This window comes from Schistocerca nitens, chromosome 10 (genome assembly GCF_023898315.1).
Source record: "Schistocerca nitens isolate TAMUIC-IGC-003100 chromosome 10, iqSchNite1.1, whole genome shotgun sequence".
Lineage (NCBI taxonomy): Eukaryota > Metazoa > Arthropoda > Insecta > Orthoptera > Acrididae > Schistocerca > Schistocerca nitens.
In genome coordinates, this window is record NC_064623.1 from 113,910,655 (window position 1) to 114,381,537 (window position 470,883).

At 44.4% G+C, this 470,883-nt stretch overlaps 1 protein-coding gene across 2 annotated transcripts; it reads left to right on the forward strand.

Moving 5' to 3' along the window:
- Positions 1–158,075: 158,075 nt before the first annotated feature.
- On the forward strand, positions 158,076–466,829 carry LOC126209774 (protein sprint). Of its 2 annotated transcripts, XM_049938899.1 has the most exons (22): positions 158,076–158,575; positions 209,925–210,255; positions 318,052–318,250; positions 360,573–360,776; positions 379,604–379,788; positions 385,679–385,770; positions 389,396–389,629; positions 391,225–391,404; positions 394,306–394,410; positions 398,784–398,983; positions 404,777–404,980; positions 407,130–407,489; positions 414,642–415,008; positions 420,233–420,425; positions 428,805–428,990; positions 439,240–439,502; positions 442,529–442,818; positions 444,289–444,612; positions 447,709–447,798; positions 457,950–458,105; positions 460,317–460,515; positions 464,156–466,829. In XM_049938899.1, exons 2-22 carry the CDS (start codon positions 210,059–210,061, stop codon positions 464,278–464,280), a joined length of 4,353 nt encoding a protein of 1,450 aa, XP_049794856.1. In that variant the 5' UTR covers positions 158,076–158,575; positions 209,925–210,058; the 3' UTR covers positions 464,281–466,829. The 2 variants fall into 2 exon arrangements, with proteins under 2 accessions (XP_049794856.1, XP_049794857.1); XM_049938900.1 differs by lacking the exon at positions 209,925–210,255.
- The last annotated feature ends 4,054 nt before the right edge of the window (positions 466,830–470,883 follow it).

A 470,883-nucleotide genomic window follows, 5' to 3' on the forward strand; every position in this document is an offset into this window, starting at 1 on the left:
ACGTTTCTTCCACGAGAATGCAGAAGACTTGGCAGGACTGTAGCCGCAGTACACGACCGCTGACAGCGGTGAGCACGGGAATGTACGGTCGCGAGAAGACCGGGGGTCCGGACGGCCACGTGGCACTACAGAGAGGGAAGACCATCGTGTTCGGCGTATGGCTCTGGCGCGTCAATCTGAGCAGGTGTTGGCGCGACTGTGACAACGAACTGTTACACATCGCTTACTTAAAGGACAGCTCCGAACCGGAGATGTAGCGTGCATTCTACTGATCTCAAACGGCCGCCATTTTCGTCTTCTATGTTGTCAAGTGAGAGCTCATTCGAGAGCAGAATGGCGGACTTTTGTCTTTTCTGATGAAAGCTGGTTCTGCCTTGGTGCCAGTGATGGTCGTGTGTTGGTTAAGAGGAGGCCAAGTGAAGACCTGCAACCAACCTCTCTTCGTGCTGGACACACTGGACCTGCACCTGGAGTTGTGGTCTGGGGTGCAATTTCGCAGGACAGCAGGAGCACTCTCGTGGTTATCCCACGCACCCTGACTGCCAAATCGTACGTCAGTCTGGTTATTTGATCTGCTGTGCTTCATGAACAGCATTTCAGTGGTTGTTTTCCAACAGGATAACGCTTGTCCACATACTACTGTTGTAATCCAAAATGCTCTACAGATTTTCGGCATGTTACCTCGCCCTGCTCGATCAGCAGACCTGTCTCCAGTCGAGTACATATGGGACATCATCGGGCGACAGCGCCAGCATCATCCAGAAACAACATCAACCGTCCCTGTATTGACGGACTAACCGCAACAGGCTTGGAACTCCAACAAGTTGTCTGGGCCCAGACAACTGGCATCCGGTTCTCACCTGACAAGACTATGTGCGTCAATTTTAATCGTCGGAGTTTTAGCCAACCAGAGCTTACAATGGGGGACCGTATTTTACGTTTTCAAGACACTGTGCGCTTTTTGGGTTTATTATTTGACTCGAAATTAACATGGCTCCCACACCTGAAAGGCCTACGAACAAAGAGCTTCCGGTTGTTGAACATTTTGAAATGCCTTGGCGGAAAAACATGGGGAGCTGACAGGACCCGGCTCCTGCAGTTTTATAGGGCATTTGTTCGATCGCGCCTAGACCATGGCAGCGAGGTCTGCGGATCGGCCCGTCCTTCCTACCTCCGGATGTTAGATGCTGTCCACCATGAGGGCATTCGGATATCGACTGGAGCCTTTCCGACCAGCCCAGTTCAGAGTGTGTGTGCAGAGGCTGGTGAGCCACCACTCCGGATTCGGCTACGTATCCTTTTGGCTCGACAGGCGCTGAAAATCCCAGCGTCACCTCAGTCATTGGCACCTTCGAACGACTGTTCAGGAATCGGCCCCAAGCGACCCAGCCATTTGGTATACGTGCTACGGCCTGTCTCAATGATCTGAATCTCTCGGGCATGAAAATACACACCCAGGGATGGAACGCACTGCCGCCTTGGTGTCTTCAGAGACCCCAAGTGATTTTATGCTGGACAAAGTCTAACATTCTGCATGGTGTCTCCCTACCACTTTCGCGCAGCGACGCTCTGAGCGTGTTTTTTACGCAATTGACTAGTTTGAACCTGGGACCTGTTGCTGGTAAGGAGCCGCCAGGCCACACATGACATGTAGAGTTCAGAAGAGTTCAGTGAGACTAGCGATGATATAATCAAATACTTAATGATTTCAGCGCCAGCTCCACTGCACTCCCTGTAAAAGAATCTTAATACTACTAAATTTAGTGGAAGGGGTTCAAGGCTTTCCTATTTTTAGTTAGCTGGTAAAATAACGTCGAAAAAGCAGTTAAGTTAACCATTGGAATTTTTATTCTACTCACAAAACATTGTATATAAATTGCACTATTGAGAAAAGGAAATATTTTAATACAGGATCATAAAAACCAACTGCGTTCAACAAAAATGTGAACGAATATTCCCTGAATGGGTTTCCAAGTTCTATAATGGATCGAAGGATGACCTATGCCATATCACATCTATAATCTAGGTTTAAGTTAAGTTTCACAACAGAGAAAACTATCAAAATGGTCTATAGTGACCCTCAATTATCTTTAATTACTTATTTAACTTGTCATAAATTACAGTGGCTGATGTGGCTTCTCAATAATTATATAACAGAAAAATCATCGCGTTTCAGATTTTAACTTCTAGTAGAAAATGTGAATACCAATTGTCGACACTAGTATTACGCAAAAAGGGGGCGTAACAGATGAGACTTCTGCACTTCTGAGTGAAGCCTTATGCGGCATCGCTTGCGTTCATTACCTTGTGGGTGGTTAGTCAGCGTCAGGGGGCGGCGCAGCTCCACACACATCGCCATCTCGGAAGCAACTCTCACGTATTTCTCTTTACTAGAATTTACCGAAGTTGGTTTAAGATAAAGGTATCTGGCTGTGTTTTCAACTGTGTTTTCTCAATGTTAACCTTAAGCTCCGCCTACAAAAATTCTGTCTATCCAATGAGAAACGTTATACTTTTCGTGGTGGGGCAATGTTTTTAATGTTTGCTACGTAACAGAGACGCGTATAGTCTCACGCTAAAACTTGCAGCTGGTGTGGCCTTTTTAGTGTTATCTAAGATCTATACTGTTCTTCTGGAGGGCTCTATCTTTTAACATGGGCTGGGGGGTGGTCTTGGCGGTCTACTCTCGGCTTCTGTTCTCGTTTCTCCCCTCGGAACTGTGTCTGTTTCACGATGGGAAGGTATGACATGCATTTAGGCGTTCTTGTGGTATTCCATTTGCTCACTCGTTGATCGTATTACTTTGGTTAATTTAATGACAGGATTTATTCGGAGCTATGTCACATACTGCCGGATTTGCTATCATGCCAGGGTTTTCATGGAAGTTGTAGTCCAAATCTGGTTTTTACAACTCTGTTGTCGTCTATTGTAAGTATGTTCCATAGTTTTATCGTTATTTATACAGACGGATCCCAGCAGGAGAATGCTCTCGGTTGTTTTGTGGTTTCTAAAGTACGTCTTCCAGAACAATGTACAAATTATGATGCGGAGTTATATGCCATTATGATGGCACTGGAAGGGTTCACAGACATCACCACCGTACGAGTTTTCTTGTCTGTTCCGACTCTCTTAGTGCACTGAAAGCACTTCACCAAATGTATCCTATGGACTCGCTGATTCAGCTCCATGACTCCTTACAGCGGCTCCAACGCCGTGGCAAGGAGGTGATGTTTTGCTGGGTGCCTGGCAACATTGAGATACAGGGTAACGACATGGCTGACAAAGCTGCCAAGGAAGCATGTCGGGATGGTGCTGTCCATCAATGTCGCATCCCGCTGCACGCCATTTTCTGACAGATGCGTCGGTGGGAGAGTGAATGGTTGCGGGTGTCGGACAACAAACTGCGGTCGCTCAAACCGACCACAAAGACTTGGCGGACTTCGTGTCAGGCTCACCGCTGGAAGTAGGTTTCGCTTACCAGACTGCACATCGGGCATAGCCCTTTCACACATGGCTTCCTCCATTCTGTGACGATTGTGGCGTGCTGCTTTCAGCATATTATGGCTACGTGTGTCCTGTATACTGCTATTAGGGCAGTCCTCGGTCGCGATGGAGGTCTGCCCACCGTCCTCGCAGATACCGATAACAGTGTTAACAGAGAGGTGAAATTTTGTGAACTGTCAGGCCTCATCCCTAAACTGGCGGCAGACTTTAGTACGTTATAAACTGCTCCGCATGTGGAGACAGCCTTCGTCCCCACCCATAAGGTTTCATGTTGACTTTTCGTCAGGGCGCTGATGACCGTGATTTTGAGCGCCCCCTCAACCCAAATCATCATCATCGTCATCATCCATCCCACAAACTGGCTTCTGGCACCTGTATAACACACTGCGTGCACGTTTGCATGCTTGCATTCAACATTTTGGCGGTTGCAACGGTAATTAATGTACCAGCACTTTCACTTTTGCAAGGGTTACTCTCGCGCTTTAATTAATGCCTTGCATTGTTAATCACTCAAATATTTTACCTAGATAAATGTATTCGCGAAATTTAATTACTCTACATTAATCATTTGTTGGTGTTACAATTTTTTCTGTCAGTGTATGACCAGTATTACGATATACTTTTGTAAATAGATTCTGTGGTATTCCAGTATGTTGATGTGTTGTCACCGCCAGACACCACACTTGCTAGGTGGTAGCCTATAAATCGGCCGCGGTCCGTTAGTATACGTCGGACCCGCGTGTCGTCACTATCAGTGATTGCAGACCGAGCGCCGCCACACGGCAGGTCTAGTCTAGAGAGACTCCCTAGCACTCGCCCCAGTTGTACAGCCGACTTCGCTAGCGATGGTTCACTGTCTACAGACGCTCTCATTTGCCGAGACGACAGTTTAACATATCCTTCAGCTACGTCATTTGCTACGACCTAGCAAGGCGCCATATTCAGTTACTTCAAGAATGTATTCTAAAGCCGGCCGAAGTGGCCGTGCGGTTAAAGGCGCTGCAGTCTGGAACCGCAAGGCCGCTACGGTCGCAGGTTCGAATCCTGCCTCGGGCATGGATGTTTGTGATGTCCTTAGGTTAGTTAGGTTTAACTAGTTCTAAGTTCTAGGGGACTAATGACCTCAGAAGTTGAGTCCCATAGTGCTCAGAGCCATTTGAACCATTTGTATTCTAAACAGATAATATTGTGTTTTCTGAATTCTAATTCCTTGTCATGTTCCAGACCTCACGTCAGTATACTTCTTCCCTCCTCACGCCAGCACGCGTGAGCTAAAACGCGTGCATTTCGGCCTCCTCTATTAACACGGTGTTGGCTCTTCTGCCAACACAACAGTTGATACCATCTGTAACATATGTTTCGAACAGAGTTAATAGCCAAATAGTAATAAATTAAAACTTTATACCTGATGCTGAGGTTTTACTCCACGAGCAGCAATAAACTTTTCTTCGTTTCGTTATTTTGTGGGAGGTGTCAGCGTGCAAAAGTTTCGAAACCGTTTGAAATTGTGGGTTATAGTATGTTGGGATTCGCTAAGCGCTCTCGTTCCCAAACACTGCCTCAGTGCAGTGTGGACACTTTGCGTTCTGTTTTCACGCATCTCAATATATATCCTGAACGATGTGTTTTACAATGGTTTAATGTAGCAGGTAATTAGATACTGTCTGCAAAATTCGTTCTCAATAGAGGAAGTAGAAACAATATAAAAAATTATAATTTCATGTTTCATGTTGAAGTTTTACTACCTGAACAGTGAAAATGTAGAAAACGAAGTCCTTTTTCCTGTCGTCATTTTGTACGGAGTGTCACGGGGAAAAATTTCATTACCTTTTGAAATTATGTGTAAAGTTTGTGGGAAGTCGCTAACCCCTCTGAGTTTCAGATACTAAATGAATAAAGCCAGGGTAATTTCCGCGCCGTAAGTTGCCCTGCTTCGTGACACACACACAGATTGTAACTGCAGTGCTTGTTTTATTGTGTGAAAGCATTAACATATGATTATACCTCAGAATGACTAGATTACGACAACATTTCAATTTTTTTTAAGTCCGTGAAAAATTATACGAAATATTGAAACCTAAATTATTTTTCCCCTGGAAGCAGTTTGATACGCAAACTGCAACTGGACCCGGGTGTATTTAACTGTTTAGTAAATATAATTGGTGTTTCCGTAAAGGTGTGCAAAAATGTAACAGGACATAGGCGAGAATGCTACACTGAAGAATTTGAGGTAGGCAACCTGGAGTCGAGAAGCCAGCTTAAAAAGACATGAAAGTAAACTTGTCTACCACTTCGTCTAGCATTACTATTTCCTAGCTTATTTACGACTAGTCCGCAGCTTGTGGTAGCGTTCTCGCTTCCCGCGCACTGGGTCCCGGGTTCGATTTCCGGCGGGGTCAGGGATTTTTCCTGCCTCAAGATGACTGGGTGTTGTCTCGTCTTCATCAAATGGCTCTGAGCACTATCGGACTTAACTTCTGAGGTCATCAGTCCCCTAGAACTTAGAACTACTTAAACCTAAGAACATCACACACATCCATGCCTGAGGCAGAATTCGAACCTGCGACCGTAGCGGTCTCACGGTTCCAGACTGTAGTGCCTAGAACCGCTCGCCCATCCCGGCCGGCTCGTCTTCATCATCATCGCCGGCCGCGGTGGCCGTGCGGTTCTAGGCGCTACAGTCTGGGACCGTGAGACCGCTACGGTCGCAGGTTCGAAACCTGCCTCGGGCATGGACGTGTGTGATGTCCTTAGGTTAGTTAGGTTTAAGTAGTTCTAAGTTCTAGGGGACTGATGACCTAAGATGTTAAGTCTCATAGTGCTCAGAACCATTTGTACCTTTTTTTTTTATCATCATCCCCATTACGGTCGGAGGAAGGCAATGGCAAACCACCTCCCCTAGGACCTTGCCTAGTACGGCGGTGCGGGTCTCCCGCATCGTCCCATACGCTCCTCGGAGTATCGAACCTCATCATCATTTATTCCTATTATCTCCTTAAGCTGGCTTCTCCGACCCTAGGTTCCCCACTTCAAATTGTGCAGTGGAGCAGCCTCTATCTCCTGCTATATATTTCCACGTTCTTGCGGAATATTCCCTAGAATTCCTTGGTGGCAGTTGCAGAAAAACCTACCCATGGAAATCATAGAATGAAGCATTTACAGTGCCGTTTTAGTACGAGGAGATAATTCTTGTTTTGAGTGCTTAGGAGTACCACAGCCGAGCCGCGGAGCGAACTGCGGTCGACTTCTGGAAAGCCGCTCTGCTGCCAGAGCAGACAGCGCGGATTTATAAGCGCGGCGAGTTGGCCAGCGCGGCGGAGAATTGGGAAGGCGCCGTCGCATACAGATGGCCCACAACGGCCCCAAACCCACCAGTCTGGGGCGGAGCGGCCGCGCCGTTTGAATCCAGGGCGCAGTTACTCTCAGCTGTAATAAAAGTCAGCGCCCACTATCGGCAATTTCGGGAAGCTGCTCGTGGCTGCAGCCAACCAACACTCTGACAAGGGAACCTCCCCATCGCACCCCCCTCACATTTAGTTATAAGTTGGCACAGTGGATAGGCCTTGACAAACTGAACACAGATCAATCGAGAAAACAGGAAGAAGTTGTGTGGAACTATGGAAAAAATAAGCAAAATATACAAACTGAGTAGTCCATGCGCAAGATAGGCAACATCAAGGATAATGTGAGCTCAGGAGCGCCGTGGTCCCGTGGTTAGCGTGAGCAGCTGTGGAACGAGAGGTCCTTGGTTCAAGTCTTCCCTCGAGTAAAAAGTTTAATTTTTTATTTTCAGACAATTATTATCTGTCCGTCCGTCCGATGCGAGGTAACTGCACACGGAAAAATTTGAAAACGTTGAAAACATATGTTTTGACAGAGCACAGGGAAAACTGTGCGACTGTGAAACTGTTGCATTCATTTGTTGCAGTTTATGTGACAAACTCATCACTTTTTTGGGAGTGATTATCACATCCACAAGAAAACCTAAATCGAGCAAGGTAGAAGAATCTTTTTACCCATTCGCCAAGTGTACAAGTTAGGCGGTTCGACAACATATTCCTGTCATGTGACGCACATGCCGTCACCAGTGTCGTATAGAATGTATCAGACGTATTTTTCTGTGGAGGAATCGGTTGACCTATGACCTTGCGATCAAATGTTTTCGGTTCTCATTGGAGAGGCACGCCCTTTCGTCTACTAATCGCACGTTTTTGCCGTGCGGTCGCAAAACACAGACACTAAACATATTACAGTGAACAGAGACGTCAATGAACGAACTGACAGATCATAGCTTTGTGAAAATAAAGAAAGTAAACTTTTCACTCGAGGGACGACTTGAACCAAGAACCTCACGTTTCGCAGCTGCTCACGCTAACGACGGGACCACGGCGCTCCTGAGCTCACGCTATCCTTGATGTGGCCTATCTTGCGCATGGACTACTCAGTTTGTATATTTTGCTTATTTTTTTCATAGTTCCAGACAACTTCTTCCTGTTTTCTCGATTGATCTGTGTTCAGTTTTTCCAGGCCTATCCACTGTGCCAACTGAATCTGAGGGGGGTGCGATGGGGAGGTTCCCTTGCGAGTGCAGACCATTGCTTACCTCAGGGAACAAAACAGAGTCCACTCCGACAAAACGGCTACCTCTGCACGCCTCTACAGTTACATACATATTCCGCGAGCCACCGTGCGTTGCGTGGCGGAGGATACCAGCTCCTTTCCTGTTTTACTCGCAAATGGAGTGAGGGAAGAAAGCTGCGTACACTGAGGTAACAGTCATGGCATACCTCCTAATATCGTGTCGGACTTCCTTTTGCCCGGTACAGTGCAGCAACTCGACGTGGCGTGGACTCAACAAGTTGTTGGAAGTTCCCTGCAGAGATATTGAGCCATGCTGCCTTTATAGCCGTCCACAATTGCTGAAGTGTTGATGGTGCAGGATTTTGTGCACGAACTGACTCCTCGATTATGTCCCATAAACGTCCGATGGGATTAAAAATGGTTCAAATGGCTGTAAGCACTATGGGACAACATCTGCGGTGATCCGTCCCTTAGACTTAGAACTACTTAAAGCTAACCAACCTAAGGACGTCACACACATCCATGCCCTAGGCAGGATTCGAACCTGCGACCGTAGCAGCAGCGCGGTTTCCGCACTGAAGCGTCTAGAACCGCTCGGTTACAGCAGCCGGCGATGGGATTTAAGTTGGATGATTTGGGAGGCCAAATCATTTGCTCGAATTGTCCAGAATGTTCTTCAAACCAATCGCGACCAGTTGTCGCCCAGCTGACTGACAAGTAGCCGAACATAGCCATTTCTAGTCAGCGGTTCAGTTCGACCGGAAGACCCAATCCAATTCATACAAATTCGGCCCGAACCATTATGAAGTCGCCAGCAGCTTGCACAGCGCCTTGTTGACAACTTCGGTCCATGGTTTCCTGGTCTTCGAGCCACGCTCGAACATTGCCATCAGTTATGAAATCGACATTCGTCAAACCAGGCCACAGTTTTCCAACCGTCTAGAGTACAACCGATGTGGTCAGCAGCCCAAAAGAGGCGCTACAGGGGATTTCGTGCCGTTGGCAAAAGATCGTATGCTGCCATAGTTCATTAACGCTGATTTTCGTCGCACTGTCGTAACGGATACGTTCGTTGTACGTCCCACATTGAGTTCTTTCACGCACTGTTGCTTGTCTGTTAGCACTGACAGCTCTAGACAATCGCCGCTGCTCTCGATCGTTAAGCTTAGGCCGTCGGCCATAGCGTTGACCGTGGTGAGCTGCATTGCCTGGAAGTTGGTATTCCCGGCAGACTCTCGACACTTTGGATCTCGGAATATCGACTTCCTTATCGATTTCCGAAATGGAACGTCCCATGCGTCTAGCTCCAACCACCATTCCGCGTTCAAAGTCTTTTAATTCCTGTCGTGTGGCCGTAATCACGTAGGAAACCTTTTCACAGTAATCACCTGACTGCAAATGACAGCTGCGATAATGCACTGCCCTTTATACACTACAGGCCACTAAAATTGCTACACCAAGAAGAAATACAGATGATAAACGGGTATTCATTGGACAAATATGTTATACTAGAACTGACATGTGATTACATTTCCATGCAATTTGGGAGCGTAGATCCTGAGAAATCAGTACCCAGAACAACCACCTCCGGCCGTAATAACGGCCTTGATACGCCTGGGCATTGAGTCAAACAGAGCTTGGACGGCGTGTTCAGGTACAGCTGCCCATGCAGCTTCAACACGATACCACAGTTCGTCAAGTGACTGGCGTATTGTGACGAGCCAGTTGCTCGGCCACCATTGACCAATTGCAATTGGTGAGAGAACTGGAGAATGTGCTTGCCAGGGAAGCAGTCGAATATTTTCTGTATCCAGAAAGGCCCGTACAGGACCTGCAACATGCGGTCAGGCATTATCCCGCAGAGATCGAATGAAGGGTAGAGCTACGGGTCGTAACACATTTGAAATGTAACGTCCACTGTTGAAAGTGCCGTCAAAGCGAACAAGAGGTGACCGAGACGTGTAACCAATGTCACCCCGTACCATCACGCCAGGTGATACGCCAGTATGGCGATGACGAATACATGCTTCCAATGTGCGTTCTCCGAGATGTCGCCAAACACGGATGCGACCATCACGATGCTGTAAAGAAAACCTGGATTCATCCGAAAAAATGACGTTTTGCCATTCGTGCACCCAGGTTCGTCTACACCATCGCAGACGCTCCTGTCTGTGATGCAGCGTCAGGGGTAACCGCAGCCATGGTCTCGAAGCTGATAGTCCATGCTGCTACAAACGTCGTCGAACTGTTCGTGCAGATGGTTGTTGTCTTGCAAACGTCCCCACCTGTTAACTCATGGATCGAGACGTGGCTGCGCGATCCGTTACAGCCTTGCCTGTCATCTCGACTGCTAGTCATACGAGGCCGTTGGGATCCAGCACGGCGTTCCGTATTACCCTCCTGAACCCACCGATTCCATAGTCTGCTAACAGTCATTGGATCTTGACCAACGCGAGCAGCAATGTCGCGATACGATAAACCGCAATCGCGATAGGCTACAATCCGACCTTTATCAAAGTCGGAAACGTGATGGTACGCATTTCTCCTCCTTACACAAGGCATCACAACAACGTTTCACCAGGCAACGCCGGTCAACTGCTATTTGTGTATGAGAAATCGGTTGGAAACTTTCCTCATGTCAGCACGTTGTAGGTGTCGCCTGCTCTGAAAAGCTAATCATTTGCATATTACAGCATCTTGTTCCTGTCGGTTAAATTTCGCGTCTGTAGCGCGTCATCTTCGCGGTGTAGCAGTTTTAATGGCCAGTAGTGTACCTTGTCTACCCGATAGTACCGCCATCTGTATATGTGCATATTGCTATCTAATGACGTATGTCACCTCAGTGCGCAAACCTTCGGACGAGCCGTAATTTTGCTCATCTTACCTTCGTGGTCCTTATGAGAAATGTACGTTGGCAGTAGCAGAATCGTTCTGCAGTCACCGGAAATTTGTCAATTGTTTTACGCGAAAACGATTTACATTGTTGTTCACGAAGCCTGTCCGTAATACTCAGGTGTTGCTCGAACCTACTAGAAACTCTGAACTGCTTCGAATTCTTCATTTAATCCGACTTGGTGTGGGTCACATACACTCGAATAGTACTCAAGAATGGGTCGCTCTGGTGATTTATACGCGGTCTCCTTTGCCGATGATTCACACGACTAAAATTCCGCCAGTAAACCGAAGTCGACCATTCCCCTTCCCCACTATCGACCTTACATTCTCGTTCCACTTTATATCGTTTCGCACCGTTACGCTTAGATGTTTACCCGACGCGACTCTATAGCACATTATTAATGTTCTGTTCTAACATTACAACATTGCTTTTGCTCTTCAGCTGCGTAAAATTACATATTTCAACATTTAGATCAAGCTGCCCTTCATTAAACCAAGTAGAGTGTAAGTAATCGTGTATGCTCCTACAGTCATATAACGTCGCTATCTTTCCGACCACCGCAGCGTCATCAGCAAACAGCCGCAAATTGCTTCTCACCCCACCCGTCGCCGGCTTGTGTGGCCGAGCGGTTCTAGGCGCTTCAGTCTGGAACCGCGAGACCGCTACGGTCGCAGGTTGGAATCCTGCCTCGGGCATGGATGTGTATGATGTCCTTAGGTTAGGTATAAGTAGTTCTAGGGAACTGATGAGCTCAGATGTCCCATAGTGCTCAGAGCCATTTGAACCATTTTTGAACCCACCCGTCTCATCGTTAATATGTACAGAGATTAACAGCCGTCCTGTCACACTTTCCTGGGGAACTCCTGACTCTGATGGACATTCACCGTCGAGGACAACATATGTTACCTAAGGTTCCGTTATCCTCTCTCAGCCCATAAAATAAGCTTAATAATTCCGTTTTAGACTACAATGTATTGTTTATTTAAACGAGCGATTAGGTAATTCGACTATGCGCCATTGTCTAGCACATTTATCACATCTGTAATTTCATGTCATTTTCAAATCACTCTTAATTACAAGAAAAAAGTAGCCGTAGGCCTACTTCGTTATTTTACGACAGGATCCACACTATAGTGACTTCTGACAGGGATGCTGCAGTTACCATGTTGTTGTACGTAGAGCAAAGTTCAGAATACGATCTTAAAAGGTGTCAGTGTAGTGTGCAGCCTTTCGTAAAATGATGGAATGTGGCTACTTTTTTGTTGTAATTAAGACTGATTTGAAAATGACATGAAATACAGATGTTGCAAATGTGCTTTGCAATGACGCTTAGTCGCAATTAGATAATCGCACGATTAAATAAACATCGCATTACAGCCAGCTGTCGAACCATGTTTATGTTTGTTGTGGGTTGGCAGGAGAGCCAACACCGGGTTACTAGAGGAAGCCGAAAGGCACGCGTTTTATCTCACGTAGGCTGGCGTGACATCTGGAACAGGACAAGGAAAGCAGAATTTAGAAAAAGCGGACGTAGCTGGTGGAATACTTAACTTTAATCCATAAATGGTGAACGTCGCTCTTGACTGTACATGATTCATAATATCAATAGTAATTGGTAATGGCGCCTTGCTAGGTCGTAGCAAATGACGTAGCTGAAGGCTATGCTATCGTCTCGGCAAATGAGAGCGTATTTTGTCAGTGAACCATCGCTAGCAAAGTCGGTTTTACAACTGGGGCGAGTGCTAGGAAGTCTCTCTAGACCTGCCGTGTGGCGGCGCTCGGTCTGCAATCACTGATAGTGGCGACACGCGGGTCCGACGTATACTAACGGACCGCGGCCGATTTAAAGGCTACCACCTAGCAAGTGTGGTGTCTGGCGGTGACACCGCAATGTTTATAAAGCATTTGGAGGCTGTCGATCCCCACAAATAAAAACTTTTATAAAATAAGGGATATTTAAGACTTTTGTCGATAAACTATTGAAACAATGAACGTAAATTTATTTGCACATTATTTGTTGATTCTTGAAAAACATTTTCTGATTTTTATAGGAATTCAATCGTTATTAATCCCCTCATCCGAGGAGTTGAAGTTGCTCTGTTCAAAATGTGGTGTGTGTCCATGATGGGAGTCCTCCAGTCTGCTGCAATTAGAAAACAAACAATTTTATTAATCTGTAATATACTGGATAGTTGACTGAAATTTGAAAAAAATAATAAAATTGGGCACATTTGAAACAAACATGTATTTTTGTTGAGTGTTTTTAGTCACGATTTCTGCAATGACTAATGTATAAATTAAAATAAAAACATTTGGTCTATTACTCCTTGCAGACTTGCCCGAGGAATAGTTCAGCCAAATTTCAGAAAGATATCTTTCTTAGTGCGCTCGCTATCCATTCCGTCAGCATGAGATACAGTGGATAAAGCTGATGGAGTGTTAATAATGTCGCCATGGTTCACGTTTCCGCGTTCACTGCACGCACGCCGGAAAGACGTGAATGCTACCGATAATCTCTTGCGTAAATGTCGGTGCTTATACGCCGTATCGGAGCTGAAGCAACGCCCCCAAACGGACAATTTTTGATCGCCGCCTTACAGTTCGTCATAAAGAAGTGCATCATCTGGAAAAAAGTCTGATGTTACGAGTCAGATCGTTTTTAAGAGAGCATTTAAACCTGAGTAGTCATGATTTCTTCTTCTTTCTTCTTTCTTCCCAAAATCTCTTCATAATCTCGCTGTGCTCTCTCGTGCGTTCTTCCAACCATTTACGCTCAAGAATCTAAGAAACTGGTACACCTGCCTAATGTCATGTTGGGCAGCCGCCAGCACGCAGAAGTACCGCGACAAGACGTGCCATGGGCCCGACTGAAGTAGTGCTGGAGGGAACTGACACCATGAATCTGTGCAGGGCTGTCCATAAATCCGTGAGTACGAGGGGATGGAGACCTCTTCTGGACGGCACGTTCCAAGGCACACTAGATATGTTCAATACTGTTCATGTGTTTAAACCCAGAAGAGTGTTCCTGGAGCCACCCTGTAGCAATTCTGGACGTTTGGGGATTTGACAAGTCTGTCTACAATGGACATGAATGGATGCAGGTGATCAGACAGGATGCTTACGTACGAGTCAGCTGTCAGAGTCATATCTAGACGTATCAGGGGTCCCATACAACTGCACACGCCCCACACAATTACAGAGCCTCCGCCAGCTTGAACAGTCCCCTGCTGACATGCAGGGTCCATGGATTCATGAGGTTGTCTCCATACACATTTACGTCCATCCGCTCGATACAGTCTAAAACGAGACTCGTCCGACCTGGCAACATGTTTACAGTCATCAACAGTCCCATGTCGGTGTTGGCGCGGGCAGGCGAGGAGTCGTCAAGGGTACACGAGTGGGCCTTCGGCTGCGAAAGCCCATATCGATGATGTTTCGTTGAATGGTTCGCACACTGAAGCTTTTTGATCGTTCAGTATTGAAATCTGCAACAGTTTGAGGAAGGGCTGCATTTCTGTCACGTTGTACGATTCTCTTCAGTCATCGTTGGTCCCGTTGTTGCAGGATCTTTTCCGGCAACGGCCATGTGGAGATCTGATGTTTTATCCGACGGAAATGGTCGTACGGCAGAAAAATGGTTCAAATGGGTCTGAGCACTATAGGACAACTTCTGAGGTCATCAGTCCCCTAGAACTCGGAACTACTTAAACTTAACTAACCTAAGGACATCACACACATCCATGCCCGAGGCAGGATTCGAACCTGCGACCGTAGCGTTCGCGCGGTTCCAGACTGTAGCGCCTAGAACCGCTCGGACACTCCGGCCGGCCGTACGGCAGAATCCCCTCCTCTGAGATGCTGTGTCCCATCGCTCATGCGCTAACTATAACACCACTTTCAAACTCACTCACATCTTGCCATTGTAACAGTAGCAACCGATCAAACAACTGCGCCAGACACTTGGTGTTAGGCGTTGCGACCACAGCGCCGTATTCTGCCTGTTTACATATCTCTCTATTTGAGTACGCATGCCTATACCGTTTTCTATGGCGCTTCACTGTATATCCTTTCCTTTTCTCGGTTTGTTTTTGTTTAAGTGTATGTTTCTTTAAGATGTTCCTGAACTGTTTTAGATTGTTTGTGTTGTTTTGTGTGATTCCTAGTTTCTTAATGTCTTCTTCTGTCGCAGTGATCCACTTTGTCTACATCTTGCTAGTGTTTGCTATGTCGTAGATTTGCCTTGTGAGCCAGTTCTTGTTCATCCTGCTGACATGTGCGTAAAATTTCATCCTTCTCTTTCTAAAGGTGTCTGTTATTGCTTCCGTCTCTTTGTACATCCCTCTTGTTGGCCTCTTTATCCAAATACCTTGACGAAACACTCAGAAATTTTTCTCTCTTGGTTTTCAGTCTATCTGATTTTGGCATGACCAAGAATCGCTGTATTTGCTGCAGCGTAGAGTGCGTCTGGTGGTGGTGGTGGTTAGTGTTTAACGTCCCGTCGACAACGAGGTCATTAGAGACGGAGCGCAAGCTCGGGTTAGGGAAGGATTGGGAAGGAAATCGGCCGTGCCCTTTCAAAGGAACCATCCCGGCATTTGCCTGAAACGATTTAGGGAAATCACGGAAAACCTAAATCAGGATGGCTGGAGACGGGATTGAACCGTCGTCCTCCCGAATGCGAGCGTCTGGTAGAATCACTGTGTTGTAAAGCCTTTGTTTTGCTTTGACAGAAATAGATTTTTCATTTTAGTGAGTCCAAGTGAGCTGATAAGTTTTTTGTAATTTGGAGATTCTTTCTTGATTGGCTATGGAGTTCAGTCCTGATGGTTCCATTATCTCTCCTAGATACAACACGAACAGCAAGGATCCAAATATCCGTCGCTGGGGAAAACCTGAAGTTATTTTAAATCTGTCGATGACGCTGCATCTCAGATAACATGGTGTGTCCTCCCTACCAAATAATCAACGATAATAAGCGTAGATGTGGTACAGAGTCAAATGCTTCTCGGAAGTCAAGAAATACCGCATCTACGGATTACTTTGCGCCATGGATTTGAGGGTGTCATATAACAAAAATGGAACGTGTGTTTCCCATGACAGATGTTATCGGAATCAGTGTTGGTTGGTCATTCTGTTCGTGGTACAGTATGAACGTGTCGTTGCAGTGTGTAAAGACTATGCTGAGGAACCTGTGCTGAGAGGTTGATGATAAAACAAGAAACACACACGCATGCAAATTTCAGACAGATATCTGTATCAGTGGCATGATTTACAGCTGAGGTGTACTTAATATTTATTTCTGTCAATCTAAAGAGTTCCCTTGAATTTACATCACTGGATACCAAAGTCCACAAATACCTAGGTATTATAATTACAAACAACGAAATTTGAAAGGAACACATAAAAAATGTTGTGGGAAAGGCTAACCAAGACTGAAATTTATTGGCAGGACACTCAGAAAATGTAACAGACCTACTAAGGAGACTGCCTACACTACCCTTATCTGTCCTCTTTTTAGAATACTGCTGCGCGGTATGGGATCCTTACCAGACAAGACTGACGGAGTACATCGAAAAAGTTCAAAGAAATGCAGCACGTTTTGTATTGTCGCGAAATATGGGAAAGAGTGTCACAGAAATGATACAGAATTTGGGCTGGAGATCATTAAAATAAAGGCGTTTTTCGTTGCGACGGAATCTTCTCACGAAAATCCAATCACCAACTTTCTCCTTCGAATGCGAAAATATTTTGTTGACACCGACCTACGTAGGGAGGAACGATCACCACGATAAAATAAGGTAAATCAGAGCTCGTACGGAAAGACATAGGTGTTCATTCTTTCCGCGTGCTATACGAGATTGGAATAATAGAGAATTGTGAAGGTGGTTCGATGAACCCTCTGCCAGGCACATAAATGTGATTTGCAGAGTATCCATGTAGATGTAAATGTACGGATATAATTACCTTCGTTCGCTTTTTTTTCCCTAAATGTGCAGGATCACGCCTTGTCTTCAGGCCAGTTATTTCGCCAAATCTGTTAATGACCTAGTAATTTCCTGTAATGGAGGAACTTTTGGAATGTTTTATTACAAGAACTGTTTCAGTAGGGAGCTGTTACCTTTCATATGTTTAGCTGTTTCCAGCATACCAATAATGGTGTGTGCTGGTAAGTCTGAAAGTACATTCCTACATGATCGCGGCATTTAAGTCGAAGCGTTACGCAGCTGCTGTACGTTTAAATGAAACCTAACAGAGGCACAAAGGGCACCACCGAACTGTGTGGCCTTTAATGCCCTTTAAACCACAAAACATACTGCCCGTTGTTAACAGTGGAACTCCTGGAAAATAGCCCCCTCAAGCGATTTTTTTTTTCTGAACCGCACGAATGGAGCTTTTGTTGGAGGGAGCTGCGTGTTATTCTATATTCCGCAAAAAATCAGCCTCTCTCGTTTTCCAGCAACACACAAAGACGCGGCGTACAGAACAGTGTTAAACAGAGAATCCACTGAAAATAGTCTGCAGTCCAAACACAATTAAAGAAATATCATTTGCTTATGATTATGCAGAGAATAAAAACCACACACAACAACAGGAGCGCGAGTACGCACGCACAAGACGGCGGTGGGGTGGGTGGACTGCTGTGGCCTGTTGTGGGGTTATGAACCACTGAGGGCTACAGCGGGACGAAGCCTCTCCGTCATTTCTTGGTCCCCGGTTCAATACAAAATACACACACAATCTAAAGGCTGCCCCGTGTAATATGCGGGTCAAGATATCGGTACCAGGGTTTCAGCAAATGACAGGAGGCAAAGGGGATATAAATTTGTTACATGGTTAATACTCTCAACCGAGATCCTGAAGGTAGAATAATGGTTCAAATGGCTCTGAGCATTTGAGTTCATCAGTCCCCTAGACTTAGAACTACCTAACCTAACTATCCTAACAAGGGAACCTCCCCATCGCACCCCGCTCAGATTTAGTTATAGGTTGGCATCGAGCGAACTGGGAGGACCATGGCGTCGTGGCTGTGTGGACACGCTGTGAAAATGTAAAGGGGGGAGGTCCGTGTGTAAATCTCCCTTGTGCCAAACTTTTTTATCCCTCCACAGAATTATGAACTCTCCATCTGGTCATCGACGTGTCTGTTCTTCTTCTGTTGTCTTGGCAGTTGTCATATTATACAATGGCTATGCAACGTGAGTCATGTGGTAAGAATATATTACCGTCGCAATGCCATAAAAAGTGATAGCAGGCGAGACGCCAGTTAGACGTCTCAAAACATCCCACAAGTGTTCTATAGGATTCAGGTCAGGACTCTGTGCAGGCGAGTCCATTACAGGGATGTAATTGTCGTGTAACCACTCCGCCACGTGCCGTGCATTATGAACAGGTGATCGATAGTGTTGAAAGGTACAGTCGCCATCCCCGAATTGCTCTTCAACAGTGAGAAGCAATAAAGTGTTTAAAACGTCAATGTAGGGCTGTGCTGTGATAGTGCCACGCAAAACAACAAGGGGTACAAGCCCCCTTCATGAAAAACACGACGGCGCCGTAACACCACCGTCTCCGAAATTTACTGTTGGCACGACACACACTACAGTCTGGAACCGCGCGACAGCTACGGTCGCAATTTCAAATCCTGCCTTGGGCATGGATGTGTGTGAAGCCCTTAGGTTAGTTAGGTTTAAGTAGTTCTAAGTTCTAGGGGACTGATGACCTCAGAAGTTAAGTCCCATAGTGCTCAGAGCCATTTCAACCATTTTTTCTTAACTACAGTCGCTGGCAGATGACGTTCACCGGGCATTCGCCATACTCACACTCAGCCATCGGATCGCCACATTGTGCACTCCACACATCGTTTTCCACTCTTCAGTCGTCCAACGTTTACGCTATTTACACCAAGCGAGTCGTCGTTTGGCATTCATCGGCGTGATGTGTGGCTTATGAGCAGCCGCTAGACCATAAAATCCAAGATTTCTCACCTCCAGCCAGTCACAGTACTTGCAGTGGATCCTGACGCTGTTTGGAATTCCTGTGTGATGGTCTGGATAGACGTCTGCCTATTACACATTACGACCCTCTTCAACTGTCGGCGGTCTCTGTCAGTCCACAGACGAGGTCGGCCTGTACGCTTTTGTGCTATACGTGCCCCTTCTCGTTTCCACTTCACTCTCACATAAGCAACAGTGGACCTAAGGATGTTTTGTTAGTGTGGAAATCGCGCGAACAGAAGTATGACACAAGTGACACCCAATCACCTGGCCACGTTCGATGTCCGGAGTACCGCGGAGCGCCCCATTCTGCTGTCTTACGATGTCTAATGGCTACTGAGGTCGCTGATATGGACTACCTGGCCGTAGGTGGCAGCACAATGCACCTAATATGAAAAACGTATGTTTTGGGGGTTGTGCGGATACTTTTGATCACATAGTGTACGTCTGGAGGTTCCTTCCTTACACCTCGCTGTTGGAAATGACGACAAGACACAAATTTGAACACAGCGAACACAAATGTGAATGACTGGACGGACAGTCCATACATAACTGTGGGAAAAAAAATACGGGGCATAAGGGAGACTTGAACACGGATCCCCCTTCCCCTTTCGGAGTGCAACACCGTGACGACATAACCACGTCGAGGTGACTGTTCTAGTACTCTCATTGTTGCACATCTTGAGCTGTGAGCCTTCAGTGTTACGTTTCTGCTTCCTTTCTCACAGCGTAGTAAACATTTTTCGTGATTTCATGCTTGATTTAAGTTCAGTTTTTGACGGGCTATCCACTAGCCCATCTAGGCGCTACAGTCTGAAACTGCGCGACTGCTACGGTTGCAGGTTCGAATCCTGCCTCGGGCACGAACGTGTGTGATGTCCTTAGGTTAGTTTAGGTAGTACTAAGTTCTAGGGGATTGATGACCTCAGAAGTTAAGTCCCATAGTGCTGAGAGTAATTTGAACCACTGGCCCTTCTTACCACGAAACATAAGGGGGGGGGGGGGGGGGGGGTTGCGACGGTGAGTTTCCCTTGCAAGATAAGAACGTAAGAGGCCTTGTCTGTGCTAACAAGTGGTTATGCCGGAGCCCGGGACCCTGGTTTAGTTGCGGGTTGCCTGTCTAACTACTTCCACGGCATCCAAAATCTGATTTTCAGTATTTTATATAAATAAAGGCGGAATTCAAAAATTCAAAATGCTGCCGTAATCTGCTCTTTAAGAGGTACAGTCTACGTTATAGGTTTGATACAATGAATCAAATATTAATATTACAAACTCTGCAAATGTCTCAATGTAGCGTAGCTCCTGGCGACTTCCAAAAAACTTGACAGATAATTTCAAACTTTTTCGAAGCTTTTTCTCACTGACCTTCCCCCCACCCTCCTAAAAAAGTAATGAAAGGAAAACAATTTTATCGGCCATTACATTTTCGCTGTTCAACTTCCGTAGCAGGCGTGATGGTTTAATTTATTACTTCTTTACTACTAACTCTTTTCGCAACACATTTGCAAACAGTATCCATGTGTACCACTGAAGATACCAACACAATTATATAACTTTACACATGTAAAGGGGTTATCACTTTTTTGTTGTACCAGTTTTGGTCCTGGTTTTTTCATTAATCTGTGGGTGAATAATCCGAAAATAACAAAACAAACCGTTTTAGGTTTTGCGTCTCTAACCATAAATGTTTCACATTCTTAATGCCAAATATTTAACAGTTTAACTCATTTTTAATCAGACATTTGAAGCCATTTTATGCTTTGAGTCGCAATCTTTAAAGAATTGGGAGTGCGGGCTGGGGAGGACGGATGTTAATGGAACGACAAAATTACGTGCCCCTCTCCGTAATATAATTCGGTGAAAATCTCATTTTTTTGGTATCTTGAACAGTTTACGAAATGAAAGGTGCGTTACGTCTTACGTGACTCACCATCTACAGTATATAATTGCTGCAACGATCTGAGCGCTTTTGTTTTAGTCTGCTTGAATCGTGAGAGCTTCTCTAGGAAATTACAACCATATTCCGGCGATACGGCATCAGCACAGCATTCTCAGCACCAAGCGCTGCAGAACGCAAGGTCGAGCGCACGGTAAACGCAAACACAGATAAGTACGTACTCTGCAGTATACACGAGTGTCCATAATATTTGCGAAAGACTTCCGAAGAGAAACTTTTCCACGATCTATACACGCAACTCATTAAAGCCTGCCGCCTAAACAACGATTAAGAATCAACGCTTGCGGCAAACATCAAAGAAGTCCTTTCAGTAGCCTGGAACGTGATCTAATCACAACACACAAGACTAAAGTAAACATTATTTTGGACGGAACTAGGAAGCCGAGAGTTTCATAAACTTAAAAACTACAGTAAGGTGTTAAAAATATTTAAATTGTTATGAGATAAGAGTACAAAATTTGAAAACAGAAAATTTGTCGTGAGGAAACTATGTTGCATTTATGTGCGCTGACATAATTTCCGAGACACTACAGTTCACACATTTGCATAAGAAGTCAAACAAAAAAATCTCACTGCCGACAAGTTCCAGAGATGACTCAGAGAAAACTTGTATGACTGACGTTTAATAGCTACCTATACATTTGCTGCTAACAAATATGTGAAACGTTAACACATTTATTTGACAACCAGTTTGGCTCTAGGATAGGTGAAGGCACCACATAGGCAGTTCTGACGCCATGGAAGCAAGACTTAAGAACGATCAGGAAACTTTCATAGGATTTGTCGACGTAGAAAAAGTATTCGACAATGTGGAATGGTATACTACCTTCCGAACTTCTTTAAAAAAATGATGTAAACTTGAGGGAAAGACAGCTGTTATACAATGTGTACAGAGTGGGGCAAATAAAATTGGCCCGGAGGACAGGGCACAAAAAAAAAAAAAAAAACACCAGAAGAAAGGAAATACAGTACTAAACTGACTATAGTAGATGTTGAAATTGAGCACCAATCATCTCTAGGCACTTTCGGGCTCTGGTCAGCAAGCTTCTGAAGGGAGATCGCAGTTGGACTGCTTGAATTGCTGCAGCATCATCCGAAATGTCCTGCTGCGGTTCTTGAAGACTAGGAGGGTTGTTGCGATACACCTTAGACATAGGGTTCTCCCCACACAAAGTAATCTGACACTGACTGATCGGGGGATAAGGGTGACCAGCTAGGACCACGACCAGAGTGACCTCTGCTGACAACTGTGTCAGGCGTGAGGATTGTGCAAATGTGCTCCAAGGTTCGGCCGGCTGTATGGGTAGTTGCACCATCTTGTTGGAAGTAACTGTAGGTCTTTTCCATCTCCGTTAATGCTGCCGCAAATGGTTTCAAAATGTTGGCGATGTAACGCGCCGAAGTCGGCGTCTGATGGAAGGAGATAGGACCAATAATGCGGCGTGCAGACACTGTACACCAAACCCCAACCTTCTGACCATGCAATGGTGTTTAGTGAAAGTAATGCGAATTCTCCACTGCCCAGAATCCGTAATTTTGAGAGTTGGCGTAACCAATCAAGTGAAACCAGGCTTCATCAAACATAAAGAACAGATCTGTAGCCGGTCGCTGTAGCGGAGCAGTTCTAGGCGCTTCAGGCCGGAACCGTGCTGCTGCTACGGTCGCAGGTTCGAATCCTGCCTCGGGCATGGATGTGTGTGATGTCCTCCTTATGTTAGTTAGGTTTAAGTAGTTCTAAGTCTAGGTGACTGATGACCTCAGATGTTAAGTCCCATAGTGCTCAGAGCCATTTGAACCATTTTGAATTTGAACAGATCCGTGTCCAAGCCATTCATTATCTCAGTGCACAGCCACTCACAAAACTGGAGACACTGAGGAGCGTCCTCTTGTTTTAATGCATGAACAACAGACACTCAGTAGTGATTATTTGTTTATTTATAGACGCAATCACATTCTTATGACACTGTCATAACCGGTTTCGTCCATACAACGACCATCTTCAGATTATAAAACAATATAAAAGAAAATATATATTAAAACCTTATTTTTAGGTTTTAATATAAGTTTCCTTTTGTGTTGTTTTAGAATCTGAAGATGGTCATTGTACTTATTTTTGGGTTTTAATATAAATTTTCTTTTGTATTGTTTTAGAATCTGGTCATTGTATGGCACAGTTATGACTGTGTCATAAGAACGTGATTGCGTCTATAAATAAAAAAAAAATTTACAAAATAATCTATCACTCACTCCTTGGACAAACTGTGGTTTCTTTTTTTAAAACAAAAATTCAGTAGCGATGCATGTGCAGGTCGAGGTGGAGCATTCGTCCGCATGATAGACGTGATATGCCGGTCTCTTGCAACAGGCGTATTGATTTGGTAGGACTTTGAAGCATTTTCTGGTGAACTGCATTCACATTTTCTGATGTGCGGACACGTTTCGCAATGTTTTTTGGCTTGTTTCAAAACAGATCCTGTCGGACTAAGCGTTACATGGCACTTTGATACTATTAAACTTCTCAGCAGACAACTGACCATACTGTTTCCACGACTTTGTTGTCACGTAACTTCCCACAAAGAACACCCGCTGCTAAACTGAGAGTACCATCGTCCTCTTCGCACTGCTCCACTCACACTGACACAGGCCGCACTACGCCTTGAACCGGTGTGAATCACGTGGCAGCGTACACGTGGTGGGCTCGTCACGGGGTGTGGTTACATGCCTACATTCACGTCCAATCGTACCCATTCGTCCGGGCCAGTTTCATTTGCCCCACTCTGTTTAACAACCAAGAGGGAACATTAGCAACGGAAGACAAGGAGCTCGGATTACAGGGGGTATAAGACGGGGTTGCTGTTTTTCCACGCTGTTGTTGTAACCTTACATCCAAGAAGCAATGAAGGAAATAAAGGTTCAGGAGTGAGATTAAAATTCAGTGTGAAACAATATCACGGGTAAGATTCGCTGATGTTGTTGCTCCCCTCAGTTAAATTGAGGAAGATTTACAGAGGTTAGTGAATAGAATGGACAGGCTGCTGAGCAGAGAATATGAACCGAGAGTGAACCAAAGAAAGAGGGAAGTCATGACGAGCATCAGAAATGAAAATAGCAACAAATTAATATCAAAATTGTGGACTACAGGTATTCTGCCACCTCGGAAGGAAAATAACGTATGACGGGCGAAGCGAAGGGGACATTCAAAGCAGACCGGCACACGCATGGAGGACATTTCTGACCAAAAAAGTCTACTCGTGTCAAAGAGTAAGACGTTTCTGAGAATTTAAGTTTGGAGTCAGCATTGTAGTTAGTCAATAATGGGTTGTGGTAAAAGCGCATAACAAGAGATGTGATGTCACAGAAGGATCTTAAAAATTAGGTGGACTGATAAGGTTCGGAATGAGAAGATCCTCTGCAGAATCGACGAAGAAAGGAACATATGGAAAACACTGACAAGATAGGACGTGATGATAGGACATTTGTTAAGACATCAGCGAATGACTTTCATGGTACTAAGGAGCGACAGATGGTATAAACTGTAGAGGAAGACAGAAACTGGAATACAGCCAACAGATAATTGAGGACGTAGGGTGTAGATGCTACTCTTGCCGACTCGCCATACACGAAGCTGCATAGATGCACAGTAATAAATAATAATGGATTACAGTTTAAACTGTAGAGAAAGTTTTGCGAGATGAAGCTTTTCTTCGTTTTTATATTTTGCATTTGCGCCCTCCTCCTCCTGCTTTCTCTTTCCATCCTCCCATTCCCTTCTCCGACACCTTCCTCCTCCCCTTCCTCCACCTCTCATCTCCTCCTTTTCCTGCTCGCACATGCTCCATGTTTTCCTGTTCATGCCCCTGCTTCTTGTCCCGCCTTTAGCCTGCCATTCCTTCTTCCTGCTTCCTCGTTCATTTTCCTGTTTCCTCACCCCCCTGTCCATCCGTCTTGTCTTCATCCTTCACTTCACTTCTTCTGCTCCTTTTACTTCACATTGTCATCTTTTCCCAACACCTTTCCTACTACATCAGCTTCTCCTCCACCTCATCTACATTAACTTTTTCCACCGAAATCACGAATCAGGCTGGCGGAATCTGTATAGGAATGGTTTTCTTGATACTATAGTCCGTAACTGACCTGCTTCGCAACTCGGTGCGCGTGACATGAGAATGCCGGAAGCACAGTGGTACATAAATACGCAACCAACACCAAAAGAATGAGCAAATATTGGCATGTTGTCCTTGAAGAAATTTCGCAGTCACTAGTGAAACATGTTCTGTTTTCCGTCTAGATAGTTTTTTTTTCTAAAAATGACCTGTTTTGGTTTATTTGAACCATCCCAAGACCTGAAAATTCCTGGCAAATGGAAACTCGACGCCGAGACCCCTGCCTTTCGGAGACAAGTACTCTAGCGGTTGAGCTGCCCCACCACCAGTGACCACCCGCCTTCGCAGCTCTTACTACTGACAGCAGCTCATATCGCACTTGCAAAACTTCACAGAAGTCCTGCTGCATACCTTGCGGGACTAGCATTCCTGGCGGTAAAGAATTTGCGTACACGTGACTTAACCACAGCCAGGGGGTTGTTTCCAGGCTGAAGTTTCATTGCAGCGGAGTGTGCGCTGGTTTGAAACTTACCGGTAAAATTGAAGCTGTTTGTAGGACCGCGACTCGAACGTAGTACCTTCGCCTATCGCCAGACTGAGCTATCCATGCACGACTGGCGATCTGCCCTCACAACTTTAGAGTGAAATTTAGTTCAGGTTGGTTTGTTGGTTGATTTGGGGGAGGGATCAAACAGCTCGGTCATCTGTCGCACAGGATTGGACAAGGATGGGGAAAGAATTCGGACGTGCCCTTTCAAAGGAACCATCCCGGCATTTGTCTGAAGCGTTTTAAGGAAATTACGGAAAACCTAAATCAGGGTAGCCTGACGCGGGTTTAAACCGTTGTCCTCCCGAATGCGGCTCCAGTGTACTAACCACTGCTCCACCTCGCTCAGGCTGTGGCTAAGCCATGTGTACGCAGTAACGTACTAGTAATACAAGTCAGGGAGGAGAACTTCTGTTAAGTCTGAAGGTAGGAGGTGGAGTACTGGAGGAAGTAAAACTGTGAGGACGGACTGTTGTTGGGTAGCCCAATCGCTATATAAAAAATGAAGAAAGAAAATTGTCGATGGAGCACTTGCCGGCGAAAGGCAGACTTCCCAGGTTCGAGACCCGGTCCGGTACACAGTTTAACCTACCAGGAAGTTTCGAACCAGCGCTCATTTCGGTACGGAGTGAAAATTCATTCTGGAAGTCCTCAGACCCGAGTGTGTCCGTTGCAAGGATAAGCTGTGGAATATAGCAGCAAAATTCTACATGTTACGTCACAGGATACCCCTTTACTCTTGTAACCGATACAGCCAGACACGAGGATATACATGAAATATCGACTGCCATCAGCTGTATAATGGAACGACGGCAGAAACAATTTGTGCCAAACCGGGACTCCAAACTGGATTTGCCGGTTATCGCGAGCGGTCGACTTATCATGAGGTTATCCGAGCACGACTCAAGACCACACCCGACCTTCCATGTATCTGCTGTAAACCTTTCGGGATGTGAGGTCGTGGTCCAAGAAACTCTTCTGTTCCTAACGTTTCATCCAGGACTGCGCTGGACATCCTCAGAAGCGATCCTCCACTGAGTCTTGCCGTTGGCGGAGGAGCGCTTCTGAGGATGTCCAGCACAGTCCTGGACTAAACGTTGGGAGCAGAAGAGAACTGAGGGTGTCTAACGCAGTCCTGGACGAAACGTTAGGAACAGAAGAGTTTCTTGGACCACGACCTCACATCCCGAAAGGTTTACCAGCAGCTTTGTCATCCGGTAGTGAAAGCCTTCCTTCCATATACCGTCAACCACGTGTCTACAGCCTGTACTCGTACATCCATTCTGTATATTCCCGTACAAGGGATACATTTTAATGGAAAGTGGCTTGCCCGGTGTCGGTGGATAAATATGATATTGCAGTGCCTGTGTTATATTCTGAATTAGGATGAAAGTAGTTCGGAATAATACAGGCACTGTAATGTTGTACAATCTGAGGATGGTTCATGTGAGCGGAAACCGGTCTTTTAAAAGAAATTAAAGCGATCTATACGAACAACAGAATTTGTTTAGAAAATGAAACAGCTCGGGAAGGTGATGTGACAAGAACGAGGAACGTACAGAGCAGGGAATGGTGCGATGGCGCCGCTGTGAGACGGTCTGTGGAGGCAGAACGCCAGCTGGATGGATGCTGGTGCGGCTCCTCGACTTCTCCAAGGCCCGGCCACTCAGCCACCAATTGAATTCATTCGTGTGGAGGCAGTAAATCGAACGGCAAGCAACGCACTGAATGAGCGCAATTGTCGGGCTGCCGCCGCCAGTAAACACGCACCAATTAGTGGCCAGCGCCCATGCGGGTCTGGCTGTACTGCTGCTACAGCGGCGGTCAACCTTTCTGTGGCGAAGACGTGGTGGGACGGGACTAAAGCGGCAGCATTTCTGAAGTGAGTTGATCCATTCGCGTGTGGTAATAAACTCGCAACAACTGCGCCACCCAGTAGTGACTGAGTACGGCTTAATAACAGACAGTGATCAGCCAGAACATTATAACAATCAGCCTACAATCGATATAAAGCCGTCCAGGTCATAGTAGCTTCACCTGGCGAGGAATAACTGCTAGTCAGACACAAGCACCGGCGTGTAATATCAGTGAGAATGGGGAATACGCCTGATCTACATCTACATCTACATCATACGCCGCAAGAAACCTAATGGTGTGTGGCGAAGGGTACTTTCGGTACCACTATCTGATCCCACCAATCCTATTCCACTCGCGAATAATGCGTAGGAAGAATGATTGTCGGTAAGCCTCTGTATTGGTTCCAATTTCTCGAATTTTCTCCTTGTGGTCAATACGCGAGATGTATGTGGGGGGAAGTGATATGCTGTCCGACTCCTCCTGAAAAGTGCTGCCCCGAAATTTCAATTGTAACTCTCTTCGTAATGCACAATGCCTCTCTTGTAACGTCTGGCAGTGGAGTTTGTTTATCATCTCCGTAACGCTCTCTCGCCAGCTAAACGATCCCGCGACGAAACGCACCACTCTTCGTTGGATCTTTTCTATCTCCTCTATCAGTCCTACCTGGTAGGGATCCCAGATAGATGAAGAATACTCAAGAACCGGGCGAACAAGCGACTTATAAGACACTTCTTTCGTGCATGAGTTACATTTCCTTAAGATTCTTCCGATGAATCTGTGTCTACTTTTCCCACTGTATGCTTTGTATGGTCATTCCACTTAAGGTCGCTCTGGATAGTTACGCCTAGATATTTTACGGCAGACGCTGTCTCCAGCTGTTTGTCATCAATAGTGTAGCTGTACAGAGTGGATTTCTTTTTCTATATATTACATTTACGTTCAGGGTTAAGTCTCAGAGTCTGCACCATTCATCAATTCTCTGCGGGTCGTTCTGCAAATTCTTACTATCTTTTGGCGTTGCTACTTTGATATAGATAACTGCATCACCTACGAATAGCCTTAACGCGCATCCGACGCTTTCTACATCATTTATACACACGGTGGTCCATTGATAGTGACCGGGCCAAATATCTCACGAAATAAGCATCAAACGAAAAAACTACAAAGAACGAAACTCGTCTAGTTTGAAGGGGGAAACCAGATGGCGCTATGGTTGGCCAGCTAGATGGCGCTGCCATAGCTCAAACGGATACCAACTGCGTTTTTTTTTAAATAAGAACCCCTATTTTTTATTAAATATTCGTGTAGTACGTAAAGAAATATGAATGTTTTAGTTGGACCACTTTTTTCGCTTTGTGACAGATGGCGCTGTCATAGTCACAAACGTATAAGTACGTGGTATCACGTAACATTCCGCTAGTGCGGACCATATTTACTTCGTGATACATTACCCGTGTTAAAATGGACCGTTTACCAGTTGCGGAAAAGGTTGATATCATGTTGATGTATGGCTACTGTGATCAAAATGCCCCACGGGCGTGTGCTATGTATGCTGTTCGGTCTCCTTCACTTCATCCAAGTGTCCGGACTGTTCGCCGGATAGTTACGTTTCTTAAGGAAACAGGAAGTGTTCAGCCACATGTGAAACGTCAACCACGACCTGCAACAAATGATGATGCCCAAGTAGGTGTTTTAGCTGCTGTCGCGGGTAATCCGCACATCAGTAGCAGACAAATTGCACGAGAATCGGGAATCTCAAAAACGTAGGTGTTGAGAATGCTACATCAACAACGATTGCACCCGTACCATATTTCTATGCACCAGGGATTGCATGGCGGCGACTTTGAACGTCGTGTACAGTTCTGCCACTGCGCACAAGAGAAATTACGGAACGATGACAGATTTTTTGCACGCATTCTATTTAGCGACGAAGCGTCGTTCACCAGCAGCGGTAACGTAAACCGACATAATATGCACTATTGGGCAACGGAAAATCCACGATGGCTGCGACAAGCGGAACATCAGCGACCTTGGCGGGTTAATGTATGGTGCGGCATTATGAGAGGAAGGATAACTGGCCCCCATTTTATCGATGGCAATCTAAATGGTCCAATGTACGCTGATTTCCTACGTAATGTTCTACAGATGTTACTACAAGATGTTTCACTGCATGACAGAATGGCGATGTACTTCCAACATGATGGATGTCCGGCACATAGCTCGCGTGCGGTTGAAGCGGTATTGAATAGCGTATTTCATGACAAGTGGATTGGTCGTCGAAGCACCATACCGTGGCCCGCACGTTCACCGGATATGACGTCCTCGCATTTCTTTCTGTGGGGAAAGTTGAAAGATATTTGCTATCGTGATCCACCGACAGCGCTTGACAACATGCATCAGCGCATTGTCAATGCATTTGCGAACATTACGTAAAGCGAACTACTCGCTATTGAGAGGAATGTCGTTACACGTATTGCCAAACGCATTGAGGTTGGCGGACATCATTTTGAGCATTTATTGCATTAATGTGGTATTTACAGGTAATCACACTGTAATAGCATGCGTTCTCAGAAATGATAAGTTGACAAAGGTACATGTATCACATTGGAACAACCGAAATAAAATGTTCAAACGTACCTACGTTCTGTATTTTGATTTAAAAAACCTACCTGTTATCAACTCTTCGTCTAAAATTGTGAGCCATATGTTTGTGACTATTACAGCGCCATGTATCACAAAGCGAAAAAAGTGCTCCACCTTAAACATTCATATTTCTTTACGTACTACACGAATATGTAATAAAAAATGGGGGTTCCTATTTAAAAAAACGCAGTTGATATCCGTTTGACTTATGGCAGCGCCATGTAGCGGGCCAACCATAGCGCCATTTGGTTTCCCCCTTCAAGCTAGACGAGTTTCGATCTTCATAGTTTTTTCGTTTGACGCTTATTTCGTGAGATATTTGGCCCGGTCACGATCAATGGACCACCCTATATATTGTGAACAGCAACGGCCCTATCACACTTCCCTGTCGTACTCCGGATATTACCTTTACATCTGTCGATTTTACTCCATTAAGAGCGACGTGTTGATTCTATCTGCAAGAAAGTCTTGAATCCAATCGCAAGTCTGCTCTGATACTCCGTAAGTTCGTATTTTTTTCATTAAACAGTAATGCAGGACGGTGTCAAATGTCTTCCTGAAATCAAGAAACACGGTATCAACCTGAGCGCCGTTGTCCACTGCGCTGTGGATCTCATGGAGGAACAGAGCGAGCTGAGTTTCGCAGAATCTCTGTTTGCGGAATCCATGTTGATTTTTACAGAGGAGATGTTCATTTTCCAAAAACTTCATAATTCTTGAGCATAAAAGACGTTCCATAATTCTACAACAGATTGAATTCAACTGGGCGGCCGTGGTGGCCGAGCGGTTATAGGCGCTTCAGTCTTGAACCGCGCGACCGCTACGCTCGTAGCTTCGAATCCTGCCTCGGGCATGGATGTGTGTGATGTCCTTAGGTTAGTTAGGTTTAAGTAGTTCTATGGGACTGATGATCTCAGATGTTAAGTCCCATAGTGCTCAGAGCCATTTTAGATTGACGTCAACAATACAGGTCTATAATTGTGTGGATCTGTCTTACGCCCTTCTATGTGAGTTTGACAGATTTGATGGCCCGGAGGCTCGGCAGGAGCAATTCTGAAACTGCACTACTTGTCGGGTGTTCGAGCAGTCCTTTAGTAAGTGTTTCAACACGTGGCGAAACGAAGGTGAAACCACGCCCAGACGTCGTGGGGTTGATCGACCACCGCTCATTACAGATGTCGGACGTCGTAGGCTGGGCAGACTGGTAAAACAGAACAGGCGGCGAACTTTTGCGGAAGTATGTCTGAACACACAGTGCATCGAACTAGGGGCCTCCGCAGCCGACGTCCCATGCATGTGCTTCGGCAACTTCGACTGAAATGGGGACTGGACGTTGGCACAGTGGCAGAGCATCATCCGATGGGAGGGCGCGAATCCGTCGTCTTCAAGATCTGGTCGACACCTGTACTGCGGGGATGAGACAAGTTGGCGGCAGCTCCACTACGCTCTGAGGAACATTCAGGTGCTCATCCGTGGGCTCAGTGGAGCTCGTGCAAGGCGCCGTGCCGGGCAAGGAGTAACGTACACTGGTTGAAGACCACTCACGACCCTTCATGACGATCATATGTCCCGACAGCAGTGGCATTTTTCAACAAGATAATGCTCCATTTCACCTTCGCTAGGAGTACGATGGAGTGGTTCCAGAAACACAGCAACGAGTTCCAGTTGATGTGCTGTTCCGCCCCCTCTCCCCCCCCCCCCCCCCCAGCTTGCCAGACCTGAACCCAATCGAACACATCTGGGATGTGACTGAACGTGGCGTCAGAACTCATCACCCTCCTCCTCGGAATTTACGGGAATTAGGTGGTTTGTGTGTGCAGATGTACCAACTTCCTCCAGCGACCTACCAAGGTCTCTTCGCCAATACCTGGAGAGTGTTGCACACCACAATGTATAGTGACGAAATAAATCTCGGGTGAACAGCCTGGTATGAGTGTGCATAGGACACACTATTTCGGCAGTCGACCACGTTGCCATCACCAGGTGCGCTGATGTACTGACCGGCGGTGCACCGGCACCATGTATATACAGGGTGTTACAAAAAGGTACGGCCAAACTTTCAGGAAACATTCTTCACACACAAAGAAAGAGAATATGTCGACATGTGTCCGGAAACGCTTACTTTCCATGTTAGAGCTCATTTTATTACTTCTCTTCAAATCACATTAATCATGGAATGGAAACACACAGCAACAGAACGTACCAGCGTGACTTCAAACACTTTGTTACAGGAAATGTTCAAAATGTCCTCCGTTAGCGAGGATACATGCATCCATCCTCCGTCGCATGGAATCCCTGATGCGCCGATGCAGCCCTGGAGAATGGCGTATTGTATCGCAGCCGTCCACAATACGAGCACGAAGAGTCTCTACATTTGGTACCGGGGTTGCGTAGACAAGAGCTTTCAAATGCCCCCATAAATGAAAGTCAAGAGGGCTAAGGTTAGGAGAGCGTGGAGGCCATGGAACTGGTCCGTCTCTACCGATCCATCGGTCACCGAATCTGTTGTTGAGAAGCGTACGAACACTTCGACTAAAATGTGCAGGAGCTCCATCGCGCATCAACCACATGTTGTGTCGTACTTGAAAAGGCACATGTTCTAGCAGCACAGGTAGAGTATCCCGTATGAAGTCATCATAACGTGCTCCATTGAGCGTAGGTGGACGAAACTAAAATGAGCTCTAACATGGAAATTAAGCGTTTCCGGACACATGTCCACATAACATCTTTTCTTTATTTGTGTGTGAGAAGTGTTTCCTGAAAGTTTGGCCGTACCTTTTTGTAACACCCTGTATAGGACAATCCCCCTCCCGCTCCTCCCTCATACGCTTCCTATGAGTCGGTGCGGTCCAGGTACTGCGTCCGTCTTCCCGCCTGCGTCCTAGGTCTCCTCGTTCAGGAGGGTCTGCAGGGGCCGCTCTCGTTATTCTTCCCTCCTCCCCCGAAGTCGGTACACTCTGGGAAATTTTCTTCTTAATCCGGGCGATCGCGGGTTCCCACGCCTTGCTAAGGATGTAACTGCTATTTAGTTGTGGCTCCCTTACCCTGATCTCTATGGCTGCTTTCATAACACAGTCCCAGTATTTGGAAGTCTGTGTCAGGACTTTGGTTTGGTCATAATCCATGCTGTGGAGTTCCGACAGGCAATGCTCTTATCCGGAAAAATTGGACGCACTTTACGTAAACACCAAGTGAAAACCATCTCCAAGCAAAACCAAGAGCCTTCTTGATAGTGTCAAGGACAACCTTGGTCTACGTAAATCAGGGGTTTATCACATACCGGCAGTGTATACATAGAGCAGACCATTCGTACCATTGAGGAACGATGTCGGGAACATCAACGGCACACTAGACTGCAACAGGCCATAAGTCGGCAATCGCAGAGCATTGCCTGTCGGAACTCCACAGCATGGATTATGACCAAACCAAAGTCCTGACACAGGCTTCCAAATACTGAGACTGTGTCATGAAAGAAGCCATAGAGATCAGAGTAAGGGAGCCACAACTAAATCGTGACAGCGGTTACAACCCTAGCAAGGCGTGGGGACCCGCGATCGCCCGGATTAAGAAGAAAAAGGATATTTCCCAGAGTGTACCGACTTCGGGGGAGGAGGGAAGAATAACGAGAGCGGCGCCGGCAGACCCTCCTGAACGAGGAGACCTGGGACGCAGCGCCCAGACGGCGGGAGGACGGACGCTGTACCTGGACCGCACCGACTCATGGGAAGCGTATGAGGGAGGAGCGGGAGTGGGATTGTCCTATATACAGGGTGTTACAAAAAGGTACGGCCAAACTTTCAGGAAACATTCCTCACACACAAATAAAGAAAATATGTTATGTGGACATGTGTCTGGAAACTTAATTTCCATGTTAGAGCTCATTTTAGTTGCGTCAGTATGTACTGTACCTCCTCTATTCACCGCCAGTTGGTCCAGTTGAAAGAAGGTAATGTCGACTTCTGTGCTTGTGTTGACATGCGACTCATTGCTCTACAGTACTAGCATCAAGCACATCAGTACGTAGCATCAACAGGTTAGTGTCCATCACGAACGTGGTTTTGCAGCCAGTGCAATGTTTACAAATGCGGAGTTGGCAGATGCCCATTTGATGTATGGATTAGCACGGGGCAATAGCCGTGGCACGGTACGTTTGTATCGAGACAGATTTCCAGAACGAAGGTGTCCCGACAGGAAGACGTTCGAAGCAATTGATCGGCGTCTTAGGGAGCACGGAACATTCCAGCCTATGACTCGCGACTGGGGAAGACCTAGAACGACGAGGACACCTGCAATGGACGAGGCAATTCTTCGTGCAGTTGACGATAACCCTAATGTCAGCGTCAGAGAAGTTGCTGCTGTAGAAGGTAACGTTGACCACGTCACTGTATGGAGAGTGCCACGGGAGAACCAGTTGTTTCCGTACCATGTACAGCGTGTGCAGGCACAATCAGCAGCTGATTGGCCTCCACGGGTACACTTCTGCGAATGGTTCATCCAACAATGTGTCAATCCTCATTTCAGTGCAAATGTTCTCCTTTCGGATGAGGCTTCATTCCAATATGATCAAATTGTAAATTTTCACAATCAACATGTGTGGGCTGACGAGAATCCGCATGCAGTTGTGCAATCACGTCATCAACACAGATTTTCTGTGAACCTTTGGGCAGGCATTGTTGGTGATGTCTTGATTGGGCCCCATGTTCTTCCACCTACGCTCAATGGAGCACGTTATCATGATGTCATACGGGATACTCTACCTGTGCTGCTAGAACATGTACCTTTACAAGTACGACACAACATGTGGTTCATGCACGATGGAGCTCCTGCACATCTCAGTCGAAGTGTTTGTACGCTTCTCAACAACAGATTCGGTGACCGATGGATTGGTAGAGGCGGACCAATTCCATGGCCTCCACGCTCTCCTGACCCCAACCCTCTTGACTTTCATTTATGGGGGCATTTGAAAGCTCTTGTCTACGCAACCCCGGTACCAAATGTGGAGACTCTTCGTGCTCGTATTGTGGACGGCTGTGATACAATACGCGATTCTCCAGGGCTGCATCAGCGCATCAGGGATTCCATGCGACGGAGGATGGATGCATGTATCCTCGCTAACGGAGGACATTTTGAACATTTCCTGTAACAAAGTGTTTGAAGTCACGCTGGTACGTTCTGTTGCTGTGTGTTTCCATTCCATGATTAAAGAGAAGTAATAAAATGAGATCTAACATGGAAAGTAAGCGTTTCCGGACACACGTCCACATAACATATTTTCTTTCTTTGTGTTTGAGGAATGTTTCCTGAAAGTTTGGCCGTACCTTTTTGTAACACCCTGTATATACCTGGCGCCGGCCCACCGCCGGTCAGTACATCAGCGCACCTGATTATGGAAACGTGGTCGATTGCCGAAATATTGTGTCCTATGCACATTCATACCAGGCTGTTCACCCGAGATTTATTTCGTCATAAAATATGCCTGGAGAAATTGAAGAATCACATCACAATGTATAGTGTCAACAGTTAAGTACAGAGGCAGTGGTGTCACAGTATGGGGGTCTTTTCCTTGTTTAGGTTCCTATTCTCTTATTGCGCTTTAGAAAATGTTAAATGCAGAAAAATATGTAGACATTTTCCAGCGTTGTGTGCTGTGTACAGTGGAAGGACAGCTGGGAGACGACGACTGTATCAGCATTAGGATGCACCGTGTCAGAGAGCAGCGTCTGTGAGACAAGTGCTTTGTGGACAATAACATTCCTGAAATGGCCTGCACTGTCCTGGGTCCTGGTCTGAACTCAATGGAACACCTTTGGGATGAGCTACAAAGCTGACTTCTCTCCAGACCCCTGTGTCGAACTTCACTGCCTTCTCTGAATTGGGATCTTGAGCAAGTATGGGCTGCCGTTCCTCCACAGACAATCACACACCTCATTGAATACGTCCTCGGCAGAGTTCAAGCCATGATGAAGGCGAAGCATGTACGCAGTGCATATGAATGCCCACCAACGGGTGTCCGGATACTTTCGATCAAATAACAGTAATACCATCGACATCAGTATATAATGAAAGATTAGACAGCTGGTTTCTCATCGAGAAATCGCCTTGGGATGTTGTTTTGTTTGTGAGAATATCGTCTCATGCCTCATTTAAGGAGTAGGAACATGGAAATGTAGAAATTTGATAGGACACACACATTGATCGCCCGGCTGTGCAGGGTCGTGCAGCTACGCCACGCGCATTCAGTGAGGAAATGCGGTTGTTTGCAGCAAGACGAACAGCACAGCGGCGTCTGGAGCAGCATGTTCTGTCAAACTGTCAACATGCAGATAAATTTTGCGGCTTCCCTTCATACCGTGTTTTCAGACGAGTTCCACAGCACTGCGATGGACGTAGTAACTGCGTGTGGAGTCTCCTAGGTGGATCGTTTCCCCAAGCGCGTCGTGGAGGATGTAAACCAAAGAAAATCGTGATGTAACAGAGTAATAAATAAGCCTTTTTATCGCTTTTATAGAATTCTTGAAGAGCAGTGATTCACAAGCTGGGGATAATTACAACGTGATGGGTAAAATGAAATTTTCTGAGGGGTAAATACTAATCGATTCGATTCTGTTTGTCACGAAACTACATTATTTTCAAAATACCACTCCCGGGTTCGATTCCCGGCGGGGTCAGGGATTTTCTCTGCCTGGTGATGGCTGGGTGTTGTGTGTGATGTCCTTAGGTTAGTTAGGTTTAAGTAGTTCTAAGTTCTAGGGGACTTATGACCATAGATGTTAAGTCCCATAGTGCTCAGAGCCATTTGAACCAAAATACCACTACTATTGTCACAATTTTATAAGACTCTAACATTATATAAGCCATCAGTAATTAAATTTTCTCAATTAGCAGCATTAATGCGGTGGAGGTTGCAGGTTCATCACAAGTCCACCCATTACAGACAAATGTTGTGATTTGTCCCGTACATTGCTGATGATAAAAAGGTGGGAAATATACGTAACAGTTGCGAAATATCTCAAGAAAATGCCTTCTCCAGGTTCTACATAGTGCCTACAGTAGTCCAGCAATTGCTTCGTTACTCGTTTTGGAACTGTTGAATGAATTGTCAGCACAACGCAGCAGTAACTACGTAACGCCTCCTATATTGCTGTACAGAGTACTATTATTATTATTATTATTATTATTATTATTAGAATGGTCAGACGCAAAGCATTGACGGCCTGAAGTCATCCAACTTCTGCCAGTTCAGAAGTAACGAGTTCAGCAATCAAGTGTGATTTACATACAATTAAGTACAGTGCACACGTCTGAACTTGTTTGATTTTAAATGAGGTTGCAGTGCGCACGTCAAACAAGTGCCGCAATGGAGAGCAGTAACGCAGGGGAAGCATGTTTTGTAGCAATTGTCTGCCCTCACTGCGGATAATTAGCTGTCTTCTCTGAGAAGGAGTTGTGCGTAGCACTTCCGATGCACCACGAACTGCTTCATCATTCATTCTAACAAACACACACACACACACACACACACACACACACACACAATACACACGCATCATTCATATTTCATCATTTAAAAAATAAAAGTGTCCCAAGATAAGTCTTTCATTCTACAGTTTACCTAGGAGCTAAATTCGGTGATAGTGGAGGGGACGGAGCAGAAATGCCGGCCGGGGTGGCCGAGCGGTCCTAGGCGCTACAGTGTGGAACCGCGCGACCGCTACGGTCGCAGGTTCGTATCCTGCCTCGGGCATGGATGTGTGTGATGTCCTTAGGTTAGTTAGGTTTAAGTAGTTCTAAGTTCTAGGGGACTGATGACCTAAGAAGTTAAGTCCCATAGTGCTCAGAGCCATTTTTGAACGGGGCAGAAATTGCAGAATGTGGGGGGAGGGGGGGGGGGGGGGGGGAGCGGAAGGGGTACTAGGTAATGTCTGATTGCACTCGGAGGTAATGGTCTAAGAAAGGTTGGGAACCACTGTTGTAGAGCAATTCTGATGACTGTAGCTTGCTCCTTCCAGACACGCCCATCTAGTGCTTTTGTAAATTTGCAAATTTGTGGTAAGGTCTTAATGGGACCAAGCTGCTGAGGTCATCGGTCCCCAAGCTTACACACTACTTAATCTAACTTAAACTACAACTGAAAGAAAAACAGCCCTCGGTCACTATTTTTAACAAATTAACCTGGTTTCAACACTGCTAGGAGTGTCTTCTTCAGAATTTAAAACAAAGAATGGTCTATATTCTATAACATGGTCACAGAATAATGACTAAAAACGTATGATAGGGTAGAAGTACGGAGTCATCGTAAAAGACTGACAGTACTTATATGTCATTTATAAAATAATAAATATGCCAAAAGGGCATTAGTCACAAAGATATTTAAGGTAAAGAAAACTGTGATGGTGAACCACTAAGGGCTGCTCGTTACTTGCGTGGTGCAGGTTGCAAAACGGACTGTTTTAGTTATAATTTTGTGACCATATTATAGAATATAGACCATTCTTTGGTTTAAATTCTGAGGAAGGCACTCCTAGCAGTGTTGAAACCAGGTTAATTTGTTAAAAATAGTGACCGAGGGCTGTTTCTCCTTCAATTGTGACTATTCACGGACTCTGAACGTGCAGCCATGTACAAAATTTTGCATAACTTAAACTAACTTATGCTAAGGACAACACACACAGCCATGCCTGAGGGAGGACTCGAACCTCCGACGGGGGCAGCCGCACTAACCGTGACAAGGCGCCCATAGACCGCTCGGCTACCCCGCGCGGCTAGTGCTTTTGCACTGCGGATGGTGGTGCAGTACGCATTGCCTTTAACAACCACGACTTCGTATCCATCGCGGATAAAATCGAACATCCTAACATACACTCCTGGAAATTGAAATAAGAACACCGTGAATTCATTGTCCCAGGAAGGGGAAACTTTATTGACACATTCCTGGGGTCAGATACATCACATGATCACACTGACAGAACCACTGGCACATAGACACAGGCAACAGAGCATGCACAATGTCGGCACTAGTACAGTGTATATCCACCTTTCGCAGCAATGCAGGCTGCTATTCTCCCATGGAGACGATCGTAGAGATGCTGGATGTAGTCCTGTGGAGCGGCTTGCCATGCCATTTCCACCTGGCGCCTCAGTTGGACCAGCGTTCGTGCTGGACGTGCAGACCGCGTGAGACGACGCTTCATCCAGGCCCAAACATGCTCAATGGGGGACAGATCCGGAGATCTTGCTGGCCAGGGTAGTTGACTTACACCTTCTAGAGCACGTTGGGTGGCACGGGATACATGCGGACGTGCATTGTCCTGTTGGAACAGCAAGTTCCCTTGCCGGTCTAGGAATGGTAGAACGATGGGTTCGATGACGGTTTGGATGTACCGTGCACTATTCAGTGTCCCCTCGACGATCACCAGTGGTGTACGGCCAGTGTAGGAGATCGCTCCCCACACCATGATGCCGGGTGTTGGCCCTGTGTGCCTCGGTCGTATGCAGTCCTGATTGTGGCGCTCACCTGCACGGCGCCAAACACGCATACGACCATCATTGGCACCAAGGCAGAAGCGACTCTCATCGCTGAAGACGACACGTCTCCATTCGTCCCTCCATTCACGCCTGTCGCGACACCACTGGAGGCGGGCTGCACGATGTTGGGGCGTGAGCGGAAGACGGCCTAACGGTGTGCGGGACCGTAGCCCAGCTTCATGAAGACGGTTGCGAATGGTCCTCGCCGATACCCCAGGACCAACAGTGTCCCTAATTTGCTGGGAAGTGGCGGTGCGGTCCCCTACGGCACTGCGTAGGATCCTACGGTCTTGGCGTGCATCCGTGCGTCGCTGCGGTCCGGTCCCAGGTCGACGGGCACGTGCACCTTCCGCCGACCACTGGCGACAACATCGATGTACTGTGGAGACCTCACGCCCCACGTGTTGAGCAATTCGGCGGTACGTCCACCCGGCCTCCCGCATGCCCACTATACGCCCTCGCTCAAAGTCCGTCAACTGCACATACGGTTCACGTTCACGCTGTTGCGGCATGCTACCAGTGTTAAAGGCTGCGATGGAGCTCCGTATGCCACGGCAAACTGGCTGACACTGACGGCGGCGGTGCACAAATGCTGCGCAGCTAGCGCCATTCGACGGCCAACACCGCGGTTCCTGGTGTGTCCGCTGTGCCGTGCGTGTGATCATTGCTTGTACAGCCCTCTCGCAGTGTCCGGAGCAAGTATGGTGGGTCTGATACACCGGTGTCAATGTGTTCTTTTTTCCATTTCCAGGAGTGTAATTTGCAAGTTCTGAAGGGCAGGTAGCACACAATTTCGTAATTTAGTGCCCACACCGTTCTATTCAGTTGGGTTTCCGTCCACTATTGGTTGTGGGGCATCACTTTGCGTATGGCAGGTGTAGTGTAGGGAGGGTGAGCAGACTGCTACGCAGGTGTGGAGCAGCAGCTGGCGCTCAAGGTCGCTTCCAGCGATCTGCTGGCCTCGCACGTTCTGGAACTCCGCAGTTCGACCTCCACACTCCGTGCTTTCCTTATCCGCACACACCAGCCACAGAGCTGATATCCACAGGTACGTCTGTACTCCACAGTCCACATCACAGTGTGTGGCGGAAGGTGCTAGTCGTACGGGTATCGGATTCCGCCTTCCCTGTTCCATTCGCGAGTGGCGCGTGGGAAGACTGATTATCGGTCAACCTCCATATTAGCTTTAATTTCTGTAATTTTCTTGTTGGGTCATTTCGCGAGACATATGTAGGAGGGCATGATATGTTGTTTGACTCTTCCCGGAACGTACTCTTTCGGAATTTCGACAATAAACCTATCCGTGATGCGCAATGCCTCTCTTGTAGCGTCTGCCACTAGAGCTTTTTGAGCAACGCTCTCGCTGCGAGTAAATGATCATGTGACGAAACGCGCCGCTCTTCTTTGAATCTTGTCTGTCTGTTCTATTCTGGAAGGAGCGACTTACTTTTACTTTTATTATTAGTGACTAGCACTATGGAAATCAGGCAGGTGTCCTAGCACTGTATGAGGTGCGACAATAAAGTAATGAGACTGATTTTCTTTGCAAGATGTGGCAAACCTGCAGGCTTGTATAGGCACAATATCTTTGACCTTGGTCTATAAGCTGCTTCTAGTCCAAGCGGCACATCGATGCAACTGCTCTCTCGTCAGTTTTTGCGTTAAACTGGGTGAAAACGCGACGACAACTTACGGTAAGCTTCAGAAGGCTTTTGGAGAGGGGGTTATGTCCTCAAGTTTTTCGTTGGCATAAAATGTTTAGTGAAGGCAGAACGAATGTTGAAGACCGCAGTGGACGACATTCAACCTCACGGACGGATGTTAACTTGGCCAGGGTGCGTGAACTGGTACGATCTGATCGAAGATTATCCGTGAAAATGATTGCAGAAGAACTGAACATCAATCGAGAAACGGTTCATCTAATAATAACTGAAGGTCTTGGTATGAGTAAGATGCGCCATCCCATACTTCTCTGTCAGTACAGCAAGTTTTAACCTCAAAACAAATTTAAGTACTACCACAACCACCTTATTCACCAGATATCGCTCTGTGCGACTTGTTTCTATTTCCAAGAGTCAAAACGTCGGTCAAGGGACACCGTTTGCAAACAACACAAGATGTCCAAAAAGTTTTAACGAGGGTCTTGGAGGATATTACAGAAGATGAGTTCCAGAAATGTTACCATCAGTGGCAGGAGCGCTGGAAAAAGTGTGTGCAGTTAGAAGGGAACTACTTTGAAGGAGACAACACTAAACTTGACTAAAACGGTAAGCAACATTTTTTTCTCATCAGTCTCATTACTTCATTGTCGCACCTCGTAAGCACGCTTCTAAGCGTACGCAAGTACAAGTAAATAAAAAGTAACATAGGCCTAATAATAAAATACAGTGAAAGGAACACATAAGCTGGTTCGCATGATCTCACGGGCATAGAAATGGAAGTTATGGTTGCTTTTCACGAAGATAATCTGAACTTTATGCCAGATATCTAGCTTCTACAACAAAACAGGATGTTTAGGAGGAAAATGAATTGAATTTACGGAACTAAATAGTCTTCGCTCGGCCCGGTGTGTTTCAGAAACAAAATTAACATTAGCAAAAAATTGCAATATTTGACGAGACAACGTTTCACATTTGGGAAATCATACTAGGGCAGCATAATTTCATAGATGCTGAATGAAACCGTCACAAAATATATTGTTGGGGCAACGTTCATATGTTTTCGTTCCAAAAATAAATACTGAGAAGTATTAAATTAAAAGCACTGTACAGAATACCTGTTAATTATGGCAGGTCTGACCGTAAGTGGGTAACGTTCGTACCTCACGCCTAACAGCAAGGTAAGAAATGCGGACAGTAATAATGGGAGATACGGTATTTAAGCTACGAAGTGAAACGGACTCAAGCCGGCCAGGGTGGCCGAGCGGTTCTAGGCGCTACAGTCTGGAACCGCGAGACCGCTACGGTCGCAGGTTCGAATCCTGCCTCGGGCATGGATGTGTATGATGTCCTTAGGTTAGGTTTAAGTAGTTCTAAGTTCTAGGAAACTGATGACCTCAGAAGTCAAGTCCCATAGTGCTCACAGCCATTTGAACCATTTGAAACGGACTCACCTGGCGAGGAAGGAAAGCGGCACAGCCGGAAAGGAATTTGTTTCTTGGAACCCTTGGGGGTAAAGGGGTGCCAAAACAGCTGGGCATGAAACGGGTAGAACAGTCACCTGGTATTCGTAGTACTGGCTAGTAACTATACTGAACTGTCAGCGCTGCACTCACTTATTAATGAAGTCCTGATACAGGGAGGACGAACCGGGCGTCCGGCATCAGACTTTACTGCAGATGTGTGAAGTCTTCTGAGAAAGTGCAGCTCAGGACCAGGGCGTGGAAGACGAGGTACAATACCTTTCGCCTGCGGGATAGCGAGGATTGACCGGCCGGAAGATGACTTGATGAAGTAAGAGCGAAGACTTGAGTCTCGTGATCGTTATGAGAGCGTGGCTTTCTGAAGGCGTTGGTGTCAAAGGTCTGTCGTAGCGAAGCAAGCCCAAGATAGTTCGGCTCAGTCGGTCAGGGTCAGTGAGACGCCCGCTAAACCCGCTGGGCGGAACAGGTAATTATGATTGTGGAAAGGACCAGATAAGGTTGGGGTCAGTTTCACCTTCTAATCGTAATTTATTGTAATTTAATAACACTTTTACAACCAAAGCGGCACATAGCGGCCTGTAGTTCAAATGGCTCTGAGCACTATAGGACTTAACATCTGAGGTTATCAGTCCCCTAGAAGTTAGAACTACTTAAACCTAACCTAAGGACATCACACACATCCATGCCCGAGGCAGGATTCGAACCTGCGACCGTAGCGGTCGCGCGGTTCCAGACTGAAGCGCCTTGAACCGCTCTGCCACTACGCCCGGCCCAAATACAGCCGATAATAAAATCTTACTCGCCGCCCCACAGCGGAAGTCACCAGCGACGGTACGGTGGCTGACCGCAACTTTCCCGGCCACCTATGTTTGGCAAGCTGAGCGCGTCGTCGGCTGCGTGAAGGCGAGCGAAGGGTGTCGCCACCATCTAATGTAGGATCCCAGACTGGTGATGAATACTCAAGAATCCGTCGAATGTTGTGTGGGCACTGAGCTTCCAAATGTACAAGTATTAAGGAAACAGCAGTGGGCCACACCGTATTATCCCCGTGTTAAACTACTTGTTCCGTGTGAGATGCTGGCTATCAGAAGAGGAAATAAATATCAAGCGCCAAGCTCTGTTTGAAAATTTTGTTTGGATGTTTTGAAAAGGAACTCAAAAGTGATAAAATATGAGAGGGCAGACGGGTGGGGGTAGACGTCATTATTCATTCCACAAGGTGGCTTCCCTCGGCTGCACTCGAAGGCGACGTTTGCAAGAATTACCGCCGTTGCCACCAGAAAGTCACGCCGGCGCCGTTATAAATTAAGAGTCATAAGGCGCGCCCCGCGGGAAGAATGCAATTAATCGTTGCCGGAGCGGGACGGTAGGAGGACAAGACGCGACGACACGAGAACGAGGAAGCGGGGACGGCTCGCGGTGAATGCGAGCGCAGCCGTGCAGGCAGAGGCAGCCCGGCACGGCAGGAATAGCAGTGCGGGCACACCAACCCTGGCCTCGGCCGTGAATATTTCGTCCGCGGGCGCTCTTCCCAGGGGACACGGCAGGGGCTGCTCGTATTGCTTTTAATACCCTCCGCCTGTCGCCCCAGGATTTAGGGGCAGGCTGCGAGGGCGCCTCAGGCGCGGCGTCTCACAGCGCACCCCGGGCTGCTCCACTCTGCAGCGCCTCGCGACCGCGAGACACCGCACCCCACCTCAGGCCTGCCGGCAGTAACTGTTCAAATCATTCTGCTACAAGAGCAGACGGGCTCTACGAAAGCTAGGTCGCGCACGGACAATCGCTATTACACAAACCATTGAGAAACAGAGAGGTCAGCAGAGACACACATCTGCTATTCATGAATGAGATTTTCACTCTGCAGCGGAGTGTGCGCTGATATGAAAGTTCCAGGCAGATTAAAACTGTGTGCCGGACCGAGACTCGAACTCGGGACCTTTGTCGCGGGCAAGTGCTCTATCGACTGAGCTACCCAAGCACGACTCAAGCCCAGTCCTCACAGCTTTACTCCTGCCAGTACCTTGTCTCCTACCTTCCAGTTGTGGCATGTCCTATACTGATCAGACTACTAGGGTCGTAGAAGACAGGTGTACTGAGCATACGCGTCACACACGCTTACAATAGCCGAGAAAATCGGCTATTGCACAACAATGTCTTGGCACCGGTCATCAAATGGAATATAGCATAGACATTGAAACGTCCGCTTAGAAAAATTAATTAATTACTGTGCTGATAAACATCTTATGCCGGCCGGTGTGGCCATGCGGTTCTAGGCGCTACAGTCTGGAGCCGAGCGACCGCTACGGTCGCAGGTTCGAATCCTGCCTCGGGCATGGATGTGTGTGATGTCCTTAGGTTAATTAGGTTTAAGTAGTTCTAACTTCTAGGCGACTGATGACCTCAGAAGTTAAGTCGCATAGTGCTCAGAGCCATTTGAACCATTTGAAACATCTTATGTTATTTTCAAACAGCTGAGCAAAACTGAACGTACTCAGACATTCACTAAAGTGACACACAATATTTTTAGCGCAACGCAATCTGACTTTCAGTAATCCCTACAAAAGAATGGCCCTAACTAACAATAACCTATACCTTTCATGAATGACTTACCTCACAAAAATCTTCGTTACTCTAACTACTGCAATACAGCGAGCGCCACTACTGCCAGCTAAATAAAAGATTCAAACTACTGAAGGCACTAACTACTAATAGGCATAGCATATGAAAGATTTTGATAGAGAACAAACAATGTATTTACCTTAATAGTGTTCAAAAGTCATAATATATATAGCAGTGGCATCCAGTCTTACAAATTTACTGTCTCTGATGGACACACGTCCAGATCATCCGCTCTCAAAACTCCGCCATTTCTCTCCCCACATCGACACTGCTGGCGGCTCACCTCCAACTGCGCAACTCTACGCGCTGTTAACAGCCAACTGTCCAACACTACAATAGCGAATATTACAACAATGCTAACCAGCCACAGACTGCATACAGCACAGCCAGTGATTTTCATACAGAGCGCTACGTGGTGTTATCAATATAAAAACCTGAACAGCCTACTTACAACATTATAAAATATGACATTATTTGAACATGTTTCACATAGCTTATCCCCGATATTATTCGGTCTGTAAATTGAGCACGCAGCGAAGGAAACCAAAGAACAATAAGGCGTAGGAACTAAAGCTCAGGCAGAAGTAATAAAAACTCTGAGGTTTGCTGATGACATTGTAATTCTGTGAAAGACAGCAAAATACTTGGCGGATGCAAGATGAACGTCAATAAATGCAGGACAAGGATAATGGAATGTAGTCCATTTAAATCAGGTGATGCTGAGGGAATTAGATTAGGAAATGAGACGTTTAAAGTAGAAGATGAGTCTTGCCATTTGGGAAGCAAAGTAACTGACGACGGTCGAAGTACAGAGGATACAAAATGTAGACTAGCAATGGCAAGGGAAGTGTTTCTGAAGAAGAGAAATTTGTTAACATCGAATATGGATTTAAGTTTAAGAAGTCTCCTCTGAAAGTATGGTTGGAGTGTAGCCATGTGTGGAAGTGAAACATCGACGATAAACAGTTTAGATGAAAAGATGAACCTTTGATCAGTCCAAACTCGCCACTTACATGAATGATGATGAAATGATGAGAGCTCTCCTGCGAAACTTGCAGAACTAGCACTCTTGGAAGAAAGGAAATTCTAGGAGTGCTAGTTCTGCTGAACCTTTGATCAGTCCAAACTCGCCACTTACATGAATGATGATGAAATGATGAGAGCTCTCCTGCGAAACTTGCAGAACTAGCACTCTTGGAAGAAAGGAAATTCTAGGAGTGCTAGTTCTGCAAGGTTCGCAGGAGAGCTTCTGTGAAGTTTGGAAGGTAGACGAGGTACTGGCAGGAGTAAAGCTGCGAGGACGGGACGTGAGTCGTGCTTGGGTAGCTCAGATGGTAGAGCACTTGCCCGCAAAAGGCAAAGGTCCCGAGTTCGAGTCTCGATTCGGCAGGAAGTTTCATCTGCTATTCATATTGTTGTTGTGGTGGTCCTCAGTCCAAAGACTGCTTTGATACAGTTCTCCACGCTACTCCATCCTATGCAAGTCTCATCATGTCCGTATAACTACTGCAGCCTACGTCCTTCTGAACCTGTTTACTGTATTCATCTCTCGGTCTCCCTCTGTGATTTTACCCCGCCCCCCGCCCGACTCCCCACATTTCCGCACTTCCGTCTAATACTAAACTGGTAATCCCCTGATGTCTCAGAATGTGTTCTATCAATTGATCCCTTCTTTTATTCACAAATTTCTTGTCGTCCAATTTCTGTTCAGTACCTATCTAATCTTCAGCATTCTTCTGTAGCACCACCTTTCAAAAGCTTCTAGTCTCTTTTCATCCAGTCCGCAGCTCGTGGTCGCGCGGTCGCGTTCCCGCTTCCCGAGCACGGAGTCCCGGGTTCGATTTCCAGCGGGGTCAAGGATTTTCACCTGCCTCGAGATGACTGGGTGTTTGTATTGCCCTCTCATCATTTCATCATCATTCGTGTAAGTGGCGAGACTGGACTGAGCAAAGGTTGGGAATTTGTACGGGCGCTGATAACCGCGCAGTTGAGAGGCCCACAACCAAACATCATCATCATCTTTACATCTAAACTCTTTATCGTCCATGTTTCACTCCCACACATGCCTACACTCCAACCAATACTTTCAGAGAAGACTTCTTAAACTTAAATCCATATTTGATGTTAACAAATGTTTCTTCTTAAGGAACACATTCCTTGCCATTGGCAGTTAACATTTTGTGTCCTCCCTACTTCGACCATAATCAGTTATTTTGCTTCCCAAATAGCAAGACTCATCTACTACTTTAAACGTCTCATTTCCTAATCTAATCCCTTCAGCATCACCTGATTTAAATGGACTACATACCATTATCCTCGTTCTGCATGTATTGACGTTCATCTTACATCCACCTTTCAAGACACTGCCCAATCCGCTCAACTGCTCCGCCAAGTATTTTGCTGTCTCTCACAGAATTACAATGTCATCCGCAAACCTCAAAGTTTTTATTACTTCTACCTGAGCTTTAGTTCCTACGCCGAATTCTTCTTTGGTTGCCTTTGCTGCATGCTCAGTTTACAGAGCGAATAATATCGGGGATAAGCTATGTGAAACCTGTTGAAATAATGTCATGCGTTATAATGTCTGTGTTATATTCCATATGATGACATTGTTCTGCAATAGCCGATTTTCTCGGCTGTTGTAAGCGTGTGCGACGCGTATGCTCAATACACCTGTCTTCTACGATCCTGGTAGTCTGATCAGTATACGACATGCTGCAACTGCAAGGAATTCAGTAGACACTCGCCTTAAGCAGCCCAGGATCATCCTTGACGGAATCTAAATGGACCCTCATCTTAGATGGAGATCGGAAAACACATTTCCCATCATACGAGGGTCACTCCAAAACAAATGCACACTATTTTTGTAAAAATACATTTTTCATTCTGCGTTTGTGAAAGTTTTACAGTGTGTAGATATATCCTTGCCGCTTGTTGTCAAACTTAGTTCAACCTGTTCCCGTGAGTGGCGCCGTCACAGCACGTCTTCGAGATGGCTGCTACACGTGACGTTTGTCAGAAGCAACATGCTGTCATAGAATTCTGTGCTGTGAAAACGAGACAGTGGGAAACATCCACAAGATGTTGAATAAGATGTATGGAGACGCTGCTGGCGATCGCAGTACAGTTAGTTTGTGGGCAAGCCGGTTACGTGACGAAAGCGGGCACGGCAATATTGAGGATTGTCCTCGCAGCGGCAGGCCTCGTACTGCGCACACTCCAGAATGTGCAGAGTGTTAACGAACTGGTGACTGCTGACAAACGCATGATGGAGCCATGTTTCATCACCTGCCACAATTCTTCCAAGAAATTCATCTCCGCCATTCTCGTACTGTTCCAAAAGTTCGTTGCATACCGTTTTTCTTGTTTCTTTGTGAGCCACTGTCAACATCCAGGGAACCCACCTGGCACAAATCTTTTTTTAACGCCAACACTTTCAGTATTCTGCAAACATTTCCTTCCCCTATCCCAACGTAGCGTGACAATTTGTTCACTGTGATGCGTCTGTCAGCAGTCAGCAGTTCGTTAACTCTCTGCATATTGTCTGGAGTGTGTACAGTACGGGGCCTGCCGCTGCGAGGACAATCCTCAATACTGCCGTGCCCGCTTTCATCACGTAACCTGCTTGCCCACCGACTAACTTTACTGCGATCGACAGCAGCATCTCCATACACCTTTTTCAACTTCTTGTGGATGTTTACCACTGTCTCGTTTTCACAGCACAGAATTCTATGACAGCATGTTGCTTCTGACGAACGTCAAGTGTAGCAGCGATCTTGAAGACATGCTGTGACGGCGCCACTCATGGGAACAGGTTGAACTAAGTTTGAACTTAAGCGGGACGGATGTATCTACACACTGTAAAACTTTCACACATGCAGAATGAAAACTGTATTTTTACAAAAATAGGAGTGACCCTCGTACATTTCATACGAGGCATCACAAGACCTAACATGCACGAAACGCAAATTGATAGCGACCCTTATTTTTCACTGCAAACTTTAAGAATCTCTTGCTGTAGTTTACCGAATATCGAAATATCACAATACCTGCGAGTTTTGAACCATTTTTTGAGAACCTGTGGGACCACCTAGGTCCGTCTTCCTCGCCATGGATCCTCAACTGAGAAACCTAGCTCACGTATGTCTGCAGACTTTCGCAGCTGTTGCCACCAAAGTTAAAATCTTCTGGGGTGTTAGAAACGGTTCATCTAATAATAACTGAAGATCTTGATATGGTCTCCAAAAATCTACCACAACAGCGACAAACACGGGAAAATGTGGCAGCCGATCTGTTAGAGCGAACGGAAATCAATCCAGAATTGCTGAGCCGTGTTATCACTCGTGATGAAACTTGTTTGTTTCAGTACGATACAGAAACAAAACGCCAAAGCTCGCAATGTTGCTCAGAGGGATCACCCAGACCAAAAAAAGCTCGTATATCAAAGTCAAAAGTGAAAAGCATGCTTGTGTGCTTCTTTGATTCCAAGGGAATTGTTCATAAAGAGTGGGTGCCTCCTGGACAAACAGTTAACCAATATTACTACAGAGAAAATTTAGAAAGACTTCGTAAAAGAGGTCTTCCTGTGCGTGCCAACATTGCTGATAATTGTATTCTGCATCACGATAATGCGCCATCCCATACTGCTCTGCCAGTACAGCAATTTTTAACCTCAAAACAAATTTCAGTACTACCACTGCCACCTTATTCACCAGATATCGCTCCGTGCGACTTTTTTCTATTTCCAAGAGACAAAACGGCGGTCAAGGGACACCATTTGCAAACAACACAAGATGTCCAAAAAGCTGTGACGAGGGTCTTGGAGGATATTACAAAAGACGGGTTCCAGAAATGTTACCATTAATGGCAGAAGCGCTGGAAAAAGTGTGTGCAATCAGAAAGGAACTATTTTGAAGGAGACTACTTGACTAAAACGGTAAGCAACATTTTTTTCACATCAGTATCATTACTTTATTGTCGCACCTCGTATATGGAACAGGTAATAGTACATTTATTACAGTACATTTATTACAGTACATTTATTACACAGTCATCATTACTTATTGTTATGAATTGTACTCGTATACAAATCCCTTACCTTGAATAGGGCTGTCTATTAATGAAGACCGTATCAAAGTCTCTTCAATAGTTCCTGACGTTTAGTCTTTACACTTAGACAGAAAAACGCGGTGAGGGAATTTTAATTCATAAAATGTGTATATGTGCAACCCGTAGAAATTACGCCGTCATCTTCAGTTGTACAACTTCTGTGAAGGGCACTAGAGTTTGTTGGTGAATGTTGCTGGGATAAACGGTTCAAATGGCTCTGAGCACTATGGGACTTAACATCTGTGGTCATCAGTCCCCTAGAACTTAGAACTACTTAAACCTAACTAACCTAAGGACATCACACACATCCATGCCCGAGGCAGGATTCGAACCTGCGACCGTAGCAGCCGCGCGGACTGGGATAAATGAACAGACTATCATGTACATCAACACACACACACACACACACACACACACACACACACACACACACACACAAAGAGAGGAGGGAGGGAGGGTACACATAATCTGGTTGATTTGTTACCCACAGCTTTCCGTCTCATTGTACTATTTTGTGTGTTTTCTCGGACACACGCGGCACTGTTTTGTGCAATTTATTACGACAGACGTTAACAAGCGACGGATTTTACTGTATGCGGATAATTCTCGTTCACTCGTGTTTGGTAAAACCTACGTATTTGCCTACGGCTATAAATTAACTCGTCCTATTCCGCATGGAGCAACACTTGCAATCCGATTAATTGGCAGTCACGTCATAACGAAAATTATGCAGTTTAATTTGTATTTAATGTTTGACGGGGTTCGGTGAAAATGGGCGAAACACATCGCTAGCCACATTTGCGTCTACATGATTACCCGCTTGTTTCCCGAACAGATAATCGGGGCCTTTTTAAAGATTTTTTTCTCTTTCCGATTTTCTGATAGCTGTCCAATAAAATACTTGTGCTCCTCCCATCTTCCGGACTACAACTTCATTGCCTGACATCAGATGACTAGAAATAAATTTGTTCTCAAAACTTGTTTACGCTGATTTGAAAACTGTTGTCAGTTTTCTTCTTCATTTTCTAAATACCTGCTGAGTTTCTACGTATAAACTGATCTCGAATCTCAATGCTGCAAACTTCTCACGCGTCTCATTCCGCGTTTCAGGCTCTAGAGCACATCGCGTCGTTGTGACGTCACAAACATAGACTGGCTCGACGACCACGCTGGCTGCACTGCTAAAGCCGCCCTCACACGGGGCGCGTTTGTCATCGCGAAGCACACCAGACATCGTGCCCGCTCTGAAACGACCTTCTACATCTCACGGAACGTGCTCCTCACCGTGATGGGCGATCACAGCGCTTTTCATCAAAATAGTTGTCGGCTGCATCTAGATGCGAATCGTACATTTGTTTACGAAAATGAACACTCTTGAAGCAGCTAACACTGTTAATGACGATCGGACAAACAAAAAGTACTACAACACACTTCGTCAAAAATTATATTTCAAAAGACCCTATTAATTGTAAAATATGTACGAGGGCAGTTCAATAAGTAATGCAACACATTTTTTTCTGTAACAGGGGTTGTTTTATTCAGCATTGAAATACACCAGGTTATTCCCCAATCTTTTAGCTACACAACACTATTTTTCAACGTAATCTCCATTCAATGCTACGGCCTTACGCCACCTTGAAATGAGGGCCTGTATGCCTGCACGGTACCATTCCACTGGTCGATGTCGGAGCCAACGTCGTACTGCATCAATAACTTCTTCATCATCCGCGTAGTGCGTCCCACGGATTGCGTCCTTCATTGGGCCAAACATATGGAAATCCGACGGTGCGAGATCGGGGCTGTAGGGTGCATGAGGAAGAACAGTCCACTGAAGTTTTGTGAGCTCCTCTCGGGTGCGAAGACTTGTATGAGGTCTTGCGTTGTCATGAAGAAGTAGAATTTCGTTCAGATTTTTGTGCCAACGAACACGCTGAAGTCGTTTCTTCAATTTCTGAAGAGTAGCACAATACACTTCAGAGTTGATCGTTTGACCATGGGGAAGGACATCGAACAGAATAACCCCTTCAGCGTCCCAGAAGACTGTAACCATGACTTTACCGGCTGAGGGTATGGCTTTAAACTTTTTCTTGGTAGGGGAGTGGGTGTGGCGCCACTCCATTGATTGCCGTTTTGTTTCAGGTTCGAAGTGATGAACCCATGTTTCATCGCCTGTAACAATCTTTGACAAGAAATTGTCACCCTCAGCCACATGACGAGCAAGCAATTCCGCACAGATGGTTCTCCTTTGCTCTTTATGGTGTTCGGTTAGACAACGAGGGACCCAGCGGGAACAAACCTTTGAATATCCCAAGTGGTGAACAATTGTGACAGCACTACCAACAGAGATGTCAAGTTGAGCGCTGAGTTGTTTGATGATGATCCGTCGATCATCTCGAACGAGTGTGTTCGCACGCTCCGCCATTGCAGGAGTCACAGCTGTGCACGGCCGGCCCGCACGCGGGAGATCAGACAGTCTTGCTTGACCTTGCGGCGATGATGACACACGCTTTGCCCAACGACTCACCGTGCTTTTGTCCACTGCCAGATCACCGTAGACATTCTGCAAGCGCCTATGAATATCTGAGATGCCCTGGTTTTCCGCCAAAAGAAACTCGATCACTGCCCGTTGTTTGCAACGCACATCCGTAACAGACGCCAATTTAACAGTTCCGTACAGCGCTGCCACCTGTCGGAAGTCAATGAAACTATACGAGACGAAGCGGGAATGTTTGAAAATATTCCACAAGAAATTTCAGGTTTTTTCAACCAAAATTGGCCGAGAAAAAAAATGTGTTGCATTACTTATTGAACTGCCCTCGTATATTACCTGGCCCAGCTCCACTTCTCTTGTTCTGTGTTATTTTTCTAATGTCAAAGTTTTAAATGTTCTGCATATTTAAAAGTTTTGTTTGGGATTCCTTTGAAGTCAGTACTTCGGCCTGATGCATTCCGCTTTGTCAGACACGTGGGATAGTGCCTCGGCTCGACAACGTCGTAATTCTCTCTTTTAACGTAATGTTAGCGCCACTCCTCCTTGATTGAGTCTATTAAGACGCACATTTATTCCCATCACCATAAGCTAGCTCCCTTTGTAGTATACAATAAGGTAGTTAAAGTTATGGGATTCATATCGCGTCAAACCTTTTGTCTGGCGTAGTATAGCAACTCGACGTGACATGGTCCCGACAACTCACTGTAAATTCTCTGTAGAAATAATGAGCCATGCTGCCTCTATAGCGACCTATAATTACGAAACTGTTGCCAGTGCAGGATTTTGTTCACGAACCGACCTCTCGATTATGTCCCATAAATGCTCGATGGGATCGAGTGTCGGCTGATCTGCATAGCCAAATCATTCGCTCGAACTGTCCAGAATGCTCTTCAAACCAGTCGTGAACAGTTGTGGCCCAGTGGCATTACGCATTCTCATCCGTAAGAATTACATCGTCGTTTAAGAACATGAAGTTAATGAGTGGCTACAAATTTGTCTCTAAGTAGCCGAAAAACCGTCTCCAGTCAACGATCCACGTAAGCGTTACACGCTCCGTTCTGCACTTGACGCCAGTTCAGAGATGAGTCCCCAAAAATTTCTGTCTTGTCTCACTCATAACCGAACTGTCTCCCCACCTGGGCTCTTTCATTCTTCACATCACGGCTTTTTTCGACTAATAGGAGAGTTCCTCTTATTTTGTGGAAGCTCTCTCTAGCAATCGCAAGGTTCCTACCATTAAATTGCGTCGAAACTTTGGCTCTTTTCTCCTTCCTAGCGCGTTTCCGCCAATCGGAAGTTTTGTGCCCGTTTCAGGCGCCTAAATGAGTACATTGACTCTCTCACGTGTGTACCACTCACTGGACACGTGGTCGAAAATGCGTCACTGGTCCTGTTTCGTATCCATTTTGAATTCTGAAATGAAGTTTTCTAAAAGCCTTCTTTCCTGTCCTCCCTCAGATGGGCTGTTGTACTCGCTCTCCCCGTCTGAGTCACCTGGTTGGTTGTTGACTTTCCGCCTGGGACGCCCCTTTAAGTGGTTTTCTTGGTACCCCCTGTAGTGCGGCCTTGCCTCTGCCGTCGTCCCTCTGAAATCCATACTGAAACGCCTCTCGCTGCTTGTTTCACCTTCCGCTCAAACATGCATTATAGGAACGGTGTGTTAATTACCGTTGATTAAGTGTCATCCCTTTTTGCATTACATACTGCTAGGCAAATTTGCTGATTACCGCCGAATTAAGTTAGGTGTCATATTCACCTTCCCGTTGCGATGTATAAAGCTCTCATGTAAGGTGCAAATCTGACCTTCATTCTATTCTGCCACCTTACAAGCTCTCCACCCCCTCGTACTGTTAAGAATTTATTGGCAGCGCTGCAGGCTTTATGGTGTCAATTCCCTCCTGCACTACTTCAGACGTTAGTCGAGTCCATGCCACGCTGTATCGCAGCAGTTCTGCATGCTCGCGAGGCCCTACAAGATATTACCCAGTGTACCAGTTTCTTTGGCTCTTCAGTGTAAATTTTACTGCTGGTAGCAATATAATGTAAATCCAGAACAACAGTTATCAAACTTAACATAATAATCTGCCAAAAGGTACCGAATCTATTTTTATTCATGCAAAAACAATTAAATAAATAAACATTTAACAGAGATACTTGGCGTAATGTGTTTCAACATGTCTCAATATAACAACAAAGCTACAAAACGTTTTGTGATGCTACTGTGATTGTAAAACGTTTTTTGTTTCTACCGTTAAATTAGAAGTTAGGGATATTTACTATCAAAAGCAGTCTTGATCACAATTTAATTATCACGGTGACCGGTTTCGACCACTACTGTGATCATCTTCAGACCTACAAGTCGTATACAAAGCTTTAATTAGAGGGCTACATACATTAAAGAAAATACATAAAGTTTTAAAGCTATAAAACGATGAATTACCAATGAGTAAAAACCCCCTTCTGCTAGAGAATCACTACTGGAGTAAACCAGTGCACGTCTTACTATATATAGTGGAGGCTCCGCCCACTTCTGACGGAATGATGTCATTACTAACCAATGGGTTACGGGTCGATAACAATGTAAGATTTGTAAAACTTCTTAGTTAAAAGAACATTGTCAAGAAAGAAAATAAACACACACTAACCTTAGCTTATTTAACAGCTATTGTCAATTAAGAAGCGTTAAAAATATTTAAACATGTAGGATAAATGAACTTCGTTTTGACAGAACATGGGTTGCCCTCTCAAGGCATGTTAGTGAACCATTTCGAACCACTGGTTGCCATGGTGAACTTGATCGCCGTTCCAAAGATGTGACAGCAGGCTTCTTTCCACTGAAGTTGTTGTAAAGTCGATAGGCAAACTAGTGGTTGCCATGGTGAGGTTCAAAAATGGTTCAAATGGCTCTGAGCACTATGGGACATAACATCTGTGGTCATCAGTCCCCTAGAACTTAGAACTACTTAAACCTAACCTAACCTACGGACATCACACACATCCGTGCCCGAGGCAGGATTCGAACCTGCGACCGTAGCGATCACGCGGTTCCAGACTGAAGCGCACGGCCACACCGGCCGGCGCCATGGTGAGGATAAACGCCAGTGCGAAGATGTGGCAGCAGGCTTATTTCTAACGAAGCTGTTGCGAAAGTGGAATGGCAAAGACTGTCACGTCAGACGATGTACTATTGAGCAGCAACATGTCTTTATTGAAACGATTTTCAATGAGTTGTTGTTGTTGTGGTCTTCAGTCCTGAGACTGGTTTGATGCAGCTCTCCATGCTACTCTATCCTGTGCAAGCTCCTTCATCTCCCAGTACCTACTGCAGCCTACATCCTTCTGAATCTGCTTGGTGTATTCATCTCTTGGTCTCCCTCTAAGATTTTTATCCTCCACGCTGCCCTCCAGTACTGGTGATCCCTTGATGCCTCAGAACATGTCCTACCAACCGATCCCTTCTTCTGGTCAAGTTGTGCCACAAACTCCTCTTCTCCCCAATTCTATTCAATACCTCCTCATTAGTTATGTGATCTACCCATCTAATCTTCAGCATTCTTCTGTAGCACCACATTTCGAAAGCTTCTATTCTCTTCTTGTCTAAACTATTTATCGTCCATGTTTCACTTCCATACATGCCTGCACTCCATATAAATACTTTCAGAAACGACTTCCTGACCCTTAAATCAATACTCGATTTTAACAAATTTTTCTTCTTCAGAAACGCTTTCCTTGCCATTGTCAGTCTACATTTTATATCCTCTCTACTTCGTCCATCATCAGTTATTTTGCTCCCCAAATAGCAAAACCCCTTACTGCTTTAAGTGTCTCATTTCCTAATCTAATTCCCTCAGCATCACCCGACTTAATTCGACTACATTCCATTATCCTCGTTTTGCTTTTTTTGATGTTCATCTTATACCTGTAGGCTGCAATAATCTTTCGCTGACATGTATAGTACATGCTGCGCAGATACGATTTACTGGTGTAATAAGATACTTTCATTTACATAGATTACATAATAATTCTTACAGATCAATACACAAAAAAAAAAAAAATCGAGAGGGCACAGTAGTTGTGCATATTTATGAAATATTGTCTATGAAGTACATATGTAGATTCCATCGTTTTATAGCTTTATAACTTTATGTATTTTCTTTAATGTATGTAGGACTCTAATTAAAGTTTTGTATACGACTTGTAGGTCTGAAGATGATCACAGTAGAGGTCGAAACCGGTCACCGTAATAAATAAATTGTGATCAAGACTGTTTTTGATAGTAAATATTTATACCACATTTATCACTGTTCACTACCATAATTTATTCAAAAGTAATAGAAGTAGGGATTTGGTACCTTTTGGAAATGAACTTCTCATATGGCATCCGCCAGGTCAAGCATGTGCCGTAGAACGCTATCTTGCGCCTGACTGCCCACGTTCCTGTCCATTAGAAATATGTGACCTGTCCTCTTCAGTCGTGAGTTCCGCGCTGCGGCGCCACAATACCGCTCTAGCCCCTCGTCCACCCACGCTCCCGCGTCTCTCACGTACGCGGCTTCGCCCGACCCCTCGCCGCTGCCTGCTCTGGGGCAGGGTTTCCGGCCGAGCAGAGCCGCCGCGTCCCTGCAGCGGCAGCCCACGGCCTTGCAGTGGCCAGTATTTTTAACGCGGGCCAGGCAGGCTCTCCCCTCTTCCGCTACCCTGCCTCCGTAACGAACCACCCGCTGTCTCGTCCCGGTGCCCCAGGTCAGTCCACAAACCGTCACACGCGGCACGCGCTATTTTTTACCTCTTTTTGAGCACGCGCCAGTCTTTCGACAGCTGTGGGGTTCCCGTCTTTTCCTGTCTGGCACTAACCTTTCCATATCTGCATATACATGGTGTTACAAAAAGGTACGCCCGAACTTTCACGAAACATTCCTCACACACAAAGAAAGAAAATATGTTATGTCGACATGTGTCCGGAAACGCTTACTTTCCATGTTAGAGCTCATTTTATTACTTCTCTTCAAATCACATTAATCATGGAATGGAAACACACAGCAACAGAACGTACCAGCGTGACTTCAAACACTTTGTTACAGGAAATGTTCAAAATGTCTTCCGTTAGCGAGGATACATGCATCCACCCTCCGTCGCGTGGAATCCCTGAGGCGCTGATGCAGCCCTGGAGAATGGCGTATTGTAACACAGCCGTCCACAATACGAGCACGAAGAGTCTCTACGTTTGGCACCGGGGTTGTGTAGACAAGAGCTTTCAAATGCCCCCATAAATGAAAGTCAAGAGGGTTGAGGTCAGGAGAGCGTGGAGGCCATGGAATTGGTCCGCCTCTACCAATCCATCGGTCACCGAATCTGTTGTTGAGAAGCGTACGAACACTTCGACTGAAATGTGCAGGAGCTCCATCGTGCATGAACCACATGTTGTGTCGTACTTGTAAAGGCACATGTTCTAGCAGCAGAGGTAGAGTATCTCCTATGAAATCATGATAACGTGCTCCATTGAGCGTAGGTGGAAGAAATTGGGGCCCAGTCGAGACATCACCAACAATGCCTGCCCAATCGTTCACAGAAAATCTGTGTTGATGACGTGATTGCACAATTGCGTGCGGATTCTCGTCAGCCCACACATGTTGATTGTGAAAATTTACAATTTGATCACGTTGGAATGAAGCCTCATCCGTAAAGAGAACATTTGCACTGAAATGAGGATTGACACATTGTTGGATGAACCATTCGCAGAAGTGTACCCGTGGAGGCCAATCAGCTGCTGATAGTGCCTGCACACGCTGTACACGGTACGGAAACAACTGGTTCTGCCGTAGCACTCTCCATTCAGTGCAGCAGCAACTTCTCTGACGCTGACATGAGGGTTGTCGTCAACTGCACGAAGAATTGCCTCGTCCATTGCAGGTGTCCTCGTCGTTCTAGGTCTTCCCCAGTCGCGAGTCATAGGCTGCAATGTTCCGTGCTCCCTAAGACGCCGATCAATTGCTTCGAACGTCTTCCTGTCGGGACACCTTCGTTCTGGAAATCTGTCTCGATACAAACGTACCGCTCCACGGCTATTGCCCCGTGCTAATCCATACATCAAATGGGCATCTGCCAACTCCGCATTTGTAAACATTGCACTGACTGCAAAACCACGTTCGTGATGAACACTAACCTGTTGATGCTACGTACTGATGTGCTTGATGCTAGTACTGTAGAGCAATGAGTCGCATGTCAACACAAGCACCGAAGTCAACATTACCTTCTTTCAACTGGACCAACTGGCGGTGAATCGAGGAGGTACAGTACATAATGACGAAACTAAAATGAGCTCTAACGTGGAAATTAAGCGTTTCCGGACACATGTCCACATATTTTCTTTCTTTGTGTGTGAGGAATGTTTCTTGAACGTTTGGCCGTACCTTTTTGTAACAGCCTGTATATGAAGATGGTGTCTGTTCTTTCGCACGTGTCCGAAAGGAGAGATACGATCTTCATATATAGGATACTCTTTGTCCCTCCGTCCCGCATTTCAAGTTTTCTCACGCGGCAGGAGATTAGAGGAGTTCGGTAGGCCTGGCTCACCGCTGTGGCGTCCTTGCTCTGCGGTTCGGCCGTGGCGCGGGACCTGCTACGCGGGCACGTGTCGCCTTGCTGGCCCGGGACGCCGTTTCCTTCCGTCGGAAGTGCGCTGTTTGCCGACGGCAGGTCTCCGGCCGACTTCCATTTCCTCGATTAATTTCCAGAGCGCGGCCAGAAGCTTCGGCTGTGGAACACGGCCGACAACCTCACCGAGCGCAAATCACAGCTCCTGCCTTTTTCATAAAGGATGTTGTTGTCTGCGTAGAAAGACGCCGTCCGTCTAAAAAGTTCCGAAACTGGGTTCATTCCTAGCGTAATAAGCGATGTCGGCCCAGTAATGCTATGGCAGCTTGAACAACTGTGAGCAACGAGAGAGCATCCGACAATTCATTTCTGAGGAGTCTTTGTTATCCAGCGAGCGTGCGACCGTAGTGTGTCAGTTACGGCAACAAAAAGGAATAAAAGTGTGATAGTGTTAATACTTTCATCCTTCTTTACCTCCTCTGCATTACTGCAGATGACGTGTCACTGAGCACATGTGTACTGTGCATGCAGTACGCGTGAGGTGCCTAGTTGTTTCCACTGCCCTGTGTGGAATACGTAAGTTCTTGTACACTTCACTAACGTGCTGTCTTCATGATGATGATGTCCCCAGCGCAGAAAACAGCACGCAGGTCGTGGATTCTTTTTCTTGAGGCTGAAATTAACTTCGCAAGGAACTGCTGCTACGAATAAACTATAACTCATTTGGGATGCCACTAGCGTTTTTATTGATGTAGACACGAGAAACTATTCTTGATCACAACGTATTGATCTTTCCACAGTCATTATATCTGGCTAAAATAACATGAAATACATCCTGCCACAGACAACATGTCTGTGTACTGGAACCGTCAGAACTGGAGAATAAAATTACATGAATCAAATACTACTATTACAGACAACATGTCTGTACCTAGCGACGGTCGGAACTGTAGTAAATAAAATTGCATGATACAAATACTGCTATAACAGACAACATGTCTGTCTATTGGAACGGTCAGAACTGGAGACCCAGACTGCCCGAGACATTTCGCGCGTAAAGCCAGCAAGGCGTGGCCCGAACGCCACCGAAGTGCATCGGCAGTAATATCCTCAGTCTTTTGTTTTACTAATACTTTGATTTCAATAATTTTGAAATGACTGATTGATAGCTGGCTGTTGAGATATGTTTATTTAAAAAATGAAGTAAAGTGGATGACAGGTTTAATTAATAATAGCAACTAAAGTTTGACGTTTTGGCGCCCTACCGCCGAACACAGCAGCCAATCACAGAGCAGCAGCATCATGCAGGCGGTCTTTCTCACGGGAATGGTACCGAATCTAACATCTGTCACCGGTACCTCATCCCACGTTGCGTCATCTCTATGCTTCTTGCATCTCCACTGCCCTGGGAATAGCTTCCTGGAGCATAATACAGGGTTATTACAAATGATTGAAGCGATTTCACAGCTCTACAACAACTTTATTATTTAAGATATTTTCACAATGCTTTGCACACACATACAAAAACTCAAAGTTTTTTTAGGCATTCACAAATGTTCGATATGTGCCCCATTAGTGATTCGGCAGACATCAAGCCGATAATGAAGTTCTTCCCACACTCGGCGCAGCATGTCCCCATCAATGAGTTCGAAAGCATCGTCGATGCGAGCTCGCAGTTCTGGCACGTTTCTTGGTAGAGGAGGTTTAAACACTTCACCATTAAGAAAAAATGTTGCTTCATCACTGAAAACAAGTTTCGCACTGAACGCATCCTCTTCCATGAGCTGTTGCAACCGCGCCGAAAATTCCAAGCGTTTGACTTTGTCATCGGGTGTCAGGGCTTGTAGCAATTGTAAACTGTAAGGCTTCTGCTTTAGCCTTTTCCGTAAGATTTTCCAAACCGTCGGCTGTGGTACGTTTAGCCCCCTGCTTGCTTTATTCGTCGACTTCCGTGGGCTACGCGTGAAACTTGCCCGCACGCGTTCAACCGTTTCTTCGCTCACTGCAGGCCGAACCGTTGATTTACCCTTACAGAGGCATCCAGAAGCTTTAAACTGCGCATACCATCGCCGAATGGAGTTAGCAGTTGGTGGATCTTTGTTGAACTTCGTCCTGAAGTGTCGTTGCACTGTTATGACTGACTGATGTGAGTGCATTTCAAGCACGACATACGCTTTCTCGGCTCCTGTCGCCATTTTGTCTCACTGCACTCTCAAGCGCTCTGGCAGCAGAAACCTGAAGTGTGGCTTCAGCCGAACAAAACTTTATGAGTTTTTCTACGTATCTGTAGTGTGTCGTGACCATATGTCAATGAATGGAGCTACAGTGAATTTATGAAATCGCTTCAATCATTTGTAATAGCCCTGTATGATGGCTGAATAAGCCAGAAATATTACACAGTGTCGTGTCACAAAGTGCGGTGGGGCAACAAATTTAGCATTTCTAAATCAAACGTTCAAGACCTTCTCCAGAAAAGTGCGCCGAGACCTTTTTTTAAACTGACTTTTATGATTTTCACGTACACTGAAGCGCCAAAGAAACTCGTATAGGCACGCGTATTCAAATACAGGGATATGTAAACATGCAGAATACGGCGTTGCCCTCGGCAACGCCAATATAAGACTACAAGTGTATGGCACAGTTGTTAGATCAGTTACTGTTGCTACAAGGCAGGCTATCAAGATTTAAGTGAGTTTCAACGTGATGTTACAGTCGGCGCACGAGCGATGGGACACAGCATCTCCGATGTCGCGATGAACTGGGGATTTTCCGTACGATCATTTCACGAGTGTACTGTGAATATCAGGAATCTGGTAAAACATCAAATCTGCAACATCGCTGCGGCCTGAGAAAGATCCGACAAGAACGGGACCAACGACGACTGAAGAGAATCGTTCAACGTGACGGAAGTGTAACCCTTCCCCAAGTTGCTGCAGATTTCAATGGTGTGTCATCAACAAGTGTCAGCGTGCGGATCATTCAATGAAACATCATCGATGTGGGCCTTCGGAGCCAAACGCCCACTCGTGTCGCCATTATGACTGCACTACACAAAGCTTTACGCCTCGCCTGGGCCTGTCAGCACAAATATCCGACTGTTGATGAAACTGGAAACATGTTGCCTCGTCGGACGAGTCTCGATTCAAATTGTATCGAGCAGATGGACGTTTACGGGTATGGAGACAACCTCATGAATTCATGGACCCTGCATCTCAGCAGGGGACTGTTCAAGCTGGTGGAGGCTCTGTAATGGTGTGGGGTAAGTGCAGTTGGAGTGATATGGGACGCCTGATATGTCCAGATACGACTCTTGACAGGTGACACGTACGTAAGCATCCTGTCTGATCATTGTGCATTCCAAAGGATTTGGGCAATTCCAGCGGGACGATGCGACACCCCACTCGAATTGCTACAGAGTGATTCCAGGAACCCTCTTCTGAGTTCAAACAACTCCGCTGTCCACAAAACTCCCCAGACATGAACATTATTGAGCATATCTGGGATGCCTTGCAACGTGCTGTTCAGAAGAGATCTCCACACCCTCGTACTCCTATGAATTTATGGACAGCCCTGCAGAATTCAAGTGTCAGTTCCCTCCAGCACTACTTCAGACTTTAGTTCAGTCCATGCCACGTCGTGTTGCGGCACTTCTGCGTGCTCGCTGGGGCCCTACACGGTATAAGGCAGGTATGACAGTTCTTTTGGCTCTTCAATGCATATATTTATTAGTGACCACAGACAACAGCCGTAACAGTAATTTGTAGTTATGAGTTCGAAAAACAGATTTCTTCCAGTTGGGCGACAATAACCTCAAGCGCACATAAGGTCGTAACACTACTGCGAATCAGCAATAATGAAAATAAAACATATTTTTCGCTAATCATAGTTTATATTAGGGATTTGTTAATCGGCCTTCATTATTACAAGTTAGGAACAGCAGAGTGATATTATTAGGTAGGTAAGGAACATAAAACATAATGAAATTTTCTGGCAGATTAAAACTATGTGCCGGACCGAGACTCGAACTCGGGACCTTACCATCTGAGCTACCCAAGCACGACTCACGAGCCGTCCTCACAGCTTTAATTCTGCGAGTACCTCGTCTCATACTTTCCAAACTTCCCGAGTTCGAGTGTCGGTCCGGCAAACAGTTTTAATCTGCCAGAAAGTTTCGTATCAGCGCACACTCCGCTCCAGAGTGAAAATCTCATTCTGGATAAAACATAATATCATTATGCATCACATTCTGCAAAGTATTTGTCATGCAAATTTAGGTAACATTTGCGGTTCATTTTGACAATTCTGTTTTTACGTAGCGCACACCGTTTCCTGATCTGACCAGGGGCAATAATATGATGACAGTGTTCGGTCGCAACAGGGTCGTTATCGACCCTATGGACGTGTATGGCTTATCCCGCACATTTTGGCGGTTCATGTGGCTGTCGACAGGGGTTGCCTGGTGCTGTTTGTTCCATCCCACGCTCGCTCATTACCCAGTGGCCGGCAAGTTGAGATGGCTACAAAATCAACAACAACAACAGTTTGCCTTCTCCATTTCAACAACAGATACAATCCAGTCACAACTGTGTGGCGTGATTTTCATTTAGAGACGGCCCTGCAGCTCCTACAGATATCAGTTATTTATGATGGTATGTTTACGTCTCCCGTGCATTCTACATCTGGTCGTCTGCATACGTCAAACGTTTTCTGCTTTTCGTCCGCTTTAGGCCGAAAATCGGTATATTATATCGCATTATTTAACGTATTACGGTTTGTGATCCTGTAGTTTTGCTTTCGTTCTGTGCGAGTCCGAAATAATAATGTTATCTTCAAGGTCTTATCATGAAATGTAGCTAGGAGGAACCGATATATTGCTTACATCTTCTATTATCATACGGCCGGCCGCTGTGGCCAAGCGATTCTAGGCGCTTCAATCCGGAATCGCGCTGCAGCTACGGTTGCAGGTTCGAATCGTGCCTCGGACATGGATGTGTGTGATGTCCTTAGGTTAGTTAGGTTTAAGTAGTTATAAGTCTAGGGGACTGATGACCTCAGATGTTAAGTCCCATAGTGCTCAGAGCCAATTCCTGGCTGCAAGAGACACGAACAGTTGAATATATCGAATGATGATTGGTTGATTTCTAGAGAGGGGACCAAACAGCGAGGTGGTTCAAATGTCTCTGAGCACTATGGGACGTAGCTTCTGAGGTCATCAGTTCCCTAGAACTTAGAACTACTTAAAACTAACTAACCTAAGGACAACACACACATCCATGCCCGAGGCAGCATTCGAACCTGCGACCGTAGCGGTCACGCGGTTCCAGACTATGGCGCCTAGAACAGCTCGGCCACCTCGGACGACGCAAACAGCGAGGTCGTCGGTTGCACCGGTAGGGAAGAATGGGGAAGGAAGTCGGCCGTGCCATTTCAAAAGAACCATCTCGGCATTTGCTAGGAGTGATTTAGGGAAATTGCGGAAAACCTAAATCAGGACGGCCGAACGCGGGTTTGACCCGTCGTCCTCCCAAATGCGAGTCCAGTGTGCTAACCATTGCGCCACATCGTTCGGTTTTAACGATGGAAAGTACTGTCCGCCATGCATTTCAGAATAACGTTCCAGATAAAACGGAAACAAAAAGCTCCACCTTTGTTCTAAAACTGCTGAAATCGAATGCTGGGTGCTCGGATGTTTATTCGTCTCTGTTCCGATGTTTCAGTCATATGACTTCATAAAAAGAAATCCTTAGAACAGTTTACCTCGAAGCAAGAAAAAGGACTATCGTTCCTTGTAGTTGAATTATAAGTACTATGAATACAACGTGGTCTGCGGTATTTTGATGGTGTTTAATTCATAAATTCATATTGTGAACATATATGCGTTCGCAGAAGAATTCGAGAGAGCAGAGAAAAATCGTTATTCTGTGTCCATCGGAGTCCCTTTAAGTTTTCTGCGGCACACAATTCCTAATTGTAGGATAAGAGTGGAGTGTAATGTCTGTACATATTTGACTACGAAGCGCTCTGTTTCGCAACAGAAGCAACAATCGGCACAGAAACTCCAGCCGTGCCGTATGTTGTGCAGTGACTTTCTGTCCGAACGGTTGTATGTGAGTGGAAATATATAGTGAAATGTCCGTTGCCTACGGTTTACTGTTTGTCTGCTATCGTTGAAGTGCCTTGCCCTCATTGATCTTTCCCTTCAGGTAATATCGATAAGCATTTTTTTGATCGAGTAATTTGTGTGCGAGTGTCGTCAGCGAATATAGCATCTTGTACCACAGTTATCTTAAAAACCGTTATGTTTTTTCACTCACTTCACAACTTCGCACAACATTTACTTGTGTGTGTGTGTGTGTGTGTGAGAGAGAGAGAGAGAGAGAGAGAGAGAGAGAGAGAGAGTGAGAGTCTGATTTAGGTGACAATAAAAGAAAGGAAATAATTTCCATATGGACTTCTCTACCATGTAAAGGCCCCCGTACACTATCCAACAATTTCTAGAATTTTACAGTGTTTGTCAAATATGTGACCATGTTTGACGTGTCTGTCAAACATAAAGCGCGTTTGACAGGAATTTTAATTTGACGAAAGATTTGACAACATACCGGAAGTTCTTTATATTAATGTTTCTCAGCAATATTTAGTGCGAAATAGTTTTATAATTATTTATTAATTATTTATCTCATAGTATTGTGAGTTTTTATAACAATGGAAGCGACGACGAATTATAAAAACAAAATAGCTAGGGCTATTGTAAAATTGGTAGAGATGTCGTATCTTTTCCCAGACATATGTTACGCAATATTCTGCGCACAAAATACAAGCGAGAGTACAATGAATAAAAAAAATGACGTTACCTGGTTCTTCCACGGACGATGTTGGGTACATGTTTCGACGTTGTCGTATTTTAATGAACTACCATTAGACGACCAGGTAGAAGAGAATAAAATTTCGCACACTAATGTCTTCTTTTTCAATGTGAGGGCGAAGCAACTCTAAACAAGATATACATTTCACTGTCCATTCGCAGAAAGTTGATATAATCATCAGGTTCCAAGAGGCACATTGCCTTTAACTGGTTTTTGCGTGTGTATTTCTCTCTGATTTTAAACAATACACTGGACCAGCGCCCAATTTTTTGTGCTGCTTCTTCTTCTTCGTTAACTTCAGTTGCAGTCATTCCCACCAGTGTCAAAATACACCATATACGAACAGCGTCCTTTCAAATGTGAGGTTACACTGATAAACTCTGCTTGTTTGACAAATCCGTCGCTATAGATAAGAGCGTATTTCACAAACAAGACAGATCGTTTAGATGCTCTTAAATGTGTGTACCAGTGGAAAAAATATTCAACTAACGGCTTACCGCTGAAGCTGAAAAACAAGGCGGGTGGAGAATCCTTTGTAATACTGGGTAGTTATAATTACTTGTTTTCAATAGTGTATTTTGTAGTACGAGCCGTTTCTAGTTATGCTTAACTTTCGCTTTATCACTTCCACGGCCGGCCGCGGTGGTCTCGCGGTTCTAGGCGCGCAGTCCGGAACCGCGGGACTGCTACGGTCGCAGGTTCGAATCCTGCCTCGGGCATGGATGTGTGTGATGTCCTTAGGTTAGTTAGGTTTAACTAGTTCTAAGTTCTAGGGGACTGATGACCTAAGATGTTAAGTCCCATAGTGCTCAGAGCCATCACTTCCACTGAAGCTTGCTGGTTTATCTGTATCGCCCGTGACCAGTATTCGATACTACCAAGCCTATACTACCAGTATTACTAAGTATCGGTACTTTTGTTTCGATACGTATGCTATTGCTATCGATACCATGTAGTCGACAACTGCTTAGTTTGATAAAGGGCGCCGCTCACGAGCGTCTGATCAAGCGATGAAGCTGCAATCAGCCGTAGCGTCAACCCCCCCCCCCCCCCGACCTCCCCCCCCCCTTTTCAGGACATGAGCGATTTGCTAAGCAATTTCAACCAATATCACGAACGCCAGAGGGAGTAAAAACTATGTTATGGAAAAAGGTTTGCTATGTTTAACAGCGGTCGCAGTTGATCCCCACGAATACTTGCAAAAAATAGATTTAAAAAACTGGAGTTTTAATTTACTAAATGTGTTTTGAAACGCTTTTCTGGGGAACTGTAGATTACTTTACAGAATATATTGCATTTTTCACTGCGGTTTTTCAGTGGGTTGTGTACGTATGCTAATACAATTAGTTTTTCATTTATTACTCCTCAATTCCTCTTTTTCATAGTTTGACTGCACTTGCGAACAGTAGGCATGTGGACAGTAGTAACACTGCTGATTACCAAAGCTCTTGTTATAAATTGAATGAGAGATTATATGAAATGAGAAGAGACTTGAGTATAGCTGTATAATGGACTTCCCCTGAATATTTAAACTAAGATCCCACTTAATATTAGGGAACGTCATTCTGTTTGGAACTTAATAGCCAGTTTATTGCGACTATTAACTTTTTATGTTGGTATTCCTCCTCAATTTCACTTTTCAGAGTGGTTGGTGGTCCTTGAATAACTTGTTTCGCTCATATGAATTCCTTCCCTTTCGATGTTCAGTCTGTTGCCGTAGAAATATGAATTATAGCGATATCGGTATAAATTTCCGTATAATCAAATAGGACTGAAATAGTTATTCCTTGAGTAAATTAAATGCCCGTTTCCCACTGAAGTCGTAATATTTCATTTTCTGAAGAGTTACGCCTTGTGTACTAATGGCATCTTCAGTGGATTTGTAGTTTTTTGTCGATCCTGAGAATGTTTCAATAAAAAGAAATATATTTTTAATTGGCAATCACCAGAAAATGCGAGTGTTCATAGTAAATGAAAATTTCGTACTAAATTTTCGAAATATCAAATAGAAATTAAATACATTTTTATTCCTAGAGATTATGAATGGGTACAAAAATAATATTAAAAAGAGTAATGTGTGTATATTTTTTCCATTTAAGTACGTAGGTTGGAACTTAGCGGCAACACTGCTGTGGAGACACTATGCAATGGAATCTACTATTTTTGCTGATCACACGTTGTTGACATACCTATCTTACCTCCGAGCATATAGACTCGCCCGTCCCACGGCGTGCGCACAATCGAGGGAAACACAGTCATTTGAGAACGAGCGGTCTAACGTAACGGTGTCGCTATGTTTTCGAAACAGGAACAGCGGAGTTGGATCAAGATTGAATGTTCCAGAGATCGTACAGCACGGCAGTGTCATCAAGGTTTTCAGGAGGCGTGCGGGGAATCGGCATTGTCGTACAGAACATTGGCACGTCGCGTAAAAGCCTTCAACGAACGCCGGCAAACTGTTGAAGACATGCCTCAGGCAGGTCGTCCCAGCGTCTCTGAATAAGAAGTGCATGCTAGTGCCGCGTTAGTGGACAGTGACCGACGCCATACGATTCGTGAGCGCGCCCACGAAACCGGATTAGCGCATACGACTGTGCTTCACATCCTGAAGGAACGCCTGGGCATGAACGCCTGGGCATGCGAAAAATTGCATCACGATGGGTTCCGCATGACTTGACGGAAATGCAGAAATGGATGCGCTACGACGCTGCTCAGACGCACTTGGAGCGCTATGAGCGCGAAGGAGAGGCTTTCTTACGCCGTATCGTAACACTGGATGAGACATGGGCCGCATCGTACGAACCAAAACTGAAACGCCAATCCAGCTCTGTCGCCGCGAAAGTCGAAAGTGCGTCACAGCCCCAGTATGGTGGAAGTTATAGTGATGTGTACGACTGTGTTATCCTACCGCGTTACGTTCGTCCACGGCAGACCGCCAATGCACAGTATTACTGTTCGTTTTTGGTGCATCACCTGCGACCAGCTTTGCGAAAGAAGCGGCGACACTTTTCTGCGCAACCCACCCATCATTTTGCACGACAATGCGCGGGCGCATACAGTGCAAGCTATGACTGCTCTGTTCAGTCGATGGGTCTAGGAAGTACTGTACCATCCACGATACTCCCCGGACTTAAGTCCTTGTGACTTTGATTTGATTCCGAAGATGAAGGAAGCACTTCGTGGCATTCGCTTCAGAACTGTTCCAGAGATTCGATAGGCAGTAGACCGCTCCATTCGCACCATCAACAGAACAGGCTCTGCTAACGGTATACTACGCCTTCCACATTGCTGGCAACGGGTTCGACACAGCAGTGGTGACTACTTTGAAGGACAGTAACAGGTGCAAACATGTAACTCTTTTGTATCGGTTGTGAATAAAGAGTTGCCTCTCTTTAAGTTCCAACCCTCGTATAAAACACTAGCTGATAATCCCGGAGTTGCCCGGGCCTTCATTTTGCCAATTTTCTAGTTGAAGCAAAAACAAAAAATGAACTGTGTTTGTTGTGAAATATGGAAAAAATTTCGTTTCCAGTTACTCGTAAAAACGCCTTTGAAATTATGAAACAGCTATACAAAGAAATATGCATGTGTACTACTGTGTAAGTACAGTATCCCGAACAGTTACTGTGTGCTGGGTGCAGCTGCTTCCCGGGTCTGCAACGCGATTCTGTAAACGTCCCTATGGCAGCGCATCTTCATAGATATTGACGGCCACTCTTTCTCCTACAGCCGTTTGCGCTTCCTAGTTGAAAGCTGTCAACAGCGCTGCCAGGTGTCAGTTTTCCTGAGGTGACTCGACTGTAGGAGTATCTTAGTAGTAAAGAATAAATGTATTAAAACTTCATGTATGATGCGGCAGTCATTTCACGAATCTCAGTGTTTATTACGTCATATCTGTTGAACTATGTGTCGTACAGTGATATATTTGTGTCGGTACTTTCAGCGGCATATCTGGCTACTATATCCAAAATGTGTTGCGAATTGCGTTAGTAGCGAAGAAGTATTAAACGTCATGCATGATGCGTCAGTTTCTCACGCATCTCGTTGTTTGTGACGTCATACCTCCTGAACTATAATATGTAGGTAGTTATTACTCCCACATCGATTGTTGCCTGACAGTAAGGGGTATGCGTACCAAGTTTGGTTGAAAGCGGTCCAGTGTTTTAGGAGATGTTGAACAGACAGATAGATACATATACACCCTTTTTCGAAGTGAACACACAGTGCGTAGTGGGGCGATCGCTCGTGTAGAAATAATTCAAAAGCCAAGATCGCTTAAATACTGTTTACTGGATAACCGGTTTCAACACACTAAAGGTGCCATCATTACATTCAGATCTGATGATGGCACCCTTAGTGTGTTGAAACCGGTTATCGAGTAAACAGTATTTAAGCGATATTGGCTTTTGAATTATTCCTACACATACATCCATTTTTATAGTATGTACAGATATCTGATTTCGTGTGATTAGTAGTCTACTTACAAATAAAAGATGTTTTTTATTAGAAATTTATGATTCGTTATTAATTATCATATCTATTGCATAATAGATATAGAATTCGATAAAAAGTAAAAGAAAGTTGTGTCGAGCGAGGATAGAATGCCGGCCGAGAATAGAAGGCCGGCCGCTGTGGCCGAGCGGTTCTGGGCGCTTCAGTCTGGAACCGCGCGAGCGCTGCGTTCGCAGCTTCCAATCCTGCCTCGGGCATGGATGTGTGTGATGTCCTTAGGTTAGTCAGGTTTAAGTCAGGGCTTCCCAACCTGTTGTCTGCGGACCCCTTAGGGGTCCGCCTGCTCTTTCTAGGGGGTCGGCGGCCACCCTTCACCAAATCGTGTAAAATAATGAGTAAAATTATTGAATAAAAATGTGAAAACCAAATTCATCACTATTTTTTTCGTGTGAAAAAATGTGTACTTTTAATTCGGGTCATATTCCCAAGCAGCCTTTGCGGTTCCTAGGTGAGAACGCGTACACAGTTTAGTGCCGGAGAATGCGGCTTCTCTGATCGACTCTTTAGCAACAATACGGGGGTCGTTTGTGGGCCGGCTCACGGCGGTAGATGCGCCGAAACCTTTTACGCATGCGCGGAGCGGGCTTTGTCGACCAATCACAGCGCTCGCTGGCACGTATGCGGCCCCAGGCATCATTAAATGTTAAACTTGCATTGTCAGTGCACTACCTATTTCATGAGTCGATTTTTGACCTTCAGGTTGTTTTCATTCATCTCTAAACCAAAGACTATTAATACTTTGGGGGGGGGGGTCATTGGGAACATGGAACTTGCATTAAGAAGCTTTCAGTCCCCATGGGTTTAAATTTACTGTGCTCTTGACTGACTAGGGATCCGCCATGGATTTTCGACTGAAGAAGGGGTCCACCAGCTGAAAAGGAAGCCCTGGTTGAAGTAGTTCTGTTCTAGGGGACTGATGACATCAGATGTTAAGTCCCATAGTGCTCAGAGCCATTTGAACCATTTTTTAGAATAGATTGGGCAACCTCGCGATTACAAAATTAGTGTACACTAGACAGACAGCCACGGACAGCTCTGTCAGAATCCACGGAATTTTTCATACGATACCTGACTGCGCTCGGAAAACGTTAAAGTTGATATTTTTGAAGAACGCTTCAGGAAATTGATGTCTGGGCACTGACTATCAAATGGTGTTAAGTATGAAAGAAATCAAAAAGAGCCTGTCCGTAGCTTTCCTTTGTTAAACGATTCACGGTTTTAATTAACAGCTCTGGGGCTTAACCTTCACGATTCACGAACTGTTTTGTCCGCAGCTCGTGGTCTCGCGGTCGCGTTCTCGCTTCCCGAGCACGGGGTCCTGGGTTCGATTCCCCGCAGGTTTAGGGATTTTCACGTGCCTCGAGATGACCGGGTGTTTGTGTTGTCCTCATCATCATCATGAAAGTGGCGAGATTGGGCTGAGCAAAGGTTCGGAATTTGTACGGGCACTGATAAGTGAGCAGTTTACGCCCCACAAACCAAACATCATCATTATCATCATCACGAACTGTGGGGCCTTACGTTCGCGGCTGGTTTCGCGTGTTGTCTCACCTGAGCGCCACACGGGACTCGCAAGAGCGCTTGTAAACAGTGCGCTTTGTGCAGCCCTGGCGCTGCTGGGGACGCGTCTCGCACGGCGGCCTCTCCCTCCCACTCCCCCCCCCCCCCCAACTCCTACGCTAGACGCCCACGCGCCAGGAGTGCTCGGCAATTTCGCGCACTCGCGGCGCCGCATTAAAAATACCCGCCTTCCCAGGGGACTTACCTACACTGCAACTGCGTCTTATGCGGGACGCCTCTGCCGTAACCGGCTAATGTCTCTTTCTACAGAATGAGCCGTGGGGGCGTGCTGACGCCTGCACTGCGTAGAATAGAGGCACGTCGTAACAGCACTCTGCACACAGTTGCTGCGTATTGAGGGCAAGTATTTCACTAAACACAGCCACCAACACTAGGTACCAGTTGCGTGTTGCCTATCCAACGCCTTCCAGAAGCAACAATAATTTGTTCGAAAGAACAGATACCATCGGTGACCTTGCAGCCCATTGTTTTAGAATGAAATTACCATTAAATCACTACACTTAGCTGCACACAGGCGTTGATATACGTCAACGGGGACAGGTGAAAATGTTGTGCCGACCGGGTGTCGAACCCGGGATCTCCTGCTTACGTGGCTGCAAGGTCACCGTGGTATCTGCTCTTTCGGATTCTGTGCTGATGCACGAACAGTGCCCGAACTCTCACGGGAATCGGCAAAAAGCCGCGAGTAATGAGTATAATGGGCAGGGCCACTATGAATATAATGCGGGACAATAAGTTGAGATGTAGGTCTCACGGGAGGCGTGCCAGAGTTAAGTCCCGGTAGTCGCGCTATCCCCTTTGTCCTCAGTGGCTCAGATGGATGCCGGCACGGTAGCTTATAAAATGACTTTTTTTAAAATAATAATATGAATATTTATATATGTGTTTGGAGAGAGAGAGAGAGAGACTGATTTTTGATTGAGATTTTTACTTTAAGTCGTAACTGGTACCTGAATTTTGGTTGCTGCATCCTTGAATGATCAGCTTCTGCACCAGTTGTTGACGTATTACAATTTGGAGGAAGTCATTGTTCTTTAAGGTTTAAAATACAACTCTGTTAGTTACTTGGCCGTATTGGGGATAGCTTTGAGCCCAAGTTTTCGTAGCTTTTCATACATAAGGGGCCACTGTTGTAAGTAAATAAGATCAAACAGCAGTCTGCTTTTTGTGAGAAAAGGAGATTGCTTAGCACACAAACTTCCTTCAAACTACACGTCCTGCTACATCAAAATTGGTCAGTGGAGTTCCCCGTTGACGTATATCAACGCCTGTATAGAGCTAAGCGTAGTGATTTAATTGTAATTTCAGTAATTTGATTATCAATATTTTTCGTATAATTATTTACCGAATTTGAACATAATCCAATTACTGTAATTAAGAAATTATGAGAGGTTGTTACGTATTGAATGAAAACTATAGAGAATGCATTTCTTTTCCAGTATTTTAGTGAACTTTGTACACTTACAATTCTGTCAACTGATATACGGCAACGACAATGAAGTTTACCTCCTTTTCCAAAAACAAGATATTTCTGTTCTTCACTTTCAGAAAAGTTGTATACACGAATGTTTGGCAACTCGTACACATACTTTACTCGGTTTTATCACTAAAATATCAATTTTCGTTAAATGTAACAATACGTTCTGAGCGACGGCCTAGCAACACGTCCTCTTTCCACAAGATACAGATTAACAGTCCTCTTTTTTTTTAGTCCATACTCAAAGGTTCTCTAATACTATCGTTGCGGTGATTGCGCGCTAAGGAGTTTCTTGCTGTCCATCTGCCTTTCACTTCAAGTACTTTTTGAATCACATTATCACATTTACATTTACGGTATTTACATACATTACTGAGCTTCTCAGAATAAAATCAGGCACACATTCGTTAAAGAGAAAAAGCAGTGAGGCACACATAACATTACAAGCTCAGCGTGTTCGGTCAGATGCTTAGCCACTCACTGTAATAAGAAACTCAGTGAACGCATCAACGAAGAACCTAAACGGGTGTCATCGGGCGTTCACCCAGAGCAAATTCAACGAACAATATAGAACAAAATGAGATCAACAACAACAAAAAATGATGGATAGAGCGTCCGCCATGCAAGCAGGAGATCCCGGGTTCGGGTCCCGTTCGGGGCACACATTTTCACCTGTCCCCGTTGACGTATATCAACGTCTGTATAGAGCTAAGCGTAGTGATTTAATTGTAATTTCAGTAATTTGATTATCAATATTTTTCGTATAATTATTTACCGAATTTGAAAATTTAAGCTCTGCTTATTAAGGTATGCTAAAAGTTTGTCAGTAGATTTCAAGTATCCCAGTTAGAAACTTTGCATATGCCGTGTGGCAGCGTAGGTCACGGCAGCAAATTGCCCAGACTATTTTCATCCAGAATTTGTGAGTGAGAGCACCTAGCGACTTCCAACAAACTTTACACGTAATTTCAGACCTTTTCGAAATTTTTTCTCGCTAACTCCCCTCACACAGTAATTAGACGAAAAAATTGTGACGGCACGGAGTGGCCGCGCGGTTAGAGGCGCCATGTCACGGATTGCGTAGCCCCTCCCGCCGGAGGTTCGAGTCCTCCCTCGGACATGGGTGTATGTGTTGTTCTTAGCATAAGTTATTTTAAGTCGTGTGTAAGACTAGGCACCGATGACCTCAGGAGTTTGGTCCATTAGGAATTCACACACATTCTGAAAAAATTGTGGATGAGAACAGACGATACTGGTGTAATATTCACAATATTTATTATTTATTTTACAAACCGTTTTCTGCTGTTACGCCTTCATCAGGTACAAATATAAATGTGCGTGACTGTGAAATTTTTGTAGTCTCAAATATTTTAAACCAGCGCATCTACGCAGCATCTCAGTTTGTATCCAGCGATGACAGTTGTTAATATTTGATTTAGGGCTAAAACAAGACGAAGCGATGTAAAATTATTGAACTTACGTAAAATATATGACGCATTGCATATGGAACTATATAACAGATTACAACAATTGCTTTTGAGAAGACAATAAACTGAACAGTAAACTTTGGTGATATAATACAAGGGAGTGGCTCAACAAAATAAACCTGTCTTTAACAGGTCCAATATTACAGACAGGGAAAACATACAAATGCGATCAAGCAGGTAAGTGAAGCAGTTGTGATTACACAAAGTGTACCGGTTTGTAAAATAAATAAATAAAATACTGTACAATATCACACCAGCGTCGTGTTTGTTTTTATTCGTAATGTATAAAATATTCCAGCAAGAACCAACGGCGAAGTCAGTCAGTGACAGGAAAGAAGTTAATACCTTACTACATTTTTTGCAGTTGATATAGTAGAATTTAAAAAATTGGCATGACGTTTTAATTAATTACTTATTTACTACTAACTCTATCCGCAACACATTTTGCAGACTATGTCCATATACTGTATGTGATAAAAAGTATCCGGACACCCGCGAAAACATATGTTTTTATATTAGGTGCGTTGTGCTGCCACCTGCTGCCAGGTACTCCATATTAGCGACCTCAGTAGCCATTAGACATCGTAAGAGAGCAGAATGGAGCGCCCCGCGGAACTCACGGACTTCTAACGTGGTCAGGTGATTGGGTGTCACTTGTGTCATACGTCTGTACGCGAGATTTAGACACTCCTAAACATCCCTAGGTCCACTGTTTCCGATGTGATAGTGAAGTGGAAATGTGATGGGACACGTACAGGAAAAAAGCTTACAGGCCGACCTCGTCTGTTGACTGACAGAGACCGCCGACAGTTGAAGAGGGTCGTAATGTGTAATAGGTAGACATCTTTCCAGACCATCACACAGGAATTCCAGACTGCAGCAGGATCCACTGCAAGTACTATGACAGTTAGGCGGGAGGAGAGAAAACTTGAATTCCATGGTCGAGCGGCTGCTCATAAGCCACCCATCACGCCGGTAAATGCCAAACGACGGCACGCTTAGTGTAAGGAGCATTGTTGCTGTTGTGGTCTTCAGTCCTGAGACTGGTTTGATGCAGCTCTCCATGCTACTCTATCCTGTGCAAGCTTCTTCATCTCCCAGTACCTACTGCAACCTACATCCTTCTGAATCTGCTTAGTGTATTCATCTCTTGGTCTCCCTCTACGATTTTTACCCTCCACGCTGCCCTCCAATACTAAATTTGTGATCCCTTGATGCCTTAGAACATGTCCTACCAACCGATCCCTTCTTCTAGTCAAGTTGTGCCACAAACTTCTCTTCTCCCCAATCCTATTCAATACCTCCTCATTAGTTACGTGATCTACCCATCTAATCTTCAGCATTCTTCTGTAGCACCACATTTCGAAACATTGGAAAAACGTTGTGTGGAATGACGAATCACGGGACAGAGTATGGCGATTCAATGGCAGGATGTGGGTATGGCGAATGCCCGGTGAGCCGGCCGCGGTGGTCTCGCGATTCTAGGCGCGCAGTCAGGAATCGTGCGACTGCTACGGTCGCAGGTTCGAATCCTGCCTCGGGCATGGATGTGTGTGATGTCCTTAGGTTAGTTAGGTTTAAGTAGTTCTAAGTTCTAGGGGACTGATGACCACAGCAGTTGAGTCCCATAGTGCTCAGAGCCATTTGAACCATTTTGAATGCCCGGTGAACGTCATCTGCCAGCGTGTGTAGTGGCAACACTAAAATTCGGAGGCGGTGGAGTTATGGTGGGGTCCTATTTTTGATGGAGGGGGCTTGCAGCCCTTGTTGTTTTGCGTGGCACTATTACAGTACAGGCCTACATTGATGTTTTAAGCACCTTCTTGCTTCCCACTATTGAGCAATTCGGGGATGCTGATTGCATCTGTCAACACGATCGAGCACATGTTCATAATGCACGGCCTGTGGCGGAGTGGTTACACGACAATAACATAGACTGGCCTGCACAGAGTCCTGATCTGAATCCTACTGAACACCTGTGGGATGTTTTGGAACGCCGACTTCGTGCCAGGCCTCACCGACCGACATCGATACCTCTCGTCAGTGCAGCACTCCGTGAAGAATGGGCTGCCATTCCCTAAGAAAGCTTCCAGCACCTGGTTGAATGTATACCTGCGAGAGTGGTTCAAAATGGTTCAAATGGCTCTGAGCACTATAGGACTTAACTTCTGAGGTCATCAGTCCCCTGGAACTTAGAACTACTTAAACCTAACTAAACTAAGGACATCACACACATCCATGCCCGAGGCAGGATTCGAACCTGCGACCGGAGCGGTCGCGCTGTTCCAGACTGTGCGAGAGTGGAAGCTCTCATCAAGGCTAATGGGGGGCCAATACCATATTGAATTCCAGCTTTATCGATGGATGAGCGCCAAGAACTTGTAAGTCATTTTCAGCCAGGTGTTCGGATGCTTTTGATCACATAGTGTATAGGCCATTGAATTGACGGGGTGCAACGTCGTACTGATAAGTGTGTTCTTTTGTAATGAGTGCAATATCGCATACGCTCTCAAGCCGCGAAGTTTCATTTCGCTGCCTCCTCCCCGTGTGGACCATTCTCCTTGTTTGTGAGGCAGTGTATGTAAATCACGTCCGATGTGTGTGTGCAGCCATCACACAATGTGTCGTCGAGCGGACGGCGCGTGGTGCCGGACGCAAGGTGCGTGGGCTGGCTTACGCAGCAGAGCTTTAATTGCCGTCTTTGTCGGCGACTTCGCGCCGCGCAACGCAAGCGCCGATTGTACGGCCGGTCGGCCATTGTATGCAAATGCGATGGGGATATTCACCTCGGCGCCCAGCACGTGGAACCTCGCCGCTCAGATCGCTCTCTTTCTTCTGTTGCAGGTAAGCCACGTTTGAGCTGCAGGCCTACTTCATATGACCAGTCCGTGCTGCGCGGCACGGGTCCAACGTGCAGCCAACTGGTAAGTGACGTTTCAGCTGCGTTGGTCAGCCCATACGGACGTTTCCAGAACGCCGCCCGGAGCATCGACGCCACACAAAATATCGCGATTCTGACAAGTATGCTTTTCCCGAACGTAGCCTTACAAATATACGGCGGCGCGGAAATCGTGCATGTGTTTCAATAGTCTACAATTTTTTTGTTTGGAAATGAATGTACACTACTGGCCATTAAAATTGCTACACTAAGAAGAAATGCAGATGATAAACAGGTATTCATTGGACAAATATATTATACTAGAACTGACATGTCATTATATTTTCACGCAATTTGGGTGCATAGATCCTAAGAAATCAGTACCCAGAACAACCACCTCTGGCCGTAATAACGGCCTTGATACGCCTGAGCATTGAGTCAAACAGAGCTTGGATTGCGTGTACAGGTACAGCTGCCCATGCATCTTCAACGCGATACCACAGTTCATCAAGAGTAGTGACTGGCGTATTGTGACGAGCTAGTTGCTCGCCCACCGTTGACCAGACGTTTTTAATTGGTGAGAGATCTGAGAATGTGCTGGCCAGGGCAGCAGTCGAACATTTGCTGTATCCAGAAAGGCCTGTACAGGACCTTCAACATGCGGTCGTGCATTATCCTGCAGAAATGTAGGGTTTCTCAGTGATCGAATGAAGGGTAGAGCCTCGAGTCGTAACACATCTGAAACGTAACGTCCACTGTTCAAAGTGCCGTCAATGCGAACAAGAGGTGACCGAGACGTGTAACCAGTGTCACCCCATACCATCACGCCAGGTGATACGCCAGTATGGCGATGACGAATACACGCTTCCAATGTGCGTTCACCGTGATGTCGCCAGTTGTAGGTGTCGCCACCGTTGCCAACCTTGTGTGAATGCTCTGAAAAGCTAATCATTTGCATATGACAGCATCTTCTTCCTGTCGGTTAAATTTCGCGTCTGTAGCACGTCATTTTCGTGGTGTAGCAATTTCATTGGCCAATAGTGTAGTTGTGTCTACGATATGAGGTAAATGGTTCGGAAATGTGGAAAACACAATGCGTGAAAAATTGTGACTTTCAAATGACCATCATTAGCAACCCTACTTATACGCCCTGCTGAACCCGCAGGACAGGACAGGTGATTTAAATTGTGGAAAACGGCCCAGCCAAAGTAAGGGGCTGTCAGTTAAACATACAACTTTATTATTCGATCAAACATTACAAGAGCCCAAAAAAATTTTTTTTAATGCATAGCTTTAATCTTTGGGACTTCATTACCGGCTGAAAGCCACTTTAGTTTAAAAACGGCTGAAGGCCAATAACTTAAAACGCAAGCATAATCAGAAATTTAAAAGGCAAGCCTTATCTTACAACAGTTCTTTATTTAGGCTGAAGGCCCAAAGAATCTGAGATTTTCAGAGCAAACAATTTGAATACAAAATCGGTTAAAACCCCAACACTTAAAGCTAAACAACATTAATTTTTTTAAAAGAAAAAAAGAACATGGCCTTACTTAAAACAGGTTTTAATTAGGCAAAACTAAACCAAAACAGAAATTTAAAAGGCAAAGGCTTATCTTAAAACAGTTCTTTAGTCAGGCTAAAGGCCCAAAGAATCAGACACTTGAAGAACAAACAAGTTAAAACTCCACAACATTATTTTTTTTTAATACCAAAGGCCTTACGTGAAACAGTTCCTTAATTTAGGCTGAAGGCCTTAAGGGCAAAACGAACTCAAATCGGATGAAGGCCCAACACTTAAAATTCAACAACATTAAAACGTTTAAAATGTCAAACAGTTCTTTAAATTAGGCCGAAGGCCTAATGAATCTTACGCCTTAAGGGAAAAACAACCTTAATTTAAATTTAAAAAAAAATCGGCTAGAAGCCTTACAAGTACAAACAACAAGAAGCAATAAAAAAAAAAGGCAGTACACCCAATGGCGCTCAGATGTTCGAGGATCGGCCTGGAATTCAAACGCTCACGCTCGCTTAGGTGAGACAGGTAGTCGGGCCAACCATTCACGATCTGACGACAACCCAATCGAGAGACAGTCAACGGACTAAGCGACAGGATAACTAATTCAAACGACACAATCTGGCCAGTTGGGGCTGCCTGGTAGATTAAGCAAAGACTCAACCTTCGTGTCCGGGACCGGTGAGCCACGGACCTCGTAGCAGTGGGAGCAGCCCCTCACACTCCGACCGCGCGTGGACGCCGCCAGACCCCGGCTAGACACGCGCCACGGATACTCCCTCGCTGCTCCACGCCAACCGACCAACTCCCCAGGCCTGGAAATGGCGAAAGGACCAAATATACGTCGGCCGCTGAGACGACCAACCAACGGTCGTCCCGCTCCAATCTCCCACCGTCGGACAGTTCATGTGTGTCCTCAGTGGTGGGATAGCACTGGCTGTCGGCGCCTCACCGGCGCCCCGTCCCCGACTTCACTGCTGCCGCGTCCCCACTCCACTCCTGGCCCGTCGCGAACTGACTGCCAGACACACGACGACTCGGAAATACTATCGGTCGCTCCAGAGATAGTACGACAGTGCACTTATCGATACGCGCTGCTGCTGTCGATCATGGGCAAGTAAGGCAGGAAGTTAGTGACGCCAGTAAATGGAATAAGAAAACGAGGCGGGAGTACCGTAATAGAAGATGACAAACAATAAAAGGGATAAACGCGAGCCGTGTACGGCTCACTGACAAAGGGCGTTGTTCATAACTTTGCGGACAACTGCTGGCTGTAATTCGTGAATCTCGTCTCTTATATTGTTTTTGAGCTGCTGTATGGTTGCTGCTTTGTTGACGTACACACACCCTTTGAGATGTCCCCAAAGGGAAAAAAATCATTTCCGAAGCGTTTAGGTTTGTAAACTGTCCACGTGCCGCCGTGAGTTAAAGTACAGAGTGCACGGCAAAGTGGCGGTATCCAAAACACGTGCGAACGACGGCTGCGGAGATGTGTACAGGCGAATAGACGTGCGACTGTCGAGCAGTTGACCGCTCAGATGAACCAAGAGGCTACCAACAGTCTCTCCTCAACGACCACTGTCCGCAGCTCGTGGTCTAGTGGCTAGCGTTGCTGCCTCTGGATCACGGGGTCCCGGGTTCGATTCCCGGCCAGGTTACGGATATTCTCTGCCCGTAACAGTGGATAGATTGGACTGTGTAAACATTGGGACTGTGTAAACATTGGGACTTTGTACGGGCACTGATGACCGCGCAGTTGAGCGCCCCACAAACCAAGCATCATCATCAACGACCATTCAGCGAACGTTGCTGCGTACGGTCCTCAGCAACAGACGCTAGGTTGATGCACCCATGCTGATCATCGACGAAGAAGGTTGGGGCTCGCATGCCAATATCCCAAATATTTCTCCAGTGAGTGGCAACAGATGGCATCTTCAGACGAATCATGCTTTATGCTCCATCGGGCAGATGGCCATTGGTGTGTACGGTGTGAAACTTCTGAAAGAAAAGGGTGCAGGCTGCGGGACGAGCATTACGGTCTGGGGAATGTTTTCGTGGCATTCCCTGGTTGATCTCGAAATCGTGGAAGGCACAGTGGATGAACACAAGTATGCATCTATTCCTTCGGACGATGTCCACTCATACATGCATTTTGTTTTTCCGCAGCTCGAGGGCATCTACCACCAGGACAATACAACATGTCACACAGTTCGCAGTGTACATTCGTGGTTCGAAGAGCATCAGGATGAGTTAACCGTATTGTATTGAATGGAACCGGGGACCTAGAAACGACGGAGAGGCTTCGTCCCCGTCGGAGCTCTCAGTGGTTCAAAACCCCACAACAGGCTGCAGCAGTCCACTCACCCCACCGCCGCCCCCCACCGAAACCACGGTTATTGTGCGGTTCGGCCCCCAGTGGACACCCTGTAAATATGAACGTCCTATTTCTAGTCGTTCAAGATATTCTGTTTTTTCTGAACACGAGTCTAGATAAATTAGATGTCGTGGCGTACATTTGTTCTAGTGCCCGGACGCAAAATGCTAACTAGAAGCAGGAATTTATTTCTGAGCTGACGAAAACAAATAAGCAGGTGGAGGAGACCTGTGACGCAGAGGTTGGGTTCTTTGGGGAAGGAGACCAGACAGCGAGGTCATCGGTCTCATCGGATTAGGGAAGGACGGGAAGGAAGTCGGCCGTGCCCTTTCAAAGGAACCATCCCGGCATTTGCCTGGAGCGATTTAGGGAAATCACGGAAAACCTAAATCAGGATGGCCGGACGCGGGATTGAACCGTCGTCCTCCCGAATGCGAGTCCAATGTCTAACCACTGCGCCACCTCGCTCGGTCTGTGACGCAGAGCAGCCTCGTTTAATAGCAGGAAATGCCTTCGCGTGACTGGAGCGCCCGCTACGGAGAAGTCGCCCGCTCGGACGAGTTGAGTTTCCTTGTACGGCCGTAACCTTGAGGTGGCGCGGTGCCGCCTGAAAGGTCCACTCACACTTGACGGCACGGAACGGAGCGTCAAGACATTCCACAGTGCGTTTCAAGTGGAGGCATTCACTCAGCACGTCCCCAGAACGTTCACGTCAGCGTTTCCCGGGAAGAAACTTGTAACGTCGGCCGGGAGACGGAGGCGCCGTTTGCTAGCATCGGACGTTAACCTATTATCGTTGCCTTCACTTGTATTGTACTGAAGCCATTTACCAGGAATAGTCATAAGGATCTGACTGTCATCTAATTTTTCTGTTTGTATTGTATTGTATTGTATGTTTAGCGGGTGCCTAGAAACAACGGAGAGGCTCCATCCCCGCCGCAGCCGCAGCGGTCCACAACCCCACGACGGTTACTGCAGTCCACTTCACCCCTCCGCCGCCCCACACCGAACCCAGAGTATTATGCGATTCGGCCCCCGATGGACCCTCCAGGGAACGTCTCACACCAGACGAGTGTAACCCCTATGTTTGCGTGGTAGAATAATGGTGATGCACGCGTATGTGGAGAAGTTTGCGCAGCAATCGCCGACATAGTGTAACTGAGGCGGAATAAGGGGAACCAGCCCGCATTCGCCGAGGCAGATGGAAAACCGCCTAAAAACCATCCACAGACTGGCAGGTTCACCGGACCTCGCCACAAATCCGCCGGGCGGATTCGTGCCGGGGACCAGGCACTCCTTCCCGCCCGGAAAGCCGTGCGTTAGACCGCATCGCCAACCAATTTTTTTGTTTACTTGCAGGAACGTTTCTGCATTCCTGGTACACATTTAAATCTTGCTGGTCAGAGTACCATAGCACGTCGCTAGAAAAGACAGAACAAAATTGCGCAGCCGACTCGTAGAGCGTAATATCATGCGGTAAACGGGTTCTAGCAGTAGCTGAAATAATGGTTCAAATGGCTCTGAGCACTATCAGTCACCTAGAACTTAGAACTACTTAAACCTAACTAACCGAAGGACATCACACACACCCATGCCCGAGGCAGGATTCGAACCTGCGACCGTAGCGGTCGCGCAGTTCCCGACTGTAGTGCGTAGAACCGCTCGGCCACCCCGGCTGGCTAGCTGAAATTTGCACCTATTTCGGGCCATTCCCGATCACTTCTTTTTCCATGCGTATTGGTGTTGCTTTCCGTACTCTGACTCAGCTGATCATGGGTGTGCGCCATTTTATTTTGGCTCCCATAGCGGCGTGCTGGGGTACTGTGGCGCAAGGAGTTCGTCGCGTTTTCTCAGTATTGCTGCACTGTTTTTTTCTTCTTTTACGACACGTTGCAAGTGTTCCACGACTGGAGTATGTGGTGTACATAGTTCCGCGTAGTCAGCGCGTACACAACTTTCCCACTAGAGCGCGCCCTGCTAAGCACAACAGCGCAGGCGCAGCGCTCGTCCGTCTCCGCACTACGAGATGGGGCTGTCTTAGAGACGGACCAAATTCTGCTTGCGCCGATCCGCGTATTAATATGTAACGCAGCCAATGAGATTGCTGCTAACGTAGAACCTTCTCTCCTCGCGGATCACACTCGCGCAGTGATACATGAACGCACGAGGTATTATAACGAGTGTACAGACCTCCGATTAGTCAGTCTGCATTAGTCTGTAGTCAAGTTTCAGTCTGCGCCTAATAAAATTATCATATTCCTGTACATATCCATGAAGAGAAATGTATAGACACTTTGTCAAGTATCAGAGATATGTGAGAATAAGATTAACATACCAAGACCAAAGGAACTTCAGATTGTCAATTGTAAACAGCATCCACAACGAAGGTAAGTAATTTTTATGCTTGTTATTATTTTAATAAAACTGTGTGAAAATTAATCAAGTTCTGTTTAAAGTTGGTCACCGTCAATCTGCTACTCTAAGTGTGCAAGTGGCATCTCTATCGTCTGACCTAACGGCAGAAGATAAACACGCCACGATAAGACCACGAGACATATTGCTGACACTCGCCTACTTCGTTAGAGCGACAAGTCAAATAATGTGATGGTGTGTGTACCGAAGGTCTTCTACGAGTAGTACGCACACCACAGAGTATTTGAATTCCATGAGTGTTCTTCCACAGAAGAGGCCAAATATCCAAAAATGATTTACGCTGATTTGTCTAAAACTGACATTTTGACACCAGGACTGCGTACAAAACACAAATTGATTCTCGCAATGAAGAAACCAGCCTATTTTAATAATGCTATTTATTTACACAAATATCGTTGTTCTGTTGACTGCTTGTGTTCACAAAAATCAAAAAATGTGTATAAAATTTTTTGATAAATGAATATTTAGATACAGTGGAGCACTACATAGAAGGGATTTTCGCCAGGAGGAGGGAAAACATCCGATAAGTAATGTAAACAACAACAGATGTTTTCAAAAATGGCTCTAAGTACTATGGGACTTAAGGGGCTCCGGAAAGGCTCAAAATCATGAAAAGTTCAATTTTTACTTTTTTGCGTTTTCTGAATCTGCAGACTATTACCTTTTAATAGATATATAATTTATTCAATTCGGAAGACTACAACTATTTTTAAATTTTTTTTGAAATGTGTTCTACATGGGCGTGACCCACTGTGGCGCTGTTAAACTGCTGTCAAATGGTGTTATTATTAACGTCCGTGTTCATCAGGTACATTTTAGTGATGTGAGATAAAGTATGTGTTGTGGCTAACCTGTGATGGTTCAATATATATCGCTGGTGTGATTGTCGATTGTTTCATGTTTATTTACTCTGTCGTTATCTCGCAAATATTCGTAATTAATTCTGTTTCTTGAGTCTCTGTTTTGTTGAAGTATAATAATGAGTAAAAGTAAAGTTATTAGAAATCCTCTGAAGGCTTTTAAGAAAAGGAGAAATGTTGGAAAGCCAAAGGTATGTGTTATTACTGTAAACAATAAAGACGATGAAAATCCCCAACATAGCTTGTGTCCCAAAGAAGAAGACAGTTGGTGTAAATATAACAAAGGATTGCTAACTGGTGAAGTGTACACCCATAAGCATAGTCTGCCTCATGCAATAATGGAGGTGATAAAACCTATTTTCAGAGACTTAGCAGCACCTGAACTGTTGAAAAAGTGTATTCACGGAAAAACTCAAAAACCCCAATGAAAGTGTAAATAGTGTTATATGGTCGAGAATCCCCAAGACTGTATTTGTTGGAATAGAAACACTTCACTTTGGTGTGTATGATGCTGTTGCGACTTTCAATTATGGCAACATTGTAAGGTGCAAGGTATTTAGAAATATGGGAATGAAGATAGGTTCTAACATGGTACGAGCGATGCTTGCTTTAGACAAGGAACGCCTTCGGGCTGCAGACAGGGCTGTAAAGAGTCTAGAAATACAAGCAAGAGTAAACAGGAGGAGGAACAAGAGGAAGCTGGAGGAGGAGTTTGCAGAGCATGAAGATAATCCATCCTATGGACCTGGAATGCACTAAAAAGTTAATCCAATCTTTGTCGCTGGATTCCCAAAACTTTTATTTTCTCATACTAATTACATGTTTTCTAAGGATCTTCCAAACATATTTGTTTCAAACTTTCAGTAAATGTTACACAGTACCTTCTGCATAATTTAACACAGCCTTTTTCCAAAAAACTGTATATTTTTGAATATATAAATAAAAAATTGCAAAAAAATGTTGTGAATTTTCATTACAATTGAAAAAAAATCATCTTTAATAACTGAACTAAAATTTTGGAAAATCCCTGTGTTGAGTTGTAGCCCATATTCCAATAAATAATCTGTAAAAAGTTCAACTTCCTACCTCAAATACTTTGTGAGGAAAGATGTAATTTATAAGCGTTATTTTAACATTGCAAGTATAGGGCGTTCCGGAGCCCCTTAATATCTGAGGTCATCAGTCCCCTAGGTTTAGAACTACTTAAACCTAACTAACCTAAGGACATCACAGACATCCATGCCCGCGGTAGGATTCGAACCTGCGACCGTAGCAGCATCGCGGTTCCGGACTGATGCGCCCGCTCGCCACAGGGGCCGGCAACAGATGTCTTCTGAACGTGAATTGCCGTCTGGAGATAAACCTGTTTGTGTAAATAAACAATGCTGCTAACTGTGTTTGGTTGCCATTTTCTTCTTTGGAAGAACCAGCTTGGTGAATGATTTAAGATTTACGATAAGTGGACAAGAAAAACTCTACAGCTGCCCTATATTTAGCTTCATTACAAATACAATAATAACAAAGTCAGTGTCCTGATTCGACAGCTATAAAAGATGGACATTGCTGGCGTTCGTCAGAAAATTCGCAACATTATCTGCTATCGCCTAGCGACAACCAAAAAATGGTTCAAATGGCTCAGAGCACTATGGGACTTAACATCTATGGTCATCAGTCCCCTAGAACTTAGAACTACTTAAACCTAACTAACCTAAGGACAGCACACAACACCCAGCCATCACGAGGCAGAGAAAATCCCTGACCCCGCCGGGAATCGAACCCGGGAACCCGGGCGTGGGAAGCGAGAACGCTACCGCACGACCACGAGATGCGGGCTAGCGACAACCGCTCGTCGCTGTACGATAGTCACTCCAAATTAAATGTATGATTTTTTTCTCAAGCATCCAATTTATTTGCCATACCTTTGATATTTTTAAAGTACGTCGATACTGTCTTGAAAGCAATCATTTTCCCAGATAACCTGCGTTCCTTTCAATTGACTTACGCCATAGTGTAACTGAGATCTGTCTACCGACACGGCAGAACCAGCACGCCTGAGCTATTGTTTATAAGCCTTCAAAACTCGGCCCGTTAAGCGCTTTCTTCAGCCTATCGAATGGTAGTAATCACACAGTGTCAGAGCAGGACCGTAGAGTGGGTGTTTTCGAGCCATGCTCTGTTATGTCGGTGGTGTTTCTCTCATGGACATGTGGTCTGGCGTTATCATACAACAGCGAAACATCGTGGCTTTGCCGATGTTGTCGAAAGTGACACGTTCCAGCATCAAATTTCTTAATGGCTCCCACACACTCGTCAGAACTGACAGTGTTTACCTGTGGCATGATGTCCACAAGCAACAGTCATTCTGAATCGAGAAACAAGAGTAGCCATCACTTTTCCTGCTGAAGACACAGTTTTAAATTTCTTCTTCTTCGGCGAATTTGCGTGGTGCCATCCCATCGATTGTATTTTAGTCTCTGGTTTAAAGACGCGCAACCATGTTTCATCTCCCATCATGCAACCATGTTTCATCTCCCATCATAGTTCTTGCAAGGAAATCATCTCCAAAATTCTCATACTATTCTAAAAGTTCGCTGCTCACTGTCTTCCGCGTTTCAACTATCTCGATAATCTCCTATTCCAAATGGTTCAAATGGCTCTGAGCACTATGGGACTTAACATCTGAGGTCATCAGTCCCCTAGAACTCAGAACTACTTAAACCTAACTAACCTAAGGACATCACACACATCCATGCCCGAGGCAGGATTCGAACCCGCGACCGTAGCGGTCGCGCGGTTCCAGACTGAAGCGCCTACAACCGCTCGGCCACACCGACCGGCTCTCCTATTCCCAGTGACAGTTCGTTCACTGTTGTGAGTTTGTCAAAGCGAGATCGTGAATACGGCGCACACGGCCAGGAGTCTGAGCAGTGCTCGGTCACGCGCTGTGAGGGATGTTGCGAGTATCGACGTGCCCTCTTCCACAACACAACACTTCTATAACTGCTCATTGCTGCAGATGAACGTAGTGCTGAACCCAAGTTGACAGGGTGCTACGACAGCGCGGCTTGCGAGAACAGGTTGAAGTAAATTTGAATACAAGCGGGGAGAGAGTTTCTATGACCTCCGTAAATAACAAATGCCTACACCTACATGACTTCTCTGCATTCACACTGAAGTGGATGGCAGACGGTTCATCGAACCACCGGACTGATTATCTACCGTTTTGCCCTGGAACATTGTGCGAGAAAAACGAACACTTAAGTCTTATCGTGCAAGCTACAATTTCTGTTATTTTATTACGATGGTCGTTTCCCGAGATTTACGTTGTCGCCAAGAAAATATTTTCGCATTCGCAGAAGGCAGTTCCTGATTGAAATTTAGTGAAAAAATCTGGACGTAGCGAATAACACTTCAGTTTTAATTATTATCTGCCGAACTTGTGTAACGTATTCGTCACACTCTCTCGCCTATTTCGTGATAATACAAAACGAGCAGCCCTGATTTGAACCTTTTCGATGTCCTCCGTCAATCCTATCTAGTAGGGATCCCATATCTCGTAACAATATTGTAGAAGAGGACGGACAAACCTACGATAGGCACTAGGCAGTCTCGTTACATAGTCTTTGGTTCGCCTTCCCGACAGTATTTCCTATTGATGGTTCAACTTAACGTTGTTCGTTACTGTAATCCCTAGGCATGTAGTTGAATTGAGAGCCTTTAAATTTGTGGGATTTATCACGTAACAGACTTCTTTTAGTACTCACGTGAACGCAGTACTGTGTAGCGTCAACTGTCACTTTGTCCGCCCCCGTAGCTGAGTGGTCAGCGCGACAGAATGTCAATCGTAAGGGCCCGGCTTCGATTCCCGGCTGGGTCGGAGATTTTCTCCGCTCAGGCAGTGGGTGTTGTGTTGTCCTAATCACCATCATCATTTCATTCTCATCGACGCGCAAGTCGCCGAAGTGGCGTCAAATCGAAAGACTTGCACCGGGTGAACGGGAGGCCCTAATCACACGACATTTACATTTAACTGCCACTTTTCGCACCATACACATATCTTGTGTAAATAATTTTTGTGGTTCAAAGATGGAGAACAAAAGTTTGATTATTTTAAGAATTTCTTTTGGACTGACACTCACTGGTTGTGGATATATTTGGGGGCGACATGGAGGTTAAGTAAAGTCCTACTGCGTGACTGGCTGGGAGACCACGAAGGGCAGCAGGTTCAGCTGGCTGAACTAGAGAGGTGCTTTCTATCCTTGTCTCCCTAGCCCCTATTCCTTCGCGAAGTGTGTGCGTTGTATGTGTTTTAAGAATCACTGTTAAGAGTACGTGTCTGTAATGGACGTGTGTGTAGCGCGGCATCATGTGTTCTGTTGTGTTGCTGGTGATGATGGTGATGATGATGATGAGGGAAGGGAGAGGCCGTCACACGACCTACTCCTCTCAAATAACAACAACGGGGATGCCGGGCTTAAAACATCGCCGGCCGACAGTTTTTTTTTTTAATTTAAACGTATGGCTAGACCCCCCCCCCCTCACCTCCCCGCCGGGCATGCCGTTCACCGGGTGCCGGTCTTTCAATTTGACGCCACTTCAGCGACCTGCAGTCGATGAGGATGATAGGATGATGATGACGACAGCACAGCACTGAGTCCCTGGGCGGAGAAAATTCCCTGACCCAGCCGGTCACGCTGACCATTCAGCTACTGCATGATGATGATGATGATGATGATGATGATGATGAGGGCCGAATGGAGAGGATGAAAACCGGTGCCGTGACACAAGACTCCTCCTACCGAATGCTGAACTTAAAACATCCCCATCCGATGGACGAATCATGATGATGATGATGCGGAGGAGGAAAGGAAGGGGGCCGCCGGGCTTAAAACATTTCCATCCGACGGATGAATCTTCGTCAACAATGTAACGTACCCTCACTTCACGAGACACTACGGAGGGGTTCGAAATTTAATTCAGGACTTTGTGGTGCAAAGACAGCTGATCCGGGACTTAAAGGCCACCACCCCTGCAGTCACCTCCGCCATAAACAGCACACAGCATACCCAGACACCCATCCAACACTGGCCGCGTCCGGCAGTGCTCAACTTCAGCACCTTACAGGAAACGGTGTATCCTCAGCAGCACGGCCGTAGACAGACGGTAAAGTAAAGGTAGAGGGATTCGAGCTCCCACGAGGGCTTAGGAACAGTTTTTGTCCCCGCGCAGCATTCCCGACTGGTACAGGGAATGCGCGTAGTGGCGGTGGTACCGTTCCACCACACACCTTCACGTGCTTTGCAGAGTATAGACGTAGTTGTAGATGTATGTACGTCTGCAGGCTTTCGTGGCCGTTGTCACTGAAGTTAAAATCTTCTGGGTTATTAGGCCGCGTCATGTCTCTTCTAAAATGTTCGACGTTTCGACGCCTTTGCTGGGATCTTCCTCAGGATCTTTTGGTATCTAGCAGTAGTGGACACCAAAAGATCCTGAGGAAGATCCCAGCAGAGGGGTCGAAACGTCGAACATTTTAGAAGAGACATGACGCGGCATAATAACCCAGAAGATTTTAACTTCAGTAGTTGTAGATGTTTACTTGGGCGGAAGAGTACAGTGTTTTCGTTAAGGGCGTGTGAACAGAGGCTGGAAGGTGGTCTGTATAGTTTCTCGGCCCGGTCGGCAGCAAACCCACGCGGCACTAGTGGGGCCTCGCGCAGCAGGAAGGCTGTAAACAGCCGCTTGTGGCGAGCGTTAACCTCGGCGTGGCAGGTGGACGAGCCGCAGAGGCCGGCGTGACGTCACCGCCGCTGGCCCGCCTCCAGCGAGCAAACGTTTACCTCTCCGGACACGGAGCAGGGAGGCGGTAGCCGTCCGCCGGGATTCCCATTCGCTCCCGTGCGAAGTACATCATCCTCATCTCAGGAATTAGGCTACTGCCTGTTCCGAACTCGCAAACCAATCATCCCAATTTCTGAAGTCTTCCAATCTTTTTTCCATTCGGCTTGCAGTTCAGGATCCTGTGGGCAGTTCCATGACTTCGCATTCTCATGTGATGTCTCCAATCTTCGCGACGTTTTTAAAATTTTTTTTCATTCGTCATGAAAATATTTATTTCTGTTCTAATATCTTCATTTCTCCTCGCGGATCACACTCGCGCAGTGATACCTGAACGCGCGGGGTATTATAACGAGTGTACAGACCTCCGATTAGTCAGTCTGCATTAGTCTGCATTTATCTGCACCTGTCTGTACCCGTCTACATTAGTCTGTACCAGTCTATAGTCAAGTTTCAGTCTGCGCCTAATAAGATTAGCATATTCCTGCACATAGCCATGAAGATAAATGAATAGACACTTTGTCAAGTATCAGAGATATGTGAGAATAAGATTAACGTACCAAGACCAAAGGAACTTCAGATTGTCAATTGTAAATAGCATCCACAACCAAGTTAAGTTATTTTTTATGCTTGTTATTATTTTAATAAATGTGTGTGAAAATTAATCAAGTTCTGTTTAAAGTTGGTCACCGTCAATCTGCTACTCTAAGCGTGCAAGTGGCATTTCTATCGTCTGACCTAACGGCAGAAGATAAACACGCCACGATAAGATCACAAGACATATTGCTGACACTCGCCTACTTCGTTAGAGCGACAAGTCAAATAATCTGATGGTGTGTGTACCGAAGGTCTTACGGTACGCACACCACAGTCTGTTTTTTGTCATGTGTATGTGTGCGTGCGTGCGTGCGTGCGTGTGTGTGTGTGTGTGTGTGTGTGTGTGTGTGTGTGTGTGTGTGTGTGTTAACCCAGCGTTCGATTCTTTAGGATAACACACGAGCCGCCATCACTTTATAGAATTTCGAGGTTGTTTCTTTTTGTGCTTCATGGTCCAGTGTCACGCTAATGGGACCACAGAAAACTTCTTGGCAATTACTTTCGAATAATTATTTTCAATATTGGAGTCAAACTCTAAACTTACACCACAGAATATGTAACAGAATCGACAGGTTTGTTGTAAAACCTAATTATGTAAAACAATTCTTTATTTCACTATGTATTTCACTATGTATGGAACTCTAGAAAGCTTCTTGGCAATTATTTTCGAATAATTATGTTCAATATCGGAGTCAAACTCAAATCAAAATGGTTCAAATGGCTCTGAGCACTATGGGACTTAACATCTGAGGTCATCAGTCCCCTAGAACTTAGAACTACTTAAACCTAACTAACCTAAGGACATCACACACATCCATGCAGAGCTGCTTAAACCTAACTAACCTAAGGACATCAAACACATCCATGCCCGAGGCAGGATTCGAACCTGCGACCGTAGCGGTCCCGCGGTTCCAGACTGAAGCGCCTAGAACCGCTTGGCCACACCGGCCGGCAGTCAGACTCAAAACTTACATCACAGCCTATGTAACAGATTCGACAGGTTTGTTCTACAACTGAATGATCTAAAGCAATTTTTGATTTCACTATGTATTTTCCTTGGAGGCCCATTGTTTTCGTTGTATTACTATAAACTGTCTGCCCCTGGTCTGAGTGGTAGGCGCGACAGAATGTCAATCCTAAGGGCCCAGGTTCGATTCCCGGGTGGGTCGGAGTTTTCTCCGCTCAGGGACTGAGTGTTGTGTTGTCCTAATCATCATCATTTCATCCCCATCGACGCGCAAGTCGCCGAAGTGGCGTCAAATCGAAAGACTTGCACCCGGCGAACGGTCTACCCGACGGGAGGCCCTAGTCGCACTACATTTACATTTTGATAGAAACTTTTAAATTACATTCCTTACACATTTCGCTGAGCAGGGTAGCGCAGTGGTTAGCACACTGGACTCCAATTTGGGAGCACTACGGGTGATTAGGGGGGGGGGGAGGGGGAGGGGTGCAAAGACAGTGACACATCAGCACATCTATGTAACGCCTCATGCAGTTTCTAACAAACAAACCCGCGTCCGGCCATCTGATTTAGGTTTTCCTTGATTTCCCCAAATCGCTTTAGGCAAATGCCGGGATGGTTCCTTAGAAAGGGCACGGCCGATTTCCTTTTCCATTCTTCTCTAATCCCAGCTTGTGCTCCGTCTCTAATGACCTCGATGTCGACTGGACGTTAAACACAAATCTCTTCCTCCTCCTTCCCCTTGCATTTTTCGTTCAGCTTGTATATAGAATTTTGGAAGTCATCTTTATAGCAACAATATCATATGCAAATAGAAGCACATTCGTATACCCGATTTCTTTGTTTTCTGTACACTTCCTTTTACGAAGAGTATAAATGTTAAAAACAGCTGGCGATCGCCCACGCAATTTTCTTACACTTTGGTTAAAAGCTATGAGGCGCATCCAGACAACAAGTTCCCTTTTTTTGAAACAAATAGTTACACGAAAAACTTTATTGGCAACAGATATAGCAATGTCTGAGCTATTTTTCGACACAATCACCAAAAGGATTGAGACAATTGAGTCTACCGCCAGATTTTTCGGCACCCATCTGGCACACAATTTCTTGAACAGCAGATGCTTACAAGGGAACCTCCCCGTCACACCCCCCTCAGATTTAGTTATAAGTTGGCACAGTGGATAGGCCTTCAAAAACTGAACACTGATCAATCGAGAAAACAGGAAGAAGTTGTGTGGAACTATGAAAAAAATAAGTAAAATATACAAACTGAGTAGCCCATGCGCAAGATAGGCAACATCAAGGGTAGTGTGAGCTCAGGAGCGCCGTGGTCCCGTGGTTAGCGTGAGTAGCTGCGGAACGAGAGGTCCTTGGTTCAAGTCTTCCCTCGAGTGAAAAGTTTACTTTCTTTATTTTCGCAAAGTTATGATCTGTCCGTTCGTTCATTGACGTCTCTGTTCACTGTAATAAGTTTAGTGCCTGTGTTTTGCGACCGCACCGCAAAACCGTGCGATTAATAGACGGGAGGACGTGCCTCTCCAATGGCAACCGAAAACATTTGATCGCAAGGTCATAGGTCAACCGATTCCTCCACAGGAAAACACGTCTGATATATTCTATACGACACTGGTGACGGCATGTGCGTCACATGACAGGAATATGTTGTCGACCCACCTAACTTGTACTCTTGGCGAATGGGTAAAAAGATTCTTCTACCTTGCCCGATTTAGATTTTCTTGTTGATGTGATAATCACTCACAAAAAAGTGATGAAAACGAGTTTGTCACATAAACTGCACCAATGAATGCAACAGTTTCACAGTTTTCCCTGTGCTCTGTCAAAACATATGTTTTTAACGTTTTCAAATTTTTCCGTGTGTAGACCGTCAAATCCTGCATATGTCCAAGCAAATCTGAACATGTCCTGGAATTTTGGAGAGCGAAGTTGATTAGGTGTGAGTGCCTGAACTTTGATAATCGTCTGAAAATAAAAAATTAATCCTTTGACTCCAGGGAAGACTTGAACCAAGGAGTTCTCGTTCCGCAGCTGCTTACGCTAACCACGGGACCACGGTGCTCCTGAGCTTACACTCTCGCTGATGTTGCCTATGTTGCGCATGGACTACTCAGTTTGTATATTTTGCTTATTTTTTCCATAGTTCCACACTACTACTTCCTGTTTTCTCGATTGCTTTGTGTTCAGTTTTTCAAGGCCTGTCCTCTGTGCCAACTTATAACTAAATCTGATGGGGGTGCGATGGGGAGGTTCCCTTGTTAGTAACAATTTCATGCAACAAGGATCGCGATATCTGGGGAAAATGGCTGCTGAGCTCCGTAATCGTGAAGCGACGATTCTCCAGGATGCGCTGCCGCACCAGCTCAACCAGGTATCATGACGAGGGACGGTCGCCCACTGCGCTCTCCATCGTGGACTCTTTGACTACCTTCGGAATAAAGCCTACAGCAGCGACGCACCGTCTGTGTTTTTGCCTGTAGACCTGACAGAGCTGACGATGAATTTCGGTGCTTTGTGAATCAAGGAACCTTGTCACTGACCGAACCTCGCGGTGGGAGAACGAATAAGAGACGCTATTTCGGCGCACAGCTGCCGCGGTATTGGTACGAGGCAGGACCAGTCTGGCTGGCATTTGTCACGTCATAGATCTGTTGCGCATGCGCAATTTTCGCTGCTAAATACGCCAATTTTAAGTGAAACAACATCGGACAGACAGTAAGTCTGGATGCGCCTCGCATTTCTTCTACAAGGTGTACAACTTTGCTTCCGCGGTTTGCCGATAGGTGGCGACAACGGTAAGTAGCGGTCGTAAGAAACAGATCGCAGACGTCAGGCAGTTAGCCTGGACCTCGGTCAACATATTCTCATTCAAACGTTGGTCGATTAGTGTCTGCATCATAAAGTTGTTCTTGATTGAAAATGTCAGTTTACGAGCCTTATTCTCGTCATTTGCGAAAAGTGTTACTGTTTTGTTTCAGTCTGAAGAAAACAGGGACTGAGTCTCATCGAATGCTCTCAAGTACGTATGGTTCAAAATGGTTCAAATGGCTCTGAGCACTATGGGACTTAACATCTGAGGTCATCAGTCCCCTAGAACTTAGAATTACTTAAAGCTAACTAACCTAAGGACATCACACACATCCATGCCCAAGGCAGGATTCGAACCTGCGACCGTAGCAGTCGCGCGGTTCCGGACTGAAGCACCTAGAACCGCTCGGCCACCGCGGCCGGACAAGTACGTATGATAATGACGTTATTAGTGAGAGAACGTGTCGTGAGTGGTTTGAAGGCTTCAAGAACGCTGGTTTTAACGTCGTAGACTGGCATAGTGGTGGAAGAGAGAATGTTTTCTAAGATGCAGAATTGGAGACATTGCTGACTGAAGAGTCGCGTCAAACTCAAAAAGAATTGGCACGATTAGTGTGAGTGACACAGCAAGCCATTTCAAAGCGTCTCAAAGCTATGGGCGTGATTCAGAAAGAAGGAGCCTGGGTCCCGTGTGAGCTGAAACCAAGAGACGTTGAACGGCGTTTGTGAACAGTTGCTTCAGAGGCAAAAACGGAAGGGATTTCTGCATCGCTTTGTGACCGGGGACGAAAAATGGATTCATTACCATAACCCTCAAGGCAAAAAATCATGGGGATATCCCGGCCATCCTTCCACGTCGACGGCCTAACCGAATATTCACGGCTCCAAGATCATGCTCTGCGTCGGCGTCGTGTACTATGAGGTGTTAAAACCAAGTGAAACAATCACAGGTGCTCATTATCGAACGAAATTAATGCGTTTGAGCAGAGCATTAAAAGACAAACGGCCGCAATACAGCGAGAGGCACGATAAAGTGATTTAGCAGCACGACAACGCTCGACCCCACGTTGCAAAAGAGGTCAAAACGTACTTGGAAACGTTAAAATGGGAAGTCCTACCCCACCCGCCGTATTCTCCAGACGTTGCACCCTCTGACTATCACCTGTTTACATCAACGGCGCATGGCCTGGCTGACCAACACTTCCGATCTCATGAAGAAGTCAGAAGTTGCATCGATTCGTGGATCGCTTCAAAAGATGAACAATTTTTTCGACGTAGGATTCGTACACTGCCTGAAAGATGGGAGAAAGTAGTGGCCAGCGATGGAAAATACTTTGAATGATACATGTGTAACAAATCTGTTTTATTAAAGTCTCAAATGGTGTAAAAACGGCGTAAGCAAAGTTGTACACCTTGTAATGAATTCCTACCTGTGTTTATTACAGTCCATATATTTTTATGAACACTTTTCACTACCTCTATTCAGTGATAATGATATGGCGAATACACTGCCACGAAATTAAAAACGAGCACCCTGAAGCAACGGCCTGACACGACTGAACCTCCATTCAGTGTTAAGCAAACTGTGAGTTGTACACGATGGTAACCACAAGTTGGTGCGCTTATAAATAGACGGTTTTCAGCGAGAATTCGATGTCTTAATACAGCCCGCGTTAACTGCAGCATGGTCGTACATGTAGAAGATTGCTGAGTTGTCGGACGTACTCTGGTAATTAAAATGCCGAGTCCAGGAAGAATAGCAAATAACGAAATTACACGTATTGTGCACACTGAATTAAACAGGTGAAGGTGAAGGAATTAGACCAGGAAATTATTAAAAGTACGAAGGGACTTCGAAAAGTTAAATATGTTGTTCCAAGCTAAGACCAGGAGTGGCTTATTGTCATAACAGGGTACATGGTCTGGATTTGCTGCCAACATAGTTCTGCTGCAGTCCTGATAGCAGGTCCATCACAATGTGGAAATGAATTGCCACGGCAATGGGAAACATACTGCATAGTCGAAGTACACTGTTCAGTACTATTCTTGGGTGCAAAGTCTAAATTGCTATACCACAAGATTAGTACGGCAAACTTCGTTGTTACACATTTTGTTAGTGTGGGTTGCCTACATCAGGGGCAGGTTTGCACTCAGGGTCAAACCTATTGCTTTCCTTTGATTGACAGGTACTTAACCTATTGATCTCCTTTGATCGACAGGTACTTAACGTATTGTTCTGCTAAAAGGATCCTTTTATCAAAACAATAGGTGAAGTGCCTGTCAGTCAAAAGGAAGGATCCTTTTAGCAAAACAATAGGTTAAGTGCGAGTCCATCAAAATGAAGGATCCTTTTAGCAGAAGCAGAACAACAGGTTAAATACCTGTCAATCAAAAGAGAACAATAGGTTAAGTACCTGAGTGCATACCTGCCCCTGATCTAGGCAACCCACACTAACAAAATGTGCCACAACGGAGTTTGCCCTACTACTCACAAGGTCCGACATGTGGGTGATGCTGATCGGCAAGCAATGCCGTCGACTTCAACCACAGACGACACTATCCAGGCAGTCGCAGATGTGTATATGCAAAGTGGTGTGACTGATGCAGGTATGCACTGAGGTGACAAAAGCCGTGGGATAGCGATATGCGCTTATACAGATGGCAGTAGTATCGCGTGAACAAGATATAAAAGAGCAGAGCATTGGCGGTGTAGTCATTTGTACCCAGGTGATTCGTGTGAAATGGTTTCCCACGTGATTATGGCCGCATGACTGGAATTAACAGATTTTGAGCGCGGAATGGTAGTTACAGCTACACACATGCGACATTCTGTTTGCGAAATCGTTAGGGAATCCAATATTCCGAGATCCACAGTGTCAAGAGTGGCCCGAGAATACCGAATATCAGGTATTACCTCACGTCACTGGCAACGCAGTGACTGTTGTTTTCACTTAACGACCGAGAGCAGCGGCGTTTGTATAGAGTACTCAGGGCTAACAGACAAGCAACACTGCGCGAAATAACCACAGAAATCAATGTGGTAAGCACGATCAAACTGTTAGGACTATGCAGCTGATATGTCTGCGCAAGCAGAAGAAACTAACGATCAAAGTCCGAAAACAATTTATTGGACTGTTCAATTAACAAAAACAAATTCTCCAAGTATAGCACCAACACGAAATAGAGATCCGTCTTCGAATCACAACTACATACAAGAATAAGATGGAAAACAACTGAAATAATTTCCTACTAGTCTCCGCCAGAGACTTCTCCGATATACCAAGCCTAATCCAGAGATCAGCGAGAAGATCCAAGCCGGGCTGCTGGGACGGCAGCTATCCAAGTCTGCTGGCGGTCGATGAACTGCCGATGTGCCCTTCGGCGGATGAGTACCTCGGAACTATTTTCCATCACGTGGGTTGACGTGTGAAAATAGTTCCGGGATCTGCAGCGACCTCTTCCTTATGTTTATGTGGGCCGGTAGTGGCCCCTGGTGTCTTTGCTGTGGTGTTGTTGTTGTGATTGTTGCTGTGGCCGTTCATCAATATTGCCTGTCGGTTGTGTAGTGCTTCGGTGTGCCCGCGACACGGGGAACCCGCGGCTGCAGGCTGTCAGTTTGGTTGCTGATACTCTAGGTGCCGTGATGTCTGGTGGGGAACGCCACAGCAGCAGCGAAATCTGGCGTAATAGGGTACGGCTGCACACGACCGACGCGAGTGCCTTTGCTGACAGCACGACTTCGCCTGGGGTGCCTCTCCAGGACTAGTGACCATATCGATTGGACCCTAGATGACTGGAAAACCGTGGCCTGATCAGATGAGTCCCGATTTCAGTTGGTAAGAGGTTCGAGTGTGGCCCAGACCCCACGAACTTATGAACCCAAGCCGTCAATGAGGCACTGCGTAATCTGGTGTTTGCTGCATGAAGGTGTTCACACAGCACAGTATGAGTGCTTGTCCAACTGAACCGGTAATCGATTGGAAGTGGTTAAGTTTCGCTACGTGGAGACCATTTGCACCCATTCGTGGATTTCATGTTCCCAAATGACGATGGAATTTTTATGGATGACTGTGCGCCGTGTCACCTGGCCGCAATTGTTTGCGGTCGGTTTGAAGAACATCGTGGACAGTTTGAGCGAATGATTTGGCCAGCCACATCGCCCGACATGAATCCCATCGAACATTTATGGGATATAATCGAGAGGTGAGTGTTACTTAGGAAGTGGGGATGAGGCGTACACTTAGGATGGAAGGTCAAGGCCTCTGTAATGCTACTCCTCAAACAACTGCCAAATACATTGCCGGCCGGAGTAGCCGAGAGGTTCTAGGCGCTACAGTCTGGAACCGCGCGACCACTACGGTCGCAGGTTCGAATCCTGCCTAGGGCATGGATGTATGTGATGTCCTTAGATAGGTTTAATTAGTTCTAAGTTCTAGGCGACTGATGGCCTCAGAAGTTAAGTCGCATAGTGCTCAGAGCCAGCCAGCCAGCCTTTGTTACTTTAATGTAGTGGCGTAGGCGATCCACGTATGTGTCGTCTCAGGGCAATAACGTGCAGCACCTCGAATGCTTGCACAGTTCACCCCAGCCCTCCCAGGGTCACGCAGTGCCCCAGCGGCAGCCCGCTGCGTTGGCTTGTGGGCCGTTAAGAGAGCGGCTGTCGTGTAATTAAGGACCATCTGTCTCCCGGATACAATCTGCGCCGCTGCAGAAGCTCCCTACTGTGCTATCTCTCTCTCCGCCATCGCTTCATCTGCCTATACATCCTCCCCTTCTGCTCTTTATGTATCGCTTCTGATCAGAGCCAACCGCCTTGATAATTCTGCCCTGCCGGTAGAAATATAGTGACAGAGAAACAACTCAATTCACCTGGCGTGCAGTAGCGGCGTAATAGGAACTTCATCACAACACACCTGCCTGCATTTTCCCCAGAAGAAAGCCCTCCCCACCCCCTGACACCGCTCCCCCTTTCTCTCTCTCTCTCTCTCTCTCTCTCTCTCTCTCTCTCTCTCTCTCTAGGACTCCACAGAGCGTTCCTTGAATACAAACAATACAAAAATGTCTCTCAGCAAAGTGTTATACCGCGCACGTTTTCTGTAGGAAACGGACGACAAGAAAAGGGAATTTCACAACACTGTACTCACAAGTCCGACGAGTATCTTTATTCGCTGTTGCACAGCTGTTCTGATGAGTCAGTGCAGAGAGCACAGTTTCCCATTACAATACTCCTTTTCGACAATTTGATTCTGTATTTATATGTAAGAATTTTTTTAAATTTTGATCTGCCCGGTGTTTTGTAGTGTACAATGTTTCTCGATAGTATCTTAAACTGTAATATTTTAACGGTGAACATAATGATTATTGGTCAGCTTATCAGAGATATTAGTGAAAAGTAATAATCAGTTGAAAATAAATTACCCATCATGGAACAGAAATAACTACAAAACTTATGTATGTGTAGATGTCAAATGTTAAAGACGCAGTCAACAAGTAACGAACCAGAGACTGTAAATTTAAAACCACTACAGGGGTCGCAATGCCATTGCCAACAGTGTAATGTCTGGCCACTATAAGAGGGCTGAGGCTCCAAACTCCCCTCTGTTCCTTATGCTTTGATGGGCCACGTTGTTTATGTTAAAGGTTAATAAATTTTTAAAAAAATAGCAAATTGGTTTTATTCAGTGATTATTTCGATTTTTTAAAAACTAATAACACAGAAATCATAATAAAATGAAAGCAAAAAATAGTATCATCAGAATATTAGTCCGCCCCGGGTAGCTGTGTGGTCAGCGCGACGGCATGTCAACATAACAGCCCGGGTTTGATTCCCGGCTGGGTCGGAGATTTTCTCCGCTCAGGGACTGGGTGTTGTGTTGTCCTTATCATCATCATTTCATCCCCATCGACACGCAAGTCGCCGAAGTGGCGTCAACTCGAAAGACTTGAACCAGGCGAACGGTCTGCCCGACGGGAGGCCCTAGCCACACAGTACAAAAACTGACACTCAAATCAAAATCCTGTAACAGAGAACGAAACTGACCTCCTGTTACTCCTGCATATAACAAACCTAATGTGCATCCACTCTATCGAATTTAAAAATGTATTATCGAAAGAAAAGAAACGCGATGTCATTAACAATCTTTCGCGGAGTACTGATTCACACCAGTGTTCCGCGAAACACAGTTTGGGAAACCCTGCTCTAGAGGGACACAGGCGCACACCTATGTCACGACAGAGCGAACACGGTCCACCATCCACTGTACTCAGCCCTGCTGAAAACAGGCTTAAGAATTAGAGCAAAGCTGTGTAGGTCGCTTCTTAACAGCGGAAGGACTACCGGGAACGGAAATTCATCAAAGAAAGGCACACCTGTGTGAAGGGCACTGCATGTCCATTGCAACAGTCAAGGCGTGACAGTTCAAGAAATGACTTTATCGTTGACCGATGATACACGGTCTGGAGCACCGCACAGCATGGCCGATATCATTGCCCAATGACGTTTGATGCCCTCATTAGTCAAGACCAGCGAGTTACGGCGACAGCCATTGCCCAAGATATCGGACTGAGCGTCAGAATGGCAGCAGTCGTGCAATGCTCAAAATGGACAAAACATGCATACATGCATGCATTTGCGTAGAAATTCGGGCTCTATCCATGACAGTATGGGGCAGATGGCTTCGTGAGCACCACACTCAACGTCATGCAGCATTTCAGCGGCCCCACTCGACTAGCACCTGAGTGGACAGAACATTGTTCGACTGTGGAGGATCGTGCAGCCACGTTACGTACCGTGTGTCAGGAAATGAGCTTGTTCGCAGCAAGATGAGTATCAACTCGGACAGGCGGCGACTTCCGGAGCGCCACATGCTGTCAGCTCGGCGACCATTGCTGCGACTGCTCTGACGGGGCAGCAGAGGGACATAGCAGCGCTGGACATAGCAGTGCCACCACTTCACCCTTTTAGACCAGTCTCAGTTCTCCGTACAGCATCATAATGGACTTGTCTGAGTGTGGAGGCTCCGAGTTAAACGAACGTTTCGAGATCGCATTCGTCATCGTCATACCAGGCCAGCACATGGCCTGAAGGTATGGAATGCCACCAGGAACACAACATGATCACCTCCGGCTCACATAGCCGCTAAATTAGACCGCAGGTTTTATATTTCTGACGTTTTACAGCAGGTTACAGTGGCCTACCCTAAAGGTCTCCGTGACATTTATCTTTCAGCAAGATAACACAACACCGCAAATTACCCTTGATGTCTGATCAACCTCGATACAGAGGGCGTTAGAGTTTGGCCGGGCGGTTCTAGGCGCTACAGTCTGGAACCGTGCGACCGATACGGTCGCAGGTTCGAATCCTGCCTCGGGCATGGATGTGTGTGATGTCCTTAGGTTAGTTAGGTTTAAGTAGTTCTAAGATCTAGGGGACTGATGACCGCAGCAGTTAAGTCCCATAGTGCTCAGAGCCATTTGAACCATTTGGCGTTAGAGTTTGTCCTGGCCAGTACGTTCGGCAGATCTCTCGCCAACTGGAATAAACATCTGGTGACGGGTTGTCGAGATTCTGGTACGCCACCAGTCACCACAGTTCTGACAGACAGTTGAAGCAGCATGGAATGATGTACCCGTATCTCTCACCCAAGCTCAGTCCGACTCGACGCTTAGCGGAGCTAGAGCTGTTGTTACTGCCAGACTTGGCAACAGCTCTGTGTACTGAAGAATTTAACGTCCTGTATACCCACAAATGACTTAACAAATTTAAACATATACTCTTCCTATTATATTGCATAAACAATCTAGGAATAATCCGAATGGGACTGAAGTCGGTAGATGTGATGCACACATACAGACAAACAAATGATGTGTCTCCAGACGTTTTCGCTGGTCACATGCACTGGTCGTTGGGGCTCAGTTCGAAGATAATCACTGAAGATAATTTTATTCCAGTCAATGAGACTTCAGGCTGAAGATGTGTCTGGACACGCCTCGGATAGGAGTGGGATATCAACCTTACTGTCACCCAGCAACCAGGAATTACCAACTGGGGTGCCAACTTCATTACGTAGCAGGACCCCTCTGGTTGTCATCCGCCGCACCCTTACAGAACAGCGGAACGTCGACGATATTCCACGCCAAGTTTTGTTGTCTTTCACGGCAAGCCATCATGGGCTTACATTTCATCAAGACTATGCCCGCTCGCAATCGGCAAGAGTTTCTACTGCTTGTCTTTGTGCTTGCAAAACCCTACCTTGGCCGAATCTCTCCACAACAGAGAAAGTTTGCAATATTATGGGCATGGCCCTCCAACGAGCTCGGGACAGTCGACGTAATACGCCACCTGGACAGAATTCGGCACCATATCCGTCAGGAGGAAATCCAACAGCGCTTATCAATCAACGCCACGCCGAATACATGCTAGCATAAGGGCCAGAGGTGGACCAATACGTTATTGAAGTGCTCGATTTGTGAAGTTCTTTCTCTTGAAAAAAATCGTCCAATTTTCGCGACATCGTGATAATTTATCTGTACGTACACCATAAGTAAAATTTCGCAATATCCCGTCCTTCCTTGTGTTGCAGTTTTGGTGGCTTGCACAGTAATTGCGAAATGAACAATTATTTTTCATGGTACCGTATTAACAAGCTAGTTTGTCGTGTTTTTGAATCATAATTCCCAACTTATATTTTTGACGTATGTTGGAAAGAAATACACATACACAATATATGTGGACAAATGTGGACAATGACAAGCTCGTTCAGCCTTACGGTTTCAGATCTAGTTGCGTGATGCATTCGGTCACTTCTTCAGATCTGTGGTTCCTACACTGGAAGTGGCGGTATGGCGTATTGACTGTAAGGAAGCATCTTAGCCACAAAATGGTTCAAATGGGTCTAAGCACTGTGGTACTTGACATCTGAGGTCATCAGTCCCCTAGACCTAGAACTACTTAAACCTGCCTAACCTAGACAGCACACACGTCCATGCCAGAGGCAGGATTCGAACCGGCGACCGTAGCACCAGCACGGTTCCGGACTGAAGTGCCTAGAACCGCTCGGCCACAGCTGTCGGCTCGCAGCCACAGTTTTCAGAACCAGCCCATTCCCTGTTGTGCATTTGGTGACCACACCTATCTCGCCCGGTTAGAGTATGGTTAAAGATACTCCATTGACGTCTGGGGAGATGGAATCCTTGCATCCACATGGAAGAGTCCTAAACTAGATGTTTGTTGAGCGCAGATGAATGCCTCCACTGGATTTTGAGTGAAAGAGGATCCAACTAGGCTGTTCGCTGTGCACCGTGACGGTTTCCTCTATTTCAAGCGTAGGCGTTATGCTTTTGCAATACCTCGATGAACGGGTAGCCGAGGATTGCTCAGAATGTTGTTGTGTACCTTCTGGAGAGTTTCTGCTCTTCTTAGAGCTGGAGGTGGGATAGTGCTGATCAGGAAGCCATAGGGTGTTCGTGCTCCGAATACATACTGTAATTATTCGCATTGCCTGATAGTTGTACGTCTGTTTTCCTGGTGCGAGAATTGTTGGTCCAGGTCGAACGGCCTCTCCATGAGGTACCAGCAAGCTTTTTAAGAATGCTGTTTCTCCTTTTTGACATTAGCAGCTCAATTTGAGAGATGCAGCTTACGAGTTAGTGTTTTATTAAGTGTTTTTCCTAGCTATTTTGATGCACTACAGTATCCCAAGATCTTCGATTATACGTTGTATTGTATTGTATGTTAACCGGAGACCTAGAAACGTCGGAGAGGCTCCGTCCCCGCCGCAGCCGCAGTGGTCCACAACCCCACGACGAATACCGCAGTCCACTTCACCCCTCCGCCTCCCTACACCGAACCCAGGGTTACTGTGCGGTTCGGCCACCGGTGGACCCCCCAGGGAACCCCTCACACCAGACGAGTGTAACCCCAATGTTTGCGTGGTAGAGTAATGGTGGTGTACGCGTACGTGGAGAACTAGTTTGCGCAGAAATCACCGACATAGTGCAACTGAGGCGGAATAAGGGGAACCAGCCCGCATTCGCCGAGGCAGATGGAAAACCGCCTAAAAACCATCAAAAGACTCGCCGGTTCACCGGACCTCGACACAAATCCGCCGGGCGGATTCGTGCCGGGGACCAGGCGCTCCTTCCCGCCCGGAAAGCCGTGCGTTAGACCGCACGGCCAACGGGGCGGGCTGAGTATACGTTACTTCACTTCCGTAAGTATAACCTTTAGCTACACGTGAGCCCCGCGTGGTGCTAAGAATCCAACAGTAATGACACCAAACAGGCTGAAAAGATCTCTCGGCCATACAAGAAGTTGGAAGATTTTTCACCACAAGTTAGTAGAGTTGGATCACCCTTGCGCATAATTCAGAAAAATCGTGTCGCCCTCCAGAGAGATTTGATAAGCGATTTTTTGGGTGAAACGGAACGCTTACCGGATCACTTCGTTGTCCTATCTGTCTGTCTGTCTGTCCAACTGTTAAAAACACTCTTACTCAGGATCGAGTATACGTATCAAGTTGAAGTTTATATCACGCACTAAGGTCTTTGGCCCCTTGGTAGTGTAAAAAGTGTAAGCTTCTAAGTCTTTGCTGTCGAAGGATACGACCATTCTTGTCACATACTTCGATACTCGCAAATCCACTCACCATAACCTGTAGAGTACATCCTGTTGACCTAGTGTCATAAAATTTGGCAGGAACTAAGGATTAACAAAGAAGTAAAGGAAAAAAACCAGAATGCTGCTAATTTGTAATTACATCACACGAAAAACATTTCTGTCGTAGTTTATTTTCCGACTTCAAAAAAATGGTTGAAATGACTCTGAGCACTATGTGACTTAACATCTTAGGTCATCAGTCCCCTAGAACGTAGAACTACTTAAACCTAACTAACCTAAGGACATCACACACAACCATGCCCGAGGCAGGATTCGAACCTGCGACCGTAGCAATCCCGCGGTTCCGGACGGCAGCGCCTAGAACCGCACGGCCACCGCGGCCGGCTTCCGACTTCAGACTTAAAATTAAAACGTTCTCGAAGGACTTGGAATTTCCGGGACCGATGTCTTGTCAGTGTCCTACTCGAACTTGGCCATTTTTCCAGTCTCTGATAAGCGGTTGACATTATTTTGTGACAAAAAATGGTTCAAATGGCTCTGAGCACTATCGAACTTAACTTCTGAGGTCATCAGTCCCCTATAACTTAGAACTACTTAAACCTAACTAACCTACGGACATCACACACATCCATGCCCGAGGCAGGATGCGAACCTGCGGCCGTAGTGGTCGCGCGGTTCCAGACTGAAGCGCCTAGAACCGCTCCGCCACTCCGGCCGTCTATTTTGTGACACCCCGACTTAGTGCAGACGAATGTTCTAATGCGCTGCTGCATTTTTGTCGTAAGTTAGAGACGCGATGCCAGCGGGGATTTAGTCAGAGAGCCTGCGACGGCCTCAATGGCGCCACTGTTCTCCTAGCATTAAGTCAACTTCGCAGAGGATACGGTACGCAGCCGCACCAAACCGAGATTTCCTTGCGGCTTTGCGCGGGTTGCGGGGTTGGTAGCCCTGGCGCAATAACGGCAGCCAACCCGCGGCGTCTGGATTTATTAGTTTCATAGGGGCGCATGCCGCGCCGCCAAGATTGGACTCGTAAATTCGGCGCGTGTTGCCGCCGGAGCAGCCGACCCCTGCGCCTCTCGGAGGTTGGCTACCCTGCACAACCTCGCGGCATCGCTGGTTGTCTATACGGAGCGGATAAGGCGGTATCGGAAATTACTGTCTTAACGAGATGCTCAGGCGCCTCTCTCGCGGATTTAAATTTGCATCGCACCACAAAAAAGAAACAGAATACTGAAAAATACAAGGTTTAATTTCGCAGTATTTCCTTTAGCTAATGTAGGTTTTACTTTCGGGATCCGACCGAAGCGATATGTAGACCCCATGGAAAAAAACGGGGCAAGTCCATTTAATTAAAAAATGAGTTTATGGAAAATTCTGATGGCCAGCCATTGGTACCACAAGGCAATTGATTGGTGAAAACACCGAGATACAAAGTACATTAAGTATGTGGTAACACGATCGTGCAAGTTAAGAGTATGCTGTATGACCTGAGCCTTACGCTGCATGACGTTAGCCTTTAATGAATACGGTTTTATGCTTGCGCTGTCAATGCTTTTTATACATTTTTAAATTCGATAGAGTGGATGCACATTAGGTTTGTTATATGCAGGAGTAACAGGAGGTCAGTTTCGTTCTCTGTTACAGGATTTTGATTTGAGTGTCAGTTTTTGTACTTTTTAGATCTTTCACATGTCAACTGATCGTTTCTCCCCACGTAGGTCGGCGTCAACAAAATATTTTCGCATTCGTGATTGAAAAATCGTCTTGCCATTTGTTTTAATTTTACGATGACTTTACTAGCCGATAAACGACACCACCCTCTGCAAATAACGTAAGACGGCTGCTCAGATTGTCTCGTAAATCGTACATACGAACGACAGAGGGCTTATAACACTTCTGTTCTATTCGATGACTTTCCGTCAATTACTACGAACTGTGACCTCTCTGACAGGAAGTCACGAATGTCGTCACATAACAGAGACGATATTCCATAAGCACACAATTTCACTACAAGCCGTTTGTATGGTACAGTGTCAGAAGTCTTTCTTCTTTTGCTTGTGCCCCTGTCCGGCATCTATGCACGGTCGGCATGGTTACTATTGGATTTGGTAATGTTAATTTAACGGGTACTTCTGTACCCCCTGGGACAGAAGTAGTGTACCCCAGCTGTCTGTGTCTAGTGTAAGCAATGAAACAGTGCGACATTTTTCAAGTGTCTGCGAGTCGAGTAATTGAGGCGGGCCCAGCCCGATATTCACCTAGCGGGATGTGGAAAACCGCCTAAAAACCACATCCAGGCTGGCCGGCACACCGACCCGCACCGTTAATCTGCCGGGCGCGCCTACCATAGTCCAGGAAGCAGCGCATTAGCGCTCTCGGCTAACCTGGCAGGCGGTACAGTGTCAGAAGGACGGAATCAATTTGAAATCAATAGCAATCAACACTTCGTGTGGCGTGTAGAGAGGTAGTTGTGTTCCACAAGAACAATGTTTTCTAAATCCGTGTTGACTGTGTGTCAATAGACCGTTGTCTTCGAGCTAATTCATAATGTTCGAGCACTATATACAAGGGTCACTCCAAAAGAAATGTACATTATTTTTTTAAAAATCCGGCTTTTATTCCACATATTTGAAAGTTTTACAGTGTGTAGATACACCCTTTAGGAACAATATTTTCATTTCTCCACAATTTCCATCCCTCTTGGAACCAGCGCCTGTATACCCGCACGGTAAAATTCTGGACCAACCTGTTGGAGCCACTGTTTGACAGCGTGCACAAGGGAGTTATCATCTTCAAACTTTGTTCCACGAAGAGAGTCTTTCAGTTTCCCAAAGAGATGATATTCACGTGGAGCCATGTTGTCCATCCGAATTTTGTGATCGCTTCCTCGGTTTTTGGACTGACATGTGGCCGTGCATTGTCGTGCAACAGCAAAGCATCCTGCTTTTGCCGATGTGGTCGAACACGACTCAGTCGAGCTTGAAGTTTCTTCAGTGTCGTCACATATGCATCAGAATTTATGGTGGTTCCACTTGGCGTGATGCCCACAAGCAAGAGTCCTTCGGAATCGAAAAACACCGTAGCCATAACTTTTCCAGCAGAAGGTGTGGTTTTGAATTTTTTTTTTTTTTTTCGTGGGTGAATTTGCATGATGCCACTCCCTTGATTGCCTCTTCACCTCTGGTGAAAAATGATGGAGCCATGTTTCATCACCTGTCACAATTCTTCCAAGAAATTCATCTCCACCATTCTCGTACTGTTCCAAAAATTCGCTGCATATCGTTTTTCTTGTTTCTTTATGAGCCACTGTCAACATCCTGGGAACCCATCTGGTAGAAACATTTTTTAACGCCAACACTTTCAGTATTTTGCGAATATTTCCTTCCCCTATCCCAACGTAGCGTGACAATTCGTTCACTGTGATGCGTTTCTCAGCAGTCACCAGTTCGTTAACTCTGCACATTGTTTGGAGTGTGTGCAGTACGAGGCCCGCCGCTGCGAGGAAAATCCTCAACTTTGCCGTGCCCACTTTCGTAACGTAACCAGCTTGCCTACCGACTAACTGTACTGCGATCGACAGCAGCATTTCCATACACCTTTTTCAACCGCTTGTGGATGTTACCCGCTGTCTCGTTTTCACAGCACAAGAATTCTATGACAGCACGTTGCTTCTAACGAACGTAAAGTGTAGCAGCCATCTTGAAGACATGCGATGACGGCGCCACTCACGGGAACAGGTTAAACTAAGTTTGAAAACAAGCGGGAAGGATGTATCTATACACTGTAAAACATTCACACATGCAGAATGAAAACTGTATTTTTACAAAAATAGTGTATATTTCTTTTGGAGTGACCCTCGTGTGTTCCAGAATCCTGCTGCATGTTGTTGTTGTTGTTGTTGTGGTCTTCAGTCCTGACACTGGTTTGATGCAGCTCTCTATGCTACTCTATCCTGTGCAAGCTTCTTCATCTCCCAGTACCTACTGCAACCTACATCCTTCTGAATCTGCTTGGTCTCCCTCTACGATTTTTACCCTCCACGCTGCCCTCCAATACTAAATCAGTGATCCCTTGATGCCTCCGAACATGTCGTACCAACCGATCCCTTCTTCTAGTCAAGTTGTGTCACAAACTTCTCTTCTCCCCAATCCAATTCAATACCTCCCCATTAGTTATATCATCTACCCATCTAATCTTCAGCAATCTTCTGTAGCACCACATTTCCAAAGCTTCTATTCTCTTCTTGTCCAAACTAATTATCGTCCGTGGTTCACTTCCATACATGGCTATACTCCATATAAATACTTTCAGAAATGACTTCCTGACACTTAAATACACTCCTGGAAATGGAAAAAAGAACACATTGACACCGGTGTGTCAGACCCACCATACTTGCTCCGGACACTGCGAGAGGGCTGTACAAGCAATGATCACACGCACGGCACAGCGGACACACCAGGAACCGCGGTGTTGGCCGTCGAATGGCGCTAGCTGCGCAGCATTTGTGCACCGCCGCCGTCAGTGTCAGCCAGTTTGCCGTGGCATACGGAGCTCCATCGCAGTCTTTAACACTGGTAGCATGCCGCGACAGCGTGGACGTGAACCGTATGTGCAGTTGACGGACTTTGAGCGAGGGCGTATAGTGGGCATGCGGGAGGCCGGGTGGACGTACCGCCGAATTGCTCAACACGTGGGGCGTGAGGTCTCCACAGTACATCGATGTTGTCGCCAGTGGTCGGCGGAAGGTGCACGTGCCCGTCGACCTGGGACCGGACCGCAGCGACGCACGGATGCACGCCAAGACCGTAGGATCCTACGCAGTGCCGTAGGGGACCGCACCGCCACTTCCCAGCAAATTAGGGACACTGTTGCTCCTGGGGTATCGGCGAGGACCATTCGCAACCGTCTCCATGAAGCTGGGCTACGGTCCCGCACACCGTTAGGCCGCCTTCCGCTCACGCCCCAACATCGTGCAGCCCGCCTCCAGTGGTGTCGCGACAGGCGTGAATGGAGGGACGAATGGAGACGTGTCGTCTTCAGCGATGAGAGTCGCTTCTGCCTTGGTGCCAATGATGGTCGTATGCGTGTTTGGCGCCGTGCAGGTGAGCGCCACAATCAGGACTGCATGCGACCGAGGCACACAGGGCCAACACCCGGCATCATGGTGTGGGGAGCGATCTCCTACACTGGCCGTACACCACTGGTGATCGTCGAGGGGACACTGAATAGTGCACGGTACATCCAAACCGTTATCGAACCCATCGTTCTACCATTCCTAGACCGGCAAGGGAACTTGCTGTTCCAACAGGACAATGCACGTCCGCATGTATCCCGTGCCACCCAACGTGCTCTAGAAGGTGTAAGTCAACTACCCTGGCCAGCAAGATCTCCGGATCTGTCCCCCATTGAGCATGTTTGGGACTGGATGAAGCGTCGTCTCACGCGGTCTGCACGTCCAGCACGAACTCTGGTACAACTGAGGCGCCAGGTGGAAATGGCATGGCAAGCCGTTCCGCAGGACTACATCCAGCATCTCTACGATCGTCTCCATGGGAGAATAGCAGCCTGCATTGCTGCGAAAGGTGGATATACACTGTACTAGTGCCGACATTGTGCATGCTCTGTTGCCTGTGTCTATGTGCCTGTGGTTCTGTCAGTGTGATCATGTGATGTATCTGGCCCCAGGAACGTGTCAATAAAGTTTCCCCTTCCTGGGACAATGAATTCACGGTGTTCTTATTTCAATTTCCAGGAGTGAATATACTCGATGTTAACAAATTTCTCTTCTTCAGAAACGCTTTCCTTGCCATTGCCAGTCTACATTTTATATCCTCTCTACTTCGACCATCATCAGTTACTTTCCTCCCCAAATAGCAAAACTCCTTTACTACTTCAAGTGTCTCATTTCCTAATCTAATTCCCTCAGCATCACCCGACTTAATTCGACTACATTCCATTATCCTCGTTTTGCTTCTGTTGATGTTTATCTTATATCCTCCTTTCAAAACACTATACATTCCGTTCAACTGCTCTTCCAAGTCCTTTGCTGTGTCTGACAGAATTACAATGTCATCGGCGAACCTCAAAGTTTTTATTTCTTCCCCATGGATTTTAATTCCTACTCCGAATTTTTCTTTTGTTTCCTTCACTGCTTGCTCAATATACAGATTGAATAACGTCGGGCAGAGGCAACAACCCTGTCTCACCCTTCCCAACCACTGCTTCCCTTTCATGTCCCTCGACTTTTATAACTGCCATCTGGTTTCTGTAGAAATTGTAAATAACCTTTTGGTCCCTGTATTTAACCACTGCCACCTTCAGAATTTGAAAGAGAGCATTCCAGTCAACATTATCAAAAGCTTTCTCTAAGTTCAAATGGCTCTGAGCACTATGGGACTCAACTGCTGAGGTCATTAGTCCCCTAGAACTTAGAACTAGTTAAACCTAACTAACCTAAGGACATCACAAACATCCATGCCCGAGGCAGGATTCGAACCTGCGACCGTAGCGGCCTTGCGGTTCCAGACTGCAGCGCCTTTAACCGCACGGCCACTTCGGCCGGCCTTTCTCTAAGTCTACAAATGCTGAAACGTATGTTTGCCTTTCCTTAATCTATCTTATATGACAAGCCGTAGGGTCAGTATTGCCTCATGTGTTCCAATATTCTACGGAATCGAAACTGATCTTCCCCGAGGTCGGCTTCAACCAGTTTTTCCATTCGTCTGTAAAGAATTCGCGTTAGTATTTTGCATTAAACTGATAGTTCGGTAATTTTCACATCTGTCAGCACCTGCTTTCTTTGGGATTGGAATTATTATATTCTTCTTGAAGTCTGAGGGTATTTCGCCTGAGTCATACATCTTGTATATGGACGCTAATTATATGAGCCTGTGGATTACTCCTACTACCCAATTCAGAGAAATAAATTCACCATGTTCTTGAGAGAAGTGTTGAGGATGGAGAGGGCTGTGCCGGCCACAGAGTCCATGTCAATACCGCTTTCTGGCGGGGACGCCAGGTAGTGAGCCGTGTTCTCGAGAATCCAGATGCCGGGTAGTTGCGCCAGCGCCCTGCTCGCGGCTGTCGAAGTGGTCCCGTTCTCCCCGTGGCGCGCTGCCTTGCTACGGGGCTTCCCCTCGCCTCTTATAACGAGCACGTGACCTCGGACGGGCCCTGTCCCGTCACGCCTGCTCGCCGCAGGACGTGCTGCAGTCACCGCGACCGGGACACGTGGACGCGTCTCGCAGACGGCCCGGCCTCCGTCTTCACGGTGAGCGGCGGTTGCTGCCTGTCTGCGGCCGCTGGCACCGGAAAACCGCGGCGCCTCCGCAGCCAGAGGTTTTCCAGGCACGCCCGAGGTGCTGGAGAAATTCGTCGGACAAGGGGAACGAGTGGTTGCGTACAGTCTGCCATCACCAGCGTCACTAGCTCTTTACTAGCACGAAGTTTTTTTTTTTTTGTTCTAATTAACGCGAATTTTTTTACAGACGAATGGAAAAACTAGTAGAAGCCGACCTCGGGGAAGATCAGTTTGGATTCCGTACAAATATTGGAACACGTGAGGCAATACTGACCCTACGACTTATCTTGGAAGATAGATGAAGGAAAGGCATATACCTACGTTTCTAGCATTTGTAGACTTAGAGAAAGCTTTTGACAATGTTGACTGGAATACTCTCTGATGATGGTCGAAGTAGAGCGGATATAAAATGTAGACTGGCAATGGCAAGGAAAGCGTTTCTGATGAAGAGAAATTTGTTAACATCGAGTATAGATTTAAGTGTCAGGAAGTCGTTTCTGAAAGTATTTGTATGGAGTGTAGCCATGTATGGAAGTGAAACATGGACGATAACTAGTTTGGACAAGAAGAGAATAGAAGCTTTTGAAATGTGGTGCTACAGAAGAATGCTGAAGATTAGATGGGTAGATCACATAACTAATGAGGAGGTATTGAATAGGATTAGGGAGAAGAGAAGTTTGTGGCACAACTTGACTAGAAGAAGGGATCGGTTGGTAGGACATGTTCTGAGGCATCAAGGGATCACCAATTTAGTATAGGAGGGCAGCGTGGAAGGTAAAAATCGTAGAGGGAGACCAAGAGATGAATACACTAAGCAGATTCGGAAGGATGTAGGTTGCAGTAGGTACTGCGAGATGAGGAAGCTTGCACAGGATAGAGTAGCGTGGAGAGTTGCATCAAACCAGTGTGAGGACTGAAGACCACAACAACATGGTTTTAGGGCGCAAAACTGCTACGGTCATTAGCGCCCGGTCTGTGACTTAGGAAAGGGTAAAAAAACGAAACTGGAGACCAGCAGTAATGGGAGCGAAACTCAAGAAAGTGGGGAAACCAAAAACAGAAGGAAAGTTTAAAAACCACTATAGAAGGGGATTTGTTTGTCCCCAAGGGAGCTTCAGATGACTGACGTCATCTCGCACTAATGAACTCAAGAACGCGATCGGCTGAGCGCGTGTCATCTGCTAAAATGGACGATATTTCAGGCGATAGCTGTAGACGGGCGCGTAACGGAATAAAATAGGGGCACTCTAGTAAAAGGTATCTCACCGCCCACAGTTGAGAGCAGTGGGGACAGAGTGGGGGAGGATCGCCGCTTAAAAGATGTCGATGGCTAAAAAGACGGTGCCCTATCCGGAGTCTAGTTAAAATTACCTCCTCCCGACGACGAGTTCGGGAGGAAGAGGTCCAAGCACAGGGAAGAGCTTTCACGTCCCGCAATTTATTATTGGGAAGTGTCGACCAACGTGCGTGCCATAAAAGAGCAACACGACATAAAACACTCCGTAGATCGGCGAAGGGAGTCATCTGAATAGGTGGCTGAAGAAGAGAGACTGCAGCCTTGGCCGCTATATCGGCCGCCTCATTCCCACAGATACCAACATCTCCTGGGATCCAGAGGAACGCCACAGAGATGCCCCCCAAGTGGAGCAAGCGTAGGCAGTTCTGAATCCGGTGGACCAGAGGGTGGACAGGGTACAGAGCTTGGAGACTGAGGAGAGAGCTGAGAGAATCTGAACAGATAACATACTGTATCCGCTGATGGCGACGGATGTATTGGACAGCCTGGAGAACAGCGTAAAGCTCCGCAGTATAAACTGAACACTGGTCGGGAAGCCGAAATCGATTTGGGGTGTCGCCAACAATATAGGCACTCCCTACACCAAACGATGTTTTTGAGCCATGAGTGTAAATAAATGTGGCTTCCTTCATTTATGCACATAGGGCAGAAAATGCCCGACGATAAACAAGTGAAGGGGTACCATCCTTGGGAAATTGACAAAGGTCACGGAGCAGGCAGGTCCGGGGCGGAAGCCAAGGCGAGTCGCACGAAGTGTTGAGCGCTATTGACGAGGGATTTCAAATGGACTCCGTATTTCTAGATTTCTAGAAGGCTTTTGACACCGTACCACACAAGCGGCCTGTAGTTCAAATGGCTCTGAGCACTATGCGACTTAACTTCTGAGGTCATCAGTCCCCTAGAACTCAGAACTAATTAAACCTAACTAACCTAAGGACATCATACACATCCATGCCCGAGGCAGGATTCGAACCTGCGACCGTAGCGGTCGCTCGGCTCCAGACTGTAGCGCCTAGAACCGCACTGCCACTCTGGCCGGCTCATCGCCAGTCCTGACACATTATCACGGCTTATTTCGTCGCGTCCCCTGCGTAACACGTTATTGATATGGACTCTGCGGCCAGCGTAGAAGGTGTGCACATATAGACTCGGATGGGTACTGGGGCCACCCATTCTGCGAGGAACCGACGCACCAAGACACGCCAACGAAAGTGGATACTGAAAAAAATCGTTTTCTTTTACTCTTTGTCCTGTCTGAGGAATCATTTAATGGTGCGGTCTAAATTAAATGTACCGTATTGCACATATAGAAGGAAATACACTGAGACGACAGCTCATGGTATAGCGATAAACACATGCAGAGTGGCGCTAGTATAAAAGTGTAGTGCCTTGACGGAGCTACCATTTGTACTCAGGTGATTCATGTGAAAGGGTTTCCAATGTGCTTATGGCCACACAACAGGAATCAACATACCGGGTGATAAAAAGTCAGTATAAATTTGAAAACTGAATAAATCACGGAATAATGTAGATAGAGAGGTACAAATTGACACACATGCTTGGAATGACAAGGAGGTTTTATTAGAACAAAAAAATACAAAGTTCAAAAAATGTTCGACAGATGGCGCTTCATCTGATCAGAGTAGCAATAATTAGCATAACAAAGTAAGACAAAGCAAAGATGATGTTCTTTACAGGAAATGCTCAATATGTCCATCATCATTCCTCATCAATAGCTGTAGTCGAGGAATAATGTTGTGAACAGCACTGTAAAGCATGTCGGGAGTTATGGTGAGGCATTGGCATCGGATGTTGTCTTTCAGCATCCCTAGAGATGTCGGTCGATCACGATACACTTGCGACTTCAGGTAACCCCAAAGCCAATAATCGCACGGACTGAGGTCTGGGGACCTGGGAGGCCAAGCATGACGAAAGTGGCGGCTGAGCACACGATCATCACCAAACGACGCGCGCATGAGATCTTTCACGCGTCTAACAATACTTTTTTTGTTTTTTTTTCTTTGTAATAAAACCCCATGTCATTCCAAGCGTGTGTGTCAATTTTTACCTCTCTATCTACATTATTCCGTGGTTTCTTAAGTTTTCAAATTTATACTGACTTTTTGATCAGCCAGTACTATTGAGAAGCAACATGTCTTTATTGAAACGATTTTCAATGAGTAGGCTGCAATAATCTTTCGCTGACATGTATAGTACATGCTGCGCAGATACGATTTACTGGTGTAATAAGAGACTTTCATTTACATAGATTACATAATAATTCTTTCAGATCAATACTAAAAAGAAAAAAAAAATGGAGAGCACACATTAGTTGTGCACATTTATGAAATATTGTCTATGAAGTTCATATGTAGATTCCATCGTTTTATAGCTTTATAACTTTATGGATTTTCTTTGATGTATGTAGCCCTCTAATTAAAGCCTTTGTATACGAGTTGTAGGTCTGAAGATGATCACAGTAGTGGTCGAAAACGGTCACCGTAATAAATTAATTGTGATCAAGACTGTTTTTTATAGTAAATACCGGGTAATCAAAAAGTCAGTATAAATTTGAAAACTTAATAAACCACGGAATAATGTAGATAGAGAGGTAAAAATTGACACACATGCTTGGAATGACAAGGGGGTTTTATTAGAACAAAAAAAAAGTTCACAAAATGTCCGACGGATGCGCGTCGTTTGGTGATGATCGTGTGCTCATCAGCCGCCACTTTCGTCATGCTTGGCCTCCCAGGTCCCCAGGCCTCAGTCCGTGCGATTATTGGCTTTGGGGTTACCTGAAGTCGCAAGTGTATCGTGATCGACCGACATCTCTAGGGATGCTGAAAGACAACATCCGACGCCATTGCCTCACCACAACTCCGGACATGCTTTACAGTGCTGTTCAGAACATTATTCCCCGACTACAGCTGTTGATGAGGAATGATGGTGGACATATTGAGCATTTCCTGTAAAGAACATCATCCTTGCTTTGTCTTACTTTGTTACGCTAATTATTGCTATTCTGATCAGATGAAGCGCCATCTGTCGGACATTTTTTGAACTTTTGTATTTTTTTGGTTCTAATAAAACCCCATGTCATTCCAAGCATGTGTGTCAATTTGCACCTCTCTATCTACATTATTCCGTGATTTATTCAGTTTTCAAATTTATACTGACTTCTTGATCACCCGGTACTTTGAACGCATTCCGGTAGTTGGAGCTAGACACATGGGACATTCCATTTCGGAAATCGTTCAATATTCCGAGACCCACAGTGTCTAGACTGTGCCGAGGGTACCAATTTACCTCACAGCACTGGCATCGCAGTGGCCGACGGTCATCGCTTACCGAGCGAGAGCACTGGCGTTTGCGTAGAGCTGTGAGTGCTAACGAACAAGCAAAAACTGCGTGAAACAGCCGCAGAAATCTATCTCGGATGTCGGCGAACGTAGCCGGTAGGACAGTGCCGCGAAATTTGGCATCGCCTGCAGCACCCCTCCTGGGCTCGTGATCATATCGGTTGGACCATAGAAGATTCAGATGAGTCTCGATTTCAGTTGGTAAGAGCTGACAGTAGGGTTCGAATGTGGCGCTGGCCCCTCGAAGCCATTGACCTAATGTGTCGGAAAGGCACTGTGCTAGCTGGTGGTGGCTGAACAATGGTGTGGGACGTGCTTACATGCAACGGTCTTGGTCCACAGGTCCAACTATACCGATCATTGACTGGTAGTGGTTATGATCGGCTATTCCCAATGGACGATGGAATTTTTGTGGATGATAGTCTTCCATGTCATCGGACGAAGATTGTTCGTGACCAGTTAGAAGAACAATGTGGACAAATCAAGCGAATGATGTGACTGGCGAGGTCGCCCGACATCAGTCCCATCCAACATTGATGGGACATAATCGGGAAGTCAATTCGTGCACAAAATATTGCACCGGCAACGCTTTCGTAATTGTGGACGCGTGTAGATGCAGTGTGGCCGAATATTTCTGCAAAGATGTTCAGTTCATGCCGTGTCGAGTTGCTGTACTACGCAAAAGCAGGTTCGATACAGTATTAGGAGGTATCCCATGACCTTTGTAACGCCAGTATAGATCCACTACTGTATAACTACACTCTCTCTTTCCAAGCATTAATCCCGACTTGCGGGGTCTGTTGTTATGGTTTACCGGATTTGGCGAGTTAATTTGAAGGGGTGGCCGGATGCTCTTCATGTCGTCACGCCTTATTCCCCCCCCCCCCCCCCCCAGGACGGAATGTGTGTACCCCAACTGTCTGTGTCTAGTGTAATCCATGGAATGGTACGAACGTGTTTCAAATGTCTGTGAGTCGTGTAACTGAGGCAGAACTTGGATTGGATTGGATTGTTTGGGGGAGGAGAGCAGACAGCGAGGTCATCGGTCTCATCGGATTAGGGAAGGAAGTCGGCCATGCCCTTTCAAAGGAACCATCCCGGCGTTTGCCTGGAGCGATTTAGGGAAATCACGGAAAACCTAAATCAGGATGGCCGGCCGCGGGATTGAACCATCGTCCTCCCGAATGCGAGTCCAGTGGCGGAACGTGGGGACCAGCCCGGTATTCACCTAGCGAGATGTGGAAAACCGCCTAAAAGCCACATCCAGGCTGACCGGCACACCGGCCCTCTTCGTTAGTCTGCATTGCGGATTCGATCCGGGGCCGGCGCGCCTACCCGAGTACAGGAAGCAGCGTGTTAGCGCTCCCGGCTTACCCCGGCGAGTTACTGTATAACTACACTATTGATGATAAACTGCTGGAAACAATATCCTTTGTAAAATACCAAGGAGTGTAATGACCACATAAATAGCAGGCAAAGCGGATGCCAGGCTGAGATTCATTAGAAGTATCGCGAGGTAATGTAATTCATCAAGGAACGAAGTAGCTAACAAAACAATTCTCGAATACTGCTGTTCAGTTTGGAGTCCTTGCCAGTTTCGGTTAAAAGTATAGGTAGAGAAGATCCATGTAACAGCGGCACGTTTCGTCACGGGATCGTGTAATTGCCTCGAGAGTGCTACGGAAATGTTCAACAAATTGCAGGGGCAGACCTTGCAAGAGAGGCGCTTTTCATCACGGAGTGGTTTACTGTTGAAATTCCAAGAGAGTACGGTACGGGAAAAGTAGGATTCCAACCTTGTCTTTCGAAATGAGCAGAACGAGAAACTTTGAGAAATTAGAACTCGTACGGAGAGTTGCTGACGTTCTTCCGAAGCACCATTCGCGAATTGAACAAGCAAGGAAAAGAGGGGGGGGGGGAGGAAGGAGAAGAATTGTACACAAGAAGTACCGTTCGCCACACACTTCAAGGTGGATAGCGGAGTGTAGGTATAGACAGATGTGGGAAATGCACAGATCTCTGTATAGCGAACGATGGTGCACATGCATATGTCGTGGATAAGTATTCGGAAAGATCAGTTTGTATTCCGTAGAAATATTGGAACACGTGAGGCAATACTGACCCTACGACTTATCTTAGAAGCTAGATTAAGAAAAGGCAAACCTACGTTTCTAGCATTTGTAGACTTAGAGAAAGCTTTTGACAATGTTGACTGGAATACTCTCTTTCAAATTCTAAAGGTGGCAGGGGTAAATTACAGGGACCAAAAGGTTATTTACAATTTGTACAGAAACCAGATGGCAGTTATAAGAGTCGAGGGGCATGAAAGGGAAGCAGTGGTTGGGAAGGGAGTAAGACAGGGTTGTAGCCTATCCCCCATGTTATTCAAACTGTATATTGAGCAAGCAGTAAAGGAAACAAAAGAAAAATTCGGAGTAGGTATTAAAATTCATGGAGAAGAAGTAAAAACTTTGAGGTTCGCCGATGACATTGTAATTCTGTCAGAGACAGCAAAGGTCTTGGAAGAGCAGTTGAACGGAATGGACAGTGTCTTGAAGGGCAGATATAAGATGAACATCAACAAAAGCAAAACTAGGTAATGGAATGTAGTAGAATTAAGCCGGGTGATGCTGCCGGAATTAGATTAGGAAATGAGTCACTTAAAGTAGTAAAGGAGTTATACTATTTGGGGAGCAAAATAACTGATGTTGGTCGAGGTAGAGAGGATACAAAATGTAGACTGACAATGGCAAGGAAAGCGTTTCTGAAGAAGAGAAATTTGCTAACATCGATTTAAGTGTCAGGAAGTCGTTTCTGAAAGTATTTGTATGGAGTGCAGCCATGTATGGAAGTGAAACATGGACGATAAATAGTTTGGACAGGAAGAGAATAGAAGCTTTCGAAATGTGGTGCTACAGAAGAATGCTGAAGATTAGATGGGTAGATCACATAACTAATGACGAGGTATTGAATAGGATTTGGGAGGAGTTTGTGACACAACTTGACTAGAAGAAGGGATCGGTTGGCAGGACATGTTCTGAGGCATAAAGGGATCACCAATTCTTTATTGGAGGGCAGCATGGAGGGTAAAAATCGTAGAGGGAGACCAAGAGATCAATACACTAAGCAGATTCAGAATGATGTAGGCTGCAGTAAGTACTGGGAGATGAAGAAGCTTGCACAGGATAGAGTAGCATGGAGAGCTGCATCAAACCAGTCTCAGGACTGAAGACCACAACAACAACAACAACGTCTTTTGTATATCTTTGTAAGTATGTCGTTGGCTGAGGGGTACGGGGACTTGTCGGACGCAGTATACAGTCGGGGCGTGCATGTTCAGCGAAGACAGTTCGTGTGTTACCGGAACGACTCCGCACCCGAGCACATCTGGCACGCTACTGGTCGTCGACGCCGGCAAACAGCGCATGCGTAGGAATGCAGCGATCCTAGCGGCGGATGCTGCAGTTCGCAGACGACAACCAACAAGACGCGCAGCACGGGTCAGTCGTGCGTGGGTAGTGTCGTCGTGCGGTTGACGTCAGCGTTAAGCCGTCACAGTTTTAGCCAGCTGCGTGTGTCGCTGATCATACGCGCGGCTGCTAGTGTTTCACGTTTGCGAGCAGTTCGTCACTTGTTCACCTGCAACAATTTGCAGCGGAGTCTTTTAAAGGCAGCCTCCGCACGCTCTTTACAAAGTAAACCCAAGGCGTTCACCCGTGCAGTTAACGGCAAGATACGGTCGTTTTCTACAAACAGCATCTGACGCTAAAGAAAGTGCGAGACAGGCGTTTGAAACGTCTTCTTCAATGCCTGTTCCTCTACTCTATTGGTAAATATTGGCATTTGTTTATCTTCCTCCTTATTATCCTCTTGTATTCCACAATTATTTAGAATCCATCCCTCTCGTTTCATTTTCATAAACAATTTCGCACTTCTGTAAATCCCCTTCACCATTCTTCTGTAGATCATGCTCTGTTAAGGGTTTTATAATTCCATAACATTATAAAGATTATTCCGTTGTAGGTTTCGTCCCTTTCGATATCGCAAGAAAATCTAAACTGCCCATGCACATTTTTATAGAAATGTCGTGCAGTTGTGGATTGTTTATGATAAAACTAGGCACCCAACTGGAGCCGAATATGTGATGATCAAAAAACACGGGAAGTAATAATATGCATCTGCTGATTAGAGCACTTTCAGTAAACGCTGAGTGCAGCACCTTTTTCTTCTGTCATTTGCTCTCACGAAAAAGCTGGAATTACAGCTTTTTCTTCGACACCTAACGCTATGTCGATGATACTGCCGTTAGCGGGAGCCGTAGGTAGCTCTTCTTGACGAAATAATTAAAGAGAATGGACGACAATATTTTTAGAGGAAATAGCCCAGATGTCATTGCAGGTGTTGTTGGAAAACACTGAAAATCCAATCAGGATATTGTATGAAAGGCGTTTTTGTATGTGTATTCTCAGCTGCCTTTTTTTTCTTATTTTATTTGACACTTGTTTCGAGTATGGTTCATTTTCAAGCTATCATAAACGTATCTGCAATCTCATGTATATAAACAAAGTAGTACGTGTCAAGAAAGTTTATTTGTGCGCAGTACTAAAACGTAGCAGTATTAAAAAACCGCTAGGGTGAAATCCCGATTGAACTATTCTTCTTGTATATGATACAATAAGTTGCATGAAATGCATTTTTTAAAATATGTCTTCCACCAGTGCCGGAATGTATTCCTTTGTTGTGTTATGTTTTTCCACAGGTTTTGAGTGTGCTTCATTTTCACCCTGCATAAAATGAAACTATTCCTAAACAGAGTAGATAGCAACTCTGGTCAAATAGACGTATAAACTTGCATTACATACAATTTGTTGTAGCTGCGAGACAGCATATACAAAAGATATTAAACCAGGATAGTTCAGCTGGGATCTGAACCTAGCATTTTTTTAATATTCTACCTTTTAGTACTGTGCACAGTCCTAGTAAGAAATACTTCTTGACATGTACGAACTGCTGCAGGTGAAAGCTCGGATCAGCGAGAGATGTGGCACGGAGCGTTACACCACTTTGAGTAGACCGGTTCGGAACCTCGTTTCGGCACCGTGATTTAAATTTTTCCATGGTTTCGCTGAATCACTCGACGCTAATGCTGGAATGTTTGCTGAAACAGGGGACTGGCCGGTTTGCTTTCCTACCCTGCTCCAGTTCTAGCTTGTTCTCCGCCCCCTACTGAACGCGTCGTCGACGGAATGTTAAAACCTCATTTTGCTTCCCTTTTTTCCGAGAGTGACGTGATGAACAATCAGCTTTCACAGTCTTGTGACGAAATAATATTTATGTTCTCTTTGTGAAACATGCGATGAAGAGAGAAATGAAACACCTGTAACGTGAGCAAGTCAAGAGATCCCTGCGCCTAGACCCGACTCCCCTGTGCTTCTACTGTCATAGAACAAGATGGCCTAGTGGTTAAAAGATATTTAAAATGTCTCTGTACAAATACAAAAAAGTATTTTTATCATCATACGCGATTCCGTCTTTTTTTACATAAAACATCAGATTCTGAAGCCATTTTGACTATTTTTCGACCGTGACTGTCTCAAGAAATATGTAAAGGTTTCTTTTTAAATTACCGCTACCAGTCACAAACTTTGTCAACTATTGTATTACTTATTTATTTAGCGACATGGTTCGAGGGTTAAAACGTCATCTTCAGGCTAAATGGCATTACAAAACAACTTTACAATAAGGTCATACTGATGTTACGTAGTCTTTTCGTAAATGCTGTGGTCATCTTTGTTCTGGCGTGGCAGTCTCGCTGTGATGTGTTGCGGTGTATCCATTTCCGTGGCTCTCTTGGTCACTGTTCACAAATTGTCATTAATATAGCAGTGACTTGGAAACGCAATCACAAACAGTTCTGTAGTGCATAGCATTTACGAAAAGACTATGTAATATCAGTATGACCTTATTATGAAGTTGTTTTTGTAATGCCATTTAGCCTGAAGATGAGGTTTAACCCTCAAAACACGTCGCTAAATAAATAAGTAATAGTTGACAAAGTTTGTGACTGGTAGCAGTAATTTAAAACAACCTTTACATCATCAGATTCCTTTAATGAAACATTTACAATATAGTTTGATTTCCAGATCTAAAAATGACTCTGAGCACTATGGGACTTAACATCTGAGGTCATCAGTCCCCTAGACTTAGAACTACTTAAACCTAACTAACCTAAGAACATCACACACATCCATGCCTGGGGCAGGATTCGAACCTGCGACCGTAGCGGTCGCGCGGTTCCAGACTGAAGGGCCTAGAACCGTTCGGCCACACTCGCCGGCTGTTTCCAGATCTAAAACAGTTCGTTGCAGAAGGTGGTGTGTGATTTGACTTACTGTAGCAATCATATGAAATCAGCGGAAAGAATCACTAGTGAGTTTCAAAATGCTACCAGTTGCCCTGGTAGCACAGCGACTGCATGGAATTAAAAAAACGGGGTACGATGGTGTAGTAGCTTCTGATAAGCCACAAATTTCCGTAGTGAAACCTAAGCGACGCCACTGGAAACGAGTGATTTGGAGAGCTGAGTCACGCTATACGACATTGTTTATATGCTACAAAATGAAAATAGTGCCTGTTAAAAGATTAAACTTGTGCTGAACAGACATTGAAACGATTCGGACCCATAAATAATATCGTCTAGTGAGAACTGAGAAGCTTAGACATTGTAAGGCCCTGAGACATACTTATAATTTGTCAGACATTAACAGCAAGGAACAGTTTTAAGGGAAAGCGTATCTTTGGTGATAGGTACACGAAGGAATGTAGTACTGACACTGTTATCATACCGAAGCAATACACACTAGGATCAGTTCGGCTTTAATTGATCCCCCGGTGCCATCTCTCATTAAGAACTTATCTGTGTCAATAAAACAGAAATATACGAGACATTCCCAGTGTTTACTAAATTCCATAATCAACTAGTACATAGGCAATAATATCTGTGAACATTCAAGGGTTATTGAAGGAAGCTGATACATCTTTTTACAAACAGATTTAATAGGATTCAACGAATGCATACAGACTGCTAAAGTAACTAAATCAAATTACTCAGGAAAACAAATAAGTAAAAATGGACTGGAACTCAATTGCTATCTTACTTCAGAGTAATAAAAAAGAACAAAAATGTCTTTGGATCCGTCGTGGTTAAAGGTGTGTGAAATATCTCTGGAAAAACGCGATCAATTTTCAAGTGATAGTTCACACGACTAGATGGACAACGTGATTCAGCGATGTTTTATGCCCGATCCACACGGCAGGGAATGGTTCTTAACTAGCCGGGACAATATATACACAAACGTTTGAGGTCAACTCCGCTGCCGGGGGTGGGGGGTGGGGGGGGCGGTACGGCGAAGCGATATCCGATACATCTAATTGCAGTCTGCTAATATGGTTCAAATGACTCTGAGCACTATGCGACTTAACTTCTGAGGTCATCAATCGCCTAGAACTCTAGAACTTAGAACTAATTAAACCTAACTAACCTACGGACATCACACACATCCATGCCCGAAGCAGGATTCGAACCTGCGACCGTAGCGGTCACGCGGTTCCAGACTGAAGCGCCTAGAACCGCACGGCCACTCCGGCCGGCAGTCTACAAATAAAAATAAAATCATTTCATCTAGATATTGTTTTACGACACCTTCTGTGACGAGCATTTTGTTTCCATCTCTCATGACATTTCTGTAAAACTTTTTGTTTTACTACATGACGCTTCTTTAGTATGTTCTAAGCATTCGATTATGTGACTGAAGATGCGCCGTAGTATGGCGCCGTATATTTAATCTAGGAATTGTTTTATGACTTTTGGTGTTGTGAGTGTTATATGTGTTATTAGTCGGTCGCAATTTGATGTAGGTTTTATGAATTTAATTAATTATTTGATTATCGCTAGTTAGTGATACCGTTGGCAGATCGTGTCTTAGAACGCGGGCAGGTTCTCTTGCTACTACGGTACTTGCAGCCTCTAGCGTATTTACTTTTAAACTGTTTTTATCCTGGTGCTGTTTGGCAAGAAGCGCTGTGGATGAGCTCGTAGATCTTACTCATAAATGCCGATTGTGACTGTTTGTAAATGTACCGGTTATATTGCGTGTCGATACGTACCGTGAAGGCAAGTAACTGTTTCTGTATAAAAGCGAGAAATGTGAAATTGTTTGAACAAGTGCTGTGATTTGTTTATAGGCGATGGTTTGATAATGTACGTCGTGTCCGAAACTAGTCACCGCAAATAAAGGATTTTTTCGTCGTCGGGAAGTTAAACACTAATCCCATCCTCATCGATACTGATGAAGCATGCTTTCGAATACGAAGGATAAGCTAGAGAGGGAAACCCTAAGGGAAGAGAGAAAACGGAAACAGATCCTTCTAGATCAGACCAAAAATTACGTTCTGCAAACAGGAAATTGTTCTTTGTTCGCCAGAAAACTGATTCCACAAAAGCCGCGATGTGAACCCTAATGTCTGTACCCATGTCTAAGCTCTCATTACGCGAAATCTACGTCGGCAACAGTAGAGTCGTACTACTAAAAGCCTGTTGTCTAAATTTTCTCATTAGTGTTTCTAGACAGGAGAAGGAAAGCAAAAGAAGAAATATTCGCGAAAAGAATGTCACTTTACCTCCAAGGATTCCCATTACAGTTCACGAAGCATCTCCATAATAACCGCGTTTGATCGGACCTACCGGTAACAGATCTAGCAGTTCGCCTCTGATGAATTTCTTCGACGTCTTCCGACATATTAGGGCACCAAACACTCGACAGTACTCAAGAATGGGTTTCACTTCGTGTTTTGTACGCTGTCTGCTTTATAGATGAGCTAGGCTTTCCTAGCATTCTCTCAGTAAACAAAAGTTGACCATTCAACTTCCCTTCGTGTATCCATTCCATAGACCTCTCACCTTATAGCGTTATCCCTTGATATGTAATCGGAGTATAAATATTTAGATTACAATAAAAAATTAGATATCCGCATATATTTCCTTAACTGTTTACTCTTACCTGAAAATCCCTTAGGTATTTTTAGCAACTTGCCATCCGACGTATGGTTCAAATGGCTCTGAAAAGGGAACCTCCCCATCGTACCCCCCTCAGATTTAGTTATAATTTGGCACAGTGGATAGGCCTTGAAAAACTGGACACAGATGAATCAAGAAAACAGGAATAAATTGTGTGGAACTATGAAAAAAATTAGCTAAATATACAAACTGAGTAGTCCATGCGCAAGATATGCAACATCAAGGATAATGTGAGCTCAGGAGCGCCGTGATCTCGTGGTTAGCGTGAGCAGCTTCGGAACGAGAGGTCCTTGGTTCAAGTCTTCCCTCGAGTGAAAAGTTTACTTTCGTTATTGTCGTAAAGTTATGATCTGTCCGTTCGTTCATTGACGTCTCTGTTCACTGTAATAAGTTTACTGTCTGTGTTTTGCGACCGCACCGCAAAACCGTGTGATTAGTAGACGAAAGGACGTGCCTCTCCAATGGCAACCGAAAACATTTGATCGCAAGGTCATAGGTCAACCGATTCCCGCACGGGAAAACACGTCTGATATATTCTATACGACACTGGTGACGGCATGTGCGTCACATGACAGGAATATGTTGTCGACCCACCTAACTTGTACACTTGGCGAATGGGTAAAAAGATTCTTCTACCTTGCCCGATTTAGGTTTCCTTGTGGATGAGATAATCACTCCCAAAAAAGTGATGAAAACATAAGTTTGTCACATAAACTGCAACAAATGAATGCAACAGTTTCACAGTCGCACAGTTTTCCCTGTGCTCAGTCAAAACATATGTTTTTAACGTTTTCAAATTTTTCCGTGTGTAGACCGTCAAATCCTGTATATGTCCAAGCAAATCTGAACATGTCCTGGAATTTTGGAGAGCGAAGTTGATTGTGTGAGTGCGTGAACTTTGATAATTGTCTGAAAATAAAAAATTAAACTTTTCACTCGAAGGAAGACTTGAACCAAGGACCTCTCATTCCGCAGCTGCTCACGCTTACGGCGGGATCACCGCGCTCCTGAGCTCACATTACCCTTGATGTTGCATATCTTGCTCATGTACTACTCAGTTTGTACATTTAGCTTATTTTTTTTTTTCATAGTTCCACACAACTTCTTCCTGTTTTCTCGATTGATCTGTGTTCAGTTTTTCAAGGCCTATCCTCTGTGCGAACTTATAACTAAATCTGAAGGGGGTGCGATGGGGAGGTTCCCTTGTGAGCACTATGGGACTTAACATCGGAGGTCATCAGTCCTCTAGAACTTAGAACAACTTAAACTTAACTAACCTAAGGACATCACACTCATCCATGCCCGAGGCAGGATTCGAACCTGCGACCGTAGCAGTCGCGCGGTTCCGGATTGGAACGCCTAGAACCGCTCGGCCACCACGGCCGGCATCCGACGTATCCTGTTCAACGTAGCGAGTAGCATTTCCTATGATGTCCAGTATATAGACTGCGCATACAACAACTGCAAATATGAACTCGTTTGTTTAAGCGTAGTTTTGGTAGTGACTGATATTATGCGCGCGTACTTTGTGTGTGTGTGTGTGTGTGTGTGTGTGTGTGTGTGTGTGTGTGTGTGTGTGAGAGAGAGAGAGAGAGAGAGACACACTGTTTATTTGTTCTGTTGAATTTTATTTTGTGGTCGAAGGGATACGTATTTGCTTGCTCCATTTGTACCAGTGCGTGCCTGAGTCTCGTTTGATTGTCACCGATCGTCGGTGGCCGCACCTCCTGTATTTGCGAGCCCTGATTTAATTGGTCGCTGTTCGGTGTCCGCTGGCGCGTTGTCCAATCAGTGCGTCGGGTTTGCAGGACGCCCGTAGCTGGTGCGTGTAGTCCATGTTCGTAACTACTCTAACACTGGTTTTCACATATTTATTTGGTTACAGTATTAGTCTCTGCCTGGTGAGTTTCATCTACAGCGCTGTTATCAGCACGTAACTGGTACCTCAATATGTTAGTGGCAGTAGAGATCATCGCTGAACACGTACTAGCGTGCAAAATGCTATTCTTTGCAGCCAAGCGGTGTATAACGTGTTTCTCTCCTCGTGAATGGTGGTTTGTGATAAGTATGTGTGTTGATAATTAGGACAGATGGAACTATTATTTGTATTTCTGTCGAGATTGTGGTGAAAAAATCACTTCTTTGCGGTGACTAATTTCGAACACGATGTCCATTATCATTCCATCACCTATAAACAAATTACAGCACTTGCTAAAACTTTATTTGCAGCAAACAAGTTCACATTTCTCGCTTTTATACAGAAACATTTACACGCCTTCATCGTACGTATTGACACGAAATATAACCGGTACATTGGCAAATAGCCACAATCGTCAATCATGAGCAACATGTGCAAGCTCATCCACAGTGTGTTATCAGTGCTTCTTGGCAAACAGCAGCAGCACAACTGATACGCGCCATTATGACGGCTTAAAAGAAAATACGCAAGAGGCCGCAAGTACCGTAGCAGCATTACAACCTATGTGCGCTCGAAGGCACTATCTGCCAAATACCTTATAATGATATTACTACCTAGCGTTAACCAAATAATAAATTACGTTCATAAAAGCTATATCTAATTAAGTCCCCTAATAAAACATAAAATCATTTAATCTAGGTATTGTTTTATGACACTCTGTGTGGAGAGCATTTTATTTCCATTTATCACGATATTTTTGTAAAATTTTTTGTTTTACTACATGACGCTTCTTTAGTATGTTCTAAGCATTCAATTATGTGATTAAAGACTCGCTGTAGTATTGCGCTGTATATTTAAGCTAGGTATTGTTTTATGACTTTTGTTTTATGAGTATTTTATGTGTTACTAGCCGGCCGTCATTTGAGGTTGGTTTTATGAATTTGATTTATTTTCTTAACGCTAGTTAGTTATAGCATTTTACGACAGCTGGCAGATCGTGCTTTAGAACGCGGATTGGTTCTTCTGCTACTACGGTACTTACGGCCTCCTTCAGCAGAACAAGCTGAAGTGAGCAACCGCTTCCAGCCATCCTGACACAGGAGGTGTAACAGTTTTGTGACGTCACTTTCTTCTATTTCGTGTTAAGCAGGAAACGCGAAACAGGCTCTGCGATATTTCTGCAACGTGCTGCGAAAAGTTGAACAAATAAGAGGCAATAACTTGAAGATCTCGTATCATATTTCGTCGTTTTCAGTTGAAGCCCATATTTGATGCATTTTGTGTTATAGCTTATGTCTACTGAATATATGCTATTTCAGAGCACCAGCACACTGAGGAGTGTCTCTCGAAAACGCATCGTTAGTGGTATAATTCGCTGTAATAAAATGACGGGGAACTTGATATTGGCGGTTAAAGAATTTTCGTATTTGCCTATTTGCGTGTTACGAAAAGTATGCTGTTTTACGGCAACAGCACAGTGCGAATTCATCAAAAAAAGTTGTTCTTGGTAGGATTTGTTATAACTAAATGTCATTTAGTAACATATCGGCGATGAAAGCCTTGAGAACATCGTGAGCTAAAATAAAATTTCGCCTCTTACGCAAGTTTAGTGTAGCGTAGAGGGCAGAGACGTCGAGTGAAATTAATATGTAGCTCGCAAGGGGTTTGCGTCTTGCTTCTTTCATTCGTCTCCGCCATTTTTAAACGGTTGTAAAACTTTATTGATAATATAATACAAATATTTTCTGTAATATTCCATGTTATGTAAATGTAAGTATGCTCGCTCTCAGGAATGCGTTTCTACGACTTCGTCAACTTTTATAAGCTGATATCCTTACTGACAGGACATGGATCTTACATTTCTGTCTCATAACATGTTTATGAGTATTTAAATTTTTCTTTATGTATAGTACAGGTACAACAGCTTGACAAGTATATGGAAAGAGGAGCAATTACGTCTTTTAATTGAGTTAACTACGGTTCGGTAGTTTTCGTACCCTATAAAAATGTCGTAGTTGATAGTAGCATTACCGGAAGTTTTGGTAGCACTCGTAGGGGGAAAAAAGAAGTGAATGTGTAAGAGAGAAACTGGGAGCCGCTGATTTCTCTTTGGGTTTTGTAGTTTGATTGATTGTTTTTTACGTAATTAGAACAGCACGTCCTTCATCGTTAGTCCATTGTGTATTATATGTTTTTACAAATATAAATTGCATTCTGTAAGCAATAAAAATTACTGGACTGCTTAACTACTGCACTTTTATGTATCCAAAGCAGTTACTTTTGATGCAAGTACAGTTTGCATCCACAAACAAAAAAATATATAAATTATTGTTGCTATTTTGTATTCAGTAGAACGTTCTTCATCATGACCGAAGGCAAGAGTTTCCTGTTATCACAGATAAATGGGAAAGTTGTTCATGGTCAACAAAAACATGAAAAACATGTACTATGGAAGTTCGACGAAGTATAGAAGCGGTATTTGATATATTTTTCTTTTGCGTTTTTCATTTTACCCTTTTGTTGAGGAAATGGCGTTTTGTAGCTCTATATGATAAATCTGTTTTTTTTTTTATTTTTACTACAACATTCCTTTTTTTCACGTCAATCAACAATTTTCGAATAAAACCTGAATTAAACATGGACAAGTTCAGTATTGCAGTAAATACTAGTTATTTTTAATTAACAGGCAAGAGGATAACTATGTATAACAAAAAAGTTACACACACAAAATGTTGCACCACCCTTTACATATACGGGGTGTTACAAAAAGGTACGGCCAAACTTTCAGGAAACTTTCCTCACACACAAATAAAGAAAAGATGTTATGTGGACATGTGTCCGGAAACGATTAATTTCCATGTTAGAGCTCATTTTAGTTTCGTCCACCTACGCTCAATGGAGCACGTTATCGTGATTTCATACGGGATACTCTACCTGTGCTGCTAGAACATGTGCATTTCCAAGTACGACACAACATGTGGTTCATGCGCGATGGAGATCCTGCACATTTCAGTCGAAGTGTTCGTATGCTTCTCAGCAACAGACTCGGTGACCGATGGATTGGTAGAGGCGGACCAATTCCATGGCCTCCACGCTCTCAACCCTCTTGACTTTCATTTATGGGGGCATTTAAAAACTCTTGTCTACGCAACCCCGGTACCAAATGCAGAGACTCTTCGTGCTCGTATTGTGGACGGCTGTGATACAATACGCCATTCTCCAGGGCTGCATCAGCGCATCAGGGATTCCATGCGACGGAGGGTGGATGCATGTATCCTCGCTAACGGAGGACATTTTGAACATTTCCTGTAACAAAGTGTTTGAAGTCACGCTGGTACGTTCTGTTGCTGTGTGTTTCCATTCCATGATTAATGTGATTTGAAGAGAAGTAATAAAATGAGCTCTAACATAGAAAGTAAGCGTTTCCGGACACATGTCCACATAACATATTTTCTTTCTTTGTGAGTGAGGAATGTTTCCTGAAAGTTTGGCCGTACCTTTTTGTAACACCCTGTATTCACTTAGTTTCTACACGGATTACCGCTTCAGGTTTTTATGGGAATCTAGTAAGACACTGATCGCATACGTAAAGAAAGCGATCGTTGTGAGGTAATGCGGTATAGGTATGCAACCCACCTCACGTACAGGTCACGCGGCTACGACCTGAACTGACCAAAGCTACTAGGAAAACTGCCGAAGTCTGCGCATGCTTATGAGAGTTCAGGACAGCCTACGGTAGTTTTACAGCTCTAAACGGTGCGGTTTGCGAGCGACATACAGCTGGCATCTGCCGCCAGAGAGCGCTGCAGTAGTAAATCACGCCAACCAGCACGTTCCGTGTGATGAAGGCACCGTGTCTCGCGAGGCTGGATTTCCTGTCCGCGCCCACGGTCACGTCCGCGTCAGCTGTGAGGACGGCTTCAGTGTTTTGCGGTACGTGACGTGCGCTCCCGCGACCCTGCCGGCCCACGCCCGTGGTGGCTTATCGCTAAACGGTACACTGGAAACACCGGGAACTTCGCAGATAACCTCGACCGCAGCTCTCCCTGGTGAAAGCCACGTCGCCGACAATGTCCTTTCGCATCTACCGTTAGCTTCCTCCAGCGTGTACATTCCGTGTATCTTGTCAATTCAATTGCCGAAATCGTGGCTTCAACAGTGTCAAGGATTGTGACAGATACTGAAAACAAAAGTGACTTAAGGATGTCTTTTGACGGAGACTGGATGTCCGCATAAATATACGAGTACATTCGAGCATCTATCGGTAGGTTTCATGATGCCATTCTTTATATGCACTGAATCTCTGCTCACACTGCCTGACGAAACATCTCAAGCGCCAGAAGACATGGTCGGATGTCAATAAGTACCTTCACCTACACACCATGGAGGGGGGGGGGGGGGGAGGAGGCATGCACCTAGCTGATTAGAGCTGCAATTCTCAACGGCCAGCAGAGTGCATTACTGTTATTTGTCTTCAGTATTGTTACCAAACCTGGTAGGTTATATAAAGGATATAAATAGCGCCAAATGTTGAGTGACGACTAAGAACACACAGATGCTGCTTACTCGTCTGTTACCTCTCATTACCTTCCATGTCCTCCTTACGGCGAGGAAGAAGAAATGGTTCAAATGACTCTAAGTACTATGGGACTTAACATCTGAAGTCATCAGTCCCCTAGAACTTAGAACTACTTAAACTTAACTAAGCTAAGGACATCACACACATCCATGCCCGAGGCAGGATTCGATCATGCGACCGTAGCAGCGCGGTTCCGCACTGAAGCGCCTAGTACCGCTCGGCCACAGCGGCCGGCTCACACACACACACACACACACACACACACACACACACACACACACACACACACACACACACACACACACACAGAGAGAGAGAGAAGCGCGTGCACACACACACACACACACACACACACACACACACACAGAGAGAGAGAGAGAGAGAGAGAGAGAGAGAGAGAGAGAGAGAGAGAGAGAGAGACAGAGAGGCGCTGTCCCTTTCTGCATGTTAAAGAAGTGGTGTACGTAGCGAGGCAGATGATCGATGTCGCATTTCCTGTCTTTCGTCTTATTACTCTCGGGCGAGGAGGACGCGGAAGGTGAAGGCGCTCTTTGGAATAAATCGGAAAAGTCCTACTCGTGACCGAGCGAGGTGGCGCAGTGGTTAGCACACTGGACTCGCATTCGGGAGGACGACGGTTCAATCCCGTTTCCGGCTATCCTGATTTAGCTTTTCCGTGATTTCCCTAAATCGTTTCAGGCAAATGCCGGGATGGTTCCTTTGAAAGGGCACGGCCGATTTCCTTCCCAATCCTTCCCTAACCCGAGCTTGCGCTCCGTCTCTAATGACCTCGTTGTCGACGGGACGTTAAACACTAACTACCACCGCCTCCTACTCGTGTACTTACTGTGCGTCGTGTGGCGTGACCCGTAATACGAACCAGATATGTAGTAGCGTTTGTCATTGCTGGTGTAGAGAGCTTTTGTCCATTTGATAAATTGCCTTTTTTGTTCTTATTCCATTATGCGTTTGACTGAGGGACACACAAGTATACTACGAACCTGTCGAAATATTTTAAAGGGACTAAAATGGGGAAATCAATGTAGTCTTACGATATTGCAGGGACCGTGCCATTCCGGATTACGATAAAAAAAATGTCGTGTGACTAAGGCCTCCCGTCGGGTAGACCGTTCGCCGGATGCAAGTCTTTCGATTTGACGCCACTTCGACTTCCGCCTCGTGTGTATGAAATGATGATGATTAGGACAACACAACACCCAGTCCCTGAGCGGAGAAAATCTCCGACCCAGCCGGGGATCGAACCCGGACCCTTAGGATTGACATTCTGTCGCGCTGACCACTCAGCTACCGTGGGGCCGGACTCCGAATTACGATGCAATGTTCGTTTGGACACAGCGGCGATTACAGCCGTTATGAAATACATAAAACGTATTCGCAGTTGCGAATATGGACAACCATCGGCCGTATAATGGATTGACGACAATGAAAATTTGTGCCGAACCGGGACTGGAACCCAGATCTCGCGCTTATCGCAAGCGGTCGCCTTACCATTTGGCTGTGATTGGCGACGGGATAGAAGTCTGGGTCTGGCCGTGAGTGGTGCTCGCATAGGCAAAATGTTAAGGAGGCCGTTCGCGATAAGCGGGAGATCTGGGTTCGAGTCCGGTTCGGCACAAATTTTCATTGTCGTCACTCTATTGTACGGCTGATGGTTCTCCATATATTCTCAACTGCGAATACATTTTATGCGTGCACGAATGTAGGCTTGTTTTCGTAACAGGCAAAAATGGGCGACATTGGACATACAATTGTTCTTTAATTGCTGTCAGCCTGTGTGGTGTCTGCACGAGATTCGAAACGTATTGCGCGGTGACTAAAAATGTTTGTGTTCAATCACTGAATTTTAGATAGGGAGATAAACAGTTCTGAAAATCTTTTATTGCATTTCTGAACCTGTGGTCACACGACTGGTATCTTGACCGGTTTCTGCTTATTACCTAGTTACCTTTTTGAAAAGAAACAAAAGTGGGTGTAGGAGAAAATTAGGGAACTGAATTTGAAGTCAGATTGCCTTGTGTACACAATCAGAGAAACTTGAGTCCTCACTAGGACAGGAGTGCCCTTTAGTGTGTAGAAACAGTACCACTGCGCAAAAACGATACACAAGTTGTATAAAAAGTGATTTTTGAGGATTTACAAATTATAGTGCGTAGCAATCAGTCGTCCTTTTTAGATTTTATTATGCAAATCCAGATTTCGGCTAGTAGGCTGTGAGCACTATGGGACTTAACATCTGAGGTCATCAGTCCCCCCAGAACGTAGAACTACTTAAACCTAATTAACCTAAGGACATCAAAGACATTCATGCCCGAGGCAGGATTCGAACCTGCGACTGCAGCGGTCACGCGGTTCCGGACTGAAGCGCTAGAACCGCTCGTCGGCTTGTAGCTAGCCATTCTCAATGCGCTATTTTTTCAAAGAACTGTAACTGACGCGTCTGACACCTATTGAGTTTTCTCGTATACGTTGGTGGCACAGTGAGTTTGTTTCGCGAAAATCAAATCGAATCACCATCTCCTCCTTTCCAAGACTGTCTGAAGTAACTAATTGTGTTTTCCTTTACACCAAAGACATTATTTTGAAATATTACTATACACATAAGTAGTTATGTTGGAGCCGGCCGAAGTGGCCGCGCGGTTCTGGCGCTGCAGTCTGGAACCGCGAGACCGCTTCGGTCGCAGGTTCGAATCCTGCCTCGGGCATGGATGTGTGTGATGTCCTTAGGTTAGTTAGGTTTAAGTAGTTCTAAGTTCTACGGGACTAATGACCTCAGCAGTTGAGTCCCATAGTGCTCAGAGCCAATTATGCTGGTTTGTACATAATTTGTGGGACTATATCCTCCAGAATGTAGCGAACATAGCTGTGTGGTCAAAGCCATCTTCCGTCATTCATTGTCATGACAATAAATGTGTTTTGTTATTGATTTGTTATACTTCTCTCTACAATTCCCATCCTGATAAAATCATTTTAAAATAAAAAAATTCACTCTCAGAATCCTGGGTTCACATGAAAGAATTTCAAAATCGGTCAGCGCTGGTGGTGAAAGTGCGTTATTTACCACAAAGGAAGACAGTTTCTGACCTTTTCAAATAGGAGCAAAATAAATTTTAATCATGAAAGTGTTAAACACTGATGTTTTTCATTTTTGTATTTATTTCGTTTATGAAACAATAAGACTGTTCACATCGTGTTACTGTACAGGTGCTTCATTTTAAGTACAGGGTAGGCAAAATAAAAGCACACCAGAAAATATGTAATGCGCCTTATGATAGACGAGCCAACTTATCATCCACCCTGGGTGGAGGTAATGTAAGCTGTACGTTATACGGGATGTTAGGGGTATAAATGCAGATATTTTCATTGGTGACTGAGGACATCGTACTGAGCAACATGACATCAGTAATTACTTAATCTGCAGACTAATAATTAAAGTGATTACCAGTATATTGACAATGTTGACTGGAATACTCTCTTTCAAATTCTAAAGGTGGCAGGGGTAAAATACAGGGAGCGAAAGGCTACTTACAATTTGTACAGAAACCAGATGGCAGTTATAAGAGTCGAGGGGCATGAAAGGGAAGCAGTGGTTGGGAAGGGAGTGAGACAGGGTTGTGGCCTCTCCCCGATGTTATTCAATCTGTATATTGAGCTAGCAGTTACCGAAACAAGAAAAATTCGGAGTAGCTATTAAAATCCATGGAGAAGTAGTAAAATCTTTAAGGTTCGCCGATGACATTGTAATTCTGTCAGAGACAGCAAAGGACTTGGAAGAGCAGCTGTATGGAATGGACAGTGTCTTGAAAGGAGGGTATAAGATGAACATCAACAAAAGCAAAACGAGGATAATGGAATGTCAAGATTTTAAACATGGCTGCAACAGCAACTGTTGAAATTCTTCACGATAAAGGATGACAGCCAAAAACAGTTGCAGGATAAAAATTTATTAAAATTCTTGACCAAGGTTTCGGTACATATAAATATATCTTCATCAGAAGTAAAAACTCTAAAATTACATCATGCAATGGAGATTAATTAAACAATTGTGCCAAAGGCGTCGTCAATAATTAAGACACCTCCATTTGTACAACATGACTATGGGCACAGGCGCTAAACTGTTCGCTTTGACCCTGTGCCCATAGTCATGTTGTACAAATGGAGAAGATGTCTTAATTATTGACGGCGCTTTTGGCACAATTGTTTTATTAATCTCCATTGCATGATGTAATTTTAGACTTTTTTCCTTCTGATGAAGGTATTTTATATGTACCGAAACCTTGGTCAAGAATTTTAATAAATTTTTATCCTGCAACTGTTTTTGGCTGTCATCCTTAATCGTGATGATAATGGAATGTAGTCGAATTAAGTCGGGTGATGCTGAGGGAATTAGATTAGAAAATGAGACGTTTAAAGTAAAAGATGAGTATTGCTATTTGGGAATCAAAGTAACTGATGATGGTCAAAGTAGAGAAGATATAAAATATAGACTGGCAATGGCAAGGAAAGCGTTTCTGAAGAAGAGAAATTTGTGAACATCGAGTATCGATTTAAGTGTCAGGAAGTCGTTTCTGAAAGTTTTTGTATGGAGTGCAACCATGTATGGAAGTGAAACATGGACGATAAATAGTTCGGACAAGAAGAGAATAGAAGCATTCGAAATGTGGAGCTACAGAAGGATGCTGAAGATTAGATGGGTAGATCACATAACTAATGAGGAGGTATTGAGTAGAACTGGCGAGGAGTTTGGGGCACAACGACTAGAAGAAATGATCGGTTGGTAGCACATGTTCTGAGGCATAAAGGCATCACCAATTTAGTACTGGAGGGCAGCGTGGAGGGTAAAAATCGTAGAGGGAGACCAAGAGATGAATACACTAAGCAGATTCAGAAGTAGGTTGCAGTAGGTACTGGGAGATGAAGTTTGCACAGGATATAGTAGCATGGAGAGCTGCATCAAACCAGTCTCAGGACTGAAGACCACAACAACAACCACCAGTATATTTTTAGGTTGATTATTATCCCCACGTATGTGTGGCGAGAGCAAGCCATTAATTCCCGGGGAAGCAGGTCAGTTACTGAAGTGTAGACGCATGGACGCAAAGCGGATAGTCTATACTGACAGGCGTAGTTCACTTGGTAGCGCAGATAACACCCAGTAGTAAATTATGTGACATGCTGTGCGGGAAGATTGTTAGACGCAGAGAAAAATGGGTACACATTGAGGTGCCAATGATCACGATATCTCTACCTATACCGGTAACACCCTAAATTTTCCATGCCAGTATTATTTTTCGTAGTTCTTTACTTTAAAATGTTAACTTAGTATCAAGATGGTTTTATTGTATCCAGGTAGTGAGGCATGTTGCAGCTTCTTGACGATACGTGTGGAACTTTCTTTGCAGTTCAGTTTCCTTAACGATGTAGTTTTAACTGAATCCTTGCCAACTGGCGACCTGCACTTCACGATAAGTCGGCGTGATTTGCTTTGTGTATTTTTATTTCTGTTCCGCATATGGCTCTGTATGTAACAGACATGTTGCCCACAAAGTGCTACTATAATTTGAAAAAATAAGTTGCAGACTATTACACCTACATCTACGTGATTACTCTGCTATTCACAATAAAGTGCCTGGCAGAGGGTTCAATGAACCACCTTCAAGCTGTCTCTCTACCGTTCCACTCTCGAATGGCACGCGGGAAAAACGAGCATTTAAATTTTTCTGTGCGAACCCTGGTTTGTCTTATTTTATCGTGACGATCGTTTCTCCCTATGTAGGTGGGTGCCAACAGAATGTTTTCGCAATCGAGGAGAAAACTGGTGATGGAAATTTCTTGAGAAGTTCCAGTCGCAACGAAAAACGCCTTTCTTTTAGTGATTGCCACTACAATTCACGTATCATGTTTGTGACACTATCTCCCCTATTTCGCGATTAAACAAAACGAGCTGCCCTTCTTTGTATTTTTTCAATGTCATCCATCAGTCCCACCTGATGCGGATTCCACACTGCACAGCAATGCTCCAGAATAGGGCGGACAAGAGTAGTGTAATCAGTCTCTTTAGTAAACCTGTTGCACCTTCTAAGTGTTCTGCCAATGAATCGCAGTCTTTGGTTCGCTCTCCCCACAATATCATGTATGTGATCGTTCCAATTTAAGTTATTCGTAATCGTAATCCCCAAGTATTTAGTTGAATTTACAGCCTTCGGATTTGTGTGAGTTATCGCGTAATCGAAATTTAGCTGATTTCTTGTAGTACTCATGTGAATAACTTCACACTTTTCCTTATTGAGGGTCAATTGCCACTTTTCGCATCATACAGATATCTTATCTAAATCATTTTGCAAAAGACGGTAAATGACAGCGTCATCTGCAAACAATCTAAGACGGCTACTCAGATTGTCTCCTATGTCGCTAATATAGATCAGAAACAATAGAGGGCTTATAACACTTCCTTGGGGAACGCCGGATATTACTTCTGTTTTACTCGATGACTTTCCGTCTATTACCACGAACTGTGACCTTTCTGACAAAAAATCACAAATACAGTCGCACAACTGAGGCGATATTCTGTAGGCACGCAGTTTGATTAGAAGACGCTTCTGAGGAACGGTGTCGAAAGCCTTCTGGAAATCTAAAAATATGGAAAAATCTAAAAATATGGAATCAATTTGACATCCCCTGTCGATAGCACTTAATACTTCATGAGTATAAAGAGCTAGTTGTGTTTCACAAGAACGATGTTTTCTGAAACCGTGCTGACTATGTGTCAATAAATCGTTTTCTTCGAGGTACTTCATAATGTTCGAATACAGTATATGTTCCAAAACCCTACTGCAAATCGACGTAAGTGATATAGGCCTGTAATTCAGCGGATTACTCCTACTTCCCTTTTTGGGTATTGGTGTGACTTGAGCAGTTTTCCAGTTTTTTTGGTACGGATCTTTCTGTAAGCGATTAGTTGTAAAATAATTGCTAAATATGGAGCTATTTTATGAGCATACTCTGAGAGGAACCTGACTGGTATACAATCTGGACCGGAGGCCTTGCCTTTATTAAGTGATTTAAGCTGCTTCGTTAAAAGAGAGAGAATCTTGGTTTGTTGTAAAAAAAATTTGCAGATCTAATAGATTTTGTCCTGTTGCGACTGAATTTCAGTGTGTGCCCTACCCGTTGTTTGTAGAATGTAGAACATGAAGCGGATACTACAGTTCTGCCCATGTACGGGTAACCGTTATGGACGGTTGACGTTGCATCCTGAAATTTGCGTGACACACCATGAACTGACTTTTGGGGGCTGCGTTGGATGCAGCTTGCACCTTTGACAACACGTGCTGTAGAAGTTCTACAAAGTCTTTGGCAGCGGCTTTCTCTTTAAAGTCTTTCTACCATCTCATTATGCGTTTTGGTCCGTAGTACTGCCCCCCCCCCCCCCCCTTCGGCTTCGATAATTCATGATTTCCCTTAAATAGTAGCGGGACATTGTGGAAACCCTGTGTTTTTATGTCACATTACGATTTTGTTTCTCTCGTCCTCCGTTTCTTTCCCCTGTAATACACTACACCACGAAGATGACGTGCTACAGACGTGAAATTTAACCGACAGGAAGATGATGTTGTGATATGCAAATGATTAGCTTTTCAGAGCTGGCGCCAGTGGCGACACCTTCAACGTGCAGACACGAGGAAAGTTTCCAACCGATTTCTCATACATAAACAGCAGTTGACCAGCGTTGCCTGGTGAAACGTTGTTGTGATACCTCGTGTAAGGAGGGGAAATGCATACCATCACGTTTCCGACTTTGATAAAGGTCGGATTGTAGCCTGTCGAGATTGCGGTTTATCGTATCGCGACATTGCTGCTCGCGTTGGTCGAGATCCAATGACTGTTAGCAGAATATGGAAGCGGTGGGTTCAGGAGGGTAATACGGAACGACGTGCTGGACCCAAATGGCCTCGTATCACCAGCAGTCGAGATGACATGCATCTTATCCGCGTGGCTGTAACGGATCGTGCAGCCACGTCTCGATCCCTGAGTCAACAGATGGGGACGTTTGCAAGACAACAAGCATGTGCACGAACAGTTCGACGACGTTTGCAGCAGCATGGACTATCAGCTCGGAGACTATGGCTTCGGTTACCCTTGACGCTGCATAACAGACAGGAGCGCCTGCGGTGGTGTACTCAACGACGAACCTGGGAGCACAAATGGCAAAACGTCATTACTTCAGATGAATCCAGGTTCTGTTTACAGCATCATGATGGTCGCATCCGTGTTTGGCGACATCGCGGTGAACGCACACTGGAACCGTGTATTCGTCATCGCCATACTGGCGTATCACCTGGAGTGATGGTATGGGGTGCCATTGGCTACACATCTCGGTCACCTCTTGTTCGCATTGACGGCACTTTGAACAGTGGACGTTACATTTCAGATGTGTTACGACCCGTGGCTCTACCCTTCATTCGATCCTTGCGAAACTCGACATTTCAGCAGGATAATGCACGACCGCATGTTGCGGGTCCTGTACGGGCCTTTCTGGGTACAGAAAATGTTCGACTGCTGCCCTGGCCAGCACATTCTCCGGATCTCTCACCAACTGAAAACGTCTGGTCAATGGTGGCCGAGCAACTGGCTGTACACAATACACCAGTCACTACTCTTGATGAACTGTGGTATCGTGTTGAAGCTTTGAAGCTACATGGGCAGCTGTACCTGTACACGCCATCCAAGCTCTGTTTGACTCAATGCCCAGGCGTATCAAGGCCGTTATTACGGCCAGAGGTGGTTGCTCTGGGTATTGATTTCTCATGATCTATGCACCCAAACTGCGTGAAAATGTTATCACATGTCAGTTCTAGTATAATATATTTGTCCAATAAGTACCCGTTTATCATCTGCATTTCTTCTTGGTGTAGCAATTTTAATGGCCAGTAGTGTAATTAATAGACGCGAGGTATACGCGTAAAGGACCGAAACCGCTTACCTAATAAAATTTTAAGAAAAGCGTCTTGGAGGTTGTTTGTCTTTATGTACGTTGGAAGCCTTCGCCGTGCACTGTGCGCATTATATCTTCAATTCTGTTACACTGCCTGTCCGCAAGTCCGCCAGTTCATTCTGTAATGAGTTGCGGCGTTCCGCTTTCGCTCCGTCCGCCCACCAGCGGTCACAGCCGTGATTGGCTGTCACGGCCAGATGACCGCACGACCCGTGGCCCCTCGGTCGGTTTCCGGTTCGTCACACACGCCCCCCCCCCCCCCCCCTCTCTCTCGTCCTGCTTGCCGAATCAGTTTGAACAGTTTGCCAAGTCCGCCACAGAGGTAGGCAGCCCGCGTAGCCGCTCTGTCCGTTGTGTTGCATACTAGAGTAGGCTGCGATTTCCTACAGCTGGTGCTGCAACCAGTCTCTGCAACACACAAAAACACGTGTCGTATGGACTAATAATAATAATAATGGCGTGTGACGAGGGCCTCCCGCCGGGTAGACCGCTCGCCTGGTGTAAGTATTTCGATTTGACGCCACTTCGGCGACTTGCGCGTCGATGGGGATGAAATGATGATGATTAGGACAACACAATACCCAGTCCCTGAGCGGAGAAATTCTCCGACCCAGCCGGGAATCGAACCCGGGCCCTTAGGATCGACACGACAGTTCGCGCTGACTGCTCAGCTACCGGGGGCGGACAGTCGTATGGACTAAATCTCAGAACAAAACCTCACTGACTAACCGGCTTGTATTACAAGCATGCTTATATAATTTGAATATCACTGCCTGGACATTTTATAAAAACAGAACGACGTAGTTTCCATTAACTTTATAACTCACTTTCTTCAGTTTCTTGGCCGTAGACTAACTGATCGAAACATTTGTATCTAAAACTGAAAAAAAAAAAAACTGAACTCCTCCCGAAAAGGCCATGAAGGCCCAACGGTACCGACCGGCCGCCGTGTCATCCTCAGCCCACAAGAGTCACTAGATGCGGATGTAGAGGGGCATGTGGTCAGCACATCGCTCTCCCAGCCGTATGTCAGTTTCCGTGACCGAAGCCGCTACTTCTCAATCAAGTAGCTCCTCAGTTTGCCTCACAAGAGCTGAGTGCACTTCGCTTGCCAACAGCGCTCGGCAGACCTAATGTTCACCCATTCAAGTGCTAGCCCAGCCCGACAGCGCTTAAATTCGGTGATCTGACGGGAACCGGTATTACCACTGCGGTAAGGTCGTTAGCGAAACATTTGTATCACAGAAGAGTATTTCCACAAACATTACCAAGCAACAGCGACCGACAGTGTTAGCAAACATGTAGCTGCAACTCTCGTAGCCGACAAAGTTTGCGTGCTGTATTGTTAGCAGAATGCACTATCTGATCAAAAATCTCCGGACACTCCTATGTAACGGGAAATTGACGCTAGGTATCACAAAAAGTTCACTGAAGAGCCGAAGGAACTGGTATACCTGCCTAAAATCGCGTAGGGCCCCCCGGGAGCACACAGAAGTGCCTCAACACGACGTGGCTCTCGAGTAATGTTGTTGTGTTGGCAGAAGAGCCAACACCGTGTTACTAGAGGAGGCCGAAATGCACGCGTTTCAGCTCACGCAGGCTGGCGTGAGGAGGAAAGAACTATACTGACGTGAGGTCTGGAACGTGACAAGGAATTAGAATTCAGAAAGCGGACGTAATTAGTTTGATACTTAACTTTAATCCATTAATGATGAATGTCGCTCTTGACGGTAAATGAGTCACAATATTATCTGTTCAGAAGACATAGTAACTGAATATGGCGCCCTGCTAGGTCGTAGGAAATGACGTAGCTGAAGGCTACGCTAAACTGTCGTCTCTGCAAATGAGAGCGTATGTAGGCAGTGAACCATCGCTAGCGAAGTCGGCTGTACAACTGGGGCGAGTGCTAGGGAGTCTCTCTAGACTAGCTAGACCTGCCGTGTGGCGGCGCTCGGTCTGCAATCACTGATAGTGGCGACACGCGGGTCCGACGTCTACTAACGGACCGCGGCCGATTTAAAGGCTACCACCTAGCAAGGTGGCGGTGACACCACAAATGTCTCAAGTAGTGCTGGAGAAAACTGACACAATGAATGCTTCAGGGCTGTCCATAAATTTCTGCTGAACAGCATGTTGCAAGGCATCCCAGATACACTCAATAATGTTCATGTCTGGGACGTTTGGTGGCCAGCAGAAGTGTTCAAACTCAGAGGAGTGTTCCAGGAGCCAATCTTTAGCGATTCTGGAAGAGTGGGGTGTCGCATTGTACTGCTGGAATAGATCAAGTTCGTAGGAATGCACAATGGAAATAAATGGATGCAGGTGATCATACAGGATGGTTACGTACGTGTCACCTGTCAAAGAGTTTTATCTAGACGTATCAGCAGTTCCATATCGCTCCAACTGCGCTGCCCCACACCATTACAGAGCCTCCACCAGATTGAACAGTTCCATGTTGATATGCAGCGTCCACGGGTTCATGAGACTGTCTCCATACCCGTATACGTCCATCCGCTCGATACGATTTGAATCGAGACTCGTCCGATCAGGCAATGTGTTTCCAGTCATCAACAATCCGGTGTCGGTGTTGGCGGACCCAGGCGAGGCGTTCAGTCCCGAAAGCCCAAATCGATGATGTTTCGTTCAGTGGTTCCCACGCAGATACTCGTTGATGGCCCAGCACTGGAATCTGCAGCAATTTGCGGAAGAGTTGCACATCTGTCACGTTAAACGATTGTAGTCAGTCGTCGTTGGTCCCGTTCTTGCGGGATCTTTACCGGCCGCAGCGATGTCATAAATCTGATGTTTTACAAGATTCGTGAAATTCACGGTACACTCGTTAAGTGGTCGTACGGGAAAATCCCCACTTCATTGCTACCTCGGAGATGCTGTGACCCTTCGCTCTCGTGCGCCGAATATAGCATCATGTTCAAACTCACTTAAATCTTGATAACCTGCCACTGTACCAGCAACAACCGATCTAACAGCTGCCCCAGACACTTGTCTTCTATATGCGTTGCCGACCGCAGCGCCGTAGTCCGCCTGTTTACATATCTCTGTATTTTAATACGCATGCCTATACCAGTTTATTTGGCGCTTCAGTATATACAGGGTGTTTCAAAAATGACCGGTATATTTGAAACGGCAATAAAAACTAAACGAGCAGCGATAGAAATGCACCGTTTGTTGCAATATGCTTGGGACAACAGTACATTTTCAGGCAGACAAACTTTCGAAATTACAGTAGTTACAATTTTCAACAACAGATGGCGCTGCGGTCTGGGAAACTCTATAGTACGATATTTTCCACATATCCACTATGCGTAGCAATAATATGGCGTAGTCTCTGAATGAAATTACCCGAAACCTTTGACAACGTGTCTGGCGGAATGGCTTCACATGCAGATGAGATGTACTGCTTCAGCTGTTCAATTGTTTCTGGATTCTGGCGGTACACCTGGTCTTTCAAGTGTCCCCACAGAAAGAAGTCACAGGGGTTCATGTCTGGCGAATAGGGAGGCCAATCCACGCCGCCTCCTGTATGTTTCGGATAGCCCAAAGCAATCACACGATCATCGAAATATTCATTCAGGAAATTAAAGACGTCGGCCGTGCGATGTGGCCGGGCACCATCTTGCATAAACCACGAGGTGTTCGCAGTGTCGTCTAAGGCAGTTTGTACCGCCACAAATTCACGAAGAATGTCCAGATAGCGTGATGCAGTAATCGTTTCGGATCTGAAAAATGGGCCAATGATTCCTTTGGAAGAAATGGCGGCCCAGACCAGTACTTTTTGAGGATGCAGGGACGATGGGACTGCAACATGGGGCTTTTCGGTTCCCCATATGCGCCAGTTCTGTTTATTGACGAAGCCGTCCAGGTAAAAATAAGCTTCGTCAGTAAACCAAATGCTGCCCACATGCATATCGCCGTCATCAATCCTGTGCACTATATCGTTAGCGAATGTCTCTCGTGCAGCAATGGTAGCGGCGCTGAGGGGTTGCCGCGTTTGAATTTTGTATGGATAGAGGTGTAAACTCTGGCGCATGAGACGATACGTGGACGTCGGCGTCATTTGGACCGCAGCTGCAACACGGCGAACGGAAACCCGAGGCCGCTGTTGGATCACCTGCTGCAGTAGCTGCGCGTTGCCCTCTGTGGTTGCCGTACGCGGTCGCCCTACCTTTCCAGCACGTTCATCCGTCACGTTCCCAGTCCGTTGAAATTTTTCAAACAGATCCTTTATTGTATCGCTTTTCGGTCCTTTGGTTACATTAAACCTCCGTTGAAAACTTCGTCTTGTTGCAACAACACTGTGTTCTAGGCGGTGGAATTCCAACACCAGAAAAATCCTCTGTTCTAAGGAATAATCCATGTTGTCTACAGCACACTTGCACGCTGTGAACAGCACACGCTTACAGCAGAAAGACGACGTACAGAATGGCGCACCCACAGACTGCGTTGTCTTCTATATCTTTCACATCACTTGCAGCGCCATCTGTTGTTGAAAATTGTAACTACTGTAATTTCGAAAGTTTGTCCGCCTGAAAATGTACTGTTGTCCCAAGCATATTGCAACTAACGGTGTATTTGTATCGCTGATCGTTTAGTTTTTATTGCCGTTTCAAATATACCGGTCATTTTTGAAACACCCTGTATAAACATCACTACCTTCTCCGGTTTCGGCTCTTGAGGAAGAATGGCGCGCCATTCCTCCACAAACTTTCAGACATCCCACCGGAACTAAAGTGTCTGCAGCAGAGTTGAAGCCGTCATAAAGGCAAAGGATGGACACACCCTATATAGAATAGATGTCGGTATAGTTTTGGTCAGATAGTGTAAATTGTGTATGGCCCATGTAAACGCCCGTTACGGACCACTTACAACGTCAACCGTGGGGACATCTCCATCCATGCCTGCTCCCGTGTTTTGCTTCATCTGTGATGTTCTCCACATGGACGGCACGTTGATCTCTAACCTTCCTGCGATGTCATTTAAGCGCGCCCTGTTATCAGAATGATTACCATCTCGTCCGTTCCTACTTGGAAAGAGGCAGCCAACTCGAGTTTACGGGAGTCCCTGATACAAAATTTACTGCGCCCCCTATCAGCTATACCAGATATCTCGGTTCACACTTTCCATTACGATTTTTATGGCTGCTGGTAAGATAAGGTTTGTGAAACGGTAATAAACTAGGGGGGGGGGGGGGGGAGATGTTTGTTGAAGAGGAGGCGAGATTCTTATGGTGTCTCTGTACTTGGAGAGAATTGCGGGGAAGAGATAAGAGGATGGAAAGGCGTGGGGGAGAAACCGGTGGAGGTTGTGGTGAGTTTTACTTTTGTTGACCTTGGGCAGCATCTCTCATCCGCCATTTATTTTACAGTGGTTTTCTTTCGTAATACATCGCGCAGCCGTGTCACAGGTTTGTCAGCACACAGAAAAACCTAGGAATTTAGACGTCCCACGGTTCTACCACCGTACCGAATTGACGGGTGAAGCATTGAATATGTCTCCATTAGTTTGAATTTCTAGCCGTGCTTTCAGTGCCTCATATTTCTCTTGGTAATGATACCACCCCTTCAATTTTCCTAATCTCTCCCGATCTTTACACAGCTACATAACTGCCACACACAGTCGTTCATAATATAGGCTGGAGAAATACAACCTGACGGTGAATTAAGAGCAGGCAGTTTGTTACGTGTTCCACAGATCATTTGAATTATCCTTTTATGGAACTGATCTGGAACCATTCATTTACAGGATATTTATACAAGATAATGTTAATGAACAAATAATTTTTCTAAGTAGAAATTCGTTACTAGAATAGGAGGAATTGTCCAGGAGAAATGATTTTAATTTAGAATGAAAACTTATTTTGCTACCAGCCAGACATTTTATATAACTGGGCAACTGATCAAAAATTTCTGTTGTTGCATTTTGAGCTCCTTTCTGAGCCACTGACAGCTATAATAATGGGTAATAGAGGTCGCTTTCCCTTTAGTTTTGTAGGTAAGGGCTTCATTGTTCTTTTCAAATTGTGATGGATTATTTATGACGAATTTCATATATATATAATCAGTTAAAATGCCTAACTCCTTGAAGAGTTCTACATGACATGTCCGTGGGTGAACATCACGTATTATTCTTGGTGCCCGCTTTTGTGAAATCAGTACTTTCTTTCTAAGTGATGAGCTACCACAGAAAATTATTCCAAGAGACGTTATTGTGTGGAAATACGCGAAATATGTCAGAAGGTTAATTCGCTATATATACGAAGAGCAAAAGTAGCTGAACTTAATTGTTTTGAGAAGCTCACTAATATGCATCTTCAAGTTTTCATCAATATGTACACCCAAAAATTTAGAGCATTCTACCCTATTACTGACCGCTGCTCATGTGCCACATCAGTTGTTGGTATGACTTTATTTATTGTACAGAAATGAACATAGTGTGATTTCAGAATGAGATTTTCACTCTGCAGCGGAGTGTGCGCTGATATGAAACTTCCTGGCAGATTAAAACTGTGTGCCGGGCCGAGACTCGAACCCCGCTGCAGAGTGAAAATCTCATTCTGGAAACATCCCCTAGGCTGTGGCTAAGCCATGTCTCCGCAATATCCTTTCTTTGAGAAGTGCTAGTTCTGCAAGGTTCGCAGGAGAACTTCTGTAAAGTTTGGAAGGCAGGAGACGAGGTACTGGCAGAAGTAAAGCTGTGAGGACAGGGCGTGAGTCGTGCTTGGGTAGCTCAGTTGGTAGAGCACTTGCCCGCGAAAGGCAAAGGTCTCGAGTTCGAGTCTCGGCCCGGCACACAGTTTTAATCTGCCAGGAAGTTTCATTGTGTGTTTTGTCAAAATTTAGCCAGAGTCCATTTTCTGAGAGCCACTTTATAATCCTTTGTAAAAAAAAAATGGTTCAAATGGCTCCGAGCACTATGGGACTTAACATCTTAGGTCATCAGTCCCCTAGAACTTAGAACTACTTAAACCTAACAAACTAAGGACATCACACACATCCATGCCCGAGGCAGGATTCGAACCTGCGACCGTAGCAGTCCCGCGGGTCCGGACTGTAGCGCCCAGAACCGCGCGGCCACCGCGGCCGGCCCTTTGTAAAAACATCATTCACAATTTCTTCTGCTGCTTTTCTCTAAGGGAGTTTATTATAACCTTAGTATAGTCTGAAAGAACTACCAATTCTGCTCGTTAAATGTTAAGCGGAAGGTCATTCACCTATTTCAGGAATAGGAGTGGACCCAAAGTTGAACCCTGTGGGACTCGCTTTGTGATACTCTTGCAACATTGTTTGAATTACTCAGCGCAACCTTTTGCAATCTACTTGTTATGTATGATTCAGACCAGCTGTGCGTAAAGCCATCAGCTCCGTAAAATTCGAGTTTTTTCTAAGAGAGTATCACGATCTACACAGTGGGACGCCTTGGAAAGATCACAAAAAAGTACCATTTGCCGATATATATTTTTTAAGGCTTGTACTATTTGATGAGTAAATGTATAAATAGCATTCTGAGTCGAGCAACTCGTCTGGAATACAAATTGTGTTATGCCAAGTAAACTGTTTCGATGTGTGTGTGTGTGTGTGTGTGTGTGTGTGTGTGTGTGTGTGTGTGTGTGTGTGTGTGAGGCTACCCTGGAATGCATTACATTTTCGAATATTCTGGAAAAAGATGTCATTAGGGAAATTTGACGAAAATTATTTATGTCTGTCTTGTCACCTTTCTGATGATGTTTAACAATTGCATATTTTAACTTGTGTAAAAAAAATTCCGTGCCAGTGATGCATTGCATATAGCACTAAGTACACTTGCTTATGAAGTCGGAACAACTTTTCAGAACTCTTATATTTCATTAACGCCAAATGGAGAAGATTTCTCCAGACAACCAGCGACGTGCGCCCGGAAGCGTGCGCGTTTAAACTAATGTGGCACACTTATCCCTGAAGATGATGTGCACCAGCCTTTCACCGTGTAGTGTTGACAACAGCGGATTGCGCCCGCGTTTTCAAAACGTACACTAACTTCTCTTTCTTTTTGAGTCATCAGTCCCCCGACTGGTTTGACGACGCCCACTGCAAATTTCTCTCCTGTCGCCAGCGCATTCGTCTGATAGTAGCACTTCACACTACGTCCTCGATTATTTGTTGAATGTATTCCCATCCCTGTCCTCCCCCTACAGTTTTTATCCTCTGTGTCTCTATCGTGCAGGTGTAGTCGTAACACACATTTGCTTTTCCTTACCGCTTCTGCGGAGAACCTCTTCACTCCTTATCAGTCCACGTAATTTTCAACATTTTTCTGTAGCACATCGCAAATCCTTCGATTCTCCCGGTTTTCCCACTGTCCACGATTCACAATGTTGTATTCCAAACGAACGTTCCCGCAAATTCCTTCCTAAAATTAAGGCCTATGTTCGGTACTATAAAGCGTTCATCATAAGAATAAACCTGATGTAAACAAACACAAACGCGATGATTTGTCAGAAGTCGTAGCACACATACACTGGTGTTGTTACGCTCTTGGAAGTAGGTCCAACTTATGTATTAGATATCTTATTACTAAGTTAAGAAACTTTAAGATAGTGAAATGTATTAACAGCCATCAACGTTTTTGTTAATCACGCTTTAGCTACGTAGTTTTTGTTTCAAATATCGTGAACAGTCACAGCCTCTGCGGTGTTGTGCTCTGATTGTCGCGCTGTTAATGCGCAGTATGAAACTGGCTGAGGTTGCTTTCTGTTCTGTAGTGAAACATCCGCGCGTGGAAGACGTTTAAAAAGTGCCGAGAAGTAGGCTGTTCTTAATGTTTTTCATAAATCTACGGAGAAAATCGGCTCTGAAGTTTTCCCAGAGTTATATACAATGCAGTTGGTAGGTCGTTGTCATTGATCCTGTAGCGCTGTCGGTAGCGTATTGGCATATTAATCAACAGAGGGTGTTTGTGCGTTGGTTCAACTCTTACCGCTGTTATTTTTTTTCTCGTTCAACTTGAGATAACTACATTTCATAATTATAAAACTCATAATTTTTTTGTGAATAATGCACGTCTTCTTGTTTCTAATCACATATTGGACGCGAAATTCCTGTTTCCATTTCAAATACAAATTCTTAAGTATCGAAGTTTTATGAAAGACTGTTAATAAAAGTTGCTTAAATTAAGAAAACATAACATTTTAATTTTTAAGGCGAAAATGAAAAACTAAATCCTCTTTATTTGGGCTATGTTCATCGTTTTGTACTACAGATGTAAATAAGTATCATAGAAACATGAAAAACAATCATTTTCACAGCATCGAGCACATCATACGAATGCTGCATTTTTACATTTGCTTCTGCACCATTACAACATGAACGCAGCAGAACTGATCTGGAGCCAAGCTGTGGGGTTTGGCCCCAGAAGTAACTTGTTAAGCTGCCAGACTTACTGGAACTAACACACGCAGCTTTTTCACACGTCACTGCCGAAAGCTGGCGGGGTATAGAACGGCACGCCATAAAAGAAGAGGAGAAAATGCTGCGCCTGGTTGGCTTCGTAGATTATGTTGTTGATATTATCAACGTAGCAGGTGACACTTCCAGAACTGAAATGTAGTTCTCGGATTCGGATGAGGAAGGAGCTAAGAGATTACCAGCCTTCAATGGCGTCAATATTTTGCTGTGAAATCCTTCAATACTCTTTTACGTTACATAAAGCTTATGCAGGAAAATTACCCTGTGGTTAAGTCAGGAATTTTCATCATTCTTGTTTTTAATCACAATAGTACGTTAGCTGAAAACTATAACATGTTGAGATTTTCGTCTAGTCGTCTAAGGAGCGTATTGTGGATGATTGGCAGTGTATTATTTCATTCTGCTTAAAAATTAAATGACATTCGAAGCTGTATTGCTCCTCTGCTCGTCTCTTTTTACGTGTGAACTGCAGCTGGCCACGTCACAGCAGGCTAGCTGTGCTGTCCAAGTTCAATGCGCCGGTAAAGCTGCTGTCCCGTATTATCGCTGTGTCGATGTGCGCGGAACGTACAGCACAAAACGTACCCTTATTATCGTACTCGACAGTACTCGAGACAGCTTGGCTGCAGTCCCACGTGAAACGGAAATCCAATGAGGTTCCAGCAAACGCGGAAGAATACACAGTGCAATGTTTACATCTGGTTTATTCTAATGATGAACGGATTATAGCAGAATTCTCTTGGCCAAGGATGCCCTCTTGGCCTCTGCTAATCTGGCTTGCTTCGCCCGTCATGGGTTATTTTACTACCTACGTAACAGAACTGATTAACTTAGCGTACTTGGTGGTCCCCAATGCCACTTAGATTTATAGCTAATGTCACTTCTCATATTTCTCATTACTTTCATCTTTCTGCCGTCCACTTAATCCGTAGCGTGCGCACATCTAGATGGCTCTGTTACATTCAGCATATCTTGCTTCCGTTATCAAGCGCAACTTCAGAACCGTGTCTCTGATGGGTTTACTTTTCCTGAACCCAAATTAAGTTAATTGAATACAATTGTTTCCGTTCAACATTGAAAGCTAGGCAAACTTGTTCTATGAGGTCTCTGATGGGTTTACCTTTCCTAAACCCAAATTAAGTTAATCGCATATAATTGTCTACGTTGAACATTCAAAGCTAGGCAAACTTCTGTGAGGTTTACGGGGTAAAGACTATTAAATCAACCACATTAAAAGTACCGTAACGCCATTAATTCAAGATAACACGCTGTAATGCAGAAACGGCACTGCAGCAAGGTAGTTGACAAGTGCCATTCTAAGATGCAGACTGTTGACGGAGGTCCGAGCATATGGAATAGGTTAGCAAATTTCTGAGTGGCTCGAAGACTTTTTAAGTAATGCAGGTAGAACTCCGTATGCTGTTCTCAACGGCGAGTGTTCATCAGAGACAAGGATATCATCGACGCCCTAGGGGGGTGTAATAGGACCGCCGCTATTTTGTATATACACTCCTGGAAATTGAAATAAGAACACCGTGAATTCATTGTCCCAGGAAGGGGAAACTTTATTGACACATTCCTGGGGTCAGATACATCACATGATCACACTGACAGAACCACAGGCACATAGACACAGGCAACAGAGCATGCACAATGTCGGCACTAGTACAGTGTATATCCACCTTTCGCAGCAATGCAGGCTGCTATTCTCCCATGGAGACGATCGTAGAGATGCTGGATGTAGTCCTGTGGAACGGCTTGCCATGCCATTTCCACCTGGCGCCTCAGTTGGACCAGCGTTCGTGCTGGATGTGCAGACCGCGTGAGACGACGCTTCATCCAGTCCCAAACATGCTCAATGGGGGACAGATCCGGAGATCTTGCTGGCCAGGGTAGTTGACTTACACCTTCTAGAGCACGTTGGCTGGCACGGGATACATGCGGACGTGCATTGTCCTGTTGGAACAGCAAGTTCCCTTGCCGGTCTAGGAATGGTAGAACGATGGGTTCGATGACGGTTTGGGTGTACCGTGCACTATTCAGTGTCCCCTCGACGATCACCAGTGGTGTACGGCCAGTGTAGGAGATCGCTCCCCACACCATGACGCCGGGTGTTGGCCCTGTGTGCCTCGGTCGTATGCAGTCCTGATTGTGGCGCTCACCTGCACGGCGCCAAACACGCATAAGACCATCATTGGCACCAAGGCAGAAGCGACTCTCATCGCTGAAGACGACACGTCTCCATTCGTCCCTCCATTCACGCCTGTCGCGACACCACTGGAGGCGGGCTGCACGATGTTGGGGCGTGAGCGGAAGACGGCCTAACGGTGTGCGGGACCGTAGCCCAGCTTCATGGAGACGGTTGCGAATGGTCCTCGCCGATACCCCAGGAGCAACAGTGTCCCTAATTTGCTGGGAAGTGGCGGTGCGGTCCCCTACGGCACTGCGTAGGATCCTACGGTCTTGGCGTGCTTCCGTTCGTCGCTGCGGTCCAGTCCCAGGTCGACGGGCACGTGCACCTTCCGCCGACCACTGGCGACAACATCGATGTACTGTGGAGACCTCCCGCCCCACGTGTTGAGCAATTCGGCGGTACGTCCACCCGGCCTCCCGCATGCCCACTATACGCCCTCGCTCAAAGTCCGTCAACTGCACATACGGTTCACGTCCACGCTGTCGCGGCATGCTACCAGTGTTAAAGACTGCGATGGAGCTCCGTATGCCACGGCAAACTGGCTGACACTGACGGCGGCGGTGCACAAATGCTGCGCAGCTAGCGCCATTCGACGGCCAACACCGCGGTTCCTGGTGTGTCCGCTGTGCCGTGCGTGTGATCATTGCTTGTACAGCCCTCTCGCAGTGTCCGGAGCAAGTATGGTGGGTCTGACACCGGTGTCAATGTGTTCTTTTTTCCATTTCCAGGAGTGTAGATAGAAGACCTGGCGGACAGCTTGAGCAGCAATCTGGGGCTGTTTTCCTAATGACGCTGTGGTGTGTGATAAGGTGCCAAAGTTGAGTGACTGTAAGAAGATAAGACTTAGACAAAAGTTCTAGTTAGCAGTACATCCAAATGAGGAAAAATGTAAGTTAATGCGGAGACTAGGAAAAAGAATCCTGTAATGAATACAGCATTGGTATGGTGCTGCTTCGACTCATTAATATCGATTAAATATGTAGGCATAATGTTGGAAAGCGATATGAAATGGAACGAGCTCCTCGCGTTCAAATGAGTCTGAGCACTATGGGACTTAACATCTGAGGTCATCAGTCCCCTAGAACTTAGAGCTACTTAAACCTAACTAACATAAGGACACCACACACATCCATGCCCGAGGCAGGATTTGAAACTGCGACCGTAGCGGTCGCGCGGTTCCAGACTGTAGCGCATAGAACCGCTCGGCCGGCCATGCATCGTACCGTGGCTTGCAGTGTGTGTGTGTGTGTGTGTGTGTGTGTGTGTGTGTGTGTGTGTGTGTGTGTGTGTGTGTGTGTGTGTACATAGATTAATAATGAAATCTAAAGACCACACGTTTCTAATATTTAGTATCTGATCAAAAGGATCCGAATATCCATACAGAATACGGAATTTACCAATAGATGTCACGAGAGGTCTACCGTCTAGAAATGATGGTGGTGGTGGTGGTGGTGGTGGTGGTGGTGGTGGTGGTGGGGCGCTCAACTGCGCGGTCATCAGCGCCCGTACAAACTTCCAATTTTTACACTGTCCAATTTTTTTACACATTCCGATGTAGCCACTGTCACGAATGATGATGATAATGAAATTATGAGGACGATACAAACATGTAGTCCCCGGTAGAAATTCCCCCACCCGCTAGAGAGACGCAGTAAGAGCAAAATGGATCGGTCAAGAGACTTCTCATTGGATGTCGCCTGAGTAAGAAATGTCCACCAACGGGCATTTCAATACTTCTAAAGCTGCCCATGTCGACTGTTAGTGATGTGAAACGCGAAGAAACAACCATAGCTGAACCGAGACCAGGCGGACGAAGGTAAATCGAACATTGTGGAAGGTAGTTGTAAAAAAAAAAATTCCACGAAATCAGTGGAAGGAATAACTCTTGAGTCCCAAAGTGCTGCCAGCAGCCCACCTACTATGGCGAGAATTGGAAACAGTGGGGTACAGATGGTCGAGTTCTTCCTCATAAGCCAAATATTACAGTCAGTGCTAAACGACGCTCGAGGTGTGTGAGGAGATTATTTGGAGAAATGGCGCACGCTATGGACATGGGTGATCTGAAGTGCACGCAGTACCCTGTGGCAATGCAATGGAAGGGTTTTGATTTGGGGAGTGCCGGCAGAACGTTACCTGCCGTCATGGGTAGTGTCAGCATTGGTAAACGGAAGAGATTGTGTTACGATATGGGATTGTTTTTCTTGGTTAGGGACGACTTAGGATGTGATCCCCTTTTTGTTAGGAACAGGAAAATTTCACGAAAACAAAACAGCTAAAAATAACGCTGTACTGGCGGTTTTTTGCGAGCTAACTCGAAGTCGTCGATTTTAACGAAATATCTCGAAATTTGCCTTTTTCTTGTACAAAAAAATTTATAAATCTGAAGACAACAGTTTACCAGTATCCGTAACTGATAGTTATTGAATGCCGAAATTGTGCTCTTCCTTCTTTTTCCCCCTATGGTGAATAATCTAAAAATGACATTTCATGTCCCGCGATGCCATATGGCGTCAAAAATACCACCTAAATTGGCGAAAGAATAAAAGCGAATCTGGAAAAAAAGTGCCACTGAATCTTGCAAAAATTGGCACCGTAACTGGCAAAAAATAATGCGGAATTTGGCAAAAAATGACAACGAATGTGGCAAAAAAAGAACATCCGAATACGGCAAGAAATAACACGTGAATGCGTCAAAAAATAACACCCGAATACGGCAAAAAATAGCAATGAAATAGGAATAACAACAGGGGAAGGCAAAAATTAGCAACGAAATTGGTAAAAAATATTTTCGAATTTGGCAAAGAAATACCGAATATGGCAAAAATAGCTGCGAAATTGCTAAAAAAATAGCACCGGAGATGACAAAAAACAGAGAAATTAGGCAAAAATACGAAATTGGCAACACAATTGCACTAAATTTGGCAAAAAGTATCACAGAATGCCTTCAATAAAAAATAACACCGATTTTACCCATAAAATAAAAAGATGTTTCCTGTCTCTACTTATTGCGCTTAAAGAAACGCAAAATGCAGAAGGATATGAACACATTTTGCAGCATTGTGTATTGCGTACACAAAGTTTCAAGAACCAACTTTAAACAAGAAACTTTGAGATTATCTTCAGCCCCAACGTAGAGCTCCCGTAGCGGTCACGAAGACAAGGATGACCGTACCGGTAATTACACCGCACGTATGGGTGTTTGAGCAGTCATTCTTCCCAGGCTGCTAATAGCTGCTGCAATGAGAAGTAACCTCCGCTATGCACTTCACAGTGGTTTACAGATTATAGAATGATTTAGATGTCCACGTACATCAGTAAGAAGTTGCGGAGTGTTTGTTTTCTTCGCTTGTTTGTATCGTCTCGGGACGAGTTTTCTTTCACAAGTGTCCAGCAGGTAGCAGGAGTGAGCTGCGGTGGCAGCGCCGCAGTCGGCAAGCGCGGAAACTACTTGCTCCCGAACGTCGTTTTGAGGTTATTGTCGCGTGGATCGCCGAGTGGTGAAGATGTGCTCGCGCGTGTTTAGTGTCGAGCGTTCGGTGCCACTGCTTGCCCGTGTTCACAGCTGTGCCACCGCCCGTCTGGCGACGCTGCCGCGTTGAGGCAGTCTACATCAGTGTTACTCGTGTGCTGCACCTACATAGTTACTTTTCCGGGCGCCACGGACGCCTGTTAACAGCAGTGTGTGCTAGTGCCAACGGAACCGCCTCGCGCTTGACACGTTTACAAATACGGTCGCACGGGAATACGAGTCGGTTGTGCAGTTGTTATGTTCAGTCTCTGTACAGGAACTACGTGTCCTCTCAACGAATCCGCGTAGTGAAGTGTGTTAGGACTGTGTGATTTGCTCACTGCGTGGGATCTGCCATTTTTTTTGTTTGTAAGCCCCCGCACATACCTGTTGTTGACTTTGCGCCTGACAACAAACCGTCTTGGCGCTGCTGTTATTTGGGAAAGCTCGCAGTACTCAAATGCCTCATGAAAAATAAGCTGCTTTGGTATGTTGTTTTTTATGTTTATTATGTACAACGGTAATGTTATTAATTTGACTAATGACCACCCATAGGGAACTAGACGGCGCATAATTGATATCACAGTTCTGTGAGAGTTAAAAGACAATTATGCCCTATCCAGTTTGAGAGAGAATTTTGTCGAATTATCTCGTGGCTATTTTCATCCACGGGCGTTAGCTAAGAAATGTCAAGAACTTTCATAAAGACGCTGTCCTATGATTTAGTTACGTAATACTTGCTCACAGAAATTTATTTCACATTGAAAAAATGAAAAAAAGTTTTTTCTGTTTATCGAGAAGTGGAATATTTTTATTAATATATAAGCCTGCAGTAAGAATACTGATAAATCCATATTTCTTTCATTTAATCACATAAAAAACTCGAATTTCGAGAGCCAACAATGCGCGCAAGTTCCTAGTTTGTTTGCGTACTGAACGAAGGCATTCATATACTGGTAGCTGACTATATCATTTATCAATCGTTTGAGGCAGAGTTTGAAACATTTGTCCTATATTTTCGCAGTTAAATTGATCAAACCTAATGTATTACACGTGATTGCAATGCATACGACTCTTATTACTTGCAGCACCAATTAATGTTTGGCTTTGTTTTAACTGCTTACTGGTTAGGAGTGAATACTTTGTGATATTGTGGAGTGTTACGATCATTCTGCCATAATACGTTATAGAAACTACTTTGGAAGGGGCATATCAGGGAGGGAGTGGTTGTGGTTAGGACACTGTACCCGTATCCTGCTGGGACAGGATCGAATCTTGGTCTGTCTTCTTCAATTTTCTAGTGGTTTTCTTATGTCACTGTAGGTGAATGCTGGGATTTTTCCTTTCCAGTTACTGTTAATTCGTTTCCTGTCGTCTTCCTGTGTAGGCTTACACACGATATCGACGAAACTTTATTTAAATTGGACTTCCCATACTGTTTTCACTCATCCCCGTGAACCTTGCTCCTCCGCCTTTCCGTCGACTTAAACTGTGTGGCCTTCTTTAGTGTATTCATATTCGCGTTCGTTAACGGTATTCATCTTTCGCGATCTACACATTAACTCATACGCCTTGGCCGGTGTTATCTTGAACTCCTTTGTCCACATTATTTGCGTCTGCCTGAATGGAAGAGTTCGAGAATTTTTGTTGCAGTTTTATTTTCATTCAGTCTGTGAATGTATGTGTAAAATTATGTTCTTATTTTCCTGCGTGTCATTTATTGTGTGTGTGTGTGTGTGTGTGTGTGTGTGTGTGTGTGTGTGTGATGGCTGCTTGGTGCAAATTTCTTCTATTTATTGTTCCAAAACTTGCCTAACGATTTTTGTTTTTAGTATGTGAAAATAGTGCCATAATTTTGCGTTGATGGATAGGAATCTTTTGTTCCAGTGATTCCTCGTGAGCATATAATTGTGTCTCCTGCAGTTTTCTGATTCATTCTGGCTTGAAATTTAAGTGCAACCATGATGATTGAATAGTCAATATTATCAATTGCAGTGATCGAAGAGAGAGAAAAGGGGGCGTTTTGGATAGTTGGAGAAATGGACCAGCTAAGTGAAAACAATGTATTAGGTTGGTGCATACGACATTCATTTCGTGCTGTTTACAAGTCTGCCAACGCTGGGATGTCGATTCCGCGACTGTAGAAATCGCGTGGTTTTTGAGGCGAAGAATTCGTCCAGCCATGTTCGGAGCACATTTTCATCCAGAAAGGAAGTTACTTGAAGACTGTTCGTTGTTGTTGTCGTCGTCGTTGTCGTTGTCTTCAGTCCAAAGACTGGTTTGACGCAACTCTCCATGCTACTCTATCCGTACAAGCCTCTTCATCTCAAGAGTAACTACTGGAACTCAGATCCTTCTAAATCTGCCACAGCGGCAGAGGTGAAAATCTGACGGTTGAAGACCGTGTGAGATGGGGTGGGTGCGGAATGACTTCCCAACCCAACTTCTGTGTAGTGGTACACCACAACATCGCTATTCCGCTAGATGCTCAACATTATCTGTTATGGATTCGTGCACGCCTTTGTGCTTTGCTGCTGTGTTTGGGCTCAACCATTACTTTCTCTTCCCTATGTTAGCATAAAGACACCATTTCTCGTCACCAGAAACTATACAGGATAGCAATGGTCGGTGCTGCTCGCGAGCCAATTGATGATGAGAAAGCAGAGACGCACATATTGCCCCCCCCCCCCTATTTTTGTTATTTTGGCTGCGGTATCCATACAACCGATTTTTTTTTTAACCTTGTCCATTGCATGAAAATGTCGCACGATGGTGGAATGATCAGTTCCTCAAAAATGGTTCAAATGGCTCTGAGCACTATCCGACTTAACTTCTGAGGTCATCAGTCGCCTAGAACTTAGAACTAATTAAACCTAACTAACCTAAAGACATCACACATATCCATGCCCGATGCAGGATTCGAACCTGCGACCGTAGCGGTCGCTCGGCTCCAGACTGTAGCGCCTAGAACAGCACGGCCACTCCGGCCGGCGATCAGTTCCTCACATTTGCAATTTCTCGAGTACAGTGACGTGGATTAATGCGTTTAAACCATATTCATCAAACCCCCGAAGGTCATCCTCAATGTGGAGAGTCACTAATGGCAAAACGATTCTCCTTAAGAGAGAAATCCATTTTATCGCCGCGCCCTGTCCAATGGCATTATCCCGACACGGCACAAATGTTCCTGGCTGCCTCTGCGGGTGTCACCCCTCTGTTGGACAGAAGAATATGTCGATAATGTTCCGATTTCTCCACTTGGCACTCCATTTTCCAGCGTCCATTCACTATCTTCAAATGACAGTATGTAAACTCAAATAGGAACTGGACTACGAATAAGAAATAGCAATCGATAAATAAACCTAGGGCAACTGCAATACTAACATGCAATGCAAAAATGCTACGAACTTGTGCACCAAACTAAAATCCAGGGCGGGTGTAGCGTGCCTGTCTCAACTGCCATCCTAGTCAACAGTAGCATCACTGACTTTTTAGCAACATTCGGATCAGTAAATCTTCAGGACTGTATTGAACATTACGATACTGCCGTTTTTCTTTGACCAGTGACATCACTTTACTATTGAAATTATGGTGCCAGACTGATATGTGGCGTAGTCAGAGGACTAGATACTAGTTTGTTCGCGGTTTGTTGAAGCCGTCGGATGATTCAAAAAATAAATTATTTATTTAAGTGAAGACTGTGACAAAAAGCTGATCTATAGCGCAACCCGAGGACAAGGCAAGATTAGAAGCTCATATCTTGGTTGTGAGTTGGCGAAGCCAACGAAGATGTCCTGGCATCGCACGCTTCGCATTCCGTCGCTATATTTACGACAACGCTGAAAACCCGTATTTTTGAATTGTGGTAAAATTATTTTTCAGATTATTACTGTTTTTGAACCAGCTAATAACACCCCAGCTCAAAAATTCCATATTCCATCAGGAATCACGATGCTTTATCAGTTAAATTAAGCGTGCTTGTATGATGTCAGTCGTCATACTAGTTGCAAGCGTCAGTGTCAAAGCTGGCGGATTGTATTGTAATCTTCAATACTTTCCAGTTATAGGTATTTCTCTTTTGAAGTATATGGTAAATATTGTGAGTTTGGAAGAAGCTTGTTGTTATTTGAGTGGTCACTGTAAGTAGTGTTCTGTTTGTATGAGAACAGGGCGTAAGATCTGAGGGATCTCTCTCTCTCTCTCTCTCTCTCTCTCTCTTTCTCTTTCTCTCTCTCTCTCTCCCCTTTTCAATATTATGCCCGTAAATTAATTTTTTTTTTTGCAAATTTTATTTTCTGTCTCTGTGACGACTCTGCAATCCACAATTAATTAATTGCTTGGCTGAGGGTTCAGACTACTCTACCGGTCCACTCTCGAACAACGCGTGGGCAGAAACGAGCGTTTAAGTTATTCCGCACGAGTTGTGTGCTCTCTTTTTGTTTTAGTACAGTGACCCTACATTCACACATAATTGTCGTAAAGGAATGTGGCTATGATATAAGTTAAATTTTTATTTTACACTTACAGTAGTGAAGCCATAGTCACATTACAGAAAATTTTTCTTTAAAAAAGGAGTTACATTATTGGTTTCAACAAACTACGTCGTCATTTCCAAATTGTAAAGCATCAGTTGGGGAATGTATTATATATTTTCCTACTGATGTTTTACACTTGAGAATGAGGACGTAGTTCGTTGAAACCGGTGATGTAACCCCTTTTTTACAGAAAAATTTTATGTGCTGTGACTATTGGTTCACAATTGTAGTGTCAAATAAACATTTAATACAGTGATCATTTCTCCCTACGTAGGTGGGCGCCAACTAAATATTTTCGTATTCGGAGGAGAAAGTTGGTGATAGAAATTTCGTAAGAAGATCCTGCCGCAACGAAAAATGCCTGTTTTAGCGATTGCCGCCCAATTGGCGTATTACATCCGTCGTTCTCTTTCCCCTGCTCTGCGATAGTACAGAACTAGCTGCCCTTCTTCGATATTTTCCGATGTCCTATCTTTTAAGTCACACCGAGCAGCTAAACTGTAGAAGAGGACGGGCGAGTCTCTTGAGTGGGCGTGTTGCTTCTTCTAAGTGTTCTACCAATAAAATGCAACCTTGATTCGCCTTACTCGCAACATATTTGTGATTGTTGCATTTCCAGTTACTGTGCTAAATAAAATGGCTTATGCGATGTTTGAGACTCGTAGGAATAACCTGTAGGAGCTGTAATTTGTCTGCGAAATTATTTGCTTGCAGAACACTTTTTCAACCGATTTTTGTGTACTGCTCACAGTGTGGGAGCCTCACCTGGCTGGATCGATACAGGGGACAAATAAGTCAACGAATATCGGCATATGTCGTCACGGGCTCATATAATACGCGCGAAAGCGTTACGTAGATGCTCAACAAACCCCTGTGGCAGGCGCTACAGAACAGGCGTTGCGCATCACTGAGAGGTATATCTTTGAAATTGCAAGAGCGTCTGTTTCTAGAAGTCTGGCAACATATTACTTCCTCCCACATATGTCTCAGGAAACGACCACAACTAGGAAACCGCAGAAATTAGAGCTCGTTGGAGGTTTGCACACACTTGTTCTTCCTACACACCAATCGCGAATGGAACAGGAGTGGAGGAGGGGGGGGGGGGGGAGAATAGTGGCACAAGAAGTAAACTCCTCCGCATACCGTCAGGTGGCTTCCGTGATTTAGATGTAGAATACCGACACACACTTTTTTTTCAGTGTAATAGACGACCAGGGGTGGCTCGCGCCGTATCATTAGTGACGTGTACCGGATGTATACCGCTGGAGAAAATTGTTCTGTCTGAAGTGGACTACCCAGGAAAAAATAAACTGGTTTCCGGCCACGCTGGCAATCGGGGGCTCTTAAAGCATTCACTTTACGAGCCAGCAGCTATATCCAGAGGGACTTTGTGGACTGTGAGCTCGATTATCACTGACGTGGCCTCTCTCTCTGTCGCATTAATGATTCAAACCAACATGTCAGTCACATGACTGAAGAAAAAAAAGTTCTGTCACTACGCACTATGCAGAATTGAACTGACATTTACAGTTTTCCATATTTATAGCTAAAATCAAGCAACGATTATAACAGTTGAACTACTTGTTGTATTAGTGTTGCACATGAAGGACTACAGTTAACCTAATTACTCCGAAATTTCCAGTATTAAGGCAATGTTTTTTTACATTTGGTCAGATGAAAGTTTTAAACATTGTATTAAGTTTTTGTTGAGATATATATATATATATATATATATATATATATATATATTAAACGACAACGAATTCATCAATATGTAAGGTAGGTAAGCTATAGCGTTATACCACTTAGCAAACATCCTTTGTATGTCTTCATTTTTGTCACGATCTATCAAAGTTTTCAGTATGTGTAGGGCTACAAGAACGATTCAGCTCAATAGGTTATGACGATGTGTAATGCCTGATGGCTGACACATTGAATTAAGTAATAATATTTACTGACATATATCATAGAATGGAAGATAAAATGTATGATATTGTTCTTCACCTCTTTTATGCAATTTTCTGTATGTTAGATCTGAAGATTGCTCGTCAGTGAGCTGAAACTAGCAATCAATAAAGGAATTTTAGCGATATTGAGCAGGAAATTTACCCACACTTTTTAACATAACAGATCGCTTGTCTTCAGATTTGACTGTGTCAAAACACAATGCTCATTTCATTCAACACAATAGGTAATTCTTCTTCACGTTCACTGAGGATAGCAGTGCCACCAGCAAATCTTGTCACTGATACCCTGTGACCGTGATTTTTGATCCCACTTTTGAACCTTTCTTTCATTTCCGTAATTGCTTCTTCGATGTGTAGATTAACAGTAGAGACGAAAGGCTGCATGCCTGTCTTACCGATTTTAACCCGAGCACATCGCTCTTGTTTCACAAGCTGCGACATGGTGGCGAATAAAACAGTGATTCGAATATATAATAAATTTCCTTTACTTTAGTCTATGATCACAAACTTTTTGTCATCAGACTACCCGGTAGCTGAGTGGTCAGCGTGACAGAATGTCAATCCTAAGGTCCCGGGTTCTATTCCCGTCTGGGACGGAGATTTTCTCCGCTCAGGGACTGGGTGTTGTGTTGTCCTAATCATCATCACTTCATCCCCATCGACGCGCAGGTCGCCGAAGTGGCGTCAAATCGAAAGACTTGCACCAGGCGAACGGTCTACCCGACGGCAGGCCCTAGCCACACGACATTTCATTTTTTCATCAGACTACCGGTTTCAGTCTATAATGACCATGTTCAGGACTACAGCAAAATATGGGAAGACATAAATACGCTAGCAGATTGTCTACAGCTTAAAACAATAAAACAGATCACGATGAAAAGTTCTACTGACATACATATACATTTGTGCGGTTTAAGTATGAAGAGGCATACCTGTTTTATAAAAACATGTCCTAATGTACTGCAGCCCTAGTGGCATGGTCAAATATTAAACACAAAATCAGCACCAACATCGTCAAATATATACACTCCTGGAAATTGAAATAAGAACACCGTGAATTCATTGTCCCAGGAAGGGGAAACTTTATTGACACATTCCTGGGGTCAGATACATCACATGATCACACTGACAGAACCACAGGCACATAGACACAGGCAACAGAGCATGCACAATGTCGGCACTAGTACAGTGTATATCCACCTTTCGCAGCAATGCAGGCTGCTATTCTCCCATGGAGACGATCGTAGAGATGCTGGATGTAGTCCTGTGGAACGGCTTGCCATGCCATTTCCACCTGGCGCCTCAGTTGGACCAGCGTTCGTGCTGGACGTGCAGACCGCGTGAGACGACGCTTCATCCAGTCCCAAACATGCTCAATGGGGGACAGATCCGGAGATCTTGCTGGCCAGGGTAGTTGACTTACACCTTCTAGAGCACGCTGGGTGGCACGGGATACATGCGGACGTGCATTGTCCTGTTGGAACAGCAAGTTCCCTTGCCGGTCTAGGAATGGTAGAACGATGGGTTCGATGACGGTTTGGATGTACCGTGCACTATTCAGTGTCCCCTCGACGATCACCAGTGGTGTACGGCCAGTGTAGGAGATCGCTCCCCACACCATGATGCCGGGTGTTGGCCCTGTGTGCCTCGGTCGTATGCAGTCCTGATTGTGGCGCTCACCTGCACGGCGCCAAACACGCATACGACCATCTTTGGCACCAAGGCAGAAGCGACTCTCATCGCTGAAGACGACACGTCTCCATTCGTCCCTCCATTCACGCCTGTCGCGACACCACTGGAGGCGGGCTGCACGATGTTGGGGCGTGAGCGGAAGACGGCCTAACGGTGTGCGGGACCGTAGCCCAGCTTCATGGAGACGGTTGCGAATGGTCCTCGCCGATACCCCAGGAGCAACAGTGTCCCTAATTTGCTGGGAAGTGGCGGTGCGGTCCCCTACGGCACTGCGTAGGATCCTACGGTCTTGGCGTGCATCCGTGCGTCGCTGCGGTCCGGTCCCAGGTCGACGGGCACGTGCACCTTCCGCCGACCACTGGCGACAACATCGATGTACTGTGGAGACCTCACGCCCCACGTGTTGAGCAATTCGGCGGTACGTCCACCCGGCCTCCCGCATGCCCACTATACGCCCTCGCTCAAAGTCCGTCAACTGCACATACGGTTCACGTCCACGCTGTCGCGGCATGCTACCAGTGTTAAAGCCTGCGATGGAGCTCCGTATGCCACGGCAAACTGGCTGACACTGACGGCGGCGGTGCACAAATGCTGAGCTCCGTATTCCACGGCAAACTGGCTGACACTGACGGCGGCGGTGCACAAATGCTGCGCAGCTAGCGCCATTCGACGGCCAACACCGCGGTTCCTGGTGTGTCCGCTGTGCCGTGCGTGTGATCATTGCTTGTACAGCCCTCTCGCAGTGTCCGGAGCAAGTATGGTGGGTCTGACACACCGGTGTCAATGTGTTCTTTTTTCCATTTCCAGGAGTGTATAAATAACAGCATATGCTGTTTTTATAAAACAGGTATGGCCCTTCATACTTAAACCGTATATGTACGTCAGTAGTACTTTTCATTATGATCTGTTTTATTGTTTTAAGCTGTAGACAATCTGTTAGCGTATTTGTCTTCCCATATTTTGCTGTAGACCTGTTGATGGACGTTATAGACCGAAGCCGGTGGTCTGTGACCATAGCCGTAAAGTAAAAGAAATTTACATCCCTCTTGGTCTTCCATTCAAATGACTGAGCACTATGGGACTCAACATCTGAGATCATCAGTCCCCTAGAACTTAGAACTACTTAAACGTAACTAACCTAAGGACATCACATATATCCATGCCCGAGGTAGGATTCGAACCTGCGACCGTAGCAGTCACGCGGTTCCAGACTTAAGTGCCTAGAACCGCACGGCAACCGCGGCCGTCTGGTCTTCCATTCTTGGTTCCTGTACATACTGCGTGTTTTCAGCCTCTCCCTATAGCGTACCCTACTTTTCTCAATGTCTAGCACGATTTTACGTTGGCGAATTTGTTTCTGCGTCTACAAATCTTGCGAACTGGTATTGATTCCATTATCAAGCATAATGTCCGAAATGCCTCTCTGGTGCCTTTGTAAAGCCAAAATATCGCGTTCCAGCAGATCCTCAGTTACCTTTATTCTTGTCAGAAACTTGGAGAAATGAGCCGTTTAGCTGAGTTTGCGACAATTCTCCTCCCTTATCCTCTGCGCGCGCTCTACTAATTATTCCAGTCATGTCTTCGCCATCCCTGTAGAAGTGGTACATAGGGGTTTGCGGTATATTCCTATTTTCTTCGATTAGAGCCGTTTCTTAAACTGTCTTAGACTATCCCCGTGATATTTTGCGTCTGTCTTCGCGTGCAGTTGTTTCAGTATCTTCCTGATGTTCTACAACGTATCAAACGGACCTGTGATCATTTCATTGCTCTTCTCTTTATATGTTCAGTAACTCCTGTTAGCTCTATCTGGCACGGGTCCCACGCAATTGAACCATATTCTAGGATTGGTCGCGGGAGTGTTTTTTTAAGCAACCTGCTGTGTAGACATATTACATTTTCCTAGTACGTATCCCAGCAGTGAAGCAGACTCTGCCACATGCTTTATCTAAGATTGAGCCTATGCACTCATTTCCATTACATATTCTCCATTGTATTACACCCAGGCATTAGTCACAGTTCGCCGATTTCAGTTGTGGCTCATTGATATTCTAGTCATAGAATAGTACTTCTCTGCATTTTTCGAAATGCACAGTTTTACATTTCCGAATATTTAAAACAAGTTGCCAATCATGCACCACTTTGAAATCTTACCTTGATCCGGCTGAATATTTGTGCAGCTTTTCTCACACATTACTTCATTATAGACAACTGCGTCTGTCAAAACTCTGACATAGCTATTAATATTGTCTGTAAGGTCATTAATATACACCAAGGACCCTAACACGTTGTTGGGCACACCCAGATCTACTCTTAAATCTCTCATTGACTGTCCACCCGAAAGAACATATTGCGTCTTATGTGCCAAGAAATCCTGAATCCAGTCGCAAATTTCGCTTGATACCCTATACGATGGATAATGGAATGTAGTCGAATTAAGTCGGGTGATGCTGAGGGTATTGGATTAGGAAATGAGACACTTAAAGTAGTAAAGGAGTTTTGCTATTCTACAGAAGAACGCTGAAGATTAGATGGGTAGATCACATAACTAATGAGGAGGTATTGAATAGGATTGGGGAGAAGAGAAGTTTGTGGCACCACTTGACTAGAAGAAGGGATCGGTTGGTAGGACATGTCCTGAGGCATCAAGGGATCACAAATTTAATATTGGAGGGCAGCGTGGAGGGTAAAAATCGTAGAGGGAGACCAAGAGATGAATACACTAAGCAGATTCAGATGGATGTAGGCTGCAGTAGGTACTGGGAGATGAAGCTTGCACAGGATAGAGTAGCATGGAGAGCTGCATCAAACCAGTCTCAGGACTGAAGACAACAACAACAACAACAACAACAACCCTATACGTTCGTAATATTGATAGTGTGTGTTCAGTATGGAGTCAAACGTATTTCGGGAATTAAGAAACACTGTATCAGGCTGACTGGCTTGATCCATGGTTTTCTGGATGTGTTGCGAGAAGAGATCGAGTTGGATTTCTCGTGACGGATGTTTCAGAGTCCACACTGGTTGGCATGGAAAAGGTCTTCTGCTCCAGATACCTCATTACGTTTGAGCTGAGAATATGCTCCAAGGTCCTACGGGTGGAACCCCTAGGCGTCTTATATCCGAATTATTGTCAAACGGTCGGTAGATGCGCTACTCCTTCGGTTAGCAGAAGGCCACAGATTCAGTCATAAAAGAAAGCGAAAATAACGTGGCGAATGCGTTGTGTGTTTGAAACAGAAAATAAGTGGCCAAGTGGGGTTAAGACTCGAACAGTAAGAGTTCCGTACAAACTTAATTGTGTGTATACATAGTTCATCCATCCCGGTAATCGAGATTTTCGACGAGTTTTGGCTGTTACCGATATCGATACCATCAAGAAAATCGGTGCCGGGAATTCCAAAAACCGTTTCGAAATCTGTACGCTAGTCCCTGAGACTAACCCGGACATACAAAACGAAGCAAGCAGGGAACTTCCGTTTATATCTATGCAGAGAGGAGATTGATAAAATATTTTTATTTAATGTATGGTTGCAATAATATTGTTCTATTATTCTTTTATGCAGTTTTCTTCGTGGCGCGTTTAACAAGGACTGAGGGATGAAGTATTTCACTTGTAAATAAATCTGAAATCGCAGTTGTGGAAGTAATAGTCAAATGCTGAAAACATTCTCATTTAGATCGGATTTAGTTTAATGAGTACAGATACGCATTTTGTTGTTGTCGTCGTTAGTCCGAAGACTTGCTTCATGCAGCTCTCTGTGCTACTCTGTCATGTGCATAGCGACTGAAACCTACGTCCTTCTGAATATGCTTCTTGTACTGATCTCTTGGTTTCTCTGTCAGAGTTTTACCTCCCTCCCCCCCACACATACCTTCCTCCAATAACTAAACTGCTGATCCCGTGATGTCTCAAAATGTGTCCTGTCAACCAATCCCTTCTATTACTCAGGTTATGCCCACAATTTTTTTGACCCCAATCCCATTCAGTACCTCCTCATAACTTTCAGCATTCTTCTGTAGCACCACATTTCAAAAGCCTCTTTTCTCTTCTTGTCTGACCTGTATACCATCCACGTATCACTTCCATACTTGGCTACACTCCATACAATACTTAAATCTATATTCGACGTTAGCAGATTTCTCTTCTTCAGAAACGCTTTTCTTGCCAGGGCCGATCTACATGTTATATCCTCTCTACTTCGGCCATCGTCAGTTATTTTGCTGCTCAAATTGCAAAACTCATCTGATACTTTACGTGTCTCAATTCCTAATCTAATTCCCTCAGCGTCACCTGATTTAATTCGACTACATTCCGTCATCCTTGTTTTGCTTTTGTTTACATTCATCTTACATCCTCCTTTCAAGACATTGTCCATTCCCTTCATCTGCTCCTCTGTCTGACAGAACTATAGTGTCATCGTTTAATCTCAAGGCTTCTATTTCTTATCACTGATCTTTAATCCCCATTCCAAATATTTCTTTTGGTTTACCTTACTGCTTGCCCAGTGTACAGATTAACATCGGAGAGTCTCCATACAGAATAGATTTAAGTAGCTAACGAGATTTAAGTAGCTAAGTGACGTTTTTATAGTCCTGAGAACGTGGCGACGCGTTGACAGCTTTCTGAATACATCTTAGGGAAGTAGACATCCGATAAAGGATACGCGAGCCCCTCCGTCACGCCAGTAAAGTAGCTCCGGTCGGCCGTATCTGCTTTACTAAGGACAGAGATCGATCGCTGTTCTCCCTTCCCTCGGCGGCGCCGGGCTCATGAGGATGGCAGAAGAAGGGAGTGCAGGAGAAAGTTCCGCACCCCCGGGGATTGGCCAGACTGCGATGAGAAATATTTGCCGAGAGTCCCGCGCCGTAGTGGCGTAGTCGGGGCGGGCCACGGTCGGATACTTTCTGCGGGGAAGGCAACAGCCCAGAAAAAAAAGTTCCGCCCAGCCGGTGTTCCGACAGCGGGAGGAAACGCGAGCAGGCCGAGTTGTTTCACACTGACGCGTCGCGTTTATTCTGATAATGGCAACGACGATTATTGTCAGAATAATTATTACAAAGTTGTTCTGGACCGGCTGCTCGTCGCTTTTAAACACATCTTCATGTACACAAAATTTGAAAGCGCAAATAACATTAGCATGATGTGTCAGTGCGAAATCACATAGCTCAGTGAAACTTGAACTCGAAGAACTTATACAGTATAGGACAAAAGGTAATTGAAAGAAATACGCAGTGTCACAAATAGAAATGACACTTTTATTGAAAGATAATAAGGGAAGGGAGTGAGACAGGTTTGTAGCCTATCCCCGATGTTATTCAATCTGTATATTGAGCAAGCAGTAAAGGAAACAAAGAAGAATTCGGAGTAGGTATTAAAATCCATGGAGAAGAAATAAAAACTTTGAGATTCGCCTATGGCATTGTAATTCTGTCAGAGACAGCAAAGGACTTGGAAGAGCAGTTGAACGGAATGGACAGTGTCTTGAAAGGAGGATATAAGATGAACATCAACAAACGCAAAATGAGGATAATGGAATGTAGTCGAATTAAGTCGGGTGATGCTGAGGGAATTAGATTAGGAAATGAGACACTTAAGGTAGTAAAGGAGTTTTGCTATTTAGGGAGCAAAATAACTGATGATGGTCGAAGTAGAGAGGATATAAAATGTAGACTGGCAATGGCAAGGAAAGCGTTTCTGAAGAAGAGAAATTTGTTAACATCGAGTATTGATTTAAGGGTCAGGAAGTCGTTTCTGAAAGTATTTGTATGGAGTGTAGCCATGTATGGAAGTGAAACATGGACGATAAATAGTTTGCACAACAAGAGAATATAAGCTTTCGAAATGTGGTGCTACAGTAAAATGCTGAAGATTAGATGGGTAGATCACATAACTAATGAGGAGGTATTGAATAGAATTGGGGAGAAGAGGAGTTTGAGGCGCAACTTGACAAGAAGAGGGGACCGGTTGGTAGGACATGTTCTGAGGCATCAAGCGATCACCAATTTAGCCTTGGAGGGTAGCATGGAGGGTAAAAATCGTAGAGGGAGACCAAGAGATGAATACACTAAGCAGATTCAGAAGGATGTAGGATGCAGTAAGTACTGGGAGATGAAGGAGCTTGTACAGGATAGAGTAGCATGGAGAGCGGCATCAAACCAGTCTCAGGACTGAAGACCGCAACAAGAACAACAACAATTACAATGGCGTCACCATTATTTATGATGATCCACTGGACATCACAAAAGGCGGTGCATGGTTCTTAATAGTGATCACCACACAACGGTGGTAAGGAGTTTTTGTGTTAGGGCGTTCCATCTACATACATACTCCGGAGGGTACCCTGTACCACTACTATTCATTTCCTTTCCTGTTCCACTCGCAAACAGAGCGAGGGAAAAGCCACTGTCTATATGCCTCCGTATGAGCCCTATTTTCTTGTATCTTATCTTCGTGTTCCTTACGCGCAATGTATGTTGGCGGCAGTAGGCGATCGCCACTAAACTTCAAATGGCTGGTTCTCTAAATTTTCTCGATAGTGTTCCTCGAAAAGAACGTCGCCATTCCTCCAGGGATTCCCATTTGCGTTCCCCCCTCTGAACTGCCATGATGTCCTCCCTCAATCCGACCTTATACGGATTCCAAACAGTCAAGTAGTACTCAATAAAAGGTCGCACCAGCGTCCTACATGCGTTCTACTGTCTATGTGAACCAATTTCCCTAAAATTAATAAACCGGTGTTTACCATTTGTCAAGCAGGGCACTAGTGATACTGTATCCGAACATTACGGGTTTGACCTTTCTACTCATTCGGATTAACTTAAAGTTTTCCACATTTCATACCATCTGCCATTTATCACACTAACTGGAAATTTTGTCTAAGTTGTCTTATAACTCCCTATAGTCAGTCAACTTCGACATCTTACCGTAAACCAAGGACATGTCCGAAACAACAGACTCCATATCCATATCAGTATACAGTTCTGGCAATACCGGCCCTGACCTCCTCCTGTGCGGATGGACACATATTACCCGAACTCTTACGGGACTTGGTAAGAATGTCTTCCACGAGTAATGAGTGTGTTGGGTAGAGACACTACGAATGTAGTGTATGGACGTATAAGGTGAGAATGAGGGTCGTGCGCGAGATAGTCCCTGCAGTCGCACTATCCTCTGTGCCCTCGGTGGCTCAGTTGGATAGAGCGTCTGCCATGTAAGCAGGAGATCCGGGGTTCGAGTCCCGATCGGGGCACACAATTTCACATGTCCCCGTTGATATATATCAACGCCCGTCAGCAGCTGAAGGTATTAATATATAATTCTAATTCCGTTCTAGACAGCGGCAGATCATCATATCAGTATATAAAACTTCTAGTTATAAAAGCCTAGATCTTACTTCACCTCATGGTGCCGTTGGTTTGTCGAACGGCTTCATTTAGCGGTAAAATAGGGCACAGGTTGATCTTCGTGCCATAACAAGAGCCCACAGTATTGATGTTATGTGAGTTACTCCTGCTGCATTTGTACTGTGCTCAATAAATGCCATATACATGTTGTTGTTGTTGTTGTTTTGTTGTTGTCTTCAGTCCTGAGACTGGTTTGATGCAGCTCTCCATGCTACCCTATCCTGTGCAAGCTTCTTCATCTCCCGGTACCTACAGCAACCTACATCCTTCTGAATCTGTTTAGTGTATTCATCTCTTGGTCTCCCTCTACGATTTATACCCTCCACGCTTCCCTCCAATGCTAAATTTGTGATCCCTTGATGCCTCAGAGCATGTCCTACCAACCGGTCACTTCTTCTACTCAAGTTGTGCCACAAACTCTTCTCCCCAATTCTATTCAATACCTCCTCATTAGTTATGTGATCTATCCATCTAATCTTCAGCATTCTTCTATAGCACCACATTTCGAAAGCTTCTATTCTCTTCTTGTCCAAACTATTTATTGTCCATGTTTCACTTCCATACATGGCTACACTCCATACAAATACTTTCAGAAATGACTTCCTCACACTTAAATCTATACTCGATGTTAACAAATTTCTCTTCTTCGGAAAGGCTTTCTTTGCCATTGCCAGTCTACATTTTATATCCTCTATACTTCGACCATCATCAGTTATTTTGCTCCCCAAATAGCAAAACTCCTTTACTACTTTGTCTTATTTCCTAATCTAATTCCCTCAGCATCACCCGACTTAATTCGACTACATTCCATTATCCATACACATAGCTTGCCCATATTAAACATCCGCCAAAACAACCATTTCAGTTTTCACTGTTTCGCATTTCGGAAACAGACTTTTTATTTCCACACCGGCGAAAACGCACAACCAACGACGCTAACCGTCTCCTCGCGACTCCAAACTGCTACTTCTTTTTTGCACGCTCGCCACGCCCAGCGATAATGCATTTACAATTTATTACAAAAATGGCTCTGAGCACTATGGGACTCAACTGCCGTGGTCATCAATCCCCTAGACTTGGAACTACTTAAACCTAACTAACCTAAGGACATCACACACATCCATGCCCGAGGCAGGATTCGAACCTGCGACCGTAGCAGTCGCACGGTTCCGGACTGCGCGCCTAGAACCGCGAGACCACCGCGGCCGGCCTACAATTTATTACACTCTTTGACACTTGGCCAGCGTGTTCACTTACAAGATGTTAACATTCCATGCGCATTCTCTTTCTTAAATAACAAATAGCATTTGCAACTTGACAATATGTTTGCAAGAATAATATTCAGCACAACTAGTAAAACAAACTTCGTAAAACACGTAGCAAATGTATGATCATCCACAGAGTTTTGGTGTTATAATACAAACGGTGAGCGTAAGGTGTTACTGATATAGAGGTCGGTATGCTCTTGCAGCGTTATGTCTCCCCACACCATAACACCTACACAAGGAAGACGGTCATGATCGCCAACGTTCCTAAGTGCATTACGTACTCTCATACGGCACCCAGGATCATCATCCTTTTGGAAAATGCTTTGCTTGCTATTTCAATTTTATATCCTCTCTACTTTGGCCATTGTGGTTTATTTTGATAACCAAATAAGCTCATGTAGTACTTTTAGCGTCTCATTTTCTAATTCGGTCAGCGCCACCTGATGTAATTTGACTACATTCCGTTAGCTCTGTTCTACTTTTGTTCATGTTCATTTTATAACGTCCTTCAAGACACTATGCAATCCGCTCAACTGCTCTCCCAACCTCCTTGCCGTCTCTAACAGGATTACAATGCCATCAGCAAACCAGAAAGTTTTTATTTCTTCACCCTGAACTATAACGCCTTTTCCAAATTTCGCCTTGGTTTCCTTCGCAGCTTATTCATTGTACAGATTGAATGACGTCACGGATAGGCTAGAATCTTGTCTCATGCCCTAGTCCGCCTTTTCGTGTTCTTCCATTATAACTGCTGTCTGGTTTCTCTAAAAGTTGCAGGTGACCTTTCGTTCCATGTATTTTATCTCCGCTATCTTCAGAAGTTGAATTTTCGCCAGGCTTTTGACAATCAATCTTTCTCGAAATATTCTAATGCTATAATTGTGGGTTGTGAAACGTACGTCACATTCTCCAGCCACAGTTTAATAAATACCCATCATTCTCTCGTTTTCCTCATGTAGCTGGATCTGGCGATTTTATCTTTTTAATAGCAACGTGTTTGTATGTGACAGGGCTCCTTTTCTTTGTCTTATCGTGATAGGCTTTTCGTTTAACTCTCCCGAAACTAGACTGTTGTCTGTATACTCGAATAAGCGTTTTCGGGACCTTGTTTTGGCCAAATGTCTTAATCGAACGAAAACAAGATTCCCCGTAAACTGCAGAATGGATTTTTGCCCGAATTTTCACAGGCAAACGAAGAATGAGAAATGGGCAAATGGGGTAATAAACTAACCTGAGGTCTGGTTAAAAATATTGATTGCTTGGAAGTAATCGTGGTAATTAAGAAATATATAATTAGTGATTTGAGGGAAAATTGAATTAAAAAGAAGGCTCTACGTATCTAAATTGTCTCAAAAAGTTTCTCTCTTCTAAGCCTAGTAATAATGGGCACAAAAAGTTAAATTGGTGCCATATTCAGCTGTCACAAGGGCTTCCTTCGATTCAAGTAGTAAATTTATGGCAGTTAGAGAACAGAACAGGCTAGGAAGCTAATTGAGCTGCCAAAAAAGTTCATCTCGTCAAGGTGTAGTTGCACTGGTCAGGTATTTGGTTTTTTAAATGGCATCTTTCGATTCAAGTATTGAAATTCATGACATTTCGAGAACAAAACACGCTAGAATATAAATAGTGAGTCAAAGAGGTCACGCTTTCTGAACAAAACATGAAAATAAAAACTGAAAAAAAGTTTGTCAAATGTTTTTTTGAACTGATTCGTCGTAAGAAATAAATTAGAGAAACATTTGATGCACTTTTGAATGATCGTAAACGAGGTGTGTTAAATGTTTCTCTAGTGTTCTGGTTCTTACTTTTAGACAAATCAGTTTACAAAATATTTAAACACTTTTGACGCTGGACGAGCCATTCTGTGAATTTCGGGAGAAACTTGTACTCGCCGGAAATTTGCCAAACATAGCTGGCACAGCAGCTAAGAGAGGTCCCATAGGACAGGACCCCAACCTCAGCCGTGACTCTGTCTTCACATACAGGGCGATTTGGCAGCACCTACCTACGGATTTTGGGCAAACCGCAACACATTCAAAAGCCACGCTCGGTAATTACGTATTCTCTCGCTCGCTACAAGCAAACAATTAGTCCTACAGAAAAAAATGAAATCGACTTTTTAGCAGAAAATTTAATGTCGTTCGATTTTGTTCTGGGATAAGTTTTCGCTGCCACAATTTTCGAATTGGTCGAGAAAAACGTGTATGGTCATTTTTATACATTTTTCTTGAATAATTCGAAAACTACGGTCTCTAGCGAAATCATGTCGCCCTACAAGATTGAACAGGTCCTGTTCAGTTTCTTTCTGTAGGACTAATAGTTCGCGCATAGCGAGCGAGAGAGTAGGAAAATCTTGCGCGTGTATTTTAGGGCGTTACGGGCTGCATAAAACCGATAGTTAGGGGCAGGTGAAGCACCGTGAGCATCCGAGCTGGCGCCCGTACGAGTTGAGCTGATTCAGCATCTTAAGTGTAGGCTGCGCGGCCCGTCTTTAATTGCCCGCTCCCAATTACTGACCGCGAGCTGGCGCCGGACGTTGTAGTTTCCGCTCTGGTAACACTCCAGTCCCGGTCAAAATAATACGGGGATGAAGCTGTCCCAGTTACAAGCCCATGTAGAGCGTGTAACTCGCACTCCGATCACGTACTCGTCGCTCTTCACTTCTGCGGCGGTGCTGCTGTTTATGCTGAACGATTGGATTTAATTGCGATAATCTAAACCACCAGTTCCCAGCGCTACAGTCCACCAATAATATCAGTTCTGCTAATTTGGCTGGGGTGAAGTGACCACAGTAGAGGCCTAACGTGAATATCCCGACTGTTGTGGTATAGCCAGTACAACAGACATAATGGGGCCCCAAAATACGCGATCTGTTAGAGATTTTGGTCCAAATTCGTATTGCCGGCCAGAGTGGCCGAGCGGTTCTAGGCGCTACAGTCTGGAACCGCGCGACCGCTACGGTCGCAGGTTCGAATCCTGGTTGGGGCATGGATGTGTGTGATGATGTCCTTAGGTTAGTTAGGTTTAAGTAGTTCTAAGTTCTAGGGGACTGATGACCTCAGAAGTTAAGTCCCATAGTGCTCAGAGCCAAATTCGTACTATGAGTTCCGCAGCTCCGGACATGAAATAATTCCAAGTAATCCACATTATTTCAAAGATGAAGTTCTCACCATCTGTATCAAGCATCAAATAAAAACTGCACTAAAATGTAGACTTTCACGGCCGGAAATGTCATGTCCATTATAATTATCCGGGCTGTTATGCCGTGGTCGGTTGATGAATTCTGTGTAAATTCCCAACGTTTCGTCCCCGTCCGTGGAGGACATCTTCAAGGGGGTTTGTAGCTCGATGGAAGGTCCGACACACCCACTGGCTCGCTACAGACCCCCTTGAAGATGTCCTGCGCAGACGGGGACGAAACGTTGGGAATTGACACAGAATTCATCAACCGACCATGGCATAACAGCCCGGATAATTATAATAGACAAAAACAGCACTGCACTGCACAACACTGTAATGGAGAATGGTGCTACCTAGAGCTTCGGAAAGTATTCTGATCACTTTATCTATGAGATGGTTCCAATTTAGGTTATTTGTAATTCTAATTCCTAAGTATGTAGTTGAATTTACACTCTTCAGTGACTTATCGCGTAATCGAAATTTAATGGATTTCTTTTAGTACTCATGTGAATAACTTAACATTTGTTTATTCAGGGTCAATTGCAACTTTTCGCACCATACAGATATCTAAATCATTTTGCAATTCGTTTTGATCATGTGATGACTTTACAAGACGGTAAATGACAACATCATATGCAAACAACCTAAGAGGGCTAAAAAGATTGTCTCCTATATCGTTAATATAGATCTGTAACAATAGAGGGCCTATAACACTTCTTTGGGGAACGCCGGATAAATGACATCATATGCAAACAACCTAAGACGGCTACTCAGATTGTCTCCTATATCGTTAATATAGAACTGGAACAATAGAGGGCCTATAACACTTCCTTGGGGAACGCCGGATATTATTTCTGTTTTACTCGATGACGTTCCGTCTATTGCTACGAACTGTGGCCTTTCTGACAAGGATGTTGTCGTGTAACAACTCCCGACACAGGCCGTGCCTTATGAACAGGTGCCTGATCGTGTTGAAAGATGCAATCGCCATCCCCGAATTGCTTTTCAAGAGTGGGAAGCAAGAAGGTGCTTAAAACATCGGTGTAGGCCTGTGCTATGAGTGCCACGCAAAACAAGGGGTGCAAGGCCCCTCCGTGAAAAACACGACCACACCATAACACCGCCGCCTCCTAATTTTAATGTTGGCACTACACACGCTGGCAGACGACGTTCACCGGGCGTTCGCCATACCCACACCCTGCCATCGGATCGCCACATTTTGTGCCGTGATTCGTCACTCCACACGTTTTTCCGTTGTTCAGTCGTCTAATTTTTGCGCTCCTAACACCAACCGAGGCGACATTTGGCATTTACCGGCGTGATGTGTGGCTTATGACCATGTAATTCAAATTTTCTCACCTCCCGCGTAACTGTCATAGTACTTGCAGTGAATCCTGATGCAGTGTGGAATTCCTGTGTGATGGTCTGGATAAATGTGTGCCTATTACACATTACGACCCTCTTCCACTGTCGGTGGTGTCTGTCAGTCAACAGACGAGGTCGGCCTGTACGCTTTTGTGCTGTACGTGTCCCTTCGCGTTTCCCCTTCACTATCACACCGGAAACAGTGTACCTAGGGATGTTTAGGAGTGTCGAAATCTCGCGTACAGACGTATGACACAAGTGACACCCAATCACCTGACCACGTTAGAAGTCCGTGAGTTCCACGGAGCGGCCCATTCAGCTCTCACGGTGTCCAATGAGCACTGAGTTCGCTGATATGGAGTACCTGGCATTAGTTGGAGCACAATGCACCTAATATGAAAAACTTATGTTTTTAGGGGTGTCCGGATAATGTACAAAACTAAGTATGTGGTGCAGTGAAATTTTGTTGAATGAGTATTTTTGTTCCTAGCGTTATGTTAACGAAATGTAATGCAGCTGACAGCGACATTTGCGAACGGAGGTGGCTGAACTGTGCCTCTTGCACAGCGAGAGGCAGAGGGATGGTTGCGACACGTTCAGTTGTCTGTGTCCTGCTGCTAGCTGCATGTCACACGCATGAGCTGCTCTCGCCAGAGGCTTGGCAACGTTGGGGAGTTCCTCTCGTAACGAGTCAGCTGCTGCTGCTTCCGACGATTCTTTTCAGAAATGTACGGTACTGCCTGTCTGCTCACCAGACACTTGCTCGTGTGACACTCAGTGTCTCTGAGTTGGTCGCGAATCATTACGCTATCAAGTGATGAAAAAAGACAATAGACACCAGAACACGTTGAGAGGGGGGGGGGGGGGGGCGCTTACTGTTGTCTTGTGCGGCACACGGAAAACAAAACTCTTAATTTTTTGAAGGACATCATCTTTACGCTAGTGACTATTGCACTATTACAATTTCGGCCTTAGGCCATTATCAAGTGCTGATATTACGGCTTTCAGCCATGTCAACGTAATGTAAGTTGACCCATTTGTATGTCGTTGTCAGTACTGTTAAATACACTGGTGACGCTGTTGCACAGTGCGAGCACACGTATTCAAACATCGTAAAACAACATAATCTGTAAGTTAAGTTGTTTTACGATGTTTGAATACGTGTGCTCGCACTGTGTAAGAAAGTCACGAGTGTATTGAACAGTACTGGCAACGACATGTAAATGTGTCAGCTTACATTACGTTGAGATGGCTTAAAGCCGTAATATCAGCACTTGATAATGGCCTTAGGTCGAAATTGCAGTAGTCTCATAAAAACTTATGATAGTCACTGACGTCAAGATGATGTTCTTCAAAAAATGTTTTATGGCTGTGAAGCCCAGCTACAACAAGTTTAAAACTCTTAATGCTGTGCTGCTTCTCATTACGAATTTTTATGTTCTAAAAAAAGGTTTAAAATATTTTCTTTGTATGAAAATATAAAAAATATGCATAAAATGCAAAAACATTTTGGCACCGATAACCAACTATATCACGTCCCCAAGTCTTACTACACTCGGAGCAGGAAAAACTGGTAGTGAGATCAGAGCAGGGTAGGGTACATCGAACCGGGCGAAATGTTTTCCAAGTAAATACAGGTCTGAAATGCACCGATGTGCAGCTGCGGCAGTAAAACTACAACCAATCAGTGACAAGCTTCGGAAATCTGTTCGGTAAGAGAACTTGTTTGGGTGTGTCGACCAGTGCGACCTTGTCCGACTAAGCTGCTATTCTGTTTGTTGCGCTTCGTCATACTTGTGAAATTTGTAGCTATATCGGTGGCAGGAAATGTCAAGCGTTCGCAGTAAAAAGAAAAGAAAGATCTGAGAAAAACCTCTTTAAAATTTGCCTGTCTACGTCTACACACATACTCGGCAGTCCACCGTACGGCGCATTGTGGAGGGGGAGAAAACGACTTTCTATATGCCTCGGTATAAGCACTCATTTCTCGTATCTTAATTCGCTGTCCTTGCGCACAGCGTAGAAAGATGGAAAGAATACTTCTCAGAACTGTTGAATCGCCCAGACCAAGATGAGATATTACCTGCAAACACTACGGAGGAAAGGAAAGATGAATAAGAATGGGAAGTTAGTGAAGAAGACGTGAAGATCTCAATCAAAGGACTGGGGAACATCAAAGCCCCAGGGGAGGAGAGAATAACATCAGAATTAATCAAGGAGGGAGACGAGAGCTTACACTTAGAGATATATAAACTGATCCAGTTGATATGGGAGAACGAGACACTGCCAGAAGAATGGAAAACGCCCAATATACAAGAAGGGAAGCAATATGGAATGCGGTAACTGCAGAGGAATCAGCTTGTTGAATGTAACGTATAAGGAGCTGTCCATCATTATCCTCAGAAAATTGCAACCATTCATAGAGAACAACATACAAGAGTACCAAGCTGGCTTTCGACCAAACCGATCGACAATAGATCACATTTTCACAATTGTTTGAAAAACATTGGGAATATGACTAAGATATCTACAGCCTGTTCATCGATTTTCAACGTGCATATGAGAGCACCCACAGGAATAGACTATACAATGCAATGCGTGACTTCAGAATCCCTGAGAATCCAGTGAGAATGGTGCAAGCTTGTAAGGAAGGGCCAAAGACAGCAGTACGTTTCAGAGGAGCCACATCAGAAACATTCGAGATTGAGACAGGCCTCACACAAGGGGATGCTCTCTCATGTGTTCTGTTCAATGCCATCGTAGATAAAGTAATAAAAGAGTGTAGGCAACAGGAATGGGCTGGAGTAGCGATGGACGGTAACTTCAATTGTATCGCATATGCAGATGACATAGTACTACTAAGTGAATCAAAGCACGAGTGGAAAAAAATGTACCAGAAAATGGACAATTATGCACAGAACGTAGGGCTCAAAGTGAAGACAAAACAGAGTTCATGGAATTAGGTAGAAGACAAGAGTAGAAAGAATTTCTTGAGATAGACGGCAAGAGGTTCAAGAGAGTACACCAGTTTAAATACTTGGCATCTTGGCTTACCAAGGACAACAACATAACAATGGACATCAAGGAAAGAATAGCAGTGGGAACGAAATGCATACATTCCTTCAGAGAGACGCTCGGCTCTAAATCGATGTCAGTGAACACTAAGATGATAATCTACAATACAGTGATATGCCCAGCAGTAATGTACGGTTCAGAAACATGGAGCATGACTAAGCGAGAGAGGGAAAAACTATTAATATTTGAAAGAAGAGTAATGGGGACCAGTTTTAGATAAGTTGGAGGTGGAAAAACGAGGAAATCTACCTTCTGATGCGACAACCAATTATGCTACAGAAGTTAAAGAGCAAAAGAATACAATGGGTGGGCCATATAGTTCGTATGACAGATGGAAGACAGGAGAAGATCGCACTAGCGGGGAAACCAAACACCAAACGCCCCATTGGACGACCAAGGCAGCGCTGGATGGACGACCTGTCGAAGGACCTAGCAGCCCTGGGAACTGAAGACACATGCACCAGGAACCGGGCACAAAACAGGAAGGAATGGAGCCAGCTTGTGGAAGCAGGGCGTCGTCTGCAGGGCCTGTGATCGCTGAATATCTATCTGTCTTACGCACAGTGTATGTTGGAGGAGTGGAATTGTTTTGCAGTCAGCTTCAAATGCCGCCGGTTCTCTAAATTTTCTCAGTAGTGCACCTCGAAAAGAACTTCTTCCCTCCAGGGATTCCCATTTGAATTTCCAATCACGGCCGCAACATGTGTGTGTTGATCGAACCTGCCGGTAACAAATCTATCAGACCGCTTCTGAACTGCTTCGATCTCTTCCTTTAACCCGACCAGCTACGAATCCGTAACACTGGAGGAGTACTCAAGAATAGGACGCACTAGCATCCGATCTCTTTTCCAGATGTACCACACTTAACTAGAATTCTCCCAATAAACCGAACTAGCATTGGAGGGTAGTGTGGAGGGTAAAAACCGTAGAGGGAGACAGAGAGATGAATACACTAAGCAGATTCAGAAGGATGTAGGTTGCAGTAGTTACTGGGAGATGAAGAAGCTTGCACCAGATAGAATAGCATGGGGAGCTGCAGCAAACCAGTCTCAGGACTGAAGACCACACCAACAAACAGCAACAAACCGAAGTCGACCACTCACTTTCCCTACCACAATCCTCACATGCTCCTTCCATTTCATATCACCTTGCATCTTTACACACAGGTATATAAACGACGTGACTGGGAGTCAGTACACTTCTAATGCTGTATCCGAACATTACGGATTTGTTTTCCCTACTCATTCGCATTAACTTAATTTTTTTCTAAATTTAGACTTAGGTGACATTCATCACACCAACTAGAAATTTTGTCTAAGTCATCTTGTATCCTCCAGCAGTCACTAAACTTCGATACCTTACCGTCAGCAATGGAGATAATGCTGTTGGTTACCTATTATCAGATCTGTAATACACATTAAAGGAACTTATAAATAAGAGTTTCTTGTTATAAAGAGTGGGCCAAATAAAAGTTATCCTTAAAAAAATGCACCTGGAAATAGGAAAGCCAACTTACACCATGCACACCTGGGACAAATGATGTAAGCTGGGTTGCCTCTCTTAAGGGACATGAAATACTGCTAGGGCCACTTTTATTTTGTCCACGCTGTGCTTTAAGTCGAAAAAGGACGAAAACTTAAAGGGTTACAAACGATTTAAATAGTTAAATTTTAAGAAAGTTCACCCACTAGAAGTTATAAAAACAGCATACGGTGTCATTAAGTAAAACCTGTGTCTGCATAGGCTGTCAACTGTCAGAGTTAAGGAAAACTTGTCGACATATTTAAGTAAACTCCACATTAACTTATTGCTGACAGCTGAAAAGGTAATTTTATGAATGTGCCATTGTACTCATTAAACCAAGTTTGTTATTTGACGTCGAATGACCGTGGTTTTAAAGAATGGCTGTCGATATATAGATCAGCACTGAAAGAAACCGAAAAACGACCCCACACTATCGCCACTTTGCGCCTAGAACTTTTATCTTTGGAAAAGAAACATTTGAACCAAGTTGGCAGTTGATGTCCCGCTTAGGCGTAAGTTGTACTGGCTGGCACTGAACATTGTCTTTACAAGTTACAAGTTTTGGGGAGAGAAATTTTCAATTTTTTTTAACCTGTGAAGTTTTCGTCCTTTGTAGCATGATGTATAACGAACACTTCTCATTCTTATGTTCCTTTAATTTTATTTACAGATCTTATGATGACAGTAGCTGGAATGAAGTTATAAGTAAAATACCGTACCATAGCGACCTACACGGTATTATTCACGAAAAGTGCGAGGGTAGTCCACAAAGTAAATTCCGTCTTTATTTCTATCCGCGGCAGCGGTACGATCGCAGTTCCGAGCATGCGCGGCAGTTACTCTGACTCAAGGAGAAGACATGTACGCCATTTTCTGATCGCTGCTGCCGACGTGTGCTTTATAATGTCAGCCGTAATTGAAAATACCACCGCGTGTGAAATCAGATCTGCGATTAGTTTTCTAAATGCAAAGAAAGTTAAACCAAAGGAAATTCATCGGCATATCTGCGAGGTTTACGGACAAAATGCTACGAGTGATTCAATGGTTAGAAGATGGCTCAGACTGTTCAATGGAGGACGTGATCAAGTACACGATGAAGAACGAAATGGACACCCGTCTGTAGTTACTACTGAAATGGTTCACACAACTGAAGAAATGATTGAGCACAACCGTAAGTTTACACTTAGTGCCCTTGCTATGGAAGTTCAACAAATCTCATGATCACTAGTTAATGAAATTGCTACTGAAAAACTGAAATTTGGAAAACTTGGCTCACGTTGGGTACCCAAAATTCTTACTGATAACACAAAAAACGGCAGTGCACTTCAGTTTTTTACACCCTACAACGGAGGAGGCCATGGTTTTCTTTCTCGGATAGTCATGAGGTATGAAACTTCGGTATCGTACGACACCCCTGAAACAAAACGGCACTCAATGGAATGGAGGCACACTTCATCCCCAACGAAGGTTAAGCCTAAGCAAACATTGACACCTCGAAAAGTCATGTGCACCGGTTTTTGGGACAGAAAAGGTATTTTTCTGATTGATTTCTTACCAGGAGGCCAAACAATGAATGCACATGGTTGCTGCGAGACCATTAAGAAATTGCGCCGCGCTATATTGAACAAGTGCCGAGGATTACTGCCAAAATGCCCGACCCCACACGGCGAATGTGACCAAACAACTGTACGGGAATTTCACTGGGACACGTTTGATTATTCTCCGTATAGCCCGGACCTCGGCTCCTAGCGACATTCATCTCTTCTTACACCTAAAATCTGTCCTTGGTGTGCCGGCCGCTGTGGCAAAGCGGTTCTAGGCGCTTCAGTTCGGAATCGCGCTGCTGCTACGGTCGCAGGTTCGAATCCTGCCTCAGGCATGGATGTGTGTGATGTCCTTAGGTTAGTTAGGTTTAAGTAGTTCTAAGTCTAGGGGACTGATGACCTCAGATGTTAAGTCCCATAGTGCTTAGAGCCATTTGATTTGTCCTTGGTGGTCAACACTTCAACGATGACGAGCTGAAAGAACATGTTACCACATATATGGAGATGCAGCGGTGTAGAAAGAAATGATAATTATACTACCGGCCATTCAAATAGCTACGCCACGAAGATCACGTGCTACAGACGCGAAATTTAACAGACCGGAAGAAGATGCTGTGATATGCAAATGATTAGCTTCTCAGAGCATTCACACAAGGTTGGCGCCGGTGGCGACACCTACAACGTGCTGACATGAGGAAAGTTTCCAACCGATTTCTTATACACAAACAGCAGTTGACCGGCGTTGCCTGATGAAACGTTGTTGCGATGCCTCGTGTAAGGAGGAGAAATGCGTACCATCACGTTTCCGACTTTGATAAAGATCGGATTGTAGCCTATCGCGATTGTGGTTTATCGTATCGCGACATTGCTGCTATCGTTGGTGGAGATCCGATGACTGTTAGCAGAATATGGAGTAGGTGGGTTCAGGAGGGTAATACGGAACGCCGTGCTGGATCCCAACGACCTCGTATCACTAGCAGTCGAGATGACAGGCATCTTATCCGCATGGCTGTAACGGATCGTGCAGACACGTCTCGATCCCTGAGTCAACAGATGGGGACGTTTGCAAGACGACAACCATCTGCACGAACAGTTCGAAGACGTTTGCAGCAGCATGGACTATCAGCTCGGAGACCACGGCTGCGGTTACCCTTGGCGCTGCATCACAGACAGGAGCGCCTGCGATGGTGTACTCAACGACGAACCTGGGTGCACGAATGGCAGAACGTCATTTTTTCGGATGAATCCAGGTTCTGTTTACAGCATCATAATGGCCGCATCCGTGTTTGGCGATATTGCGGTGAACGCACACTGGAAGCGTGTAATCGTCATCACCATACTGGCGTATCACCGGCGTGATGGCGTGGGGTGCCATTGGTTACACATCTCGGTCACCTCTTGTTCGCACTGACGGTACTCTGAACAGTGGACGTTACATTTCAGATGTGTTACGTTTCGTGGCTCTACCCTTCATTCGATCCCTTCAAAACACTACATTTCAGCAGGATAATGCACGACCGCATGTTGCAGGTCTTGTACGGGCCATTCTGGATACAGAAAATGTTCGACTGCTGCCCTGGCCAGCACATTCTCGAGATCTCTCACCAATTGCAAACGTCTGGTCAATGGTGGCCGAGCAACTGGCTCGTCACAATATGCCAGTCACTACTCTTGATGAACTGTGGTATCGTGTTGAAGCTGCATGGGCAGCTGTACCTGTACACGCCGTCCAAGCTCTGTTTGACTCAATGGCCAGGCGTATCAAGGACGCTATTACGGCCAGAGGTGGTTGTTCTGGGTACTGACTTGTCAGGATCTATGCATCCAAATTGCGTGAAAATGTAATCACATGTCAGTTCTAGTATAATATATTTGTCCAATGAATACCCGTTTATCATCAGCATTTCTTATTGGTGTAGCAATTTTAATGGTCAGTAGTGTATATGATGACCCTACGCTGTCGACAGGCGTTGATATACATCAATGAGAACAGTTGAAAATGTGTGCCCCGACCGGGACTCGTACCCGGGATCTCCTGCTTAGATGGCAGACGCTCTATCTGTGCCACCGAGGGCACAGAGGAAAGTGAGACTGCTGGGACTTATCCCTTGCACGCTCCCCGTGAGACCCACATTCCCAATTTAATGTCCTCACACTACATTCGCGGTGCCCCTGCCCACTGCACTCATTACTCGCGGTCCGGTCGGGGCACACATTTTCAATTCCCCGTTGATGTATATCAAAGCCTGTCGACAGCGTAAGGTCTTGATTAAATTATCATGTTACCACATGGCTGAGTACGCAGGCGGCAACCTTCTATGAAGAAGGCATACAAAAACTTGTGCCACACTGTGACAAGTGCCTACAAAATTTCAGTTGCAGATTTTTGTACAATAAATATTTTTTCTGTAGCTGTACATGTTTGTTTTGCATAAACAAACGGAACTTTGTGGACATACCTCGTACATTTTTTATTAATTTACACTAATACACCCGGTTATGAACGAGGTTTAAACTTCCGAAACGTGTAATGGATGGGCTTAGTTGGGGCAGTCTCGTTTGTGTGATTGGAAGCTGAAGTCGTCCAGCATTGCTAGACAGGCGCCCTGCCTGTCGAGACTCGACGTTATCGCTCCTGAAGCGCGTGGTCGTGAGCGGTGGAGGTCGTTGCGCCGACGGACAACCTGCGGGCCAACGTCTGCCTGCTGGCGCAGGTATTTTCGGAGCCGGCGCGCAGACGCGAGGGAATATTTCAACCCGGAAGGTCCCGCTCACCACTTTCAGAGGACGTCTCTCGCCCTGACGTGCTTCCAAACGCCCCCTTTCCATCTATCAACGTAGATGCTCCGTTTCTCGCTACACAAAGTGCCTGCAGTCCGATTAAAATTACTTGACACTTACACGTAGCTGTTTTCCTCCAACCAGAGCGCTCAACGTCAGCCAAACTGTTACAACAGTTAGTTCACTTCCAGTTCCTTGTGGAGCATTTTTTCTTGATGTGTTTGGATCCCGAATCATGGGTCCGACACTTTTATTTCGTATTTCATCACACATGATAACCACACCAAACCAACACATTGATACAACGATACTAGTGAAATACACATGTTTCACACACTGCAGTAGGCAAACACGGCCGGACACTTCCGCACAAGGTGCGACTCAGCGTCATATGTACAGTTACCACGATCGCAGAAATCGTTCTTACAATAGATATGCTTCGCAGGGCATTGCATGAAACCGGAGTTTTGAAGGCTAAAGTCCATCTTGGCGACTGGGTCACCACATTCGTACATACAACCAGCTAACCAAGTGTCGTGTCATAGCGCTATGGTTAGCAAATACACACTAAAACCTTAACGTTTCGAACTTTGTAAGTTCGAATCTCGTCGAATGTAGTGAAATAATACACTACTGGCCATTAAAATTGCTACACCAAGAAGAAATGCAGGTGATAAACAGGTATTCATTGGACAAATATATTGTACTAGAACTGACATGTGATTACATTTTCACGCAGTTTGGATGGCGTGTACAGGTACAGCTGCCCATGCAGCTTCAACAATATACCACAGTTCATCAAGAGTAGTGACTGTCGTATTGTGACGAGTCAGTTGCTCAGCCACCATTGACCAGACGTTTTCAGTTGGTGAGAGATCTCGAGAATGTGCTAGCCAGGGCAGCAGTCGAACATTTTCTGTATCCAGAAAGGCCCGTACAGGACCTGCAACATGCGGTCGTGCATTATCCTGCTGAAATGTAGGTTTTCGCAGGGATCGAATGAAAGGTAGAGCCACGGGTATTAACACATCTGAAACGTAACAACGTAACGTCCATTGTTCAAAGTGCCGTCAATGCGAACAAGAGGTGACAGAGACGTGTAACCAATGGCACCCCATACCATCACGCCAGGTGATTCGCCAATATGGCGATGACGGATACACGCTTCCAATGTGCGTTCACCGCGATGTCGCCAAACACGGATGCGACCATCATGATGCTGTAAACAGAACCTGGATTCATCCGAAAAAATGACGCCTTGCCATTCGTGCACCCAGGTTCGTCGTTGAGTACACCATCGCAGGCGCTCCTGTCTGTGATGCAGCGTCAAGGGTAACTGCAGCCATAGTCTCCAAGCTGATAGTCAATGCTGCTGCAAACGTCGTCGAACTGTTCATGCAGATGGTTGTCTTGCAAACGTCCCCATCTGTTGACTCAGGGATCGAGACGTGGCTGCACGATCCGTTATAGCCATATGGATAAAATGCCTGTCGTCACAACTGTTAGTGATAAGAGGCCGTTGGGATCCTGCACGGCGTTCCGTATTACCCTCCTGAACCCACCTACTTCATATTCTACTAACAGTCATTGGATCTCGACCAACGCTAGCAGCAATGTTGCGATACGATAAACGGCAATCGCGATAGGCTACAACCCGTCCTTTATCAAAGTCGGAAACGTGATGGTACGCATTTCTCCTCCTTACACGAGGCAACACAACAACGTTTCACCAGGCAACGCCGGTCAACTGCTGTTTGTGTACGAGAAATCGGTTGGAAACTTTCCTCATGTCAGCACGTTGTAGGTGTCGCCACTGTCGCCAACCTTGTATGGCCAGTAGTGTATTTACAAATGTAATCAAGAGTGCAAATATTATTTTTATTCAATTAATTGTTTTAAATGTAACTTTTTTATTTCAAATTTTAGCCGCGTTATTATCATCGTACTTTTGGTCTTATATTTATATATTTGTTTGCTGTTATTGTTTCTACGACTCTCTTCTCGTTTGGACTCTGCCTGTGACGCCTATAATCTGCAACCAAGTGCCACGAGGATTGGTCAGCTCGTGTAGTGAGGGTAGTTCTAGGTAGGCAATGATAAGGAGACACTATAGTTTGCTTTTACCGCTGAAACTTAATTTTTTTTCTCTTTTCGGTTTGCTCGTAGAGGTTAGCTTTAGTCACTGTGAACAAAGCTATCGTGATAGCCGTTCTACCGCAGATTGTTGACCTCCGTTTTCTCGGAAACACTGCACATCACGAGGTAATGTTTAGCTTGGGACATGGATTATTTAGCGCTACGAAACTCGTCGTCAGCCGCAGTTCGGTCATCGGTCACGCAAATAAAATCAGCTGTTGACAAAGCATCTCGCATTTCCATCACACCTCTCGACGGCCCCTTCCAGCATTGCTCCCCGCTACACATTAACAGCGTTTGCGAAGTGACCCGTCCTGTTTGTGTGTGTCTCCTATAACCGAGAGGTGGCCGACAGCTGATGTGGCAACACTGTAGCGCAAGTGACATGCGTCAACTGTCAACTGGCTATAGAATTACTTCCTGAGTGTCTCGTGTATCCTTTTCAAATCACTGTTCAATTCAGTTTCTTCCTTAAAAATAGACTCAATTACAGGAAAAAATGATTCAAAGTATCTCGCATCGAGTTAAGCGAAGCTTTCGATACCGCCTGTTCCCATTCACACCAACATTGTCGTTTAAGTAGTGGGTATAAACGACTCTTCGATAGCAGATGTGCGTCATGTAGGCTCATATAGCATTTGAAGATGTGGAGAAAGCCTTTGTAACTATGACTGTAATAAAATGATAATTAAATCAAGACCCTACGCTGCTGATAGGCGGTGATATACATCAACGGGGACAGTTGAAAATGTGTGCCCCGACCAGGACTCGAACCTGCTTACGTTGCAGACGCTCTAGCCATCTGAGCCACCGAGGGCACAGAGGATAGTGAGACTGCAGGGACTTATTCCTTGCACGCTCCCCGTGTGACCCACATTCCCAACTTAATGTCCACACTCTTACATTCGTAGTGCCCCTGCTCATTACCTTCAGTACTCGCGGCAGACAATCTTACCGAGTCCCGTAAGAGTTCGGGCAATGCGTGTGCATCAGCACAGAAGAAGAAGAAGAAGAAGAAGAAGAAGAAGAAGGTGAATGGCTGGTTAGCCTTAAATATATGAAGGTGGCATCTGTTCTTTGGGACATGTCCGAAAGAATAGGTACCACCTTCATATTGATTGGAATACTCTCTTGTAGGTTCTGAAAGTAGCAGGAATAAAATTATGGGGGTGAAATTATTTACAACTTGTTCAAAAACCATGGCAATTCTTAGAATCGAAGGGCATATAAGGAAAGAAGTGGTTGAGAAAGGAGTGTGATAGGGTTGTAGCCTATAGTATATGTTATTCAACCTGTACCTTAACGAACATGTAAAGGAAACTAAAGAAAATTTTGTTCAGGAGGAACCAATAAAAATTCTGAGGTTTGCCGATGACATTATAGTGGTCAGAGATAACAAAGGACTTGGAAGATGAGTTCAGCGGATAGGACCATCGAAGGAGCTGGCGCAATTGTTAGCACACTGACCTCGCTTTCGACAGGACGACGGGTTAAACCAGCGTCCGACCATCCTGATTTAGGTTTTCCGTCATTTCCCTAAATCGCTTCTGGCAAATGCCGGGATGGTTCCTTTGAAAGGGCACGACCGATTTCCTTCCACATCCTGCCCTAATCCGAGCTTGCGCTCAGTCTCTAATGAGCTCCTTGTACGCGGGACGTTAAACACTAATCTGCTCTTCCTCCTCCACGAAATGGACGGTGTCGCGAAAGGAGGACGCGAGATGAACATCAGCAAAATTAGTTGGGTAAGTCGAATTAAATCCGGTGATGGTGAGGGAATTAGATCAGGAAACGAAGCACTTAGAGTAATAGATGCGTTTTACTTTCTCGTCACTAAAAGAACCTATGATGTTCGAAGTGGAAAGTATATAACGTGCAGGGTTGGAGTAAAAGCGACATTTAACATGTAATATAAATTTAAGTGTTAGGAAGTCTTTTTGAGCGTAGCCTTGTACAGAAGTGAAACATGGATGATGATGAGACAAGAAGAGAAGTTTTGTAATGTGGTGCTACAAAATAATGCCGAAGATGGCCGTCCTAGTAGCGATGAGGAACACCGAAACTTAAAAAAAAAACGATACCGATATTTTAATTGCCGGCCAGTGTGGCCGAGCGGTTCTAGGCGCTTCAGTCTGGAACCGCGCGACTGCTACGGTCGCAGGTTCGAATCCTGCCTCGGGCTTGGATGTGTGTGATGTCCTTAGGTTAGTCAGGTTTAAGTAGTTCTAAGTTCTGGGGACTGATGACCACATATGTTAAGTCCCATAGTGCTCAGAGCCATTTTTGATATTTTAATTCTGAATAACCGGTATTTTTCTGTGTTTCAAATGGTTCAAATGGCTCTGAGCACCATGGGACTTAACATCTGTGGTCTTCAGTCCCCTAGAACTTAGAACTAGTTAAACCTAACCTAAGGACATCACACACATCCATGCCTGAGGCAGGATTCGAACCTGCGACCGTAGCGGTCCCGCGGTTCCGGACTGAGCGCCTAGAACCGCTATACCACCGCGGCCGGCTTTCTGTGTTTGTTTGGCCTCGGTTATAAAAGGTATTTTCTTATTTTTAGTAATAACGGAGTAAAAGCCCAAAATATCAATTAGCCACAGTAGATGTGGTGAAATATTTTACCCGCCAGGATAGCCGAGAACGCTAAAGCGCTGCTTCCTGGAGTCGGGTAGGCGCGCCGGCCCTGGATAGAATCCGCCCGGCGGATTAACGAAGAGGTCCGCTATGCCGGCCAGCCTGGATGTGGTTTTTAGGCGGTTTTCCACATCCCACTTGGTGAATACCAGGCCGGCCCCAAGTTCCGCCTCAGCTGCACGACTCACAGACATCTGAAAAATGTTCGCGCTAATTCATGCCTTACACTAGACGCAGACAGCTGGGGTACACTATTTACATCCTGGGTTATTCGAGGTGGTGTCAGGAAGGGCATCCAGCCACCCTCTGCAACTAACACTGCCAAATCCGTAATAACACAGTCGCCGCCGCGTTGAAGTGGGAGAAAGGCCCGAAGAAAGAAAGATGTTCTAAAATATTTCATTTTGAAATAAACCTTTTTTTAAAAATGAAGTATTTTTTATTTGTAAATTTTGCATTGCCTTGTGATAACGGGAAAATTGCAATTTTATTAACAGTGCCAACAGAAACAAGCAATAAGCACGTGGCGTATAATTGGTACAGTGTTGATGAGACAACGGTGTCGTGGCTGTGTTTGCCTCCCCCACCCCTCCAATCCCCACCGGTCTATACGGTAGTTTCCCGCTATCGTCGCCGGAAGTCTCTAGAACGGCACCAACTCCAGTCTGGAAATATTTTGACGATGTGGCATAGAAGTGAAATGCTATGCTTCATTTGTTTCAAAAGATTGCAGATTTGTCTTGTCGTTTCCGTGTAATAATGAAAGAGGAAGGAAATTATGGTAACAGTAATAAATTAAAAACTCAACAATAATTCATTCATAGTATAACATAAAAATATAAAATTGCTGATATGCTGCCTGTGTGTACATAGTATGCCTTTATCTGGTCACAGCCTTTGAAAACGGACAAATTAACACGACACACAGTCCTTCAACCGCAGTTTTCACCTTTACCGCTATCTATTTGTAATGCCCAAATAATGGCGTTTCAAAAAATCAGTGCCAGAATACTGTCGATTTTCTGTAGTATTCAATCACTTACCACTTTTCGAGAAAAGCAGCGACGACGGATGGACTAAATTTTATTTGCCCATTTAATTTAATATTTCGATTCTATGTATCTCGAACGTGATGGAGTCAAAATGCTTCAGTCTCCGTTAGATTTCTACTATTATTACAGCAAATAATAAGAATAAAAAACCGAAATCGGTTATTTCGAAAACCGATTATTTTGAGCGATTAAACCAGCGTACAAAAAAAAAAGCGATACAACCGAAAATTAGTTGGTTCAGCGTTAGTCGCCATCCGTACCGACAGACGGTATTGAATCTCAGTACGAGCAGTAGGCATAATGTTTTAGGTCATCAGTGTATAATTTTCCGCAAACGATAACTTTACATGTTAATGGGAAGAAAAGGCTGAAACTGATGTAGAGTGCAATAGTTACGCAGACATGAAGGCAGAATCTATTCCCGACAAAACCTATAACTTAAATCAGTTTCATTTTCTAGCCTAAAGTGGCTGTTGTGTTAAATCAGAACCAGTTGTTATTACGTGAAGATTTAGATTATGGCGGACAAAGACTCTACCGTCCCAAGACGTTGATTACGTGTACTTAAGAGTGCTTGCAATGCTTCTTTGGTTTACGAAAAGAGCGGAGAATGAATATGTCGTGAGAAGCTGCCTTATGCGAAGGGAAAAAAAGCGGTAGAGATGTCGGCGGTTTTGCCGGGACGCCGGAAATTGCATCAACGTGCGATGACGGGCTGGCGCGTGCTGCGCCTCGCAATACACCGCTGATAACCCAAACGCTCACCTCCCAAAGCCGACGCTACGGCTCGAGCCCGCACCACGGGATGTCATGGTTTGCCCTACCCTTTGTCCGCAATCGTGGGTTACCTCATAAGCACGCTAGACGAGAGTAGTCGCCCCCTTAAATGAACACGCTGCAGACGGTGTGGGAGGAGGTGATCTGTACGCTCCGGTCGGCTGTTTGGAATCAGTCCTGCAACAAGGGCCGGCCTGACAGAACGGCAGAAAGGAACTGTTGTGTTTGGACGTGACTGTGACCACACCGTAAAAGAAGTTGCTCGATTGTTGGCTGGCAGCGCAAAGTGTCCGTCGTGTCTACAGGAGACGCTGTTTCAGTAAGCAAGGCAACACCTTTTTTTCCTCAGCCAATTTCGGTTGGAAAAATGCGGAATTTGCTGTGGGACATCGTGGAATATGCTCGCTTGAGCCCGTATAGTTTCATGAAGTCCCGATGGGTGGTGGCACCATACGTAGCCTTGAAAATTGTCTGGAAGGGAGATGCGTTCCAACTAGAGCTGTCGTTGAGTTTATTTCGGCGGGAAAACGGAGCATCGGAGAAGGGGCTTGCAGAGTGCTTACGGGAGCCTGGCAGTAAACAAAAGCACGTGGAGTCGTAGGGCGAGGCGTCTATCATCATCCCAAAAAGGTCACGCAAACTTGACGGATTTCCCACGTGCAGGCCCCCCGCACACGGCTGTGTCTCTTGCAGTGTTGGAACGTGCGGACACTCTCATTCGAGGTGATCGACGGATCACAAACAAACACGTCGCTGCTCAACTGGACGTCTCTGTTCTGACACACTCGTCGTACTCTGTAGGAATCAACATGGATTCCGGAAACATGAGACCTAGCAAATATTAGATACAGGCTCCCAGGTAGATGCCATTTTCCTTGACTTCCGGAAGGCGTTCGATACAGTTCCGCACTGTCGCCTGACAAACAAAGTAAGAGCCTACGGAATATCAGACTAGCTGTGCGGCTGGATTGAAGAGTTTTTAGCAAACAGAACACAGCATGTTGTTCTCAATGGAGAGACGTCTACGGACGTTAAAGTAACCTCTGACGTACCACAGGGGAGTGTTATGGGACCATTGCTTTCCACAATATATGCTCGGATGATGCTGTAGTAAACAGAGAAGCTGCAGCATTAGAAAATTGTAGCGAAATGCAGGAAGATCTGCAGCGGATAGGCACTTGGTGCAGGGAGTGGCAACTGACCCTTAACATAGACAAATGTAATGTATTGCGAATACCTAGAAAGAAGGATCCTTTATTGTATGATTATATGATAGCGGAACAAACACTGGTAGCAGTTACTTCTGTAAAATATCTGGGAGTATGCGTGCGGAACGATTTGAAGTGGAATGATCATATAAAATTGTTGGTAAGGCGGGTACCAGGTTGAGATTCATTGGGAGAGTCCTTAGAAAATGTAGCCCATCAACAAAGGTGGCGGCTTACGAAACACTCGTTCAACCTATACTTGAGTATTGCTCATCAGTGTGGGATCCGTACCAGATCGGGCTGACGGAGGAGATAGAGAAGATCCAAAGAAGAGCGGCGCGTTTCGTCACAGGGTTATTTAGTAAGCGTGATAGCGTTACGGAGATGTTTAGCAAATTCAAGTGGCAGACTCTGCAAGAGAGGCGCTGTGCATCGCGCTGTAGCTTTCGAGAGGGTGCGTTTCTGGATGAGGTATCGAATATATTTCTTCCCCCTACTTATACCTCCCGAGGAGATCACGAATGTAAAATTAGAGAGATTCGAGCGCGCACGGAGGCTTTCCGGCAGTCGTTCTTCCCGCGAACCATACGCGACTGGAACAGAAAAGGGAGGTGATGACAGGGGCACGTAAAGTACCCTCCGCCACACACCGTTGGGTGGCTTGCGGATTATAAATGTAGATGTAAATGGAGTACTCAAAGGTGTATGAGCAATAAAGAGCAATGAAGGACCACCTGTGCGGAATTGCTTGCACGTTACGAGGCTGATGGTGACAATTTTTTGTAGAACATCGTCACAGGTGATGAAATATGGGTTCATCTTTTTCGAACTGGAAACAAAACGGCAATCCATGGAGTGGCGCCAGACCCTCTCCTCCGAAGAGAAAGTTCAAACCCGCACGCTCAACCAATAAATTCATGGCGACTCTTTTACGGGACTCTGAAGGGGTTATTCTGCTTGATGATCTCCCTCATGGTAGAATGATCAACTGCGTGTATTGTGCTACTCTCAGGAAATTTCAGAAACGGCTTCAGCATGTTCGTCGTCACAAAAATTCAAACGAACTTCTCCTTCTCCATGACGGCGCAAGGCCTCATACAAGTATTCGACCCGAAAACAGCTCACAAAACTTCTTCCTCAACCACCCTACAGTCGGGATCTTGAACCTTCTGACTTACATCTGTTTGGCCCAATGAAGGATTCCTTCTGCGGGATGCCGTACGTTGATGATGGGGAGGTTATTGATGCAGCAAGACGTTGGCTACGACATTAATCAGTAGAGTGGAACCATGCGGACATACGGGCTCTCCATGTAATGTGGCGTAATGCCGTCGCGTTGTACGGAGATTGTTGAAAAAGAGAGGTTTTATAGGCAAAAGAGGGGGGAATAATATGGTGTATTGGATTCCTGAAGAAAACCAACCTGCTCTCAGAAAAAAAGTGTTGCATTTCATGTGGAATGCTCCTTGTAATATCAAATGGCGGACTGTAGGCGATAACAAACCAGCGCCCAATCCGTGAGCAAATAAAGGAAAGGAAATTCAGGTGGATTTGTCACGCAATACGCAAACAACAATGACGTATTGAAAAGGCAACAATGGATTGCAGCTCACAAGCAACACCTAGACGTGGCCTCCCGAAAAACACCCGGAAAAGATTGGTGGAAGAAGCAGCTCTGGAAGCTTGGAGTGAAGTGAAATGTTTCGCTTCCAACAGAAGGAGATGGAAGGTCTTTCTTGCTGCTCTATAGTCCAACAGGAAATAATTTATCGTGACAAAAAATACCAGTGTCAACGCTGCTTCAGGCTTTGAAACTGGTAGCGACAAAATAAAATTATATCATAAGGACGGCTGTAGGTGTTTTTATTTTTTGTCACGATAGTAAACGGCCGTCGTCCCAAAGACGTCCCGCTAAAAGGATGGACATACAAAAGCTGGAAATAAGTTAGTCGGAATCCTGCAATACTGTGGAAGAACAATGGGTGTAAAAACATGTTAACCAGCAGTGGCCGCATGCTTGTCACGCTTCATCAGTGACAGCCGGCGGTTTGTAACCCGGGAAGGAACTGCTGGTGGCAGTGAATAAGAGGTCCATCTCAACCAGCGAGCGAACATTGCCATTGGAACTGCGTGCAATGGACGTTAGGACTAGGGTACCCCGCAAAAGACATTGCCCGCCGCGTCACGTATTGCTGTATGTGCGCAGTCGGTCAAACAACACAGAAAGTGGACAGTAATTGAGTCGTATAGTGTGGTCCGAAGACTCACCATTTCGCCTCTTTTGAAACTCTGCGAGGTGTCGAGAGTGCAGCGTCGGCCCGGTGAGGCGTTCAAGCCGAAGTATGTGGAGGGTACAGTTCACGCCAGAGGTGCTTGTCACGAGGGAGTTTCTCGCACCGTACCAGGGCCTTGTTTTCCGTCACCATGAATTACCGAACTATCAGTCTAATAATTCACGGCTGCAAAATACTAACACGAATTCTTTACAGACGAATGGAAAAATTGGTAGAAGCCGACCTCGGGAAAGATCAGTTTGGATTCCGTAGAAATGTTGGAACACGTGAGGCAATACCGACCTTACGACTTATCTTAGAAGCTAGATCAAGGAAAGGCAAACCTACGTTTCTAGAATTTGTAGACTTAGAGAAAGCTTTTGACAATGTTGACTGGAATACTCTTTCAGATTCTGAAGGTGGCAGGGGTAAAATACAGAGAGCGAAAGTCTATTTACAATTTGTACAGAAACTAAATGGCAGTTATAAGAGTCGAGGGGCATGAAAGGAAAGCAGTAGTTGGGAAGGGAGTGAGACAGGGTTGTAGCCTCTCCCCGATGTTATTCAATCTGTATATTGAGCAAGCAGTAAAGTAAACAAAAGAAAACTTCGGAGCAGGTATTAAAATCCATGGAGAAGAAATAAAATCTTTGAGGTTCGCCGATGACATTGTAATTCTGTCAGAGACAGCAAAGGACTTGGAAGAGCAGTTGAACGGAATGGACAGTGTCTTGAAGGGAGGATACAAGATGAACAGAAACAAGTGCAAAACGAGGATAATGGAATGTAGTCGAATTAAGTCGGATGATTCTGAGAGAATTAGATTAGGAAATGAGACGCTTAAAGTAGTAAAGGAGTTTTGCTATTTGGGGAGCAAAATAACTGACGATGGTCGAAGTAGAGAGGATATAAAATGTAGATTGGCAATGGAATGGAAAGAGTTTCTGAAGAATAGATTTAAGTGTCAGGAAGTCGTTTCTGAAAGTATTTGTGTGGAGTGTAGCCATGTATGGAAGTGAAACATGGACGATAAATAGTTTGCACAAGAAGAGAATAGAAGCTTTCGAAATGTGGTGCTACAGAAGAATGCTGAAGTGTAGATGGGTAGACCACATAACTAATGTGGAGGTATTGAATAGGATTGTGGAGAAGAGGAGTTTGTGGTACAACTTGAGTAGAAGAAAGGATCGGTTGGTAGCACATGTTCTGAGGCATCAAGGGATCACCAATTATTGGAGGGCAGCGTGGAGGGTAAAAATCGTAGAGGGAGACCGAGAGATGAATACACTAAGCAGATTCAGAAGGATGTAGGTTGCAGTACGTACTGGGAGATGAAGAAGCTTGCACAGGATAGAGTAGCATGGAGAGCTACATCAAAGCAGTCTCAGGACTGAAGACCACAACAACAACAACAACAACAACAACAACGAAGCATGATATTCTTGGTGGGCAAGTGTTGCCCTTTCTTCTACAAGGGGAGTTCGACGAGTAATGCAACACATTTTTTTCTAAAAGCAAGTTCGCTTTATTCAGGATTCGAATACACTATATTATTCCCCATCCTTTTGCCTACATAACTCTGTTCTCCAACACAGTCTTCGCTCAACGCGAGTCGGATCGAAGGTCTTGCTGCATCAGCTACCTTCCCATCATCCAGGTACTGCTTTCCGCGGCGTGCGCCCTTCACTGGGGCCAGATGTAAATCGGAAGGTGCGAGACTCGTGCTGTACGGTGGCTGAGGAAGAACAGTCAGTTCAAATTTTGTAAGCTCCTCCCGGGTGCGCAGACTTGTTTGGCGCCTTGCTTTGTCGTGGAGAAGTAGTAGTTCGTTCGAATTTTTGTGGTAACGAACATGCTGAAATTATAGCTGTGTGCGGCCAGCCGGCGCACAGGAGATTGGAGTGGTTTGCGGACCTTTTTGCGGTGATGATGACGGACGCTTCGCCCAACGAATCACCGTGCTTTTGTTCACTGCCAGGTCTCCGTAGACGGTCTGCGAGCGCCTGCGATTCCCTGGTATTCCAGCAAAAGGAACTCCAATGACTGCTCTCTGGTTCGAAAGCACCGACGCCATTTTGAAACATACGTATAGCGCCGCAACTACTGGAACTTCATGAAACAGTAGAGGCTGAAGAGGGAATATTTCATTATGATCCGGAACAAATTCTGCATTTTTCCAACCGAAATTGGCCGAGAAGAAACAGTGTTCCGTTACCCCTCGCGCACCTTCATGATTATGTTGTGTACGTCTGCACCGGCCGGAGTGGCCGGGTGGTTCTAGGCGCTACAGTCTGGAACCGCGCGACTGCTACGGTCGCAGGTTCGAATCCTGCCTCGGGCATGGATGTGTGTGATGTCCTTAGGTTAGTTAGATTTAAGTAGTTCTAAGTCTAGGGGACTGATGACCTCAGATGTTAAGTCTCATAGTGCTCAGAGCCATTTGAACCATTTTTGTACGTCTGCGTTTTCCAAGACGAGAACATTCGCTTTCACATGGATGCACGCATACGTTTCTAGTTTTGGCGAACATTCAGGCACTCCACTGTCCCTCAAATCAATCGATCATAATCCCATAGATAATGATTGCGATTTTGTGGAAGAACGAGTGGAATATAACTGCCCACATCCCTGCAGTTCGGTATATCTATGGGATCTAATCAGCAGTGTCTACAGCCGGACATCGTTTCCCCCTACGTAGATCGGTGTCAACAAAATATTTTCACCATCGGAGTAGAAACTTGGCGACTGAAATTTCGTGAGAAGATTCCGTCGCAACGAAAAACGCCTTTGTAAAAAGATGTCCGCCCCACACTCTGTATCATTTCAGTGACACGATGGAGGGCGTGTACGTCCGCTGTCTGTCTCGAGTACGTGGTTAGAGGCCGTATGACAGTGTATGTTCGTGAGGACTTCTGGGGTAACGTGCGTAGTCATGGATTACCCGGCTCTCTCGTGTGTGTGTGTGTGTGTGTGTGTGTGTGTGTGTGTGTGTGTGTGTGTGTGTGTGTGTGTTCCGGTTTCCAGGCAGCGTGGCTCCTGGCTGGACCGCGTTGTAATTAGCGAGGAGAAAGTGAGTGACGTGGCGTGGCAGTCTTGTCGTGTGCAGCAGTTGCGTAATTGGGGAGGGGGGGGGGGGGCGGAACTGCCCCACACGCCTGTACTCCTGAGCTGGACGTTTCTGCACTGCCCACAGGGTCTGTACAACGCGGATAGTATACGTGTCAAACAACTGCTTACAAGCGTCTGCTGAAACAACGAATGTGCGGAATACCCTATTGTAAAAGCTTTTTTCTCCATTTTTTTCTATATTTTTTTTTAGCGGTGAAAGAGGTGTCGGTATCAGCTACGATGCTTTTCATTACTGAAAACTGATGCCATTCAATCCTGCATTTATAATTTTTGTGCCCAGACTTACGTGCTTATTGGTTTCCAGTAACTACAATAGACTTCGAAGCCACTTGGCGTAATGGTCATCACTTCTGTCTCTATATGCTGTTCATTTTTGGAACACAAGCTATGACCAGCTTAGAGACAGAAGTGACGACACTTTCTGCAGGACCTGACCATCATTTTGCAGGACAATGGTCGAGCACGTACAGTTCAAGGTGTTACTGATTTGTTTTACTGATGGGGCTGCTAAGTGCTATACCACCTACTGCACTCCCCTGACTTAAGCCCTCGTAACTTCAACTCGATTTCTAAACTGAAGGGAACACTTCACGGCATTCGCTTCAGAACTGCTACAAATCCGTCGGGCAATAGACCGCGCCGCTCGAACTGTCAACACAGCTGGCACTGCTAACGAGGGAACCTCCCCACCGCACCCCCCTCAGATTTAGTTATAAGTTGTCACAGTGGATAGGCCTTGAAAAACTGAACACAGATCAATCGAGAAAACAGGAAGAAGTTGTGTGGAACTATGAAAAAAATAAGCAAAATATACAAAGTGAGTAGTCCATGCGCAAGATATGCAACATCAAGGATAGTGTGAGCTCAAGATTGCCGTGGTTCCGTGGTTAGCGTGAGCAGCTGCGGAACGGGAGGGCCTGGGTTCAAGTCTTCTCTCGAGTGAAAAATTTACTTTATTTTTGCAAAGTTATGATCTGTCCGTTCGTTCATTGACGTCTCTGTTCACTGTAATAAGTTTGGTGTCTGTGTTTTGCGACCGCACGGCAAAACCGTGCGATTAGTAGACGAAAGGACGTGCCTCTCCAATGGGAATCGAAAGCATTTGATCGCAAGGTCATAGGTCAACCGATACCTCCACAAGAAAACACGTCTGATGTATTCTATACGACACTGGTGACGGCATGTGCTTCACATCACAGGAATATGTTGTCGACCCACCTAACTTGTACACTTGGCGAATGGGTAAAAAGATTCTTCTACCTTGCCCGATTTAGGTTTTCTTGTGGATGTGATAATCACTCCCAAAAAAGTGATGAAAACATAAGAACTTTTCACATAAACTGCAACAAATGAATGCAACAGTTTCACAGTCGCACAGTTTTCCCTATGCTCTGTCAAAACATAAGTTTTTAACGTTTTCAAATTTTTCCGTGTGCAGACCGTCAAATCCTGCATATGTCCAAGCAAATCTGAACATGTCCTGGAATTTTGGAGAGCGAAGTTGATTATGTGTGAGTGCCTGCACTTTGATAATTGTCTGAAAATAAAAAATTAAACTTTACACTCGAGGGAAGACTTGAACCAAGGACATCTCGTTCTGCTGCTGCTCACGCTAACCACGGGACCACGGCGATCCTGAGCTCACACTATCCTTGGTGTTGCCTATCTTGCGCATGGACTACACACTTTGTATATTTTGCTACTTTTTTTCATAGTTCCACACAACTTCTTCCTGTTTTCTCGATCGATCTGTGTGCAGCTTTCAAGGCCTATCCACTGTGCCAACTTATAACTAAATGTGAGGGGGGTGCGATGGGGAGGTTCCCTTATATGCCACATCGCTGGCAACGGGTTATACACTATGCTGGTGAACAGTTTGAAGGACAGTAAAACTTTGAAACACAAATCTATTTTGTACGAGCTGTAAATAAATAGTTGCTAGTATTATAGTTCCAACTCTCGTATATAAAGCGTGTCGTAGGATGCGGGAAACAATTCAGTCGATGTCGTAATGAAAATGTTGCGGGGAAGGCGGACCAAAGACTACGTTTTATTGGCAGAACACTTAAAAAATGTAATAGATTTGCTCAAGAGACTGCCTCTTTTGGAGTAATGTTGCACGGTGTGGGGTCTTTACCGGATAGGATTAACGGAGTACATCGAGAAAGTTCAAGGAAGAGCTGCGCGTTTTGTATTATCGCGGAATAAGGGAGAGAGTGTCACTGAAATGGTCAGGATTTGGGGCGGACATCATTAAAACGAAAGCGTTGTTTCGTTGCGACGGAATCTTCTCACGAAATTTCAGTCAGCGAGTTTCTCTTCCGATGGCGAAAATATTTTGATGACACCGACCTACGTAGGGGGAAACGATCGTCACAATAAAATAAGGGAAATCAGAGGGCACGGAAAGATATAGTTGTTCATTTTTTTCCGCGCGTTGTTAGAGATGGAATAATAGAGAATTATTGTGAAGGTGGTTCAATGAACTCTCTGCCAGGCACTTAAGTATTATTTGCTGAGAGAGAGAGAGGGGGGGGGGGGGAGGAGAGAGGAATTATATACCCTGATATTTGATGTATTGCGTGCCTTGTTGTCTATTTCCAATGCGCCGTTATAGCACATGACATGTGTTTTTGTCGCTGAGCCGGATCATTCGCCATGATGTTGTCGCTCCCAGGCATGAGTTTTCATCAGCTGCCGCTGCCTTTGACAGACCTTTTCCGTCTGCTCAGCGCGGTGAGAGGAGAAACTCGCTACTTACTCACTCAGCCTCCGGCATCGGCGACATTCATCCGTTGCGCTTACTCAAATCACTCACCTTTTGTGATGAACGCTCGCTATTTTCATCATCAATAAAAGGAGAAGAATGCCATCTTGTGTGTCTCTCGGTTCTTGAAATCGCAGTCGGGTCACCACTAATGATCCCCTCGGCCGCTGTACCGTTTAAAGTGAGACGTGTTTGTAACTGAAAAGGCAGGCATAATCACGCCTCCAGTAGAAGATGCGTGTTCAGGCACTTGCCGGAGCCTCTGTTGGCGGTTTTGTCGTCTTTCCCGCTGTTGTCTCTCGTACCTCCCGCCGTTTGCGCAACAGGTGCTTTCGGAAGGAATACGTAGCTGTGAGGAAGGAAGGAAGCCGTGCCTCACTTCTGCGTTTCCGACAATCGCGCGCCACGAGATACTCTGCTGGTGAAGTGAGAGAGGCGTTGAGAGAGGGTGCGCCGACTTGTCAGGCATTGCGGAAATCCGCGTCGCTTTCCTTGGCGAGAGTTTACCGTGGCCCCCTGCCAGGGTTTTTTCCAACCTGCTAAACACGACTCACCGTGGGTTTGGCTGACCTCTTTTTTTTTCTCTCATACAGTTACTGGCCTACATTCCCACAAGTCTACAGATCTTCAAAGCAACTAGGAAATATTTGCACCATGACGCACTTTGGTTCTGAAATTTCCGTCTCTTTTTCGGTAATATATACAGGGTTGTCCATTGATCGTGACCAGGCCAAATATCGTACGAAACAAGCGTCAAACGAAAAACTACAAAGAACGAAACTTGTCTAGCTTGAAGGGGAATACCAGATGGCGCTATGGTTGGGCCGCTAGATGGCGCTGCCATAGGTCAAACTTATATCAACTGCGTTTTTTAAATAGGAACCCCTATTTTTATTACATATTCGTGTAGTACGTAAAGAAATATGAATGTTTTAGTTGGACCACTTTTTTCGCCTTGTGATAGATGGCGCTGTAATAGTCACAAACTTATGGCTCATAATTTTAGATGAACAGTTGGTAACCGGTAGGTTTTTTAAATTAAAATACAGAACGTCGGTACGTTTGAACGTTTTACTTCGGTTGTTCAAATGTGATACATGCACCTTTGTGAACTTATCGTTTCTGAGAACGCCTGCTGTTATAGCGTCATTACCTGTAAATACTACATTAATGCAATAAATGCTCAAAATGATGTCCGTCAACCTCAGTGTATTTGGCAATACGTGTAACGACATTCCTCTCAACAGCGAGTAGTTCGCCTTCCGTAATGTTCGCACATGGATTGACAATGCGCTGACGCATGTTGTCAGGCGTTGTCGGTGGATCACGATAGCAAATATCCTTCAACGTTCCCCACAGAAAGAAATCCGGGGACGTCAGATCCGGTGAACGTGCGGGCCATGGTATGGTGCTTCGACGACCAATCCACCGGTCATGAAATATGCTATTCAATACCGCTTCAACCGCACGCGAGCTATGTGCCGGACATCCATCATGTTGGAAGTACATCGCCATTCTGTCTTGCAATGAAGCATCTTGTAGTAACATCGGTAGAACATTACGTAGGAAATCAGCATATATTGCACCATTTAGATTGCCATCGATTAAATGGGGGCCAACTATCCTTCCACCATACATTAACCCGACAAGGTCGCTGATGTTCCACTTGTCGCAGCCATCGTGGATTTTCCGTTGCCCAATAGTGCATATTATGCCGGTTTACGTTACCGCTGTTGGTGAATGACGCTTCGTCGCTAAATAGAACGCGTGCAAAAAATGTCACCGTCCCGTAATTTCTCTTGTGCCCAGTGGCAGAACTGTACACGACGTTCAAAGTCGTCGCCATACAATTACTGGTGCATAGAAATATGGTACGGGTGCAATCTATGTTGATGTAGCATTCTCAACACCGACGTTATTGAGATGATTCTCGCGCAATTTGCCTGCTACTGATGTGCGGATTAGCCGCGACAGCAGCTAAAACACCTACTTGGGCATCATCATTTGTTGCAAGTCGTGGTTGACGTTTCACATGTGGCTGAACACTTCCTGTTTCCTTAAATAACGCAACTGTTCGGCGAACGGTATGGACATTTGGATGATGTCGTCCAGGATACCGAGCAACATACATAGCACACGCCTGTGATCACAATAGCCATACATCAACACGATATCGACCTTTTCTGCAATTGGTAAACGGTCCATTTTAACACGAGTAATGTATCACGAAGCAAGTACCGTCCGCACTGGCGGAATGTTTCGTGATGCCACGTACTTATACGTTTGCGCATATTACACCGCCATCTATCACAAAGCGAAAAAAGTGGTCGAACTAAAACATTCATATTTCTTTACGCACTACACGAATATGTCGTAAAAATGTGGGTTCCTATTTAAAAAAAAAAAAAAGAAACGCAGTTGATATCCGTTTAACCTATGGCAGAGCCATCTAGCGGGCCAACCATAGCGCCATCTGGTTTCTCCTTTCAAGCAAGACGAGTTTCGTTCTTTGTAGTTTTTTCGTTTGATGCTTATTCCGTGAGATATTTAACCCGGTCACTATCAGTGGACCACCCTGTATACATATACAGTGTACAATGTAGAGGTAGCCGGCTCATAACAAGCCACTACACAAAAATGGTAAATGTCCACATATTATGGCCACGTGCGGCGGTATGTCTGGTGAAAACTTCCAGTGTAGGGAGACTACTCACAGTGGCAAAGAATTCACGTGGTGCGTGCTATCTGCCATAAAATATTCAGGCTGCACGGCAAGACCGCTCACAACGGCGGAGAGACCATATGGTGCGTACTACCGCCATAAAACATTACGGCTTCAGGCAAGACCATTCACAATGGCCAAGACACCCTGTGCTGCGTCCTCTCTACCAAGAAGGCCTCTTCCTGTCACATTTAGTCTGATAACGTATTATTATTATTATTATTATTTTGTTAAATAGACGTTGATGGGATGTTAAGCACAATGCTTCACGAAACACTGACGTACCTGTGGTTAGCCTTCAGGACCATTTTACACTAGAGCTTTTTGTTTTTAATTACTATTGATAGAGCTTGTCTGTTTTGAAGGATGATCGTAATTCAGTGTCGCGAACAGAGTCCAGTTTCTTAACCACTATAGTGTGTGGCACAATGTTCTCTTGCAATGCACCACTTAAGATTAATAATTGCACAATATCGTCACTTGCACAATGTCGGTTTTGGATTTTGTTGGCTGTTGAAGTCCCGTCTGTCTTCAAACCGACTATTCTCACGCGGCTGTCTTCTATCGCGAGTAGAGCCATGTGTCTGCCTAGATTCGCATTTGGCAGATCCATTTATGAATTATTTGCGTAACGTTACGCGGATGCATATGTAGTCGTTTGTCTTTTGCACTTAGCGTGTTGCGCCTGAGTCATAGGCCGCCCGGTGCTCTACTATGTATGCTGTGGACACAGCAGTAACCCAGCAATCCCCAATGTGATAAACAAACTGTGCCACAACACAACAAAATATCCATACGCCTATGGCTGAAAAGCGATGGGTTACCCTGCAATGGCTATCACGTCTGCTTTAAGGTCCCCGTACAAGATGCAACAATTCTTTAAATTTTACTTTGTTTGCGAAATATTTGACCGCGTAGACAACTGTTCCACGTGTTTGTCAAATATGGTGCGTGTATCATGAGTTGACGAGGAATAAGACAAATTTGGCAAGATCGCGGATGTTGTTTGTGCTGATGTTTCGCTGCATTTGTTCAGTGATAAATAGCTCTAATAAAATTTATCTCACTGTATCGTGAGTTTCCACAGCTGTGGCAATTGCGATCAAAGGTGAAAACAAAATAGCACGAGCAATTACTAATGTTGTAGCAGTATCCAATTGTTCCCAGCCATATATTACACAGGAAGAGGTCGGGAAGAAAATCAGTATTGTACACATATCATATAAGCGAAAGTGCAATAAAACAAAACAACGACGTTCGGTTGTTCCACGGAAAATATGGGCTGTATATTTCCACATTGTGGTATTTTACTGAGCTGTCATTAGAGAAGCAAGCAGAAGAGGATAAGTAAGTTTTCGCATACTTATGTGGTCTTAAAAAAGGCTCTAAGAAGTATGGGACTTAACATCTGAGGTCATCAGTTCCCTAGAACTTAGAACTACTTAAACCTAACTAACCTAAGGACATCACACACATCCGTGCCCGAGGCAGGATTCGATCCAGCGACCGTAGCAGCAGCGCGGTTCCGGACTGAAGCGCCTAGAACCACTCGGCCACAGCGGCCGGCCGGTCTTTTACAGTATGATGGCGAAGTAACTAGTTAGATAAGAGCGAATTTGACTTCACGACGTTCTGAACAAGTTATTAAAAATTTCGCTGTACCTTTGCAGAAAATTGATGTAATTATCAGGGTTTGAGTGTACCAGTTCCTTTAAGTTATTTTCATGTGTGTAATTCTCTCTCATTTTAAACATTTTCCTGGACCAGCATCTTCTTTTCTTCTTCTTCTTATCCAAACAGAGCACTGGAGTCAATGTTGCAACCATTCCTACTGCAGTCAGAATATAGCACACAAGAAAAGCGCCTACTTCAAAAGTAAGGTTAAATAGACAGACTTTTCGGTAAGCGCACATTCTCGTTTGACACAACCGTGGTTAGGTAATAGCGAATTTGACTTCACGGCGTTCTTCACAAAATATTGAAAGTTTCATGTCGATTCGAAGAAAGTTGATGAATTTTAGTGTCCTGATAGTAAGATTTACTTTAGCTGGTTTTCCTGGGTAAATCTCTCAAGCCATTCCCAGGACCAGCTTCTTCTTCTTCTTCTTCTTCTTCTTCTGCAGTGCCAGAACAGCTTTGTCTGCATTTGTGGCCACTGTCACTACTGTCAAAATACCAACACGTCTGCTTGAAAGTGTGGTTAAACTGACAAATCCGCAGCTAGATAAGGGTGAATTTGACAAGCCGTTTTGCTCGTTCACGGGAACCTTTAGGGACATGGCACGATAAAAAAGTAGTCTGGTTGGAGCTCAAGCAGCGAATACACGTTACAATACAGCTCTTCTCCTGAAGAATATAGCTGGGTCGGTGGTGGTTACGTTACGCATGAAAATGAAATCAACCGCTCGGCTGGACGTTTTAAGAGTACCTACTGTTCCGTCTCTCCCCGTCCGTAGCGCGTGGTCTCGCGGTCGCGTTCTCGCCTCCCGAGCACGGGGCCCCTGGTTCGATTCCTAGCGGGGTCAGGGATTTTAACCTGCCTCGAGATGACTGGGTATTTGTGTTGTCCTCATCGTTTCATCATCATTCAGGTGGCGAGATTGGGCTGAGCAACGGTTGGGAATTTGTACAGGCGCTTATACCCGCGCAGTTGAGTGCCCCACAAACCAATAATAATAATAATAATAATAATAATAATAATAATAATCGTCTTTTCCCCTGCTCCTCTTCCTGTGTCCCCTCACCCTGGAGCTTCCTGAAGTTGCTGTTGTAGTAAGTTGGCATTTGATTTTAGGAACATTAGTATGCTGTTGGCGTTCGTGGGAGGAAGAGGCTAGAAGGAATGTCCGTTGGCCGGCTTAGGGATTCCACTGAGCGTGGCGTCGTCTCTCGGTGAATCGTGTACGTTAGTGCGCGTGTGCGGCCGCCATGCTGCCTCCGTTAGTGGAGCTGGACAATGACGCGAACTGCGACGAGAGCAACAACAACAATAACAACAACAACAACAACCACCACCACGCGGGCAGCGACGACGCGGACGTCGCCGCCGTGAAAGCGCGCGCCCGCCCGGCCAGCGGGAACAACAACGGCTGCTCGTGGTGGTGGTACGCCGAGCCGGGACACAGGTGAGTCCGGCCCGTGCGGTAGAAGTGAAGTAGCAGGCATGTGCGCTGGCGCCCACTCCACTGCCTCAGCCGGCGACACGGGCCAACACCGACTCAAAGGGAGGCCTCGGCGCTTGTTGGTGACGTCACGCCAGCTAGGCACGGCGAACGCCAGGTCTGTTGCTGGCAGAAACGCGTGGGCGTGCTTATCACTATAAATCTCTTATTTTTGGACAAAATGTTTGGTATTGTTTGGGATTCTGCGGTTTTATTTAGATGAAAGATTTTCTTACTATCGTAAAGCTACAAATGAAGATCATAGTTCTGTGTTACTGAATCCTGTCGAAACACACGTAGATCAATATGACAAGATGCTTTGCCCCATTGCAAGCTTCGGAAATTTTACATTCAAGTAACTATATTTACTTGATCCATTTTGTTATCGAAACTTACCCCGACCCCCTTACAATGAACTCGTTTCTTTTATTTATTTCTTTATTTTCGTTTGACATCGTAGCTGGAAATGTGAACTAATTTACATGTGTAAATGTCCAACTGTTGCCAGTCATTCGATTACAGTCGTTTTCAACGAAAGGAATTCTAAACAGGAAACAAAATAGCTTCATACATCGAAAATACTGCTGAGCTTAAACTTTTTTAAAACATGCACATTAGAAAAGATAAATATTCCCCTCTTGTAACTGAAAGGAGAAACATTATAAGATAACAAATTTTGTTTGATAAAACAAGTATCTCTCTTTTGCCTCTTCTTCTGTCCGCCACCCCCTCCCCCAACGTGTACAATCGCAAGATATTTCATTAACATTCAGTGCTCCTCACCCGATAGTCAACCAAGATACCTAAAGAAGAGCACCAATATGTTCAGTTTCTTGTAAACGCAACCCAGTACAAACGTAACTTCCTCAGATTTACAAATAAGTTAAAGAAGCACGAATTCTGTTGCTGCTGGACCATGAAGTTGTTTTTGTATGTCAATCCTTAAAATAGGTTGAAATTTAAGTTCAGGAGTACACTATTTGTTAAGAAGTGTAATGAATTGCACAATTAATTCATTGCAGAAATCTCTCAGAACAATGTGTGTTGGTCAACTACCGCCAATAGTTTCACATTTTGCTGTGTCGGAGACACCACCATTATGAGTATGCCTGAACAGACCTGGCGTTCGCCGCGCCTAGCTGACGTGACGTCACGAACAAGCGCCGAGGACTTCCTTTGCATCGGTGTTACACGGGCCCACCCAGTTACGACTCCGTGGGACGGAAGATATTTACCGCTAGGACTTGAGTACCCCCTACGCATCCGCACTCGCCATTTTCGTCTTACGTGCTCCTCGCTTCTTTCACAGAGGACTTCCCGTAGCACCAACGTAGTAGTTTCGTCCGCGCCTTCTTGGTCCAACTTCACAGGGGCGTTTGCCATGCTGAGCTGCGCAGTATGCTGGGTTCCATACTACGCTGTGGCTATTACGCGAGATTTAATTCTTACTGTAGTTGTTTCGTCTTGAATGACGTTAAGGGGGGCAGGACGTCAAACCGGCCGTCTTGGAGCAGGAGAGGCACCACAGGACATTTTAATTTCCACTGTCTATACTTTTACAAGTAAATTCATAAAACTTTGTCAGCATGACCAGGAAGGATTCAGGATTCACTCTCGTAGCAGCCGAAGTTCAAAAACATAACAAAATAATTTTTTCTACATGTGAAATTTCATCATTTTTTCACTTACTATTAACCGCATTTGTTGCTATAGCTACACTTTTCTTCATAAGTAAGAGAGACTGTTCGACGAATTTTGCACAGCATACAAACCATACTTACAGGTGTCTGAAACTCTAGAATCTATTTAATTTATGAAAAAATGAATGAGCAGTTACGTTTTAAACTTTATGTTTAAAAAAATCAAATTTTGTAGTTAATTATCTGACTTTTTACCACAGTTTTAATAGATTTGGAAAATTCTAGAGTTTCATACACCTGTAAGTATGTTTTGTATGCTGTGCAAAATTCATCAAAGAATCTCTTACTTGTGAAGAAAAATGTACCTATAGCAACAAATGGAGCCAACAGTAAGTGAAAAAATGATGAAATTTCATATCTAAAAAATATTTTATTATATTTTTGCACTTCCACTGCTATGAGTGTGAATCCTGAATCCATCCTGGTCATGCTGACAAAGTTTTATGAATTTATTTGTAAAAGTATAGACAGTAGAAAATAAAATGTCCTGTGGTGCCTCTCCTGCTCCAAGTCGGCCCGTTTGACGTCCTACCCCCCTTAAAAGATTAAAGGAAGAAGGAATAAAAACATTGTGTTAGCAGAGGTTGCCTGGTACACGCGGCGCTCGGGGACCACAGTACAGCTACGACACCTGAGGATGGACTTACGACAGTCCGAAATCGGTCGAGTGAAAATAAAGTAACATACAACTGAAGCGATATTTTCAACCTCTGCTATAATGTTCAGTTGCGGATGTTGTGCCAACAGGATTGTTTGTAACTTTGTGTTAGTTTAGTAAAAAAAACAGCCTCTTTCTCGTTTCAGGCGCGTTTTGCTTTTTACTATAAGCAGGGGTGGCCAGACTTTTAGCCCGCCTGGGCCACACTGGAAGAAGACGAGTATTTTTGGGCCTCACATAACGTACTTAGACTTAACTAACACTAATGACAGTAAATAAGGAGCAAAAGAAACCGAGAGAATAGTGTCGTTTCTGATTGAAAAAATTCAGTTTATCTTAACTTTTGCTACGGTCGCAGGTTCGAATCCTGCCTTGGCCATGGATGTGTGTGATGTCCTTCGGTTAGTTAGCTTTTAAGTCGTTCTAAGTCTAGGGGACTGATGACCTCAGATGTTAAGTCCCATAGTGCTTAGAGCCTTTTGAACCATTTGAATCTTAACTTTACATAAACAGAATTTAATGGATTTTTTTTAATCGATCCTGTGACACATGCTCACTTCTTGAGCCGCATTGATACTTGCTGTGGGCCGAATACGGCCCGCGGACCGCGGTTTGGGCACCCCTGCTTTAAGACACCTTCAGTCAAATCTAGAATGGTACAGTTTTGTTTTGTTGTGCCATATCTATAGAGTATAAAACAGTTTACTTCTTTTTTTTACGTAAATTAGTTACAAACTACGGCGTGCACAGACTGTATTCAACATGTAAACATCACTACAGATACTCGGATGTAGGTTACGACATGTTCGATAAGCCTGCCATCATTGGCGGTGATGCGGCGCAGCGCGGGATTAGCCGAGCGGTCTAGGGCGCTGCAGTCATGGACTGTGTGGCTGGTCCCGGCGAACGTTCGAGTCCTCCCTCGGGCATGGGTGTGTGTGTTTGTCCTTAGGATAATTTAGGTTACGTAGTGTGTAAGCTTAGGGACTGATGACCTTAGCAGTTAAGTCCCATAAGATTTCACACGCATTTGAACTCTCCCTCTATTTTTTTCTCTTTTTTATGCGGCGCAGACGAATAGCGAAACCCTGCATGACTCGCTGAAGTGTCGGGACATCGATGGCTGCTTTTAGCTCACCAATAGTTTTGTGGTTATTGCTGTACACCTTGTCTTTAATATAGCCCCACAAAAAGGAGTAGCATGTGTTCAGATCGGGAGAATATGGCGGCCAATCGAGGCTCATGGCAGTGGCCTCTGGGTACCCCAGAGCCAGTATGAGGTCCCAAAAGTGCTCCTCCTGGACATCAAACACTCTCCTGCTCCGACGAGGTCGAGCTCCGCCTTGCACGAAGCACATCTTGTCGAAATGAGGGCCGCCTTGGATAATGACGATGAAATCATCTTCGGAAACCTTCACGTAGCGTTCCGTAGTCACCGTGCCATCGAGGAATATCGGACCGATTATTCCGTGACTGGACACTGCACACCACACGGTCACCCGCTGAGGATTTAGAGGCTTCTCGACCCTGAAATGCGGATTCTCAGTCCCGCAAATGCGCCAATCTTTCTTATTGACGAACCCATCTAAATGAAAATAGGCTTCGTCGCTAAACCACATAATAGTCAACTGTGCAGTTTGAACGTCCCAAAAAAATGGCTCTGAGCACTATGGGACTTAACTTCTAAGGTCATCAGTCCCCTAGATCTTAGAACTACTTAAACCTAACTAACCTAAGAACATCACATACATCCATGCCCGAGGCAGGATTCGAACCTGCGACCGTAGCGGCCGCGCAGTTCCAGACTGTAGCGCCTAGAACGAACGTCCCGAGGCAAACCGTTCAGAAGTTACGACGATTCTATTTCATATACTGTAGTTTAATAATTGTGGTCATGTATTTTCTCCACAATCTAGCTGCCGCTTCCATGCTTAGTATCTGGTAAAGTCAGTCCAAAGCAGATAAATAAGACTGGCGCATTCCTTGTAAGATGTAACTGCTAAAGTGACGTCAGAGACGTAGTACGACGACGTGGAACGTAGTGAGGTAGGAGGAAAATGTAATGAAGAAGGAAGAACTTGTGGGACTGGCTCGGTACAGCGCGCCGTCGACGCGCGGAGTGTGCGGCTTGAATCGCAGCGCTCCAAGGCCACACAGCAGCAGCTAGGCAGCTCGGCTCGTAATTAGAGGCGGGACGCGTAGCGGAATGCGCCGGCCGACGGAGTTACTGCGGGCTGCTGGCAGCGATCCAGTGCGGCGGCGCTAGCTTCGCCTCCGCCTCCGCCTCGGCCGCTCGCTTCCTCTATTTTTACTCTTTCTCCCGTTCTCCCCCGTGCGAGGCGATCAAGGTCAGGCGCTGGCGCTCGGGGACGCGGATGTTGTTCGCGGAAAAGCGAGACCGCGTCCGCCGCCCGCTGGTCCCGCAGCCACACACCTGCACCGAATAGTCCGTCCCACCGAGGCGGCCAGATTCTACCACGTTTCCACGAGGATAATTGAAAATAGAACCCAGTACGTTGTCCTCGGTGGCGAGTGTTCCTCGGAGGTGAGGGTATCATCTGGAGTGCCCCAGGGAAGTGTGGTAGGTCCGCTGTTGTTTTCTATATACATAAATGATCTTCTGGATAGGGTGGATAGCAATCTGCGGCTGTTTGCTGATGCTGTGGTGTACGGGAAGGTGTCGTCGTTGAGTGACTGTAAGAGGAGAGGATACAAGATGACTTGGACAGGATTTGTGATTGGTGTACAGAAGGCAGCTAACTCTAAATATACAGGGTGTTACAAGAAGGTACGGCCAAACTTTCAGGAAACATTCGTCACACACAAATAAAGAATAGATGTTATGTCGACGTGTGTACGGAAACGCTTAATTTCCATGTTAGAGCTCATTTTAGTTTCGTCAGTATGTACTGTACTTCCTCGATTCACCGCCAGTTGGCCCAATTGAAGGAAGGTAATGTTGACTTCGGTGCTTGTGTTGACATGCAACTCATTGCTCTACAGTAATAGCAGCAAGCACATCAGTACGTAGCATCAACAGGTTAGTGTTCATCACGAACGTGGTTTTGCAGTCAGTGCAATGTTTACAGATATGGACTTGGCAGATGCCCATTTGATGTATGGATTAGCACGGGGCAATAGCCGTGGCGCGGTATGTTTCTATCGAGACAGATTTCCAGAACGAAGGTGTCCCGACAGGAAGACGTTCGAAGCAATTGATCGGCGTCTTAGGGAGCACGGAACATTCCAGCCTATGACTCGCGACTGGGGAAGACCTAGAACGACGAGGACACCTGCAATGGACGAGGCAATTCTTCGTGCAGTTGACGATAACCCTAATGTCAGCGTCAGAGAAGTTGCTGCTGTACAAGGTAACGCTGACCACGTCACTGTATGGAGAGTGCTACGGGAGAACCAGTTGTTTCCGTACCATGTACAGCGTGTGCAGGCACTATCAGCAGCTCATTGGCCTCCACGGGTACACTTCTGCGAATGGTTCATCCAACAATGTGTCAATCCTCATTTTAGTGCAATGTAGAGACTCTTCGTGTTCGTATTGTGGACGGCTGTGATACAATATGCCATTCTCCATGGCTGCATCAGCGCATCAGGGATTCCATGCGACGGAGGGCGGATGCATGTATCCTCGCTAACGGAGGACATTTTGAACATTTCCTGTAACAAAGTGTTTGAAGTCACGCTGGTACGTTCTGTTGCTGTGTGTTTCGATTCCAGGATTAATGTGATATGAAGAGAAGTAATAAAATGAGCTCTAACATGGAAAGTAAGCGTTTCCGGACACATGTCCACATAACATATTTTCTTTCTTTGTGTGTGAGGAATGTTTTATGAAAGTTTGGCCGTACCTTTTTGTAACACCATGTAGATAAATGTAAATTAATGCAGATGAGTAGGAAAAAGAATCCCGTAATGTTTGAATACTCCATTAGTAGTGTAGCGCTTGACACAGTCACGTCGATTAAATATTTGGGAGTAACACTGCAGAGCATGAAGTGGGACAAGCATGTAATGGCAGTTGTGGGGAAGGCGGATAGTCGTGTTCGGTTCATTCGTAGAATTTTGGCAAGGTGTTTTATAGGCGGTCTCCTTTACAGATGAATCTGTAAAGGAGACCGCCTATAAAACACCAATACGACCTATTCTTGAGTACTGCTCGAGCGTTAGGGATCCCTAACAGGTCGGATTGAGGGAGGACATAGAAGCAATTCAGAGGTGGGCTGCTAGATTTGTTACTGGTAGGTTTGATCATCACGCGAGTTTTACGGAAATGCTTCAGGAACTCGGGTGGGAGTCTCTGGAGGAAAGGAGGCGTTCTTTTCGTGAATCGCTACTGAGGAAATTTAGAGAACCAGCATTTGAGGCTGACTGCAGTACAATTTTACTGCCGCCAACTAATATTTCGCGGAAAGACTACAAAGATAAGAGAGATTAGAGCTCGTACAAAGGCATATAGGCAGTCATTTTTCCCTCGTTCTGTTTGGAACAGGGAGACAAGATGCTAGATGTAGTTTGAGGTACCCTCCGCCACGCGCCGTATGGTGGATTGCGAAGTATGTATGTAGAGTAGATGTAGAAAATTATGCGTCGCAAAAAATGAGACTACGACTAACGGGGGATACTGAATGTATGCCAGAGGTATGTTTTAATTATCTCGGTAAAATGAGACAGTGACCGTGAAACATGGTGTCCTTGTTTGTAAAAAAATGTCGAAACAAAACACCGTCAAACGTCCGTCCAAATTTACAGTTGTTATTTTGTTGAGCGACCAGTTTCAACGCTACAATACATCTTCAGGCGCCCTGACCGACGTGTAGGCATCTGTATGGTGCGAAATATCTCGTAATATATCAATACCGAACTGGCAGTGTCGAGTGCCGATATTTTTATTTTATATTTTTTCGCAGTTTTCGCTAAATATTTGAAATTGTTCTTTTGAAATTGCAGTAAACATAATTTTACCTTCACTTTATTAAGAAGTCTTGCTACTTTATCAGCTTCCATCACGTTCAGTCTGTCTCTTAGACTGTGTGAAGCCGGCCGCGGTGGCCGTGCGGTTCTAGGCGCTCCAGTCCGGAGCCGCGCTGCTGCTACGGTCGCAGGTTCTAATCCTGCCTCGGGCATGGATGTGTGTGATGTCCTTAGGTTGGTTAGGTTTAAGTAGTTCTAAGTTCTAGGGGGACTAATGACCACAGCAGTTGAGTCCCATAGTGCTCAGAGCCATTTGAACGATTTGACTGTGTGAAGCAAGTATACGTGGCACAAAACAATGTCTGATTGCAGTGCGGGGTGGCTGTGTGAATGGAATAACCAGATTTCCCATACAGTTTTGAACAAAATTACAATTTTTCACGCAACTACTGTTCTATTTCTTCACATCAGCATTCCCGCGCACGGGGTGCCGGGTTCGATTCCCTGCGAGGTCAGGGATATTCTCTGCCCCGAGATGACTGGGTGTTGTGTGTCCATCGTCATTGACTCGCAAGTCGGCGAAGTGGCGTCAACTAAAAAGGACTTGCAATACGGCGGCCGAAGTCCCCCGCACGGGACCTCCTGGCCAACAATATGATCATTTTTCAAAAACATTTGCTGAAAATCATAAAAATCAAAATGACAAGATTGGTCTTTGCTCTAGGCCAGGGGCGGGCAGACGTTGCACGCGGCTCATGAGCGCACAGCGCTGCACATGTGCTGCTCGCGTGCAATCGTCGACCGGGGCAGTGGCGACAGCAGCAGGTTGCGGCAGTGTACTGTCAGGCTAAACTGCTGACGTTGATGCGAAGCGACCACTACGTAGTGGACGTTGTATTTCAAGAACCGGAAAATGCAGAGTGATACAAGGAAACGGAGAAGTGGAGATTTGCTATCTTTTAAACAGTAATGGGCGAATCATTTTTTCTTTGTGCAAAAACGTGAAAATTAGAAATGTTTAGTATGTGGCAGTATTCTCGCTGGTCAGCGGAAGTTTAGTATTGAAGGCCATTATAACAAATTTCACAAGGACGAGTACAATTTGTCGGATTCTGAGCGGATGGGGAAATTGACTGAGCTTAAGAAGAGCGATCTGACGATAGTAAATGAATCTGTCGTAGTTGCTGTGGTCACGAGAGATCTGCAACTTTCTTTCGTCATGCCTCTCATCTGATTTAACATTTTATGGAGCACTGTTTTCAATTTTTCAGGACGACAACAATAATAGCCCAGCGGTACGTGCAAGTTATAAGATTGCGCTTAATATAGCGAGAGCCCGCATCTCGTGGTCGTGCGGTAGCGTTCTCGCTTCCCACGCCCGGGTTCCCGGGTTCGATTCCCTGCGGGGTCAGGGATTTTCTCTGCCTCGTGATGGCTGGGTGTTGTGTGCTGTCCTTAGGTTAGTTAGGTTTAAGTAGTTCTAAGTTCTAGGGGACTGATGACCATAGATGTTAAGTCCCATAGTGCTCAGAGCCATTTGAACCATTTTTTTATAGCGAGAGCTGGAAAACCATTTGCTGAATTAGTAAGTCTCGGTTAAGAGCAAACATCAGTGATGAAAATTTAAGTAACTGTTTGTGTCTGTCTGTATGTAGAAATTTTGTTCCACTCCACCTATGATAATTAAATAAAACGTATAGTAGGTAATAGGTACTCTTTCAAACCACGATATCTTTCAAGCACTGCTACTAACCTGATTCCTTCTTTCAATAAAGCAAGCTAGGAAACAAGACGCATTGCAGAGGAAGGAGCGGACAGAAGGTATGGAGGGGAGGGGAGATAAGCGGGTGCCCTGTGTGCACGCAGAACACCTGTTAACTGCACGCGTGCAAGTGCACCGCACACGTGCAGGATTCCTGCCCGCCCCTGCTCTAGGCGGAGACGTGAGAGGGTAAATGCTGACGTAATCAGCGCTCGGCGCTGTCTACAGAAACTGTAATGTTTAACTTCACCACGCAGTTTTGACACTAAAACTGCCGAGTCGCTAGCGTTTGCGGAAATGAAAGAACCGGGAAATCGACATGAGCTGTTCCGAACACATCCGATATGTGACAAAACCGAACGACGGACTCATCGGACACGTTGAAACTTCCCCTTCGAATGTCAAGAACGACTATGCTAGTAAAACTTCTACGTTACTTGATTTTCAAACTCCGGAGTGAAACTGAACGTACTGAGACTGTTTTCTCTTTACTTATTGTGATCATCACTAAACTGACACACAGTATTTTAGCGCAACGCAATCTCACTTTCAATAATCTCTACAAAAGAATAGCCCTGAGTATTAATAACCTATGCCCTTCATGAATCACTTACCTCACAAAAAACTTCGTTACTCGAAATACTGCAATACAGCAAGCGCCAATACTGCCAGCTAGATAAAAGATTCTAACTACTGAAGCACAAACTACTGATAGGCATATAGTTAGCAAATGAAAGATTTTGGCACAGAACAAACACTATTTAACACATTTCCTTTCTTTTAACGGACACACGTCCAGATCGTCCGCTCATATTAACATCTCAGAACTCTGGCTTCTCTCTCCCCACGTCCACACATTGCTCCCCACGTCCACACATTGTTGGCGGCTCACCTCCAACTGCCCCACACTGCACTGGCGAATAACATCCAACAACGAGTCCAACCAGCTACAGACTGCACACAGCGCAGTCAGCGATTTTAATACAGAGCGCTACGTGGCGTTACCAACATAAAAACCCAAACAGCCTACTTACAACCTTTTACTGTGCCACTTACGTGAATTTACCATTGTTAGCAAAGTTGTTATGGCCAAACGTGAACGTGCATCGTTTTCCTTTAAGTTTTTGCTCCAAGGGGAATATGCAGGCTGCTAGCTTGTTGATGTACAGAATATCTAATAATAAATCCATACTTAAAAATACAGCTCTAAAATCGTTAGTATATTTACAATGTACAGTCTACTTTTTTAGGCCTGTACGTCGATATTTTTCCCACAATATATCGATATTTTTCGGTAGACCGAGTGCCAATAACACGAGGGTTGGAACTTAAATAGTGGCAACTATTTATTCACAACCGATACAAAAGAGTTACATGTTTGCACCTGTTACTGTCCTTCAAAGTAGTCACCAGCGCTGTGTAGCACCCGTTGCCAGCGATGTGGAAGGCGTACTATACCGTTATCGGAGCCTGTTCTGTTGATGGTGCGAATGGAGCGGTCTACTGCCTGTCGAATCTCGGGAACAGTTCTGAAGCGAATGCCACGAAGTGCTTCCTTCATATTCGGAATCAAATCAAATTCACAAGGACTTAAGTCCGGGGAGTATGGTGGATGGTACAGTACTTCCCAGTCCCATCCACCGAACAGAGCAGCCACAGCTTGCGCTGTATGCGCTCGCGCATTGTCGTTCAAAATGATGTGTGGGTTGCACAGAAAGTGTCGCCGCTTCTTCCGCAAAGCTGGTCACAGGTGATAATTCAAAAACGAACAGTAATACTCTGCATTGACGGTCTGCCGTGAGGGAACGTAATGCGTTAGGATAACACCAATTACAGTCGTATACGAAAATCACCGTACTGGGGCTCTGACGCACTTTCGACTTTCGCGGCGACCCATAATGAAGCCATTCGTTGGATTTGCGTTTCAGTTTTGGCTCGTACGATGTGGCATATGTCTCACCCAGTGTTACGATACGGCGTAACAAAGCCTCTCCTTCGCGATCATAGCGCTCCAAGTGCGTCTGAGCAACGTCGTAATGCATCCATTTCTGCATTTCCGTCAAGTCACGCGGAACCCATCGTGATGCAATTTTTCGCATGCCCAGGCATTCCTCCAGGATGTGAAGCACAGTCGTACGCGCTAATCCGGTTTCGTGGGCGAGCTCACGAATCGTATGTCGTCGATCATTGTCACTAACGTGGCAACGGCATGCACTACTTCTTCAGAGACGCTAGGACGACCTGCCCGATGCATGTCTGCCACAGTTTTCCGACCTTCGTTGAAGGCTTTTACCCAACGTGCCACTGTTCTGTACGGCAATGCCGATTCCCCGCACGCCTCTTGAAGACCTTGATGACACTGTCCTGCTGTACGACCTCTGGCACATTCAATCTTGATCCAACTCCGTTGTTCCTGTTTCGAAAACACAGTGACACCGTTACGTTAGACCGCTCACTCACAAGTGACTCTGTTTCCCTCGCCGGCCGTTGGTGGCCGAGCGGTTCTAGGCGCTTCAGTCTGGAACCACGCGACCGCTACGGTCGCAGGTTCGAATCCTGCCTCGGGCATGGATGTGTGTGATGTCATTAGGTTAGTTAGGTTTAAGTAGTTCTAAGTTCCACCCAACATGTTGTTGTTGTTGTTGTTGTTGTTGTTGTTGTTGTTGTCTTCAGTCCTGAGACTGGTTTGATGCAGCTCTACATGCTACTCTATCCTGTGCAAGCTTCTTCTTCTCTCAGTACTTACTCCATCCTACAGCCTTCTGAAACTGCTTAGTGTATTCATCTCTTGGTCTCTATGATTTTTATGCTCCACGCTGCCCTCCAATGCTAAATTTGTGATCCCTTGATGCCTCAATACATGTCCTACCAACCGGTCCCGTCTTCTTGTCAAGTTGTGCCACAAACTCCTCTTCCCCCCAATTCTGTTCAGTACCTTCTCATTAATTATGTGATCTACCCATATAATCTTCAGCATTCTTCTGTAGCACCACATTTCGAAAGCTTCTATTCTCTTCTTGTCCAAACTGTTTATTCCCTCAGCATCACCCGACTTAGACTACATTCCATGATCCTCATTTTGCTTTTGTTGATGTTCATCTTTCAAGACGCTATCCATTCCGTTCAACTGCTCTTCCAAGTCCTTTGCTGTATCTGACAGAATTACAATGTCATCGGCGAACCTCAGATTTTATTTCTTCTCCATGGATTTTAATACCTATCCGAACTTTTCTTTTGTTTCCTTTACTGCTTGCTCAATATACAGATTGAATAACATCAGGGAGAGGCTACAACCCTGTCTCACTCCCTTCCCAACCACTGCTTTCCTTTCATGCCCCTCGATTCTTATAACTGCCATCTGGTTTGTGTACAAACTGTAAATAGCCTTTCGCTCCCTGTATTTTACCCCTGCCACCCTCAGAATTTAAAAGATAGTATTCCAGTCAACATTGTCAAAAGCTTTCTCTAAGTCTACAAATGCTAGAAACGTAGGTTTGCCTTTCCTTAATCTTTCTTCTAAGATAAGTCGTAAGATCAGTATTGCCTCACGTGTCCCAACATTTCTACGGAATCCAAACTGATCTTCCCCGAGGTCTTCTACCAGTTTTTCCATTCGTCTGTAAAGAATTCGCGTTAGTATTTAGCAGCTGTGACTTATTAAACTGAAGTCTGAGGGTATTTCACCTGTCTCATACATCTTGCTCAGCAGATGGTAGAAGTTTGTCAGGACTGGCTCTCCCAAGGCTGTCAGTAGTTCTAATGGAATGTTGTCTACTCCCGGGGCCTTGTTGCGACTCAGGTCTTCCAGAGCTCTGTCAAACTCTTCACGCAGAATCGTATCTCCCATTTCATCTTCATCTACATCCTCTTTCATTTCCATAATATTGTCCTCAAGTACATAGCCCTTGTATAGACCCTCTATATGCTCCTTCCACCTTTCTGCTTTCCCTTCTTTGTTTAGAACTGGGTTTCCATCTGAGCTCTTGATATTCATACAAGTGGCTCTCTTTTCTCCAATGGTCTCTTTAATTTTCCTGTAGGCAGTATGGATCTTACCCCTACTGAGAAAAGTCTCTACATCCTTACACTTGTCCTCTAGCCATCCCTGCTTAGCCATTTTGCACTTCCTGTCGATCTCTTTTTTGAGACGTTTGTATTGCTTTTTGCCTGATTCACTTAAGTCATTTTTATATTTTCTCCTTTCATTAATTAAATTTTTATGTCTCTTATGTTACCCAAGGAATTCTATTAGCCCTCGTCTTTTTACCTACTTGATCCTCTGCTACCTTTACTATTTCATCTCTCAAAGCTACCCATTCTTATTCCACAGTATTTCTTTCCCCCATTCCTGTCAGCTGTTCCTTAATGCTCTCCCTGAACCTCTGGTTCTTTCAGTTTATCCAGGCCCCATCTCCTCAAATTCCCACCTTTTTGCAGTTTCTTCAGTTTTAATCTACAGTTGATAACCAATAGATTGTGGTCAGAGTCCACATCTGCCCCTGGAAATGTCTTACAATTTAAAACCTGTTTCCTAAATCTCTGTCTTACCATTATATAATCTGATACCATCCAGTATCTCCAGGATTCTTCCATGTATACAACCCACCCTACATACATATAACACATAACTATATCCTTATCTAAAGATGTATCCACCCTACATACATCTTTAAATAACGAAATATCGGATTTCCCGATATTTTTAAAAATAGCAACAGACCTAATGCAGACAGACGCTGTTTTTATGTGGATACTAGCACATGTCCGAGCCGCCCATGTCGCCCGGCAATGTGGCCGGTTCCTGGTGAGAGCAGGGACGTTTCTGCAGGCTGCCCGCCACATAATTTTCGACCGCGTGGCTAAATCAGACCCTGGCCTGTCCTGGCTCGGCGCCCAGCGTCCTCTCGCCAACCGGTCCTCCAGCGCCTTTAGCGCTCCCGCTGCCGCCCGTCAGGTGGAACCGCCAGTCCAGACAGTCGCTGTACGTAATTCACGTTCGACGCTTTTATCCTCTGCAGCATGGGCGGAGCGCGCGGCTCCCAAGTTACGGGGACCCGTGGGCGTGTCACAAACCTGCCACCACTCGTAAAACGATTTTTTGTGTTATCGTGTCAACGGGCTTTTAAACAATTTCACGCAAAAAATTTTCCATGTTGTATTAAGTACGGTTATGTTTCGGTTATTAGGATTCCTCTTTATGCAAAACACATTTTTTCCCTTTTTCCCTCTTTTTTATTCTTTACTGAAACATATTTCGATGCCTAAACTATGTAATCCGAAGTATCGGGACACGTATTACTGGACGTTAATAAGCGGTGTGTCCACTTTCCGCCTTTGTGACGCCTTAAAATCTCCTGGCGACATTTTGAGCCATTTTGCACTTTCAGCCATTTTGCACTTTCATCAGCCATTTTGCACTTTCATCAGCCATTTTGCACTTTCATCAGCCATTTTGCACTTTCATCAGCCATTTTGCACTTTCATCAGCCATTTTGCACTTTCATCAGCCATTTTGCACTTTCATCAGCCATTTTGCACTTTCATCAGCCATTTTGCACTTTCATCAGCCATTTTGCACTTTCATCAGCCATTTTGCACTTTCATCAGCCATTTTGCACTTTCATCAGCCATTTTGCACTTTCATCAGCCATTTTGCACTTTCATCAGCCATTTTGCACTTTCATCAGCCATTTTGCACTTTCATCAGCCATTTTGCACTTTCATCAGCCATTTTGCACTTTCATCAGCCATTTTGCACTTTTGAGATGTTTGTATTCCTTTTCACCTTTTACTGCAGTTTTATGTTTTCTCCTTCAATCTCTCTTCTGATACCCATGGATTTCTACTAGCCCTCAAATTTTTACCTACTTGATTCTCTGCTGCCTTACTATTTCATCTCTCAGAGCTACCCATTCTTCTTCTACAGTATTTCTTTCACCTGTTCTTGTCAAGCTTTCCCTAATGCTCTCTCTGAAACCCTGTACCACCTCTGGTGCTTTCTGTTTATCCACATCCCATCTCCTTAAATTGCTACCTTTTTGCAGTTTCTTCATATTTAATCCACAGTTGATAACCAGTAAGTTGTGGTCAGAGTCCACATTTGCCGCAGGAAATGTCTCACAATTTAAAACCTGGAACCTAAATTTGTTTTACTATTATATAATCTATCTGGAACCTTCCAGCGTCTCCAGGCCTCTTCCACGTATACGACCTTCTTTGGAGTAAATCGGTCAAAAACTTTTCGTCATTCTTGCTAACAACGTCAAACGACGACTTGCCTTTATTTATAAAGTAGTGTAGATTTTAGTAATTCGTCTTTCACAGAAATTCGTTTCTTGCTATTGCCTGTCCACCTTTTAAATACATTTTACTTCCCGTCATCAGTTACGAAGGTCACTCCAAAAGAAATGCACACTATTTTTGTAAAAATACAGTTTTCATTCAGCGGGTGTGAAAGTTTCAGTGTGTAGATACATCCTTCCTGCTTGTTTTCAAACTTAGTTCAACCTGCTCCCCTGAGTGGCGCCGTCACAGCATGTCTTCAAGGTGGCTGCTACACTTGACGTTCGTCAGAAGCAACGTACTGTCATAGAATTCCTGTGGTGTGAAAACGAGACAGTGCGAAACATCCACAAGAAGTTGAAAAAGGTGTATGGAGATGCTGCTGTCGATCGCAGTACAGTTAGTCGGTGCGCAAGCAGGTTACGCGATGAAAGCGGGCACGGCAATACTGAAGATTGTCCTCGCAGCGGCAGGCCTCGTACTGCACACACTCCAGACAATGTGCAGAGAGTTAACGACTGCTGACAGACGCATCACAGTGAACGAATTGTCACGCTACGTTGGGATATGGGAAGGAAGTGTTTGCAGAATACTGAAAGTGTTGCTTGTGGAGATCGTGCCAAGTGGAACCACCATAAATTCTGATGCATATGTGACGACACTGAAGAAACTTCAAGCTCGACTGAGTCGTGCTCGACCATATCGGCAAAAGCAGGATGTTTTGCTGTTGTACGACAATGCACGGCCACATTGCAGTCAACAAATCATGGAAGCGATCACAAGACTCGGATGAACAACACTGAAACACCCGCCTTACAGTCCTGACCTGGCTCCATGTGACTATCATCTCTTTGGAAAACTGAAAGGTTCTCTTCGTGGAACAAGGTTTGAAGATGATGACTCCCTTGTGCACGCTGCCAAACAGTGGCTCCAACAGGTTGGTCCAGAATTTTATCGTGCGGGTATACAGGCGCTGGTTTCAAGATGACGTAAGGCAGTTCCGAGGAATGGAAATTAAGTGGAGAAATGAAAATATTGTTCCTAAAGGGTGTATCTATACACTGTAAAACTTCAAACATACAGAATTGTTGTGTACATAGTTCCGCGTAGTCAGCGCGTACACAACTTTCCCACTAGAGCGCGCCCTGCTAAGCACAACAGCGCAGGCGCAGCGCTCGTTCGTTTCCGCACTACGAGATAGCGCTGTCTTAGAGACGGACCAAATTCTGCTTCCGCCGATCCGCGTATTAATATGTAACGCAGCCAATGAGATTGCTGCTAACGTAGAACCTTTTCTCCTCGCGGATCACACTCGCGCAGTGATACATGAACGCGCGAGGTATTATAACGAGTGTACAGACCTCCGATTACTCAGTCTGCATTTGTCTCCACCAGTCTGTAACAGTCTGCATTAGTCTGCAGTCAAGTTTCAGTCTGCGCCTAATAAGATTACCATATTCTTGTACATAGCCATGAAGAGAAATGTATAGACACTTTGTCAAGTATCAGAGATATGTGAGAATAAGATTAACGTACCAAGACCAAAGGAACTTCAGATTGTCAGTTGTAAATAGCATCCAGAACCAAGTTAAGTTATTTTTTATGCTTGTTATTATTTTAATAAATGTGTGTGAAAATTAATCAAGTTCTGTTTAAAGTTGGTCACCGTCAATCTGCTACTCTAAGCGTGCAAGTGGCATTTCTATCGTCTGACCTAACGGCAGAAGATAAACACGCCTACTTCGTTAGAGCGACAAGTCCAATAATCTGATGGTGTGTGTACCGAAGGTCATACAGTACGCACACCACAAGAATAAAAGATGGATTTAAAAAAAAATAGTGGACGTTTTTGTAGTGACCCTCGTACTTTAATGTCGGAACAGCAAAACTCATCTTCTACATTTAGTGTCCCGTTGCGTAATCTAAAACATTCTATCGGCTCGCCTGATTTATTTCGGACTGCATTCCAATATCTTTGTTTTACTTTTGCTTCGGGAATGCAACAAGAGCAGATATGCGTACGAAGGAAACTAAACGTCATTTGTGCTCCCACTGATTAAAATTTCTCCAGCTTCTGGGATTGGAACTGGCTACTAGCACGCGTCTATAAGATACGCTTGATCAGGAGAGCACTGGCGTCAGCTTAAATGCCAGCATACCTCGTCTGAATACGGTAGCAGTATCCGCGGTAATTGCACGGGACCTGTTGGCTGGCGTGTTGGCGAGTGTAGGAATGTGAAAGCTGCTCATTGCTGAGGTTATACAGGAAAACAGCGGACTCAGTGCCTACCGTAAACATTATCGCCCCCTTCCTTCAGCAGGTGCCTTAGTGGACGTTAAAAGCGCAGCCGTGCCGTCCGCTTTACGAGCTGCAGCCATCTTGTAGAGGAAGCGATAAACGAAACGCTACCTCAGTTGCAACTCTCCTCTACCACACTTTCGTTGACTGCCAATACACACTCTCTCTCTCTCTCTCTCTCTCTCTCTCTCTGCCGGCCGAAGTGGCCGTGCGGTTAAAGGCGCTGCAGTCTGGAACCGCAAGACCGCTACGGTCGCAGGTTCGAATCCTGCCTCGGGCATGGATGTTTGTGATGTCCTTAGGTTAGTTAGGTTTAACTAGTTCTAAGTTCTAGGGGACTAATGACCTCAGCAGTTGAGTCCCATAGTGCTCAGAGCCATTTGAACCATTTTTTTTCTCTCTCTCTCTCTCTCTCTCTCTCTCTCTCTCTCTCTCTCTCTCTCTGCCCCTCCCTCCCTCCCTCCCTCCCTCCCTCCCTCCCTCCCAGCATACTACTGCACACTTACTTTTAATTCTCCAGCATGAGTTTGCATTTTCTCTCGCACCTTCTCCTTGTATGTTTGCTGGCTACTTGTTCCTGTTCTTATCTCTGTTGGCAGTCATGTTTAGGTTCATGGAAGTCCAATGATGAACAGACAAGGACATAATCAGAACAGCATCGGGCTATTTGACAGAATCACTCTTGTTCTCTATAAAAGCCAGTGGTCAGGCGATTTTTCTGCGGTGTTTCGGCAGATATTTTCAGTTTAGTTTCTAGTGTGTAGCTGGGGTACACCAGACGTTGCCCGTCGCGTCTTGTTTGAGACGCCCCGTGTCAGCGGAAAGCGTCGGTTTGTTTATCGTTATAAACAAAATAATTTTTAAAAGCAGAGTTTTACATTTGCTTTGTTTCAGGGCGCAAAAGCAACTAGGGTCGTACGCGCCCATGTCAGAATCAAGAACAAGAAGAAGAGGAAAAAGGGGCTAAAAGCGACTACACTTTATGCCCAGTCGACGGAAGGAAAGACAGCTTAAAACAGGGACTTTGAGAAAGGTCCATAAAATACGCCATAGAGACCACGGAGGCACTGAACTAAAGATTAAATGTTTTTCGCCATATTGCTACGGCGGATAAAAAGTATAACGCGCTCCACAGCCCGAGCGTCGTTCACAAAAACGGCCGATAACTCAGATGGCACATAAATGAGAACGTAAGTGGCTATAAAAAGGGCGTTCCGTCGGAAAATGGCGAACCTTCAAAGGTTGAGGACAGTGAGCACAAAGTGGTGGGTGATCACCACATAACATGTGGCGATGGCTAAAGAGACGGTTCCCAATACACAACCTAGCACGCTTGAGAACATTCAGCTGACGAGTCTCAGTGGGGACACGCGTATAAACCTTCTGATGAATGACGCGAGTAGCTGTCTACACCTTTGTGTCGAGATCATAATTACACCCTCAGCATTCGTCCATGGTGATCAGGCGCCTTAGGAAGAAATCTTGATTGGGTTGACACGCTGCCAACATTTTCGCTGCTGCTTCGCTTCGGCGAGTTTCTTGAATGGGTGTCAGCAGTAACGGAACCCAGCGCGTTTTTCTTGCGTTCAGAATGTCGTGCATCCAGTTGTCAACTGGTCCATCACTGATTTTCCCTTTCTCCACTGTCTCCTCCATTGTTATACTTCTGTCTTTGAGCACCTGGGCCTGCACTTTCCCCACGATTCACGGTTCTTCACACACAAGTGGTCTGACACTCGGGTTCTCCGTCATTCAGACGATGGAAGCGACCGCTGTCTCACACGATGGTGCAAGCTTGCCGTACATTCCAATGACGTGAGCGTGGATTCTTGCAGCTTTGTTCCCCTACATTCCTGCAAATCACAGCACGATGGACCGACTCTCATCCGTGGGCTCTGCGATTTCGTTTTACCTGCTGTAGCGGGGTTTTGCAGTCTGTGGCACTGTGTACCGGGACTGCAGGCACGTAGCTGCAGACAAGCAAGCAAAATTAATTTTATAATTTCATTTTTTCGAGGAGATAACTAAAAATGTATGACTGCCCCTCCAGTACGGTGTGGTAAAAAATATTGCGCACACGCTGGACGAGTTGGTGGAGGAGTCGAAATAGAACAACTTTCGAACAGGAAATTATGATCTTGGAAATAGTCTAGAGCGATTGAAAGCTTAGGAACACAACGAACAACAAGGACAATCTATGCACATGTGGCGTTAGTCGAGCGGGGATAACGTACTGTTTGTGTGTGCGTACAAATTAACGTACCAGTTAACATGCATCGTCAGACGTGGATGAAACTATATGTCGTATTCAGTGTAACATACCGGTATCCCAGGGGTCCAGTTGCTTGACTACTTCCTTTTTCTCAACCCCCTCCCCCCTCCCTCCTCCTCACTCCTGTTGTATATATGTGTGGGGGGGGGAGGGGAGGCGGCGGCAAGGGGAGCGGATATCAAAATTCTCGACTGCATGACACCAGTAATCGATGGAGAAAAACTTTACGCCAGCGACTGATAATTTTCATGTGATGCCTGCTGTACTTGGTAGAGCCCGCCAGAATTTTCTGTGTAGATTTTATGCCTATATTAAATACGGCGGTCGCCATTCTGAGCCCCTTCTGCCCTAAAGCGCCAGAGAAACTGGTATACGCATGCCTATTCAAATACAGATACACTCCTGGAAATTGAAATAAGAACACCGTGAATTCATTGTCCCAGGAAGGGGAAACTTTATTGACACATTCCTGGGGTCAGATACATCACATGATCACACTGACAGAACCACAGGCACATAGACACAGGCAACAGAGCATGCACAATGTCGGCACTAGTACAGTGTATATCCACCTTTCGCAGCAATGCAGGCTGCTATTCTCCCATGGAGACGATCGTAGAGATGCTGGATGTAGTCCTGTGGAACGGCTTGCCATGCCATTTCCACCTGGCGCCTCAGTTGGACCAGCGTTCGTGCTGGACGTGCAGACCGCGTGAGACGACGCTTCATCCAGTCCCAAACATGCTCAATGGGGGACAGATCCGGAGATCTTGCTGGCCAGGGTAGTTGACTTACACCTTCTAGAGCACGTTGGGTGGCACGGGATACATGCGGACGTGCGTTGTCCTGTTAGAACAGCAAGTTCCCTTGCCGGTCTAGGAATGGTAGAACGATGGGTTCGATGACGGTTTGGATGTACCGTGCACTATTCAGTGTCCCCTCGACGATCACCAGTGGTGTACGGCCAGTGTAGGAGATTGCTCCCCACACCATGATGCCGAGTGTTGGCCCTGTGTGCCTCGGTCGTATGCAGTCCTGATTGTGGCGCTCACCTGCACGGCGCCAAACACGCATACGACCATCATTGGCACCAAGGCAGAAGCGACTCTCATCGCTGAAGACGACACGTCTCCATTCGTCCCTCCATTCACGCCTGTCGCGACACCACTGGAGGCGGGCTGCACGATGTTGGGGCGTGAGCGGAAGACGGCCTAACGGTGTGCGGGACCGTAGCCCAGCTTCATGGAGACGGTTGCGAATGGTCCTCGCCGATACCCCAGGAGCAACAGTGTCCCTAATTTGCTGGGAAGTGGCGGTGCGGTCCCCTACGGCACTGCGTAGGATCCTACGGTCTTGGCGTGCATCCGTGCGTCGCTGCGGTCCGGTCCCAGGTCGACGGGCACGTGCACCTTCCGCCGACCACTGGCGACAACATCGATGTACTGTGGAGACCTCACGCCCCACGTGTTGAGCAATTCGGCGGTACGTCCACCCGGCCTCCCGCATGCCCACTATACGCCCTCGCTCAAAGTCCGTCAACTGCACATACGGTTCACGTCCTCGCTGTCGCGGCATGCTACCAGTGTTAAAGACTGCGATGGAGCTCCGTATGCCACGGCAAACTGGCTGACACTGACGGCGGCGGTGCACAAATGCTGCGCAGCTAGCGCCATTCGACGGCCAACACCGCGGTTCCTGGTGTGTCCGCTGTGCCGTGCGTGTGATCATTGCTTGTACAGCCCTCTCGCAGTGTCCGGAGCAAGTATGATGGGTCTGACACACCGGTGTCAATGTGTTCTTTTTTCCATTTCCAGGAGTGTATATGTAAACAGGCAGAATACGGCGCTGCGGTCGACAACACCTATATAAGACAACAAGCGTCTGGCGCAGTTGTTAGATCGGTTACTGCTGATACAATGGTAGGTTATCAGGATTTGAGTGAGTTTGACCGTGGTGTTATAGTCGGCGCACGAGCGATGGGACACAGCATCTCCGAGGCAGCGATGAAGTGGACACTATGTCACGAATTTCAGGAATCCGGTAAAACACCAAATCCCCGACATCGTTGCGGCCGTAATAAGATCCTGCAACAACGGGACCAACGACGACTGAAGAGAATCGTTCAGCGTGACAGAAGTGCAACCCTTCCGCAACTTGCTGCAGATTTCAATGTTGGGCCAGCAAGAAGTGTCAGCGAAACATCATCGATATGGGCTTTCAGAGGCGACTGCCCACTTGTGTACCCTTGACGACTGCACGACGTGAAGCTTTATGCCTCGAATGGTTCAAATGGCTCTGAGCAGTATGGGAGGTTATCACTCCCCTAGAACTTAGAACTACTTAAACCTAACTAACCTAGGGACATCACACATATCCATGTCCGAGGCAGCATTCCAACCTGCGACCGTAGCAGTCGCGCGGTTCCAGACTGAAGCGCCTACAACCGCTCGGCCACAGCGGCCGGCTTTATGCTTCGCTTGGGCTCGTCAACATTGGAGTGTTGATGACTGGAAACATGTTGCCTGGTCGACGAGTCTCGTTTCAAATTGTATCCATCGGATGGACGTGTACGGGTATGGAAACAGCCTCACGAATCCATGGACCCTGCATGTCACCAGGGGCCTGTTCAAGCTGGTGGAGACTCTGTAGACCCTGATACGTCTATATACGTCTCTGACAGGTGACACGTACGTAAACATCCTGTCTGATCACCTGCGTCTATTCATGTCCATTGTACATTCCGACAGGCAATTCCAGTAGTACAACGCGACACCCGACACGTCCCGAATTGCTACAGAGTGGCTCCAGGAACGCTTTTCGGAGTTTAAACTCTTCCGCTGGCCACCAAACTCCCCAGACATGAACATTGTTCAGCGTATCTGGGATGCCTTGCAACGTGCTGTACAGAAGAGAAGCCCACCCCACTCGTACGCATTTCTGGACAGCTCTGCAGGATTCATGGTGTCAGTTCCCTCCAGCACTTCATGAGACATTATTCGAGTCCATGCCAGGTTGCCGGCCGATGTGGCCGAGCGGTTCTAGGCGCTACAGTTTTGAACCGCGTGATCGCTACGGTCGTAGGTTGGAATCCTGCCTCGGGCATGGATGTGTATGATGTCCTTAGGTTAGTTAGGTTTACGTAGTTCTAAGTTCTAGGGGACTGATGACCTCAGATGTTAAGTCGCATAGCCATTTGAACCATGCCAGGTCTTGTTTCAGCACTTTTGCATGTTCGCTGGGGCTCTTCACGATATTATGCAGGTGTACCAGTTTCTGTGGCTGTTCAGTGTATACTGGAGGACATTGTTGAGTAATCAGTATATTATCTTTGCTACGGCGCGTGTACATTGATTGTCCTTGTTCTGACTGCCCGAATCTTTCACTGGCTCACGGTTACTTCTAAGACAATAAATTGCTATGCCGAAGTGGTATTTCGAGTTTTCGACCCTTTTATCGGTTACTTCAATTTGTGCGCAATGTTTTGAAATACCGTTTGTATCGAAATCGTTAGAAAGTAGGGCAAACAACCAGTGCAGGGCTCTCGAAAACGGAGAGTTGACGAGATGTTCCAGCTGTGAAGAATGGGTGAACCGGTTCGAGAGGGAGAACACAGATGGAGCTAGCAGGACGTGACAGGCGCGCGTGCAGACGGCAGACGTGACCGGGACAATGTGCGGAAGCCGACACCGCCGACCTACAATACGAGGCTGGACCGCAGCTCGCCGGCGTGTCTCCAGCGGCCGACAGACGGACAGCTACGCGGCTCGGGGATTGTCTTACATAGACGCGCCGTGGGCCCGCTGAGTTTCGCGCTGCCTCTCTTCACCCGCAGGAAGCCAGGCGTTGCGCTTCAGAGCGTTCACATTTCTTGCCGCCCATCTCGCAACCTCTTTCCAAGACGCTGCCCGTACCGCTCACCAGCTCTCCAGAGTCATTTGCCACGTCTGACAGAACTGCAGTGTCATTGGCAAATCTTGGAAGTTTTTTTATTTTTTGAAGCCTCTTGCGAGATTAAATCTGTGTGCCAGACCAGCAATCGAACCTGGTACCATTGCATTTTCCATTCTCTACCGACAGAGCAGTACTGACGACCTGTCCTTACAAATTCCGCTAGCTCCTTATCTCCTCCTTTCCCTGAGCTTTAATTCCCTTCCAACTTTCTCCTTTGTTTCCTTCACTACTCGCACAATATGCAGATTCAGAAACATCGAGAATTGGCTGCAATCCTATCTCACTCCCTTCTCAGCTACTGCTTCCATTTGATGTCCTCTGACTTGGGTACTTGATTCTGGTTTCTGTTCTAAGATAACTTTCCGCTTTCTGCTAGTAGAAATCCTTGGGTAACACAAGAAATATTGAATTTAACTGATGAAAGGAGAAAATATAAAAGTGCAGTAAATGAAGCAGGCAAAAAGGAATACAAACTTCTCAAAAATGAGATCGACAGGAAGTGCAAAATGGCGAAGCAGGCATGGCTAGAGGACAAATGTAAGGATGTAGAGGCTTGTCTCACCAGGGGTAAGATAGATACTGCCTACAGGAAAATTAGAGAGACCTTTGGAGAAAAGAGAACCACTTGTATGAATATCAAGAGCTCAGATGGAAACCCAGTTCTAGGCAAAGAAGGGAAAGCAGAAAGGTGGAAGGAGTATATAGCGGGTCTATACAAGGGCGATGTACTTGAGAACAGTATTATGGAAATGGAAGAGGATGAAGATGAAATGGGAGATATGATACTGCGTGAAGAGTTTGACAGAGCACTGAAAGACCTGAGTCGAAACAAGGCCCCGAGAGTTGACAACATTCCATTAGAACTACCGATAGCCTCGGGAGAGCCAATTCTGACAAAACTCTACCATCTGGTGAGCAAGATCTATTAGACAGGCGAAATACCCTCAGACTTCAAGAAGAATATAATAATTCGAATCCCAAAGAAAGCAGGTGTTGACAGATGTGAAAATTACCGAACTATCAGTTTAATAAGTCATGGCTGCGAAATACTAACCCGAATTCTTTACAGACGAATGGAAAAACTAGTAGAAGCCGACCTCAGGGAAGATCAGTTTGGATTCCGTAGAAATATTGGAACACGTGAGGCAGTACTGACCCTACGACTTATCTTAGAAGCTAGATTAAGGAAAGGGAAACCTACGTTTCTAGCATTTGTAGACTTAGAGAAAGCTTTTGACAATGTTGACTGGAATACTCTCTTTCAAATTCTGAAGGTGGCAGGGGTAAAATACAGGGAGCGAAAGCCTATTTACAATTTGTACAAAAACAAGATGGCAGTTATAAGAGTGGAGGGGCATGAAAGGGAAGGAGTGGTTGGGAAGCGAGTGAGACAGGGTTGTGGCCTCTCCCTGATGTTATTCAATCTGTATATTGAGCAAGCAGTAAAGGAAACAAAAGAAAAATTCGGAGTAGGTATTAAAATCCATGGAGAAGAAATAAAATCTTCGAGGTTCGCCGATGACATTGTAATTCTGTCAGATACAGCAAAGGACTTGAAAGAGCAGTTGAACGGAATGGATAGTGTCTTGAAAGGAGGATATCAGATGAACATCAACAAAAGCAAAACGAGGATCATGGAATGTAGTCAAATTAAATCGGGTGATGCTGAGGGAATTAGATTAGGAAATGACACTTAAAGTAGTAAAGGAGTTTTGCTATTTGGGGAGCAAAATAACTGATGATGGTCGAAGTAGAGAGGATATAAAATGTAGACTGGCAATGGCAAGGAAAGCGTTTCTGAAGAAGAGAAATTTGTTAACATCGAGTATAGATTTAAGTGTCAGGAAGTCGTTTCTGAAGGTATTTGTATGGAGTGTAGCCATGCATGGAAGTGAAACATGGACGATAAATAGTTTAGACAAGAAGAGAATAGAAGCTTTCGAAATGTGATGCTACAGAAGAATGCTGAAGATTAGATGGGTAGATCACGTAACTAATGAGGAGGTGATAAATAGGATTGGGGAGAAGTTTGTGGCACAACTTGACTAGAAGAAGGGATCGATTGGTAGGACATGTTCTGAGGCAACAAGGGCAGCGTGGAGGGTAAAAATCGTAGAGGGAGACCAAGCAGATTCAGAAGGAGGTAGGTTGCAGTAGGTACTGGGAGATGAAGCAGCTTTCACAGGATATAGTAGCATGGAGAGCTGCATCAAACCAGTCTCAGGACTGAAGACCACAACAACAACAATTAGAAGATAATTACAGGTCATTCTCTTAAAGCCATCTGCGATAGCAACATTTTGCACACTGAAAAGAAAGGACATAGACCATATATTCTATAAGAATTAGAGATTCTCAAGCATTTTGCTCGAAAACATAGCCTCATCCTTAACGAACAGCTACAGCTACGTACCAAAAAAGTTTTCAACGGTATAAAGCCGTTACTCGATATCTGACTTCGAGTCTCCTTGTGCAGATTGCCGAAATGTTTTTTTCCTTCTAAGCTAGTCCTATGTTTTTCAGTTATCAAACGTTTCTTGCCTGCTTTTGACGTCAATAATGCTTTCTACAAGTTGTCATTCAGTCCTATCTACATTTTCGTAAAGATGTTTTCATGTTTTATCTTGCTGTTATAAACTTTGATGTAGACAAAATGTTATGTTGTATGCTACTATCAGACAAACATTGCTCTCCATTATGTACCAAATACTGTTTATTTATAATCATTTCTGCCTATATTTCGATGTGAAGTGGCCTAATTGTATCTACGGCTACTAGATGGTGCGCTCGTTGCAGTGCCATGTTCACCTGGCCGCGTTTGTTAACGCGGGCACCTCAGTCCGTTTACAACCTGCACCAACGCAAGCAACGAGCAGCCCTTAGTGGCTCGCCATCACAGTTTTCTTTATCTTTAATATTTTTGCGACTAATGCCCTTTTGGCATATTTATTATTTTATAAATGACATATAAGTACTGCCAGTCTTTCACGACGATTCCGTACTTGTATTCTATCATACGTTTTTAGTTATAATTCTGTGACCATGTTATAGAATACAGACCATTCGTTGATTTAAATTCTGAGGAAGACACTCCTAGCAGTGTCGAGACCAGGTTAATTTGTTAATAATAGTGACCGATGGCTGATTTCCTTCAATTGTAGTGTTGTCGGTATCGATCTGTGTAGAAGGGAAGACGGAGGAGGTCGGTTCTCTCGAAATAGGGTCTCATGTTTTGTTATGGGTACAGGAAAGTATGTTGTGCGTGTAATCCATGCTGGCATGACAGTAACATTTTGTGTAAGTTCACAAACTGCACAGATTCGTGTTTGCCAAAGTCAACCTTAGATGGTCCACCATTCTTGCACTCCGATTTGCGCGCTCTGAACTTTTCCGGGTTGAATTTTTTTCCCAATGCATTTCTCTCGCACAGCCGAAACTGATGTAAGTCTTCTGCGTATTACACCGTGCTTTTAAGTATAATCAGTAGTTGTCGTCGTCATAGGTATACTTGAATTTGCAGTAGGCTAGTGAACTCGTCATATTTGGCGCATGTGACGCCACATATTGGCGGCGGGAAGGGCTCAGCAGAGCAAGGAAGGAGTGGGGTTATTTTGCTTCTGACGACCATGAAGGCAACGTGTCCGTATAGTATTGCCTGCAATGCGATTTAATAAATGTCTCCAATTCGAATGGAACTTTAGATAATCCATCGCGAACGATATTCAACAGTTTGTAAAAGTATTTATCACTTATTTTTGAGCTGTCGTAGAACGTCATAGCTGTTTGCTCGCAGTTGAAACGTCGGCACTTCACTGTGAGCAGGTGAAGTTGCAGTGCGCCGACCAAGGCCAGCAACATTCATTACCTCTCAGAAGTGGGCACCGGGAGTTCCTACTAAAACCGCACACGCTATCCGTTGCCCCCGTTTGCCTCAGAGGAGAATCAAATAAAAGGGGGGCGACATTCTAATCAGCGTATTGTGTTTGCGGCGGGGTTTTCTTTGAAAGTTTGTCGCTTTCTTCGTACGGAGAAAAAAGAGATCAGAGAGCTTGGCGATCAGGTGTCAGTCGCTTGCAGATCGAGGTAAGCCGATGGACTTTGCGCTTTGGCTAGCGCCCTGCGATAGCGGGACGCTGATATTCTGCCGTAAACTGCCCAAGGGGATTACGGAATTCGCTAAAACGAAATAACTTGAAAAGCGAATGAAAAGGAATTGATTAAACAATGAACACTATGCAGTGAATGACTGCTTGGATTAGGCGGAGTAGAGGTTTGGAGGAGGAGAAAAAAAAAAGAAAAAAGCGATAAGTGTGAATAGAACTCGCGCCCCGAGGGATCCGCAGAAATCTACACTGCTGGCCATTAAAATTGCTACACCAAGAAGAAATGCAGATGATAGGCGGGTATTCATTGGACAAATATATTATACTAGAATTAACATGTGATTACATTTTCACGCAATTTGGGTACATAGATCCCGAGAAATCAGTACCCAGAACAACCACCTCTGGCCGCAATAACGGCCTTGATGCGCCTGGGCATTGAGTCAAACAGAGCTTGGATGGCGTGTACAGGTACAGCTGCCCATGCAGCTTCAACACGATGCCACAGTTCGTCAAGAGTAGTGACTGGCATATTGTGACGAGCCAGTTGCTCGGCTACTATTGACCAGACGTTTTCAATTGGTGAGAGATGTGGAGAATGTGCTGCCCAGAGCAGCAGTCGAACATTTTCTGTATCCAGGAAGGCCCGTACAGGACCTGCAACATGCGGTCGTGCGTTATGCTGCTGAAATGTAGGGTTTCGCAGGGATCGAATGAAGGGTAGAGCCACGGGTCGTAAGACATCTGAAATGTAACGTCCACTGTTCAAAGTACCGTCAGTGCGAACAAGAGGTGACCGAGACGTGTAACCAATGGCACCCCATACCATCACGCCGGGTGATACGCCAGTATGGCGATGGCGAATACACGCTTCCAATGTGCGTTCACCGCGATGTCGCCAAACACGGATTAGACCATAATGATGCTGTAAACAGAACCTGTATTCATCCGAAAAAATTACGTTTTGCCGTTCGTGCACCCAGGTTCGTCGTTTAGTACACCATCGCAGGCGCTCTTGTCTGTGATGCAGCGTCAAGGGTAACGACAACCACGGTCTCCGAGCTGATAGTCCATGCTGCTGCATACGTCGTCGAACTGTTCGTGCAGATGGTTGTTGTCTTGCAAACGTCCCCATCTGTTGACTGAGGGATCGAGACGTGGCTGCACGATCCGTTACAGCCGTGCGGATAAGATGCCTGTCATCTCGACTGCTAGTGACACGAGGCCGTTAGGATCCAGCACGGCGTTCCGTATTACCCTCCTGAACCCATCGATTCCATATTGGATCTCGACCAACGCGAGCAGCAATGTCGCGATACGATAAACCGCAGTCGAGATAGGCTTCAATCCGACCTTTATCAAAGTCGGAAACTTGATTGACTGTACGCATTTCTCCTCCGTACAAGAGGCATCACAACAACGTTTCACCAGGCAACGCCGATCAACTGCCGTTGTGTATGCTAAATCGGTTGGAAACTCTCCTCATGTCAGCACGTTGTGTGAATGCTCTGAAAAGCAAATCATTTGCGTATGACAGCATCTTCCTGTCGGTTAAATTTCGCGTCTTTAGCACGTCATCTTTGTGGTGTAGCAATTTTAATGGGCAGTAGTGTAAGTTTAGGAGAGCTAATATGGGAATCTGACGCCAGTTCATTCCGTCAACAGTGTGATATACGAGCCAGATACAGCCGACAACTGCCGCTGGAGAGTGTTGCTATCGCGCGTACCACGATGGGGCCCACGTTGCTGACAAGGGAACCTCCCCATCGCACCCCCCTCAGATTTAGTTATAAGTTGGCACAGGGATAGGCCTTGAAAAACTGAACACAGATCAGTCGAGAAGACAGGAAGAAGTTGTGTGGAACTATGAAAAAAATAAGCAAAATATACAAACTGAGTAGTCCATGCGCAAGGTAGGCAACATCGAGGAGGGTGTTAGCTTACGAGCGCCGTGGTCCCGTGGTTAGCGTGAGCAGCTGTGGAACGACAGGTCGTTGGTTCAAATCTTCTCTCGGGTGAAAATTTTAATTTTTTATTTTCAGATAATGATCAAAGTTCAGGCTCTCACACATAATCAACTTCGCTCTCCAAAATTCCAGGACATGTTCAGATTTGCTTGGACATATACAGAATTTGACGGTCTACGGACGGAAACATTTGAAAACGTAAAAAACATATGTTTTGACAGAGCACAGGGAAAACTGTGCGACTCTGAAACTGTTGCATTCATTTGATGCAGTTTATGTGACAAACTCTTATGATTTCATCACTTTTTTGGGAGTGATATCACATCCACAAGAAAACCTAAATCGGGCAAGGTAGAAGAATCTTTTTACCCATTCGCCAAGTGTGCAAGTTAGGTGGGTCGAGAACTTATTCCTGTCATGTGACGCACATGCCGTCACCAGTGTCGTAAAGAATATATCAGACGTGTTTTCCTGTGGAGGAATCGGTTGACCTATGACCTTGCGATCAAATGTTTTCTGTTCCTATTGGAGAGGCACGTCCTTTCGTCTACTAATCGCACGGTTTTGCGGTGCGGTCGCAAAACACAGACATTAAACTTATTACAGTGAACAGAGACGTCAATGAATGAACAGACAGATCGGAGCTTTGCGAAAAAAAAAAGAAAGTAAAATTTTCACTCGAGGGAGGACTCGAACCAAGGACCTTTCGTTCCGCAGTTGCTCACTCTATCACGAGACCACGGCGCTCATCAGCTATCATTGTCCTTTATGTTGCCTATCTTGCACATGGACTACTCAGTTTGTATATTTTGCTTATTTTTTCATAGTTCCACACAACTTCTTCCTGTTTTCTCGATTGATCTGTGTTCAGTTTTTCAAGGCCTATCCATTGTGTCAATTTATAACTAAATCTGAGGGGGGTGCGATGGGGAGGTTCCCTTGTGAGCATTCAGCAGCACATCGAACTCTGCACGCTGGGAGGTTGTCGTTCGACGGCTTTGGGTTGGTGGACGCCGCGGATGAGTCGGTGGTGCGGCATCAGCCACCGAGGAGCAGGGCGGCCAGCTGGCTGGGTGGTTCTCCCGCCCCGTGCTGAGCGTCGCGCCTCGCCCGGTTGCCTGGTGCGCCTATCGCAGACACACGTGCCGTATCTGCCCCACACGTCCTGCCGCAGCCGCCCAAAACAGGAGGGCTCTCGGCTCAGATTGCCCCCACACACTTTCAGCCACGTACGTTGCTGCACAGATAGCAGCATCGTACTGTCCTTACCTTTGATGCTGCTGCTGCTTAGAACGTCCTTTTCCAAATGCACACTTCCGATTCTCGGGAAATAACTACAGAATCGACAATTTTCGTATGGCTAAAGTTGTTGTTGATGATTTTTCCTTCAGTCAGCCCTTAAGGGGGGTACGACGTCAAACGGGCCGACTTGAAGCTGGAGGGGCACCACGATTGGTCGATAAGTGATAAAGTGACACTGAACATAAAGAAAACCAATGCCATGAATTTCAGTTTGAAGCGGCAAAATAACAATGTTAAATTAAATGTAGATGGCACCTCTATAGACTGTGTAACAAATGCAAAATTTCTATGAATGAATGTTGATTCTCAGTTGAAGTGGTGTGAACACACAAAGCTACACTAGTGCCCATTAAAATTGCTTCACCACGAAGATGACGTGCTACAGACGCGAAATTTAACCGACACGAAGAAGCTGCTGTGATATGCAAATGATTAGCTTCTCAGAGCATTCACACAAGGTTGGCGCCGGTGGCGACACCTACAACGTGCTGACATGAGGAAAGTTTCCAACCGATTTCTCATACACAAACAGCAGTTGACCGGCGTTGCCTGGTGAAACGTTGTAGTGATGCCTCGTATAAGGAGGAGAAATCCGTACCATCACGTTTCCGACTTAGATAAAGGTCGGATTGTAGCCTATAGCGATTGCGGTTTATCGTATCGCGACATTGCTGCTCGCGTTGGTCGAGATCCAATGACTGTTACCAGAATATGGACTCGGTGGGTTCAGGAGGGTAATACGAAACTCCGTGTTGGAACCCAACGGCCCCGTATCACTAGCAGTCGAGATGACTGACACCTTATCCGCATGGCTGTAACGGATCGTGCAGCCATGTCTCGATCCCTGAGTCAACAGATGGGGCCGTTTGCAAGACAACAACCATCTGCACGAATAGTTCGACGACATTTGCAGCGGCTCCGAGACCATGGCTGCGGTTAGCCTTGACGTTGCATCACAGACAGGAGCGCCTGTGATGGTGTACTCAACGACGAACCTGGGTGCATGGATGGCAAAACGCCATTTTTTCGGATGAATCCAGGTTCTGCTTACAGCATCATGATAGTCTCATCCGTGTTTGGCGACATCGCGGTGAACGCACATTGGAAGCGTGTATTCGCCATCGCCATACTGGCGTATCAGCCGGTGTGATGGTATGGGGTGCCATTGGTTACACGTCTCGGTCACCTCTTGTTCGCATCGACGGCACTTTGAACAGTTGACGTTACATTTCAGATGTGTTACGACCCGTAGCTCTACCCTCCATTCGATACCTGCGAAACCCTATATTTCAGCAGGATAATGCACGACCGCTCGTTGCAGGTTCTGTACGGACCTTTCTGGATACAGAAAATGTTCGACTGCTGCCCTGGACTGCACATTCCTCAGATCTCTCACCAATTCAAAACGTCTGGTCAATGGTGGCCGAGGAACTGGCTCGTCGCAATACGCCAGTCACTACTCTTGATGAACTGTGGTGTCGTGTTGAAGTTGCATGGGCAGCTGTACCTCCTGTACAGGCCATCCAAGCTCTGTTTGACTCAATGCCCAGGCGTATCAAGGCCGTTATTACGCCAGAGGAGATAGTTCTGAATTCTGATTTCTCAGGATCTATGCACCCAAATTGCGTGAAAATGTAATCACATGTCAGTTCTAGTATAATACACTACTGGAAATGGAAAAAAGAACACATTGACACCGGTGTGTCAGACCCACCATACTTGCTCCGGACACTGCGAGAGGACTGTACAAGCAATGATCACACGCACGGCACAGCGGACACACCAGGAACCGCGGTGTTGGCCGTCGAATGGCGCTAGCTGCGCAGCATTTGTGCACAGCCGCCGTCAGTGTCAGCCAGTTTGCCGTGGCATATGGAGCTCCATCGCAGTCTTTAACACTGGTAGCATGCCGCGACAGCGTGGACGTGAACCGTATGTGCAGTTGACGGACTTTGAGCGAGGGCGTATAGTGGGCATGCGGGAGGCCGGGTGGACGTACCGCCGAATTGCTCAACACGTGGGGCGTGAGGTCTCCACAGTACATCGATGTTGTCGCCAGTGGTCGGCGGAAGGTGCACGTGCCCGTCGACCTGGGACCGGACCGCAGCGACGCACGGATGCACGCCAAGACCGTAGGATCCTACGCAGTGCCGTAGGGGACCGCACCGCCACTTCCCAGCAAATTAGGGACACTGTTGCTCCTGGGGTATCGGCGAGGACCATTCGCAATCGTCTCCATGAAGCTGGGCTACGGTCCCGCACACCGTTAGGCCGTCTTCCGCTCACGCCCCAACATCGTGCAGCCCGCCTCCAGTGGTGTCGCGACAGGCGTGAATGGAGGGACGAATGGAGACGTGTCGTCTTCAGCGATGAGAGTCGCTTCTGCCTTGGTGCCAATGATGGTCGTATGCGTGTTTGGCGCCGTGCAGGTGAGCGCCACAATCAGGACTGCATACGACCGAGGCACACAGGGCCAACACCCGGCATCATGGTGTGGGGAGCGATCTCCTACACTGGCCGTACACCACTGGTGATCGTCGAGGGGACACTGAATAGTGCACGGTACATCCAAACCGTCATCGAACCCATCGTTCTACCATTCCTAGAGCGGCAAGGGAACTTGCTGTTCCAACAGGACAATGCACGTCCGCATGTATCCCGTGCCACCCAACGTGCTCTAGAAGGTGTGTCAACTACCCTGGCCAGCAAGATCTCCGGATCTGTCCCCCATTGAGCATGTTTGGGACTGGATGAAGCGTCGTCTCACGCGGTCTGCACGTCCGGCACGAACGCTGGTCCAACTGAGGCGCCAGGTGGAAATGGCATGGCAAGCCGTTCCACAGGACTACATCCAGCATCTCTACGATCGTCTCCATGGGAGAATAGCAGCCTGCATTGCTGCGAAAGGTGGATATACACTGTACTAGTGCCGACATTGTGCATGCTCTGTTGCCTGTGTCTATGTGCCTGTGGTTCTGTCAGTGTGATCATGTGATGTATCTGACCCCAGGAATGTGTCAATAAAGTTTCCCCTTCCTGGGACAATGAATTCACGGTGTTCTTATTTCAATTTCCAGGAGTGTATATTTGTCCAATGAATACCCGTTTATCATCTGCATTTCTTCTTGGTGTAGCTATTTTAATGGCCAGTAGTGTACTTGCAAACTGAATGTCATCAGCATGTTATGCCCTTAGAATCCTATCACCAGTGTGTAACATGCAGTGTCTTTTAGTTACACATTATTCAAATGTACACTCAATTCTTAGCTATGGAATTCTTTTTTGGGGAACAAATGCACTAAATATGAACACAATTCTCAAACTCCAGAAAAGAACAATAAGAATAACAACCAAAAATACTAGTCGAGCTCATTGTAAAGATCTGTTCAGAACACCGGGGATTTTAACTGCTCGATGTAAATACATTTACCAGTCACTTCTACACATCAAAAATAACATTGGTAATTACTGCAGAAACAGTTATGTCCATGAGCATGGAACAAGAGCTAGACTCAACTTACATTTGCCAAGGAAAAACAAATGTAAAACTCAAAAGAGCATTTTCTACCAAGAAATAAAACTGCACAACAAATTACCAAAAGAGAAAGAAATTCCCAAAATACACTTATTTAAAAAAGACAGCTAAAAAGTACCTGTTACGCAATACATTTTATACATTGAAGGATTACTTAGCTAAAACAGAGTAGGGGTTTGATAAAAAAATGTTTTACAAATAAATAAGAATAATAATGATTATAAAATATGCAACATTCCACATAACAACTTCACTCTTTTTTTTGTCCTTTCTAGAAATACTTACCCCCTTGCTATGCATAACACAATAGTAACACCTCTTCCTCTTTATGAGCTCACTCATTATGGAGGGATGCTGACTCAGTTTTTCAGGATTGCAGATGGGAAGTTGCGGTACAGAAAATGGCCCTGTGTGTGTGTGTGTGTGTGTGTGTGTGTGTGTGTGTGTGTGTGTGTGTGTGTGTGTGCAGTGAGATATGAGTGAACAATGTGGCATTACATTATTTAATAAGTTATTTGTTAAAAAAAAGTATTGTATACCAGGAGTAAATCTAATGATTGTCTCTAACTAGAAGTCTGTAAGTATATATGTGTATGAATTAGCTTATTTTAAATTGATATAAATTTGTACTCGTAAATACTTTGACATGTCCTATATCCTTGTAAAAAGAGATCTGCGGATGAATAAAGCCACTACTACTACCGGTACTACTGCTGCTACTACTACTAGGACATTTTAATTTCCAGTCTGTACTTTCACAAATAAATTGATAAAACTTTGTGAGCATGGCCAGGAAGGATTCAGGATTCACACTCATAACATTGGAAGTTCAAGAACACAACAAAATAATTTTTTGTGAAATTTCACTTACTTTTATCTACATTTGTTGCCATAGGTACGCTTTTCTTCGTAAGTAAGAGCGATTCTTCGATGCATTTTGCACAACATACAAACCATACTTACAGGTGTATGAAACCCTTAAATATATTAAAAACCGTGGTAAATATTGATATAATTAACTATAAAATTTCAGTTTTTTCTAAACATGAAGTTTAAATTGTAACAGCTCATTCACTTTATCATAAATTAAATAAATTCTAGCCTTTCATACACCTGTAAGTACGGTTTGTATGCTGTGCAAAATTCATCGAAGAATCTCTTACTTATGAAGAAAAGTGTACCTACAGCAACAAATGCAGCCAATAGTAAGTGATAAAATGATGAAATTTCACAAGTAAAAAAAAAATATTTTGTTATGTCCTTGAACTTCCAGTACTGTGAGTGTGAATCCTGAATCCTCCCTCGGCATGCTAACAAAGTTTTATGAATGTATTTGTAAAAGTGCAGACAGTGGAAATTAAAATGTCCTGTGGTGCCATCCTGCTCCAAGTTGGCCCGATTGATTTCCTTTCCCCCTCAATACTGGTTTTATCGCAGATCTCTACGCTATTCTATAGTGTGCAAGCCCCTTCATCTCCGAAAAAGGTGTTGCAGTCTCCACACGTTGCAACCTGCTAACTGTTATCATCTCTTAGTTGTACCGGCGTAAAGTCGAGCGCCGGCACGCCAGTCGGGAACGATAGAGCACAGAGGGCTGTGAGAAGACGTCAGCCAATCACACGCTGACCGACCCCTCTCCAGGACGACAACGCGACGGCAACGGCCTCTATGCGAAGAGGACACTCGACTGGCCGCGGCCCACTTCTACAGAAGCTTCACGACTAGCCACCTGAATAGAAGAGTCTACTGTATCACTTCACTTGTATTATGAATTGTATATATTGAAGAGATTTCTTATTTTCATGTCTCCCTTTGCTTGCGACACTTCTGTTTTATTGTCAAAGTTAAGGACTGCCATTGTTCATTTCGTAATAAAACTCGTTAATACGATTTGTTTCAGTGTTGTATAGTGATCCGAGAAGGCAGGTTTGACGTCAAGGCAGGATTCAAAATTAGTCTCCCTGTGCAATTTGTACCCCACTACCCACCAATGTATCATTCCTTGATGTTTAGAATTTATTCTTTCAAAATATCCGTCCAATTAGTGAAGTAAGATATTGCAGTGCCTGTGGCGTTCAGAGGTACAATACAGTATTCAAGTGGTATAGGTTAATTGCCGCCTTTAGCAACTGTAAAAAAGAAAAAAAAGAAAGGCGTGTCGTTTTATTTTAAAGCATCTACATCTTCAGTGGTCAGGTTTCTTGTTTCCAGAATGAGATTTTTCACTCTGCAGCAGAATGTGCGCTGATATGAAACTTCCTGGCAGATTAAAACTGTGTGCCGGACCGAGACTCGAACTCGGAACCTTTGCCTTTCGCGGGCAAGCGCTCTACCATTTTTTTTATCTCATTTTGTTCGCTTTTGTTCGTTTCATCTGCTCGGGGCGGACGTCGTCGTAAGACAACCGTTTAAGTTCGTTGTTGATCGATGAACTCAGTTTTTTTTTATTACAGAGGGCAGCTAACCCTCTGACCGAACACGCTGAGCTACAGTGCCGGCGACCATCTGAGCTACCCAAGCACGACTCACGCCCCGTCCTCACAGCTTTACTTCTGCCAGTACCTTGTCTCCAACCTTCCAAACTTTACAGAAGCTCTCCTGTGAACCTCATTCTGGAAACATCCCCGAGGCTGTGGCTAAGCCATGTCTCTGCAATGTCCTTTCTTTCAGGAGTGCTACTTCTGCAAGGTTCGCAGGAGAGCTTCTGCAAAGCTTGGAAGGTAGGAGACGAGGTACTGGCAGAAGTAAATCTGAGGACGGGGCGTGAGTCGTGCTTGGGTAGCTCAGTTGGTAGAGCACTTGCCCGCGAAAGGCAAAGGTCCGAGTTCGAGTCCGGCACACAGTTTTAATCTGCCAGGAAGTTTCAATCCTATTCGATGTTGACAATGTTCTCTCCGTCACAAACACTTTTCTTGCAAGTATAAATTTTATATGTTCTCTACTTCGGCTATCATCACTTATTTTACTGTGAAAATAACAAAACATATCTACTGCTTTCAGTGTCTCATATGTTAGTCTAACTTCTTCAGCATTGCCTGATTTAGTTCGTCCACATTCAGTTGCTGTTGTTTTACTTTTATTGATGTTCATCTTATAACCTCTGTTCAAGACACTATCCATTCCGTTCAACTGCCCTTCCAAGTTCTTTGCTGTCTCTGACAGAATTACAATGTCATCAGGTAATCTAAAAAAAAATTCATTTCGTTACATTCCATAGGGCCTTCAGCGTAGTATAAATCACTTACTGACGTATTTGTAAGGAGTTTTCAGTCACTGCCATCTGGTATTAAATTTATCTCTTCCCTTTCACTGTAGGTCTGTTCAGGCTAAATAGTCGTTATGGAGTGACGCGTATATTGTCTACATGCTCTGACATACGTATTAGATCGTTGGCAACTATATTTTTAATTCTCGTTCTGTATATGAATTAAGGTGGCAATTAATCTGTTATGAGAGGAATTTGACAATTCTGTAGCTACGATTTGCACAAGTTACCCTGTATCCTGCTAAACTGACTGAATGACGACCTTCTCCTGTACACAACTGTAAATAGCGGCAGACAGTCTGTGTATGCAGAGAACAAGAGCAGTCCTATCACACTTGCCTGGGCAGTCTCGACAATATCCTTGTCTCCGATGATAGGATAGGCAGGCCACAGAATGATGTCTTGAAGGCGGAGTCATCGACAAGGATAGAAGTAACTTCAGGAGTGCCCGAGCGTAGTATATTTTGATCCCTGCTGTTCTTGTTAACGACCTACGTAATAAATGCTAACAGAATTTTCTACTTGTGTTCCGGCGCTTTAGCCGGTTGCACTAAGCCACTCCCCTCCTTCCTCCCCAAAAATAGAGTGAGAACCTGGGGGAGGTGGCAGTATTTTGTAGGTGTAAATATGTACTACAATCATGAGAAAGATGAGGCAAGTCAGTGAGCCATTGGATGTATGCATCCCTCAAGTCACATTATCTGCCGTTTTCATCCATTAAAAGTGGTTAGTGGAAGCCTGCAGCTGTAAAAACAATGGGTTTCAGCTACCAGTGACGATTTTATTTTTTTAATTTTTTGTTGTTGTTTTTTCCGGAAGTTATTCCAATTTTCGAGTACGCGTTTTCGTGTGTTTCAATATTTATCAACAAAAAAACTCGCAGTAGGCCATAATATACGGAAAAACGCACTTGAAAATGGGAACCATTTCCGGAAACACGTCAGAAATGTTCAAATGTGTGTGAATTCCTAAGGGACCAAACAGCTTAGGTCATCGGTCCCTAGATTTAAACACTACTCATAACAAGACACACACCCATGCCCGATGGAGGACTCGAACCTCCAGCGGGAGGGGCCGCGCTGACCGTGACGTGACGCCTCAAACCGCGCGGCGGAAACACGTCGAGCAAGCAATAAATAAGAGAAAAATTTGAGTGTCAGCAGCAGACGTTACTTTTGTAAACAAACCCGTGTCCGCTTTCGTAACCGGAGAAACCCCAGACAGACGAATCCCCACCCCTGCGATTGACACCTGCTGCTCGCGGCGCAGCGCCACCGCAGCAGACTGGGCTGTGATGGCTGCTGGCGGGAACCGCTGCTGCCAAACTCCAAGTCTGTGAGTGGCCGGGAGCCAGCCAGCCAGCCAGCCGCTGGTCGGCCTCCAGCTCTGCCGCAGTGAGTCACCGCCTGCCTCTCTCGCCGCTGCGCCAGCTACCCACTCTCTTCCTGCTCCGCCTCACTCCTCTGTTCGTGGTAAGCGTCGGTTCGTATCCGTGACGGTGTAGGTCATTACACAGCTCGACTTGCTTATTATTTGTTACGGATATGGCTTCTCTATCGCTCTCCGTATAAACGTTACTAAACGAACGCCGGTTTGAGGAGGCATCGGAAAACGGTGAGAGGACCGACGTATCAGGTCGGTGTTATGCTACATCTACATCGCGTGCTTGTTAAGGGAGGTCGCGACTGCAGGATAATTCTAGCAAACTCCACTTTGAGTCGGCATACACAAATCATCTTATTATTAATTCTGAATGAGTTTTTCAGCTCGTCCCGGGTTCAGTTCCCGGCTGCGTCGGGGATTTTCTCTGCCCAGGGACTGGGTGTATGTGTTGTCCTCATCGTTTCATCATCATCAGCAAATGTGACAGTGGCTAGATTGGGCTGTGAAAAACACTGGACTGTGTAAAAAGTCGGACTTTGTACGGACACTGATGACCGCGCAATTGAGCGCCCCAATAACCAGTCGTCGTCATCATCATCATCATTGTCGTCGTCGTCGTCATCATCATTGTCGTCGTCGTCATCATCATTGTCGTCGTCGTCATCATCATTGTCGTCGTCGTCATCATCATTGTCGTCGTCGTCATCATCATTGTCGTCGTCGTCATCATCATTGTCGTCGTCGTCATCATCATTGTCGTCGTCGTCATCATCATTGTCGTCGTCGTCATCATCATTGTCGTCGTCGTCATCATCATTGTCGTCGTCGTCATCATCATTGTCGTCGTCGTCATCATCATTGTCGTCGTCGTCATCATCATTGTCGTCGTCGTCATCATCATTGTCGTCGTCATCATCATTGTCGTCGTCGTCATCATCATTGTCGTCGTCGTCATCATCATTGTCGTCGTCGTCATCATCATTGTCGTCGTCGTCATCATCATTGTCGTCGTCGTCATCATCATTGTCGTCGTCGTCATCATCATTGTCGTCGTCGTCATCATCATTGTCGTCGTCGTCATCATCATTGTCGTCGTCGTCATCATCATTGTCGTCGTCGTCATCATCATTGTCGTCGTCGTCATCATCATTGTCGTCGTCGTCGTCATCATCATTGTCGTCGTCGTCGTCATCATCATTGTCGTCGTCGTCGTCATCATCGTTGTCGTCGTCGTCGTCGTCGTCATCATCGTTGTCGTCGTCGTCGTCGTCGTCATCATCGTTGTCGTCGTCGTCTTCATCATCATCGTTGTCGTCGTCGTCGTCTTCATCATCATCGTTGTCGTCGTCGTCTTCATCATCATCATCGTTGTCGTCGTCGTCTTCATCATCATCATCGTTGTCGTCGTCGTCTTCATCATCATCATCGTTGTCGTCGTCGTCTTCATCATCATCATCGTTGTCGTCGTCGTCTTCATCATCATCATCGTTGTCGTCGTCGTCTTCATCATCATCGTTGTCGTCGTCGTCTTCATCATCATCGTTGTCGTCGTCGTCTTCATCATCATCGTTGTCGTCGTCGTCTTCATCATCATCGTTGTCGTCGTCGTCTTCATCATCATTGTCGTCGTCGTCATTGTCGTCGTCGTCGTCGTCATTGTCGTCGTCGTCATTGTCGTCGTCGTCGTCGTCGTCATTGTCGTCGTCGTCGTCGTCGTCATTGTCGTCGTCGTCATTGTCGTCGTCGTCGTCGTCGTCATTGTCGTCGTCGTTGTCGTCGTCGTCGTCGTCGTCGTCGTTGTCGTCGTCGTCGTCGTCATTGTCGTCGTCGTCGTCGTCGTCCTATTACACCGAATAGTTAAACGGCTAAAACGTTTACATGTCTCAGTTTCAGGATGCCTATCAACGTCTTTTGGAGGCAACAAAATTTTATTTTCAGTGTTTGGCGCAGTTATTGACCACATTCAAAAAAATGCTGTTGTAATTACTCATTAAGAGGTATAACCTCACGTTAAAGGTTTAATCTTGCACAGGGTTAATCAAAAAGGACGTCACAGCTTTGGAATGATATGGAAATTTATTGCATAATCGGTAGATGTATCGTTTTGTTGCTAACAGCCTCAAGTTTGACATAAAAATTTGAAGTGTCATTTTGGTTCGATGTGACTACCATATGTGAAGCGGCAAACATACCATATACCTGTAATCTATTTTTTCCCACACTCGTTGCAGCAAATCGGGCGTGAATTGTCCAACGGCAGCGTAGACCCGATTATTCAGGTTGGCTAAATTGTTTGGTAGCGGAGGAATACTCTCACACGATCTTTACTGAAACTGCAGAGAAAGAAATCCAATGGTATCAAGTCTGGGCAGCGACTTCGCCGCGCGACTGGCCCTTCGCCGCCCGGTTTGAGGCACCATGTCATGAATTGCGCGGCCCCTCCCGCCGGAGGTTCGGGTCCTCCCTCGGGAATGGCTGTGTGTGTTGTTCTTAGTAAGTTAGTTTAAGTAGCGGTCTCTGGAACCCATGGCCTCAGCACTTTGGTCCCTTAAGAATTCACACGCATTTGAACATTTTTGACTGGCCCTTCACGGCCAGTATGTACTTCGACCTGGGAAGCGATTGTCGAGGAAACCTCGAACTTCCGCGAGGAAATGAGGAGGTGCACGATCCCATCCCGGTTAGTCTTCATCGATCTGTTTAAGTAAAGAGGTTTATTGAAACAAAACCCACAGCGAGCACGCTGCGCACCCATCAAAGTAGCCATTTTAACTGCGCACTACGCTGGCTCTCCTGGTGACAGAATGGGGTACTGACGCACTACGCTAATCAAACTTGCTATTTGCTACAAAATGACACACCTACCTATTCTCAAGTTCTCAATAAAATTCTGTATTGTTCCGAAGTTGTAGTCTATTTTGAGTTACCCTGTATTAAAGTTAGAAACTGAGTGTGTCTTGATGCTATGCAACTTACGCCACGGCAATTCACCCAATGCATCCAGTATTTTGAGAATGAGTGCACTTCGCCACTTGCGACAAACTTTTAACATACTAACAAACCTCTTCTAAACTTTTTCATTAGTATACGGGTGAATAATCCTCAAATAATAAAACCAACATAATTTCGGTTTTTGCGTCTACAGCTACAGAGATTTTACATGCTTAACGTCAAATATTTAACACGTTAATTCATTTGCAAAGTAAATAGACCTTTGAAGCTGTTTTATACACAGGGGTTTGATTCTTTACAGAATCGAGGTTGCAGGGGAGGCGGGGGCGTTAATCGTACAATTTATTGCAGACTAATATTTTTGACATATTTCAACAATGTTTGCTTCCTATACTACGTGCTGCTAAAGATGCGTTCGTGCGCCATATCGTTTCATCGTTAATGAACGACGTAACTTACAGCCTTCCTACACTCATGCTCATAAATTAAGGGCAATTGCAGAATGTGGTGCCACACAACGTGGCACAACACAAAACGCGCTAATAGCATAGGCACATAGGGAACACAGACGACACAGATCTGTAAGTCCACAGTATTGGTGATAAGTTGAGAAAACCGTCCCGAAACACATGTGCTACAAAACGCCACTGTTTCCTGCGCATGTACCCAGATATCGATATGGGATATGATCGCCATGCACACGTACACAGGCCGCACAACGAGTTGGCATACTCTGGATCAGGTGGTCGAGCAGCTGCTGCGGTATAGCCTCCCATTCTTGCACCAGTGCCTGTCGGAGCTCCTGAAGTATCCTAGCGGTTTGAAGACGTGCAGCGATACGAGACCGAGAGCATCCCAGACGTGCTCGATGGGGTTTAGGTCTGGAGAACAGGCAGGCCACTCCGTTCGCCTGATTTCTGTTTCAAGGTACTCCTCCACGATGGGTGCTCGGTGGGGCCGTGCGTTATCATCCATCACGAGGAAGGTGGGACCCACTGCACCCCTGAAAAGGCGGACATACTGGTGCAAAATGACGTCCCGATACACCTGACCTGTTACAGTTCCTCTGTCAACTACATGCAGGGGTGTACGTGCACCAATCATAATACCACCCCACACCATCAAACCACGACCTCCATACAGGTCCCTTTCAAGGACATTAAGGGGTTGGTATCTGGTTCCTGGTCACGCCAGATGAAAACCCGGCGAGACTCACTGTTCAGACTCACTGTTCAGACTCACTGTTCAGACTCACTGTTCAGACTCACTGTTCAGACTCACTGTTCAGACTCACTGTTCAGACTCACTGTTCAGACTCACTGTTCAGACTCACCGTTCAGACTCACTGTTCAGACTCACTGTTCAGACTCACTGTTCAGACTCACTGTTCAGACTCACTGTTCAGACTCACTGTTCAGACTCACTGTTCAGACTCACTGTTCAGACTCACTGTTCAGACTCACTGTTCAGACTCACTGTTCAGACTCACTGTTCAGACTCACTGTTCAGACTCACTGTTCAGACTCACTGTTCAGACTCACTGTTCAGACTCACTGTTCAGACTCACTGTTCAGACTCACTGTTCAGACTCACTGTTCAGACTCACTGTTCAGACTCACTGTTCAGACTCACTGTTCAGAATCACTGTTCAGACTATACCTGGACTCGTCCGTGAACATGACCTGGGACCACTGTTCCAATGACCATCTACTGTGTTCTTGATACCAGGCCCTATGGGCTCTCCTGTGACCAGGGGTCAGTGGAATGCACCTTGCAGGTCTCCGGGCGAATAAACCATGTCTGTTCAGTCGTCTGTAGACTGTGTGTCTGTAGACTGTGTGTCTGTAGACTGTGTGTCTGTAGACTGTGTGTCTGTAGACTGTGTGTCTGTAGACTGTGTGTCTGGAGACTGTGTGTCTGGAGACTGTGTGTCTGGAGACTGTGTGTCTGGAGACTGTGTGTCTGGAGACAACTGTTCCAGTGGCTGCGGTAAGGTCCCGAGGAAGGCTACCTGCAGTACTCCGTGGCCCTCTGCGGGCACTGCTGGTGAGATATCGGTCTTCTTGTGGTGTAGTACACTGTGGACGTCCCGTAACGTAGCGCCTGGACACGTTTCCTGTCTGCTGGAATCGTTGCCATAATCTTGGTCATACTTTGTGGCACACGGAGGGCCCGTGCTACGACCTGCTGTGTTTGACCAGTTTCCAGTCGCCCTAGTATTCTATCCCTCATAACGTCATCAATATGTGTTCTTTAAGCCTTTTTCAACACACTTTCACCATTACCTCGTCTGAAAACGTCTGCACACTTACTCGCTGCACCGTACTCTGACATGCACCAACACACCTCTGCGTGTGTGGGCTGCTGCCAGCGCGACCGTGCGACGACGACAGGTGAAATTCACCGCATGGTCATACCCCGAGGCGATTTAAACCCGCAAGCCGCCCACCAGAGCGTTGTTTCACCGTCTATCAGCATTATATTTAATTTAAGAGAATGAGTGTAGATTATTTCAAAACTCCATATCTTAAGTGCTTAGATTACGTAAGGTCGATTCGTCGATTCCTCAGGATCCCTTCTATTAGCTAAGTTGCCCGATTGAAACTATTTCCTGCTTGTTCAGGGTCGTAAGTACATCAATAGCTACTCGATGTACTCATCTAATCTTCGGCATTCTATGCTGCCCCACACTTCGAAAGCTGCCATTCTCTCCTGTCTGTACGTTCTTTTCTTGACATCGTTATCTAAGCTGTGTTCATGGTCCTCTCTTCTTGAAGTAACTCTGACGATGTCATGGTATGCAGCCTAATTCCTGAAAAAAAATAAAAAAATGTTTCGCGAAAGCTGAAATAGAACTGTGTTGTTGAGAGATGGATTGCAGGAGATCTTGAAAGATCATTCGAAAGTTTCTAAGCATTTGTACTTTCATGTAGGAATTACTGGTCAACAGTGCGTACGTCCCAACATTTAAATAGATTATCGTCACCTTACTAATTTACTACATAGTGCGTTCGAGAAGTCTATCGCTATGTCTCCATGCCCTCCTTGACGTCTTCCGGAGCATCTCAGGAGTTAAGCTGCGAAACGCTCCCTCAACAGATTTGCGAAATTGTTGAGCAGTCTCTACCGGACGTTGAGGTGCGTGGGACTTGATTACTCACTGCGATGAGTTTCCTGGCGTGGTGAGGTCCGGACTTGGTGGTGGTGATTTCTCTGGGATTACAGTTGTGGCCGAACACCGCAAACCATTCACCGTCCAAGTCACGCACCTGAATAGCAAACTCTGCCGAACCTCCGTCTTGCTGTAACCACATATTATCCACGATTATCTCGTCTTGGAGCTGACGTATTAACCACGTTTCCAACGTGTCTAAATGAGAATTTCGATACTCTTAAAAATATATATTGTCCAGGCAGCTATTATTAGGACCTCCTAGCCCATATCATGACACGGTGCAGATTCCTTTGCAAGTCTTGCACAAAGTGGGGAATTTATTTCCGCAACTGTACTAAGTCAAGAGGGTTATGGGAACTCGTGGGACAGTATGTACGAGTCAAATGTGAGTCAAATGAAAACCTTAAATTTGTAATAACAAATCGAAATTTCGCGCCATTATCCTGTAAGTTGGTAAGCGTGCTACAAACAGCGTGCAGAATGGCCTGTAGGTGGCAGCATAGTGCAAATGCACACATACCGTCGCAGTATCAGTATAAAGATGGCCGCCCCACTTGCGACTTGCACCAGGGAAGAACAGCGTTCTGTTATTCGCTTTTTGCGTAGTGGACGTGTGAAACCTATTGAAATTCATCGACGAATGAAGGTTCAGTACTGTGATGCATGTTTGTCACAGCAGCAAGTCTACTAATGGAGTAGGAAGTTCACAAATGGTGTGCCTTCAGTGGAAGATGCTCCTCCCCCACGTCAGGCACAACGAGTTGTGACTCCGCAGAACATTGGAGCAGCTGAAGCCATAGTGAAGGAAAACCACCGAGTGACAGTGAATGACACTGCAGCATGTTTACAGATTAGTCATGGGTCAGCCCACCACATTGTGGAAGATGTGCTCCAGTTTCACAAAGTGTCTGCAAGATGGATGTCACGGCAGCTGACTCCTGATATGAGAGAACAGTTGTTGATGCTTGTGAAGAACTACTTCGGCGCTTTGAACGAGAAGGTGATGGCTTCCTTGCAAGAATCGCTACTAAGGACGAAACCTGGGTTCATTTCCACCAACCGGAAACGAAGAGAGCCATTCCTCATCACCAAAACCAAAGAAGTTTCGAACAGAACCATCAGCAGGGAAGGTGATGGTGACTCTCTTTTGGGACGAAAAAGGCGTCATTTTGGAACATTACATGCCTAGAGGGACCACTGTCATCAGTGCATCATAGACAGATCTCGTAAAAAATCATCTGCGGCCTGCAATCAAATCAAAGCGACGTGGATTGCTGTCAGCAGGTGTCCTTTTGCAACATGACAATGGAAAGCCCGTACAACAGTTGCAACAATCACAGACCTGCATTGTGAGTGTCTTCCTCATCCACCATACTCACCAGACCTTTCCCCAAGTGATTTCCATATGTTCGGACCACTCAAAGACGCAATGGGAAGAAAGAAGTTCCGTTCTGATGAAGAGGTACGCCACGCGGTGCGTGAATTGTTTTGCGCGGACTACCAAAAGAATTTTTTTCTAAAGGAATTTATGCACTTTGAAAGCGCTGGAGGACTTGCATTGAAGGTGGGGGAGATTGTTGAAAAGTGATACAGCTTTGTACCACTTCTGCACAATAAATAATATTTAAAAAATATTTAAAGTTTTCATTTGACTCACCCTCGTAGATATGAGGGGCAGGGGACTCTCTACTACTTGAATGGGACCGGCTGTCGCCGCAATGTCTGTTCGCCGTTCGCGGAAGACGGGAGTGCTAAGCGCCCGGGAGAGGGGGGAGCCACCTAGAGCGGCTGAATGGGACGTAGGGACCCAGAGCGGGCCCGTAATGAGATAATCTTGGCCATAATTCGCCGCACAATGGCATCGCCGCAATTGAGGCGAGCCCCCTGGCCTGCAGTCTGCATTATTGAAATGGCCGCTCATCCCGCCAGCTCGGCCAGGCGTTAGGCTCCTGATGCGACGGCGCAGTGCAGGCCCCGGTATATACTGCACAGTGTAGCCATGATGTGTAACTGCTTACTTCTATGGCCGGTATTACACTATCAAATTTCTTTGTCAAATTTCTTTGTCAAATATCTTTGTCCAGTATCTTTGTCAAAGATATTTGATGGTGTAATAGGGAACTTTGTCAAATGTCGTCCAATATTTGATCAAATTTAGGGCCTCGCTGTAGATTTGATCAAAGAAGTCGCTTGTCTTCTGTTCACTGCAATGTGATACGTTACCATATGGAGCGCTAGCATCGCTGCAGCATTGTCGTCTGTAGTGTTTTTATAAACTTTGCCGGCAAATACAATTGGTGTTTGCCGACAACTACAAAATTAATAGAGATGTATGAAGCTATGAGACGCTTTACAACGTGAGGCACGCTGAATACAAAAATAGATTAAGAACATTGGAGACCTGACCCAACCTAACCCAACCCTCTCCTGTAGCAAGGAATCGGAGTGTTACGGTGAGCCTGTGTTCTGCAGATGTAGCAGTTCTTAAGTGAATATTGTGCTTTGTGATATGAGTATACACTTTATTGAGCACATACAGAAATGTGTGCTCATCCATTCTTAAGTAATAGATGTACGACTTGACGTCCTCCACTATAAGCTCACGTAACAAGTTTTGTTGAATGCTTTTATCGTGTCGTCTTAAAACCCACGGCTTCACCCAGGTATGTTTCCTTTTTCTTTCCCTCGCTTCTCCTCCGCATGTGCACACAGTGCAATTGTGGTACATGCAACTACTGCGGTTAATAACAAGTTTTTGTTGTCAGCCATCTTGAACTATGACGAAAAATATGATGACAGTGTAATACCCCTTCTAGCGCTACGTCAAAGATCTTTGTCAAACAAATTTGACGGGATATTTGATCACATATTTGATCAAATCTTTGTCAAAGAAATTTGATAGTGTAATACCGGCCTATTCCACACTTGGTCCATGCGTTGTCCCGGCGCGGGTTCTCTAAGAATCTTTGTTGCACTGCCTTTTTGTTATACACTGAAGAGCCAAATAAACTGGTACACCTGGGTAATATCGTGTAGGGCCCCCGGAAGCACGCAGAAGTGCCGCAATACGACGTGGTATGGACTCGACTAACGTCTAAAGTACTGCTGGAGGGAACTGACACAATGAATACTGCAGAGCTCTCCATAAATCCCTAAGAGTACGGGGGGTACAGATCTCTTCTGAACAGCACGATGCAAGGTATCTCAGATATGACAGGGGAGTTTGGTGGCTGTGGAAGTGTTGAAACTCAGAGGAGTGCTTCTGGAGCCACTCTGTAGCAATTCTGGACGTGTGGAGTGTCGCATTGTCCTGCTGGAATTGTCCCAAGTCCGTAGGAATGCACAATGGACATGAATGGATGCACGAGGCTTAGGTACGTGTCACCTGTCAGAGTTGTATCTAGATGTATCAGGGGTCCCATATCACTCCCACTGCACACGCCCCACACCATTACAGAGCCTCTACCAGAATGAACACACTGGACTCGCATTCGGGAGGACGACGGTTCAATCCCGCGTCAGACCATCCTGATTTAGGTTTTCCGTGATTTCCCCAAATCGCTCCAGGAAAATGCCGGGATGGTTGCTCTGAAAGGGCACGGCCGACTTCCTTCCCCGTCCTTCCCTGATCCGATGAGACCGATGACCTCGCAGTTTGGTCTCTTCCCCCAAACAACCCAACAACACAGAATGAACAATCCCCTGACGTCCAGGGTCCAAGGATTCACGAGGTTTTCTCCATACCCGTACACGTCCATCCTCTCGATACAATTTGAAACGATACTCGTCCGACGAGGCAACGTGTTTCCAGTTATCAACAGTCCAATGTCGGTGTTGGCGAGCCCAGACGCGGCGTAAAGCGTTGTGTCGTGCCGTCATCAAGGGTACTCGAGTGGGCCTACGGCTCCGAAAGCTCATATCGATGATGTTTCGGTGAATGATTCACACGCTGACGCTTGTTCCGGCCCAGCATTGAAATCTGCAGAAATTTGAACGATTCTCTTCAGTCGTCGTTGGTCCCGTTCTTGCAGGCTCTTTTTCTGGCCGCAGCGATGTCGGAGATTTGATGTGTTACCGGATATTCTCGGTACACTTGTGAATGGTCGTATGGGAAAATCCCCACTTGTAACCTCCCAACAGATAAATTCCGAAACCTACCAATAGTAAAAATATGTATAGCATTCACATTCAGCGTAACCTCGCAATAAAAATGTGACTCATATATAACCTTTCAATAACTGACTGACTGTGAATCTAAACTGGTAAATTTGGACGTCAGCAGTGCTGCGTCATGGCCCTGAAAGATCATACTGAATAAATTGAAAATTCTTACCTCAATGAAGTCGCCGGATAACGCGTATATATCTGCTCCTATAAGAAATTTTTCTGGCACATCCCAGTGCAATGCTGGCCGATAGATTTGTCATGTATAAAAAGAACAACTGATTTTTCTTTACAATAATCGGGATGCCCATGGATTGGAGAAATTAGTAAATTCTTAAAATTAAGATGAATAATTGTCAAAAGTTAATTTTTATTTAGAAAGATTATTATTAAGAGATTTTTAAAAACATTTACATGGGACTTGATATAACAATACTACATATGCGCGAGGCTGCTTTACCTTATACTACATCGCTCAGGAACCGCCATCGCTCCCACGACCGGTCCAGCCAACTCGATACACCAGACTGCTAGCTACTACTTACTCCTACTGCCACGCAGTTCCTACTGCAGCCAACACTGCTCTTTGGTCTGAGATTCTCTTATAGCTTACATATCGCAGGCAGCGCGTGAGCAATCCATCGAAATTACATCTGCTTGAGTGCGCTAGCAATAAATTCCTTAGTCATGGACCTCTTACACACTTCATCGCTACCTCGGAGATGCTGTGTCCCATCGCTCGTGCGCCGACTGTAACACCAAACTCACTTAAATGTTGATAACCTCCCATTCCAGAAGCAGTAACCGATCTAACAACTGCGCAAGATACTTGTTGTCTGACGCGTTCTCGATCGCATCGCCGTATTCTGCCTATTTACGCATCTCTGTGTTTGAATACGCATGCCCATATCAGTTTCTGCGGCGCTTCAGCGTAGTATACAACAGTGTCGTGTCACTGGAAATTTTGTGTAGCTCAACGTGTTTCACATATCCATATCCGATGTCTTGGAGGTGTTTTGTAGGAGCAGATGCAGAAAAAGCAGGCTGGAATCTTATAAACTGTACCCTTTCGGCGTTTTTCGCAGTTTAATATAGTGAGTAAAAATTACTTTGGAATGATACGGAAGTTTATTGAGATAAGTTCCAGATTCGGTCGCAATGTCATTTTGTAGCGCATTGTTCTAGGCGCTCAGTCCGGAACCGCGAGACTGCTATGGTCGCAGGTTCGAATCCTGCCTCGGGCATGGATGCGTGTGATGTCCTTAGGTTAGTAAGGTTTAAGTAGTACTAAGTTCTAGGGGACTGATGACCACAGATGTTGAGTCCCATAGTGCTCAGAGCCATTTGTAGCGCATTAGTACCCCTTCTGCCACCAGGAGCGCGAGCGTAGCGCACAGTTAAAATGGCTACTTTCACTGGTGCGATGCCCGCTCGCTGTGTGACGTGGCTTCATGAAACAAACTCTGCAGCATCTGTTCGGCGGAAAGGCCGTGTTTGTTTTCCTCCCCAACCAAACAACGTAGCCGACCTGAAAAAGCGAGTCCGGACTGCCATTGCACAAGTAACGCACGATTTGCTGCAACGAGTGTGGGAAAAAATGATTACTGCCGAGAAGTTTGCCACATCGTAAATGGTAATCACATCGAACCAAAATGGCTTGAAACTTGAAGTTTTGAAGTTGTTTGCTACAAAATGACACATCCACCGATTCTGTAAGTTATTGAGATAAATTTCTGTGAAGAAAATGCAGAAAAAGTTTCGAAAATAAATTCTCTGCAATTAAAACATATAACGCAATAGTCGGTGAGGTGCAACCTGCTACAATTTACAAGCAGGTCTTCTAAATCATACCACTGGTACTATAAATTGTACCTCTGAAGATTTTCTCAACTATAGCAAGATGTACAGACATTTACTGAGCATAGGCGAGATTTATTTTAATTTTTCAGAAATTAGGAAACAAATGTAAGCCCTTAATACGAATTCATGACGTAAAACTCCCTTTGAGGTTGGTTACATGTCAATCACAGCGCGTTCAGGGGCAAATCCAAACACGACACCTCCATCAAGCCGTTCTGTTGTGTTTTTTTACTTTGAGCCATGTTACTAGTTGGTTGTATACGAGCAACTGACTCTCTCTTCACTGGCAAGACTTGGCGTCAGCGCTGGAGAGCCACCCACCACACGACCATCTGGTACCGCCTGTGAGCGGGACTCGACGCATGTCTTGCAAGTTATCGCCCAGCGCTTTAACCCACGAAACCGGTGTACTGCTGTGATAAGAGCGAAATTGATACGGCACGTTAATCCGAGTATGAACTCGGCGGTGGGAGTGAATAGCGAATTGAAACTTTGTAACTGATCCGAAGTACGTGTAAACTGTAAAGCATGTGCGGCGCCCACGAGCACGACACAATTAATTGCTACAGTGTAATAATTAGGTGTCGGCGCCTAATCCGGCGCGTGTGCCCGCGAGATAATGGCGGCCGTGAATGAGCGATGGCCGGCGCGCAGACAACGGCCGCCATTTTGCTGACGCAGCGGCGCGCTCGCCGCGGCGCCATTGTTGCGATGTCTCTGCCGTTGCTCGGGGCTTCCCCGGTGACAGGTGGGGCCGCCATTCAGCCGGGATTAGCGCGTTATTAGCCGCGCAGATAATAATGCCCCGCGCCCCATCGCTGGCCGTTCTCTCGCACCGACGCCTCTGTGCCCGAATGCGGATGTCTCCGGAACAGTTCTGACGTACAATTTCACTGACTACAATTGAGGCATTGATACGGGGCAGGTTGTAACTGTGAGAAAGAAAACTCCTCGGGCGAACGAAAGAAACAATGAATTTGTTTTCGCCAACACTACAGAATCTGCTTGGAACGGGAGGGGGAGGTAGATACTCATTCTTTGTGTTCCGCATGACATTTCAAAAATTTGGCTTGTTTTTTGCCTATGAAATCTCATTTTCTATGTATAAAACATACGAAGTCACACGTTATCCAAAACGAGAATTGCTGTTATTTGTATTTTATGCACAGATTTTGTAGTAAAATTTGTGGTACTTCTTATCAAGGAAGTTCAAATTAGATAATAAACTTTGCTTCCATCTGGACTTATGGTCGTCTTTCAGGGCGTTGCAAACACTACATACTAGTGACTAACGTGAATCACTGTGCTTTCATAAACTCTGTGAGTCCTCCACATTTCAGTGTCATTCAATGACTGTCTTGCTTTTATGGCAGGAAAATTATTTCTTGGCAGTCTAATCCAGCTGATGGAGCTGATCTTTAAAGGAGTTGTGTTCAGAAACTTGTCACAATCTGCATAAAATTCAAACAAGTCCTCATCCTTCGTCATTATTGTATTACTAACTCTTACCCACTGCTTCGCTCACATATCAGTAGTGTTATGACGAGTGATGGTAAGTTATTTTATGAGGTCTGTATACTGGTGTAGAGACGTGTGTATAAAATTGCATGCAGTGTCACATGTAGTCATACAATGAATGTATTTCTATTATTTTGCTGTACTTCTAATCTGAAAGCATGCGTTATATTTTCTAATTATGTTTAAAAAAAGCCTCGATTCCTTACATTCGTGCAAAAAATGGTTCAAATGGCTCTGAGCACCATGGGACTTAACATCTGTGGTCATCAGTCCCCTAGAACTTAGAACTACTTAAACCTAATTAACCTAAGGACATCACACACATCCATGCCCGAGGCAGGATTCGAACCTGCGACCGTAGCAGTCGCGCGGTTCCGGACTGAGCGCCTAGTTACATTCGTGCAGAAGTAAAGTTTTTAGGGGTTTCTCTGGCTCACCTAGAGCTTGAACGTAAGATTTTGCCATCAGAGCAAGATGTACCAAACGTTTCTCCCTTCCATTTAAATGCATTATGGTGCCTACATTTATGATTTATCACCGAATGGTGACTACTTTATGATTAACAAAGTCAGTTAATACATCGTAGTAAAATGCAGCCTCCCACGTCCACATGTAAAGGTACGACCCTCTGTCGTACAGCCTTATATGACGACGTCGTTGTGAGTGAAGGACATCGCCTTTACGCCAGTGCTGATAACGGCCTAAGGCCGAAATTGCAATAGTATAATAAAAACTTATAACAGTCACTGGCGTAAAGATGATGTACTTCAAAAAATTTTTTATGACTGTGAATCCCAGCTACAAGAAGTCGTTGTGAATCTTCCAGCGTCTCGGAAGCTGTAAGAGACGCCTGACGGTCCTGTGTCACTGTTCTAATGACTCTGTAGCCCTGAAGGTCGCGCTGAAGTTGTATATCCAAGTTCCGGCGCATATGAGACTGCTCTGATTTTTGTTGGATTCCTGTAAACTTTCGCAGCTTGAGCTCTTACAACTACGCGCTAAATCAAAATTTATAGTTTATAGTAACAGTTTTAAACATGATTCTCGGGCTTACTTTACGATTTTGTTGTTGTATGTCCACCAAAACTCTTCCAGCTTTGCCAGGTGCTGCAGGATCTCATCACGAACAACATGCACAGAAACACTGGATTTGCGCTGTGACGGAATAATCTGTAGACAGAAAGAGTGGCCGATTATTTCGCCGGCGTTGTCTGCATGTCATTCCTGCATACCATATTTAAAAATTTTAACAATACTCAAATAGATAACAGCTTTCTCAAGCAGCATATGGCCTTCCCCAGCGTTCGAGCCATCTCCATACCAAATACCGTTGGAATCGGTTAAACGCTACAGTAGTGAAAACGAACAGGGTGAATTACTGTCGAAATTAATAATACTGGTATTAGTACGGACGTATTGATTAAACACGTTCAGAACTGAGTAAGCATTATATTGATTACGTTGAATCGTATTACGTAGAAAATATCAACCAATAAAAGAATTTTCAGAAATATGATAAAGTTCAGAAGTCGAAGAGTAAATAGCTTCCTGTAAGACTAAGAATTTTCCTTATTGTTGTTTTTGTGGTCTTCAGTTCAGAGACTGGTTTGATGCAGCTCTCCATGCTACCCTATCCTGTGCAAGCTTGTTCATCTCCCAGTACCTACTGCAACCTACATCCTTCTGAATCTGTTTACTGTGTTCATCTCTTGGTCTCCTTCTATTATTTTACCCTCCACGCTGCCCTCCAGTACTAAACTTTTGATACCTTGATGCCTCAGAATATGTCCTACCAAGCGATCCCTTCTCCTAGTCAAGTTGTGCCACAGATTTCTCTTCTACCCATCTAATCTTCAGCATTCTTCTGTAGCACCATATTTCGAGGGCTTCTATTGTCTTCTTGTCCAAACTATTTTCACTTCCATACATGGCTACACTCCATACAAATACTTTCAAAAATGACTTCCTGACACTTAAATCAATACTCGATGTTAACAAATTTCTCTTCTTCAGAAACGCTTTCCTTCCCATTGCCAGTCTACATTTTATATCCTCTCTACTTCGACCATCGTCAGTTATTTTGCACCCCAAATAACAAAGCTCCTTTACTACTTTAAGCGTCTCATTTCCTAATCTAATTCCCTCAGCATCACCCGACTTAATTGGACTACATTCCATTATCCTCCTTTTGCTTTTGTTGATATTCATTTTATATCCTCGTTCGAAGACACTGTCCATTCCGTTCAGCTGCTCTTCCGCGTCCTTTCCTGTCTGACAGAATTACAATGTCATCGGCGAACCTCAAAGTTTTTATTTCTTCTCCATGGATTTTAATTCCTACTCCGAATTTTTCTTTTGTCTCCTTTACTACTTGCTTTTCCTTAATTTGCTTAATATTCTTCAAGTCTGTAAATATTTTGTACTACACACATCTTAAAGTGGCCTATGTTCTTCCTCAGCGTTCAAGCTACGCCCCTACGAAATTTTATTCCAATCGGTCCAGCGGTTTAGTATGAAAGCGTAACAGTCAGCCCTAGAGCAACGAGTTGTTCACGCGGTATTCATTGGACTGTTCCCTTTCGCGTGCCACGTCAGTGCTCTTGGAAGAGAGCTGTGGCGGTGACGTGGCTCTGTTGTTCCCGCGTAGTCATTTGCAAAGATGGCAGAAACGAGATTCGAGCAGTGATTAAGTACTTCGTAAAGAAAGGTATGAGAGCAAAGGACGTTCATGCAGATTTCCAGAATACACTGGAGGACTCTGCTCCTTCATATTCAACTGTTGCCAAGTGGACAAATGGGTTTAAATTTGGTCGGGATAGCTTAGATGATGATCCCATTGTCTATGTATGGGATATGTCGCCCAAGATGTGTCACTACTCCAGAAATCATTGCAAAAGTGCACAAAATGATCATGGAGGATCACAGATTGAAAGTGCGTGAAATTGCCCACGCTTGACAGATGCCATCTGAAAGGGTATATCAGATTTTAACTGAAGAATTGGAAATGAAAAAATTATCTGCAAGATGGATGCCGCGACTGTTGACACTGGATCAAAAACGAATGAAAATGGACATATCTGAACAATGTTTGGCCCATTTTAGGAGAAACGAACAAGATTTTTTTGCGTCGGTTTTGACCACAGATGAAACTTGGGTGCACTACCATACCCCAGAGTCAAAACAACAGTCAAAGCAGTGGAAACGCGCTGATTCTCCGCCACCATATAAAGCAATGACAGTTCCTTCGGCGGGAAAGGTCATGGCATCGGTCTTCTGGGATGCGAAGTGGATTCTGTTAGTAGATTATCTCTGCACTGGGCAAACAATTACTGGAGAGTACTGTGCGAACCTTCTGGACAAATTGCGACAAAAGATAGGCGAAAAAAAAAGCCAGAGTTAGCAAGGAAGTAAGTCATCTTCCATCAAGAAAATGCGCGCTCACACACATGTGCCGTCGCCATGGCAAAATTACACGAACTAAGGTACGAAATGAAACTTCCTGGCAGATTAAAACTGTGTGCCGGACCGATACTCGAACTCGGGACCTTTGCCTTTCGCTGGCAAGTACTCTACCAGGCAAAGGCAAAGGTCTCGAGATCGAGTCTCGGTCCGGCACACAGTTTTAAATCTTCCAGGAAGTTTCATATCAGCGCACACTCCGCTGCAGAGTGAAAATCTCATTCTAAGGTATGAAATGTTGCCACACCCGCCTTATTCGCCGGCCGCTGTGGCCGAGTGGTTCTACGCGCTTCAGTCCGGAACCGCGCTGCTGCTTTGGTCGCAGGTTCTAATCCTGCCTCGGGCATGGTTGTGTGTGATGTACCTACACTCCTGGAAATGGAAAAAAGAACACATTGACACCGGTGTGTCAGACCCACCATACTTGCTCCGGACACTGCGAGAGGGCTGTACAAGCAATGATCACACGCACGGCACAGCGGATACACCAGGAACCGCGGTGTTGGCCGTCGAATGGCGCTAGCTGCGCAGCATTTGTGCACCGCCGCCGTCAGTATCAGCCAGTTTGCCGTGGCATACGGAGCTCCATCGCAGTCTTTAACACTGGTAGCATGCCGCGACAGCGTGGACGTGAACCGTATGTGCAGTTGACGGACTTTGGGCGAGGGCGTATAGTGGGCATGCGGGAGGCCGGGTGGACGTACCGCCGAATAGCTCAACACGTGGGGCGTGAGGTCTCCACAGTACATCGATGTTGTCGCCAGTGGTCGGCGGAAGGTGCACGTGCCCGTCGACCTGGGACCGGACCGCAGCGACGCACGGATGCACGCCAAGACCGTAGGATCCTACGCAGTGCCGTAGGGGACCGCACCGCCACTTCCCAGCAAATTAGGGACACTGTTGCTCCTGGGGTATCGGCGAGGACCATTCGCAACCGTCTCCATGAAGCTGGGCTACGGTCCCGCACACCGTTAGGCCGTCTTCCGCTCACGCCCCAACATCGTGCAGCCCGCCTCCAGTGGTGTCGCGACAGGCGTGAATGGAGGGACGAATGGAGACGTGTCGTCTTCAGCGATGAGAGTCGCTTCTGCCTTGGTGCCAATGATGGTCGTATGCGTGTTTGGCGCCGTGCAGGTGAGCGCCACAATCAGGACTGCATACGACCGAGGCACACAGGGCCAACACCCGGCATCATGGTGTGGGGAACGATCTCCTACACTGGCCGTACACCACTGGTGATCGTCGAGGGGACACTGAATAGTGCACGGTACATCCAAACAGTCATCGAACCCATCGTTCTACCATTCCTAGACCGGCAAGGGAACTTGCTGTTCCAACAGGACAATGCACGTCCGCATGTATCCCGTACCACCCAACGTGCTCTAGAAGGTGTAAGTCAACTACCCTGGCCAGCAAGATCTCCGGATCTGTCCCCCATTGAGCATGTTTGGGACGGGATGAAGCGTCGTCTCACGCGGTCTGCACGTCCAGCACGAACGCTGGTCCAACTGAGGCGCCAGGTGGAAATGGCATGGCAAGCCGTTCCACAGGACTACATCCAGCATCTCTACGATCGTCTCCATGGGAGAATAGCGGCCTGAATTGCTGCGAAAGGTGGATATACACTGTACTAGTGCCGACATTGTGCATGCTCTGTTGCCTGTGTCTATGTGCCTGTGGTTCTGTCAGTGTGATCATGTGATGTATCTGACCCCAGGAATGTGTCAATAAAGTTTCCCCTTCCTGGGACAATGAATTCACGGTGTTCTTATTTCAATTTCCAGGAGTGTATGTTAGTAAAGTTTAAGTAGTTCTAAGTCTAGGGGGACTGGTGACCTCAAATGTTTAAGTCCCATTGTGCTTAGAGCCATTTTGAACCGCCTTATTCACCTGATATGGCTCCGTCTCTTCCCAAAACTGAAAATTTTTCTTGGTGGACGAAGATTCACTTCGAACGAAGAATTGATAGCCGGAGTTTACAACTATTTTGCGGGCCTGGAGGAAACTCATTTTCGAGATGGGATCAAGGCACTGAAACATCGCTGGGGCAAGTGCATTAACCTACAAGGTGACTACATTGATAAATAAAAAAAAGTTTCAGTGACGAAAGTACTTCTTTTCTATTCCGTTCCGAGAACTTTTCAAACCACCCTCGTAGAATAATGGAACTCATCTGTATTAGAATAAACACTAGTACGAGAGGCGTTCGGCAAGTAATGGAACATATTTTCCCGACCAATTTCGGTTGAATGCAAAATTTGTTGCGGGAATTTTCCCCTCTTGAGCGCCCATCGTTTCATGAAGTTCAGATAGATGGCGCCACTATACGTAGCCTTGAGAATGGCGTCCGTAACAGAGGTGCGTTCCAAGCAGAGAGCTGTCATTGAGTTTCTTTTGGCGGAAGACCATTGCATCGCAAATATTCATAACCGCTTGCAGAATGTCTTCGGAGACCTGTACAATTGCCCACGTCGTGTTGTGCCGACTCCATTGTAGCTTAAATGGATGTTTAAGTTTGTTTTATATGCCCGGCTTCTAATTTCACCACACAAGTCTCGAGGGTTGAGCAGTTATTGCCCGATGACGACACGCAATACAGTTTGTTAAAGCGGAGTTCGCCGTTATTAATTATGTTTTTAGATTTAATTTTAATACTCGTACAGAGACTCGACGTTCCTTTGTTTAACAGCGCGTCGTCAAAATAAGTATGAAATGCTAATGTCTTTGCAATACATAATGTCGACCATTGAGTTGAAGTTCGTACCTATTTTGCCATTTTAGAGAAGAGAGACCTTAAGCGCTTCTGCTTCTTTAGTCTCAGTATCAAATGTTCACTAATTTCAGTTTACTTCCTATCTCAGTTCAGTATTTAACACAAATAACATATCAGTGTCATTTCAGAGATATTACGTCGGTTCCACACTAACGGAATAACACGTAATTGTCATTTAACATGACGTTTATTAATAAATCCTTTTTCTTATGACGTAAATGTTAATGAATGATCACTATCTAGGAGGAAAGAGGGATTGATCCTAATCATGAGATAATAGCTTTTAATGAGCCCGTAATCGTTAGTTAAATAAAAAGTCACCTTCAAGTATAATATGCGAACAACTATCATTATGTCCGTTTTCACGTATCTATCAAAACTAATCCTGTCGCGCACAATTCAAATTAACACTGACGTTAACCCCTTTTGTCGGAACATCGAATCGTAACTATTATGTGAAAGTTTATTCTAGTCCCCGAATTAATTCCTTTCAGATACGCGCACGACCGAACAGCAGAACGGAACACAAACGAATTGTTTTAACAACCGAACAACGCAATGACGTTACATTACTACAATGAGCATCTCTTTGACTTTATCTTTTCTACTCTGCTTAAATTATTCCTAATTACGATTTATTCAGCTATTTAACGAAAACATCTAACAAAAAATAAAATAAATTTATCCCAACGTAAAAGATCCGTTATACCTGCCAGCGAACAAAAGCACAGTGAATCGTTGGGTGAGGCGTCTATCATCATCATCATCATAATCACAGCAAGGTCGCGCATAGCTGTCCTATCTCCCATGTGCCATCCCGCCGCACGCAGTCACTACTGCAATGCTGGAACGTGCGGACACTCTCACCTGAGGTGATCGACGGATCAGAAACACTTCCGTGCACAAATGGACGTCTGAGACACGGCAGATTCTGCAGTTGTTTATCGTCAGTATAACGGTGTAGACAGGTGTGAGCGGTTGGGTGAGAAGTACTGTACGAGAGTCTTGGACTGAGCACATGACGCAAGACCTGGCGGCGGATTGGAAGGGCCGGGTGGCAAGGTGAAGGCCGGCAGTACCTGGCTGGGCCCCTGGAGCCGCGCCAGGGCCTTGGAGCGTAGCAGCCACTCACAGGCGGCTCCGTCTGCCAACAGCGCCCCGACTGCAGTGCAGTGAAGCTACTGTACCTCTGGGTGGCGCAACTGTCTAGGTGTCTCGGGTACCGTGCAGAGGTGTGCGGACATTTGCCACGATTTTACCTGCTCCGAAGGGTTGGGTCCCTTGTCTCCTCCTCCTCCTCCTCCTCCTCCTCCTCCTCCTCCTCCTCCTCGCTTACTGAGCCTTTCCGCTAGTTTATCTAACATAGAACCAGAATCTCTTTGGATTTTCCGCCACATTTCTAGCGAGTATTAATTTATTTGGTATGAATCTCTCGAGTGCTGTTTATACTATTTCTTTGAACTTAAGCCACATATGGTCTTCACTTACATAGTTTGGAAGGATTGGAGACTGTCTCTTAGAAAGACGTCAATCGAATTTGTTGTTGCTTTAATTAATAAATATATTTCGCGTTTAGTTTTGTTGAAATTCTTTGTTACGGAATTGAGCCTCGCTACGACTGTGTTTTCACTAATCCCTGAATCCGTCGTGATGCTCAGGATTATTTGTGGCTAAGAGTCAAGTGTGTTTTCGTAACCATTTACAATTTGAATGGCCTCGTGAACTAATTGTTCAAAATAATTAAAAAAAGCATTTAGAACAATTACGGAAGTTGTTTTCTATCTACAATAGGGTCTGAAAATGTATTTTTGTCAACATACAGAAGGTAGATTGAAGTCACTGCCAACTATAATTGTATGAGTAGGGCACCCATTTGTGATGAGACTCAAGTTTTCTTTGAACTGTTGAGCAACTGTTTCATCTGAGACCGGGGTTCGGTAACAGGAGTCAGTTATTTATTTATTCCGGTTGTCGAATATAACCTCTGCCCATATTAAGTCACAGGAACTATTTGCTTCAATGTCGCTTGTGAGCTGGAACACACATTACATTATTTTTCCTTAAGTTGTGCTTCTTTTTTCTGTTGTAGTGCAGATCATTACAATTACGGCTTTTCCCTCCAAAACCTACTACTCTTTCTCTGTGACGCGGTAAATACCAGACTAAACAATGCAGAACAACAACGTACGTTACAAGCATAGCATTCTGTATTACTTCATTTCCTTATTTCTGACATTTTAAAATTGTACGTCGACTTTAGATGACATGTCAATCATAGATGTTCTTATCTCTATTTAGTGAACGTATTTTCAGTCATTATTAACTAATGTTTCGCCGCAAGGGATATCGCATTTTAGAGAGTAAATTAATATGGAGTATGTCGTTCTTCTTTTCAAACATTCACATACCCATTTCTTCGTTCCTTATTGTCTTTTGGGCATGCAGTTGTAATAATTAAAGTAGGCACAAATGCAGTGATAAAAAATAAATGATTAGCGTACATTTGCGTTCTCTTTACATCGTTCCTTTCTTTTTGCTCCCATGTTGTTTCTGTCTCAATCAGTAAGCGTGAAAGGAAGCTACCATACAGACAGAGGGATTTATGTTTATACTTGACAGAACTAATTACATATTGACATAATCATCGATATTGCTTTCGTTTCCCAATAGTTATAAATATTTCCATTTCCGAACATAAGCTCTGTATTTGACCAAGATGTTAAAGAAGAAGGTCCCTTACGTATTGGTTGTATCGAGTAAGATGTGGAGACGGCGGTTTGAAAGCGGACAGAAGTACGAGGAAGGGCGTCCCTTACCTGAGGGATCGCTACCTGACGAAGGGGCAAGTGAGGCAAATGTCCGGCGTGGCAAATGTCCGGCATTCCGTACAGATCCCCAACAATTGAACCTGCCATTACTCGCGCCCCACTTGGATTGAGGAAATCTACCTGGGCGATGCGCGCTCATCGCTTTGGGAAGCCGCGTGCGGCGTCTCCTTCAACACTGCTGCTACTTGTCTCACAACATCCTGGTACGGCATACGGAGGAGGTGGAGCATTGGCCAGGAAGCAGTGGTGGGGTAACACCTGCAGAGATCTACATCTACGTACGACAGTGGTTTAATAAGTCTGGTAAAAAAAAGTTGTTTCGTAAACAACTCACCTTACTTCTCGACATAGTCTCCTTTGAGGGATATGCATTTGTTTCAGCGATCCTCTAGCATTTTAATACCATCTGAAAAATAGGTTTGTCCAACTCTGCAACTAACACTTCCTCATTCGAAGAAAATTGCTTCGCAGCAGGCCAAAGATTCAAATTAGGCAGCAGGAAGAAGTCACTTGTGGCTAACAAGGGTAGGCCCCGACGTTTGGAACGCGGATTTACTGCAAACTTCGTACACTCGTAGTACTCCGTGAGGACAACAAAATGTGTAAGCATTAGCGCGTACTTCTCAAGCGTTATTGAGAAAATCGCAAGATAACTTCGGTCGTCAAATATACACTCCTGGAAATGGAAAAAAGAACACATTGACACCGGTGTGTCAGACCCACCATACTTGCTCCGGACACTGCGAGAGGGCTGTACAAGCAATGATCACACGCACGGCACAGCGGACACACCAGGAACCGCGGTGTTGGCCGTCGAATGGCGCTAGCTGCGCAGCATTTGTGCACCGCCGCCGTCAGTGTCAGCCAGTTTGCCGTGGCATACGGAACTCCATCGCAGTCTTTAACACTGGTAGCATGCCGCGACAGCGTGGACGTGAACCGTATGTGCAGTTGACGGACTTTGAGCGAGGGAGTATAGTGGGCATGCGGGAGGCTGGGTGGACGTACCGCCGAATTGCTCAACACGTGGGGCGTGAGGTCTCCACAGTACATCGATGTTGTCGCCAGTGGTCGGCGGAAGGTGCACGTGCCCGTCGACCTGGGACCGGACCGCAGCGACGCACGGATGCACGCCAAGACCGTAGGATCCTACGCAGTGCCGTAGGGGACCGCACCGCCACTTCCCAGCAAATTAGGGACACTGTTACTCCTGGGGTATCGGCGAGGACCATTCGCAACCGTCTCCATGAAGCTGGGCTACGGTCCCGCACACCGTTAGGCCGTCTTCCGCTCACGCCCCAACATCGTGCAGCCCGCCTCCAGTGGTGTCGCGACAGGCGTGAATGGAGGGACGAATGGAGACGTGTCGTCTTCAGCGATGAGAGTCGCTTCTGCCTTGGTGCCAATGATGGTCGTATGCGTGTTTGGCGCCGTGCAGGTGAGCGCCACAATCAGGACTGCATACGACCGAGGCACACAGGGCCAACACCCGGCATCATGGTGTGGGGAGCGATCTCCTACACTGGCCGTACACCACTGGTGATCGTCGAGGGGACACTGAATAGTGCACGGTACATCCAAACCGTCATCGAACCCATCGTTCTACCATTCCTAGACCAGCAAGGGAACTTGCTGTTCCAACAGGACAATGCACGTCCGCATGTATCCCGTGCCACCCAACGTGCTCTAGAAGGTGTAAGTCAACTACCCTGGCCAGCAAGATCTCCGGATCTGTCCCCCATTGAGCATGTTTGGGACTGGATGAAGCGTCGTCTCACGCGGTCTGCACGTCCAGCACGAACTCTGGTTCAACTGAGGCGCCAGGTGGAAATGGCATGGCAAGCCGTTCCACAGGACTACATCCAGCATCTCTACGATCGTCTCCATGTGAGAATAGCAGCCTGCATTGCTGCGAAAGGTGGGTATACACTGTACTAGTGCCGACATTGTGCATGCTCTGTTGCCTGTGTCTATGTGCCTGTGGTTCTGTCAGTGTGATCATGTGATGTATCTGACCCCAGGAATGTGTCAATAAAGTTTCCCCTTCCTGGGACAATGAATTCACGGTGTTCTTATTTCAATTTCCAGGAGTGTATATCTGTGCGTGGCCCATTTTACGGTGAAGCGGCGAAGGCCGAGTGGTCGGCGTTGAAGCCCAGTAAACGCTGGATCGAATCCAGTTCGTCAGTTTTTTTAAATTTTTTACAGTCATTTTCTTTACTATTTTTATTACAATTGATATAATGGGAAAAATACGTGTAATCGTCTGAACTTTTACTAAATTTACAATGTTATTTGGCAGTCTACAGATTTTTATTATTACAAATAATATAATATTCATAACTATCGGCCGGCCGGGGTGGCCGAGCTGTTCTAGGCGCTACAGTCTGGAACCGCGCGACCGCTACGGCCGCTGGTTCGAATCCTGCCTTGGGCATGGATGTGTGTGATGTCCTTAGGTTAGTTAGGTTTAAGTAGTTCTAAGTTCTAGGGGACTGATGACCTCAGAAGTTAAGTCCCATAGTGTTCAGAGCCATTTGAGCCATAAATATCGACTAGTAAACGACCAAGCGCATAAAGTGATACTGAAAATGTATGCTTGTCCGTGTGTTCAAAATTGTTCGTATTTAATCGAAAGATAACGAGAAATGTCTTCTCGTGAAGACGCTATTAAAATACACTCGATACTGCATGACCAATTATCAGCGCCGATATTTAAGGAAATGCTGCGTTATGCATGGTTTGCTTCCAAATTATCGGCCGAAAGAGAGGTTTCTGAAAAGTGTTAACGAGGTTTGTTTTTTCCACGGAAAACCTCAAAAAGACCTTGCGTATGCGGAAACATAGCTTTATTCAATGCAGCTGGTGCCGTTTAGCTTTATGTTTTCCATTTTTTTATGAAAAATACCATCCTGCAACTTGTACTCGTTATGTCGAAAGCGACCATTAATTGTACGTCTTTCGAAAGCCGTCTGTACCGGTCAAAACTTGGAGGTAATATCGTTTCTGGCTCCTTCCAGGTATAAGGGACTTCTCAAATCACGGACAAGCATAATTTTCCGCGTTCCAAATGTCGTAGCCTCCCCTTGTAAGTCTGATGAATATGGTGGATAAGGAACCAATTCAAAACCCAATTCATGCACTTTCGCCAGTGTTTTCGCTGATGTGAGGGATTGTGCATTATTCTCGTGAAAGAGCACTTTGAGTGACAACCTTGGTCTTCTTTCAGCCAACGCAAGTTTCAGACGATCCAACAATGAAGCATAGTAGGCTCCAGTTATAATTCTACCCTTTTCCAATTAATCTGTGGAGGGTATTCCAGGGGAATCAAAAAAATAGTTGCCCTCACCTTAGTAGCTGACAAAATGGTTTTGGTCGTCTTCGGTGCGCTTTCACCAGCCTTTGTACGTTGTTCTTTTTTGACTCTGGTGTCTAATGGTGGATCCATGTTTCATCAACAGTCGGAAATCGGCGCAAAAAGTCGTGTGGATTGCGACTAAGTATCGCCCAAGCACCAGTATCCAGGATATGTAGGACCAGGTCAACAGTTGTGCGGCGGTTTGCGTCAGGAGAGCATACGACAGCCTTATGACACCCATCCCTACCGAATCAGTGTATGCGTCCAGGTCAGAATGTAGATGCAGGATCATATTGACAAGTTGGCTCACACTGGAAAGTTCGTTGTACATTTTACTCGATTTTGTAATCACTGACGTAACACCACGTACGTTCTCAACGAGTAAAGTTCATTTCGTTTGCTGCTCTTCTTGTGGAAGCAATACCATTTTTGTGAGGCAGTGCTTTTCGTTGCCTGTGCCTCCAAATGCCCTTTGACCCAGAGAAGTTGCGCAGTTCTGTATTGTTCGATATCCTGAATGATTGCTTCATGTACATGGAAGAGCTAATAGTTTTCGATTTGTAGGATTTATGTTTTCCGAGGGAGCTCCGTGGATTTGTCGTTATCAGAACATCGTTTTGAAGTATGTTAGCGGCAAGAAACAATCAATGCCTTCTCTCCGCTATAGCAATGGAGATACTATCGAAGATAGTGTTGCAAAAGCAGAGTTACTAAACACAGCCTTCCGAAATGTCTTCACAAAAGAAGACGAAGTAAATGTTCCAAAATTCGAATCGAGAACAGCTGCCAACATGAGTAACGTAGAAGTAAATAACCCCGGATAGTGAAGCAACGTAAATCGTTTAATAAAAAGCAAGTCTTCTGGTCCAGACACTATACCAGTTAGGTTCCTTTTTCATCCCAGTACAATAAGGTTTCTTTCCAGTAAGTGAACGTAATTTAGGAGAGACAAGAATTCTCTTATTTAGAAAACGGCGATAAAAATTTGTTGAACGAAGGAAACTTCGGATTTGGCGTTTTTTGGTAGAAGAGGGGATTGCCCTAATTGCTTCAAATTGCTCTGAGTCTGGTTCAGTACCCCCTGACAAAATTATCTGACCAAGAAATTTTATTCTTGTTTTTCAAACTCTGATTTTTCTAAGTTGACAGTGACACCCGTATCTAGAAAATTAGCTCCATACTTCTTAAGAATCATATGCAACCGTTCCCTCGATAAAAGATCCGTACCCAAAGACTGGAAATTTGCACAGGTCATACCAATATTCAAGAAAGGTAGTGGAAGTAATCCACCAAACTACAGACCCATATCGTTAACGTCGATATGCAGCAGGATTTTGGAACATACATTGTGTTCAAACATGATGAATTACCTCGCAGAAAACTGTCTATTGGCACATAGTCAACATGGGTTTAGAAAACATCGTTCTTGTGGAACACAACTAGCTCTTTATTCGCATGAAGTGTTGAGTGCTATTGACAAGGGGTTTCATATCGATTCCGTATTTGTGGATTTCCGGAAGGCTTTTGACACTATCACACAAGCGACTTGTAGTGAAATTGCGTGCTTATGGAATATCGTCTCAGTTATGTGACTGGATTTGTGATTTCCTGTCAGTGAGGTCACAGTTCGTAGTAATTGACGGAAAGTCATCGAGTAAAACAGAAGTGATTTCTGGCGTTCCCCAAGGTAGTGTTATAGGCCCTTTGCTGTTCCTTACCTATATAAACGATTTGGGAGACAATCTGAGCGGCCGTCTTCGGTTGTTTGCAGATGACGCTGTCATTTATCGACTAATAAAGTCATCAGAAGATAAAAAAATTACAAAACGAATTAGAAACGATATCTGAATGGCGCGAAAATTGGCAGTTGACCCTAAATAAAGAAAAGTATGAGGTCATCCACGTGAGTGCTAAAAGGAATTCGTTAAACTTCGGTTACACGATAAATCAGTCTAATCTAAAAGCCGTAAATTCAACTAAGTACCTAGGCGTTACAATTACGAACAACTTAAAGTGGAAGGAACATTTAGAAAATGTTGTGGGGAAGGCTAATTAACGACTGTATTTTATTGGCAGGACTCTTAGAAAATGTAACAGATCTACTAAGGAGACTGCTTACACTACGCTTGTCCGTCCTCTTTTATAATGCTGCTGCGCAGTGTGGAATCCTTACCAGAGATGACTGACAGAGTACATCGAAAAAGTTCAAAGAAGGGCATCAAGTTTTGTATTATGTAAGTCTGCAGGCTTTCGTGGCCGTTGTCACTGAAGTTAAAATCTTCTGGGTTATTAGGCCGCGTCATGTTTCTTCTAAAATGTTCGACGTTTCGACCCCTCTGCTGCGATGTTCCTCAGGATCTTTTGGTGTCCACTACTGCTAGAACACTGTCAGAGACGAGTGTCGCGTCCACTTATAAAGGGAGAATTTTCTTGCGTTCGTGCTGGAGAAGTGATAGTATTGGTTAAAATTCATATGGCTACTATTGGTGGGCCATAGTCATAGCAGGCATTTCAACCAATAACCCTTCTCCAGCATAAGTGTGGAATAGTGCCTTTCTATCCAGTGACGATGACCGCCAATGGTATCCACAGGAGGTGAGCTACCAACGCCCCTTCTTCTGTATTAGCCCATTACTATAGCCCACCAATGGTAGCCATATGAATTTTAACCAATACTATCACTTCTCCAGCACGAACGCCAGAAAATTCCCCCATTATAAGTGGACGCGACACTCGTCTCTGACAGTGTTCTAGCAGTAGTGGATCCTGAGGAAGATACCAGCAGAGGGGTCGAAACGTCGAACATTTTAGAAGAAACATGACGCGACCTAATAACCCAGAAGATTTTAACTTCACGTTTTGTATTATCACGAAATATGGTGGGAAACTGTCAAAGAAATGATACAGGATTTGGGCTGGACATCATTAACAGAAAGGCGTTTTTCGTTGCGATGGAATCATCTCACAAAATTTAAATCACCAACTTCCTCCTCTGAATGCGGAAATATTTTGTCGACACCGACCTACATAGGGAGGAACGGTCACCACGATAAAATAAGGGAAATCAGAGCTCTTACGGAAAGATATAGGTTTTTGTTCTTTCCGCGCGCATGCGAGATGGAATAATAGAGAATTGTGAAGGTGGTTCGATGAACCTCTGCCTGGCACTTAAATGTGATTTGTAGAGTATCGATGTAGATGTAGATGTAGATCGTTAGTGTTATGCAGTGCGTATCTGAGAACTCTTCTTGTTGCTGGAACCTAAGCCGTTGCGAGGGGAAGCTTATGTACAATGCTGCAGTTTTCACAGAAGAATGGAAGTGCGCAAATCTTGTCGCTTCAATGGATTTGGGGGCGTCGTACCTGCGTAACAACGTTTCCGTCTTTGGTTTTTATCTCTCTCTCTCTCTCTCTCTCTCTCTCTCTCTCTCTGGGACGTTGAACTTAAATGGTGACGGTTGGGAGAAATTGGGTTGTTATTCTCGTCGCGCAGTGTTGGCCCCCGTTTCTCGGAAGTGGAGAACAAAGTTAATGACTCTTATATGGCAGCAGCGGGTTCGAGCGAGCCTTTTGCGCCGCTGTTGGAGAGCGCCATAAATCACGCGGCCAGATAAGGCCACGACTCCCAGTCGGCGGCGTCAAAGCGAGCTGCCGCTAGCGTTCCTCCTGGCACAGTTGGGGGTCCGTCCTAAAGATAAGCTCGGTTTCCGCCCCGTCTGTCTCTGCACCACCACCACCACCACCACCACCACCACCAGCAGAAGCTAAAAGATAAGCGTAGCTTCTGTGTCGCCTACATTCCCCAAATATTCTCTCTCATCTGCTAGTTCTTCCATTCTAGGACTACCAGCAGCTGGCTGCATTTGCTCCCGTGATACCGCTGGTTAATCACGTCTACATCTACACGGAGCAGCCAGAACATCATGACCACCTAACTAAGTGCCGGTATGTTCAGCTTTGGCACGGATCACAACGGCGACGCGTCGTTTCATTGAAGCAATGAGGCCTTGATAGGTCGCTGGATGGAGTTGGCACCACATCTGAACACACGAGTTAACTAATTCCCGTAAATTCCAGGTTGGGGGGGGGGGGGGGCAGAGCTCTGATGCCAAGTTCGATCACATCCCACATGTGCTGAATCGGATTCAGATCTGTCGAGTTCAACCTGAACTCGCCACTGTATTACTCGAACCCTCCAATCACACTCCCGGCCTTGTGAGAAGGCGCGTTGTCTTGTTGGAAAGTGCTACTGCCGTCGGTACACATGATCGTCATGAAGGGATGGACGTGGTCTGCTACCAGTCTTCTATACTCCTTGGCCGTCATGGTGCCTTCCACGAGCTCCACTGGACCTATGTTACCCCTGTGAATGTTACCCAGAGCCGCTGCCAGCTTGTCCCCGTCCTGCGGTACAGATGTCAAGGTGCTGTTCCTCTACAAGACGACGGATTCACGCCGTCTTATCGACCGCAATTCATCAGACCGTGTAACGCTCTGCCACTGCACCAACTTCTAGTGCCGATGGTTACGCGCCTATTTCAGTCTCAGTTGCCAATGTCGTGGTGTTAACATTGGCACAGGCACGGGTCGTCGGCTGCCTAGGCCCATTGCTAGGAGTGTTCGGTGCTCTGTGTATTCAGACACACTTGTTTGTCTTCTGGCCAGCATTAAAGTCTGATGTTAATTACGCCACGCCGGCCTCTGTAGCCGAGCGGTTCTAGGCGCTTCAGTCCGGAACCGCTCTGCTGCTATGGTCGCAGGTGCGAATCCTGCTTCGGACATGAATGTGTGTGATGTCCTTAGGTTAGTTAGGTTAAAGTAGTTCTAAGTCTAGGGGACTGATGACCTCAGCTGTTGAGTCCCATAGTGCTGAGAGCCATTTGAACCATTTTTCAGTTCCGCCACAGTTCGCCAACCCCCCCCCCCCCCCCCTCTCCTGTTTTACCAGTCTGCCCAGTCTACCACGTCCGACATCCCTAATGAGGGGTGGCTGCCCAACTCCACAACTCTGGCCATGGTTTCTGTTAAATCCGGCACAGAGTGAGAGAGAGAGACTGGACGGGATGAAATTCAAAAACTAGTATGACTCCTTCACACAGTGAAAGTAAAATTATGTTCTACTACAATTTCTAAAGAACAATTTCAAATATTTACCGAAAATTGCGAAAAAAACAATATAACATAAAAATATTTGATTCGAACAGTTGTTGTGGTCTTCAATCCTGAGACTGGTTTGGTGCAGCTCTCCATGCTACTCTATGCTGTGCAAGCTTCTTCATCTCCCAGTACCTACTGCAACCTACATCCTCTTGAATCTGCTTAGTGTGTTCATCTCTCGGTCTCCCTCTACGATTTTTACCCTCCACGCTGCCCTCCAGTACTAAATTGGTGATACCTTGATGCCTCAGAACATGTCCTACCAACCGATCCCTTCTTCTTGTCAAGTTGTGCCACAAACTTCTCTTCTCCCCAGTTCTATTCAATACTTCCTCATCAGTTATGTGATCTACCAATCTAATCTCAGCATTCTTCTGTAGCACCACATTTCGAAAGCTTCTATTCTCTTCTTGTCCAAACTACAGGGTGAAATGTATTTAAACCGACAAACTCTTGGGGGAGGGGGGGGGGGGTTGTAGGGTACATCAAAGCAAATATTTTTCTCTAATGTCGTTTTTTCCTATGAGCAGTATTTAAACCGGTAGAGGAAGGTTTCTCTGGCGGCAAATTAATTAAACCAACATACTTTTCCATTTTTTTATGACCAAGAGACAACGCATTAACACAACCCAATTTCAATTACAGTAGATTTTCAAAAATGCCTTCATTGACACGTAAACAAAGGTTACACCATCGGATCATGTTCTGTCTGACACGGGCAGAAACCCCAGGAGTATCCTGAATTGTTCCTGCTGCTGCTGCTACTATCCGGGCAACCAGATCCTCTTCTGATGCAACAGGAGTTGCGTAAATAAGGTTGCGTATCTCTCCCCACACAAAAAAGTCCAGAGGGGACATATCTGGGGATCGAGCAGGCCATGGTTCAGGACCATCTCTGCCAATCCATGTTTCTGGGAACCGTCGGTCCAGGAATCGACGCACACGATGACTGAAATGTGCCGGCGCCCCGTCATATTGGAACCACATACGTTGTCTTGCAGGGATCGAGACGTCTTCCAGCGATTCTGGCAATGCTCTGGCGAGAAAATTGTAATAGCGCCTACCATTTAATGGCCTAGGTAGCAGATACGGCCAAATTGAACAGTCCCCCAACAACACCGACCCACACGTTAACGAAGACCTGCACTTGATGAGCGCTAGTAACTGTGGCATGTGGGTTATCCTCACTCCAAACATGCGAATTTTGCATGTTGAAGACTCCACCACGCCCGAACGTTGTTTCATCGGTAAACAACACAGAGGATGGAAATGGAGGATGCATTTCACACTGTTCCAGGTACCACTGCGAAAACTGTGCTCTGGGTGGATAATCAACTGGTTCCAGGTTGTGGACACGCTGTAAGCGAAATGGACGTAACAATTGCTCTCAAAGGACTGTTCTTACATTCGTCTGATTCGTCCGCATGTTACATGCAATTGCACGAGTGCTGATTGAAGGATCCCGCTCCACATGCTGCAAGACAGCTTCCTCAAATTGCAGCGTTCTTACCGTGCGTCGGCGTCCCTGGCCAGGTAATCTGCTAAATGACCCGGTCTCACGCAGACGTTGGTACACAGCACCAAAGGTCGTATGATGCGGGATACGGCGATTAGGATATTGTTGTTGATAAACACGCTGTGCAGCTCATCCGTTGTGGTGCGCTACGTAGTACACACCAACCATATACGTGTACTCATTCCAGGAGTATCGCTCCATTAATAAACAGACACAATGCACTACTACACTGGTGGACAGCAGTTGCCTCCAACTGAAGATCGTAATACAGCCTCTAACAACTGAAGAGCGTAATACGGCCTCCAACTGTTTAAATAATCCTCATAGGAAAAAATGACATTAGGGAATATATATATATATATATATGTGTGTGTGTGTGTGTGTGTGTGTGTGTCCCCTACAACCTCCCAGAGTTCATTGGTTTAAATACTTTTCACCCTGTATTTATCGACCATGTTTCACTTTCATACATGGCTACACTCCATACAAATACTTTCAGAAAGGACTTCCTGACCCTTAAATCAATACTCGATGATAACAAATTACTCTTCTTCAGAAACGCTTTCCTTGCCATTGCCAGTCTACATTTTATATCCTCTCTACTTCGACCATCATCAGTTATTTTGCTCCCCAAATAGCGAAACTCATTTACTACTTTAAGCGTCTCATTTCCTAATCTAATTCCCGCAGCATCACCCGATTTAATTCGACTACATTCCATTATCCTCGTTTTGCTTTTGTTGATGTTCATCTTATTTCCTCCTTTCAAGACACTGTCCATTCCGTTCAACTGCTCTTCCAAGTCCTTTGCTGTCTCTGACAGAATTACAATGTCATCTGCAAACCTCAAAGTTTTTATTTCTTCTCCATGGATTTTAATACCTACTCCGAACTTTTCTTTCGTTTCCTTTACTGCTTGCTCAATATACAGATTGAATAGCATCGGGGAGAGGCTACAACCCTGTCTCACTCCCTTCCCAACCACTGCTTCCCTTTCACACCCCTCAACTCTTATAACTGCCATCTGGTTTCTGTAGAAATTGTAAATAGCCTTTCGCTCCCTGTATTTTACCCCTGCCACCTTTAGAATTTGAAAGAGAATATTGCAGTCAACATTGTCAAAAGCTTTCTCTAAGTCTACAAATGCTAGAAACTTAGGTTTGCCTTTACTTGATCTTTCTTCTAAGATAAGTCGTAGGGTCAGTATTGCCTCACGTGTTCCAACATTTCTACGGAATCCAAACTGATCTTCCCCGAGGTCCGCTTCTACCAGTTTTTCCATTCGTCTGTAAAGAATTCGCGTTAGTATTTTGCAGCTGTGACTTATTAAACTGATAGTTCGGTAATTCTCACATCTGTCAACACCTGCTTTCTTTGGGATTGGAATTATTATATTCTTCTTGAAGTCTGAGGGTATTTCGCCTGTCTCATACATCTTGCTCACCAGATGGTAGAGTTTTGTGAGGACTGGCTCTCCGAAGGCCATCAGTAGTTCCAATGGAATGTTGTCTACTCCCGGGCCCTTGTTTCGACTCAGGTCTTTCAGTGCTCCGTCAAACTCTTCACGCAGTATCGTATCTCCCATTTCATCCTCATCTATGGTTGGTACGGCGCAGATCTCTAGCTACAGCGGCGCCAGTTTGCGCCACCCGCTGTGCTTCTGATCTGTGGCGGGCGGCTTACGAGGGCGCCGCGCCGGCCTTTCCGCTGCCCACGCACTTCCGCATTGAGTCACGGCCGTCCCCTGCCTGGCTGACTAGCGACTACGTTCACGAGTCCAGTCTCCAGACTCTGCGAATTTTGCGCCGCGTCAGCAGCGACCCACAGTCCTCACTTAACTGCACTGCACTGAGACCAGCCTTACTCACCCGACAGCCGCCGCCAGTGCGTCACGTTACGCAGAACCACAAGCCTTGCCTTATACTACCACCGTCAAAGGCACTTTACTCGTGCCTACATTTTTAGCCCCGATTCTGGACCTAGTCAGGATGCTGATTAATAACATTCCACTGGACTGACCACACCATAGCCTGTTTCTCACAAGGGAACCTCCCCATCGTACCCCCCTCAGATTAAGTTATAAGTTGGCACAGTGGATAGACCTTGAAAAACTGAACACAGATCAATCGAGAAAACAGGAAGAAGTTGTGTGGAACTATGAAAAAAAAAAAAAGCAAAATATACAAACTGAGTAGTCCATGGGCAACATAGGTCACATCAAGGACGGTGTGAGCACAGGAGCGCCGTGGTCCCGTGGTTAGCGTGAGCAGCTGCGGAGGGAGAGGTCCTTGGTTCAAGTCTTCCCTCAAGTGAAAAGTTTTCTTTCTTTATTTTCGCAAAGTTATGATCCGTCCTTTCGTTCATTGACGTCTCTGTTCACTATAAGTAGTTTAGTGTCTGTGTTTTGCGACCGCACCGCAAAACCGTGCGATTAGTAGACGAAAGGACGTGCCTCTCCAACGGGAACCGAAAACATTTGATTGCAGGGTCATAGGACAACCGATTCCTCCACAGGAAAACACGTCTGATATATTCTATACGACACTGGTGACGGCATGTGCGTCACATGACAGGAATATGTTGTCGATCCACCTAACTTTTACACTTGGCGAATGGGTAAAAAGATTCTTCTACCTTGCCCGATTTAGGTTTTCTTGTGGATGTGATATCACTCCCAAAAAAGTGATGAAAACTTAAGAGTTTGTCACATAAACTGCAACAAATGAATGCAACAGCTTCACAGTCGCACAGTTTTCTCTGTGCTCTGTCAAAACATATGTTTTTAACGTTTTCAAATTTTTCCGTGTATAGACCGTCAAATCCTGCATATGTCCAAGTAAATCTGTACATGTCCTGGAATTTTGGAGAGCGAAGTTGATTGTGTGTGAGTGCCTAAACTTTGATAATTGTCTGAAAATAAAAAATTAAACTTTTCACTCGAGAGAAGACTTGAACCAAAGATCTCTCGTTCCGCAGCTGCTCACGCTAACCACGGGACCACGGCGCTCCTAAACTCAGACGATCCTTGATGTTGCCTATCTTGCGCATAGACTACTCAGTTTGTATATTTTGCTTATTTTTTTCATAGTTCCACATAACTTCTTCCTGTTTTCTCGACTGATCTGAGTTCAGTTTTTCAAGCCCTAGCCACTGTGCCAACTTATAACTAAATCTGAAGGGGGTGCGATGGGGAGGTTCCCTTGCCAGAGATTTGGTTTCGAGAAAGGCGGCGTCTTAAACAGCATTATATTAGAACAAATAAGCCCTCGGTCACAAATATTAAGTCAAAATTGACCAGGTTTCCACGCTACTATGAGCGTCGTCTTCAGAATTAGACTAACTGTTCTAAAACATATTAAGTATATAATACATTAATAAAATTAAAGTTTGTACTGACTGTAAAAAGATCATCTCCCTCCCTCCCTCCCTCCCTCCGTGTGGTTCTTTATGTTTGTGTAACTGTGTTTTACGAAATTACGAAGTACATCGTGATGTGTGTATTGTAACGGAGTGAGTCAGCTGTCAAGTTTATACCACTGTGGCATAATTTTATCAGGTGAAATGGGCTTTGCTTGAATCCCAGAAACAAAACAGGACGACGGAAGACGTGCAGTACTGCCTTACGGAGACCAATGACTCTGTACGACGTTCAGGGGTCGGGGCAGGCATTTGGGCTCCATTAGGGCGCTAGCCTGTGGGGCTGTTGACGTCTGGGGCACGGCCCACGGTCCTTCCCGCGGTTAGCCAACTGCGGCGGCGGTGGCGGCGCTCTTGTAAGGCCCGCTAAACGGCGCGCCGTCCCGTTTTCACTCGTGCGGCGTTGCGTAACTGGCGTGAGTCAAGCGGCTACTGTTGACACATGCTCGCCGATTCTCGCGCCCGGCTTAACTGGTGCGACCGCTAAGCGCGCCGTGGCGCTCGTTAACGCAGCTATTCCAGCCACCTCCAACACCTGCCCGTCACGCTTGGGCAGTTCGCATCGGACGAGGAGCAACACCGCCTTCCTGCAGCTGCGGCGACGTCACTCTTAACGGAGAGAAATCTCCCGCCGTTAACGTGTCTTTGGGCTTGCGCCAGGGGCTGGTTATACCACCATTAGTGGTCGTTGTTGTGACCGTCTGGGGGATGGTTCATTTTTAACTAGAACAGATGAAACATTGAAACTTCCTGGCAGATTAAAACTGTGTGCCGGCCGTAGTGGTCGAGCGGTTCTGGGCGCTACAGTCTGGAACCGCGCGACCGCTACGGTCGCAGGTTCGAATCCTGCCTCGGGCATGGATGTGTGTGATGTCCTTAGGTTAGTTAGGTTTAAGTAGTTCTAAGTTCTAGGGGACTGATGACTACAGATGTTAAGTGCCATAGTGCTCAGAGCCATTTGAACGATTTTTTTAAAACTGTGTGCCGGACCCTGCAGAACTAGCACTCCTGAAGAAAGGATATTGCGGAGACATGGCTTAGCCACAGCCTGGGGGATGTTTCCAGAATGAGATTTTCACTCTGCAGCGGCGTGTGCGCTGATATGAAACTTCTTCACGGATTAAAACTGTGAAGTTTGGAAGGTAGGAGACGAGGTACTGGCAGAAGTAAAGATGTGAGGACCGGGCGTGAGTCGTGCTTCAGTAGCTCAGATGGTAGAGCACTTGCCCGCGAAAGGCAAAGGTCCTGAGTTCGAGTCTCGGTCCGGCACAGTTTTAATCTGCCAGGAAGTTTCATATCACCGCACACTCCGCTGCAGAGTGAAAATCTCATTCTGGAGATGAATCATTAGTTCTGTTTATCACATGATTGAATGAAAATACTTAGTTTGAGACAGTTCTTTGCCACAGGAGAGTGTAGAATTTTTGCAATAGTTATTGAATATGAAAGAATTACTTGGTGTATGCAACCATAAACTGTTTTCTTGAAGTACAGTGTTCGACATTAACCCCACTGTACATTCCACTGAGACATCGACTAACACTGTCCTACTAGTTGATGATTACTGCTTCAGATGAAGTCACGGACTGTGCGAATTCTGGCAAGCACAACAGTGTATTGACCTTAGTGCGAGGGTGCAGCGGAGCTGGAAGGCGAGATGTGGTCTTCTGAATCACCTCCCAAATGTTGCGGACAACAGCGAGCCCTCAGTAATATCTGTGGTATCGATTCGCGTCGCTACTTTGGTGTGGCAGTGATAAGAGTCCGCGCAGAATAACGTGGTCGGTAGAGGCGCGGTCGGCAGGACATGCGTGGGGAGAGCGGTAGTGGTGGGGGTTACGGGCAGGCGCTGTAGGGGAATGCCGAGCGCAGGAGGGGAAGTGCCATTCTAACCTGTAGCCCACACTTACATTTTTTTTGTAAATATTAAGTCGAACCCCACCATGACAACGTTTACATGGTGACCATACACAAAGATGTATCATCTCTGCTTCGGGTAGGACCAAAAGAGAGTTCTGTGGAAAATGCAGCGATTTATTTTCGCCTGGCGGCATTGGTAACACCGGTTTCCGTCGTATCACAGAAGTTAAGCGCTGTAGGGGTCAGCTAGCACTTGGATGGGTGACCATCCGGTCTGTCGAGTGCTGTTAGCAACCCTTGTGAGGTGAACTGAGGAACTACTTTATTGAGAAGTAGCGGTTCCGATCTCGTAAACTGACATACCGCTGGGAGAGCGGTGTGCTGACCACATGCCACTCCATATCGGCCGGCCGTTGTGGCCGAGCGGTTCTAGGCGCTTCAGTCCGGAACCGCACTGCTGCTACGGTCGCAGGTTGTGCCTCGGGCATGGATGTGTGTGATGTCCTTAGGTTGATTCGAGATATCGGATATAAATTGTACAAATGCCAATGGAACGCATATATGCGATTGCAGTCTTTCTCGGCGTATTTAACTGATGAATTCTTCTCGGGTTATCAGCCGAGTGGTGGCGTCGTCTTGTCGCAACGTTTCGATGAGTTTCGTACCCATCACCTTCAGGCCACCCAAGGGCTACTAATTCATTGGATGACGGCTACTGACTGATTATGGTTCGGAGGAACCCTGACAGCAGCGCCATCATGTTGAATAATGCTTTTCGTGCAGCCACAGAACGTCATGTTACGACTCAAACTGTGGGCAGTAGGCTGCATTATGGGCAACTTCACTCCCGACATCTACGCCGAAGTCCATCTTTGCAACAACGACACCATGCAGCGCGGTACAGATGGGCTCAATAACATGCCAAATGGACCGCTCAGGATTGGCATCACGTTCTCTTCACCGATGAGTGTCGCATATGCCTTCAACCAGACAATCGTCGGAGACGTTTTTGGAGGCAACCCGGTCAGGGTGAACACCTCAGCGAGTGCAGCAAGGTGGATGTTCCCTGCTGTTTTGGGGAGGCATTATGTGGGGCCGACGTACGCCGCTGGTGGTCATGGATGGCGCCGTAACGGCTGTACTATGCGCGAATGCCATCCTCCGACCGATAGGGCAACCATATCGGCAGCATTTTGGCGAGGCATTCGTCTTAACGGACGACAGTTCGCGCCCCCATCGTGCACATCTTGTGAATGACTTCCTTCTGGTTAACGACATTGCACGACTAGGGTGGCCAGCATGTTTTCCAGACATGAACCCTACCGAACATGCCTGGGATAGATTGACAAGGGCTGTTTATGTACGACGTGACCCACCAAGAACTCTGAGGGATCTACGCCGAATCGCCGTTGAGGAGTGGGACAATCTGGACGAACAGTGCCTTGATGAAGTTGTGGATAGTATGCCACGACGAATACAGGCATGCATCAATGCAAGAGGACGTGCTACTAGGTATTAGAGGTACCGGTGTGTACAGCCATCTGGACACCACCTCTGAAGGTCTCGCTATATGATGGCACAAAATGCGATGTGTGGTTTTCATGAGTAATAAAAAGCGTAGTAATGATATTTATGTTGATCTCTGCTCCAATTTTCTGTACAGGTTCCGGAACTCTCGGAACCGAGGTGATGCAAAACTTTCTTTCATGTGTGTATATTCTTACGTATTAATAAACAAAGGATGATTATTTATTTTGTCATAACATCGCTGCCGCTCGTTAAAAAAAAAAACAAAGAAAAAAAGCTCAGGCAGTTCCTGTTTAGGTGTTTTCATTCACTCATGGATGTCACCTTCGTCGACAGTTCATGTTCTCTCCACCGAGTCCTTACTTCCCGACAGACAACAATATTCTCGTCTGGCAGGGAGCGTCTTTCTCTGTAGCGTATGTTATGAACATTGGTCGCGGCATGAAAAACGGAATAACAGCATAAGTGTTGACTACTCGCTCCTTTCATGCGTAATTTAAAAGAGCGTTGTAGTTAAAAGAACGTTGTAGTTAAAAGAACGTTGTAGTTAAAAGAACGTTGTAGTTAAAAGAACGTTGTAGTTAAAAGAACGTTGTAGTTAAAAGAACGTTGTACTTAAATTACATTTAGGGTGACCAGACGTCCGAATTAATCCGGACATGTCTTCCTTTTTAGCTCTTTGTCCAGGCTCCAGACGGATTTTTACAGTGTCCGGCTTTTTCGCAAAGTTAAATTTACAATTCGTCCCGCTTTATTGCTCTTTTCTTAAATACTTTAACTATTGGCACAGCCTTCGTGATAAACATGCACGAAGGCAGTGTTAGTAGGTGGCACCAGGATCGTAGATATTATCGTTGATCGACCTATAAGCGAATGCAAATACTGATTATTTAAAATTTTCGTTTCGTATCTTCGCTTTGTATTGGCTTGGCTTCCTGTAGTGCACGTGTGATTTGTGAGTGTAATTTTTAACCGAGCGAGTTACGTAAAATATTTGACTGTGCCTAAACGAAAGTGTACATTTTCTGATGTCCTTTCCTGCAAATATCCGGCTTTCAAGAAAGCGAGAAATGAATTTGAAGCGGAATGTAAGATATGTGGAGCTGGAGCGTTCGTCTCAGTGGCCAATAAAGGTAAGAAATAACTCGACAGATTAACTGTCATCGTTTTATTTCATTGTTTCATAGTCATTCAATTTATTTGTATTCGGATGTTGGTTGCGGTGGTCTTACGTTTTTTGCTTTGCAAGCAATTCCGTGTTGTTGACATGAAAAAACAATTGACGCCACACTGTCACCACAATCAATGTTTTTAATTTTTTTTATATTGCTCAGTTAACGACCACCTGACCATCAGTAACAATTAAATACTAGTTTTACCTGTAATTCCCGGCAGTCACGTGACTTGTCCAAAGCTATAGGGTGGTACCCTCATCTGCAGTTGACCCGTTTGATGTGTCCTCTTTTTTCTTCCTTTGTCCTCCTTTTTGAAGCTGTTTGCCCTCCTTTTTAAACAATTGCATCTTTTCACCCTAATTACATTACATTTGAGTGTTGATAAGAAATTACTGCAATTTGAATGGACAAGAACACGCAGCTTACGAACAAGGCTTGAAAAGTAAACACGAGAAAGTGTTCAATTGTAACCTTAAACCACACCATAGTCACACGACTTTTGGAGTCTGTGTCCTGGCGACATGCACAGATACCCGTACCCTGTGTAGCTCGACCTGCGCAGCTTGCCCGTCACCCGGCGCGTGATATTCGGAGCGCGCACGTTCCGTCTGCTCCCCGTGCTCGCTCCGTGCTCTTGACTTTCCGTCAGGCTCGGCTTCCCTGGACGGATTGCCCCAGTTTCGAGACGCCACGCCGTTGCTTTCCCGCTCTCCCGTCTCTTGTAGTTGGGACGCCGCTGTTTCCCCCGCACACACACAGATCTGGAAACGAGATTTCGTCACAGCCGACGGGAAAGCACCGCCAGCGTCCAGCGGTCTATGGACCTACTCTCCACGAATCACCTCCTTTCTCGTCTTTCGTGACGCACCACACACGCCAGACGTAACTGACAATAATTTGTCACGTCCGTAACTACATTGGCTTATTAGCAGTAACCTCAAGACTGTTTTTAGGTGATGCAGTTGTCTATGATGATGTACTCTCCGAAGAAAAACTGCGCAAATATGCAGGCAGATCTCAGGAGGATTTCGAAGTGATGGAAAGATTCGCAACCTTCTTTAGAAACGTGGAGAATTGTAATACTGTGCACTTCACAAAGCGCAGAAAAGTAGTTTACTTTTACTAGAGTTGCACCGCATTTTTTTCAAAAGTTCTTTAAAGGGGGTAGGACGTCAAACGGGCCGACTTGGAGCAGGAGAGGCACCACAGGACATTTTATTTTCTACTGTCTTTACTTTTACAAATAAATTCATAAAACTTTGTCAGCATGACCAGGAAGGATCCAGGATTCACACTCATAGCAGTGGAAGTGCAAAAACATAACAAAATACATCTTTTTTTAGATATGAAATTTCATCATTTTTTTCACTTACTGTTGGCTGCATTTGTTGCTATAGGTACATTTTTCTTCACAAGTAAGAGAGATTCTTTGATGATTTTTGCACAGCATACAAACCATACTTACAGGTGTATGAGACTCTAGAATTTTCCAAATCTACTAAAAACTGTGGTAAAAATTGAGATAATTAACTACAAAATTTGATTTTTTTAAACATAAAGTTTAAAACGTAACTGCTCATTCATTTTTTCATAAATTAAATAGATTCTAGAGTTTCAACACCTGTAAGTATGGTTTTTATGCTGTGCAAAATTCATCGCTCTCTTACTTATGAAGAAAAGTGTACCTATAGCAACAAAAGCAGCCAATAGTAAGTGAAAAATGATGAAATTTCGCATGTAAAAAAATTTATTTTGTTATGTTTTTGAACTTCCACTGCTACGAGTGTGAACCTGAATCCTTCCTGGTCATGCTGACAAAGTTTTATTAATTTACTTGTAAAAGTATAGACAGTGGAAATTAAAATGTCCTGTGGTGCCTCTCCTGCTCCAAGCCGGCTCGTTTGACGTCCTACCCCCCTTAATTATAAAGAGAATTTCACATACGAAACAATGGTGTTTTATCACGTGTGGTGTTCTTCACGTAATCTCCATCCCGTTTTATGGCCTTCCATCGCGAAAAGAGGCCGGGCGTGTATGCCCTGTCGGTGACAACCCCTGTCGGGGTGGCGGAGCCAGTGCTTCGCTGTGCGAACCACCACCTCATCGTCCTCAAAATGCCCTCCACGAGTGGCATCCTTGAATGGCCTCTCGGCGAATGACATCAGCTCGCTCCACCATGTCACGTGTGACAGCCGTGGATGGTCCCCCCGACCGCTGCAAATCGTGGAGCTCTGCCGAACCGCCTTCTGAAGACCTCACCCTCCGTGCCCAGCGACTACTGTCGACAGCAGATGGTCCATAGGCAAACGTTCGTGAATATTCCGCACAGTTCCGTCTCCTACCTTCCAAACTTCACAGTTTTAATCTGTCAGGAAGTTTCATATCAGCGCACACTCCGCTGCATAGTGAAAATCTCATTCTGGAAACATCCCCTAGGCTGTGGTTAAGCCATGCCTCCGCAATATCCAGGAGTGCCAGGTATGCAAGATTCGCAGAAGAGCTTCTGTGAAGTTTGGAAGGTAGGAGACGAGGTACTGGCAGAATTGAGGCTGTGAGGACGGGTCGTGAGTCGTGCTTGGGTGGCTCAGTTGGTAGAGCACTTGCCTGCGAAAGGCAAAAGTCCCGAGTTCGAGTCTCGGTCCGGCACACAGTTTTAATCTTTCAGGAAGTTTCGTATCAGCGCACACTCCGCTGCAGAGTGAAAATCTCATTCTGGGGACTCAAGAATATTGGCCAGGTGTATGGGGCACTTATCAGGTATGATTGGCTAGGGCTGTTGAACGTATACAGAGAAGAGAAGCACACAGATTTGTTTGACGCGTTCGAGAACGTCACAGAGATGCTGAAAAAACCCGAACGACCAGACGCTTTGAGATAAGTAGCAGGTGCCCGAAGACATGCCAATTACGAAAGCCTGTTTATAAAGTTTCAAGAACAGCTCTAAGTGAGGAATCGAGAAATACTCTACGGGCTTGTCACGTTAATCGTATTTCGACCGAGCGCGAGCAGAAATTGCGCAGCTCTGGTACGGCCCCGTTGAGTGAGTGGCGGAGAAAGGTGTATCGGGTGCGGCTAGGCGGCGGGTTCCCAGCAGTCTCGGAGGACAGCACACTCCCACGCAACCCGACCCCCGACAAGGCGTAACTAATACCCCAGACCAGCGCCGCTGACACTGCGACCTTCCCACAGGCGGAGTCGACGCAGGTTCTGCCGGCCGCATCTCTGCGAATGACGTACGTACAGTCTTCCAGCGACACCTGTGCCCTGTGCTGCGTTATATGACAATAACATAGTCTCTTCTCGTCTGTTCTTCTCGATAAAGTTGTCCAACGTAATACGAAAATCCACCTGGAATGGCTTAGGGCTATCGTAATGTAAGCTCACCGGATGGCATATTAAGTCATCCCCTTAAAAGAGCGCTGTTGTCGCTTCGAAGCACTGTACATGGCGTTGTACTGGTATCGACGTTCACATCAACCTCCACCGCTAACGTGAGGCACGGCAGTAAAGTGGTGGGTACGTGCCAGTCGCTTGCAGAGGTCGACCAAATGGTTATTTCGGGGAATCACATACCGCAGTTAGGGTTATTTTTGATACCAGTTACTTTAAACAGTTATGTTTAGTATCGAATTGCCAAGGCGGGGGTACAGTTTTAGAATTTTGAGTGTCAGGACTTTTTTCCCCCCCCAAACGATATTTGGGGTCGTACTCTTTCTGCTGTTTCTTTAAGAATTTCTGTTTCTTTTTGTGGTGTTTGAATGTCCTCACATGGAACTACCAGGTCGTCTGCAAAAGCCGCGCGGTCTGACTCGCCTTGCCACGGTTCGCGTGGCTCCCCCGTCGGACGTTCGAGTCCTCCCTCGGGCGCGGGTGTGTGTGTTGTCCTTAGCGTGTTACTTTAAGGTGGATTAAGGAATGTGTAGGGATCGATGACCTGAGCAGTTTGGTCCCATAGGAACTTACCACAAGTTTCCAAAATTTTGGTCTGCAGAAGCTAAGGCGTCTGTCCTAATACTGGTTCTTCCTAATTTCATTGTTCAGTAAATTTTATAATATTTGAAACTTCATTCGTATTGTGTTACTCAGATAGTCCCACAATAAAATGACAATTTAGTAGAGATCCTACGCTGTCGACAGGCGTTGATGTACATCAACGTGGCTGATTGAAAATGTGTGCCTCGACCTGGACTCGAACCCAGGACCTCCTGCTTACATGTCAGACGCTCTGTCCATTTTTTTAAATCTAATTTTGTTCGTTTTCGTTCGTTGTATCTGCTCGGGGCGGACGTCGCAAGACACCCGTTTCAGTTCGTCGTTGATCCATTAACTCAGTTTTTTTATTACAGAGAGCAGCTAAGCCTCTGACCGAACATGCTGAGTTACCGTGCCGGCATCCATCTGAGCCACCGACGGCACAGAGGATAGTGCGACTGCAGGGACTTATCCCTTGCACGCTCCCTGTGAGACCCACATTCCCAACTTAATGTCCACACACTACATTCCTAGTACTCCTGCCCACTACACTCATTACTCGCGGCAATCTATCTTACCGAGTCCCGTAAGAGTTCGGACAGTACATGTGAATCCGCACAGGAGGAGGAGGTCAATGGCCGGTTAGCGTTAACTATATGCCGACGAACTCCCAACTAACCGTATTTGATTTTGAGACTTCATAAAAATATAAAATAGAGATACTCTCTTCTGTTTCGTAGAAACTCCTGAACTAATCACAGAGCCGGTCTGATGTTGCGTACGCTCCGTTTTGTTCGCTAGGCGACAGTGCTTATGTCAAACGACACGGCATGAACCTGGGTGCCGGAATCTAGTGCGCGCGTGATTGTCTAGACAATACAGCACAATTATGCTGTATTGACAATACTGCACAATTACGCTGTATTCATCGACGCCTGTAGAGACCACTTTGCGTTGTCCGCTGAGGAACTATTGGCGCGGTAACTAGACTCACATAATTATACGGACACTCAGTAATAGCCTTTGCGACTCACTGGCCCTACGGTTCAAAGAAAATAGTGTACACGCAAATTAGTTGTTGATATTCCTGTTCGACAGAGTCAGCACCACGGTAAAGTGATTACGTCTATGAAACAGGAGGGAAGCAGTGATCCTGGGACCTCCGGACGCCGTTAACGTGCGTCGACAAAGTTATTCGGACACACTCGGTTGTCCTGTGGGGGTGGTGTGGAGTTGAAGTAACGATGGGCCGCGAAGGAAGAGACAGCACATTCGAACAGCAGCTAATTTTTCACCATGTGCTAAAGGCAAAAATTGTCGTAAAATTGCTGAAATGTTACAATTGAAGAAGAGCGCAATTTCCGATACACTTAGACGATTCCGGGAGGAGGATAGGATTGACAATCTACCGCATACGGAACAACCAAAAACGATAGCTGCGTGACAAGAGCGTTTTATCGTCAGAAAAAACGAGAAAGGGCCCCAAGGTAAGTGCTCCAAAACTCACTACTGAGATTTTCAAAGACGTCGGAAAGGAAGTGCACCCCGAATGGATGTTCAGAGGAGGTAACTTTCACGGGCTTATTGCGACACGAAGTCCTTTAAAAGTAAGATAAATTAAAAAAAGAGAATGCTGTTTGCCAAAGAGCATATTAGAGACGACAACATGTGATCGAATGATGTTAGATTTCCTCACGAGAGTAAATTTAAGGTATTTCAGTCTGATGGGACAATAACGGTTTAGCGGCTACCTAATGCTGAGCTCCAAAAGAAAAATTTCAAAGCAACTGTGAAGTATGGAGGTCGATATATAATGGTGTGCGCGGTCCATGTCGGCGAATGGAGTTGGTGAATCGGTTTTTATGGATCACTTTCAGTACCTCAGAAAACGTATGGACAGTTTGCAAAAGAGAATTGGTGACATGGGGATTGGGGAACATTTTAAGTTTTTTCAAGGTAACGACCCGAAATATACGGCTGGAATGTGAGGATGTGGTTATTATTGTTTAACTGTCGGACGGTGCTTCATCCCCCCCTCAGTCGCCAGACGTGAATGTGATTGAGAATCTTTCGGACAAACTTGATGAAGAAATAAGGACAGCACCAATCACACCTCGAAAACAGCTGAAAAAGACTGCAAGAAGGGTGGCAGAAATTATCTGCCGAGTGCACCCGAAAATTAGCCAAGAGCATTCCAAGTCGTCTCAGAGAAGTAATTAAGATTAAAGTAATGCCTACCACATACTGAACATTTGTACCATAAGTAGAAAGAAAGAAGTCCAAATAATTTGTGCAATATTGGTTTTGTTTTTGATTGAGTTTGTTAATTCTTATGTCTGTATTTGAAGTGATCTTTAGGGATACGAGGCACAATTTGTTTTTACGTTCCTTACAGGAACTTGTATTTATACCACTGCTTTATTTTTATTGAAATTACTACATCTACATCGACCGCACTTAAGTGCTTGGCAGAGTGTTCATCGAACCACCTTGATAATAATTCTTTATTATTCCAATCACGAACAGCGCGCGGAAAAAGCGAACACCTGTATCTGTCCGTACGAGCTCTGATTTACATTTTATTATTATGACCGTTTCTTCCCCTGTGGGTCGGGATGAATATTTTCTCATTCGGAGGAAAAAGATGGTGATTGAAATTTCGTGAGAAGATTTCACCGCAACGAAAACACCTTTCTTTTAGTGCTATGCTGTATCAAGTCAATGACGCTCTTTCCCCTATTTCGCGATAATACGAAACTTCCTTGAACTTTTTCAGTGCCCTCCGTTAGTCCTATTTGGTAAGGATCCCACACCGCACAGCAGTACTCCAGATAAAGTGTAGGCAGTGTCTTGGTAGATCTGTTACATTTCTAAATGTTCTGCCAATAAAACGCAGTCTTTGATTTGGCTTCCCCACAACATTTTCTGTGTGTTCCTTCCAATTTAAGTTGTTCGTTATTGTAGTTCCTATGTATTTAGTTGAATTTACAGCCTTTAAATTTGATTGATTTACCGTGTAGCCGAAGTTTAAAGGGTTCCTTTCAGCAGTCATGTGGACTACCTCACACGTTTCGTTGTTTAGGGTCAATTGCCAATTTTCGCACCGTACATATATCTTTTATAAATCGTTTTGCAATTTGTTTAGATCTTCTGATGACTTTACTACTCTACAAACGACAGCGTCATCTGCAAACTACCTAAGAGGTATGCTCAGATTGTCCCCCAAATCGTTTATATAGATAAGGAACAGCATCGGGCTTATAACATCGCTTTGGGGAACGCCTGAAATCACTTCTGTTTTACTCGATGACTTTCCATCAACTTCTACGAACTGTGACCTCTCTGTCACATAACTAAGACGATATTCAATAACCACGCAATTTCACTACAAACCGCTTGTGTGGTACAGTGTCAAAAGCCTTCCGAAAATCCAGAAATATGGAATCAGTTTGAATTTCCTTATCGATATCACTCAACACTTCGTGCGAGTTTAGAGCTAGTTGTGTTTCACAAGAACGATGTGTTCTAAATCCGTGTTACTGTGTGTCAATAGGTCGTCGTCTTCGATTTAACTCATAACATTCGAACAAAAGATATGTTGCAAAATTCTGCTGCATATCGACGATACGGAAATGTGCCTGTAATTTAATGGATTACTCGTACTACCTTTCCCGAATATTGGTCTGACCTGCACAACTTTCCAGTCTTTGGGTACATACAGTGTGCGTAAAAAAAAAATGTATACACACTTTGAAGCATCATAGAAAATTTATTTTTCGTTCTACAATGTTAAATTTCTGGAAATGGAAAGCTTAAAGTCCAATTGGAAAAATAAATGTACTTTGCAAATATGATTAATGTTCAAACTGGTGGCCTTCAGCATCAATACACTTCTGAGTACGAGTCACCGCTCATTCCGTACATCGTACCAAAGTGTCCAATGAGATTTCTGCGCACACCGCCTGAATCTCATTCCAAAGTGTGTTTCAGGTTACGTGGTTTACGTTTGTACACCTCATCTTTTACTGTGCCCTGTAAGAAGAAATCCAGCGGCGTGAGGTCTGGAGAGCGTCCTATCCACTGGCTTGGCACATTGTGATCCATGTATGATCGTATGTCCCTATGATAGTGCGGCGGGGCGCCATCTTGTTGGAAATAAAACTCATCATTACCGTATAATGCACGAATGGCTGGGAATATGGAGTCAGCAAGCACTGTTAGGTACGTTTCTTCAGTAACAGTACCTTCAAAGCGGAAAGGCCCAATGAGTCCCCTTGCAGATAAACCACACCACACATTTACACCAGGCAAATTCACAGCCTTTTCAACTGTAACGTGAGGATTGTCTTCAGCCCAGTACACACAATTGTGCCTATTGACAGTTCCATTGAGTTTGAATTGGGCTTCATCCGACCAAATTATGCTACCCACAAATCCCGGTTCACGTCTCACCATCTCCTGAACCCATTCACAAAATTCTAAGCTTCGATCTGGATCGTCGTCACTTAGCTGTTGCACCAGCCTTGGAATGTACACACGAAACTTGCCTTTCTTCAGAATGCGTAGCATACTACTAGCACTTATATTACTCTCACGTGCCGCTTGCCTTGAAGATTTTTGAGGCGAACGCTGAAACAGTTCCAAGACTGCAGTTGTGGAATCGTCACTTGTAGCTGTACGAGGTCGCCCTGATCGACCTTTATGCACATCACACACTGTTCCATGAATTTCGAATTTGTCTCCTAGACGTGTAATTGTTAACCTTGAAGGTAGTTCTGTACCATACTCACTTCTCCAATGTCTTCGAACCGCAGCTACATTCTCAAACTTCCAGTACCACTTATCTGCTTCCGCGCTTCAAAGCTCAAAGGCACGTCCGCCATGTTGCAGTTACTTCCTTGCCACTGCTGCCACCTGTTGAAGAAACATAACATTACTTTCTCACAGATATTTAATCTTTTAGAACGGGAAATAAATTGTCTATGACAGTTCAAAGTGTGTATACATTTTTTTGACGTACCCTGTATATTTCGTTGTGCAAGCGGTTGTATGTGATTTTTAAGCATGGAGCTGTTGCATCAGCATACTCTGAAAGGAACCTAACTGGTATACAGCCTGAACCAGAAGACTTGCTTTTATTAACTGATTTAAGTTGCTTCACTACTCTGAGGATATCTACTACTACTACTACGAAGTGAAATATAATACACCATTCTGTGTGTTCAAATGTGTGTGAAATCTTATGGGACTTAACTGCTAAGGCCATCAGTCCCTAAGCTTACACACTACTTGTCCTAAATTATCCTAAGGACAAACACACATACCCATGCCCGAGGGAGGACTCGAACCTCCGCCGGGACCAGCCGCACAGTCCGTGACTGCAGCGCCTTTAGACAGCTCGGTACACCATTCTGTCCGAATAATTATGTGAGTCAGTTTCTATAAGCAATTCTGACCGGTCTTGCACAGTGCGCTGCCCCTTTGGACAAGCGTATCGAAGCGTACGGCACCCAGTGAAACACAAACAGCGCGGCAGCCCGCCTTAACGAGGCCGCAGCGGCACTAATTGTGATGTTTACCACGGCACGGCGCGGAGTTGTGGCCGCCGTTCGTTAGCTGCCTTCACTGTAGCAGTGGGACGCGGAAGCGTAGACGAAGGGGAAGAGGTGTGTTTGTCGTGGGCGAGGAGGCACACCTGCCGTGCACGAGGTCATCGCGAACTGAATGACCAGCAGTGTACGTAAAACGTTCCCACTGCAGCGTCGCTTCACGTCGAGCGCACGTGATCCGTCGCAGTTCAACCTTTTGCGTCTTTCGAAGGACTGTTTCTCCAGCTTCCCACCAGAGCAGCGAAACGCAAACTAATGTGCGCAGGTGATATTCAGAGACAGTGTGTTCTTACTGAAACCTGTTTGGTAGGTACTCAGAGCACGCGCAGGATTAGGTTACGACTGTGAGTTGCACAATCAAGCATTGTGATGTTATTCCATCGAAAAGTTGGAATTTGAGATTTCGCTTACTGTTTTATCAATCTCAATTGGCGTAAGAATCATGGATTGGCCATTGTCATAAAATATTGCGTTATGAAATGTGAGTAGTCTTTAATTGCAGTTCCGCGTGGCTTGAAGCATTCACAGCTAGCGTGCTATTGATTAAGAAATTGCATTATCGTCTTTCTAATTACTTCATGATCGTAGATACGATTATACCCGGTGGTGCAGTTATTGTTATGGCAAAACAATTGAGGTAGGAAGGTCTTGCAGAGCCATAAGCTTGACATCCGTATTCCAGTCTAGGTCGCACAAAGGCCTTATAAAGTTGGAGCAGACGTGCCCTGTCAGCGCCCCAGGATCTGACTGACGCATTTAAGGACGTTTAAAGCCTTGAAACAGCGGACTTTTAGATCCTTTAAGTGTGGCAACCATGTGAGCTTCTCATCAAAAATAAGCCCGAGATATTTCACTTTTTCCATAAAGGGGAGAACAGTGTCTCCTAGTTTTAAAACAGGGAGATTAAAAAGAGAACGGGAACGGTTAAAATCTACACAAACGGTCTTCTCCAAAGAGAATTTAAAGCCCGTGGTCTTAGACCATTCCTCCAATCGCACGAGTGTCAGCTGTAATTGGCGTGTAGCAGCTGTGAGGGAGGAAGACGCACAGAAAATGGAGAAATCGTCCACAAACAAGGAGCACTGCACGGGCCGTCGTACTGTGGACGCAATACTATTGATGGCAATTGCGAAAGCTGTCACACTGAGGACGAAAACTTGAGATGCATTCTGGGCTGAAGGCGTGGCTTAGAAATCAAAAGCAGTTAAAATAGAAGGTAAAAATTTAAAAAAAAGAACATGAAATTGAAAACAATTTGCAGCTGAAGGCCTACACTACACATCTGAAGGCCAACTATAATTAAAACACATTAATAAACAATTTTGTCTAAACAAGAAATTCCTTTTTAAACTAACAACTGATCAGCCAAAAGCCTAATTAATGAAATATTAACTTATTGCATAGCTGAAGACCACAAACAAATTTGAAACAACGGCTGAAGGCCTGAACACTAAGTCAGACAAACAATTTAAAATAAACCCCTTGCTTCTTATAAAAAATTCTCGTTTAAAGAATACACAGGGCTGAAGACCTTATTGAAAGGGGTTCACGTAAATCCTCGTCTGACGGCCACACACAACAGATCGAACAACTAACGGCTTAGGGCGTGGATTACAAACAATTTCAGATAGAACAAATTTTAAGAAAAAAATTTAAAAAAAATAAAATCAATCTTCAAAATTTTAATTTAACAGGGCTGAAGGCCTTTATGTAAAACTTAAAAAGAACTGAATACACGGCCGAAGGCCTCGCCCAATACTTCAAACTAAAATGAAAAATCACAATCTAAAACAAAATGGCAGAAATTATAAAACTGAAATCATGTCGTGCTAGAAGAATTTAAAAGTCGAAATAATAATTTAATTTTTTTTGTATTGCAACATAAAATTTGACCTCGAAAGAGTTAAATAACGTGCTCGTGTGAATCAGGAAACTACTAATGCCGTGTCCGAACATTAAGGGTTTGTTTTTCCTACTCACACCACTAACTTACATTTCTGTACATGTAGAGCTAGCTGCCATTCAACATGTTGTAGTAGTCTTCATTCCAGACACTGGTTTGATGCAGCTCTCCATGCTACTCTATCCCGTGCAAGCTTCTTCATCTCCCAGTACCTACTGCAACGTAGATCCTTCTGAATCTGCTTAGTGTATTCATTTCTTGGTCTCCCTCTGCTATTTTTACCCTCCACGCTGCCCTCCAATACTAAATTTGTGATCCCTTGATGCCTCAGAACATATCCTACCAACCGACCCCTTCTTCTAGTCAAGTTGTGCCACAAGTATCTCTTCTCCCCAATTCTATTCAATACCCCCTCATGAGTTATGTGATCTAGTCATCTAATCTTCAGCACCACTGAATATACAAACTAGAATTTTTGTCTCAGTCGTCATTCTAGTCACTTATCTTTGCCACCTTACCTTACATCACAGCATCATCAGCAAACAACTGCAGATTGCTGTCCATCCTGTCCGCCAAGTCCTCTATGTATACAGGGTGTTACAAAAAGGTAGGGCCAAACTTTCAGGAAACATTCCTCACACACAAAGAAAGGAAATATGTTATGTGGACATGTGTCCGGAAACGCTTACTTTCATTGTTAGAGCTCATTTTATTACTTCTCTTCAAATCACATTAATCATGGAATGGAAACACACAGCAACAGAACGTACCAGCGTGACTCCAAACACTTTGTTACAGGAAATGTTCAAAATGTCCTCCGATAGCGAGGATACATGCATCCACCCATCGTCGCATGGAATCCCTGATGCGCTGATGCAGCCCTGGAGAATGGCGTATTGTATCACAGCCGTCCACAATACGAGCACGAAGAGTCTCTACATTTGGTACCGGGGGTGCGTAGACAAGAGCTTTCAAATGCCCCCATAAATAAAAGTCAAGAGGGTTGAGGTCAGGAGAGCATGGAGGCCATGGAATTGGTCCGCCTCTACCAATCCATCGGTCGCCGAATCTGTTGTTGAGAAGCATATGAACACTTCGACTGAAATGTGTAGGAGCTCCATCGTGCATGAACCACATGTTGTGTCGTACTTGTAAAGGCACATGTTCTAGCAGCACAGGTGGAGTATCCCGTATGAAATGATGATAACGTGCTCCATCGAGCGTAGGTGGAAGAACATGGGGCCCAATCGAGACATCACCAACAATGCCTGCCCAAACGTTCACAGAAAATCTGTGTTGATGACGTGATTGCACAATTGCGTGCGGATTCTCGTGAGTCCACACATGTTGATTGGGAAAATTTACAATTTGATCACGTTGGAATGAAGCCTCATCCGTAAAGAGAACATTTGCACTGAAGTGAGAATTGACACATTGTAGGATGAACCATTCGCAGTAGTGTACCCGTGGAGGCCAATCAGCTGCTGATAGCGCCTGCACACGCTGTACATGGTACGGAAACAACTGGTTCTCCCGTAGCACTCTCCATACAGTGACGTCAACGTTACCTTGTACAGCAGCAACTTCTCTGACGCTGACATTAGGGTTATCGTCAACTGCACGAAGAATTGCCTCGTCCATTGCAGATGTCCTCGTCGTTCTAGGTCTTCCCCAGTCGCGAGTCATAGGCTGGAATATTCCGTGCTCCCTAAGACGCCGATCAATTGCTTCGAACGTCTTCCTGTCGGGACACCTTCGTTCTCGAAATCTGCCTCGATACAAACGTACCGCGCCACGGCTATTGCCCCGTGCTAATCCATACATCAAATGGGCATCTGCCAACTCCGCATTTGTAAACATTGCACTGACAGCAAAGCCACGTTCGTGATGAAGACTAACCTGTTGATGCTACGTACTGATGTGCTTGATGCTAGTACTGTAGAGCAATGAGTCGCATGTCAACACAAGCACCGAAGTCAACTTTACCTTCCTTCAATTGGGCCAACTGGCGGTGAATCGAGGAAGTACAGTACATACTGACGAAACTAAAATGTGTGAGGAATGTTTCCTGAAAGTTTGGCCGTACCTTTTTGTAACACCGTGTATATTGAGAATAACAGCGCTCTTACCACACTTCCCTGGGATACTCCTGACGAGACCCTGGTCTCTGATGAACACCTGCCATCGAGGACAGCATACTGGATTCTATTATTTAAGAAGTATTAGAGCCACTCTCGTATCTGGGAACCTATTCCGTGTGCCCGTGCCTTAGTTAACATTCTGCAGTGGGGTACCGTGTCAAATGCAAATCTAGAAATAGCGACTTAGGCGTCACTTTGCGTATGTTACTTTTTCACCGCCACCATCTTACATACTACCCATTACACCACTTATTTGGACTTTTTTCCGTTCCATTCATGTATGGAGCGCGGGAAAAATGACTGTTTAAATGTGTGCGTAATTAATCTTGTCTTGTCCTCATGGGAGGAATATGTAGAGTGTTGTACTAGACTGCTAGACCCGCCGTTTAAAGCTGGTTCTTGATACTTTGTAAGTTGGCTCTCTCGGGATAGTATGAAAAATGAAATGAGCGTATGGCATCGTCGGCCGCCAAGTAACCTCTTTTTTTTTTCGAGTGTCTGCCGGTTCAGCTCCTTCAACATCTCTGTGACGCTCTACCGAGGGTCAAACAAACCTGTGAGCATTCGTGCTGCCCTTTCTGTATCCGTTCAATATCCCTTTTAGTCCTATTTGGTACGAGTCCCACACACTAGAGCAATGTTCTAGGATGGGTTCTACGTGATATGTAAACAATCTACTTTACACATTGATTTCTTTTCCTTTCTATTCTATTAATAAACCGAAGCTTTTCCCACGATTGAGTCTATGTGATCGTTCCATTTCATGTCTCTGCAGAATGTTACACTTTTGTATGTGTATGACTCCCTGATGCCATAGGATACTAGGTATCTTGTTTTTGAAATATATGAGTTTACATTTCTGGACATTAAAAGCATTTTGGCAATCTTTGCACCATTTTGAAATCATGTCAAGATCTCAAAAATGGTTCAAATGGCTCTGAGCACTATGGGACTCAACACTTGAGGTTATCTGTACCCTAGAAATTAGAACTAAGTAGTTCTACTACTAACCTAATTAACCTAAGGACATCACACACATCCATGCCCGAGGCAGGATTCGAATCTGCGACCGTAGCAGTCGCGGGGTTCCGGACTGAAGCGCCTAGAACCGCACGGCCACCGCGGCCGGCTCATGTCAAGATCTGTCTGAATGTTTATGCGCCTTCTTATTAGACAGTACTTCATATATATATATAAATATATGTATATATAACTGCATAAATTACGAGAAGTCCGAGGTTACTATTAATATTGCGTGCAAAGTCATTAATATACATCAACAACAAAGGACCCAATAAACTTCTGTGGGGCAAACTGGAAGTTACTTAGACGTCTGTAGCTGACTCTCCATCCAAGATAATTTGCTTTGTCGTCTCTACCAAAAAGTCCAGTTGTGTCGAAAGCCTGGATAATACCGGAGCGAACGAGCTTGGTTAAAATTACATATACGAAATACTTGATAACTCTCGTTGCTTACGTTCATGGCAGTTGTAATTATACAGGGGGTCCCAAAAAGAATGACCCGATTTTAAATAGAATTATTTATGAGGAAGAAGGGCTTAACACCAAAAAATTGCATACTAAATTACTCAGAAAAGACAGAAGTTTGTAAAAATCCATCATAAATAAATGTTCAATATTGCACGGACGACATCTAGCCGATAGCCGAATTCATCCCAAACTGAGCGTAAGGTGTCTTCTGTCACTGAAGCTACAGCAGCTGATATTCTGGTTTTTAGTTCATCAATGTCACGAAGTAAGGGAGTAACGTAAGTACATTGTTTAGAATATCCCCACAGGAAGAAATCACATGGTGTTAAGTCAGGGGTCTTATTGTTGTTGTGGTCTTCAGTCCTGGGACTGGTTTGATGCAGCTCTCCATGCTACCCTATCCTGTGCAAGCTGCTTCATCTCCCAGTACTTACTGCAACCCACATCCTTTTGAATCTGCTTAGTGTATTCATCTCTTGGTCTCCCTCTACGATTTTTACCCTCCACGCTTCCCTCCAATGCTAAATTTGTGATCCCTTGATGCCTCAGAGCATCTCATACCAACCGGTCCCTTCTTCTTGTCAAGTTGTGCCACAAACTCTTCTCCCCAATTCTATTCAATACTTCATCATTAGTTATGTGATCTACCCATCTAATCTTCAGCATTCTTCTGTAGCACCACATTTTGAAAACTTCTATTCTCTTCTTGTCCAAGCTATTTATTGTACATGTTTCACTTCCATACGAATACTATCAGAAACGACTTCCTGACACTTAAATCTATACTCTGTGTTAACAAATTTCTCTTCTTCAGAAACGCTTTCCTTGCCATTGCCAGTCTACATTTTATATCCTCTCTACTTCGACCATCATCAGTTATTTTGCTCCCCAAATAGCAAAACTCCTTTATTACTTTAACTGTCTCATTTCCTAATCTAATTCCCTCAGCATCACCCGACTTAATTCGACTACATTCCATTATCCTCGTTTTGCTTTTGTTGATGTTCATCTTTTATCCTCCTTTCAAGACACTGTCCATTCCGGTCAACTGCTCTTCCAAGTCCTTTGCTGTCTCTGATAGAATTACAATGTCATCGGCGAACCTCAAAATTTTTCTTACGAGGCCAAAAGTGTTAAGCCTGGTTTCGCGGTCCTGTACGCCCTATCCAACGTTGAGGCACGCTGGCATTGAGGATGCGCTGGTAGCTACATCTAGCGGACTTTTCTGAAACTCTAGACCATGCCGATCACATCTAGCGCTTTTTCAGTTAGCTAGTGGCATTTGTCTCAATGTTATTACAAGTTAAAAGCGGCTCATTCCTGTATTACCTGAACGCCATTGGCATCGTAAAAAAAGAATGGCAGGTCCCTTATGTTGTGTGGTATGGGCTTGACTCGGTAACAAAGGAGTAAAACACAGTACTTGTTAATACTGCGGAATGAGTAAACACGTGCTTCTGTGTCAGAACAAGTTGGCCCGGTTAATTTGATCGCTTCTGCACCCGACCCGGATTGCGAATTTTGGGGCTGGGAATTGAAGTGCAAAGCACGCTCCAGCGGATAACGAATGTGGTTCATAATAATAATAACGGTGAGATGCGATCGCCGGATTCTTTTAACAGGGAACCAGCGGCGTGCGGCCGCTTAATGGCAGGCTGGCGTGTAACCGTGCCGCTACAACGTGCTTTATCGGCGCCTTTGCCGTTTAAATACCGACGTACACGTGCTGTTACACTCCACGGAGCAACGACCTGGACGATGACTCCACCCCGTTCAGTTATCCCCAGTCACTGCTTCCAGCGTTAACCGTTTTTACTCCACCACTGTTACTTAAAAGCCCCAAACGTCAGGAAGGAAGTGAGACATTGTGTGATATGCACCATAAATTGTAAGTAGGAAGCGAGGTACAAATTATTGTAATAAAATAGTGACAATACAATTTTGTCTTATGATGACATGGTTGGAGACCGTGGCTGTTATTTGATGACAAATGTTGATGGTGTTGAGAGGTCAACCAGCCACAAATTTATTTTCAATTCCTCTATTCAAAAGCTACCGTTACCGGTTTCGAATCATTACGAATTATCTTCAGAGCTTCCATTAGAACATGTGGTGAGTTTTTTAACAGATTAATTGTCCTAAAAATAAATAATACATAATTATAAGCACGCCACACAGATGGTTGCGTTACAGATTTGCATTGGATGTTACTTACGTAATGTCGGTTTGGAGTGTTTGTTTTCATATTTTTCGTCCAACAGACGTGAATACAATAGTGACAATGCTTTGACCATTTTATACGTTTCTAAGGAGCGCATCCACAGTACTTGGTGAACGGGCTCGAACATTTAAGAACGGCCTTCATAAGAAATGGCTACCCTGACAAGCAGTTAAATAGGGCAGTACACCATAAAATTTCTGGAGATATCAAAAATAAAGAACTAAAGCGAAAATTTACCTTCCATTTGTAAAAACTATAACAGATCGCATCAGCGAAGTACTCGAAGAAGACAGTATTGATACGATATTTAAACCACCAAGAAAAGTGCGCGAATATTTGTACACTGCATAGAAGCTACGTCCGCCGCGTGCCATAGCAGGAGTAGATGATATGCTTGCGGCCAAGTGCATGTCATCATCATCATCATCCAATTCAATCATTAAATGACGTAACCTCTTCTAGTCGCGGATTCAGGTAGGCTTTCAGCAGTCCTCTCCAAGTGGAATGGTCTTCGGCAGTTCTCTGCTAGGTGCTACCAGCGATCTTCATGATATTTTGTCCCTTCTGTCCGGTGGTCTTCCTCTAGGCTTCCGATACCCTCTCGGACTCCATTCTAATATTAGCTTCGTCCATCTGCTGTCTTTTCTTTTCGCGATGTGACCAGCCCACTTTTTAAAAATTAGTTCTTAAGTGCACTTCTCTTAGAGAACAAGGCAAGCTTAGAGAAGTGCACATAAGAAATACAAAAGAAAAACCTGCATCAAGGATCACTAGAGCATTTGTCGCCAAGGCAGCAGTAGCAGATCATGAACTCTCTCTAAGCATTAATCCCGACACGCGGGGTCTATGCTGGTTAATCGGATGTGCCATGTTAATTTTAAGGGGTGGCCGGATGCCCTTGCTGTCGCCACACCGTAACCCCCCCCCCCCCACCCCCCAGGGAGGAATGAGGAATTAGTGTACCCCAACTGTCTGCGTCTAGTGTAATCCATGTAATAGTGCGAATGTGGTCAGATGTATGTGAGCCGTGTAAGTGAGGCGGAACATAGGGAACAGCGCGGTATTCACCTAGTGGGATGTGGAAAACCGCCTAAAAATCACGTCCAGGTTGGCCGGCACACCGGCCTTCGTCGTTAATCCGCCGGGCGGATTCGATCCGGGGCTGGCGCGCCTACCTGAGTCCAGGAAGCAGCGCGTTAGCGCTCGCGGCTACCCTGGCGGGTCAGTAGCTGATCATGCACTAGGGCTGGCAAACCACCAAATTCGTTTCTCTGACACTGTGGTTTAAGCAGTATTTAATAATTGCCAGTCTAGGATTATACAGAGCTCATAGAAATTCAATAGCAGTTTCAACAGAAAAGATTGAAATTAGACAAGTTTCGGGCCCCTGTGCTAAATCAAACAGCGCCAACCCTTGACCTCTTCACGCTCCACAGCATACGTCCGCGCGACTTCGCGACCTTAGTCAGCAGTCTGATGACGTCACGACCGCCACTGCGTGGATGTATATGCACTGTGGTGACGAAAGCCGTGGGATACCTCGTAATGTGTCGGACCTCCTTTTGGCCGGCGTAATTCAGCAGATCGACGTGGCGTGGACTCAGCAAGTCGTTGGAAATCCTCTGCAGGAATACTGAACCACGCTGCCTCTATAGCCGTCCGTAATTGCGAAAGTTTTGACGGTGCAGGATTTTGTGCACGAACTCATGTCTCGATTAGGTCCCGCATATGAAGGGCTTATTTCAATAGTGGAAAAGTACATTACCTCCACTTTTCTGCCTATAATGCTTCTTCTCTAGCAAGAAGCCATATGCTTGAATATTTCTGGTATCTTAACTGTCGATTTTTCAGCGCTCTTTTAACTTTAGGACTCTGTATCTCAAAATAAACGAAAATGTACTTGTACCACTATTGAAATAAGCCCTTCATATGGACCATGGGATTCATGTCGAGTGAATGTTGAAATCATTCCCTCGAATTATCCACAATGTTCTTCAAACCAACTACGAACAATTGTGCCCAGACGACACACCGCATTGTCGTTGAGACCTGGTTGGTAGGTACTCAGAGCGCACAGGATAAGGTTACGGCTGTGGATGGGGCCGTAAACAGTTACTGTGAGTTGCACACTCAAACACACAACTTTATTTTTGTAAGATGCAAGAAATGCTTTAACCGTGGCAGCACGCGAACGATGTACAAACTCAGCCGTTTCGCAAATTATTCTACTCTTGGCCTGAATGCCAATAAACATGAACTTTTTTGACATCAGATAAATCGTTCGGTTTTCCCGTTACTACAACAGCGACAGCAATGTCCCTCCCTCCCCTCCCCTCCCTCCCCTCCCTCCCCTCCCCTCCCTCCCCTCCCCTCCCTCCCCTCCCCTCCCCTCCCCTCCCTCCCCTCCCTCCCTCCCTCCCCTACCTCCCTCCCTCCCCTCCCTCCCTCCCTCCCCTACCTCCCTCCCTCCCCTCCCTAACTCCCTCCCCTACCTCCCTACCTCCCCTACCTCCCTCCCCTCCCTCCCCTACCTCCCTCCCCTCCCTCCCTCCCCTCCCTCCACTCTCCTCTCTCCCCTCGCTCCCCTCCCTCCACTCCCCTCCCTCCACTCCCCTCCCTCCCTCCCCTCCCTCCCCACCCCACCCCTCCCCTCCCCTCCCCTCCCCTCCCCTCCCCTCCCCTCCCCTCCCCTCCCCTCCCCCCCTCCCTCCCCTCCCCTCCCCTCCCCTCCCCTCCATACCCCTCACCTCCCTCCCTCCCTACCCTCCCTACCCTCCCTCCCTCCCCTCCCTCCCTACCCTCCCTACCCTCCCCTCCCTACCCTCCCCTCGCTCCCCTCCCTACCCTCCCCTCCCTCCCTACCCTCCCCTCGCTCCCTCCCCTCCCTACCCTCCCCTCCCTACCCTCCCCTCCCTACCCTCCCCTCCCTCCCCTCCCTACCCTCCCCTCCCTCCCATCCCCCCTACCCTCCCCCTCCCATCCCCCCTACCCTCCCCCTCCCATCCCCCCTACCCTCCCCCTCCCATCCCCCCTACCCTCCCCCTCCCATCCCCCTACCCTCCCACTCCCCTCCCCTCCCTCACCTCCATACCCCTCCCTCACCTCCATACCCCTCCCCTCCCTCACCTCCATACCCCTCCCCTCCCCTTCCCAGCCCCCTCCCCTCCCTCCCTCCCTCCCTCCATCCCTCCCCCCATCCCTCCCCCCTCCCCTCCCTCCCTCCCTCCCCTACCCTCCCTACCCTCCCCTCCCCTGACACGCTTTATAATCCCTCCACTGCTAGTGCTGCCACCTACCGTCTGTAAGCTATTATTGGACGTCGAAGTCGAAATCAGGCGGTGATTACATTAATGTGAATGGATCTTGTACGGGGTGTTCAAAAAGTCTCTCCGCGGTGCTGTATGATTGATAGACGCGCGTGCCATATACCGCAATGAATATACCGAAATGAAACTCAGTGAAATAAAAGTTATTAATTTACTAAATATTCATTTTTACTTACAAATTTTCACATTGAATGTTGAAAGTGTCCCCCCTATTGTTGAATACACAATTCAATTCGTCTAATCATGTTTCCAAACACAAGCTGTAACATTTCTTCTGTAACAGAAACAGTGAAAGTGGATATTGCAGTTTTGAATTCATCGATGGATCTTGGACGATTTTTTATAGACAGTTGCTTTCGCTGCACCCCAGAAGAAAAAGTCAGGTGGTGTTAGGTCAGGCGATAATGTGGAGGTCCATGTGAAATTATGCGATCACCAAAAACATCAGCAAGCAGTGACATTGAAACGTGAGTTGTATGCGCGGTTGCACCATTTTGTTGAAAATCACCGTTCAGTATTTGACTTAACGCAAGTTCTACTGTGAATGGGTACAGAATATCACTGCAGTATCGTTGTGCGTTTGTTTCGTTGAAAAATATGGGACGCACAATCCTACGTCTAGAAATTTCGATCCAAACTCCTATTTGCACAGAATGAAGTGGTTCCTCATGAATACACAATGGATTTGCAGTACTCAACATACGAGAATTTTGCGAGTCCATGTACCCGCATAAATGAAACCGCTCCTCATCAGTGAAAAAGGTTTCATTAAGAATATCCCTTCCATTTTGTTGAAATTTGTTAAATCTCGCACAGTATCGCGATGTGGGAGAGTTGTCTCCGGGAAAACTGAATTAAATGTTTGAGGAACTGAAACTGTGTATTTACCGTCACCTTTGAACACTTGTTCGACTAAAAACACACGTTCTTCAATGGTTAGCAGTTTAACAGTGACAGAAACGAAACAAACGGACAAAGGAACTAAACTTAAACGTTCACGGCAGCACGTAACGGGTCCGAAGCTTGTGGTCTTGGGGTAGCGTTCTCGCTTCCCGCACACGGGGGTCCCGGGTTCGATTCCCGGCGCTGTCAGGGATTAATCATACGGCACCGCGGAGAGACTTTTTGAACACTCCGTACTTCGCGACACGAAACACACAGCTATTTCAAAAGCGAGTTTAAATTTTACAAACTTGGTTCGTTCTTGTTTGATAAACGTGTGGATATGAGATAGCGAATTTGACAAACAAGTTTGATCGTGAAGAAGGGCCTCACGGCACGGGGAAAGGAGGCTGGGCTGAGGCGCGTGCTGCTTAGACCGCAGACAGCTGTGAGTGGGACGCTTCCGGCGGCCGAGTAACGGGAACTCCACAGACACAGGCACCCAGCACAGCCCACAACACACTCTGCATACGCGGCCAAGGCGCCGCCGCCGCCTCTGCGGGCTTTCGCAACTATTTTTTAACTCCAACTCCGGCCTTATCTGACGGCGCCTTCCGCTGCCGCGATGCAACGCGCAGCAAGGCCGCAGCCGGCACCCACCGAGACGTACGTGTCTGATAAGCTAGCCACCGTGCTGCCACCTAGCAGCAGCTCTGAAAAACACTGCGCTGCGCAAACTCTGCGGATGCTTACACGCATTGATAAGAACCAGCAGGTATAATGACGGGAGGTGGCGCCACAGAGACAACACTGTAAGTTGCTTTGCAGCCGGCGCCGCCATACTAGTAGCCCCTGAACATTAGCACACTACTGTTAACATGTGCTACTTGTTTGTTTTAAATGGTAAACATTACAATACTTTCGTGAATGACAGTGTAACAGGAAGGCATTTCCAGGTGTTCAAATGGCTCTGAGCACCATGGGACTTAACTTCTCTGGTCATCAGTCCCCTAGAACTCGGAACTACTTAAACCTAACTAACCTAAGGACATGACACACATCCATGCCCGAGGCAGGATTCGAACCTGCGACCGTAGCTGTCGCGCGGTTCCAGACTGAAGCGCCTAGAACCGCTCGGCCGTGACCGGCCGGCTTTCCAGGTGTTTTTCTGATCTTAAAGGTGTGTTTTGCCTCGTTAATGCCACTTCCTCATTCTTATTCGTTCCGAATAACACAGAAGCGAAGTATTTTACGGAAAAGGTTGCCTTCGCAATTCAACAATTTCCTCAATACGGAATGACGAAACTGATTCGCGAGGACGACGGTTCAAACCCACGTCCGGCCATTCTGATTGAGGTTTTCCGTCTGGACGGTTTGCAATATTTCCTTCTCTCAGCGTTGAACTAGAACGCCCATAGAGTTGTATTGATAGGAAATCTAAAGTAAATTACAGTAATAAAACTACAGTAAAATTAACCAGCGCAACTGAAATTAGTATATATAAAAGAAAATATCGCTTGAACGAGCCCACTTCCTAACGGAATGTGATTCCTTTACATTTTAGACTAAATCAAAACGATTAGTACACCTGTAAATGATGCGATCTTGCATTTTTCATCAAAACACTTCCAACAGAAGCTTTAGGAGCTACTAACATGGCGGACGTCGGCTTCAAGTCTGTGACGTCACGACAGATCATCTTATTATACCTGCATGGATAAGATGATTAGACTATATGGTCTGTGTTGTTGTTGTTGTTTTCAGCCTGAAGAGTGATTTGATGCAGCCTTCGACGCTGCTGTTATCATAAGCAAGCCACGCCATCTCCAAATAACTATTGCAGCCCACACCAATTTGAACCCGCTTACTCTTTTTTCGTAGATTCATACCCCCCTCCATTCCACCACCGCCCTCTCACGCATTATCAAATTCATGATTCCTTGATTCCTTGGGATGTATTCTGTTCGTTCTTTTAGTTCTAACATCAATTTCTTATTCTCCAATTCGATTCAGTACCTCGATCTACCTATCTAACCTTCAGCATTCTGCTGTATCACCACGTTTCAAGAGCTTCTTCTTATATGAACTGCCTGTCGCCCACGTTCATTACCGTACAAGCCTATACTCAAGATAGATATGCTATTTATATTACGAGTAGGTGTTAGTAAAATCGTGTTTTTTCCCAGCTGTTTTTCTCTTGCTTTAGCCAGCCTGTGTTTTATATGCTCTACTTCGGCCATCATCTGCCCAAATAGCAGAACTCGTCTATTACTTTTAGTATCTCATAGCCTAATCTAATTTATTCTACATCGCCTCATTTAATTCGGCTGCACTCCATAATCCTTGTTCTCTTCTGTCTTTCTCAAGACACTGTCTATTACAAAGAAATGTGGTAGTGTAATATCGGCCTAACGGTAGCTCAGTTATCACCGTGCGACGTGCATTCTGCTGTCATTTCAATATTGCGCCCCGCGGTCGTGTTCCTGGCCGGAAGTCGGTTGTTTCATGCATAAATAACTTAAGGGAAACTACTGATTTGTATGACACGCGTGCTGATTCAATTATGTGTACAGACAGTTCATAAATTCTGAGAATCTAGAATCTCGACGATTTTTGCCTGTTGTCGACGTTAATGCTCGCAAGATATAGGTGCCACGGAGACCAAGACTCCCGAGAATGTTTTAATTCCAAGTTTGAAGTCTTACAACAAGTGACAAAAGAAATATTTTGTTGACGAAATAAATCTCGGGTGAACAGCCTTGTATGACTGTGCATATTTCGGCAGCTGATGATGGCAAAGTGGTCGATTGCCGAAATATTGCGTCCTATGCATACTCATACCAGACCACCCGAGATTTATTTCGTCATAAAATATGCCTAGAGAAATTGAAGAATAACAAATATTTTGTTGGTGTGATACAATTAGAGATTTACTACCTCCTGGCTTTTATGCTTTACTTGTACTGTGAAACCTTGCTTTTTGCACAATTTCATGATTGTAGGAGAACGGGGAGTACCCTATAGATTTCGATGAGTGCGTTTGCGAGAGTCATAAAATATGACATAAATGGCCATATCGTTTAATTGCATGAACTTAGAAGCTTCAATTTGTAACACCGCCAAGGGACCGTACAGCTTACTAATTGACCAAACGTTCAACTTGATACATGTACCCGTTCCTGAGAAAAAGAGTTTTTAGCAATCCGACGGACGAACAGACAAACAAGGACAACAAGGTGATTCTGCAAGAGTTCCGTTTTTGCCGATTGAGGTACGGAAAACAAAGAAAAAAAACCTTGGGTTTCTACGAACAGCTAGGCCAACCCCAAAACATCGACATTGTAAGGCTTTCTAGTCTGCGATCTCATCAGCATTCTGTCCGCAAACATGCATCTGCTGTTGGGTTGTCTGCTCGTTTTGTGAGACGAATCCTTCACGAAGAACGAAAATTTCGTGCGTACAAAGTGGCTGTGGGGCAGTCATTTAATTCACGCGATTTCGTTGCTCGAGGAAATGCACGTAAGGCGCTTCTTGGTATGCTTCAGGACTCACTTGTTTCTTCAGTAATGAGGCTCACTTCCACCTTTCGGTATCTGTAAATAAGGACAACAAGCGCTACTGGAGCGCGATCCTCCCAGTCAACTTCATCAGCGTCCCCCACATTCACAACGTGTAACTGTTTGGTGTGCACTATCGCGAGTTGGAATAACTAGTCCGTGTTTTATTGAAGAAAACGAACGGGTAGTTTCGGTGACCTCTGACCGCTATGTCGACACGATTCAGGGTTTTTTCGTGTCATCACTACACCAGACAGATGTGCGAGATGTACTGTTCCAGCGTGTGTCAGTGAGTGTTTAGCGGCAACATTCAGGACGCCTCAATTTCATAAAGGAGCGATCGACATTGGCCAGCACGGTCGCCAGAAAATGCTTCATGCGACTATTTCTTATGGGCCTCCCTAAAATAATTTCTGTACACCGATCGCCCTAGAACTCTGCTTCACCTGAAGAACAACGTTCGTCGCGCAGTCAACATCATACCCGTCGATATGCTGAAAAGATCAGAACGATACTTCAGTGCCGGCCGGGGTGGCCGAGCGGTTCTAGGCGCTACAGTCTGGAACCGCGCGACCGCTACAGTCGCAGGTTCGAATCCTGCCTCGGGCATGGATGTGTGTGATGTCAGGTTAGTTAGGTTTAACTAGTTCTAAGTTCTAGGGGACTGATGACCACAGAAGTCCCATGGTGCTCAGAGCCATTTGAACCATTTAATACTTCAGTGTTCGATTAACGCAGCGTATTGAGAATAATGGACGCACTGTGCGAGGCATCATCTTCAAATCTGTATAAAGATACGGTTTAAACGTTGCATTTGATGCTATTCAAACAATTAAATATAAATCTACACTCCTGGAAATGGAAAAAAGAACACATTGACACCGGTGTGTCAGACCCACCATACTTGCTCCGGACACTGCGAGAGGGCTGTACAAGCAATGATCACACGCACGGCACAGCGGACACACCAGGAACCGCGGTGTTGGCCGTCGAATGGAGCTAGCTGCGCAGCATTTGTGCACCGCCGCCGTCAGTGTCAGCCAGTTTGCCGTGGCATACGGAGCTCCATCGCAGTCTTTAACACTGGTAGCATGCCGCGACAGCGTGGACGTGAACCGTATGTGCAGTTGACGGACTTTGAGCGAGGGCGTATAGTGGGAATGCGGGAGGCCGGGTGGACGTACCGCCGAATTGCTCAACACGTGGGACGTGACGTCTCCACAGTACATCGATGTTGTCGCCAGTGGTCGGCGGAAGGTGCACGTGCCCGTCGACCTGGGACCGGACCGCAGCGACGCACGGATGCACGCCAAGACCGTAGGATCCTACGCAGTGCCGTAGGGGACCGCACCGCCACTTCCCAGCAAATTAGGGACACTGTTGCTCCTGGGGTATCGGCGAGGACCATTCGCAACCGTCTCCATGAAGCTGGGCTACGGTCCCGCACACCGTTAGGCCGTCTTCCGCTCACGCCCCAACATCGTGCAGCCCGCCTCCAGTGGTGTCGCGACAGGCGTGAATGGAGGGACGAATGGAGACGTGTCGTCTTCAGCGATGAGAGTCGCTTCTGCCTTGGTGCCAGTGATGGTCGTATGCGTGTTTGGCGCCGTGCAGGTGAGCGCCACAATCAGGACTGCATACGACCGAGGCACACAGGGCCAACACCCGGCATCATGGTGTGGGGAGCGATCTCCTACACTGGCCGTACACCACTGGTGATCGTCGAGGGGACACTGAATAGTGCACGGTACATCCAAACCGTCATCGAACCCATCGTTCTACCATTCCTAGACCGGCAAGGGAACTTGCTGTTCCAACAGGACAATGCACGTCCGCATGTATCCCGTGCCACCCAACGTGCTCTAGAAGGTGTAAGTCAACTACCCTGGCCAGCAAGATCTCCGGATCTGTCCCCCATTGAGCATGTTTGGGACTGGATGAAGCGTCGTCTCACGCGGTCTGCACGTCCAGCACGAACGCTGGTCCAACTGAGGCGCCAGGTGGAAATGGCATGGCAAGCCGTTCCACAGGACTACATCCAGCATCTCTACGATCGTCTCCATGGGAGAATAGCAGCCTGCATTGCTGTGAAAGGTGGATATACACTGTACTAGTGCCGACATTGTGCATGCTCTGTTGCCTGTGTCTATGTGCCTGTGGTTCTGTCGGTGTGATCATGTGATGTATCTGACCCCAGGAATGTGTCAATAAAGTTTCCCCTTCCTGGGACAATGAATTCACGGTGTTCTTATTTCAATTTCCAGGAGTGTACATTACTTATTTAAAAAATTGAAGTCTTATGTAAAAGGGTTGCTCTGCCCCGCCCTGTACATTCATAATAATGAAATTTTTCTTCTTTGCTATGCTTCGTGTTGTTGGAGTTTCAATGATGTGCGCTGTACTTTCGACACACAGTCTCAGAACAGTGCTCGTGTAAAGATGTTTTTGTGTATAGACTGGTGTGTGAAGGCGAGCTGGCCGACTGAGGGTGGTGGTGTTGTGTGTTGACAGGGCCGGCGACGCAGCGAGCAATGGCCTGCTGGAGGAGTACCTGCCCGAGCGGCCGTCCAGGGCGGCTCCAGGCGTGGGTCAGCTCCAGCTCCAGCAGGCTGCGCAGGGGGCGGCGCCGCCCACGCAGCTGGGGGCGGCGGGGGGCGGCAGGGGCGGCGACGGACACGCCGCCACCAGCAGCGCCGGCTCTCTCGACAGGGTGAGTCCCACACCAGAATGGATTTCGCTCTGCAGCGGAGTGTGCACTGATTTCCAACTTCCCAGCAGATTAAAACTGTATGCCCGACCGGGATTCGAATCTAGGACGTCTGTCTTTCGTGGTCAAGTCCTCAGCCGACTATGCTGTTACAGCTTTACTTCCGTCTGTACCTCATCTCTTACCTCCCACCTCCCACCCGCGCGGGGTAACCACGTGGTGTGGAGCGCCTTGTCACGGTTCGTGCGGCTCCCTCCGTCGGAGGTTCGAGTCCTCCCTCGGGCGTGGGCGTGTGTGTGTGTGTGTGTGTGTGTGTGTGTGTGTGTGTGTGTGTGTGTGTGTGTGTGTGTGTGTTTTGCCCTTAGCGTAACTTAGTTTAGGTTAAGTAGTATGTAAGACTAGGGACCTACGACGCAGCAATTTGGTCCCATAGGAACATATGACAAATTTCAAAATTTTTCTTACTTCCCAAACTTCACAGAAGTTCTCCTGCATACCTTGCAGGACTATCACTCTTGACCCTAGATTCGAGTCGCGGTCAGAGACACGATTAAATATCTTTCAGACCATCTGATGTATTTTTTCTTCCATCTTTTGTCATCAATGTTGTGGCTGGTTGGATGTGGCCCGCCACTAATTTGTCTCCTGTTTCAACCTCTTCATGTCCGAGAACCTCTTCCACCCTAGGTCGTCTACATCTAGCTCTAGTATCACGCAAACGAGTCTCTGATGTCTTAACACATGTGCTATCGTCCTGGCCCTTGTTAATATTTACCACGTATTCCCGTCTTCGCCAATTCTGCGGAGGACACAGCACGGATCCATTAGGCGGAGGGAAAGGGGGCGGGGGGGGGAGGAAGGAAGGCTGGCTGTCATGCATGTCATGACCACCTGACTGATGTTTTTACATCATTCCCATTACATTAACGTATTATATACTTTCTTTTTCTTCTTCTCAGACGGGCGAACCAAGGACCAGGTGCCAGTTTCAGTTCCTTAGTCGTCGTTCTTTTCTTTTCTTCCAGTATACTCTTTCGTCTGTTCGCTATGGTTTTTTTTTCTTTTTTTTTCTGACCACTTCAGACAAGATTTTCTCACACTCCTACTGTGTTCTTCCTTATTCAGTACTTTTTCTCCAAATACTTCTTTCAATTGTTTCTTCATCTTTTATATTGTCTTTAACTAATCCTTTTGTTTTCCTTTGTGGATCCATCTTGTTTCTGACACACATATTCGGAGGTCTTTTTGGTCAATATCCTGTCTTGCAGTCGATTCAGTTTATTCTATACAAATGCCCAAAAATACCAGTCTTCTTTTTCTCATTAATTCTGTTTTCTATGTCTAGATAAATTTCATCGTTGCTTCGTAATTTTCAACCTTCCATAGTTTTTCCGGAGCCTAATGTTTTCCTAATGATTCACCTTTCTAATGTTTACAATTTACGTAAGTTACACTTTAATGCTAGACATTCGTTTGCATATAAACATGCTCGATTCACTATTGTATTGCAGAACCTTATTTTTGCAGTTTAGACATGGGTTTTTTACTGTTAAAGACTTTAGTTATAATCAAGCTCTTCCCGTTATATGAATAATTTCTTCTACAGCAGCTTTACGCAGGCCAATTTTTTTGGATTATCTCCCGAAGATATTAAAGTTTTTAACCATTATCTGCGTTCGGAAATTTCGGCGCCTTTTTAATTCTTGTTAAAAAAAAATTCTGCAGAAATTCTTAAGCCACTCCGACTGACTATTTCTTCTAAATGTTCAAACGTGTGTGAATTGCTAAGGGACCAAACTGCTGCGGTCATCGGTCCCTAGACTTAAACACTACTTAAACTGACTTATGCTAAGAACATCACATACACCCATGCCCGAGGGAGGACTCCAACCTCCGGCGGGTTTCTTCTAAAGTTTTATGCACTTCTATTATTATTATTATTATTATTATTATTAATATTAATATTAATAAAGCCCGAGGCATGTGTTTCACGTTAAATGTGTATTTGGGGAGTGGTGGGGTGAGAGTAGAGCCGGTAGAAGACGGTGACCCACAAAATCAGTCTATGGCTCCATGCCTAGGAGGATCAACTGACTACTTTCCAGCTCACTTGATTTGTAAGATCCTGCTATAGCAGCACATTTCAAATGCTTCGATTCTCTTCTTTTGCGGATTTCTCAGCAGTCATTGATTCACTTCCGTACAGTGCTGTGCACCAAACGTACAGTCCTACCCTGTCCTTTATTGGGCAGTGCTCAATCATAGTCTCAAAACTGAAACTGAGGACGAGAGGAACAGACAGCAGTATTGTCTTACTCCTTTCCTTAAGTCAGTCCAATTGATACTTCGCCCCCCCCCCCCTCTCTCTCTCTCTCTCTCTCTCTCTCTCTCTCTCTCTCTCTCTCTCTCTCGATGCATTTGCAGTCTACCCTCGTTTCGCTCAGTATAGTTGTAATCTTATGCCAAATCACGATCGACTGCCTGTTAGTTGACCTAATTATTTGAGAGCACTTACTCTTGCCAAATTGTTTACTACTAATTAATGCCATAACTATATATTTCTCTGTGCAATTTACTTACGGAGATATATATATATATATATATATATATATATATATATATATATATATATATATATATATATATAATTTCAGTGTTTACGGTTGTATGTATCGCGTATTTTCCTAATTTAACCATTTTACTTCGAAATACAAATTGTCTTACGCCCGCCCTACGTTTCCTCGTCAGTGCTGTGGAACGGTTGCTCGATGCGCATGGCGATCTAGCACCATATTCAAAGCGTTTCTCAGTAATCTGTTTCATTGCATATAATCAATCGACGGTGGCTCTACCTCTTCAAAATCCACATTGGTATCCTCTATTGTTGGTGGTTGCTATTGACTGTTATGGTGAAAGTTTTCTAGACTAGCGCAATACCCCTGTCATATAGCTTTATCTCATTTGTTGTGCAGCGAATGTCAATGCCTCTAAAGCGCGAAAGAAAATAAATAATTTGTTTTAATGTAATAAATGTAAACTGGAAGAAAAGTTTAGCAAATCAAATGAAAACAGGAAAATTTATCGTGCAATCAAGCAAATTCTCAAAAGATACCACTCGAAACCAGTTGTCGATTATGAAAGAAGAGAAAGAGATAAAAAAACGACGGACAAAACATTTGTAGTAGTTACTGAGTCTAGAAGAAAGGGGGAGGGGAACAGCTGTGTGCAGAAGATAAAAGAGGGAACAAAAACCCTATGTGTAACCATACGGGACCCAGAAATACGAAGAGAATTAGCCAAAGAAGAAATAGACGACTTAAAAGAAACAAAGCACTGGGCGAGATGAAATAACAGATGCATTCATAAAACACTCGGGTACTAATTTTTTGTTTTCACACTTTTCCATCTCCAAATTGACGACTTCCTGATGCCTCTGGGATGTCTTGTCGGTGGATCTCCTGTTTTGGTCTAATTGTGATAAAAAAATTTCTCCCGAAGTCATTTCAGTGCCGCGTTATTAGTATTATTAATTAGACATCTCATTAACACCGTAAGCTGCAAGAAAATATTTGATAGCCGTATCAGTTTCAGAGTACAGAGCTCATCCTCAGTGACATATATTATGCACATCTATCAAATGATGTGCGTGTCAATTGTAAATTCTCTGTGATATCAAAATCGATGTTAATCTCGCAGTACACAGGTCGTTTGTACATGTTACTGCATTGTCTGCAGTGCCACATTGCTAAAGTTTTTTTTCCCTGCGTCGTCTGAACTGTTTATAGTCCATGCTTCGCTTGAACACAAAACTACACTCAAAGAAATAGCTACAGAAAAGATTTCTGAATACTTAAAATTTCCAGTCGGTGTTAACAAACGTCTGAAGCACATTTTTATCGAAAACGGTGCGTCCAGTTTTCTTCCGGTAAAAAATGCGTTTTAACTAAACTAAGAAAATGTGAATATAATCGTGAACACTAGATTTTTGTAAGCTGCTGGAAAAAATAAAGCAGAGAGCTCCAGAAATTCACATGGAAACTGGAAAGAATATACTACCGAGGAAAAGAGCTCTCGAAGCTGAACATTTGTTCTTTAAATCGTTTTTTTGTATTTTAGCCTTTTTTGATGCCGTCACAAAGCTCTTCCTGATTATTTGCATGACGCTTAATGGAAAAAATAAAGTTGGTAGAATAATGGCACAGTGTAGGAGAAAACTTTTTCTTACACCTTTAACTTCGAATAAACTTGAAAAAATTAGTAAAAAATGACAGTTTTCAGTCTCATTTCAAAATTATCTCCATCATGATGTAAGAACATAATGCCAGCCTTTGTATCTTTGCATCTGCGGACGACATGCATGCTTTGAGAATTCTGTTGTCACCAGTAACTGTCTCACCCCAGATTCTTTAAAGAATCTACCTGCCGTGCATAATACTGGTTGCATATGATCGGGAATTTGCGTTCCAGCTTAAGAAAAACTAGTTTTTCAGTATCTCAGTTTTTATGTCGAATCTCTTGAATTATTTGTCGTACAGCTTTTCGCAGGTGCTTTCAGTGGTATATGTGGCTACTGCCTGCAAAATGTGTTGCGAATATAGCTAGTATTAAAAAAATAATAAATTAAAACATCAAGCCTAATACTGAAATTATGCTCCACGAAAAGCGAAAAATAATTATTTTTACTTATTTTATGTGGGGTGTAGCTAGAAAAAAATTCTGTAAGGTTTTTAAGTTGTGTGTAACGTATGTTGGAAGTCGCTAAGTTCTCTCGTTCTCAAATTCTCTGTAGTTATAACCTGGGTAATTGGCACGCGTCCGCAGCTCGTGGTCGTGCGGTAGCGTTCTCGCTTCCCGCGCCCGGGTTCCCGGGTTCGATTCCCGGCGGGGTCAGGGATTTTCTCTGCCTCGTGATGACTGAGTGTTGTGTGATGTCCTTAGGTTAGTTAGGTTTAAGTAGTTCTAAGTTCTAGGGGACTGATGACCATAGATGTTAAGTCCCATAGTGCTCAGAGCCATTTGAACCATTTTTGAATTGGCACGCCTAATTTTAATAGCTGCGCGTTATGGCCTCGCGGTTATAGGCGCCATGTTACGGATTGCGTGGCCCCTCCCTCCGGAAGTTCGAGTCCTCCTCCTGGCATGGGTGTGTGGTTTGTTCTTAGCATAAGTTAGTTTAAGTAGTGCGTAAGTCTAGGGACACATGACCTCGGCAGTTTGGTCCCTTAGGAATACACACACACATTTGAACATTTTTTAATTTTAATATTTGAGTTAAACCTGTAACGCAAGATTATACCTCTTAATGAATGGGTTAGCATTTTGAGTTTTTAAATTCTGTCAATAATTATATGAAGAACTAAAAAAAAAAATGTTCTGTTGCCCCAAAGGCCGTTAGGTAGGCAACATGCAACCGGGACCGTCTTACCTGTTTCATAATACAGATATGATATCGCGTGTTTGGTGTGTACAAGAATGACATAATCTTCTCCAGTACAACCTGGTGACTTTGTTGGCCAAGAAACGAGCCCCCCTCTACCAAACCATCGCCAGGATTATATCGACTTTAGGTGCGCCAAGCTACCAAGAAAAAATATGCTGGGCACCCACTTCCCTGCAATCAATTTAACGTTTGTGCCACTAGAGAGACATGTTTTAGCATCTCCGGCTGTGCGTCTAAGAGAAATTGAGAGTACCGCTCACAATTCAATTGTTCATAAAATAAAGGCTTGATAATTTTGTCGTGGATGAGTTTAAACCAGTTGTATACGCTCCAGACATAAATTTTGATTCAGGTCAAAAGGCGATTTGTGTATGCAATTTCTTCGCTTAATGTGAACAACTTGAGCACTTCACACCGCATAATTAGTCAGGGGTAGTACTAACCAGAGAAGTGCGTGACATCGAATAGCGAGAATGGCACAAATATGTCCATCTAGTACACTACTGGGCATTAAAATTGCTACACCAACAAGAAATGCAGATGATAACCGATATTCATTGGACAAATGTATTATACTAAAACTAACATGTGATTACATTTTCGCGCAATTTGGGTACATAGATCCTGAGAAATCAGTACCCAGAACAACCACCTCTGCCCGTAATAACGGCCTTGATACGCCTGGGCGTTGAGTCAGAGCTTGGATGGCGTGTACAGGTACAGTCGCCCATGCAGCTTCAACACGATACCACAGATCATCAAGGGTGGTGACTGGCGTATTGTGACGAGCCAGTTGCTCGGCTACCATTGACCAGACGTTTTCAATTGGTGAGAGACCTGGAGAATGTGCTGGCCTGGGCACCGATCGTGCATTATCCTGCTGAAATGTAGGGTTTCGCAGGGATCGAATGAAGGGTAGAGCCACGGGTCGTAACACATCTGAAATGTAACGTCCACTATTCAAAGCGCCGTCAATGCGAACAAGAGGTGACCGAGACGTGTAGCCAATGGCACCCATACAATCACGCCGGGAGATACGCGTGTATGGCGATGACGAACACACGCTTCCAATGTGCGTTCACCGCGATGTCGCCAAACACGGATGCGACCATCACGATGCTGTAAACAGAACCTGGATTCATCCGAAAAAATGAGGTTTTGCCATTCGTGCACCCATGTTCGTCGTTGAGCACACCATCGCAGGCGCTCCTGTCTGTGATGCTTCGTCAAGGGTAACCGCAACCACGGTCTCCGAGCTGACAGTCCATGCTGCTGCAAACGTCGTCGAACTGTCCGTGCAGATGGTTGTCGTCTTGCAAACGTCCCCATCTGTTGACTGAGGGATGGAAACGTGGTGCACGATCCGTTACAGCCGTGCGGATAAGATGCCTGTCATCTCGACAAGGCCGACAAGGCCGTTAGGATCCAGCACGACGTTCCGTATTACCCTCCTGGACCCACCGATTCCATATTCTGCTAACAGTAATTGGATCTCGACCAACACGAGCGGCAATGTCGCGATACGATAAAGCGCAATCGCGATAGGCTACAATCCGACCTTTATCAAAGTCGGAAACGTGATGGTACGCATTTTTCTTCCTTACACGAGGCATGACAATAACGTTTCACCAGGCAACGCCGGTCAACTGCTGTTTGTGTATGAGAAATCGGTTGGAAACTTTCCTCATGTCAGCACGTTGTAGGTGTCACCACCGGCACCAACCTTGTGTGAATGCTCTGAAAAGCTAATCATTTGCATGTCACAGCATCTTCCTCCTGTCGGTTAAATTTCGCGTCTGTAGCACGTCATCTTCGTGGTGTAGCAATTTTAATGGTCAGTACTGTATTTTAACCGTGGCTTTTCCAACAGCCAAAAGAAGGCACAACAGCGGGGGAGGATCTGGTCGGTAACGCCACATTGCACAACTGGTACTAACTCCAAAGGGTCAGAAAGTCCACGTAGCCAATATCCACCCACACTGCGATGATCACCTGAAACAAATTGCAGCGGACGAACTGGTACGTAGTAATGGCCTTGAAATAAAACGCAGAGTCTCTCGGTTGTTATTGTCGGGAAGCATTTACATGTTTTGATTTATTTGCGCATTGTTAGTGTACATAATTTCCTGTTGAGCCAACATTTGTGTAGCAACCCGAACAGTTATTACGATCGGCCGCGCCAGGCTACTCGTGCAGCGAGTCCCTTTGAAACAGCTGATGGGTGCGTTAGCCTTTTGTAATTACGCGAGCAGCAAATTATGCCGTCAGTAATTTATAATGCGACGTTAATTTAACGGCGCCGTTGTTCACAAACGAATGACGTCGCTTGTGTGACGCAGTGGGAAAAAGCGCCTCGGGACGAGGCTACTGTGTTTTCCATTGTATTGTAATAATGAATCATGGCAAAATAAAAAAAGGCATGGAAACTGAAGACATTTTCTCTGACAATTTACCCAACATAAAAAGTCTCCTGCTGTGTGTGCAAAAAACCCGGTGAAGTACAGAAGCCAAACCAACTAAAAGTGAGCTCGTATCAGACAAGGTTGTCTTTCAAAGGAGCAAAAAATTGGCAAAGTTTGGATATTTTTTGCGACAATGAAAAGAATGCAAAGAATCTGTTTGGGGATTATGGTTTATCATAATTTGAACTTTATTTTATTGTCGATAAAAAAGGCAAAATGGCCCGTCATTATAGTTTGATCAAGGGCCTGCGAGTTTGAAATACGCAGACTGCGTGCAGTTAGCCCCTCAGGAGGTATCTGAAATCAAAAATGGATAACATCTAACCGATACTACATTATATTTATGGGATCTTATACCTAACCACGATGAAAAAACCTTAAATTTAACGATATGGTGCTAACTCGAACTTTGGGTTCGATTTTTGGATGTTTGTTGCACTCTTTATGGCTTCACAAAAAAATTTAATACTAACAAATTTCGTATATTATAGGCATAAGCTCCCAAGAAAAGTGTTACTTTTTCTGGGTCAAGGGTAGAAGTTAATACTTTGAACGGTTTTTATTTTATGCTGCACGCAGTTTTGAAAAATTTTTCCTGGAGATAAACCTGTATAGTTTAGGTAAAGCTATTATATGTATTCTTAGTTCAATTTGCATGGAAACTACATGTTGTTACATATTTTTGGTGTGCTGAACACAAATCAGAAATTAGATTTTCAAAATTCATAATTGCTAATTCAATATGACGGACCAAAAAACTTGTTTTTACCAATTTTGACCAAAATCTGACTGGTCGTAAGTTGTGCTTGTGTAGCTGATTCGTTAGAGCACTTGCCCGCGAAAGCAAAGGTCCCGACTTCGAGTCCCGGTCCGGCACACAGTTTTAATGTGCCAGGGAGTTTCAACATAATTATCCTTAATAAAAGTTCGAGGTGAGTTCTTGAGCAATTTCACACATAACCGGATTTTCTATTGAAAAGTCGAAGTGCTCGACGGAACATGTATTCGGCCAGGCAATCCACGAAATATTTGGTGCACAGCAGTAAAATTTATTATTGTGCTTGTCACAAGCATTTAGCTAGGATCCTGCCTAATCACACCCTCGGAAAAAAAGCATCAAAAAATATTGACGACCGTATTAAATGTGAAAGCTTAGCTTTTTTTGTAGCCGTACTTTGTGTGTATCAATCTAAACCTTCAACTTTTGGTATTAGTGTGTGTTCGCGCTACTTAACAATGATGCTGCTATTGGCTGACTACATCTCGAGTCCTATACTTTGAATATCTGCTGTCATTGGGTGGCGAGATCACGTGACATGAGCTATGATTGGCTGACAAAAGCGCATCGCGCAACGCAATCTCGATTTCAGTGCTTCGGTAGCCATTGTGCTGTACTTGGTGAAATTCGTATGCATGCTTTAGTAATACAAAAATATGCAGTGTAGACATTTCCATCAATGGTTTTTTTCAAACCGCTTTATTTTTGCTGGGTTTCATTTCCTAAAGTGCCGGCATGCTCTACGCTGGTGGATAAAACCTTTACCATTCAAATGATTGATCGTAGAAAGTATATTGTCACTTAACACCATCTGACGAAATCAGCATCGCTAACAGTGTTCTTAAGTCACAGATATCGACTTAATCTCTGGTAGCATATGGAAATTCCGTGACTCTGTGACGTCTCAATGACTAACGTCCTACCCAAATATCTCCCGGCTATGACATCACGGAGGAGGAAGTCATCGGCAGCTCGAGACTGAGTCTGACGCATTAAGAATGACCGTGAGTAAGTGCGTTTTCATATCGCACTATACTCTACTTTATCACTGGGCTGCGCTATTATTTTTTTCTCTGTGTACCGGCGTGCTACGGTAAGAGGAATGAAGGAAGATTGGGTTTGACAACCGGTCGACATCGAGGTCATTAGAAGCGGAGCACAAGTTCGGATTGTGTCAAGGATGGGGAAGGAAATCGGCCGTGCCTTTTCAAAGGAACCATCCAGGATTTTGCCTGGAGCGATTTAGGGAAATCACGGAAAACCTAAATCTGAATGGCCGGACCAGGGTTTGAACCGCGGTACAGAGGCAAGTGGATTTCATTGTTCAAATGGCTCTGAGCACTGTGGGACTTAACTTCTGAGGTCATCAGTCCCCTAGAACATAGAACTACTTAAACCTAACTAACCTAAGGACATCACACACATCCGTGCAGGCAGGATTCGAACCTGCGACCGTAGCGGTCACGCGGTTCCAGACTGTAGTGCCTAGAACCGCTCGGCCACCTCGGCCGGCGATTTCATTGTCTTCCTGGAAACTAAAAAGAAATTAAGGACGTATATTTTTTCGGACGTGATAGTAACGTTGAGTATCCCTCGAATGGAGAAAATTGTACTGGAGGTGGGAAGATTGCTACATTTAACTCTGCGTTAGGCGCGTATTTTTGTGTTGCACAGTTAGGCGCTTGGGATGACTCAAGTCCGCCATCTATTAAAATGTCCCGAGGACATGCATCTTCACTGTTTGATTAAATGATGATGGCGTCCTCTTGGGTAAAATATTCCGGAGGTAAAATAGTCCCCCATTCGGATCTCCGGGAGGGGACTACTCAAGAGGACGTCGTTATCAGGAGAAAGAAAACTAGCGTTCTACGGATCGGAGCGTGGAATGTCAGATCCCTTAATCGGGCAGGTAGGTTAGAAAATTTAAAAAGGGAAATGGATAGGTTAAAGTTAGATATAGTGGGAATTAGTGAAGTTCGGTGGCAGGAGGAACAAGACTTTTGGTCAGGTGAATACAGGGTTATAAATACAAAATCAAATAGGGGTAATGCAGGAGTAGGTTTAATAATGAATAAAAAAATAGGAGTGCGGGTTAGCTACTACAAACAGCATAGTGAACGCATTATTGTGGCCAAGATAGACACAAAGCCCATGCCTACTACAGTAGTACAAGTTTATATGCCAACTAGCTCTGCAGATGATGAAGAAATAGATGAAATGTATGATGAGATAAAAGAAATTATTCAGGTAGTGAAGGGAGACGAAAATTTAATAGTCATGGGTGACTGGAATTCGTCAGTAGGAAAAGGGAGAGAAGGAAACATAGGTGAATATGGATTGGGGGGAAGAAATGAAAGAGGAAGCCGCCTTGTAGAATTTTGCACAGAGCATAACTTAATCATAGCTAACACTTGGTTCAAGAATCATAAAAGAAGGTTGTATACCTGGAAGAATCCTGGAGATACTAAAAGGTATCAGATAGATTATATAATGGTAAGACAGAGATTTAGGAACCAGGTTTTAAATTGTAAGACATTTCCAGGGGCAGATGTGGATTCTGACCACAATCTATTGGTTATGAACTGCAGATTGAAACTGAAGAAACTGCAAAAAGGTGGGGATTTAAGGAAATGGGACCTGGATAAACTGAAAGAACCAGAGGTTGTAGAGAGTTTCAGGGAGAGCATAAGGGAACAATTGACAGGAATGGGGGAAAGAAATACAGTAGAAGAAGAATGGGTAGCTCTGAGGGATGAAGTAGTGAAGGCAGCAGAGGATCAAGTAGGTAAAAAGACGAGGGCTAATAGAAATCCTTGGGTAACAGAAGAAATATTGCATTTAATTGATGAAAGGAGAAAATATAAAAATGCAGTAAAGGAAGCAGGCAAAAAGGAATACAAACGTCTCAAAAATGAGATCGACAGGAAGTGCAAAATGGCTAAGCAGGGATGGCTGGAGGACAAATGTAAGGATGTAGAGGCTTGTCTCACTAGGGGTAAGATAGATACTGCCTACAGGAAAATTAAAGAGACCTTTGGAGATAAGACAACCACTTGTATGAATATCAAGAGCTCAGATGGCAACCCAGTTCTAAGCAAAGAAGGGAAGGCAGAAAGGTGGAAGGAGTATATAGAGGGTTTATACGAGGGCGATGTACTTGAGGACAATATTATGGAAATGGAAGAGGATGTAGATGAAGATGAAATGGGAGATACGATACTGCGTGAAGAGTTTGACAGAGCAATGAAAGACCTGAGTCGAAACAAGGCCCCGGAGTAGACAACATTCCATTAGAACTACTGACGGCCTTGGGAGAGCCAGGCATGACAAAACTCTACCATCTGGTGAGCAAGATGTATGAGACAGGTGAAATACCCACAGACTTCAAGAAGAATATAATAATTCCAATCCCAAAGAAAGCAGGTGTTGACAGATGTGAAAATTACCGAACTATCCGTTTAATAAGTCACAGCTGCAAAATACTAACGCGAATTCTTTACAGACGAATGGAAAAACTGGTAGAAGCGGACCTCGGGGAGGATCAGTTTGGATTCCGTAGAAAAGTTGGAACACTTGAGGCAATACTAACCTTACGACTTATCTTAGAAGAAAGATTAAGAAAAGCAAACCTACGTTTCTAGCATTTGTAGACTTAGAGAAAGCTTTTGACAATGTTGACTGGAGTACTCTCTTTCACATTCTAAAGGTGGCAGCGGTAAAACACAGGGAGCGAAAGGCTATTTACAATTTGTACAGAAACCAGATGGCAGTTATAAGAGTTGAGGGGTGTGAAAGGGAAGCAGTGGTTGGGAAGGGAGTGAGACAGGGTTGTAGCCTCTCCCCGATGTTATTCAATCTGTATATTGAGCAAGCAGTAAAGGAAACAAAAGAAAAATTCGGAGTAGGTATTAAAATTCATGGAGAAGAAGTAAAAACTTTGAGGTTCGCCGATGACATTGTAATTCTGTCAGAGACAGCAAAGGACTTGGCAGAGCAGTTGAACGGAATGGACAGTGTCTTGAAAGGAGGATATAAGATGAACATCAGCAAAAGCAAAACGAGGATAATGGAATGCAGTCAAATTAAATCGGGTGATGCTGAGGGTATTAGATTAGGAAATGTGACACTTAAAGTAGTAGATGAGTTTTGCTATTTAGGGAGTAAAATAACTGATGATGGTCGAAGTAGAGAGGATATAAAATGTAGACTGGCAATGGCAAGGAAATCGTTTCTGAAGAAGAGAAATTTGTTAACATCGAGTATAGATTTGTCAGGAAGTCGTTTCTGAAGGTATTTGTATGGAGTGTAGCCATGTATGGAAGTGAAACATGGACGATGACTAGTATGGACAAGAAGAGAATAGAAGCTTTCGAAATGTGGTGCTACAGAAGAATGCTGAAGATAAGGTGGGTAGATCACGTAACTAATGAGGAGGTATTGAATAGGATTGGGGAGAAGAGAAGTTTGTGGCACAACTTGACTAGAAGAAGGGATCGGTTGGTAGGACATGTTTTGAGGCATCAAGGGATCACAAATTTAGCATTGGAGGGCAGCGTGGAGGGTAAAAATCGTAGAGGGAGACCAAGAGATGAATACACTAAGCAGATTCAAAAGGATGTAGGTTGCAGTAGGTACTGGGAGATGAAGGAGCTTGCACAGGATAGAGTAGCATGGAGAGCTGCATCAAACCAGTCTCAGGACTGAAGACCACAACAACAACAACAGAATAAAGGAAATCATTTTTAATAAAAATTTCACATGATGTTAATTACAGGTCTACTAAATGTACTGATTTTTTTTTTTTTTCGGGGAGACTAGACTGATTCCAAACATATTAGACAGAAGTCTTTGAGACGTTCACAACCGTCTCTTACACTTCAAGCACCACTTCCTTATAGGTTTGTCACTTCGTCTTCCACAGGCTGGACAACTTCGTCACGAGCGTAATAGCTTAAGATCGGCCGTTCCCTCTTCCTCGACACCATGTAACAGTCGGCCCCTCCTTTATTCCAACTTGTCCGTCCTCTTTTAGAATACTGCTGCGCGGTATGGGATCCTCATCAGATAGGACTGACGGAGTACATCGAAAAAGTTCAAAGATAGGCAGCACGTTTTGTATTTCGCGAAATATGGGAGAGAGTGTCACAGAAATGTTACAAGATTTGGGCTGGACATCATTAAAATAAAGGCGTTTTTCGTCGCGACGGAATCTTCTCACGAAATTTTAGTCACCAACTTTCTCCTCCGAATGCGAAAACATTTTGTTGACACCGGCCTACATAGGGAGGAACGATCACCACGATAAAATAAGGGAAATCAGAGCTCGTACGAAAAGATGTAGGTGTTCATTCCGCGTGCTATACGAGTTTGGAATAACAGAGAATTGTGAAGGTGGTTCGATGAACCCTCTGCCAGGCACTTAAATGTGATTTGCAGAATATCCATGTAGATGAAACTGAGTGGAATAATCATTTCCCAGGCGTTATTCTCCAAAAATCTCCTTTGCGACAATTTAGGTGAACTGGTATTGAATTTCAGAAGGCAAAACTCAAATTGCACATATATTCAGACGATCCAAAAAATCAGTACCGTCCATCTTCTAGTGGTCGTAGCAAGATAATTTTCGAAGCAACTCATGCACGAGATTGACTCAAGTTTCTGTAAGACTGTAAAATGTGATAATTCCAGGTTTCCGATCATCACCAGTACCTTAGTCAGTTGCATCATCTTGATAGATGTCGATAAAATGAGTACAGTTTTATTGTCCTTTGTGGAATAGGACACAAGAGTGCAATAGTTTCTGGAAACAAACACGGAGGATACACTATCTGTGCAAAAGTACCCGCACATCTGTATGCAGTGCGGAATTGACAACCACATGTCACAAGAGACTGACACACGAGAGTAAAAGTAGGAGGCGGGGAGTATCGTGTTGTCAGTAGAGAAGCAGTGACAACAGAAAGAGTCATTCGGGTGAGCTCAGTGACTTCGGACGTGGACTAGTAACTGGATGTCACCTGAGTAACAAGTCCGCAAGGGACACATCAGTTCTTCGAAAGCCGACCAAGTCGACCGCCTGTGATGTGATTGTCAAGTGGAAATGCAAAGAACTACTAGAGCTTAAAACCGGGCTGTTTTTTGTGATTAGGTGCAGTCCCCTTATTGCGCTCAAGGTAACACTAAATGCGGAAGGATATGAAGGCATTTTACTGTTGTTAGATGTGAGGTCCGTCAGTTATGCAAAACACCGTTTTTTCTCAGTAGCCAAACATGTTTCGGCACGACTGTGCCATCATCAGTGGGTTTTCGTTTTTATTAATTTTTTATGAGCTAAAAACCAAAACCAGAACCGAAACCTGTACTTGAAGAGACGAATGAGAAGAAAGCTCATAAAAAATTAATAAAAACGCAAACCCACTGATGATGGCACAGTGGTGCCGAAACATGTTAGGGTGCTGAGAAAAAAAAACTGTGTTTTGCATAACTGGCGGACAACAATTTTAACTGCAAACACGGCCAACACAAGGCGCTGCAAATCAAAATGATGAATATTACTGGATTGTGTTCCGCGTGGCCAGCCGGGGGTGGCCGAGCGGTTCTAGACACTACAGTCGGGAACCGCGAGACCGCTACGGTCGCAGGTTCGAATCCTGCCTCGGGCATGGATGTGTGTGACGTCCTTAGGTTAGTTAGGTTTAAGTAGTTCTAAATTCTAGGGGACTGATGACCTCGGAAGTTAAGTCCCATAGTGTTCAGAGCCATTTGAACAATTTTTTTGTGTTCCGCGTACCGTAGAGGGACAGTTCGGCGACTATTTCAGCATTACAATGCACCGTGTCGTAAAGCAGCATCTGTGACGTAATGATATGTGGCCAATAACATTCGTGAAATGGACTGACCTGCCGATAGTACCGATCTGAACGGAACAGAAAATCTTTAGGGTGAGTTACAATTTCGACCTCGCTACAGACATCAGTACCTTGTCCGTTTTAGACTGCCATTGCTCCACAGAGATTCAGACACCTCATCGAAAGTGTCCCCAGCAGAATTCAAGGCCGTCGTAAAAGTGAGGTGATTACACACACTGTATAAATATCCCCTGATAGGTGTCTGCATACTTTTGATCAGATAGTGTACCTGTCTTTGTTCTTATTTGGGAGCATCTTTTTAGCAATCTCTCTTCCTCGTTTCCGTCGTCCCAACGTACGTGATTTTCTTTTCTTCCAACAGTGTCTGGGTCAGCTTGACGCTATTTAATGAGTTATCACCTGTTACATTCCCATTTGTTCCACAAATAGGTTCCACTAGCCTCAACACAAAATTTCTTTGAGACTGTTGGCCGGCGTATTGTTCCAAATTTATTGTATACCCTGTTTGAGCATCAACAAGAGCAAACATCTGTAATCCATGTTTTGTAGGTTTACTGAGTATGTACTGTATAAAATAGCAATTTCCTCTGGAAGATAGAAGATGCTCGTCGATTTTTTATATACTTACAGAGAGAAGATCACTAAACTTACTAACCATAAATTCAAATACTACTTTGATTGGAGCTAGTTTTATCTTCCAGCTGATGAGAATTACGCACATTTACATCATCAAAATTCAAACTTCGGTACAGAAAACGAAATCCCTTCTCATTCAACAGTAAAAAAACCACACTGCAATCCATTGCCCTCAGAGTTATCCACAACTGCTTCCAGTTTTTTCTTTGGCGACGCATCGTACCAATGATATTAACGATTCCAATGAAAGATCTTATCTCTGTGCTATCTATTAACCTCGCATCACTATATCTGGTAAATCTTGAACGAGCGTTTTCAATGTATAAGTTAGTATAGCAAACAATAATTTGTAAATTCTCTTTGTTAAGATAAAAATTCAATGTTACCTTCGCTTCCAGGGAGATAATGACGTTACTTGCTTGAGTATGCACGTTGTTTCGGGGAACATGTGTGTACTGTCGTGTTTCACGATTCTTTCAGCCGAATTGAATGCCTTTTTAGCACTCAGTTCAGACGAATTGGATCTGTTTACCTCGTCACTGACCTGTTGTATCGATTGAGTGTTGTGGTCACTTGCAGTCACGTGATCACTTTCATCAGTTTTACTTGTGACGTATATAGCGCGCGGTTGGCAACTGTCACGCAAATACGCTACTGGTAGGGTAAGTGATTTCTTACGAACTGTGGACGGAAAACAGAGACGTGCTGTTGCCACAACACCGAACACCAACAATAAACATTTAATTACTCGAAGGCGCGACTCCGAAAATTGGCGCACAGTTTTGCAAACGAACGACTAATGTGACTGGAGGATACCTGCCAACTACACACTTTATCTAGGGTTAAATGGAATTAACGCAGGTGTTGAAAATTCATACTTGTTGTTCTACTCCATAACTTCGTTGAGGAATTGATGCATCGGAGCCTGTCACGGTGTAGAGTCGTACAATAATTTATTGCCCTCGTTTGTTGCGAGTATAAAGTGTCTTCAAGAAGAACGAATTTGTCGACGAACAAAAAGTTTGATGCATTGCATATGACGGATAAAGGATATCTGTTGGAAAACACCGCATTCTCGTTGTGTCCCATCCATCGTATTCTACGGACCTAGCCCCAGGAGACTTTTCCCTGTTTCCCAAACTGAAACACACGTTGAAAGGACGACGTTTCCAAACCATAGAAGAGATACAGGACAATGCGACGAGAAACCTGAACGCCATCCCACAAAATGTGTTCCGGGAGGCGTTCCAAAACTGGAGGAAACGATGGGAACGGTGTATTGCCAGTAGAGGGGACTATTTTGAAGGGGGCAGTGCTTAAAATGTTGTACGGTAAGCAATAAAGCAGATACAGCAGAAGTTCGGTTTCTTTTTGAACATACCTCGTAACTTTGTACACATACAAACCTTCGGTCGCTATGTAGATGATTGGAGTTGCGGTTCTCTGTGTCAGGTAGCATTGCCAGCAGAGTGCACCAGTGCTGTTAGCGTTTAGAGTTGTTACCAGGCCGGGTAGGGTATAAAAGAGGGCGTGGACAGCGTAGGCTTTTGAATGATCGCTGTGAAATGAAATACGCGTGATACGTGTTACAAACCGGACACAATAGGAAGGACCAGGCCCCTTTGCTTTTTTCTTTTATAGCTCGTTTATTACATCAGAGAAATACACATTTTAAGACAAAATTTAACTACATGAAATATTGCTCCCAGTAAAGGTTAACATAAGCAGTGGCAAAACTTAGTTTTCGTAAGGGTTTCTGCTGGCAACAAATTTTAAGGAGGCAACGTAAGGTTTATATCAATTCAGCTCAAACACGTAGCTAGTGATTGAATCACGACACAGAAATAATTTTGGCAACAAATAAATAGCGTGAATTTGTACTCGCAGTAACCAACTAATCAACAGCCTTGCCATTCAGTAAGTAGTAGGCCAATCGGAACGAATTAGCAACACCCAGCAACTAGGGGAGTTAATACCAACAGTCTTTAAATGTCTTGCTCCCCATTAAATAAACAAACTTACAATAATTAAATGAATAACAAATCAAACACACTACGCTCCACTCAAACTCTTCAGTGGAAGCCAAGCCAAACTGAAAATTCAATTAACTGACTAGCACTGAAGTCACACTAAAGCTCATCTCTGTGTTCCCAGACACACATGGGGCAAACTTACACAAGACATGATTTTGAAGGGAGCACATCAGTAAAACGGTAGTGGAGCTGACTCGTGCTACTGAAAATTAAGGTACTAGACAGGGGCACAAGGTGGTATACAATGAGGTTGCCTTAGTGCTATACTGCGCTCCAAAATATTAATTCAAATGGCCAATTCAAAATTAAGTACACATAAACCAGCATTAATTAACGAGGAGTGACACCAGGTCACTCGAAGGGATGACAACACTTAATTGAAAACACGAATGCCGGAGGCGGCAGTAACATCAAACACCTTCTCCGAGTTTTAACCAGGAGTCACTTCCCGCTATACAAGTAAACATTTAACCAAGCACAAGGAAGACTTTTTGCAGATGATGCTGTGGTGTATCGACAGGTTGTAACAATGGAAAATTATACTGAAATGCAGGAGGATCTGCAGCGAATTGACGCATGGTGCAGGGAATGGCAATTCAATCTCAATGTGGACAAGTGTAAAGTGCTGCGAATACATAGAAAGATAGATCCCTTATCATTTAGCTACAAAACAGCAGGTCTGCAACTGGAAGCAGTTAATTCCATAAATTATCTGGGAGTACGCATTAGGAGTGATTTAAAATGGAATGATCATATAAAGTTGATCGTCGGTAAAGCAGATGCCAGACTGAGATTCATTGCTAGAATCCTAAGGAAATGCAATCCGAAAACAAAGGAAGTAGGTTACAGTACGCTTGTTCGCCCACTGCTTGAATACTGCTCAGCGGTGTGGGATCCGTACCAGATAGGGTTGATAGAAGAGATAGAGAAGATCCAACGGAGAGCAGAGCGCTTCGTTACAGGATCATTTAGTAATCGCGAAAGCGTTACGGAGATGATAGATAAACTCCAGTGGAAGACTCTGCAGGAGAGACGCTCAGTAGCTCGGTACGGGCTTTTGTTATAGTTTCGAGAACATACCTTCACCGAAGAGTCAAGCAGTATATTGCTCCCTCCTACGTATATATCGCGAAGAGACCATGAGGATAAAATCAGAGAGAGCCCACACAGAGGCATACCGACAATCCTTCTTTCCACGGAGACTGGAATAGAAGGGAGAACCGATAGAGGTACTCAGGGTACCCTCCGCCACACAGTCAGGTGGCTTGCGGAGTATGGATGTAGATGTAGATATAGAAAGAGAAAATTCAAATAAAACCCCCAAAAGATTATAAAGGACAGGGAACCTCAACTATTTAAATTTAAAAGAATTAGCCCCAAAGGCAGTGTAAACGCTAAGACCACACTTAAGAGGCCACCAAAATTGGTTACAAAAAGTCTTATACATTTGCCCCTCTTCTTTAAAAGAAACACAAGGCTGCTAAACTTCTGCTGGACGTCCGGTATGGCTCGTGTAGGATGCACCAGGCAGCAACCCAAGCTAGACGGTCGCAAGGCACGGCGATCAAAATCAGGAGAGCAGACAGGCAGGCAGCCAACACACATCCTCCATCCTGAACCGGCAGACCGGGTACAACCAACGCCACATATACGTGGTTGCTTCCGACCTCGTACCTCGCGGCGTCTCAGCAGGTCGTCAGAGCAAACGTCAACTGCCACTCGCCCCGCGAATGCGGAAAACAACAAGGCAAACAAAAATAAGAAACATCGAAGGATCGATAATGGACATCCAGGAGACTGGCGCGACAGTAACGAGCGCCACGGTTCAACGCGTAAGGCATTTTGCGCTGCGGGTCCCTTTCTGGGGAATTCGTCTGCCAGGCTGAAGTCTTTTGTACTGTATTTGACGCCATGCCGGGGACTTGCGCGTCGATTATAACGAAATGACGATGAGGACAACACACGCACACAGTCCCGAGCGGACCCACCCCAGCCAGGAGTCGAACCCCGTACACGGAGATGCCGCGTACTTGTGTCATCCATCGTTATCAGCGCCTGACAGAGAAGGAAAGTGACCTCGTTGTGGGGGTCTATTTCGCCGGCTGATTAGAGCAATATCCAGATTTTTGTGGCATTCGGATGTGACAGTGGCCTCGTGTTGGAATGCACGGAACGTGATGGCAAGCATACTCCTCGTCAAGGCTTCGATCGACCACGTTTGAGTATCGCTATGTTGTGCACTAAGCACATCTGCGCCTACCATCCGAAAACAAGTAATGGGCCCTCTCCAACATTCTGTCGCCCCAGACCTTTGCTTGGAGACTAGCAGTAGCTGGACAAGGGAATTACCACTGATAGCAGCGCAACACAAACTTCTGTGTTTGGAGTGGTGCCGTGATTGGGACGCATTCACTGGGGCGTTGCTATGTGTGCAGCAATGACTCGTAGTTCTGCATTGCCCTGTATGATCATCGTCAGCGACCTGGGGACAGGTCCCGTTTTCCAATGTGTTTGAGCGGCAGAGCGGTGTTACTCTTGGTGTCACGGTATGGGGATCCATCGGTTATGACTTCCAGTCACAACTGGTTGTGGTTGAGGGAGGTCTTGATATCACAACGGTATGTGAAGGACATTCTGCATCCTCATGTGTTACCTTTCATGTGACAGCATCATGGTGCTATTTTTCAACAAGACATGGCACGCATATCTAGGGTTGATTGGTTGCTTGCTTGATTGGAGGGTGGGGAGTGACATCATCAGTACCACGATCTAAGGTAACAATAGAAGGGAGGAACAACACAAACAGCACAATACAGTCGATGGGAGAGGAAAATGGGCAAAGAGACAAAAGGAACGTCGAGGCGGCAGGAAGGTTAAAGAATAGGAGGGACGGGAGGGGAAGGGACAGCAGGGGGCGCCCAAAGGCGTTATGCACGGTGGGGTGCAAGCATCGCAGCCGACCCATCCAGAGTCCCACACCACACCATACCATACCATACCATACCATCATTGTGACACAGTGGGGGCAACACAAGGGGAAGACGACAAAGAAAAGGAGAAACATAACGGCACAAAAGACGAGACAAATCGTAAGGGAAGCAGGGGAATACCATTGCCATCACTAACCTAGGGACTCCCACATCAAAAGGAAATTCATATACGTAAGTCTGGGAGAAAAAACTACTTTTGTGAAGAAAAGAGGATGGACATAACGATGTGAGGATCGTCTGCTAATACCGGAGACAAGAAAAGTGGGAGGGCATATTTAGTGTGAAGGGCCAAAAGGTGAACTATTTGCTTGGTGCTGAGGTATTCCAGTGACCAGCAAGGAGCCTTATATCTGTCCCCCAACAGAACACACGTGGGTCCAGCTCGCACATCAGCTCTGTCCCAGTATGCAGGACATCGAACACCAGAGAGGACACTACAGCTTCATCACACTGTTCTCATTTGAATCGGTGCACGCATCCGGGCTAGACAGGATGCAATGTCATACTGATAAGTTGCTCACATTGCCAAGTTGTTTGTAAGTTTCACTCGATTTTGTAATCACTGAACTAACGTCACATACCCTCTCAACAGAAGGCAGTTATAAGAGTCGACGGACATGAAAGGGAAGCAGTGGTTGGAAGGGAGTGAGACAGGGTTGTACCCTATCCCTGATGTTATTCGATCTGTATATTGGGCAAGCAGTAAAGGAAACAAAAGAAAAATTGGAGTAGGAATTAAAATCCGCAGAGAAGAATTAAAAACTTTGAGGTTTGCCGATGACATTATAATTCTGTCAGAGACAGCATAGGACATGGAAGAGCAGTTGAACGGAATGGACAGTGTCTTGAAAGGAGGATGTAAGATGAACATCAACAAAAGCAAAACGAGGATAATGGAATGTAGTCGAATTAAATCGGGTGATGATGCGGGAATTAGATTAGGAAATGAGACACTTAGAGTAGTAAAGGAGTTTTGCTATTTGGGGAGCAAAATAACTGATTATGGTTTAAGTAGAGTGACAGTGGCAAGGAAAGCGTTTCTGAAGAAGAGAAATTTGTTAACATTGAGTATAGATTTAAGTTTCAGGAACTCTTTTTCTGAAAGTATTTGTATGGACTGTAGGTATGTATGGAAGTGACACGACGATAAATAGTTTAGGCTAATACAGAATAGAAGCTTTAGGAATGTGGTGCTACAGAAAAGTGCTGAAGATTAGATGGGTAGATCACGTGACTAATGAAGAGGTACTGAACAGAATTGGGGAGAAGAGGAATTTGTAGCACAACTTCACAAGAAGGAGGGACCGGATGGTAGGACATGTATGAGGCACTTTAGTATTGGAGGGCATTGTGGAGGGTAAAAACCGTAGAGAGAGACCAAGAGATGAATACACTAAGCAGATTTCGAAGGATGTAGGTTGCAGTAATGTATTGCGTATTTAAACTGGGAACCTATTAACGACGAAGAGGCTTCGTCCCGCCATATCCCTCAGTGGTTCACAACCCCACAAGAGGCCACCCACCCTACCGCCGACCCACACCGAACCCAGGGTTATTGTGCGGTTCGACACCCAGAGGACTCCCCCTCACCCTCCCCCCTCCGCGGGAACGTCTCATACCAGACGAGTATAACCCCAAATGTGTGTGAAATCTTATGGGACGTAACTGCTAAGGTCATCAGTCCCTAAGCTTACACACTACTTAACCTAAATTATCCTACAGACAAACACACACACCCATGCCCGAGGGAGGACTCGGACCTCCGCCGGAACCAGCCGCACAGTCCATGACTGCAGCGCCCGAAGACCGCTCGGCTAATCCCGCGCGGCCAAATGTTTGCGTGGTACAGTAATTGTGGTGTACGCGCATGTGGAGGCAGTGTTTGCACAGCAATCGCCGACATAGTGTAACTGAGGCGGAATGAGGGGAGCCAGCCCGCATTCGCCGAGGTAGATGGAAAACCGCCTTAAAAACCATCCACAGGCTGGCCGGCACACCGGACTTCGACACTATTCCGCCAGGCGGATTCGTGCCGGGGACCGGCACGCCTTCCTTCTCGGGAAGGAGCGCGTTAAGCCAGGTCCACACGCAACGATCTGTCTGCGCAGACATTGGCGCAGATGTCTGTACATGCAAAAGATCGCTGCAAATGTGGTGTGTTCACACGACACAAACCCCAATCTACCATTCGCCCGCCATCTGTCGGTGTAGAAAAGAAATATCAGTGGCAAGTGACTATGCTCCCCGTAAACGTCAAAAATGTAATTCAGTTACTCTGAAATATTGAAATGGAGGAAGCTCTGTTGTGGTCTGTGTTCGCAACTTGTGTTGCAAAAAACATTCAGACCAACCGCAGAAAACAGAGAAAGCGGTCAAAATGGTGTAGTGGATGCTAAAGCGAAAGCAGCGAGAGTTGCAGGGCCAACCTGTTTTGTTTTACATGACCTCGTGTTCCATTTCCTGGCTCATTGACACTCCAATTTCATCTTCAATTTGTACTCCTGCTTGGTCTTGGCGTTTCTTGATCACTAAGAAAGCCAAGAAGATAAAAATACCATAACGTTGGCTGGTATACTTGATCTACTCTTACACCAGATCTAGATTTCTGTACTTTGGATAACTCTTTTCGCTGACAGACTTAATTTACTTGACTTGCCTTCATGAACTCATCCTTCAGGACAGCGTAAATAGCTTCATATGTGTTGGGTATTACTTTACTCAACACTTGTTTCGATATTGCAGTTGAAAATTCCAAATCCTTATAGCTCCTTCCTATAGCTAGGAATCTTAATGTTACCGCCAACCGTTCATGAGGAGAAATAGCCCTTCTCATAGAAGTATTTTCTCTCATAATATGAGGGGTTACAAGCTTTAAGAGATAATTATAAGTTTCGGCACCCATCCGCAAATAATTTCGCCAGTTCGCAACGAATTTTTTTTATTACCGTTTCTCTGTTTGCCGAGGCGTCAAGTGCCCATAATTTTTCAATTAGAGCATTGTAAGCTGCTGTCTTTTTTTCTCGGTCACTATATTCTTTACTTTTAATCTTCCACAAACATGGGTGGTTGCTATATATTTTAATGAATTCACTTACAAACTCTCGAGAACACTGACGAGTATCAGCCACTTCAATGCGCACAAATACAAACACTAGACTGAGCAAACAGCTGTTTCGCGCCAGATTTGCGGCGATCTCCTGTCCACACGCTCCAACTTGTCTGCGCAGATGTGGTTTGAACCCACAGATTTGAGAGGTTTCGCTCAAACCTCCAACTCCCAGGTTTGCACACACCTCAGGTTGGTGCAAATCTTCTGTCCACACGCAACGATCTGTCTGCGCAGACAGATTGTTGCGGGTGGACGGGCCTTTAGACCGCGCGGCTAGCCGGGTGGGCTGGTTGCAGTAGGTACTAGGAGATGAAGCTTGCACAGGATACAGTAGCATGGACAGCTGCATCAAACCAGTCTCTGGACTGAAGACCACAACAACAACAACTCTCTCAATCTGTGAAGTTTTATGTAGTTTTCTCGTCTCATTCTGAGTGCGTAACTTTTTTTGTTGTGCAGTGTAAATATAACATGTTTGCTTATGGCATTTAAACCACACCGTTCCAGATTTTTTTCCGAAATTCACAATTCTCCGGATTTTCGATAACCCAGATGGCCTACAGTCCCTGTTAGATGGTATAAACGAGCTTCCACTGTACTGCAAAAATTGCGCCTTCCTCTAAACTGTCAACTTTCCCTTGTGACAGCGAAAAGGGGCCGCAATCTGCAAGTGTACGCCCGGGGAACAGGAAACGGCGAGTGCAGCTCGTATGTTGCCAAACAAAAGCGGGAGCCGCCGTGGGCAGCGTCGCCATTGTGTCCGCCGCCGTGATGAGAAAGCCCCGTCATAATCTGGCCGCCATTGTTCGCCGCGCAGTCATTTGTCACGGCTGCACAGTGTCTCCGTCTCTGGGCGCACTCCGACGTTTTTTTGTTCCGGCCGTGAAAAGGCGGAAGCAATCGCACTAACAGCGACACTGATGCTGACAGTAACAGCGCACAGTGCCGAAGAGCCCCAGCGGACTGTAGATTACAAGGCAGCCAGCCAGCCAGCGCATCGCAGCGGGCAGCGGCGTTTTGCCCACATCTGCAGTTGGCCTCGGGCTCATTCCACTGGACAAAAAGCAAAACCAGTGGCAAAAAATAATGTTCACCTGTCGTGGTGTCTTCCACACTGAAGTGACAAAAGTCACGAGATGACGGTAGTATCGCTTACACCAGGTATAAAAGGGCAGTGCATTGGCGGGATTGTCATTTTTACTCTGGTGATTCCTGACACGATTATGGCCGCACGACACGAATCAACGGACTTTGAACGTGGAATGGTATGGGCCATGCCATTTCGGAAATCGTTTGGGAATTCGCAACTCCGAGATCAGTAGTGTGCCTTGGATACCAAATTTTAGGCATTATCTCTCACCACGGACAACGCAATGGCCGACGGCCTTCACGTAACGACCTAGAGCAGTGTCGTTTGCGTAGAGCTGTCAGTGCTAGCAGACAAGCAACACTGCTTTAAGTAATCGCATAAATCAATGTGGGACGTACGTCGAACATAAGCATTATGACAGCGCGGCGAAATTTGGCGTTAATGGGCTATGGCAGTAGACGACCGTCGCGCGTGCCTTTCCTAACAACACGACATCGCCTGCCGCCCCTCTCCTGTGCTTGTGATCATATCAGTTTGACCCTACACGGCTGGAGAACCAGGACGTTGTCAGATGAGTCCCGATTTCAGCCGGTGAGAGCTGATGGTAGGGTTCGAGTGTGAAGCAGACCCCACGAAGCCATGGACTCAAATTGTCAACAATACACTGTGCAAGCTGGTGGTGGCTCCATTGTAGTGTAGGCTATGTTTACATGGAATGGGCGAGGTCCTCTGGTCCAAATGAACCGATCATTGGCTGGAAACGGTTCTGTTCGGCGACTCGGAGACCATTAGCAGCCATTCAAGAACTTCATGTTCCCAAACAATGATGAAATACACTCCTGGAAATGGAAAAAAGAACACATTGACACCGGCGTGTCAGACCCACCATACTTGCTCCGGACACTGCGAGAGGGCTGTACAAGCAATGATCACACGCACGGCACAGCGGACACACCAGGAACCGCGGTGTTGGCCGTCGAATGGCGCTAGCTGCGCAGCATTTGTGCACCGCCGCCGTCAGTGTCAGCCAGTTTGCCGTGGCATACGGAGCTCCATCGCAGTCTTTAACACTGGTAGCATGCCGCGACAGCGTGGACGTGAAACGTATGTGCAGTTGACGGACTTTGAGCGAGGGCGTATAGTGGGCATGCGGGAGGCCGGGTGGACGTACCGCCGAATTGCTCAACACGTGGGGCGTGAGGTCTCCACAGTACATCGATGTTGTCGCCAGTGGTCGGCGGAAGGTGCACGTGCCCGTCGACCTGGGACCGGACCGCAGCGACGCACGGATGCACGCCAAGACCGTAGGATCCTACGCAGTGCCGTAGGGGACCGCACCGCCACTTCCCAGCAAATTAGGGACACTGTTGCTCCTGGGGTATCGGCGAGGACCATTCGCAACCGTCTCCATGAAGCTGGGCTACGGTCCCGCACACCGTTAGGCCGTCTTCCGCTCACGCCCCAACATCGTGCAGCCCGCCTCCAGTGGTGTCGCGACAGGCGTGAATGGAGGGACGAATGGAGACGTGTCGTCTTCAGCGATGAGAGTCGCTTCTGCCTTGGTGCCAATGATGGTCGTATGCGTGTTTGGCACCGTGCAGGTGAGCGCCACAATCAGGACTGCATACGACCGAGGCACACAGGGCCAACACCCGGCATCATGGTGTGGGGAGCGATCTCCTACACTGGCCGTACACCACTGGCGATCGTCGAGGGGACACTGAATAGTGCACGGTACATCCAAACCGTCATCGAACCCATCGTTCTACCATTCCTAGACCGGCAAGGGAACTTGCTGTTCCAACAGGACAATGCACGTCCGCATGTATCCCGTGCCACCCAACGTGCTCTAGAAGGTGTAAGTCAACTACCCTGGCCAGCAAGATCTCCGGATCTGTCCCCCATTGAGCATGTTTGGGACTGGATGAAGCGTCGTCTCACGCGGTCTGCACGTTCAGCACGAACGCTGGTCCAACTGAGGCGCCAGGTGGAAATGGCATGGCAAGCCGTTCCACAGGACTACATCCAGCATCTCTACGATCGTCTCCATGGGAGAATAGCAGCCTGCATTGCTGCGAAAGGTGGATATACACTGTACTAGTGCCGACATCGTGCATGCTCTGTTGCCTGTGTCTATGTGCCTGTGGTTCTGTCAGTGTGATCATGTGATGTATCTGACCCCAGGATTGTGTCAATAAAGTTTCCCCTTCCTGGGACAATGAATTCACGGTGTTCTTATTTCAATTTCCAGGAGTGTATATTACGATGACAATTGTCATGTCTGCAGGCCAGAATTATTCGCGACTGGTTTGAAGTACATTCTGGACAGTCCGAGCGAATGTTTTGGCCGCCCAGATCGCCCGACAGGAATCTCATCAAACATTTTTGGGACATAATTGAGAGGTCAGTTCGCGCACAAAATCCTGCACCGGCAATATTCTGGAAAGTACAGGCGGCTGCAGAAATGAAATGTGTGTGAATACCTAAGTGACCAAACTGCTGAGGTTATTGGTCCCTAGACTTACACACTACTTAACCTAACTTATGCTAAGAGCAATACACACACACATTCCCGAGGGATGACTCGAACCTCCGGCGGGAGGGGTCGTGCGATCCGTGACATAGCGGCTCAAACCGCGCCGCGTGGCTTCAGAGGCAGAATGACGCAGTATTTCTGCAGATTACTTGGAACGGGTTGTTGAGTCCATGCCATGTCGAGCTTCAGCACCAGGCCGGGCATTCGGAGGTCCGCCACGGTAATAGAAGGTATTCCACGGCTTTTGTCAGCTCAGCGTACACGATATAGTTGAAAACACCGATGATTTTGCTGCTAAGTGATGCTAGTGGATTTTGCACGATCTGATTTTAACACACTTTTTCGTATACAGTTATAAGTCGCTACAGGTCCGTGAACTGTTGCGCAAGAAAATTGGTGATACATGGCGCCATCTATACTGAGGAAGTTTACTACGAAAAAGTGTACACTAAACAGCCAACTGAGAGGCAGCATAAAACTATGAAAGTTTTTGTGTATGAGTGGTCAAAGTAACCACGGCGGTCGACGTATACCACGTTTACGTTAGTGTGCTTCCCTTCGCGGTGCGCAGCGGTGTGTGTGTGTGTGTGTGTGTGTGTGTGTCTGTGTGTGTGTGTGTGTGTGTGTGTGTGTGTGTGTGTGTGTGTGTCCGCCAAATTTGGACAGCGGCCTGGAGGTGGAACTAAACACATGGGTGTCCAAAATTAAAGCAACAAACCATTATTTCCCTGTCCGGAGTCTAATTTACGATATAATCATACAAACTGTCAACAGATGTCCGTACTTAAGTTAAAATCTTCTGGGTTATTAGACCCCGTCATGTTTCTTCTAAAATGTTCGACGTTTCGACCCCTCTGCTGGGATCTGCCTCAGGATCTTTTGGTGTCCACTACTGCTAGAACACGGTCAGTGTGTCGCGCCCACTTATAAAGGGGGAGTTTTTGGCGGTACTGGAGAAGTGATAGTATTGGTTAAAATTCATATGGGTACCATTGGTGGGCCATAGTCATAGGCTAACATTCCCGCTCTGATACAGAAGAGGGACGTTGGTAACCCATCTCCTGTAGATACCATTGGCGGTCATCGTCATTGGATAGAAAGGCGCTGTTCCACACTTATGCTGGAGAAGGGTTATTGGTTGAAATGCCTGCTACCGCTATTGGTTGGTCGTCATCAGTGGCTAGATTCGAAACGGACAGAGCAAGAGAGGGGGGAATGTTTATCCAAAATATTATTGTCCGCCGAGGTGACTTGAAGCGCGTTGTTTATGCCGCTCACACACCGCGGTCGCGTATTCACTTCCTTGATGGCGGGGAGCCACGATGCCGGAAGCCTATAGCCATCCTCTCTATTGAAATTAGATGCATTCTTAGAAATTTCAACAGCTTCTCGGACCTTTCTTCTATAAATGTTTGTTTCTTTAGCCAGTACACGTACGTTATTAAAATTGATGCCAGAGCCACAGTTCTCATGATGTTCCGCTACTGCCGATTTTGCACTTTGATTTAGCCGCATGTGCCGTTCGTGTTCCTTAATGAGTTCTTTAACAGTTCTTCCCGTTTCGCCTATATACACTTTGCCGTAGCCACATGGCAGTTGATAGACGCCTGCATTGTGGGGGTAATAAGGTACATCCGTTGTCCATCGGAAAAAGTCGTTTACTTTGTTTTGACTTTGCCGTAGCCACATGGCAGTTGATAGACGCCTGCATTGTGGGAGTAATAAGGTACATCCGTTGTCCATCGGAAAAAGTCGTTTACTTTGTTTTGACTAAAGAAAGATATCTGAATACCATTTTTCTTTAAAATTCTACTTATGCGGTCAGTGACACCAGAAACGAACGGTAACCTGACGGAGTGGGAAGGCTGTTCCTCGTCATTCTTATTAGCGTTATAAATATTCCGCCGTAAAAGCCCTGTCGAATGAATAACTATCATACCCATTTGTCTTCAATGTCCTCTTTAAAAAATTTCAACTCCGATTCCAAGTTGTCGTCATCGCTGATACGGAAGACACGTGAAGACAGAGTGTTGACTACTGCTTGCTTCTGGGCTAGGTGGTGCTGCGAAGTGGCATCTAAATACCTGTTTGTGTTAGTCTGTACGCTCGTGTCCTGCACGGAAGATAGCAATGTGGTCAACGGACAACCACACCAACGATGACATTAGGGCACCTACCAAACGGGATAGTGTTTGTCGGATAGTTCCTCATCCACAATGGTTATGTACACAGTCACAGGCGGCGCAGTATGGCACAGAGGGGAGACAGTCTGCGGTGGAAAGCCATGGGAAGAATGGGAGCAGGACAGACGCAAACTGATGGGACCCGATGGCTTAATATGAATCGTTCTGTTGTTTTTCGGATGTAACGACAGTTTATATAGATCGAAACTGTATCGGGAAAACCAGGGTGGTGCCGACCACGTGTGACATCAGAAAGACTGAATCGTTAATTTGGCTGCAGAGGCACGACGGTACCGCCTTAGTACCGCGCGGCAACTGGCATATGACCTTGCAGCATCCACTGGACGTGTCGTAGAGAGGCAAACGGTGCGCTGAAGTCTTCGGCAGAGTGGCCTTTACTGTCGGAGACTTGCTGTGTGTATACCTCTGACGCGTCTTCACAGAAGTGGACGTCTGGAGTGGAGCTGTCATACCACCTGAACGGTCGCACAGTGGGCGAATGTTGTTTTCATAAATGACTCCAGATTTGGTCTGGAGAGTGATTCTCGACGGATTTGCATCTTGAGGGTACGTGGAACACGATTTCGGGACCCAACTATTGTGCAAAGAGATATCAAGGATGATCCCTAACGGCGTGGACCATTCGAACTCCTCTTCACAAAATTGTACCGCTGAATCGGCAGTGTGTAACTGCGGTCAGGTGTCGTGACATCTTGAGATCTCATATGCGGCTGTTGCGAAGTGGTTTGGGCCCACACTTCGTGTTGCTGTACGATAATGTTCGACTTCGTACAGCACGCGTGGTTGCTGTTTCTTTTTTTGGAAATGGAAGATATTGCACGCATCATGGCGTGGCCTGCTCGCTCTTTCGGCTTGAATTTCATACAGCACGTCTGGGATGCACTAGGGAGACGGGTTGCACCACGTCAGCGTCCATCATCCATTCCGCAAGACTTGCGAGCAGTGCTGCAGGAAGAACGAGCGTTTTTGCCTCAGTATGAGATTGATGACATCATTCACAGCATGCCCCGTCGTTTGTCATGCCGGTATTGCTGCCAGAGGTGGTCACACAGCTTACTAAGCATATTAACCTGTTGTCAGAATGTGTGTGCAAATCCCTTAAGTCGGTAAAACAAAGAACATTTTTTTCTACCGTTATCAGGATTGCCACAAGTTTCTCCAAGTGAAATTCCCTGATATGTCCCTGATTTCCCGACGTTTTAGGATTATTCCCTGACAAATTTTGAGATCTCGAGGGTAAGTTAAGACGTAAGTTGACAACCTGTCCTTGGAGCTACGGTACAAGAAACAATAGTGCAAACGAGGTTATATATAAAGCATGCAAGCAGATGGCATTTCCTGATGTGAGCAAAAATCTTAAGTACTAACATAAACATCTGTGGTAATCAACTGTTTTTAGCTGGAGAAAGCAAGCCAAATGGTACATGTGTTTCATTAAGACCACTGAAGTTAAAATCTTCTGGGTTATTAGGCCACGTCATATTTCTATTAAAATGATCGCCGTTTCGACCCCTCTACTGGGATCTTCCTCAGGATCTTATGGTGTCCACTACTGCTACCAGCGACAACGGCCACGAAAGCCTGCAGAATTACATATAACGAAACACATTTGGTGACAAAAATACGCATTTCCTTGTAGTCGCAAGACAGATTTAATATCTTCACTGATTTCAGAAGTAACCTGAGAAAAAAGTAGGCCTCTTGAAAGAAGTGTATAAGCGGGGGAAGAATATTGTGTAAACTAAGAATGTACGTGACATGTTGGTTCTGCTATGTTCGTTATTGTTGGTTATTACCCACTGTGTTATATCATTTTACAGGTATTGTGTGATTTTTCTTTCGAGAAATATATAAGTACATAGTGTACAAACCCCCAGCAACTGCCACAATTTTCTTCTTATTATCGTCCACACTTCCTAACAAATAATCTACTTTTGAAGCGCCACAATGTAATAGAACAAATATTATGACTATAAAACGCCACACTGCACAACGTACTTGTGGCAAGACAGTCGCAATTCCTGAAATTCATCAGCCATGACCTGCTGAAGAGAACTGCAGTCCTGGGTCCATGAGTAAACCACGACAATCCGCTGCATTACGCTACACACCAACAGACCCGACCTGCGGGCAGATCTGAGAGACTAGATCCAACCGGCAGGGCCTGTACTTTAGTGGCTTCAGATCGGCAACCTCGATCCATTACAGGTATCTACAGAAACTGCCGGCGGTTTTGGCCCGTCGCGGAAATCCACTCGTGTAGCCAGCTGTTCGCGAGCCACAGACAGCATGTCGATGAAATGAGACCGCGGTGATCAATCCATGCGACAGATAACTTCTTCAGATATTCTGAGAATCAATAGGTAGCAACTCGTCGTAAGGATGATTGCTGAGCCGCACATAGAAAAATCACACTCTCACAACTCTCGATCATATCCTTTGTCAGAAAACAAGAGCATACGCACATTCACACACTCAGACGCCGGCAGGAGTGGCCGAGCGGTTCTAGGCGCTACAGTCTGGAACCGCGCGACAGCTACAGTCGCAGGTTCGAATCCTGCCTCGGGCATGACTGTGTGTGATGTCCTTAGGTTAGATAGGTTTAAGTACTTCTAAGTTCTAGGGGACTGATGACCTCAGAAGTTAAGTCCTATAGTGCTCGGAGCCATTTGAACCATTTGAAGTTACTCAGACACAACTCGCGCATACATGACCGCCATCTCCGGCCGCTGCGTCAACAATCTCTCTGAGAATCAGATCCAAACAAACCACTCCTCGCGCCTTCCAGTCTCTCGTCGGCAGCTTCTAGGTTAGTGGCAAGAAGTGGTGGCAGCACTGACTACAAGCTGAGGGGAGTGGTAGGAAGTGGAGAAGCAGTAAGAATGAGGGAGTGGGGAAGCGGCGCACGTACTTAGCTGCGCACAGCCACCGCAAACAAACCATTTCATCTACTGAGACAAAAACGACATATATGAAGATGGTATCTGAATATAAGATGAACATCAACAAAAGAAAACAGGATACTGGAATGTAGTCGAATTATCTCGGATGATGCTGAGGGAATTAGATTAGGAAATGAGACGCTTAAAGTAGTAAAGAAGTTTTGCTATTTCGGGAGCAAAATAACTGATGATGTTCGACGTAGAGAGGATATAAAATGTAGACTGGCAATGGCAAGGAGAGCGTTTCTGAAGAAGAGAAATTTGTTAACATCGAGTATAGATTTAAGTGTCAGGAAGTCGTTTCTGAAAGTATTTGTATGGAGTGTAGCCATGTATGGGAGCGAAACATGGACGATAAATAGTTTGGACAAGAAGAGAATAGAAGCTTTCGAAATGTGGTGCTACAGAAGAATGCTGAAGATTAGATGGGTAGATCACATAACTGATGAGGAGGTATTGAATAGAATTGGGGAGGAGTTTGTGGCACAATTTGACAAGAAGAAGGGATCGGTTGGTAGGACATATTCTGAGGCATAAAGGGATCACCAATTTAGTATTGGAGGGCAGCGTGGAGGGTAAAAATCGTAGAGGGATACCAAGAGATGAATACACTAAGCAGATTCAGAAGGATGTAGGTTGCAGTAAGTACTGGGAGATGAAGGAGCTTGCACAGGATATATTAGCATGGAGAGCTGCATCAAACCAGTGTCTGGACTGAAGTCCACAACAGCCCCGTCGGGTTCGGGGATAAGAATAGGCCCGCGGTATTCCTGCCTGTCGTAAGAGGCGACTAAAAGGAGTCTCAAATGTTTCGGCCTTATGTGATGGTCCCCTCTCGGGTTTGACCTCCATATTTCTAAATTATTCCGAAGAGCGAGCCAATTGGGGAAGGGCGCCTTACATGGTGCACTGTATCCGTCGTGCAATTAGACCTTTAGTCGGCTTTCTCGTCGTTGCAATGGTGTCCCGCTCGTTTTCGATCTCTTGGGCGATTACCACGCTGCACTCTGCAGTGTTTCTTTTAACTGCGACGACGACCTCTGACAGTTTTGCACCTAAGATCCAGCACGGTAGCCAGCCCGTTGTGGTGGGGCCGCCATGTACCCTCTTGGTTGTAGCCCCCTGACAACACAGGGATCGCTCTACTGATGCCTGCGCCGTTAACTCCCCACATATGCCAAGGAGTAGATGCCCATCTCCTTGGGGCATCAGGACTCCCAGCAATGGCCGTCCTGCCAGGTGGCTATTGCTGCGGCTGGGTGGCGCCCGTGGGGAGGGCCCTTGGTCGGAGTAGGTGGCATCAGGGCGGATGACCCGCAATGAAGCGTGGTACATCATCTCTCGCTGGCGGCCAGCCGCCAGCAGTCTCTAAGCGTTCTCGGGCTCAATGCTGAAAAGTACAATCCGAAAACGTTCCCCTCTCTGGCCACGCCGTGGGAGGAACGTAAATCTCAGGATGGCAGTAGCAAATATTCGCCCCGATTCTTAGTTTGCACGAGAGCTGATGGGGAGTCTTTTCTCTCCACAAAGCCTCAGTTCTTCGTCGAGCATTTAGAGGACAAGTTTGGGGAGGTGGCGGGTTTGTCAAAAATGCGCTCTGGATCGGTCCTGATACAAACGGCATCCTCTGCCCAGTCACGGCGGTTACTTGCTTGTGACAAGTTGGGGGATGTTGCTGTTACGATCACACCGCATAAGAGTTTAAATATGGTCCAGGGTGTTATTTTCCATAGGGACCTCCTTTTGCAGTCGGATGACGAGCTGCGCGCCAACTTAGAACGTAGAGGTGTACATTTCGTCCGGCGCGTTCATCGGGGTCCGAGGGACAATCAGGTTGCTACCGGTGCCTTCATCTTGCCTTCGAGGGTGATACGTTACCGGAGAAGGTCAAGGTGATGGTCTACCGATGTGACGTCAAGCCCTATATCCCTCCCCCGATGCGGTGCTTCAAGTGCTGGAAGTTCGGCCATATGTCTTCCCGCTGCACTTCCGGCCTCACATGTCGAGATTGCGGACGCCCATCTCATCCCGATACTCCATGTGCCCCGCCTCCTATCTGTGTTAACTGCGGAGAACACCATTCCCCCTGCTCGCCGGACTGTCGGATCTTCCAGAAGGAAAGGAAGATAATGGAAAATAAGACCCTGGACCGCCTGACCTACACCGAGGCAAGGCGGAAGTTTGAGCGGCTACATCCTGTGCCCATGCCGTCCACCTATGCTGCTGCTGCAACACCTGTTCGAACCTCTTCAGTGTCGCCCCCAACAGTTCGGACTCAGCTCTGTCAGCCTTCACCGGCCCCCATGGTTGTGGGGCGCACTTCACTCCCTGTTGCTCCTGCTCCATCTACTTCAGGAGCAACACCACCCCAACCACCGGGGACATCTGTTCCCCCTTCACAGCCGGAGAAGTGTGGGCCTTCTTCGGCTCCTCTCACCCGGAAGGGGTCCCTTGGGGCCCTCCCATCCCAGGCTTTGCCCAGTGCCAAAGCGGACACCCGCAAGTTTGCCAAACAACCACCGGTCGCTGGTCGTAGGGCGTCGCGGTCGTCTTCAGTCCCTGAGACTGACCCAGTGGCGCCCTCCCAGCCAGAACCACCAAAGGCACAGCGAGCAACGCAGTCAAAGAAAAAGGCTCCCAAGAATCCTGAAATTGCGGTGGCACCTGTCCCACAGCAACCTTCTCCCTCTGCGTCCGCTGAGGACCTGGATCTCGCCAGTCCCTCGGACGCAATGGATGGCCGTAGTGCAGGTGGTGATTCAGTAGCAGCAGGGGCCCTGGAGGCGTAATCTGCCTCCCCAGTCCCTTCACGCCTTTCCCATCCATGGCCAATACCATCCTCCAGTGGAACTGCAGCGGTTTCTTCCACCATCTCGCTGAGCTCCGCCAACTTATCAGCCTTCACCCTTTCTTCTGCATTGCTCTCCAGGAAACTTGGTTTCCAGCAATGCGAACCCCCGCCCTCCGTGGCTATCGGGGTTATTATAAGAACCGAGCAGCTTATGAAAGGGTGTCTGGTGGCGTCTGCATATATGTCCTTCACACTCTGCACAGCGAGTCTGTCCCTCTCCAGACGCCTTTAGAGGCTGTCGCTGTACGTGTGTGGACGCCACAGGCTGTTACCGTCTGCAGTCTTTACCTTCCACCGGATGGTGATGTCTCGCAGCATGTCCTGGCTGCACTGATAGCCCAATTGCCGCCACCTTTCTTGCTATTGGGCGACTTCAACGCCCATAACCCTCTGTGGGGTGGGTCAGTGGCAACAGGTCGAGGCGCCATCGTTGAGAATTTATTGTCGCAGCTCGATCTCTCGCTGTTAAATGATGGTGCCTTCACACACTTCAGTGTGGCGCATGGCACCTACTCCGCCATTGACCTTTCAATCTGTAGCCATAGCCTCTTACCGACTGTCCAATGGAGTGTGCATGACGACCTGTGTGGTAGTGACCACTTTCCGCTCTTTTTGTCACTACCACAGCGTCACTCTTCTGGGCGCCCTAGCAGATGGGCTATGAATAAGGCTGACTGGGACTTGTTCTCCTCCACTGCCGCTTTTGAGCCTCTCTCTACTGATGACATTGATGCGATGGTTCAATCGGTCACCACCGGCATCGTTACTGCCGCCGAATCTGCCATTCCCCGTTCTTCTGGGTCCCCTCGGCGGAAGGCTGTGCCTTGGTGGTCGCCTGAGATCGCTGAAGCGATTAAAGATCGCCGGCGGGCGCTCCAGCGTCACAAGCGACATCCCTCCATAGACCACCTTATCGCCCTCAAACGGCTGCGTGCGCGGGCCCGCCTCCTTATCCGCCAAGGCAAGAAGGAGTGCTGGGAGCGGTATGTGTCCACCATTGGCCTCCATGTCACTCCATCGCAGGTCTGGGCCAAGATTCGACGCGTCTACGGCTATCGGCCACCTGTCAGCGTCCCTGCGCTCTCACTGAATGGAGCAGTTTGTACTGACTCCGACGTCATTGCAAATCGCTTAGCAGAGCATTTTGCTATGAGTTCCGCTTCTGCGAATTACCCCCAGGCCTTCCGCTCCATTAAAGAGCGGATGGAACGTCGGAGCCTTTCGTTTCGCACCAACCACCCAGAATCTTACAATGCTCCATTCAGTGAGTGGGAATTTCGCAGTGCCCTAGCTGCTTGCCCTGATACCGCTCCTGGGCCAGATGGCATCCACTGTCAGATGCTGAAAAACCTTTCAGTGGACTGCCAGCGGCGCCTTCTCGATCTTTACAACCGTCTTTGGGTCGAGGGGGTGTTTCCGTCGCAATGGCGGGAAGGCATTGTCATCCCCGTTTTGAAACCTGGAAAGAACCCTCTGGAGGTGGACAGCTACCGTCCCATTAGCCTCACCAACGTTCTTTGCAAGTTGCTTGAACGGTTGGTGAGCCGGCGCTTGAATTGGGTACTGGAGTCTCGGGGCCTTCTGGCTCCGTCTCAGGGTGGGTTCCGTAAAGGCCGCTCCGCCACCGACAATCTGGTGAGCCTGGAGTCGGCCATCCGTGCTGCCTTTGCCCGCCGTCAGCACCTGGTCGCTGTCTTTTTCGACATGTGGAAGGCGTACGATACGACATGGCGTCATCACATCCTTTCTACGCTTCATGGATGGGGTCTTCGTGGTCCTCTGCCGATTTTTATCCGCAATTTTCTGTCGTGTCGTACCTTCCGCGTGCAAGTCGCGGCCTCGTATAGTTCCTCCCACGTCCAGGAGAACGGTGTGCCACAGGGTTCTGTTTTAAGTGTCTGTCTGTTTTTAATAGCCATTAACGGGCTTGCTGCGGCCGTAGGAACTTCTGTCTCCGCTTCCCTGTATGCTGACGACTTTTGCCTTTACTACAGCTCTACTGGCATTGCAGGTGCTGAACGTCAGCTATAGGGCGCTATCCGCAAGGCGCAGTCTTGGGCTGTAGCGCATGGGTTTCAGTTTTCGGCAGCCAAGACCCGCGTTATGCATTTCTGCCGGCGCCGAACAGTCCATCCTGAGCCGCGGCTTTATCTTGCCGACGAACTCCTTGCTGTGGTGGAGACCCACAGGTTTTTGGGGGTGGTTTTCGATGCCCGGTTGACTTGGCTGCCTCATATCCGGCAGCTCAAACAGGCGTGTTGGCGGCATCTCAATGCTCTGCGATGTTTGAGCCACGCCCGCTGGGGCGCTGACCGCTCTACCCTGTTACGGCTCTACCAGGCGTTAATCCAGTCCCGCCTGGATTATGGGAGCCTGGCTTATGGCTCAGCATCCCCATCTGCGTTACGGGTGCTGGACCCAATTCTCCACAGCGGGATACGCCTTGCCACTGGTGCTTTCCGCACCAGCCCTGTGGACAGCGTACTAGTGGAGGCAGGTGTACCTCCACTGCGGTTCCGACGCCAACGTTTGCTGGCCGCTTATGCTGCCCATGTTCTAAGCTCGCCCGGGCATCCTAACTATCGTCTCCTGTTCCCGCGATCGGTCGTCCGTCTGCCAGAACGTCGGCCCCGCTCTGGTTGTACAATAGCGGTCCGCGTCAAAGAGCTTCTCTGCGGGCTTGGGTTTTTCCCTGTTCCACCTCCTTTCCGGGCGCCTCTGCGTACACCCCCGTGGTGTGTTCCTCGCCCTTGCCTTCGGCTCGACTTGGCACAGGGCTCGAAGGACTCGGTCCCTCCAGAGGCCTTCCGCCGCCGCTTTTATTCCATCCTGGCCACGTATCAGGGCTCTGGCATTGTTTACACCGACGGTTCGATGGTTGCTGGTCGTGTCGGGTATGCGCTAACTGTAGGGGACCATTCCGAACAACGTTCCTTGCCGGATGGCTGCAGCGTTTACACTGCTGAGCTGGTCGCCATCTTTCGTGCCCTAGAGTATATCCGCTCCTGCTCAGGTGAGTCCTTCGTTATCTGTAGCGATTCCCTGAGCGGTTTACGAGCTCTCGACCAGTGTTTTCCTCGTTCTCGTCTGATGCTGGCTATCCATGAGTCCCTGCATACTCTTGCGCGTTGCGGCCGCTCTGTGGTCTTCGTGTGGACCCCCGGTCACGTCGGTATCCCGGGCAATGAGAATGTTGACCGCCTGGCCAAACAGGCCACCACTGAACCCACCCTGGACATTGGCCTCCCGGAGACTGATTTGCGGGCAGTCTTCCGCCGCGAAGTTCTCTCGCTTTGGGACACTGAATGGCGCAATCTGCCCACGCCAAACAAACTCCGTTCTCTCAAGGCGACGACGCGTGTGTGGCAGTCATCCATGCGAGCCACTCGCAGAGATTCAGTTGTTCTTTGTCGGCTCCGCATTGGCCACACCCGACTGTCTCACAGTTATTTATTGCGTCGTGAGGACCCGCCTCTCTGTCGCTGTGGGGCGGTTTTGACGGTGGTGCACATTTTATTAACTTGTCCGCTTTTAACTGTGCTCAGGCAGACATTTGCGCTGCCTGATACGCTCCCTGCCCTTTTACTAGATGACTCCGCCATGGTGGACTTAGTTTTCCGTTTTATTCGGGCATGGGGTTTTTACAGTTTAATCTGAGTGTTTGTTTTTTAGTGTTGATTCTGGCTTTTAGCCTCTGATTTCAAACTGAGTTTTTTTAATGTGTTCTTGGTGGTTGGCTTTTCCTCTTTTTTCTCTATGGTCGGCCAACCACCGTCACACTTTGTGTGGTTTACTTTGTTTTGTCTGCTCTCTGTCGGAGTCTTTCTCGTCCTGTGTCGTCTGACGTCTTTCCTGCTGTTCGTTTTTTTATGCTCCTTGGGCGGTTTTACTTTTTTGGAAAAAGGGACCGATGACCATTGCAGTCTGGTCCCTTTAATCCCACAAACCAACCGAAGTCCACAACAACAAGATCTGTTCTGTCGGACATCCCCGAAGGAACATATACCATCGGTGACCATGCAACTGTAGTACAATGAAATGATGATTAAATCAAGACTCTAAGTTGTCGACAGGCGTTGATATACATCTTCATATATAGTTAACGGTAAGCGCACATTGACCTCCTCCTGTGCTGGATGCACACTCATTGCCCGAACTCTTACGGGACTCGGTAAGATTGTATGCCGCGAATAATGAGTGTAATGGGGAGGGGCACAACGAATGTAGTGTGTGGACATTAAGTTGGGAATGTGGGTCTCACGGGGAGCGTGCAAGGGATAAATCCCTGCAGTCGCACTGTCCTCTGTGCCCTTGGTGGCTCAGATAAGAGTCCGCAGCTCGTGGTCTTGCAGTAGCGTTCTCGCTTCCCGCGGGGTCAGGGTTTTTCTCTGCCTCGTGATGACTGGGTGTGTGTCTTTCATCATCATTTCATGCCTGCACGGTAGCTCAGCGTGTTTGGTCCGAAGCTTAGATGCCCTCTGTAATAAAAAAACTGAGTTAATCGATCAACAATGACCTTAAAAGGGTGTCTTACGACGTCCTCCCCGAGCAGATGCGACGAACGAAAGCGAACAAAATGAGATTAAAAAAAAAAAAAAAGATGGATAGAGTGTCTCCCACATAAGCAGGAGGTCCCAGGTTCGAGTCTCGGTCGGGGTACACATTTTAAACTGTGCCCGCTGATGTACACTCCTGGAAATGGAAAAAAGAACACATCGACACCGGTGTGTCAGACCCACCATACTTGCTCCGGACACTGCGAGAGGGCTGTACAAGCAATGATCACACGCACGGCACAGCGGACACACCAGGACCCGCGGTGTTGGCCGTCGAATGGCGCTAGCTGCGCAGCATTTGTGCACCGCCACCGTCAGTGTCAGCCAGTTTGCCGTGGCATACGGAGCTCCATCGCAGTCTTTAACACTGGTAGCATGCCGCGACAGCGTGGACGTGAACCGTATGTGCAGTTGACGGACTTTGAGCGAGGGCGTATAGTGGGCATGCGGGAGGCCGGGTGGACGTACCGCCGAATTGCTCAACACGTGGGGCGTGAGGTCTCCACAGTACATCGATGTTGTCGCCAGTGGTCGGCGGAAGGTGCACGTGCCCGTCGACCTGGGACCGGACCGCAGCGACGCACGGATGCACGCCAAGACCGTAGGATCCTACGCAGTGCCGTAGGGGACCGCACCGCCACTTCCCAGCAAATTAGGGACACTGTTGCTCCTGGGGTATCGGCGAGGACCATTCGCAACCGTGTCCATGAAGCTGGGCTACGGTCCCGCACACCGTTAGGCCGTCTTCCGCTCACGCCCCAACATCGTGCAGCCCGCCTCCAGTGGTGTCGCGACAGGCGCGAATGGAGGGACGAATGGAGACGTGTCGTCTTCAGCGATGAGAGTCGCTTCTGCCTTGGTGCCAATGATGGTCGTATGCGTGTTTGGCGCCGTGCAGGTGAGCGCCACAATCAGGACTGCATACGACCGAGGCACACAGGGCCAACACCCAGCATCATGGTGTGGGGAGCGATCTCCTACACTGCCCGTACACCACTGGTGATCGTCGAGGGGACACTGAATAGTGCACGGTACATCCAAACCATCATCGAACCCATCGTTCTACCATTCATAGACCGGCAAGGGAACTTGCTGTTCCAACAGGACAATGCACGTCCGCATGTATCCCGTGCCACCCAACGTGCTCTAGAAGGTGTAAGTCAACTACTCTGGCCAGCAAGATCTCCGGATCTGTCCCCCATTGAGCATGTTTGGGACTGGATGAAGCGTCGTCTCACGCGGTCTGCACGTCGAGCACGAACGCTGGTCCAACTGAGGCGCCAGGTGGAAATGGCATGGCAAGCCGTTCCACAGGACTACATCCAGCATCTCTACGATCGTCTCCATGGGAGAATAGCAGCCTGCATTGCTGCGAAAGGTGGATATACACTGTACTAGTGCCGACATTGTGCATGCTCTGTTGCCTGTGTCTATGTGCCTGTGGTTCTGTCAGTGTGATCATGTGATGTATCTGACCCCAGGAATGTGTCAATAAAGTTTCCCCTTCCTGGGACAATGAATTCACGGTGTTCTTATTTCAATTTCCAGGAGTGTATATCAACGCCTGTCGACAGCTTAAGGTCTTGATTTAATTATCATTCCAAAAACGAAATATTTCCAATGTTTCTTTCTGTTTTTCAAATTTCCCAGATGTGTTTGAAATTCCCTGGTACTCCCCGATTTACAGACTCTGGCAACCCTGCCTATGCATGTTGCAGTTGTTTACGTTTTGTATTCTTTGTATTGTTCCTACTTTACTATCACCCGATTGTACTGTTTTGTGGCAAAATAAACGCAACCGTGCAAAAGTTTGTTGCTTTAAATTGCAGGAGTCGGCGTCGGGCTCGTCGTGTGAGGGCTCCGTGTCGCACGAGCTGGACGAGACGGACGAGTGCGACGGCGAGGCGGACGAGGAGGCGGCGGCGTGCGACATCGGGCTGGTGGAGCGCCTCATCCGCACGCACCCCGTCTGGTTCCTGCCCGGCATCCAGCGCGCCGGCGCCTTCCACCTGCTGCAGGGCAAGGAGGAGGGGGTCCGTGCTATGCTTACTCATTCCATTTCATTTGATTTATTGCTCACTTAGAGACCTGTTGTCATACATTTTATAACAGCTATAGTTCAATTCTTTTATCTTGGCGGTTCGCGCATGCCCGCCCAGACGCGGGAGATTGCTGCGTTGCCAATTGCACGCGCCAAGGGAAGCAGCGCCATAGTATAGTTCGCAAACTTACGTTTAGGGGGGAGCGCGCAGTTTATGAAGGAAAGCCACCACGGCCGCATTAACCCTTTCGCTGCTACAGAGATGTGCTCCCCGCATTCCGCGCTGTGCGCGATTTTGTCACTGCACTGCTCGCCTGTGCAGACACATGGTGTTCCGACTGCTTTGACACTCTTATCATTCGATTCCACAAAAACTATTTGGCCCAAAAATTTGATTTTTACACGTCTTCTTGACTGATACCTCCCCCCCCCCCCCCCCCATAAATGACTTAATTTTGTTTCGAAGTTCAACGCGGTTATTGTGCAGCATTAGATGTAATAAACCATTGCACGAAATTTTGAAGAGTTTGCAGAGGTAAAAGTCCATAGCGTATAGTTGCCATTAGAAATTTCAAAAAATTACATTCAAACGAATAAAATTCATGAAGTGAGACTCTTCGATATCGTATTTAAATAAAGAAAATATTAAGCACCGAATAAGGTTTGAAGAGAACCTTTCGCTTCGCGGCCATACACTTTAACCATTACCGTCCGCAGCTCGTGGTCGTGCGGTAGCGTTCTCGCTTCCCGCGCCCGGGTTCCCGGGTTCGATTCCCGGCGGGGTCAGGGATTTTCTCTGCCTCGTGATGACTGGGTGTTGTGTGATCTCCTGAGGTTAGTTAGGTTTAAGTACTTCTAAGTTCTAGGGGACTGATGACCATAGATGTTAAGTCCCATAGTGCTCAGAGCCATTTAACCATTACGCTAACGCAGCACGACATTTAATACAACTCTCGGAGGACTTAAAAATATCACGCAAAATACCGACAAACATTGTTGGTATGACTATGAATTACTCACGTTTCGTCGAAGTACAATAGGAAATAAACAATTGCCGCTGTTCTTTATTGCGAAAAAGCGGTTAGTGAGAATGATACAAACAGCTTTCCTTGCTATCGCCTGAATTAGGAGGCTTATTGCTTGTTTGGTTTAATTAATTAATAGAATATGAAGCAATTGGTATAAAGAATGCTTTTTCCAAACTTTCTATAAAAGAAAGTCTGCTATCAAGACATTCCTTTGTTCAATTACTTTATTTATGACTGAACGTTTCTAAAACTGAAGTCCGTGGTCTGCACTCCAGTCGAGCTCTGGCAACGTCGTTCTCTGTTCATTGTCTGAGTGTGTTTTGTGACGTCAGATGCGCAGAACGAACCTAAACTCGTCCGCCGTCATAAATGACGCGCACTTCGTGTTACAGCTTTTCATGTTGATTACAAAACGTATTCCATGTTACAAACAGCAATTACAGTGGAAGTAAAAATAAATTAAAAATACATTAGAAAGTGAAAGAAAAAACACAAAAATATTCAGATTTTAAGACGATATGATGATAGAATATAACCATTGAAATTGCTACACAACGAAGATGACGTGCTACAGACGCGAAATTTAACCGACAGGAAGCAGATGCTGTGATATGCAAATGATTAGCTTTTCAGAGCATTCACACAAGGTTGGCGTCGGTGGCGACACCTACAACGTGCTGACATGAGGAAAGTTTCCAACCGATTTCTCATACACAAACAAAAGTTGACCGGCGTTGCCTGGTGAAACGTTGTTGTGATGCTTCGTGTAAGGAGCAGAAATGCGTACCATCACGTTTCCGACTTTGATAAAGGTTGGACTGTAGCATATCGCGATTGCGGTTTATCGTATCGCGACACTGCTGCTCGCGTTGGTCGATATCCAATGGCTGTTAGCAGAATATGGAATCGGTTGGTTCAGGAGGGTACTACGGAACGCCGTGCTGGATCCCAACGGCCTCGTATCACTAGCAGTCGAGATGACAGGCATCTTTTCCGCTTGGCTGTAACGGATCGTGCACCCACGTCTCGATCCGTCTCGATCCCTGAGTCAACAGATGGGGACGTTTGCAAGACAACAACCATCTGCACGAACAGTTCGACGACGTTTGCAGCAGCACGGACAATCAGCTCCGTGGCTGTGGTTACCCTTGACGCTGCATCACAGGCAGGAGCGCTTGCGATGGGGTACTCGACGACGAACCTGGGTGCAAGAATGGCAAAACGTCATTTTTTCGGATGAATCCAGGTTCTGTTTACAGCATCATGATGGTCGCATCCGTGTTTGGCGACATCAGTGTGAACGCACATTGGAAGCGTGTATTCGTCATCGCCATACTGGCGTATCACCCGGCGTGATGGTATGGGGTGCCGTTGGTTACACGTCTCGGTCACCTCTTGTTCGCATTGACGGCACTTTGAACAGTGGACGTTACATTTCATGTGTGTTACGACTCGTGGCACTATCCTTCACTCGATCCCTGCGAAACCCTACATTTTAGCACAATAATCCACGACCGCATGTTGCAGGTCCTGTACGGGCCTTTCTGGATACAGAAAATGTTCGACTGCTGCCCTGGCCAGCACATTCTCCAGATATCTCACCAATTGAAAACGTCTGTTCAGCGGTGGCCGAGCAACTGGCTCGTCACAATACGCCAGTCACTACTTTCGATGAACTGTGGTATCGTGTTGAAACTGCATGGGCAGCTGTACCTGTACACTCCGTCCAAGCTCTGTTTGACTCAATGGCCAGGCGTATCAAGGACGCTATTACGGCCAGAGGTGGTTGTTCTGGGTACTGACTTGTCAGGATCTATGCATCCAAATTGCGTGAAAATGTAATCACATGTCAGTTATAGTATAATATATTTGTTCAATGAATACCCGTTTATCATCTGCATTTCTTCTTGGTGTAGCAATTTTAATGGCCAGTGGTGTATGTTGTCCTATCCGAGAAAAAACTTTCTAGGCACCCTATAAGAGACGAGTGGGCAAGATTCCACAACTACCCTGTTGCATACCTACGTAGCAAACGTGTTTTCAAACGGCTGTAGCATGGAAACGGTTCGTTTTTGGACGAGGGTTCATATTCAATATATTATATACTCACTCCCCTCTACAAGTCCTAGAAGTATGTACCAAACACCCTATATAACACTCCCTTGGGGGAAATTACTTTTACGTCTGAAGACTTCTATCCATTGAGAATGATGTGCTGTATTCTGTTTGCTAGAAATTCTTCAGTGCGATCATACTTGTGGTCTGATATTACATACTTTCGTATTTTTTTCAGCAGGTGGCAGTGCGGAACTGTATCGAATGCTTTCTTGAAGTGAAGGAACACGGCGTCAGTCTGATTTCACAAGATAGTTATTTTTGGAACCGATGTGATTGCAACAGATGAGATTTTCGGTCTCTAGACATGTCAATATGCGAGCATAAAACAAGTTACAAAATTCGACAACAGGTGTCGTCAGAGATACTGGCTTCGCTCCGCCGGCGACCAGCGGTACATTGTTCTAGAAGAGGAGCAATATCTTTCGCATACCACAAGGGAAATTCCCCACCGCAATCCTCTCAGATTTAGCGGTAAAATGACACCAGTGGTAGCCCGAAAAAAATTGAACACAGACCAAGCATGAAAGCAGAAGGAAGATGTACTGAACTACGAAAAAAGAACGAAAATCGAAACAGTGATCCTTCCAAACTTGAGATGTGCATCATCGAGGGAACTGTAAGAAACAGTGTGTCGTGGTTGTGTCGTCACGTTGTTGGACTGCCAAGCGGGAGATCGGTGTTCTAATCTCCCTCGTGCCCAATGGTTTTTTTTTTCAGAAATTTATTAACTGTTCGTCCGTTTATTGACGTGTCTGATCTCCTTTTGTAGTCTTGCCAACTGACTTACATACATTGATTACAGAATAAGAGTCATGTGGTTAAAATATATTACCGTCACAAGTAAACTTGATGAAGTGAGGGCAGTCGAGATGTCGCATAGTCCTCTTACAGAAATGTGAACAGCAAACAGACAGTTGTAAACTGTGTTACAACAAAGGAATCCGAGAGTCAGAACTTCCAAAACAGAACGCAAGAGTCATAAATGTGATAATCCTGTACCACAAATAGGAGCTACGTATGTCTGGAGATCCCTTCGTTATACTGCGTTGTTGTAATCGCACGTTACACCTCGACACAAATTTGACGTCAGTGACCAGACGGATAGCTCATAATTTTACGAAAAAAAAGAGGCACGAGGGAGGGGGTGGGGGGTTGAACACGGATCTCTCCCTTTGTAGTCCAACACCGTAACCGTAGATTCATGTCGCCATAGCTATTGAAACTCGGTCGATCTTGCACGTTTTGCTCTTGGACCTTTATATGTTTCTATTTTGCTACTTTTTTCACAGTTCATTACACCGTTCTCCTTTTTTCGTGTTTGCATCTGTATTCAGTTTTGTCTGCTGGACCATCTTATCACTAAATCTGAGAGGGTTTGCGATGGGAAACTTCCTTTCTCAGTTAGAATTGTATTGGTATCCCTTCAAGTCCAGTGGTCTTTGCTCTGTTGAGCGATTTCTGTTATTTTTCTGACACATCGCCTTAATTTGGATATCTGTCGTTTCAACCTTCGTGGGACGATTTAAAGGAGGAACTAAAATGCGATCTTCCTTAGTGAAACAGTTGTGGAAAAACACGTGAAGTATTTCGGCCTTCTCTCTGTTCTCCTCTGCGACCTTATCTGTCTCTTGGTCTCTCAATGGAAAGCAGTTATACGAAAGATTTTACTTGGCACGGCTCGAAGTTTTTTTTATCTGATACTCTGCTGATGGGCTCCGCCCGAAACGCGTAAAAAAAAAAAGTAGTGTGCTCTACCAAAACTATATTTAGGTAAATTCTTCATTTGTGTGGCTATATTGTCCGTAGTTGCTTTACAATTTCTGAGGGTATTTTCGTTCTATCGTTGCAACTACAAGAAAATGCGTGTTTTTTTTCGTCAGACGCGTTTCTCTTTATCGAGGTAAAGCATCATCAGTGATCTGTAATTAAAGATATTTACAGTTTGTTTTGTTTTTACGATCTGAAAACGATTGTTAACAATATGTTGCTATTCGTGTTTCGGACAGAAATTCTTAGCAACCTGTCTTGCAACTTTTGCTGCTTACAGAAAATGAAGTAATTGGCGGGATTAGCGGTAGTATTGTTAGCATCGAAAGGGGAAGAAACATAAATGAGTGTGTAAGAGAGGAACATCTGGCCGCCGACTTCTGTTTGTTTTTTCGTTTGTTTGGTAGTTCGTTTTGCATATAATCACCGCACATAATTCAGCGTTAGTCCATTGTGTATGTCACGTCCTTTTAGAATATAAATTTCATTGTATAAGTAATAAAAATAATTTGATTACGTAACTTTCGCGCTTTTATGTAACCAAAGGAATTACTTTCGGTGAAAGTACAGTTGACATGCACAAACATAGAAAAATTAATTAATTATTGTTGTTATTTTGTATTCAATAGAACGTTTATCATCATGGTTTACTGATAAATGCGAAAGTTGTTCATGAATGACAGATCCATGTTTTATATAAGCTCGACGAACTATTGAAGGTATTTTTGATATATTTTTGTTTTGCGATTTTTCGTTTTTTAAATTGCGTTTTTTGCACTATATGGCAAATGTTTTTTTAATTTTTACTAGTACATCCCTCTGCTTCACTTTACAAATCAGTTTCGAATAAAACCTGAATTAAACATTGGTGTTTTCAATTCTCTACTAATACTGTTCATTTTTAAATGACAGGAGGATAGCTATGTAGAATCAAAACCTTCCGTAGGTTTCGCAGCCCTTTATACAGGGTGTATCATAATTAATGGCGTAAACGCATACAGTTGAAAGTACACGATACTAGAAGCAAAAAAGTCTTAGTAAACATGGGGTCGAAAATGGATACCGTAAGGGCTACGAGCAATTTTTCATCTTCTACTGGGAGCTCTTTGCTTTCCACATTTTGGGAAGTAGTAGTATGGACCAAAACAAGAAAAAATGTCCAGTAAACATTTGCTCTAAAATGCATACCTTAAAAGTTATGAGCAATTGTTCATTAGAAGAGCTGTGTTTCGAAGTATCGAAGATGAGCATGTGCGCAAAGCTCTTAAGGTATGGATTTTAGAGTACATTTTTACTGGATATTTTTTTCTTGTTTTGGTCCACATAACCATTTACCAAAATATGGAAAGGAAAGAGCTTTCAGTAGAAGAGATTTACTTCACAGTATCGAAGATGAAAAATTGCATTTTCGACGCTATGTATATTGAGACTTTTTTGCTTCCAGTATCGTGTACTTTCAACTGTATGCGTTCACGCCATCAATTATGATACACCCTGAGTGACGACTCAGTTTCTAGATGGTTCACCGCTTCCGGTTTCCAGGGGAAACTAGTAAGACACTGATCGAATATGTAAACAAAGCTATTGATATGAGGTGAAATCTTGTGAGTGTGCAACACACTTAATGTACAGGTAACGCGGATACGCTCGTAAACTGACAAAGGCTACAAGGAAAAACTGCGGCAGTCTACATTTGCTTACGGAAGTTTTACAGCTCTAGCTTTCACTCTAGTGGGCTGTTTTTACTAGTGGTATAATAAGCCGCTGAGAAATACGTGCCGAGTATTAATGTAGTGGTCACAGGCCTCCTGTGAGTCTTAATGTCGCAACTTAAGCAAAGAGAAAATAGACCAAGGAAGTAATAACTCTAAACTGCTGCAGCTTAAGGTACTATTATTCCACCATAAACTACGGTTTCCCAGATACGAATCGACTTTCGCTCCCATTAGCCACGACGCTAAGTGTCAACTTAATTTGCGCGTGTAGTAGTCATTAACATCGGTGTCCGCAAGGGGGACTCCCCCCATCCCCCCTAGAATCTATGATGCAGAATATTTACTAATTAACGAATTATGATACATTTCTAGAAGTGATTGCCGCGAGTCCCGTGAGCCTATCGCTTAGTTTCTTGTAGCTTTACGTGGCTGTGCGCAATGAGACAATACTATCGCGTTAGCAGTTGCTGTATGACTTCCATTGTTTGCAATTTCAGAGTCGTGTCGTGGTCATTAGGCTCTCACCTTATCACTCAATAGAACTTACCATTAACCCTGCCCAATTTAAAAAAGGTTTGAAATTTGTTGGAAGTCGGTATGTGCTCTCATTCTTAAATAATGAGTGAATGTAGACTAGTTAATTTCCATGCCGTGAGTTAAACTGTTCCTAACTGCAATGCCTTTGGCATAATACTATGACTCTTAGCGAGTAAATTATGACCGCATTTTAAGTTTTTAAATTGGGTATATATTGAAAAACAAAATTTTTGCTGCCGCTGGAAACCGTACATAGGGAACCCGCAAATGCGGTCGCACCCCGGATTTGCCGCTTAGTAATTACAAGTTAAAGGCAAAACATTTTTTTTATGACAGATGTAAGCAAGAAGAACGATCAGAAAACATAATAACGCGATTATTGTAAACGTAGCGATCAGTTTGTATAATTTTAATTAATATTGTGTTTATACTGGTTGCTGGTGAGGAGGAAAGGTTAGTATTTTATTAATGATCTCATTCATAAGCAGCCATATCACAGTCGTTCAGGAAAGTTATAATTAAGCTTTACTTGTTTAATCAGAACCGGACGATGACTCTCCTTGTCCGCAGTCTCGATGATTCGAAGCGATCTGCAATCCTGTGTAAATAAAATGTCTTGGTTTTCTTGCGTTGCGTAGTCTGTCGGGAAACCTCAGATCAAGCGGAAAGTTTGCTTTGATAGAGTTTAATTATCCGATGAAATAATGGAGCTCTTGGATCTAATAATTGCAGGTTCGTTTCCAATTCATCGGAAGTTACCCTGTGATTACCAACGAAACGAGAAATTCCTTACACACTTTTGATGTAAATGCTCAGTATATATTTTCTTGAGTAGCATACAATATATTTTCAATCTCTTTCTTCCAGTAACCTCGATAGCAAAATTAAAATTATCCAATGCGGCTATACGGCATGGAGAAGATCCTAGAAGTCCTCTCGACACACCAGAGGGAATATTACGAAGAGTAATTATGCGCTCATGGAATAGTAATAGTACTGTACTACTTTGCGCATCGATTCTTCGAGTATATAGATGGTCAAGTAGGAAACGTAATTCACTCATACAACTGTGCAGGGATATAGAATATAAAGAGGTATTACAGTTTGTAGTAATGAAACCAAACTAGTGGCCGGCCGGTATGGCCGAGCGGTTCTAGGCGCTTCAGTCTGGAACCGCGCGACCGCTACGGTCGCAGGTTCGAATCCTGCCTCGGGCATGGATGTGTGTGATGTCCTTAGGTTAGTTAGGTTTAAGTAGTTCTAAGTTCTAGGGGACTGATGACCTCAGATGTTAATTCCCATAGTGCTCAGAGCCATTTTTGAACCAAACTAGTCACCGCTTAGCTCTTGACGCATGAGCGGAGCATTACGCGTCCCGTTTAACTCTGCTCATATCCTGTTCCCGGTTTGGAGCTTATGAAAATACGATTTATGCTTAAGATTTCGTTCACGTAATATGTTCAGTTCAATAGCGAGAAAGTTTGCCGTATGTCGAAAATTCGGTACTCTCGTCGGGAAACGCGTTTTCCCAAACTCCCATGTATTGTCGTAATAATTTGTTGCCGTAAATAAAGCTAAAATGAAAAGATAGCGCAGCCTATCCAGAACGTACTCGTGCCAGTTTCATGTTTCTACACTGAATAATTTGCGGGTTAAACGAAATGTAAGATGACGCGTGTGGGACATTGCTGTACTTCTCCGCGCCAGCATGTGCTGCTGCCTCGGGTCATTTTGAACAGAGTATAAATAGGGTCTTGCTGTCATGGGAACCTAAGATTGTGAGAGTTAAATATTTGTTTGCAGAGTGATTTTATCAGTATGGTAAATGATTATGGTGTCGCTATAACATGACGGTAGCAAAATGTTTGAATCGTGTAGTTTTAAAGGGACATCTATCTGTACGTAGTCTGGTGGTTTTTAGTTTGCTGTTGCTTCAGATAGTATATTTGTAACGGCACAAACTGACATTAAAGCGGTATTAGCCCGTCAGTTAGTGTGCATTCTATAGGATTCTGAAATACAATTTTATTTAGGGGCATCAGTCAATGACTTATGGCCTTTTAAAAGTAAAGAGGCATCGGCAGTGACTCAGCGCCCTTTGAAAATAAAGCTCACATAGCAGCTCTGACGATGCTGAATATAATGTAATACTTTCTACTCGCACCTCTAAACAGCATTACCAGTGGTGTTGAGAAGAAAACAAAATGCTACAAATTGTTTTGATTTTTGTAAATTGTTGTCCACGCACATAAACATGCATTGCACTATTGGCTGGCAGTAGTGTGTACCGATTATTTGCAATGCAAAGTATGCTTCCAAGAGTATACCCATAGAGTAAATTATCTCTGGAGTGAGCATTCACATGCGCAGAACAGATTTTGTGTTGTTAACATACATTGCCGGCCTGGTCACGTATTCTCGGGGCGTCGTGTGTTTGTCCGTATAGCGCCCTGTATATTTAGAATGTCACTACATCCCTAATACAGACGGATTCTTTTCGTACGTGTCGTGGATTATTTATATATGTTGCGCAGACATTTTAACAGTATCCATTTGATACCAGGAATAAACCAGCTACGTAACTTTTAACGGCAAGTGATATTACATCCTGCTTCTTTGCGATAGGTGTGTCAGTTCAGATGCACTCGATTTTTGGTAGTTTTCGGTATGATACGGCACTTTATAGTATTACAGAGCCTGACGCACATTTTTGCAGTGATAGTTTTGCAAAACGACTTGACAGTATGTTAGTACTTTTGCAAGTGTCCGAAAAACACCGAATTTGCCACACATTAGCGATTATATCCCTGCTAATTCTTCCTTTTTTTCTGCTACTTCTGCGTATTTATTTTCTCGTTTTTGCGACCTAAAGCACAATTTTTCTTACTGGTGACACTTTGGAGTATTTATTTAACGCATTTTACGTACTTGCTCCCAGTTTATTAAATAAATAGTAGACTGAGTAATCTGTATACATGATCGACAAGTCACTGATAAATGCATGGAGGAGGATACTATTTGCTGAAACAACTAACCATTCCCTTTCCTGTTCCACTAGCAAATTTACGAGAGGAAGCGATCGTTTGTAAGCTTTTGTACGAGCCGTAATATCTATTATATAGTCATAAAATCTTAGAAAAATAGGTCTGCAGAATCAAGCCTTAATTATAATGCGTCTCGAAATTTTTAAACATATACAGTGTCTCTTACTAATATGATAACTATAATTTGAGCTACATGGTATGTACCCATGAAAAGTTACCATCCCTCCTTTCACATATTTTTCTTTGCATCTATAGCAACAACAGTAATTCACCATCGCTATTACACTATCAACAAACGGTGAAACACAACAAAAACTCTTGATATTATAATCTTCAAACGCTGCAGAAAGCACACACGCACAGCGAAGTCCCGAAAACACATGACAATCCTGGTTTAATGTTGACAACACGCGCAGAACGCAATGCTCACTCCAGAGATATTTACTCTTTGAGTATACCACAAGAATACACCGAACTTCATCTGTTCTCTGACAACTCCTCAAGTTAGGATAAGAATTACACTCTCTCAGCCAATAGATTTCCCTTGTGCTCAACCAATCCTGGGAAATTTAACATTAATTTCTAGTGAGAAGACAGTTCCTTACCCTGTGGTAGGGAATTCGGCGTTAGAAAAAGGCAACTATCTATGAAGAAATTTTGAAGAGGTCTTTAATGAATGACAGTCAAGACGACGAGTCATTGGACTGTGAGATACTGATTATTATTGTAGAATGATGTATTACTATATTCAGACAGAATTGTACGGGTGCCGGCCGGAGTGGCCGTGCGGTTCTAGGCGCTACGGTCTGGAACCGAGCGACCGCTACGGTCGCAGGTTCGAATCCTGCCTCGGGCATGGATGTGTGTGATGTCCTTAGGTTAGTTAGGTTTAATTAGTTCTAAGTTCTAGACGACTGATGACCTCAGAAGTTAAGTCGCATAGTACTCAGAGCCATTTTGAATTGTACGGGTCATACTGTTTGCAATCGAGATAGTGTTGATGTGAATAAAAAGGAGTGTGCGATTTCAGTATCTTTTACGTTTTTCTTTTCTTAAAGAATCAGTTTCCAGTTTTTAATGATTAATTACATTACTAAAATATAACATTAGAAATTCAGTCTCTTGTCTAACGACATCATCTGCATCATGTAACATAAAAATACCAATACAGATCGCCATATAAAATTATTATGCAAATTAAACAGTTTCGTTTGTTTCCCACAAATGTGCAATTAATGAAAAACTTGTAATGTTACATGCAAATTTTCTGTATAGAATTTTAAAATGGCTTTGATGCACCGGTATCACACATCTATGAAGTATGCTGAAGTGTATACGTCACTCTAACTACAAATGGTCTACAAACCAGCAGCTTTACTGACGTGAGTAATGTAGTTATGTTTCAAAGCAGTGTCTGTAAATAGTGAAAAACAATTCTGGAACGATGATGATGTCGATTTGATTTTCGTAAAACAGGTGCACAGTTATTTCGTTTAACTCGCAAATTATTCAGTGCAGAATCATGAAACTGACACAAGTGCGTTCTGAATAGGCTGCGCTGTCTTTCTATTTTAATTTTATTTACGGCAGCAAATTATAAAGCTAATATATGGCAAAATGCATTTCCCGACGACGTACCGAATTTCCGACTTACGGTAAGCTTTTCCGCTACTGAACAGAACTAATCATATTATGTGAACGAAATCTTAAGTATAAACTAGATCTTCGTAAGCTCGAAACCGGTAACTCGGTCAGAAATCAAATAACAGGAGATAAGCGGAGTGCAATGGGACGCGTAATGCTCCGATCATGCATCAAAAGCTAAGCAGTCACAGTTTGCTTTCATTACAAGAAACTGATCGCTGCGTTTATAATTATTCTGTAATGTTTTCTGATCGTACTTCGTGCTTTGTCATGACAAAAAAATGTTTTGCCTTTAATTTGGGTCCACCTGTGTAATTAATAAGCGGCTAATCCGGGACACGATTCATTTGCAGGCTGCCTGGCTTCCAGGGGCAACAAAAATGTGTTTTTTAATATTTCATACAGTTATTGACCGAATTTAAAAAGTTAAAATGCGGTCATAATTTATTCATTACAAGTTATATTCTTATGCCAAAGGTATTGCAGTTAGGAATTCAAGTCTTAAGAGAGCGTAACTCACGGCATGGAAATTACTGCCTTCATTCAGCCAGTATGTAAACACTTTTCCTCCAGCTTGATCGTTCACAATCTTCTATAAGGACATTTCACTCTGGCCGCCCGCATCTCGTGGTCGTGCGGTAGCGTTCTCGCTTCCCACGCCCGGGTTCCCGCGTTCGATTCCCGGCGGGGTCAGGGATTTTCTCTGCCTCGTGATGGCTGGGTGTTGTGTGATGTCCTTAGGTTCGTTAGGTTTAAGTAGTTCTAAGTTCTAGGGGACTGATGACCATAGATGTTAAGTCCCATAGTGCTCAGAGCCATTTGAACCACTCTGGCCCTCACATCCCATCACGGATACTCCGCAAATCACACTCTAGTACCTGGCAGAGGATTCATCGAACCACCTTCACAATAATTCCAATCTTGAACAGCGCGCGGAAACGGCAAACACGATCTTTCTGTTCGAGCTCTGATTTCCCTGATTTTATTATGATGATCGTTTCTCCCCATGTATATCGGCGTCAACAGACTACTTTCGCATTCGGAGTAGATAGCTGGTATTGAAATTTCGTGAGAAAATTCCGCCGCAACGAAAAACGCCTTTGTTTTAATGATGTCCACCCCAAATCCTGTATCATGTCAGTGATAGGAGGCTCACTCCCAAAGAAATGCACACTCTTTTGTGAAAATACAGTTTTCACTCTGCATGTGTGAAAGTTTTACAGTGTGTAGATACATCCTTCCCGCTTGTTTTCAAACCTAGTTCAACCTGTTCCCATGATTGTTGCCGTCACAGCATGTCTTCAAGATGGCTGCTACACTTGACGTTCGTCAGAAGCAACGTGCTGTCATAGAATTCCTGTGCTGTGAAAACGTGCGAAACATCCACAAGAGGTTGAAAAAGGTGTATGGAGATGCTGCTGTCGATCGCAGTAAAGTTAGTCGGTGGGCAAGCAGGTTACGTGATGAAAGCGGGCACGGCAATATTGAGGATTGTCCTCGCAGCGGCAGGCCTCGTACTGCCCACACTCCAGACAATGTGCAGAGAGTTAACGAATTGGTGATTGCTGACAGACGCATCACAGTGAACGAATTGTCACGCTACGCTGGGATACGGGAAGGAAGTGTTTGCGGAATACTGAAAGTGTTGGCGAAAAGAAAGATTTGTGTCAGGTGGGTTCCCTGGATGTTGACAGTGGCTCACAAAGAAACAAGAAAAACGGTATGCAACGAACTTTTGGAACAGTACGAGAATGGTGGAGATGAATTTCTTGGAAGAATTGTGGCAGGTGATGAAACATGGCTCCATCATTTTTCATCAGAGACGAAGAGGCAGTCAATGGAGTAGCATCATGCAAATTCACCCAAGAAAAAAAATTTAAAACCACACCTTCTGTTGAAAAAGTTATGGCTACGATGTTTTTCTATTCTGAAGGACTCTTGCTTGTGGACATCATGCCAAGTGGAACCACCATAAATTCTGATGCATATGTGATGACACTGAAGAAACATCGGCAAAAGCAGGATGTTTTGCTGCTGCACAACAATGCACGGCCACATGTCAATCAAAAAACCGTGGAAGCGATCAAAAAACTCGGATGGACAACACTGAAACACGCCTTACAGTCCTGACCTGGCTCCATGTGACTGTCATCTCTTTGGGAAACTGAAAGACTCTCTTCGTGGAACAACTCCGTTGTGCACGCTGCCAAACAGTGGCTCCAACTTGTTGGTCCACTATTTTACCGTGCGGGTATACAGGCGGTGGTTCCAAGATGGCGTGAGGCAGTTGAGAGGGACGGAAATTATGTGGAAAAATGAATATATTGTTCCTAAAGGATGTATCTACACACTGTAAAACTTTCAAACATGTAGAATAAAAGATTGATTTTAAAAAAATAGTGTGAATTTCTTTTGGAGTGACCATCTTACAAAACGCGCTGCTCGTCATTGAACTTTCTCGATGCAATCCGTTAATCCTGTCTTGTGAGATCTCAGACCGCGCAGCACTACCCGCAATGAGTTGGACAAGCGTTGTGTAGGCAGTCTCTTAGGTAGATTTCCAAGTGTTCTAGCAATAAAAAGCAGTCTTTGGTTTGCCTTCCCCACAACACTTGTGCTCTTTCCAATTTAAGTTGCTCGTAATTGTAATTCCTAGGTATTTAGTTGAATTTACGGCCTTAAGATTTGACTGATTTATCGTTTAATCGAAGTTTAACGGACTCCTTTTAACACAATCATTATTTAGGGCCACTTCTCAATTTTCGCACCATACAGATATCTTTTCAAAATCTTTTTGCAATTTCTTTTGATCTTCTGGCGATTTTACTTGACGATAAACGACAGCATCATCTGGAACCAACCTAAGACGATTGTTCAGATTGTCTCCCAAATCATTTACCTGGATAAGGAACAGCAGAGGGCTTATAACACTACCTTGGGGAACGCCAGAAATCACTTCTGTTTTACTCGTAGACTTTCCGTCAATTACTACGATCTGTGACCTCTCTGACAGGAAATCACGAATCCAGTCACATAACTGGGACGATATTCCATAAGACCGCAATTTCACCACAGGCTGCTTGTGTGGTACAGTGTCAAAAGCCTTCCGGAAATCTAGAAATTCGGAATCAATTTTAAATCCCTTGTCAATAGCACTCAACACTTAGTGTGTGTAAAGAGAGAGTTTTTCACAAAAGCGATGTTTAACATCGAAATATTCCACAATGCATTTCAAATTTTTCGATTGAATATTCAGCCACAAGAGAGGTCAGATATCTGAAAGTGAAATATTATTTAGGCTTTACAATAGCAGAACAGTGCTGACGCCTAAGCTGCATAGAAATAAGAGCACAGGTCACTCAACCAATTTTCATTAAACAAAATATTAAGTGAAAAATGAGCTCTAATGAAGGAGAAACGGTTCTAGGCGCTACAGTCCGGAACCGCGCGACCGCTACGGTCGCAGGTTCGAATCTTACCTCGGGCATGGATTTGTGTGATGTCCGTAGGTTGGTTAGGTTTAAGTAGCTCTAAGTTCTAGGGGACTGATGACCTCAGATGTTAAGTCCCATAGTGCTCAGAGCCATTTGAACCATTTTGAAGGAGAAAAAAATAAGTTGTTTATAACGTTATTAATTACTTAATAACATAATTTTAAACAGGCCATGTTTACTTCTTTATAAATACTGTTTGGTGTGTAAGTATATATTTTCGATAGCAAAAAGAAAGTCGATGTTTTGAAAGGTTCCGCTTCGCAGCACTTCACAACACATAATTGATCAAGAACGTGCCTTACGAAGTTTGCCTTGGCCATTAATAAACTTTATCGTTATTAGTTCCTCAATTCCGATATCATACTCTGACTTTTTGTGTAACGGATTGTAACTCATAATAACCTCACTTTCACCTTTCGGTCTGGGCTAAATGAATTGACGTGAAAGCCAGTGTGAATTAGCCTTTTATGTATTCCTCCCACTCCAAGGTCCGTAGTATTTTGTTCCAAGTTCTGGAAGCTTGTCACTAGGTGACAGTACCAGGCGGAAGAAAAAGTGTAAGTTGATAGATCACGTAATATTTTTGTCAGATTTGAGATTTAAACCAGGGGAGGCCAATCCGCGGGCCGCATGCAGCTCAAAGCTAGTATCAGCGCGGCCCAAGTGAATATGTGTCACAAGATCGCTAAAAAATAAAAATAAAAATAAACTGTAAAATTCCGATTACGTACAGTTATGATAAACAGAGTACTTTCAATTGAAACTCCCGCTACACGATGATGTCTCGTCGGTCCATTCATTTTTTTTTTTTCTCCGCTGTTGTTAGTGCTAATGTTATATGCGGCCCAAAGTACTCGTTCTCTTCAAATGCGGCCCGGGTAAACTAAGAGGTCGGTCACCCCTGATTTAATACAGATCGATGGTATTTATGGCCGGTATCGAATTTCTTTGACATAGATCTTTGACGTGGTGCTTAAAAGGGGTGTTACTCTGTCGTCATATTTTTTCGTCAAATTTCAAGATGGCGAACAACAACTTGTCGCTATGCGCTGCAGTTGCTAGTGCCACAATTGCATAGTGTGTGTGTTTCCAAGAAAAGCGGTGGAAAAAAGGAAACATATTTGGATGAAGCCATAGGTATGACGTCGAGGTAATAAAAACATTCTGCAAAAAATTATCAATATACCGTAATATTACACGCAACTGAGGACAGGACTACAAAAGTTGAAGAAGTCATATTCAGCAAAACTTGTTACGAGAGCGCAAGTGGAGGACGTCAAGTCTTATATATAAATTACTTACGATTGGATGAGAATGTATTTCAGTATTTGCTCAGTAAAGTGGCTTTCATATTACAAAACGGAATACTCTGTTGAGAAATGCTATTTGCAAAAGACAGGCGAACTGTGATTTTTTGATACAGGAGTGAGCTACTCTAGTTTACAACGCAGCACTCGAATATCACATTGCACATTAATCAAAATAATTCCAGAAACGTGTGAAGCGATTTATAAAACACTGAAGAGAGAATGTGTGAAGGTAAATAAATGCTTCGTATAGTATGCGGGCAATAAGAACTATTTTCATTTTGGAATAATTTAATTAATGGGATTAGTGTTCCAATAACTACAACATTAATAAGAACTACGAAAACAGATGAAGCGCTTTTTAACTTGGGGCATCCAGAGTTCAAAAACAGACAGAAGTAGAGTGGAGACCTAAGAAAGAGTTTTTTTGTTTTTGTTTTAGAGTGTGACCACATCGTCTGTTCGGCTTGCTGAAAGGCTGCCCGGATGTTTCCAGACGTAGAAGTGGTTGGTTGTAGCGGTGGTTGTGGACAAGAAGTCACTTGCAGCATATTCCCCCTGCCCATCAACACATAATTAATAGCATGCGATGTGACACTTGCTCACCCCCACCCTTGTCAAAAATGGTTCAAATGGCTCTGAGCACTATTGGACTTGACTTCTGGGGTCATCAGTCCCCTAGAACTTAGAACTACTTAAACCTAACTAACCTAAGGACATCACACACATCCATGCCCGAGGCAGGATTCGAACCATAGCGGTCGCCAGACTGTAGCGCCTAGAACCGCTCGACCACTCCGGCCGGCCCCATCCTAGTCGAAGCAAGTTTATTAAAAATAGAGAGAGTCAAAGAAGCACACCAACTTTGAAGCCATATTTACAAACGCACTAAAGAGACGTCAAATAACTGTAGCGATGCCAGCGCTCGAAGCGGTTACATTTTACATTGAGGTGAACAGAAGACGAACGACTTTTATGATCAAATCTACGGCGAGGCCCAAGAATTGAACACATTTATTTGGCGACAGGCGAGAGTTGACAAAGTTCCCTATTACACCATTAAATTTGTTTGACATAAATATTCGATATATCACCTTTGACAAAAAAAATATGATAGTGTAATACCGGCCTAAAGACTACTTTCAATTTGAAACTCCCGCCACACGATGATATTCTCTCGTCGATCCAGTCCTTTATTGTTCACCGCTGTTATTGCTAGTACTAAGTATGTTAAGTGAGACCCAAAAATACAAATCCTCTTCTTATGTGGCCCGTGTAAGGCCGGTATTACACTATCAAATTTCTTTGTCAAAAATCTTTGATGGTGTAATAGGGAACTTTGTCAAATGTCGTCCAATATTTGATCAAATCTAGGGCCTCGCTGTAGATTTGATCAAAGAAGTCGCTTGTCTTCTGTTCACTGCAATGTGACATGTTACCACATGGAGCGCTAGCATCGCTGCAGTGTTCTGTCGTCGTTAGTGTTTTTGTAATCATTGCCGGCAAATACAATTGGTGTGTGCCGACAACTACAGAATTAATAGAGATGTATGAAGCTGATGAGGCGCTTTACAGCGTGAGGCACCCTGAATACAAAAATAAGTGAAGAAGATTGGAGACCTGACCTACAGTGAGCCTGTCTTCTGCAGATGTAGCAGTTCTTAAGTGAATATTGTGCTTTGTGATATGAGGATACAGTTCACTGAGCACATACAGAAATGTATGCTCATCCATTCTTAAGTAATTGATATACGACTTGACGTCCTCCACTATAAGCTCATGTAACAAGTTTTGTTGAACGCTTTTATCGTGTCCTCGTAAAACCCACGGCTTCACCCAGGTATGTTTCCATTTTTCCCCCGCTTCTCTTCCGCATGTGCGCACAGTGCAATTGTGGTACATAAAACTGCTGCAGTTAATAACAAGTTGTTGTTGTCAGCCATCTTGAACTTTGACGAAAAGTATGATGACAGTGTAATACCCCTTCTAGCGCTACGTCAAAGATCTTTCTCAAACATATTTGACGGAATATTTGATCACATCTTTGACAAAGAAATTTGATAGTGTAATTCCGGCGTAAGCTAAAGGGCCGGTCTCCTCTGACTTAGACAGAACAGATCGATTATTCGGCCGCCAGACAGCTTGTGCCTGCTCTCTGCCTTCAGAACTTCGTGGTGCGGCAGTCGAGCCAGCCTGACACGATGGCGATCTCCGTGCGGCTGCCGGCGGGCAAGGGTCCTTACATCGAGCACTACCTGGTGCAGGCGCACGGCGGCCGCCTCGGGCTCGAGAGCTCCGACAACCGCTTTGACAACATCCCGTCGCTCGTCGCACACTACTCACAGTGCTGGTAAGTGCAAACTCTGCTTGTCTAGAGTGTACCCGTGTGATAACTAGGCACAAGTTCAACAACAGTGGACGGCAAATTCGTTTGCCGTAGCCCTTTGTTTTGCAAGGTCATCTCACTGTTGTGTAAACACGAACATTTCACAATGCCGTAACGAGTTCCGACCAGCCAGTGGTCGTGTCAGTACCACCGATCGGACACCGGCGGACAAAGTCGGAGTCTGTTCATTCGTGTCTATCCACAGTGCTTCAGCATACCGGTATATTTTCATGACTTCCTGTTGTTCGCTACACTTCTTGGAAACAGGCTTCATGAGAATTTGAATTTTTCAAACACTGCAGAATTTAAAACACTTTCTAAACTAAACACAGCAAAATATGCAGTTCATTTTTATTGTATGTATTGCTAAAATAACAATACGCAGTTACCTCCCTGCTCACTCACAGATTATGGTCAGGGAGATAGTATTTCAAATTCGCAACATAACTGTTTGCAAAAACACATTTCGGTTATGACAAATTGTGTTCGCAACCAGACTTCATTACTCATCATTCCAGCCTTAGAGAAATTATTCCACCCCATGATTCCATCAATGGAGAAATTTTCCAAATTTTTATTTTAAAAATCAAGAAGTAATTATCTTATGAATTCTTCTGGGGTCCTTAATCAAATTTTAATATCTTTCAGCCTGCATGCATTTCATGCAAATCCTCCTACAATTCTTCAAACAAATCGGAACACCACACTGTTGACACGGATTTCTTCTTTTCCACTTCAAACAAGGACTGCAAAAGGCTGATGTTGACCGTTATTCAAAACATTATTTCTGTATTTGAGGCCAATATCTCCAAAACAGCACGTTTTCTCCGAGACTTATCGGAATCTGTTGCAGTCCAGGCAGCTGCAAGGTAATGTTGAGTTGCCTTGTTCTTACGTTAGTTAGCGCGCCTTCTGTTTTGTCCATCGAAATCAAACCGAGCGAGCACATCCTGATTTAGGTTTTCCGTGATTTCCCTAAATCACTTCAGGCAAATGCCGGGATGATTCCTTTGAAAGGGCACGGCCTATTTCCTTCCCAATCCTTCCCTAATCAGATGGGACCGACGACTCGCTATCAACCAACCATCGAAATCATCTTTTTGTTTGTACCATTGTCATCACCTGTCGTGTTGTCATCACTTTCAGTTTCCTGTTCCGAATTGGTATCGTGATCACTAAATCATTATCACTGTCATCAAAGCTGTCATCTGAGAATTCACTGAGGCAGTCGTTAAGTCACGTCCGTCTCGCATAGAAAACGTTGCATAGAAGGGCTAGCTTTCCTTATCACGGAGCAACGGTAACGTTCAACAAAAACACGACTTGCAAACACTATGGTACATATTGTTGGATGTAAGGTCCGCCAGTTATGCGAAACCTCGCTTTTTTCCAAATTCTCAAACGTGTTTCGGCACCACTGTGCTATCAACAGTGGGTTTCAGTTTTATTTAATTGTAATGTGCACATTTTTACTAAATGGTTACAAAGTTATGTGGATATTTAGTTCAAACAATAATTCGTTTCATTTTGTTAATACCTTTACACTTGGTGTGCATGATCTTTCAGGACCATTTGTGCATTATTTATTACAGGTGGCTTGTCATCTGCAGCTGAACGATGTTGATGAGAAATTTTGTTAGGAGTTAACCTATCATTTTATGCTCTAAACGTAATTTAGTTTGTCGCCATATTTCGCGCGTATGTTGGTTTTTACTAAAGTTTTCGTGTGGCAAGCCCTTTCATTCTAAGCATCATGTTAAGATGTTGTGAAGCACACTTAAATATAACACGTATTTTCACAAATAAGGTCGCAAAAGCACATTGTACTTCACCAAAACAGTGTAATTGTGGTTGTGTGTCCCAGCCCAGTCGGTGTTCATTTGTTCACCAGTGAGTTCGGCTCCAAATTTTCATTACATCACTCTGTTGCTGCGTACAAGTGTTATCATGCAAAAATGACACACTAGAAGCATTAAAGAGCGCAGTTGCATCAAATCCCTGCCAACAATATATGTGATTATTAATTAGCTCGTAGGTAACTGCCTCATTGTGGGGTTGTGCTGCTAGCTCGGGCCGGCCGGTGTGGCCGTGCGGTCTAGGCGCTTCAGCCTGGAACCGCGTAACCGCTCCGGTTGCAGGTTCGAATCCTGCCTCGGGCATGGATGTGTGTGATGACTTTAGGTTAGTTAGGTTTAAGTAGTTCTATTAAGTTCTAGGGGACTGATGACCACAGATGTTAAGTCCCATAGTGCTCAGAGCCATTTGAACCATTTTTTGCTAGCTCGGAATCTGGGTCATTTTCTTGCCCTGATTGTATATATAATTACTGCTGCTCATTTTGACTCGTAGCGTATCACTATGATAGCTGAATCAATAATGAAAGAATGGGTACTGTCTCGCTATTATAAAACAACAATGGAATGGCGCAAGACAATGTTATTTATGATTGGCGCACTGTACACATGGGACGCCCGCCGGAGGGTTAACAAGAAACTTATTAAACATACTAATGGTTCAGAGACGAAAATCTCTTTTAGCACTGTCTCCAAAAACATATTTTTTTGAGTTTATGTAATCGTAATGTCTTGAACAATATCTGCTTAAATTATTACTAAAAGGAAACTTCAGTATGGTTAAATACTGCAGATATTTGAAATAGTTAACATAAAAAGTTCCCGAGAAAAATTATTCACCACTTCTTTTGGAAACTTCTTCATACTTCGAATGTACAACAGTTTTCTTTCTCAATTTGCCGCTGTTGTATCTCTTAGAATTTTGTTGCCATTTTCTGCTGTTGACGACTGATTATCACATCTACCTTTGCTTGCATGAGCTTCCTTTGTGCCGAAGTTCTGCTTGATTTTCCGTTGGGTAATACTTCCCTCTTTGTTGAGACCATTATTGCTGTGCATACGCATAAATTTGATTGTAGGTGTACGACATTACCACAAAACTGTTATTTATTGAGTAAGGCATTTGTTGTGCTTAGTCACATCTACTATTGGGCAAAAGGGGGGGGGGGAAGGAGGAGACTGCATGACCACCTTAATTATTCTTACATTTTTGGATTAAGTATAACTAAAAAATTTGGTGGAGATAAAGTATGTATGGCTAGTGTACACACATCACCGTGTAGAGTGCCTGTGAGCCACTCCCCTTCACCCTATCTCTCCTCCCTCTTGAAAATTGGGCACAGTGTTGTGGAACGCTCATGTGATTGTATTGTAAAAATATATGGAAAACAAAAGATTTTTAGCAACCAGTCACTTAATCTCTGTGGAAAGACTGCAGTTTTCTCCCATTATGTGGGCATCAGTGATTATTTCTGTTGCAATAATTTCATCAAATACTTGTTATGTGCTGAAAATTATGACAGGTGGCCCATCAGGATTGGTCACAGCTATTCTGTTTTGGTAACAAAGGACCAGGAAAAGCTATTTCAGTCACAGAGATTATGTTGTTTACAAAACTAGATCCCAGCAATGGCAGGGAGTATTCTGCTGATGGAAGGGTAGGGAGCAAGTTAATGTCAAATTTGAAAAGATGGAAGAGATGTCTAAGACTGAGTAAAATAACATAAGGAAGGTATATGAATCAAGGTACACTATAGATATATAATAAGCCATGGCTGCAAAATACTAACACACATTCTTTACAGACGAATGGAAAAACGGGTAGAAGGCGACCTTGAGGAAGATCAGTTTGGACTCCGTAGAAATATTGGAACACGTGAGGCAATACTGACCCTATGACTTATCTTAGAAGAAATATTAAGGAAAGACAAACCTACGTTTCTAGCATTTGTAGACTTAGAGAAAGCTTTTCACAATGTTGACTAGAATACTCTCTTTCAAATTCTGAATGTGACAGTGGTAAAATACAGGGAACAAAAGACTATTTACAATTTGTACAGAAATCAGTTTGCAGTTATAAGACTCGAGGGACATGAAAGGGAAGCAGTGGTTGGGAAGGGAGTGAGACAGGGTTGTAGCCTCTCCCCGATGTTATTCAATCTGTATATTGAGCAAGCAGTAAAGGAAACAAAAGAAAAATTCGGAGTAGGTATTGAAATCCATGGAGAAGAAATAAAAACTTTGAGGTTCACCGATGACATTGTAACTCTGTCAGAGACAGCAAAGGACTTGGAAGAGCAATCGAACAGAATTGACAGTGTCTTGAAGGGAGGATATAAGATGAACATCAACAAAAGCAAAACGAGGATAATGGAATGTAGTCAAATTAAATCGGGTGATGCTGCTGGAATTAGATCAGGAAATGAGACACTTAAAATAGTAAAGGAGCAAAATAACTTACAACGGTCGAAGTAGAGAGGATATAAAACATAGACTGGCAATGGCAAGGAAAGCGTTTCTGAAGAAGAGAAATTTGTTAACATCGAGTATAGATTTAAGTGTCAGGAAGTTTCTGAAAGTATTTGTATGGAGTGTAGCCATGTATGGAAGTGAAACGTGGACGATAAATAGTTTAGACAAGAAGAGAATAGAAGCTTTCGATATCTGGTGCTACAGAAGAGGGCTGAAGATTAGATGGGTAGATCACATAACTAATGATGAGGTATTGAATAGAATTAGAGAGAAGAGAAATTTGTGGCACAACTTGACTAGAAGAAGGGATCAGCTGGTAGGGCATATTCTGAGGCATCAAGGGATCACCAATTTAGTATTGGAGGGCAGCATGGAGGGTAAAAATCGTAGAGGGAGACCAAGAGATGAATACACTAAACAGATTCAGAAGGATGTAGGTTGCAGTAGGTATTGTGAGATGAAGAAGCTTGCTCAGGATAGAGTAGCATGGAGAGCTGCATCAAACCAGTCTCTAGACTGAAGACCAAACCAATAGCATAGATATATAAAAGGAGGGGACTTGCAAGAAATAGAATGGAAATAAAAGTAAGTCATTGAGAAATGTGAATTATTATGTTCTTTGAGTATGGAGATTTACTGATATCAAGAACAGAACCAGATTTAATTTCACTGGAAAATAATTTGTGATTTCTTGTTGAATTTAGAGAACTTCTGTTGCAGACTAATGATTCATAGAAGTTATGTGGTTCAATACTTCAGTTTACATTTGAATGAGCAAGTAGCCAGTGGAACTGAAGTGTGTCAGCGGTATTGCTATCAGAATAATCCTCAACTTCTGTCAACCACAGTTTGACATTATGCTCCCAGTCTGAAGCAGTAAGTCTTTCAACCACATCTAACTGTGAAGACATACTTTCTATACAAGGACAGCAATGTGTATATGCATTATTTTTTACCCTCAGTCCATTCTTGTCTAGTTTGTGTAGATTGTTCCTGTTTGTAGCCCTCAATACATAATTAATTAATTAATACATTTTGGTAACATTTAATGATCCTTTGTGTGTGTGTGTGTGTGTGTGTGTGTGTGTGTGTGTGTGTGTAATAACAAGTATTAAACATTATTCCATGTGCACAACCATAGTTGTGATACATTAAAAAATGGTATCAGGAATGGATGGGCCGCAGTGATGAGTTTTTAGAAGTGGATGGGCAGTATTCGTTTTGAGCCACAAAAGACTTTTCATTTTTGATGCTTTCTTGTGTTGTAACCAGTTCACTGTTCCTTTTGATATGTATTGTGTATCACCTTTCTGCCTATATACCTTAAAGATACGGGATGAGGAACCTTGTGAATATTTTTTCCACTGTATTTTCGGCCTCTTGTCCAACAATTTATCAGTTTATCAAAGCTTCTTGAGCTTATTTTTCTGTGGGAGGTGGTCCAATCAACATTTTTGAGTCCATTTCACTGCCTGCTTTGAATTAATTTATTTATCATCTGCCGTATTCTGCATCCGTTTGTGTTTCAGTGACGAGCTCCCTGTGCAGCTGACATTACCTCGCGCTCTGAGGGAGGCACGGAACAGGCAGCAGCTTTCTTCCCTTGCATTGCTTGGGCAGGGTGAGTATGTCTGTGACCAATCTTGTCTGCGGTGTTGCTATCAGAATTATCCTCAACTTCTGTCAACCACAGTTCGACAATATGCTCCCAGTCTGAAGCAGTAAGTCTTTCAACCACATCTAACTGTGAAGACATACTTGATATACAAGGACAGCAATGTGTATATGCATTATATTTTACCCTCAGTCCATTCTTGTCTAGTTTGTGTAGATTGTTCCTGTTTGAGAAGTTTGTAGCCCTCAATACGTAATTAATTAATACATTTTGGTAACATTTAATGAAAACTTTGATACAATTTCCTTGTGTGTGTGTGTGTGTGTGTGTGTGTGTGTGTGTGTGTGTGTGTGTGTGTGTGTGTGTGTGTGTGTGTGTGTGTGTGTGTAATAACAAGTATTTAACATTATTTCATGTGCACAACCACATTTGTGATAGATTAAAAAATGGTTGGGGGGGGGGGGTGTAACAGTGGCCAGCATTCCCTTTTTATTGTTAGTCTTTTCTAACAGAACAAGACAATTATTGGAAGAGGGGGAGGAGGAGATAAAATAAAGAAGGGAAACCATCACTAATTGTGATAGACCTAAAAATGAACGGCTCCCTCTCTCACATAACTTCTCTTTTATAGTCGTACCTACTAGTGTAAAAACTGTTTGCTGGATCCATTAGTTGAACTATTCAGCACAGTTTTATACACTCCTGGAAATGGAAAAAAGAACACATTGACACCGGTGTGTCAGACCCACCATACTTGCTCCGGACACTGCGAGAGGGCTGTACAAGCAATGATCACACGCATGGCACGGCGGACACACCAGGAACCGCGGTGTTGGCCGTCGAATGGCGCTAGCTGCGCAGCATTTGTGCACCGCCGCCGTCAGTGTCAGCCAGTTTGCCGTAGCATACGGAGCTCCATCGCAGTCTTTAACACTGGTAGCATGCCGCGACAGCGTGGACGTGAACCGTATGTGCAGTTGGCGGACTTTGAGCGAGGGCGTATAGTGGGCATGCGGGAGGCCGGGTGGACGTACCGCCGAATTGCTCAACACGTGGGGCGTGAGGTCTCCACAGTACATCGATGTTGTCGCCAGTGGTCGGCGGAAGGTGCACGTGCCCGTCGACCTGGGACCGGACCGCAGCGACGCACGGATGCACGCCAAGACCGTAGGATCCTACGCAGTGCCGTAAGGGACCGCACCGCCACTTCCCAGCAAATTAGGGACACTGTTGCTCCTGGGGTATCGGCGAGGACCATTCGCAACCGTCTCCATGAAGCTGGGCTACGGTCCCGCACACCGTTAGGCCGTCTTCCGCTCACGCCCCAACATCGTGCAGCCCACCTCCAGTGGTGTCGCGACAGGCGTGAATGGAGGGACGAATGGAGACGTGTCGTCTTCAGCGATGGGAGTCGCTTCTGCCTTGGCGCCAATGATGGTCGTATGTGTGTTTGGCGCCGTGCAGGTGAGCGCCACAATCAGGACTGCATACGACCGAGGCACACAGGGCCAACACCCGGCATCATGGTGTGGGGAGCGATCTCCTACACTGGCCGTACACCACTGGTGATCGTCGAGGGGACACTGAATAGTGCACGGTACATCCAAACCGTCATCGAACCCATTGTTCTACCATTCCTAGACCGGCAAGGGAACTTGCTGTTCCAACAGGACAATGCACGTCCGCATGTATCCCGTGCCACCCAACGTGCTCTAGAAGGTGTAAGTCAACTACCCTGGCCAGCAAGATCTCCGGATCTGTCCCCCATTGAGCATGTTTGGGACTGGATGAAGCGTCGTCTCACGCGGTCTGCACGTCCAGCACGAACGCTGGTCCAACTGAGGCGCCAGGTGGAAATGGCATGGCAAGCCGTTCCACAGGACTACATCCAGCATCTCTACGATCGTCTCCATGGGAGAATAGCAGCCTGCATTGCTGCGAAAGGTGGATATACACTGTACTAGTGCCGACATTGTGCATGCTCTGTTGCCTGTGTCTATGTGCCTGTGGTTCTGTCAGTGTGATCATGTGATGTATCTGACCCCAGGAATGTGTCAATAAAGTTTCCCCTTCCTGGGACAATGAATTCACGGTGTTCTTATTTCAATTTCCAGGAGTGTACTTTAAATTTGCCAAAGGTTATGTAAACAATAAAACATTCTATTTGCCTGAATGTAAGCTGATTTTTGTCTCCCAAAATCAGCAACGGAAAATTAGTGGGCAACTTATGTGTGCAGCACCACAAACACTGCTATATTTTAATATCTTACAAACTTCGACTGTAGTGTTTGTTCATTAATTACAAATAGAATCAACACTTTCATTGAAGTTTGGAAATTAGTTGTTGTATATGATGTAACAGTGTAACTGTCTTACATTGTTGACATTTAATGTAGGTAGTGACTATTATCATGTTCAAGATTCTACTCATTTACACAAAAGGAGAAGTGTACTTTTCTCAAACTGAGGAGTTAGATTTGGTTCGCACCATTCAATGTCAACACTGGTGGTAGGGCGACAGGAGATTAACTGTCTTTGGAACTCTAAATTTCCAGCTCACAGCTATTTGTTATGTGAGCAGTATTGTAGTTAAGAAGCTTTCAGAAGACATGGATCAAGGAAAGCTGCAATTATGCAAAAGTCTCACTGTATTGTGCACAGCTTTTGTAAGTGGGTGACATAATACAGATTTTTCTCCACTATATTCCTCTTTCCTCCCCCCCCCTCCCCCCGCCCCCCTGTGAAAGGTAATGGTGTGGCTGATATTCGGATGTGGCTTATATTCAGGCCAATACAGTTATCCTAAGTTGTGTGAAATGTACCAGGTGATCAAAAAGGCAGTATGAATTTGAAAACTGAATAAATCACGGAATAATGTAGATAGAGAGGTACAAATTGACACACATGCTTGGGATGACATGGGGTTTTATTAGAACCAAAAAAATACAAATGTTCAAAAAATGTCCGACAGATGGCGCTTCATCTGGTCAGAATAGCAGTAATTAGGAAAACAAAGTAAGACAAAACAAAGATGATGTCCTTTACAGGAAATGCTCAATATGTCCACCATCATTCCTCATCAATAGCTGTAGTCGAGGAATAATGTTGTGAACAGCACTGTAAAGCATGTCCGGAGTTATGGTGAGGCATTGGCATCGGATGTTGTCTTTCAGCATCCCTAGAGATGTCGGTCGATCACGACACACTTGCGACTTCAGGTAACCCCAAAGCCAATAATTGCACCGACTGAGGTCTGGGGACCTGGGGGGGCCAAACATGACTTAAGTGGCGGCTGATCACACGATCACCACCAAACGACACGCGCAATAGATCTTTCACGCATCTAGCAATATGGGGTGGAGCGCCATCCTGCATAAACATCGTACTTTTCAGCAGGTGTTTATCAGCCAGGCTGGGTATGATGCAATTCTGTAATACAATTGTCAAGCGCAGTCACTGACGTTTTGCTGTCCATCCCCATGTCATTCCAAGCATGTGTGTCAATTTGTACCTCGCTATCTACATTATTCCATGGTTTATTAAGTTTTCAAATTTATACTGACTTTTTGATCACCCAGTACTTTTAGGTGTATGCTGAGAATCGTACTAAGTTTTCGGTTGAACATTTCAGAGTTCTGGCGGTACCCGATGGCAAACCCCCGCCCTCCTGAAGTTTCCCTGCACCAGCAGCAGCATCCTCAGCAGCAACAACAACAACAACAACAACAACAACAGATGGTGGTCGGCACACTGGAGAGTGTGCAGAGGATGCAGACCAACACCGTCGTCAGCGTCGGCACCGGCACGACCGACCAGACATCACCGAGCAGTGCAAGTGCCAGCTCCCTCAGCAGCTTCGGGAGCGGTACGTGTGTTTCTGCTGGGGACTGTGCTTCTGTAGCTTTCTGAAGTTTTGCAGTGGCCATCTGTACTCTAAGCTCAAAGTTTATGTCAGTAATACCTATCGAAAACGTTCGTAGGAAGTTGTGGGGGGTGGGTGAACAACTGATTATATAGCTGATTGTGTAATGAAGTTTTCTTTCCAATCCCAGGAGGAGTATTTTTAACTACGTGTTAGAGTGTGATAACACCACCACCACCACCACTACTACCACCACCACCACCACCACCACCACCACCACCAACAACAACAACAACAACAATAATGTAATATACACAATTCCCAACTCACAAACTCTGTCATGCCAGAAGCAAAGCGAACAAAGATATACTTAACTGTAGAAAAATAGTTTTGATCTGCTTTTTGTAAAAGACATTATTAATGTTGTAAGTGATTATGAAAATTGTTATAGTAATAATTGACATTGGTAATGTTTGCAAGCTTACAAAATATGTTTGTCAATTTTTTGGTATTATGATACTTTTCCAGTTAGGTCTTCCATACATATTTCCAGTGCTTTGTTTCTAAAAAAAGTTTGAGGGTACTCCGACACTGGATATAATGCAGCGAAAATTAGTTATAACTGTAGCACGGGATACCACCCGTCTGCTTTTAGCCGTGACGTCATCAACATTTCGAACTACAAAAAAAAAATGGTTTCTGACTCTTCAGTTGATTTAGCTCAAATGAAGCAGGCGATACTGAGAAACACCCAAACATACAAGAGAATGTGGTATCGAACACTTCAGTTGATGTCACCTCAAATGAAACACAGTTTGTTAGTTTTCTGCTCATCTCGCACCTCCAACTTAACTTACAAGTTGCAGTGAAAGACAGGACACACTGTAAAACTTCACACAACTGACAAGAACGGGACAGCAAGCGCAAACGAATAAAGAACAAAAAAACAAAAATGGCAATGAATCGTGAAGGATCGTTGTAGCGGGACTATAGAGACATCTGTCGGTAGCTCGGCGTTTGAGCATACGCGTATCCGTTTAGCACTACCGTCGCCTTCTATTAGCGGGTGAGGGCACTACACGCACGCTTGTCAAAATGGCTGCCAGCAATTCAGTTGTCGAGAACACTTAACGCAGCTTCGAAATGCTTGAAACAGTCAATGACATCGCTTTTCCCACCAAAAACTGCACTGGTATCGTTCGTATTGCAATTACCTACACGAAAAAATGAAATAAAAAATTTATGTCCGTGAAATAAATCTTTGGCAATCTTCCAAGTTCTCAACATCGTGAAAAAGTTACTCTGTTGATGAAAAAGTTTAGGGGTACGCATCCCCCAGCATTTCCCCAGAAAAACAGCACTGCATATTTCTACATAAACAAGTTACATATCCACCTGTGTGGATGTAAATGAAAGTAAAAAGTACTGTTTGCAAAATGTTATTGGTTCAGGTGGCAACTTTATTATTTATAATGTATCATTGGCCTACACTAAAAAAATAAAAAGTATTCCACTGACCAGTTCTGTTATAATGTGAATTACAAATATATGATAGCGAGTTAGACAGTATTTAATAAGAGACACGTAATCAAACTCAGGGAGCCGGCAGAACAGCAGCTGCGGAGGCACGCCGACGTCGGACGTCCTGGGACCCTGCGAGTCGAGGCCCGTCGTGCTTGAGCTGGCGCCGCTGTCGCCCTCCCCCTCCAGTGTGGGTGACGGCCAGCCACACCACACTCTCTCCACCTTCAAGGGGGCATCGGTGTCCACTGACAGTGGTGCGTACCAGTACTCCGGCAGCAACACACTGCTAACTTTATGCCTCCAGGCAGTTTGTGTGTGTCAGAAGTGGTGAAAAAGTATCATTCTGATATGAATGCTTTATCACCATGTAATGTCGAGTAGCCAGTGCGATGTAAGATGTCGTTGTTTTGACAACATATGGATCAGTGTTTTCGTTGACAGAGCAATAGAAACCTTATGTCACTGCTTTGTGGTGCATAAGTTTGTAGCATTTTTCCGCAAGTTTGATAAACACAACAGATAATTTAGTCATCATATTCTCTTTCACTATTTACAACAGCCTACCAAAGCTGAAGTAACTTTTATATTCGGCAACTATAGAAATCACGTGGTTTTAAGGCGAAGAACTCATCGAGCTGCGTTTGGAAAGGAAATTACTTGAAGGTTGTTTGATAGAGAGCAGAAAGGTGACAGTCTGAGGGTAGAAGGTGAGGTGATAAGGTGAGTGCAGAGTGACTTCCAGAACCAACTCCTCTATAGTGTTTTTTGTCAGTCTAGCAGAATGTGGGTGGGTGTTATCGTGGAGTAGCATGACTTCATGCAGTCTTCCTGGTCATTATTCGTGGACTGCATCTGCAAGACATCTCAGTTGTTGACAGTAAATGTCAGAAGTGTTGGTTGCACCTCAGGGAAGCAATTCATAGTACACCACACATTTGCCATTCCACCAGATGCATAACATAATCTTTTGTGGATGCATGCAGGTTTTGGTTCGTGGGGTTGCTGCTTCGTTTGGGCCCGGTGATTCCTTTCTTTTCATTATGTTATCATAAAGACACCATTTTTAATCATCAGTAACGATACAAGATAGGAATAGTCAGTGTTGTTCACAGCAGTTGATGGTGGGCAAGCAGAGGTGCACATACGGCCACCCACCTGCTGATTTCTATGATTTTGGCTTAGAGCTTGGGTTACCAGTACACCCGATTCTTGACCGTTCCCCATTGCGTGCAAATGTCGCATGGTGGTGTCGTGATCACAGTTCATTATGTTTGCCAGTTCTCAAGTTCACAGACATGAAGCATTGTGCATTAATGTATTTAAATGATTTTCATGAGGCCCTGAAAGTCTCGGAGAGTGTGGGGCGTATGTCAAAAGGATCCTTCTTAAAATGAGAGAACCATTTTTTTCCGTGCTGTGACCATTGGCATTATCCTCATACACAGCACAAATGTTTCTGGCCACTTCGGCTGCTGTCGCCTCTCCATTGAACTCGAACAGAAGAATATGTCAGAAATGTTCAGATTTCTCCATTCAACACTCCATTTTCTAGCATCCTCATATATATATATATATATATATATATATATATATATATATATATATATATATCTCCAGATGACAAATGGCAATATATAAACTCAAATAGCAACAGTGAACTACAAATAAAAATGACAGTCGATAAATAAACCCATATCAACCGGAATACCAACATGCAAAACAAAAAGGCTATGAACTTAAGCTCCAACATAGTAGACAGTCTGATAATGACCACTAGCTGGTCAAAATTGGTAACTGCATTTTGAAATGTGTTTGTGTGTGTTGTCACAAAAAATAAGACAAGTTTTTAAAGCTGAGTGGAATTGTTAGAATGTGTGGTGATATTTTTAGCAAACAAAAGTTGAAATAGCAGGATGTTTTAATCAGCAGTAATTGTATCTTACCTATTACATATAAGTGAGATTTCTGAGAGGCTTATAATGTTTAATAGCTTTCACAGGTGTAAATTAGCATTCATTGATTCATTCATTCATTGTGTTCTGTAGATTCTTTCAAGAAGGGGAGCCACCAGGAACATGGAAAAAGTCAAAGTATACATTAACAAGAGACAAAGAAATCATAGAAACTTATTCTGTATACCGTCTTATCAGTAAATTATCACAACAACTCTCAATGCTATACACACACATGCTGTCTAAGCTTAAGTGAGTAAGTTAGTAAGAGAACTGCAACTTTAAAAAAAATCTGATGTCTTCTCAGATATACAAGAGAGCTGCTGTTCGCCTACTATTAGTAACTTAATGTGTACTTCATTACACTGTGTCTTTTTTTTCTGAGGGAAATATGTGTGTACAAATTTAAAGTATTTTTTTTCCCAAGGAAATACAAATATACAAATTTAAATGCTATGTCCTAATTACAATACATTACTTCTTGTCGTACTTAACTCCACTCTGAACATTACACATGGAGGAAAGAGCTACAGTTTTAATTTTTTGTCTTTGAGTACGGAGAATTTACTAGGGCACTGGGCTCACCATCCAAACCCTCTTAGTGCTGCTGTGATTAAAGGCTGTACTTATAGTTGGACTAATAGCCCAGTCACGAGCTTGTGCCACAGATTTTACTTTGTTGTGGCTGTGCATATCACAGTTCAGCTAAAACTGATTTTTATTATCTGCAACAAGTACCATAAAGAATAAATGTGTTTTAAATTTAATGTAACAATTCAGAGACCTTTAAATTTACTTTTGATGCACTGCCCTAGAAGACAATTCCAGTAGAAAGCAGGGAGTGAACATGTACAAAATAGGCAGGTCAGTACAGTGAGAGATGCTTCTAAGTATGTTAGACATTAGACTGACCGTCTTAATTACTTTTTTTAAATGGGGATATCGAAAAAACCCCATTGAATAATAAAATAACCGTAAAGAATAAGAAACAGTTTTTTAATGTTTGAGGTGCTTCCAGTATAAATTATTATCCAGCTGTACTCCAAGGAATTTTACACTACGGTTTTCATTGAGTGTGTGACCAATAATGTTTACATCAGGTGGAAACAGATTGATCTTACTCTCTGGGACCAGAAAGAGTTGCCGACACGGTCTTCTTTTTATTGTGTACGTTACAGGTTCCCTCTTCTTATTTGATTGCAGGCAGCCCCACGAGTACTAGCCCTCCGGTAGCCACAGCCCCGCCACCCCGAACGACCAGGCCCACCCCACCAAACACCCTGAATCTCGTCTGTGCTGCAGCTCCAGGTCAGTTTTAGACAGCTTTTTTTAATGGCGCTTGCCTGGCATCACCCGTCTTGATATTCTATATATTTAGCAATGACTCTCATCTCATAATTATATAAAAGATATGAATAATTATGAATAATTATGAAACCACTATCCAAGCCTTTAAAAAATAAATGTTGACATCCTTACTTGCAGTGTCATACAGTGTTGAAATCTACAGGATGTCCATAATTAAAGTTCCAGTTTCTAAACACTGTAGAAAGAGAACCACAGCTTAGAATGTCGTCAAATTTGAATGTTCAAATTTCAGCCTATTACTGATGCAGGGGGAAATGACGAACAAAAATTAATGAAAATTCTTGCAATAGAGGACACTGCAAGTGTCATAAAATATGCCGTCCACCATTTTCTGCCACAAATTGAAATCGAGAAACGGCGTGTTCCACAACAGATTGGAATGCCTCAGGAGTCACGTTCAGAATGCATTGTGGAACGTGTGCCATAAATTCAGCACGGAATGCAACTTTTGGATAACCCCACAACCAGAAGTCACACAGATCAGATCAGGTGATCTGGACGGCCAGACTGTAGGAAAATGATGGCTGATAATTGTAGCATTTCTGTAATGCCTGTGCAGCAGCTGCTTCACTGGCTGTGCAATGTGTAGAGGAGATCCTGCACACACATCCACACGGATGAAGCATCGGAATGACGTCGGTGCGCAAAAGACATTTGTAGCGCTTACCAGTGACGGTACTGATAACAGGATCCACAGGCCTCATCGGCTCGAAAAAACGTGGCCGTATGATAAACATTGGAGTCAACCTGTGCCACACAGTGACCTCTGCAGAGTCAAGTGGTACTGGTTGATGTACTTGCAGATTGTCCATTGCTCATATTCTGCAGTTTTGCGTATTGACATGTCCTCTGAGAGGAAAATGGTCGTCATCTGTCCACAGAATGTTCTGTGCCCATTCATTGACACCTTCTGTGGAAGCAAAAAAATTCCAGCCACTGGTTCAGTCACTGATCTCGTAAAAGACCTTTATCAGCAGCGTGTGATCTTTCGTGGATACAACATATTGGGTGTCTCGGATGTAAATTGAGGAACAGTCGTGGGCAAGGCATCTGTCGGTGTGAATAGTCTGACAGATACAGCGCCATCTATTGGTCAAATTTTTGTTAAATGCTGTTTTGTTCCGTGACGTTTCCCCCATAAACGATAGGAAATTTGATGATATTCGAAGCAGTGGCTCCAATTCTCCAGCATTTTTAAACTGGAACTTCAATTACGGAAGCTGTGTAAATGACAGAATCAAAATTTCTGTGCCTTCCATTTTACTCTTTAAATTAATATTTTGACTACCAGAAGAGACAATCCAAAAGTTACACATGGTGCAAACAAAGAAATTAACTGAAATTCGAATCTTAGACAGTATGTGCATTTTAATAAAGATAATCAAAATTTGTAAAAAGAAATGTACTGCAGAAGTTGCAGGTCTGTTATTCTGTATTTAGTTATGTCAACAAGTGTATTAGGTGTAAATGTAATGCAAATATACAAAACTGTACAAAGGCGGTGCCCTTATGTAATGATGCATTTTGTATAACCTTGTGGTGTGTGTCCACTGCTGTGGATAACTGTTAATGGCTGCTTCTTTGGTGGATTCACTCGATCCTGAGACTTCAAGTGCATGCAGAGCACAGCACCACTGCAGTGGACTTCCTGCATTTGCAGTGTCAGGACTGATTGAAGACACCAAAGAAGTGACCATTAACAAGTGTCCTCTGCATTGGACATGGTGCATAACAGGATAAATTAATTACATCTGACTACTGAGGAATAAATACATACCAGTTTCTAATTTAGAAGGTTATTAAAAAAAGAAACTAATGGAAAAATATGTTTACTTAGATAAGCTAAGTTGCCTAGTACCAGTCCAGGAGCAAGATTGTACATACGTAGAACCATCAAATTTAATTCTTAAATTCTGTGACTCAGTGTATACTTTCAAAATTTCAATTTCTCCCATTCATCGTGGTTGCAATCACTAACTCCTCTCTTGTGCCTGTAGCGTGTGCCCTTATTCTGGGGTGTAGGTGCTTATCCTCCATTTGATTTCTTACAGTATGATATATTTAGTAGTGTTGACTATTCACTTTAGACAATATTCAAAACAACAAAGGAATTACCTCTACTAACATTTGATACATATTTTGATCTTGTTTTATTGTCTCAGTTGTCATTCACATTATTTGGTATATTCTAGTTACATAATAATGAATCAAATGAATTATTAGCCTGTGGTTTCTTGCAGCTTCATGTGGTGAGAGCATAATTCTGTATGGTAACATACCTGTAGATATAAACTTCTTTAAATTAGTCATCACATATTTAGTGTTGGCAAATAAGATTTTGACAAGTTACCTCTCAGCCGTGATTTATTCACCAGAAGCTAGAGATGTTGCAAGATGATGATGGTGATGACTTGGTGCAATGTAAATGTGGACTGTACAAATTTTATTGCTGAATAACTGTTATGACCAGCCTCAAATCACTCTGTAACTTACGGTGCTTGGGGTTCAATCAAAATGAATTTTTTCAGGGATATAAGGTTTGTGCTACTGACAGTAGTTCTGTTAATTCTTTAATTCTGTTACTTATGTGCACGTCCTTGTATTTTTAATTGACAATTTCAATGTGTAGTAGAGAAGAGTGGTGGAATGTGAGGACAAACTTATTCCAAAGTGCTTCAGTTATCTCAAATTATAAACAAGATGTGCCACCATATTTCATAGCAGGTTTTATATTAGTGAAGAAATAAGGTCATGACTTATTTGAGGAGGAATTTTGGGAAAAAGAAAGTCAGGTTATTACACAAGTGACAGAAGCAGAATTATTTTTAGTGATTTTGGCTGCATATATCCAGTGTGTCCTTCCAAGTAAACTCGTACATTGGCAAACGAAATATTGTTGTCTTGCTGCACAAACTCTGATCATTTGAAACATCCACGTACAAAAAAGTAACAGGACACATCATACACATCATCGTTTCCAAAGTGTTACAATCTCTGAAGCTGCTAATTAAGTAGTTTCAAGGTGTAGATAAATTTATAAATAGGAGGTAAACCCTGTATTTACATTTTCTCATGATAGAAAGTAAATTATTGCTGTACATAATTCGATTTTGATTTTCGATTTTAAGAAAAGGATAGCACCTGCATTTGCAACATATCTTGCTAAGAAAAAGGGAAACCACCTGTTAACTGTCTAGCTGGTAATGCTATTGCCATCTCATTATTTTATTTCACTCTGGTGGATACACTACTGCAGTTTCAGCTTTGTAGCCTTTTCAAGTGATACATTGTTGTCCTTACTTCATGCCACAATACGTATTGATGCACACTTGTACAGTGGCGCTCAACCTCCGGGTAAGCCAGCCTGGCACTTGTAAAAATTTTCACTGCCAAGTACTTGGCTGACCGGGGCCAGTTGGTGATGGCGTACAGTTCCTGATCACCAGGCATTGCACCAGTATCTTGGTTTGAATATCAAACAAGCTCGGTGGCCCCACTTGGTGCTATTGGCTACTGGCTGTGTGACAGCTCTGGGTTTTGGGTTTCACTCTCTCTCTTTCCTCAACCCCCCCCCTCCCCCCCTCTCTTACAAACACACACACACACACACACACACACACACACACACACACACACACACATAGTGTTACAGATATTGTAATGGAGCTTGTTATTACTGAATAAAGAAAAAAAATTGTGAGAACATCAAATTTTTGGTTTGACCATCGAGAAACTGTCTTCTTAATGCAGCTTGTATAGTATATTAGAGTATCAAGTGAAAGTATAATTTAGGTTATCAACAGTTTTACAGATAAATATACAGTGTAGCTTAATTTCAAAAGGACAATAATGAATCACTTGAAAATGGCCACAAAGTCAAAATTACAAGAGTTTATTCAGAAGAAAATAAAACTGCAGTCAAGCAATATAATTCAGTCGGTTCTATATGACAGATGGTAAGAAAACCGCTTGTTTTTATTTTTTCACTATAGAGACTGCACAGTCAACCAAATTTTTACTTTATGAGATCCAGTCTGCTAGATTAATTATGAATAGAAGAAATATCTGGGCTCTGATGCACACGATAAAAATGTTCTAGTATTTTAAAATGTCAAGGAGACTGTACTACTGATTGACATGCATAAAATAAAAGCTAACTTAGGTTTTGGAACTTTATTTCTTGGGGAGGAAAGGAGGGTAGGTTAAGAAAGGTTAAAAAGTAAGAGCAGGTCACACATATATTTGAATTAACTCTGAGAGTGTTATAGTTATGACATTAGAGTGAAATAATTTGCTGTTTGTTGCACTTTCAGCTGCACCTATTGGTCCTCCTGCTGTGATTAGCCCAGGCACAGCCACAACGGGAGGCAAGACCCCACCTCCACCGCCTCCTCGATGGGCCAAACCGTCGGTCTCGGTTACAAACAACTTCACCGTAACGACAACTGTTACATTTAGTGTGAACCAGAACTCGACGACACCCCCGGCGCACGTCGAAGTGTCCTGTGTGCAGGTGAGCAGTTAGTTCTGTAGGTAGCAGCTGAGGCTGCAAAAGTAGTGTTAGAAAAATCCAATTGTTCTTTACAGTGATGTTACCCTGCAAGATGTTTTTCGAGAAAACTCAGAGCGTTTGTAACTGGTGGCAAATTTCTGTGTACAGTACAGGCTTATTGATAAGTACCTCTGGGATTCCAGAAGATGACTGTGTACCTACAACACATACAGGAAATACGCTGAGATGACAAATGTTGTGGAATAGCGATATGCATATATACAGATGGTAGTAGTATCACATACACGAGGTATGAAATGGTAGTGCATTGACGAAGCCGCCATTTGTATTCTGGTGATTCGTGTGAAAAGATGTCTGATGTGATTATAGCTGCACGACTGGCATTAATAGACTTTGAACATGGAATGGTAGTTAGACACGTGGGCCATTCTATTTCTGAGGTTGTTAGGGAATACAATATTCTGTGATGTACAGTGTCATGAGTGTGCCGAGAATACCAAATTTCTGGCATTCTCTCTCACCGTGGAAAACACAATTGCCAACAGCCTTCACTTAATGACCGAGAACAGCGTCGTTTCTATAGAGTTGTCAGTGCTAGCAGACAAGCTACACTGCATGAAATAACCACAGAAATCAATGTGAGATGTACATAGAATGTATTCACTAGGACAGTGCGGCAAAATTTAACATTAATGCGCTATGGCAGCAGACGACCAACGCGAATGTCTTTGCTAACAGCATGACATTGCCTGCAGTGCCTGTCCTGGTCTCGTGACCATATCGGTTGGACAGTTCTGCATTCTGGACAGTTCAAACAAAATTCATGATACATAATTAAGAGGTCAGTTCGTGCACAAAATGCTGCTCCAGCAACACTGCCACAGTTATGGACAGCTATGCAGTCAGCATGGCTCAGTATTTCTGCAGGGAATTTCTGACAACTCTTTGAGTCCATGCCACATCAAATTGCTGGACTGAACTGGGCAAAATGAGCTCCGACACAACACTAGAATGTATTCCCTGACTTTTGTCACTTCAGCGTAAACATTTATCAGTGGATAGATTGTATCCAAGATTTTAATTTACTTTACAGGTGCCCAGTAAGGGCACCATTTCTGCCACAGTAAATTTCAGTACATGTGTGCAGTTCACTGATAAGAATTGCCCGAGAAGGCACAGCAGCAGCCTACTTTGGAGATGTGTTTATTGGGTTGCCTATCTGCCTGTGTGAACTAATTCACTGTGACTGTATGGAGTGGATGATTTGTCTACATGTTCACACACACTTGCATGCTCAGTACTACTATGCCACAGCATGTATTACAAATTGAAACTTTGAGACATGCTGTATCCACTGATACGTGGCATTTTTCTGTGTGTCTCGTAGTTCTCACACTTTTGTCTTCTGAAATCCAAGGGTATGTATAACAGAGTATATATGCCCCGGGAAATCTGAAATCAGGGCTAAACGTGCAAATTTTTTCTTCTAGCGAAAAACCTGGGAGTTTTTTTAGAATTCCAGGAATTTTTCATTGTTCTCATGTTCAGTAAAATTTTTGTAATTTTAACTGTTAAGAATTGATACTCTAGCAAAGAATTTTTTTCAGCCTGCAACTGCAGAATAATATTGCAGCAATGAAATGTAAACAAGAGAATAACACCAAAATAAAACTTCATATTGTGGGGAAAATGTTGCGAATGATAGTTTGAGAAGCATTACTTTAAAATTAAATTTTCTTTTACCCAAATGTATTAAGTTACATGTGAGTGTGTACAGTGGACTTCGTGAACCACGAAGTGTTTGACTCTCATTCAAAACTTAAAACACTTTGAAAACCAGGATATCTGGGAATTTTCTTTTTTCTTCTCCTCCCTCACACTCTATACGAATAACCCTGTATATCTACAACATTTGACTCAATGATCTTATGTCACCATCTTACGTACGGCTATGCTGGCTAGAGATTTCCATACTCTTTGTCTCCTTTGCCATCTTGTCAATGCATACTGTCCCTCATATCTTAGTGCTCTTGTCTGAACAGCACAGCAGAAACACCAATTCCCATCAGAGCAAAATCCTCAATGTCCCACTCCATCACTCAACTGCTTTCTCAGTCTATTCAGTTACAGGAATCCAACTCTAGAATGGTATCACTCACTACACAGAACTGAATAATGTCTCCAGCTTCAAAAGACAGCAAATGGCAAATCTGCTAAATAACAGTAATTTACTTTGTTGTTTTGTAGTTTACAGAAACTAAGTACCTTTCTTTCCTATCAGATCCTCCTCATTCCCCAAAGTCTTTGACTTCTGTAGTCTTCCTCTGTGCTCTCTATCAGAAAATATTACTCTTGTACACTGATAAATACATTCTGAATCTACTACTTTCACCAGTTATTGTATTGTTATTGTTATTGTTTTCCGTAGTAGCAATATACTAACACTGTTAGTTTTTAGTCAGTTCAGCTACTCACATTGCCGTAAGACACATTCAAACTTTGTTTCAAATTATTACTATTTATCATCTTGAAATTCTCACTTCTTTAAATAACTTTGATGAAAAAGTACTGTGTATGTAAAACTCTGGTCTGATGTAAGGGAGACATGGGCCTGAAGTTACAGATCTCACCAGATTAAGTAAATTAATTAATTAATTAATAATTAAAAATAAAATAAATAAATAAATACAGTAACTACTAAAGTTATGCACAAACCAAAGATGTAAAAAAGATACTTCTCATTTGATGTCTAATTTCTTGGACATCCATCTTAAAACTTTGGTTGTCTGGCTGAAATCAGTTTGCATGTTGCCTGTTCACACAACAGGCCAATGATAAAAGTTTCTCTTTTGGTATTGACATAACAATTTGCTAACATTTAAGTGTATTGACAGAACTGAATGCTATTTTGTCAATAGCTAATGTGTTATGTTATTTATAACTGCCCCAAAGATATGTATATTTAAAGTTTTTTCTGGTTTTACAAGAAATGTGAAATTGGAATCTATAGGTTGCAAAGAACTACATGCAAAGTTTACTTCACTTCCTCAAATTTATGCTCTATTTGGAACAGTTCCTTTGCTCTGTGTGAATGTGTGTTAGTTAGTGTTTGATAACATTAGTGGTATTTTAAATACATAACATGTTATTGCAACTAATCATCATGAGGCATCGTTGCCTATTCCAGTCAATCTGCTTACCTTCTTCTCGGTTACTCCATGCTACTTTGCTCTGATAAACACTGTCCTTGAAACGTATTGTATTGTGATACAGTCATTTTTATTAGTCTTCAATATTATCATTCATACCTAAGTTTTGTTTTGTGGAATCGGGCCACTTCTGACGCGATCTAGTCTCCCATATATCTTAACTTCCATTGCCGTTTTTTCCAGTCATTTGGTTTTTACCTTTGTGCAAGTATTTTCTTATCCGAGTTTCTGTGCCACGCAAAAAGGTTGCTATGGTAGTGGTGTGTGGTATTCATCAGAACCACCTTCTCCACCAGCACCACTGGATATGGCAGTAGTTAAGAAATATTTTTTCAAGTTTTCCTTGTGATGGAATAATGCGTCATCTTCTGGGTGCGATCCAGGATGTGATACTTCTTCTTCCTGTTATTTCAGGTGGTAACTTTAAAGCCATCTTCAGTGCATCAGAGATAAGGTTGTCAGTAACAAAACTATGTGTCTAATAGTAAAACATAGCAAACACAGAGTCAGCAAATACAGAGGAATTGTTGTAATGAGTCATTCCATTACGTACCGTATATACGTTTCTAAAGGCTAATGCCTTGTCAATGCAACCACTCTCTTCTGTCATGAGCTGTTCATTTCAGTTCCGTCTAATTGTCACACTCTGTCCTCTTCCTTTCTTACCCAGCGTTTTCCCTAGAAAAAAGAAAAGAAAATGACCAAGCAAGGTGGCGCAGTTGTTAGCACACTGGATTCGCATTTGAGAAGATGACTGTTCAAACCCACATCCAAGCATCTTGATTTAGGTTCTCCTTGATTTCCCAAAATTGCTTTAGGCAAATGCTGGGATGGTTCCTTTGAAAGGGCACTGCCGATTTTCTTCCCAAGTACAATCTTGTGCTCTGTCTCTAATGACATATTTGTCGACTGGTTTTTCTTCCTGTCCAGCTCATTTGTCATTGTCTACCATATCCAGTTTTAATAAAAAAAAACACATAATTTGTAAACACGAGGATGTGCTGACTTTGCGCTTGGTATCTTTACTCTTACATGCTTAGTTATATCTATCACTGTCACTCTTATTGCCAGTGTAGTGGACTGACAAGGCAGCTAGTCCACAGTGACGGGTAGCTGAGAGGGCACACGTACACACACGCCGACTGGCGCGAAGTCTGGAACAGGATTCGTAATGAATGTGATAAAGAAAAGAACGTAGCTACTAGAACACTTAACTTTTATATCGTCCTTTGGTATACAGCATTCTTGATGATACAAGTGAGACTATCTTGAGATACATGCTATGTTACAAATGGCGCCTTGCTAGGTCGTAGCCATTAACTTAGCTGAAGGCTATTCTAACTGTCTCTCGGCAAATGAGAGAAAGGCTTCGTACGTGTAGTCGCTAGCAATGTCGTCCGTACAACTGGGGCGAGTGCTAGTAAGTCTCTCGAGACCTGCCGTGTGGTGGCGCTCTGTCTGCGATCACTGCCAGTGGCGACACGCGGGTCCGACATGTACTAATGGACCGCGGCCGATTTAAGCTACCACCTAGCAAGTGTGGTGTCTGGCGGTGACACCACAGCCAGATGTGTTGTCTCCGACACATGCACATTTAATCCACATTATTTTTTTGAGTGGTATAAATCCTGTCAGTGACTCATCTTGAAGATGGCTGTGAGGTTATCAGCCAAAATAACTGGAATAAAATATAGTTCCATCCCAGATGCACGTGAAAAAGGTGATGGAACAAAAATAGTTTAGAAAGTTGTGACCTTATGCTGATGATGTGGTTGCCAGTAACTGTAGAAGACGGTGTCACATAAATCACTGAATTCCACTGAGATTCTTACACTGTATGCAGCTTTGTCTTGGTGCGAACTTTGAAAGTGGTAGCTGTTGCCCCAGAGTTATTCAGATTGCTCTTTTCATCCCTGAGAATTGATGAATTTGTTGTGATGAAGGAAGATTTGTCCCAGGCATAGATAGTTTCTTTTTAACTACTGGTCATATTAAAATTAAATTTAAGTTTGATACAGAAATGAGAAATGCATATAATGTTAAATGAATACTGTTTAATTTCCAGAAATAAAAAAATTAATTTATTTTCTATTTGATGTTTTTCATTTTTGTACCAAAAGTTAATTTACTGTTAATTTACTATGAAAACTTGCCTTTTCACATGAATAGCAGTTAAAAAAACATTATTCCTATTAACAATATTTTGATCATTACTTATTAAGGAACTTCTCCATTTGTTATTAAAAGAAAAAAAAAATTGCTATGAGCAGGATTTGAAATAGCAACTTTAGTTGTATAATCCCTGTTGCAATACATATTCACCTACCATTGAATATGTTAACGTGCAAAAAATATTTTTTACTTGCAGGTGCTCAGAAATTTTCGAGTTTTGCTTTGTACTGCGTTAGCAAATTGATACCCAGATAGTGATTTTCAAATACTGTAAGTTTGTAGAAATTTGGAGAGGATCGGTCTCTACGGTTTCCTTGTAAGAAAAAGCAATTGTATCACTATGGCAATGACCGATATGTGGGATTTAGTGTAAGGCTTTTGTTTTGATACCAGCATCGGTCGCTCTGTTTAGGTGACACCGAAGAGACCTCTGTCGGACAGCCAGAGCCCCCCGCCAGGACCGGTGTCTTCCCCGCTGTCCCCGGTGAACTCCCCGACGTCGACGACCCCACTGATGGAACAGCAACAGAAGGGAACGAGGGCCGGCACAAAGAAAGGAGGTACCAGGTCCCACCACTCCCGGCAGCTGTCCTTGAAGGAGTCCCACCACTACCAGGTCAGCGCACACCACAGGCCGAGGACTGGGATCTGTTCCTCACTGTGACAATCCGTTGTGCCCTTTGTCAACATTACCATTCCTCATTTCACCCATTTTGGCACATTTTAGTTTTATTAACACTTCTTTACTGTTCCCATTAATTTCCCATCTTCTAATTTGTAGTTATTTACACCTCAGAATTTTTCATGTGGAAACTTAAATCTTTTTAAATAAAACAAACATTATTAACATTCTGTATCTTTATTCTTCATGTGTAAATATTCGTTTATTGAATAGACACCCTGGCAACGAACACTCATTTTTTAGACAATGAAAATTGGATGGGGCCGAGTCTGGACTGTATAGAGGACAATCGACGATACTGACCCGAGGCGTCAGATAGTTGTGGACGTCATAACACTCGTGTCTGGTTTGACATTGTTTGAAGGAGTGCTCCATGTGTGGACGAACTCTTCAAATTCGAAACTTGATTACAGCATGCCGTTTCTCCCGCACCGTCGTAGTTGCATTGTACATTGATACGTTACATCCTACAATTTGGAGCCGTCTAGCAACAGAGGGTTGCAGTTTGTGTCAGCAAACTGAGAGCGTTGATTGGATAATATGAATGACACGTAATGTCTCAAACAATATTGAGAACAGAATAAATACTGAAACTTCCTGGCAGATTAAAACTGTGTGCCGGACCGAGACTCGAACTCAGGACCTTTGCCTTTCACGGGCAAGTGCTCTACCACCTGAACTACCCAAGCACGACTAATGCCCCGTCCTCACAGCTTTACTTCCACCAGTACCTCGTCTCCTACCTTCCAAACTTTACAGAAGCTCTCCTGTGAACCATGCAGGACTAACACTCTTGAAAGAAAGGATATTGCGGAGATATGGCTTAGCCACACAGTTTTAATCTGCCAGGAAGTTTCATATCAGCGCACACTCTGCTGCAGAGTGAAAATCTCATTCTGGAAACATCCCCTAGGCTGTGGCTGAGCCATGTCTCTGCAATATCCTTTCTTTCAGGAGTGCTAGTCCTGCATGATTCGCAGGAGAGCTTCTGTAAAGTTTGGAAGGTAGGAGATGAGGTACTGGCGGAAGTAAAGCTGTGAGGGCAGGGCGTTAGCCGTGCTTGGGGTAACTCAGGTGGTAGAGCACTTGCCCGCGAAAGGCAAAGGTCCCGAGTTAGAGTCTCGGTCCGGCACACAGTTTTAATCTGCCAGGAAGTTTCATATCAGCGCACACTCTACTGCAGAGAAGAAAATCTCATTCTAGAATAAAAACTTCGGAAGCATTACTTTTCAGTATAGCCTCCCAGTAGTAGTAGTAGTAGTAGTAGTAGTAGTAGCAGCAGCAGCAGCAGTAGCAGCGACAAGAATGGGACAGGTAGTCAGCCATGGCCTTAGAGTCCTGGCGTTTGCATGAAGCAGTTAGGGAAACCTTGGAAAACCTAAATAAGGATGACTGGTTGGAGATGGGGTCCTCTACCCTTATGAATAAAAGGCCAGTTTGTTCAAAACAGCACTACCTCATTGCTGTTTATCCTTAGTGTACAATTCGGTTTTGCAAAGAAACTATTTAAAAATGTAAAAAGCTTAATATACTTTTTCATTCATTCATTCCTCAATATTAGTCGCTGCACACTGATTATTTCATAATGTAACACAACATAAACTATCAGCTATTATCGATACATTTAGCCTTCTCGCTGCTTCTTCCTTTCCACAAGTCATCCAGTTCCTCCAAACTGCCAATGCAACCTGTGGATGTTGTTGACATTTGGAGGTTCTTGGTTATGTCACAGATGAAATATTCTCTGCAATATCATAACAGAACAACTGCTGAATTGTAAAACGCAGAATGTCTTCTGCACAGGATCCACAATTTTCATTTATAACATTTCAGTTTTCACTTACACATAGCTGCACGTTCACAGGTTTCTGGTTCTTTGTGCTTGCAGTGGCATTAAAAAATTTATCTTTCTCTTACATCCACTGTAACTCTGTCACTCTCCGTTAAATAGTTACCGGCGTTTCTAATCGTCATATTCATTTGGAATGGGCCTGTACTGTGAATGCGTGCGTGTGCATGTACATGTACACGTACATGTACACGATAAGCATTGCAACTGTCAATATTGTGTCTCGTTTTTCAGGAATCGGACATTCTGGAGTCGCCAACTGTGTACTACCGCAGTTCCGTAGCGGACAAAGCAAGTGACTACGAGGACATCTGGGGCCCCGGCTCGAGCTCGGGGCAAGGAGAGGGCGTGCTGTCCACGTTCCGGCCGGCAGGCCCTGCGACGTCGCCCTTCTCTTCCCCGGAGGGTGGCCCCCCTCCGGACCTGCTGGAGCGGCTCGCACCGCTGACCTCGCCCGTGGGTCTGGCACCTTCACTGTCCAAGTCTCGGCTGCCCCCACTCGTCACCAACACCGGTGCGGCCCAGCCACAAGTGCCATCTCCGGCGCAATCACCTTCGACTCCGGCAGATGACAATCCTCCTCCACCGAAGCAGGTATAATCGAGTCTAGGGGTTTTTAGTGACAAATGTCTAGTCGGGTTTGCTCTGTAGCTTGACTCTCGAAGAGATTACGTTTGTATGATCGTGCTAACTACTGAAGGATAACATTACTTGTAAATCAAGTGAATAATCGAACAACGGTGTATCTCGAGTGAGTGTGAACATCATCAAATGTCTTTGTGGAGTAGAGTGGCAGAAAAATATTTTTTTGCTTGCTAATGTATAAAATATGTTGCTTCAGCCACTGTAAATTGCATTGGTAAATGCAAGTTGTATCTGGAACTGAACTGGAAATACAGAACAGTCACTGTACTGACCCATCCAGTAAATCATTGTATTTATAAAGATGAAATAGTGAGAAAGCTACATTGCTTCTTTTTCACCCAGAGCCACTGTTCCAAATAATAGCTCTATTTGGAAGTACTACTAAATGGCAATCTATTTTTTGATACTTTTTTGGTGGCAAAATATTACATTCATAATGACACAAAGTACTGGTGCAAAATGAATGGTTAAAAATGAGTTGCTTAAAGCTTTCCTGGTGGACTAGTTGTTGAGATTTCATAACAATATCCCAACATTTCATCCCAGAATCATTTCTACAATGCTTAACGAAATTGTATAACTTGCCTTCCAAGAAAGTTGTTTCAAAAATTCAAGCTTGGACTGAAAGTTGCTATGCTGTAACACCCTTAATCTCAAACCAACATTATTCAGGGATATTGCGGTAATACTATTCTTTGACTATGTCTTTTTGTTCTCCTTAACAATATCTACTACTACATGCATTTTACCTCATTGAAAAGTAAATATTCAATCGACGTGTCTTCTGCAGTCCCATTGACTGTCTCATTTGCAGTGAGATTAATGTGATTGGGGGTCAGGAGGAAGAGATTTATAACAGATGGAAAAATATTCAATCTTTACAGACTCTCTCTTTTTGACAACCAGGTGGTATCTTGAATCTTCATGGAACATTATGGATGGTTATATCAGACAAATTGTACTCTTGGGAAATAAGGCAGCAGAGTTGTTACACTGGAAATTCAGGACTGGCAAGTGAAGGTACTGGAAAAATCATGGAAATCTTATAAAATTCTGAGAGATCCCAAGGGGAGTTAGTGTTCATTGATAGAAAGAAATGTTCTCAGTCATTTTGTTGCAAATCACTGTGAAATTATGCTCAAGAAATAATGTATTTTGGAGTTAAGTAAGAGAAGTTTTAAAATGGACATCGATAGTTGTAATATTTGTTGCTCAATCTCAGTAAACTCCGGCATGATCACCAAACTATGGAACCTTTGTAATTGTCAGTGAGTTTTCGGGATCCAAGTCTGTTTTCAATTGCACGATTGCGAGTGTGACATAGTGCAGCATTCACGTGAGAATTTCTCACATAGATTGAAGTGTTTCAGGTTGGCTTGGGCTGTGTGGCGGTTTGTTATGCTTCACCTCAGCAACAAACACTTAAATAAGTTGCCACCTGAACACCCTTTTATGTAAATGAATGTTGCTTACAGACTATTTGGTCGCCGTTAAATATTATTAATCAGGGTCCAGCTAGTCTGTGCCCTGAATCTGTATCCCTTCTTCCTCCAACTTGGCTCTGACTTCGCCTCTTTACAGGCTGCAGATAAAGCTGCTAAAATTAACTTCTTGTTCTCATTCACTCCTCCACATAAATAAGAAGTAAGATTCAATTTGCCTTCTTATATTATCTTGAAAATTACAATCAGTATATGATAAATGGGGACAGCTGCCAACTCGTACTACATACATAACAGATGTGATATTCAAATTGACAATTAACAATTACAATTAATTTATTATCTTTGACATTTTGCATTCTTAGATTTCATGGAGCTGTTTCTTTCACACTGCCCACACCATAGAACTCCAATCTCCAACTCAGCAGGTAGGGCTATCTGACTGCTGCTCACTTCTGTGCAGCCACTGGATCGTTAGGTCTGGTATCACCACCTGCAATTTAGAACACCTCCCAACAGTGGGGAGCTACCGTATTTACTCGAATATGAGCCGCACCTGAAAAATGAGACTCGAAATAAAGGAAAAAATAATTTCCCGAATCTAAGCCGCAGCTGAAATTTGAGACTCGAAATTCAAGGGGAGAGAAAAGTTTTAGGCTGCACCTCCAAATCGAAACAAAGTTGGTCCAGAATTCAGGTCGAATGAATCACTATACAGCTACAGTAATTTGGTTCGAGCCGTAAGCTTAGCAGTTAAGCTTTACCAGGTAGCCATTGCTATGCGTCAGGCGCTCCGTCCTTATTTATGCGGGTACCCTTCGTTATTCACTTGCTTCGTCTGGTTTGAATTGATTGCTTATTTTTCTTTGATCTGATAATTGCCGTTCTCTTTGTTATAGGTGTTTTCGTCACTGCTGAAAATGCATTACTGTACTGTGTCATGCATTGTTTGTCACATTCCGATAATGAATGTTCACGACCTGTCGCCGCTCGCGGCATGGTTTGCTTTTGTGCGTGCTACCACCGCTTACAATAAAAAAAAAAAAGAGAGAGTAATTGTCTCAGTAGCGAAACAATGGCAAGAGACTGCTATTTGTTGTTATTTACACTGCTGCTTTCTTTGATAATGACCAACAAGAACCAAATAATAAACTGCATATGATAGAACATGTTCTGAACAAGAGTTCAGCGAAAATTTTTCTCCGTTTGAAAATCTTTGCAGACGCCTCTTTAGTACATTATTTTCTGCACAGAAATTAGAGTCATCTTAGATTTAAAAATCTAGTCAATTGCCGTGTTTCATTTCTGACTGTATCACTATTAGGCATAAGAATAATACAAATACAGGTATGTGTATACTTCCGCGTTTGTGTTGTCTCACTCTAGTTTCGTAGTTTATTAGGCAGACAGGATTTAAATGAAATAGCAGCAAACACGAAACAATACATGGCAAAATGTTTGTATTCGTATTATTCTTATGGTGAAGAGAATACTGCATGTGATTCAGAATTCACAAAAGTTCCCATTAGCAACCATCTCTTCTCACAGGTAGAAAAAAAATCAGAACGTAGAATTGGCCATACTGACAAACATCGCAAACGGTCTTGCCAGTCGGATTTTTGTAGTACATTGAAAAGCTGCTACATTCGAAGATGAACAATACGGAATTTGTATTTACTTCGTTGGATAATGTATGAAAATACAGTGGTCGAAATTCCGGGCGGAGAAAAAAGCTCGTCTTCCACCTTTTTTTTTTTTTTTTTTTTTTTTTTACTGACGCAGAGGTTTTGGCGCCAGTATTTATCTTTGTGCCTGTAAAGCATGCCTGTGTAGCGCTACATATATTCAACGGCAGAAGTTAGTTGTAGCGGCACCTACCAACATATTTCAGAACTTCCGCTGACTTTGCACTTGATTCTAAGCCGCAGGCGGTTTTTGGGATTACAAAAACCGGAAAAAAAGTGCGGCTTAGATTTGAGTAACTACGGTAAACACTTATCGGGTACTCTGTCATGAACATCTTTTCTGTGACATACATATTTAAGGATGTGATACCTCTCATTCAAGGAGTGGGATGTATCACTACAAGCTGTGTATTTGCCACTCACATAAAAGCAAAAGTGGGTTTTTAATTTTACAAAAATTATAAATATGGATCCACATTTGTACATGCATGTTTTGTTGATTGGCAATGATTATTCAGGCTTCTATTCTGCAATGGTGAAATGTTAAACAGTTGTAATGGAATACGTTAAAGAGTGAAGTTGGGAAGGAAGCAAAGAGAGCGAGGAAACCGTGGATCACCAATGAAATGCTGGAAAAGATAGAGGAAAGGAGGAAGTGTAAAAATGTTAATGATAAAGAATATAGAAGACTTAACAACGCACTCAGAAGAGAAACGGGCAAAGCAAAAGAAAAGTATATAGAAGGAATGTGTGGCAAAATAGAGGACCTACAAAGAAGAGGAAGGCATGACCTTATGTAGCAGAAAACAAAGGAGCTGAGAGGTATATAAAACAAAGGAGTGAGGACTTTCGGGATAGAAGACTTTAGAGGATAAATGGTTACTGAAGAAACGGAGGTGCTGAAAGTATGGAAATTATATATTTAGGAACTCTACTATCAGGAACATCGCCCACAAGGCGTTGAAATAGAGACAGAGGAAGAGATTGACGAAGATGAAGAAGGACCTACCATACTGACAACTGAAGTAGAGAAGACATTTAAGGTCATGAAGAGGAGAAGAGCCTCAGTAGATGATGACATACCGGTGGATTTTCTGAAAGAAATCTGAAAACAGGGTTTGAAGGCATTGATGCATCTCATAAACAAAATTTACAAAACTGGGGAATGTTCAGGGCTTTTTGGATGTCACAATGGCTGCTCTTGAGAAGAAACAGCAAGCCAAGAAATGTAGTGATTTCAGAACAATCAGCTTAATCTCACACGTAGCAAAGATTATTGCAAGAATACTCAACAGACAGCTGGAACACAAAATTGAAGAAGTAGTAGGAGAGGACCAGTTTGGATTTAGAAAGTGAAAAGAAACCAGAGACACCATCGGCATGGTGTGAATATTGCTGGAGAAAGATTTGGCTGTTAACGAAGAGTGCATGTTTGCTATATAGATCGGCAGAAGGCCTCTGACAGAGTCAACTGGATAAAATGGATGAACATCCTTAAGGAGATGGAGTAAACTTGTACCTGGGACAAAGAGTAAAGGTATGGCTAAACTACATAGAAACAAGCAGCGTGGAAACAGGAAGAAGTCTCAGGCAAAGCTGTTGTCTATCGCCGGGTCTCTTCAACCTGTGTGTGGAATGGCTGGCGAGAGAAGCTTTGAGAGGATGAGGAAACTTGAGGATAGGACGACACCTCATCAAGACCATCAAGTACGCAGATGACCTGGTAGTGTTTGCTGAAAATCAAAGACAGCTGTAACACATGATGAGCTAGTCGGTCGAAACTGGAAGGAAATACGGCACAGAAATCGACATCAAAAATAAAAAGTGATGCAGATATCAACAAGTGAGAAACCTTTTAGGATAACCGTCAACAATCGAGGACTGGAGGATGTGAGACAGTTCAAGTACTTGGGAAATTTGGTGACAAAGGATTCCCAGTGCACCAGTGACATTCGAGCAAGAATCACTAGGGCCAGAGCTGCATTCAATAAAAAAGGGAATCTGCTGACCAGCAAGTTAAGCTTGGAATTAAAAAAGAAACTGGTGAAGTGCTACATCTGGATCATTGCACTGTATGGAGCCATGAGAAAGTGGTGAAGTGCTACATCTGGATCATTGCACTGTATGGGCCATGAGAAGAAAAGGAAGAAAAATACCTTGAAAGTTTCGAAGTGTGGTGCTGGAGGAGAATGGAGAAGGTCAATTGGACCGATCGGGTGATGAATAACATGCACTGAGAACAATAGGAGAGATGAGAGACATTCTGAATACAATTCTTCAGAGGAAGGCCAACTGAATCGGACACGTACATAGACACGGAGGGCTCATACACGAAGTCATTGAAGGGAAAATTAAAGGAACGGTAGGACGAGGAAAAAGAAGACTTCAACTTTTGGATGACATGAAAAGTGGAAAGAGATACAGCAGACTGAAGGAAGAAGCTGAAGGTAGGGAACATTAGCATCAGAAATTCTCTGTATGAAGACACAGACCTGCCACTAGGCAGAATACTACGTAATAATAATAATAATAATAATAATAATAATAATAATAATAATTCTTTTTGACTAATTTTGATGAAAACTTCGCATCTTTCAAGTTAACAGTGATTGTTGTGTGAAAAACATCCTGCTTGAAATATGATGTGTCATAACTATCAAAGTTTATTGGTATTATATTCCAGTGACAAATCTTCGAAGTGTTCCAATGCAGATCTTTCACGTACATGAATTCACTGCACAGTGAGAATGGCATGGTGTGGAATGGTGATGGATGGTGGTGATGAAGGCATTTCCAAGGGGGAAAGAGCTTATAAAGTGCAGAATAATTGATAAAACTGTAAAAACTAACATAACTTGGAATAATCACTAATAAATCAACTGACAACTTAAAAAAAAGACATTTGTTGCCATGAAAACCAGTAAAGTAAAATTTTCTTTCACGTACAACAAGAATTGGTGCAGGAAAACTTCGAGTTTCAATGTGGAAGTCTAAGAGAAATCTTCCGATACAAAAAAGTTCTCACAGTGTACACACAACTTGAGACACTCTTTATGAGGAAGCGATAAAGTATCGAGAACTTGAATTAATTCTTGCTGTTTGTGAAGAGAGGGCAGTAGTTGCACTAGTGCAGCATAGTGGACAGCAACACAAGACCTATTTAGCACTAAAAACATTAGTCTTTCAGATCTGTGTGTGACTTTAGAGTGGAATGAAAGGAACCTAATCTGTTTAGTGCTTGTAACATGTTGGGTTTTGTACCCACAGAATGGCATCTATGAGAAGTGTAACTTTTCTGTTTTCATGTCAAGAAATCTGCTGCGGAAAGCCATTGTTTGTTGATGGAAGTGTATGAACAAAGTACTCTGTTGGAAACTTCGTTGAGGGATTGGTTTTAATGATTCTGAGATGACAATTTTTAGGTGCGTGACAAAATGCATCCTGATCAGTGTGGTGTACCACGAGTTGATGCAGTTTGGTAAAGCAGTGAGTTCTGTACACTATAAAGCATATTTTCTCAATTTGAAGTGTGCACTTAAAGACAAATGTCTGCAATATCCTCAGGCATATGACAGTCATTCTGATTCATGACAATGCCAAACCACATGTTGCAAACCGAGTGCAGGAAACCTCACAGGTACTTCGATGGGACATCTTACCCCCCTCCCCTCCCACCATATTCACAAGATATTGCCAGTTTTCAGTCCCATGTCATTCCTTTTGAACAACATTTCACATCTTTTAACACACTTTAAAAGTGGTCCCATGAGTGGATCTCCACAAAATAACCTGAACTTTCTTTCTCGCAGAATCCATATGCTACCCAAAAAGTGGGAAACAGTTGTAGCTGCTAAATGACGCTACTTTGAGTAAAATATCTTATACCATTGTATTAAAATAAGCTTGTGTTTTCTGTCCAATGAGAAATAATTCAATTATCAAATACTTATACATATTTGTTTCTCATTTCTTAGGGAAGCCCATTCTATGCAGAGCCTGCTGACGCAGTGAAGTCATCACCCCTGGCAGCATTCGGGCTGCAGCGGCGGATCCCTCAACGCCACGGGCCGGTTCCTGCCACCCACCGACACTCCGACCCTGCACCGCTGGTGTCCGCTGCCGCGGCAAGGGGTGCAGGCTCTGCAGCCCCTCGGCAGCTGCAGAGGATCGACTCCAGCGAGGAGCTGGCACTGTCTGCGGACGACGTGCGTCGGCCCTGGGCACGACGTCGGCAGGGGCCAGTTGCGGGGTCAGAGAGAGGTGGTCGGGGACGGAGGGCGGCCAAGAGGGCGGTGGCACCTGCTTCAGCCTGGGCACTCGACTCCTCCTGGGAGTTCATAGGTATGCAGACCACTACCACATTGAAATTTTGCGAAAAATAATTTTTTCGTGTTACCTATTCCACACCTAAAACATTTACCTTGAATATATGAAATCTTCAAATTCTTAATTAGACCACTCTTGAAAATGGTATAAATACTTTATTTTGGAATAATTTGTATAAAGAAATATTATAAATTTACAACAGTAAAGGAAAGTACATAAAATAAGGGAAAGGCAACTGCTCACCTATAGTGGACTGATGTGTGGCACACAGAAACATGCAACCAAAAATGGTATCCACACTAACTTTTGATCTCTTGCTATTTTTCTAGCATGTGCGCACACACGCGCGCGCACACGTTCATGCGCGCGCGCACACACACACTCTCTCTCTCTCTCTCCCCCCCTCCCCCCCCCCTCCCCATCTCCCTAAGTAGTGCATTTGGGTGTCTGTGGGGTTGTTTGCGCATGAATGTGTGTACTTTCACTAGAAAAAGTACAAGAGCTCAAAAGCTGGTGTCAAAACCATTTTTGATTACGTGTTTCTGTGTGTCACTCATCTGTCTGCTGTAGACAAGTGGTTGCTTTTCCCTTATTTAACATATTCTGAATTCAAGATTTACTAAAATGGCATGCTCTTCAAAATTTGACCTCACTAATAATAATTTGTTTTTGGATTGACATACATTATTGAAAGCCCTAATCGTCCACTTTCCAATGGGCATCTTACGTTTTCGGAACAGCGTACATTTAAAAAGTGATACTTAATTTAAAATTAATGTATTCATGAATGTTTGAATCTTAAAATGTAATCCCTTGGAGAATCCAGCGTTAAAATTTTGTAGCCATATTTCCACTGATTCCAAAACTGTATAACTTTTCTTGGAATGATGTTATCCTGTGATGTAATCGAATAGATAAAAAATCTACTCACCAAGCGGTGGCAGAACACACACATAAAAGAAGTTTATAATTAGGCCTAATTACAACCTTCTTTTATGTATGTGCTCTGCCGCCGCTTGGTGAGTAGATCTTTTTATCTATCCAGTTACATTATATTGTCAAAATGGATTGTTTTCGTTGTTATGTTACCCTGTGAAATATTCCAGTAAAAAATCCTTAAAGTTTCTTGGTGAGTTTTGAAAATCCCAGTGTTCATTAAAACTTCCACTTTATAAAACAGTAGCTTTCATTTTGGCATTTTTGGTTTACACAGTTTTGGTTAAACAGCTTTACTTCACTGCCTAATATGCTTCCTATTTTTATGTGTGAATATCGAAAATATGATAGCTTCATATTTTGTAATTTCTGTGCCCCCTGCACAATTAGGTGTTGTGCAGTAAGCCACAGTCAGTTGTAGTTGAGCAGTCAAAACATATATAATTGCTGTGTTAGTCACTCAGTTTTCATGGTGTTAAGTTCTATGTCACTCAGTCAGAGGGGGCAAGCATTTGAGCAGTGCGAACTCTGTCGAAGTTGTCATTGTGTTATTTTCTGTGTCAAAATATCCATACAGCCAATTCACCACTATGTTTAGTTACCAGTATAACAATTATTACAATAAAAATACATTATTCAACCACTTATCTGTGAATGAATAGTCACTTGTTACTTTTTGGTTGGCTACTTAGAACTTATGTGAGCTGCTGCCCTGGGTGGAAATAACCAAGTTACCAGCTGATGTTTGTAAACATTAAATTTAAAAGAACTAGAAATTAATATCGACAGTGTTGTGTTGAATATTTATTAACTGTTCGAATCTCCTGGTAATCATCAAAAGAAATTTAGCCGAGATAAAATCTGTGATGATGCATATGAGCCACTAAACAGTTTGCAACTTCTGAGCCAAATATATCGACTCTTTGTGCACTCAAAGGGAACTGTTTTGATGAGAGTAACCATGCTATGAAATAGAAGAGGTTGCAAAAATCAGTCTCATAAATTTTGTAACAGTCTTCATATATGTGTGAGTTGAAACTTTGATGATGCTCGTACCCACATAGAATGCTATGTACAACAAGGAGATAATTTCTTATGCTGTATCATTAAGGCACAGAAACTTCCCGGCAGAAATACTGAAGGAAATTGGAGAATCAACAAAAGAGTACTTATATAAACTTATTAAAGAGTACTATGAAGATGGAAAAGAACCACCTACAGATTTGCTTAACAGCACAACAGTTATAATCCCAAAAAAAGGAAATGCTCTGGACTGTGAGAACTGTAGAACTATCTCCTTACTACCCCAAACTTCCAAAATAATGTTAAACATAATAAAAAATCGAATAAAAAAGAAAATTGAGGCGAACCTAGGAGAAGACCAATTTGGTTTCAGATCCAGAAAAGGAACAAGAGGGGGCAATACAAGCTCTGAGGACGGCATTAGTAAGACGAATTGGAGTTAATAGGAAAACCTACTTGACCTTTATAGATTTACAAAAAGCATTTGACATGGTTAATTGGCAACTATTATTCTGAACAATGAAGGAAATAAATCTTGATTGGAGGTACAGAAGATTAATCTGGAACCTGTATAAAAGGCAGGAAGCAGAGATAGAAGTGAATGATGTGAAGAAGAAAGCAAAAATAAGGTGGGGAGTAAGGCAAGAATTCCCATTATCACTATATTTGTTCAACTTATTTATTGGAAAAACCATTGAAAAATTGAAAAGAATAACCAAAGGAATTAAAATTAATGGGGAACGAGTACACTGTATCCATTTTGCAGATGATATATTAGTACTTGCTGACTCAGTAAAGGAAATGGAGTTTATGTTGCTAAAATTTGTCAAAATCCTAAGAGAATTTAATCTAAAAATAAATAAGAAGAAAACAAAAACTATGGTAGTAGGGAAGACAAAAGAAAATGGTAAAGTTAATATTAAACTAGATGATGATGATCCAGAGCAGATTGAGAACTTCAGTTATTTGGGGAGCACAATCTCTGACGGCAATAAGTGTATCACAGATATAAATAGAATAATAGCCTTGGCAAAGCAAGCTTTCCAAAATAAATGGAATTTACTAACAGACAATCATACAAGCCTAGAAAGTAGGAAAAAGTTTGCCAAAACTTTTGTCTGGAGTGTCTTAACATATGGATGTGAAGCATGGACTCTGGGAAAGGCAGAGAAAAAGAGACTGGAAGGAATGGAAATGTGGATATGGAGAAGAATGATGAAAAAAGCTGGGTAGATAGAGACAGCAATGAACAGGTCTTAAGAGAAGTTAATGAGGACAGAATGCTGCTAAATTATATAGGAAGAAGAAAATCAATAATGATAGGGCACATAATGAGAGACAACCAGTTCCTAAAGAATGTATTTGAAGGAAAAGTTTTAGGGAAAAAACCAAGAGGCAGGCCAAGAGCAATGTATTTTAATAACATCAAAGAAGATATGGGGATAAAATCATATGAAGAATTGAAGAGGATGACAATGGAGAGAGGGACGTGGCTAAATTGACAAGGCATAGCCTTTAGTTTATGATGATAATGATGATGTATCATTACATGAAGGAGGCTTAGGTCAAATCATAAGAGCCACACCTGAAATACCTATCAGAAGAAATAGCCTCATGGGTCTCCATGAAGACAGAAAATTTGTCAGAACCTGTTAGTGTTAAAGTTACGATGATTCTTCTGTACGGCTGTGATGATGTTATCCTAACGCATACTGTTCCCCAACAGCAGGCCTCCTGTGTGCTGTATTGGTGTTCATTTTAGGAATGCAACCTGTGACCAGGTTTCAGAAAGAAGCAGCGACAGTTTCTGTGGAACCCACTGATCATTTTGCAGGGTAATGTTCAGGTGCACAATTGCAAGTTGTGACTGATTTGTTCGACTGATGGGCCTGGTAAGTGCTGTATCATTCACCACACTCCCTGTACATAACCCTTTGTGACTTTGACTTGATTTCTGTGCTGGAGGAAGCACTTTATGGCATATGCCTCAAAACTTCTACAGAGATTCGTCGAGAAATAGATGCTCCATCCGAACCTCAACACAGCTGGCACTTCTAAAGGTATCATGCAGCTTCCACACACTAGTGATGGCGTATATACAATGCTGATGCCTACTTTGTAAGACAGTAAAACTTTGAAATATGCGTCTGTTTTGTATCAGTTGTAAGTAAATAGTTATCATTATTCAAGTTATAACCCTCATATATGAAAATTAAGTGATGTACTGTGATAGGCAGGCAGTAAACGGCAATGTGATGGTGATACTTGATAAAACACAAATATGCTCAGGAGTAGCAAACCTTGTGAGATGTCGTGCAAACTAATGTAGTTTTTCACTTATGTATATAGCATTTTACCACATTCAAAGCAAATAGATTTTAATTTCTTCAGAGCTCTTACCAATATATTCATCAGTTTTCCTGATGTTGATTCTCTTTAAAATATTCCTGAATGAACTTGAGTCATAAATAAAGCAGACTAACAGCTCAGCTATTGGAGTCAATATTAGATATGAGAATAACATTCATAGGGATGTAAAGTCATTTACTTTAATCCAGAAAGGTGTCCATTATTCAGGAAACACAGTTTCAGTAAAAGTAAAAGTAAAAGTTTAGCAGCTAACTAAGTTCAGTTTGAGGAGCCTAATGGAGTAATTGGTGGCCAACTCCTTCCACTTCAGTATTTGTCAGTAGAACTGATTCATGTGTGCATATTATTAATATTGTCAGATAATGTGTTAGGTAAAATCTGACCTCTGCACACCTTGAGTGCAGTAATGTAATCAGTGTAAATAAGTACCATAAACTTATTTTCTGTTTAACAGTATGTGATTACAATATCCTAAGAATAATTGTATGCGCCTTTCATTATTGTTCATTTATGTGGTTTTGTAACAAGTTTGTTACTAACTCTTAAATGAAAATATGTTTTTAAGATTTTTTTGACTTATTCCACATACATGAAAACCATTTTATTTGAGGTCTGTGGAAGGGACACTAGCATTTCTCTCTCTCCCCCCTCCGTTCTTTAATTTAATTATCTTTTTATACTTGTTCTACATCCTTTATTACCTCCTCAGTTTGGATCTGTGAAGAAAAACTATATGTGATCTATTCCCATCTAAAAAGCAAGTGTTATTTCATTATTTAAAGAAAGTAATTAGCAAAGAGGGGGAAGTATTACATGTGTCACTAACCTATTAGACTTTGGTGATTTGTATACTGAATGATGGCAGTAGACAATCTTTCTTACTGTTCAGAATGTTGCCCCTGCATTGCAGTGAACGATGACGACGGAGAGGAAGGTCTGTCTGGGGGTGAGAGCGAAGCCGACGACGAGGAGTGTACGGAAGAGCCGTCGATTACCGGAGACGATCGCGAGAGGAGGTTTCCGTCGCTGGAGCAGCAGGAGAACACTCTGGAGGAGGACAGTTCGGTGACACCGTGCACTGTCCACGACCTCATCATCCAGAGGTGAGTTGGCACTCCTAATATGATGCACTCTGTATTTGTGTTGGGTTATACTTCCTAAACATGCAATATCTGATGTTTTCTCCATGTGATTGATTAACAATTTGGTTTGTAGTGTTCACTAGGCTGGTGGGTGGTTTCCATTTTTGTCTGTGATATTGCAGTGACCAATGCAATTGTCGCCTTCTCGTGGTGTGAGCTGTGTCATTACTTCTACTCACTGCCTGGACTCAGACCTCACTGTGATTACTGGCGATGTCGTGCCACTATTTTCAGCCGATTTTGACACCCGGCATCCACTGTGCCCTTAGGTGGTCATTTCTTTTTCAGAGCCTTCACTGTTATTCTGTAAAACGCACATTCTTTCAGTTTGCCAGCTCTGGTGGATGAGATCGCCAGATGTATCTTGATAAACTGAATGCTGGATGCGAGCCTTGTTTAAATAGAAACCACCCTTCACAAAAAAACTTCACACTGAAGACTCTGGTCCGTAGAGCTCGAATGCTGTCAGATGAGGAGAGCCTCGAAGTATCAGAGCAGGTTTTAGGGATTTGAAATGGACTGATAATGTACCATCAGTTGTAGGTATGGCAAGTGGCAAATGTATCTTCGTTGGCAGGATCTGGGAATATGCAGTCATTCTACAAAGGTGAATGCTTGCAAAATGCTTGTGCATCCAGTCTTAGAAAATTCCTCGAATGTTTGATGCCTGTACCAGATGGGACTATTGGGGATAATACGAGGGTTGCCCAGAATCACCAACAATTCTTTATTGAACGTAATGAGAATTACACAGACGAAAGAATTTTTCCGTGTTATCTCCATCCTGTTCTCCGGCCTTCCTCCAGCACCGTGCCCTGTCGGTATGCCCTGTCAGTACCAATCCCAGTCACGGTGGTGGAGCCAGTGCTTCACTGTGTGAATCATCACCTTATCTTCTTCAAAATGTCTTCCACAAATGCGTCTGTCCTCGCAAATGATAACATCAGCTCGCTGCAACATGTCAGGTGTGACAGCCGTGGATGGCTTCCCCGACCACTGCAAATTGTGGAGCTCCACCGAACTGCCCTCTGATGACCTCACCCTCCATGCCCACCTACTAACTGTACTTTTGTCGACAGCAGGTGCTCCGTAGACTTTGCACAAGCGTTTGTAAATATTCCCCACTGTTTCTTTCTCTGCAGTGAGAAATTAGATGACGGCACATTGCTTGTAATGTACATCACCTACATACACCATTTTCAAACTGTTCTGCAGCTATGCTATCTGTCGGTAGTGACGGAAACTTGGTGCACTCTCTCAGGAGACTTCAAATAATACATATGTAACATTTCACATTCATAGCATTGCTTTCGGCTGAGAAAAAAAAAAAAAAAAATGTGGTGCATTACTTTCTGGGCAACCCTTGTGTAAAGAAGGGTGACACAAATGTTCACATGTTTGTTTGACTTGGAGCAGAATGTCACAGAAATTTTGAAAAACCTGTACTGGCAGACTCTTGAAGATAGACACAAATCATCCTACAAAGCTTGCTTACAAAATTTTAAGAGTGTGTGTTATGTCAAGAATCTAGAGGTAATATGCACCCCTCTACATATTGCTCCTGTAAGGAGCATGTAGATAAGATTAGACCAAGTACAGCCTGCACACAGCCACGTAAGCATTTTTCCCACACTCCATACGCAATTGGAATGGGAAGTAACCCAATGTGTGATGTTTGCCAAGTACACTCTGCCATTCACTTCACAGTGGTTTGCAGAGGATGTATGTAGATGTAGAATTGCAACTCATGAATAGTGCTCCCACTGATCTGTACTCAGATTGAAAAATGGAGCTGGTATTGCAGTAAAAATAGACAGTGCCTGAGGAAAGGGTTGAAAGTGAGGAAGAAAGAGAATCCCAAGAATTGTTATCTGTCTGTAACTGGCCCAATCTCTGGCGGTATCCACAGACTCCTTTGGAAGTGTGCTGTCCAGTGTATGTTGCTACTGTCAGCAAAGCTTAAACATTTTCTTTGTAATGGTAAAGATGTTTTAGTCCTCCAGAAATCAGGTTTGTGTACCATGTTCCATCAGTGACAAAAATTAAATATGTAGGAAAGACATCAGAAAACATACTAAACTGGTACAGTGGCTTCAATTTAAATAAGATTTTGGGTCAGGCACTCAATTTATTAAGATCTCACTGGCCATCTTGTCCCAAGAGCTAAAAAGTGCTGAGAGAATGTGGCTTTCATGGAACAACAGTGCAGATTTGGAAAATGGAAAAAGTATCAAGAGCATAAATGAAGACAAAACCCTAACAATACATTAGTGTAGTTGGAGTCCAGTCAGCGAGTACGCATATTACCACAGCTCTCTTCACTTGAAGAAGGCGACTGGTTTGGCTGTTGAAATATTGTGCAGAAAAATGGAACCGAGAGTTCGGCTGAGCACCCTAAAGCACACAATTTTGTAGTCATGTTAATTGTTTCTAATGATAAATGATTTCTTGACTGCTTTATACCTGCATGAGTAGAATCCCTAGGACAAAATTATATTTATGTTTGTCACTCTGAAAGTTATTATTGTCGAGACAGTCTTTTTACAGATAAATTTCCTGTTACTGCAACTATCAAATGTAATTGTAGATAATTTTAATCTGTATCAAATAAGTTACAAATGTCTGCTAACCAAGGCTGAGTTCAGAAACTTCTCGTTATTGAAATGGCTTGATAAAAAAGCATAAAACATCCAAATTTATGTTACAGTGCTGTGTTAAAATCACAGTTCAGAATTGTTGTGAAGTTAAATATGAGTAAGATGCATCTAAAGTGAAAGGTCATGGACTTTTTTTGGAGGTGATTGTGCCATGAATGGAAATTGAATATGGCAGGAACAGTATGTAACTGTAAAAGCGTGAATCATTACATTCAGGCAGAGGTTTCTGAGTAGTTATGTGTGCCCAGGTCCACTGTCAGAGCACTTCCTTCTTGTAGAAAAGGTGTGGAAGCTGACCTGATATAAGTGATTGCAAAATGTATGTGAGAAAATGAAAACTGAAAGTATTGATTTTTGAGTGGGAAAAGAAATCTGAACCGTCAAAAAAAAGGAGACTGAAGTCTTTAGAAAGAAGCAATGAAGTTAGGAATCAAACACATCATGCTTCAAGTATTTGTTTCTTTCTTTTGTATCCGTCAGAGGAAGGTTTTGAAAATATAGTGTGTGGATAGTATAGGTAGTAACCCAGGGTCGAGTGTGAGAACTTAAATTTGTCCATTTAATGTTTGAAGAGACAGATTGTTGTTCTGTTGTATTTTCCGTCCAAAACTAATGATTTCCTGTGCCACCTGCCAAAAGATTCTCTCAAAGATGAGATGGCATCTCTGGTATGAACTTTAGGTTTTGAAACTTCTTTAATCATTTATTTGTTGCATATCTCATAAGTTGATGAAGAACACTGATTTGTAAACTTAGTGTCCAAAAATCTCTGCACATTACTGAATACATTGTGTGTGTCATATCTGGATATGTGCCTGATGGTAGCTAAATGCAAGTGCAACATGAATACATAATCAATGTGTTGGCCACCTTACGAATCAATGAATAAAATTGACAAGTTTTGAACAGGGCCCAGGAACTTTCGTATTCAGGCAGAGGTTTCTGGGTAGTTACGTGTGCCCAAGTCCACTGTTAGTGATATTAAGAGGTGGAGACTGTAGTGGTGGTCATTAAAAAAATTATGTTTACCACATGTGGCAGTAGTCAGACTTGTTTGATAACTAACTTCTGTTACAGCTCTCCTACGGATGTCAGTGACTAAACTATTCTTTGAAAGGTTTTAGTATTTTAGTTTCTCAGTTGTGTTGTTGGCTGTAAGTCATCGATTGCTAGAGTGAATGTCTGACTCGGCTGGGTGCTGCAGAGAGTACTATCATTAGTCCGCCTAGCAGTGCAAGATGGTTTTATGAAATGATTTATGCGATATTCCGTTGCACTTGGGGGGAAGGGGGAAGGGGGTGCACAAACTTCTTGTTGATGTGAGAAATTGTGTTTCCTCCGTGTGTTGTGGCTGAAGGGAAAGTCATTTGAGTTTTATTTTTAATGTAGGTGCCTTATGTAAACATTTTAGACATCATCATGCATTGTACCAACTGGTTTGGAGTCCCCTTTTCTTTATGATAGTTAAGAGAATATGTAAGAAAATAAGCTACATGTATCATACCATACTAAAACCTTTGTGCAACAAGATGAGAGTTTTGTCAGAAGAGAGTACATATCCTGCAGAGACAGTTGTGCTGCTCTACAGATAACACATGCATCACATTTGTGTGAGTGAAATTGCATAACTGGATGCATATTCCAGAGTTAAACACACATATTGTTGTAACGGCGACCGGAACAGTCGCGGGGTTGTAGTGACGGAAACGCGGCGGGACCCACGGAGCAGCCCGCGAACAACAACACAACAGGAGAGGACGGACACGACCAATGAAGGACCTTATTGCTGTGGTGCGCACAGCCACGCAAATACAACGGGCAGCTACCGCTGCAGAATAAGCCGCACCTGCAACGTAGTTCCGGCGCATTCCGCCAGCCGGCATTAGAGGCATTTCCCGCCAAACATGAAAGCAGCCGCGGAATACGCACGCGCGTGACCCCTTTTCCGACGCGGATGGTAATACGATGAAATCACCATCCGCCAATCGGGTATCGCCAACGGCCGCCAATCCTCACGACAGAATCCGCAGAGGAAGACTAGAGCCGCCGGGTTAAATAGCCGGCAGGAAAGGAAACAGGCGTCTTTCGACCCGCCGCGGACCGCCACCAGGAGGAAACATTGTTGCAGCCGGATCGACCAGGTGCCTGTCTTCAATAAGCCAGTCTTCGACCCGGAAGCGGCGCCCGTCTAACTCCTCGGCATCCATGGGAGAGCATCGACAGAGCACCTTCAAGCAACATAAAATCAGTTCAGTTATAAAAGCCAATTTTATTAAGGTTGTATATTCGTGTTTGGATACTAAATTTTTGGGCAGGAGAGAAGCCTTTTTATTTTCCTAAGAAGGTTATCTGTTGCAAAATTAAGTGGTGTCCTGGTTACACCCAATAAAGCAAATTTTATTATCATGTGGGTGTTGATCAGTGTATATGACACTTACGACACAACAAGAACGGACAAAAAAGTCACGAAAACCAAACAAGACAACCACGTCCACTCGTAAAGAAAACACGAAAGTTAATACGCTGTCTAATGCGAGGTGATATGTCCTGAGACGTACGCAAGGTTAGACTGCAGGCTGAGCGACAGGCAGGCGCTTAAGTACTCGATCGGGGACGCCGCTATTGGCCGCTGCAACCACGTGTTCCACTGTGATGCCCTCACTCTAAATGCGGGCCAGGAGGCGCGCGTTGCCACACCTTACGGCGCGATGGTACAGAGACCTCTATGGGTCTTCGACGTCCGTGACATCTGGCGGGGATTCAAATTCCGCGGCATGCGGACCAGGCATACAACAGTATGATTCTTGGGGGCAAAACATGTGAATGGCGCACATATTCACTGTGAAATTTCTGGCAGTATATGGACCAAATGCAATGTTGTGTCCAGCCACAGTGAAATGATGCCAATAACTTGTCAGAGACTGAATAGACATGTGGGATGCCTACAGGGAAGGAAGGCCATTGACGTGTATTACAGACGACAGTGTCCGGGCAATCGAGAAACTGATTTGCAGGAATTGTAGAGTGACTGTTGGAGACATTGCTCAGTAGGTGCATCCCTCAATAGGCAGTGCTATTCCATCATTCGAGACCGACGGCAGTATTGGAAATTGTGCTCGTGCCGGGTTCCGTGATCACTGTCACCTGTACACAAAGACTATGAAGAATGAGAGGTGTGGAAAACTAAGTGAGGCCATTGTTCTCTTGTACAACAGTACAACACCCCACATGGCATGGACAACATGAGCTTTCAGTGCTTTTAATGGGAGTTTTGGAAGTGTGTGTCATAGAGTCCAGATCTTGTACTGTGCAATTTCCAATGTTCTGACAAGCTTTAAGAACAGTTGGAGGAAAAGAGATTTTCTGATGACGACGATGTTGATGATCAGACAGTAGTTCTCAAATGGCATCATCACCAAGGAGTGGATTTGTATTGTTGAGGAACTGAACGATTCTTAGAACATTCCAACTGTTATTTACATAGATTTGATGACTGTGCTGAAAAGTATATAATGTGTCTGTGTCACTTTGAAGTGTTGTGCAGTATTCAATAAAAGTTACTTGGCCTGCCATAATAAAAGTGTAACTTACTTTTTGAAGTCCACTCTTATAACACTTCGTCCGCAAAATGAGGATCGTGCATTGTGGTTCGACATAAATGAGGTGAATTTGCTGGTTTGGACTTCTCAGACTCGTATATAAATCTCTGTGTCTATTGAGGACTCTTCACAGTGCTTCATTAAAAATGGAACCAAATTCTTCCTTGAGTGCCTGAGAAGTTACTGAAAAGCCTACTGTGAAGATTAACCACTCCGATAGCAGGAGAGTGTGTGTGTGTGTGTGTGTGTGTGTGTGTGTGTGTGTGTGTGTGTGTCATGTATTATCTGCGCAGTTTCCTTAAACGAGGGATACATTTTGCTGCTTAATGAAAATTTAATCTGCAGTGATAAAAACTTACACAAGTTTAAAAAATAAAATAAGTAGGAGAAGGGGGAGGGATGGTGAGATGCCACAAATCCCAGAGCATATGGGGCCCAAAATCTGTGTAACAGTAAATAAATGAGGTGATGTGAGATTATTATGAAGATGAGAAATCTGTTGGGTGTACTCATGCAGGAGTAGTATGTAGTAGTCATTATTACCAGTCCTATTTAGAAGAAATGGAACTGTTTTCACAGAATGATTTGCTGCTGTTCTGACATAGAAGAATATTTCACTACACTCTTGATCTGTTAAGAATGTACGCCATTGTTGGACTTGGATAAAGATTCTGTCATTGTGTGGACAATACTTCTCCTTTTGAGCTGTCCATCAGTGCTTTGCAAACCAACTTAAAGAGGCTGTAGCAAGTTAGTGCCTGTCTCTTTCTCGTGTCCAAGTTCATAGCAGGGAGATGATTTTAACCATTCGGGAGGAGTCAACTCGAGTTATGGAGTGTTTACGTTGTAAGCTATTTCATCCCTGTAAGTGACTAGTTATGAAGAGAACACACATAATGTGAGTCTCCCATTTTTTATTTGGATTGTTTGTATCTAAGTGAAAAGCTGGGCACATTCTTCAGTCAGAGGAAAGTAGGAATCATCAAAGAGGTAGCTGAGAGCACAGTCTCTATATGTCAAGTTTCTCTCTCGCAATGTGGAGTCATTAGGGGAAGAGGGAGGAGAATGGTTCTTAGAGATGCTGAATTGCCTTGTTGTCGAAGACTTACTTTTTATTCTTGCATACACTATCAAACTTTTCGTGGCCATTGCTTATTTTCTCACCGATGACTGTTAGGTTTTGAACGTAATTTTCTGCCTGATGTTTTGTCTCCCTCCATGTGATCTGTCACCATCAAGTATTTAAATTCGTCAATTTGTTGTTTTGAAAAATGAATAAAGGGCAATTCAGTACCAATATAACAATTACAAATGGGCATAACTATTAAATGCATAATCAATAAAAATGACAGAGAATGTAAAAGAAAGTTCAAAAGTTTGAGCAGCACAATTTTAAGTTGACATCTTCAGAACTGTCAGATTGTACTGGGCGTGATGATACCGAGTTCCGCTCTTGGCCACCTGACATTGCGTACCTGACTCCTGTGGGTTTCCTTTTACAAGATTATGTCAAAGACCTTGATTATGGGCCCCCTTTGTCAAAACCAACTCTGGAATTCAAAATTTGCATCACTAGTGGCTTTGTATCAGTGACTGCACATACTTCATAATTTATGGCCTAGATTGGATTATCACTTAGATGTTGTCTTCATGACCGACAGGATTTACAGAACTATTGTTAAAGATATAAAGAAAGTGAACTTTCTTTTACATTCTCTGTCATTTTTATCGATGTAACATTATGCTTTAAATAGTTATGGCCATTTGGAATCACGATACTAATTTTGAATTGCCCTGTACTCTAAAGTGATAACAGCTGCATTTAGAGTAGCAACCATCAGAGGATTCAAACAAATACCTCTGTAGCAGCTTAAGATATCTCATACCATAGGAGACAAAATGTTATATGGTAGTTTTTAGTACAGATTTCTACATAATTACCAAAAACCAGAAGGCTTCAAGGAGGTATCACTGTAAGGACATTCTGAATCGTGTTTTGAGTTGTGTGAAGATGAAAAATAGAAGTAAGAGAAGCGCCCAGAACGAGCGCTCGGAGTGAGAGACGGCCGTTGGGTTGGACGCAGGTTCCCCAGCCTGCGGCTGTCCCCGGACCCGCTGTCAACTCCCGGAGGCTCCGCACCCCCCTCGGGTTCCCCACCTCCTGCCGGTGGCCCTCGAGGGGGCACCCTCGCGGACGGAACCTGCTCCAGGGTCTCGTCGTATGACAATGTCGAGAACGGCCACCGTTCTCACACCCCCGACAGGGAAATGTGAGTTACGTACTTGAGCTTCTAATCGACACCGGTGCCTGACCGTTGACACATTTGTAATGTCTTTCTTGTAGATGCACTTATCTGGCATTGGTATTAAACACTAAGAGCACGCTGTATTTAATTTCAGTAGAGGTGTATGTCACTGTCTTCTGGTGAAGTTGGGCACCACTGTAAGACAAATCACTAACTTCTTTTAATGAAAATGGTATGCATGCAGCATTATATTGTAGTTTAAGTACCTGTAACATTTCCTCTCAGTCAGAATCTTAAATTACACCAAGACTGAGAAATGATACACTCTGAAATAACACTTGAGTAGACACTTGGAAGATATGTTTTTATTGTTATGCTCTTTAGTCTGAAGACTGATTTTCAAAACTAGACATTCCTTCCTTTGGAGGTTAGAGGTTTGGCAAGAATGAACATAATTTTCTCTAGCTAGGTACTGGACTTGTGCTCCTTGTTACCACATTTTATGCCAGTTTCAGCATAACATTAGGTCTTTGATGTTCCTTACCCATGTTAGATAGTTTCTGTTACTTTTCTGTCTTCAGCAATGTTTTGTAAGTGTTCGTATAGCAAGAAATATCTTTTTCTTAATATAATGTAGTACCTAAAGGGGGACACAATATTTGATGTATTTGTGCCAATTTTGCACATCAGATGTGAGCATCCTAAATATTCATGGCAACATATTATATGTTTACAGCACCACTCTGTAGCATCGACAACATGAATTGGTCTGCAACACACCACTGGGTCTGCAACACACCACTTCATGTAGACAATTGCACTGAACAGTGCTTAAAACGTGTAGCACGTTGCCACCAGCGTAATAAATGTCTAAGGATGGTAACATTTACGAGCAAAACTGGTCCTAATAAATCAAACAATATGTGCCCCTGTGGCTATTTACCTTTACATTAATTACAATGCTTGCTGTGTTCCCGACAGGCAGTGCTTATGTTTGCTAGGTATCTTATTCTTCTTTATCAGGTGACACACACTTTTGCTTGCCTCTGTCTCTCTTTTCTGATGCATCCTAGGCTAGTTGTTTGTCATTCGCTTACATACTTTTCTTCTGTTTTAATCTTGTACATATCTGGCCATCATTCTTGTTGTTGTTGTGGTCCTCAGTCCTGAGACTGGTTTGATGCAGCTCTCCATGCTACTCTATCCTGTGCAAGTTTCTTCATCTCCCAGTACTTACTGTAACCTACATCCTTCTGAATCTGCTTAGTGTATTCATCTCTTGGTCGCCCTCTACGATTTTTACCCTCCACGCTGCCCTCCAATGCTAAATTTGTGATCCCTTGATGCCTCAGAACATGTCCTACCAACTGGTACCTTCTTCTTGTCAAGTTGTGCCACAAACTCCTCTTTTCCCCGTTTCTATTCAATACCTCCTCATTAGTTATGTGATGTACCCAGCTAATCTCCAGCATTCTTCTGTAGCACCAGATATCGAAAGCTTCTATTCTCTTCTTGTCCAAACTGTTTATCGTCCAATGTTTTACTTCCATACATGGCTACACTCCATAGAAATACTTTGAGAAACGACTTCCTGACATTTAAATCTATACTCGATGTTAACAAATTTCTCTTCTTCAGAAACGCTTTCCTTGTCATTGCCAGTCTACATTTTATATCCGCTCTACTTCGACCATCATCAGTTATTTTGCTCCCCAAACAGCAAAACTCCTTTACTACTTTAAGTGTCTCATTTCCTAATCTAATTCTGTCAGCATCACCCGACTTAATTCGACTACATTCCATTATCCTCGTTTTGTTTTTGTTGATGTTCATCCAACATCCTTAAAATATTTATTTCTCTTCCAGATGTGTCTTATTAAGGCCTGTCCATATAGCTTTTGTCTTGATATACATCCTCATAGCCCTTTAAGGCTTTCATCTTCTTTTGCCTTTTCAGAATTTCACAGGTTTGAAATTCCTTTATACATTTTTTTTAATTGTAGTTCAGTGTCCATTTTACTTTGCCTCTTTCAGGAGATTAATTCTGTGAGTAACGACATCTCTCAGCTGCTCGCAATCAAATTCTTCGCTCCCAGTAATGCTTTAATCTCAAAGTGGTGCTCACTGTTTTGGCAGGAATGGATGATGTGTGGAGGGAGTCAAGTCCACTGTGCTATAAGAGATATGTATGATGGAAAAATTAATCAGTCAGGATGGTGTAACATTCAAAACGCATGATCCATCTACACTTTGAAGGTCAGTTATCATCTCAACTTACAAGGGAAGTGAAACAAAACCTACAGATAGTCCGAATCGACCCACTAATGTAATATTCAATTCAGTAAAATTCTTTTGAGAGTGTGATTATGTCATGATCAAGGTTGCCTGTAACTCTATCCTTGATGTGAGGTTTTATTTTAAACTGTGAGACAGTCCCACACTGAAAAGTATATTACTGATAAAACACGTGCTGCAAAAACTATGCTGCACAGCCACAAAGTATAGCATTGATCTTAACCCTAGTAATACCAACACATTTTCAATAACATATACCACCTACAGAAGGATTTTCAACAACATGTACTACCAACAAGAGGGTACTTTATGAAAAACAAGTAGTTGTTAAGTTTTATTACCAACATATTTTTTAAGATATACTGACATTCAAGTAGGATCCAAAACCTGAAAATATCTTTAAACACTGTCTTCCGCAGTATCAGCACATTTTTAACAACGTAAGTACTAAAAGGGGGTGGGCTGTTATTTATCTTTATAACCACCATAAATTTAAAAAAAATAAAAGTTTTTGTAAACTGTTGTTGACTTTTGTTAGCAACATACTTTTTAAAGAGATACTGATGCGTGAGAAGGGACCAGAACTGGAAAATATCTTTTAGTGCTGTTATTTAGTGAATGAGACATGCCTCGTGAAAAGTTACACCTATTATGAACCGATGAGACCGTATGACGATGTCAACTACACTAAAATTTTTGAATTACGTGTAACTGAAAGAACTTAAAATAATTATAGAATGTGGTAGAAGAGTTCATTAAAAACAATAAACATTTTCCCCCAAAATTTCAAAATACAAAGTAGACTACTAGATCACAATATTTACGAAAGGTGGGCATAAAGTAGCCCTCTCCCCCATTGGTATTGCTGGTGTTAATGTACAGTAGCACACATAAGACTGCTCCTTGGATTACCTTTTAATCTATGCCCCCTATCCTCACAGACTTTCTAAGCCCTCTGTAACATTAAAAAAGGTTGTTGGTGGTGACGGTATATTTCTGCTTGTTCAAATGCCACTGGACACTGCTGATAAAATTGTTGATATGTGTAGGTGCATTGCTAGTAAAATTCTTTCAGAAAATTTTATCACTGCATGTTTTTTACATTCTTTCCAAGTGTAAACAACAAAAAAATATTAGAATGATAGAAGCACGAGTGCAGCATGGTATGTGTCAATTAGCATATAAAGTTTCAAATAAACTTTTCTGTTAAAATATTTTGTATTTTTCATAGTGTGTACTTTGGAAGATGAGTAAAATATTACCATATGATATTCAGAAAACCATTTGTAGTAACTTTGTAGCTTTTACTTCTGAAATTGCAATTGCCACTGTTTACATCCACAAATGCCACTATCCTATCAAAATACCATTACCATATCAGAATGTATTTGTATGACAGCAAGACACATTGCCAAAGGGCATACCCAAGCCAGAGGAGAATATCTCCAAGTTTTAAACTCAATGTAAAGTGTTCATTGTTGCTGCTCTTGTTATGAGACAAACATGAGTATGACATTCTAACTGTTGGCCTATCTGGCTCCACATGTCACAGCTGTTATCTGTGGACGCATTTGTAATCCGTTTCATACCGTGTAGCATTAAAGTCACAAAGACAAAATGATATTTTATGTAACACAGAGATTACCGAGAAGAGCAGAGTTGTCATGGGAAGCAGGCCCAACCAAGTGTTGTGGATGTGACTTTGTAGTTTTATGCAGTGACATGCTTCAGTCAATGCTCCGTGGATTTTATCTGTGTGAGATTTGTATGTAAACTCGAACTTTCATGACTTCATCTCTCATCAGGAGTTATCTGTAAGCCAGTCGGTATTTTAATTAATTGGTCACTTGGAGACATTTCAAAGCCGTGGAACTTCCATATGCTACCAGAGCTTGTGTCAGTGCCTACGATGGAGTAACATTTAGCAATGCTGATTCTGTTACGTGCTGGATAACTCGGCCTGTTTTTCTATAGCCTTTCAGCATCAAGCACCCATTTGCATGCACCACTAAAAGTAAAGTTAGTTTCCTGATTAAAATTGATATTGCACATTTTGATCTGAACAGTTTCTTTGGTGATGGAAACCCCATAAATAGATGTGTGGGATAAGATTTTCTAATGGGGTACTTAATCTTAGGAAAATGATAGAGTGCTACACACCATGAAGATGACTCATTGAGTTTAGTTGCAGACAGGTACACCAAAAAGACTGTTAAGCTTTATAGCTTTCAGCCAAAGCCTTCTTCAGTAAAAAAAAAAACGCACACACATTCACATGAGCAAGCACGTATCATACGCATGACTGCTATTGACAGCAGCTATGACGAGAATTCCAGATTCCGGTCAGAGCTCCCGGTGACAGCTGTCATGTGTATGGAATGTGCTTGCTTGTGTGTGTGTGTGTGTGTGTGTGTGTGTGTGTGTGTGTGTGTGTGTGTGTGTTTTTTTTTGCTTTTGCTTTTGCTGAAGAAGGCTTTGGCCGAAATCTGTAATGTGTAACAATCTTCTTTTCAGTATGTCTGTCTGCAACTCAGTGGGTCATCTTTGTGGTGAATAGCAATCTGTGCTTTTCCTAGTATTGTTGATATTCCAACCTGCATGTCCAGTGTTTGAAGTACTTAATGTGATAGCTATGGAGAAAAAAATATCTAGCAGCCTTTTTCAGGATACTTGTCTGCCACTTGATGATTCCTCTACTGATCACTAGCTTTCTATCCTTTTTGTATTACATTTGATGAAACAGACATGATTATGCTTGATGAAACAAAAATCTCATCCCATGCATCTGCCTACTAGGATTCTGTTGTTGAAGAAGCTGTCATGATCAAAATGCGCAAAATTTTAAGCGGCACGGCGACTATACGCTTAGTGGTGCATAGGATTGGGCATTCGATGCCGAAAGGCTACAGAGAAATAAACTGTGTTGTTATCCATCACTTAATGGACTCGGATCACTACTAATGTTCTGCTGTCATACATGTCAACATAATTTCAGGTAGCATAAGAAAGTTCCGTCACCTTGTAATGTCTCCATGACATAATTTCATCAACTAAGTGAAGCATCACATGGCCTGCAGATGATTGCTATCAATAACAATGAACATGAAAGTCATTGGAAGCTTTAAGTTTACATGCAAAATTGGCATGAAAAGAAATACGTGATGCATTTGTTCAAGTATTGTATAATGAAAAAGATTACTCACCAAACAGCTGCCAGTTTTTATTTATTTGCCAACAATTTCTGAGTGTTATACTGCATCTTCAATGCTGCAATTCATCTCATTAATGTAAAATTCTAATGATGCCATGTCAGATTAGATGCTCCCTTGAAAACTGACACATGTTAATCCAAGCACATACAGGATGACAGTAAGAATGTAAAGTACTGATGACCAGTTTAAAAAAAAATTGAGTATGTGAGTGCAACAGTTGAAGTGCAAGTAATTGCAAAGGCGAGTGTCTTTTAGTAATTGCTCTGTAGGAAAAAAGAAAGAAAGAAAAAAAACCTTCTCCTTATGCTGATTGCTAAGTTGACTACATGCACTTCATGTCTCATAGACATGTATTCAATGTTATAAAAGAGAATGGAATTGGCCATCAGTATTTCATCTTCTTATTGTCATTCTTGTATGTGCTTGGATTAACATGTCCCAGTTTTCAAGGGTGCTTGTTATCTTTTTCATTGCCAACAGTAATTGCTCTAACGTGACATTATTAGAAGCCTAAATGAATGAGACAAAGTGTTTCATTGTAGCTGTAGTGGCTGTCTATGGCAGAACTGAAATGACAGCAAAAATGGAAACCTTAGTAATAAACTCTGTCCACGGTCTCTTAGTAGTGTTTTCACTGTGTCAACGTACATTTTGAGGTCACAGCTTCCTCGTCAAAGTGAGCGAGGTGGCGCAGTGGTTAGCACACTGGACTCGCATTTGGGGGGGTGACGGTTCAAGCCCGCCTCCGGCCATCCAGATTTAGGTTTTCCGTGATTTTCCTAAATCGCTTCAGGCAAATGCCAGGATAGTCCCTTTGAAAGGGCACGGCTGACTTCCTTCCCTGGTCCAACGGGACCGATGACCTCGCAGTTTGGTCCCCTCCCCCGAATCAACCAATCAACCAACTTCACCATGTAACTTCGTCATGTATCAGAAAATGAAGGTATTCTGGAAGATATGATTTACTCAGTTCACTACCTCAGCCATCCTTCTTTCCGTGAAAATAACTCCACAACATTGAGGAAGCCTGCAATATGCAATAACCAAAACATACAGCACACAATAAACAACACAGATTAATGCAAAACCCCTGAGACAAAATACCTACACTTTCATCACAGTGTGTTCAATCTGTTCTGTCAGTGCACCATAGAACACGTAGCAAATGTAGAACTGTTTCCTTACAGATACTGTTCAAAATTTCAACCACCATGGTTACAGCAGTGTATACAGCGATGCACAATCGACTGTCTTACAGGCTTGAAAATTTCGTTATTTTGGCGAACTACTCGTGTGACTGCGATAATCCGACAACAAGATCCATGTGAGTATTGTCAGAGCATCACAAACGAGGCTCTTCACATGCCCCGCAGATGAAGAAACAAGTCATACAGAACATACTGTCAATATTTGCACTGTTGTGCATTGTTTACAGTGCAGTACAGATACAAAGCTAATTTGGGTAAGGAACCAACTGAAAAGCAATAACTCTTTAAGAGACCACTGGAGACCATGTCTCCATCTACACCTGCATCTACATCAATACTCTGCAATCCACCTTATGGTGTGTGGCGGAGGATACTGTATACCACTACTAGTCATTTATTTTCTATGGGCCCCTTATACCAAAATACTCAGAGGGTATCCCTGAACAACATCTGGAAGTTAGTCGGTGAAGTTATTGTTTAACCTATATAAAGAAATTCAACAAAATTTGCAGATTCTTGCTTTTGGGTTGTTGATACCACATTAAACGTTTTTACATATGTGTTGAAGTGGTGATGGTGAAGCTGTGGCTTGAGACTGTACATTGACAAAGTAAAAATACTATAAAAGATCATTGATGGACTTTATTATTAGGACTGTGAAACAAATTGTTGCTTTGGAAATGGATCCACAATATCCCAACAGATTTGCAAATAAATAAATATTGGTAGCTGCTTGGTATATAATTTTTCCCCTACACAATGAATAATGGAGCTGCATATGCAGTGCATTCCACCACTGTCTGGAAAAGCCTAAAACAAAAATATTGCAGATGTGTGAATGAAAATAATGTGGGATCATTATCATGACTCAAAATGAAGTCATCACAGCCTTCGTGTAACTGTGGGATAAGCCATTGTTGCAACAGGTCCAGGTACGCAATACCAGTAACAGTTCTTGGCACAGAGGAATATGCTCCACTTGTAGTGACATCGATTAGTTGTTTTCTCCATTGTATATAACTGAAAATCTCTAATGAAATGTCACAGTTGAGTCATATTTAGTGAATTCTAGGATTTGAAACACACGGATGGCTCATGTGTACACTATGTTTGCCTTGTTTTAACACTATTGCCCCTGTGGAGTTATATTCCACAACTACACCACAGTATAAATTATTTAGGCCCTAATGAAAATTAGGAGAATAATTCCATTTAATGAATTACGCATGTCTCTTGTAGATATTTTGAAGTTGTGTATTAGAAACCTGGAAGTGTTACCTGAAAAAGTGAACCATGGACCCGGCTGTGGTGGGAAGCAACATGGTCATGTAAGCAGGTATGGCTGCAGTCCAGTTCAGAGTAGAATGCCCAAGCCCAGAAAGTAATCGTAGAAAATGCCTTTGTGGATAGTTGCCACGGTTTGTTGTCGACGTCACTGAATTTATTAAATGTTGAAAAAAAGAAAGGAGTAATAGCACAAGCATAAAACATGATGCAACACATAAGCAAAATGTTAATGGCAGAAAGGACACAATGGTGTGTGGAATGGGATAAAAAGATTTATGTCAGTGGAGAAGAAGCAAATTTGAGTTCATACGAGGTGTGGTTAGAAAGTTTTAAGAATGGAGTTGTAATTGTACAATGGTGGTACTTACATGCTACTGTGATGCTTCCCCTTCAAAATAGTCCCCTTCTGACTGAACACACAGACTCCAACAGCGTTCCCACTTTTGGAAACATTCCTAGAATTTTTTTTCCTGAAGTGTATTAAGGACGCTCTCCGTAATACACTTCAAGAAAAAATCGTAATATTCCTGGTTAATTGTCTGTCTTCCAGGTGTAAATTCATGATGCACAATACCGGTAGAATCGAAAAAAATCACCAGCATTGTCTTCACCTTTGACTGACTTTGCCGTGCTTTTTTCGGTCTTCCACTACAAAGACTGCACTATGGTTTCAGGATCGTATCCATATACCCACAATTCGTCACCTTTAATTACCTTGTTTAACAAATCTGGGTCACTTTTAGTCCCATTAATCAGTTCTTTGCACACTTCAAGCCGCTATTGTCTCTGGTCACTTGACAATACTTTTGGAATGAATTTTGCAGACACTCAACTCATGTTCAGATCTTCAGTTAAAATTGACTGAACTGCATAGAAACTTCAATTAAGTTCATCAGCCATCTCCTAATTGTAAGTCTACAATCAGAGTGCACTAAGTCACGGACTTTCACAACATTTTCATTTGTTTTTGGGGTGGAAGGAGGGCCGGACCCTGGTTCATATTCAAATGATTTGCAGCCATTTTTAAATCTGTTGAACCAGACAAAAACATTTACTGGCTCAAACAATTATCTCCAAAAGCTGTTTTTAATAGTTCATAAGCCTCAGAATCTGATTTCCCAGTTTTGAAACAAAATTTCACCCAAACTCGTTGCTTCGTTTTTAGTCCATTTTCATGCATACAGAATCCGGCAACAAGCCCTAACAGACCTGCACTCAACCAGCCGCCACAATGAACTGAATAAAGGAAATGCAGTTTCCTGTCAGAGGGCATTCAAGGACAAGGCAATGACTCATTCCCCACCCTCTGTGTACCTGCCCACCAAACCAGTCAGCAGTAGTGGATCCATTCTTAAAACCTTCCAATCACACCTCTTAAGTATCCCATTAATGATAATGGATAACTGCATTATTAGACAGAAATTGCTGTGCTGAGATGAACTGTGTGAGTAATAGCCACTGCCAGTTTTGTGCGAATATTCGAAGTTTTGTTGCACAGAACTGGACTTGCGAGGCTACTCGATTAAAAATTTTTCTGCTGTGGCATTTCATTTTAGGAGGTGTCAGTGTAAAGGAGTCGTCGCGTGTGTGGACTAGATGACACAGTTTCAGAAGAAGCCTACTAGTTCAGAGTTTTACCAAAAAAATGAAGCACCAGAATTAATGTGGCCTGTCGTTTTTTGAGACAAAATATGAATTTTTACACATTACACTGTTAATAAATGACATCACCATGATACTGTGTGAGTAGTAGTGTCAAATATAAGTGTTGCTCAATGTTGTATAGCTGTGCTATGCATAAAAATTATGGGTCTCTAAATGTCAAAATAAACCAATGAATACACATTGACAAAACATGCTGCAATACCAGTGCTCCAAAATATTAAAAGGGCAGAAGGTGTATTTTCTTGTAAGCTCGATTACAACTGTATTGCCACCTACTATACTTGAGAATCACACGTGTAGCCTCGTTATAAAGGATATCAGAGGGATGCCGATACTGCCTACCTTCCCTGTTTCTCAGCTGCAAACACTACGGTGCTGTCCACCCCTGTCAGGTCTCTGGTTCGCTTTGCCAGGTGTTACGACCAAATGTCTTTGTCTCACTACAAAAGACAAATCAAACTTCTGATTTTATTCTATTTCAATTGTTTACAAAATGGCTGTTGCATGCTTGCACATAATAAAGGAAGCTTATATCTGCCCGATCACTCTGAGTGAGTGACTGCCACTATGTGTTCGGATCTGAGTACCTCTCGGTTTTGCATCTAGTGAGCGCAGCAGATCGTCGCACCAGCAAGACGAGGATACACTGACGGAATTCTCCGAGCCGTGGGACAGCTCTCGCTGGGAAAGTCTACTGGGTCCGACCGTGGCGACGAGTCAGGGGAATGGCAGCAGCAACAGCAACAGCAATGGAACGAATGTGCACACCTCGGACCGCAAAGAAAACGGGGGCAGCATTGCGCCGACGCCTCAGGACGTCACCAGTGTCACACCACCTCAGCCGGTCCTGGGAACGGAGCCCCTGCTCTGTAAGTTTTAGCTGTTGTTCAGAATAAACTAAACACGTGTCGCATATTAGTCACTGAGGACACATCAATATGCAGTTTTTAATTTTTCAGTAGTAATATGAAAGACAGGACAAGTAGAGAATGTATGCACATACTAGGCAGTAAAGTTATTTTGATGAACAGTTGGTTACATGTTCTAAAATAGTGCATATAGCAGGTTCCACTGTTACGAGCGAAATTTTGAGCGTGCACTTTTACTCCTTGGATTTAGCAGAGCCAAACAAGAGTTTAAAAAAATAGTTTATCGCTCGGGCACATTGTACCTAAGTCATGTTATGAACAGCTTTCTGTGTGCATATTCCTGATGTCCTTATATGAATAAAGGCAAATTATAATATGTAGTTTTGTAGGGTGCTAATGGATAATGTCTGTGCCTCAAATGCTTTTACTTTGTAATTGATGTACTTTATAGTGATTGTAGTATGTACAGGAAATGTATGCGCAAATGTGGGCTTTGCGTGGGTATGTGACAAGCAGTTATAGTAAAGTTGTGTTTTAGTAGTAAAGAGTGGTTATACCGTGGGACTGTGTATGCGCTGCTTGGACAGTGCTATCTGGTGTCTGGTTGTGAACCGCTAGAATCACAGCAGGTAAGCCTGCGCTCAATAGGGCAGTGATGATGCCGACCGGTGTTAGGCGAGCAGTGGTAGTTTTATCTGGTGACTTCAGTTTTATATTTTATGGAAAGAACGACCATGAGAGCAGTTTTTTATTATTTTTTATTGGTTGTGACAATGATTTTATCAGATGGTCTGCCTCATATGCCATGATGTCCATATGCAGATCTGATGATGGCACCTTCAGAGTGCTGAAACCGGTCATCTAATAAGCGATTGAAGCGATTGTGGCTTTTCAATTATTTTAAAAACAGAGTGATCGCCCCAAGACACACCGTGTGTTCACTGCAAAAGAGTTTAAGAACCCAGATTTTCTACTCATAATATTTCAATAACTTGCATGTTACTGAAGTAAAATTTACCTTCCCCGGAACATCAAAATCCAGATGACACTAGATTCAATAGTTTTGAGTAGGTAAAATTTTGTAATTTTACAGTTTTCAGAAAAAGCAAGAAATAATGGTGGCCTCAAATAAGGCATGTCAACTGTAAAACAAACAATTATAGTCTGATCCTCGAACGAACGATGGCAGTTTGCACATCTCGAGACACGGAAGGGGGTTGCACTGTTGACAATTCCGAGCGAGAGTTGCGGTATGTGCGTGCGTGCGCTTTTTGCTTGAAGAAAGCGTATATTCTGCAAATTATGTCTTTCGCTTACTTATACGTACTTTATCAATTGCTACCAAAATCGGCAAAGACAGCTCACAACAAGTGAAATTGAAATTCATTAAGCGACTCACTACAAACACGTTTAATGCTCACAGTAGCTACAGCAGAACGCTCAGAGTATACTCAACGCTCGTTGGCTGTTGGAGCATACGTGGCATCGTTTGTGACACCAACTATGGCAGCACGGTCAAATTTTCAAGTGCGTGTGGTTTCAGTAATTGCAAATTCTGAATATTTCAATAAATAAAGTATTTCAGCATGAACTGTTTAAACTGACAGTGTCATTGGTTTGTAAATTATACACTGAATGATGAAGTTTTGAAATTGTAGCTTAAAGAGGGATTTGGAGATTTCATATATGCAAGTGGTGTACATATTGGATATAAAAAAGAGAACAAAAATTAAAAACTGATATTTGTGTGTGGTACAGAATGTAAATGAAAATTAAATTAAATTAAACTGCTGCAGAGTCAGTAGATTATATTGAAATTAAATTTGATGTATGGTATATAATTTAAATGTTGCATATATCAACATTATTGTTACAAAAGATGTTGAGGATGGTCATCCTGGACAACAGTCCAGTGATGAGAGTTGCCTGATGCAAAATGTTTTTCGACAACTCATTCATTTGTGAAAGCTGCATTAACATGATTCAGTGAAGCATTTGCTGTCTGAAACATCACTCTGACTTGTTAGAAGAAGCTGTATTCGTTTTCATTGTCAGGTAATTATGCAGAGAATGCTTCTTAAGTGATGAGTTTAACTTTTGTATTGATAATGAAGTAAAAATAAATTGTCCTACTATACAGTTAATGCAGTTTTCTCATCACAAAGTAGATGCTTGAAAATTTGGTGAGGATTTCTTGCCATCCAGTACTTGTTGTTTTGTGAGTTAACATGGCCAGACGGATGAAACCGTGCCTCGTCTGATGTGAAATGTGACATCAGGTCAGTCTGCCCACCAAAAATGTTTTCATGAAGCCAGTTGCAGGAATCAATTCATTCCAGTTTGCTTGTCCCCTTCAGTTGTTGCACTGTTGAAAAGTTGTATAGTTTCAATTTTAATTCATCAAGATTTTTAATGAAAATATGTGTATTCAATATGGGATCGTTGAGAACTTGCTTACTGACTTTTTTGGCTCTCTGTAGTACCCGTTTCAGTATCAGTGATGGCCCTCGTGTTCCTAAGAGAAGTTTTACTTCAAAACAGCACCTGTTGTATTCCTTTCTCAACTAAATTGTGTATGCTACTCTCTTCTGGGATATTGATGTTCAGAAGTTTTTCCTCGAACACTTGACGTGTTTCTTCAAACGAGAGAGAGAGAGAGAGAGAGAGAGAGAGAGAGAGAGAGAGAGAGAGAGAGTAGATATAGGTCTCAACTATAGCTATCTTCTCCTGGTTTGAGTAAAGCATTTTACGGGAGCCTAACTGTACTCACAGTACTGCATTTGAATGAAACATATGCTGCATGGACACACAACAACCTGAGAAATTACAACAATCAGCAGTAACTTATAGATCCACTAGTGGCACTAGTTGTGAGAGAGTCTTTCATAAACATTGTCAGGTAGCGGATCCATTGTGAGTTTGTTATTGTATTCCAGACTCAATAGTGCAAGCACAGCTGTCCCACCTGGCTACTTTTTGATTTGCTGTTATGTCAGTGTCAGTGATGCCTGCCTCCCATATTCCAGCTCCCCCGCGGCTGCACACGCTGCGCAGCGCACGCGCTCTCTCCGAGGGGGGCTGCGGCAGTGGAGGGGGCGCAGCAATCCGGGCCTACGCCCTGCACCTCGCCGCCGACCGCTCCACCACGTTTGCCCAGAACGTCGACAACTTCATCGCTTGCACACGCGAGTCTCGCGAGACCAGTCCGCAGGTCGTGATGCGCAACATGCGGCAGTTCATGTCCGGCATGAAGAACTACCTGGTGAAGCACGGGGAGCGGGAATTTGAGAAGGAAGTCGAGAAAGAGAGGGTCAAGGTGAGCGATTTATCACTGTACTGCTCCTTGTTGTTGTGACTTGTTAGCTTGTCTGCATTGACTCTCGGAAAACTCTGTCCTTTTTCGTACCAATGGTGTAAAATAATTGCGTCAGATTGCAGCGGATGATGATGAGATCTTGAAACAATAGTCCACCTGACAACATGGCAGCCGTCTCAGGTGAGTTTTACATTGGAGAATGGTGATGCACATTGCTACATTTATATGAAAAATATGTGTGGTGATGCAGGCGCATAGTTTATTAATGCATGACCTTCATGTATCTGTAGACTACAGTGGTCACACCACAGACCCACAGTTCGTGAAACGTGTGTGGAGTATGTTACCACATTCGTGCCTTTGGTGACCCGATAAATAACCCGTAGCTGAGCTGTATCACCGTGGGACGTCCTGTAGATTATTCTGCCACAAAAATCTCTGTCATGAAGGGGTCCGTCTGGGACTCGGTTTCAACCGTATAAGGCATGGGACTGATGATTTCGTTACTATATTTTTTGCCTAAAGCCACAGCTAGCAACAATTAATTTTATCATTTTGACCCCTGACCCCTGAATTTTTACTCTGCAAGCCTGCAATTTCACAGAGGGTGTTCACTCTTTATCACCCGCTCTTTTTGGCATCGGCTGGAGTGATATTTGACAGTGGACATAAATTCAACTGAGGGCAATTCTGCAATTGCTACTGGCCAATTTTTGATGTAAATGTAGCAATATGTACAAGTAATCTTCCATGTGAAACTGAAATGGCTGAATGGTTGTTAGCTAAAATATTGTGGCAAGATGCTGACATTATGTGGCTGTAGTCCTGAAATGTTAGGGAACACTCGGTACACTGGGAAACCTCCAAGAATCGTAATGATGTAAAATACTGCTAATGTGGTTACAATAGTGGACGTTAAATAGTGCTACTGTGGTTATGCTAATGGGTGCTTTGGATTGATACTGCTACCAATTGCTTTACAGTGATTTTCAAAGATGTCTTTATTCTTCCATTAGCTAGCTTTTGAGTCACAAGTCTTTTCTTGAGACAGTTGGTATTTACAGGCACGTAAGGTTTTATACTAGTTGCAGCTATTCACGGGGATTATGACACTGGTGGAAAAGGAATCAACTTGATGCTGGAATGAAGGGAGACAGTAAAAATTTGTAGAGGAAGACCGAGGCCTGACTACAGTAATTGGGTTCAAAGGGCTGTAGGTTGCAGTAGTTATGCAGAGATTAGGTGGTTTGCACAGAATAGAGCAGATTGGAGATATGCATCAAACCAGTGTTTGATCTGAAGAAATCATCATCTTACAACATCTACATCTGAACTAAATTTGCGTAATCCCTCTTGTCATACTGAATAGTACCAATCTGAGTGTTCAATAAACTACACATACTTCCGTCAAAGAATCAAAAAGACATTTTTTGTTTGTCGTCTGACTGACCTGTGAATTTTTTCCTCCAGCTCCGTGCTAACGAGTTCCTGAACCTGGACGCCATCCTGGAGGGCGTGATGCAGAGGCTGGTGGTACGGCCACTGCGCGACCACGTCTACCGGCTGTTCGTCGACGACTACGGGCGGCGCGGGGAGGTCCGGAGGCTGGCGTCGGCTATAATGTCTGCGCGCTCGTGTTCCCTGCGCGAGCTGGGAGTTCGTGCCGGGGTGCGACCGCCCACAGCTGCGGGTCTGGCCACCGTGACTACCCACCTCTCCCGCCTGCAGTCGAGGGACCTGCCTCTCGACAAGCTGGCGGCGCTGCTGGATGCTGTCGCTTCCATATTTACCTCGGTAAACTGTTTGTTTCTAGTTGTCTGTACTTCCCGGTATACTGTATGGAAAGGAAAATTCACTTAAGAAAACTATAAAATTGTGTGTACTCATCATCATAAAGTGAAATATGAGTACTGACAAAGGATGCCTGTCAGAGTTCTCGGAATTAAAGTTTTTCTTTGGAAAAGAGTGAGGGATAAGCCACGGTTGCAAAATACTGACACAAATTATTTAAAGAAAAGTGGAAAAATTGTTAAAAGTCTGGCATACAGAAAAATGTAGGATCACGCGAGAAAGTACTGCCCCTACAACTACTCTTCGAAGATGGGTTAAGTAATGCAAACCTACATTTATAGAATATGTAGATTTAGAGAAAGCTTCTCGCACTATCGAATGGAATACACTCCTCGAAACTCTGAAGGTAGAAGGGATAAAAATAGGCAGTGAAAGGTTCTCTACAACTTCCAAACAAAACTGACAGGAATTATAGGCATTGAACGACACAAAAGGGAAGTAGTAATTGCAAAGGGGGTGAGGCAGGATTGTAGCCTATCCCCGATGTTATTCAGTCTCTACATTTAGTGAGCAGTAAAGGAAACCGAGGAGAAATTTGGAGCAAGAACCAAAGTTTCAAGAGAAATATAAGGGGAAGTAAAATGAAAACTGAACAGCTACCGTAACAGCAAATCAGAATGGTTTCATTCAAAAGTAATCCACACATGCGTTAAGAGACAGGGAGATGAGGTGATGCATTTCGTCTTCCATCTGAAACCGTGTTCGTGCACATCTTTCTTCAGGTTGCCAGAGATGTGAAAATCACACGGTGAAAGATGTGGGCTGTACGGAGGATTTTGCACTATTTCCCGACCGAGTTGCCGAAGCGTAGCCTTCATCTGATAGGCACCGTGGGGGCAGCCCAGATGTACAATATTTCTAAGCAGGGGCAAAAATGTGATACTGGTGCCTGCCGCTGCCCCCCCCCCCCTCCCCTCCCTCTGGTAGTCTGAATCTACAGATTTCACTAATAATTATAACAGTGCTGATCATTTGCACACCCATTCGACCACATAAATAAACAGCAATTGGCATTCACATGTTCGGGTTTATTTGTCTCAGCTTGTATAGCTCTGCCCCATTTGTCTCTAGAAAAGTTATTTATTTTTGATGTCCTGGTCGAGACATCACACTAGGCACGCATTCAGAAATCAGCTTAAGATTCGTTCAGAAATGAACTTAAAATGTGTTAAAGAACCGACGGGGATGCATTTCGGAATCACATGAATAAATCAATAGACTAAAGTGCACCGGATGCTAGGCGCTTTGTGCAATGAGACTTCCCTTCAAGAATACGAATTTGGCACCCCCTACAACTGCCGCCTGGTGCTTATACCCCAGTTTGCCACCCCCCACTCCCTCCTACCCTATATCTGACCCCAATTGGGGATGGGTGGTGTTATGCAACAGGACGCTTCCTCTGTTTCTCAAGTTCCTCGAGCCGGAATTAAAATCAGTGCGCAGTGCTATGAATACAGTTTATTGAAATGGTGATGCACCCTAAAGTCAAAATGCTCAGGAATGCTATCAGACAGAATCATCATGTGGCACGGTAATGCTTGCCCCCACATTGCAAATCAGTTGAAGGCTACACTTCAGCTATTGCGTTGAAAAACACTGCAACATTGGATCTTTCACCATGTGATTTTCACATCTTCAGCGACGTGAAGAAAGACGTGCGTAGACATTGGTCTCAGTCGGGTAAAGAACAGCGAGAGTGGGTGCGGTTAAGGATCCGTTGGTGGCCGGCCATGTTTTACGAAACAGTAATTGATCATCTCGTTTCCCATCAGGACAAATGTCTTTAATGGGTTTGGTGATTACGTTTGAATGGAAACATTCTGTGGTCTTGTTGTGGTGACTGCCCTTCATATTAAAAACTTAAGATTTGGTGATGACATTGTAATTCTTTTAAAGCCAGCAAAAGACTTGGAAGAGCGTGACCCTCATTTCCAACATGTCGGTCCAGAAAAACAGTGTTTCTCAGTAGTGTAGCCTGGTACGGAAGAGAAACATGGAAAGTAAGTAGTTCAGACCAGAAGAGAATAGATTTTTTTAAAAGTTGGTGCTACAAAGAATGCTGTAGATTAAATGGGTAGATTGATCAAGTAATGAGGAGGCGCTGAATTGAATTTGGCAAAAAAAAAAAAATTGGAACGTGTGGAATAACAGGACTAAAAGAACAGATTATTTGATAGGACAGATCTTGTGACATGAAAATAATTGTCAATTTGGTAATGGAGGAAAGTGTGGGGGATAAAAATTGTAGGGGGAGACTGAGGGATGAATACAGCAAGCATGTTGTAATGGACTTAGGTTGCAGTAGTTACTCGGAGATGTAGAGGCTCGTGTAGGATATAATGTGGAGAGATGCATGAAATGAGTCTTCAGGCTGAAGACCTCAACAACAACAACAACAACAGGAACAGGAACAGCAAGGTTGGTCCAGTCATCCAGATGCCAGCTTTGTTTCTCATTCTTTCCCAACACTAATGACCCAGTCGTTAGACTTCTGTAGTTAAGAATGCATCCAATTGTGCTAGAAATAAGGTTGTGCTACCGTCGGTTTGTCTACAGTTTTCATTAAGAATAAGGACTGCAGTTAAATATGTTGCCACAAGCATAGTTCATAAGATAATTCGATTTTTGCTGACAAAAAACGCACAATAACTATCTTTCATTGTGAACTTTGTGCTCTCTATAGACAAAATGTAATGTGTGGAAGTGTCATGCATCAGGTGGTTTATAATATGAAACAGAAAAGGAAAACATTTGTGAGAATGGACAGAGTATCTGACAGTCTGTAGTCAGTGATAACTTTGGACACATTAAAACTGTGGCGGACTGCGATTTGAATCTGGACCCACAGGCTTTGTGGACAACGTGTGAGCTACTTTTGCACGAGTCACTGCTTGATGGGAACTGTTAATCAGACCAGACCCCTCCTTGCCTATTTATATAATATGACAGAGTTCCTCCACATTGTTTGTTTGACTTTGACCCCTGGAGAAAAGACGTGGCAAAAGGTTTGATACAGTCTATTCTTTTCTTATGTTGCAGGTGAAAGCAGCAAATGCCGGTCGTTCAGTTATGCTCACTGCAGACGATTTCCTGCCGCTGCTCGTCTGGGTGCTGGTGCAGGCGGGAATGGTGAGCTGCATTATTATGATAAAAATTCTGTTACGTAGTTGCGCTGACACACCGCTTCTGTGTTTCTACTTTTACACTAAGTGCCGCATCAGTTCTATTTGTAGCATTGTCAAGGATGGGTGGCAGGGCCATGAATGCCCATGAAGGTCAAAATTAGTAGTCTTCAGATTTTTTAATCTTCAAATTGGGCAGGAAAACACACATAATGTACACCTTATTTCGGTGACGCATTCACTTAACTGGTGGGAAAATGCTGCTGCTTTTCAACAGAACAGTCATTTTTGAAAGCTTAAATACTGCCAAATGAAGAAAACAAAGGCCATTTCGGAGGAATAAGGTGTTGGAAGTTTTTACAGAAGCAAACATTCCAGTCAAAAACCTCCCAATGAGAACTTTTTTAACAGTGAGTTTCAAAGAATTAATCATTTGTTTGCTTCATTCATGTAATGTGACAACCTTTTAAATTTGTGCATCTGATCATTTACAAAAAAATAAAATATATGTGAATTTTGACAAAAATAGATGCAAATTTTGCAAAAAAAAAAAGTGTGAATTTTGGCAAAAATTGATGCTATATTATCCGGTCCCTAACTATAAGTAATGTGCTTGCTTCTGAAGCTGTGGCAAATGTAACATATGGTCTTTCGTCTGTAGTCAGTGCACAGTTTGCATTTCCCCCCGTGCTACAAAATGACTTCTAACTGCCCTATTTACTGTGAGTGCTAACTTCTCATACGGCTTGTGAGTGCTCGTGCTCACCGAGCAGCTTCTTGAATAGGCCTGGTCCAGAGTGCCACACATACACATAACATAAATATTTCAGCCACACAAATATTTGTACACAAAGACAGGAACTTGCAAAGACATAATGGTGCCAAAGAAAGCGTCTGTCACAGAAGTTACAATTTTTTGGGTATAAATGTTAAAGTCAACAGAATATAAATTGAATGAGCATTATTTGTAAGAAATGTATACAAGGAAAGAAAATCAATTAGCCATAAAAAAACATTATGTAAATAGGTGTTCCATTAAATTTTGCAAAAGGGAAAGACAAAATAATTTTGAGAGACCTGTATACACAAATATTATGGCAGCAGATAATATGACAGCCTGTTCTCAATTTGCATTATGATAAATACTGTGTGTTGTGTAATAGACAAGTGAAGAGATACAATTTTATGTGCATAGATTAACTGCCATGTTGGGCCACTTGTGGTGCCCCGTTGTATCTTCTCTAAAACTTAGAGCCGCGCTCCTTGGACTATCAGTGTGAACTTATTTGAATGCCGGATACAGGCTCAGCTTCCCCGCAGCTCCGGCGTCTTCTGCTTGCATCAAACTCTTCTCCGACAATTCTGTATTTTGAAGAAGGTGAAAATTCATCTACTATTCCAAAATCCTATTATCTAGTCCAACCCCCCCAGGGGGTCCACAACTCTTTTGTGGATACGTGTGTAGCGAGCATGGGACCCCGAGCTAATGTGACCCTCCTTCCTTTCCGGGCTGCATACTTCCTTTTTCCGCATCCTTCCCTATCCCCCATCTTCGCCCCCCCTCCCCTCCCCTCGCCTCTGGCTCTTTGGCTCTTTCCTTCCCCTTCTTCCCCTCTGGGAGTATGGTTTGTGCCTACGTCCGGAGATGGACGCTCGTAAATGTAACGCATTCTTCACCTTCTCTGCTTGTATGTCTTCATCCTTCCTTTGTCCTTCTCTTTTCCTTACCTCTTCTCTTTACCCTTTTCTCCGCTGCGGCGTTTGAGACCTCTCTTCTTTCCTTTCCCTTTCTTTGTTTTTCCCTTTCTCTTTCTTCCTCCCTGTGCGTGTCTGAAGGCCGACCCACGCATTTTCATGCGTAGCCGGTGACGGGGTAACGCGTAATTCCCCGCCCCAGGTAGACAGGTAGGACACGTACGTACCCCCTGATAACGGCCAGGCCCAAAGAGGGGTGATTACCCGAGCTGATACCTTCCGAAAGCGCCGATTGGTCCCTTCGTCCGTTTCTCGGGAGGTGTGGCCTGAGGTGTGAACAATCAGCTAAGGCCCTCAGAGAGGGGCCCACACAAGGGAGGAGAGCGCCATCGGAGACGCCGGTAATCATGGGGGATTCTTCCGCAATGGTTTCCTCATCTTCCACTATGTCTGCTCACAAGCGTAAGTTCACTGAGTCGCAGCCACAGACAGTTCTTCCATCGTTGCCACAGTTCCTTGTTGTTTCTCGGTCTGACGAAGGTCATGACTTCTCCACGGTCAACCCTTTCATTATTCAGAAATGTTTTGACGCATTTGCAGGTCCTGTAGAGTATTGTTCCAGATTACAGAATGGCACCTTGTTGTTAGAAACAGTCAGTGCCCTCCAGGCACAAAAATTGCTGCGTACTTCACTGCTCCACACCTTCCCTGCCCGGGTTGAAGTGCACCGCACTTTAAATTCGTCACGTGGAGTCGTTTATACACACTCCCTCGACGAACTGTCTGACGAGGAAATTCAGCACTACCTCTCTGACCAGGGCATAACGGCTGTTCATTGAGTTATGAAAAGGGTTGACACGAACATCGTTCCAACCCGCACTGTCTTCTTTACATTTGACAGAGTTCAACTCCCATCGAAAATAAAAGCGGGCTATGAGATAATTTCCGTTCGCCCTTACGTCCCAAACCCTACACGTTGCTATCGGTGCCAGCGGTTCAATCACACCAGCGAGTCCTATTCCAACCCGGCCAAATGTGTTACGTGTGGCAAGGATGCCCATGAGGGTGCTTGTCCACCTCCATCCCCTCGTTGCATCAACTGTATGGGTGACCACGCTGATTCCTCTCGAGATTGCCCCATTTTTAAAGACGAAAAGCTCATTCAGGAAATCAGAGTGAAGGAAAAGGTGTCGACATTTGCTGCTCAAAAATTATTCGCAAGTCGAAAGCCCACTGTGCCTCAGACAGGAAAATACAGCACTGTCCTTGCCTCTCCTCAGCCAACAAAGGAGGCGGTGTAGTGGTTAATAAAAAAGAGAAAGAGAAAAAGAGAAGATAAGAAAATAAAAGAAAAGGTTGAAAATGGTGGGAAGAAATGGTGAATAAAAAGGGGTTTTAAAATCGTAAATGACGGTGAAAAAGGGCAAGAATGAAAAGCAAATCGGACTTCATATTACAGAAAAGCTATCGGACTTCGTGATTCGGAAAAGCTATAGTTGGGGTGGTCCTTGTGGCGTTTTTGAGCAAAAGTTAAACCAATTTCCACTACAAAAATTATTGAAAAAGAACAGAGACTAACAAAATGTAACTGACAGGGGGAAATGGCATAGATAAGAGTTCATCCTTTACCAGGTTAACATATCTTCTTTCGTGCGGCATCCAGGTCTTCAAAAATCTCCTTCAATTCTGCATCAAAAGTCTGCTCCGAAATTTTGCAATAAGTTTCATTGTCCAGGAATTTCTAATGTATCCAAAACCGTCTTGATATTAAATGCAATTTATTTTAGTTGCTTCTCTCCATCCTCCGAATTTCATAACAACTTCCACAATGTCTACACATTAATAAGTTTTTTCGTCTTAATCAGATCACGTCTGCATTAAGCTTCCACTCTCTAGAGACAATAGAGAAATGGATAGAAAAACAAAAAAAGTTACAATTTTAGTATTTTCTCTGCTGTCGAGCGCTCATACCGCTGCGACGGTATAATTTTTATCTGAGGGAACGAGTGCAGCGTGGCGAAATTCAAAGTCCTGCTACAGCGGCCACGCAGACTTGTGATCCCACCTTTAGTGACACGGTCGTTAGATTGGCCAGCGCAAAGATCACCCGTTCAACCTCCCCACTTTCGCCCGCTCAATCTATGGCTCACCCTTCATCGGGTTCTGCTAAATCTCGATGCCAAAAGTCAGACACCCGGACTTCCAAAAAAGAGCATACTCGTGAAGATTTTTTACGTACCCCAACTTCACAACCATTGGTTCCTCCTTCATCTAAACATCATGTTTCCAAGAAAGCTAATAAGAAACCCAGTTCCTGTCCTTCTCCGCCACGGCGTGTCTCATCTACAGCACCACCTGGCGGTAACCGCCCTTGGCCGTCTTCTGTGTCGCCGAGGTGCACTGCTGGCGGCTGATCAACCAGCCGATCGCTGGTGCCAGGAGTTGCTCCTGAACAACCTATGAATCAGGACCTTTTGCCTTCGGCTGAGTGCCGTTCCACGCTGTTGGTCGCAAGCTCTGAGCAATCGTTGAGTTGACGGCAACCTTGGTCACATTCTTCCATTTTCTGTCCACCCTATGTCCATTATCCATTGGAATATCTGCAGCATTCGAGCCAATCGGGATGAATTGACGATCCTCCTACGATCCTACTCGCCGGTCATCTTCTGTCTTCAGGAAACAAAGCTGCGTCCCCACGACAGCTTTGTCTTCCCCCATTTTCAGTCAGTCCAATTTGATCTCCCCTCTGTTGAAGGCACTCCAGCACATGGAGGACTCAAGATTATTCTCCATAATACTCTCCATTATCACCCAATCCCCTTAAACACTTCCTTCCAAGCAGTCGCTGTCCGTCTTTCCCTTTCTGGATACACCTTCTCTCTTTGTACTGTACACATTCCATCGTCCACATCAATGGCACGAGCTGATCTCCTTCATCTTCTTGGTCAGCTTCCACCCACCTATTTGCTGGTTGGGGACTTCAATGCCCACCACCCACTTTGGGGATCTCCACATCCATGTCCGCGTGGCTCACTATTGCTAGACGTCTTCCACCAAGCGGATCTTGTTTGCCTCAACACTGGGGACCCTACATTTTTGTCTGCCTCCACGACAAATTTCTCTCATTTGGACCTTTCGGTCAGTACTGTTCCGCTAGCTCGGCGCTTCGAATGGTTCGTCCTTGCTGATGACACACTCAAGTGACCACTTTCCATGTGTCCTTCGATTGCAACCACAACTGCCTTATATGCGCCCGAGATGCTGGAAGTTTGCCCAAGCCGATTGGACACTTTTTTCGTCTCTAGCGACATTCGATGACCGTCACTTTCCTAGCGTCGACGATGAGGTCACTCATATTACAGACATTATTCTTACAGCTGCGGAACGTTCAATACCACGCACCTCCGAATTGCCCGGCGCCCCCCAGTTCCTTAGTGGAACGAGGCATGCCGTGACGCAATATGTGTGCGGCGACGTGCTCTTCGCATTTTCCACCACCATCCTACTTTGGCCAACTGTATCTGCTATAAGCAGTCCCGTGCGCGATGCCGTCGCATCATCCGCGACAGCAAGAAGGCAAGCTGGGACTTCTTTACTAGCTCATTTAACACCTTCACTCCCTCCTCGGAAGTTTGGAGTCGGATTCAATGGTTATCTGGCGCGCCTAGTTTCTCCCCGGTCTCTGGGCTCACTGTCGCGCATGATACGTTAGTGGACCCCGTCACAATTTCTAACTCATTGGGTCAACACTTCGCTGAGATTTCGAGCTCTTCAAATTACCCGCCAGCATTTCTCCCGAAGAAACGTGCAGCGGAAGTGCAACCTCTTGCTTTCTCCTCTCAAAATCACGAAAGCTATAATACTGTTTTCTCCATGCGGGAACTCCAACATGCACTCTCTTCTTCTCGCTCCTCCATCCCAGGACCGGATGGTATCCACATCCAAATGTTGCTGCATTTATCAACCCATAGTCTGCGTTACCTCCTTCACCTTTATAATTGAATTTGGACCGACAGTATTTTTCCCAGATGATGGCGGGAAGCTATCGTCGTTCCTGTTCCGAAACCTGGAAAGGACAAACATCTCCCCTCTAGCTATCGCCCCAGTTCTCTCACGAGTAGTGTATGTAAGGTTTTGGAGTGTATGGTGAATTGCCGTTTAGCTTGGTGGCTGGAGTCCCGCAGTCTTTTAACACCTGCCCAATGCAGTTTCCGAAAGCATCGTTCTGCAGTTGACCTTCTTGTTGCTCTCTCCACTTATATCATGAACAATTTTCTCCGGAAACGCCAAACAGTAGCAATATTTTTTGATCTGGAGAGAGCATACGATACCTGTTGGAGGACAGGCATCCTCCGCACACTGTTCTCTTGGGGCTTTCGAGGTCGGCTGCCACTTTTTCTTTGCGAATTTATGGCAGAGCGCACATTTAGGGTGCGGGTGAACACTACTCTCTCCCGTACCTTCTCCCAAGAAAACGGGATACCCCAGGGTGCTTTCCTAAAACCTTCTTGACAACTTGGGGTACAGCACCGCCTTGGCTCCATCCCCGGATCTGCCTGCTCCGTGACCTTTGTCAATTTCCCAAGGATGGTACCCCTTCACTTGTTTATCATCGGGCATTTGCTGCTCTATGTGCACAAATGAAGGAAGCCACATTTATTTACACTGATGGCTCGAAAACATCGTTAGGTGTAGGGAGTGCCTATATTGTTGGCGACACCCCAAATCGATTTCGGCTTCCCGACCAGTGTTCGGTTTATACTGCGGAGCTGTCCAATACATCCGCCGCCATCAGCGGATACAGTATGTTATCTGTTCAGATTCTCTCGGCTCTCTCCTCAGTCTCCAAGCTCTCTACCCTGTCCACCCTCTGGTCCACCGGATTCAGGACTGTCTGCGCTTGCTCCACCTGGGGGGGCCCTCTCGGTGGCGTTCCTCTGGCTCCCAGGACACTTTGGTATCTGTGGAAATGAGGCGGCCGATATAGCGACCAAGGCTGCAGTCTCTCTTCTTCGGCCAGCTATTCGATCGATTCCCTTCACCGATCTATGGAGTATTTATGTCGTCGTGTTGTTCTTTTATGGCACGCACATTGGTCGACACTTCCCCATAATAAATTGTGGGACATGAAAGCTCTTCCCTGTGCTTGGACCTCTTCCTCCCGCGAACGCGTCGTCGGGATGAGGTAATTTTAACTAGACTCCGGATAGGGCACTGTCTTTTTAGCCATCGACATCTTTTAAGCGGCGATCCTCCCCCACTCTGTCCCCAGTGCTCTCAGCTGTGGACGGTAAGACACCTTTTAATCGAGTGCCCCTATTTTACTCCGTCACGCGCCCGTCTCCAGCTGTCGCCTAATATATCGTCCATTTTAGCAGATGACACGTGCTCGGCCGATCGCGTTCTCGAGTTTATTAGTGCCAGTGGGATGACGTGAGTCATTTGAAGTTCTTTTTGGGGACAACCAACCCCTTTCTGTAGTGGATTTTTAAGCTTTCCTTCTGCTTTTAGTTTCTCCAATTTTTTGAGTTTTGTTCCCATTGCTGCTGGTTTCCATTTTCATTTTTTACCGTTTCCTAAGTCACAGACCGGGTGCTAATGACCATAGCAGTTTTGTGCGCCCCCGCCCCCCCCCCCCCCCCCCCAAAAAAAAAGTCCAAATAAAGACTCTCTCAGAATTCAGTTGCTGTTAACATATTCTATATTCAAAATTCAATACACCATTTCACTGCCACATTAAACAGTAAGCCCACACTTTCGTAGGGCATTCGCACACGACTGAATTAAACCAAATTAAATAACATTTTTTTCTCAACGCTACAATACTAATATACATGTCCGTCTGCTCAAGAGCAAGTCACTATTAATAATTATCTTTTTTTTTTTCTTCCGAAGTCTCTCCACAACACACAACAATCACCATTGTTTTTCGTGCATGAAATTTGTCCACGGAATTCTGGGCCAGAAGTTTTTCTTTTCTGTTGGCAGCAACTGAGCACGTCACTTGTTGGCCCGGTTTTGCTCTTCTTTCTCGGTTAGCCTGCACAAATTACGTTCTGTGGCAGTGCACTAGACACTGTTTCTGCTTCTGAGTTTCTCTAGGTAAATTTTTGTGCTCATAAAACTACTGCTGTCACTTGTTAATGTTATACTTGCCACATTTGTCGTGTGCTGCTTGCAATGACCAGTATAGTATCAAAGTAGCTTCACGGTATCTAAACTAACACTATAATCAATGCTAAATGTTCTGTTTGGTCACCGAAGTGCACACTACAGACAGACACCGCAGGAATGATGTTGGCTGGAGCACGACATGGTACACTGATGCTTGCTACTGTGAATCACATCACCACCATCTTCTTCTGTGCATGCTCCTATAGTAGTCGTGGTGGTGGTGGTGGTGGTGGTGGTGGTGGTGGTGGTGGTAGTTGTGGTAGTGGTAGTGGTAGTGGTAGTAACAACGTTAAGGTGAGATTCCAAGTCAGAATCAGTAAGAGAACAGGGATGAAGTAACATGAAGAAATACGGTGAATGAAAAATTGCCACATAGTGGCAGTTCTCATATTTAATGGCCCAGAAAGGTTGGGTTTGACTAATAACTGTCCCGACCTCCTGTTCCTGAGTGCTAAAAGTTCATTGATGATATAGGTCTTACAGTTCTGGCTTTGGTGAATCGTCCATCAGAAAGGGGACTAACATAACAATCCCCAGTTATGTGCAGTGGATAATTACGTAAAGTCTTACTGAGGTTGTAAATTTAGCATTTGAGTGCTTACGCACTTGTAATTCGTAAAGTAGCAAAAGTTCTACCGTTCCAGGCAAATAACAATTTCAGATTAAGCAGCACAATCAAAGAATAATTCTCTCTCCCTGCAACACAATTTAACTGTAATGCGATAAATTCAAAACTAAATCACCATCAAGTCACTCGTATACTCTCCTTGTGTAAAGAAAATGTGTATTCCTAAAGAAAAATATCTTTATTGTATTCTGAAACCACAAATTTGCAATCTCTGTGCCCCATGTAGAAAAACTGCCTAAACTTCATGTAAATCTAACAGTGTTAAGTTCCATATCGATATTATTTAATCTAACCTAGCATAAAAGAATAAGAGCCGAGACATGACGCGTTACAATGTAATTTGTGTTTTCGTTATTCTCGTCAACTGTTTCTGCAAGTTTTGTGCCATCTGAGTCACTGTCATGTTGCTATCCGTCACTGGTCAACTTTCTCCGACCGTGTGCTTCATCCGCTGTCGGGTTGAACTACTGCGTGGCCGGCCATTACTAGACATCAAATAAGTTTCTAAAACAAGTAATACCATGAATATCCTCAACTTGCCCACACTAATTCTATCACTCGGCAAATATTTATATGGAATTTACCGAGCATTATTACTTTAAATGGGAAATAAAAAAGCACGTGTACGGCTGATACACTTAGGCCATTACAGCGTGGTATAGTGTTCCCTTGATTTCATTTTCCTAATGGGGATTTAGGAATACTCTGTCGAAACAGTCCAGCAGTCGGTGCGTTATTTCCTTATCTTATTAGGTTTCTCGCTTCTCTTTTTCTCGTGCTCTCTGTAAAGTACCCCATGTCGCAGGGTTCCTACCAATGCTGCGTGGGTCCTGCTATGAAGTACTCTCGAACCGTGACACAGCTTCTTCCCTGTGGTTTTCGATCGGAAGTGGCGAAGATGCCGAAAGATAGTTCTCGTGTTCCAGTAGGATAACGCACTCTGAGAAGTTCGTCTCGATGTATTTCTTATAATGTACAACTCTTAACTTCTGTTTATGAATCAACTACACGTGCATTACATTCCAGCTGTCTCAGAGAATACTTAGAACAATAGCAAAGTAAAAACAGAACACCAACGCCGTGAACGTTTCTGTGGTGTCACGGAGGTCACATCTGCTCCGTGCCTTTCCCTTGCAGCCTCACAGAGCAAACGACCCCCCTGGCCACTCCGTGGCCCTCATTGCTGATAGTGTGGGATCGGTACAATTCCAATCTGCACAAACCATTAAAATGCTCCTGAAAGTGGGGTGCTCCCTGCTTACTAACTGCCTTAACTCACAAACATCTTTCATCAGCCGATGGATGTCAGGACATGGACCACTGCATTTTGTGAATGGCATATTACACCTCTGTGGTCCCTAGTTCACCAAACTGGAAAGAGAGGTGAGGAGGGGAATATTTTAGCACAACCCCTACAGCTTTCTGATCACTATAAATCAATAAATACACAACCAAGAAAGAAGGTAACTAATCATCCCCTCCCCCACCCCCCCCCACCCCAACTCTCTCTCTCTCTCTCTCTCTCTCTCTCTCTCTCTCTCTCTCTCTCTCTCTCTCTCTCTCTCTGACTCTTCCCACTTTCACACTTTCACTACACCTTTTTCTGAGGGTAGACCTCACAACACCAGTGGTAATGCTGTGCCCTTGTCGCTTGTCACCAGGTGGCGGCTGAGATCGAGGCGGACCTGATGTGGGGCCTGCTGCAGCCGTCGCTGCTGTCCGGGGAAGCCGGCTACTACCTGACGGCGCTCAGCTCGGCTGTTCATGTGCTCAAGAGCTTCCGCCGCTCCCCACCGTCTGCTGCCGGTTGCCCTCAGGTAAACCTTCAGATACCTGAATCTGACGTACAAAATGACTGACGTCTGATGGTTACCTTTAGAACTGAAATGCGTAGTACTGCAGAGACCAAAACACTAAAGACCTTTTTCCAAAACTATTTGCCAAAGGAAAATCAAACTGCAGTTGCTCCTTTAAAATTTCACATGAACGTCAAAATTACTGTTATAAAAGTAAGTGACTGTGGTATAGAAAAATGACTGAAACCGTTTGATGGAAGAAAGGCCACTGGATCTAATGGGATATTAGTACATTTATAAATAGGATGTGCAAAAGAACTTTATCCTCTTCTGGCATTCGTGTACTGTAGGTCACTGACTCCTAATAATTGTGCAGCTCATTCCCATATTCCAGAAGGGTCATTCAACATATGGACTAAACTTTTGGCCTATATCTGTGAAATCAATCCATTGGAGAATTTACGAACCTGTAATATGCTCTCACCTTACAACATTTCTTGGTGACTGAAAATCTCCGCTGTGGGAATCGACACGGATTCTGAAAACGATGATTCTGTTGAAACGCTGCTCGCACTGTTCATCCACGAAATCCAGAAAGCAGTTAATACCGGCACCCAGGTCGATGCTCTATTCCTCGACTTCTGGAAGTCATTCGATACGGTTCTGCATTGCCGTCAAATGAACAGAATAAGAGCGCACAGAATTTTGTACTAGCTATCTGATTGGATTGTCAGTTGACCCTTAATATAAACAAATGTAACAAAGTGCACAAAGACCCATTAGAATGCTTTCGTGATTGCAAAGCAACCACTGGAAGCAGTCACACCCTTACAATTTCTAGGAGTGTGCATAAAACTAACTGCAGGTTGGGCAGATGCTAGACTGTGAGTCATTGCGAGAATACTCAGAGAGTTTAGTGCATCAACACTGGAGGTAGCTTACAAAACACTCGTTCAACTTGAATGTTGATCATCAATCGTAGATCTGAACCAGTTAGGATTGATAGAGGAAATAGATGAGGTCCAAAGAAGAGCAGCACAGTTCTCAGGGGTTCATTCAGCAAGTGCAAAAACTTCGTGATGGTGCTCAGTAAACTTGAGTAGCAGACATTGCAAGAGAGCCGTTGGGCATCATGGTGCGGTTTACTGTTAAACATCCACTCGTGTGCTTTCTTATACTAGTCAACCAATATTTTGCTTCCTCTTTACATGTCAATAAAAGACCATGAACATAAAATTAGAGAGCAATTTGAACTCGCATAGAGGCTTACCGACAATCATTCTTCTCACAAACCGTTTACAACTCTTAACACGAAATGGAGGGGGTGTTGCACTGGTACTAACCACACACCATAAGGTGGCTGTGGAGTATATTCATAGATGTAGGTGTTGACTCATATAAAATTGCACTCACTATCAAAGTTTTTGGAACTCTTAGTTCCTTCCTCAGGGAGGTGAGAAGGTTGTGGATGGTTAAAAAGAGGTGGCAGGTCAATCAGACCCCACCATGAAATGGAGCAACTTGCATTGAGGATGAGCGTAGGCAGAGAGATTTGTCACTCTCATTGGGGGTCTGAGCAACACATCGTTCCTTTCCCTGCCTAGCCTTCTTTCCCACTCTTCAGTGGTTTACTTTGTTAAACATCTTATTCTGTAGATATGCTTTATTACCTATTTTTATTTTTTGGTTGTGTCCCTCTGGAAAGACTGTGACAGACTTGAATTGCTGTAAAAAAAAACTTGGTACTACTTCACTAGATGTTGTTGAATAATATAGAAAGATCTTCCATTTCTGCTGCACAACCCATATATTGCCCATAAACATATACTTCATTAGCTTCACAACATCAGTGTCCAACTTCATGTTTCATAGAGCAAATGAATCTGAATGTAACATTTCATTTGTCTGTATCAATATTACAACTGCTGTCAAAATTATATATTCTCGGGGAAGGGGCGGGAGAACGGGGAACTTTGCTCGCAGTTGGCAATGTGTTCGTCAATCCTGAAGATGTCGGTCAGTTGTGCCAATGAAATATTGTCAGAATTTCTTGACAACATCCGACATCTCACCCTTGAATCATTTGTGCAGAACACACAATACTGTTAAAATGTACATGGTGTCCTTCCTTATCAGAGTTGGCATGAATGTTTGACAAATCAAAGACAGTTCACAAACAGATGAGAATTGCGTAGAACAGCTTTGTGTTACATCACGTGCTACCATTTACAGAGTGGCATAGCTCCAGAGGTGGAACTGCAGTCAGTGCTGAAGGTGGTGGTTCCTGACGAAGTGCACGGATCCATAATCACCAAGACACTACCCGTGCGACCGCACATGACGACCAGGGAAGTCTGCAAGATCATCGCACACAAAGTGCGCATCACAAATCCGCAGGATTATGGTCTCTTCAAGTTGGTGGATGGTGAAGGTAAGTGTAGTCTGAAAACAAAAAATTTTGTTTTTTCTCCCAAATATTTCAGTAACTTGTAAATTAATTTTCAAATTTGGTAAAACTGAGTTCAATTTTTCTTTAATAGCCACTACTTTTGTATTTTCAAGTGGTACAACAGGAGTGATGCATGTGGTGTGGTATATTTATCTTACCAAAACGCAATGAACTGCCTTGACTTGTGGATGAAGCATGCAGAGCACCAAGTTGTGTTGTTTACCAAGAAATTATAATTATGTCCCACAGTTGAAACAGTTATTTTCTCATCAGTTCACTTTAAAGTTAACTGAAGGAAGGGTAGGAATCAGGGAGAACACGGATAAATTGACAGTAACTGTAACTGAACAGTTTCACTATAATATAAATATGCACTAGTTCTGTAATGGCAAGACGACAAGAATTCAATAAGTTCTATGAGCAATAGGAGGAGAAATTAAATATTTTTCAAAAGTGTTGAGTTTAGATACTTCACTCTTCTAATTATTTTACTCGTATCTTAAGCTTTGATTATTTCTTTCACTCCAAAAATATTGGAATAAACTGCTTGTACCTGAATGGTTGCTGTCCAAGTCATTTTTTCATTAGTTTGCATGAACAAGCTATAATCCTCTTTTACAGTTGCACGACTTCAAATTACAAATAATCTGTTATGTACAATAGTTTAACATTGGCATCATAACTGAATGTACATATTCATATTTTATCCACGATAATGATGGTGAAGCTGTACAGGCAAGGATTATATTACATGAAGAAATACAGCAACCGGACACTTCTCATATAGATATATGCCCATCTTCAACTGGTTTAACACATTTATATATTCGTCAGTATAACATTATCTGGCAACTGTATTTTGAATGCTGCATCTGTGCTAAGCAAAATAGCAATTCATTTGCTACCAGGTTTCCTGAGTTGTACATTTATGTTTAATTTACAGTTAGGAACACTTACTGTTATTTTGGAACTTGACAGCGTCTTTCTCTGCCTTTATACACACTTTTTAGCTTCACTCGTGCAACACAGCATTCATTTTGTGACCCACTTGCGCATTTGTTTGTATTGGAAATCATACAGAAAGCTACATGTTTCTTATACATTCAGAAACTACTCCTGAAGTCAGTTGTTTATGTAGACTTAATATCACCAACTTCTAAATTTGTTACATGCACCTGTAAGACTAAACCATTGTTCTGTCTACTGTAATGAGTTGCAGACACATGGATGCTCTTCGAATGAAAAATTCTTAGCAAATACAACCTTGCTCTATATGTTGTTCAAGATGGGACAGACATAGTGTGTGATCTATAAATACTGCTCCTGACCAACAGAGGCAAGAGAATGAACATATGCCAAGAAATAGAAATTTATTCCCTAAGTACGCGCCTCCAAATGACATACCAAATGATCAAACGGAATGATCCAACAAAATGTTTGTAAGAAATTTCTGAAAAATTACTCAAACAATTCACACATCAACCACACTCTAGGAAAAACATAATTAATGATAATAAATACCATAATTTCTGTTCCTGTTTCCTATGTAACAATTTAGTAACTTGTATAATGTAAGTCATTTACTATTTTTTATTCCTTCTAAACTTTTAGTTGCATATGTATGTAAAATATGTGATATTACTTTTTATACGTAGGATCTGCCATACTCATTTCTGTTAATGCTAGCTAGTCACTAATCCAGTAGTTAGACAATCATTCATGTTAATTCATAATATAGTCATTTTGCATCATTAATAAAGAAGAAAAGACTGCCTCTAATGTAACCTACCATGATTTGTTACAGTTCACACAGTATATATTAAGCCAATTGTTTGTGTTGTAGAGACAAGTTTTATTAAGTCTGAAAACACCACTGACTTCAGAAATAGACAGAGGTGTAAGCCAACCAGGTGGCAAATGCAGTGAAACTGGAACTGGATTTGCTATGCATAGAAATGAAAAAAAGGAGACACAAGTTACAGAATAAAAGTAAATCCACCTAACTATTAATTAAACTTAAATAACAACTCAGGAAACAAGACCGCCAAACAAATTGTTATTTTGCTCAGGGAAGCTGCATCATACAAAATGCAGTCGACAAAGCCATTGGGTTGATGAAGATCTACCGTATTTACTCGAATCTAAGCCGCACTTTTTTTCCGGTTTTTGTAATCCAAAAACCCGCCTGCAGCTTAGAATCGAGTGCAAAGTAAGCGGAAGTTCTGAAAAATGTTGGTAGGTGCCGCCACAACTAACTTCTGCCGTCGAATATATGTAGCGCTACACAGGCATGCTTTGCAGGCACAAAGATAAATACTGGTGCCAAAACCTCTGTGTCTGTAAATAAATTAAAAAAAAAAAGATGGAAGACGAGCTTTTTTCTCCACCCCGAGTTTCGATCACTGCATTTTCATACATTATCCAACAAAGTAAATACATATTCCATATTGTTCATCTTCGAATGTAGCAGCATTTCAATGTACTACAAAAATCCGACTGGCAAGACTGTTTGGGATGTTTGTCAATATGGCTAACTCTACGTTCTGAATTTTTTCCTACCTGTGAGAAGAGATGGTTGCTAATAGGAACTTTCATGAATTGTGAATCACATGCAATATTCTTTTCACCATAAGAATAATACTAATATAAACATTTTGCCATGTATTGTTTCGTGTTTGCTGCTATTTCATTTAAATCCTGTCTGCCTAATAAACTACGAAACTAGAGTGAGACAACAGCAAACACGGAAGAATATACATATCATGTCATGTTTATATTCGTATTCTTCTTATGCCTAATAGTGATACAGTCAGAAATGAAGCACGGCAATTGAATAGATTTTTAAATCTAAGATGACTCTAATTTCTGTGCAGAATGTAAAGTACTAAAGAGGCGTCTGCAAAGATTTTCAAACGGAGAAAAATTTTCGCTAAACTCTCGTTCACAACATCTATCATACGCAGTCTATTATTTGCTTCTTGTTGATCATTATCAAAGTAAGTAGCAGTGTAAGTAACAACAGATAGCAGTCCCTTGCCATTGTTTTGCCAATGAGATGATTCCTCTCTCTCTCCTTTTTTTTTTTTTTTTTTTTTTTTTTTTTAAATTGTAAGCGGCGGTAGCGTGCACAAAGGCAAGCCATGCCGCGAGCAGCGACAAGCCGTAAACACTCATTATCAGAATGCGACAAATAATTCATGACACAGTACAGTAGGACGGAGCACCTGACGCGTAGCAATGGCTACCTGGTAAAGCTTAACTGCTAAGCGTACGACTCGAACCAAACTACTGTAGCTGTATCATCATTTATTTGACCTAAATCGTGTCTCATATTACAATGGACCAACTTTGTTTTGATTTGGAGGTGCTGCCTAAAACTTTTCTCTCCCCTTGAATTTCGAGTCTCAAATTTCAGGTGCGGCTTCGATTCGAGTGCGGCTTAGATTCGAGTAAATACGGTAAATGAAGTCAAGTGAAAGTTCAAAACATGTCTTGTTGTAAGTAAAGCTGTCAAAAAATGTCTAGCCGCTGTATTTCTTCAAACAGTTGAATGTACGTACATGTATTCGTAAGTTTCCCTTGTTTTGTGCTTGTCTAATTAAAAATTTGTTTTTCATTGCAGAGACATTGCTAGCAGACAGTGAATGCCCTCAGGATGTGCGTGGCAACGTGACTAGTGCCGGGAAGCACTGTATGTTCGCATACAAACGAATAGACGCCAAGATTGCGTGGCCTCGAACATCGTGACAGGTGTCACATACCCCGCATAGTGTGAAAGACTGAAGGCGAGGGGTAACTGTCTGTATTTATTTAAGCACTGCCTGTCAGTCCCTGAACACAGTATAATTAAGTTAACTGCTGATTGAAAGACTTGAGACACTTGCTGCTGGCCACGCGTGTAAGTTGTTGGAAATATTTGTGTGACAGAATGTTTACTTACAAAGTACCTACGTGTCACTGCAAGTGGTAGTGTGGAGAGTTTCAAACAGAAAACTCAGATAATTGTGATTTATTTCTGTTGGGTACCCTGTGAGAAATCTGCTGTGTGATGAGTTGGGGTTTGGTGGTCTTAAATTTTGAGGTAATGCTCTTATCGTTTCATGCATTACAAAGAAAAGTCTGAAGAAGCACTACATCAAGCAGCATAAGGCATGTGACTAACTCATGTTTTCATATGTCTGGACTCTGAAGCTGTCAGTGACTTATAATTTATAGCAAACTTCGTAGTTTTTGAAAAGCTGGAATTTTGCTAATTTCTCCAATTTCAAGTCTCGAAGTTAGTGTATTAACTGTGATATTTATTTACTTTAGAGGGAGAATATATTGTGGTAGTTTCTCTTGGCACTGAATTAAAGTTGCTACTTAAGGCATGAGCTATTTTTGCTTTGTATATGCAGTCTTTATTTCATTGGATTTTCTTATTTTCTTCTCAGTTGAAAATGTTTGTTGTTATATTGTACGCCTTCTATTAATTATTCGGGTGATGAAAGTTACTAAGAAAAGTAGGAGGGAGTAAAGAAGAGTGTCTGGCGAACATAAAAATCGGTATTTACTGTAGTCGAATCCTTTTTGAGTTTTCCTTGTTACAAAATGTTGGTAATTTTCAAATTGGTGAGATTTTCTGGTGCTTAGCTATTGATATTGCAGCAAATGCATTGTGCAATGCATGGTTTGCATCACTGAGGTGAAATGAATGTCAAATACCTATCAACTGAAAATGTCTGCTTTAACAATGGCATACAGAATTAACGAAATAATGTTGCATGGCACCGTACTGAACAACTAGCTTCTTCCAACTATTTGGACAGAATAAATCAAAACAAGGCTGACAGCTTTTCCTGTAATTGTTCCAGTTTCAATTGTTGATAAATAACTGCCCATTCGGTCTAAAGTAGTGTAATGATGCATATTCATAAATCATATGCAGAAATGTCTTACACTGAATATTTCAGTACCTGATGGTAATTTTGTAATGTGATCTGATAGCATATATTATATTTGTTCAAGAAGCCATAATTACTCCAGCATATATGTGCCCTGAACTTCCCCTCTGTTAACTGTTCAGCATGAGCACAATATTTATGTTTGTTTTCGTTTGCTGATTAGTTGGATACAGCCATACTTATAATTCAGATGTCAGCGATTGGGATTGTTACTCAACTACATTCTAATTATGTAAATTGATGACGATGTGCTCTGTCGCATATTGTGCGACCCATGTTCAGTATTAACAAAAGAACTTAAATGATTTTTATTGACACTGCATCATATGACCTGTATATAGCTCATGTAAGATGTGTAATTTGAGACTGTGATTGAAATTTTCCTCTTGCCTTGTATGTACTAGACATCTTTTATAAAGTTTTATTTTTGAAAACTTCGTTAAAAGATGTATTTTCTAGTATGTGGGTCACAAATTATCAGCACCCTTATTTTCTATTACCACATCTCCTCCCATTCTAAGCGCTTCATTAGTCAGTCAGTTCTGTTGTACTTAGCAGCATGTAAGTAGAATAGTCTTCTGATCATCATCTTACATTGGATGATGATAATAGATAAGGCAACAACCAAATTCAGATAATAAAACTGAACAAATATGTACTCACTTTATGTCTCTGTAACACTATTACTTCTGTGCTGTGGACTCATGGGACTCTTAAAGACACTTGTAATTAATCTTGCCAAGTCTCATATACGTATTTATACACTTATTGTACTACCGTCAAAAATAAAACAGAAACAATATTGTTCACCATTCGTGTAGTGCTAACAGTCTCCCTGATGTAATTGGGGTGCAGTTGAACCAGTAAACAATAGATCAGTAATATCAACATCTCAAAAGAAGGAAAAGAAAAATTGTATCATCTCTACTTAAAAGAAATAAATAATAACTTGTGTATCACATTGGCAGTTGTTCAGGATTCAAGCTGGGAGCATAGTAATGTCTCCAAAAATATTGTGCTGAAATTGTTGATGCCAAGCATTCACAAAGACACTTTATAACAGCCTGCAGTCTCTTGGAGGCAGTTGCAACATGACACTCAGAATGGTGAATAAATTCTGTCTTATATTGTTGTTAAGATTGCATTGTACTGTTTGTCTTTATTTTTTTACTAATATACTAGTCATTATAAAAGAGATACAAAGAAAACATTCAATAACATATTAAAAAATGTTTTTTGTATCCACAATGTGTAAGAAACTTGTATATTTTCTCTTCCAAGATGTACATTTTCTCAACATCTCTTTCGTACATAACCATGTGAAAATGTAGCTTTGTCCTTAGGGTTACATATATATATATATATATTACTTTTAATACATGCTTACTTCTCTTTTGTACTGTGAATATGTCTTTCATTCACCTTATTCCTGCAGTATAATCTGCAATCCAACAAAATGTCGTATACCCACTGCTTTCTCTGTATCAGACAGTGTGTTCTCAAAAGTAACTGTCATCTCTACGAGATGCTGATCATCCGAGTGCTGCCTGATGAAGATGACTTGGTGTGAATCGTGCAAAAGTTCTTTTTTATTGTATAAGATATGTACATTTTAAAAAGGCACGTAAATGTGTCTATAAACTGTAAATATTGAAAATCGTAAGAAATTTCGAACGCCACCCAAAATTAATCAGATCAGTAGAACTTGTGTTAACCAACATAATACTGAAAATCGAGTTCAGAGGAGAGTTTTTAGAGCCATTGTCCATAAATACAGGATCAGGACGGAAGGACTCCTTCCTCTACTACTGTTTAAGTGAGAATTGGAATGTACAACATGTTTCACAATTCATAGGGGTTGTAGAGGGGGCTTAGAAGATGAAGACTTCATAAGGAACCTGTGTCCAGAAATGTAGTGTGTAAATAAGTTTGAAAATCTAGTCACTTTCAAGTCTCCCACTTCACGACATGTGCACAAGCTGGCAGGAAGATGCTGTGGTCAGTCCCTGTTGTAATTATGAAATCACGTAAAATTTTTCTCCGACTAGAACAACAGCTGAGAGAAACTGTTTCATTCACAACGAGAGGTACTCCACAGATACACCACAGTCTTAGTATAGATGAGTACATACTTTGTCAAGTAGAAGAGAATCCCACAATAAGTACTTGACACACAGTCCATGCTATGGGCTCCAGTAGAGCACACAGGTCTGGGACCATTATCTCTGCTGTGTGTGTACCATGAAGCAGGATAACTGACAATGATATGATCTTCAAACTCATTTTACATTGACACAGAACACTTCCAGACACGATTTTTTTAAATCAAAACTTTATCTACTAAGACCCCTTACAAACCATAGAAGCCTGTAATAAGAATTGTGAAACATCTTTTATAATGAGATAATGCTACTAGGTTAACCCAAAGAACATCAAAATTGGAAGATCCAAACACAATATAAATTTAAGCTTTCCAACATTTGCAGATGACCTTCCTATTCTCTCCAACAACATTCAACAAACTCTAATTTAAATCACTTTGAAAAATAGCACAGAAAATCAGCCTCAGAATATTTTCTGAAAAACCAGAAATAAAATTAACTGACCCACTGCTCAGAAACAAAATCACAATATGACAACAAAAAACCAACAATGTAGAGATATTTAACCCCGTCCTTCCCTAATCCGATGAGACTGATGACCTCGCTGTGTGGTCTCTTCCTCCAAACAACCCAACTCAACCCAAAAAAGATTCCAAAAACTAAATCAGGTAAGTCAGCATATAGAAGAGATGTTGAGTTGCAGGCAGGCACAACTAAAAGACTGCTATACATTCGAGTTTCAGCCAAAAGACTTTCTGAAATAGAGAACACACACACAAAAGGACAACTCACACATGCGACCAATGTCAACAATGGGTCTTGTGGTATAGTTTGCAATCCAACCACAGCGTCTGGAGAAATTGGTCGTGTGTGTGTGTGTGTGTGTGTGTGTGTGTGTGTGTGTGTGTGTGTGTGTGTGTGTGTGTGTGTGTGTAGCTAGCTTGAATGTATAACAGTATTTTCGTAGTACTTGTCTCCTTTGTAGGGTGAGTAGCAATCTATCCTTTTCATAATACTGTTGTTATTCCACCCTGTACTCTCCATTGCTCGAATAAGGAAATTGGAAGACACACACACAAACCAGATGAGGGATCAAAATCAGTAAACAATGGGAATGGTGATTTAATACTATGGAATAAACTTGAGGTCTGAAACTGACCAGAGTGATCCAATTAAAAAGTGTAAATAAATTATATTTATTTTTATGTACTTAGTTTTCATGTTTTCTTCTTTAGGACTTGGGATTCGATTTTAAGTTTCTTGATAAAATTAATGTGTAAAAACATGGCACTGATTTTTCAAGAATGGATAATATCACCATTCTGACAGGACATCTGCCCCAGTGCTGTACATGTGTAACTTGTTAATCACCAGTAACTCCCTTCACCCCCATTTCATTGAAGCTATGATTTTCAACCTTTTTGAGTTCAGGGCTCCCCTAACCAACTATATTGTTTTCTAAGCTCCCCTGTAGGATTCCTTGTAAGAACAGAAATAATTACTAGAAAAATTTTTGAATAAAGTACTACCCACTTAGGTGTGACACTCGAGCTTGCTTCTTATTACACAGTTTGTCAAATTGTGGTACCAAATGGGATACGGCTACTCACATTTCCTTCTTCGCACAAAGTCTTGATCTGTATTTGGTTTTAATAACAGCCACTTCCGAAAACCCACTCTCGCAAAGATAGGAAGTTGCAAAAGGAATTAATTCCTTCTGTACTTTCTTGCTCAAGCTTGGAAACTCTTCTTACTGAATACCAAAATGTTGGTGAAGTCATTGATGAAAACTTCAGTTTTAGTGAAGAATTTGATGACAGTTCTGTCAACTCTACCTCTCCTGCAGTATTGAACTCAGGAGGAAGAAAGTATTTTTCAAAATGAACATGAATTTCAGATAAATGTCCTTCTATTATATAAAAAATATCTGCGGTAAGGCCCGTCTCATTTTCATTTATAAAATGCTGCAAACATGGAAAGTAGTCTATTTCTGCCTCCTCATTCATTTTTCTCTTTCAAAGAAGCAGCTTTATTTTTTAAACCAGAAACTTTGTCAGTAAGGTGAGTGTAATGAGTTTCACTTCCTTGCAGAGACTTGTTCAGAGATAGAAAGTCAGTGTCTAGAAAGCACTTAGCATTGATATTATTTTCTTCTTCCACGTAAGAGTGGACTTCTCACTTAAGTACAAAAATGCGCTCTAATATATTTCCCCTCAAAAGCTAACAAGTGTTACCTTTCTGAGGACAAGTTTTAATAAAGTTCACCACATGACAGTCTGTAGTACTTGTTTCAGATAAACCCTTTTGAAATGAGTGCTTCAATATGGATCCACAGAGCAACAGGAGCTGTAGACCACTGTAATGCCCCAACACGGGTTGTGCCCCATTAGTGAATATACTCATCTTCCATCATTTCATTACTATTTTCATCAACAGATCACACATATAAAGTTAAATGAGCATCTCTATTGGTATCGATGGCCTCATCGAGCTGCAGTCCAAAATCCCCCTCCTAATTTTTTCCACAATTTGTTTGCGAAGATCCTCCCGTAAATCCTGAATCCGATGACTAATTGTAGTGTCACACAAAGGAATGGGCAAAAGCTGTTTTACAATGGACTCTGCAAGTCTAGTGGACAGTATTTCAATATCACATAGTAGAATTACTAACTTCTGTAATAGGCCTGCTTAAATTTTGCTATTCTGTAAGCTAACTGTGAGATACTGGGAGAGCTTGATTCGAGATTTTCACCTGCTTGGTAAACAATGATTTCTGTTCATTCATTTGACTAAGTTTCCTAGAAAATGTGTCCTCGGTTTGATCGTGTCATTCATATGTACACATTCTAAATGACATTTTAATCTGTTAGGCAGCATACTTTCAAACACAAAACACACTGTGTATGCTCTTCATTGTTTGCATCAGTACACACAAAACCAAATCCAAGCAGCTATCGTCATATTTTCTGTACTCGAGTTTCTTATCTTCATTACTTCTTTCCTTCTTGTCCTTGGCAAATTCTCGCTTTTCACTTCCACTTGACAATTTTAAAAACTCTTCAGTGCTACTAAGTGTGACATGCAATAGTTCAGCTTCAAGGTTTTGTTTGCTTAAATGAGCTGGGCACCGTCTGAATGGATCTCTGTCGAGGCCACATAGGTCGATACCATAAACTGAAATTTCCCACAACTGTCTTTCGCAAGCACACACGAGACAAATCCACGATGCCCCAGATGGTCATTTGTGTCACACTAGGACTCTGTGGCACACAGATTGAATACAACTGTATTAAAGAATTGAACCC

What these genes read in the sequence shown, in the direction of transcription:
- LOC126209774 (XM_049938899.1), top strand. Translation starts at nt 210,059, where the DNA reads ATGCTGCCTCCGTTAGTGGAGCTGGACAATGACGCGAACTGCGACGAG. An exon ending in TCGAAGTGTCCTGTGTGCAG is followed by an intron (nt 398,984 to 404,776) that starts GTGAGCAGTTAG and finishes CGCTCTGTTTAG; the next exon opens with GTGACACCGAAGAGACCTCT. An exon ending in CACGACCTCATCATCCAGAG is followed by an intron (nt 420,426 to 428,804) that starts GTGAGTTGGCAC and finishes GGTTGGACGCAG; the next exon opens with GTTCCCCAGCCTGCGGCTGT.